The following is a 576716-nucleotide window of genomic DNA, read 5'->3' on the forward strand; positions in this document are numbered from 1 at the left end:
GCTGTTGTTATTGTGCCATCATTTAGTGCTTCTTTTTAGTACTAAATGACGGTGTAGTAACAGCCCATAGTGCGCAGTCCATGCAGCGCACAGTTACTTTTAGCCATTGTTGTGCCATAGCAACATGCTACACTGAGGGAGTATGTTGCTATGGTGACATAGCTGCGACATGGTTTTTGCCTGCCAATGCTATGTCGCCGTAATGTATAGCTATGGCAATGTAGTATCTCATGTAGATGTGCCCTGTATGTCTTAATGATTGTCAAGTTCTTGTTGCTTGCTATAAGGGGATTACATGGGGAAAGGTGAGTACTTTATTATGTACATAAAATATATTTATATAAGAAATATAAACATAGGATACCACAAGCTACATCTTGGAGACCCGCTCTTCTATTCTGTGTCCGCTGCAGTCTGTGGAGAAGAAAAAATAGCTTCCTCATGAAGGGATCAACATAGCTAGTTTGGCTCCAAGTAGTCTTAACACTGTGCCAGCTAATACAGCTCCCAGCGTGGCAGCTGACGAGTGCATTGTGCATGACTGAAGCACTGCTTCCTTTCTCTTGCTATGCTTTAGTTTTAGGGTGGAGAATATTCAGAGTGGAGCATATACCACAATCTATTACTCACAGCCAAAGGAATCCCAGACAAGCTTGCTGAGCTGGCTTTCCATCTCATTTACGTTGCTGTAGCAACAAAAAGCAAATGGAATGGCAGCCAGTATCTCTCGCTAGCATGCAAGAGAGGGAATCTACTAAAGGAGAGGCTATACTCAGGTGGGTAGATAATACATGTTAGTATGGAGGATATGGTGCAAGCTCACTGAGGTATGTCGTCATCAGCAGGGATCTTGGTTTTCTCTGATTTAAAAAAATCCCCAATTTTTAGTTAAAAAAAGTACCCCAAATCCACATTTTCCCATTATTAAAATGAAACAATGCTATACTTATATCTATCTATATATTAGTGGTGTTTCATTTAAATCACAGAAAATTTTGGATTTGGGGTTACATTTTTAACTGAAAATTGAGGATTTTCTTTAAATCAGAGGCAACCGGGATCCCTGAAGCTGGCTGATGCAAAGGGGGTATAGGATAAAGTTGACGTTGTTCTGTTACTGCTTTTTCATGCTGTTAGTGAAGAAAAAGGTAATGATGCTCCTAATTTATAATTTAATTCAGCCTCATATATATATATTTATTTCAAGGCTCTCCAGATTGTAGTAGTGGCAAGCATGTGTATCCTCAACATCTAATTTTAACTTTTTTGTCCGATCTTTGACTACAAATTAACTTAGAGTAGAAATTGCATTAAGCAATGTTCTTAATTTGGTAGGAGGGTATACACTTTTGTATGGAACTCTGCCCATTTTGTTTATGATTATCAGTCATTTTTTCAAGCTAAGAAAAAATAGTATGGGATAATAATCAACCTAAAATATGAACTGTTGAAACTTTCCAATTTTCCATAGTTAACTGGTAGACCATTTAATCAGCCTTGCAACTCATAAATTCAAGTGACCTATTTCTGACTTACCATTACATACTTGAACAAAAACCATTCAGTCTTGTTCCATTTAACCAACTACAAATAAGATTATGAATAATTTTCTTAATGTCTGAAACACACCATTTCACCTCATACTTCAATAACTCAAAAACAGCTCAACTGACTGATTTTTCTTTAAGATCCAGATAAATTAAACTTGAGCCAGTGAGTAAAAGCAGGAATTTTCAGCTAGTAGTTTACTTTTTGAAAAGCTGTAAGTTCATTAAACTGCCTAGTCAACTAGCTATTGGACCATGGCTATAATATACTATTTGCTATAATGTGTAGGTCTGATTCTTACCCCTACAAAAGCCAAAATAGCATATTCTAGTAACACATTGTTGTTCATCAGGAGGGAGTCTACTGACACTAATAGAATAAAAACAACGTAAAACACATACAAGAGGAAAAGGGGGCCCATATGGAGCATGGTCAGACCTACAGAATAATTTATGTTGTGCCATTTTCAACAGATTTTCCAGAAACTACATATGAAGTCGAGACACTTTTAGGCCCATCCTTTTCAGCCTTATTTTATGTTACTGCTTACTGTTCTCTCAAGGACTTTTCTGTTATTTTCTTCTTCCACAGGCTATTTTTATCAAAAGTTAATACTTGCACTTGCCCTATTTTTTTACCATGGTGATTAGATGTAAACTAATTTTGGGAAAACAGGAACACATTGTGGCTGCTGTAATCTTTCTATGTTCTAGAATATTAATTTTAGATTATGTAAATTGCTGTGTATCATTTCACATCAAAATGAAATAAAAAGATTAGATTTCATAGACATTAGGGCTGGAAGGGACCTCGGAAGATCATTGAGTCCAGCCCCCCGCCCAAAGGGCAAGAAGTCAGCTGGTCATAGGATCCCAGCAAGATAAGCATCCAATTTGCTCTTGAAGGTGTTCAATGTAGGTGCTTGAACCACCTCCGATAGCAGGCTGTTCCAGACCTTGGGGGCTCAGACTGTAAAGAAATTCTTCCTTATGTCCAGCCTGAAACAGTCTTGTAGTAGTTTATGACTGTTCGACCTCGTTTATTAAAAAAGTTACTTTTGGGTACAGTGTAAGGCATAAAGTATGATGGCTTTGGTTTGGTTCCATGATCTTTAACTTTATTAATACAACTACTAAGTTTATTAATAGTTATAGTTCTTATGCATTATGCTCCTTAAATATTCTCTGTTTCCTCATTCAGAAAAGATAGTGAATTGTATCGTATAGGGTATCTATGCTTTTAATTTGCTGGGTATATACAACACAAGAATTGTGTTTATTTAGATGCTAAAAATGATACGTGTCACATTTTTAACAGATATCTACATTGACTATAGCTGCTTCTTTCTGAAAAATACTGGAAACTAGTGAGCAATGCAAGATTTTAGAAACATTTTTGACCTGGACCAGGTCAATAACAAAAATCTCCTGTATTTTTAAAAGCTAGCTTTAGAATGTTCTAGTTAACATTCTTCTTGTGTAACTTTTTCACACAAAACCGGCAACACTGCAGAGATTTTGGCTTTAAAGTATTGGCTGGAGTCAAAAGGAAATGAGATCTAGAAATCAACAGAAAAGATGAGCTGGGTTTTTGCATCCTGGGCATACATCGAGAGAGTGATCTTGGTCTCAAATAATGGTTGTTTGGTTTTAAAAAAATGTAAATAATCTCAAATGTCACTTGGGGACAAATACTAGAATAGTTTATTGCCACAGAATTATCTCATTGTATTTAACAGAAACTTCTTCAAAACTTCCTTGAAATACAATATACAATATAGGTCAAGGTATGTTGTCCCTGGAATGGATTTAGAAATGGACAGAAAAAAATAGCACCAATGTACATAAGCTTATACCAATGGCATAAAGGCTAAAGGGGTTTTACACATAATGTTTAGATTTGAGAGAGGTTTTGTTAATGGAGGTGTGGGTGTTTTTAATTGTTTTTATTTTTTAAATTATAACTAAAACTAGTGGTGTTTCGTTTTTATTTTCCTATGATAGTTCCAGTCAGATTACAGCATTGTACTAGTGCAGAGGTTCCCAAACTTTTTCTTATTGCATACTCCCTTCCAGGTTTACCAGCTGCCCATGTACCTCTACCAGCATACATTTTATATTTGAATCCCTTAAACGCCAATTATTATTATAATAAACTGTCATTACTCTGTCACTATACAATGTCATTACGCTGTCATTATGCATTAAATCTGTCATCACACAATTTCTCCCATGTACCCCCCAGAGCTGTCTTTTATACCCCAGAGCGACGCATACCACAGTTTGGGAACCCCTGTACTATTGCATATGATAATGGGAATCGGCTATCAATAGCAGTGAAGCTAAGTTACTTTTTTATTGCACATACTAAATGGAGTGCAAAATCATTAAGAGTAGAAAAGATGATAAAAAATGAGCTTTTTTCAAGTTATTTCAGTTATGATAAATTTGAGTGGATACACAGCTTTGTTAGCCCTTTGTTAATTCTGTCTCCTTAGATGTGTACTCTATCCACTGAATGCAGAGGGGTTCTTGTGGAAAAATCACTGTGAAATCATTAGAACTATACTAGAACACACACTCAGAAAACAGTAATTAAGGCTGAATAAGCAAATTCCAATCTGGCATTTCCTAAAGTTTGAGCATTTGACTTTTCAGCCTATATAAGTTTCTATTAACAGAAGTGTTTTGTACTTGAATTCATATTTTCTATGGAAAAAGTAAAATGATCCACAAGTGTTACAAATGTATCACTGTAATAGCCACCTTTCCCTTCCCTTCCAAAATGTATTCTAAAAGTTTTCTGTCCTAAATTTTAATACCAGGGCACAGACTGTTACCACAAACAAAATTTAGCAGAGAGAAGTCTGTTTTCTGCTAGCTCTGATGTTATGGATTTCTAGTGGAGTGTGTGTGTGGGGGGGAACTTTGTGTTTGCAAACATATATGTGAAAAGAAGCCTGGCCTGGCTTGTGTGCACACTACTCTCCTCCTTAGGGGATCTAATGGATGGATTCTAGAAGAAGGGGTGAGATGCTGTGAACATGGGCTGGACTCAAGAGACCATGTGTGAGAAGATAATCTGATCTGCTTGTTCCTGCCCTCTCCTTCCCCAACCACTTTTCTACACTTGCTTTGACAGGTTCCAGTTGCCAGTATTCCTTTGGTAGCAGCACACACCCAGCTCTCTACAATGTTTGCAATAAGCAAATAGTTTGGCATGTTGCCAAAAGCTTCCTGAGAAACACAGGTGAGGGGAGGGAAATAGTGATTATTAAAGTTTTATAACTATACTCACTTCAAATGGACTTTTCATTGGACAAGAAAAAGACAAATTTAAATTATCAGCATTCATTCTATCAAAATTCGAAGGACCAATGCAAACAGTTGAAGTATTAGAGCTTTAAGAAAAAAGAAACCATCCCCCAAAAGTACCGGTCCTGCCCAGAATGCCATGCAACAGAGACCTGTTGTGCATAGGCAGAACGTGAGTGCAATTAATACTTCTGATGTTTGTTACTAGCTAATTCATACTAGATTAAGTTAAAGATAGGAAAAGTGGGGTTTCTCTTTAGAAAAAATTAATACATGAGAAAAACTATATATGCCTTTTAAGTTTCTAAATATTCTTTCAAACTCCTGTGACCAGAACAAGACAGGCACAGGATAGTGAAAAAAAGTTGAGGCATGTTTACTATGCTGTGCCTGGTTTGTTCTGAAAGACTGAATAGACTAAGATAGATGTAGATGCAGATGTAGCACGAGATTTTGTGGGCGGAAGCTTACTTCACCAGATGCTTGTTCTGATTACACCTGATGAAGAATGTCTTGCACTCAAAAGCTTGTCTATCTCTATCCCACTATACAGTTGGTCCAATAAAAGAGATCACTCTAAGAAATCCTCGCCTCACATAATTTCTGGACCACCCCGGCTACACCATTACTCTTACACAACCAAATTAATGCCTTGCATTTGAAAGCTTGTCTAAGTCTATCCCCGACAGTGCAGTTCAGTCAATAAAAGATATTGCCCACAACAACACTTGCTTTTTGCACAATCCAGGTCTGTCATGGCTACAACATCCCCTCAATGCTACCAAGTAGTCTTTGCCATTGCGCTTGTTTGTAATGGAGGGCAGATTTTGCCTGCAGTGCACCCTCAGGCTGCCCTTGGCTTCATGCTTGGTTGGATCAGTGACTGAGGGGGCCAGTTTACCAGGGGTTTGGGGATTCTCCCTGTTACCTCTCAAAAGCCCCTTTGCGGGTGGCTTCTGTCTGATCTTTACAAGAAGGTTGCGTGTCCTGGCCTTCCAGAAGGTCCATGGGGGCTGTTGTGGCCATGCACTGTGGTCTCGCTCTCATGGCTGCCGTGCCCATGCCCCGTGGTCTCCCTCAGCCAGTGGGCTCCATCTCCACCTGCTCAGCAAGTGCTGCCTTCTCACCGCCTCAGGAAGGGCCTCTCCATCCCCGTTAGGCAGGGGCAGGGCGCCCCGCTCACTCTGTCCTGCAGGCCTCCTTCCATTCATGCCAAGGGCCTTCCCTGGACTGACTTCCCAACCCTGCCAGGGCACAGGGGCAGTCATAAGTGCCCCCAGGGGACTGGCCATCCTCCCCTGGACCCACCCTCCAGCCATCTTTAGTGGTCTTTGCCCCCAGCTCCACCCCGCCAGCCCTTTGTGTGCACAAAAGGGGGTTGTGAAGGGAGGTAAGGGGTACACATGCTCCTTGTGGGGTGATGGGGGCACTATGAGGGCCCACAAAAGGGCTGTGTGGGGAGAACGTGTCCTGATAAGAATATCTATCTAGCAGGACACATGTGCTCCCCACAGGACCCCAGAGGCCCACCCAAGCAGCCCCTTCATGGACCCTTGTAATGCTCCCATCATGCATAGGTATGGTATTTCATTTTAATCACGGAACAATGTGGATTTTAAGTTACTCTCTGCAATCCAAACATTAGGGATATTGTTTTTAATCAGAAAAAACCCAGGAGCCCTGTATACTAGATAGGTACTGGGGTTGACATCGCTTCTAACCCTCACCCCAAGACGGCGTCTTTCTGTGCTAGAGGGGCAGGGCTTCGGGTGTGCCCAACCGCCGCCAAGCAGCGGGGTCGCGTCACTACGCATGCGCTGCCCCGCTGCGGGCAGGAGAGGAGCGGAGGGGGTCCGTGGGAGAGGTCGCCCCTCCCGCCCTTCCCTTCTGGATGAGCTGGGGGCGGGGCCGCGCAGGGTTCGGGGGGCGGGCCTGGTGCCGCCGGCAGGTAGCAGGGGGCAGGGCGCGCGGCTGAAGCCCCGCCCCTCCCTCTCGGGCTGTTCTCTTGCTGCTAGCGGGGCCTGCGCGAGACCCGGAACGGCTGCGCCGCGCAGGGGATGGGGCGGGCGCCGCGGCGGCTACAGCGTCCGTGACCGCCCGACCTGACCCGGCGGGGCGCGGGGCTGGGCGATGAGCTGAGCGGAGAGGGACATCCGGAGCCGCCGCCGCCATGGCGCACTCGCCGGTGCAGCCGGGCCTGCCGGGGATGCAGGTGAGTCTCGCGGCGCCTCGGCCCGGCCTGGGCCGCTGAGTGGGCAGGGTTTTTCCGCAGGCCGACCGAAGGAGAAGGAGGGGAACCGTGACCTTCAGGGCCTTCGTGTGGGGGGTGGGTGCGTCCGCCCAACGGCCTGCGGGGCTCGAGCCAGGGCTTGGGCGAGCCCGCGTGACGTCACCCCCGCTTCTCCGGCAGCTGGGGAGGGGTGCGCTGCGGGGGATGCTTGCGCCTCTAGTTGATCCTGCTTGGCCCGGGGTTCAGGTTGCCCAGATATTTGTGTGCCTGTGTCTGTGTATCAAAGCTGGAAAGCCTATACGTCTGGGCACACAGATATATAGATATACGTATTTCTCTACATCTCTAAAAACACACACACACACATATTTCTCTACATCTCTAAAAACACACACACACATATATATACACACACACACACACACACTTCTCTACATCTCTAAAAACATGAACAATTGGAAAGGCTACACACACCCCCTCCTCCCATATATACATGTGTATCTGTCTACCTAAAAACATGGATATCTGGAAAGCCAGTAAGGTGTGCACGTATGTTGGAAAGCCTATAAGCCTATGCAGATGCACATTAACACACACAAAACATGGATAACTAGAAAGCCCTCCCCCACCATGAACATATGTGTGCTTGTGTTGTGTGTGTTGTTCCCCGCCCCCCCAATATTCATAGATTGTAAGACTGGAAGGGACCTTGGAAGATCATTGGGTCCAGTCGCTTGCACCAGGCAGAAAAAATAACTGGGGGCAAGGCGATTGTCTAGTAGACATCTTCTTGAAGAATTCTAGGGTAGGTGATTGCATCACTTATAGAGAGAACTTATTTCACAGTCTAGACACCCTGACTGGACACCTGGATATATATGTATGTATACATACATATATACACATGCATACATGCATATCTGTGGATCTAAGAACATGGATAGCTGGAAAGAGAAGTGTGCATCTGTGTTTGTGGCTTTGCAGCTATCTGTGTTTTTAGGTATATACATATCTATGTATGTATAATTATATATTGTTGTGTGTGTGTTTACAGGCTACAGCTACTCCTCACTTAATGTCGTAGTTACATTCTTGAAAAATGTGACTTTAAGTGAAACGATGTTAATCAAATCCAGTTGTATCTCAGTAGTTACCTACTAGCAGGTGGCAGTCAAGCAGCGTTATAACCAAACATTGCACAACTTCAAACAAGTATGTTCTCTAATAGATCGACAACATGAAAATGAAACGGCATTAACCGGGATGGTGATAAATCAGGAGTACCTGTATATGTCTGCATGCATGCATATTCACATGAACATGTATAGCTATATCCAAAAACATGGATACCTAGAAGGCATATGTATTTCTCTTCTTTCCCCCCTGCAATACGTTTAAAAACATGGATAGCTGGAAAGCCTATAAAAACGCGTACATATATAGATATAGCTATAGCTATATCTGTGTGTGACTGTGGATCTTTATAGGCTTTCTAGCTATCCAGTATGTGTTTTTCAGACACCAGAGACTTGAAATTAAAACTTCACATTCATGTGTCCTTCACTGGTGACTATCTGGTCAATGCGGCAGTGTGATAATAGATAAGGAATAATAAAGAACACATTAAAATGTAAAACATATGTATGGCGGGGTTTGTTTATTTTTCTCTCTTTTTTTTTAACCTTTCAGATTCTGTGTCCCCTCACTCCAGTCCTCTTATAAACTGGAGAGCTCTCTTTGGGGCCAGTTTCCAGGCCAGAGTGTCCATCCATCTCCTGCACATACCTTTGAAATCACTAATTTTTTTTAAAGGAACAGTTTTGTGGTTCAGTGTGTTTGATTTTCCCTTTTTTGCAGTAATGGAAGACATAAGGTGTAATATAGACTGTTCGAATGTGATGGATGAAATGGAAATTCATAAAAGGCATAAGATAAATTTATTGCTTCTTAAAAAACTGCAAATTAAAGACTGAATGTTTCAGATTAGGCTTGTAGGATAAACACATGAGCAAAATTATACATGTATATATTATGCTTGATGTCAATGGTAAAATAAAGCTTTTGCTTTGTAGGTAAAGAACTCTGGATAGCATAAAGGTGGTACTATGTGAAATAATAGAGACCCATAAACTTGTATGGTCTCTGCCCACATGCTGTAAGTGTGAAGTCCTAAATTGCAAAGCCTCAATTATAACATTTAATTTGTCATAGTAGTGGTTATCACAATTACAGGCCATCTGCAAATACCATATTTACTCAAATATAAGATGATCTCTCAATAATTAGATTCTATAGATGCTAAACTTATAAATTTGTTATACTTTTCCAGGTGTAGAATCTAATTATTGGAGGTTTGGCTTGAATTTGTTCCCCTCCCTGTGCTGCAACAGGGAAAATAAATCTTGGGGGTCAGATAGCTAGCTGCCTCACTCTGCTTCCTGTGAGTTTCTTCCTCTTATACCTCTTTCCCCCTGACCCCACGCACACAGAAAGGATCTGTGTGTGCTTATTAACTCTGACTCATGACTAGAACTAGGTGTTCTTGTTGGGAGTCCTGGAGTCCTCCAAAAATTTATGTGAAGTTGAGGCAGAAGGCAACATGGTTCGATTTCACCTTATGGAGGACAGGGCCACACTAATATGCAGCAAGCTGAGAGAGGGGGCGACAGGGAATCGGGGTGAACTGTTTGGGCCCTGTTTGGTGATATTTACCAGACATTTAAGGCTGGTGAAGAAACAAATCATTGGAAAGGGACAACTCAGTTGTGGGAGTGAAGAGGGAAAAAAAGCATGCATGCATGCAGTGCAGTGGCTCACCATGACTTGAAAAAAATGGCACTGATGGGGTCTGTGCTCAGTGGCGGGCTACTAAATGTTAATTAGATGGGTTGTGGTAACTCATCAGCTTCTTTGGCTAAGTTCAAATATAGCATTTGTGGCACCAAAGGTCACGGCTGGCTCTGGCTCTCTTGGTGCCAGCCTGGTATTGCAGTACCTTTAAGCCTGGTGCCAGTTTCTTGTGGAGGGAACACACATACCTACATGGTTCCAATGAGCATGTTTGACCAATGTGGGCCATGTGTTTTATAGTCATGCTCAGTGTTGGCTGCATTTAATCAGCTTCATAGCTAGATTCCATTACTGAGCCCATACTGCTTTTGGCAGCAGTTTAATGGTAGGCAATATATTTAATGAGGTTTCCTTGTATGTGAATGTAAGATGAGGGGCTTTTTTAAACCTTGTCTTTAAATATGGTAATTTGAGGGTGAAAAAAGGCATCTACTCTGTTTTGAATGATTGATTATTTTTAAAGAAGGTAGGCTTATCTTTGGTTCAGAAATGTTGCTGATTTTTCCAAGGAGAAAAAGTATGTGTTTTCCTTTTTAAACAAATAATACATTCATATACCTCATCTTCATATCATAATGCAAAGTTTTCCTTTCAAATAGACTGATTGCTACCTCTTTTCTATCTTAGTACAAATTCTCTTTCTTTTGGAGGCAAAATCTTCTGGGTAGGGAATAATGTGTTGGGTTTTTTTTATTAAATGCTGTTTAGACATGTTTTTGTAAGAGCAGTACAAATATTTATGTATATTATTTTTTATTATTCTTCAGTTCTTTAACCAACTACTTGAAAGTTAAGAAAAGCAGAAACTGAAGTGGTATATGCAAATGTCCCACTGTTTGTTCCCGGGAACAGACCAAGGTTTGTTTTGGGATAACTACTTGCAAGCCTCAGCTCCACTGCCCTCATACGAGACCTCACAAATACAGCAGGGGAGTCTTTGCCAGCTCTAGGTGGCCTCCCTTTGGATTGTGCAAACACTTTTAGGGTCCCCCTTTCCATGGAATGAGCTAGCCTGGAATACCTGCCTGGTGATCATCCTGTGCCACAGGCAGTCAGTAAGGAGCAGATCAGCAAAATAACTTATTATATAAAGAGTTCATCCATCCTGGTAATTCTGCCAGCCCTCATTGCTGGGGACCTAGACTCTTCCAAGGCCTGAGAAAATTCAAAGACCATAGCCATCTTACTGCCCTATAATATCTCCAGGCCAGCCCTGCTGCCCCCCCCACCCCCAACATTGTCCCAGTTTCTCATCCAGTATCCTCTGGAAACTTGGAAACTTCTCTCCCTGGGACATCTGGCATTTCTCTGGCTGATAGGCCATTTTTCTCAAGTGCCTTTGCTATAAAGGAGTTGATTTCTCCATTGTAGGCAGACAGTGCCTTGGGTGCCAAACCCAATAACATCACATTCTGCTTATGTCTGGGAGTGGCAGTTGTTTTTGCTTTAGTGTATTTGCTTGCCATAGCACGAGAAATTTAGCAGTCACATCTACTTGTTTCTCCTTAGTTCCTAAGTTCCTCTTATTAAACCACATTCAAAATCAGAAAAGTACCTAAATACATTCATCATGACACCCCATAAACCTCCAAATCAAAATGGTGTTTGTGATGGCAAGTCTGAGGGGAAAAAGGAGTCCAGGAGAGCTGGATGTATTTTAAGGAGACTGTATTAAGGCTGCAGAAAGAAGCTTCCTGATGCAGTGGAAGAATGAGCAGTGTAAGTGGAGACCATCCCGGCTAGACAGCAGTCTTTTTAATAAGTTGAAACTCAAAAAAGAATCCTATAAAAAGTGGAAACTTGGGCATGTTAGTAGGGAAGAGCATGTAGGGAAAAGATCAGGAAGGCCAAAGCATCATTAGAGATGCAGCTAACGAGGGTAATAAAAAGGGATTTTACAAGAATGTCAATAGTAAGAGGAGCACCAAAGAAAGTATAGGTCCCTTACTGAAGGCAGTCCAGGTACAGATAATGCAGAGAAGTCTGAAGTGTGGGTTTCCTCCCTGCTCCCCCATAGTGCAGCTGCTACCATCTCTCCTTGCCACACAGGCAAATCCCCCTTCTCCCCAAAACACCACAGAAGCCCCATGATTCTGTGGGCTTGTTTACTTTTGTCTTCACAAAGTAGGACAGCTACCAGATGACAAATACAGCTGGCAACAGAGGTAGGAAAGGAGACAGCACAGGGTAGTGGAAGACCAAGTTAAAGTTTACTTAGAGAAACTAGATCTCAGGTTAGGTTTTTAGAACAGGACTAGGAGCAATGGTTTCAACCAGCAGTGGAGAAAAATTAGGTTGGAGATTAGGAAGAATTTCGGGTTGTAGATGATAAGTCATTCAAATGGGGTTTCTATTGAAACTGTGGGCTCTTCATCCCTGAAAATTTTCTAGAAGTTAGATGGACTTTGGGCTGAGATGGTTTAGTTAGAGATAATCCTGCTTGAGCAGGGGGCTGGATTAGATGACCTCATGAGATAGCTTCCAGCCCTACTTTTCTGTGATCCTGTGTTCAGTGTGTGGGGTTTTGAATTGGGTGCTGTTAGAACTGAGCACCCAAACTTGTCTAATGTTTTGGTTTAAGTGATTTTCTAGTACCATTGCAGAGTGGGAGTGGGGGAATTACATTTTTCCATGTGTCAATAAATTGCTTAAAGAATGATATCATCCTTTTTCTCCTTTTGACCCCATGTTGAATTAACTATGTAGGTACTGACTTTTGCAACAAATAGAGGTGCATAGATATATTGGTCCCTGTCTGATCAGCACTGATAAAGGGTAAATTGACATTATCAGCAGTTGGCTTTCTTTGGCTGGTGTAGCCAGTAATGCCACTGATAAATGCTGCTTGCTTACGCACAGCCACACCATGCACATGGTCAGGAATGCAGCCTGACATTTTGGAGAGCAACGTCCAGTTGGTAGGTCTGTGGGAGGGAAGGGGTGTGGGGGAGCCAGATTGAGGCCTAATGGTAAATGGAGGGAGTGGGGTATGGGCTGCTCGGAGGGGGTTGGGGACAAGGTGGAGCCGTGGGTGGCACTTCTGGGGGGCATAGTGGTGGGAAGACAGCTTCCCACTGCTGTGCACACCCCCTGGGGAGGCATGGGGGCATGTGCTCTCTGGATTTGTGCACATGGTGATAGCGTGCAGCCTGCTGGTCAGGGCCAGGGGCTGTGTTGGCCTTTTCCTGCAGGGGGCTGTGTCGGGGCTGCACTCGGGAAGGGGTGGGCAGCAGCAGTGCTGGGAGTGGGGCTATGCTGGATTTTGGGGTGACTGTAGCCCACTCCGTAGCCCCTCCTCCCAGTGCTGCCTTCCCTGAGCACAGCTCTGGCCTAGGGCTCCTGCCAGAAGGAGGCAGGCACAGCCCCTGGCCATGAGCCCACAACAGGCAGCCTGTCCTCAAACCTGCACAAATTGAGGGGGGGGTACATGCCCCTCATGCCTCCCCACCCCGGGTGTGCAGCAGTGGGAGCTGACTGCCCCCGGACAAACTGCCCACAGTCCTTTCCCATCCCGGCTGAGCAGCACCTGCCCCTCCCTCCCTCACCTTGGGGGTCTTGTTCTGGGGGTTCCCTTCTCTTCCCTTCCCCACAACAGACTTACCAGCCAGATGCTGTTCTCCACACTGCTGGGTAGGGGTAAACTAGTAAAGATTTTTTGGGCCAATGCTGGTGGCCGATTATTAACAAGCCATATTGGCCGATACCAATTTGATTGCTGATATACAACCCGGCAGCTTGCAGAGCAGCTTCTGTCTGGTAAGTCTGTTGGGAGAAAGTGGGGGGAGGGAAGGGGCATGGGGCGGGGAGCAGATCCAGGTCCCTGTAGTGAGGGAGGGAGTGGGGCTGCGTCAGGGGCAGGGGGAGGTGTGGGATGGAGCTGTGGCTCATCCAGGGTGCGCAGGGAGGGAGTGGCTTCCACCCCTGTGTACCCTGACATGCCCCCTGGATCTACACAGAGCAAGGGTGGGCTGCCACTATGTGCTTGGGGCTGGAGGTTGTGCTAGGCTCTTCCTGGTGGAGTAGGGTGGGGGCTGGGCCCAGGCTGCGTTCGGGGTAGGGAAGGCAGCAGCCACCCCGAAATTCTCCATAGTCCCCCCCATCCCAGTGCTGCTGTTGCCCAGCTCTCCCTCCCCCTCCCCCCCACTAGGAAGAACCTGACCCCTGAAGTGCTCAGCAGCAGCCTGCCTATACCCCATGTGCCCAACAGATGTGTGCAGGGTTGGAAGTTGCCCCCACCCCCTTGCCCCCCAGATGAGCTTTGGCTTCATCCCGTGCCCCGTAAAGCTTGTATGTATGGATGGTAAGGGGGTATGAGCTAGAACTGGAGTAGGAGTGGAGGTTTGGCTTGTACTGAATATGTATCTAATATATAGCAGATTCAGATTGACTCTCTTTCAAAATTAATCAGCAGTATGCTTCTTTCTAGTTTCTTCCTTTCTATTTATGTGGTTCTTGCACCTAGAGGGCTGAGAGAGCTTCTCTTTTACTTGCCTATGGAAGTTTTAGGAGGCTTGTTCAGTAAAAAGTCCACAGTAATCTCCTGAGTGAAGCCCTAGCAATTTTATCTTTGTAGCTGTAGTCTATTCTAACTCAAGACCTTATATCAGGGGTCAGTAGTTTGAGAGTGGGGGTGCTGCTTGAACAGATCTTAGTGTTGAGTTTGGGCTGCCTCCACCCTAGTTCACACAGCTGCTGTCACTGCTCTCCCTCTGCTCCCACAGTGCTGCTGTTACCATCTCTTCTTGCCACACAGATGAAAGCCCTGTTCTCCACCAAAACACCACTGAAGCCCCATGACTCTGTGGGCCAGATAAAATGGCTCCATGGGCCAGGCCTGCAGGCTCCAGGTTGCCCCCCCCCCTCGTCTTAGCTATATGGAAGCTGTTTATCTTGGTTTTGATTTCAGCAGCAAAATAAATATCTCAGGTATATGGCAGCAGTGGTGCCAACTTTCACTGGCCCAAGGACAGTAGTACTGGGTAAGTAATGTACTATGGGCAACACCAGATTCTTCTTTCCCTATCAACCTCAATTTTAACTTTTTATTTTCCTGTGACAGCAGCAGCATAGGAGGGTCTTGTGGACGATGTTGCTCATGAGCCAACTGTTGCACATCACAGTTGAACAGTCTGAAAAGGGCTAACTGACTTTTTTTTCAGGTCCTCTCCTCTCACTTCCAAAGACATCAGGTTAAGTGATGTTTTTTATTTGTTTGCCATTCTCTTCTTTTTCCAGAATTTAGAAACCAGGGAATTGAGTTGGGCTTTCTCTTCCTGTTTAATTATTCAGCAAAAGGTAACTATATAAAGCTGCATGTAGCATTATAAAAGCAGGCCATAGCAGACTGCATTTAAAAATTATTCTATAATTGTAGAAACAGAGAACAGAGTGGACTAGTTCTTTGTGGGGGGTGGGGAAACAGCTCATTTGTAGTCACACAGTTCTTAATCCTTGATGTAGTTTTAAATATGCTTTCCCTTTTAACCTGAAAAATTATAATCTTCATTTAGTTTCTGCAGTCATGCATTCCTGTTGCTGTTGTCTCCAGCTTCCTGCTGCACTTGTGTTTTGTGTACATCAAGATTCTGATTCTCAAAGTGACTCAGCATGGTGACATCTGGTTTGCGTGGAATTGAGGTCATTGAGGCTTGACATGGATACGAGGGTTCTGCATTTATGAGTTTCCTGTATGATCAAGATGAAAGCAGACTGGGGAGGGGACTGTCTTTGATTGTACAGGCAACCCCCACTTAACATGGTTTCGCTTAGCACTATTTCAGTATAGCACTCATTTTAAATGCATACCTGATTCAACTTAGCACTTTTCGAGTTTCGTTATAATGCTCTGGCACATGGTGCTAGAGCAGCCAGCAGGCAGACAGGGGGTGCAGAGAAGCGGCAGTGGTGGGTGGGACAATGGGGAAATGGTGGCTGCAGGCGGGGAGGTGAGTGGCAATGGGTGGACGTGACTGTGAGGCGTGGAGCCCATGCTGGTGTCCTGGGGCTAGGCCAGTGGCTCTGGAGGTGGGGAGAAGTGGCAAGTGGCAGCAAGTGGTCAAGCAGGTGTGAGTGTGGTGCCCGTGCTGGTGCCGGCGGGGGCAGAGTTTGACAGAAGTGGCGATGAGTGCCAGCGAGCTGGCCCTGAGCTACCAGGTAATGAATTGTATTCATTTACATTAATTCCTATGGGAAAATGAGTATTACTTAATGTTGTTCCACTTAATGCTCGGTTTTTCTGGAACCAATTAAGAGCGCTAAGCAGGGGTTGCCTGTATTTGTATTTATCCTAATTACTGGTTTTTGTAATGACTGGGTTTCTTTGGTGAACTAGTAAATAGTAGTAGTAATATAATAATGTTGCTTTAGGTAATAATTAATTAATTTTTGCTACAGTGTTAGTGATGCTATGAAATTAGTAGCAAGAAATATTTTTTTCTCCTCACTCCAAAGAAGTTTCTGAAAAGATGTATTTATACACATTCAGGTATACCTACCTGCATGTGTTGCACATTTAACTTTTGAGTTTCTTAGTAACTGAATGATGCTTAACAAAGATGCTCTTCACTTATTTTTAAAATTCCTCAGATGCTTATTCAGCTTCATCAGTATTGATATTTTTTACACAAGAGATTTCAGTTTTCTTTTTTTGGCGTCCCTTTGAATTTTTAAATAATAATTGCTAATCTTTCCTTAATAAAGGGAGACATCATAAAGACTAAAAGTGTTAACAGTTCTTGAGAGCTTATTGTACTGTTGTTGAGTGTCTTTTGCTATTGCAAAATTATGGTTCAGAACAACTGAAGCAACTGAAAGTTTATAGAAGCGTCATACAGCCCAAACTATCTAATTTGCAGTTTGGTGGAGGAACAGGTCTGTCTCTGACTTGAAGAAGCGTTACCTGGACATTCTCTATTGTCATACTGTCAATTAGATACCAAGCATTGCATAGTTTTTGTATTTTTGTATATGTAGTTGTTTGAAATCTTGGATCTTCCTTGTCATGGATAGTGATGATAATGTCAAAGAACCAGATACAAAGGGAAGGCTTTAGTAGTGTTTTTAAATCCCGCCCCCCACGTTCCTTGTTAATTCTGTTCATCTTTCTATGGAAAGTCCGTTCTTCAGATTGCTCAGTTTGGGATAATGGTTTTTAGAGAACTGTTCATAATTATCATGTGGGGGGAGGGAAGGGGCATGGGACAGGGAGTTTTTAGAGAACTGTTCATAATTCCAAATTTTTTTCCTTAAAGGCATGGAACTTCATCTGCCATTTTGTTGCCCATTTACTTAATTTTACAAGATCTTTCTTCAGTTCTTTACAGTCAACTTTCTTTTTACCACCCTGAATAATGTGGTGTCTTCCCCAGATTTGACTGCTACACTTATATGTATCTCTTTCTGGAACATTATGTTTAAAAGCGGTAACTTTGGGTGACTCCAGTGCTTACTTCTCTGTTGTAAAAACTGACCATTTATATCTCATCTTTGTTTCTTGTCCTTTAGTTAGTCATTGATCCTACAAGTGATCCTTGCCTCCAGGGTCATGACACCACATCTTAATTTCATTAACAGTTTTTGGTTTGGGAATTTATCAGAAGCCTTTTATTTTAAGCCAGATGCACCATATGACCCGGATCACCCTAATCTTTAAATTTTGCTGATGCTCTCAAAATGAAGCATCGTTATTGTGAGAAATGGCTTTCCAATACAGACATCATGTTGACTCTCTTTCCCCAACATGTTCTATTCATCCATGTGATGGACTGTCCTAGGTTTTATCAATTTGCCAGGATTTGCTTTGGAGCCTATTTAAATATTGGCATTACATTGGCTGTCTTCTAGTCAATCTGGTACAGAGGCTGTTGTTAGCAATAGGTTATATATACTAGTAGAATCAGTCAGTAGAATTGCAGTTTTGAGTTTGAGCTCTTTGAGGACTCTTGGTTTTGATTTTCCACAGCTTAATTTATCAGTTTCCTTTATAACCTCTATTGACAAATCAGTTTGTATCAGCTCTACTAATTTGTCCCCTGGAAAGAGTAGCGCTGGTATGGAAATCTCCCTAATGGCTTTCCTGGTGAAGATGGAGGCAGAGAACTTGCTGAGCTCTGCAGTTATTACCTTATCTTCCTTGAGTGCTCCTTTCTTTCCTTGATTGACACTGAATCCTTGGCAGGCTTCCAGGTTCTAATGTATTTAACTTATTATCATCATGGTTGTTGTTTCATGTCTTTAGCAAGTTGCCTCTGAAATTCTTTTGTTGGCTTCTTTTAATAGTTTTACGTATACCTTGCTGTAGGGCAAAGCTGTACTGCTATCCAGCATATCCACAGGTTGGAGATAGCAGAATGACCGTTAGGGAAGGTTAGCTGTGAAATAAGCAGACGTAACTCTGACTAATAAGCAGTCATGGACAAAGCAGCACCACCAGATGTGGTGAGGACAGCAGATGGCAATGGTTTTCGTCGTGAAGAGTCACATATATCTTTTGACATTGGTGTGAGATAGCAAGTACAAGAGTTGCTACTACAGGCATACCTCATTTTATTGCGCTTCACTTTATTGTGCTTCGCAGATATTGGGTTTTTTACAAATTGAAGGTTTGTGGCAACCCTGTGTCGAGCAAGTCTATCAGCGCCATTTTTCCATCGGTTAGCATTTTTTAGCAATAAAGTATGTTTTAATTAAGGTATGTGCATTTTTTTTTTTAGACATAATGCTATTGCACACTTAATAGACTACAGTATAGTGTAAACATAACTTTTATATGCACTGGGAAACCAAAAAATTCGTGTGACTCGCTTTATTGCGATATTCACTTTATTGCGGTAGTCTGGAACCGAACCCGCAATATCTCCGAGGTATGCTTGTATATAATAAGCCTGCCCAGCCCCTAGCTATTGGTCAGCAAGTCCTAAATGACGGAGCAGGTGGAAGAAGATGTTAGAATCTCAATGGCTACAAAGGTAGACAAAGGCTGCAGTGGAACGAGATCCCCAGTTGTCTTGGTCTCTTTGCTATTGGTCAGGGTCCCATTCTGTCAAGAGTTGTGCGGAAGTTGATGTGCAGCAGCTTCTCTACAATAAAAATAGTCACACACCGGCATTTTCCATGCTAAGCCGTTTAACAAGCAGCTAACGGTGACGGGTGTAGGATTGTGAGGTCTGAAAGCTCCTAATCATGAACTGTCACAAAGGCAGCAGTTACAGAAAGGTTGTCTAGCACTTGGATGAGACAGGAGCTGTTTAACAGCTGTAACTGATTCAGTAGCCCTCTTCAGTATCTGCTGTGCTTACCCTACATAGGGAGGAGACTAGAAAAGTGCCCTAAACATAGGCTGTCTAATACAATATTCTGTGTTTCTTCCTGACTGATCCCAGTGGATGTGGTGGTTATCCACCTTTACTGCAGTTGAAAAAAACCAATGAAGACACCATCATTTCTTGGACCTAGACCATCAGGTCCTTCATGGACAACCCTAATAATGAATGCCCAGAGCGCAGCACTGCAATTGTGGCCTGGGAACTCAGCGTAACATCAGTGTAGCTGCACTGGGCGAGACCCAGTGAGTGGGAGATGGGCAGCTCGAAGAACATGGATGCAGCTATACCTTCTTTTGGAAGGATAAACGGGAAGGAGAAAGCTGACTTTGCACAATTAGTTTTACTGTTAAGCACGAACCTGTAAACCAATTCAATGAGTTCCCTGTTGGAATTAATGAGCACATCGTGACTGTGTCTTAAACTGGTGAGGAGCCAGTATTCCACTGTTATCAGCTCTTGACGCCACAGATGGAACCAAGAAGGATTCCATGCCAACTTTGACCCAAGTCCCTTCTGGTGTTCTGGAAGGAGAGAGCTCATTCCCAGTGATTTCAGATTTGCTAGAGTCGGAAGTCAAATTTCAGATTTTGGCTGGATTGATCTAATTGGGGATGGTCCTGTTCTGAGCAGGGGTTTGGACTACATGACCTCCTGAAGTCGCTTCTTTCTGTGATTCTAAGGGGCTCTGATCTCTGGAATGGAGCCATTGACAAGGAGTAGGAAAGGTTAACTCTAGTGGCATCCTCCCCTAGATCAAATGCACGGAACATGGACTCCCCATCACTAACACACTGTTCTGCCAGAAAACAGGCACAAGATATCATGGCAACATCCATGATCTAAGAATTGGCACCTGATTGACTATATCATCATCCATGCCCACAGTCACAAAGATGTCTGCATTACTCAAGCTATGCTAGGAAATGATGATTTCTGTACTAATCACCAACTCATCCGCTTGGTAAGGTCACTCAAACTGGCTCCCAAATGACAGCTGCAATAGAAGCAATGCTGATGGCAGATCAATGTTGAAGGACTCAAGGACCCAAGCAAGGGAGACATCTTCTACCAGTGCCTTAACAAAAAAAACAATGAATTCCAATCAACAACAGTCAGAGCATGTCAGCTGGCTTTGGGGTTCTCTCAAGGCCAGTGTCATTAGTGCCTTTGAAGAGACACTTGAATTCTGTACCAGAAAATGTCAAGACTGGTTTGATGAGAATGACTGGGAGATCCAAGAGTTGATTGATTGCAATCAAAGGTGCAAAGGCAGACGTGGTATGAAGAACAAATGGTGGGAAGATGAGGATAAGGAGATTCCACATCTGGCTGACAACCATGATATACATGGCTTCTTCAGTGCCACCGAAGCCATCTACAGTCCAAGCACTGAGGGACCAACCCCCTTGAAACTAGAGGTGCACCAGTACATCAGTCCATATCGTTTTGGCACTGATAAAAGGAAAATAGACATTATTGGCAATCATCTTTTTTTGGCTGATGTGCCCGATTAACGTTGCCAATAAATGCCATGTGTATTTGTGCAGTTATTATAGCATGCACATGGCACATGGTTGGAGAGCAGCATATGCCTGGTAAATCTGTGGCGGGAAGGGGTGCGAGTGCAGATTGAGGCCCCCCCCGCCATGGTGAGGGAGGGAGTGTGGCTGGCAGGGGCAGATGCTGCCCAGCCTGGGTGGAATGTGGGATGGAGCTGTGACTCATATAGGGGGTGCAGGGAGGTGGGGAAAGGGTGTTGGGGGGGTGTAGATTGAGGCCCCCTGCGGTGAGGGAAGGAATGGGGCTGGAACAGGGGCAGGTACTGCTTGGGCAGGGTATAGAACAGAGCTGCAGCTTGTTGGGGGTTAGCTCCTGCTGCTGTGCACATCCCCAGGGAAGGTTTGGGGGGCTTGTGCCCCTGGATTTATGCTCAGGGCTGGGGCTGCTCCAGCCTCTTCCTAGTGGCTGCGCTTGGGCTGGGCTGGCTTGGGTGGCCAGTGGTGGTGCTGGGAGAGGGTCCTGCAGCCACCCCAAATTTTCTGTAGCTCCCACCATAGTTCCCCCTCCCAGTGCTGCTGCTGCCCGCCCCACCCTGCCTGGCCTAAGCACAGCTGCTGGGAAGAGGCTGAAGCAGGCAGGGAATGTCATCATTGTGTCTCTGCCTGCTCCATGACAGTATGGGAGTGGTGGTTCTCAGTAATGGATCTATCATAGATCCCTTTGAGCTTAAAATGAGCATTAAACTAGGCTGTCTCATTGCTCCAATACTTTTCCAATATTCCTTGCTGCAAGGTTACATCGACAAGCTTCCAGCCAGAGTGGAGCTAAACTGCCAAATGGATGGTAAGCTGTTTGACTTCAGCCAACTCCAAGCCAAAACCAAGATGTTGTTTCTAATGAACAGTCCCAGCTCCAGTAATCCAGATCCACAGCGAGGCTCTGGAGAACATTTGCATATTTCCTGTACCTTGGAAGCCATCTCTTGTAAAAGGCTGACATCAACAAAGAAATCCATCATCACCTCAAATGTACATGCACAGCCCTTGGATATCTGAAGAAACAGATGTTCGAAGATAGCAACATCAGATTCAAAACCAACTTTGTGGTTTATTAAGTAGTTATGATCCTCCCCCCCTTGCTGTATGGAGCTGAGACACTGTACAAGAAACATCTAAACTTGTATGGAGCTGGACACTGTACAAGAGACATCTACATTTGTTGGAGAAGTACCATCAATGCTGCCTGTGGAACATCCTCTGAATCCAGTGGGAAGACGGATGCACCGGTGTTAGCTTCCTGCAAGCAAACAACATGAATATTGAGGCAATGATCATCTGACATAAACTTCACTGGACTGGCCATGTCATCTGGATGTCTGACTACAGATTCCTGAAGCAAGTTTTTTCTAAGCTGAGCCAAGGTGTATGCTCAAGAGGAGGGCAGAGAAAGTGCTTCAGGGATGTCCTCAAGGCAACTTTAAAAAAACAAAAAAAACCATTGGTGTCAACTTACAGGAGGCTGTTGACCAGGACCTCCTGAAATGGACAAAGAATCTGCTGCAGGGATCTCAGTATGAAACCTCAGGACAACAACAGGAGATGGAAAATCGGGTGCAGTAGAAACAGTGTGTCTTGGAGCCACTCAAGAGTTCAGTGTCATCCACCCCACGCAGAAACATGTCTGAGCTGTAGTAGAATCTGTTGATCACAGATGGGCCTCATCAGCCATCTTTGGACACAGATAATACAAATCGTGCGTGACTGCAAAGGATGCCGAAGACATATAGCTTGTTAGAGTTCATGTTTTATTCTGTGTTCCTCACTCATTCATAACTTCCTTTTTTTTTTTTTTAATGGCATGTCTTTTGTCTTTATATATTCTCCTTTAACACTTATTCATACTGGTTCTGTTTTGGTTTGTGTACTCTTTTTTGGGCTGCAGTGTGAATTTCATTTTTTCCTCCAGTATAGTGTGTTAAACAATCATCTAGAATCTTAATCACATGTCAGGCTTTTGTTTGAATGTATCTGTATGTTCTGGTTGGTTGAAGGCTTTTTTATGTCCTGTCCAGCCAAGCCCCTGTTATCAGGAGTACTTGATTTTTAACCCCTTTCACTTGCCATTTTGTGATTGGAAAGGACCTCTTGTAGTAAAGATCGCTGGTCTTCCCAAATAAAGGAATGAAAAATATGAAGTGGTATAAATGTCTGTATACTAAAAATGAGAAACTATGTAAAATTTGAATTTAAATGCTTGACAATGGAAGATTTCATAGACATTAGGGCTGGAAGGGACCTCGGGAGAGCATCACATCAAGCCCCCCACCCAAAGGGCGGGAAGTCAGCTGGGGTCATAGGATCCCAGCAAGATAAGCATCCAATTTGCTCTTGAGGGTGTTCAGTGTAGATGCTTGAACCACCTCCGCTGGCAGACTGTTCCAGACCTTGGGGGCTCGGACAGTAAAGAAATTCTTCCTTATGTCCAGCCTGAAACGGTCTTGTAGTAGTTTATGACCATTTGACCTCGTCATCCCTTGGGGCACTCTGGTGAACAATCATTCCCCCAGATCTTGGTGGTCACCCCTGATAAACTTATAGGTGGCCATCAGATCACCCCTGAGCCTGCATTTTTCCAGGCTAAAGAGCTCCATGGCTCTCAGTCTGTCATCGTAAAGTCTGTTTTTCTGACCTCTGATCATGCGCGTGGCTCTTCTCTGGACTCTCTCAAGCTTCTCCACGTCCTTTTTGAATTGCGGAGCCCAAAACTGGACGTAGTACTCCAGCTGCGGCCTCACCAAGCCCGAGTATAGGGGGAGAAGGACATCCTGGGACTTGCTTGAGAAGCATCTATGGATGCAAGCCAGCATTTTGGTCGCTTTACTAGCCGCAGCATTGCATTGCAGGCTCATGTTCATCTTGTGGTCAGTAATGACCCCCAAGTCTTTCTTCCGTAGTGCTAGCCAGCGTAGCACTGCCGAGCCTATAAGGATGCTGCAGGTTTTTTTTCCCAGGGTGGAGAACCTTGCATTTTTTGGCGTTAAACACCATGAGGTTCTCGTCTGCCCATTTGCTGAGCCTGTCCAGGTCAGCCTGGATAACTCACCTGTCTTTGGTGTGGATGCTTTGCCCCAAAGTTTGGTGTCATCAGCAAACTTGGCCAGTCCACTCCTGACTCCCATGTCCACATCATTAATGAACATGTTGAACAATATGGGTCCAAAGACAGAGCCTTGGGGGACCCCACTGCTGAGTGACTTCCATCGATTACTATCCTCTGGGTCCGGCCATGGAGCCAATATCCCAGTCAGCGGATCATGGTGGACCCAAGGCCACAATTGGCCAGTTTTGCCAAGAGGTGATCGTGAGATACCAGATCGAAGGCTTTTTTGAAGTCAAGATATATGACTTCAATCTCTTCTCCCTTGTCCAGGTGATGGGTCACCTGGCTGTAGAAGGAAATGAAATTAGTCAAGCAAGACCTACCCACAACAAACCAGTGCTGGCTATCTCTTAGGATGTTGGCATCAGCCAGTCCATTAAGGATGGCCTCTTTAACAAACTTTTCTAAGATCTTCCCCGGGATAGAGGTCAGGTTGATGGGCCTATAGTTAGCTGGATCCACTTTCCTCTCTTTCTTGAAGACAGGCACCACATTGGCCTTCTTCCAGTCTTTGGACACTATACCAGAGCGCCAGGAGTTTTCAAAGATCCTTGGCAGGGCTGGGCTATGATGCTCACCAGCTCCTTGAGTACCCTGGGGTGTAGATTGTCAGGGCCGGCTGACTTGAAGGTATCCAGCTTCTCAAGATCAAGCTTCACGAGGTCAGCATTAATGGAGGGCAGGGGATCTCCCTCACCTGGACTTCCCTGTCCCATAGCGGGCATGGGCGTCCTATGGAACTGATGAAAGACCAACCCAAAGTACCCATTTAATAGGTTGGCTTTTTCCTGAGTGTCAGTTGCCCCATCTGGTTCAGCAGGGGTCCAGTGTTGCCCTTGCTTTTCCTCCGGCTCCCCACATATCTGAAAAAGGACTTTTTATTGTCCTTGATGCCTGAAGCTAGTTGGAGTTCAGTTGCAGCCTTAGCATTCCTGGTTTGCTCCCTGCAGGACCAGACCAGTGCAGAATAATCCTCCTTGGAGGTGAATCCCATCCTCCATGCTTTGTAGGCCTTTATTTTTAGCTTCAGGAGGTCTGCTATATCCCTGGAGAGCCAAGGGGGCTGCTGTGCCCGCTTGCTGCCTTTTCTCTGAGATGGAATAGACTTAGCTTGTGCATTGAGGATCGCTCCCTTGAGGAGCAATCACTCTTCTTGAACTCCCCTCTCCCTGGGGTCATGGTCCCTGAGGGCCTGACTGACCAGCTTCCTGAACTTGTCAAAGTCGGCTTTCCTGAAGTCAAGAACATCCGTGTTGCTTACTGACTTGCCAGCTTTACGGCGGATGGTGAAGGTGATCAGCTCATGGTCACTGTCGCCCAGCTTCCCTTCGATCACTAGGTCGCCGATTAGGTCGTCCCCCGTAGCCAGTACCAGGTCGAGCAGCGCTTTGCCTCTTGTTGGCCCATAGACTTCTTGAGTCAGGTAGAGTCATCCACGCATGAAACGAAGCTTTGCGACTGCTCGGATTTTGCTGAGTGGTCCTCGCAGGAGATGTCCGGGTAGTTGAAGTCACCCATGACAACCATGGCGCTGGAGCATGCGGCCTCAGTCAGTTCCCGGGCGAACTCCTGGTCAAGCTCGGGACTTTGAGTGGGAGGTCTGTAGTAGACTCCCACCGTTGTGTTCCCCACAGATTTTAACCCAGAGGGTCTCCAGTCGGCCACCCTGGTCACCAGTAACAGCTTGCAGGGACGGACAGCTTTCCTTAACATAGGGAGCTATACCCCCACCCCTTTTATCTACGTGATCCCTCCTGTACAGGGTATAGCCCTCTATACCCATGGTCCAGTCATGGGTGGAGTCCCACCAGGTCTCTGTTATCCATATGATGTCATATAATTATTTGCATTGAGCTCCTGGTATTTGTTTATAGGCAGGCAAGTGTCTCCTTGGGGGCTTTTGTCTTGCCCACAAATTGTACGAGGGCTGGGGCAAGGGTGGGCTCCCTTAAGTGCCTTGGCCTGCTGGCTTTGCAAGGGTTGCTCAGTGGGCCAGCAGTGGCAGTAGTTCCCCCCTGTCCCCCAATGGGTTTAGTTTAAAGCCTGGTGGAACAGGTCAGAAGAGCCTCCTCCCCAGGGGAGAGAGGTGGAGGCCATCTCTTCCCAGCAGCTCGCTGCCTCTTGCCAAAGAGTGGGCTGTGGTCATGGAAGCCAAAGCCTTCCTGATGACACCAGTGCCTCAGTCTTTGGTTGACTACATGGATCCTCCTCTCCCTCTTCAGCCCATACCCCAAGACTGGGAGGATTGAAGAGTACGCCACCTGTGCCCCCAAAACCTTTAGCCCCACTCCCAAATCCCTATAGCACCTCATGACCCGGCTGGGAGCCCTCTGAGATGTGTCATTGGTGCCCATGTGAATATGGAGTGTAGGATAGTGGTCTGTGGGCTGGAGGAGCTTAGGGATCTTCTCAATGTCCCGGATGTGGGCCCCCAGGAAGCAGCAGACTTCCCGGGCTAAGGGGTCGGGGCAGCAGATTACCCCATCAGTCCCCCTCAGGATGGAGTCTCCCACAACAAACATCTTACGTTTTGTCTTGGGGAGAGTGGGGGCGGTAGCTGCCCTTGAGCCTGTGTTGCCAGCCGGAGCTGGCAACTCAGCAGGCTCAGCTGGAGCAGCAAGAGGTGTGTACCTGTTGCTAAGCTCTGGCAGGGCAGGGGTCTTGGTGCGGCGGGCCTTAGGGCCCTTGACCACCTTGGTCCATGCCCCTAATTGAACAGAGTGGGAGGTCCCGGAGTCCTCCTCTCTCCTGGACGGAGATGGTGGTCTACCCTCTGGCTCCTGGGGAAGAAGGGCCGGGCAGTAGGAGTCGATCTCCTGCTCACAGTCCTTGATGGCATGCAGTCTCTGGACTGTGGCCTGGAGCTCCTCCAGCTGGCGCGCCAGAGGGCCCAAAAGGGAGCAGACCCCACATGGGGAGGTGGCCGTGTTCCCAGCCGCCAGATGGTGAAAAAGGGACGGGCAGCCAGCACAGCCGAGAGCCAAGGGCTCCATCTGCATGGAGCCTGGCACCAGGGGCCCCGTCTGGGGGGCCGTCTCTGAGGTGCTGGGGGGGGCCGCGGAGCCTGAGGGGACCCTCGGGGTGCAGTGCATGCCCATCCGTGTCATGCCTCTGGTAGGCTGGCTATGGCTGGGACTGTCTACTCTGGGGGGTTCACAGGCAGTGTCTCTGGCCCTCCTGCGTGAACTCCGTGCTAATTCATGTGCTGGCAGGCAAGTGGGCCTGTTTGAGCAGCCTGTTTGCACGGCTCCAGTCGTGTGACTCCCTGTGGGGCTGGGTGAAGTGGAGGCCTGGCTGGGGCTTGACCCGGCCCGGCTCCACTCAGTTCCCTCTTCCCACTCAGTGAGGGGTTAACCCCCTCCCACCACAGGCCCCATTTGCCTCCGGCTGTGCTGGGCATCGGCGGGGGGCTCCGCGGCTGCTGGGGAGTCTCTGGAGGACTTTGGGGGAGTGGGGGCACAGCGGGCTTTCACCCACACGTCTCTCGCCACTCCGGAGCCTAACTGATACCAGAGGCAGAGTGTGCAAGTTCTTCTAAAGAAGTTGACAACCAGCCAATCTGTGGTTGTTTGTTTGCTGTCTTTTGATGGAGTTGTGTTTTGGGCAGTGGTTGTGTCAGATGAGCAAGACTGTGTGACAGTAGCTTGATGGCCCTGCTTCATTTGGCAGGGGTTCTGTGCTTTCACAGAAAAAAAGACTACTCCTGCTGGAAATCTGCTTTGGTTGTATGGGGGTGGAGAAGGGTACAGGAGTAACTTGGAGAGAACAGGATGGCTCCTGTCTGTTCTCCATAGTCAGAGAGGACTGGAGGAAAGGAAGGGCTTTCTTTCTCAAAAGATGGAAATAACAGCATAGATTTAGAATACGAGATGCGAGCTGAATCTCTAAGAGGATGCCACTTGAAGAAACAGTCAGCAAGACCCAGAGTTCTGTGGGGAAAAATACAGTAGTACCCAGTAGTGGAATGAAGAAACTGCGTTGGGGAAAATGCTTATTTTGCTTTAAGTTGACTTTTGAATTGTGACGTTAACCAGATTCCAGGAAGGGACGTTTGAGACTCAGAGTCTAGGTTTAGTAGTTGAATAAGAAGGGGAAACAGGGCAGGAGCAGGGTCTGAAACCAGATTGGGTAAAACCCTGCTACAAGGTTTGTGGCAGTACAGTCCAAATATAGGAAAAGGACAGGATACCTGGAGTCTTTAAATCATGCAGGAAGAATGGATTCATCGTAGAAAAGGTACCATTATATGTAATATTCTATAATAAACTGTGTGAAATATTTTTTTGATGTCTGAAAACTTTGACACTCATTTTAACTCTGGGTGCATTGAGTATGTTTCTGTTTTTGTATTTTAACAGAGTTTAAAAGCAGATCCAGAAGAGCTGTTTACAAAGCTGGAGAGAATTGGCAAGGGCTCTTTTGGCGAGGTTTTTAAAGGAATTGACAATCGGACTCAGAAAGTGGTTGCTATAAAAATAATTGATCTGGAAGAAGCAGAAGATGAAATAGAAGATATCCAGCAAGAAATTACAGTGCTGAGTCAGTGTGACAGTCCATATGTAACAAAATATTATGGATCCTATTTAAAGGTAAGAAAATTATTCCTATATCTATATATCTGTATATATTTTTATAGTGAAAGATTTCATTCAGCCATGAAATTGTGGATGTTTGTAAGGACTAGAATAGAATAACAGCATTCTAATTTAAAGGGGAAATGTTTTGATCCTTTTGATTTTAAAGACCAAATGAACCACTGTATTTTGTGGCGATCTTGTGACAAGACTTTGGTTAAGAAGAAACCAGTATATGTGTCTGTTTTGTCCCTTTACTTTAAAGGTGGAAGATAATTATTTTGTCTACTATTAATATGTCAGCAGTGTTATATTATGGTCTTAACAAAAAGTAACGTGTTTATATCAAGTAAATATTATACAAGTCATAATCTTACATTTTAAGATTAGAACACATTGAAAATATAATTAAAAAAATAACACAGTTTAAACTACTTTAACGGCTAGTACACTAAGTTTAACTAGTTTTGTTGGGCTTTAACTTGAAACAGTGTATTTTTAAGAACTAAGGTGTGTTTAGTTTTGGTTCCACTCTTGACCTGAGTATCTTGTCACAGTTCCCAATTTAGATACCTTTATATGTAGGATAATAGATTCCGTTCAGGTTTTGATTAGGGTACAACGTGAAAGTACAAGTTTTATTGATCGGATCAACTTTTAGGCTGAATTTCTTTTCCTTGAATCGGCACTGAGCTGATTTTATATTAGATGAGTTCTATGCTGCTAGATTCTTAAAAGAAGTAATACTTATTATGGCTGGCATTCTTCATTCCTTATAAAAGGTAGCTTGCCAGGGTGGACACTTTAGCACTCTTTTGTCTGACTGTTACGTCTGCGTAGTTCACTCTTTTTGTCACTGAAACTGCCTAAAGGAGGGCAGAGCTTTCATTAATGCCTTGAAAGATGGCTCAGAGGTTTTTAAGTCGCAGAAAATACCTGAAGTACTGCATTCTATCCACTTCCTTCATCCTAGGAACTTCCTGCTTCATTTGTGAAGATATGAATATTCTAAATTAATTATTAACCAATCAAGATTTCTGAGATCATTTGGTTGCAGAGTAAGAATGGGTTGCTCAGTGGATCAAGAAGACGCATGGCTAACCCTGCTAACATAGTCCACTCTCTACATCCTGCTGTCTGGACTTAGCTGCCTAGGCAGCTTGAGAATGTGAGCTCTAGGGATATTGTGAGTAATATAAGATCTAATGTCATGTTTTGCTGCCTTTGTGCAGACTTTCTTGAGGGCAGATCTAAAGAACAGCAGGAAGGCTGTGAAGCACATGTTTGAACAAAATAAATGGCCTCATTTGTAGCTTTCTTTCCTTCTTTTTGGAATCTCTTGACCAAGGATTGTTGGTTACATGAAACATGACTTTTTAGAGAGGGCAAAAGCAAAATTTCTTCTTAGAGTTTTTTCTTCTTAAAGTCTGACCTATCTTTTCATAAAAATCAGTCTTGTATTCCAAGGGAAATGTTTCACATGAATTCTTAAGATCATTTCTTCAATTCCCCACCTAGACATTTCTCCTAGAGGCCTAGTAGTGAATGTGCTTCTCAGAAGAGAAGACTGAAAGCAGTAAACTAATTTTGTTTGATAGCAATGAATACACATGATTGAGTCCAGTAATTTCAAAACCACACGGTTCCTTCCTAAGAAGAGGACAGACCTTTTGAAAATTTAGGAACTAAGGAGGCAGGGTTAAGTGGCACCATATAAACTAATTCAGAGAGCAGCCATCCTGCTCTGCCTTCTGCTTTTTCATTGAATGTATTATTTATTGTGGTAGACACAGTCTCTATCTAAAACAGATTGAAAAAGATACAAGCAAGAGTCATGGGCCTCACTGGGGCATGTCTTTTATTTTTGTAGTAAATACATTTTTAAACATAAATCTAACTGCTATGTCAGTACCAGATGTGTCTGTATTCATGCAGGTTAAAGTAAGGCAGTAGAATGGGTGGGAGAGAGAGTGACTACAGGTATAAAAAAAAAAAAAGAAGGACTTGGGTAAAAGAGAGGAGGGTAAGTATAGGGTAGCCAACTAACAGGTGACAGGGTGGTCTGGGAGAGATGTGCAGCAATCAATGTCAGTACAGCAATTAAGAGGGGGAATATACATTTCTTAGTTAAAGGAGTGATATCAGGAGGTTGTGAAGGTAATACTGACAACTGCCTCTGTTACTATTGTTCCGCATGTACATAAACTGCCAAAAGGTACTTAACTAAACATTATTTTCATTTGTGGTTAAAAAGTGAGCAACATATGAAATTACTTGAGTACATATCAAACGGATTAGGATGTAGAGCAGTGGTTCCCAAACTTTTGATACCTAGGACACGTTTTTTTTGTGAACTACACCCAAAAATGTGTCTGTAAGTCTCAGGGTAATGTATGAGTATGTGTTTTAGGCCCAATTGCCTACTTACACATGGTTGAGTGTATGCAAGTCATTAGATCTATGTGAATAGGGAAGTAACCAAACAAATTTGGCTGATTTTGGAGTATAGTGATTTGATTTGGAGATTCAAATCACTGTCCTGATTTGATTTGGCTGAATCGGCTTCAGAAGATTCGGTGCTGTTTTGGACAGATTTGGTGATTTGGATTGGCCGGGGAGAGACAGGCACAGCTGGGCAGCTCCAGATTTTCCCGTGGCTCTTTGGGCTGTGCCTGTGTCTCTCTGGGCAGGGGTAGCTGTGGGAGAAGCCCCCATGGCTGCCCTGCCTGACTCCAGCCTAGTCCTGGCACTTTAACCCCGCCCCCAGAAAACCCCTGTACTCACTGGCTGCAGGAGCAGAGATTGGGGCCTCTGGGTGCTCATGGCAGGGCCCTTGCACGCAGTGTGGGGTAGTGGGGCTTTTTATTCTGGAGGCTAGGCCAGGTGTGGGATGGGGGCTTCTCCCATGGCTCCTCTGGCTGTGCCTGCCTCTTCCCCAGCTGTGGGGGCTACGCCCTGCTGCCGCTTGTCCGACTGGCTTGATGGGGAGATGTGATGTAGGTGTAGCTTGCTCTGGGTGGCAGCAGGACAGAGCCCCCACTCCCACCGCTGCTGTGCCCACGTCAGTGCTGGGAGCTGGGGCTCTGCCCTGCCTCCACTTGCCAGCGAGCCAGCACGAGGGGGCATGGGATGTGGGCATGGTAGTGCTAGGAGCGGGGGCTCTGCCCTGCTGCTACTGTCAGCTGCCTATTTAGTCTATGGCTGAATCTCCGAATCGGCCGAATCTTTTCCAAATTGATTTGTAGCTTTTACTTTGTCTCCTGATTCAATTCAGATTTGGAGATTCGGTCCCAGAATCGGGCCAAATCTCCAGATTGAATCAGCTACCGAAGCTTTGTACAGCCCTACAAGTCATGTATGCATATACATGACTACTTGCCTCCCACCATGTATACCAGTGGTCTCCAACCTTTTTATGGTGAAGATCACTTTTTGGAAGCAAAGGGCACCCCAGGATCTACAGTGCCCTCCCTCTGCCCCACCCCATGCTGCCTCCTGCTCCATCCCTACCTTTTCCCATGCGCCCCTGGACTGCAGTGTGTCCCAGACTGGGCTGGGGCCCAGTCCCACATCTGTACTGTGGCTACGCTGAGTCGTGTCCACTCAGTGGCCAGACGAACATGGCATCAGGCCCTGGCCCTAGGCTGACCGGGTTTGGGAGTCTCTGTGGTCCAGGAGTGCATTTCTGGGGAGGCTCCCGCTGCTAGGCACAGCCTGCCAGAGGCCCTGGTGGCCTGTGCCCCCCAACCTGTGGTCCAGAGTCCCTGGGGGCCTGTGCTCTCCCCCACCTATGCTCAGGATGAGGTAGCTGCTGCTGCAGGCTGCGCGCTGTGTCCTGAGCACAGGTGTGGGGGGGGAATTGGCCCCTGGGGCCTCCACTGGGCTGCACCCTGTGGCAGGAGACCCACTCCCCCCACATGCCCCTGCATGACCAGATCTTCCCAGACCCAGCTGGGCCGGGACTGCCCCCACATGAGCTGGTTGAGCCACGCCTGCATATAGCTAGCTGCAGCAGGACTTGAGGCACAGCAGCAGTCATCTCTGCCCCCACACAGATGGGGAGGGAGCCCCCCCTGTGCCTCTGGAGGAGTCCCCTGGGCTTTAATCCTCCCACCACCTGGATGCGGTAGGACCCTACTTACCTTCCCCTGCTCCTGGCTGGGCTGCATGGTCAGTCGTTCACTGTGAGGGGCCTCGATCTGTCCCCCACACTTTCCCTCCCCCACAGACTGACCTACTGGGGCTAGGGGCAGCAGCTGTGCGCATGCTTCCATGCCCAGCTGTCCCCTCAGCCCAGGGTTAGCTCAGAGGCTCTGGGATCTACCTGTTGATCAGGATCCCTAGGTTAGTGACCACTAATATATACTGTGTGTGGCAACCAAAATTAAGGGATGTGAAGGATAACATTTAAACTATATGTGTATTTGTACCAGTAATGCATTACTGGTTAATGTTTAGCGTGGGGCACAGGGTGGTGGGCTCTCAAGAGGATACTGAGCTAGATGGACTGGCGGTGTGGCTCAGTATGGCACTTCTTTTCTTTATGTATGTGCGTGTGTGTGCATATGAAGTGCTGTATATACGAAGTTTCATAACTGGTAGGGTTGGAAGGGACCCGAGCAGATAATCAAGTGTGACCGCCTGCCACGGCAGAAAAGAATGCTGGGGTCAAACAACCCTGGCTAGGTGGTTGTCTAGCTTCCTTTTGAAGACCCCCAGGATAGGAGCGAGCACCACTTTTCTTGGAAGTTGGTTTCAGATTCTAGCTGCCCTGACTGTGAAGCAGTGCCTCCTGATTCATAGATTCATAGATGCTAGGGTCGGAAGGGACCTCAATAGATCATCGAGTCTGACCCCCTGCATAAGCAGGAAAGAGTGCTGGGCCTACAATACCCCAGCTAGATACACATCTAACCTTCGCTTGAAGACCCCCAGGGTAGGGGAGAGCACCACCTCCCTTGGGAGCCCGTTCCAGACCTTGGCCACTCGAACTGTGAAGAAGTTCCTCCTAATATCCAATCTAAATCTGCTCTCTTATAGCTTGTGGCCATTATTTCTTGTAACCCCGGGGGGGGCCTTGGTGAATAAATACTCACCAATTCCCTTCTGTGCCCCCCTGATGAACTTATAGGCAGCCACCAGGTCGCCTCTCAACCTTCTCTTGCGGAGGCTGAAAAGGTCCAGTTTCTCTAGTCTCTCCTCGTAGGGCTTGGCCTGCAGGCCCTTAACCATACGAGTGGCCCTTCTCTGGACCCTCTCCAGGTTATCCGCATTCTTCGTGAAGTGCGGCGCCCAGAATTGCACGCAGTACTCCAGCTGCGGTCTGACCAGCGCCCGATAGAGGGGAAGTATCACCTCCTTGGACCTATTTGTCATGCATCTGCTGATGCACGATAAAGTGCCATTGGCTTTTCTGATGGTTTCGTCACACTGCCGACTCATGTTCATCTTGGAGTCCACTAGGACTCCAAGATCCCTTTCCACTTCCGTGCCACCCAGCAGGTCATTTCCTAGGCTGTAGGTGTGCTGGACATTTTTCCTCCCTAGATGCAGCACTTTGCATTTCTCCTTGTTGAACTGCATTCTGTTGTTTTCTGCCCACTTGTCTAACCTGTCCAGGTCTGCTTGCAGCTGTTCCCTGCGCTCCGGCGTGTCCACTTCGCCCCATAGCTTAGTGTCATCTGCAAACTTGGACAGAGTACATTTCACTCCCTCATCCAAGTCGCTGATGAAGACATTAAAGAGTATCGGTCCAAGGACCGAGCCCTGCGGGACCCCACTGCCCACACCCTTCCAGGTCTAGCCTGAGTCTACTCTCCATCAACTTATGGCCGTTATTCCTCATTACTCCTGGTAGTGCTTGGGGGAATAGGGACTCTCCCATTGCCTGCCGGTCTCCCTTGGCAAGTTTTTATAGATGGCCACCAGATCCCCTCTTAGCCTTCTCTTGTGGAGGCTGAACAGGTTCAGGTCCCATAGCCTCTCCTCGTAGGGCCTGCCTTGCTGCCCCCGGGTCATGCGAGGGCCTTGACCCTCTTGATGCTGTCCACATCCCTCCAGAAGTGCGGCACCCAGAACTGGATGCAGTACTCCAAGTGTGGCCTGACCAATATCACACAGAGTGGGAGGATCACCTCCTTGGACCTTCTCGTGATGCATCTGTGGATTTTGTGGCCTGGTCGTAGAAGGCAGCCAAGTTGGTCTGACAGGACCTGCCTCTAATGAACCCATGTTGATTGCCCCTAAATATAATCTTTCCTGCTGGTCTCTCGCAGATGTATTCCTGGATAATTTTCTCAAAGCTTTCCCAGGACTGAGGTAAGACTGACAGGCCTATAGTTTTCTGGGTCCTTCTTCCTCCCTTTTTTGAAGGGAGCCGAGCGCCTGGACCGACCCCTCAGCGGAGGCCTCACCTCCTCGGCCACAGCCCTCCCTGCGGGTTGTTAAACCTCTCTTGTGTTAGTTGGATTGGTAGGGCTCCCGCCGAGGGACGGCGAGGCCCCCGGGCCGGGCAGGAACAGCCCCCCTACAGTCTCAAGCAACGGAGGTGTAATCCTCCGTGGTTATGGCCCCTCCCTTCCATTGTGTGTATGCCTCCTTTTTAGCTTTGAGATGTTCCTGGATGCCTTTGGTGAGCCATGGGGGCTGTTGAGCAGTCTTTGATCCATGTTGCAACTGTCACCCTTTGGACTTGGAGGATTGTCTCCTTAAGGAATGACCACTCTTCTTGAACTCCCAACTCCCCTCCCTTCCCCTCCCCTCCAGGACCTTGGTGCCTCCCCAACTAGTTTCCTTAACTCCTTGAAATCAGCCCTCCTGAAGTCCAGGGCTGCTGCATTGCTGCAGGTCTTTGACACCCTGCGCTGGATGGTGAATTCCAGGAGGCGATGATCGCTATCGCCCAGGTTGTTGAGAACCCACTGCCCCCTCACCAGGTCATTGCCTGTGGCCAGGACCATGTCCAACAAGGCATTCCTCCGGTGGAACTGTGCATCTCCTGGGTTAGGTGGAGGTCGGCTAGGAACCTATGTGAGCAGTCAAACCTGGCTGACTGCTCCTTCCAGCAGACGTCCGGGTGCTATACTGGGCCAGACCAGTGCTCCGTCTAGCTTACTATCCTCTCTCTGACAGTGGAAGAAGCATATGCTATAGAGAAAGGGTAGGGAAAATTCACTGTGGCCCACCCTGTAGCCAACCCTCCTAGCGCTGCTGCCCGCCTTATGCAGCTGAGCCTGCAAAAGGGTGGTGCAGCTGGCAAGGATGGTGCCTGCCTCTTCCCAGTGTGGCAGCTGTGGCAGGGCTGGACTAGGAGTGGACAGAAGTGTGGTGGGCTGAGCTGCAAGGGGTAGGCAGCAGCCCTGGGAAGGGTGGAGCCATCTGGCCACAGCGTGGTGCTGCCCCTGTTCCAGAGCCCTGACATCAGCTGCGTACAGCAGGCGGCTGCAGGCGCTCCTCAGAGCAGATGGTGGGGGAGGAGCTGGGGTTGCAGTGCCTCAGGCCCCTCCCTCACCATCTGCTCTGAGGTGCGCCTGCAGCTGCCTGCTGTATGAAGCTGATGCCAGAGGTCTGGGGTCCAGTGCAACTGTTTGCAGCCTCCTGGCTGCAGCCCAGGCTCTGGGTAGCTGTTGCCACCCATGGAGCCTGAGCTGCTTGCAGCAGGGTTTGCAGCTACCTGCCGGGAGCAGCCTGGCCTCCATGGCTGGTGACAGCTGCCCAGAGCCTGGGCCGGTGGTGGCATGCCAAGCAAAATGGTCTTGTGTGCCATACTCTCGAATGCGTGCTAGGGGTTGGCAATCCCTGCTGTAACTTAATTGCATGTTATGGACTTGATGCAGGGATTACTGAAATTGTGACTTTTGTGTTACATATAAGACATCTTACAGATTGTGACAACAATGACCCTCTCTGGCCTTAATGAATAGTGTTGGACTACTGAAGTATGATATAACTAGAACTAGACAAGATTGTAAAAGACGGTTGAAAGCTCCAGTTGTTGCAGCATAAATTGGCTTGCTTAATGTATAGTACAGAAAGGTAAGAGCAAATCATTCTGGTGTCCACTGGCTGCTTTTGTAGAGAATCCTGTCTGAAGTTTTTGTTCTCTTTTGAACAGATTGGCCCTTAAAACTTTTTCTTCACTTCTGTTTCCTATGTCCTCAGTAGCTTTCTCTGAATGTATGTGTGCTCTTTGAAGTATACTTTAATAGGCAAGGACTCCTCTTAACTCTAAGACTTCATGCTGTGGAGTACTTCCAGAAACTTTTGCTTTACTGCTTGGAAATTTTAAGGAGTTATGTTTATCTTGGAGGAAGTCTGCAGAAAATTAATGTCTATAGTTCTAGTCAAATGGTCACCTTAAAAATAAGTTATTGATATACAGAGAATTGGTTGCATAACCTGTCTAGACTGGCTCTTTATAACCTCACTGGGTAAGGAATTCTCACTTTACAGTAAAAAGAAAAGAAAATAACTTGCATCTCCAAAAAAGAGTGTTCTTCTGACCATGAGCTGTCTAGGTTGAGCCTAGGTTTTCACTCCAAGTAGTTTTGTGTCTTTTTAAGGCAGTGATTCTCAAGAAGGGTTCTCAAGGGTGCTGCCTAATGTTAGTACTGCTGGGTGTGCAAATATAAAGGCATGCTTCACAAGATAAACCCACAGCTTGTAAATCGAAATCCATAGCAACAAAAACATTTCTGACGTGTTGCAGTCTGAGTTCTTTGCAAAAGAAAAATTGCTTTTTTATTCTGTAGTCAAAAAATAAGTGAAAGCTAATGGCTGACATTTTCTGAGGAGTGCCTTGAAACTACTGGAGGGGGGGATTGAGTCTAAAAATGGTTGAGAGCCACTGCTTGAAGGTATCTGGTGCTGATTTCAGTGTTAAGAAGAGGTGATTTTACAGCAGGGTAACTGACAAGCCATTAGGTGCATCCCTTATAGTATTTACTGTGAAGTAGGTAGACAGAGCCTACATATTATGCCCCCTTCTGCCTGTTGACTGTGCCTGGCTTACCTTAGAATGATAGGAAATTAGGGTTGGAAGGGACCTTAAGAAGTCTTCTAGTCCAACTCCTCGCTCTAAAGCAAAACCAGCCCCAGCAACTAGCTCATTGGAAAATTTAAAATGTCTTATTCAGCTGTGATTTTACAGTAGGCTAGCTAATGACTATTACTTACATCTAGGTAAAAACATAGATTTTTACCAGTGAGAATAGAAGCTTAGCATGCCTATTGCTGTAAAAGAAAATTAAGCAAAAAAACCCAAACAAACCCCCAAATACGTTGGCAAAGAGAGGTTTGCTGTCATCCCTTGCTTAACTTTTTAAAGTAATTGATCCAGTTATAATAATTTTAATATCAGGGTGCATCCACATGTGCACTTAACTGCTATGGTGTAAAGTGCCACAATCTACACATGCCATGCTGTTAGATCACAGCAAACTAATTTTTGCCTTCACAAGATAGTACCTATTGGGGAAAGTAGTTTCACCATAGTGGTGGCAAAAATAACTGTGCCTAAGTGCATGTGTAATTGCTGATCTGAGCATAAATTGTGCCTGGTCAGCTCAGGAAGCAAGGGGTCAGACCCCTGACTGCTGCTTAGCTACATGGCTCCGCTCTTCAGGCATTCTCGTGCCCCAGCCAGACCCTCCACTGCTCAATGCCATGATCTGGAATCCGGTGTTGACTCCCTGAGCCTGCTGCCAGCCTGGGGCTGCTCTGACCTGGCTCAAACTGCTGCGGTCCTAGGTGCATGTGTAACTGTTGTGCTTGGGAACACTTTTCTGTTATATTGCCTTAATAGCATATGTAGGTGCACTCAGGGCGAGGTTCCCTCAGCATTTCCACAGTTCAGTGCCTAATTTAGTATGATGTTTGGCGGGGGGAAAAAAGAAAGAATCATCAGATAAAATGAGTTTTCTTGTCATTTAGCTCATGCTCTTCCATCTAGCTCCATTTTTTGTATATTATATTCAAGTACTGCTTTTGATGAAACACTAGATGGGCATCTAAACAGTTGAATCCCCCTGTCTTAAGGAGGATGATAACTGGAGATGATTAACTCTTTTTTCTGACCTTTATTTCCATTTCCATTTTTCTGACCTTTATTTCTATTGCAAAATTAGCTTGAGCTAGTTTAGCCTGGCTTAACCTAGCATAAATAGAGCATTTGCCAGGCATATCAGTGTTGCCACAGTGTCACTGTAATGGCCTGTGTCCCTGGATGGATTTCTGGTGAGAGATCCTAAGGTCCTTGTCAGTGCATTTAACCAGGCTGCTCTAGTCTCAGGGTACACCTGATCCTTCTTGCTTAGTCTGGAATGTGGCAGTGATGGAAGAGAAGTGATGTGGCAGTTATGTGAGAAAAGCACCTTAGTAAATGCAGGCAACCCCTGCTTAACACTGTTTTGCTTATTGCTATTTTGCTATAGTGCTCATTTTGCATTGATACCTGATTCCACTTAGCGTTCAGCGAGTTTTGTTATAATCCTCAGGGGGATCGTACAGCTGGCAGCAGGGAGCAGGTTTCCCTTTTGGTTTCATGTAATGCTATTCTGCTTAATGCTTGTTTTTTCGCTAACCAATTAAGAGTGCTAAGCGGGGCTTACCTTTACTGTACCTTATAAGCAGAATTACTTATTCTTAATTCAGGTACTTTTGAAGGCAGAAATAAATAGCAAGAACTTTCAGTGAGAGTCAGTCTGCGTATGACAGAATAATTCTTTGCCACCGCTCCTTTTCTATCCAGTAGAAATACAAATACCACTTCAGGCATATTTTCCCAAATGTCTTATCTTGCAATTTCTTGTAGATTTCCAGCACAAAAGGAGGATTTCTTGAAGGTCATTTCTGTTTCAGTGCCATTTGGAATGTAGCATAATTGGAGCAGACAGACAGACACAGGTTTCAAGCACAGTATGGAATAAGTTAGAAGAGTATGGTCAAGGTGAGATTGTTGGTGAAGCAGCATTGTGGTGAGGAGTGCAACCCCTGCCAGGCTGTCTCCATCAGTGGAATTTCCCATGCAGCCCCTGCACTCATGCAGCACAGGAAGGAAGCCCCAGCCCCTGCATCACCATGGAGCATTGGGACCTGCATGCTTGGGGGGGATGGAAGGCAGCCGGCTCCAGTGCATAGGGCTTCCCTCCTGTGCCATATGAGTGTGGGGGCTGTTTGTGTGTAGCGGGGAGCAGTGGCCATAGAGATAGCCCAGTGGGGGCTGTGCTCCTCACTGCAGTGTGCAGTGCTGGCTGGAGCCGTGCAGTGCTGGCTGGAGCCGTGCAGTGCTGGCTGGAGCCGTGCAGTGCTGGCTGGAGCCGTGCAGTGCTGGGCACCAGTGCCTGTGCCAGGCACAAGCACCCTGAGCGCCCTCACCTGCTGCTGCACTATGGGGCGGGCCATCCTCCCTCATACCCCACAAGTGTGACACACCCCCACACAACCGCAACCTCTCACAACCCCCCCACCCCACCCCACCCTACATCCCCCCCCAATGTACACACACTATACAAGACTAAGAATTTATTTTTGAGTCATTATGTAATCATCTCCATATACACGATGCAAACACAAATAATGACAAATATTTTTTGTAATAAAATTAAAATATGTTATAGTAGGTGTTTAAATTTTAGTTTATTTGGTTTTTTCCTGGTTCTAAGATGGCAACCCCCCCCCCCCCGGAGCATTCCTGGGGGCTAAGGACTTCTGGTGTCAAAGGTCAGGGGTTAGGAGTGGAACTCCTGGTCCTAAGATGATGACTGGAGGGGCGTGGCAATTGTCAAAGGGCGGGGCTAGCCATGTGGTCCTCGAAAGCTCACCAAACCTTGTTGAGCAGCCCTCTACCTGAAATAATTGCCTGTCCCTGATATACAGGGTAGCTAGATACCATAATCACGGAAATATTATGGATATATCAGGTATATTATTAAGGGCTTGTGCTCCCTTGGGGTATTTTTGCATTACCTGTATCTTATTAGTTAAACTGACCCTTTTTAATTCAGATCTCAAGCTTCTCTAAACTCTAAATTCTTTTCTTTTAAAGAAATTGGGTCAGGTTCTATGCTGTATTTCCAGGAGGCAGCCTAAAGTTATCTTTATAGTTTCCTAATTTTAAGGTTCTGGGGTATCAGAACAGCCACTGACATAATTTTGAGAGTCTAGCAAGGTGCTCTTAGTTAAGTCCCTTTCTCATTTTGATTTGCAGTGAAAACCAAAATGGTCACAGTAATAAGGTGCACCTCAGCTTTTCTGCAGGCAGATCTATGTAACGTAAACAAGTGCCAATCATGAATTGTCCTTTGGCCCCTGGCATACTCTTTGCCTTTATATCATGATAGTCTTGAAGAATTTGAAAACGATATGCTGCCAATCCATTTGGTGCAAATTTTCTTCTCAGGAAGTCCCCAGATGATGTCTGCAGTTTAAAAACTGTGAAGTTTAAATCATTTAATTCTATTGATGTACTTAAAGATAAATGGATTCTTATGGTAACTTTAGATTGAAATGGGAATTCAGTTAAAATGCAGAAACTAACTACATAGGAAGACTTTTCATTAGTTACATAAAATGTTGTGTTGCTTATGTTAAAAATATCAAAATAGTTTGCATTGTAAACCAACATTTATTAAATCAAGTAGCAGCTATAGTTAATGAATTAAACTGTTCTGGTCACTCATGTTCTTCCAGCTTTTTATAGCTAGTAGAGCTCAGCATCTTGCTTCATTTTTATTTCTAGATTAGAAGGAAACAAGCTTTCTTGCTTATTCAGCTCTTAATCTGTTTCTTAATTCTGAACTAAAACGAAGAAAGTATTTTCTCTGCACCCAATGACTAGATTACAGTTAATTTATTATTTCATTAAATTGGTTCCAGATGCTTAGCTAGCAATTTCCCTCAGCTCAGCCTTTCAATTTCACTATTCAAGATTTAAATGAAATTTATTTTATGATTTTTTTTAAATAATTTAAATACATAACACATTTGTTTTTAAAAGGATCAGTGTATATACATGATACAATTAAATTTACATAAACTTTAAAAAAATGGACCTTTATTCAACTTGGCTGTCTACTTTCTTTCTATAAGCCTAAATCAGTGGATTATCTAAAAACTAATGAGTCATGTCAGTGATGTCCTTTAAAAGTGGGTAAGGTCGAAATGGAATTGATTTAAAACTAATTAGGAAAGGCATGCATAATTGTATTGTGGGTAGAAGAAACGTAGTCCCCAAAGTGAATAGTGCTGCTATGTAATATGCTCCATTATCATGGGCATTGTAATAATGGTTCCTAGTCTTCCAGCCTGTCATCAGGATCTGAACTCAGTTCAGGATCTTTAGTTCTAAAGTACAAAACTTTATTACTTGAGTTAAAGGATTAAGGCTGCAAACTGTCAGCAGGACCATGTGGTCGTCTTCTGTTGACCAGCCTGTGAAGCAATCTGGTAACATACTACTTGCGAGTTAGGATTTTTCAGTGATTGTTTCAATCCTGGCATTGGAAAAATTACATCAGCAAGCTTTTTTTTGCTTTAGTGGTAACCTGTGTACCCTTGATGCATTGCATCTCTGTACAACAGTTTCATCACTAGAGAATCTAAATTGGGCATCTAATTTTTTTTTTTTTTTTTACTGCCTTATAGTTTTAGCATGTGTATATTTTAGGTGGGCTGAGTGGAGGTAATTGTAGCAGCAGGAAAAGGGAAAGATAATATTTTATGCATGTAAAGCAATAATATATGAGGGCTTGCTACAAATGGCCATTATACTGTGTATATTGCTGTTGACTCTTATTGAAGGTATACATTGCTACTTTATAAATGGGTTAAGAGGCTGCCAAAATATTAATCTTAAAAAAAAAAAAAAGAGAGAGCGAGAGAGAGAGAACCAGTTCCTTAGTAGTGAGTGAGTTTATTTCTGTTTTTAGTCTTGCCTTTCTAAAACATTGAATGTTATGGACAGTTAGAAGTTTTTGAATGCAGTTTTTATAACCAGCCCTTCTAATCCCCAGTTACAATCCAATTGCTGTACCTATGGTGCTGGAAAACATCACTGAGCTACCATGTAAACAGGAGGTGAGCAACAAGGAGAGAGAAGAAATGGAGCGGGGAAGAAAGGGAGTAAAGCTATTTAGCTGTTTTATTTTGATGAGTAAGCAATAGTAATAAAATTATGAAATAATACCTTGGGAATACTGACTCTATCTGTCATCTACTTTATGGACCAACAATTAAAATGTAGGAGAAATGGGATGGTGAGATCTGAATTGACAATTTTTCAGAAATCACTGATGAGATGCAGTCAGTGTTGCACTTAAACTGAGTTTCTAACTTAGTGCTTTATGAATCAACACAACACTAGGTTGATGAATAGCAGAAAGGCTTGCTTTAATAACTACCAACAAGTTATAAAACTAAATGCCAGCGAAGACTCTTTCCAATATAAAATAAGCTATTAGTCCTTAGTTTTATCTTAGCTGCATTGAGATCTTTTCTCAATGTAGGCAGGAAGGAGTTCTTGAAGCATGGGTCCTTCACTTGTTGGCTGGGTGGCAGGATGGCTTCTGGTCTGGACTGCACACAGCCTGCTGACAAATCTTATTAGTTCTTATACTGTTTCTTCAAAGCATTTTTCTTGATGGTTGGCCAGTTAAAGTCTGAACAAAGAAGGGAAGAAAAGGTTGGTCATCAATATCATAACTGTTAATTGCCTGACTCTTGTTCTTGATTATCTAGGTGTAAAGACTGTTTGTTTCTGCAGCCTCTGGAATTATAGGTCAATCACAGATGGTGGGTCTTGAGTGTCAGATAGTATACTTAGAGGTGTCACCAAACTTGTTTGTTGGGGTTTTGTTTATCAGTGGGGTACATTTGCGTTAGCTCGTAACTTTAGACACACAGTGAATGGTTCAGACATTTTTAATACCTTAGAGTAACATTGGATGCCTGTTTTGAGAAATGTGAGGATGTAGCATGCAGTGTATTCTCCCTATATTCAGTGCTCCTTTTACAGGTTTCTTTTGAGATGGATATTTAGTCTTTTGTTTTCTTTAGCTGATAGGCTAATTGAAATGCATATGCAGTTTCTTTGCCTGCATTGGCTCATCCTTTTTCTAAAGGGCTTTCTTAGGTGCACATATATGATGAGCACATCACGACTATTAACCACTTTTTATTATTTTATTGCATGGGTCTGGTATTGGGTACCTCAAGCACTCCACTGTCTCAATGCCTAATGGGTTGTAAACCGTTAGCAAAGTTTGATTTTCTTGTGGCAGTCTTGTTACCACAAATCGGTCTTGCCCAGCCAGTGTTCTGCATTTTTATGAAAGAGATGCTGTCAAAGCTTTTACAGTTTTCATCTGCAGCAGTCGGGACAGTTTTCATAAGGAGGAAGCTCATCCATTTGGAATGGTGGGCAAAGACATGTTTATCAGTGTTAGTGTCTCAAGAACCAGATAGGTGTTAAAGGTAAAGAGAAAGCTGATGGCTAATCAAAACATAGACAAATGTTCTCATAGTAAACGTTTTGGAAAGGAAGGCTTGGCTTGCTGTAAAGAGTTATGAAACTGAAAGCAACTTAATCATAGTAGGTAAAAGGCAAAGCAGTGTCAAGAATGATGAGGTTGTGCATCTGGGAAGTAGAAGAAATTATATATTCGGTTGTTAGAATGACAGGAGAGAAGGCTATTGGGTTAGCTTGTATGAGAAAAGTGGATGTATTGAGTATGGCAACATACAGGCACTACATCTCTGTGAGAATTGCCATTCTCCCAGTATAAACGAGGAACACACAAATATTAACTGAATTTCTCCTAGGTGGAAAATGCCCTTTCTGGGAGAAGATCTTACAGGTTAAAGTTTTTCTCTCTCAAAAGTGAACAGTAGTATGCTCCTCTCCTGGCCTAGTCTGGGAATGGAAGGAAGCAGCAGCAACAACTGCTTCCTAACTCTTCCCCAAGGTGGAGATTTTCTGGGTTGGGGAAGGGACTGGGGAATTTGACTTGATGCTCCCTTTCATTCCTTGTCTAGTCCAGGAAGAGAAGGGAGGGGCGGCTGCCAAGGCAGCAGGGGTAGGGATTGCAAAGCCTGAGGGGCTGGGAATTGGTCTTGGGGAGGCTGTCCTCAAATGTGGCTTGTGACCCTGTGGGCTTGACATAGTGTATGCCTACCGGTTGTTAATTCTTCCTGGTAGAAATGAATGCTTGTATATGCAGCCTATGTTTTCCATGTTGAGTTTAAATTGGGAGTAGGACATGAATAAAAAGAGGTCAGGGAGAGGGAGAAAGGTAAGCTTTGAGGAGAGGGGGAGAAGTAATGTGAAACTTCCATTTTTTTTTTTTAAACTTTTCCCTTGTTTTAAGTTTGGAAGAAGTATAGTGGTTTTGAGGCAGTTAAAAATCATTATGAACCTATGTCAGTCAACTGGAGTTTGCTTATTTGATTAAAGGTTTGTAGGAACAAGTGTTTTTTGATACAGAGTAGTATTAATCTCATGAATTTTTATTGGTAGACAGTTAAAGAAGCTGGAAAGTCTCTTCAAAGTAATAAAATCATAGCTTGCAATGGAGTTATTTTAAAGCTCAGTTATTACACTGTACTTCTTTAGAGCAGAGTTCCTGTACTTTGCAAGGAAGTTAACCTGATATTTGGATAGTTATTCAACTTTTAAATAACTGCTCAGTTTCAGAATTCTTTTTGTGAGGGAGTATAAGTTGATTGCTTTGTACTTGAAGTGATTTGGCATATTGCAAATTCCATTTTGAATATGGGGCTTGGTTGTCATCTTTGCTGTATATTGTCTCTGTGCGAAGCTAAAACCCACAGAAGGTTGCAGGAACAATTCTTGCAACCAGCACAGGTCTAACAAAAGTGATTCATTAAACTTTGATCATTTATTTAAATAGGGTACAATTTAACAAAAAGATGCCCTTAATGGTAATCAGTTTTCAAAATCTGAACCCTTAGGGTAGGGTGGACAGTAAGTAAGTAGTGGTTTTATTTTGGGGAACACTTTGATCACCTGATGTGACTCATCTCTAATATTTATTTGACAGGGGATTAGAGGTTGTAAAACACAGGATCTCCTTACTACTACCCATTTTAGAGAGAGCAGAACACTAGCTTTGAGGGAAGAGGATGGGGGAGAAGATGGAGACATTCTAGAGAAGGTATCATACACAAAGTAGGTTAGGGGGAATAGTGAGATCCTTGTTTCCTCTCACCAAAGGCTTTCTTCTAAGCCAAAAGAACATTTTAAGAGATGCAAGGAGAAGTACAGGTATTTTAATGCTTGGTCTTGATTTGTGCATTTCTTTTTTTTTGCCTGAAGTAAAAAGTGATTGGTTTTAGGATCCTTATAACTAGGGGTGCAACAATAGAGTTTTTTGGGCCGATACCAATGGCCAATTTTCAAAGATCCATATTGGCTGATATTGATCCAATTGCAGATTATGGCTGTGGCTGCGCGCATGCACAGTGCACTTATCAGTGACGTTATTGGCCACATCAGCAAAAAAAAGCCAATTGCTGATGCTGTCAATTTTCCTTATATTTGTGTTGATCTGGTATGTATCAGTGCACCTCTATTTACAAATTTTGTGCATGTTTGCTTCCACTGTCGTATAGTGATGAAGTGGTAAATATAAACTGCAAATATAAAGAGCTCGTAAGTTTGAAGCTCTGAGAGTCGGGATGAAGCTTGAGAAAGTGTGACCATCTGGGAGTCACTGCTTCAGGTGTTGAAGACAGGTGGGTTGGAAGGTCCTATTTCTGTGGAAGGTATAGCAGAGGGCCTGTACCCTGGATATGTTCTAAAGCAAGGATGGCTGTGGCACAAGTGGCATGGGCAGCTTCCATGTGTGACACCCAACAGATCAGGGAGGGGATAGGCAGCTCAATAGTAGATAGGGCAGGAAGGAGAAGATGGAGCAAGAGATCAGGCAGGGAGCATGATGCAGGAAGAAGCAAACAGATCGGGCAGAGGCAGAGGATTGGAGTGACACTTGGGGAAGGTGTGGCGGGGCCAACTTGTGTTATGCCTGCCAGTAACGGTGGTCCTTACTGTTCTAGAGGAATAGAAAAGGATGGTCCTAGAGTGTACTCAGACCCAAAAAAGTTTAAACATAGTAGGTCTAGCATGTTGGGATCTAAACTTAGCAACCTGGTATGAAGAGCTTTATACAGGGTAGACTTTATCTGTTTTTCTTAGCAAGTGGTTCTGCAAGTTACAGTGTAACTGATTTATAGCCTAAAAAGAGACTGAGTTGAAAGCAATAACGATATGCTGCTACTATAATTGCAGTGTATAATCAACATGTAGTAGTGTTGAAAGATTTTTATCTTTGTGGACTTGCTGCTGTGGCTAGATTAGGTTGTAGTGTTCATTGAGAAGGGAATGTGTATGGAAATGAGAAAACGTCAGTGTTCAAGGATTAATAAAATATTGGCTAATAATTTATTTTTAAATCATGAAAGGAAATTACTTGCATATACTGTCCATCAAGGATTTTCTTGGGTTTAAAAAATCATGTCACAGATGGATGGTCGTATAAGTTATTGAAGTGTCCAACATGGAATGCCTACTTCTTTTTCTCTTCCCTGGTTCTGCCTTGGCTGCCCAACAGATACATTTTTTTCTTTCTTTCTTTGTGGTTGAACATGTTAGTTGGCTGATGAACCTTTACTGAAAAGGACATAAATGCGCCACATGCAAAACCACGATGATTTCTTTGATTGCAGGGACCTTTTGGCCAGCTGGCAGTAAGGACTTGTCTTTAGAAGAAAACCTTTGGGCTCGTCTGTATCTCCCTCCCCTCAAAGGGATGGCAGCCCGAGGACAGCTAGCATTCATCCTGATGCCAACAGACTTCAGAGGAGGTAAGCACCTCAGAATGCTCCCTAGACAAATACTTCTCATCAGTCCTGATCCCTGGCTTGGTAATGTTCTTTAGTTCAGCTTCTGTTCACGGCTCTGTCATGAAAAATATTTGCTTAAATCTTTCCAGAATTCCCTGGGGCCTTCTCAGCTGGCTCCAGCCCCATTAAGCTTCATGGCAATACATTTCTCTGTGAACAAGCTTTGTCCATTCAACTTGAAATGTGCCCTCAAAGTAGGGGGAAAGAAATACACTTTCTGGGGTTTGTACTAAACTCAGACGCAACATTTACTGTCCCCTCCCTTGTTTTGTTTACATCTGGCCCAAAACTTCAACTTATTTGCGTTCGTGTTCTTTAAAAATCAAGGGAGGACGATTGTACTTATTTCCCTCAGTTTTTTGAAGGAAAGCTTTTTAAAGGATTTCTGGTGGACTGTCGTTTATTTTCCATTTAATTCTTTCCATCCAAGTTAGAGAACGTAGATTGCTAGAAAGCATTATTCCAAAACAGGATCCTTCAGAAGCAGAGTGCACTGCATTTCATTGCCTTTGAGGGAAACATGTCCCTAAAGGGAACTTTTATGCTTGTTGGTGATACAGCCTTGAGAAGAACTTGGCTCTTGATGCAGTGCAGCTGTTTACACCTACTCATGTATCCAGAATAAATGTTTAACCTAGGGCTCAATTTAAAAGAAACATACTACTTGGATGTCAGGAATCTAAAACTAAAGATCTGATTTCCTTACTAGCAAATTATTTTTAGTTGATGCATCTGTGGACTTGTATCTATATGGCTGTTGCCTGGGATAGTTTTGTAGTTAGAAGAATGCTCTTGAATGATAAAAGACTTTCTTTATAAGCCACCCTTCCTGTTCTTCCCTTTAGATTTTTTTTGGTGAGAAGCTGTATGTGGAATTGAGGGGCCGTTTGGAAATATTCTCTTTAAGTCCTTTTGCAAAATAGCCCTTGCTCCCATTCTGACTGAGATGAGTTTTCATTTCAGGTGATCCACAGGAAAGTGCAGCTATAGGTCTTGCTTTGGTTCTTATTCCAGAGAGCATCACATGAAACAAACCAGGAACAAAGACACATACCCTTTTAGAAAGAGGACTTAAGGGAAGAGGTTTTTCTTTCTTTATAGGAATCTTTGTGGATTGGTGAGACTTTAATAATATATTATTATTGTAATATGTGTAATAAGTTTTAGTTTTTTAACTATTTTCATGGGTGAATGTGTCTAGAGCACGTATTTGACAGTTGCAACTCTTAAGTTGTATTACTTGCTAACTCCTGTGTGAGATTGGGTAACTTCTTGGTCTTGATTTTTTTTCCATCTGTGAAATGGGCATGCTTGTTAATTACCAGAAGTTAGCTGGTTGTATTTTCTTAAAGCCATTTTTGCATCCTTTATAATAAAAACGATATATAGAGTACTGAGGACTGTCGTTTTCAGCTTTTTAAAAAATTTTTCATCCATTTCATTTGTGGGGCTTTACCCTCTGCATGTATACGACTTGTAGAGCTGAACTTAAGCCCATTGAGCAACAAAGGGTTGCATCAGCTCACAACTCCCTTTTACATGTAAGCAAATACCATCTTCACTGGATTTCAACAACAACTGGTAACTTGTGCATACCTCATTTTAGGAAACTTGAAAGTATATGGTTCCTGCCTTTGCTGATAACCTTCATATCAAGCAGATGTAATTTCTGTCTGCAATTTCTCAGTAACCAGATCTTTTGTCATCTGCATCTGTATTCACTAGTATTTTTTCCAAATTCTCAGACTTCTATGTGCAGCAAACTATATTCATAACTTTTTCTGGGGAAAAATTGAATTCTGTATTTATACATCATCAACAATTTTCAACTTGCAGAGATTTTACTACTTCTTCTATGTTCTTTGTTTTAGATGCATAGTTGTTAATGTCGGCATAGGATCATAGGAATCCTGGACATCCTTCTACTTGCACTTAAAAAAAGAAGACAAACCATTTGAGACTGGTTTGGAGAATTGCCTTAGAGCTCTTGTTTTTCTCTTGTAGAGTTTTCCAAATGTGCCAAAAGGAGCAGCAGTAGATTGAAAATGACACAGTTTACCCTAGCTGCTTCTTACTCTTTCCAGTGCAGAAGTGCTAGACAGATTGATCATAGGCATGTTTCTTGGGTTTTCTGCTTATGAGATCATAGTAAGTGAAGGGGGAGAGCCACTCCTAACAGAAATATTGAAAAGATGAGACTTTTATTTAGGTTCTCCTGGATAGTCTTTTTCAAACAACACATGTATAGAGGAGAAAGAGGATTTCACTTTAGTCTGTTTTTGTATTCTAAAATGAGGAAGATTAAAAACAGAAGAAAAGGGTTCTTGGGTTTCTGAGTTCAGGAGTAGGTTGTGAACTTTAATTAGAGTTAAATCTAGTTTGTTGTTTGTTAGATCAGTTTTGATAGAGTACTGCAAAAAACATCCTTTTTTCCCCCTTGCAGTCTTTCCAGCTGATAATCACATTTTCTAAGTGAACGTGACGACTTTCTTAAGTACAGTCCTTTTATTTGTATATCAAATACTCTATTTTGGAATCACTATTTCTGTTGAGGTTCTGTTATGAGAAATGGACAGTTGGTTTCTTGGCATCTTGTCTTGTTCCAACTATTTTTGTACCCCATAAATTTGTTCAAGTTCTCGAGTTAGTTTTCTAGGCTGAAAGTGGGTAGAGCTCCACAGTTCTTAGTTCCAATTCTTTCACAGAACTGTTTCTTTCACAGTACCTACAATCAGAATTATTTTTTTTTTCAGGTCCTGTTCTAAAACATGCGTCTTCAGCCGTGAGGGAGGGGGAATAAGCAGTAAGGAGCACTTTTGGGGGCGGTATTTATTCTGAAACTGCATCTTTAATAGCTGAGGCAGCTCAGGTGTCCAAACTCTTGTCTTCTCGTGAAGGTCCTTTTGCTCTTGCAAGGCTAGCAATCCCTTTCCAGCCTCATCTGACCTGGATTCAAGGCGTCTGATAAAATAAACTGGAGTATGATGAGGAAATGTTGCAAAATCATTGTCTTAGGTAGAGTATTTCCACCAAAGCTAGAAAAACATTCATAAACATCATGGCCCCTTTTGAAAAACAGAACAAACTTATCTGAAGTAGAATTGCATGTAACCACAAAAGGAAGATCCAGAGACTGCAAAATACTCACTAGGCTTGCTGTTATTACCAGCCTACTTTGTGGAAGACTTTTAAACTTTTTTGATGCAAAACCTTAAAATAGATAAATATTAGTAAGTTCTAGATGAGCTATCCAGCACCTGAAGGGATGCACAGATGTTTGGAACTTGGGTCAGTCCTTTGAGGGGACTCTGGGATGTTTCCCTTCCCAAGAACTTTTCAAAGAAATGTGGAGTTGGAGGTTCTCTGTCTCTTGCCTTGTAACAAGCTCTTCAGCCTCCTGTTGTGCACAGAAAAGTGGTATTGGCTCTAACACTGAGCCGGTTTAAGTCAGTTTATTTTAAAAAAACTCAAATCAAACCATATCTTTTCAAGCTAATGTTTCCATCTCAGTTTTTAAAAGTGGAGAGCTAGCCTCTTCCTTAGAAAAGTAGTATGGATTGGCACCTGAAGATTTCTTGTCTATTTTTTTTTTTCCTTTCTCTTCTGTGAAGACCTTAGTAAAAGTCTGAAGGTTAAGAGCTACCCTACTATCAAAGAAAATGGACCTGAAATGGTTAAATCAGTTTATTCCATTCTAAAACATTAAGATAAAAATCTTTTTATTCATCCATAGATTTATGAAGTAAAATGGAATTTTTTTTGCAAAAAAAAAGCATATTTTCTCATGTATAGATTCAGGACCTTTCTGAGATCTTTCACCCTGGACAAGACCATAGTAAATGTCCTAGCCCTATTTAATTTTGCCTCATCAGGAACAATAACTAAGAACTTAGTAGCAGCAGCATTGCTTTAGGTCAGAAAGACTGACACATTTCCTTACTTAAGTAACATGGTTGGGAGGGAGGTGGATCATTGATGATGACCACTCTTGCTGCAGTGTATCGGATGATTTTATGGCTCTCCTTGTGGAGTCTTGTGCATCACTTTCATCATCTCTTCCACTTTTCTAGCACCCCAGAAAGGAAAGCTTATCGAAACCAGGAGGCTATAGAAAAATTGTAGGCCTTTGTTTGCATAGGTCTTTGGAATTTTCTTAATTTAACAGGGCTAAGTGTCCTTGACTTGTGACTACTGTGTTTTGTAATTCAAATTGGTTTTATGGTGGAGCTTTGTTGCAGACCTTTCTTTTCCTTTTTGATCATTCAGTGAGAACAATAATTTGATCCTCTACTATATTCCATCCATTGGAATTGAAATTGGTTCCAGAAGAGTTGTTTGAATTGTGGAGAGGGATCAATTAAGCAATTCTTGAGTCCTTTGGTGATCTACACAGACACCATTGAAAAGGACTGAAAGCCTTAAATTCGTCCTTTAAAATTGTCTGCTGGAAACATTAAATATTTGAGAATGGTATTTCAGTTTATTGGAGCTATATGTTGTTTATTATGCACCAAAACTACTCCAGAGCTGATTTAATGTGAACCAACTGTATGTCTACAGAATGTAAACAACCAAAGAAGTGACAAGGAATGAGTTCCTGAGACTTTGAAGTACTGTCAGAATAGTACATTTATCAGATATGTTAATATCCAGGCTGCCTCATTAATCAGGGAACTGCTTGGCAAAGGAGAACTGTTCTCATGCAAATCTGCTGTTCTTGGGCAACTGTAGAAGTACATCTATAGCTATCAAGCAAACTGGGAATACTGTATAGCAAATTCTTTAACACTTTCAAACATTCCCTAGGCAGTATGTCATGTCATGGGTGCTTTCACTCTGAAAGAGACAGAAAGGCTCTAATACTCACTTTTTCTTCTGTCTTAGCCAGAGTCCTTCAGAACACTTAATAAAAGGCCCTGATCGTAGTTATAGCACCAGTCTGACTCCCACTTAATGCTATTTCACTATAACACTCATTTGAAATTGATACCTGATTTCACTTAGTGCTGAATGAGTTTCATTATAATGCTCACGGCCACCATCTTGGGTCAAAAACAATTGCGGTCACCATCTTTGGTTGTCAAATACTTTTGGTTTTGCTCAACACTCATTTTGCATAATGTTCCCTTTTTCAGCAGTTGCACTAAGCAGGGCTCACCTGTAATCAGAGACACTAAAATTATCTTTCTGGTTTCTTCCTCCACCCTTCTGCCTCAGTGTTTATTTCTCTAATCCCAGCTGAGGGAAAACTAGCACTGATGCATTTATCCTTGTACATCAGTTCTGTTCAACTACTGCCCAGCTTCAGACCTCAGGTGTTTAAGCTAGTTAACTTGAGACTTTTTTATGAAAAAAATCCTTGTAATAGAGGATAATATTCTAAATATAACACAGTCTGGGTTTTGGTCAGCACATGAGAAATGAAATCTGTTCAGTGGCATGGATAGATGATTTCATTTTATCAAAAAATAGAGGACAAGTTATCCATCCCTATCCTGCTAGATTGTTTCTGCAGTGTGTGATAATCTTGACCATGCAATTACTGTTGTTTCACTTAAGACAGGTGGCAGGGGTTCTAGGTAATGCGCTGCAGTGGTTTGAGCTGTTCCTTGGGGGGATTAATATAACATTAATGGCACCTTCACCTTCAGCTTCCTTACTTTCGGACTTCGTGAGAGGTCAGTTTTCTCTCTGATATTTTATAACAGCTGTATGCAGCCACTAGCTGAGTTCAGGTGACACTCAAATGCCAACAATATTCAGGTGATACACAATTATACCTGCTCGTCAACATATACAGGCACACCACTACCACCAGGATGTCCTAGTACTAGAAGGTGATCGACTAATGGATGAGGAACAGTTGGTAGAAACTAAACCCAAGCAGCACAAAAGTGATACTGTTGGGGAGGGGAGCATTTTGACGTATTCATAGGATAATCTCCTTTTGATAATGGTCATAGTACTTCAAATTGTATTTCTTTTAAAAATTTAGCATGGATAGACGGTCCTGCTCCCCCATTATAAAACCTCAGTGTCTTCACCCTCAGTAAATTTGCTTAGGTCACTGCTTATATGAGAGGAAGAGAGAGAGTTTTAATAGAATTATGTAGAATTGCCACCTTGTGTCTTCTTAAGGCCCTACAGGCTTCACATATCATTATAGGCTTAATTGTGTGTCAAGTACAGTAGGTTTGTGAGGGTCTTTTCCCTTATTTGATGGGAAGCTAGCGGGTCTTTTAACGTAATGTGCCTGCAGACTTATTTCATACCACGATGTGATCTTACCCTGATGTCAGCAATCGTGCGTCCTGCCATGCCACATCTGCAGTGACACAATAGTAAGTTTATTAAGGATATTTACTGGAGATAAGGCCATTAGCGTAGAGGTTGGCGTAACTGTTGAGTTAAAATCAGAGCTCAGAATGTCAGAATTTGAGAAGTCTGTAGATAATATTTCATCATAAATGTCTGATGGTAAGATCTGAAGTTTGGCTTCTTTGCGCAACTCACCTGCAATCTTACCATTAGGCATTTACTTAAATACTGTTTTTACTTGCATGCCGCGTGTATGCTTTTCCCCGTAATCAGCCCTGCAGAATTGAGATGCGTCTCTTAAGTGGGAAAGCTGGTTTTTCTTTCCTGTAATACCAGCAGAATAGGAGACAGTACTAAAATGGCTGCCATTTCTTCCTGGGACAGCAAACCAGCAGGGATAGAGCCTAGCCTTAAGCTTCTCAAGCTGCTGGTCAGGCAGGAGCTTTTTGCTGAAGAGCCACTGATCTGGCTGGCAGTGAGCAAGTTGCTATGTTTGGTCTCTGTGATCTTCTCAAAGCTGGTTTGGGATATTTCATTATTTACTTAAACTTATATCAAGAATTATTTACAGTAAAGAATTTAGTCTTGCTATGGCCTTTGCATGGGTTTGGGACCTAGCTTCGTTGCTGCCCTGCCACACCAAGAAGTTTGTGCTGCTTCACCCAGAGTATATCCTGGGATCTCACACTTGTGGACACTGCTTCCAGAGGAACTTTGTCATACAGCTGGCTATGACTGGGAAAAAAAATCTCTACCTTCTGCAGTCCAGAAACAAGGTGTCTTATTTGGGGGTGTTGTCATAGTATAGCTTTCATAGCATCAAGGACAAAGAAATGTAGTTTTTGCTCCAGTGATGAGGATGAAATATTACAAGATTAGTAACAAATATGATTGAGAATGGCAATGGAAATGGTTGTCCTAGGTGCCAGATGTTGAAAGCCTGGAAATTGAGTTCTGATAATAAAGAACTTTGTGTTTCTTGTCAGGACTACACCTGGATTCAGAACAAGCCTGGTGCCCCTGCCTTGCATTGAAGTATGCCTTAATACAGGGGTTGGCAACCCCTGGCATGTGTGCCAAGAATGGCATGCAAGGCCATTTTGCTTGGCATGCCATGGCCAGCCCCAACTCTGGGTAGTTGCTGTCAGTGACGGAGCCCAGGCTGCTCCCAGCAGGGCTTGCAGCATCTCAGCTGTCTGCTGGGAGCACCCCAGGCTTCCGGCTGGCAGCAGCTCCCCAGAGCCGGGGCCAGTTGCAGCTGGGAGGCTCCAAACAGTTGTGCCAGGCTCCGGCACCTGCACATTGGAGCAGGCTGCGAGGGAAGGGCCTGAGGCAGCCCAGCTCTGGTCTCTCCCCTGCTCCCAGCACAGCGGGGCAGCACAGCCTGCCCTGAGGTGCCTGTGCAGTCGCCGCCAGCATGGAGCTGATGCCGGAGCTGTGGACCCTGGCACATCTTTTTGCAGCCTGCCCCCTGCTTGCTTTCTGTAGCTGCCCAGAGCCCGGGCTGGCTACAAACAGCTGTGCTGGGCTCCAGAACCTGCCATCATATCTGTGCCGGGAGCAGGGGAGAGACCAGGGCTGCGCTGCCTCAGGCCCCTCCCTCACCACTTGCTCTGATGCATGGGTGCACGCACCAGTGTGGAACTGATGCTGGAGCCTGGCATAGCTGTTTGGAGCCTCCTGGCCGCAGCCGGCCCTGGCTCTGGGGAGCTGCTGCCAGCCGGGAGCCCAGGCTGCTCCCAGCAAATAGCTGGGATACTGCAAGCCCTGCTGGGAGCAGCCTGGGCTCCTGCAGCTACCCAGAGCCTTGAAGGCAGGGGCTTTGGGTCGGGGGCACAGGGCTGGGGGGCGGGGGCTTTGGATGGGGGGCAAGGGGCACAAGCAGGGCATCCTGCCATGTACCCCTTGCCCTAATTTTGTTTTTCTGCCATGCTGGCACTCCGGCACCTTCTGAGGTAGGCTTTGTGGTGTTTTTCGGCACCCCGGCCAAAAAACGTTGCCTACCCCTGTCTTGATAAATAGCCACAGAAGAGTCCATCCATCAGTAGGCAGTCTTGTAAGATGCAACAATTCAACAGCCATTTTTAAGGAAGCCAAGACTTTGTTTCAGTCTTCAGTACCTGTCACATACAATTTTAGTAAAGTAATTAATTCAAATATTGACTTTAACCCCCCCCCCCAGCCCTTCACACCAGATCTGTTTAACAGGGATGGAAGGTAAAAGGGGGAAATGTGTGCGAAACACAACATGATGAACAGGATAGAGATGAATTGAGCACAGCTGTCTGAAAGTAGGAGAGTATAGAGTACGTAGGAGAAACGTGATGGTGAGGGAAATGTATGCTGAGGAATTTGGGGACAGCAAGAGAGATGGAAAGGTGAAACTGGGAGGTTTGCGTTGGGCTATCTGTATTTGCCCTGGTGATTGTATTACCCTTACTTTTCACTGGGTCAGAAATTAGTTGAAGTGTCTTGGTTATTGTTCTTTTAGCTCTTCCTTGTGATTATCCAGCTGCTTTATCTTGCTCCAGAGCATGCATCTGACCTATGGTACTTCTTAACTGGATATTTCTTAGGAGTATATCAGCAGTGAAAAGATTTAACTGTCAATATAATTAACTATTATTTAATTTCACAGATAATGTAGAGTTGAGATGAATAGAAGCAGTTCATACTGTTTGAGCTGTTGATCAGGTTTACAGGATTAAGAGCTCAAGAGTACCCTTGTAGCTCTGTTCCCAAAACACTGATTTCATTATAACCAGTATTCTCTGATCCTGGTATTCTCTGGTTTAAAAAGAAAAAATCCTAATTTTTGGGTTAAAGTAACCCAAGATCCCCATTGTCCTATGATTAAAATAAAATACCACTATACATATATCTATGTATTATAGTAATGTTTCATTTTAATCACAGGAAAATGTGGATTTTGGGTTACTTTTTTAAAATCTGAAAATTTGGGATTTTTTTTTATCAGAGAAAACAGCGATCCCTGATAACTGTGATTGCACGGGAATCGCTGCTTTAACTCAGTCAGTCTCGGGAAATGAGAGGAACGATGAAACTGTTAGCTTCAATTTTTTTGTCCCCCTCCCTACCTTTAGTTAACTTGCAAGACTTGGTAGGACTTAAGGCCCTGGCAGGTGTTAGGTGGATGGTGTGGTTGATGTGTTAGTTGTGCTATAAATATGCAACATGACAATAGTAAACCAGCCACAAAGATGTTCCATATAAAATGGAACATACAATCTGGGACATGTTTGTGGCTGGTTGTATGGAGCCATGCATTGAATGTGTGGCATGTTCCAGTCCTACACATGCCTAATCTGGATGCTGACAGTCAATTGGTTATCAACCTGGGGATGGGATAGACCCCATGGGCAGATCCCAGTCTAGAACAGGCCTTGGAGCCTCAGGGCTTCCTATGACTCTAGAAGGTTTGTTGTCTTCTCCAGCCATGCCTGTGGATGATTCATAGAGCCCTGCCCTTGGTATCAGGCTAGGTGCAGCACTGGTTCTTGGTTTGGGACCTCTGCCAAGTCCTGATGATAAGGATACAGCATTGGCATCTGCCAGTTTCTTGATTGGGGTCTGAAAAATTTTATGCCCCTTCCCCAAAATTGCATGATCTGTGTATACCTGAGGTACAGCGGGTTGCTTGTTTGTTTGGTTTTTTGGGGGGGGGGATGGGGTATACAGTTGTTCAGAACTCAATCATGCATTTGCCTTAACATCCGCTATCAGTTTAAGAAGAGTGAAAGAACTAAAGTGGAAAGGTCTGTTTAAGAGATATACTAGTTGGATAAAACTGGCACTGGACTGAGAAGCTGCATTTCAGGGCTGCCTTCCTAAGTTACTATTAAAGAGATGGTTTGTTTAGAGCAGGGGTGTCAAACTCAACTTGTACCCTGGGCTGTATTTGAACCTCAGAACTTCTTGCACCTTGGATCCAGCCTGGGGCACAAGGAAGCTGTGGCAGCGAAGACTGCTCTAGCTCTGACCCAGAGCATCTGGCAGTGGCTCCAGCTCTAGTGTGGGGCCTGTGGTCAGGGAGGTAGATCTGCATGGCTGCATCAACCCTTTTTCTTCATCTTGCCACCAGTTGTGGCCAATAAATGTCCTGTGCAAGTGTGTAGGCAGCAAGGAACATAGCCTGGCAGCTTGGAGAGCTGTGTCCAACTGGTAACTCTGTTGTGGTGGAAGGGAGGGAAGGAGTGTGGGGGGGGGCCCACAGTGAGTGAGAGAGTGGGGATGGGGCTGGGGCTAGGGCAGGCATTGCCCAGCAGGTGCAGGGCGGGCACAAGACAGCTGCAGCTTGTCTGGAGGGGGGAAGAGGGGTGACTTGCTGCTGCGTATATCCTGTGAGGGCATGGCAGGGGACAGTGTGCTCCCTGGAACTACATGGGATGGGGTGGGGGTGGGGTGGGCTGCAGCTGCAGGCTGGGGCTGTGCTGGGCTCTTCCCAGCAGGGCGGCTGGGCTGGCCTGTGCTTGGGGTGGGCAGCAGTGGTGGTACTGGGAGCGGGGTTTCATAGTAGGGTTGGAATGGACCTGAGCAGATCATCAAGTCCGACCCCCTGCAATGGCAGGAAAGAGTACTGGGGTCAAACAGCCTCAGCAAGGTGATTGTCAAGCGTTGTCTTAAAGACCCCCAGGGTGGGAGACAGCACGACTTCGCTTGGAAGTTGGTTCCAGATCCTAGCTGCCCTGACAGTGAAGTAGCGCCTCCTGATGTGTAGTCTGAATTTACCCTCTGCCAGCTTGTGACGGTTATCTCTAGTCACTCCTGGTAGTGCTCGGGGAAACAGGGACTCCCCCAGTGCCTACTGGTTCCCTCTGACTAGTTTGTAACAGGCCACTGGATCCCCCCTCAGCCTTCTCTTGTGGAGGCTGAACAGGTTCAGGTCCCGTAGCCTCTCCTTGTAGGGCCTGCCCTGCTGCCTCCTGATCATGCTCCTCTGGACCCTCTCCATGTTGTCCACATGCCTCTTGAAGTGTGGCGCCCAGAACTGGACGCAGTACTCCAGCTGTGGCCTGACCAGTGCCGCATAGATGGGGGGGAGTATTACCTTCCTGGACCTGCTTAAGATGCATCTGTGGATGTGTGACAAGGTGTGGTTAGCCTTCCTGACTGCATCCCCACACTACCTGCACATATTCATCTTGGCACCAATGATGACTCCAAGATCCTTTTCTGCCTCTGCACTGATAAGGGAGTTCCCCAGCCTGTAGGTATGGTGCTGGTTCTTCCTCTCCAGGTGCCTCACCTTGCACTTGTCAGTGTTGAATCCCATCCTATTCTCATCTGCCCACCCCTGTAACCCGTCTAGGTCCAATTATAGCCTACTCCTTCCTTCTAATGTGCCCACATCCCCCCACATCTTAGTGTGAACAGGGTGCTTTTTACCCCCTCATCCAAGTCACTGATGAAGATGTTGAATGGTGCGGGCCCGAGGACCGAGCCCTGGGGGACCCCACTGCCCACATCCCTTCAGGTCGAAAATGACCCATTCACTACCACTCTCTGGGTCCGATCCTCCAGCCAGTTGGCGACCCATTTGATTGTGTGGATGTCGACACCACAGTCCTCCAGTTTCTTAATGATAATGGAGTGAGAGACGGTGTTGAAGGCCTTCCAAAAGTCCAGAAAGACTATGTCCACTGCTACCCCTGCATCTAAGGATTTTGGTGACCTGGTCATAGAAGGCCACCAGGTTGGTCTGATAGGACCTGCCTCTAATTAACCTGTGTTGGTTGCCCCTAAGCATAATCTCCCCTGCTGACGCCTCATGAACATGTGCCAGGGTAATTCTCTCAAAAAGCTTACCCAGGATCGAGGTAAGATTAACTGGCCTATAGTTCCCCGGGTCTTCCTTTCTCCCTTTTTTGAAGTTGGGAACCACATTGGCCCTCTTCCAGTCTTCCGGCACCATACCAGAGCACCACGAGTGCTCTTACAGCCGTGCCAGGGGTCCCTGAATGACCCCAGCTAATTCCCACAGCACTCTGGGGTGGAGATCTTCTGGACCAGCTGATTTGAATACATCCAGTCCCTCCAGGAGTTCCCTATTTCCTCACTAACCTTTGGCCTAGATGTGCCTCCCCTGGGGCCTGAGGGGGGCCCGGTGGGGTGTCTGATCTGGTCCCTGCTTAGGAAAATGGAGGCAAAGAAGTCGTTAAATAGGTTAGCTTTGTTGTCTGGTGTGATGACCAAATTTCCTAGCGTGCAGGGGCCCCACGTTACCCAGTACCTTCTTTTTGCCCCCTATGCATTTAAAAAAGTACTTCTTGTCCTTGATCTGGGAAGCTAGTCCCAGTTCCATCTCTGCCTTGGGCTTTCTGACTGCCCGCCTGCATCCCTGAGCAACCGCCGTATAGTCCTCCCTGGTGATGGCCCCTCCCTTCCATTGGGTGTGCGTCTCCCTTTTACCTAGGAGACATTCCTGGATGCTTTTGGTGAGCCATGGGGGCTTTTGCGCCCTCCTGCTCCCTTTGATCCATGTTGGGATTACCTCCCTTTGGGCTTGGAGAATCGTCTACTTAATGAGCAACCACTCTTCTTGGACACCTGGCTCCCCTCCCCTCCCCTCCGGGACCTCAGTGCTTCCCCGACTATTCTCCTTAGCTCATTGAAGTCCGCCCTCCTGAAATCTAGGGCTGCTGCCTTGCTGCAGGCCCTTGCCACCTTGTGCTGGATGGTGAATTCCAGCAGGCGATAATCACTGTGGCCCAGGTGGTTGAGCACCTGCAGCCCCCTCACCAGGTTATCACCTGTGGCTAGCACCAGATCCAACAAGGCGTCTCCCTTGGTGGGGCTGTGCACCTCCTGGGTTAGATGGAGGCCCTGCATTTGGGCTAGGAGCCTATGTGGGTGGTCAGACCTGGCTGACTGCTCTTCCCAGCAGATGTCTGGAAAGTTCAGGTCACCCATGATGACCACATCCTTTGACCTGAAAGGGTTGGGGGGGGCTAAGGCGAATTTAGGGGTGGCTGCAGCCTGCCCCGCCCCCCGGTAGCCCCTCTTGCAGTGCCGCTGCCACCTGCCCCGAGTGCAGCCCAGCCTAGCTGTCATTGGGAAGAGCTTGGCCCATCCCCAGCCCTCAGCAGCAGCCATCCTGCCCTGCACAGATCCAGGGGGCACACGACCTCCCCCATGGCCTTCCAAGGTGCACGCAGTGATGGGAGCTGCCTTCCCTCCCTGCGCCCCTTGGATGAGCATCTTATGGCTCTGTCCCATACCCTGCCCCACCCCCCACTCCCTTCCTCACTGCAGGGGCCTTCATCTGTCCCTCCCCCCCCCCCCAAGCCCTTTCCTTCCCTCCACCACAACAGACTTACCATCTGGACACTGCTTTTCAAGCTGCATGGATATTCAGTGGATTTATTATTTTGATATAGCTCCTTTTTGGGTTCTACTGTAGATTATTGTTTCTGTTGGTATGTTTGATAGATGGTAAAATTGATATAAAACTTGTAATTAATTTGCAAGTACTCCCTTTGTACAGGGATTGCAGAGAAATCGCTACCTTTTCCTAAGTTGTGTATCTGTGTAATATTTTTTGGAGTCTGAGCTCTCTGTACTACCTCATGTAATCCGCTGCCCCTCCCTGGTGGGGTGGGGAAGTGCTGTTCCTCCAGATATGGCAGTTTTGTCTTCCTAGAGGAGGTAGACAAGACTTTGCATAGAAATACGTACGTAAAATAGGAAACTTAAAATGGAATGAAGCTAGCATATGTAGTCCTTTTCAAATAAATGAGGAGCAAGTATGCATCTATTCTTCTTGAGGAAACATACTTTAATGAAAATTATATACCATCTTGCAAACTAATAACTATCAATATGGGGGTAGAGGAATGGATATCCATCTAAAAGTAAGCAGGGGACACAGAATATATATATATATATTAAATATTGGTGTTAGTTGATTTTTTTTTCTGTCATTATTTCTTTTTTATAGAGAGATTTAGCCATGTTAGCCTGAAGTCAGGCAGAAAGCAGGAGATGGTGGCACCTGAAAGATTAACTTATTAACAAATTAGTCTTTAGGGTGCCACCTTGCCTTGCTTTTTGCCTATCTCTGTTATAGTAAAGCTATAGTTGAATGAAGCAAGTAATCAAAGAAACATATGCTATTAATACTTTTTGAAAAGTGCAGCTCTGTCACCCCATGGCCACCTATCTGCTTACACACATGCAGCACAACACCCTACTAAGCTCATGGGGGTCATTGTGGGAGCTGCCAGGGGTAGGGCACAGTTGCAGATGCTGCTTGTCTGTGGGACTCTGGGGTGCACATTGCAGGGAGAGAAGAACAGCAGTCACTTACGTGTGACACAGGGGCTTGGCACGGCATCATCCTGGATCATGTGGTATCCAAGGATCCTGTGGCATCCAAGTTGAAACTCAATGTCCTAAGCATTTATTACTTATTTTTTCAGGATACAAAGTTATGGATAATAATGGAATACCTTGGTGGAGGCTCTGCTCTTGATCTAGTAAGTAAATTATGTAGGAATTTGTTAATTCAGTTGAAGCTGATTTAACAGTTGTCATCTCAGAAATACAGTATTTTAAATTTACATGAAAAAGTAGCATGACCATATGCCTTGAGAAACAAACAAACTCCCAAAATATTTTTATGCAATAAATTCTCAATAAGGTGGGGCAAAAAGTGTACATGCATGTATGAATTTCCAAGAAGTGATGTCAGGAATTAACATTCACATTAGAGGTGCACCGATATTGATATATTATATTGGATTGGTACTGATAAAAGGAAAATTAACATTATTGTCTGTCAGCTTTTTTCTTGGCGGGTGTAGCTGGTAATGTTAACTGATAAATATAATATGCCTTCTGGCAGAGCCCCTGGATGCTGTGTGCATGCATGCAGCTGCATGCATGCATAATGCCAAGAGTGCAGCCAGCAGTGTAGAGAGCAGCACCTTGAGGGTAAGTCTGTAGAGGGGAAGGGGTGGAGGGTGGGGCAGATCAGGGCTCCCATGGTGAGGGAGGGGCTGGGGCTGGGGGTGCTGCCCAGTGAGGGCAATGAATGGTGGTTGGGGTGGGGAGCGGGACGGAGTTGTGGGCGGCTTGTCCAGGGGGCGGGTGTTTGTGTGTGGGGGGGGTTGGCTCCCCTCTGCTACATATAACCCCCAAGGGAGGCATGGGGTGCATGTACCCCCCAGATTTGTGCACAGGGTGGATGCATGTTGTCCGCTGTAAGCTCTGGGCATTCAGTTCTGCTGCCTTTCACTTGGGTGCCTTGCGCTGGCCACGTGCCCCCTGCCCGCATGACAGCAGTGAGGGCAGTGAGTTGTACCTCCCACTACCAGTTGAGCAGGGGATATGCAGCCAGTGCAGGACTCCTGGGGCAAAGGCAGCAGGGTGGAGAGCCTGGAGCCCACAGCCTGCATCCACTTTTGCCCTGCTGAGCTCTGGTTAAAAGCATCCCTGTGCTTAAAAATGGTGGTGGCAGCACTTGAAGTAAAGCTCATTCGCTGTGCTTTAGTTCAGGTACCCCTGCTGCCAATTTTAAGCGACACAATGCTGATCCTCTGGATAAGCTTCCTGCAGCTTTGTCCCACTCCTCACCTGGGTCCCGTTCACCAACCTGGCTGGGCAGCACGCCCAGCCCCTGTCCCATTCCCTCCCTCACTATGGCTTGCCCTCCCCCCAACCCCTTCCCCTCCACAAGCATACCATATTTCATGGTGTATAAGTCAAGTTTTGAAACCCAATTTTTAACTCTTAAAATTCAGCCTCGGCTTAGACACCGTATCACTGTCCTCTGTGAGTGGTGCCAAGTTTGGTGATTGGTTGGTGCTCACAGGGGATGGGGGCATGCCAGCTGAGTGCCTAGCCTGGCCCCGTCCGCTGTGAGCAGTGCTGCCAAGTGCCAAGCCTAGCTGTGCCAGCCTAGCACTGAGCCCAGCACCACTTGCAAGGGATGGGGCTGGCCTTGGCACTTGGCAGCACCACTCACAGCAGACAGAGCTAGGCTCGATGCTCAGGTGGCTCAGCCCTATCCCCTGTGAGTGATGCTGAGCTTCGTGCTCAGCTGGCACAGCCCAGGGAGCACTGCTCTCAGGGGACAGGGCCACACCAGTGGAGCGCTGAGCCTGTCCCCATTCTTTGTGAGCGGTGCTGCGGCATGTACCCACCCCCTGTCCACAGTGAGGGTATGCAGAGGCTGGTATAAGTTCTGGTCCATATTTCTGATCCAAAAATTAGGTTGACTTATACATTGGATCTACAAAATTCCTAACTTTTTGGATCAGAAAAATGGGGTTGACTTGTACACTGTGTTGACACTGTGAAATACAGTACCTACAGGGAAATGCACTCCATGCTGTCTGGCTGCCTTCCTGTAAATTGTTGTTGGGTCAGTAATGACTGATATGCCAAGTTAAATAACTGGCTATCGGCATTGGCTAAGGAAATCTTTATTGATGCACCGCTAATTCACATGCAAGGAGGTTAGGTAACATGGGATGTTTGAAAAGAGATATGAAAACATTTTTATTTCAAAATATTGACTAATCACCAGAGAATATTCGTGACTAAAATTTATTACTATTTACTGACTTTGTGGTAGTCATATAATTGTTCCTAACTACGTGATTAAAATAAATTAGATTGTCCCCCTTGTTTGTATCCTCACTGAGTCGACACAGAAACATAATTTCTTCTTCTTGGTGGTGGGGGGGTTCATCTGTTAGAGACAAACTGATGGTGTTGAAAATGTCTTTCTATTTAAGGCATACGTTTATTGTTAATAAAGGCAGCACAGCCTTTCGACTTGCTTTCTAATTCATAAAGAAAACAAGCCATCATCTAGCATAGATTTGAATATCTTAGTCTATAGTGAGATCTCATATTACTAAAATTGAATTATACAAGGTATATTAAAGTACACTTAGTACTCTTTGAAATAGCAAAGAAGTAAAACTTAATTACAGTTCACAAAGTACATATTAATATTTTAAAAGGTTACATGTCACTCATTAGTACAGATTAGTTTCCCCTGTAAAGGATGTCCCTCTCAAAGGTGGTCCATTTGATACTTTACATGAGGATTAAAATTAATTTAGGAAAGAAAAACTCTTTAAAAACTACAAGATTATTTCATGTTTACTAGTACATACATGCATATTTTAAAACACATAATCAAGAAATTAGTTAGTTGGGAACTTTTTCCCCACAAAAAATATTTTGTTTTAGCAAAGCACAGATAAAATAATTTACTAGTTTAAATTTGTTGTTTGTGGGCAAATAATGTTGGCTTTCTAGAATTGTGCCCTATTTTGAGTTTAAATATAAACTTGAAGATGCTACTGCTGTTGTGTTATGCCTGTGGACCACTGAAAGTGTATAAGAAGGGCAGTATAAATATTTTTATGTTTTCCATACTTTCTTTGTTCAGTACTCTTCCCATTTATTCATCATTACTTGCCAGTTTCTCTTTGGCTAGAACTAGCCGTCACCCAATGAAGCAGATCAGCTCTGGTGGGATATGTCCCAGCGCAGCTGATCTACTTAATTGGTTGAAACACACGTTGCCCATTGTCCTCCTGCTTTATCATGTGGGACAGTGTTTTCCTCACTTCCAGAGACAAGTTGTTGGCAATCTTTGGGGTTCTTAGATTGCTGGGGGTCCAACTGTAAGCAAGAAAAGCTGACTTTCCCTGCTTTCAGAGAAGCGCCTGGGAAATCCCAGGGGCATGTCTGGAAGTAGGAAAAGCTGGACACTCCAGTGTGGTACACAGGCCTGGTGCTGGGGCCACCAATTCACAGTGGAGTGCCTTGGCTTTCCCTGCTTCCAGAGATGTGCCTGAGATCTCTGGGGTATGTCTTTGGAAGCCGACAAAGTTGGGATTCCTTGCTTGCAGAAATGTGCCCCAGCAGTCTCCATGATAAATGTCTGAAAATCAGGAAAGCTGGGTAGATGCTCCCTGAGTTTGAGGGATGTAATCTTGGGTAGGAATTTGAGGCATGTAGGACTGGGCTCCTCTAACCAGGGAGTGCCTGCCTGGGATAGCAGAAGAGTGTGGGCAACTCTGGGCTGACAGCGTTCTGCTTCTGTGAAGCAGATAGACACTTGCAGTAAAGCAGCACAATTTGTTACCACTTTTTTGTCATGGCTTCATTGTGGCACAACAAAAGTATGGGCATCTATTTAGTCTTGCTTTGTGCTGCTGTAAATCTCTAAAATGTGCCTTCTCCAATGTTAGCTAAATTGGAAAATGATTACTTTGTCATACCATGCATAGAATATTTAAGCAGAGCCCTACTAAAGCAAAAGCTCAATTTCTAACATGTTCAAAAGGCAATCTGATGTGGGGTTGGGAGAATCATGGGGACACTACTCTATCCTAACTTGGGAGCATTGTTTTTCTCTCAAAACATAGTGATTAGATACAAAGAAGAGGTCTTCAGGCTAAATTTTGTTCATGGCATTGGGTTACATTGTCATCAGCTAGCAAGCACACTTCTGTTTCCGTGTAGTTATTTGCCTATCACCCCGTATAAAGAGTGGTAAAAGCAGATCCAAGACGCAGATAATGTATGTTAAGGAATAGGAGAGAGAGAAAAATAGATCACACTTCATGTGTCAAACAGTAATTGACACCAAAATCAGTTAAACATATTAACTTACTGACAAGCACATATCATGGCACATTCATTTCTTCCTCCGCTTCTATGATATCTTTAAAACTTGTAAGTTACAATTATTTATGTTTTTCCTAGTTGGAACCTAGTTCTCTTGATGAAACCCAGATTGCCACAGTATTAAGAGAGATACTTAAAGGACTTGATTACTTGCATTCAGAAAAGAAAATCCATAGAGATATTAAAGGTAAGTATTGCATTTTGTCAGTTTAAAAAAAAAAAAGAAAAAAGACTGTCTTGATGAAGTGTTCTAGCAGTAGAGTCAAAGAAAAGCTTCGAAAGATTTCACCCATATTTTTTCCTTTATTAGCTGCCAATGTATTGCTGTCTGAACAAGGAGAGGTAAAATTAGCAGATTTTGGAGTAGCAGGACAACTAACAGATACACAAATAAAGAGAAATACCTTTGTGGGAACACCATTCTGGATGGCACCTGAAGTAATAAAACAGTCTGCATATGATTCAAAGGTAAGATTGAAGTAAACTTTTCTACAGAGTTTTCTTAGAATTTCATGGAGCAACACCACCTGCCTAGAGCTGCCTTGAAGTAGATTTCCTGATGGGCTAATTATCTTTTAAAAGCCCTGGGACAAAGTGTTTGTCCTTGCCAGGGTTGATAAATGTATAATAGAGTATCCGAACATGTAATTTTCTCCCATTAAACTCACTGGATTGTGTGTAGTTGATAATTATTTACTGTATGAGTAGCATATATATCAAGGTGTGGGTTACTGATAACAGTAGCAGCCTGTAATTGTATAGTTCTGTTGGTATACACCAGATGCATACACACATCACCTGTCAGGGCCTCCACTCATCACCACTAAATCCATGTGGTCTGATGGTCAGATCGACAGAACTGCATTGACACTTAAGTAGTTGTAAAACAGATGCACTATATGTAGTTATTATAGTAAGTCTCATAAGACATCTGTGAAATGAAAATTACTTGCTTGAACAGTAAACACAGAGAAATCTATATTTGTCAAGCTAATACTTCTCTGAAAACACAAGAATTAGCTAGCATACTTAAGACTATATTTGGTTATGTGATTGATTGTGTCATGCTATAGGTTATCATCATAGGCAGTATTGCCTGCCAAGAATCAAAAGTAGATGGAGTACAACAGTGCCAATGCTTCTAAGAGGCAGTGTATAGCAGAACACTGTGATATAGAAGGTGCTTTGTAATTGTGATTAATGAAAGGGTAGAACAAAGAAGATTGTGTTTGTGAATGTAGTCCTGTGTAAAAAAACTAGAGTTTTTTTGGTACAGATTTCAGATTTGGAATCTAGTCATGTTCTAATATTGGTCAATTTCATTAGACGTAAAAGTGAAGATGCTCATCTGATCAAAAATAGCTGAGAGTAGGTACAGCAATGGGATTAAGTAGTACTCCTTATATGGCATTACAGTTTAGATGATTAGGTTTGGTTTCCTAGATGTTGCCATACTGATTGATGACATCAAAGCAGATGTAATGCTGTGCAAATGCTCAGCACTGCTTTTAGATAAACTTAGGCCTGTTGTCATTGGTAAAATGCAGAGTAAGAATCTACTGCTCTAAGCAGCTCTACCCAGAATTGTACTGCAGTCACTGCATGAAAAAAACCTAGATGTTTAATGGTATCCTGCAATAATGATCATCATCAGGGATTCAGGTTCTCTATTTGATACAGAAGAAAGCAGATTTTCTTGAGAAAATCACTTGTTTTTCTCCTTTTAAAGGAGAAAAATGTGGGAAACCACAGGTTTCCCTTTGCAGGGTGGCAGAGTCCCAGCCTGCAAGGCACTGCTTGGAGCTGGGGGGAGTGGGAGGAGGGCGATCACAGACAAGGGGTGCCATGTGCATGTAGAGATGCACACATGCATGCAGCAGTCAGGCAGCATGGTAGAGAGCAGCTCCTGCAGCTCCCTGCAGGTGAGTCTATTGATCCAGCTCTGCCCTTCTTGCCAGCTCTTGTATCCGAATGAGCTGTCAATCTCTGCTGTCTAACTTCCTATGTTCATTCTTTAAATCATTCCTTTCCTCTGCTGTTGCCTTTTGTATAACAGCTGTCTGCAGCTTCTGCAATCATATGACAGTGTGGGTTTCTCAACTCTAGCCCAGTCTCTCCTATCCTTTGCCTCCTCTTGAGACTGAATGGCTACTTCTCTAGCCCCTTCAGGTACCATCCAAAGAGCCCTAGACTTCTATGAACCCAAGGCGCTTACTGCTTACCAGGGACCCAGGTTTTCTCTGATTTAAACAAAAACAATCCCCAATTTTTAAAATTAAAAATAGTACCCCAAAATCCACGTTTTCCATGATTTGAAATGAAACACCACTCATATATAGATATCTATACAGTGTGTTTCATTTTAATCATGGAAAAATGTGGATTTTGGGTTACTTTTTAAATTTAATTTTTTTTTTTTTTTATATTGGATGCTGTCATTGTGCAAAAAGGTCAGTCTTTTTTTCCAAAATGAAGCTCTCTTCCTCTTAGCTAGAGGTCTGTCCTGGAAAAGGTTGCGACCCCTTAACTACAGGTAGGCAAAAATACTGGGTCTCTGCATGAGATTAAACCTGGGTCTCTGCATGAGACTGAATATTCTACATATTCCCAACTGTTGTGTTAAACTTGCAGGTAAATAAATCGTGCTTTGCATTGCCTGGACACTCCACCGAAGTGTTACGCCCCCATGGTGCTAAAGAATTGCCAAAGCATAATCAACCCAGAGCTTAATATGAAATTCACCTCACGATTCAACTTAAAATTTAACTGTATTAGCGTATTAACTGTATTAATAATTTCTACATGGAAAGAGAGAAAAAACCACTTAGTTCAGTGGTCTTGCCAATCCCAGGTATTACTCTGCTTCACAGAATAGGTGGCTAGTTCCTGAAAGTAGAGAGTGGTAGTCTGTGGGTAATGGCTGTTTTTCAGTCCAGGTGTTGTTGGACAATGACACACTCAACTTCCTTGTTGTCCTGCTTTTATGTTTTTTCTTCTTGTGACTCTTTATTTCTGGGTACTGTTGATTGGTTTTCCTGTGATCATCATACTGTTCATGTTCTTATCCTGTCAGTATATTCCTTGGTTCTAACAAACCCATCACATGCACGCATCTTAATTTGGTCATGTCCTGGACTCCTAATTTGGTCTGTCCATCAAAACTGGAAATTCCAAAAGCTCTGCAATAGGGCACTGTCCAGTTGTTCCCCTCTTACCACCTTTCATTAACATATCCAATCATGTCATCCCTCTCTTTTAGTTGGTTAGTGCCACGTTCAGTTAATTTGAGCTAATAACAAGGCCTACATTTCACACGTATACATTGATAATGCTGAACCATAAGCTGCCTGTGAAAGTCACCTCAAGGCTACCTGATAGTACAGACACAAGCAAAATGAAAAGTTCCAATAATGATAATGAGACTATACAGAAACTTAAGCAGTGGTTAAATAGGGCTGCATATAAAAGAAAAGTTCAAACAATACTATAATTCACCACTCAAGCACATGGAACTGAAGCTAAATGTGACAAGCTACCCTCATGAGGGGCTGCATAGCCAAGGCATGGGAGAGCCAGGAGGGTATAGGTGATGCATATGGGAGGGGGGGAGGGGGCAACTTCCCCCCCCCCCCCCCCCCCCCCCCCCCCCCCCCATTGGTGTGCCCATGGTAGGGTATGGGGCTGTAGTCTGGCTGGACTGGCAGGGGCAGGAGCCTCCTCTGCAGCCCAGTGGGTGGAACCTGGCCCTCAGTGTGTCACTCATGGGTGGGGACACTTTTGCCCCACGGACCCCTGCCCCGCACACTGAGGCTGGGCATGGGGGTGGGGCAGGTGGCAGTGAGTTGGGAGTGAGGGGAACTGGCAGGCCTGGAGGGCACTGTTGCTTGGGAGTAAGGGGTACCAGCATATCAAGGCTGTTTAGCACCACAAAGCAGCAGCGTGACAGTTGCAGCTGGACCCATGTCTTGGTGAGTGAAGGGGGTAGGGAAAACTCTGATTTTTTTTTTTTCCCCCTTCATTTAAAAAAACACAAAACCCAAAAAACTAAAACACCAAAATATAGGAATATAGAATTTATTTTGTTATAATGATTGAGGCACTGTTAAGCTTCCAAATTGCTTTAAAATTGTAAATTTTGTAGATATATCTATCACTTGAATATATTGGTATTTAATTTTAATTGCAGAAAAATGTGGATATTGGGGTCTTAAATCAGACTTTGGGGGGACTTAAAAGGAGAATTTTGGATTTTTAAACAGGAAAAACTAGGATCCCTGGTGATCATTCAGCTAGGAATGACATGTGAGAAATGCCATCAGTGTGCAAATGCAACTAATGCACCATGCCTTGAGACCTGGCAGACATTTGAGTAAAATTTCTGCTGCATGTTGCCAGGCTAACTTTGGGTGGTTATATTGCCTTGTTGGAAACATTTTAGAACCCGATGGATCTGGAACAACTACTGATAGCCATTTGCAGGATATTTGGCTAGTGACCAGTAACTTTTGATTTTGAATTGATGACTGACCAACCATATAATTAATTAGTGCTGTGTTAGGCTGTACCAGCCACAGCTGGTAATAGTAATAATAGTGAATTGATGAGGCCATGAACATGGAAACTAATTAGCAACTTCAGATTTCTCACTGGGATACTTAGCAGAGCTAGGGACAGAAGTTGCACATAAACTGGTATAAATGATCAGAAACTAGTTGGGATCTGTAACACAACAAGTTCCAGGTATAGACACTAGGTATAAGTGATTGGAAACTGGTCTATACCAGTGTTTTCCAACTGGTGTGCTGCGGCACACTGGTGTCATCAGACTTTACCAGGTGTGCTGTGGGATCTTGGAAGGGCGTGGCTCCTGATGGGGCATGGCTCCAGCCAGTGCTACTGCCACTGCTCCGTATTTTGCCATGCGCCCCCCTACTCCCCTCGCTCTGTGCTTGATCGTTGTGCAGTGGGATGAGAGAGGTTGGGAAAAGGTCTGTACCCATTGCAGAACAGAAGTTTGGCATACAAAATCAATCTATACCCATACCAGAAGTTTGGCATGTGCAAACTGGCTTAAAATGGTGGAACCTCTCTTAAGATTTGTCCCTCCTCACCAAAGGGTGAATGTATGTTCTATTCACATAAGTTCAGTGCACATAAACCACTTTCAAAATGGCCGTAACCTGTTTAAGATAAATTTGGATGTATTTAGTATCAGACTTAACTGAGTTAGGTTAAATTGGTTTATTGAACTATGTCCCAGATCCCCTCCAGGTTCAAGCTAACTCATAGTCCCGCAGTATCCCAGGATGGTTTGCATCTCCCTGCAAATCCCCACACCTCCCTTGCAGGGTGGGCAGATTAGTCTTGGCCCCAGCTGTCTGCTCTAATCAAACAGGGAGGTGTGCTTTAGCGACCCCTGGCTTCTGGTCTAGGCCACTGTTACAGTTGCCAGTTGCTCAATTCACAAGTGAGACCTTATGAGGGAGGATAAGGCAAGACGCTGCATTTATTAAGTGCTTAATACATGCACATCCCCCCCACACGCACACCCACCAATTTCTTTTCTGTGCTGGTCTACCTTACCCATCTGATCAGTACTTGGATCAACTTAATGGCCAGCCAAGTTGATCATGAGTGGGCTCCTGCTGGTCCATCTCATCAGATGAGCTGATGCTCCAGGATGACATGTAGACAAGACCCAAGAGTGATATGATTAGGTTATGTAGGAATTATATGATAATAAAGCTAGGCTTACTTTTAGCTTTATAGTTTACATTTAAGGCTAAATCCACTTAGATGTATTGCATGATTTTCAGGTTCCAAGAAAGAACCCGTCTACAAAGTTTTTTTCTTTATTAGATTACTTGTACAAGAAAGCTTGAGTAGGACTTGCATTGCTCCCTCTTCAAGAAACTGGGATTCAGACTATATAAGAAAAATCACAGATGATTACTAAACGAATCTTTCATTGGTACATTTGTAGATTTACAAGTGGGAAGAGCCCACTGTTTTGTGACAGTTTCTGAAAATTCAGTCAGTTACCTTGGACTTCAGAAGAACTCCAGATTCTTTTGAAATTCTTTACCAATGCTGTTCTTCAGATGAATTGGCTGTGTGACCTAGCTACATAATGCAATCCCTATGCTTGACTCGGTATAAGACCTCAGTAATATTGACTAGCAAAACATTTATGCCAATTTCAGACATTCAATTTTTAATTTTTTTTTAAATTCTTGCCTGAGAAGTGTCCCCTCTATCATGTCAAAGTTGTGAAAAGAGGAAGCTTTCAGCCAGTGGGAAGAGGAGGAGCTTATTCCACTTAGCTGTGCAGGAAGCTGTGATGTTATGAGATGGGTACATTTATCAGAACATCTATTGGATGGCTCTGCACGTGGCAGTCGTAAGACAACTGAACAGGGATCAAAGAAAAATGTAATTTTAAGTGGCAAGGTATTAGTATAAAAAATATAAAGTCTCTTGCTCCATCTTGGTCAGATGTGGTGCTAAGGATATGGAACAATTGACTAAAAGAAACCTTGTGGTTCTGTCAAACTACCAGCTCTCAAAAAGCAACTTCCCTTTACCAGGGAGTTTTCTGGCACTGTGTGTAATCCCTGTATATGGACACAGTATCCCACAGCAGTTGGTGGGTGGTGAGAGGAGTTGAGGGTGGCACATTCCTGACCCCCCCACCCCGGTCAATTACTTCTCATGCTGCTGGTGCCACAACTGCCACAGGGGTACTGGTGGTAGCAGCAGCAACTAGTCTTGCCTGCTCTGCCCTCTCAGGCTGGGTCCTACCTGCTAGGCCATAGAGGCAACACCTGCCCATGCCAATTTGGCCAGACTTACAGCCCCATGCCTGCTGCGGGTGCACAAATCTGAGGCAGCATGTGCCCTCCTATGCCCCCCTGACATGTTGCCTATGGTTTGAACCCCCACCCTCTGCCCCACAGGCCACCCCCCTCACCCTGCATACTGAGGAACTGACTGTGGCCTAGGGGGCAGCAGGTCGGGAGTGAGAGGCACCACCAAGGCTGTGGGGTTTGGGGGCTGTATGTTGGGAGTGAGGGGAACCAGCAGGGCTGGGGGGCTATGGCTTGGGAGTGAGGGGCACCAGCATATCAAAGCTACTCAGCACACTAAAGTAGCAGGGTGACAGCTGCAGCTGGACACATCCTGGTGAGAGGAGGCGGCATGGGGAGTTCTGATAGTCCACAATAAACAAAAAAACAAAATCAAATGCTAAAATATATATAGGTAATAAGGATTTATTTTATTATAATGATTGAGGCAGTATTATGCTTCCAAATTGCTTTAAAACTAAATATATCAATAAAACTTTGTGTTCAAGTGATACTTGTATATGTAATGGTGTTTCATTTAAATCATGGAAAAATGCAGATTTGGGATTCTTTATCACATAATTTTGGAATTTTAAACAGCCAATTGTGATCCCTGCTTATTATTATCTTTAGCTGATGTTCATGTAGCATCAGTTGGAGACAACCTATCTTTCATGCTGGGGGGCGGAGCGAGGGAGCAAAGAAGCAGCTCCCTGTTGCCCCTTGGCTGGAGAGTTTGCCTTTGGGGTAACTTTGTTGCTGTCTAGCCAGGGGGAGGCTGTAACATTTTGTATGTCGCACTTGCTACGTTTTTGTACAATGCATATTTCCCAGAAATTTGCAGAGCTAGAATTAAATGCTTGTCCCTTACTTCAGTCACTTGCTTTTGTCACCTTGAAAATAATTGAAAACACCGGCAGTTCCTAGCCTTTTTAGACTCGGGGTATTCCCTCCATAACTTTTGAGTTTAATTTTTTAAATGAAGGGTTTGCTAAATGTATTCATTTTTGAGTATGGAAAAATAGAGCAATTTTGGAAAGAACTGAGTAATTTTTGACTTTATGGATTTCTGTCTGAAATCTCTGGCTTTATCTTGCAAATCTTGTACAACTGTTTGTACACCTAATAGTGCTGGTATGGCATGTCACACTAAAGCATCCTTCAAAGGATCTCATGCTACCTCAGGATACTTCAGCTCTCTGTTTCAAGAGTCACAGGAGTATATGCAAGACTAGATGGTAATGGTCTTCACTCTGAAAAGTGGCAAAAAAGGCTCAAGTGTGCTTAAACTATTGGTACATATTCAAGTAATAGTATTGACTTCAGCAACTGCATTTATCATATTTTCTCACATATATAACTTACCCCTAAATATATGTGCACTGTTTGGAAAGGCATTTTTCCAGAGTTTTGGCTACTCTGTGCCAGTTACCTCAGAGGCAAAGACAAAGCCTAATCTTCAGGCTTTTTCCCTTTACTTCTCACCTAAAGCTGAAACCCTTTTTGCTGCTGAAAACTGATCTCTGTGGTTGGACTTATGATTTTAAATGGGACTAAAGAGTCTCCAAACTAGGGATGTAAATATCGTTCCCTTCCTCTTCCCCTCTTCCTCTTCCCCTTCCTTCCTGCTGCCTTCCTATTCTTGCTGGGGCACGGAGCGGTTTCCCTGCCAGACAGTACCCATTCCTGTGCTAAAGAATAACTTGTAAGCATAACCAGTTATTACTAGGCATATTGGTTAAACAATTTTTTGGTTAATCTTTCATGAACTGAGTCCAAACCTGTGAAATAGAAGGAAAAATACTGGAGCAGCTAGCAGACAACAAAATTGCCCTAAGAACAGTTAACTTGGTTAGTGGAACACTAAAACGATTAAAAAGGAGAGATGATTAACACCCCTCTGTTTAGTGAAGAACAGTAAGCCATTAAGTTGAGTAGCTCCCTCAGCCACCTGCATAGTAGTGCCACATCTGCAGCACTGTGGAGCAAGAATCAAAGCAGGGTGCTTCTATCTTCGGCAGAAAATCAGCTTCCCCACTTACTATATGCATCCTAGTTTTGCAGGTGTGATTTTAGGGGAAAAGGTTTGTATTATTTGTGAGAAAATACATCACTTTTTAAAACTTGTTTGTACCACCATTCACTGTGTTGGTTCTTGGATGTGGAAGTGTCATCAGCATCCCAGACATACACAAAAACTAGAACTCTTGGTTCCAAAATGATACCTTTTTATTAGACCAACTGGAAAATGGCAAGAAAATTGTCCTTTTCTGCAAGCTTTTGGGATCAAAGTCCCTTCATCAGGCTCTGGGAAAAGTGTAGATGGTACAAGATGGTAAAAAGTCCCCATAGGTAAGAAATAAACTTCATTTTTGCATTCAGCATCCCATGCCGCCTTGTCCCTGTGTAGAATTCATAACAGTAGTATTTAGGTATGAAGGCAATATTCTGTTTTCACTGAAGGTTGTGTCTGGGAGGCCTCATGGTATTGTAGTTGTTATTGATGATCATAATCTGTTCTTCATACAATGATAAGGTTGAATTTGTAGATCTGGGGCTAAGAAAAACATGTAAAACCGGTAGACTAAGCACATTTTAATATGTAAATTGTTGTGAGGCAGTAATCCTGCAGTTTAATTGTTAGTCATTTTTCCCATCATGGCAATTTTTCCAAGTCCTTTTTTGAAAGTTAGGTAAGCTGTTTTTAGTACTGTATGCATATGGAATATTGTACATTAGTTTTTTGAGAGTTTCACTTAGGATTAGTTTCTGAATAATACTTTGAATTGTTCTCTTGACCTGTGTGTTCAATCCTGACTGGAAACATCTTGAGTGAAGCCAGGCTGTCTGCAAGCTTAGGGGCAACCAACACGGGTTCATCAGTGGCAGGTCCTGTCAGACCAACCTGGTGGCCTTTTATGATCAGATCACCAGATCATTAGATGCAGGGGTAGCAGTGGATATAGTCTTCCTGGACTTCCGGAAGGCTTTTGACACTGTCTCTCACCCTGTTCTCATTAAGAAACTGGGGGGCTGTGGTGTAGACACCCACACAGTCAAATGGGTTGCCAGCTGGCTGGTGGGCTGCACCCAGAGGGTGGTAGTGGATGGGTCCTTCTCAGCCTGGAAGGACGTGGGCAGTGGGGTTTCGCAGGGCTCGGTCCTCAGGCCCGCACTGTTCAACATCTTCATCAGTGATTTGGATGAGGGGGTAAAAAGCACCCTGTTCAAATTTGCTGATGACACTAAGATGTGGGGGGACATGGGCACACTGGAAGGATGCAACAGGCTACAATCAGAACTAGGGTCTGGAACCAGCTTCCAAGAGAAGTGGTGCAGGCTCCTACCCTGGGGGTGTTTAAGAGGAGGTTAGATGAACATCTTGCTGGGGTCATTTGACCCCAGTACTCTTTCCTGCCATGGCAGGGGGTTGGACTAGGTGATCTGCTCGGGTCCCTTCCGACCCTAGAAACTAGGAAACTAAGTAGTCTTGCAGTCCCCTAACTTGAGAAGGTGGAGAATCGTGTCTGCTGTTAGGGATCCTTGACTCTGCACTCACTTCTGCTTCTCTGTAGTCTGGGTCTGGCTTCTCTTAATCTTCAGGGAATGGTGCAGGTTGAATCTAATTATTTCAGAAACAGTGGTAGTAGATATATTGGCGTTAATATTAGAACTGGACGCTTTCATGTGGTTGCGTTATCAGTTTTGTGCTTGTGATTATGGATCTATCATGTCACAACTTGTGTTTATATTATGGGGTTTGCACTGAATTGCATCTTGCCTGGATAACTATATAAAGATTTTTGTTTTGCTGTGACTGTTAACTTGAGACAATATCATAAAAAATTTCCATGGGAATATAATTGCCACAAAATGCCACATTATAAGCTTAACTCTTATTAACCATAACATAAAATGAAATTCAGCTCTGTAGTACTTAGACGCAACCCTCACATCTTTGCTCTTTTAAAGGATGGTTCCAAAATCAATCAATTGGACCTATGTGATATTCTCTAACTTGAATCAATTCTGGTGTCACGGTCTGGTGGGAAACATCAGTTGTAATGCAGTAGTTTTAAGTAAAAGACTATTCAGTGACTTCAGTATGTTGTGCTTTTATGTATTACATGAAGAGTAGGAACACAGTTCCAATGAAGAGGTTGACTCTACCATATTTTCATTAAAAAACTCCAGAAAACATAAAATTAGACATAATTTTGTGTTTTGTTCAAACTACCGTATTTACCCTAATCAAAGACTAGTTTGAATTTAAGACAACCCCCAAATCATTAGATTCTAGATATGGAAAATGTATAATTTATTAAAATTTAGAATATAATTTTTGGAGGGTTGCGTTATTAAATGCATTGCCTCCCCCCCTTCCCCCCCCCCCATGGCAGTGAGGCAAGCAGTTGAGGGCAGAGGGGCAGCAAGCTGCAGAGGAGTCAGGTGGCCTCATTTCTGCCCTTGCTGGCTGTCCCCATGTCACTTGCCCCACCTGCTGCTTGTTCCCCTTCAGTGCCCATATTCCCTGGCACCTGCCACAACCCCTGTCCTGCCCAGCCCCCCTTGCACCTTATGCCTTGCCACTTGTCCCCTCTCCACCACTTGCCTGCCTCCCACTTGGCTCCCCCTCTGCCTCCCCCCCACCCCTTCAGTGCCACTGCTTGCCTTCCTGTTGCAGCTCCGGTTCTGGTTGGGGCCTTGCTCCACCCTGGGACACAGAACATAGGGCACATGCTGTCTCTAGCCACTGCCCAGCCATGCAGCAACAGTTGTGGCAGCCCCAGACCCACGGCTGTCCAGAGCTGCTGTTGCTGCATGACCAGATTGAGGCCAGAGGCATCATATGTTTCAGGCCCTGGCCTGGAACAGGGCTCCAGCTGCAACTGCAGTTGGGATGAGAAGATAAGTAGTGGTGGAGAGGCAGTAGCAGGGGGCTGGCTGCTGGTAGCAGAGGTATGGGAGAAGCAGAGGCTGTGGGAGGTAGATGCCGTGGGCAGATTAGCAACTGCTACTTTAACTCTGGGCTGGTTTTTGGTTTGAATAAATATGGTACTCTGATCTGTGCTAGAAAACACAAAATGCATCTTGGAAGCAGGTACAGTGTAACCTACAGATTTATTTGTGTGTTTGTGATTTTATTTTTGTCAATCTGCTATAAAAAGGTTTGAAAGCAGTATTTGACTAGATAAATTTCTTTCTCTTCCCCCAACTCCACCTCATATATCTGTAAAGATTATTTATGTTACAGGCGGATATCTGGTCATTAGGTATAACAGCCATAGAACTTGCAAAAGGAGAACCACCTCATTCAGAGTTGCATCCAATGAAGGTTTTATTCCTCATTCCAAAGAACAGTCCACCAACGTTGGAAGGAAACTTCAGCAAATCCCTCAAAGAATTTGTTGAGGCCTGCCTGAATAAGGAGCCAAGCTTTGTGAGTTTTAGAAATGTATTCTGGTTTTCATACAAACTTCAACATAGTAAAACACTTTAAGCATTTTGATTGAAATCTTCAGAAGAAACTTTACACTCAGAGTAGAAATCTTTGTTCATAGCCAGAAAAAAAATGAACGAAAAAAAGAGATGAATTTTAAAGCGGAATTACTCTCTAAAGTGATGATGTAATGCTAACTAAAGCAGCAAAAGCTTTGCTGCTGAAACATACGTACTGTAGAGTTTAGATGAGAATATAATCAGTCATTTAGAGATTTTTTTTCCCTTTTCTGCAGTATGTCTGTGTATACCAAAGAGAACTTTCATCCTGAGAGAAGCTTTCAGGTTGATTAGATTAAAAGCCTAAATCTAAATACAGCACCTTTTTAAAATGTTTATGATTTTTTTTATTTGACACTAAATCTGTTTTTGCAGGTGAATTGAAAAGGTTATCTGTAAACTGCTGAATTCTTCTTTGCTTATCTTTTAGTCGTTGTCATCACCCAAGCATAGAGCCCTGATCACCCATGTGTTCGGTGTTTTTCATTTTCCATTATCATGAAAGCATTTGCCTAAGCTATTGCAAATAATGAGTGCATTTTCAGTTATTTGTGTTAACTTGGCTTTTTAAGTAATTTCAGTTTACTTAGTTAATGATTAGGAATCTTAAATGGCTCTTGCTGAGAAGGGGCCTATTTCATATAAAATTATTTTATTTGTTATGACTCACTTTGTTTGCTTTTTTTTGAGTGCCAAATGGTAATGTTGAATTTGTGTCAACGTTATTTTATTGGTAACAGATTAACATTTGATACAGTGGAAAGATTGTGTGGAAAAACTGTTTATATTTGCTGTTAAGATCATAGGTACCTAGCCCTGCATGGTTTCATGTGCTGTTTTAGGATGTGAGAGCCTAATTGTACATTCAGGTAAAACAAGAAGCCTTGCATTGATTTGGTACCTATACCCATGATGGAGTCTAGCAGAAATTAGTAGGCCATAGAGGCATCTGTATCTTTTGCAGAGGTGTGGCTGGTCCTGATTCTTTGCCACCTCTCAGTGAGGAAATATACTCCTCACCATTTCTACCTTCTTACTGACATCAGCCCAATCCCGTTCCATCTACTGTTCAAACATCCTCTACCATCAGGATTAGCGAACCAGTGAATGTAGTGTAGAGGCCCCAGAGTTCTGTCCCAGCTAGTTTGGGAATGGTCCTGGGAGCTCCAGTCTCAGCCAGATGCATCACGTGGGCCCTCTTAACCTTATCGCAGACCACTTTCCTTGTGTAATCTTACTTCTGCACAGTCAGTAAAAGAAGATAAAACTCCCTGCCAACCTCCCTAGCTAGACCCCCTCCACTGGCTGTAGGCTGACAAGACCAGAACAGAAAATACGAGGGTTGTTGTTGTTCCTTTACAGTTGTCTTCCGAGGAAAGTTCTTTACTGCAGGAGATGATAATAACACCTGCACTAAACCTGATGGTAGAGGATATTTTGAGCCTTTCAGGTTTTCCTGTCTCAAGCTGCAGAGATACTGGTCAGAATTCCGAGAACTAGTCACAGGACTTTGGCAAAACCCTTCCTTCCACCTCAAAGCACACAGACAAAGGTATCGGGTGCTGCCAGAAGGTTTTGTGTATCTTGATGCCTACCTAAGTCAGGGTCTTTAAAGGCAAGAGGAGTTTGAGCCCAGTATGAGCACAAATAAGGACAAAGAAATTGGATCTATTTTGATGAAAGACATGATTATCATCAGCCTTGTCACAGCTTCAGGTGATGAATTGTTAAGTACAGTTTTAACTGATCTAGGGCAAAGCTATCCCTGTCCTTTAAAAAAAAAAAATTCTACCAGATTCCAGGGATGAAATAAAAAGTACCTAGAAAAGGTGGATGGTCATGAATGTTGATGCTAGTTGTTGTAAGGTTGATGGCTGTAACAGGTGTGTCTGTCAAGGCTGGTTGTCGCAGCGGACTGCTCGCGTTTGGGCAGTCTGCCCACCTATCTTGCCTGTCATGTCTTTGATGTAGTGAATAAGTTATTTCTAGGCAAGAGGCTACCCCTTTAATATCCCAATGTCTAGGGTTTATACATGACTCCTGCATTCCCTTTTTGTGTCACAAGCCTCACAGATGTTACTACCAAGCCTCACAGATGTTACTACAATCTATCACTTCTGTGCCTCTCCGATGCTGGACTCTACGCCCCTGTATCCACGCCTTGCTGGCACTAGATTCTCTGCACCCTCGTATCTGTGCTCCTCTGGCTCTAGGGCTTTCTGCACCCTTGTTTCCCAGTCCCTCTGGCACTTCCTGTTCCCTTGTGTCTGCACCCCTCTGGCGTTAGGGCTTTCTGCACCCTTGTATCTGAGCCTTTCTGGCTCTAAGGCTCTCTGCATCCTTGGATCTGTGCCTTTCTGGCAGTAGGGCTCTCCACGACTCCATCTCTCTCTCTCTGCCTGTCCCTAACTCTACCCAAAATCTGGGACCTTTTCTCCGGGCACTAATGAGACCTCCAAACCTCCTCTTATAGCCTCATCCCAGTTGTCTGATGTAAACAGAAACACAAACAAAAGCCTCTAGGCTAAAACGTAAGTATTATCAATAGCAACAGTGCTTATGCCCCCATTAGGGGTACACCCTTAATACAGCATGCCACATAGCTTAAATACCTGGGAGGTTCCTGAAGTCTCTCAGCACTTGAGTAGCAAAGCAGGCAGCACCGGTTCTCAGGCAGCTTTCACATGCAGGGGGTCTTTCTCTGGTGGTTGCCAGAGAGAGAGCGCCTTGCTATCTTCAGCCCTAAGCATATATATCCCAAAACCCTGCCGCCTTCTGGTCATGTGACTCCTGCAGGTGTTACCCAATTACCTTAAGGTGTTACTATGGCAACCCCCAGCTGGGGAGCTCTGCTGGCTAGGCTGCTTCAGCCTTAAAGGAGCAGGCACATTTTAGTGCCCTGCTACAATGGCCAAAGCTGTTATTCTGTGATGGACATACCGTGTAAACTACAGAGGATGGTAGAGTACTTACTCTCTTAAAAAGACAGAATTCTTTGATTGGGAGACAAATGAAGAAGCTACCTGTTCTGAAGAACTTAAAGCTACACCAAACATTTCTAGGGAGTTAAATATTGACTCCAGACATTGAAGTCTTAAAAGTATCAACCTCAACATGGATGAGGATGTATCAGCCATAAAAGAAGCCCAGGCATTCTAGGAGATACCTGTCTCATGGCTTTTCAGAGGCAGTCAACTTGACAAAAGTTTTGAGAGTTACAACAGAGCCAGTGGGAGATCTACACCTACCTTTTGGGATCTGCTTTGTCATGTTCCATTTGGCTTTTGGCAGCTTCCATAGTTGACAAATGGGGGACAGGATCTCATTGCCCAGAGTTGGTCTGAACAGTTCTGTTAATTACTACCTCTTCTCCTGTCCCTTTTGAGAAAAGCCTTTTTATCTGTGAAAGTAGCTTGGTTTCTTCTGGGCGCTGTAGAGGAGGTGGTGTGGAAATACCTGAGAATATTGACATTTCCTTGTCCCAGATTTAAAAAAAAAGTCTCTAATCTACCTGAGGCTGGAGGAGACCAGAAAATAAATCTGTGACCTTAAATTCAAGTTGGCAACACTTGTTTCTAGTGGTCTTTTTCTCCAGGCTCAGCGTTGGTTCATCATGATGCCTGGCTTACATAATGAATACTTCTGTATAGCTATTCATTCTACTGACAGGAGAAGTTTCGAAGTTTTGTCAGTAAGCCCACCCACTCCCAGGATAAAATACTGCTGTTTGGATTCTCCACAGCAATTAGCTGCTTTGTAAAAATGCCTACAGGTAGACTGATCATGCTTTCCTAGCACTTAAGAATTCTGTTTTGAACTGGACTTTTGTTATCAGTCTAATTCTACTGGTGGTATAGTCATGAGGCTTTCGTAACATCTGAGGCCTGATCAGATTCTCATTTTGAAGTATCATTGATTCTCTTTTCAGCTGTCTGCAGGTACAAAGAAGGGTGCTGATCGTTTTTTTGCACATCGTTTTCCAAACTTTTGGTAGCTGGGGCATGCCTTTTTCCAGATTAAAGCTGTTGGCACATTTTACTCACTGATCTATGGGTCCAAACCCAGCGTACAGGGCCAGCACAGCTGAGGCCCAATTCCATCTATTTTTCATAGCACGCTTCTGCTCTTGCAGCATACAGTGGCATCAGATTGCATCCAGGGCATGCTCTTGTGTTTGCACGTGTATTACATCAGTATTCTGTGTTCAGTGCTTCACTGTGCCTCTGTTTAACGTCTGCACTAAACAGTATACCATACCTACCCAGAACCTGGCTGTCTCTCTGGTTCTGAGACAGGTTTCCTTATTCCCAGAATGACTGCTTCTGTGTGAAGGAATTGAGCTGTAATGCTGACCTCTCTTACCCACAAGTTGTCCTGACTGACCTGATGGTGTGGACAGACATAACACTTGAATATTACCAAGTGTGTAACTGATGGGGAATCGGCTCATAATTGTCCCTGGACACATACACTGTTAAAGGCTCTAAGTATAATCCTTACTTCTTAGGCTGCCAAGAGGTGGTAGAGTACCCAGACAGTTATGCCTTTCGGGTTTCAGTGCCCAGAATTTCTCCAGGTTTCCTCTAGAGGGGTTACCAGGTGTTGGGGACCTATGTGGATCCCAGGGGTCTGCCCCCCACCAAGAACTTCCCAGCTTTTCTGACTGCTGACCTAGAAAGCTACTGTGTCAGTTTCGCCTCTCTGCTACTGATCTTGGGTAGTAGTGTCTCAGGCTCAATTGAGAGGGGTATATCAAAGGGTTAGAGAGGTTCCCAGGTGTTTCCAGCTTCTGAGTTGCCCACTGCTGCTCTCCACCCAACTCACAGTTCATGTCTTAGTTTTTCTGAATGCCTCACCTGCATAGCCCGTGCCTGTACTCGCTTGCATGCTACCTAACTGCATGTGGTGGTAACAAGACAGAAGGTGACTAGCTGTATGTGTGGAGGCTTGGGTGTCCCTGCTGCTTCATACCAGGAGCTGGTTGCTTTGGGACCTCCCACATTCTCTGCCTCATGTTACAGTTTTAAAATGACTTTCCCTGGAAAGCTGCATAGAGACATACATGTGGGGTGAAACTTACAGGGCAGGACTGGCTTCAAGAATGCAGGACAGAGGGTGAGGAACAGTTAACAGTTAATGGATTAATTCACTTCATATTGAATATGGAGTTGATGGCCATTCTGTTCTATTAAGTGTGCATTGTGTGGTGGCTCTGTTTTTTCTGTGTAAAGTGTATTGAAAACATAAGCATTACTTCTGCCCACATGCTTAAAGCTCAAGCTCATATTTTTAGGGAGAGAATCAACATGAGCTTACTGGTAGTGAGGCAGAAGTCGGGGTAGATTCACACCTTATAGACTAAGGGCTTTGTTGCGTGGTAATTTTGGGTGACTCTTGGAGCTCTTCACACAAGCCAGGGGCAGGGGATTGGACACAATGATCCATTGTGGTCCCTTCCGATTCTACAGTCTTTGAATCTATGAATTAACACCTCAAATGACCCCAGCCAGGTAAACGTCAAGCCTCCTCTTAAAGACCCCCAGGGTAGGAGCCAGCACCACTTCCCTTGGAAGTTGGTTCCAGATCCTAGCTGCCCTGACTGTGGCCTTCTAATGTCTAGTTTAAACCTACTCTCTAGCAACTTATGGCTATTAATCCTTGTTACTCTGGGAGGTGCTTGGGGGAACAGGGTCTCTCCCAAACTGCACTGATCCCCCCTAGTAAGTTTATAGATGGCCACCAGGTCCCCCCTCAGCCTTCTCTTGCAAAGGCTGAACAAGTTAAAGTCCCTTAGCCTCTTCTCATAGGCTCTGCCCTGCTGTCCCCTGATTGTGTGAATGGCTCTCCTTTGGACCCTCTTAATGCTGTCCACATCCCTCCTGAAGTGCGGCCCCCAGAACTGGATGCAGTATGCCAGCTGCGACCGACCAGTGTTTCATAGAGAGGGAGGATCACCTTCTTGGCCCTGCTTGTGATGCATCTGTGGATGCAATAATGACTCCAAGATCTCTTTCAGCCACTGCTTTCCAGAAGGGAGTTCCCTAGCCTATAGGTATGGTGCTGGTTCCTACTGCCCAAGTGCAGCACCTTGCACTTGTCAGTATTGAATCCCATCCTATTTTCTTTTGCCCACCCTTGTAACCTGTCCAGGTCCTGCTGTAATCTGTCCTTCCCTTCTAGCATGCCCACCTCACCCCAAATCTTGGTGTCATCTGTGAATTTAAACAGGCTGCTTTTCACCCTGTTGTCCAATTTACTAACAAAGAAATCGAACAGTGTGGGCCCAAGGACTGAGCCCTGGGGGACCCCACTTCCCTTCAGGTCAAAAATGACCAGTCCACCACCACTCTGAGTATGACCCCTCAGCCAATTTGCAATCCATCTGACTGTGTAGGCATCAGTGCCACAGTCACCTAGCCTTTTAATGAAAATCGGGTGGGAGACAGTCTTTCTGGACTTCAGAAAGACTATATCCACCATGACACCGGCATCCAGTGATTTTATGACCTGATCATAGAAGGCAATCAGATTGGTCTGATGGGACCTGTCCCTAATGAAACCGTGCTGGTTGCCCTTGAACATCATCCCTGCTGCTTGCCCATCACATGTGCTCCTTGATAATCTTCTCAAAGAGGTTCCCCAGGATTGAAGTAAGACTATCAGGTCTTTAGTTGCCTGGGTCCTCCCTCTTCCCTTTTTTAAAGATGGGGCGCATGTTGGCCCTCTTCCAGTCATCTGGCACAAGTGCTCATAAAGCCATGCCAGGGGCCCTACGATAACCCCTGCCAATTCCCTCAACACCCTGGGTGGAGGGCATCTGGACCTGCTGATTTGAACTTGTCCAGCCCCTCCAGAAGTTCTCTGACCCTCGGGTTGGCAGAGTTTCTCCTGAGTTCGTCCTGAATCTCGGTAGGGGAGTCCCTGTCCCTACACAGGAAAATAGAGGTGAAGAAATTTTTAAAGAGGTCTGCTTTCTCCTCTGGTGCAGCCACCAGATTGCCATGCATATCCTGCAGAGGCCCCACATTACCCGGGGCCTTCTTCATTTACCCTATGTATTTAAAAAAGGACTTTTTGTTATCCTTGATGCTAGCCCTAGCTCAGTATCTGCCTTAGCTTTCCTAACAGCCCTCCCTACAGACCTGAGCAGTAGAGGTATACTCCTCTTTGGTGATTGCCCCTCCCTTCCACTGGGTGTACGCCTTCTTTTTGGCAGTCGGGCATTCACAAATGCCCTTGGTGAGCCAGGGGGGCTTTTAGGCACTCTTGCCTCCTTTGCTTCTTGTTGGGATTGTCACCCCTTGGGCTCTGAGTATAGTCTCCTTAAGGAATGACCACTCATCTTGGGCACCCAGTTCCCCTACTCTCCAGGACCCCAGTGCCTCCCCCACTAATCTCAGCTCATTGAAGTTGGCCCTCTTAAAGTCTAAGGCTACTGCCTTGCTGCAGGCCCTTGACATCCTGCACTGGATGGTGAATTCCAGCAAGTGATGATCACTATCGCCAGGTGGTCGAGGACCTGGAGTCCCCTCACCAGGTTGTCACCTGTGGCCAGGACCAGGTCTAGCAGGGCATTCCCCCTGGTAGGACTGTGCACCTCTTGGGTTAAGTAGATGTCCTGTATCTCACCCACGAACCTCCGTGAGCTCTCAGACCTGGCTGACTGCTCCTCCCAGCAGATGTCCAGGTAATTTAGATCACCTATGACAACTACATCCCTTGCCTTAAGTACATCTGCAAGCTGACCCAAGAATTCGCGGTCCAGCTCTTCCTCTTGGTTGGGAGGTCTGTAGTAGACCCCCACTGTTAAGTCCCTTCCCCCCCCCGTATCCTGACCCAGAGCACTTCAGCCTGCCCCTCTGACCGCATCCTGCTGGTTGAGGATGTGTATTGCTCTTTGATGCTTGTATATTGCTCTTTGAAGCTTATGTCACCCATCCTATTAACTCTCCATCTCTCAGCTTCATCTTACAGCCCTGCCCCACAGCAGGTTTCATACTCCACCTAGAGATGGGATAGAAGCTTGTCTTGGCTCACCAGCCCCCTAGTGGCAACTCAGCTGTAACTAACTCCTACTTGTCAGTCCCGTAGTGGCAAGTCAGAGCTGTGTAGGTGGTGGACAGTCAGAGGAGGTTTTTAGTCTTAAGGGTGTCTGTCTATTCCACACTCAAGCTAGCACTAACACCGATCAACATTTGAACAGCTTGAAGTGCATGTATAACAAGGCTCAAACTAAATCATAAATCATAAGCTTTTGTAAGCAGTGGATTTACATAGTAAAGATGATCACTGTTATCATCTGATGAAGTCAGTAGACGGAAGGTCATATGTTCAGATATAAAGATCATGTAAAGTTCATATCTTGTAAAGTTCAAACTAAAGATGATAAGTTCAGATATGAAACTTTTACTACTTTTTTTGTTAATGAAATTCAAAAACTAAAGTTTTTTTTAAATGTTTGTTTGGTTTTTTGCACTTGAAACTCTGCTGTCTTGACTTGTGGCAATATCTTCTCCTTTTGCCAGTATCCCAGATTTCTTGTTTGATGATAACGAGGAAGGATTTGGTATGGAACAGACCTTGAATTGATAAGGAGGTATCTGGTTCCTCAGTTTGAATATATTTTCACCTCCATATTCGTTTTCTTCATCCTGATGATTTGGGGCAGTATTAGGAGCTAGTTTTCTATGTGGTTACAGGTATGGAGTTTCAGGATGCAGTCTTTTACAAGGAGAGACAGTTGTTTGGCTACTACAGAAAAAGGAAGTAACACTGATAATTCACAAGACCCATCTGAGGATATCTTCTTTTATTCTAGCTTTTTCTAAAAGTATGAATTCTCTGCTAGGTTCCTGGAAAATAATTTATTTTTTAGAACTTGATTTATTTGCTGTTTTCTATGTTAATAAATGGCAAGCTTTTAAAAACCAAGATAAAAAAGGGCTTTTAACTACATGAACTTATAACAGACTTTCTTGGAGATATTTGAGTAAGCAAGGTTTTAGAAAATTATTAAAAATTGATGCTTAAAAAATAGGCTGTAGTGGTGGACCAACTTAATTATTTTAGGTATTTTTACCATCTTAATTATTATAGACTTTGGCATCCATTGAGCTCCAGGGATTCAGCTTTTACTTTGCAGTTAAATGCAGAGGATTTTTCTTAAGTAGCTCAGAGTCAAGAACCATCCAGAATAAAATTTCAAGATGTTGACTTAGAAGAGGTACTTTTATTAGAAAAACAGGGTATAGCAATTCCAACTGTTATACCAGGAAAAATTGTAAGCGTCTTTGAGAACTGTCCTGAGTGAATTGGCAGACTTTGATTCCACTGCATCTCGGTAGAACTTAATTACATAAACCGCTTAAGCATCTTAGAGAATTTTACCCTAGACCTAGACATGATGGAATTCCTGCTGTTTTATAGTAGTGACCAAGACGTTCTCTGCCATCAAAGCTGTATTCTTTATCTGAATGCAGAGGAAGCTGAAGATGTACAAGTTATTAAGATTTCTCATTTTAGTATTTGTTAGAAATGTAACAGGCTGGGGAGAAAATGTTACAATAGTCTTTGAGAGTCATCTCAACATGTTTCAGATGCAGTAAAAATTAGACTAGCTTACAGTTTACTTTTCTTATTTTTCAAGCGACCTACAGCCAAGGAGCTCTTGAAACACAAATTTATATTACGAAATGCAAAGAAAACATCTTACCTGACTGAGCTCATTGATAGACACAAGAGGTGGAAGTCTGAACAGAGTCATGATGACTCCAGCTCTGAAGACTCAGATGCGTAAGTTTTTGGAATCTCTGACATATGCATTGAAATTGCATGAATGGGTAGTAGGTTTTTCAAGAAATATTCTCGGCTATTTGAGCTACCAGTTTTTAGGAAGTGAGTGGGTGGGTGCTGAGTGGCAGCAGCGAGCAGCACTTGCTGGGCAGAAAGCAAGCGGGTAGGTGCAGGCGCAGAATGGCAGCAGCGAGTGGTGCTTGCTGGGCGGGCAGCTCTAGAGCTCAGCTCTGCGCCTACCCATTTGTTTCCTGCCTGCCAAGCACTGTAAGTAAGTGTCCCCAGGTGTGGAGTTTGAGCTCCTAGCTTGGCTCTAGGGTGTTGGGCAGAGGTGGTGGGGAGGCAGAAGCCTGGCTGGGGAAGTCCTTAGATGCCTGCATGCCAGTATGGTGTATGAGTTGATGTGGAAATTTAAGGGTGAATAATTTGGCTTCAAACCTTGACTTACAACTTAGTATGTTTCACAGTACTGCTCTGTTCCAATTTTGTTGTTTTTGGGGGAAGGAGAGAATTCATTAATTTAAAGAATAGGTTTCGTATATTTGTTGACTATTATCATTCCTTTTTTTTGTCATTATTAAGCCATATAGTTTGCTTTATGTCTGTATTACTTCTTCAGCAATCCTAAGATTGCCACCAAATGAATTGTTCATCATCTCATTGGGCATCTAAGTCTGGAAGAAAGTTCTGTTCCTGGGGTAGAATCTCATAACTGTAGGACTATTCCTCCTCTTTCTGCAGTCCAAGTTTTGCAACAAATGAAACCACATGTTGCAGCTGTTTTCCATAATTAACAGTTTCCTTCACTACACAGTTCTGATGTATCCCTGAATAGGTCTACCCTGTTGCACTGAATAAAGCAAGACTGCTTTAGAGGAAAAGTAGAATATAGAGGTGCATTGGTCTCATATTAGATCAGCACCGATATAAGGAAAATTGACGATTGGCAATTGGCTTTTTTTGGCCAATGTGGCTGATGATGCCACTGATAAAGTGCCCTGTGCATGTGCATGCAGCTGGTGAGGAATGTAGCCCGGTAGCATGGAGAGTAGCAGGGTCTGGCTGGTAAGTCTGTTGTGAGAGAAGGCATGTGCGGACGGGAAGATTGAGGCCCCTGCAGTGTGGGAGGGTAGTGGGGCTGGGGCAGGGGCGGGCACTGCGTGGGTGGGGCATGGGATAGAGCCATGAGTGGCTTATTTGAGGGGGTGCAGCTTCCACCACTGCACACACCCTGGGAGGGCAAAGGAGGCGTGCACCCCTGGATCTGCGTGTGGGGTGAGGGCAAGTTGCTGCTGTGGCCAGGGCAGTGCTGAGCTCGGAGGTGGGAAGGGGGAGGGTGTGGGTTGCACTGGGACTATGCCTGGAGTGGGTGGCAGCACTGGGAGGGGGGTTGTGAGGCCTACAGAGAATTTTGGGTTGGCTGCATACCCCATGCCCCACCTGTAACCTCCCTCTCATGCTGCCCCACTTGCTGCAAGCAGGCCAACCCAGTCCCCTGCCAGGAAGAGCCTAACACCAGCTCTGGTGCCAGCCCACAGCAGCAGCCCACACTCGCCTCACACGCAGATCTGGGGTGACATAGATTTCATAGACATTAGGGCTGGAAGGGACCTCGGGAGATCATCGAGTCCAGCCCCCTGCCCAAAGGGCAGGAAGTCAGCTGGGGTCATAGGATCCCAGCAAGATAAGCATCCAATTTACTCTTGAAGGTGTTCAATGTAGGTGCTTGAACCACCTCCGCTGGCGGACTGTTCCAGACCTTGGGGGCTTGGACAGTAAAGAAATTCTTCCTTATGTCCAGCCTGAAATGGTCTTGCAGGAGTTTGTGACCGTTCGACCTCGTCATCCCTTGGGGCGCTCTGGTGAACAAACATTCCCCCAGATCCTGGTGGTCACCCCGATAAACTTATAGGTGGCCATCAGATCACCCCTGAGCCTGCGCTTTTCCAGGCTAAAGAGTCCCATGGCTCTCAGCCTGTCATCGTAAGATCTGTTTTCCTGACCTCTGATCATGCGCGTGGCTCTCCTCTGGACTCTCTCAAGCTTCTCCATGTCCTTTTTGAATTGTGGAGCCCAAAACTGGACGCAGTACTCCACCTGCGGCCTCACCAAGGCCGAGTACAAGGGGAGAATGACGTCCCGGGATTTGCTCGAGAAACATCTATGGGTGCAAGCCAGCATTTTGGTCGCTTTACTAACCACAGCATCGCATTGGAGGCTCATGTTCATCTTGTGGTCAATGATGACCCCCAAGTCTCTTTCTTCTGTAGTGCTAACCAACGTAGCACTGCCGAGCCTATAAGGGTGCTGCAGGTTTTTCCTCCCAAAGTGGAGAACCTTGCATTTTTCGGTGTTAAACACCATGAGGTTCTCGTCTGCCCATTTGCTGAGCTTGTCCAGGTCAGCCTGGATCACCCGCCTGTCCTCTGGCGTGGATGCTGTGCCCCAAAGTTTGGTGTCATCGGTGAACTTGGCCAGTCCACTCCTGACTCCAATGTCCACATCATTAATGAAGATATTGAACAGGATGGGTCCCAGGACAGAGCCTTGAGGGACCCCACTGGTCACAGGGCACCACAATGAGTGACTGCCATCAATCACAACCCTCTGGGTCCGACCACGGAGCCAGTTTCCCAGCCAGCGGATCATGGTGGAGCCAAGGCCACAACCGGCCAGTTTGGCCAAGAGGTGATCATGGGATACCAGATCAAAAGCTTTTTTGAAGTCAAAGTATATGACATCAACCTCTTCTCCCTCGTCCAGGTGATAGGTCACCTGGTCATAGAAGGAAATGAGATTGGTCAAAGAAGACCTACCCGCAACAAACCCATGCTGGCTATCCCTTAGAATGTTAGCCTGGGCCAGTCCCTCAAGGATGGCCTCCTTAATAAACTTTTCTAGGATCTTCCCCAGGATAGAAGTCAGGCTAATGGGCCTGTAGTTAGCCGGATCCACTCTCCTCCCTTTCTTGAAGATCGGCACCACACTGGCCTTCTTCCAGTCTTCAGGCACTACACCGGAGCGCCAGGAATTTTCAAAGATCCGTGCCGGGGCTGGGCTATGATGCTCACCAGCTCCTTGAGTACCCTGGGGTGCAGATTGTCAGGGCCGGCTGACTTGAAGGTATCCAGCTTCTCAAGGTGTTCCTTCACGAGGCCAGCATTTATGGAGGGTAGGGGATCCCCCTCACCCAGATTTCCCTGTCCCATAGCAGGCATGGGCATCCCATGTGACTGATGAAAGACTGACGCAAAGTACCTATTTAATAGGTTGGCTTTTTCCGGGGCGTCAGTTGCCCCATCTGGTTTAGCAGGGGTCCAACGTTGCCCTTGCTTTTCCTCCGGCTCCCCACATATCTGAAAAAAGGACTTTTTGTTGTCCTTGATGCCTGAAGCTAGTTGGAGTTCAGTTGCAGCCTTGGCTTTCCTGGTTTGCTCCCTGCAGGACTGGACCAGCGTGGAGTAATCCTCCTTGGAGGTGAATCCTGTCCTCCATCCTTTGTAGGCTTTCCTTTTTAGCCACAGGAGGTCCGCTAGGTCCCTGGAGAGCCAGGGGGGCTGCTGTGCCTTCTTGCTGCCTTTCCTCTGTGTTGGGATAGTTTTAGCTTGTGCATTGAGGATCGCTTCCTTGAGGAGCAACCACTCTTCTTGAACTCCCATCTCCCTGGGGTCATGGTCCCTGAGGGCCTGACTGACTAGCCTCTTGAGCTTGTCAAAGTCGGCTTTTCTGAAGTCAAGGACTTCTGTGTTGCTGACTGACTTGCCAGCTTTACGGCGGATGGTGAAGGTGATCAGCTCGTGGTCGCTGTCACCCAGCTTCCCATCGATCACTAGGTCGCCGATTAGGTCGTCCCCCGTAGCCAGTACCAGGTCGAGCAGCGCTTTGCCTCTCGTTGGCCCACAGACTTCTTGAGTCAGGTAGAGGTCATCCACGCACGAGAGAAAGCTTTGCGACCGCTCGGATTTTGCTGAGTGATCTTCCCAGGAGATGTCCGCGTAATTGAAGTCACCCATGACAACCAAGGTCCTGAAGCAAGCGGCCTCAGTCAGTTCCCGGGCGAATTCCTGGTCAAGCTCGGGACTTTGAGTGGGAGGTCTGTAGTAGACTCCCACCATTGTGTCCCCTGTGCTGTATTCCCCACGAATTTTTACCCAGAGGGTCTCTAGCTGTCCATGCCGGTCGCCAACATCAGCTTGCAGGGACATGTAGCTTTCCTTCACATAGAGAGCTACACCCCCGCCCCTTTTGTCAACACGATCCCTCCTGTACAGGGTATAGCCCTCTATACCCGTGGTCCAGTCATGGGTGGAGTCCCACTAGGTCTCCGTTATCCCAATGACATCATATTTCTTTGCACTGAGCAGGAGGACGAGCTCGTCCTGCTTGTTACCCAGGCTCCTGGCATTAGTGTACAGGCAGGCAAGTGTGCCCTTGGGGGCTCTTGCCTTGCCCACAGATTGTGCCAGGGCTGGGGTAGGGGTGGTCTCCCTTAAGTACCTTGGTCTGCTGGCTTTGCAAGGGTCGCTTAGCGGGCCAGCAGTGGCAGTATTCCCCCCATCCCCCAGCGGGCTTAGTTTAAAGCCCGGTGGAACAGGTCAGCCAGCCTGACTGAGAAGAGCCTCCTCCCCAGCGGGGAGAGAGGTGGAGGCCATCTCTTCCCAGCAGCTCGCTGCCTCTCTTGCCAAAGAGCAGGCTGTGGTCAAGGAAGCCAAAGCCTTCCTGATGACACCAGCGCCGCAGTCTTTGGTTGACCGCATGGATCCTCCTGTCCCTCCTCAGCCCATAGCCCGAGACTGGGAGGATGGACGAAAACACCACCTGAGCTCCCAGACCCCGAAGCCCCGCTCCCAACTCCCTGTAGCACCTCATGACCTGGCTGGGGGGGCTCCGAGCCGTGTCATTGGTGCCCTGGGGAGCGCATAGCAGTGGAAGCAGACCCCCCCCAGACCCTGATGCACACCCCTTCTCTCCTCCTTCCCCTACAACAGACTTACCAGCCAGATGCCACTCTCCAAGCTGCCTGGCTTCATATTGGAATTGGATTGGTATCAGCCAATATGGCTCACTAAAAATTGGCCATCAGTACTGGTCCAAAAAATCTCTAAAGGTGCACCTCTAGTAGAATATGTTCTGTAACGATACTGTCATAATGTATATGTCCAAAAGGGTACAATTAAGGGTTGTACAGGCAACTCAGTATTCCTTAAGGTAGCTTTGTGTGTGTGGTAATCAGGAGATTTGGAGCCTCTTGAGATCCCAGTCACTTGGACCACTTGGATCCCAGTCACGGACAGAGCTTAAAGTCATCCTGCATGAAAGGAGGATGGGATGCTTTGCCAGTGGGATTCACTGATATTTGCTGACAGTAAGAATTATGAAATCATGAAATCTTTGCTTTGGTGGGTATAGACCCCTCTGGTCTTTTTACTCATCACTTCCACCTCTTCTGCCCGATTGCCTTCAACCTTGTCTTTGCTCCATTTCTTTATCTCCCTCTTGACTTCCTTGGTTTCTTATCTTTTTTTTTGGCCCTGCAAGTCCTAGTCATGCCTCCCTGCCTCCTAGTTCAGTTGTTCTCTGTTCCCCACCTGACCTTTTGCCTCTCATGTTTTGTGCGATGATCATTTACTTGGCCACATCACTTCTCTACATCGCGGCTTTGCTTTGCAGCACAGGTATTCCAGTGAGTCACATTTTTCTTGAGAGCATCTCATAGTTTCATAGTTAGTAGGGTCAGAAAGGACCTGAGCAGATCATCAAGTCCAACCCCCTGCCATGGCAGGAAAGAGTACTGGGGTCAAATGACCCCAGCAAGGTGATTGTCAAGCCTCGTCTTTAAGACCCCCAGGGTAGGAGCCAGCACCACTTCGCTTGGAAGTTGGTTCCAGATCCTAGCCACCCTGACTGTGAAGTAGCACCTCCTGATGTCTACCGTGTTATCATCTGCCAAGAAGCTTTTTGGTTGTGCCAGCCACTTCAGCACCATGACTTGGATCTCTGCATCACTGGCAAATCTGCACCCGCAGAGACTTCTTCAAGGCTGTGATAATCACTTAGCACCAGATTTGGGACTGTAAGGTGAATGTAATAAGATTTCAAAGTCCGGTCTGTGCAAAGCCTTGCGTTGTCATGGTGGAGCGGAACACCTTGGTTGAGCTTTCTCTGCCACTTGGTCTGGCTTCAGGCGGTTTGGAGAACATGGCAGTAAGCATTTCTGTTGGCCGTGACCCTGCTTGAGGAAAAGGATAAGGAGTGGTCTCATGTAATTCCAAAATAGGGTGAGTAAGACTGCCAGAAGATAGTTGGGCATGGAATTTCTTGAGCAGTGGTGACAATACCTGGTTCCACTCTGTGCTCTGCCTTTTGCTTTTGGCATCGTAGTGGTGGACCCAGGTCTTGTCCCTGGTGACAGTGCAAGAAGGAACCCATCACCTGTCTGTACATATTGGAGAAGTTAGGTATGCACCTATGTTGTTGTTTATCTGAGTCTTTCAGTTGCTTTGGTGCTCACTTTCTGGTGATCACGTGCAATTAATGTAGATACAGATAGTGCTTATGCCTACTTCCTTCATTAGTTCAGAAATGCACATTCATCTGTTCACACAGCAGCCATGACCTCAGTTGTCAATGCTGTCATTTACTGGGGCTGTGTTCAGGCACTCTGCCGAGAGTTCATCCACTGTGGATGTGCAGCTCTATGTGTATTCCTCCACCCAGCCATAGATCTTCATAGATTATAAAAGGATGTTTGGACCACAGATTTCTTGGTCTTGTTTCCTTCCATTTCTGTCACTTTTTGCCTCCAGGGTGAGAACGTGGGGGCATTCAACAGTAACACCATTAGTGTTCCCTGCTGTTGTGTAGTTTCCTACTTTGTCACAGAGAAGCAATGTGGGCAGCCATTTTGCAGTTAGTTTCTGTAACACTTTTATAAATGCTTCAGATATTCAGTTTTAAGCATCTAGTTTTCTTTTCTGTCATCTTGTACTCAATACACAGAATGCAATTTCTAAGAATACTTATTGTAGGCCTCATTGGGTCTCAGCAGACCTCACCAAGTCCCACTGTTGTTCATAGTAAAACTTCCAGTGATGAACAGTTCTTGGTAAATTTCATTCAAAGTATACCTGGTTAAACAATAAGATGCAATGCTTGGAGTGTTTAAAAATTTTTTTACAGTTCTTTTCAAGAAGTTTTGGGTACCATATTGAACCCAGACTTGTGAATCTGATCCTGGACTTTCCTGATTCCTTCCTAATCACTGACTGATGGCACTCTGACTAAACAGTTTTATAGACGGAATCTGTTGTTCCTCTTTCAAACTCAAAATAATTTGACCAAAAGTTAAGTAATTTACCCAGAACACACTGATTCTAGCCAAATAATGTCCACTTTTTTAAACTTCCTATTCCTGAATAAAGTCATAGAAAGATCAACTAAAAGACAGCTACAAACTCCTCTAACAGAAACTAATCCTCTAAAAACAGAACAGCCTACATTTAGTCTGGCATGTGGAGTTGAAACCACTGTAGTGCGCCTGAGCTCTGTATATAAAATAACACAAGGCAGTTTATCTGTTTGCATTCTCTTGGACCTCTCTGCAGTATTTAATCTTGTCAAGCATAAAATGCTGCTCATTTCACACAAGAAAAGTGGTAGGGGTTTTGGTTAATGCTCAAAATAGTTTGACTCTTAGAGGGATGCATGCAATTTTCTTATTTACAAGCATACTCCCACACTTTCCCCCCCTTCAAAATGAGCCTTTCTTAGAGGGATGCATACCATAAATTGTGACAGAAAATACTGCTTTCAGGACAAGAACCCTTGCTTCTGGTGACCACCAAATATTAGTTTTCTTTCTGTCCCTTCAGGGTGGTTTTGGAGTATTGGAGCTTGTGATATCTGGCTTCATGTGTTTGGTATCCCACTAGGAAGCTGAAAGGAGACTTGATCTCTCTGCAGGTTGCTTCTTTGTGGGAGGTGACTTTTAATCTCATGCTTCAAAGGATCTACATAGTGCTGTGGAATAGGGCTGTGCAAAGCTTTGGGTGCTGATTTGATTCGGAGGAGATTGGGCCCGATTTGGCGGCCGAATCTCTGAATGAGAATGAAATGGGGAGACCAGTAAAAAAGGTCCAAATCAATTTGAAGCTCTCCGAAAAGCTTTGGAGAGCTTCGGAAATTTGGGCAGTTCCCACTCGTTGCTGCTAGACCCGGACTCTGTGCCGGTAAGTAGGGGGCGGGGGATCTGATTTGAGGATATCAGGAGGCACTACTTCACAGTCAGGGCGGCTAGGATCTGGAACCAACTTCCAAGCAAAGTGGTGCTGGCTCCTACCCTTGGGGTCTTTAAGAGGAGGCTAGACAGTCACCTTGCCGGCGTCGTTTGACCCCAGTACTCTTTCCTGCCATGGCAGGGAGTCGGACTTGATGATTGGCTCAGGTCCCTTCCTACCCTACTAACTATGAAACTGTAATTCTGGACAGTGATTCGAATCACCAAATTGAATCACTGTCCCCCAAATCAGCTGAATCCGAAGCAAAATACTAGCTGATTTGCACGGGCCTACTGTTGGGGCCAGACAGAATTGATTTTTTCCCTGCCTTGAATTCATTATTTAGTTTCTTTGGGGGTGTTCCCCTCTTAAGCTTCCTCTGAAGCCTTGGACATATAGGCCAGTTAGTCTTACCTCGATCCTAGGCAAGCTGTTCTAGAAAATTATTCTGGCACGCATCCAGGAGGGGCCAGCAGGGGACTGCATGCTTAGGGGCAACCAACATGGGTTCATCAGTGGCAGGTCCTGTCAGACCAACCTGGTGGCCTTTTACGATCAGATCACCAGATCATTAGACGCAGGGGTAGCAGTGGACATAGTCTTCCTGGACTGCTGGAAGGCTTTTGACACTGTCTCTCACCCCGTTCTCATTAAGAAACCGGGGGGCTGTGGTGTAGACACCCACACAGTCAAATGGGTCGCCAACTGGCTGGAGGGCTGCACCCAGAGGGTGGTAGTAGATGAGTCTTTCTCAACCTGGGAGGACGTGGGCAGTGGGGTCCCGCAGGGCTCGGTCCCCGGGCCCGTACTGTTCAACATCTTCATCAGCGATTTGGACGAGGGGGTAAAAAGCACCCTGTTCAAATTTGCTGATGACACCAAGATGTGGGGGGACGTGGGCATGCTAGAAGGAAGCAACAGGATACAATCAGACCTAGACAGGTTACAAGGGTGGGCGGATGAGAATAGGATGGGTTTCAACACAGACAAGTGCAAGGTGATGCACCTCGGGAGGAACAACCGGCACCACACCTACAGGTTAGGGAAATCCCCTCTTGTCAGCACAGAGGCGGAAAAGGATCTTGGAGTTATTGACTCCAAGATGAACATGGGCCGGCAGTGTGGGGAGCAGTTAGGAAGGCCAACCGTATCTTGTCATGCATCCACAGATGCATCTCAAGCAGGTCCAAAGAGGTGATCCTTCCCCTCTATGCGGCACTGGTCAGGCCGCAGCTGGAGTATTGCGTCCAGTTCTGGGCTCCGCACTTCAAGAGGGATGTCGACAGCATGGAGAGGGTCCAGAGGAGGGCCACTCGCATGATCAGGGGACAGCAGGGCAGGCCCTCTGAGGAGAGGCTACGGGACCTGAACCTGTTCAGCCTCCACAAGAGAAGGCTGAGGGGGGATCTAGTGGCCTGTTATAAACTAGTCAGGGGGGATCAGCAGGCATTGGGGAAGTCACTGTTTCCCCGAGCACCGCCAGGAGTGACCAGGAATAACGGTCATAAGCTGGCAGAGGGTAGGTTTAGGTTAGATATCAGGAGGCGCTACTTCACAGTCAGGGCGGCTAGGGTCTGGAACCAGCTGCCAAGGGATGTGGTGCTGGCTCCTACCCTGGGGGTTTTTTAAAGGAGGTTAGATGAACACCTTGCTGGGGTTGTTTGACCCCAGTACTCTTTCCTGCCATGGCAGGGGGTCGGACTAGATGATCTGTTCAGGTCCCTTCCGACCCTAGAAACTGTTTGTACCTAGATGTGGGAAATTGGCCTGCATGCACTGGCAGTCTCAAATGATACTGAGAAACCTCTCAAGGGCCTGGATTTGGTGTCAGGAAAGGAATCTTTGCCCATACCAGATTAGCAAGGACAACTGGGATTTTTGCTTTCCTCCTATAATGTAATATGTGGTCTACTCTCTGGGGTCATCTGAGCATATTTTACCCAACATATACCCTGCCTTTCTAGTGGCCTAAGCATTTAAGTGGCCCCTTTGTCTGTCCTACTTTCTTTCTGTGGCACAATACAATTTTTTTTTTATCAGTAATTCTGTCTGTCTTGTGTGATTGGGAGAAGTGGGGTGACAGAGCAGGTGTCTCCTTGAACAAATGATCGCCCATAAATACAGGGAACTGGACTCAGTGACTTGGGAAGTTTTCTGTTTCAGCTTCCCTATTGTTTTACAGCCAGTATAGAGCTCACCATCTCCCACTCTAAGTACAAGAATCACTTCTTTGTTGTGTCACTCCCTTCTGTAATATAAATATGTAGCTGTGTATATTAATAAATATACTGTACTCAAACAGGACGGTTGGCTACATGCTTTTCTCTCCCTGGGGAAGGAGAGAGAACAAATGCAACAGATGTTAATCTCAGTTCACTGGCCTGAGTAGCCTATCCAAACTTTGCTCTCAGGTGGAGGTTTTATGATTTGTCTGGCAGAGTAAGTCAATAAAAGGCAATTTCTGAAAATTCTGTGTTTTTTGGGTTTTTTTTGTTTTTTTTTTTTTTTAAGTGAAACAGATGGCCAGGCCTCAGGCAGCAGTGATTCAGGGGACTGGATTTTTACAATTAGAGAAAAGGATCCTAAGAGTCTGGAGAATGGAGCAGCCCAGCCACAAGAGCTAGAAAAAAATAAGGTACTTTATTAATGTTTGATATTAAGGGTATGTAGAAAGATACACATCTAAACACAATATTGCCCGATGTCCAGTGTATTTTTTGTTCTGTATTAGTGTTTTAGTCTTGGCTTGAGTTTTTTTTCTTCCCTATAAATAAGCATTAGATTTTTTTTCATGACAACTATAATATCAGTAACTCTCCACTTACAAACTTTGCACCTGCCAAGAAAATATGGAGTGGTTTATTCAGCTTTACTGTACATTCTCCAGAAAAACTTTTTTCATAATGCACATTTGTCATTCTCAAGACAATTTTATTAATTTAATTAGTCACAGGGAACATACTTCAAACCGCATTGGTTTTGTAGATATGGACAGTTGCAAAACAACTGATTTAATAATGTTATTCATTATTAAAACAATAGGAGCTAAGCATGATATTCAATAAAGAACTCGTGTTTTCTTCTGTACTCCAGAACTCATTTTATCCAGTGAATAATGAAAAATGCCTAGCGTGTTAGAACCAGATTCCAGGATTCCCTTTTTCTCGGTTACACTTTTACTCCCTCTTACTTTGTTTGTCTCTGACATTATGGAGCTTGCAGTCTTTTTTGCATAAGGCCTAGCTTCAGCAACCCAGTGCAGCTTCTACTTCTGTAGTTAGAGCACTCTTATGAAACATAGGAGTTGTTGATTTGAACATCTTCCGTGTGAAGAGGGCATAGAAACCAAATTTCTGCTTCATGGATGAATGCTGTAACCAGGGGAGGAGAGAGAGAGTGTGTTTTTGGGTTTTTTGTTAATGTTAGCCAGTTGTCTGTACTGAAAGGGGTTATTTTGGCACTTAAGCCCAAGTGCAGGTTTTATGTGATGAATCTCACTGTCACATAGGCACCCAATTTAGGACTGAAGGTAGCTGTCTAAGCCTGGGAGAGAGGTGGAATTCCAGGCATACCACTGTCTCCAGCACTTTCTGTTGGCCAGCTTTAGTTGTCCATTTGCTTGCATCATAGTGCCTAACTGTTCCCATGTAAAAGTAATAGGGAACTCAGGTGCTTGAATTGTCTGGTTTGATCAACCTGCCTTCAAAGCAGGACACTTAACTTTTAGGTATGGGAACATAAAGTGCACACCCCTTAGTGCACTGGAGGCCTGTGAAGGACTTGCAAGCAGCTTGCAGGCCCTGATGGCCTCTTCTTGTGTTATTGCATGCAAAGGGGAGAGCCCAGGGGTACGTGCTTGTATGGTGTGGGGCTGAGGGCTGTGTTCTGCTGCCACAGCTACCCACACGGCAGAGGCTGTGGGGGGCTGTGTGCCACTAGCCCAGCCTATACAGTGGGGGGATTTGTGGGGCAGGGCTGCCACTGCAGCACGTGCTTCTGTACTGAGAAGCGCGCCAAACATGGATAGCCCTTCCTCAGCAAATCTTGCCCTAAATATTTTAGCTCTTCATATTTGTTTGCACATGTACATAATGGTGTTTTTATTTATATCAAGTTGATTAGAGCAAGTAATTTATGTTGAGCAACAATTGAAAGTACTGAGGATATTGGGATTGCTTGAAACTGCAGTGTGAATTGCATGTGTTTAATTGCAGTCATGTTACTGATTCTTCATCTTTTTTTTTTCCCTTTCCACCTCCTAAAGGAAAAAAATATTCCAAAGCGGCCTTTCTCTCAGTGCTTATCTACAATTATATCTCCTTTATTTATAGAGGTAAGATAATATTCTGAAAACGTAATTATTTGTAAAATCATTTTGGCTCAGAGGAATGATGATGATACTCAGGAATGATGGTGATAAAAAAGTACATAAGTATATAACCAAAGTGTTCAACTTAAAGCACATCTGCCACAAGTGACACAGGCAGCCTCTGTGGCAAATAGGGGAGGGGACAGATGGCATTGGCAGTAGATCAAGTGAGGAGCACAGGGCAGGAAGCAGAAAGAAGTGGTAGATTACATAGGGAACAGAAGGCAGAGTAGCATATTGTATAGGGGAAGGAGATCAGAGTGGGGTTTAATTTGTGGCAAACCTGGCAAAGGTTGGCCTGCACTGCTGTAACCAGTTTGAAACAAATGGGTTAATTTTCCTGATGGTCCAGCCGTAGCATTCAGGTTTATTGGTACCTTTTTTTTTTTTTTTTTTTTTTCAGTTTAAGTTTTTTTGCTTACAATAGTGCTTGCTTCTCCAAAGCCACTTCATGAAAAAGATAACAAGGAGAGACAGTAAAGGAACAGTTAAAGTATTAAAGAGAGGAGCGTGTAAGGGGTGCAGTGTTCAGTTTTTCGCGTTACTGGGCCATTTTGCCCAACCTGGACTCGGGCTTCTCAGTCTTCTCAACTTAGGCTAGATTGACCAGGCCACCAGATGTTAGCAGTTTTTAATCTTTTAAGGTTCACTTTTAGAGAGGGAAAAATTCTAGATTTGTACTGGAATGTGGCAGACATTTATAGAATTTTGCAAATATTCTATAGAATATTTATTTAAGTATATTAAAAGGGAAGGCACAGTGGTATGTAGAGACACTTATTTTAAATAAGTTTGTAGAACTGTGTTCATATTAAAGCATGCTCATCCACCCTGTCTTTGCTAATATAGGGACCATATTTTCTTCTAAACAGCATTTTTGGACTTTGCTGTATTGCCTGTGTGGGCATTACAAGAGTATTGCTCTACTAAAAGGAGTTCTGTTCCTGAGGAAGATCCTAGGAGTTTTCCATGCCACACAGCAGGGTTATTAAGCATAGTATGGCAGGACAGGCTTGCCCATCAGATACCGTATAGCACAGTGGTCTCTGCTCATAAGGTCATTTAGACTCAGTGTGGAGTCAGCCTGCCATCCAGCATTTTATTTCCTAATGGAGATGATGTTAGGACTGAATTTAGTAAAGGGATCGTGTGCTTCTGTGGGTGAAGGACATTTCACTGTCCATATTGCTGTTAACAAACATCTTCTGTAATCCTCCCATGCCTCTGTTTCAGGATCCTTGCAACTCTTCCCCTTTGCTACCTTTTGTTTAGAGGTGCACTGATAGAGATTTTGGGGGCTGATACCAATAGCCAATTTTTAAGGAAGCATATTGGCTGATACTGATCTAATTTCCAATACAGCAGCATGTAGCTGGTAAGTCTGTTGTGGTAGATGGGGAGGGGGGAGGGAAGGGGTGTAGCGGAGCAGATCAAGGCCTCTGCGGTGAAGGAGGAAGTGGCGTTGAGGCTGGGGTCGGTACTGCCCAGCCAGGGGAGGGCGTGAGATGAAGCCATGGTTCATTTGGGGGTCGTGGGCAGGGGGGTAGGGCCCCTGTTGCTTCATGCACCCCTGGAGGGCACTGTGGGGAGGGGAGGGGGGCCTGGGGAGAGATGCCCCTGTGGGCTTGGGGTCAGGCTCTTCCTGGCACATGGGAGCTGCACTTGGGGCGGGTGGTGGTGGTGCTGAGAGGAGGCTTACATGGGAGAGGGGGGGGCTGCAGCCACCCCAAATTCTGGTTTACCCTCCTCCTAGTGCTGCTGCTACCGCCTGCCCTGAGCACAGCCCTGTAGCCCCCACGCACCAGGAAGAACCCAGTGCAGCCCCAGCCTGCAGCGGCATTTCCTCCCTGCCCCCCCCCCCACAGATCCAGGGGCACACACCTCCCAGGGTGCACGCAGCAGTGGGAGGCACCACCCCTCTCCCTGCGCCTCCCCAGACAAGCCATGGCTCTGTCCCGTGCCCTGGCTGGGCAGCACCCAGCATGTTGATCTGCCCCCCATGCTCCTTCCCTCCCCATCCACCACACCAGAATTACCAGTGGGATGCAGGTCTCCAAGTTGCTCGGCTGTGCTCTGTGCTGCCTACCTTTTGCACTGCGGTTGTGCGCGTGCATGGGTATTTATCGGCTAAATTATTGGCCACGTCAGGTCAGTTTTTTGATACAATCAATTTTCTTTATATCAGTGCCGATCTGATGTCAGACCGATGTATTCGTGCACATCTACTTTTGTTGAAGCTATTCCTGGACACCAACCCAAGAACAGTTTGAGGGGCATCGACAGCCACCAGTGAGAGAGAGGACATGTGGTAGGGGTGAGGCCATGCACTTGAAGACAGCTCCCAGAGGCAGTTCCTGCCTGAGTTATAGGTGTAAGGGCCAGAGGTTAGAGTGTAGGTCTGTTAGTGGGGGGGGAGGAGGGGGGGGAGGCATAAGCTGTGTTGGCTATGAGAGAGCAGAGCAGTGTAGTTGGGCTGGTCTTGGCATTGGGGTAGTGGGAACTGCATCGGGGACTCTCACCGGAGCAAGCAGTCCATAAAACAGGTGTCCAACATGGGGAACAGCAATCTGGAGGCAATGTGAAGGCTTAATGAAGGCTTGATTCCCAAGCACTGGGGATCTGGGACGGATGTACAACCAGATTCTGGACAACGGCACCCAGTTCTTATGTGGCTGATAGTCCCAGCCCTGGGACTGCACCAGAATCTCAGACTGGCTCTAGTGCTGTTCCATGCTGGGACTGACAGTCAGCTGATTGTTGGCCCCAACTCTGGGACTGTACCATTCATGCCAGCTGAAGATACCCAGCTTTCAGTTTCCCAGTGCAAATCAAAATCACAGGCTCCCCTTGCACTGGCAAGTAGTAATAGTATGGGCATTGATTTCCAAAACCCCAAATCATGTGTCCTACCATACACTTGTGGCAGTGCAGGAGGTGCAGATGTAGGGATCAGATCCCATTTTGCTGTTAAATGGATAAGTGTCATGACTTGATAAAATTGCAAATGTGGTATTGCTGCTATTTAAACTGTTTGCAACACATTCATTGATAGGTTTTTTTTTTAATTTAAATAGCTGAAAAGAATGCTGAAGGTGAAGTCTAGAGATTATTTTACTCCTGTTGCATAATGGTTGTTTACCAGATCTGTAACTGCAACAAATATTTGCATTATTATATATACAAGTATTTTTCTTACTAATGAATGTATTTTGCCATTTTAGTTGAAAGAGAAAAGTCAGGCATGTGGTGGCAACATGGGATCCATAGAAGAACTGAGAGAAGCTATTTATTTAGCTGAGGAAGCTTGTCCAGGGATCTCAGATACGATGGTATCACAACTTGTACAACGGCTTCAGAGGTAACAAAAAAGCATCATTGTATTTAGACTTATGAAAAATTGCCTGGCTTATTTTGCAAGAGGCAAAGGTTTTTGTGAGTGATCTTTTATTGAACCAGCTGCATGGTTGGGGTGGACTTGGACAAGCTTTTGAATGCAGTCCATTCTTCAGGTCTTACTTTAACGAGCTTATTTTAAATGAGCTTCTTTAATATTTGTCAGTGCATCAAAAGATTAAAAGTATGGATTTCTGCTTAGTTTATTATAAAGTGTCCATAAATAGGAGTTGGCAATGTTTTGCTGCTGTGGGCCAGACATTGTGACCAGGTTCCTATGCAGAAGGGTAAGCACAGGCATGAGAGAGCAGCAGGGAGGGCTGTGGAGGGTGCTGCGGAGGGAACAGAAGGTTCTGTGATGTTAATTGCACACCACCCAGTCTCTTCTCCCTGAGCTAGGTCAGACTTCCTCAGCTAGATCCAACTTTTTTGCAGGCTGGCCCCTGCTCTTAATATTTCATTGTTTAATAGCAGAGATTCTGGATCTGTCAGGAACTTTAATTTTCCTGTCTTCACTGGATATATAGTCACTCATGCTGTAAATTGTCTCAGTGCCATCCTAGCTTCTAGAAATAGAACAGCTGTCATGAGCTATTTAAAAATGGACTGTTTTGAAATGGTGGCTGTATGAAGCTGCTGAGAGATCTGCACAAGGGATTAATGGGCAGCATGTGTATACGTATAAAAGGCACTTAAATAATTGAAATCTCATGACTGTTTTGGTATTTCCTGTTGGAAAGGAAAAAGATCAAGGCATAAATTTAAATCCCTCTTTCTTTCCCCTCATTATGCCATCTAATGGAAGATTCCAAATTTAAAGATATTCACCCAATGGGAATTGTGTGTATATTATAATATTGGATTCAAGTAAAATGGATAAGTTCTGTTTTTGCCCATTATTATTCAGGGTACAAAACATTTCCATTCCAACAATTTTTTTTCCACAAAATTTTAGATCATCATTTTTCTGCTTCACAATTTTGCATGCATGATCACTGTAGTAATGTGACATTTAGGGGGAAGTTCAAACCATGTTAAAAGGTTTTGTCCACCTTCCCTTCTGTTGTGCAATAACTCTTAAAAATTTTCATTCAGAAAAGTCGAAGTGGTGATGTAAGGAGACTGCAACCAGTTACATGCCTTTTCCTAAGAATGTAAATACTTTTAAAAATTAAAAGCAATTTTACAAAATAGAAGGCTTCTTTGTAATATTTATTAACATCTCACTTCTTTTGCTTTAATGAAATACTCCTCAGCATTCTGTTGTCTCTGATGCTAGAATTGCCACAGTTGTTTGCTGCATTTTTAATTCTTCCCTAATTGTATTTAAAACCAGTTCCTGCAAATGGTTAATCATGTAAATAGCTCTTACTTACATGAGCAACTGATGTAAAATACCACTTGTGATTAATGATTTGCAAATTGAGACCTTAGTATATGCAGCTATCCAGTACCCTTTTTTATTTAATAACTCCCATCCTTGTTACCTGCAATGATTCTACATTTTTTGGTAGAAATGGAGAGTATTTCAAGAAATTTTGTGTTTAATATTGTGTTTAATATTGAAAGTGGAATGTAGTGAAGAAACTGTTTTGATACTTTTTATGTGTGTTGTATTTTTTGTATTTGTTAAGACGATGCTATCTTCGGCTGAACTTAAATTTGTAAATTGCAGTGAATAATTCAAGAGTTTAAAATACACTGCATAAAGTTTTATATTGTATAAAGGGGTCTCACAAAATAAAAGTATGACTATTGTACAGAAATCTCCAGACACTGATAACTCAATATCCATGGTTAAAATGATGCATGTTGCTTTCATGTGTTTATATGTAAGCACAGCTACTTTATATATGGCTGTAAAATTAAAAAACAATGGAAATTTTGTAATTTATGAAACTGCTTTTTGAAATCTAGAGTAAACCTGTTCATTGACTGATGTATTTGGCTTTACTATTAAAGAACAAACATTTTTCTAAAGAGATCAAAAACTCTGACACCTATAGGTGCCATATTTAATGATCATGAAGAATGGATGATTTATATGCAGTTTTCTGTCTTGGGTGGAGCAGAGAATAAGTTAGTGAGAAACTAGTCTTTTTCAGGATGCCTCAACACTTGAAAATACTGTGTATAAATCCTCTAAGGAAATGTATTTTTCACAGTTAAAATACAAATATGGCTGTGTAGATATTTGTTTATATACCAAATTTTCATGCAGGAAGAATTTAAGTTGTGAATAACATTTTTAAAGTAGATGTTTTACAGGAGGTACCATCTAGTCAGTTGTCAAATATTGTAAGTTTTCCTAGAATAGTAAGGAACTAGTATTAAAAATATTATCTTACTGTGACAGTAAACTCTTTGAATGAGGAAATGTATTAATATAGATCTCAAAATTGCTATGTAACTGTAATTGCACAAAATAAGTTTTGGGAACGCACAGTATTCCTCAGTTATTGAAATTATAATAAATGCAGTGAATGTTAAATTAGCTTTTCTAATTTAGTTTTAGCTAATTTTTAGTTAAATTAGCTTTTCTAAAAGGTGAAGTCACCCGGCCCCACCCTGTCCAGTGAATTTTCAATTTTCATTGCCGTATATTTTTTTAAAGTATTTTTCTCTAAGTTGACTTGTACCCCTGTTGGAATAATGACAGTTGAAAAGGCTTATCAGTATCTTATTTTAGTCTAATTTAGCATTCTGGTAGAGCAGACTCATACTCTTTGGATATTAAAAATTGAACATGAGGAGTTGATCAAAATGTTTTCTGAATTGTGTTCAGCTTTATAAAACTCCACAAAAACAAAAACGTTTCTGTTTAATAGGCTTTTTTGAGCACATTCGTATGTCAGTTTTAGCTACATCCCCCTTGGGGATGTAGGGGGGCAGTTAGGAAGGCCAAGGCAGAGATGGAACTGGGGCTAGCTTCACAGATTAAAGACAATAAGAAGTCTTTTTTTAAATACGTAGGGGGTAAAAAGAAAGTCCCCGGGTAATGTGGGGCCCTTGCAGGACGACATGGGAAACTTGGTCGTCACACCAGACGGCAAAGCTAACATGTTTAACGATTTCTTTGCCTCCGTCTTCCTAAGTAGGGACCAGAACAGCCACCTCCCTGCTGGGCCCCCCTCGGGCCCCGGGGGAGGCACACCTGGGCCACGGGTTAGTGAGGATTTAGTTAGGGAGCTTCTGGAGGGGTTGGACGTATTCAAGTCAGCCGGCCCAGATGATCTCCACCCTAGAGTTCTAAAGGAACTGGCCAAGGTTATTGCAAGTCCCCTGGCACGGCTTTATGAGCACTCGTGGTGCTCTGGTGAGGTACCGGAGGACTGGAAGAGGGCCAGCGTGGTCCCCATCTTCAAAAAAGGCAGGAAGGAGGACCCGGGAAACTATAGGCCGGTTAGTCTCACCTTGATCCTAGGCAAGCTGTTCTAGAAAATTATGCTGGCACACATCCAGGAGGGGCCAGCAGGAGACTGCATGCTTAGGGGCAACCAACATGGGTTCATCAGTGGCAGGTCCTGTCAGACCAACCTGGTGGCCTTTTACGATCAGATCATTAGACGCAGGGGTAGCAGTGGATATAATCTTCCTGGATTTCTGGAAGGCTTTTGACACTGTCTCTCACCCTGTTCTCATTAAGAAACTGGGGGGCTGTGGTGTAGACACCCACACAGTCAAATGGGTCACCAACTGGCTGGTGGGCCGCACCCAGAGGGTGGTAGTGGATGGGTCCTTCTCAGCCTGGAAGGATGTGGGCAGTGGGGGTCCTGCAGGGCTCGGTCCTCGGGCCCGCACTGTTCAACATCTTCATCAGCGATTTGGATGAGGGGGTAAAAAGCACCCTGTTCAAATTTGCTGATGACACTTAAGATGTGGGGGGACGTGGGTACATTGGAAGGATGCAACAGGCTACAATCAGACCTAGACAGGTTACAAGGGTGGGTGGACGAGAATAGGATGGGTTTCAACACAGACAAGTGCAAGGTGATGCACCTCGGGAGGAACAACCGGCACCATACCTACAGGTTGGGGAACTCCCCTCTTGTCAGCATGGAGGCGGAAAGGGATCTGGGGGTCATCACTGACTCCAAGATGAACATGGGCCGGCAGTGTGGGGAGGCAGTCAGGAAGGCCAACCGCACCCTGGCATGCATCCACAGATGCATCTCGAGCAGGTCCAAGGAGGTGATCCTCCCCCTCTATGTGGCACTGGTCAGGCCGCAGCTGGAGTATTGTGTCCAGTTCTGGGCGCCACACTTCAAGAGGGATGTGGACAGCATGGAGTGGGTCCAGAGGAGGGCCACTCGTATGATCGGGGGCAGCAGGGCAGGCCCTCTGAGGAGAGGCTGCGGGACCTGAACCTGTTCAGCCTCCAAAAGAGAAGGCTGAGGGGGGATCTTGTGGCCTGTTATAAACTAGTCAGGGGGGATCAGCAGGCATTGGGGAAGTCACTGTTTCCCCGAGCACCGCCAGGAGTGACCAGGAATAACGGTCATAAGCTGGCAGAGGGTAGGTTTAGGTTAGATATCAGGAGGTGCTACTTCACAGTCAGGGCGGCTAGGGTCTGGAACCAGCTTCCAAGAGAAGTGGTGCAGGCTCCTACCCTGGGGGTGTTTAAGAGGAGGTTAGATGAACATCTTGCTGGGGTCGTTTGACCCCAGTACTCTTTCCTGCCACGGCAGGGGGTCAGACTAGATGATCTGCTCAGGTCCCTTCTGACCCTACAAACTATGAAACTAATATCAGACATTCCTCTCAAGAAGAGCAATGAAGATGAAAGGAACATGTAGATTTGTGCATACTTCTTTATGCTTTCAACGTAAAATATTCAGACCCTTTAATCAAGGTGGATGCCCTGAAAGGTTACATGTTTTTTTTCCCTAGAAGTTTTAATGACATTAGCAGATCCCAGTAGTTCTTGCCATTTAAAAGATGGGACACACTATCATAGAGGTTGCAGAAGTGGGGGTAGCAAGAGTGCTAAGTATCCATTCCCTTGTGCCAGGGCAGAGTGAGTATAAGCAGAGTATGCCTACACGAGATGCTTACTGCCGAGTTGCCTAGTTAGCTCAACAGTAAAGCATCGCTGTGTACGTGAGGGGTGCTATTAGGTCAGAGTAAACTAGCTGAATCCACTGTAGGATAGTACTGCTCAGTGCAAGTACTATCTTGCAGCAGAGTTTTCTCCACCGCAGTGCACATGTAGACAGTGACATGGGCTGGCTGGAGCATACGCGCTACAGTGGGACACTCTTGTGCCCCAGCCAGCCCCTCCAAAGTACATTGAGCTGTGGTGGAGCAGCAGGCTTACAGGCTGATGGGCATGTGTATATGCTGTGCCCAGGAGCAATGAACTCTGAGGTATGTGCACCAGAGTTTATTGCATGCAGTTAATTTCATGTGTAGATGCACCCCCAGACTATCACTGAGAGAGGTTTTTAACCACTTGTGAAAAATCTCCAGTGAAGTAGGTTCTACAAACTTAAGTGCTTAATGATTTTTTTCTTTTTGGGGGGTAAAAAGCTCTTCCCTATATGTCACCTAAATCTTCTTTGCTGCATATTAAGTTAATTTCTTCTTGTCCTTCTGAGTGCACATAGAGGACAATCAATTGTAGTGCTCTTTGTAACAGGCTTTTATATATACTGTGAGACCGCTATATCTTGTTCTCAGTCTTCATTTTTCTAAACTAAATAAATTCAGTTCTTTTCCTCCTTGTAGGAAAACTTCTGACATGTTTGACTGAGGAGCATTAAGAAAAACGAAACAAATTCCAACACCTCTGATATTAAATATTTTTAGAGCAGTGGTGCTTAAACTTTTGGCCCTGTGGGCCAGATTGAGCCCCGTGTGTCATGATCAGGTCCCGTGATGTCTCTGTTCAGTCCTGCGTGCCTGGATAGGGCCCTGTGCAGCCTCAGCTGACCCTCATGTGCCTGGTTCCCCACATTGCTCCTGCCTTCTAGGATCAGGACCCTGGTGCCCAGTGCTGCCCTACATACTCGATCTATCATGCAGGGCCCAGGGCTCCACATGGGACCAGAAATTTAGCAACCTGGGAGCAGCGGCACCACTTCCCTGCTCCAAAATTTTTGGACCTGTGGGGAGCACCGTGGGCCAGATGACACGGCACTTGGGGATGAGCACCCCCATCTTAGAATTTAGTGAAAGCTTACTGTATTTAAATAGCTCATCCCCTCTGTCCCCTAAAACCCATGTCTAGGCTAGGAAGTTTCCTGCCCCAGAACATTTTCAAGTGGTGGAGAGAATACATTCCCAAAAAAGGGTATTTAAATGAAAAATAAAACTTGCCTGCAACAGTTGGGTTTTATTTTGATTATTTACCTATCAAGATGCTGAGCTTTGGGGCTATTGACATGTTTTTGAATAACAGGTGCAGTTTTAGAGCTATATTCATATTATATTCATGTTTGTCTCAGGCTAATGGTGTGAGTTGTTTTTTCTTTCTTTCTTTTTTTTTTTTTAAAGGAATATTGCTTTGACACAAACATACTTGAAGAGAGAAAAATGCTGCAAACTTTTAGTGTATTGTTTATCTAGCAAGATTTTGAAAGTGACAAATAATTCTTTTTGTTGTCTTCTCTAGGTACTCACTAAGTGGAGGAAGCAGTTCATCCCACTGAAATTTTGGGGTTTTTTTGAGTTTTTCTAAGACAGCAGTGACCCTGTCGTGTCTGCATTGAAGAAGTGCTCTCTAATTTTGACCTACCCAAGTTAGTGGAGTGTTCTTCAGTGAATGGACCTTCTTGAATGTGCAACAACAAAAAGTCTCTCAGTGTTGCTTTTCAGCTCCTTAAAACTATAGTTTTTTAATTATATAATGCACATACTCCAGGCAGGTGTCTTCTTTTTTTCTCTTTTTTTTTTTTGTAAAATTTGAAATGTATATTAAGGTTTGTGATAAGGAAACTGAGGATATTGAGAATCTCAGGTATCTTGCTTTAAGTGAACTCCTCTGGGAGATAGAAAAATGCTCTGTTGGATTTATGTACAGATTTGTATATAGTGTTGCTTTTTTACTGAAACCCTTTCAACGTGCATAAGGAATCACTGTGTACAAAATGGCCAAATGCTTCTGTAGATAATGCTAGTGGGGTAAATATTTGACAGGCCATAACTGATTATCGCCTTGCCTTTATTACATGTACATTTTGAATTATGTGATAAGTGATTTCGGTTGATTTTGTATTTTGAAGGATTTGCCATTGAAAGATAGTTAATGCCGTATTATGAAATCTTCTATCTGTACCTCAGCAGGTGCAAAATTTCTTTCTGTCTGTCCTAACAAGTCTAAAGGTGACGTCCTGACTATGGTACTGCCTTAGATTGTTGTAAATTTAGCACCTCTTTTTTCATGAAGCTTTAAATTATTGTTTTTATTTTTCCTACAGGATGAATGCTTTTATATTTTCAGTTTTAAATTGTGCCAATGCAAATTGAACCATATGTATTGTTCAACTTCAGTATATACTTGTGGAGCTTGTAGTGGACTCTAAATACCGTATTTTCCATCGCAGTGTGTTTGAATGCTCACACAAATAAATTTTATAACCTGCATTTATTTTGAAACATCTTTTTAAAATCTTGGCTTTGGGAGAGTGGCAAATGGTTTCCTAAAACATATGGTTATTTTTATTATAAAATGAAATAGTCTTGGGAAGTAAAAGGACAAAAACCCTGCAAATTTATCAATGAAAAGAGAGCACAATCCTTACAGCATAAGTCTATGCAATTAATATTGAAATTAGTAGGGGTTACTGATTTCAGGATTGAGCCTTATGTACTATGCGCACTATCCCATAACCAGTCACCCTAAAGAAAAATACTTGAATTTTGATCAAGATTCTAAGCTAAAATCTACAGCATTATAGTGGTAACTTCTAAATAATTTTAAGTGTTTCAGTTTCATTCAGTATAGTACTGTATGTATGTATTTAGTTGAGTGGCATTTCTTAATGGTGACATGTGGTTTCTTATAGCCTATTCTACCAGAATGGAAATAAGTATTTTGTTTCCATGATGGGCAGGGGAGGTAATATTTCTGTTTTAATTCAGAAATTCATAATATTCTATGTCAGGTGGGTATGGTATAGTTGCTGTCAGATGTCTCATCTCTTCCCAGATTCATTTTAGAACTTGGAAGAATTAATTTTATAAATGAAAGAATTAAAGTATATAAACTAGGCTGGCAGGTGCAATGTGTCTATAGCAAAATTGTATCACAAGGGAGAGATGGCTTAAGCTAAAGTGATAAATAGGCTAGGCTTTATTTAAAAATAGAAGCACTCTCTCTCTTTTTTCTAAGCGTAACTTTTTATTTACTTTTTTAATTTACTTTCTTTAGCGGCTCAAAGACATAGTAGTTTAAGGAGATTGAGGTCAACTGTTGCTGTTACGTATCTCCAGTTAGTGTCTGAATCTTGGTGTAGTACAATAAGGAATTTACCTTTTAACTGCAGATGCAGTGAAACATTCTGCCATTTTATATATAGCGGAGGTTCTGTAGCGTAAGGAAATGGACTGAGGTCTTTGTAATTGAAGTTGACATGGAACCACTGAAACCTTCCCACTGTCATCTCTTAATGTTAAGAGTCTTAACAAGTGAAATGAGCTAGCTGGGGGTGGGGAAAAAACCTCCTCTTTTGACATGTGCTGAGAGTCTATTGATGAAACAGTTTCATGTTAAAAGTTCTAAAGCAGAAACCTGTCAGAAAATTGTGCCATGTTTTGAAGGTGTAAAGAAGTTGTACCTTTCCATTCTGAAAAAATTAAGTTTTTTTTTTTTAAAGGCCAGTTGGCCAAAAGCAAAAGGACTTGAATTCATTTATGGAATAGATAAGTATATTTTTATATATAATACAGTGTGCTAATGCAGGAGAATCTTAAAAGCCATGATTCATACTTCCTTTGAATGTAGAAATATAATCATTTGCTAGAGAAAAACATTGGTGTTTAGAAATAAAATTTGTAATGGTAAATATTTTTCATTTAAGGTAAGTTCGGTCTCAGTTGTTCTGAGCCTAACAAAACACAATTTTAGTAATACTTTCCAAATTTATTTTCAGCTTAAGAATTAATGTTAAAATGTTGTACTTTGTGTAAATTTTTCTGGTGTAGATAACGCAGCTCTGTTTTAAGAATCTGAGTACAATAAGAGTTTATTCCTGAAATTCCTTAGTAATGAGTTAACTTTTGCTCATAAAATCTTTTAAATAGAACTGCTCCCTTGTCAGGGGTTATGAGGTTAGGCACTTAATAAAGTATAAAAATATTAACCAGACAAAAAAGCTTTCAACATTGAAAGATTTTGTCACTTTTGGCTCAGGTAGACATTATTTTTGGCTAGAAACAATTATTTTCTGTGAAGTTGCACCGTTGTAGTTTAATAAAGCGTAGTGGCATTATTATCTTGCAAGTTGCCTCTGGTGAATAAAGAAGCTCCCCTCCCTCCCATGTTATCAAGTGTCATTTTGCTTCTTTGTAGCCCCAACATGTTTTTGTGAAAGGTCCTGAGTTGTAGTTGTAAAATCCCTGGTTAAGCTTTGTGATTTGATTTTTTTTTTTTTTTTTTTATGTAGGTTTTTCTTTTCTTTTTTGTAAACTCACAGTTCTGGTGTCAGTTGTAATACTTTTATATTTAATTCCTTAAGAAATACTGCTAACATGTTTCGGCTATGAAAATGTCAAAGTTGGGAGATTATCAGGAAGTGTTTACAAGCACAAATATAATGCTGTTATTACTAAAGATCTCAGAAAATAAATTATTTTTGTAACGCAGGGAGGTGGGGAAAACCTAAAATGTAGCACAAAGTGTGGGGGGAGAATTTTTCTGTCTTAATAAAATTGTAAGTGTATGGTGCATGTATGCTATTGCCCTGGGCTTATGCAGTAGTTCTATTGCACGTGATTGGGTTTTTGCCCTTCTTCAGCAGGAACTGACATGTTCTGCTTACAGAGGACTATTAAAGGGTACAGTATTGTTTTCTGTAACATAATTGAATAATTATACCCATGTATCTGAACTTTGCTTTTGTCATTCTACATCAAGGCATTGAACCCCGTGTATACTACATGACATGGAAATAAAGGAGGCAAAATTTGATGCTCTTTTGACATCTGTGTGGTTAGTAAAAAGAGATTTAGATGTGTGATTAGTAACAAGGGATTTATGTATGTGTTTACGAAAAATTTCTGGGTCTGTAGTGACCAGTCTTAGATAACAGGAAATAGAAAATTTAAATAAGAGGGGTTTTCTCATGCAAAGACGTATGCGTATATTCAGTCGGAATTTTAAGCATACAAAAACACTACTGCTCATTTCAGTAATGACATTATGATAAAACTAGGTTGTTAAGCATATATATTTACTGTGTAGAACTGAACTATTTTACTTGTTACAACTCAGCAAGTGTGGTGGAGAATTTTTGGGTTTTGTGGGTTAGTCTACACATAATGATCCCAAATTAACAGAAGCTGTGATGTTGCCCTTTTTTAGTCAGAGGTGCAACTGTATGTGGGTATCTATGAAGGTTTAAATATGAATGGCTTTCCCCCCCCCAGGGCAAGTTAAGTCAAACTAAAGTACACAACTGGTATGTGCTTGAATTGGTACAGCAAATTTGGCTGTATGCCAGGCTTTAATGGTATTTGTTTGGGTAGCCATATCCAAATACTTATTAAAAAAACAAACCCCTGTAATCTGGACACGCTGTGCTTGTACAGTTACCATTTTGCCAGTCCTTTCTTGTGTAGCAGTTATGTCTGCATTGGGGATTGTATGTCATTATATTGGAACAAATTGGTGCTTTCTTTTGAACATTTGAAATTTTTTTTTTTTTACCAGGAGAAGGTTGGTGTAAGGGGTTGGCTTGTTAGAAGATCGAAGAGAAGCTGCTAATATATTTCATATGATTGCAATATTTTTTCTAGCTTTCTCTCAAGTCTCTTTTGTAATTGTAGGCCTGTTGCCCATATTTAGCCTGTGAAGACAATGTTTCTACTGATAGTTTTGTGTACAATCAGTGAACTAATACAGTTCATTCAGTTGGTTTGTTCCTGATTTTTGTTTTGGTGTTTCCAACTCCACTTAGAGCTTTCGTGCTTTCCTGAATGCCAGACTGTTGCTGACAAGTGACGTCCTCTCTGGTTCACTAAATACAAAATGTTCCCACCATTGGCTGACAAAGTGGGTAGCGTGGTTTATCTGTGTATGCTTAAAACAAAAGCTTCCTGCCTTACCTGGTATGTATTTTTAAGTTCAGGTATCTTAAAGTGAAAGGAAGGTAGAAATGAATTATTTCCACTAAGTTTGTTTTATCCCTACCATTTTGTAAGATATTTGACTTTAAAAATCCTATCATCCTTTTCCCTGATTTGGCTACCAACACTTGTTTTTAGTCACTGCCACCTTGAAAGCTGCATCTGACTTGTTTTTAGCAGCATCACTTAGTGGCTCAATTCACGCCTTTGGTAAGGAGGTAAGTCTGCCAAAACCTGTTCTGTATATGTTGTTTAATAATTTAATATAATGTAAAGTATTTATTAATGTTTTGACTGCCATAGCCATAAGACATTTCCCCCACAGGGTAGATAAAAATCCTTAATACACTTCTAAAAATTTATGAGTTTATAACATAGGAGGAAAGTAAAATAAATGTTTTATACTTGCATGAAATCTGAAATTGTTCCAACTCGGGGGTATTCACTCAGGTGGCCCTGCAGGCCAGATGAGTGGTGCAGGGTTGTTTCTGTAGGGCAGATCCTCTCTTCCACATGCTGAATCTAGCACAGTTGGTGCCTGCTCCAGCTAACCCAAGACATGTGCTGCATGTGGCATCCAGTCTGGGATGCACATTGTACCCACTGCAGGCAGTCTGCATGGTGTCCTCCATGCACCAGCCAAGGTGGGTACTGTCTTTAGACTATCTGGAATGAGTATCATGTGCAGCACCCATCCTGGACCATCTAGGACAGGGTTTGTGGGCCTTATGTGCAAGGCCATACCATAGACAGCGTGTGGCTCAACTCCAAATCTTAGGGCAGCATTACTGACCAAATGATGGGGCTCTGTGGCCTATATCTTTGACACCCTGTGCTAGCTAGTGGTATATATTAGCTAAAGAACTGTGTGCTGAAAAAAGACTAATTCAGAATGCTTCTACCATTGTGAGTCTGTGGTGCTTTCTAACTTGAACTAAGTTGACAGGTAAGTAGTTGCAAAATACATAGCAAAAGTTGATACCAGTTTCTGAATATACAGCTTGTAGAAGCCAAAGCAGATAAGCTTCAATTTCACTGCTTTTCTATCAGTGCATCTCATCTGAGGGTATTGGAACTTCAGTGCTTATGAAAATCCCACATTCTGTATACAAGAGAGAGACCCACAGGAGATTAAAGTTAGTCTCTCCTGTTTTTGAAAGCATTATTCTTGCGTACACTTCACTGAAAGGCCAAATGGATTTTTCACTAGTAACACCAAGGCAGTTGGGGACTTTTCAGGAGCACCTGAATTTACTAACCTTCTAAGGAAGAAAGACAAATGACAGCATTTTATTGTCTTGAAACTGAAGTATGCTTGATTGCATTGTGAGGTATTTTATTCCCTTTTGTTGTGAGCAATGCTAAACCATTTTATACATTGTGTAAGGGCACGTGATTAACAAATCCAGTAGCTAGACATTTAAAAATTGATGGTAGAATAATTTCTTCCCCCCTCCCCTTTTCTTTGCGGTTCCCATATTTATATCCAGGCCTCTGTTGGCTTCATGATGGTAGTATTCCCCAAAAGGACCTCTGTAATCATGATAAATCTGTGTTTAGCTGGTTGAATTTGTGTTTATATTTTCTGTATAATATAAACTTTCAGTAAGAAATGTATCTAAAAACAGCAAGGAAAAGCATCTGATCTGACTTAGTCTTCTAATTGGACCAGTAGATGATCCAAGAAAATGCCATTAGATTAAATATATAGATGAATATGCCAGATGGAATAAATGCCTCAGACAATGATTACATCCTGTTCTCTACGTGTAAGTTAAAGTCCATAATTTTCTGAAATAGAAATAGTACCACTTTAGAGGAACTAACCTTCAGACAGTTTGCAGACCACTACAAATTGTTCAATACAAAATGAAACTTACAGGATACACAGATCATGAAAGTCTAGGGTAAAGCAGTACCATCAGCTTATAGTGTTTGAGTCCACTTTGTCTACTAAAACACTCTACAACTTAATCACGAATAGCTGTGGGGCATACAGCTTTTGTTAAGTTTGTAAAAACAAACAGCAGAATACCACCACGGCTTTTAATTTCTCCTTGCATACGCCATTCACAGTACATTAATAGCCCAAATAATATTGCACCGGGTTATTTTTCATCTCGCAAGTAGTATTCACTCTTCAAAACCAACAAATGAACAATTTGGTCAACTGGCACCAAGGAAAAGGTTAAATACAAGTCCTACACAGTTTTATAACCACATGAATTTGTAACCCCAAAATGAAATGAGATTGGTGAGCTGTGAACTGTTTTTGTTAAAGATAGAAAATTGGTATTTCCTTGATTATATGTAGAAAGATTGAAAAATGACATCTGAAAATTACCTCATTACTGTCAGACTGCCTACTGTGCATATATTTATAGTCTACACTGGAAATCCATACATTTAAAAATCCAGCAGTCTACAGTTTTAGCATGGTAAAAAATCTTTTTAGTAAAAGAGGAGAAAGCATTTGCCTCATTAGAGAAAATTTTCAGATTGTGAAATTACAAATTAGTTTGCGTCTTTCAGGTGCAACCTTTTGAGGCAAGAAAATGTCTTTTGGCACTCTAATAAGGACAATATTTTAATACTGGCACAAGCTAGAAACAGCACACAGAATGACAAAATACAGGACAGGAAACTAACTGCTGCCACTGGGCTGATGGAGAAACTTAAGTTTAAACAGTTGCTGAGGGGATCATGAAGGTTGCTGTAAAATCATTTTTTGCTTTTAAACAAATGTAAGTTTGTGCTAAAGGTTAAGGGAGAGAATAAATTCAGATGTCCTCTAGAAAAGCAGCAGCTCGTGGGAACAATCAGTGTGGTGAGTGTTTAGCTGTCAATACACATGAGACTCTTTATGACTTAAAACACGAGTGCGTGAGGCAGAGCTGGTGGCACTTCGGATCACCTCCATCCACCTGTTTAGGGAAGACAAAGGCAAAATAAAATAAATAGCCAAGGAAGGCTTGCTTAAGAATGCACTCTGAATGCATTATACATTTTAATAGTCCACAGGAAGGTCTTGCCAATTAACACTAGTGACTCCTGGCTTTATTTCTCATTCCCTTCTGAAACAGATGAGGTTGGTTTTGTAAGAATCGGTAAGCTTCTTTGACCTCCGAAGTTCAACAGAAATAACAAAGGGCTTTCATTGTTAATGAACTAATTACATATAAAAAACTAAAAAAACCTAGATTACTACCTAGTTTATACAAATTCATTTGAAATTTGGGGGATTAATTAGCAAGTAGGTGTTTTCACCTTTTTTTCTTTCATTTACAACCATTTAGTGAAATGCACAGATTATGTAATGTACACAGTAAGGAGGCAGGACATTGTAAGAAAAGAAACCAACATGATGAGTGTTCATAGGGATGGGAGACTTGCCTTATCTTACTCCCAAATTGGGTAAGATATCCCCAACTAATAACTAAGTTTTGGGGGTAAATAATTGCTTTTTCTTACAATGTGCATGGTAGTTTCAGATATTTAACTTATTTCTGCCTCCAGTAGGTATATCATGTTACTTTTGCAGGATTGTGCTGAATATGATGATGTGTCCTTTTCTTAATCATCCTGAATGGAGTTTACTGCATTAATACACCAATTTAGTTGACTGTGTTTTGATCCCTATCATCATGGCAAAGTCCTCGCACAAAGCCACCCTTTTTCCTTTAGTAGAAATCCACCCTGCAGAAAAACTACATACCTTTCAAATGTGTATTCACTTTCAGCCCTGAAGTAGTACACATGGGATTTGAAGTGTAGCTTAAAGACATAATCTTTGTGAATGTTCTCCGATTCAGAAGGCATGGTAAGTGAATACCCCAATAAGGGAAGACAGGCTAAAGGATGATTGTCCTAAAATGGTTAAAAATGCTGTGAGATGAAGCCACAAATTTTGTAAACATGCATTTAAATATTTTACCCACATCTCCAAGCCTGCAGGGAAAAAATGTTTTTTTTTCATCTGCAGGTAATAATGCACAGTAGAGATCAAGATCTTCATAGTAAAAGGAACCTGAAGCTTTTGTTGTTTTGTTAGTGATCACTGTTAAGTTACGTTTTACACTTCATATCCACAAAGCATGTTACAAAGAGAAAAGAAAACTTCAGCTCCTTTAGTGAGATTACTTTGGGATTCTTGTTTATGTGACATTTTTCTCCCTTAGCAAGTTGTCAGTTGGCTTTAGTAAAATATCTTGGGCTCCTGTAATGAAGATTTTAATATATACAGTATTTTACAATTATGTTCCATGGTGCATAGTTGTTCTCTTCCTTAACCTCTGTCCTTCCCCCTTCAAGTTACTTGGCACTCATTGCCAAATGCAGATCTAGATATATAGGTATAAAATAAACATCTTAAGCTTTTTGGGGTTTGGAATTTTTTTAGGGCACATACATTTAGAAATGTACAAACCAGTCAGGAGAATGATAAGGCCAAATGGTGTTCCTATTGAACCATTAGTCATAAGTCATCACATGAGTGTGAAGTAAACTATACTGCATATATTAATACTGGGAAATACTGGCCAACTTCATAGGTGGCATTACCAATCTTGCCTATGATGTCCCTTTAGAATATCTGGTTTTCCTTTCTGATGACACTAAGAACAAAGAAGCCCCTGGCCTCTTTTCATACGCAGTATGTAGCTGTAAAAACCTGTGTACTTTTCTTTACCTGATGCGATTTGTAGAAGAACATACAGAAGTTGGTGAATACCACCCAGAGCTTCTGCCACCCGTTGCTGTTCTTGAATTTTCTCAAAAGGTTTCCAGAGAGCTGATTCTGAAATTGAGAGTGTGATCAAAATGACATAGTGGAATGTGCATAAGCTAACTGAGCAAGCTAATGGAAAGTAGCCAAGCCCCATGAAAAAAGAATTCTTACATTCCAGTTTAAATTAGTTTAATGTAGAAAGAACAAAAGAATAGGAAACTTTCAGAATCAATGTCCTTCTCATTCTTTAAGTGAGGCTTGCCTATACTTTTATTTCTAAGAAAAAATGATCTGCTGTTACCTTGTTTTATGCAGAAACCTTTTCTGGGGGGTAGGGAGGTGGGAGAGCATAATGTATTTTGATCACTTCCAATTATTTTTAAGCCAGTATACCAATATTCTCTTAAATTAGCCAATTAGTGGACTTTTTCTTCATTGATGCATTAAGCCTAGAGTATAAAGTAGTAATTATCTCTTTAACCTTTCCTTAAATCTTCACCTTTTTTTTTATTTCCCCTTATTGGAATGAAACTGTTCACTGAGAAATATCATACTTAAGCTGAAAACCTTATTTCACCCCTCTAGCTTTTTTTATCTGCACTGCACAGATCTTAAACTGAAAAAAAAATACTTGGCTTTTGTCAGCTTCTTAGGAGCCTGATTTTTTTGAGGAGAGTTTTTGATGGACTCTGCCCTAAGCAGTGGTGATTAGTGTATTTTTGTCCTTTGGAAGGCAGGAGAAAGTCACTTGCTGAGGGTCATTTTACCATTCAACGTTGTGCAAAGAACTGCATTGTCCTCAATGCTGAAAACAACTGCTGAATCTGCAGCAATGAACACTTAATACCACATGCAGAAAATGCAGTGAAGTAATAAGTCAAATATCAAGAATATTTTACCTTAATATAGTTTATTTCAACAGTCAGTGTTGGGCTTAAAATTCAGTTTTAAATAATCCTAGTCTCTTTGTAGTTTGGATTGCTGTGTGCTTGGTCTAGATTACACACATGTATTCCTTGATTTTTAGGGGGGTTTTGTTACCTCATTACTCTGGAGAATATCATAAAAGGACAGGCTTTGCATTCGGTACCAGCAGACATATGAAATGGGAACAGGCCTCTGATCACTGATCAGTCCAGCAGGTAAGGAAGTACAGTCACTGACAGTGAGAGGATCTTCTACCAAAGGAATGACAGAGAAGGAGGAGAGACAAAGAAAATAAACAATAATGCTGAAGTGAGCGCCACACACACAACGATGTGATGTAACTTGCCAAGGATGGAACAGCTGTGGAACTGATGATGTACATATACACTCTGGTATGTGCCTCTAGGTTGTTCAGCTTCCATCACTTTACTTGGACTCATGGGAAGGACAGAGTAATTTAGAGTAGTGTTGGTCCTCAGATGCTAATTTTCTTTACTTTTATGCTAGAAGAAGGTTAGTACAATAACTTTTTACTAAACTAGTTTTGAGAAATGGCCATATTTCTACACTAAAGGGGATGCCTGTACTTTGGTCGCAGAAGTAATTGCAGTGCTGTGCAGAGACATCCAAGTTAGCTTTTCATTAACCAAGAAGCAGTGTAAGTTACTACAGGGGTGGGCCAGCCTGCAGCACAGATGCCACAAGTGGCATGGGTGCCTCTGTGCATGGTGCATAGCAAATTGGGGATGGGGCAGCCAGCACAGTGGCAGAGAGAAGGAAGTAAAGCATCAGGTCAGGCAGAAAGCTGAATGAAAGCTGAGCAGCACGTGGGAGAAAGGGATCGGAGTGATACTTGGGAAGGGTATGGAACTTATTTGTGGTGTGCCTGACAAAAATGTTGGTCCCCACTGAGTACTTGCTGAAGTGAGATTGCTATAGGTATCTGAACTAGCTCATTTAATGGTATCTTGAGTGTCTCTACATGACACGTAACTCAGTTCTGCAACCAAAGTGTAGATATGCCCCAGTTACTGAAAACCCAAGGAAAGCAAGGTCACATGGATGAGATCAAAACCAAGCTTGTGAGTTATACTCTAGGGGCATTTTCTAATTCAAGGACCTGACTCTCAAATTCTGACTTTGAAGATTCAAACACCCCTTCTCTATAGAGGTATTGTGATCACTGCTTATGGATACCTCCCATTCTTGTAAACTGAGAACTGGCTTAAGAAAGCATTAAGATAGATATAGGAAGTCCCTGCCCCTAATAAACATGATAACTAAAGCGACCTAGAGGCATTTTCCAGTGAAATACGTAGCCTAGGGGTGCCTTAGGGAAGCTAAACCAATTTAGAGCCTAATTAGATATTGCTTAACCCTTTTCTTATAGCACTATGTTAATTTCTGAGGAAGTCAGAGCTCCTTACAATCTCTTTTGAAATATGCTTTCCATTCTCAAGGGAGAACATCTAAACAGGAGCAACATACAGAATTTCTCACACTTCTTTAAAAACTCGCTTAAAACTGGAAACAGGCTTATTTATAATATTTCAGCCATTTTAAAAAATGAGTACTATATATCTAATACTGGGAATTTTTCTATCAAAATATTCGTAGAATTGCTACTTTTATTTGAAATTGGTTTAGCTGCAATGCAGAAAATACAAGTGAAGAGTAAGGCAAATGAAACTAAACAGTGAACACACAATTTCCAGAAGAAAAAAGGCCGAAGTAAAGAAAGTGAATCAGTACTACAGAAAGTCAGGACTCAGGCTGCAGTTGCCAGAGACAATAACCTTTAAGCCCTACTGTTGGCTCAATGCCTTAATATAAGGCAGTGTTTAGAAGGGGGATTTTTTTGTTTTTATCTGGAAGTGCATTTAGACTTTCAAAATACCAATTTTGTGAAGATAAGTTACCGTTGTTTTTTAAAAATTTGTTAAATTAATGAACAGTGCAGGCATAGGGGTGTTTTCACTGTCATCTTTTGAGGGTCAAGAGGGCTCAGTGTACTTTTGAGTTTTGTCTGAAACCCTCAGAAAGAGATGCATTGCATTTAATGCAATGTAGCCACCTAGCTGTAGGGCAAAAAGGAAATTGTCAATGAAGAAACCTCTGCAGCTCAAAATGTTCTGAGGCAGATACCTCCACAGCAATACTAAAGTCGATCATTGAAACACTGGTATTTCTGTGCCAGCAGACGTGCACCGTAGTGTTGCCACGGTGTGGTGACTGACGTTCCAGAGAGGTGCGGGATGCACTGAGATCGTCCTCTGATTCCTGGTCTACAGTTGTTTCATCAGGAGACTCTATGAAATGCAGGGAAAAAGCATCTTTCTTGCTCTATACAACATACATGATTGGCAAAGTTAAGCAAGGTTCAGCCCTGCTAAAAGGCATATGAAATCTGTGCAGCATTTGCAAAGGAACACTTTTACACAATTCAAGTGTTAGAGCGTCCAACAGTCACTGAAGTATTTTAGTTTGGTTGTAAATCTGAGGGTGTGTTGCTCTGAGTTGCAACTTCCTGAAGAAAGATGGGCAGTGCTACAACTAGTCTGGAACATATGTTTTACAGTAACTTGAAAACATGGAAACATGTCTTTTAATAGGCAACAAAAACACATAATTTCAAGAAACATTCCCATGCCAGTGAACTTAATTAATTGCTTAATTTACTTAACTCCTCCACTTCACCCTGTACTTACTATTGTCTGGTGGGCTACTAGCCAGTAGTTCAGGTGCTGGGCCATTGCTTTTTTCTGCCAGATCTATTGCCATCTGTATGTCCTCAGTCCACTTGTCCATTTCAGCCTGCGTGCTAAGAACAGAGATCAAAGTTTTGTTTAGTTTAACTGAGGCTAAAAGCAACTTCAGAACTTAATCACAATTTCAGTTGGGCTTCTAAGCTATTGTCTCGTGTCTAAATAAGTCTAACTGCTATTTGATTTGGCTAAAAAAAAAATCACAATCTGCACATACTATTCTAATCCACATAGAGGGGGGTTATTCATGTTTTTAGCTAGTTTGCTGTACACAATCATTCTGCACAAAGGTGCATTCTGCTGAGAGCTAATCAAAAGAAAATTCTGTCCAAATTGGGACTCTGCAGGTGACTTTTAATACATGGTTCCGTGGCATTACCTTGCAGCAACAATGATGGATTGACGCTGACCTCGTAATGTCAGACAATGAGGAACTCCCCATTCTTCTTCACTCTCTTCTATCTAAGAGGCAAAAGTCCATATATTAGCAGATTGTATTAGGCATGCATTGAAGGAAGTATATATGTACTGGATCTGATTGCATGAATATTACTAGAAACTATAGCACAGGTTCATCAGCATGGAGGAAGGAATAACCCCACAGACCTGTTCATAAGTTGAGTAGAGAGAGAAAGGGAAAAGGTGGGCTGAGAGGCATGGAAAGGGCTACTGGAGAATTATTTTTCCAGCTATCATCAGCATTAGAGCCAATACAGTCTTTTGTTTAAAGTACAGTTTTTCTTCTTTCAGTTAGAACCCTGAAAACAGACATGGTTGAATTTCTGAAGAATATATGCTGCATGTGTTCATCTGTGCTAGAGGAATACATTAGTGACAGGATTTCTGGAAATGGTAGACAAAACTTGGGATAGCAGCACTAAGAAAACTGTAGCATGGTGTGCTCATGTTCTGCTTCAATGTCAGTAAAATCTAGACTTTCAGGATTAATGCAATCCCCAGGAGTGGCAGGAATTTAAAAACAAACCAAAAAGAAAAAAACACCCCCTCTTTATAGTAGGTTCTGAAAGTACTTTTAGAAAGAACAGTGCAAAGAGGACTGAGGAAATTAATGGAGGCAATATACTATGAGGCTGGCAGAAAATTCCTTAACCACTACTTTATGGTGAGATGCTACTGATTAGGCATAAATGACTAGATTGTACTTTTCCTCATTGTGGATTGAAAGATGAAAAGGAGCCAAACGTGCCTACAGACTTTAGGATCCACGGAGACTTGAATTTGCCTCTGGTTGGTTGGTGAGAGCAGTTTTTATCATGGACGTACCATACTAAGAAACTGATGATGCCTGCTAATGTAGCAGATCATAAAGCAACCTGCAGAAAGAGGTCAATCTCTACCACTATGGGCCCCAAGTCAAAACATCTCCCATTAATTCCCTGAGCCACTAACTTCCCACAGTAGTAGTGTACTTACTGTCATGCCATATAATGGGAGCTGCCCATGGACTTTAAATTGATTTGATGCTGTCAGGCCTCTGCTTGTGTACAACAAAACATCATTAAACTGAAAAATAAGAATGAGCATATTGACTAACAAGTAAGTATGGTTAAAAAGCAAACATATAAGACAAGAGTCCAACAATATCAATGAGCAGTTAGGGCCCTTGGAAGAAGCCTCTAATATGAACCTTGACTAACATCTGAATCCAAATACCAGTTTCCAGACAATATTGCCAGGACCATGTTCCCACCATGGCCTTTCATCACATGTGATCCTGAAGAACCTTCAAGTTCTCTGCTTTCTCTTCTGGGGGGACTCCTCTTGGGCCCAGGGCTTGCTAGCTCCCAACTCCCCAAAGGCCCATGAACCATTGCACTGAATTGAGGAAGAATGTCTCTTGGCCTCACAGCATTGGGACAATATGCTTATTATCTTTACTCTGACAGAGCAGAGCAGAATGAACAATTAATCCCTCACTGAGGACAGTGGACAGATCAACCCAAAGGGCAGTTTTCCATTCAAGCCTGCTGTGGCTCTTATTCTGGGGACTGAGGAGCTGGCTGGAAGAAGTACTTCTCTAGAACAAGGGTATTGGGGGGTGTTAAGCCCTACTATACTTAATCATTGTAACTTCCTATTTGGGACATGAGCAATCAAAATGGGTGACAACATCTGTACTTTGTTGCATGCTAGAGTGCAACTAGGGGAAGCTGAGTTACCTATAAAGTCTGCTTTAAAGGCTATATGCTCACCAAATTAACTAACCTAAACTGTGTTTAAAAAAATGTAAACAAAGTCTGTCATCTACAGCCAAAGGGACAAGCTACAGCATAGGCCTTTACATGTAGTAATAATTGTTATTCTTTACATTGATCAGCCACTAGAGGGAGACTTAACACACATGTTGCCAACAGGCTATGCAACTAATTGATAGAGATGAGTAGAATATTAAACTTGCTAATCCAGGCTCCAGAATGACAGTCTTGTGCAGTGGTTAAGGATAGGATAAAAAAACTAATATGGCCCATTCAGTCTGGAAGGCAGTGAGGCTGCCGGAGCTGTCATACTAGAAACTTATGGCAGACTATTGTTTCTCTGCTGCACTGTAAGTTTTACTTGCATGCCAAGATGCCCCAGGTAGCTGTGCTTGTCCCTACCTTGCATGTGCAGATGCAATGCACTGTGGATTAGAGGAAATCTATGATCTGTTGCTTAATCCCCCAAATTGTGGGTAGCAAACCAGCTTGACTAGGGACTCTGATGCTGAAATGACACCTGTTGAATTGCAGTGCCTACATTTTGTCCCCATAGACTAATAGTATTTGCCCTGAACATGGAAGACCATGGGGGCAGATTAGAATCCCATTCTCCATTTCACAGGACTGCGTCCACATCACCAGGCTGGACTGTGAGCACCTTTCTGGCTCAGAAATACCAGTCCTTAAAGAGCCTTGGGAGCAGGGGCCTAGAACCCAGGGTGTCTTTTCTTTCAGGGCAGGATAGGACCTTCCTTTCTGGACCCTCAGCTTGGGTTCCCTCACCTTTGCTATCCTTCTGTCCCTGTTATCTTCCTGCTTTGTTGCCCACTCAGTTTGACAAGAAATCTGATGTTCTGTTGGGGTGTATATCCTGAGGCTGACGAGCCTAGTGCTTTTGCCACTAGGCTGTTTATAGATGAGTAAGACTGTTAAGCTATTGTCCCACCCCCATTTAACTGCTCACACCAAAAGTCTGAAGCTGTGTCCACCCTATGAAGTTGGCGGGGGCGGGAAATAAAATTCTGAGCAGATGCCAGAGTAAATGGGTAGCCACAAGCCTCCAGTGAAACCAAGGATTCGTCTCTGGAAGTGTCTGAGTGCTACCCCTTGAAATAAATGGAAAGACTGTGTGGTTCTGCAGGGTGAAACAATGTATCTCTGGGCTGAAAGTGCTGGAGAAGTACACATCTACAAAAACAAAGGAGACTGCTACTTTGGTTATGGTTTGGCCAGGCAGCTGTATGCTGGAGTAGGATGGGAAGAGAAATTAGCCCTAAATTGTATTCCCAACTCTGCCTAATGTACATTTCTTCACCTTCTCATTGTGCAAACAAGTTAACAGCTGAGCTGCCCTTTAGTAGTGCATGGAGGCTGGATTGATAAAAAAGGCTGTGAAGCATAGGTGACTGGTAGGAAGGACAAGGTGGGGGATGCGGCACATAGCCCTCCCTTACAAGGCTGTCCCTGCTGCTGATACCACTGGCAGCATCTGCAGGTGCTCACCAGCCCTGTCCCTACTGCTAACGCCACCAGCGGCATCTGTGGGCGCCTCCCCCAGACTTGGGAGGCACCAGTTGCCCATGCTGTGAAGTTCAAGAAAATATAAGTAGCAGTCATTAGAGATGAGGTTTAAATTCATGGTACACAGGCTCCCTTTTTAGTGCCTTTTTTGTCCCACACTTTCATGCAATTAGTGACTGTTTTGGCCTAATCTGACCCAATCCAGAATTTCCCATATAACCCTCCACACTGAAGAGGTCTGCCATGCAATACCGGGCAACACTGTTTCCTTCATACAGCAGCGGGTCAAGAAAGCATTCATCCCATTGGACTGGCTCATAGTTCTCATTCAAGTTGACGTGTGCTCTGTTGCACGCTTGACTGAAAAGGCAGTGAGCCCAGTGCATTGTCTTAGGCATTTCAGCTTTACTACATTAACTGGACTGGGACAAATATTTCTTGAAGACCCAAACCCAGAGGACAGGGGAAGCAGCTCTACTATTCAGGGGGGCCCAAATAGTCTAGTTTTGTAGAGTCAAAAAGAAGAAAAATAGTTGCCCTGAAAACATTGGAAGTGCTGGTGAGAGAGGGACTCAGTTAGTGCTGTAACCTCAAATTGTAAGGGCAGGTACACGCAGATGCCATTAACATGGAAGGGTGTCATCGGGATGAGACAGAACCAAAACCGGAAAATCACAGAATCGTAGAAAATTAGGGTTGGAAAGGACCTCAGGAGGTCATCTAGTCCAACCGCTTGCTCAAAGCAGGACCATCCCCCAACTAGATCATCCTAGCCAAGGCTTTGTCTAGCTGGGTCTTAAAAACCTCCCGGGATGGAGATTTCACAACCACTCTGGGTGCTTGCTTCTGCCAGAAAAAGTTCTGGCAGGGGACAGTAGCTGCCACTAAGCTGCTAGAGTTTGTGTCCATTCACTTAATTCTGATGGCTCTATGGAGGTCCACTGCAGCAACTCTGCCAGTGCTTCACTACCCTCCTTGTGAGAGAGTTTTTCCTAATATGTAACCTAAACTTCTCTTGCTGCAACTTGAGACCATAATGCCTACATGGACCTGGCTGTAGACCGTGTATGTGCTAAAGCTGACAGAGGACAGCTTCCTTGAAGCTTTCCTGACCTTGCAAAAGGTTATTTTCTTCTTGTGGTGGGAGGAGTGGCTGCCATTCTACTTTTTGTTGTATGTGGCAAAGTCACAGGGAGTCCAGGATACACTGCAAGCATCATCAAAATGAATAAATGATTTTGTGTTTGTATGTGTTGTTTACAATGGAGGAAGAAGAAAGGGGGTGGCTTTGGCTACAAGACTGATTTATCCTCAAGTAGCTCTAAGTCCTGTTATGAGATGTATACTGTGTTCTTTTAGAACAGATTATTTTAAAATGTGCAATTTATTCACGGTTCTAGTCTTCAGTACCAACTGTTTTGGCTACTTACCAGGAAGAACATCCGCTGCTGTAAACCTTTTCCTGACAGCTTACTAAGACTGCCCAGTCTAATGAACTCCTGTAAAAACACACACAATTAAATGAGTACGTCATATATCCCTTTGCATATATCTTGTTAAATGTCTTCAAGTATTTAGTCATGGTATTGACTCAGATCATGTTAGTTACCAAGGCTTTGTCTACTACACATAGTTGCTTCTGCCAGCAAAAGTTCTGGCAGACAGCAGCTGCCACCGAGCTGCTACAGTATGTGCCCATTCATTTGCTTCTGATGGAGGTCCACTGCAGCATCTGTGCCAGAAGAGCATGAAATGCACCCACAGAAGGTACCAGAGTTGAAGAGAGTGCTGCAACCAGTGCAAGGCACAGCAGGCTCCATGCATGCCTTCTTGTGGCTGTGCAGTGGTGGCAGGAGGCATCTTTCACTTGGGAGAGATGGTGTAACCGCTGGCAAAAAGTTCCACCTGAGAAAGTTGCAGTCTAGACTAGTCCCAAAGTTATTTTCATTTATTTTTCATCAAATACTTTCCTCAATGGTTTTTTTTACAAGGTTCCTATTCAAAACTGCCCTTTTCTTCAAAAATATTTAAGGTACTCGGTTATCTGCAGCAGTTTTATTCAATACCAGGGAATACATCATCAAAAGAGGAATCTTTTGCACTAATACCAATTCCTCCAGACACCTCATCAGTTTTGACTGTTAGTGGCTGATTTAAAATGAACAGCCAGGTATAACACAAAGGTATAGTGATTCTTTGCTGTAGATGTAGAGTCAATAACCACAACAAACGATGGGGCAAGATTTGACCGGCAATCTGAATTCACCAAGGTAAGCGGTACCACTCATTCTGTATGACATAATGCATTCATAGAGCTCTAACTATTTTAAATTGTGCATGCTAGGAAAGAGCCCTCTTCACTAGAATTAAAGCTACCATTGTGCTAGTGTTTTCCTGGGGCAATTATGTACGTCTTTTAACTATGTGGCTGATGAAAAAATGTCCTTTGATGCACACTTGCTCTGAATTTTGAAGCGTTTTCTTTAGCCCCGTTCAGGGACTCTCAGGGTGCCTGTACATATGCTCTGGGGTGTGGTTGGGGGCGGGGGGAGGGCATTTTAATTACAGTGGCTCTCAGGAGCTGCTCGGGAAACACCAGTAGAATCTTGTGTATTCAGTGTCCTACATTTCAAAATAGCGGTGGGGTGCTATAACTAAAGCTCATTCAACAAGCTTTAGTTAAAATGCCCCTGCTTCCACTTTGAAATATGGGCCACTGAATATATGAGATGCTGCTCCAACACATTCTAATCAGAATGTAATGGAGCACAATTAGAAGTGCCCTCAAAAGTCAATACCCATGTGACTTGGGTACACTGTGCATGCAAAGTAGCAGAACAGTCTGCAACATGGCAATAAACTAGCTAATGGAAGATTGCTCTGCCTAAGGAAACCTAGTTGACACAGGCTTTCTGGCATTTGTACGTCCCTCCTGATGTTCAAGCATCAAGGGAGTATGGGTAAATGAAGGGAATATGATCAAAAGATTCCTAAGCTAAGATGATTCTTGTCTGTCAGAATGGGAGCTACTGGCAGTCAGTAGCGAGTATGATTATTATTTAATATTTATAATGGACATAAAGGATACAACCAGGCTAAGGTCCATCATCACACTAAGTGTTGTGCAAACATTAAAAATATCTTCTGTTAAGACAGCTCAGACTCAGCCTGAGATCATGCTTTGCCATCACTAAATTAGAGTCTGTGATTCACAAATCAAGTGTCTGAGAAGTGTAGCACTGTATAGCCATTTCATAGATTACAGTGAACAGCCACAGGCGTTTGTGCTGCCCTACAGTAGTAGGTTTTTAGTGCTAAGACAGAGCCCTGATCCAGGAATTAAGCATCTGAATTAACAGATTAGATGAAAGCTTGGAAGAAAGCAACTACTTGACCAAATCCCAGAGGGTAGAGTAGAACAGGAAGCTGTCTGGTTTAGGATGCAAAGGATCTCTCTTCATTGCCTGCCTCATGGCTTTTTCTTATTCAGTTGCAAGACAGTTCTGTATATAGACAGATGAAAACAGCAAAGTGGAACTGACGACTGCTTCATTTCAGGCTGCACAAGGAGTAGAATGTGTCAGGGACTTCCATAGAAAAGTAGAGATGAGCAGCAGAGTGTGCAGGACATTTGGAAGAAGGCAACCTGCCTCCTGTGAGATGTCAGCCATGAAACTGACTTATTCAGTGATATGCATAAAAGCAAGTACACTTTTTCAATGGAGACAAAGGTGCAATTCTAATTTTGTGCATAGGTAATACTGAGAAATACCTTAACGGGAAGGCAGAGATAGAAGTGGGTACAGAACAGGAATATGAATAAACCAGGGACAGTAAAAAAAGTACAGAAGCGAATTAACCGCTCATGCTGCTATATTAACCTTATTTATTTGAAAACATATATGACACAACAGTGTCTCAAAAATGATCCTGTATTGCTACTTGTGGACTAAAGAGACTTCAGTGCTTAAGAAGAGAGCTCCCATTTCAGTGCTTGCCTATATGGAAAAGATGAGTTTCTCCAGCACAAATGTCTTACTTTCCCCTCAAGCTACAATGTGTGCTTGAATTGGGGAATTTCAAAAAATGCCAGCAACAAACAAGAGGAAACTTGCAATAGTTCAAGTGCAACTGCTGTGCAAAGCATCATGATTTGACTCTCTGTTTAAGCAGTCCATTTCATGCTTAAAATCCCTAGAAGTCACATCTGCATTGAAAATAGACCCTGTGACAACAAAGGGACTGTTCCCTTTTGAGCATAGCTTTCTATGGTGTCTAAATTTTACATTGGATTGACAGTCCTTGGGAAAGGAAAAAGATGCAAATTACATCTGGAACTACATAAGAAAATGCAAGACCACTAAGGTTAGCATCAGACTTGTGGTCCTTATCCAGATCGGCTCTTAAACAGAGTATTCCCAGAATCGTATTTAAAGCAGTTCTAAAATGGTCTGAAGGTAGGGCATAGCAATTTTATAACTCACACAGAAGAAACAGATGTCTAGAACTGTTTCCCAACCGTTTTCACCACACGGCACACTTACATGGCCCCTCCCACCCTGCAGCACACTGGCCAAATGTGGTGTGGGAGAGTGGCGGTGTGGCAAGCGGACAAAAGCTGGGGGGGAGATGCATGAATGAATACAGAGCGGCTGGTGGCACGGTGCTTGAATCACTGGCTGAAGCCACGCTCCCCATCTGGCTGGCTGGGGGCATGGTTCTAGCCCAAAGTGCCGCAGCACACCTGAACATGCCTGATGGTACACCAGTTGGGAAGCGCTGGTCTAAAACATTATTTTGTGTACTGAAACTAGTTTGCTGATAAATTCAGAGCATGTACGAATGTGATACTACCATTGAATGTATATCACTTACCCTTCCCGGGATTACCAGATTATCAATGCCTATCAAGTCTTTCTTCAGTTCATGCAGCTTCTGGAAGTTCTCCATCTTTATCATATTGCCATGGAGCTGAGCCACCATTTCAGAAACCTCAGCCAGAGCAGCTGGGTAAACAAACAAAAAGAATCTTTAAAAAGTTCTCATTAAGCTTATAAAATGGTATGCGATATTTATTATATCCATAGTATACAATTCCAGAGTGGCCCCCTCCCTCTAAGACTATATCATACATGTCTTGTCCAGAAAAACTCTAACTGGCTTAGGACTGCACAAAAACTCTGAAGGGTCTCTTACTGATGATGGCAGCACTATAATAAAGGCAGCCTGTCGTACCAGACAGGTGCCTCTTTTACCTTACCTCTGTCATTAAACAGGTGTTTTTTTACCTACTGTTATAAAGACTTTAAAACTATACTTCATAATAGCAATCAGTTTTCAAGGAGAATCAAAACTTTGGGCCCTGAGAAGAGAACAAACATTTTAAAATAGTACCTGAGGGATCTACCTATCTGAGATGAATATCCTTCTCCCATCATGGGAAGTGCAGCACACTAGCTAGAATTCACCCTCCAGAAAGGACTCAAGTACACTAAATAATTCAGGAAACCAAAAAGCCAAAGATAGCCATGAGAGGGGCCTAGATTTTGTATGGGCCCCTACATTAAAACTTGTTTCTTGCAGCAAACACACTTTTTGCACTGATCAAGAGCCTGATTTAAAAAGCTGATCCTATGTCCCTTAACAGAGCTTTTTCTTACCAGAGGCAGCATTCAGCAATTTTTTGCCATGTCATCATTTATATTGATGGAACCAGAGTACATATATTTTATCCCATTAGAAACATTGTATGCATTAGCATTTCATATTATTACAGGATTACTTTTAGGCTTTTCCTAAACTATTCCAGTTTCTGTATCTTTATTTACTATCTTCTGTGCAGTTTATGAAATGCATCTCTCCCATCACACCACATGGAGTTATGTCCATATTTGGGAGTATAGGGAAATGGTTACATGTTTTATTTATAATATCACAGACTGTTTGTAAATCAAGGATCTGTTAGTTTTGTCCTCACCTCCAGCAATGACATAAACAGCCTGTTCACTCTGAAAGTGTAGAACTGCTGCTGTGCTTTATTATTAGCCGTATGATGATGTTCTCTCCAAGAATGCCAGTATCAAATAATTAATGCTTTAATTGAAACTGTAATTGGGCATCTGACCTCATCAGATCATAAATGCTCAAAAGAGATTTCTACTGCTTAGGAAGAACAAAGGGATTTCTAAAGCTCCAGACGCTCCAACCCATGAAGGGGCATAGTTACATAAAGAAGAACCGAGGCAGATTTTAGGCCCCAAGTCCAAGAGTGCAATCCACAGGAGTTCTGGCTTCTCCACGTGAGGGACTCAAACTCACATCTCCAATTGTTTGGTATTTTTCATCCAATGACTGTTTAATGCAAAATATGTAAAACTGTCCTGGCAGAGGGGATTGAAATCCAGGTTTCCTTACTCTCAGGGAAATGCCCTTATCACCCAGCTATAGTGTCATGCTGCTTTTTCCTTCATTACACAGTGGTCCAGCTTCAAATCCCAGCTTAACCTGCAGCTTGCTGGTTTGGGCACTCTCCTGGCACCCCTTCAGGCAGAACAAGGCCTAAAACCCAGATCCTCTCACAGCATGCACAAGTGTTTTAACCACTAGGTTACTTTGTAACATCTGGATACTACTTCATACAGATGACAGACTATAAAAACTATGCATTGTATGTGAATCCCAAAGATGCTTGAGTTTTATAAGCCCATTGATAACTGAATTATACTACCTTACAGTGTTTATATATGGCTTCCTCCTTATACTCTGCTTTCTGTATGTCTTTTCACAGTATCTGATTAAGTGAACTTTCATAGTTTCAACTTGGGGTTATGAAAGCTTGTGCTCTATATACATCTTATTTAATTAGTCTATAAAGGTGCACACCTACCCTGCCTCCTGAGTTCAGACCAACACAGCTAACTACTTCTCTATATATTGCTACATCATAACTGTACAGTTCTACTAAAATCTTGGCCAAAATCTCTCCCAGAAGCCTCCATTGCTACTTGTAATGAAGGAACAAAAAATTGGGAGTGCTGATGAACTTCTGACTTGTGTTAATGTAAAATATGTTAACTGTGTAAGGCAGGTACAGAAGCTAATTTCTGGGCTAGTGGATGCCCTCTAGCTTGGAAGGTTGCAGCTAACAGCAAGGTGTATAGTAGGGAACCTGAATCCTCCATTGCTAAAAACAACATCTTTCTCAGAGTGTTAAACTTTGTCTGACACCTTCCAAGTACCACCAAGAAACTGGTTTGGACTGGTTTTCAGAGGCTCAGAGATTAAAGGGTATGCCAATATGCCTTGCCTTTTGCCTAGCAAATTCACCACTATAAAAGTTATGTCCTTAGTTGCTTACTTTGGGAACAGACTTTGGAAAATACAATTTAGTTTGATATTACTCTGTCTTGTGACTGCAGGAAGATTGTCAGGAGGAAGCCTGGAAAGTAACTTATGCCTACAATTTCCTTTTGCTCCTTTCTTTCTGTTAAAGTGTGGAATTCTTAGTTTTTTTGCTAATAAAGCCCCTTTATGTTGACCTGAATGGCCTCTGAGTTATGCAATAAATTACTAGACAAAGAAGTCAATCTGGCATGGTGTCTATGGGCTAATCAATTGGACGTCCCTATGAAACAGTTCATGGCCAAAGGGATGTTAGATACCCAAATACTGGAGGGGACTTGGGACTATGAACCCAGTCATCACAAAAGCCATTAATTCAGGCCTACAGGTTAACATTTAAACGTAGGAGGGGTGGTATTTCAGATATTCTCTTCAGCACCTCCTAAGGGCCACTTGCGGCATCACCCCACTCTATGACACCTAAGTGAACAGTGTAGGGAATTCTGCTTTTAGATTCCTAACTTCCTAAATGTATTGAACAGGAAATATAGGTGTATTCCTTATTCAGTGCATTTAGGAAGTTAGGAATCTAAGAGCCTGCTTTGGGGTCTGTGGATTCCAATCCCAATGTAAGTTGCTTAAATCCTTTGGTGAATTTGGCCCTCAGTGATTTAGAAGCATAAATCCCACTGATAAATCATATGTCATGGTGAGGAGAGGGAGGAGAAGAAATAAGGTCATGAGGAAGAAGTGACAAGAGCTAAATTCTGATATCAAGAGAGGATAGTTTCTTCAGATTTGCGAATACACCAGCAGCTTTGAGCTCCTGGACTGAACTGTGGAAACTGCAATGAAACAGGCCTGTGTCTGGAAAAATAATATGTTACCCTGTAATTAAAACCTGTATCATAATGGATATGCATAGGCCATGTTCATGGTAATATTTCTTGACCTGGAGTCCTTGATTATGCAACCCTGAAGCTTTTTCAATGTGTTATATTTAAATATAGGATTACTTGCACTACAACATGCTGGTGGTTAGAAGAGGAACCATATAATGTTTAACACCGAAAAATGCAAGGTTCTCCACCTTGGGAGGAAAAACCTGCAGCATCCTTATAGGCTCGGCAGTGCTACGTTGGTTAGCACTACAGAAGAAAAAGACTTGGGGGTCACCATTGACCACAAGATGAACATGAGCCTCCCATGCGATGCTGCGGCTAGTAAAGCGACCAAAATGCTGACGTGCATCCATAGATGCTTCTTGAGCAAATCCCGGGACGTCATTCTCCCCTTGTACTTGGCCTTAGTGAGTCCGCAGCTGGAGTACTGCGTCCAGTTTTGGGCTCCACAATTCAAAAAGGATGTGGAGAAGCTTGAGAGAGTCCAGAGGAGAGCCACGCGCATGATCAGAGGTCAGGAAAACAGATCTTACGATGACAGGCTGAGAGCCATGGGACTCTTTAGCCTGGAAAAGCGCAGGCTCAGGGGTGATCTGATGGCCACCTACAAGTTTATTAGGGGTGACCACCAGGATCTGGGGGAACATCTGTTCACCAGAGCGCCCCATGGGATGACGAGGTCGAACGGTCACAAACTCCTGCAAGACCGTTTCAGGCTGGACATAAGGAAGAATTTCTTTACTGTCTGAGCCCCCCAAGGTCTAGAACAGTCTGCCAGCGGAGGTGGTTCAAGCGCCTACATTGAACACCTTCAAGAGTAAATTGGATGCTTATCTTGCTGGGATCCTATGACCCCAGCTGACTTCCTGCCCTTTGGGCAGGGGGCTGGACTCGATGATCTCTCGAGGTCCCTTCCAGCCCTAATGTCTATGAAATCTATGAAATGAGACCAGGTTGCTAGTCCATTGTTCCACAACCTGGATTATTTACCCTGACTCACCTCTGGAGTCCCTGAAGTCTGTGTGGTTTGGTGGGTAGTGTTTGCAGAGCCTCTCCATTATCTGCTTGTAGTGCATCAGCCTATGCAAAGGCCTGAGGAGGAAGGTGTTGAGGGGCAGGTAGCAGACTTTCTGTAGTTCAAAGTCCCTGCACAAGGTCTCCAGCTTGCGAGAGTTCTTAATCCCATTCTCCAACTCCATCAAAATCTCATTGTGCTTCCGCAGGTGAATTGTCAGTTGCTTTTAGGCAGAGAGAAAGAAAAAAAGCATGCATGGAAGATTCATGAACAAGCACAAACAGCCAAGTTTGTCCCAATACAAAATCTGGCTAATGCTGCCATAGCTTTTCCAAACAAAATCCCTGTCTCAGGGCAACACTTAGGCTCTGACATTACCCTACAAAAGAAGAAATTAATTATTAAAACTGAAAAATCCCACCCCATACACTTAATTTAACCCTTTGTTCCAAGTCTTCTCCACTCTCACCCTCTCCACATCCCCTGTAAAATAAATAAATCAAAACTAATAGGTGCAGAGTCTAGCAGCAGCCCAGAAATTCAGGGTTCAATATCCTACATATCCTGAGGTTATATACAAGAAAGAGCATGTGTCAAGGGGGATGAACAACACTGGAGTTAGGAAACGTATAGACTGGAATTTTCCAAAACAAATAAATAAATGGAGGGAGGAGGGGGGCATGCGTACGTAGGTACCTGACCCCTTTAGGCCTCATTGACGTAGCTTAGCTATGTAAAACTAAAATTTCAGCTTTGGTTTATCTATTTATTAAAGAGGATTGATATCTGGAAAGCCTTGGGACAACCCCTTTCCCCACAAACACACAGGTGCAATCCATATAGCAACAACCAGGTTACAATATTTCATACTTTCTGTGCCTGGATTATTTTTGTATCCACATTGTGCTAGATGGGCAACTCAAGTGCAGAGACAAGTGGTGGTATGAATTACACGTCTGTAAGTGATCAGAAGTGAAGGCAATTTGCATGCTGTGTGGGTAGGGCTGAAGCAACTTCATCTTAGTCAGCATAAGGCCCATCTAATTATAAGTCTATGACTTCCTTTAAAAAAAAGAGTCTGATTGCAGTTTTATTTTGTAAATTGAAGCGGATTATTTAAGCAATGAACAGAGATCATATGAGGGACAAAGCAAAGTCTAGAAACCAATAAATACGCTGTAGCAGAAAATGAGGGAAAACTACACTTGCATGTATTGAACTGGCTTAAACTGAAGCTAATGTGCCGCTTGACAGATTTCCAATCTACTCCCTCCCTCTGGTGATTTACTACATCTTTATACTTAAGATAGTTGTACTATAATTGAGCTAGTTTCTAGTACTTGCTTAGGCTATGGACATGTCATTTTGATAGGCAGTGAAACTGAGCCAGGAGGTACCCTTCTTCACTTCTACAGAACCTGCCTGGCAGTTATTTACTACTCTTCACTTATTCCCCATGTTAATTAAATGGAGTGTGTCAATTCAGAGGGCTTTCGATAAAACACAGCATAAGTGTGTAGATTTTAAACTGACTTTTCTGTTCCCTATTGATTTCTTTAAGCTAAACTGGGTTTTGATTTTTGGCTTTAGTGATGGTCGCTGTCAAAGGAAATGGAGCTGGATCCTCTAATGGAAAACAGAGGAAGGTGACTGTGACAGCATGCAAAGGGGTGAGAGTTACAGTGAAAGCTGCAATCTTTCTCCTGGGCAGTTTCACAGAAAGACCTGAGGGCATCGAAGAACAAACAATTTAAGGCTATAAGGTACCAGATACTTAGCTCTAAACATAATTTTTAAGTTTACCATGAGGGTTCAGGTAAGAAAGCATGTAGGCAAGGAGTAACACTTATTGGGAATAATTAGCTGGTATTAAAAGTGCATATCGCCATTTTTCTCTGAAGCTTTAGAAACTGTCATGGGGAAATAAAGCAGCATCTTGCAAGTGTATTGAAGAAATAGTCATGATTGGTGATGAAATGGGTTAACAGTGGATTGCAAGGCAGGATTCCCATCCATATTAATAATGTAAACCACGTTCTAGTGGCCTCATTAGTGTGTTGACAGACTTGTACATAACTCCATACTCTCTGTGGTAGTATTCAGTAGTATGTGACTTCCACTGTAGGCTCACACTGTACAACCGGTGCACTGAATGATCTTGTATGAGGCTCTAGCCAGCTTTTAACAGTTACAAGTTTTGTTTTCTCTTTTCAAAAATACTGAAGTTACCTATCCCGTAATTTAAAAATAATACATAAAATATATTAAAAAATGTCAGTTCAATTTTGAATTACAGAAGAACAGAGCTTCCAAAACAATTTCGTATCTAGGATCAGTTTCCAGAGAGCTAGGTTTGCAAATGTGTGCCTACTTGGAATATGTCATTGTAAGGTTACTAACACTTCAAGTGTCTTGCAAGAGACATTTACATGCACAATTGTTTATTGTGATTCCTCAGTCTCATATCTGCACATGGAAATGGTGATCTCATTTTGAGCAAGGACAGGTGAACAATTATACTGCATTAAATGCAGTTATACTGCATTAAAGTCTCCTGACTTATTGCTTGATAGTGCAAATCAACTGATCAGTGTGCTCCTTCCCACCTTGCATGAAGCTAAACTTCAGTGATCTACTCTTGAATGAAGTATGTAGTAAATGAATGCAATTTAGCTTTCACTGTTGGTGGGATAAAGTGGAGAGACAAAACAGAGTAGATTCAGCTGAACTGTGGTATGTCCTTCCTTCACCCCAATCTTTTGAAGCAGTATGTTTGTTTTACTTATTCATGCTCTTTGCTCCCCTATTTGAAAGTTCAAGTGGTTTGAAAACCCTCCTGAGTGTGTGTGTTTATTGCACCTGTGATAATTAAAAATCAAAGGGCTTGCAACTCAGACTTCCATTCAGAGAAAACAGAAATTGATTTACTTTAATTGACAAATTGTTGTTAATAAAGTTCACACCACATAATAAACCAGAAATTACACCATTATATTAAAGTGGAAAATACTTTGATTATAATCCATGCCAAAGCTGAATGGTTATAGGATCATTCCTACCTTCATACTCTGAATGTTCTTTAACATAACATCACCAATTCTTTGGTAATCTCCTTTAATATGAGCATTAGAGCGACCTTCCCTGTCAACAACAAAAACATGATAAACTTCAGTTATGCAACTTAACTGCAGAATCATTTACAGGGAATTAATAAAAGAGAAACTCAATAGTTTATTTCTTTTGAAATCCTAAAGCTCTATGTTCCCTAATCTATGAACTCATAAAGAAGCTTCACAATGTACAGCTAATTCCCAAGAAGAATACATTCTTCTTTCAAAATTGGAATGTCTGAATAATAATACAGAGGCCTTGCATCTTATAAAACCTTTATAAGGCTTTTAAGGAAAACTGACATTTTAAAACTATAAACAAGGAACATTGGGGAGTAGGAAGAGAAATAAGGAAAACTTCAGAAATATTGCTGCAATACATTGACTCAGAAGAAAGATTTTGTTAAGAGCAATGAGTGCATCCCATAACAGGGATCACCGGTTGGCCCATTCTAAAATTGCCTCTATTGCCTGAAGCAGAAACAAAGTTTCTCAAGCATCTGGGTTGAGTTCAGTGGTGTCATATGCTTACAGGGAAGATTCCATCTGGTCTATCATTCTTGGTATTTAAAGAAAGAATATATCTTTCTCACCCATTACTGTTCCTTCCCCACCAACCAGTCAAACTGCAATTCCCATAACTAGTGCTAATGTATTTTGCAGTTGGCACTCAGCTTCAGAAAAACCTAACTTCTAAAGAGATAAAATTCATTTACTTTTAAATACATGTGTAAGAGATGTATGTGTGCAGGGGAGAGGGCTGACAGGAGAATTAAAAGGTAACAGAATTCACCTCCAATCCCAAAATAAGCTCAATTATTATTATACAGGCAGTCCTCGACTTACAATGTTTTGAGTTGCAACGTTTTGCACTTACAAAGTTTATAAATTGACACCCTGTTTCAACTTTATGAAGTCATTTTGACTTACAACGTTTGGTCCGATGTGATGCCACACCAGCGAACAAGTTCGCTGGGTCGCTCATCAGTTAGGCTCCGGAGCGGTGAGAGACGCGCGGGTGAAGCCCGCTGCGCCCCCATTCCCCCAAAGCCCCTCAGCAGCCGCAGAGCCCCCTGCCAACCCCCCAGCACAGCCGGAGGTAAGCGGGCTCGTGGTGGGAAGGGGTTAACTTCTCGCTCCCTGGGAGGAGGCGGCTGCCTGGAGCTGGGCCGGGTCAAGCCCCCGCCCTGGCCACTACTTGGCCCAGCCCCTCAGGGAGCCACGCGAACAGGCTGCGTAAACAGGTGCTCGAGTTAGTGCGGAGTTCGCGCAGGGGAGGGTGTGGGAGGGTGTAGGAGGGCACGAGACCCTGCCTGTGACCCCCCCAGAGTAGTCAGCCCCAGCCGTAGCCAGCCTAGCAGAGGCCTGACACGGATGGGCATGCGCCGCACCCCGAGGGTCCCCTCAGGTTCTGCGGCCCCCACATCAGGCACCTCAGAGACGGCCCCCCAGACGGAGCCCCTGGCTCTTGGCTGCGGGGGCTGCCTGTCCCTTTTTCAGGCTCTGGGGCCTGGGAGCATGGCCACCTCCCCTTGCGGGGTCTGCTCCCTACTGGGGTCTCTGGCGCGCCAGCTAGAGGAGCTCCAGGCCACAGTCCAGAGACTGCGTGCCATCAGGGACTGCGAGCAGGAGGTAGACTCCTACTGCCAGGCCCTTCTCCCCTGAGAGCCGCAGGGTAGAGTAACATCTCCCTCCAGGACTAAAGAGGACTCTGGGACCTCCCGCTCTGCCCAGTCAGGGGCATGGACCAAGGTGGTCAAGGGCCTCAAGGCCCGCCGCACCAAGGCCCCTGCCCCGCCGGAGCTTAGCAACAGGTACACACCTCTTGCAGCCCCAGCAGAGCCTGCTCAGTTGCCAGCTCCCGCAGGCAACCCAGGCTCAACCACAGCTACTGCCCCCGCTCTCCCCAAGACAAAGCAAAAGGTGTTTGTTGTGGGAGACTCCATCCTGCGGGGGACTGAGGGGGCAATCTGCCGACCCGACCCCTTAGCCCGGGAAGTCTGCTGCTTCCCAGGGGCCCACATCCGAGACATTGCGGAGAGGATCCCACAGCTCCTCTGGCCCACAGACCACTACCCCATGCTCCTTATTCACGCGGGCACCAATGACACGGCTTGGAGCACCCCCAGCCAGGTCATGAGGTGCTACAGGGAGTTGGGAGCGGGGCTTAGGGGTCTGGGAGCTCAGGTGGTGTTTTTGTCGATCCTCCCAGTCTCGGGCTATGGGCTGAGGAGGGACAGGAGGATCCACGCAGTGAACCAAAGACTGCGGCGCTGGTGTCATCGGGAAGGCTTTGGCTTTCATGACCACAGCCCGCTCTTTGGAGAGAGAGGCAGCGAGCTGCTGGGAAGAGATGGCCTCCACCTCTCCCCCCTGGGGAGGAGGCTCTTCTCAGCCAGGCTGGCTGACCTGCGCCACTGGGCTTTAAACTAAGCCAGCTGGGGGATGGGGGGATTACTGCCACTGCTGGCCCGTGGAGCAACCCTTGCAAAGTCAGCAGACCAAGGCACTTAAGGGAGCCCACCCCTGGCACAATCTGTGGGCAAGGCAAGAGCCCCCAAGGGCACACTTGCCTGCCTGTACACTAATGCCAGGAGCTTGGGCAACATGCAGGAGGAGCTCGTCCTCCTGCTCAGTGCAAAGAATTATGACGTCATTGGGATAACGGAGACCTGGTGGGACTCCACTCATGACTGGACCACGGGTATAGAGGGCTATACCCTGTACAGGAGGGATCGTGTTGACAAAAGGGGCGGGGGTGTAGCTCTCTATGTGAAGGAAAGCTACATGTTCCTGCAAGCTGATGTTGGCGACTGGCATGGACAGCTAGAGACCCTCTGGGTAAAAATTCGTGGGGAATATGGCACAGGGGACACAATGGTGGGAGTCTACTACAGACCTCCCACTCAAAGTCCTGAGCTTGACCAGGAGTTCGCCCGGGAACTGACTGAGGCCGCTTGCTCCAGGACCTTGGTTGTCATGGGTGACTTCAATTACCCGGACATCTCATGGGAGGATCACTCAGCAAAATCCGAGTGGGCGCAAAGCTTTCTCTTGTGCGTGGATGACCTCTACCTGACTCAAGAAGTCTATGGGCCAACGAGAGGCAAAGCGCTGCTTGACCTGGTACTGGCTACGGGGGACGACCTAATCGGCGACCTGGTGATCGATGGGAAGCTGGGTGACAGCGACCACGAGCTGATCACCTTCACCATCCGCCGTAAAGCTGGCAAGTCAGTCAGCAACACAGAAGTCCTTGACTTCAGAAAAGCCGAAAAGCAGAAAAGAGGCTTGTCAGTCAGGCCCTTAGGGACCCTGACCCCAGGGAGATGGGAGTTCGAGAAGAGTGGTTGCTTCTCAAGGAAGCGATCCTCAGTGCACAAGCTAAATCTATTCCAACATGGAGGAAAGGCAGCAAGAAGGCACAGCAGCCCTCCTGGCTCTCCAGGGACCTAGTGGACCTCCTGTGGCTAAAAAGCAAAGCCTACAAAGGATGGAGGACGGGATTCACCTCCAAGGAGAATTATTCTGCACTGGTCCAGTCCTGCAGGGAGCAAACCAGGAAAGCCAAGGCTGCAACTGAACTCCAACTAGCTTCAAGCATCAAGGACAACAAAAAGTCCTTTTTCAGATATGTGGGGAGCCGGAGGAAAAGCAAGGGCAACGTTGGACCCCTGCTAAACCAGATGGGGCAATTGACAACTGACGCCCAGGAAAAACCAACCTATTAAATAGGTACTTTGCGTCAGTCTTTCATCATTCCCGTGGGACGCCCATGCCTGCTGTGGGACAGGGAAATCTGGGTGAGGGGGATCCCCTCCCCTCCATAAATGCTGACCTCATGAAGGAACATCTTGAGAAGCTGGATACCTTCAAGTCAGCCGGCCCTGACAATCTGCACCCCAGGGTACTCAAGGAGCTGGCGAGCATCATAGCCCAGCCCCTGGCACAGATCTTTGAAAACTCCTGGCGCTCTGGTGTAGTGCCTGAAGACTGGAAGAAGGCCAATGTGATGCCGATCTTCAAGAAAGGGAGGAGAGTGGATCCGGCTAACTACAGGGACATTAGCCTGACTTCTATCCTGGGGAAGATCTTAGAAAAGTTTATTAAGGAGGCCATCCTTGATGGACTGGCCCAGGCTAATATTCTAAGGGACAGCCAGCACGGGTTTGTTGCAGGTAGGTCTTGTTTGACCCATCTCATTTCCTTCTATGACCAGGTGACCTATCACCTGGACGAGGGAGAAGAGATTGATGTCATATATCTTGACTTCAAAAAAGCTTTTGATCTGGTATCCCATGATCACCTCTTGGCCAAACTGGCCACTTGTGGCCTTGGCTCCACCACGATCCGCTGGCTGGGAAATTGGCTCCGTGGTTGGACCCAGAGGGTTATAATTGATGGCAGCCACTCATCGTGGTGCCCTGTGACCAGTGGGGTCCCTCAAGGCTCTGTCCTTGGACCCATACTGTTCAACATCTTCATTAATGATGTGGACATTGGAGTCAGGAGTGGACTGGCCAAGTTTGCCAATGACAGCAAACTTTGGGGCAAAGCATCCACGCCAGAAGATAGGCGGCTGATCCAGGCTGACCTGGACAAGCTCAGCAAATGGGCAGACGAGAACCTGATGGTGTTTAACACCGAAAAATGCAAGGTTCTCCACCTTGGGAGGAAAAACCTGCAGCATCCTTATAGGCTCGGCAGTGCTACGTTGGATAGCACTACAGAAGAAACAGACTTGGGGGTCATCATTGACCACAAGATGAACATTAGCCTGCAATGCAATGCTGCGGCTAATATAGCGACCAAAATGCTGGCTTGCATCCATAGATGCTTCTTGAGCAAATCCCGGGACGTCATTCTCCCCTTGTACTCGGCCTTAGTGAGGCCGCAGCTGGAGTACTGCGTCCAGTTTTGGGCTCCACAATTCAAAAAGGATGTGGAGAAGCTTGAGAGAGTCCAGAGGAGAGCCACGCGCATGATCAGAGGTCAGGAAAACAGATCTTAGGATGATAGGCTGAGAGACATGGGACTCTTTAGCCTGGAAAAGCGTAGGCTCAGGGGTGATCTGATGGCCACCTATAAGTTTATTAGGGGTGACCACCAGGATCTGGGGGAACGTTTGTTCACCAGAGCGCCCCAAGGGATGACGAGGTCGAACGGTCACAAACTCCTGCAAGACTGTTTCAGGCTGGACACAAGGAAGAATTTCTTTACTGTCCGAGCCCCCAAGGTCTGGAACAGTCTGCCAGCGGAGGTGGTTCAAGCACCTACATTGAACACCTTCAAGAGTAAATTGGTTGCTTATCTTGCTGGGATCCTATGACCCCAGCTGACTTCCTGCCCTTTGGGCAGGGGGCTGGACTCGATGATCTCCCGAGGTCCCTTCCAGCCCTGATGTCTATGAAATCTATGAAATCTCCCTGGAGAACATCTGTCCAAACTTCTTTGGATACTTTCTTTAAGAAAGCACACAAGACTCCAGAAAAACCTGCAGCCAAGACTCCTGAGAAGACTCCAGCCAAGAACCCTTCAAGAAGTCCAACCAAGAGCCTTTCAAAAAGTCCTGCAAAGTCACCTGAAAGAAGTCCTTCCAAATCAATATGATTACTATTTACAATATAAATACATTAATGTAGCTATAGTACTCATGTATAATTGATCGAGTACAAAATTCTGGGGTATTTTTGGTGAAAATATGGTTTCTGAACCAAGGCCTGATACCCATCCCCCATTTATAGCATTGTTTTAAAGAAGAAAATTGGTTCCGAGTTACAACATTGCAACTTAAGACGCAGTTTTCAGGAACCAATTTTATCCTAAGTTTGAGGACTGCCTGTATATAATATGCTCCCTGATCCACATATATAGCCATAAGAAATGCCAAATTTTTTCACATACAATGCACTCTGATCTCCATGATTTATGATTTTGAAAAGAGCTAAAGAACCCCTAGGGCTGTGAAATAGGAGGGCAGAGAGACCAGGAGCAGCTTGCAGAAAACAAAATTGTCTTAAGAAGGGTTAGCTTAATTAGTGGAACATCAAGACGATTCCAAAGGATAAAGGATCATTAATGCCCATGATGAACAATAAGCCATTAAGTTAACTGACTCCTTCAGTTATCTGAGCAGTAATGCCATAGCTACTGCATGGTGGAGCAGGAATCAAAGCTGGGTGCTTTATGCTGATCAGAAAATCAGTTCCCTCATTTAATACATATACACACAGAAATTATAAGGGACTGATTTTTGGAGGAAAGGTTCATGTTGTATGCAAGAAAATACAGTATCACATGGGGAAACAGGAAAAAAAAATAATGACTTTAAGATTCCAACTGTTATTAGATTGTTCATGTAGTAGTTTGAGTTGAGTATCTTAAATAGACAAGCACAGGGGACTGCCCTGACCATTCATCTTTAGCTTGTCAATATCTCCCATTGGCATGGATTGAGTATAGCATGTTCCTACATCGCAGCCTTGATTTTTAAATTCTGATTAAAGTACAACCCATAAGTACTTGAAACCAAATCCAGTCCTGGTCTGAACATGCATGACTCCACTGAAGAGGTGCACCTAGGTAGCAATGGCCTGAAATGTAACCAATTAAGATCTGCATCAGACTTCTGCTTTCACACTAACGCATGCATTGCTTTTCATTCCTCAGCAGCAATTTACCTCCTGCAAACACATCCAGATTTTCACTTTAGGAATATTCTATTTGCATGAAAGTATGAATAAATGTAGGCCAGATGGTAAATCTTTGCATTCATTAGCAAAATGTTTGTGTTAATTGTAGGGAAAGTTTATAATTCTTGAATTATACAAGATGCACCTGTATGTATGTAAGGGCTATACCCTCCCAGATAAAACAGGTACAGAACTGATGTTTCAGAATCTACACATTTTTAGAGGAATACAAATATTTAAGCATATCTTGCTTGTAAACATGCTTGTGGTTAACATCTTGTGCATTCTTGTCCTACTAAAGCAACAAGGAGGGTGTAGCACACAATGAAAAACAGTAATATCCTCCAGTTTTTCCCAGAGCAGACGAAATGGCTAAGAACCCACAAACAAAGGATGATGTCAAATTGTTCCAAGTTCACCCAAAGTGACACTGAATGCTTTCTGGTGGTTTCATATGCTGCTTCTAATGATTTCCTACTGTATTAAGTTTCCTCAACAATAGATTCAGTAAGCACTTACGCGCTTATCAAAGCAGAACAAACGTAGTTCCCAACTACAAATTCTGTTTTTCTGAAAGCAGAAGCTACCCTTGGATAAGAAACAGGAGGTACATTTTTGTATAAATGTAATTTCTAATAAGCCCTGCCAGTTTGGCAAAGGCAAGAGGTTAAATAACCAGCTTGCCGTTCCTTCTGCCTACTCAAAATGTGTCGAAGACATCTGGTAGACTGGCCTGTATTAAAAAGATATCAAAGGTACACAGAAAATCACAGTTTCAAAATTACCCAAAGTACAAACAGAAATATAGCTTGTCTCTGCTGCGCTTTCACTAGTGAAGCCCATTTCTTCTTTACAGGAAGTACTTTGTTCGGTCCCTTCCCTCCCCTCTCTCTGGCAACACTCCCCACTGAAAATTACCCTGAAGTTTAAATAAAACTCCTGCCACTGACACTTTTAGTCAAAAGAGATGCATATTAAACTGGTTTCCATTAAAAGCCAAAAAGAATTGAAGTAGCTGGTCTGCAGTAGCAGCAATGCACAGACAACATTCAACAAGCTTGAATGTGCAATGCCTTATAGTTGTACATTAACTTTCAGAATCTGAAAAAAAAGAAGAAAACCACCGCCAGCAGTGATATGGGGGCTGAGTGACTGTCAGCAGAAGAATTTGGACATTATATTTGTTCTCCTTCCTCACTTTTCAACGCTATTCAAACTCCTTCTATTTTCCTGTATCCAATGAAACCCGATAAACTTCAGGAGCTTGGTACTTGGTTGGCTTGTTGCCAGGATATACATTAACTATGTCTTTACAGCATACTGTTCTGATGAGAAAAGAGTTTTCCTGGCCTTGACCTTGTGTACAACTCAGCTGAAATCTTTCCCAGAAGACAATTTGTCTAGCATATTCACCTCCCAGAGGCCTGAGGAAGGGCTCCCTGCATCTTTGTGAGCTTTAGAACGAGCCTTTAGTGTCATATTTTTACTCAGCTGGCCTCCGTTGACAGTCCTCTCTCTCAGCCAAAATTTGTCTCCCCAGCTCAATACAGTGGGTGGCACACACTTGCTCAAATAGCAGCTCAAATCTCATCTCAGCAGCATGGTGGTTTTCAATCCCTGAAGTTTATCATAATAGATGTGCAGCATGGGAAGAAACAGGCAGGAGAAAAAGGAGCAGGGGGTAGGTGGTCCACAAAAGAAGCATCTCTCAAGCTGCTTGGCAGAGCAATGAAGAGCTGAACTATGGCAATAACACAACAGGACTACCAGTGCAGAAAACAGTCTAGGCTGTAACTGGTTCCCCACTAGAACAAGCACAAACTTAGATTATTCCAAAACCTGATAGAGTAGGCAAACAAGATGGCCCAATGGCCAGCCCCTAACCCTGACCCTTCTCTGTGAAGCATCTTCCATTAACCCCCGCCCCCACCTGCTTCCATGTGAAAAATGAACGTCTCCTCAACTACATAACTAAAGACACAACACAGCACTTCACAGGCCCAACCAGGTGTGTGTGAAGACACTACATCCCTACATTCCCCGCTCCTGTTGGAAGCCACAACTATTGCTTCCTCTGGGCTGGGCAGGATGCCTCTTTACAGCCCTGTCTATCAGGACAATGTCTGGGGGCCAGAGAGGGGCATGCCTTACTCAAAGGCTGCATAGTTTCAGTTTCATAGTTGGTAGGGTCGGAAGGGACCTGAGCAGATCATCAAGTCTGACCCCCTGCCATGGCAGGAAAGAATACTGGGGTCAAACAACCCCAGCAAGTTGACTGTCAAGCCTTGTCTTAAAGACCCCCAGGGTAGCAGCCAGCACCACTTTGCTTGGAAGTTAGTTCCAGATCCTAGCTGCCCTGACAGTGAAGTAGCGCCTCCTGATGTCTAGTCTGAATTTACCCTCTGCCAGCTTGTGACCGTTATTTCTAGTCACTCCTGGTAGTGCTCAGGGGAACAGGGACTCCCCCAATGCCTGCTGGTCCCCTCTGGCTAGTTTGTAACAAGCCACTAGATCCCCCCTCGGCCTTCTCTTGTGGAGGCTGAACAGGTTCAGGTCCTATAGCCTCTCCTCGTAGGGCCTGCCCCCTGATCATGCGGGTGGCCCTCCTCTGGACCCTCTCCATGCTGTCCACATCCCTCTTGAAGTGCAGCGCCCAGAACTGGATGCAGTACTCCAGCTGTGGCCTGACCAGTGCCACATAGAGTGGGGAGAATCACCTCCTTGGACCTGCTCGAGATGCATCTGTGGATGCATGACAAGGTGCGGTTGGGCCTTCCTAACCGCGTCCCCACACTGCCGACCCATATTCATCTGGGCATCAATGATGACTCCAAGATCCTTTTCTGCCTTTGCACTGATGAGAAGGGAGTTCCCCAGCCTGTAGGTATGGTGCTGGTTCTTCCTCCCCAGGTGCATCACTTTGCACTTGTCTGTGTTGAAACACATCCTATTCCTATCCGCCCACCTCTGTAACCTGTCTAGGTCCAATTACAGCCTATTCCTCCCTTCTAGTGTGCCCACATCCCCCCCATATCTTAGTTTTTTAATGAGAATGGGGTGAGAGAGAGTGTCAAAGGCCTTCCGAAAGTCCAGAAAGACTAGGTCCACCGCTACCCCTACATCTAAGGATTTGGCGACCTGGTTGTCTGACAGGACCTGCCTCTAATGAACCCGTGTTGGTTGCCCCTAAGCATAATCTTGCCTGCTGACCCCTCATGGACATGTGCCAGAATAATTCTCTCAAAAAGCTTACCCAGGACCTAGGTAAGACTAACTGGCCTATTGTTTCCTGGGTCCTCCTTCCTCCCTTTTTGGAGGTGGGAACCACATTGGCCCTCTTCCAGTCCTCTGGCACCACACCAGAGCACCACGAGTAAAGCCATGCCAGGGGTCCTGCAATGACCTCAGCTAATTGCCTCAGCACTCTGGGGTGGAAATCGTCCAGACCAGCTGATTTAAATACATCCAGTCCCTCCAGAAGTTCCCTGACTAGATCCTCCCTGACCCATGGCTTAGGTGTACCTCCCCTGGGCCCTGAGGGGGGCCCAGTGGGGGGTCTGATCTGGTCCCTGCTCAGGAAAATGAAGGCAAAGAAGTCATTAAATAGGCTAGCTTTGTCATCTGGTGTGACGACCAAATTTCCTAGCATGTCTTGCAGGGACCCCACGTTACCCAGTACCTTCTTTTTGCTCCCTATGTATTTAAAAAAGGACTTCCTGTTGTCCTTGATCTGGGAAGCTAGCCAGTTCCATCTCTGCCTTGGGCTTCCTGACTGCCCTCCTGCATCCTCAAGTAACCACAGTATAATCCTCCCTGGTGATGTCCCCTCCCTTCCATTGGGTGTACGCCTCCCTTTTAGCTAGGAGACATTCCCAGATGCTTTTGGTGAGCTATGGAGACTTTTGCACCCTCCTGCTCCCTTTGTTCCATGTTGGGATAACTTCCCTTCGGGCTTGGAGGGTAGGTGAGGGTAGGGAAATAAGACAACAGTGACTCAAGCCTTGGAGTTGGCCATGAGCCCCTCCTCCTCTCTGTCCTGCTCCCTGCCTTGAATGTGAATGGGGATTTAGATGCCCTTCTATGGGACTGAGCACCTCCCCCTCTAACTTCTGTCTGAGTTGAAATACAATGGATTTGTACAGCTTCCCTGTACACCAGGCCCAGATTTCAGGGAAGAGGCCGCATCTCCACTTCCAAAGACCTTGTGCAAATATCGTAATAGGAATCTGTCCCTTTTGTTCTGTGTTTGCACAGGGCCCAGTGCAATAGAGTGCTGGTCCATCCCCAGGGGTCATGAGGTCTGTTCAATATAAAGAACAAAAACAACAATAAATGAACCATCCCCATCAGTGTTTCCCTCACTTGTCTGATCTCAGTGAAATGAGTTTTGGGCAAGGAGAGGAATGTCCCACATTGGGCGTGAGGGCAACTGAGAAGAAAAAACAAAATTACCAAAGGCAGCAGGCTGAGGGGAAGGTATGTACAAGCAAAAGAGCCCACCCTGGTGTTTTGCCCTTCTACCCAAACAAGTAACACAGAGGATATGAAATAAAATAAGGAAATACAATCTAAGACAAGATGGCTTGTGGGGCCTTGTTACTCTCAGGGAGAAGAGGATGCTCATTTGCTGTGCATCAATGACCAACCTGTTCTGTTTGCTCTCGGTGTTCATGACACATGAGATCTCTCCCCCAGTGACAAGATCTAGAGTTCTTAACTTAGGACCTGCGTTCAGAAGTCTTCATGAGATTTCTTTGTCCTTGAGTTCTACAGAATAAGCCAGAGATTCTCAACTGGGGGTTGCTACAAGATCCCTTTAGGGGTGCCATAGCACTCTGTGCAAGGAGGTGAGTACTCTCAGTGCCCTGGTGCCCACTCCAGCTCCCTAGTGTGTTGACAGCTGATCTTCTGGGATCTACCACCGCTGCTGCCCTCTTCTGCCCAGTAGCCTCTGCCCTTTCCTTTCCTCTATGCTCTGAGCAGTGCACTCTGCTGAAGGCAGATGGGTAGGTGGGTGAATGCAGGGCTGCAGAGCCACGCTTTTTAGGCAAGTTTGCCTCCTAAGTCCCAGGACCAACAAAAAGCGTTACAAGGGCAGATGGCACCAGTTGCCAGCATACAAGACCCTGGAAGAGCAGCCGCGGTGGTGTGGGCCACCTTTGTTCCCTCAGGTACAGAGTGGGGGCAGATGGTGGAAAAATCAGGGCACAGAGGGGTGAGGTCCTTTCTCACTGCCCTCCCCTGGTACCAGCTGGAATAGTGGGTTCTCAGTGTTTTTACCCTCAGGCCTCACTCCATATATCTCCTGAATTTAGAGTAGCTCAATTATTCTCAACCAGGGTATTGCTAAATTAAAAAAAAATGAAGGGATGCTTTGAGGTTAAAAAGCTTGAGAACCACTGAAGTAGCAGTCACTGGCTCCCCACACTCAATGTGCCTCAAAGCTGACAACAGGTTATGTACATAACTAAAGCCTTTGATAGGAGATATTATGTACATGAGCTATAACATGAATTAAGCACTCTTTCTGCCCAAACAGTGGGGAAGGATATGTCAAGGTATCTGCAACAAGCCTGAGGAATAACTGGCACCAGGGATTTTCCGGGTTAATCCCTTCCTTCCTTTAAAGCAGAACTTTGGAAGCAAAGGACACATTTTTTATTTGCAAGCAGGCTGAGATTTTCAAAGCTGCCTAGGAGATTTAGATGTGCCCTTTAACTTGCTTAGGTAGCTGTGCATTCAAATGCTATAAGCCGCTTTCCACATCTCAGCCTTAACGTCTACACAGAAAAAAAACCATTTAAAGGGAACCTGAATTTTCAGAACATATTCTCCAAATATTTAGCCTGTAACTAAAAAGGACAGAGATGCACTCGTTCTGTGGAATAATCTGTCAAACAGTGTGTACAGAAATGTAGTCCTCAACCTGCAAGGTCAACCAACTCTTCTACTGGCTCTTGCCATTCAGTTATTTTATGCTGCAGTTTCATGGTTGTAAAGCTCTTAGCAGAAAAAAAAATAAGGGAGGAAATTTATGCCATGTTTTTCAGTTGTTCTTTTTTCACATCACACAATATTCACAGATTTCACTCCTAAAACTGACTGCCAGTAGTAATTTGGAAATATAATAAAACAGGAGGTGGAGACTGCCTTGCTATACCTGATAAGGAATACAACATGGGTACCATATTATATGATGCTAAAAATGGCCAACATATCCTATTTATAGCCACCATGGAGGCAGCTATGCTTTGCTTGTGAATTCTGTCAACAACTCAGCATTTCACTTAGCTCAGACTGCTCAATGGAAGGAAATCTGTAACAAACCTGTACTATCTCAAGCTGCCAAGGAATGCTATACTGCAAGTGAATAGAAGATTACTGAATAAAATAAACCCAGAAAAAAAACCCCTCTCCTTAACTCAGGTTTCCTTCAAGGTCAGTATAAAACTCTGTCACAACACTTAGAGGAACAAAGTTTGTAGTGTATTAGTGACCTTGTCTACAATAAAGTCACCCGCAGTTGACCTATAAAATGTTACAAGCTTGGGGATAATACCTCCCTCTGGCCCACTATAGTTTGCCAAAAAGACAACCAGCAAGACCTACTTCTATACAAGCTCTCAAGTTAAATTTTTCTTTTTTTAGTGAATGATTGTGTTTCTTCAAAGTTCTCTGTTAAAACTGCCCTCTAAATTCGAAGCCAAAACTTAGCAGGCTTGAAGTGTGAGGTGATTAGATAAATAAAAAGCAAATCAAAAACAGGATGATCAACACTCATCTTATTGTGCTATAACAAAAATAGTATCAGGGTTCCTTTCATCATCTTTTCACCCCACTCTGACCCGCCCCGTGTAGCACTGCTACCCTTCCAGACAAGCAGAATGAGACAATACATCTTTCTAGAGGTAACCTTTCCACCACTAATTGTGGCTTGAGAGTGCCAATTATACTGCTACTTATTCTCTAGGCAGCTGGTTCCCGCTGCTTATGGGACATTTCATGCCAAAAGGGTTTCAAAGAACTGAAACACCCCTGGCATGGAGAACTGGGGTTTCCTCTTACTTCCTTTTTCTGAATTGTAACGATTGTAATTATTATAGGCAAAGTGGGCCAACTTCAATGGGCAAGATGAGAGGCTGCTTCTTCCTTAGGACAGTCTCTAGCTTGGTGGTCAGACCATTCTCCTGGAAGGTGAGAGATGTGGATTTGAACCCCCACAGCCTGAGGAGGGCCTAGAAACCATATCTCTCTGGGAGATATGCTAACCAGGAAGGGCCAGATTCTATTCTACCTGCATCTAAGTGCAATACCATTCCACCCTGTCCCAGTCCCTGAAAATCCAGTAAAGCATCTACTTCAGTAAGACATCATCATCTGACCTGTATGACTGAATCACAAAAAAAAGCAGTCAGGGGGACAGGAATCAAGGAAGAGGACCCATTCAACTTCTGTAATAACAGGTTTTCAGACACTTGAATAGACTGGAATAGAATTGCACCTTAATGCCTAAGTCCACTTAGATGCCTAATAGGTGGAAGAGTATCATAAAACAGAGTGTCTCTACCACCCCCAGCTCTAAGAAATGCATTGCTCCTCTTCTGTTTTTCAAAAGGAAAAGTTAGGCATCATTCTGTGAATACTGTGCATAGGGACAGCCCAGTATTTTGTATTTAAATGCTGAACTTGGCAGGATTTAAGATGCACCCCTTCCCTTCTATATTTCATACTGGCTAGTGTAGGCAGCTTTCCACTCAGCACACTGGCTGTTGTGAATCCCATTGTGAGGTGGCTAATGCTCCCAAGAAACATACCGGGAGGTTGGGTGACAAACTCAAGGATGTGAATCCAAGTCTGGAAGCTAGGAGTCAAAGTTTAGCATTGCAGTGCTGAGCATTTACATGTGGGCCCAGGACTGCAGTATACTGAGCAGGGATGGAGCAGCCCTGACTGGTAAGGGGCCCCAGAAGTCAGCCTGCCTGCCATCCCAGGGTTATTCCTCCCCAGCCCAATGTGCTGCAGAGGGCCTGGGTGGGGCATGAGGGTGCTACAGTGCAGGCCTAGCCAGCAAGCAGCCCCCACACTGTAGCACCCTGATGCTCCAGCCAGCTCAGGTCACTGTCTACACATACATTTCAGTGCACTTAACTACTCTGCTGTAGGGCAGTACTTGTCCCAGACAGAACTATCTTACAGTGGAGTTAATTAGTTTACTGATCTCTAACAGAGGTGCACATGTAGATAGTGACACTTTATTGTGGAGATAATTAGTTAACTCTGCAGTAAAGTGCATGTGTAGATGCATCCACTGGGACTTTGAGTTAGTTCTGGTGACTTTTAGTGAGAGGCTGATCTCCAAAAGTACCTACGTAAGTTTTGTAATTGGGACTTGGGCACTTTGGAAGACTTTCCCCAGAGCCTCTTGCAGGTCGGTATTTGCCACAGCAAAGGGAAGTGCAATTTCCATTCATATGTCCCACTGCAGGCATGGCTACACTGTCAGCTTCAGTTAAGCAGCACTAATGGGCCCTGTGAAAATTAGCAAGACTTGCAGATGTTCTTTTGAGAGACCTAGCTCTCTTTAGCAATACCACAAGGCAATCAGGAGAGCTGGTTGAATTTGCAACCCAGACAGGTTTGTCTTTGAAGCTAATGTACAATGTTTAATAGGCTATTCATTCTAGTCACGGTAGCATTTCCCAGCTATGAGACAGGTATGTTTAGTTCATCTTCTCAGGTTTCCCATGTGCTTTGGATTGCAGGTTTCTAAATGAGCTTGCAGAAGTTTTGACAGTGGAAATTCATAAATATGCACTTTCTTCTGTCTCATTTACAGACTATAATAAAATGTGCTAGATGACTGCAGAGGACACGGCTATATGTCCTGATGGGATACCGGCAGCTTAATGAACAATTAAGCAATAAGTAATTATTTCTGCATTTGGGATTTAATGCCACACAAGTACTTATTAGAGAGTCTGAATCCTGACTTTACACATAGGCTAGGGAGGAATAGCTTTAAATCCTTTTAATAAATCTAAGCAGACTGATCTTGTCATGGAGCAACTAGCAGCCTGGTTCCTATTCTAAATACACTTTTGAGCCTGCAACTTGGTCCCCTAGCACTGGCTGATGTGGCTGAGAAATGTATTCTGAAGAATTGGCAGATAAAAAGTTCTCAGAGCTCAGCATCCAAAGGGGAGGGACCTAGAAAGACAGAAGGAAATAGGAGATACCTGCAACCCAAGAATGTTACCAGAGCGCTCCTCACCAGAACACTAAACCTACGAGTGGGATGACTGTCCTAACATTGTCCTGGATCTCCTACTTCAAACCCCAGCAGGGCTGGCAGGGCCTTTCCTCATTTCAAGGCAAACCAAATGTTACATTTGCTAGTTGGCTACAGGAAACCTTAAAGCTGAGGATTGCTCCACTGCCTGAGGGCTGATGGGATGAATCACACTCCTGAACTGCCCCTCCCCCCAACATCTAGAGCTGGGGAGGAACGCAAGTAGCAGAGGGCCAGTCATGACATCTTTTATGCTAATCAAGGGCATTGCATTACCTGCTACATCAAGGCAGCTTTCTGTCACTGGGCTAGCACCAAGGAGACACAGTCATGGACCCAGAACTGGCCACTTTAAGCATCACTAGTTATATATGTAAGACTAGAGGTATATATGTAAGACAGGGTGTTCTGTATAGCTTCCAAGGTTGGTTCCCACCAAGGAGCTGTGCAATTTGCAACACCTGCAAAAGTGCTCAGCACAACATTCCCCCTGTACTGGGAAAGAGGTGAACACTTTAAGAGGAGGCTAGATGTACACCTTGCTGGGTTCGTTTGACCCCAGTACTCTTTCCTGCCATGGCAGGGGGTCAGACTCGATCTGCTCAGGTCCCTTCCGACCCTAGAAACTATGAAACATTGCTCTGCCTCCCCATCTGGATGCTAGAAAACCAAGAGAAGATTTCCTACTTCCTCCTCATTAACCTGCTTTCTTGGGCAAGGAGACAGCTTTATACACTTCCTTTTTCCCCTCCCTTACTCTTACTTTTCTCTAGTAAGGAGTTATTTGCACTCCTCCTTCTCTGCCCTATGCCCCTTTTCCTCTTGGGATAATAAGAGTGTCAGATTCATTTTTTCAGAGTGTTCAGCATCCCAAGGACACTACAGGGGAAGTGAACAGTGATCATGCCATGACTCAGGAGAAAGAGGTAGTTAGCTGTGTTAGTCTGAAGACAGCAAAAGGCAGGGTAGAAGTATACTTAATAGATTGGATCAGACACACGTAAACTTTTGTAAGCAATAGCTTACTTCATCAAATGCTAGGGAAGCAGCAGCAGAGGCTCTTCTTTGATCCTTCACTGTCACTGTAAGTGGACAATTTCCCTGCACCTCCCTTCCTTCCCCAGGGAGAGAACCATCAGCAGGGAATTCAACCTGATTCTCCCTAGGACTTTCTGAAGCTGCACAGTAGGAGCTATAGGAATTGGGTCAGTTTTGAGCCTGACAGGAAGCTGGGTGTGAAATGGATCAAATTCTTGAGTACTGCATTTGGTTGCTGGGACTGCTACCTGTTCCTTTCTTGGAAAGGAAACATCCTTGTTTTCCACAGGGAGTGGACAGGGGCTTATATCAAGCCAAGGTGCAAGGGATATAAAAATGACATGCCATTAATGATCCAAAGTCCTGCCAGATTTTAAAACTGCATCTTTGAATGGTTCAAGTCATTAGGGAAGCCTACAACAAATGCACAGGTTAGGGAGGCATATTCAGGCAGTTAATAAACCCCGGAACAAAAGCCAAAAATGCTTTTAAAAATGTGTCTGTTTCAGGCCTCTTTGAGTCAAACCATAATAGCTTGGGGATCTCTTTGTAAACCAAAAAACCAGGCAGAGATAACAACCTTTTGTAAGTGATTGTTAGCAGCTGTCTTTTCAGATCGTAATTGAAATGAATCAGCTTTGGCCTGGTCCAAATCCAGAAAGAACTGGGAATGAGCTTCCCAAACACTACAAGGAGGTTTAGAAAGACAAACAAAACTAATCTCTAAGTGGAGCAGAGAGAATGAATTACACTTATCTCTCAGTTAATAAAATCCAATCTCCTGCCCTCTAGGGGAAAATGTATTATGCACCCAGGGAGGTTTCTCTTCCCTGTAGAGCTCTCGTAACACACCTGAGTAGCTAACACTGTTTCAAAACAATAAAAAAGAGAACAGCATTAAAAAACCCAAAACATAAAACAAAAAACCCAAACCTGGAGTCTCTGGTCCTTACATAAAATTCACACAGAGAAGTTGGTATCAAATGAGGAAATTCTGTGCTGTGAAAGAAAGAAGAGTCTTCCCCACAAACCACAAATTAGGTTTTTTCCTTTTCAGCTAATCTAGGTCCTCTTGACAGATTAGCATTCAACTGACAGTGGTAAAGAGAGAAAATGGAACACTACAATGACTAAAGGAGACAACTGTCCAGATCACAGAGTAAACTGGCCAAGAGCAGTCAGTCTAATACTGAACTTATTGAATGCTTATTGCAAAGAAAAGGAGGTGAAGGGTGATTCCATCTTAGAGGACTCCCTAGCTCAGGAATGATCTGGTATATACAAACTACCGGTAGTAACTGATCCTCTTTAATATTGGACTCTCCTGTGAATATAACATCAATAGTGATCACCAGGTTTGATAAACACAGGTATACCTGAATGAGAAGAACTATACAATGTACATTATTGTAGATCAGTAGGCAACCTCCGCAGGCCCTTGGTCTGTCTCATAAATAGCAGGCTGCTCTCTGAGGGATCATTTCCCAATTCCCAGCTCCCTCAGTCTCCTATTAGGGAGCATCTTTAAATTCTAACTTCCATCACTACAGTTAGGACAATTAAGGAAGTATGGGCTGGATGGACTGTAAGGTGGATAGACAACTGGCTGAGCATCAGGCTCAGGGAGTAGTAATCAATGGCTCCATGTCTAGTTGGCAGCCAGTATCAAGCGGAGTGCTGCAGGGGTCAGCCCTGAGGCCGGTTTTGTTCTGTGTCTTCATCAACGATCTGAAAGATGACAGCCTCACCAAGTCTATAGATGACACAAAGCAGGGGGGAATAGTAGATATGCTGGAGAATAGGGATAGGATTCAAAGTGACCTAGACAATTTGGAGGATTGGGCTAAAAGGAATCTCATGAGGTTCAACAAGAACAAGTACAAAGTCCTGCACTGAGGATGGAACAATCCTATGCACCAGTACAGGCTGGGGGCTGATTGGCTGGGCAGAAGCTCTGCAGAAAAGGACCTGGAGGTTACAGTGGACAATAAGTTAATATGAGTCAGGAGTGTGTACCCTTGTTGCCAAGAAGGTTAATGGTATACTGGCTGCATTGGTAGGTATGTTACAAGCAAGTCAAGGGAACTGATTATCAGAGATCCTGGTTTTCTCTGATTTAAAAAAATCTCCACTTTTCAGTTAAAAAAAAGTAACTTCAACTCTACATTTTTCCATGATTAAAATGAAACATCACTATACACACATTAGTAGCGTTTCATTTAAATTGTGGGAAAATGTGGATTTGGGGTTACTTTTTTTTAGTTGGGGGATTTTTTTTAAATCAGCGAAAACCAGGATCCCTGGTGATTATTCCTCTCTATTCACACTGGTGAGGCCACATCTGGAATACTGCGTTCAGTTTTGGGCCCTCCCATTACAGAAAGGATATGGAGATATTGGAGAGAATCCAGTGGAGGGCAACAAAAATGGTGAGGGGGCTGGAGGACATGACTTATGAGGAGAGACTGAGGGAACTGGGCTTATTTAGTCTAGAGAAGAAAAGACTGAGAGGGGACTTAATAGCAGCCTTCAACTACCTGAAGTGGGCTGTTCTCAGTGGTGGCAGATGACAGAACAAGGAGCAATGGTCTCAAGTTGTGGCAAAGGAAGTTTAGGTTAGACATTAGGAAAAATTCTCTCACTAGGAGGGTAGTAAAATACTGGAACAGGTTACCTAGAGAGGTGGTGGAATCTCCTTCCTTGGAGGTTTTCAAGATCCAGCTAGACAAAGCCCTGACTGGAATGACCTAGTTGGGGATGGTCCTACTTTGAGCAGGGGGTTGGACTAGATGACCTCCTGAGATCCCTTCCAACTCTAAGTTTCTATGATTCTATAAATTGGAGACATAACCCATGGCTCTTTGTGCAGCAATAACATGGACAACTCCATGTTCCTTTCCCAGTAAATTGTGGGAGAGTCTGTTATGTTTCTGGACACACAGGCAGCATTGCGTACTATCAGCACCTGGGTGATTTTGCTCACAATGTCACCACAAACTGGCCAGGTAACCAGCCTGAGTGAATGCAGAATTTTGGTTCCTCCCATGACCCTAGATCGGGGTGGGCAAAATGTGACCTGCAGACCAGATGCAGCCCACCAGGCCATTCTATCTGCCCCACAAGGCCCCTAAAAATTTTAGAAAAATCAATAGTTATCTGCCCCTGGCTGTCTATCATGTGGCCCTCGATGTCTTGCCAAAACTCAGTAAGTTGCCCTCTGCCTCAAATAATTGCCCATCCCTGCCCTAGACAGTCTGAGTTGAAAGTATCACTAAATTGAAGCAAGGTGTGTATGTGTGGGGGTGTGTGTGTGGGTGTGTGTGTGTGCGTGAGCATGAAAGCTAGAGCCACACACACACACACACACACACACACACACACAGGTAGACAGACAGACAGAGATGGAATGGGAGGTGTTGTCTCTAATGTGTAACTAACACTCTGCTAATTCTGTAGTGAAGATATAAGAGTGGGGAGGATAGACAGGGAAGGATTGAGGCCAAAGACCAGGAGCCAACATGTCTGCATTCTCTTTCAAGCTGTACTGCAGACTCCCTGCTTAACTAAGTGATAAGGTAAAAAATTACCTTTGATTTTGGGTGCCTCCATTTTTATCTCCTACTCTGAGATGTTACAGCTCAACTTCAAGCCCCATGGCTTTGGTTTGAGGTTGCAAATGATGAACAGTTGTGAAAAGCAGGTCTAGTGTTATCTCAAGCTGTGAGAAGAACAAATCCATACCTCTTACATTGTGAATAACTATAAGAGGGTTATCTGAAGTGACTGCAACTGATGTAGGGATATCTTTAAATTGACTAGCTTAGGTGCTACTGCCAGCATCATCATGGTAGTATAATTTAACCATCTGAGTATTTGTACAACTTCTTGGGCAGGTTTTGCAGCCTGCACTGGACTCCCACAGCTATGCTGCTAGCAGGACCCATTCTAAGTATTTTATAGCTAACTCACAACACAGCAGCCACTGCTATCTGACCTACACTATGCTCCTGAAGAACCATGTGTCCTTACCTTCTGCTGCCAGCATCATACTTCCCTACTTCTTACTCACCAAAGTGCTGAAGATTTTCTTCATCTAGTTCAGTGTAAGCACTGTTAGGCATATCTTATTTGCCTGCAGCTTTCCTTCCACAGCTGGCATTCTACAAGCAACAGTACCTCAAAACCAATGTCTTGAGAAAACTGCCAGCTGTGCAACCTGACTACATTGTTTCCTCTTCATATATTCAGTCTTTCAGACCTGCTCATTTTGTCATTACATCCAGTAGTGGCTAAATTATGAACCAAGGAGAAGTTGGAAAATGTAAGACTTGCCCCATGCTTTAAGAAAGGCTTTAAGAAATGAGTGGGGCAAAAACAGTCATTGCGGGACCCCTAGCACGGCTGTACGAGCACTCGTGGTGCTCCGGTGTGGTGCCAGAGGACTGGAAGAGGGCCAATGTGGTTCCCATCTTCAAAAAAGGGAGGAAGAAGGACCCGGGAACTATAGGCCAGTTAGTCTACCTTGATCCTGGGTAGGCTTTTTGAGAGAATTATTCTGGCACATGTCCACGAGGGGCTGGCAGGGGAGATTGTGCTTAGGGGCAACCAACATGGGTCCATTAGAGGCAGGTCCTGTCAGACCAACCTGGTGGCCTTCTACAACCAGGTCACCAAATCCTTAGATGCAGGGGTAGCAGTGGACATAGTCTTCCTGGACTTTCAGAAGGCTTTTGACACCGCCTCTCACCCCGTTCTCATTAAGAAACTGGGGGACTGTGGTGTCGACACCTACACAGTCAAATGGGTCGCCAACTGGCTGGAGGGCCGCACCCAGAGTGGTAGTAGATGGGTCATTTTCGACCTGGAGGGATGTGGGTAGTGGGGTCCCCCAGGGCTCGGTCCTCAGCCCTGCACTGTTCAACATCTTCATCAGTGACTTGGACGAGGGGGTAAAAAGCACCTTGTTCAAATTTGCTGATGACACTAAGATGTGGGGGGGATGTGGGCATGCTAGAAGGGAGGAATAGGCTACAATCGGACCTAAACAGGTTACAGGGGTGGACAACATGGAGACAGTCCAGAGGAGGGCCACTCACGTGATCAGGGACAGTAGGGCAGGCCCTATGAGGAGAGGCTACAGGACCTGAAGCTGTTCAGCCTCCACAAGAGAAGGCTGAGAGGGGATCTAGTGGCTTGTTAGAAACTAGTCAGAGGGGACCAGCAGGCATTGGGGGAGTCCCTGTTTCCCCAAACACTACCAGGAGTGACTAGAAATAACGGTCACAAGCTGGCAGAGGGTAGATTCAGACTAGGAGGTACTACTTCACTGTCAGGGTGGCTAGGATCTGGAACCAACTTCCAAGCGAAGTGGTGCTGGCTCCTACCCTGGGTGTCTTTAAGATAAGGTTAGACAAACACCTTGCTGGGGTCGTTTGACCCTAGTACTCTTTCCTGCCATGGCAGGGGGTCGGACTTGATGCTCTGCTCAGGTCCCTTCTGACCGTACTAACTATGCAACTATGAAATCCTCAGCTGCTTACATATTTACAGTAATTTATCATGATATGAACTAAGAGCAGTGATGCTTTTCGTCCACCACATTTTTCTCTATGACTCTGATATAAAGAGAACTCTGGATGCTGACTGCAAGGGATCTAAAACAACTGAGATTCCTGAATAGATTTTGAGCTTTTATTCCTCAAAAAGTACAGTTCAGAAGGCATATCAAAGCCTTATTCACAATTTCTGAACCTTTCAAGCAGTTAAAAAATATTCTTTCCACAGTCTGTTTTTTCTAAAAAGTTATCAGATCTGTCTCCACTGCCTTTCATCTTTAAAAGTAAGATTAGCTTGAATCACACAGCATGAACTAGGTTTATTTGACCATTAGTTCCTCTTAGCCTTATGCTACCTACTCTGTGAGGGGGTCTGTTATATTCCTTCCTAAAGCAGTTCTCAAACACTACCTGCACAGGATGAGCTGCCACAGCCTGTACCTAGAAACAATTTACAGCAGCAAACTAAATTTTAAATATTTCGCTTAAGTTTTTGAAGCCTTCCTTCAATGCAATGTGCCAGAAGGAGTGTTTCAGAACATGGTGCAACTTACCGTCACTGCAATTCTTCAGAATGTGCCATTCACATCCATCTTGGATGCATAAGATTTTGAGAAGAATATTGAAAAATGGATTTGTTGGTTAGGTGGAACTCTCTGACCAAGTCTGGCAGAGTCATAGGTGTATCTTAAGGATAAAACTTTTCTGGCCAAAACTGTATGAGAGACAAAGGCCTCCTTTAAGTCTTGAGTCTCCTCCCACTCTTCTTGGAAGGGTGATTAGAAGGCTGTCTCCATTGACAAATGCAGCAGAATATATGATGCCATTGGTTTAACAGTTAACCCTACCAGGCTGAAGTAATGAGGTTGATGTCCCCTGGCTCTCTTACAAGGAATAATATTTTGGTTAGAACTTTTCCAAATTCAGCACCCCGGCACAGGGTAAAAAAGGTCTGGCTTTGGCACTGGTGGGCACCTTAAACAGATTGAGCTGAAGCACAGGTTGCTCTGCTTCTCAGGCATCACAGTCTCCAACAGTATCAAGAGATTTTCAACTACAGAAGGAACAGAATCTTGCCCATGTCCCCAGGCCCAAGTCTGCCTCACAAAGGTTTTCCTGCTGTTGATCAGCATGTCAGGAAATAGTAAAGAGCAGAAAATATGCCTTGGACATCCTGGATCCCCCCACTACCCAGACCACAGCCCATTTTTGGGGAAGGGGGGTAAGGGGAAGAGCCTGTAAGCAGAAGCCGGATGAGGAAGCAGGACCCCAGGGAGCCCAGATGCAGTAGCAGCAGGAGCAATGGGAGAAGTGGTCCTCAGGGGGGAGTTTGCAAGCTGCAAATTAACTGCCTGTAGGATTTGTATAGGCCAGGCAGGCAGTCTTGGCTTTTATGAAACTGCTATAAAGAGGGCTATAGTGTCATCTACAACTCAGTGTCAAACCAGAGACATCAAGTGTGGGTCTCCACGGCTGTAATTTGAGGCCAGTTCTATTCAAGATTTTCACTGATGACTCTGAGGGCAAAAAACTGAGTTCACACTTAGTACATGTGACAGAATTAGGAATTAAGGTGATGAGGATACATTGGAAAAAATGTCTTAAATAAACAGGGTGAAACTCAATAAAGAAAATACAAAGATGGACCAATCAAAAGCACAAACACAAAATGGGGAATGAATGAGTCAGCTGCAGTGCTGGAGAAAAGGACAAGAGGGTTGATTTCAAGCTGAATATGAATGGTAACATTACTTACAGAGGCTCTGAAGCCTCCATACCCAGAAAATGTTAAGTGCAGGTTAGACACATTTCTTGAAGGCAAAGGAGGAGTTAAAGGGGCTCTGATGCAAGTGTCTGCAGTCTCCTTGCACTATTCTGGGGACAACAGAACTCTCAAGGCCACAGGTGTTTGAGAGAGGAAAACTGGTGCACCTCCATCTTAACAAGCCCATTGTTAAGAGCATTGTAGGAGTCATCTGAACATTTTCCTGGGATGTGGGATTCTCCCGGGGAGTGGATGCACTCGAATGCCCAACATTAACTGGAATTGTCCTGTTATGAGAGAGGTGACTTGAACCCAAGTGACCTTGGGGGCATAATTCTGGGTCCAAACATTTTTTTTTTTTAATAATAAAGAAGCTAAGTTTTCCAGTAGGCAACAAGGTAAAACTGATATGCTGTTTAGTAAAACTTTCTCAAGTTGCTAGAGCAATCACAGAAAAATTTTCCAGTAGCTTGAAGCAGACAGCAAGAAGGTCTGTCAAGTTTCAAGGAACTGAGAAGATGAGAGGAACAGAGATAAACTAAGTGTATTCGTCCTTTATGCCCTCAGTGAGAAGCAGAAAGTCTATGCAGGTTGGATGGGAACCGCTGGCCAAAAAAATCCCTGAGTTTGGGTGCAGATACACTGACAGTGCAGGGTATTTACGGGCCATCTCTCTATGTGGAACTAAGGGAATCCAAACTAACATTCAATGATTTTAGAAATATAATAAACCTTTTATATCTGACAATCAAAACATGATTACAAAATCAGTCACATAAGGTCTTATGACACTTTCTAGTACCAAATGCACTCTGTTGGCCTGGCATCCATCATTTTCAAGGTATGTTGTTAGTGCAGTGTAATCTAGCTGTGGGAAGACTGATAGCCATACAGATATTTGGCATGCACAGTAAAAACTCTGGTCAGAAGCAGATGTTTGTTTCAAGAGGTGCTTTCTGGACTGGCATCTAAATACATAGGTCCAGACACAGTTTCCTTCTCCACAATTCTTTGTTATTTTTTCAATGCTTTTCTCATGACAAGTCTGACACATTCTAGATGCCAGAAATACAAAAGTACTATGCAACAGAAAAGTAGGATTTTTACACAATGCGCAGAGCTAAACATGCCTCAGACATGGGATCATGTCAAGTAACACTCCAACGTTTCAGCTGAGAAGCCTGATGAGTTATTAAATGGAATAATTTACTGGGTGTGTAAAGATATGTTGATACTCAGTTTCTCTGCAAGAGTAATTTAGACCCCCCCCAAATAAATTTTTTATTTTAAAATGGTCCATGCAACAGAAAACAATGCAGTTTTGTAAAAAGTTGGCTTGGTAAGCGTATTCAGTTCTCTAACAAAAGATATTACCCACAGCACAAAAATTACCATGCAGTTTAACAGCCTTTAACAGACAGCCTCTGTTAAAGAAGATCAAGGATTTTTAGGAATGTTGCATGTTAAAACACAGGTATACTGCAGAACTGGGTGCAGTGAGTTTGCACAACATTAGTCCATTCAATTCATATTAAGCTGTCATCTAGGACTATAGTCTTTTACTTCCACAAGATTCAACCATGCTAAGATTTATGTTTGCTTTTGTCTGCTTTTGATTAATTGAATAAATAAGTATTACATTGATTAGCATTCATCAAATCTGCCTGTAAAATTCCAAGGTCTCCTTTCCCTTCATATTCCGCTCACTCTTTTCTAATTGAGAAGGAACAGGTGGGCTTTCTCCCCTTTCAATGACAAAACTGCAGCCAACACCTCTTCATGGGAATTTAATCAGCTCAAAGATGTAGGGCAGCAGCTTTTCATCCCAGAAGATCTTCCGTGGTCAGAACAATGAATTAGAACTCTGGCTGTAAAGAGCTACTCTTTGGATAATCATTTCTCAGAACCAGCACTGTTCCATTGGACAAATATATCTACATCTAGCATACAGATATAGATATAGGGTCTATATATATCTATATAGATATATAGAGACCTGTATTATCTATATCCATATAGAGATATAGCTATAGCTAGAGAAAGCAAGAGAGAGAGATCTATATAGATATATAACTATAGCTATATATAGCTCTCTCTCTCTCTCTATATATATATATATACACATACACACACACATATAGCTCTCTCTAGCTATAGCTATACCTCTATATAGATATATTGTATAATCATCCATTCCTAATTCTGTGAAGTGGATTACTTTTAAGAACAACAATGTCTCTTCTAGATTTACAGCTGTTGTGGATGACATCCTTATATCCTGCTAATGACAGATCAGGTGTGCTTTAGAGTAGACAACTACTTTATAGAATTCCTAATTATCATCCTGATCAGGCTGCTACTAATTCAAAAGGGTATAGGATATAGTCCTACATCTTCCTCCTTCCTGGTCAAGACTTGTTCATTGCACTTATATCAGAAAAGGTACTATACAGAAACAAATGACATTTGAAACCAAGAAGTTTTACCAGTTTGTAGGATCTAATTTCAATGTGGGTATAATCCATTAAAAATCTGAATTACAAAAGCTATGAACTGAATTAGAACAAAGTGAGTCTTCTTTATATACTCTGTTAACAAACAATTGTTTGATTCATCCATATGAATCAAGACAATGAATCCATATGGAGTAAATGTTACAGTAGTGAAACATGGAAAACATTTAACTGTGTAAAGTAATAGCCATAAACGGACTTACCACAGAGCAAGTCTCTGCTCAATTTCTTTGAGAAAACTGGTATGAAATTTGTGCAAAGGTTCAAAGTTGGAAAATATGAGATTTTTCAGTGTTTCTGGCATACAGTCATCCTTACTCACTGCACTCTGAAACCACTAGAAACAGAGAACAATGTTATAAAAGAGAATGATCAGGGGCACAGATGGTTGTGTAGTGTGTATTTGTACTTCACCTACACAAAGTGACCCAACCTAGCTGCCTTGGGCAGTACTGAAGGTTGGATTGGATTCAGAATAGTACTTATACTGATAAGACTTAATCACATATATACATTCTGTTTCCACCAGGAGAATTTCTGCTTTCCCAGGAGTAACCACAAGTATATAGAATAGTGGTTTTCAACCTTTTTAGACCAAGATGCCCCTCAACAGACTCAACACACCCAACCATAACTTTTGTGCATTGAGTAGCATCCTGTTTCAAAAACTAATTTATTACAGTGCTTACATCGTTGCAGATAGGCCAGGTAGTGTGGGCAGGGGAATGGCCAGGCAGGGATTGAGCCTGAGCCCAAGCCTGCGTTAATCTGCTTATCTCTTCATGCCTGGCTTTTCTCAGACCTCACAAAATGCTTCAAGGGGTGCTGCAGCACCCCAGGGTGCCCCAGCCCCCTGGCTGAGGAACACTGGTAATAGATATTCCAGCTTTTTCACCCAGAGCAAAAATGGTGGTTCTGGGAAAAAATAACTTGACAGCAACAGGATACAAATCACTCCTGGGAGAGTTTCTCCCAGGAGAATGAGCATCTGCACACTTAATGAAATTTAACTCCTTGCAGGGACCAAGAAGAGTGGAGCTACTTGGAGCAGCTTCAGTTGTGAAACTGCAGCCCATGATTTCCTTTGACCAGAATCATTCTAGATGTGTCTGTTGGTGCACCCACTGCACAGACACCTCTGCATAGCATATAAATTAAGTAAACGGTTTAAGTGAACAATTGCATTTGTCTGTGCTTTGATTACGGTAACAAGCCTCAAAGAGGTACAAACACTTAAGCAGAAGCTGAGCACATCAGAAGTGCCAACATCTGAACCACATTATTTCAGTACAAATTACTCAAGATGTTTCAATTGTTGTAATCCAGAGGTGTCAAAGATCTGGCCTATAGGCCAGAGCAAGCCAAGGGAGCCCTATCATCCCTTCCACAGTGCTGCCTGTGGGTCTTGGACTACTCATACTCTAGATGCATGGAGCTGATCTGGCAAGTCTGATTGTGTACTGCATGTGGTACCTGTACCAGATCATCCCTGCATACTGGATCTGAAGCTAGCCCAAAGTGGACCCACACACCAACCCCATGCATCAGAGCCACCATGGAGCGCTGGTCTAGCCACAAGTAGTGCACACCCTGGGCTTGGCAAATAGCAGGTATTTGCATGACTTGAATGGCTGTTATCTGTGGGTGTCTTAAATGGCTTATGCTATATACACAATTTGATGACGTGACTCCCTCCTTCAGTGATCACTGTACACCAGCTAGTTTTGACTGACCTTTAGAGGCTGCTAGAGGCTGTTCCAAATAAAAGTAGAAAATAGCTTCATTTTAATTTATTATAATTTTATGTTGGTCCAGGCCCAGAATAGAGGGGATCTACCATCCCACCCAACTCTGTTCTTCCAGCAAGAACAGCTAAGGCAAGAAAAAAAATGGTGCTCTTGCTGCTATTACGTTTAAAGCTTTTGTTACAGCAGCTTTCATTGGGTCATTAGAGGTTATCATTTCAGGCCACATCTTGCTTGCCCTACTCATGGAAAAAATGCATTTAAATTAATAAAAGAAACTAATAAATCAATAGGAATATATGTAGAAGTGGAACAGAATTTTCATTCTAATTCTAAAAGGTTACAGCATAATAGGCTATTTAGCAAATTTTATTTATCTGCTTACAGAAAAGAAAAGAATTTCTAATAGACGTTAGAACTTCTCCCAGATTTAACAAAGGCAATGAAATCTGTAGGAAAAAACAAAAGTATAAATCCCCAGAAGAGTCCATTACCAAACATTTCTGTGACCTTCCAATTAAAGCCATAGGGTTTGAGAGTAAAAGAAAGTAACTGAATTGTGTTTTAAGTTCCTACATTTGGAATAATGTCTTGGTATGCAGCATGGCAAATTTCTACCTTCTGCCTCTTCTGTAATTTTTGAAATTCCCTCTTCCCTGGGACTATATGCCTTGTGTACTAGACCAAATGTACACCGCTTATCTTGCTGGGATCCTTTGACCCTCGCTGACTTCCTTCCCCTGGGGAAGGGGGCTGGACTCGATGATCTTCAAGGTCCCTTCCAGCCCTAATGTGTATGAAATCTATGAAAAGAAAATCATTCCAGAAAAATGGGAGTGCCTTAGAACATGTGGGAGCAGACAGGGAAGAGCAAATACTATAGCTGACTACACAACCATGTGGTTCACAAGTAATGCTAAGGTAAACATACCGATGTGATGACTTCGAGGTCCTTAAGGTACGTTCGTTCAGTGGTGGCTACTTCTTTAGCAATAAAGTAAGCTTTGTCAGCTGGACACCTCTGAAAAATGAATAAAATAGAACATTTTGATGAGCTGTTATAGGGCTGTAACTTGCAGCTAAAAAAAAGGCTGAAGGCAACATTCAACAGGACACCGGGATCATTAGTGAGCCTTGCTTGTGATTATTCTGACTTATTTGCACAGTCCTAAAAAAATTCCTGAAGAATATCCTTGCAAACACAAAAGAATAAGCTACTTTTTTAGGAATTCTAGAATGACTTTTTTTTCTTTACTACCACAGTTATTTCCAAGAACCAGTTATTTCTGTAGTGCTTCTTAGCATATTTCACATTTCCACAGCAGGCCATATTTTGAAGATCAGGCAGAAAGGCATGTAGCAATTTGAGCCCACTATGACATATTTTAACAAACGGAAAACATGTATTCATCACAAAGAACTGATGTCACTTATATATTAGTGCTCATATGTCAATACTTTCCTTGTCATAAGAATACTGCAGAATACTGTCTACAATTCCAAATTTAGGATTTTTTTCCCTAATGGGATGGGAAGACTGTAGGTTAAGAGTTGTAGGACAAGACAAAATGTAGAATTCAAACTTCAGAGAAATTCTTTCCAGAGTTTTTTAACAGGTAAAATTAGTAGCATCGTTAATGGAGAAATCTAGCTTAGAGCACCTCTGGGCCAACAGCTTATTTTCAAAGGTCACATGGCCGGTCAGAGCTTCTGGGCTTTGTTTTGCTCCCTTTTTTACGCTCCAGTGACTAAAAGGAAAGGAAATTTAGTAATAGGAGTACTGTGTGCAATTTTGCTCCTCCCACTACAGAAAGGATGTGGACAAATTGGAGCAAGTCCAACACAGGGCAAAAAAAATGGTTAGGGGGCTGGGGCATGTGATTTATGGGGCGAGGCTATGGGAATCTGTCTTATTCAGTCTGGAGAAGAGAAGACTGAGGAGGGATTTAATAGCAGCCTTCACATACCTCAAGGATGGTTACAAAGAGGATGGAGGTTAGACCAGGGGTGGGCAAAATGGTGGATTCAGCCAGCAGCCAGACTCCATTTCCCAGCAACCCCTGCCTGTGTCACTACGGCCAGTTTTCATGGTGACCCCAGCAGTGGCGGGGCTGAGACAGCACAGGGCCAGGGATTCCAAGGAGACCAGCCCCAGCTGTGCTGGCAGGGCACCTACGCGGGGAGCTGCTCCAGGAATTGGGCTGGGATATTATGGCAGAAACAGCGTGCTCCAAAGCTGAGGTGGAACTGTGATCTGCTGCCTGCATGCCCCTGCCTGGGGCATGCAGGCAGCAGATCACAGTTTTGCCCCAGCTCCAGATCACACTGTCATCGCTGCAAGATCCTGGCCCTGGAGCAGCTCCCTGCCCTGCCATGTGTCCTCACAGCGCTGCTGCGCCTGGTCTCCATGAAAACCCTGGCCCCGTGCTGTCACAGCCCTGCTGCTGCAGAAGTTTCCATGGAAACCAGTCGCAGCAATGTGGGCAGGGGCTGCTGGGAAATGGAATCTGCTGCAGGCCTGATCTGACCCTGGGCTGGACTTTGCCCACCCCTGAGCTAGACTTCTCTCAGTGGTGGCAGATAACAGAAGCAAGAGTAATAGTCTCAAGTTGCAGGAAGGGAGGTTTAGGTTAGATATTAGGAAAAACTCTCTGACTAGGAGGGTAGTAAAACACTGGAACAGGTTACCCAGAGAGGTGGTGGAATCTCCATCCTTGGAGATTTTTAAGACCTGGGTAGACAAAGCCTTGCCTGGGATGATCTAGTTGGGGAAGTTCCTGTTTTGAGCAGGGAGTTGGATTCATTAGATGACCTCTTGGGGTCCCTTCCAACCTTATGTTTCTATGATTATATGAAAACATTTACAAATCTCTTAGTTCTTGCTTCTCTCCTAACAGCCTTTGCTATAGAAGATTTTCCATAGGCAGGGATACAGTTCACTGCTGTTGGACCCTCCCTACTCAGTACATGATCTTGGGGCAGCCACTGCTAGCTGGCATAAGCTAGCGCAGTCAATAGGCTGCCCTAATCTGGGATAGGGTAAAGAAACAGGAAGCTGGTTGCTGGTTCCCAAATTCTCTTCCTTTCTCCCTTCTTCCTACATGCCTTTAGGTAAACATGTGGGTGAGAAACAATCTTCTCTTGAACACACCAGGTGATCAAGGGAGCAAATGTGCTCTTCCTAAGATTGTCACAGTTCATCAAAGAAGCAGGTAGTGGACACATCAGAGTTTATTTACCCTCCCTTGAAATGCAACAGGTGGCCAGCAAGGGAAACAGTGTAGGCTGAGCAAGAAATGGGAAGGCAGATGTTTAGAACATGCCTGGCTCAGGCCGGGGCTGTTCCTGTAAGAGCAGGGAAAACCTAAGGGTGCCTGGGTTGGGGCAGAGACCCCTGTCCTTGCCCAATAGTCACAGGGCCAATTCAAACACACCCTCAGTTTAACAAATTCATAGGGTATGGCTCATGGAGAGCTTTTTTTGGTTCCTTAGCAAATGTGCCGTTAAGGAAGTCAGCATGGAGGGATGTAGCTTGGGCAGCCTGGCTCATGTTCACTAATGTCACTTTGAGCCCCATTACTATGTCAGGTGAACTCTTGTTATAGTCAAGTTGAGCACTTTATGAAAAAAGACCATTACAAACTCTCTCTAAAACACACTTGTTTATAATCTTGAACCTTATTAAAATAGACTTGCAGAGCCACAGCCAAAGGCCTTTGAAACCAAATGGTCTCTGACTTCCATGGATTTTTGATTAGGCTGCAATGAAGCACAAATTATTCTGTGACTCAATTCTCTCTCATTGAAAACAATGGGAGTTTTGCCAGTGGCTTCAAACAGAGCAAGAGGGTGCTGTTGGACAACCTACAAGTTATGGTTGGATACACCAGACAATAAGATAAATGACTGCTCTCAGGCTTTTTGTGAGCACTTGTACATTTTCAATATTAGCTCTTTGCCCCTCTCATGAAAAAAAATCCTTTGCTGTTCACTCAAATGAAGGGAGGGGGGCAGGGAGAGTTGCAGGGGTCTGGCTGCTAGCCTCAAGCCATCCTTCCAGCAATCTAAATGTCCAGAGGAGCAGGGTGTATTCAACCATAAATACCTTTCTCCTGACCTCTTCCTCATCATCAGTCCTTATGCCTGATGGGTCATTCAGCAGTGGGCTGATCAGTGGAGAGGACTGCTTGGCATCAGGGCTCAGGTTTGGAGATAATGATGTATTTGCCAGTGGCGGTCCTCCTTGGGAATTGATGGAAAGCTCTGAAAGGTGAGGGCTGCCAGTCAGAGAGCCTGCTAAAGAAACAATACAATAAAAGTCACAGTTAGGACAGGATCTCTCTGGGCAGTTTAAAGAAAGAGTTAGAATCTTACAAAGCACAGGGTGGAAAATTAGGTAGACCAAGAGGCCAAATCCTTGCCTGGTATAAATGGACCTAACTTCACTGTACTCAATGGAGCTACTTCTGTTTGTATCAACTGGAGAATCTGGTCCAGTGTTCTCTTAGTTAATAAAACTAGGAGAACTAAGTGAATTATAGCTCCTGTGAAACCAGTGTGATCAGAGTGCATGTACTTCAGCAGTATACATTTCAGACTAACCATCACATTTATGATGTGTTCTTTGCCACAGTAATTCACTTATGACAAAGGATGCATAGATTAGATAAGTTTTCTTGGTTTTACTATTAGTTTAAAATAGAATAGACAAAATAAGTGAGCTGCTGTATGACTGCTGCTCTCCCTCCTATATCAGGATACCCAACTAAGCAAATCACCTACAGTACTTCACTGGGAGCTACAGAAGACTAATTAGAACAAATGCATGTAAAGGGAGTCTAGGCAAACAACAAAAACAAAACAAAATCCAAAAAACCAATCCCCCCCTCAGGATTTTCTTTCAAGTTATTGTACTATATAACATCAGTCACATCTAACACAGAGTGGGAAAACTACTACTTCCCCACCTCTACACACAACAGGAGTACATACATTACACGTTGCAGGGTCATTCCATGCTCCTCTGATTGTTTGGGATGGAAACACTAGCATTATGTTTACACATAAAAGCATTATTTTTAATGCACAAACAAGACAATTTTAGATTACCACAGTTATATAAAGCCTTTTGTATAGTAAATATATATATAGTTAATCACACATTTGTGGGTTATGATATATTACATTAAATAATGTTGGAATTAGCGTTTTGTCTATTGGAAGGCAGCCAGGGTGCTGACTGTGCAAATGAAACAGCCTGCCAAAAATCTTTTGTGTCATCCCAATTAAACTAAAGAAATGTCATTGAATGTTAAACCTGATACAGCTAAGGATCTTTGAAATGACAGAATGTTTAAAACCCATATTGTTTTGTTTTGGCTTCACACTTTAAAACCTTCAACAGAGAACCTAACAAGCTATCAATTACAAAGGTTAATCACTGGTAAAAGTTGAAATAAATGTTTGCCTACTTATGTATTTAAGGTCAGACTTTTCATTGTAAGCACATTTATGTATTTTCTAGGGTATATTACTTAACAGTCTATTCTTGTTACTACAACATAACTGAGACATTCTGGTGAATAAAGGCAGTGATGCATAAATACCAATGGGAAGAGTGCAATATATTTCTCTTCTGGGAGGCCTCTTTGCTAAAATATTTTCCCCCCATCCTAGCAGATTTTGTATTTCTCACTGCTTTAAGAATAAAATCAATTAAGAAGTTATTGGTTTGTGTAACCATGGCATTTATGAACTCCATTGTATAGTAAAGCCAAACTAGTATTTTTCCTAAATAAGGATTTATATTTTTATCATTATAGCTGGCAACAAATAACCCATAGTTCCACACTAAGTCATTGCTCTGTGAAATCTCAGAGAAAAGCCACAGCTTGTTATACAAATGTCAATTTTATTGACACTAGCACACAACTGTATACAATGCTTTCAAAAGAAATGGAATTCATCATATAGAAATAGTGAAACAGATTAATAGTGAATTTATAGGTCAAAAGTACTACACTACACTTTATAAAGACATAAGAAAAGTGATAGCACCTCACATGTGAAAACAGAGAAATTCTGGCACTGTGTCACATGACAGGAAATAGGTCATTTGCACCTGTATGAGAATTTCTCAGGTGTTGTGTTCTAGAAATTGAACACCACCTATATCTGAGATATAGCTAAGGCCCTACTCTGATGTCCAGGAAATCTACATGAAACTTAACTTTACCAGTGCTTCCAACTATAAAATATCAGATGAAACAATCAACTAAAAATGCTCCTCAATTTATATTTGGGGTCATAAACTTATCAGAAGTATTATCACTGATGATCTGTCAAATGGTGCACAACGTTTTGCAGGTTCTCCTATCAGTAACAGAAAAAAACCCTGCTTTTCAGGCACTGTTTTGCTTGTTAATTTTGCAGTGAAGTAAAATGCTACATTCTCCTTCAGGAGCCAGTGCAAGCATTAATGATGACCACACCCAAATCCAAACACTACCACTTGCAGACAAGAGCTCAATTATTCTAATGATTTCTCATTTTACATGTTAAATTGCAACTACAAATTAAAACTAATCACAAGAGAGTGATTATTGCATGAAAGTGCACCAAACCTTGGTGTTGCCTTAATGAGTACTGAATTCTAATTAGTACATGTGCAGATTGACACAAGAACTCAAGTGCTAGAATTTGCTTTTGCCAAAGAAAGAAAGAAGCTGACTAGCTATGCTGAGAGACACCAAATAGACTATGAAGTGAAAATGAAGATCATCACTACCCTTCAGTGTGCGCCAGGGTCTCGTTACCATACTTCAATATTTGCAAGAAGAGGTTTTAGAAATTTGTATTTCATATATGAAGGGCCATATGAAATATAGTTAAACTACTGTCTCCCTTTCCATTATCTTTTCACGAATTATAAATAACCTACATTAGTCAAAAGATGTTCTCTTTCAGCATATCCGCTTACCTCTTTATAATGCAAGTGTATATTCAGATATACTTTACTTACAGATTATGTGTTGGAAAACAAATAGAGAAGCAGAAAGCAGAAGGAACAATGTTATTTAAAAGTACAAAATGTACTTTTAAAGTATACATGTACAAAAATTGCTTATATCACATGAGAAGTTAATGGACTTAATGAAAAATTAGGCTTGCATCAATCATCGGGGAGCCAGTGAAGCTTGTGGTATGTCCAAAATTATGAGGCTAGCTTCAAATTTTGCCAGCTGTATATAATTTTCTCATAGTTTTTATTTCATGGGACTTGAATTAGGAACTATGATTCATTCTTCAGATGCAAGGCAACCATATGTAGAACTGACAGATGCTCAAAAGAGCAGTCAGTTAGGTTACTCCAGGACATTCATGGGTTCTCTAGTGTCTGGAGTACTGTTAACATCGTCCACAGTCAGGACAGCCCTGGAACAGTGGCTCTAGTCTCGATAACATTTAGGCAACCGAGCAAGCGTTCTTCTAGTAAGGACACACTGGTACGTAAGTTCTTTTCTCAACAGGGGAGTGACCTATTAAATTACAGTTAATGGCCCTAACAAGTCGTGAGAACACACTTGTTTTTTCAGAATTGTCACTGTATGTCCAAAAAGCCAGTCAGTACCAAAAATATTCTAGTTGCTTTCTTAATGGTGTTGATGAAGATTGGTTTGAGAAACCTAATGAAATTACTGGTGTTTGGGAAGGGGAAGATGTCAAAATGAAAATAAACCTCAACTGAAAGTTAATACAAGTAATTCATGCAAGGTCACCGGGACACTAAAGGCTTATGAAACATGAGGACAAGATGATATAATAGGTTAATGTACTACCTTTGCATTTACCTCAACTGCCCCATAACACCTTGCAAACATAAGCAAAATTAACTTGCTGGTCATAATCGAGTAACTCAGTGGATGCGCTCTATGTCCATTTCAGAACATACACCACAATCCACTACCTTTCTTTTAAGAGAGGTCTACTAGCTGAACAGAAGTGTGATAAATTGGAGCTCGAATACATAACTGAAGGAAGGGGAAGTGACAGATACAATATTTGGTTTCAGTCAGGGTTCAGCTTCCTTTTCATAAAACCAAAAAACAATTTTAGAAAACTAGCACAAAGATGCTCCCAACCAGGCACACAGGACAAATATTTAGGAACATTTTCCCTCCTGTTGGTCCCTTCTCAAGAGTAAAACTCCTAACTCTTTTACTCTGCCTGGTCCCTGTGTGAACAGTACAGGCAGGGCAGGGCAGGCCAAAATGCAGAGAACTCTCCTGTCCTTCTCACTTTGCATGCCTGCACTAGAAAGTTTTAAATCTGTAGCCATAACCCAGAAAAAGTGGAAAGTTTGTGCCATAATTTGTGCCATAAACCAGAAAAAGTGGAAAGTTTACTACCAAAAAGTCATCAAATTGTGTGATATATAGGATTTATTTCATCTGGAAATAATTCTCCCCTAGACATCCCATCTTCCGAAAAATGGGTAAAGAAACTATCGCCATCTAGAGCTCTGCATGTACTTCAACTAAAATGGAACATCCAGCTGCTAAATAGTCTGTTTCCAGAGCCAGAGGGAACTGCAGTAGAATCTGATTTATGCTCTGCTGCATAGTACAGAAGATGTAAAATTGTAAAATTATGAAAACGGATTAATTTTATATAGCCTAGAATTAAATTTAAAAAAATTCCTGGCAAGCTTCATGAAAAACTGCAACCTATCTACTCCTTCAAATATATTATTCAAAGTTACTTTATTTATGAGGTTTAGAGGCCAATTTTTTGACAGAAAAGCCACTTTCACTGTAACATTCCCCACTTATTTGTTTGTAAACCCTGATCTCAAACCCATATAAAGACAGCAGGAATTTTTTCATTTACTACAATCTGGAAGTCAAACCATGTTCTATCCATCCCTTGTATTAGTGATCATTGAAGTTATAAAGATTCCCTAATCAGAATTTATCAGATTGGGCCATCATTGTAATAAAAGGCAGAATAAAATCTAGCTTACTCTTCCAGAGCTGTATTGGCTGTGCATTATTAACCATTCTGAAAACTCTTTGGTCAGTCAAGGAAGCAGATAAGGCTTAACCACATATACAGAACAAATACAATGAATAAGAATATATCCAGTTTGCATATGGACTTTTCTGGCAGCAGTTTAAAGTATAGAATTAAACATGAATGAAAAAAAAGCCTTTTCTAACTGCAGCACCTAGCAGGTTACAGTACTGCTGTGAAATTCTCAAGGACTTTGGAGGAAGGGCCCATTCTGTCTCTAATAGTGACAATCCCACTAATTTCAGCAACAGCAGGATCAGGACAGATAGGACTACCAATCTGTGAGACTCTTCCTCTTCCTATTAAGAACTGTGATGTTTGTAAACAACGTTTCTCTAATAAACACAGTGTATCAGAATAAAAGAAAGCAGGTATGCATAATCAGAAGTTCATATGCAAATGATTGAATCCAATCACAATGAATCTGGAAAAAGGAAGGAAAAAGACTTTAGAAAAAGAGGTGATGTCATACATAATCAATAATCTGACTTGCTTTGAAAAATGAAAGAGAGGGAAAGAAAAATTTGCTTCAACTTCACAGCTTCAAAACGTATGCCCATGGCAGCAGCGGTAGCGAGTGATTTGGGAAAATGGTGCATCATACCCATAAACAAATTATCTCATATTCAGGACAAAGCATCAGCCAGCATTTGGACAGAACAGTTAAACCAATGACAGTTTTACAGCAAAATACCAATTAGAATGAGTAAAAGCCTTCAGTACAGGTAAAAATAAAAATAAAAAAAATTAATTCCATGCATACACAGTTAAATGAGTTTGGCTTCACATGCTTATAAAGTTACCAAGCACAGTGTTGGTTTAGTAGCCAGCAACCCCTCCGGTTGTACAAGTCCATGCTTTCTTGATATACTGTAGTATTAGACAGTGGCGAGTGTGAAATCAGACAGTAACTGCTGTTGGCCTACATCAGGACATACTCCAAAACTGACTGTTACAAACTAGGGGATACAAAATCATGAGACATTCCTTGTCTAGTTTTTATCTTTCCATTTTTACATAAAAGACAGAAATAGAACAGTCGGTATTAACGTCCCTAGGGAACACTTGCAGAGAGAGAGAGAATGTTAGTTTTTAAAAAACGCATATGAAACAACATTAAAATAAAGTAAGCTACACATTTTAGTGCCTCCAGACTGCATGTAAGCTCATGCCACAGATACTGTCCATTTCAACAAGACATCTCCCCAAGACTTCAGTGATCCTGCTTAAAAACAATTGCATATAACTGGATGATTTTTTTTAAGTGCAACCTGCATTGGGAAAGCAGGTGAGCATAATACATTCAGCGTAGACCAAATACTCATAGTGAAGGTCACCTTTTTGCCTCCACTTCTGTTTCCTAATGTGCTGTGGTTTCTAATGTGGAAACTCACAGCCCAACCTGGAGATCCTGTAACCTCCAGCTATGGAAAAAAGAGTGTTCTCGGAGAACAGGATCACTGTAATAGGAGGAAAAAGGTATTCCCAGTACAAATAGGTATTTCTGCAGTAAAAGGACATTGAGACAATGCTCCAAACAATGCAAGGAACAGAAGATACACCATGCTTTGAGGATAAAGACAGAACATTGAAAAGGCTTTTCCTCCCAGAGAGGTACATGCTGACAAAACAGTGCATACAATGAAACAAAAAAATGCTTCTCTTTAAACGTTATTAAACAAATGACAAAAATGAGAATGAAGTCCCCAGCATTTTTATTTAAAAAAAATAATTTTGTCTGTTAAGACTTCCGTTTAAAAAGATATATATATATATATATTGATATGCACATACAGAAATCAGGAAAGGATTGGATGAGTGAAATTCTGCAAAGTGTGTGAAATATTGTTAGTGACTGAAGTAAATTACTCAGCAGGAAAGGGGGAAAATAGGTAATTCAGTTAATCAAAAGTTCCTGGGTTTGTTTGTTTTTTAAGTGCTAACTGGAAAAGCAACAGGCTTGAGCTCTGACATTCACTGAACTAAGACAGACCTAACCTTTAATCTCTTCATAAATCATCACAGGTCAAATGACAACTGTTTGCTTGTTACAAACAAAACTTGAAGCATTCAAAAGGAAAGTACTAACCTAATTTAATCTCTCGCCTCGTGAAAGTATTAATGGGCCACCATCTCATGTTTGATCAATGACAGCTTCAATATTACCAATAAGAGCTAGCTTTTGCTAGGATAAACTGTGAGATTGAAGGTTCTTGAGGAATCTAACATTTAAAACAAATCTTTCCCTTCTAAAGCAAAACTACAACTTCGAAGTATTTACCATTATGCCAGGTGTGTACAGAGATTTTTGTTTTTACTTTTCTATTGCAACACCAACCTTATTTACATTTGTCCTTGCAGACAACATGCTTTTGAACACCCAGCTCAACTAGGCCCAAAAAACTTATCAAGCTTCATAACATTAAAAAAAAAAGTGCTGAATGCTTTTAATAAAAACACAAAACAACACCAGACCCTCCGAGAATCCCACAAGGTTTACAGAAGAAAGCAGGGGAATGGGATAGAGAACAAAACACTCAGTGGCTGGTTGGTCAAAATTTAAACAGAAGTCCTGGGATCGCAGGAGCACAGAGCACAGTCTGGTGGGAAGGTGGAGTGCCGTAGTATGCCAGGCAGCTCTGCCTACCTGCTGGACTGCACTCGCACCCCTGCTTGCTGCCACTGCCTGGAGCAGCGTCAGTGACTTTGACAGTGGGTGGGGGTGGGGAGGGCAGTGTCCCAGATGTCCCAAATGTCCTTATGGTCACCTATACACAAGTAACCTAAAATAAATGTTGTATATATCATGCCTTTGATTTTAAGCAGGTGGTACAGCTTCATAATTATCTATGGCATAATACAACCTTACTGTAGGAAAGAAGATTGTAGGAGATGCCTTCATTCAGGGTACACAGAAAGTAAAGACAAGTCTCTGTCATTAATTTGTCAACAAGCAGCATTCCTGTCTTGTTATGCATGCCCAGTGTTATGCTTCCCAAAGTATACATTTATTGAAGTGGGCAAGATGCCCTCAGCTTAAATTCCTGGTCAGTATTTTTTTCCCTACGTGACCCAAGTCACATGGGGAAAAAATTTCCCTGGTATAACTTCACAAGGCCAATGGAACAACTACTCCAGGAATGATTTCAGTCACCACATCTAGTTATGGAACTATAGCTGTCTACTTCACTATAATCTCTTGGCTCCCCTGCTGGTAGCTGCAACATAGAACAGCCATTTGCAGTTGGAAATCCAAAACACTAGCTTCATCTTTGAGAAACTGATAAGTAAAGTAACTGGATGAAAGGCCAGGTCCTCCTATCACTTGTGAATCCAATACCTTTTGTCTACATGTCTTAGCTAGACGTGAACAACTTGCTCTTACATTTAATAAAGGTTCAAGTTCTACAATGCACATATGCACACGTATATCAGGGACTTTCCCCATTCTGTGTCAGTGTATGGCATTAAATGGAATAGAAGTTCCACAAAGAAATGTTATTTTTTTAAAAAGAGGAACATATTAGAAACTAGAGGTGACACCTTTAATTTAGGTGTAATTCAATGCAGAACTAACCTTCCTTTCACTTATGCCCATTTTGACCAATAATGACCATCTCTGATTTATGTGGTATATAAGCCATGTGCTGATTCATTGTGTAGGGACAACTATCACAACTATCATTACTTCACATATATAGAGAACTCAGGAAACAATGCAAATACTGTTTTTCAGCCTTAGGATTAAACAATTATAATTGTATTGTGAAGTCAGTTTTGGATATTGGCGTGACTACCAATTACAACAAATAGAAACAGTGTCACTCAAACATAACTTCTGGAAAAACTGGTCAAACTATTTGTTGAAAAACGCTTATTGCTGAGATTTGACTTTTTCTGACAGGAATTGTCTTTGAAATGGTCACAGATTGTAGAAATTATGATCAAGTAGTTCATGAGATGCGAGTGCATGGGTTTCCATGAATATTTGAGAGTGCGGCTACGAGCATCCAACATTCACAAGTCAGCACATCAGATTGGTCATTTAAGTCAGGTGCTACTAGTTACTCTTTCTGTGTAGCTAAATAATTCACTGGGGTGCTGAAATTTCTCAGGTTGGCAGTGGAAAGCACTTTACAGAGACAAAAAGGAAGTATACAGGGCTAGAAAATGATAAATAGGTTTAAACATAGTTATCAGTTCCTAACATTTTTCTCTCCAACAAAAAGTGAGAGGGCCTGGCAAAGGTTACACTTAAGAGGCATTTAGTTTGTTAATTGTGTATTAAATAGTAAACTGGTCACACATTCAGGGAATTAATGGTGCTACAAAAAGAGAAACATACCATAAAAGTATTCCTCGAAAAATACGTAACATTTTTGTGGCTGGCTTCCATCGTATCTTAGGTTGAACATATGGAAGGGTTAGGACTGCAACAGGGTCTCCAATGAACCCCAGTATATTCCCCATTAGCAGGCAATTGGTAGATTGTTGCCTCGCTCTACGACTCAAATTGGGGTCCACATTGTGACTCAAACTGGTCCTGGTGTGGTTCTCAGATCTGGCCAATGATCAACTGATTGGTGGCCAGCTCTGACGACTACACTGGAACCAGTTCAAACCCTGATCCAGCCCTAACTCAGCCAATAACCAGCTGATTGTCCACCAGCTCTGGAGACTGTACTGGGGCTAGTTTGATCCTCAGTGCAGTTCTACAGCCAGCCAAAAATCAGATGATTGTCAGGCACCCAGCTTTCAACTTGCCAGTTCAGGCAAGTAGTAATGGTGCAACTAGGATCTGATCCCTGATCCCAAAACCATGCATCCTGCTATGTACATGTAGCATTGCAGGAAGTGCAACTGTTGGCCTCAGGGATCAGATACCATTACACCTTTAAAGGACATCAGTCAGTGGCTTTATATATTAGTATATATGGCAGCTAGAATTAAAATAGTGGTGCACTTTACTGAGGAAGAGGAGGAGCTATATATCAGATTTACAGCCATCCAACATACTTTACATTCAGCTTTCTCTTGCCACGTTCTCACCAAAAAACTGCATGGAGAGAGAGAAGTCAGCCAAGCACTTCTGGCATGAATATTGCTCCAAAATAGTGGTGTTTGGGCAGCAACTTTTATTTGTGCCAAAATCATCCATTATGTAGAAAAACCAAGTTACCCAAATGTTCACCAAAATGTGGAAAAGAATGAGCCTTGGAGTAGTCCAATCAAATTGAGACATTCATTTAGCAAACCACTTGAAAGTGCATTATTCAAAATTTTTGCTTTGCTCTTATACTTGCATTTGTTCTGACAAATACCATTCTACTGTCAGAATAAATTGTTATACTCTTCTGATCTGATTTCACATCCCATTTAAACTTGAGAAAGGTTATGATTCTTCTGGGTTAAGTTTTCTGAATTATGGAAACACACCTCTTCATATTGACTGTATTCTGTCAATTTTCCATTCCACCCTTGCTCCACGAAGTAAGTGGAACCCACACACAACTATATATGTATTCAGTTAGTTGTATGTTCAGTTACAAAGAGGGATCTGAAGCAGTTCCCTTCATGTAATTTATATTTGCGATGCATTTTAACTTTTAATGGGCTGATAAACTTTAAGAAGATATAACCACCGTGCCTCAGCAGAAGCAGCAGGAGACTGTTGTCTCATTTCAGGATGGCATCCTAAGAATGCTCTGCCGCATCTTATACAATGAACACTTATCTGGAAGGTATAGAATATGGACCAATTTAAACCAAACACAGGGCAGCCTTGACTATCCTGCCTCTCAATACTCTATAAATCATGCTACCCTAAGCAAGCTAACAGCTCTTTCATCTATGCATCACAATTACATTTGCTTTAATTAGCCAATTGTATTCAATTCCACCTAGGCAACTCAGGTATTGCAAATGCCAATATGGAAAGGAACTAAGGAACAGTGCTCCCAGAAGTACACAGCACGTGAAACTATAAGGGACATGGAGAAAGCTGAAAACTCTCTGCAGGGCTTTTTCCAGTAAACCATTGTAATGAATGACTGAGTGTGCTCAGGACTTAAGAGTAACAAATGAGACATTAGGACCCCCATGGCCTGTTACCACCTCTGCTGTGCTACTCAAGCTGACTCACTGGGTAAATCACTGCCTCTTTGTGCTTCTTCTTTCCCTTCTTTAAAGTATGCCTAATAATACTTGTATTCCTCATGGGGACTTAAAGCTTACTTTATTCTTGAAAATAAAAGTGAAAAGTATTGACATGAAAAGTTTAAGTATAAAGGAACCAATAAGCAATTAATATTGGAGAAATCCCAGAACCCATTGAATTAAGTGAGAGGAATTAAACCATTTACTGTTACAAAAAAATAATATGTAATGGAATCAGGCCAGGGATTTGCTGAGAACACAGCCCATGGCTGATGTGGACATTAATCAATATCTGGCAAGATTAACTTAGGTTGACCAATTTGTCTCTAAGCATTTTGTGTAAAGAACAACAAAAATTCTTCTATTTTACGTTATTTTCAGTCTCTTACCCTCAGGCCCCACAAAATGTACAGCCCTTTTTCTCAAGGGTCCTTTATATACCTATCACATCAACAGACTGTCTGATTTTAAGTGAGAATGTTAACTTAGACACAGTTCTGTTGTTTGAATTCCTGGCAAATCCCCAGATATGAAACATGTGTCTGATGGAAGGATTTGGCCCACAGAATGTATTTAATTAAATGCTTGTCTAATGATATAAAATGCACTTCAGTGGCAGAAGACTGATGCAGAATGATTGGTTTTAAATTAAATGACTTTCTATGGAATTAATTAAAGCTATTTTTTCATAATAAAATAATTCTTTGTATACGTATTTGTAAAACTAGATATATAGTACTAACCCTGCAGAAGCACCAGATAAAAGGAAACAGTTGGAGATGAATGTTGTTTTCCAAGATTTCTGTTCTCTGGGAAAAACTTTTAATGAAAAGGGGAAAGGGGAAAGGGCAGGAGGGCAGGGACCTGGGGACAGGATGGGTACACAAAACCCACAGGATGTTTTATTAGCTGCCGAGCTAGTTCTTAAGCTGCCAGACTTTGTTTTATTCTTTTTTTTTTACCCCCATGATATAAAATATTAAGTCTATTACCCTTGCAGATACTTCAAAATAGCGGAAATGGGCCATTAAGGTAGCATTTCTGACCAAGTGAAATAATGTACATATCATAAATATTACTTGTATATAAAGCTATGATTCTGTTGTGGCAACCATAGAAAATGGAAATAGGTGTTTGTGCCTGAAAGCTAACAAAGAATGATTTTTTTCAACTATTGTGCCTGAAAGCTAGCAAAGAACGATTTTTTCAACTATTTAGTTGGTCTATCAAAAGCTATCACAGCCGAAAGAAACTCAGTGACTTTCATGATGTACTGTCTCAGAGGAAGAGCACATAAGGCCAAAGAGATGTAGTTCAGTCAGGGAATTGCAGCATGATTCCTCCAAATTTCAGTAACCAAGGGGTACACCTTGCCAGTAGGGAAATGACCCTGATACAGTTATTGTTTAGCTGTGGTAAGCAAACATAATGCATTCTTGGTAATTTTCGTAAAAATATTGTGCCCTACCCACCTCTCCCATAAATTTGACTAAAAAGTACCATGACAAAAATCATATTTTGTAAGCTCTGATGTTTGCTAAACTTCAACAATCAACTGAAACATAACTACATGAATCTAACTGCAAACTAGCTACTTTTTTGTCAATGAGGAAATTGACTCCAGTTCCACCTTAGGAATTCATTACTTGATCCTTAAACTTACTGGCTATCAAAGCAACTGTCTTATTTATTTTTACTTTACAGTACAACATTATATTATCAGAAAACCAACAAGAAACTCATGCACATGCTATCCACTTCTAAACAGCCTTCTAGAGTGGGTTTCATTTACCTACATTTAAATATTTAGAAGTTGAAGGCAGTCATTTTACAGATATTCTAAGTTCATAATGCAGACAACCTTCTTTAAGAGAATGACATACAAGCAAGTTTTCCCTCAGTACAAACAGTCTCAAGTTTCTAGATTAAAATCTTCAACAACAGAGCAACAGGTATAAGCACTCCTTGTCATGAAGTCTTTATAACGTCACTGTTTAAAGAAATGCTTCATTGTCCTTTATGCTCAAAGCTAAGGTACCTATTTCACTGAAAAAAAATTTAAAACCCCAAAGAATCTGGACAGGTAAAACTCATTATATACATGCGGGTATACTGAACAGCAAAAAAAAAGTGAAATACAGAACAAGAAAAATCTAAATTATTGTAAATTACTATCTGTTAAAGTATTATTCAGGAAATAGACAGATGAAGCAGCTATACCAAATCAGAAGAAGGTGGGACTTCCTACTTTTATGAGTGCACATCAGCTGATCTGTTTTAATTCTCTCAGGTAGCTGCTCTACTGGGCAGTAAGGGGAAGTCAAAACAGGCTTCAAATAGTTCATCCCCAGCTGAAACAGCTGTTAAATCAAGGTGAGTTAGTTTTCATTTACTGTGGAATAGAGTGGATACGTGAAACAGTTACAGGAGATCAACTTGATGCACAAGAAGCACCCCTACCTTTTTAACCAGTAGAGCCATTTCCTCTGGCTACACCTGAGGTCATAGTCAAGACTTCTTAAAATATGTTTTGACCACGGCATTAGAAAATGATACAAATGTTTCTTGTTTCCCTTGTTCAGATAAAAAAAGAAAACCTAATGAGTTTCTGAAAATTTATAATGTTCTAGACTAAAAAAGTCCTGTAATTTGTTCATCTATATCAGGCGTGTCTAACCTTCTTGAATGTGGGGCTGGATCATGAACTTTTTATCACCCAGTGGGCTGGCAGGAGCGGGTGCTCGTGTGGCCTGTCCAGTCCGGCCGCAGCCTGGGGGTACAGGGGTCAAGGGGTGCCACCTGACCCCACCGTGTCCTCCCTACCACCTGGGTGGCTTCGAGGATGCTCCCATACCTGCGCACCTGGGCTCAGCAGCTAGGAGGACATGTGGGGACTCTACAGCGGGGTGCAGGATGTGCAGGGACACCCCCCTGCTCCCTCTTCCCCGGGGCAGCCCGAGCCCAAGCAGCAGGGGTCCCTCCATCCCCAGGGCCTGACTCACCACTCCCAGTGCAATGTCTGTAGGCGTGGGGGGATGCGGGGAGGTGGAAGCGGTACTGGCTTCCCGCCCAGACAGCCACAGCAGCAGCAGTATCTCCTGCAGGCCCAGCCACAGCATCCCTCTGCGCTGGGATCTGCACCCCCTGCACCCGCCCACCCACTGCGCTGTGACCTGCTCCAGCCCACATGGCTGGCAGGGACCAGCACAGGGTGGGGCCAGCATGCAAATGAGAAAGAGAGGGGTGGGGCGAGGAAGGGACACAGTGAAATGAGGGTGGAAGGGAGGAGCCGCACCGTGTCTGCAATGTCAAGCTGATGCAGTGTGTGTGGGAACCTTACCCCTTCCTCAGCCCTTTAGCAGCCATTAGGAAGCTGCTGAGGGGCTGGGGGAGGGACAAGGGGTTCCCGTCGCAGCACCGCAGGCCACAGAAAAGGGCTTAGCGGGCCTCATGGCAGCCCGCAGGCCATATGTTGGACAAGCCTGATCTATATTTAAGAGAGTAGATGGATACTTGTCAACTGCACAGTTCAGCCAATGCTCCCAATGACTGCCAAAATTAACTGATTTCAATATTTAATTTCTTTCCTTTACAACAGAATTTAGTGGGAAGGCTAAGGCCATTGGTGGGGTGAAGGGCACCTCTTGTAGCATGGCCATAATTATGTCAGGACACCTGGATAGTTAGCCTTTTTTCAGTACTCTCTTAAGTAAACTACAGGAATTATTATTTTCAGATAGGTTTTCAAATTCTATACATTTAACTTGTTGGAAGAAAATGTTTATAGAATTACCCTCCCTCTTTCTGTACAAACATTAAAATACTACAGTATATACAATACAATCATTCTGAAGGCAAGCAGTCTGGCAGGAGTCTGACTCCATGAAGATAAGGTTCTTGGTCCCTGTCAAAGACTGAAAAGTGGATGAGGTGGCACTATGAAAATCAACAACCCACCACAAAACAATTAGGTTCTGCTCAGGCAAACATTTTTTCCTGCTCAGAGAAAAAGATCCCTCAAAACTGTCATGCAATATCTATGAGAAAATAACAAAAAAAAATGCAAACAACTGAAACAACAAATACATTTTTGTTAAATTCTATTAAAGAATGTAATTATTGCCTTTCAGACAAGGCCCTACCCTTCTTAGCACAGATTTCATCTAAGCTTTTCACTTACACAATATCTTCAGCCTCTTCCTTTTATTTCAGGAGGACAGCTGAAGTCCAAGAATCAATAAAGAATGATCTATTTAATCCTCTAGATACAAAGCCACTGCTCCAGTAGTTCCAGTATATGAATATTTTGTCCGTTTAACTCATCAATTCAAATGTGTTATGAAGATGAGTAAAATAAAGTAATTCTTGATTTAAAAAAAGTTTCTTTCAGCTTATTCAAGCTGTCAACAAGACTCAGTCTTGAATATCAAGCTTCCTGCATTTGGCCTGAAGCTTAATTTCATCCTTAATGCTGCTAGGCACTGAAGAACTACTCTCCTTACACAGGAGAGGAGAAAAAAAATAATTTGACTTGTATAAAAGAGCACAATGTGCCTACTGTAATTTCATTTATATTTTTCAAAATGACCAGTAAGTTGTCACAAAAACTACTACAACTACCTAAATGTGATTTGGTATAAATAACAGTCATATCTATAAATTTCTTCCTAATCATAAGCTACTACACAAAGATAACCAAATCAATAATGATTCTTCTCCTGCTGTCCTTCAGAGAAGATGTATCACTGGTTTAGGCTTCAATGCAACCTAGCATTTTTACTGTACACCTTGCATCACAGTATACATGGTCAAAATCTAAAACTGGAATGGGGTCCCAGGCTCCTAACAGCTCAAGACATGCATACCATCCTCATCACTGAGACCAACAGACACCTCCTCTTCCACCTCCTCATCCAACTGAAGGCTTCCAAGAGAGTACTTATTTCTAGGAATAGGTGAGGAGCTCAGCACAATGGGATTTCCAAACACAAGGGGATCAGTAAAAGGGTTCATTATTTCTGAGTCTGAATCACTAGATTCTGTTCCACTGCTGGTGGAGCCCTCCATCATCTGGATGGCAGCCGTATGATCTATCATGCCACTAACATATAAAGATTGCATGATTGAACTCTGCTTTGACTGTCCAGTAGCTGACACACCGTTTGCCATGGTTTTGCCTTCTAAAGAGGTCATTTTAACCAGCTCACCTTTATAATATCTCTCTGACCTGTACTCCTGATCTGGGGTTAAGGACATCTGGCTCAGGATAAACGGGTCTGTTTCTGATTTATTATGAACATTGTGGATTTTTTGATAGTGACGCCTTTGCAAGCCTGGAGAACATCTATCATATCCTTGACAGTTACAAGCATGACTATGCTCCTTCCCCTCCTCACTCCTCACCCTTCTGTCATGCCCATTTTCTGAGCCACAGCCCTGATAGCCATTTCTATTCAAACTCATGTTAGGACTAGACCCCTTGCTACTGGGAGGCAGTGGAGTGGCCAATGGGCTACGACTATCTGGACCCCTGAACAATTCATCAACCAGTGAGCTGTGCCTTGGCATTTTGGGGCTTCCACCAAGATAGAAGGACATATTAGCTGGGTTATCATGAACATACTCTTCAAGAATATTTTGGGAAGTCTTTATAGAGGTGGAGGAATCCCTATACCTAGTCCTATTACGATTTTCATCTCTATAGAGAATATAGGCACCGCTGGTCAAATCACCCTCATAGTTGTCATTTGTTTGGGAATGTGACCGGGTTATTTGTCCTCTCAAAAGGTCATACTCGCTATCTACATCACTGCAGTCAATGAAAGGAATGGAAGTGCTGCTTCCACGAGCAGCCCTGGATGCTGGACCTGTGCTTGGTTGCTGCGACTGAGTTCTATTCTGCTGTGTCCTATCCTTAACGATTTCCTCTTCTTCCTCCATTGTTGCCATCACCACTCCATCCACCCTTCTGCCTTCCTTAGGACTCTTCCTCAAGGATGGGCTTCTGCGCTGCTCAGCATCTTCTGCTGATACTTTTAGTTCCTTCCCTTGCTGGCAGCTCTGCACTGCTGGGGCATCAGCATCATCTCCAAATGTAAAGCTAGAGCTCTGGAAAGAAAAAGGGGAAAGGATATACAGAAAGGAGGGGGGTTGGTCAGAAAGGTGTGTGGGGGGAGAAAAATCAGTGATTGCTTCTGGCAGAACACCAGAATCCTGCCCTAGGCCTTGGAGCAGCCACATCATATTCTCTTGACAGCAAGAGCTGTTAACATATGCTTTAATAAATATGGAAGTCTCTGATCTTGAAGAGCAGATGATGGGCTGAAAGGGACTTGAGCTAAGCACAGGGAAAAGAAAGAAAATACATGGCAACAACTTACAAAACTGCCTGCATGTTTAGGAGGACATAATGGCACATGGGAATGACCAGGAGCGTAAATAGACCAACAGGCCTATGTCCCATGGAGAAGCCAGAGTGGCAAAAAGAATGGAATATCAATAATGGTAAATTCTCTGCATCCTATTTGCGTATATGAAAAGAGTCCCAGAGTGATGTTTTGAGCAATCCAGCATTAACTTGATGGAACTGTACTTTCATTTAGTTGCAGGATTGCTTTTCTCTAAGCAAAGAGCATGTGTCAAGTACTTTGCCTCCTCTACCTGAACTGGTCTTAGAAATGTGAACCTTTATTTTGAATGAAACACAAATTGTAGCATGAGTTCACTGAGGCACTTTGCAACATGAATATGGTGCTAGAGATAAATTTTAAACTGAAGGGAGCTCTGGCGGAATTTTTTTGGCCACTTAAAATATATTATCCAGGTAGAATCATAGAAAATTAGGGTTGGAAGGGACCTCAGGAGGTCATCTAATTCAACCCCCTACTCAAAGCAGGATCATCCCCAACTAGGTAATTCCAGCCAGGGCTTTGTGGAGCTGGGCCTTAAAACCCTCCAAGGATAGAGATTCTACCACCTCTCTAGGTAACCTGTTCCAGTGCTTCACCTAGTGAAACAGCTTTTCCTAATACCCAACCTAAACTTCCCTTGCTGCAACTTGAGATAATTGCTCCTCGTTCTGTCATCTGCCACCACTGGGAACAGTCTAGCTCTATTCTTTTTGGAACCCCCTTCAGGTTGTTAAAGGCTGCTAATTAAATCCCACTTCAGTCTTCTCTGCTGCAGACTAAATAAGCCCAGTTCCCTCAGCCTCTTCTCATAAGTCATGTCCCTCAGCCACCTCACCATTTTTGTTGGCCCTCTGCTGGACTCTCTCCAATTTGTCTACATTCTTTCTGTAACGGGGGACCCAACACTGGGCACCATAGCTGAGAGATGCTCAACCTTTAGCCCACAGGTAAAATCCAGCCAGTGGGGCCACGTCACTCAGCCTGTGGGACTCCCCATGGGTCGAGAAATTTGGCAGTGGGGAGCAGTGGCAATTAATACGGTCTCTCCTGCTGCCGAATTCCTAAGCCTCACTTGACAGGTCAGAACCAGGCTGTGCTCCCTCCCCCTACATGGATGTGTCAGGTCATGCCACCTCCCCTCCTTCCAGCATGGCCAGATCAGGGCTGGGCCACACCCCCTTCCTCCTGCACAGTTAGGTTGGGCTGGGCCATGCCCCCATCCATCTGCATGGCTAGATCAGGGCTGAGCCAGGCCCTTTCTCCTGTGTGGCTGGCTCAGGGCCAAGTCAAACCTCCACCCCCCCCATGCAGCTGGATTGGGGCTGGGTCATGCTGCGCCCCACTCCCCCAACCTCCATGGAACTGTACTCCCTTCCCCCACATGGCTGGATTGGGGCTGAGCTGCCCCCTGCCTCCCTCCATATGGCTGGATGGGCATTACTGGTGAGATCTGTTCCATATATGGATGAGGCACTGCCCATCTGGCCTGCTGGGCAAAAAGGTTGAGCACCACTAGATCAAACCTATCATTTTTGCTTTGAATAGCAGCTGTTTATCATCAAAGACAGGACCAAGGCTTGTTATCTGCCAAAGAGAACGATTTAAGAGTTCTTAACTAGATTTCCCCTAAGGAAATGTGTTTCTTCCTTTCCTGTCAACACAACAAAACATCTTGTCATGAATATCTGAAACTCCTCTAACAGCTATCTCTGAAAATCTTCTCCTTTTAGTCAGCTGCAACCGGGAAACCTGCCAATGGCAACAGCACATTCTGCCAGCAGTTCTCAAATGTTTATGGAACTGTACTGTTTACCAGATGAAGAGCTCCATGGCACCCCTTCTATTCATTCATGAGCACTGTGACCCAACAGGGAGATGAAGTTGCTCCCAAAAGCAGTAGTGCAGATCTTTTTTCCACACTGTGGGTTAGTGCACTGAATGCTAAATCAGCAAGTTAGAATTTTGGAATCCCTGTACTAAGGGTTTCTTAATAAACTTTAACATAGGTTCTATATAAAAGAAAAAGCATGTCTCTGTAATAATGAATCATTAATTACAGGAGGGCAACCTAAGGGGAAAGGCTTAAAATGCATCTCATGGGATTTCATCTGTATCACTGACTTGTTTTGGCACCTCTGAATGCTGTTCTGAAGGCTGGGCAGTCAGGCTCCTGATGGAACGAATCTTGCTGTGTTTCCTGGGAGAAATCATATTAAGAAGTTAAAGCCATGTAAAGCTTTTCATAAATAACCAAGCGCAGACACTTCCTCAATAACAAAAGCTCCAAATGGCAGCTTTCATAAATGCTTGCCCTGAAATGGGTTCATGATCCTTCTTTTTATACAAGGGAAATAAAGTGTGTGTTACATAAATACCAGTAAAGAGCAGATAGGGCTCTGAGGCAGATATCTTCCATTACCAGAACATGAGTCAGGCTCATCTTGCATTTCAACTGTGACTTCAAACTCACCATGACCAAGATGAGATGACAGACAGAACTGTCACTAGTAAGTTAGATATCTTCCTTTGAGCATTGCCAATGAACAAATGTTTAGCTAGGTTTACTCAACCACTTTATTCTCAGGCTTATGTTCTTATTAAAAGAGAACCCATTCCTATTTTTGGATACTAATGGTGTGCGTCACCAAAGGAGATGAAATTCAGTATGCAATGGGGGAAGTCCCCTGGCCACAGGACAAGAAACATGGAAAAATATACAACCCATTAACAGACTTACAAGTACACAGCAACCACAACAGCTGGACTAGGTTTCACAGGGCTGGCTGTAAACCCCAGTTTAAGTAAGGGTAACCTTGGGGTTGCTTTAACTTATACAGATGGCAGCGACTCCAAAGGAATATTATGGCAGCAATGACTTAAAACGGCCCAAAGGGACTTTGGCTGGGCTAGCATCAGAATCCCCCTGTCTTCCCAGTCTGCATGACAATTCTCAAATTCAAGGGCATTTAAAACATTTGATTACATCACTTTGATTATCTCTCCTCACCTTTCAAACTGCACTTTCTTGTGTCCTCCTTCTTTAACATAGTCAAGAACCTGCTTCTGAGTCCGACCACTGGAACAGAACGACAGTTAAGCTGTTAAACCCCCAATATTAATGTTTGCTAATGTTCAATATAATGTGCCAGCTTTTGTTCCAAGTGTATACATACTCAACAGAGTGCTTATAGTCTGCATACAATCAGTGCCATCTGTACTAGCATTCTACCACCCACCTACTATATCCCATGGACTAGCACTCAGCAAATAAACATTTTTTATTGAAAGAATGCAATGAACAGTATTGTCTATCCATGGATAAAATGTCACTCGCATCTTTTTACCATGAAGATGCCTTTCTAGAGTAGTTTAATGCTTACATTTAACAATGTACCCTTCATACTGAATTATGTAATTAAAAGGTTACCAAAGGCAGAGAGAAATTTCAACTTTCCTCTTGCAAATAAAACATGGCAGGATACCTTCTGAGGGTTAAATTGCAGTCTTACCTCAATAAAATGGTTTCAATAAACATTGGTAATAAGGACTGAAGGGAAAACAGTTGAAATATATGTCAACATTCAATTTTTGGTCTTAAAGACATTAACCTACAGGTACAAACACATTTGGCAGGGATTCAGTCTGGGAGTAACTTCAGGTCTTGCTTCTATGTTCCATGAAAAAATAACTAATGCCAATCACATATATTGTGCAAGGATATTAACACCAGAGGAAAAGGAAAGCAATAAGAATTTGCTCCCAAACAGAAATGTCTATCCTATGTCTGGAGAATGCTCAGTAGGAAATAAAAGCCTCCATAACTGGCATGAGCAATAAACTGGCCAGCTGAGGCAAGGTTGGTCTCTCTCTTGGAATGCTCTCAGTAGACATCAGAGTGAGAGACATGGAAAACAGGAGAGCTCTCCCATGTTGAATGTATTTGCATTTTTCTCATTCGCTTTTGTAAATCCAATAGTTTATGCCAATGTGTACCTGTGTACCTCCTCAAGGAGATGGTCCTTCCACCTCAACTCCTCTACTTTCAGACAAGGGAAAGTTGGAACAGATTGAAGAGGACATGATTTATACTTGTATAAGGCATACCTAATTTTGCCCTTGCTTTGAAGAAGACCTAACAAAATGCAGCTCATAGGAAATCAGAACATGGTTGGTGACACATCAGCTTTACTAATATCAAGTCCATGTCTAAACTCGAAAAGGGTGGCCAGAACAGCTATACTGATAACTCTTCCTAGTGTAGTTACAGCTTATTCTCGCAAGGAGTGCTTTGTTGACAGATCTTATACCAGTTTTCTAAACAAAATACTCTGTATTGGCAAAAGAACTTTTTTGGCAATAAAGCTGCTTCTATATGAGGACTTTTGCCAGCAAAAAAACAGAAAGTCACAACCATAGCCAATATTACTATGCAAGTTGCCATCGCACACAGGTGGTTCACTGGGCTAACGGTTTTATGTCCACTAAGTGAGGCGGACTGAAAAACTACAGCTGGTATTAGCAGTGAATTGACAAGGATGTCCATTTCAAAACTGGCATTAGCAAGAAAACTGATGAGACCATCAGATTCAGTTTCTGGAAAAATAGCAGGTGTACTTTAGATGGTGCAAGTGATGTCTTTTTGTTGAAACCTTAAGGGATAGCAAATAGCTAGCACAATTCACCCAGTAAAAGTGGTTGCCTGCATTAGCTGCAGGCATTTTAAATAGTGATGATGACTGTACCAACAAAAGTCTAAAGTGGACACCTGGCCTAAGGGGAAACTCCTGTTCCTTTTAACCACAGTCTTCACATTCTCACTGGAATCAAGGTTTCTGCTGAATGGGGGTGAATTTGTTAGGCTTCAAAGAAACCATGCAAGGAAAACCTGAAAATCTTATGTGCTGTAGAACAAGGCTCATTCCTTGGGAGCTCAAGGTACACTGTTAAGGTGGTAGAGAAGTAAACAGCAGTACTGTTGGTGGGTCTGTCCAGTGCACAGATTGTCTGTCGAGTGAAACAAATGCACTGGACTATATTAATTTGTCACTTTCCTATACACCCTTGAACAGTTAACTTTGCATAAGCTACTATATATAAGGCATTTAGGATTTTATTCCATAGCCTTGTTCACGCTACTCTAGTGGGACAAAAGACAGGATCTAGATCCACCTTATAAACCAAATAAATGAGAGATGCATAAGCTTCCATGGTTGGACAAGTACTTTAGACATTATAATGCCACAGTCTGCAGTGTGGAGGAGGAAAGAAACATTAATTATGCAAGATTAGAATCAGGACCATGTGATATGATTTGAATGTCAGCAGGGAACAGATGAGAAAAATCAAGTCTTACCTGAACCTAAATGATGAACCTCTAGAAAACAGAACGGGTTTAGGCTTTGGTTTGGGCTCCTCAAAAAGTCTGAAAAAGGCATGATGTTCTACACAGATCTTCCAGAAAGACTTGCAGAAGTCCCGACTAGCCATCAGAAACTCCAAGGTGTCCTGGAATGAACTCTTCAAGAGGAGAGAGCATGAACAACTGCGTGAGTTAATGGGGGAGAAAGACACACTGTATTTACACACTGATGGATCAGAAGTTATGTTGCAAATTTTCCTTGCTTATTGAGTCCATCCTCCCATCTCGATAACTCTCCACACACTCTTCACAGGACTATAACGTAACAGCTGCCTAAATTTTCTCTCGCTGCCTCATGTATCATAGCTATGGCAAGGCTCCTCAAATTATTTGCAAAATGCTGTTTATATTAAATCAGAATATTCCAATTTGTATTTCTCTCTTCATTCCAATTGATATTTATACCTGCTGACATTTCACCTTTCTACAGCATCCAGCCAGGAAGAAACAAATGAATTTCACAGAACAGCATCATCATTCATATTTTTTTTGAAGCACAGCATATGACTAAGACCTACAAACATGATTTGTAGTGACTTTTCTGAAATGTTGTTTAATGGGAATATCTTGTAAAAAGTCCTTCAAGTAGATTAACACATCCTTCCTCCTTTGCCAAGATGCCTTTCATCATTTCTGCTTCTCTACTCCTGCACCCCACGCCAAAACCTTGAGCTTGATCCAATATCAGCTTCAGAACATTTGTTTAGTACTGTATTCCAGGATAAGTGGTACGACGTATTCTCAGAACTGAGAGACCCAACGCTCATTAACTCCAGAATGAGAGAATCTGTTGAACTGAAGATTCTTCCCCTCCTGCAGGCAGGCAAAGACATCTATCCCTATTCTAGGGTCACTGAACATCACAATTGTGTATCATAGTAGCAGTGCATTGCCCCCACAGTTTAACTTAACATTAATAATTCAAAGTGGGCACAAAACCGGCAACCCCAGCTTTAAAAGGAAGCTGTGTATCGTGTTTTTAGCATTGGCTTTAGACCAGTATGTTAAGTAAATTTGGCATCAGATAAAATCTTCGCCCGTTTGTTAATCTTGCTCAAGCCTTTTCAGTTATGTCCTCTGTTGAGGCTGCCCATGACAGATGCCAGTTTTAATGCTGACATGACAAAACAAGTTATAAAAGCACTGGCACCAAGGTGAATGAATGCAAGCAATTATTACAAAAGGTCTACTTACGAGCTAAGAAACTAAACCTCATATTTTACCCGTGTGTAGCAATTCACCGAAGTACCCATCCCAGCATTCCTTCAATCCTACCAAGGACTTACATTCACATCAGGCCGCAGTTTGATAAGAAAACGCTTTCTCTTGAAGCTGAGCTTCCGAACCTTGGCCCAGTTGAAGGCATTGATCTTGGTGTGACCCTAAAGAGAAGTGCAATCATGTTGCAGATTAAAAGAAGAGCCTGCCTATTGCAGAAAATAACCAGAAGACAAACCTAACAGTTAAGGAAGGCCTTCTATACATTCTATGTTTAAAATGTAGTTCATTTGTAATTGTGATATTACTAACCATTTAGACTCCAATCCTGCAAACACATCTACACATTCCTAACTATGAGTTACAGTCCCTAAAGTCAAGTATTAAAGTTAAGGGCATATATGTTTATGGGGCTTGGGTGCTTTTTACTGTGGAAGTGACAAGAAACACAACTATACTAGGGACTGCACAAATGCAGATAAAATAGTCCCTACCCAGATGTTATAATATAATCTTAAGTGTTTTTTTAATTTTTTTACAAATATCTTTCCAGCTCCCTCCCTTTTTATCTGATGAGTAAAATCAATACCCCTTTAAAAACCTTTTCTTTCTAGGAATAAAACCCTCAAGCATGCAGTCTCAGCATTAATCCTTTCTCCAAGTAAGAGATATAAAAGGAAACTACTTGACAGTGTTTATTTGAAGAGCTCAGAAGCAATGCAGCAAGTCCAAGAAACAGACTCCTGTTAGGAAAACACTTTCTGAATATTAATTAGGGTCTCACAGATTAGCAAGCAACAGACTCCATCAATTAAATGATGCCAAAAGTGAAAGAAGATTTAAAATATTAGTCATTTCAATTTACTAATGAAGAATTGATGAATGTGCCTATAACCCAGTTTAGGAATTGCCAAAAGCAGCTTCTATTGGAGTCCTAATTAATTATACAAACCCAGACTGCTCTGCAGCAGTTCCTATATCAGACACAGCTACAAATATTGATACATTGTGATGATTTTTGTTAGATCAGCCTGGCTCTCTATGACTTTCATAATTACCTCTGCTAGAAAATTCAATGGCACAGCGAAGGGTTTCTAAATACTTTATAGACAACCATAAGTCAACATTGATGTGTTTTATGAATGAAACTTTAACATCCCTTTTTATTTTCAAATCTCATTTTTCTCAATTACAGCCTCTGCCCTGCAACTGCCAGCCTAAACTCTTATGCCTACATAGAGGCAATGGACTACAACAAGTCAGGGAGACTCCAATGGCATCTCCCTCCCAGTGAAGTTGTACATAAGCTCAGTAATAAGTGCTGTAGCCAACAGAAGCTGAGAGTCCTCAGTGCCTTGCAGTATCAACCTCCCTGGCCTCAAACTGGCAACTAGATCTGCTTGGATGGATCCTATCACCTGGAGAGAACCAGTGAAGCCAGTGATGTTTTGCATAGATGCTGGGCATAGGATCAGGGCCTTGTTCTGAAAACTTCCTACTCCTTTAAAATATAACCAAGGAAGACAGGGAGGGAAGGGGTATGCAATTACTTCAACATACATGAATTTTTAACCACTTTCCTCCAGTTTCTGTTTTAAGATTTGCTTTTAATTGTATGGGTTTACAGGTAGGCCATTTTCACTTTTGGGAGTTTCTGGTGGAATTAATTTTTCACTTCCAAACCAAGTCTATTGGAAAGCTAAATCAAAGCTTGCTTAGGGCTGGTAGGTGGAATTTTTTTTTAAGTAAGATTTTTTTTTTAAAATCAGAGTGAACTTTTAATACAAAATCTTTTCAGTAATTTAAAACAGAAATGTTAAAGCAGAGTACGCAGAGGCAGGGTCAGACATCTTGAGCAGTGTGTAAGCAGACCTAACTCTCTGTCTGTAATGAGACCAAGGTAAACCAGCTGATTATCTGGCCCTTTGTGATCATTACAGAGCTTGGTCTGTTAATCACCTCATGGGAGGTTGATGGAGGGAAGTCAGGAATGAAAGCTGAATAAGACGTTTCAGTAAATGTATTTTTAAACCCAACTTGCATGGAAGCAAGGGTGGGAGTGGGGGAGAGAAAAACCTTTTTACTGAGAGAAGGATTGCTGGATTGGACAAAAGGAGAATGAAGAGCCTGTTGAGGAGCAATAACAGTTGGCTCTAGGTTTTGCAAAGCCTTATAGGAAGCAATACTATGGGAAAGTTCCATCCTCTTCTCACCTATTCCTGAATCTCTTCTTCCCCACCTCCAGCTGTACACACTTACTACTCTCACTCTATCCTAGTTCATGCTTGCCTGCTCCATGCCTTGTTTCTCATTTGGGGTGGCCTGTTTCCTCAGCTATATGGATCAGGGTAGTGAGAACTTATAGACCCTATAGAACTTTTAAGATGTAGGTGAAATCTTACGCAACTGTCTATGCCTAATACCAACCCTGGATACTAATTTGGAGATGCCCTGACATTTTCATGGCTCTCAATTCCTTTTAGCTTTCATCTGCCATGAAGACAGCTGGAAACTGGACTCAGCTGGACACATCTCCTATATAGGCAACACCTTAATCACCATGAATGTAATAGGTGTTTCAGCAGGTCTAATGTAAAGACCGAAGCCATGATCAGACTGGCCTAACCTGAAACACCAGAATGCCTGTGTTGGCAACTGCCAGGTTGATCTTTGTTCCTTCCCTGTCCTTTGCTGGATGCAATCGAATTCCATACATCTCCAGCCGACGGGCAATCTCTAGCAACTGGAAATCTGATTCTGCTGGTGTCTGTCCCCTGCAGAAACAAAAGCCAAGAAACCTAATCCTTATTAATTTGTGATCAAGGGCCTCAAAAAACATTTTATTAGATAGTACCCATCTGCCCCTTTCATTCTACCTAACTTCCAGCAACTACAACAATAGGTCTAGCATCAGGTATAGTAGTCAAAAAAGCAAGATTTCTTAAAAGGAACTCTTAGTGCCTCAATTTTTGCATGCCCAACTTTACATACATAAAGGATTTTGACTTTTTCAGAAATGTCTTAAACTAAGACAGATTTGGAAGAAATGAGAAGTATGAGAAACAGTTCCTCCTGGAACTATTTAGCCCATCTGCAACTGAACAGGCAGATCTCGAATTGGCCTCCTCAGTCATCCACAGACTCACAAATTACATCCTATTTGCTGGAAAACTGTCATCCTCATATCGAGAGACTACCAACAACCAATACAAAACCAATTTCCACTTAAAATACAAGTAAGCATACATGGAGAAGTCTGGACATCAGAATTTTAGCCATCATAATGCTGCTTGTGTTTTTTTTAAGATAAAGAACATATTATAAATAAAAATGTTTCCGTTTTAATCAAACATTGTTGCTGGTGAACTCAGAAGCCAGCCAACCAGAGTATATAACCTCAAAAGCACACAGAGGCTTATATACCTCAGTCAAAAGAATTGTAACCTTCGAACAATACAGTGTGAAATGACACAGACGTTATTGTGTACACAAGTCAGTTTGCTATTTGCTTGTCTATATCTTCAAAAATTACATTTAAATTCTGTATTATTTATATGAACAAGACCATAGATCACATTGTGAAAAGATTCATAAAAATGAAAGATGATGGGAATAGCATAGCATATAACTGATTGAGAAGAAAAAAATATGGAAAGGGGTAAACAAAACGCAGTGAACACTAAGGGCAGTGAATGTACATTTTTGGGTCCCATATACATTCATTTCTTCATTATTAAATTATGCAGCAGTCCTGGTTGAGGTAACTGCTCATATAAAAAACAAAGTCATGACAACTACCCAGACTGTTTAGTTGAAATGCAGCAATGTCCGTTTTGAACGCTGTGAAAGCAGAAATGTGTGTCCTTCAGTCTTTACAGCTTCCTTCCAAACCAAACCAAAGCCTTACTTCAATTCCTAATAAGATTTTATATTCTATTTGCAGAATCTCTCAGACTTCCCCTCAAGATTCTAAATGAAGCCCTCTCCTCCGGGAAGGTGAAAAGGCCGTAATTCCATGTCCTTGAAATCGATGAGATTACTGACAATCACCTGCATGATAAGGGTCATCATTTGTAATCAGATCTGTATATATTAAATCAGCAGTGAAGAGTTTTATATAAATCAGGCTCTGAAAACAAGTGAAGGCTTGAATGAAAAATCAGAGCTGACTGATACTCCTGTATGTTGATAGCACAAATAAAAAAAGTAAGCGTAGGAAAAATTCATAGGCCTGAAAGTCATGTATAGATAAAGCCTATTATAAATTTACAGCTAGAATTACACTGGATGCAAAAGAAGCTAACAAGAAAAAAAAAGCTGGGACTTACATATGATTCAGGTGGAATTCCATAATTTTGTCTTCTAGTGCTTCTTGCTGAGGTATATACTTGTTCTTTGCTAAGTGTTCACGATCTATGGTTTCATCAAAATCCCCAATCTCAGCTAGAGAGAATGCAGGGGAGGGGGAGGCAGAGGAAATCAAAAGATATATAGTTAGATAAACCAAAAGACAGATAACTAGAAACATGGCAGAGAAATAAAAATATATTTGTTCAAAACCTCAGCATGGTTTTTTTATAAGGCATATTTTATGTCATTTTCCAGATCTTTCTTGTCTTCTTTATGAGTAAGTAGAACAGTGAGAGGTGGCTCAGTAGGTAGAATTACACTTGCACAGATGAAATATTCACAAACCTATGCTGGCTTGGGTATAGATCAGGGGCTGGCATGTAAGACAGGCCACCAACTTGATGAACATTTTGGTGGAATATGTCAATTTTGTTGCTTTCACTGTGGCACTCAATACAACTGCATTTGCTCTAGAACAATGATCTCTCCAGAACTCCATCTTAAAGCCCTTTCCAATTATGCACTATGCCAGGATTGTCTAACTTCTACGCCCCTGGGGGAGGGGGCACATGCTGTGGGTGCTACACACCATACAGGCCATACCAGGCAAGGCATGGGCCGCTGGGCAACTTGCCCAGTGGATGTTCCTCTACCCCACTTGCTATATGGCTATACTCACACAGGCACTCCCTCCACTGCTGTACCACGTGGGCACAACCCCTCTCCGTGCACAGCCCTGGATTCACCCTCAGCTTCCCATGTACTAACCCCTCGGTGGAAGCAAGAAGCAACAGCTGGAGGAGGAAGAGGGAACCCAGAGACTCTGTCTGCTGTTGCAGCTTGAGCAATAGGGGAGTGGTGGCTTGGCAGGAGCCTGAGAGCCACAACTTAAACTCTCACAGGTCACACATAGCCCAGGCCAAAGGCTGTAAGTTGGACAGCCCTGCACTATCGCAAATTTTAAAAATATTTGTTTTGATTCTTTGAGTAAATACAGTCATACAGTGCATCCTGCACAGTTATGAAGCCTTATCCCTGATGGGCTGTAAAATAAGAAAGGCATGCGTGATGGTCCTTTCCCTTCCTTTCTAATGCATTCCTGTGAACTGAGTTTAATAATTTTCCCAAATAAAGTTGCTGCCATCTGCTACATTTGTTTCAGTAATAATAAGCATGAAAGCTTGCTAAATAACATACCTTCCAGCCCTGTCACATTACCACATTACCACTTTGCTTTTTCTTTTTGAAATCTACTTATGGGAATCAGACAAAATATTTAATAGCATAATGTTTCCTTCTGTATTGTAACTTACTGACAAGCTTCTGAAGGCATTGCTATTAGTTACTTCATTGAATTATATCCCCCCAGTCCATTCTGGTCCTAATGTTCTAGGAAGAACAATACTTTGAAGGCTGTTATTGTTCTGTCCAGCCCGTGTGAATGAGCACTGACAGACCCCAGTTCCCACACTTGACTTTTTATCAATGCACTAAATTAAAATCCAGAGAACATGTGCAAACAATTAATACATTCTACAGCTTTCTTAAATCATATACTTTCTTGATACTTCCAGAGCTCAGAAGTGGAAAAAAATAATAAATGAAAATATTATTTCTCACTCATGAGCTTCAATGCTCTTTCTGCATAGTTTCCCTCAGTCCCTATTTTCTAAATTTCAAGAGACCCAAAGTATTGCTGCCTTACTATTGTATCACTAACTTCCATCACATTAATTCTCTAAATCCGTTTCAAAATTGTTCTCTTGGCATTAAAATTGTTGTCTCCTAACTTGTGCTCACCGTCATAAGCTGTTTTTTAATACATGAGCTAATGTCATAGCAACTCATCTGCTGCTGTCATAACATGTTTTTATATTAAGAGCAGGCTGTAACATCAGCATAACCCACAGATTTACCCCTCAGAAAATGATTCTTGAAAACAGGCAGCCACCATGCAAAGACCTATTCTGCACAACAACTATAGGAATACAGTAATGTTCACCTTCTGCTTCCCTACTCTTCCCAATTTTATAACAACATTATCACCACCTGTTTAATTTTATTTATTATTGTAAAAATGCATAAAATCATTTCTTAGCCACCAAATAACAGACTAGTGAAAACACACTTGAAGTCATCAGCACACATAACAAGAAAGGAAAAAAGAGCACAAGTTCAACAAAATTGAAATAAAATTGGAAGAAAAAATCCAACTGATTTTTCTAACAAGTAAACTTTCATCAGCTGAGAAGTCTTGATCAAACATTGCTTATGATTTTTTTCAATGAAGAAAACATGTTTGTTTCTTCTAGTGGTTGAGTCACTATATTTAAAAAAGGAAAAGTCCTTTTTCTTCATTCTGCCTTTCAAAAACAAGGTGTGTAGCTTATTTGAAGGCATGCTATTTCCATGAAAATATGGTAGAGGTTCCAAGACTTTCCTCTCTCCTTTGAATCCTACCCTTCACTGCAGTCTTCTTCCACTTCCAGTGCAGGCTTTGCATCAAGTCCTTGCCTCTTTTAATATGATCCTGTAAATCCTGGCATCTCCCTCTACACACCTTCAACTTGACCATGCCTCTTTGTAGATTATAATTTTACAACTCTCTCAACTCATGTTGTGAACTGTCACTCATCTCTCTATGTATTGATTGTCACCCCTTGCCAAAAATGGTCCTCCAAAACTGAAGCGCTCTTTCCTAGCTAAAAGGCATCTTGTGCCATTCTCCTTGATTCAGATCTTGGTTTTGGGAGTTATTCTTGACCTTGAACTTACTAATAAGAGCGAAGTAGAAAGTACAAAAGTCTCATAATCACCTGCTCCTGAACTTCGAGAGAATTTATACTTGCCTCAACTGCTTCTACTTAAATACTAATTCCTGTCTTATTAATTTTTCATTGATTACTTTCACAGCCTCTTCTGCAAGCTATTGATATCGCTCCACTCTAAACTTCAAGATGTCCAGAATTTTATGGGCAGAGTATACTGTCTCTCTAGGGAAGCACAAGAATATAATCCTATCCCCTATCATTTTTACTAGCTTTCTGTCTCACCCCAATTTAAACTTAATCTCCTTTTGCTTCCTATTTGTACCCTCTCTCCTCAGACTCCCTATAGCTGGGGGCATTTCCATATGTACCTGAAACTTTCTCTCTCCTTATGTTCTCTCTAGCCCCTGACTTTGAAGAGCTCTGGTTTTCAATATACTACAATGGGAGCCATAGTTTTAGAAATAACAAGAGTGTTTAAAGCCAGAAGATCAGGACCATTAGACTACTTAGTCTGATCTCCTGTGCATCGTGAACCATTACATTTCACTCAGGTATCTTTATATTGGGACAACCAAATGGATTAAACTAAAGTATTTGAGTGCTTGGGGAACTAAACTGCTGTACTAAAGGCAGAGAAAGGGAGAGAGACTTAGGGTGTCTTTACACATGCTCTGGGATTGGGGTGGAGGGTGTTTTAATTACAGCGTATAGGTGCCCTTAGGTTTCAGAAAGCAGGGAATTATTTAGGTGAAATATTCTCAGGAGGTCCTAGCAGGAAATCCATGCATCACACTGCAGAAGGTAGCAACCCCCACCCCCATGTCAAATCCAGTCTGAGCTCAAAATTCCATCAAAGGAGCAATGAGGCGATTATTTTAACCCAACCTTGGGGAACAGACTTAACAGTCAAAAATCCAATACAGAGGATTCTCTACACTGCCTCAGAGTGAGCGGGGGATGGAGAGGGAGTCTATCTTGCAGGAATCCTGCTTCTCCTCTAACCAGTTTTTGATGATTCAGAAGAAGGTTAAAACAAAACAAAACAAAACACAGTACATAATTAGGGATCTACTCACTTTGTGATTTTGTGATTTTTGCAAGAAACTGCTAAAAATGATGTTTTTTGTCCTTCCCCATGATTTTGCGTGGAATCGCCAGAAAAACAAAAAAAATTATAAAACAAAATGTTCACTCCCCAGTGGGAGAAAGCAGCTGCTGTGGCCTGCCTGCACAGCCTGCTGGGGAAGGGGAAACTGCCAGCATGGAGAACAATTAAGATGACAACCATCCCCTCCTCCACTGATTGGCCAAGAGGGCAGACTTTTATATGGGACTGCCCCACTCTGCCAATCAGCGGCGAGGGGTGAACTGCATGAAAGGCAGCCCTCTCAGCCAATCAGTGGTGAGGGGCAAGGCTGCTGTGGCCCCTCAGCCAATCAGCAGCAAGGAGGGAAGGGGGAGGTAAAAATCCACAATTTTTACTTCTCCTCCATGCACTTTATCCCTATATATAATGACCGAACTGTAGAGTGAGGTGGGTGGAGGGGAACCTTTTCAGGAGACTGTCCAAAGCCCAGAAACACAGGATTTGCTTATTATCTTAGGGCAGAGTTACAAGCAGTATGAATGTACTGAGTTTCAGAGCTCCTGTTCTCTTCATGGCCCACAAAAGGAGGGACTGAACATGGGAATTCAAACACCAGAAGTCTAACAGTCCAGACAGAAACGCATCTCCCAGTTATAACTCAGGATGATTTCTGGAAAGCGTTCTGAGTTGCAGCGTTACCCCAGACCAAACAGACATTCACTGTTGGCTCCAGGGGGAGGGGAATCTCCCTTGGGGCTGGGAGCCTGCAGCCGGGTTCCCACAGCAATGGCCAGGGCTCTCTGCCCGTGCTCGCTGTTTTCGGAATGGGAGGGGGAAAGGCAGCGGAGGGAACTCATTCTTGGGGCTCCCCACATGGTGCTGAAAGGTGGGGTGGGCGAACAGGAGTCCCCCCCACCTTGGGGGGCTCCAATACACCCACCCAACCCTTAGGGGGGGCTGAAAAACCCTAGACTTAACTCCCTCTGGTCCCTTTCCCCACTCCCATTCTGCAAACAGTGACAGGCTGGGAGCTCTGCAAGTACAAATTACAAAAGATGCTACATTTTAGAACATCTTTATCTGATGCCTCATTCAATGAGGGGTCAGATTTTCACTCAATCAGCCATTTTTTAAGTTGTTTGCAGCCATGCACTTGTGTTTGGTCACGGCTATAAACTGCTTTCCATGGCCAGATCAGGTGAAAACTGTCACTTCTGTCTGCACCCTACAGGTTCCACTCTGATTGTTAGCCCTTACCTTTGCACCTCCAGGTAGTAACATTTCTCCCAAAATGGAACTAATCATATCCTTTATAAAGGCTTCTACTCTCATTTTAAGGATGCCAAAAATGGTGGGTCTTAATTACCCACAATGCTATGAAACTGCAATTCATTTTTAAGTTAAATTCAGTTCCAGTAACTGGGCCTTTTTACTGTTTTACTAACAAGACTGAAAAGCCCTCAGCATATCTCCTTTCTTGTAGAAGTAACCACATACAGTGATCAAGTCACCATTTTATCTCCTCTTTGATACAATGAATAGAATTCAGCTCTTCAAGCTTTATATTGTAAGGCTGGTTTTCCACATCCTTCAGAATTGAATCCCATTTGTGGTCTTCCCAATGCTGTTTACAGAGAAGGCAAGATCTTGTCCCTACCTCTACTTGATATTCCCCTTTTTCCAAAGGTCAAATTAGCCCTATTTGCCACAGCAAGTTAAGGCAATTGTCTGTGCTCAGACTGAGACACTTTCCAGCTCCTTACAATTTCCAGGGAAGAGTTAGTAAAAATTACAGGAAAAGAAAAATGTTAGTTCATTTCTGTTATGATTTTGCTGAGTCCCATTTATGGAAAAGCTGAGCAGCAGAAACATTCAACTTAAAAAAACAAAACAAGCAAAACCCCACAAAACATTCAGCTATATACCACGACACAGGTTGCTCATTTTATTTATTTACAGTTTGTCTTTTGCTATTGCTTAATCACATAGGCTGGTGGAGGCCAAAGCAAAGAGAACTGTTGGCATCTGCTTATAGACTAAAAGACTGATAAGGGATGAAAAAGCCCTACCACCAAACGGACCACTTCTGACACTGGATAGTGGGATTTATCTGTTCCTGACAGAAAAGTACTTCGACGGCCTTTGTTAGCTGAGTAACTATCTTACTGTCAGCACTGAAGTAGAATATGTGGTGCTGGAGTTTACAACGGCTATTCAAAGTAATGATCTATTATGACTAAATAATTTTGGCACAGACTACCAAAGTATGCTTCAAAGTAGATTTTCACAACATTATTCTAGATAGGGATATCCATAAATTCTTGAAATGGAAAAATGTGTTCTCTTTTATGTGATTTGGAAGATAAAAGTAACTCTGACAGCCCGATATAAATGTATATATGATCCAAGTGAACACATTTTTATTGCTCATATTTCTGGATAAAGCGAGTTAAAATCTATTGACTGTCTCCCTTCCCTCACCTCCCCTAATAAAAATCTCAGGGCTATGACTTAAGTCTGACATTCTAAATGTGTTTATTTACTGTGCTCCAGACAGTATACAGAACTCCAGGAATCATATGGTCCAATGACACAATACTATATTAAATATAAAACACAAAAGTAATTAATTTGAAAAATTCAACGTATTTGCCATTTCTCTGCAGAAACTGTTCCTCAGAAGACCCTACCAGGTTGTTAAACATAGCTTTTTGAAAACATAGCTTCAAAGGTCCAGAATGTTTCTAATGACCCATTGTCTTCACTTGAAAGGGTAAAGCTGATAAACTACATAAAAATACATAATATAACACAGTGCATGGAAGCTCTCACATGTGTTTTTCTATGCCATATTGCTTACTGCAGATATGTTCAGCCTAACAAACTTCCTTCTACTCACCACTCCTTTATCGCATACTTTTTTTTTCAAGGAGGAAAGGAATAGAACTTACACTGTACAATGTGTGAGACTAAGAGTGCAGTACTGGTATCGTTACATGTTAGCCTGCCCTGGGCCAGGTCTTGCTTCACTTGCAATGCAAATAGGTACCTATGAACAAAGAATCAAACAAAGAGTTACACAAGGCATAAAGAGAGGGGAAAAGAAGCAGTAAAATGCCAAACCCAGTGTTTGGCAACAGGTTGCCCACCTTTGTCAGAATCTGTAACAGTGACTTGAAGTTTTTGAGTTTAGTGGCTGGATGAAACAAAACATTGTGTTACGATTAGAGGTGCACTGATACATTGGTCCATATCATATACACACCAATAAAAGGAAAACTGACATTATTGGCAATCAGCTTTTTTTGGCTGATGTGGTTGATAATGTCACTGATAAATGCTGTGCGCAGCTGCAGCATGCACACAGCCAGTCCAGCAGTTTGGATAGCAGCATCTGGCTGGTAAGTGTTGGGGGAAAAGGAGTGGGGGTAGACCGAGGAAGGGAGGGAGGGAGTGGGGCTGGGCAGGGGCAGGCACTGTCCAGTTGGGGTGGGGCATAAGACAGAGCCACAAGTGGAGCTTCCAGGGGGCATGGGGGGGCGGCTCCTGCAGCTGCGTGCACCTCAGGGCAGGCATGGGGGTCATGCACCCCCCCCGATCTGCATGCAGGGCAGTCTCTGTGCATTGGGGATGAGGACAGCACTGGGCTATTCCCAGCAGGGTGGCTGGGCCAGGGCTGCACTCAGGGCAAGCAGCAGTGGTGCCGGGAGGGGTAGCTATGGGGGGCTACAGCTAACCCAAAATTTGCTGTAGCCCCCTCAAGCCCCCTCTCAGAGCCAAAACTGCCCACCCTGAACACAGCCCTGGCCGAACCCCTCTCCCTCCCCCCCAACCCTGGAAAGAGCCCAGCACCATTCCTGGACCTAGCCCACAGCAGCAGCCCACAGTGGCAGCCTGCCCTCACCCCATGCACAGATCCAGGGGGCACATGACCCCCCTGCCTCCCCTGGGGTGTACGCAGTAGCAGGAGATACACCCCCCAACCCTTCACCCCCCAGATCAGCCACTCATGGCTCTGTCCCATGCCCTGCCCCAGCTGGGCAGCACCTGCCCAGTCCCAGACCTACTCCCTCCCACACCATAGGGGGCCTTGATCTGTCCCCCCACACCCCTTCCCTACAAACAGACTTACCAGCCTGATGCCAATCGGCAATGGGATCAGTATCGGCCAGTATGGCTTGTTAATAATCTGCCATTGGTACTGACCCACAAAAATCTTTATTGGTACACCCCTAGTTACAGTTGTCAGGATTTTAAATACCCCCTTTTTACATAGCCAAGATATGCTAAATTTATTTTATGAACTAATAAGCAGGGATCCTACTTTTCTCTGATAAAAAGAAGTCTGAAATTCTCTGCTTTAAGAACCCCTTCCAAAAATCCATATTTTTCCATGATTAAACAAAATGCCACTATATATTATTTCGATTGATATGGCATTGTGTTTTAGTCATGGAAAATGTGGATTTTGGGGGGGGTTTAAAGCAGAGAATTTTGCATTTTTTTTTAACCAAAGAAAACCAGGATCCCTGCTAAATAAGCACTGAAGTGAAATGACAGTGCAGCTACAATGTGATAACCATTATGAGTGCTGACAGATGTGGAACTCCTCACCCTCTCTCCCCTCCAAGCGGTGGTTTACCAGAAGAGGAAGCGAATTAGTTCAACCTGACTTCCTAGCATCTCTATAGATCAGGTGCTCAGCGGGACTTTTTGGTGCTTTTATTTAAAGCTGATTCAGTTGGCTACTATATTCACAACATGGCTGTGATTTAGGTAAGTTCTATTATCCTCATTCAACAGATAGGAAATTGATGTGCAAAGAGACTAAAGAAAAATAGGAATTTGAGGACTACATAGGTCTCACTGATATTTCAGTGGGAATTGAGGTTACTAGCCTCATATAGGATCAGACCCTAAAGTACAGCTTTAATTGAAAACCAGCAACCAGAAATTTGGCTTTTTTCCTTTTGTTAGTGATTGGTCTCAATCTCTCACCCATCTTTTGGTACCCTGCCACCCACACATCATTTCCTTTTCAACAGCACATATCTTGTACAATCATGCACTTACTCAGATCAAATTTTCTGGGATCTCTGGCTTTGCATTCTGGAATGCCATGAGATGCCCACCGGTCAGATATTTAGAATGGAAGGCTCAGGAGCAAGCCTCCAGTCCCTGTTTTGCTCTTTTGGTTGGTGAATGGGGCTAGGCATCTTATTTTTGATCTTGTCCTAAATGTTCTGTTAGTTCTTTGAATATTTTATTACATGTATAAATAGCCCAGGGAGGATTTCGTAGATACACCATTGGCTCTTAAAGAAGTGTGCAATTTGGTTGAGACTTACTTTTCTCTGAATCAGAATTAGCAAATTAAATGACAAGACTTTGTTACAGCAATCTGGGATTTTAATTATACAGTAAGTTTTTGCTGCAAGTTTCTAGGGGGTTGGCATTTTCTTTAATAGGAAACCATCACTCATCTCTAGGGAGCTAGCTTAGATAAAACTGGTAATAAAAGAAAGTGTTATTGTGTTTTACGGTTATCGTCTCATATGTGCCTTGGAGAGTAGTGTGCACTACAAACATTGATTATTATTTAATAGTAATAATTGCTATTATTAAATAAACAGAGAAAGAATATTACAAAAGTAAAATGAATTACCATATCTACCTGAATCCAAAACAACTTTGTATTTAAGATGACCCTCCAATAATTAGATTCTATACATGGAGAATGTTTACATTTGTTATGATGTTCCATATACAGAATCTAATTATTGGAGGGTCATTTTAAATTCAGGCCACCTCCCCCCCTACTGCTGCACCAGGGAAAGCAGCAGCATAGGGCAGGTGGGTGGGAAGACAGCAGGTGGCCTGACCACCGCCCCTTAACCCATCACTCATCTCCCCTCCATCCCTGTGGCTGCCCCCCGCAATACCCTCCGCCTCCTTTCCTACAATCTTGCCCTACCCGCACCTGCCTCTTGCTGCAGCCTGTGCCCTGCCACCAATCCTTTGAAGCCTCTGAGCCCCGTGGTACCAGCTCCTGGGACTCTAGAGATGCTGCCACTGCTACTGCTGATGTGTGGCTGGGCTGCAGCTGCAATGGGGTCGAAGCCATGACTGATGGTAAGCAGCAGGGGAAGAGGAGGGAGGGGAAGGCTGTGAGGGTGGGCATATGTGGGTGGGAAGGTTTCTCTGACTCTGACTCGCTCTCACCCCACTCTGCCTTCTAATCAAATCCAAGATGAGGGGATTCCCCCCATGTTAACAAGGAAAACAAAACTCATCTTGGATTCAAGAAAATACAGTAAATAAATGAAATAGGATGAAGGGTTGAAAAACAGGAATCAATCAAAGCCATTTCTGTTAGGCAAAGCATACAAACTATCATAACAGTGCGCACAGCAAACCAAGAACCAGTTTCAGTCATAACAATAAAGAAAATTGAAGATGTTTACATTCTTGCCAAAGTTTTTTTTTTTTCCACTCCTGTCCCCACCATACTCCTGGACTCTAGAGTATTATGTAATTCTTAACACAAATTAGGTTGTTTTGTACCACTGTTTAAAATATTACTTTTTGCATGTGAGCTTTTTGGCAGCATGACAACTCCAGTTCCCATGCGTTTCAAGATACTAGCACCATCAAAGATAAACAATGAATTTAGCAGACAACTGGCCTCAGTTCACCATTACAGCTAGAACTGTCAGCGTATTTTAATATGTAGATATTTCCAAACAATTTCACATCATGCAGACAAGATTTTATCACAAGAAAGTTCACACGTAACATTGTATTCAGCAGAAAAAAAAAATGGATGACTGTTCCCAGGTGTATGTGTTTATCAGCACTGACCTAGTAGCTAACACAGTGATCATGCAGGTTTGGTTTGACTTCCCCAAGTTATGTACTCAAGCCCAGCGAAGAGCTGGAAAACAGAATCATTCCCAAGACACCAGCACCTTAATCTGAATAGCACTAGCTGCAACTGGGTTTTAATGACTCAACAAGATGATAACATTTAGGAACAAACAGCTTCAGAAAGGATGACATGAAAGGGAAGAAAGGTAGAGAGAATGAACAATGAAACTTATATTCTTAATAAACCAGCTAGTTTAACGGTCTCAATATGCTGTACCATACTTGGTCATTAAGATCCATGAGGTTCTTATGGCCACAGACATTTTGGACTCAGCAGGCATGTCTACATTTGACGCTACAATGCTGCAGCAACGTGCTATGGTGACGTAGTGCTAGCAAGCAAAAACAATAATGCTGCAGTTACATCACTGTAGCGACTTAGGGGCTAAAAAACCACAGTGCACTGCTAGCATGGTGCAGTAATGGCTGTTACAATGGTGCCAGTCAGCACCATACATAGACTCCTGGCAGTCCCAGGTGAACTTCTGGGCCCCCTTGGCCAGAGATAATGATAATAATAATATTTTTAAAATTACCATTTTTGGGCTCCCTTTCTGTTCAGGCCTCAGGAGGCTGCCCAGTTCACCCATGCCTGTGTCTGGCCCTGATGCCTATACAGCTGTTGCAACGGCAGTAACAACACCATAAAGGCATGGTGTAGATGCTCCCAGTGGGTGTATCTACATGTGCTCTTTGCTGCAGAGTAGACTCATTAGCTTTGCAGTAAAGAGTCACAGTCTACACATGTGCCAGTATTAAGGCACAATAGATTTACTCTGCCATAAGATAGTGCAGGTGGGGACAATACTATTTTATGGGGGAGTACTTACATGAGATCAAACACACATGTAGATTGTGACAGGCTGGCTGGGGCACGAGGGCGCTAAAGTGTAATGGGTGCATGCCAGCTAGCCAGCACCACACGGTAGCACCCCTGTATTTCATCCAGCCCCTACACTGCCCAATGCTGCCACCCAGAGGCCAGGGCTGACCCCCTGGGCCTTTGCCAGCCTGGGGCTGTTCTGCCCTGGTTCAACAGGGAATTAGCTGAGGTCATTGCAGGACCCTTGGCACGGCTTTATGAGTGCTCATGGTGTTCTGGTGTGGTGCCAGAGGACTAGAAGAGGGCCAACATGGTTCCCATCTTCAAAAAGGGGAGGAAGGAGGACCCGGGAAACTATAGGCCAGTTAGTCTTACCTCGATCCTGGTTAAGCTTTTTGAGAGAATTATCCTGGCACATGTCCACGACGGGCCAGCAGGGGAGATTATGCTTAGGGGTAACCAACACAGGTTCATTAGAGGCAGGTCCTGTCAAACTAACCTGGTGGCCTTCTACGACCAGGTCACCAAATCCTTAAATGTAGGGGTAGCGGTAGACATAGTCTTTCTGGACTTTCGGAAGGCCTTCAACACTGTCTCTCACCCCATTCTCATTAAGAAACTGGGGGACTGTGGTGTTGACACCTACAGAGTCAAATGGGTCGCTAACTGGCTGGAGGGCCGCACCCAGAGAGTGGTGGTGGATGGGTCATTTTTGACCTGGAGGGATGTGGGCATTGGGGTTGTGCAGGGCTCGGTCCCTGGGACCGCACTGTTCAACATCTTCATCAGCAACTTGGACGAGGGGGTAAAAAGCACCCTGTTCAAATTTGCTGGTGACACTAAGATGTGGGGGGATGTGGGCATGTTAGAAGGGAGGAATAGGCTACAATCAGACCTGGACAGGTTACAGGGGTAGGTGGATAGGAATAGGTTGGGATTCAACACTGACAAGTGCAAGGTGATGCACCTGGGGAGGAAGAACCAGCACCATTCCTACAGGCTGGGGAACTCCCTTCTCATCACTGCAGAAGCAGAAAAGGATCTTGGAGTCATCATTGATGCCAAGATGAACACGGGCCAGCAGCGTGGGGATGCAGTCAGGAAAGCCAACCACACTTCGTTATATATCCTCAGATGCATCTCAAGCAGGTCCAAGGAGGTGATCCTCCCCCTCTATGAGACACTGGTCAGGCCGCAGCTGGAGTACTGCATCCAGTTCTGGGTGCCGCACTTCAAAAGGGATGTGAACAACATGGAGAGGGTCCAGAGGAGGGCCACTCGCATGATCGGGGGCAGCAGGGCAGGCCCTACGTGGAGAGGCTACGGGACCTGAACCTGTTCAGCCTCCACAAGAGAAGGCTGAGGGGGGATCGAGTGGCCTGTTACAAACTAGTCAGAGGGGGCCACCAGGCATTGGGGGAGTCCCTGTTCCCCCAAACACTACCAGGAGTGACTAGAAATAACAGTCACAAGCTGGCAGAGGGTAAATTCAGATTAGACATCAGGAGGCACTTACAGGGCGGTTAGGATCTGGAACTAACTTCCAAGCAAAGTGGTGCTGGCTCCTACCTTGGGGGTCTTTAAGACAAGGCTTGACAATCACCTTGCTGGGGTTGTTTGACCCCAGTACTCTTTCCTGCCATGGCAGGGAGTCAGACTTGATGATCTGCTCAGATGACCTTCCGACCCTACAAACTATGAAACTATGAAACATGCTATAATCCCAGGTGAACATGTAAACACTGTGCCCGGGAGCAGCTGACTCTGGCATGAACTGAACCAGAGTTTACTGCATCAAACTAATTACACATGTAGATGTACCCTGTAGGCATGACAGCTACTACACATGATGTAACTTTTTCTACCTGTACATGTTTTAAAATCAATGTTGCATCCTCCTGTTTCCTAGCAGTGCTGAAATCCATTGAGAGAGAGAGAGAGAAATTCAGACAGTCCCAAAATGTTCAAATCCATGCAAACTAATTTTAGTGCTATTCTTCCCCCAGACATGATGTGTTCTCTGCCTCTTGAAGCAACTACACTGTGCAACTTATGCCTTACCATTCACATGCTGCTGTCTATGTACACTTTAATGTTCAAGACTCTTAGCCTGCAAATGTAAACTCTAACAAGAGAGCCATTAGCATACAGAACCATATCTCTAGGTGCAGAAAGATCAACTAAATCAATTTACAGTACATGTTCTAAGCAACTGAATATTCAGTTTGATATATACAGAGCTGTGAAATTCTTTGCTAGCAACACAATATTAGGAGTTCTCATTTGGCCAGGCTGTCAAATATTTCTAGACTTCCTTTCAAATAAATTCTCCCCTCCTCCCAAGTCCCCAATTTCATGGCCAGGAAAAGAGATTAATAATTTTTTCTGCTCCACTACATGGGTACCAAAATAAAACAAGCCAGGGATAAATATAACAGATCTCTTTGCACAGAAACAGGAAAGTGGACATGTATATACATTACATTATACAGATACTAGCAGGGTTCCTTGGAAAACAGAATTTTAGTCCTGTGGGAAAGTTTAATTTTTTTTTTGTTTTAAATTAGAATAAGTTGAAATATAAGAAGCAAAGAATATCAATGCTTTTGAGAGAAAAAACCTCCATAAACGTCATTTTGTTACATGCTGCAGTCAAAGTGATTTTTTTCATTCAAATTGGTAAATTCCAATTTCAAATTTTGGTTTAAATTAAACTGTGTTCAATTAACCCCTCCCCCCCACTGTATCCTTATATATGCATACACATGCATATACATAAAAACATACACACAACCATATATGTGTGTATGTTATGTATATAAAACATACATATACATAAAAAACACTTTTCCTGATATAAAGAGTAGGCAGATTAAAATAAAGATTAAATCACCACTTCAAGAAGTGCGGAAAATTGGCACATATCTAGGGCACAAAATTTAGCCAGAAATTGCTCCCCCATCCCCAATATACAAGCATTTTCTCTGATACCTTGTTGGACTCCTATTCAGGCTTCCCACAGGCCCTTCTCAAAAGTGACATTTTCATCTTTGTGAATCTGAGAAGATGCTGTCAACAGAAATGTGTGCCTAGCTGCTGCACTTGGCTGCCTCAGACCAACTAGTCTTATCTGAAGTGGTGGGACTACAGTCCTACACAATGCTCCTAAGAAAGTCTCTAGTTCAGCTTGTCCAACATGCGGCCTGCCGAGGCATTTTCTGTGGCCCACGGTGCTGAGATGGGAAAGGAAAGTAAACACTGTTTACTTTCGTTCCCACTCCTTGACCCTCCCCCAGCCCCTCAGCAGCTTCCTAATGGCTGCTGAAGGGCTGGGGAAGGGACAAGGTTCCCACACGCACCGCATAGGCTTGACATTGCCGACACGGTGTGGCTCCTCCCCTCCCCCCTCATTTCATTGCCAGCAGAAGTGGCAGTAGAGCTGTGTGTTGCTCAGGACGGGATAGGACGAGCCTGGCCAGAGCAGCAGGGGCTCAGCTGCACTTTCCCCCTGCCTGCGCTGGCCAGTCCCAAGCAGCACATGGCTATGCCGGTGCTTCTGCTGGCTGGTGCTGACTTGGCCGGCCTCCTCCCATCCCCAGAAGCACGGGGGAAGCCAGCACAGCGTGACTTCTGCGGGGCAAGGCAGCAGGAGCTGGTGTCTGCTGGACCCCGTGCTCTGGGCTCGCAGCGCTGAGACCACCGCGGCTGTGTGCGTGCACAGCCAGGCACCACGGTGAGTGGGGCCATGCAGGCGGGCGGGTGAAGGGCTGCGGTGCAGCAGCTGCCCTGCTCCAGCCCCCCTCAGGCAGTGCCGGGTTGTGGGGCCATGTTGTTTGGGGGATGGGGATGTGGAGTTATTTATTTCTCCCCTTCAGTCTCTGGGGCAGTAGCTGGCTGGATGCAGAATGGGTCCCTCCTCCCCTGCCCACCAACAGCTACCATGAACCTTGCAGTAACAGGCAGGTGCAGGAGGGCTACACAGGCAGGGTTTCTCTGGTCCAGGACAGAGGGTGTTTGAGTATGGCTCACCGGCCCATTGGGTGATAAAAAGTTCATGATCCAGCCTCACATTCAAAAAAGTTGGACACCCTACTCTAGTTGGTCTTCTCACTCCATTATCCAGGTCAACAAATGTTTAAGAGGAATCTCCCTCCCTTGGTGCTGCTCCCTAGAAACTTCTTGTTGCATTGAAATATATGAAACAAGTGTTTTATAATGATCCCACACCAAGGGAAGCAACCAGGTGCTCTTACCTCTCCTGAGGCCCCTTAATGAGAGCACTGTAGTGTCTTACATCTTTATTACTCAGGTCCATACAAGAAAACACAAAGTGCAAATGGTACTCAGAGGTCTACTTCTTTCCTAAGCACAGTAGCTTCCCATATCCTCCTCTTCTACCCATTAATGAATTAAAAGAATTACAGGAACACCAACCTTGTCAGTTCTTCCTGCAGCTGAGCATGATCAGGTGGGAAGAATTTTACTACAAATTTTACAACAATGTGTTTAGGTCCTATGGGAAAGAGCAAAGAAATGTCATTAAATACTCATGACCGCTCGCCTCCCTGTTATCAGATAGAAATTGATTAGTAAAGTCTATAGCAGGGGTTCCCAAACTATGCAAACCCCGGGGGGTATGCAAAACATCTCTGAGAGGTACTCAGGAGAAACTGTGTAATGGCAGATTTAATTTTCATTATACTAATAATTGACATTTCAGGAGTTAAAATATAAAACATATGCTGGCGAGGTGAGCAGGCAGCAGGTCAATCTGGAAAGGGGTATGCAATAAGAAAAAGTTTTGGAACCTCTGGTTTATAATAATGCATGCTTACCTTTTACCACTGCTTTTTTTTCCTAAGTTTCTCAAATTACTTTATAATAAACATGATTTAATGCAACACAAAAGAAAAGAACTTTGATTTTTAAATGTCCATTCTGCATATTGTAATTGCAGGTCATTGTAATAATGAAAAAGAAATACTGTAATAATGGAAACCCCTGGTGCACTGCACCTTATTTACAGCATCACTAGCCCAAATAACATGGATTATAACATTCAAAGTTCTTTCATCTTTACCTCTACCAATGTCATATGCTTATACCCATTTGCCCTCTGCTGTCTAGACTGGACAGATGATGCAAGCCCTATGCGAAAGAATGAAGGGACACTAATCTGACATCAAGTTCAAAAACATAAGAAAAGTCTTTGGCAAAGCACTTTAATCTTCCTGGACATTTGTTCCATTGCTGAACTCAGAGTAGCTGTTCTTATACAGCAAAACTTTCAAAACTGACTCAAACATGACACTACAGAAAAAGAAATCGTCTGTAGGCTGGACTAAACAGGGACTACAGATTCTTATCCCATTATTTGGATGAACTTTTGTGACTCTTTTGTCATTACAGGTTTATGACAAACCACAGCACTGCCTCCGCCCCTCCCCATCCTCCTTTTTTACTGTATAAATCACTCTCTCTGTTTGATAGCTTGCTCTGTGCAAATCCTTCCATAGCAACTGATGAAATGAGCTCTGACTCGTGACAATTTATACATCTCTGATTTAGTTAGTCTACAATGTTCATCCTAACCTGCATGACTTCAGACTAACATGGCTAACTAACACTCTCTGGTACCTGCCTCACCTGGCAAAAATTCATTCACTGCCTGACCTCTTCAATGGGCTAGGAGCAGCCCCTTGATATGACAGAGGGAAAACACTGAGATACAGAAAGATAATTGCTATAATTTTGGTTTTATAGAAATGACCAGTATGAACATAATACAATGGCACACAATATAGAAAGAAATAGCTGAAGGGGAACCCCCCACCCCCATATAATCTAGAAAATTACAAAAGCAGTGATTTCAGTTGAGAGAGCCTCACCTCATCTAATTTCACTTATTTTTGGATTGATACAGTAAATAACATACAACAAGCACTTACTTCTAATCTGCTTCATAATGGGCTTCAAAAGGTCCAGCCACACCTAGAAAACAAAAGAAGTGTGTGTGTGTGGGGGGGCATTATAATCTTAAATGAACTGGTTTTGCTGCAGAAGCTCTCTCAATTACACTACTAAATTAAACTTGGGTTATTTTCCCAGCCTGTTTGTGGTCATACTTTCTTCTGTTTTCCATAGTGGATTGATTTTCTTTCTCCAGTTTTTTGTTTAGATACCTAATTTGTACCTACAAACTAGATAACCTAATGGGCTGTTACTGTGGTTCAGCTTTAGAAGCAGTACACATTCACAAATAGAGAAAAAAATCACAATCCTTAGATGAAGGCAATTTCCCCCTCACTTACCTTAGATTTTAATACAATTAAAGGGAGCCTGTGACAGAGGGCCTGGGGTTCTACCAATAATTCATGCTTTTATGGTCAGAGAAAATTGATAAAGAGGAATTAAAAAATAGGTCTATGCTGTGAACAAAATGGATGGAAGAGGACATCTCTGTCACGAGGCCCGAGTTATCTTCTATTGCTGAAAATAATGGAAATGTAAAAAAACCCCTGCATCACTTGAATTAGCCTAAACCAGGACTGGCAGCTGGCAAACGCTTGACATGTGCCCCACGGGCCTCAGCAGCCAGCTCTCTCACTGCTGTGTAATGGGAAAGGGCCTGGAGCTCTGTGCACTGTCTGTGAGTGAGGGCAGGAGAACCATGTTCTGCCAGCGGAGCCCATGTAGGAAGAAGAGAAGTTTGGGTGTTGGGGGTGACGGGGGAGAGGTGTCCTGTTGCATGTGGCTCACGCAGTGTTTGGCTCAGGGGAAGACCAGGAAAACAGGGATGTAACAGGACAAAAATAGTCCTGGTATTGCAGCCTCTGAATGCCTCTGAATTCTACAGAAACAACGAGTTGACCTCTTGGAAGGACAATGGACACCTACATCCAGGACTTAGATAATGGAGGAAAGCAGTTCCTCCAGGATAAGAATGTGGGGTATTTTGCTTAAAGAAGGGCAAGACAAGGGATTTTGTTCTACAGCTGAGAAACATTTTACCTTTGCTCCATATGGAGAGCCTACTTTTAGATTTGTAAAGTAATCAAATACTGTATTTTAAATATCTTGTTTATTTTCTCTTAATATGTCATGTTTTAAGGAAATTTCTGTTGTGTGAGTGCTTCCTACAGGATCTCAAAGACTTTGACATCCTCCTCTAGCAGAGGGAGGTGATGAAAGGATGTTTAGGAATTAATACTTCACTCCAGAGTCTCAACCACAAAGGCAGGGACAAAAGTGACCTCTCTCAGTGAGGGGACATACAAAAGGCTACAGAGGGAAGCATGCAGAAGTAGAAGTCTTCTAAATAACTAATAGAGGGGTGTACATGGCATGGCACGGCAGACATCTCACAGTCCTCAATGTATTTTGCTATCCCATTAAACTGAAGGTACCATACACCTTGTAGACACTTGGAAGCTGCTGAAGGAATGGTACACAGTTTTCAAATAGAGTATGAAACAATTCAGAAGCCATAAAATCTGCTCAAAAGAACAAATTAACTATATATTCCTCTTGGAAAAATATATTTTTAAACTGAACACACAAAGCTGACCTTGAGTTGCTTTTAATTATGTCCCAGACAAACTGAGAATATATATACTATAGAATCATTGCCCCAGGAACCAGACAGACACAGTCAAATGCTTCTATTAAAATTGTTCCCAATGCTATCTATTATTTTCATAGTTATTACAGAGCTGAAATAGCTAGTTGGATATACCTTTACTCTAATGTCCTATATTTGGGTACTTCTAGATTCACAAAGTTTCTCTGTGGACTGAAATTTCTCATGCTTTCCAACCCCAAAAGGTAACTATCTTGAAAGTCTGAAGAAAATCGATTTGGTCATCTGTTATCTAAGAGTGGGAAATGGTGTTTCTCATATATTTAGAAACTAGTTTTGACATTTCTGGCACTCTGATTACTCCAAGTCTTTTGTTTGAGAAGGTAAAATTTGGCAGGAAGATAATCCTCAGTGAAGAATGTGTGCTTTGCCAAGTTTATTCTTTGCCAAGAATAAAACTGAATGAGAAATAGGCAAGCCCACAGGATCTAAGCATCATATAGAAAACTATTTTGCAATATTTATTTTCATTTAGTTTGTGATTTGGCTCCTTGTAAAGTATGGTGCCCATTGTAAGGCAAAACTGCAATACCTCAGCAGTGGGAGGTTCAGAGTGCCCTAACTCTTTCCTCAGTTTGCCTTTGTTCTAAGACAGAAGGTGGTTGCTTGCTGGCTTGGGCAAAGCTTACTAGCATATTGTGAAAAGGGAATAAAATCAAAACTGCATTCAACAACTTGGAATCAGCCTTTGTTCCTCCCTTCCCCCAAAATAATGAGATTAGCCTAAAAATCAGGAGATTAAAATAGGAATTTGGCAGATGGTCTGGGCAGACTCCACTGCAGTGCCAGTGGTCTCTCTGTGCTTGGGGCAAGTCCCCTCCTGGCAAAAGGGGGCTTATTCAGCCACTGGCACCACAGTGGGGTCTGTCCAGCCTGGCAACAGCGCTACTCTCCCTATGCTTGGGCCCAGCGGCTGAATAGGCCCCATCTTGCCGGGAGGGGGCTTGCCCTGAGCACAGACTGAGCAGTGGGGGCTGGGCCCTGTCCCCGTCCCTGTCCAGCAGCTGGGGCAGTGAGCGGGGAGTGACTGTGACGGCTTCCTGGAGTGCGAGCTCCTTCCCAGTGGGGGCTGCTCTGTGGAACTGGCAGAGCTGCTGCAGAGAAAAGGCAGTGCTGCACGGGGCTTGCAGGGCTCTGGCCGACTCTAGTGCCCCCCAGCTCCTGGCCTGAGTAACTGCAGACATGTACCTGCATTGCCTCAGTCCAGAATGAATGCATGTCCTGTTACAAACTGGTTCAGCCTAGACAGGTTAGACTAACCTGCAAAGGTTGCATCAATTCAGGCTCTGGCTTTTTGAATGTCTGTCCCTAGCCCTGCAGGCTGGAACTCTGCCAGCCTGCAGTGAGCTCATGCAAAACTGCAAAATCTGCAGGTTTCTCCGGTAAAATGAGAAATCTGCATTTGCCTCCAGTAAAGGTAAAATCCACGTTTTATGCTGTTTTTCTGTGAGAAATGGGAAACCGAGATCACTGATTAAAGACACTTGATAGGAAGGAAGGAGTCAGCAACACTGCTTCACTTATTCTTTGCCCCTTAGCTTTCGAGAGGAAGGTATAGCAGATCATGTTCATACCCTACACAAACAGCAGTGATCTATATAAAACATATTGTGTGGTGGAAACTATAGGCCACCTTTCCTTGAATGTTTGTTTAGACAAATGACAGTCTTGTATTTTTCAAACAGTACTATGTTATCTAGCTTGCCAGGTATTTGAATGCATGAGTGTGTTCTGGAATTCTGCACACTGAACTAAACAAAACAATGACCCATTACACATATGATGACATTCATACATACATGCTCAGGAAATTTATTTCTCTCGCATTACAAGATATTTGGAAGAGAACTGAACTGTATTTAAATAATATAAATTTAGTGCATGCAAGCAAATTTTTTAGACAAGAAAATGAAACGCATTCTATAATGTTTGATGGATGAATCCTAAACTACAAGTAATTTTTAAAAAAATGCAGGATCCAAGAACTTCCAAGTTTTGGTTCAAACAGCAGTTTTCAACTTATCCACACTTCATGTAGATATTATTATGTAAAAATAGGGATAAATAATGCATATAGTTATAACAGTTAATGCAGTTTTGCAGTAAGGGTTATATTAACATCAACTTTCCTGCCTCTGGGCTTTAGAGAATTAACTATAAGAAGGAATTCCTGCAGACTCCATCAACAACCCTCCTGTTTGTTCTGCTTCTCACCCCACTCTAGCCTTCTGCAGAACCATTACAGATTGTTATAGGCAGGGCAGACCCATGCTCTGAAGTCTTACAGAGAATGTGGATACATTCTTAGATGCCTGACTGGGGTGGCTCACTGCATCCTGAGGGTCACACTCATCATGAGATCTGGGGTGGGAGGGAATTTCCCTTCGAGTTAGATTGGCAAGGGACGCTGGGGTATTTTTCACCTTCCCAGGCTGAGGCTTGCGTGCTAGGAGGATCTGGGCATATCTCACATAGGGTCTGTACAAACATTACATTTCAACCAGTAGAGCTACAGTTGAACTGCCATGTGTGCAAGCATTCAAAGAACTTCAATTGCTTTAAAAATGGCTCATGCCATGGAAATCACCATGCTGGACCAGGTTGAAGGGCTAATTGATTGAGGTGCAAGCATCTGAATGAATGCAATCCCAATCAATTGTAAGCACTATGCTGATATCTACAATCCCTTGGTGCACTGGTTGAAACAGCATCTCAAAAGAGGGACACTGTAATTCGAGCGGCACTTTAGTGCTGCAGCCAAAAACACAGCAAGCTCCTCCTCGTCAGTGTGAGGGCCATAGAAAACCCAATGCCTCCCTACAGCACCTGGCAACTTCACGTCCCAGGAGACACTGCTCTTTGACCAGTCATTTAAATGCTCTGGGATGTTGCAGTTAAAGGCAAGCATGGCCAGCTGGGGAAGGCCTGGCCATTTAAATGCCCCAGGAAACTCTAGAGTTAGGGGAAGCATGGCCAGCCAAGAAGCGGTCAGTCACAGTTGCCTGGGATTAGTACGTGGAGACACCTGGCTGAGGACTGGCGGCAGCATGGGCAGTCTGCACTGCTATAAGCCCAAAATAATAAATATGTACACAGGTTGCCATCGGCCGGTGCTCCAACTGATTGCACAAAATGGGTGAACTTGAGGGCTAGGCAGACATTAAAAAAGCAGGAGACTAAATTGAGTCAGTATTTGCAGGTTAGTTTAACCTGCTTAGATTGAACTAATTTGCAGGTAAATAGATGTTCACTTTTAACTCAGGAAATGCAGGCACATGTCTGCAGTGACTCAGGCCAGAAGCCAGGGGGAGCTGGAGCAGCTCTTGGCTTCAGGGAAGCTGTGCTGGGGGGTGTGGCTAGCCCCATCAGCAGCCTCAAATGAACTGGTTGGGGAAGGAGTTTAATTCCCCCCTCCCTATCCCACTGGCATGGACATGAGCTGGGATCCTCCTGGCACTCCCCTTTTGCTGCTGCAGGGACAGGGGTGTAGCCAGACACTGGCTGGCATGGCCCCCTGAGGCAAAGGGAGCAGGGGGCCATGCCGACCCCCTTTTCCCCTGAGGGACCATAGCCGGAGTCTGCCAGACCCCACTGCCGCCTCTACCGATTGCTCCCTGCATGGGATGAGTGGTGGAATAAGTTCCTTCCCTGCCCCCTCCACCAGACACTGGTCATACCTAGAGAGTGGTGGTGGATGGGTCGGTATTGACCTGGAAGGATGTGGGCAGTGGGGTCCCCCAGGGCTCGGTCCTTAGACTGATACTCTTTGACGTCTTCATCAGTGACTTGGACAAGGGAGTGAAGTGTACTCTGTCTAAGTTTGTGGATGATACAAAACTGTAGGAAGAAGTGGACACACCGGAGGGCAGGGAACAACTACAGGCAGACCTGGACAGGTTGGACAAATGGGCAGAAAACAACAGAATGCAATTTAACAAGGAGAAATGGAAAGTGCTGCACCTAGGGAGGAAAAATATCCAGCACACCTATTGCGTAGGAAATGACCTGCTCGGCAGCATGGAAGCAGAAAGGGAACTCGGAGTCCTAGTGGACTCCGAGATGAACATGAGTCATCAGTGTGATGAAGTCATCAGCAAAGCTAACTACACTTTATCATGGATCACCAGATGCATGACAAACATAACCAAGGAGGTGATACTTACCCTCTATTGGGCACTGGTCAGACCGCAGTTGGAATACTGCGTCCAGTTTTGGGTGCCACACTTCAAGAGGGATGTGGATAACCTGGAGAGGGTCTAGAGAAGGGCCACTCATATGGTTAAGGGCTTGCCTGCCAAGCCCTGTGAGGAGATACTAGGGAACCTGGACCTCTTCAGCCTCTGCAAGAGAAGGTTGAGAGGTCACCTTGTGGCTGCCTATAAATTCATCATGGGGGCGCAGAAGGGAACTGGTGAGGCTCTACTCACCAAGGCGCCCTACTCACCAAGAAATAATGGCCATAAGCTAGCAGAGAGCAGATTTAGACTGGACATTAGGAAGAACTTCTTCACAGTTAGAGTGGCCAAAATCTGGAATGGGCTCCCAAGGGAGGTGGTGCTCTCCCCTATCCTGGGGGTCTTCAAGAGCAGGTTAGATAGGCATCTGGCTGGGGTCATCTGAACCTAGCACTCTTTCCTGCCTATGCCAGGGGTTGGACTCAATGATCTATTAAGGTCCCTTCTGACCCTAACATCTATGAACCTATGTTCTCTGTGGTAAAAGATGACAGAACAAGCAGCAATGGTCTCAAGTTGCAGCAGGTTAGAGTAGGATAAACTGTCTCATCAGGAGAATAACAAAGCACTGGAATAGGTTACCCAGGGAGGTTGTGGAATCCCCATCCTTAGAGGTTTTTAAGACCTGGCTAGATAAAGCCTTGGCTGGGATGATATAGTTAGGGATGGTCCTGCTTTGAGCAGAAGGTTGGACTACATGACTCCCTGGTGTTCCTTTCAACCCTAATGATTATTTTCTATTTTGCCCTCAATAATTAGCTCAGAAAGCAGTGACCGCCAATCATCAGTTTTATTGCCTAGAAAAAGGCATACAAAAAGAGAGCAAATTATCGTAGCAATATATAAACCCTTTATTTTTTCCTCTCTAAATCAAGAACTGCTGTTCTTGCTCTAACATACATCCATTCAATTGTGCAGGGTATTAGTACAGAATTCACCAAATTAATTAAATAGGTGCAAAATTCATGCACTGGTCACAGGATCCAAGTAACTAGAACATGGTTCCCTGGGCCACAATGACACCTTTAAATCTATGGCAAAATGTAAATGTTTCAAATGAAAAAGGGTGTGCAGGTACTCTTGCCTTCCCTCCCACCTATTGTAGTCAGCCATAACCCAAAAGATTGATGTATCACTTGATTCCTGCAGATGCTACTTTTTCAGGTCCAACATTTCACGTGTAGGATGCTAACCCTGTACCAGAGAGAAGAAAAAAAAAGTGTCCTATAAGCAAGCAAGCTCGCTAAGCAGAAAAGTTGGTGTTAATGGAATTGTATCGCCATTTTGTATCAGGGTTGGAGTGTTGTAGCCTTGATGGTCCAGGACATGTACAAAAGGTGAAGATTTTTTGAGATATCTTTTACTGGACCAAGCTTTTGGCCACCAAGAGCCCTTCCTCAGGTTGCCTATTACATTTCTGAAGCACCAGCAGCACAACTCCATTTTCAGAACTTCTTAAAATTTAAAATCCATATTTAAAAGCATTTTCTGAATAAGAGGGAAGGGGAAGGGGAGGGAGAGACTATAGCACATATGAAATACAAAGGAGAAAGCAAGTCAGCCACAATACTTTTTCACATACCATCATCTTTCTATGATCTGGAAACTCAAGGCCAAAATAGTCGCCTTCAACAAGGTTCAGGTGACTGCAAACAGCATCGTGCAGGACCTTCCCTGGAGCTCTTTGCTACAAAAATAAACAGCGAAGAGTTAGACATGCATGCTGACACAAGACGCTCTAATTAAAAAAAAATAAGAAAAGAGCAGTCACATTAAGCACTTGTACAGCAAGCAGCATATTTGCCAAAACAATTTACAAAACTAATAACCAATATTCCAATAGCTCAGGTGATGGTGATCATTATTATATTAATTTTTATGGGCCAAGAAACTAACCATAGATCTCTAATCGGCCCTTCAATTTTTACAATCTAAACCAAGGGTCAGGTATGGGCTGGAAGTGGCCAACTGAATGGTCCAATTTGGCATACGGGATCAGTGGTGTATGCCTGCTGCTCATCCCCTCTACAGTGCTTTCTTCTGCTGTGCAGCCTGCTGCTCCACCACATCTGCTTTTCTCACTGCAAAGGGGATGGGGAACAGTAGTGAGATTAAGCACAGGCAGCTGGCTTGCTGGAGGGGGGAAAGATGGGAGACTTGTGACCCGCAGTGGGGACTGAGTTGCAAAAGGTAGCCTTCACCAGCAAGACGCTGCCAACCACTGAACTAAAAAATCCCTAGGCTATCCACCAACTTCTCTCTTTCTCTAGCTCAATGAATATTTTATTATTTGTATAAAGTGTAATAGCACCAGTGAGAGATGGGTAGCTAGGTCAGGCTACTGAAGCAAACAGAAAAGTGACTTGAACCCAGGCCTCTCATGTACCAGGTAAACACGATAACCTGGGCTACTACCTAGCCTGGAGTGGTCACTCCCTCTCTCAACATTTTTCATGAGAATGTGAAAGAAATGCCCAAACCATGAAGCTCTAATCCTGCAACAGATTTCTTGCTTTTGGGTCAGGCCTAATTATGAAGCGCCTTTGCAATTGCAGGTGTCAGTTTAAAAGCATTCTTTTAAAAATAAATATCTTGTAGCCTGTTGCATGCTACAGAAATTTAAAATCTTTTCCTAAGGTAGGCAAGACCTACTTGTCACCACAACAAGGCTTTGTCACCTGCAGGCACAAAACAGAACATTAAGAACCTAAGAAATCATTAGTTTCAGGGAACAGGTGGAAGAGAAATGCCACTTCTTTCAAATTCATCTCTCCAGAAACCTGTTTAACTGGTTTCTCATTGACAAGCATTCACATCTACTCCAGCCATTCTAAGGCACCAGGAAACTGAGATCATATTACATGGTTGTGTTAAACTATTTATTAACGTCAGCAAGAGCAAACAACGGTCATTTAAATATCATGACTTAAATGATGACAAAACACCAGAAGGAAAAGGGTAAATAGGGGTATTGTTTGGGGTTTTTTTAAATTACATTTGTCAGAGCCCATGTAGTAATGAGTCTACAAAATAATTAATCTTTTTGAAATCAAAGTGAATTGGGAGTGGTGGGGGAAGAAGAAAAGTTAGTGTTTCTAGTGAGTATTTGGGATCAGATGCAAGTAACACCATGTGCTGTTTGTAAGCAGAAATATCAGAACACATTCACTTCAGAGTATTGCACCTCATTAAACAGAAATATTTATGATGACTGAAATTAAAAACGAGTTTCTATGTATGCAATAAGTAAAATCCAAATATTTTTCTGCATTCCCATATCAAAAGATAAACAGACATCCAAACTACAGTCTCAATGAACAAAATAATTCCAGGTACTTCTTAATTGTAAATCTCAGTAAAGAGCAAATAAATTAGGTTAACAGCATCATAGGGCACCTACACACATGCAGAGAGGCTGCTCTGATGCGCTGTAATGACAGTGCATTGGAGCAGACACAATGAATTGAGTCTGCTAGAATGTGGTAATTACTGTTCAACAAGCTTTAGTTAAAGTGCCTCTGTAGCCATTTTTCAGCACAGGGATGCTGATACACATGATGCTCTAGGCACTTTAACTAGAGCGGGTCTTGGAGCCACTCTAATTAAAGCCCCATCCCCCCCTCCCCTCACCCCTGGATCACGCGTATAAACGTTCATAGATTTTGTGTAAGATTTATATTTAGTTTATTATGTTAAAACAAGAATTGTCAATACAAGCTATTAGATTTTGTGGCTTGTTTCCAAATTCAGCTCAGGCCTTCTCTTAGTCAAGGCAGCTTTTAAAAACATATGGCATCTTTAATGGCATCTGCACACTAAGTTCCCTGAGAAGACTGCTTTCATCTAATCACTCTGCACCACCAGAGAAAGGAATACTGTGAATCCTCACACCAAATGGATTATTCATGTTTACATGCATTCATCAAAAATCTAATGAGAATGGATCTGATCAAGGGATCAGTCAAACTTTATAGGTCCTCCAAGGAAGGGGGAGCCTGCAAACACAGGGATTTATGACAAACTGTGTAAAGAAATGACACAGGCCACCTGCACTGACCACGCAGAACAAGGCGGATACAGCTGAACTGCCATGTCTGATCTCAGGCAACGATTAAAATCAGCTGAGGGTTTTCACATAGATTACTGCTAAGGTGACACACATTTAGCCAGATCAGAGTAAAGAATTTATGTCACTGTGCATCTTCTATAGTGCGCCTCATGGAACATAACATTGCATTTTCAAGTATCTGTATGTAAACATATTTCTATGAGGAAGACAAAGGCTGGCAGTTTATTGATAGTACGCATTCTGTGTATAGAATCTGCCAAGATTTATAATCTTCTGATTTTCCTGATCTCACTAGAGGTGGGGAAGTGGAGAAGTAGATTGATACCAAAAACACAGGAGCAAAACAAGTAGCTACTGTATTTACTTGATTATAAGACAAGGTGTTTTCTATAATTATCATCTGGAAAAAAAATTCTGGTCTTATATTCATACTAGCCAATTGCCTGTCAAGAATGATGGGGTGGGGGGGACAGGCAGGGTTGAAGCCCTGTACCTGGCCCATCCAGGCCTGCTCCACCCTTCCCTCCTTCTGCCTGGGGTCTGGGCCCATTCTCCCCCTTCCCTGCTGCAGCCAGGAGGGGATGGGAGGAGTCATCCCAGGCCCGATGGTGAGGAGAAGCTGGGCCACCGCAGTGGGGGAGAAGCAGTAGGCTCAGGGCCAATGAGGGGGTGGGGGAGGAGTGGGCCTGGGCCTGAGTGGGGGAGGAGGCCCGCACCTCCTCTCCCCCAGCCGTTACTATGTCAGGCCAGACCCACTGCTCCTCCAACCGCCATGGCGAGCCCGCTCCCCCCCTGCTTTGGTCCTGGGCCCAATCCTCCCCTTCACCCACCACCACTACAGCACTCCCACTCCTTCCCTCCCTGCATCAGCCCTGCTCCTCCTCCCACTGCCACTGGGTTGGCCCTGGAGGCAGCAATGATGGAAGGGGGAGGGGTGGGCTGAGGTCAGTGCCAGTGACCTCACCCCCCGAGGTATCCTGACCCCGCACAGCTGCCACTGTCACCTCCAAGGAGCAAGGTCGGGGGGGTGAGGCCAGCTCTGGTGGCCTTGCCCCCACCCTCCACTTCATTGTTGCCACCTGCAGGGAATAGGGCAGGGGGGCCAGGCCAGCTGTGCTGGCCTCACCTCCCGCTCCATCCTCTGTGTCCCCACCATCGTGGCAGCACGTTGCCACCTGTCTGAATGCTTCTTTGCGCTCAGATTGGCTGTTCGTCAGTGTGACAGACAGACAGATAGACAGATTAAGGCTTCTGTAATGTTAAAATACAAGGAAGCCTCATTAAATACACTATTATTAAACTGCTGCCAAAAGCAGCATATGCTCAGTAACAGAAACCAGCTATGAAGCTGATTAAATGCAACAAACACTGAGCATGACTACAAAACACACTGTGTATATTAGGCAAACTTTTTTTTTTGCCAAAATATTAATTTCTATAAATGATATAAAGCTATAAGAACCTACCACAAGGATGAGTTAGTACAGCCCAACTCAACAAGTCATATGGCAATATCCATTGCATTTAGTCCTCCCTCAAAGCCAACTTTTTCAAGTCATGGTGAGCTACAACACTGAATATATTTCTACTTCCTCTTCACTCTAACAGCTGAGATGTGCCTTTCTTTCCAATTTCCAATGATTTCTGCATCTTCAACAGCCTTAAACATCTGGCAAACATGACCAAATGGGGCCCCAAACAGTTCAACCAGGATTCCCTCTCTTACCCCCTGCCCTCAGTCTGTCTCATATGATTAGTGTGACCCCACGCTCCTAAACCCACTCCCCTCTTTTTTAAATATGTTGAGTTTGTTTTTGCTTTCTTTTTAAAGGCAGTGCTGCTTATTTTTCTCACAAGGCTTAGCAACGTTGCTCCAAGCCCCGCTCTCTGTGGGCAGCAGCAGCAGGGTGTGGAGGGGGGTCTTGACTGGCCCAGGGCCCATGAGTTTGTTTGCCCAGGACCCACTAAAGGGTTAATCTAGGGAAGGTATGCAGGTCTCTAGCATGTCTACATCCATACATGCTACAGGCTAGAACAAACTGCTGTTTGGGGAGAGGTGATACAATATTCACTCATACGCGTGCAAACACACATCATTGATAGGAAAGTAGTCACTTAATGACTGGATGGAATTCTTATTGCTCCCTTCTGAGGTAGCTTTTAGTTGCACATAAATGATGTTACAGTTTTATTGCAGTGAAAACAAGCTTCATGATACCAAGCTATACATCCTTCTTGCTTAATGCATTTTGAATTGGCTTTTTATTTAGTGCTGTGAAATTGCATTTTAAAAAACACTTTACATTTTCAGCGACTGTCAGGCCACTAAATACTGAATTATGAATAATGTGCATAACCCCATTTAGCTGCAAGCTACAAAGGTACTAAATCAAAGTAGGTTGCATTACATTAAGCATTTAATATTCTTTATGCCTGCTGGTTATTTCCATTTTATACAATTCACTCTCTTTAAAAAAAGAGAAAACCCCCCTCTTTGAACAATAAGCACATTTATACTTCTTTCAATGGGTAATGCTTCATGTTTTTAATAGGTCTAACATTTCTTTAGCATTAAAGGAGTTTGCCAGTCAGTAAAGAGATGCTCTCTCTCTTTCTCTTGGTTGTAATGATTTGGAGCATTCTTTAGCATGATCTTTAACAAGGAAGATGTTAGCAGGGAAGTATTTAGCATTGTTTGCAAAACCAGTGATTTTCCAGACTGTGGGGAGATTCCCTGGAGAAATGGAATTTTCTTTTTCATTTCAATGTAACACAGTTACTTCAGTAGCTTAGCTGCCAAAAAAATGTATCTGATTAGTCAACTGCGATTTTAACTATTTTTTATCCACCAAATGAAATCAATCTCAGATCAAACTGTACTTTTCACCACAAGTTTTCTAAGATTATTGATATTTTTTTCTGAGATTACTGAATCCCTTGATCTTTACATTAATCAAATCCTATACAACAAAATTTCTAAGCAACAGTTTGGAAGATAGAAGATCAGTTGTTGTCTTTATCATGGATAAGCGCTACTTTGAAATTAGAACTGAAAGGACGTGGATATTAATTTTTCCTTTCCTTTCTCAAAATATAACACAAATGGAAGCTAGATCCTGCCATTGAAATAATAATTAAAAAGCATCTGAACTTTTCTGTGATGTGGGCCATAGAAAAGGTCTGTTACTGGGCATGCTCATTATTGTTTTAGTGCCATTTCCATCTATCTAAGCAGATAATTCTACAGCTGCTCTTGAATTAGCATGCTCTCAAACAGTCAAGACTGTTTCTGAGAAGAACAGCTTTTTGACAAAAAAAATTGCAAATAGTCTTTCAACTGAAACAGGGAAACATACTTAGCTATGTTCTGTCTGAAGTCAGGCAGAAGGCAGGGCAGCCTTAGAAGCCAACTGGTTCAGAGAGACATGGGGGCTAGAGACAGATATTAGTTTAATTTGCCTGGGCTAACTCAGTTTTGTAACCAGACATCCCAGAAATGCAGGCACATGCCTGCAGTGCCTCAGGCTACAAGCTGGGAGCCCTAGAGCAGACCTCCCTTACCCAGGGCAGAGCTGAGGGGGGTGAGAGAGGTGTGGCCAGGCTCCCCTTGATAACAGAGTATTTATCAGCTCTGTTATCAGCATTTACCACCCCATCAGAAAACAAAGCCTTGCTCATCACAAACAGCTTCTTAAACAGCTTTTTTCCAAAGGAAGGAATGCAGGGATATTACCAGCTGAACTGTTAATTAGCTCCAAAAAGCCCTAAAATGACACTGTCCTACACAGCATTAGCTAGCATACCACATGCTGGCTACAGTCTGTGCTGTGGGAGAGAGAAGGAAGGGATCTCTCTTCTTTTTCTTGTGATACGTTAACGTAAATAAATTTGTATATAGTTAAGTCCCCTGACTGTCCTGGCCTGGTTCTATAGGGATGGAGTGAAACTGAGCGGCCTGCAGTTCCCCCACAGCACACTTGCCAGCTAACATTTCCCTTTAATTGAAGAAGGGGAGTGCACCTTGACTACAAACAATTTGCTGATGGCACCCTTCCAAGGGATAAGATACTCCTAAATACTAAACAGGTTGAATGTGCCCATCCATAGCAGGCCTGTCTGTTGCAGAAGAGAGAGCTTGAAAGCAGAAGTGGGAGAAGTCATGCCAATGGGCCAGGAAAAAGTCTGGCAACAGAAAAGGGAAAAATGGCACTTAGCTAGAGAAGTCATGTGGCATAAGCCAAAAGACTATCATGTTTTGCTGATAAATAACAGATCCAGAACATATCTAAGAAAATAGAGAGAGAGAAAAAAAATAGAAAACAAGTTAAAACTGGTTCAAAAGAAATAGAAAGAAGGTGGTTTTTGAAAATTGCATACACACAATCTGAACAGACTAGAAAAGCTCCATCTTGAGCCAAGGAGACTGAAAGGACCAGGAAGCAGGAACTGCACATATATGCCTGAGTTCAGAGCATGAAAACAGGCCACAAATATATTGTTCAAGGATTAAAAAACCCCAAACCCTCCATGCTAAAGTGCTCAAGGTGCATGCATATCCATGGTGGGATGTGCATATGTGCATAATTGGGGGGGGAAAAAAGAAAGACATACTTTTTCCACCCTAATTTCGATTCCTACTCCCAACTTCAACTTCATTAGAAAGTCAACCCTAAAGTTCAGGTGAAAATCCAGCGCTTAGCAGAGGAGGAGTATTTCTCCTGCTGAATAATCCTTGTCATTTGCTAGTATGGAGAAAAAAAATTAATGTAGTAAAGCTAATTTAAAGTTGCATGATTAGGATATTTCCAATAGTGTTTGATTAAACATGATTTTTTTCTTATAACAGAAGAAGAACCAATCTAAAATTCAGCTTTATTAAATCCTCAAATAATATATATATTAGGGATGCTTCATTTTAATCACAGAAAATGTGTATTTGGGGTTACTTTTTTTAAACCGAAAATTGTTTTGTGTTTTTTTTAATCAGAGAAACAAGAATCTCTGGTGATTAAGCACTGGAAGACATTACTGAATGAGACTGTAGAATCTGTCACTGGAAATGCACATTAAATTAAAAGTTGTCTGGAAGGTCTTGGACTAGATGACTTCCAAATGTGCCCTTTAGCCCTATTTTGGTGATTCAATTAAATCTTTTAATCAACTGTTTAAAACTACAAATTTTGCACACCAAATATATCACCAGTTGGAGCAGATGGGGAGATAAAAATTCCAGTTGGAATCTCTTGCCACTACTGATCATTTATTTGTTTTAAAGAGTTTTAAAAAGTAAATGTAGACTAAGCAGGAAAATATTAGAGTGCACATATAATCATAAACATTTCTATAAAAACACCATCTTACTCTAGGAATCTGTGGTGATAAATGCCTACCTTATTAGAAAGACAAAAAATACTTTTTGTTTTTATTTTTGGCTATTCTTTACTCCTGTTAACATAGCAGAACCAACAAATTTCTTGAATACTGGCTGGATTGTTTTCTATCACATTCAGCAACATCAGAATGGCTAAATTCCAACTTCAGAACCTTTATTATGAATGATGATGACATGCAAGAAGGAAAGAATCCATCTTGAATTACATATCCCAGAATGAGTTTGCATGGTTGAGAGAATAAAACAGTGGTTTACTTGTAAGCTGGAACAATCTGATATGCAAATCACTGGGTGAGAAACATGGAATACAAGAATTCTATCTTACACAGTTGTGCTTTACTGTAACCAGGTCTAGCCTACAAAGTTTGCCAGCACAATTATGTCAGCAAGGAGTGAGGAAAAGGAGAAAGGGGAAAAAAAACCCAGCCAACATAGTGATGATAACAAAACTGTTGGTGTGTTGGTGAAGGCTGAGGCCAGGTACAGACATTCAGGTTCTTTCGGGAGAATTAACATTCTCCCAGTAGAAACCAAAAGTATACAAACGTTAAGCTTTTTCTCCCCAAGTAAAAAACAACAAAAAACAAGCAAAAAAAGAACATGGCAACAACCCAAGCAGGGGTAGGCAACATTTTTTGGCCAGCGTGCCGAAAAAACCACGTCTACCTTGGAAAGTGCTGGACAGCCAGCATGCCAGAAAAACAAAACGAGGACGGGGGTACATGGGAGGATGCGCAGCATATTAGTATAATCATAAATGTTGCCTTTTTATGGTAAATACCAGATTCTCTAAAAATTGTAAACCCGGTGACAATAAACAAAACTTCAGTGTGCTGCCACTCTGGGTCACACACACTGTGCTCCTGGCCCTGCTGCCCTCCCTTGGGTCTTTTGGAGCGCAGCGCGTGTAACCCAGAGTGGCAGTGCACAGAGGGGTTATACAGGGAAGCTGCCTGCTGCTGCAAGCTCCACACTGCCCTGATCACACTTCCCCTGTGCGCATGGGGGCAGCGCAGTCAGCAGCACAAGGTTGTGCGCCTCACTTCTGCCCCCACATGCAGGGGAAGTATGGCCAGGGCAGCAGGGACCTCAGAGCAGCAGGCAGCTTTCACGTGCCTCCCCACTGTGCCCTGCCGTGCCAGGTTCTACATGCTGCTTGCCAGATGCAGTGGGGGAGGGCAGCAGGGTGGGGAGGATAGCCAGCATCTGCTGCCTGCCCAGGGCTGGGGCAGGGGCAGTGGCTGGGAGGCAGCAGCTGTTTACAGCCTCCTGGTGTCCAGGCTGCCTGCAGCAGTGCTTGCATCCTCCCAGCTCCCTGCTGGGAGCAACCCAGGCCCTGTGGCTATCAGGTTTTGGAAAAAAACAAGGGGCTTTGCTGGCTCCCCCTTGCTGCCCTTGCTGAGCAGGGTTCTGAGAGTCTCCCCAACCCTGCTCCTGATGCTTCCCCTTTGCTGCCCCATCATCCAGCTAAGCAGCAGGGTTATGATTTAGTTGGCCTTCTCCAGCTTTACTCGGCCTTAATAAGGCTGCAGCTGGAGTACCACATCCAATTCTGGGATCCACAATTCAGAAAGGATGTGGAGAAGCTTGAAAGAGTCCAGAGGAGAGCCACACATATGATCAGAGGGCAAGAGAACAGGCCTTATGAGAAGAGGCTATGAGCTATGGGGCTCTTCAGCCTGGGGAAGCAAAGGCTAAGGGGTGACTTGGTGGCAGCCTATAAGTATATAAGGGATGTCAGGAACTGGGAGAATGTCTGTTCACCAGGGCATCCCAAGGGAAGATGAAGTCTAATGGTCACAAACTGCTGGAAGACCATTTTAGACTGGACATAAGGAAAAACTTCTTTACTGTCTGAGTCTCCAGAGTCTGGAATAGACTCCCCCAAGAAGTGTGCAAGCACGAACTCTGGATACCTTTAAGAAATGCTTGGACACTTATCTTACTGGGGTGATCTGACCCTAGTTGACTTCCGTCCCTTGGGCAGTGGGATAGACCAGATGATCTTGTGAGGTCCCTTCCAGCCCTAATGTCTATGAAATCTATTAAAAGCCAGCAGCAAATGGCAAGGGGAAACTCAGTTGGGCTGGGGGAAGCCTCTGCATGCCCAGTTTCTGGCCTTCTGCTCCCAGCTAAGCAGCAGGGAGCAAGAGGAAACCACAGGGGCTGGACATGTGGAGGTTTTCCTTGGTCCAGCTCCTAGTTCCTAATCCCTCTGGCTTCTCCTTGTGCTCCAGACCACCCAGCTGACATGGAGCTGTGTTGGGTGAGGTTTGGGAGCCTTGCCACCATAACAAAATGTCCCCACCTCACTCTGCATGCTCTGTATCAGCACAGAGCAGTGCAAGGTGAGACAGGTTATGGTGCCCCAGCTGCAAGGTTCCCATGTTGCAACTCCTGTGGCTCAATAATTGGATCCTTAAGTCACTTCAAGACCCACCGGTAAGCCATGGCAGAGATCATCCTCAAATTGAGGGACCGATCATGATGGCATGGTTCCCAGAGCCTTGCCACAGTGGCTGAGTGCTCCTCACTTCTCCGCACTGTCCTCCGAATCAGTCCAGAGGAGTGCAAGAAGCAGGGATATTCTCCTGCAGGGGAGAACCAGGAGGGTTCCCACCATAGGAGAATGCCTGCCCCGTCCCCACCCCAAGCTGATCGGTGGGACGGGGGTGCATTCTCCCAGGAACAGAACCTTCTTGGGAATGTCTGTCAGGGGAGAGGGCAGGCTGTTAATCAACGCACTCCCCTAAGAGTGGGGTTGTCCAGGGAGCAGGTTTTTAGTGTTCCCCGGATGGACGAGTTTGACACAACCTAATTTTTAATAAGCTCTTTTTCAGGAAAGTTAAACTACCAAAGTACAATCCTGTACATGAACATATACCTGCTGAACAAACGCTGTTATTGTTTTTCCTCCTCATGTGCAAATACTGAATGAGTCTAACCCCCTGCCCTCAGCACTATTTAGCAGCACACTGTGCTCCTTGTTTCCTCAGAAGAGCTAAAGCTTAGGTTCAGAATGCTCATTAAAAATACTTCAGATTGAATTTCATAGTCCACAACTTTCTGAAGAGGAATATAATGGCACCATTCAGATTGCTCAGTATAATTCAGCTACACAGCAGCTACTGTGTAATTATGGATGGAAACCCCAATCTTCATGCATCCCCCTCCAATGATTCCAGGGAAAAAACCTCCAGGCACATTTTTAGGGATTTTAAAACTATGTTTGACAAAATGTGTAAAAGAAAAATCACACCCTTATTATTACTGGATACTTTGTAGCTCCTGACCCATTTTCTCTACCTGCCTGATTTTTCTTTTTATTTTGTTCAGCTACAAAACAGCTCTTTACTAAAATTAATACACAATTCTAAAATCATCAAAAGCAAAAACAAAAGCCTGTGATATATTTTGAGATTTAAAATGACTATTTGTAGGATAACTATGCTGAGCATTATTCACTAACTATACAACTGTGTTAGAAGTGTACAGAAAGTAAGAGTGATTATTGTCTGTATGTAATTTGCTTTCTAATCTACACTTTTGTGTTTGGCTATATTAAACCCTCAGAAAAATCCTATGGAATCCTATGAATGAAAGAACTTTGCACAAAGCAGAAAATGAAAAGGGTGAAAAATGAATCTACTGAACACAGCCAAATCAGAACAATATTCTGTAGTCACTGGATACACTTCCAGAATTCATCATACACATGATTCTTGAAGAAAACTGAAACTTACATGCTTTTGTTTTAGTTGATTATTAATTATATAAACTGCTAAAGCCAAGGAGATGCTTAGGATATCTGCTTTCTGTCAGCCAAAGAAAGACCTCAAGTATCAAAGGAAAACAACATCATGTTATTATCCCAACTGTGTTTGCACAGACTTTGAAATATGATTTGAAGAGCTTATATTTTGTTTTCTCTACCATACTATTCTAAGGGTATGTTTTAAGAATGGCACAAGGCATTGGCTCCTGTGATCTCAGTTTTGGGTAAAATATTAAATAAAAGACTTTAGTTGCAAAAACTATATACATTTACAAGCCATTTGATCTAAACAGAATACTACCAACAAACATGACTTATCAAAAAACAGAGCATATCTTGTTTTAGACATCAGTTTGGGATCAGATTAAAATTAATCTCAAGCAACAGTCTTTGTGTAATGTAAAGATACTCTAAGTCAAGATGCTTCAAAAGAGAAATAATGTTCAACAATCAGCAGTCTTAAACAATGTTGTAAAAGCAGGCTTTTTCTTAATAACTCTTCTAAAAGAATAACCTTCCCAAGAATCATAGCCGTTTTTTAAATAATTTCCTTTAGGAACACTCTAAAGTCTTTATTTAACTTTAATGGCAACATACAATTCTGGGAGAGGTTTTGATTAGGCCTAACATGCAATTGCTCTTACTGAAGCAAACCTGTTAATCCCTTAAATATTTAAAGGGCATACACTTCTTCAGAGATGTACATTTGCAAATATAATGCATATAAATGCAACTGTAATCATAACAACGTCCTGATAACTAGTTGTGTGACTAGATAAATGGTTTACATACAAAACAGAAAGATGATTTGATACTAGAACTGACTATTAATGATATTTAAGTATAAAAATAAAGGTAAATATAAATAAATTAGCTTTTAATCAATACTTAAGTAACTTGTAAGAAAGACTAAAGGCATCTCTCCAAGGACTATAAGGAAGAGAACACCATGGTTGACAATTAAAGGCTTCCTTTAGAATTAAGTTTAAAAATACCATTTTGATAATTGAAAAACCCATCATTTATTCATTCATTCATATTATGAATGATATGAAAGTGTTGAAAAGTCATTTAAAACAAAATGTTATCATCTACTGCCCCTGACAGAACTTACAGGGGTATTTCAGAAATGATCTTCGTATTCATTTGCTTAAATTGTAAGGCCAGCCCACCATCCTAATGAAAGGATGACTGCAGCTAATATTTTAATTCATCCAGGCCCTGAAAGAGGTGCTCCTTCCTCTTCCTCATTTGAAACTACAGAAGAATATAAAACTCTCTCAAATTGAGCAAAAGCAAGAGCCTGCTCCCATCTCTGTCCCAACAGCAATACTCTTACCTGATATCAATTATTCATCTCACCTTCCCAAGAAAGCAGCAGCTGCAAGACAGCTAAGCAGCAGGATAAAATCTGCCAGTTCAGCCTGGATTCTGCAGCATCCTAACCAAGAAGTTTGCCAAAGCAGTGCCAGGGAATTAAATACAATTTTTCTTATAATGATTTTATGGTATGCTGTAACCAGATCATAATTAAAGATAACAAAAATTTCTACTCTTAAATATAAGATAGTTTAAAAGACTATATTCTTGCAGAGGAGACATAACTTACACTTAGGAAAGGGGATAAACAGCACGATTATTTGGAAATTAAATTTAGTAATATTCATTGATACACTTATTTGATGATCACTCCTGGACTGGATTCTTAAGTAACCAATGCAAGAAGCTTATTTGGTTTCATAATATTTAGGAAAGACTGCTCATCATTGCCCATTTATAAACTAGATGGCTCATGGATTTGTCTACCTGTAAGATGTAATCTGGTTGCCCATGTTATATATGATACACTGAAACATGATTCACTATTACCTGAATACTGGGGAAGAGAAGACTAAGGGGAGACTTGGTGGTCATCTGTAAGTATGTAAGGGGTGAATATCGGGAGCTGGGAGAAAAACTGTTAGCCAGGGTGCCCCAGGGGAGGATAAGGAACAATGGCCATAAACTGTTAGAGGATGGCTTTGGGTTGTATGCAAGGAAAAACTTCTTTACGGTAAGAGTGACCAGAATCTGGAATAGACTTCCCTAGGAGGTGGTGCAGTCTCCAGCCTAGGAAGTCTTTAAGAGGAGACTGAACAGACACCTTGCTGGGATCATTTGATCTCAGCAGTATTCCTGCCAAGAACAGGGGTGTTGGACTTGATATTTACACCTCTATCCTCAGGAAAACCTTTGAAAAAATTATTAAGGATCACATTTATGGGAGTCCAGTGGGAAAAACACTGCTAAAGAGTAACCAGCACGGATTCATAGCAGGTAGATCCTGCCTGACTAACTTTGTTTCTTTTTATGACAAAGTCATAAAATACTTAGATGCAGGAATCGAGGTAGATGTCATCAACTTGGATTTTAAGAAGGCTTTCGATATGGTATCCCATTCTATTCTCACAGATAAACTCAGAGACTGTGAGGTTTAGGTGGGTAGCAAATTGCCTTAGGGGTCATACCCAGAGTGTGGTGGTGGATGGGTCAGTATAGACCTGGAAAGGTGTGGGCAGTGAAGTCCCTCCCACAAGGCTTGGTCCTTGGACCAGTGCTGTTCAACATCTTCATCAGTGACTTGGATGATGTCATGGAAAGCACCCTGTCCAAATTCACAGATGATACCAAACTATGGGGTAACGTTAACACACTAGTGGGTAGGAAACAAATCCAGGAGGATCTGGACAGGTTGGAAAAGTGGGCAGAACAGAATAGGATGCAGGTCAGTAAGGACAAGTGCAAAGTGCTGCACCTTGGGAGAAGGAATCACCAGTGTACTTACAGGCTGGGGGAGGACCTTCTCAGCAGCACAGCAGCAGAAAGGGATCTCAGAGTCATAGCTGACTCCAAGATGAACATGAGTTGTCAATGTGATGAAGCAATCAGTAAAGCCAACCACACTTTATAACGCATTATCAGGTGCATGACAAATAGGTCCGGAGAGGTGATACTTCCCCTTTATACGGCATTGGTCAGGCCACAGTTGGACTAGTGTGTCCAGTTTTGGGTGCCACACTTCAAGAGGGATGTGGACAACCTCAAGAGGGTTAAGAGGAGGGCCACTCATATGGTTAGTAGCCTGCAGGCAAAGCCCTATGAAGAGAAACTGAGGGCTCTGGATCTCTTCAGCATCTGCAAGGGAGAGGGGATCTTGTGGCTGCCTACAAATTCATGCGGGGGGGGGGGGGGCATGCAGGGCAGCAAGGAATAGGAGATGCTCTGTTTACCAGAGCACCTCTTGGAGTAACTAGGAACAATGGCCACAAACTGATGGAAAGCAGATTTAGGTTAAACATCAAGAAGAACTTCTTTACGGTAAGGGTTGCCAGAATCTGGAAAGGGCTTCCAAGGGAGGTAGTTCTCTCCCTTACCTTGGGGGTCTTTAAGAGCAAGCTAGACTTGCACCGGCTGGAGTCTGACCCCAGTGCTTTTTCCTGTCCAGGGCAGACTTAGTGATCTGCTAAGCTCCCTTCTGATCTAAACATCTATGAATGGTTTCCTTAAACCCAGAGGTTCCTGGTTAGAGTGTCTTATCCCTCTGTTCAGGGTCAGACTGACAACCACATTTGGGGTCAGGAACGAATTTTACCCAATGGTCAGTCAGACACACACTGCGTGTGTGGGGAGAAATGCCTTCCTTTGCAGGGGGGGGATATGACCCTCTTCCTTGGATCTCTCGAGCATATTTTAACAAACCTTGCATTGGCCACCATTGCCCTCCTGCTTTACCTATGGCAAGTTAAGGTCACGTGTTTTGTGGTTGTGTGGCAGAGTTGCCTGTGTAGTTTCAGTAATAGGTTAGACTAGGATTTGCTTGGGATGGCTTGAATAGGGATGATACTGCCTCTGGCAGGGGGTTGGACTAAATGACCTTTCGTGGTCCCTTCCACCCCTGCTTTTCTAAGATTCTAAGAACTTTAGACTGTTAAACACAATTGATGAAAGGAAACTAGACTCAGCCATATTATATTCAGCAGAAATGTTCAGATCAAAGGAAAAGCTTTGGTTATCCTTTAGAAATGAAACAATCACTTTAGGAAGCTTAAAGCCAAATCCTAGTCCCACTGAAATGGGCCCAAGATTTGTCCCTGTTTCTATCTTTCAATGTGCTAACTACCTGTACCAGAGGCATTCTGCATCTTTTTGGAGGAATGCAGCCATTTCCAGGGGTAGTGAAGACAGCTTACAATGTTTTTCTTTCACTTAAGGGACTACAAAGGCAATCCTTATGAAAAGACCGTTACTGAGCAACTGCTGTCAGAAAAATGAGGAGAATCAAAACAAGAAAAATGCCAACATTTGAGGTTTATTCACAGCCTGCTGGGTAAATTATTAAAATTGGAACCAAAAAATGAAACAACACAAAGCTGCCTGCGCAGTGTCCACACATTTATAATTATAAAGAGTTGGTGTAATCAATGGAAAGAAAAAATTTAATTAAAGCCAACTGTAATATGGAATACTTTTGCCTTTTCCTCCTCCAAATATTTGCATCTCCAGATCAGTAAAGAACTTGAAAATACCGTTTCTACTTCTACCAAGAAGAAAAAACCCAGACGTTACTTCTTTTTCACCAGTAAGGTTAACAGAATGGAAAATATCCATATCGCCTGATGGATGCAATTGCTCAGGGGCCATTCATAGGCCTTCTACAACAAACATACACAGCCAAAGGCAAAATCTGCCTACTGTTATTTTTATGAAACAATCTATACTTTACTAAACAGCCAGACTTCCATAGGAAAAAAAAAAAAGCATAAAATGAACTTTAACATTTTATATTGTTTCTAAGTGGTTTGGAAATATTTTTTAAGCATTTAATTTAGGCCATTAAGCACAGAATTACTATTAGCCAAGGGCCCTCATGAAAAAAAAGATCTTAAAAATATATACAACTATGCTTAAACTGCTTTATTTTAAGTCATTGTGGTTACTGTCAGAGAAAGCCATAAAGTCAAGCAAGCAAGCAGGGTTTTATTTTCTTTGGGTAGATTGCCTAGGGCTGTTTGAAGTTGACAGCAAAAGCATGAAATGATATTAAAATCCTGGTGGCTTTGCTGCTTGCTTTGTGAGAGAAAGTTCCATCAGAACGCTTCACATTATCCCATTTCTACCTTCAAAATCCTCTTCAAAATTTTGTATAATAACATGATTATTATGACTGCACATTAGGATTCTGAGATTCACCTTCAGAAATAAAAGTGTTACACTGTAGTTTGCAAAAAGTTACACATTAGAAAACTGATCTTGCATCTGGATCCACTACAGTAATGCTCTGTGCCACATGGTAACCTGCTATCTTCAATAGTGCTTAACATGTAGCACAGATCGGTGCAGCAGATCCAACTGATGAATCAGGACTTACTGCTGTTACTAAATCCTTTTATATCTTATGCACCAAACTTATTTCTCATGCAAAAATTGTAGGCATGCATTTTAAATTCAAAATGACCATCTGATGCATTCAGTCTCCCTTGCAAGAACCTGTACTTTCCATTTTTTTAAAAAAGCATCCATAGTTTTTGACATCTCTCACAATTAGCCACAGGCTGGGGAACCCCAAAAATGAAATCACACCAAATTAGTGACTAGCATAGGTGCAGGGAGAAAAAACGATTTTGGGGAGCTGCGTGTGTGTGCGCATGCACATGTTCCCCACCCACCACACGAGAGTCTGTGGGGTTGGGGAGGAGAAAGAGCCATGGTGGGGGGGGGGGGGGGGGACGCAGATCAAGGCCCCAGTGGTGAAGAAGGGAGCAGAGCACAGGCAGAAGCAAGGGCTGGGGTGAGTTGGGGCCTGGCCAGACTGGGTGGTGGGACAAATGAAGAAATGTAGGGGCAGGGGGCACATGCTCCCCTGATCTGTGCAAAGGGTAGAGGCAGCTGCCTCTGCACACTGAGCTTTGAGCACTGTGATGCCACGTGCGTCCCACCACCAGATGGGCAGAGGGAATGGTGCAGTCCAGCGGTGGCAGGCATACAGTGTCACATCACTCCTGGGGCATCTGCAGCCGGGAGCAAACCACAGCGCACAGCGGCAGCCACCTCCAGTCTGCGCGCAGATCGGGGGGGTTGGGCATGTGCCCCCCAGGCCTTGTCCCACCCACTATCTGGCCTGGCCAGGGCCCTACTCACGCCAGCTCCTGCTCCTGCTTGTGCCCCACTACATCTTTCACTGATGGAGCTTTGATCTGCCCTGCCCCCATGGCAGTGAGGGAAGTCTGGGGGAGGGGCAGGCCCTGCACAGCTGGGATGGAGCACAGGATGGAGTCACTGTAAGTACTGCACAGTAAGCCTATGGGGGGGAGCACATTTACATATGCTCCCTCTTGGGAGCAGATTTGCTCCTACCACGCTCTGTTCCCCTGCAGCAGCTAGGGGGCACTCCAGACTCCGCTGGGTGCTAGCCCAGGGGCTAGCAGGGAGCACAGGGCCAAGAGGCTCCTGGCTCTGCACACATTAGGAGGCATCCTAATGTGCATGGAGACAGGCCCTGTGCCCAGAGGGGTTTCCCCACAAGGCCCAGAGCTGGCCAGGACCTGTCCTAGTGTCGGGCAGATCCCAGTCAGTTCTGAGCTGCACATAGACTAAGGTTGGCTGGAATCTGTCCCTGTCTGTCACAGGTCCCAGCCAACTCCAGGCTGCACAGAGACTGCTGTACACAGACTGGGGCTAGCTGGACTGGCCCCTCCCCCACATCTGTTTCCCAGTCCCATTCCCTAATTAGGCCATCAGGCCAGGGGCCTGGGAAGAGTCCCTTCCCCCCTGTTATTTCCCAGCCCCATGCCATCACTGTTAGTTGCTCCACTGGTAGCTCCCCAATCCTGGTGCTTCTCAGCTCCCTGCTCCTGTGGGAAATCAGAAGACCTACAGTGCTGGGATTGGGAGGGGAGGGGCAGAGAGAGACCTGGTCCCTGTGCTGATCAGCTCACAGTTCCTGGGGGAGCTGGGAGCTGAGCAGGGCCGAGACCAGGTTTCCTGCTGGTGTGGCTGCCCAGATGCATACTTGCTCCTGGTCAGCATCTACATGCATGCTACTGTACAGTATCTACTAACTAGATGTACACCTTGCTGGGGTCGTTTGACCCCAGTACTCTTTCCTGCCATGGCAGGGGGTCGGACTAGATGATCTACTCAGGTCCCTTCCGACCCTAGAAACTATGAAACTAGTGCTAGTTAGTATTGACAGGTACTAACTGTAAAATACACTACTGCAGAGTAGCTTATTAGCATGATTAATTACTGATGTTTGACTGCACAGATTAGTCTACTGCACCATAAAGCATATCATGTAGACACACCTTCTGAAAAGAACGCCTTGCATTTGAAAGCTTGTTCAACTCTAGCCCAACTATGCAGTTAGTCCAATAAAAGATATTACCCTAAGACATCCTTGCCTCTTGAAAAATCATTTGAAAGAATTTGAATTTCAACCTGAAAAAGAATTTGGAAACTGAGAGCAAGTGAAGCAATGCAGCCATGTGGAAGAACCATGGGCCACTGAAAGTGATCTGCCTGCACAATTAAATAAAAGGACAGTTAGTCATGGAAGTCTTCAAACCTCCACCTACCCTTCTGATATCAGGTAATATAGCAGAGAACTAGAGGACATTTGGACAAATGTTTGCGTGGTACCCAGCAGCCACTAGGGCAGAAGATAAAAATTACAAACTCAAATAATTTATCTTCTTCCATATTCTAAGGGAGGAAAGCCCTGGCTATTTATAACATCTTTACCTTTGAAAAAAGTCAAAATATTAAATTAAGTAAAATACTGACTAAATTAGAGGAATATTGCATGCCAAAAAAATAATGAGACTCTTGAAAGCTATGCGTCCCTGCAAGCTGATGTTGGTGACCAGGGTGGATGACTGGAGAACCTCTGGGTTAAATTCTATGGGCAACATGGCACAGGGGACACAATGGTGGGGGTCTACTACAGACCTCCCACCCAAAGTCAAGAGCTTGACCAGGAGTTCGCCCGGGAACTGGCTGAGGCCACATGCTCCAGGACCATGGTTGTCATGGGTGACTTCAGCTACCCAGACATCTCGTGGGATGATCACTCAGCAAAGTCCGAGTGGTCGCAAAGCTTCCTATTGTGCGTGGATGACCTCTACCTGACTCAAGGAGTCTACGGGACAACAAGAGGTAAAGCGCTGCTCGACCTGGTACTGGTTACTAGGGATGACCTAGTTGGAGACCTAGTGATTGATGCGAAGCTGGGTGACAGCGACCACGAGCTGATCAGCTTGACCATCCACCATAAAGCTGGCAAGTCAGTCAGCAACACGGAAGTCCTTGACTTGTCAGTGAGGCCCTAAGGAACCATGACCCCAGGGAGAGGGGAGTTCAAGAAGAGTGGTTGCTCCTCAAGGGAACAATCCTCAGTGCACAAGCTAATTCTATTACATCTTGGAGGAGAGGCAGCAAGACGGCACAGCAGCCCCCCTGGCTCTCCAGGGATCTAGCAGACCACCTGAGGCTAAAAAGAAAGGCCTACAAAGGATGGAGGATGGGATTCACCTCCAAGGAGGATTATTCTGCACTGGTCCGGTCCTGCAGGGAGCAAACCAGAAAAGCCAAGGCTGCAACTGAACTCCAACTAGCTTTGAGCATCAAGGACAATAAAAAGTCTTTTTTCAGATATGTGGGGGGCTGGAGGAAAAGCAAGGGCAACTTTGGACCCCTGCTGCATCAGATGGGACAACTGATGCCCAGGAAAAAGCCAACCTATTAAATGGGTACTTTGCGTTGGTCTTTCATCAGTCCCATGGGATGCCCTTGCCAACCATGGGACAGAGAGGTCCCCTGCCCTCCATCAATGCTGACCTCGTAGTGCCCAAAGACTGGAAGAAGGCCAATGCAGTGCCTATCTTCAAGAAAGGGAGGAAAGTGGATCCAGCAAACTATAAGTCCATCAGCCTGACTTCTATCCTGGGGAAGGTCTTAGAAAAGTTTATTAGAGAGCCAGCATGGGTTTGTTGCGGGTAGGTCTTGCTTGACCAATCTCTTTTCCTTTTACAACCAGGTGACCTATCACCTGGACAAGGGAGAAGAGATTGATGTCATACATTTTGACTTCAAAAAAGCCTTCGATCTGGTATGCCACGATCATCTCTTGGCAAAACTGGCCAATTGTGGCCTTGGGTCCACCACGATCTGCTGGCTGGGAAAGTGGCTCCGTGGTTGGACCCAGAGGGTAGTAATTGACGGAAGTCAATCTTCATGGTGCCCTGTGACCAGTGGGGTCCTTGGACCCATATTGTTCAACATCTTCATTAATGATGTGGACATTGGAGTCAGAAGTGGACTGGCCAAGTTCGCCAATGACAAAAAACTTTGGGGCAAAGCATCTACACCTGAAGACTGGAGGGTGATCCAGGCTGACTTGGACAGGCTCAGCAAATGGGTGGACGAGAACCTGATGGAACACTGAAAAATGCAAGGTTCTCCACCTTGGGAGGAAAAACCTGCAGCATCCTTATAGGCTCGGCAGGGCTACACTGCCTAGCACTATGGAAGAAATAGACCTGGGGGTCATCACTGACCACAAGATGAACATGAGCATGCAATGTGATGCTACGGCTAGTAAAGCGACCAAATTGCTGGCTTGCATCCATAGATGCTTCTCAAGCAAATCCCGGGATGTCATTCTCCCCATGTACTCAGCCTTGGTGAGGCCGCAGCTGGAGTACTGCATCCAGTTTTGGGCTCCACAATTCAAAAAGGATGTGGAGAAGCTTGAGAGAGTCCAGAGAAGAGCCACATGCATAATGAGAGGTCAGGAAAACAGACCTTCTGACGACAGGCTGAGAGCTATGGGGCTCTTTAGCTTGGAAAAGTGCGAGCTCAGGGGTGATCTTATGGCCACCTATAAGTTTATCAGGGGTGACCGCCAATATCTGGGGGAACACTTGTTCACCAGAGCACCCCAAGGGATGACGAGGTCAAGTGGTCATAAACTACTACAGGACCGTTTCAGGCTGGACATAAGGAAGAACTTCTTTACTGTCTGAGCCCCCAAGGTCTGGAACAGCCTGCCATTGGAGGTGGTTGAAGCACCTACATCGAATACCTTCAAGAGTAAATTGGATGCTTATCTTGCTGGAATCCTAAGACCCCAGCTGACTTCCTGCCCTTCGGGTGGGGGGTGGACTCGATGATCGTCTGAGGTCCCTTCCAGCCCTAATGTCTATGAAATCTATGAAAGATACAAATTTCCTATGTACAGATAAACAACAGAACAAAGTTTAGATCAGTATTTTATTGAACTAAAAGGACCTTTTGGGAACTTGACAGAATCTCTGATTATAGGTAGGATTGTGTGTGGCATTGCAGACACTACATTAAAAGAAAGACTTGTGCATGAGAAAGACCTGTCCCTAGAAAAAGAGTGTTTAAATGTGCAGGGCAGCAGAAACTGAAGGCCCAGGCTGCAGACCTAAAAACACCAAAAAAGGGTTGTCCATGCAGTAGGCATGAAAGAATGTGGACAGAAGAATTTGATATAACAGTAAATATGGTAGAATCAAGCAAAATCAATGACAGGCTGAATTTTGCCAAATTTTGTACAAAGAACAATGATTTAATTTGAATTGGAACTGAAGCTAAGATTAATATTTTACAAGAGCATGAATGTAGGAAATTAATACTGACACCAAAAATAAATCCACGAAACATCAAAATAACTAGATATTTAGGAACAAATAGACCAGTGAAAGGGATGTGCATTGCTGGCATCCAATATAAAAACAGAGTATACAAACTCCTATTCACTGTAGTACTTAGAGATGACAGCACTTTTGGATTTGGCAGCTTGTGAGAAAGCAAATCTAGTCAAGTGTGCGCTTGCAATACAAAAACACAATACAACATTTATGCTTCCTGATGATCCTCTTGGCCATCACAGTGCAGATCTGGACTATCTTCTTAGGAAGAAATCAATTGTTCCAGAACATCAGAAGCAACATATCCTTGTTGGGAAAAAAATGTACTTACGGACACCAATGCAAATGCCATCATGCAGAAAGAGGAAATCATCTTTAACAATCTGTAGGTAATGAACTTTATGCCAGAAGAACAACTGCAAATAGTGCAAGTCATTCAGATCCCAATATAATAACTCAAGTCTATCAAGACTTGAAGGAAAAGCTTTCCTTAAAAACAAATCAGAAACTGAATCCAATACTTTGTCTGTCTGAAAAAGAACGTGAAACCTCCCAAAAGCACACTTGTTAAAAGGTGATAGGAAAGTGAGTGGTAAAGATTCACTTTAGAGTGAAGTGCTAGTAACCTCTCTGTAAATGGTTATTAATTGATTTTGGTGTTAACTGATTTTTGTAATTAGTGTTATGAGGGAAGACGAAATGATAAAAGTTACAATTTAGATATGCTCCCTAATTTAGAAGATAAAAACTCCCTTAGTTAGGGAGTAACCAGTTAGAGACAGACAACAGGTCTGCAGAAGTGTACAGCTCCACAAATTAAAGTGCGTTGTTCTTTTCATTCATGTATGCCTATATCTATTTAATCTGATGAGCACTACAAAGGCAGAAGGTCATATTGTCTTTATCTTAATTTGAAAAAAGATTTTTTTTTATAAACACCTGCTGGAACAAGTTAGCTAACACATTCTAACACACTAGTGTCAGCAACATAGTGTAGATTTAAAAAGTAGGCTGTATGGACCCTATACTATTTTAAATATTGTACATTTACATGAATACAAGATGAGGTTTTCCCCGCAATCAGCCAGGGGGAAAAAAAGCCCCTTGTCTTATAACTGCATACAAGGAAATCTCACTTGGTACACTGTCTATTATTACACTGCTGCCAAAAGCAGCATGTGCTCAACAATGGAAACCAAATATGAAGCTAATGCAGCCAACACTGTGTATGACTATAAAATACATAGCCCATATTAGGCAACATGCTGACAGGGAACCTTTTTTTATTATTAAAATCAACAATTTATTTTACCCACCTCCCCAAAAACCTCTTATACATATTTACAAACATCAAAAATTATATCTTCCAACAAAGCCTCACAACATATTAACGCTTCTTCATCTCTTAACAGTTTACAACAGGGGTGGGCAATTATTTCAGGTGCAGGGCCACTTAACAAATTTTGGCGAGCTGTTGGGGGTGGCATAGGTAGCCCCACCCCTTGACAACTGCCCCACCCTCTGGTAGCCACATTGGGACTGGAAGTCTTGCCCCCTAACCCCTAACCTTTGCCACCAGCACTCCCTCCTCTTGTCTTCCCCCCATCAAATACTCCTTTTGGGAGGGGAGGTTTTCATCTTAGAACCAGAGAAAAACCAAATCATACACTAGAAGTCAAACACCTACCATAATATATTTAAATTTTATTACAAACAGTATTCGTCATGACTTGTGTTTGTGTACTGTATATAGAAGGGATTGCATAAGAACTGAAACATAAAGTCTCACTCTTTTAAATTGTGTGTCTATGATGAGGTGTGGGGTGTGGCTGGGGGTTGGAGGGTGTATGGTGGGGTGTGATAGTGTTGGGGGGGTGGTGAGAGGGTATGGTCATGTAGGGGGGCATAGGGTATGTGGGGATGTATGTCTGTATTGGTGGAGGTTGTGGGGGTAGGCCATATACTCCAGAATTTATTTGTACACATTAATCGCACATGTAGATGTGCCCACTTTGTATTATATGTAACTAGGTGCCAAAGTGATGCTTAAAAGTCTGTTGATGGAGAACCTGTGCTAAAAGTTGCAGAAGCTTAAAAAAAACTGGAATATGTATCCACTCTGGATGACCGGAGTATATGTGTGCTGCAGTATAACCTCATAAATCTGGCACACTCGGGACCAAGAACCTGCCAAACTTTCTGGATTTTTAAAACCAGAGCAGTGGCCAGTCACGGAGCTGGGGGCGGGGCACGGGGAAAGGAAGGTAGCAGCGGCCAGTCCTGGAGCAGCAGCCACCTGCAGAGTGGGGTGGTAGATGGTGGCAGCAGCTGCAACGTGCAAGCTTCCCCCTCTGCATCCTGGAGTAGCAGTGGGAGGAAGGGAGCGGCAGCTGGTCCCAGAGCAGCAGCCGCACACAAAGCAGTAGCACAGGGTGGTGCATGGTGGCAGCAGCTGCCACGTGCAAGCTTCTGCCTCTGCATCCAGCAATAGTGTATTTTTAAAAAGTGCTGGATTTGTGAGAATTCCGATTTTTTATATCCAGATTTATGAGCTTATACTGCATATGCAAATTGCTACAGCCATGTTTAATTTCAAGGTTATTGTTTACAAGTTTGGTCCTCATTTCCATGTGCTCACAGAGAGCAGGGTCTGACGGTAAAGAGAGGGGGAAGCATCTGCCAGGGGAAAGAGTTTGGGGGAAGCAAAAAACTAGAGGGGCTACCTGACCTCCCAGATTTCTTTTCCCTGCTGTAGCAGTGGGAGGGGAATAAATTTAAGGCAAGCCTCCAATAATTAGTCTCTATACCTGGAAAATTATAACATCTATAAATTTTTCTTATACAGAATCTAATTATTGAGGTTTTGTCATATAATCAGGGGTGTCTTCTATTCAAGTGAATACAGTAGCAGTTTCTAGATCAAATACAGTTTAATATCAACATTTCATTAAATATTACCTACTGATATAATTTCTGATTGAGAGGCTAGTTTGACTGTTACACTGAAAGGGATATTTTTGAAGGCAAAGAATTAGATACCTAACTCCCACTGCCTTTCAGCACAAGTTGGGCACCTACTTAGCTGCCTTTGAAAAAACCCTCCCATAAATTCTCTATATGTATTCACCACCCCTGCCCCTCGGATAGGAGTAATTGGCAGGCTGGATACATGCTGCAGGCTATATTTTGCCCACCCCTGCCCCAGCCCCAACCCAAGGGTGATGGGGAGGCTGTGTTTCCTGTCCCTGCCTGCAGGTATACCAGGGTTGACCCAGGACTGGTCCTGGTCTCAAGTCAGCAACAGGGAGGGAGGGAGGAAGAGCAGGGAACTGTAGGATACTGTTATGGGGAAGGTCTCTCAGACCTGTACAGATGTTAAAATTTGCGAGGGAAGCTTCCCAGGACAAAGTTGTGGCTGGCTTGAAACAACACTCCCTCCCCCTCCCCACAGTTGGCCATTTTTTTTTTAGAGGAACAAACAGCATGAATATGTGGCTGCTTGTTTTTGTCCTCCTAAACTCACAAATAAAATGTAACAAACGTAACCTCAGTTTAAACCCTCAGTCTCAGAAAAGGCTTTCCCTGTTCTACAGTGATTTTGTTTAAAACTCTTTAGAAATTGAATCTCAGCCATGTACCTAATTAAAGGGAGATAATGGCTAAAGAGACAAATAATCTTGGATAATTCCAAACATGCCGGATAGTCTCCTTTCCAAGTTTCAAATGCTTAGCATTTTACCAGTCCAGTGACAATTCAATGACCTGCAGCCAGCCAAAATGTGATCAAGAATCCAAGTTGGAGCTCATACAAGGAACCAGAGTTGATTTATGCTCAGGTTCAAATCTACATTTTTAACTCTTATAACAGAAAAGTTAAAAACAAAACAAAAGACTATAAAATGCTTCTTAACAACATGCAGGTGCCTGAAACTGGGGAGATTAACCTCTTTCTTCAGGAACTATTTGTTCTCAATGGGAGGGAGAGGAATGAGACAATCTTGCCACATTTTCAAAATGTTGCTGCTAAGCAAAAACAGCATAATGACTTACTACCTCCACGATATTTATGTGATGTTCCAGGCTGGTGGAGGGTTGTGTGTGGTGAACTGTTTTAGCAGAGTTCTTCAATGAAGAATGTTTATTATCAAGAAAAGAAAACACAAATAATGACTCCAAGATCCTGTTCTGCCTCTGTGCTTCCAAGAAGGGAACTCCCCGGCCTGTATGCATGCTGTGGACTCCTTCTCCCAAGTGCAGCACCCTGCATTTATCTACATTGAACCCCAACCTATTCTCATCCACCCACTTTTGTAGTCTGTCTAAACCTATTTGCAGCCTCTCTCTCCCTTCAGGTATGTCCACCTTGCCCCACATCTTAGTGTCATCAGCAAACTTGGACAGCGTGCTTTCCACCCCCTCGTCCAAGTCGCTGATGAAGATGTTAAACAGTGCAGGCCCAAGGACCAAGCCCTGGGGTACCCCACTGCTCACATCTCACCAGGCTGAGTACAACCCGTCCATCACTACTCTCTGAGTGCGCCCCATCAGCCAATTTTTTACCCATCCAACTGTGTAGGCATCAATGCCACAGTCGCTTAAATTATTGATGAGGATGGGGTGCGAGACAGTGTCAAAGACCTTCTTAAAGTCTCTCTTACACAGGCTCTCTCTGCTGGATTGGCTCCGAAGTGGAGTCCCCCACAATCAAACAGTAAAACCCTGTGGGTCAGGGGGTTTGCTGTAACTCATGATACTTTCTGTGAAGTGCCATGAGTTACAGCAGGGAGCTGCACATCTGTCAGCACCCTTGAATACTGAGCCTTTGAACAGCAAAGAGCTTGCAATGCTGACACTGCACAGCAAGGAAGCCTCTCTACACACATCTCAGTGTGCTCTGCAGGCTCCTTCAGTCTGCCTGGCAGACTCAGCTCAGTCAGTGCACAGAGCACCCCTGCCTGACTAACCCAGCCTGCCTGTTTCCCTGCAACACAATGTGGGGATTGTGAATGGGGCATGTTCTGTTCTCTGCTTGGCTGGATCAGCAGAGTTCAGCAAGCCATACACCATCTCCGTGGGGGGTGGGAGCAAGGCACCATGGGATGATAAAGAACTATGCTATGGTTTCTCTCCAAAGAGAACATGTATAAACATTTTTTTGTCCTAGGAAGAACTCTCCTGGGAGTGTTTTAACTCTGATTGTTCCCAGGTTATTTTTCTCCTGACGCAGCCATTTTTACCCTGGGAGAAAAATCCTGAACATATGTAAACTCATGATTTCCTCTGGGAGAGCAGCTTTCCTAGGAGACACTGATTGTGTGTACATGGCGTATGTTCATTCTGTCCTGTCCTGTTGATAATGTCAATTGCACTGTAGACACTTTTCCGCTAAGAACTGGGATTATCAGTGTATCATTTAATAAAAGTCATGCAAAGGCATTAGATCTCCCCTTACTACCAGCTTGGCCAAAGTTAAACTTATGACACAGAGGCCAACGTCAGTAAAACAGTATCTCAATCTCAGCCATTCAGGAAACGGGACATGTATTTGAGAAAAGACTTGATAAGGCTTCAAATGCATGTACAAAGTCTGCATAACATAAAAGCAACCTCAGGTAAGAAACTTCAAATATTTTTCCAGGTAACTGAAATTACTTATTTTGTGTTAAAAGTAGTACCTAAACCAAAACTTGGACTCCAAAAATGCAAGTTTAGGGTTTTGACTTACCAGAGCCAAGTTTCAAAATTAGGCTCTTCAAATATGACAGACAGAAACTGGGTTCAAGATAAAAATAATTTACAATGGTTAAATATGACACTCACTGAAGGATATCCAGGAACTGATGTCAGCTGAATATTCACACTGGCTACCTTCTTACTTACCAGACATCTTTAGTCACAAAGTGAAAGTATCATGCAAATAGTTTGCACAAAACAGTCAGCAACACTGAGAAATATTAGGATTTCTTTGGGCTTCATGGGATGTAACAGTAATGCAATTATTACTCTACAGCATTGCAATTAATTAGTAAAATATTTATCTATTTTGTTTTCTTAATAATTGATAACCTTAGACTAAATAATAGTTAACAGACTTCAGCATGTTCAGAGACAACTATACCATAAGTTGATTGATTTTTCTTATTGCAATTCATTTAGATAAAATAAGTATTTGATAAATAGGATGTAATGAGTATATATATATTTCCCCCTACATTGTCATTAATTTTTAATGAATTCACTAACTCACTAATCACAAACATGAAACTATCAGTGTCCTAATGTTATCTTCTCCAGACTACATTGCTTTTAGTGACCACTATTACAACTAAACGAACCAAGTTAAAATTATAATATACAAATTTAAGTCAGAACTGCTGCAGAAATGAACGTGCCAATATAGCTAACAGTACACTTGAAAAAAAAGTACACTACACAATTTAAGAGAGTTTGAGATGGTAAGAAAAAAAGTTGAGCACAAACCCAATTGTTTAATAGATAAATGAGATAAGCTTGACATTGGCTTCTGTGAAATGGTTAGCTTCCATAAGCAAAGATTAGGAAAGTAAGCAGGCCCACCATTAAAAATAGACACCTCCTGTTTAGGTATACAGCAGCGGCAAACATACAGGACAGACAACGAAGGGCATCTGCAACACAAATATTGTGTCATTTAAAGGAAAATCTAATAGCACCAACATCATGCCAAGCCCATGATTCACTGTGGATCTCTTGTATTTTTCTTTTGGAGAGCATGTTAGAATCTCTGACTTAATTTAAAACAAACAAACAAAACAACAACTTCCTCCTAACTCTTTAGGTTGAGGAGACAGCCTCAAGAATGTGAATTTTACATTACATCTATTATTTGAATTTTACCAAACATCTATTATTTGTTAAATCTCATTATTCTTAAACCAATTTTTAGAGTTTGACTTTTGAATGCTTAAGTTGGCAATAATGATGAATAGAGAAAAGAAACCTGGAAAGCAGCTCACATTAGTACCACACTGGCACTGAAGACCCTGAAATGGAAGTTGAGGCATCCCATGTTAGACATCCATGTCTGAAATGATACTATTCAGATCTTTCATTTTTTTTTCTTAGCTGTGAACCGATAGGACTTGGGCCACAGCTGCCTGGTTGCTATAAAACTGTTCCTCTCAATCTGCTGTCCCAGCCTGTATTTTTGAGTTATTCTAGCCTTTCTGGTTGTATCCTCTTCCATGATCCCCTGATACTTTCCAGCTTTGTCTGTTTTTCTTTCTCCTAAAAGTTCTTATTTTGTGAGCCAAAAAGTCAATAAATAAAAAATAAACATTCCCCAAACAAAATGTTGGCATACTGTACAAAACTAGGGGCCAAATGTTGCTCATGAAGGGAAGCAGTTCGTAAAACTCCCAGTGCTAAAGGCACAAACTTTTCTTGTCAGGAAGAATGTCTTCGTATAAACTTGTTCAGCAAGTAACATAATGATCCTGACTGGAGCCTCAGGGCACATGTTAAATAATACTGAAATCAATAGGAACCTCAAATATGAATTGGAGAGAGTGATATTAACTAGTCACTTTATTTATCCTTTAACACAGGGGTTCCCAAACTGTGGTATGAGTACCTCTGGGGCTATGCAAGACATTTCTGGGGAGGGTTATGAGGGAGAAATAGTGTAATGGCAGATTTAATTTTCGTTATAATAATAATTGGCATTTAAGGAGTTAAAGTATAAAACATATGTTGGTAGGGGTATACAGGCAGCTGGTTAATCTGGAAGGCGGTATGCAGTAAGTAAGTTCGGGAACCTCTGCCTTAGGGTTATAAATACACACTGAATTCTTTTAAACTCCAAGAATCAAGCGATTTTCTTGAAAGGGTAAAGAGTTTGCACAGAGTATTATGAGAGGTATTTTATAATAAGCAACTTGGATGTCAAAAATATAATCTGGTTCCTTTTTTGTTCAATGGCAACATCCATACTTAAATTAACTATTCAGATTCTTACACTGCAATAATATATGAAGACTTTTACTAACTACAATTTGAATACCAAGTTAATATTTAAGTTGAGAATTGTTATTTAACCTTGGTGAAAAGATCAAAGGCATGCATTATCTGTAGACAGTGGGCTTAATAAGCCTGTGGGTTTGGGTTTTTCCCCCACCCCCTTTACATGTAAGCAGATAGGAACTTCAACCACAGCTGTCTAGACCTGGTTGCTAAAGACTGTTTCCTGCTTTCCTTCAATCTGGCCACAGAGTTTTTCAGCTGTTCTGGCCTCTATGGTTTAATGGTCTCAGAATTCTGCTTTTCACTGATATTTTTCCAGCCTTAATTGTTCCAGCTCTTCATACCATCTGCTGCATCCGACATAACACAAAAAATCAAGAGCATCTTTAGAGACTACAAGCACCGATACACAAAATGCAACCCATCTTCTTTTTCTGGCAGTTTGAACGCCCTACTGTCTCAGAGAGAGTAAGATTGTCTCTACTGTTACGCTGACTGCACATGCACTGCATTATACATGCAGTCCAACGTAGTGATTCTCAATTGGGGTGTTGCAGCACCCTGGGGTGCTGTGAGATCCTTTTAAAGGTGCCACGGAATACTATGTGATATACAAACACCTATATGATTCACAAGATTAACCCAGAAATTTCAAATAGGAATCCATAGTGTCAAAAACATTCTAAGCTGTTGTGGTCTTCTTCAGTTCTCTGAAATAGACAAATTGCTCTATTTTTTCCCCATAATCAAGAAATGAGGGACAGTTCAAGAGCTGGCATTTTCCAAGGGGTACTTTGAGTCTAAAAAGGTTGTCAATCGCTAATCTAAATGCACTGAACATGGTTACATATTCCAAAGAATGAATGGCCCGGACTTCAGGCATGCTCATTTTTTTGTATTCACCAAATATCACAATTTGCTTTCTATTTTTAAATTAATGAAATGCATATGCATCATATTGAAAGTTCTGCATAAAACTTATGTTTGATTAAATTAAGTTTGAAGTATCAAATGGCAGAGGATTCATTATTAGCACATGCAAATTTTAATCTGAATTTAAGGAACACCCATTCGCCAACAGAGGTACCAAGTAAAAAACACCCATAAACAGAAAGGATATTATAGTCAGTTCTGGAAAACCTGTATCTTTTCAGGTCTGGAAGAACTCTTGAAAAGTTATACCTCTTATATATCAGCATAACAGGGGTAATCTAAGATTCCATATTCACAGCCTACTGTTGTGGTTCAGTGGGTGAATCCTTGTCTGCCACGTGGGAGACTGCATGTATAATTCCTGGACACACATATAACTACAACAACCATTAAGGCTCTGGACATGCCTCACTCCTCCATACTCCTGCCTAGGCATATGCATTGAAAGTCCTGGTGACCTCTCATGCATATACCATGATCCAGAAGGACTGACAGTTGCCTACTATATTCTCAAATAGCAGTCTTAATAATTTGCTTCTCCTATTGTTACAGATGACCTGGATTATAGTACTTGTTCTTTCTGCTAAGTGCAGTAACCACTACTATAAATCATTCCATAACAAAGAATTAGAGACAAAGGTCTCACAAGCTAATTTAACTGGATAGCAACACGTATCCTATACCCCTTAACATACACAAGTGACATGGGTTTTGCTTTCAGCAGTTTGAGATGCAGTTTCACAGAAACCCCTGCACCACTCTTCCTGAAACCTGGCAAGCCTCCCTCATGCCTGCACAAGGGGCTATGTATGCAGCAGGACAGGGTGGCCATTTAATGCCCCACTCTCAAAGCTGGAAGCGGCAATTTAGTTTCTCACCAGCCAGTAGGGGAAAAACATCTCCCTGCTGAGCTCCCGTGCCAGAAAGATTTGGAAGTATAAGGGCTGGGGCTATATGGGGAGGAGGCGGCCCCATATCATGCTGGGCATGACCTTAAACTGCACCCTGCCAGGGTAGGAAGGCCTGAGTGGGACCGCAAGTGGTGCAGCAGCCCCAGGAAATGCCAGGACCACGAACCTTCCTGGTGACAGGCAGGTAGGAGCAGGAGGAACCTGATAACCTCCAGCCACTGCACAGTCTGGCTGGGAAATTCCAGACCTGTAAGATCTTTGAGAGGCCTGAGGCTTACTGGTTGCAGTGGAATTGAAGGTGAGAACAGGAGCTCTTTTTGCCCCGCTGTGGCTTAACACACACACACAAAGTCACACATCACAAGTTTTGCTTGTCAGCACCTTGAGGGGCAGTTTCCCAGAAAACCCACCACCTATCTCTTTGAAACTTGGCAGGCCTCATGCTTTCAGAAGGAGCTACCATCTCTGCTGTTTTCATCTAACTCTGCCTTAACACACACATACAACAGTTTTGCTTTCAGCAGCTTGAGGTGTATTTTCCCAGAAATGCCTGCACCTATCTCCTTAAAACTTGGCAGGCTTCATGCCCTCAGAAGAAGCTACCAGCCCTACTGTTTTCAACCAAATCTGCCAAAAAATGACAAAGTTATAGATATTTCAGTGATTCTCCATTATAGTCTATGGCTGAATTTCCGAATCTCTCTGAATTAACACCAAATCTTCCAAAGCTGATTCAGTCGGGACAGTGATCTGAATCAAATCGCTGTTCCGTGAATCGGCCAAATCCAAATCGAATACTTCCCTATTCACACAAGCCTACCCTTTATCCACTAAAACTCTTGTTATTTGATATTTATTACTAACTTCTTGGATATGCTGTAGCTGTAGAAGATGCTACTGTGAAAACATTCAGAACTGTCAGTTTTCCCAATGCATCACTGTCACTGTCCATTGCCTTATGCAGAACTGTTGCTGTCTGTTTTGGGAAATTGTCACTAACCTTGAGCGTACACAGAAAGATTGAACATTTTATTGTTAAACAACGTTGCACCATGAGTATGCATGATATATGAATGCACTGCATTATTGCAAGTGCATGGATTTTGTTTATAAATTACTCATAAATAACGTTTTCATAACATAAACTCTCATCCTTGAAATATCTCTACAGCTGTTAGCTAATTATGTCTGCAATCCAATTGATGAGAATTTAAATCCCTGTCCATAAAAAAATTCCAGCAATTTTAATAATGGTCCCAACTCCAAGGATGGAAGATAAATGTTTAAAGTGCAATAATATCTGTTCTCTGTCCAGTATAAACAGCAAAATTCCAGTATGTCTAGAAGAAAAATCAGCTACCATCTTTAAAAAATCCTTAATCTATACAAAGCATAACAACCTTTAATTCTGACACTGATATTTAAAAAATACAGTAAATTTAGCTGTACTGGGTTAGGAGTCAGTTTTAAAATAATGAAACAAAATATATAAACTTTTCACTTAATTTTTTAGGAATCCATTTTTCCTTTAAGGTAAACATAAGCCTTTTTAGCAGCATTTAACCTTAAAAATATGAAATTTGTGTCTGTAATCAAAACAATTAGTATGCAAACATTTTTCAGTCCTAAGGCTAAGTGGTATAGCACATAAATCGTTCTCTTAAAAAAAATCTAACCTTCAGCAACACATAGGTGTGCTATAAATTTTTAAAACATACACTGGGTTTTTGAAACATGCATAATTGTTTTAAAGCACCAGAGTACTTGTTTTCTATAAGCATTTCAACATTCCAATGACTACTGCCTCTGTACCCAGCAGCATTTCCTTTTTTAGCATGCTTAGCAGGCAGGCAAGTAAGTATGATGCACCTCAGCTTCTCTCAATAGAAGCCTTCATTCCCCTAAAACCTGTGATGTCTGTCTGTAACCTTTGTGGTGTGAGACCTAGCTCAAATCAAAAGGCCATCAGTGAATACTAATCTTGATTTTCGTTCTCATTTAAATCTGTACATTTTCTTGCAGCCTCTGATGCACTTTCTTGCAGCCTCTGATGAACAATAAAGGGAACAGAAGTATGTTCAATCTACTGTGCTCCAGCCTCACGCAAAGTTGCTGTGAGACGGTCTTGTTAAAGCACAGGAGAGGGGTTCAATTTCCAGCTTTGCTACAGCAAGTATATGTTGTTTTTCCACTATCTCTGCACCATAAATAATGCATTTTGCACCAATAAAAAGTATCTTCCATCTGAAACTCACAAAGTATTATTGTATCAATTAGAAGTATGAATATTGTTGCAGTTGACATCTTTGCTGTAGCACCCATTGAAATGTTAGACAAAAGCCAATGGGGAAGCCACAATGCGAAAATCGTTATGGCACAAGAGACTTCAAAGACAGACACAGAGGGAGAGCTATGAACAGGCACTGCCACAGACTTAAAACTGTTCAAAGAGAATAGGGTGTTAACTTCTGTAACCTGATGATATACCAACCTGGGCATGACTACGGTTATAAGCAAAATTAGATATGAAACAGATAATTGTACAATCAATTATTCAAGTAGGTAAAATGCTTTTGAATCCAAGCAGGCAGTGACTTCCTCCTTTGACTCATAGAACCATAGAGAAGTAGGGCTGGAAGGGACCTGAACAGGTCACCTAGTCCAACCCCCTGCCTCCCTCATGTGATTTGTTCCAAAAGTATTTTATGCTCAACTCTGACAGGTTTGAGTTTCTTTTCCCCCTTTAACTAACCATAGATTTCTACCAGGTCAAAGGCAGAATCAAAATCCAAAAGTATCTCACATTTAAGATCTGCACCACTACCTAATTCATCTTTCTAATGGGTAATAAAATTAACAACACTGATTGAACTAACTTGCTACTCAATTACCCATATCACAAGAAGAAAAAAAAATATTACTGTTGCTGTTAAATACCTCACTGAGATGTATTCAGGCCATACAGACATAGTGCAAAGACACCAGTAAGAAATATTATGCAAACAGAAATACAAGCATTTCACTGGGGACAATTCAGAGCCTGTTAGATACTAAATTGTCCAGTTTTCCTTCAGTGTTTCACTAAACGGTCCCCAAACATGAATTAACACATTTATTTTCCATACATCAATTATGGGAACAGTACACAAGAGACAATTAAATCCACCCACCCATGTGCCATGGAGAGAGTAAAAATACGACATTGTAGAAAGGAAAAGTACAATGTTACAGATGATATGAACGCTCCCATGTAATCTCTGGGTATGAACAATTTATATTTGTGGAGGCTTCAAAAGGGGATTCTGCTTCATCCAGGTTAAAAATTAGGGCAATTTAGCTATAATTTTATTACCACAGAATCATGTACAGGGAACCGTAACTGCATAAAAGCTGTTCTGAGCTCCTCTTCCCCTTTTGAGTTAGGGACAGATATTACACATAAACTGGTTTACATGATCAGAAGCTGGTTTAAACCTGTAACAGAACAGATGTTCAGCTTGAACAGATATTCAGTTTCATTGCACAAACCATTTTGAAAATGGCTGAAAATGGTTTGAGATAAACCTGGTTGGATGTAGTATCAGACTTAACTGATTTGGCTCAAACTGGTTTATGCAATGTCTGTCCCATACCCCTTGCTGGTTTAAGATAAACCTGCTCCGATCCCAGACTCGAAGAAGTTGCCACCACCATTGGTGGTGGGGGCGATAGGGGGGTAGCAAATGGCTGGATGTGGAGCTACCACTTCGCCCAGCTCCACGGGGCCCAGGGTGGTCATCCCAATTTGCATCCCCCTAGAGACACCCTGCTCCCCCAGCATCCTGGCATGCTCTCTGGGCTCAGCAGGGCTTTCTGCTCCACAGCAGGGCTGGCCCCACCCCTCCACTCCCTAGCTGGAGCTCCAGCAGAGACTGGAGGTACAGCAGGGTCTGCCTGGCTTCCCCCTGCTCTACCCAGCCCTCACTGCTCGCTGCTCGAGCAGGAATCCCCACCCCCCGCTACCCCTCCCATCTCCCATAGCACACACCCCAGCCCCAGGGACCCTAGGCATGTGGTATGCTAGTTAATGCCAAGAGGTGTCTGTGTGTGTGTCTCCAATTTCACTGGGACAGGCAGACAGAACAATGACCTCTTAGGGCTTTTTGGAGCTAATCAACAGTTCAGCTGTTAAGCTGTTTAAAAAGAGCTTGAACTAATAGAAAGAGGCCATTGTTTTGTTGATGAGGTGATAAACACTGTTATCATCTCCCTGCAAGTTTGCTGGCTGCAGACAATATAAAGAAGCAGGGAGGGAGATTAAAAAGCTCCTATCATCAGCAGATGCATGCATTGCACGCCCCCCCCCAGCTCTTTGCCTCAGTGCTAGCAGAGGGCTGGGGTCTGGCAACACTCCCACCCCTTAAGCAGCCAGCAGGGAAAAGTCTGGAACCCTGCAGGCAGACCTCCCTAATCAGAGCATCCTGCTGGGCCTGGCCACACCCCACTCAGCTCAGTACTCTGGAAGGGAAGGGAGGGCTACTCTAGCGCCTCCCAGCTTCTAGCCTGAGCCACTGCAGGCACGATTTCCTCAGTCCAGAGAGAATGTTTGTCCAGTTACAAGACAGTTCAGCCTAACCAGGTTAGACCAACCTGCAAAGATTGAAACAATTCAGGTTCAGGCTTTTTGAACGTCCATCCCTAGTCCTGAAGTACTCTTGTCCCTACCCTATTTTATGGAGACAATGAAAAAGAAACAAGTTGTTCTTTTCTTTAATAATAAATTATATGCCTGGCAATGCCAGATACTTTAACAAATCAACCTCTGGATATTCTAAGATGAACCGCAAACATTACCATTATATAATCAAACTTTCTTATTCTGTTGCAAAATAGATTAAATATACCCTGAACCGAAGTGTTTCTATTTTAGCAATGGCTTTTAAAATATCTACACTTTTGTCACCAACCTCCATCAGCTATTTGCCTTTCTGACTGTACTTGGTTTGGTCTGATATATTGATGGCAACTTAATAGCACAGGACTTCTTAGACCAGGTTTCTGATCAAGACTGGGATGGGAGAGAGAGGTTTGGGGGGGGCAGACAGAAAGTGTAGAAAAGAAAGTTTGCTTAACATATACCGATTTACATTTCTCGTAGGTGAAAATAATAGTATATCCAACTTCATTACAAAGTCCAAAAAAAAAAAAAAAAGGCTAAGTCTATACATCTACTGAAATTGCTGTCTTCTTGTTGAGCCCTTTGGTCAGTCTGCAGAGATCCTTTTTATAAGGACCTCTCTTTCCAAGCCCTTTGGTCAGTCTACCGAGATCTTTCTTATTAAAATCTTTGGGGTCAGCTTTCCGGACCAGACATGCATCTTAATTCTAAACATTTTTTTCCATTTAATCTCTTCTCTCTCTCTCCCTCCCTTCCCCCCCATGCCTCTCCCTCTCACATACACGTAGGTTTGGGGTTCACCATTTTTTTCTGAGAGCTGGGCCAGTTGAATTTATGAAGACCCTTAACACCAACCTTTCAAAAGCTTAACCTGCTTTCAGTACTGCACCTCATAGACCAGTTTGCACATTTCTGCCAGATCCGCAGACAGATTCTGTAATGTCCTTTCAAACAGGTACATCAGCAGAATTCCCCTCACTTCCTGTTGTGTACTGTAAATCAGGGACAGAGTTTGAGACCCTGGGTCACAATTGTGCATTGTGACTTCCTTCAATGAAGTGTATCATAAGAATTTGCTTTTTGAATTTTGGAGGCTATTCCATGGTAGCAAATTCACTTGCAGCTAAGCAAGATAGTCTCCACTTGTTTTCTAAGCAGCACGTAGGAATTTGACCTCACCGATGTGTTGCTCTTCACAACAGAATGAGAGTAGGTGGAGATGGGAAGAGATCGTAAACGAGCGACTCGTTTTATATTGCAATAATTTTATATTGCAACTCTGGATCTTGCTCAATACGATTCATCTCATGTTATTTATTCAGTTAAAATTAAAATACCTAATCCTTCAAGGTGCAGTAACTACCCTTGAGTAACCACCCTTCAGCACCTGAAAGTTATTCTGGACAAAGCAACTGTTAAATACAGATTCCATTTTACCTGGCACTTTCTAGACTGACAGTTAAACTGATCGGATAGGCCAGTGGTTTCCAACTTTTTTTCACTTGCGGACTCCTAAAACATTTCAAATGAAGCTGTGGACCCCTTTGAATTATAAGTGCGGCTATTCATATAGTTCTGATTGATCATAGTCATCTTTTGCAGACCCCTTAGAGACAGTCTGCAGATTCCCAGGGGTCCACAGACCACAGGTTAAAAACCACTGCATTAGGCCAAGAGGTACAGTTCACCTCTTCAATTTAAAGAGAGAAAACTGTTTTGTGCTATTTATTCTAAATTCTTAATTAGCCTCCTGCTTGGAGTTCATTTATGCTTGCTTCTACTCCGTCTTGCTTTCGTTTCTATTTTCCATTAGACCTTCCTTCCTTTCTAGTATGGGATTATGGTGCATTGCCTTCTGTTTCATGTGTCCTCTGGAAACTCTCTCCCCACTACCCCTGGCTCTTCATAAGCTTCTCAGCCTCTTTTGATGGTTACAAGAAAGAAAGTCCTGCCTGCCCATAATGTCTTCTACTATTCAAAGTAATTCTGCATAGGAAGTTAATGATCTGTGACCACTAAAGCTAAAGGTTGCACACACACAGAACTGACCAGAGCCCACCAGCTATATCAAAAAGCTACTTCTCCTTTTATAACTTCTCATAGTTTCCCTCAGTCCTTAATCCACTTGCACCCAAGGCAAATACTCACACATCTCTTCAACTTTATGCATCACTCATGTTTACTGAAAGGATGGAAAAATGTGCCAGACACTTAATAAGCTAACGATGCAGTGTTATATTGGCAACATGAAGGCAAGAAGCCAAAAGCTCCCTCCCCACTAAGAGGGATTCCTACATGGTGCTGTTCCTGGCATTAACAACTCAAGATTTTAGCACAAATCTCCCAATTTTGGTAAGTGCTCTTGATCACATAACTGGGAACCAGGTTTAAAGTAAAAAAGATCTCATATTTTAATCCAAGAGAGAGTCAAGTTTCTAGCACTCACGGTTGCAAAGAAAAGTTCCCATACTCTAAAGGTGCATAGAAAAGCAAGGGCAAAGAACCCATCTCACTTTTTATTCCTGACATCATATGGAAACAAACCAGCTCCAGCCTTTATTTAAAAACCTTTTACTGAAGAATCCTCCACTTCAGGTTAACCCACTGTGTGCACACTGATCCTGACCCAGCAAAAAAACCCCAAAAAACCAACCCACAAAATTAAACAGTCAGCCCAAAGGAAAGCTGGGGGGCCTAAACAAAATATCATAAAATAAACAACTCGCAAGTTAAACGGGCACTGCCAAGAAAAAGTTTATTACAAGGAAGGGAGGGGGGTGGAGAAAGACTGCTTAGAAAACTGACACCTACACACAAGTGTTGTTTCAAAGCTTTTAGTAAGTCTCACAAGGCAGAACAATAGAAGCACTGTACTCATAACCAGCTCAGTCTGTTGTAGTCAGGAAGAGTGTGCCCTCATCTCTAACAGTGAGTGTATTTTTCATTGATATTTGGATGAGGAGTCTGACATGACATAAGCCTTACTGCACAGGCCTTATGTATCATGTCCCTTCCCTGTGTTGGGAAAAGAAGAGGGCATGGCTTATACTGAGTGCAAATGGATAGAGCAGATATGGCTGTAGCCAGTGATGTATTTCAAAACATGCCAACATGCCATGGCATTCTGGCTGAGAATCACTGTGCTGGAGAGCTGTGCCGTTCCTGCAATGGTCCTCTAGTACCCTGGCAACACCTAGGCAGTGAGAACTGTTTAGGACAAATATGTTGTCAAGTATGCCACCGTCCCATTCAAGGAAGAGGCATAAATTTCGTATATTTGGTTTCTTTTCTTCCTATCGTAGCCAGGTCAGTTATGTAAACGGAAAATTTAAAAACCCCCAAAACAATCACCCACAACAAATCAACAGCCTAACTGGCACAGATAAGCTAGCTAGCTAGATAAAAATCCCAATATAAATACATTATGCCTTATTCCATTCATGAAATTGGTGTCAACTTTACTGGCTGAATGTTATTTTACTAGTATAAACTTCATCTTCACTATCAATATAATTATAAACCAGCAACCCTTTTGACAAGCCTCAGTTTACCACTAACGCTTTGGCTAGGGACAGAAACTACACAAACTGGTATAAGTGATCAGAACCTGGTTCAGCCTGTTGTGTAACAGAACAGAAGTTCAGTGCACACAAACCATTTTCAAAATGGCCGAAAACAGTTTAAGATGAATTTGGATGGATGTAGCATCAAACTTAACTGATTCAGGTTAAATCAGTTTACTGAAATTCTGTCCCCAGATTCCCTCCAGATTCATGTTAACTCTGAGTTTCCCAGCATCCCAGGATGCTCTGCACCTCCCCTGGAAACCCCTGCTCACAGGGTGGGTAGACTACTCTTGGCCCAAGCTGTCTGCTCCAGCCAAGCAGGGAGGCTTGCTCTAGTGCCCCCCACCTTCTGGCCTCAGCCACTGCAGGCATAGGTCTGCATTTCTGGAATCAAAGTGGATATCTGTTCACTTGCTTATCAGTTCAATCTACACAGCTTAAACTAACCTGCAAAGACTGAATCAATTCAATCTTGGGCTTTCTGACTGTCTGTACTTAGCCTCCATATATCCTATCAGCGATTCCACGTAAATAAAAATTTGAAAGATACCCAGGATACTGAGAATTCCACAGTTTGGTCAGTCTGGGTCACTTATTTGCCTTGTTCTCTCCATGAATAAAATATATTCATACCACTGTGTTTGGTTCTCAACACTGTCTGTTCCACAGAAAGAAGCTAAAAGGCATTACTGTTTTCCTGGACAAGGCCAAAATGCACAGGTATAAGGGAGTCCTTCTTTACACACACACACACACACACACACACCCCCCTTTAACAACTGCATGGATTTTTTTAGGGTAAATAAGAGAGGGGAGACATCTACTTAAGCCTTCAGTAAAGCCTTTGACTCTGTCTCCCATGGGATTCTCTCTAACAAACTGGAGAGTACTGGGCTGGACCAGTCTACAGTGAGGTGGGTGGACAACTGGCTCAGGGGCCGATCCCAGAGAGTGGTGATCAAAGGGATGGCCACACTGCAAGAAGGACACACACAAGCTTGAGAGGGTACAAAGAAGAGTCACCTGTTTGATTAAGGGCATGGAGGTCAGGCCTTATGAGGAGAGACTATCGGAACTGGGCCTGTTCAGCCAGAGAAAGAGAAGGCTGAGAGGTGATTTGATAGCTGCCTACAAGTACCTCAGGGGGGAGCATCAAGATCTAGTAGAGCAACTATTCAGGAGGGCACCTCAAGAGAGGATGACAACCAATAGGCATAAACTACCAGACAGTAAATTCAGATTGGATACAAGTAAAAACATCTTATATGTAAGGGTCAGCAGAATCTAGAATATGCTTCCAGCAGAGGTGGTACAGTCGCCCTCCTTGGAGGTGTTCAGATGAGGCTGGACAGGCACCTTGCCGAGCTTATCTGAGCCCAATACTTCCTGCCCATGGCAAAGGACTGGACTTGATGATCATACAGGTCCCTTCTGGTTCTATGATTCTATGAATTTTAATTTAGTTCATGACAATGAGTATCTTAAAAATAGGACTGTAGAACAGCAATACCATTCTTGGATAATGGAACGCAATTAGGTCAAAACCACTTGAAAAGGGCTTAAATGAATACATTGAAGACAGCTATTTTCATAAATATGCATTGTCATTTGCTTTAGGGTTTGCCTGCAGAACTGTTTGGCTCAAATTCCTTAAGTAAGTACTTTGCCTGTACATATTCACATAAAGTCATCCTGATGACATCTTCCTTAGCTCTGCAACAGTCTTTTGGATGGCAAGTTCAAATTTTCAGCAAAGTGATTGAATCAACTCATTATTAGAGCTCTGAGTTAAGCATAATGTATTTCTTTATGTGCCAAAAGGCTGTGGCATTTAAGCTCCAACCTGAGAACACAGACACACTGTGGACTACGTGCCCAGATTTTCATTATCATAACTGCGTGACTATGAATCTAATGTGAAATGTGCAAGGAAAAAATTTATTAGAGCAAGCACCTGAAAGAGCTTTACCGTACTCTTTTATGCCTCTGTTTTACTTTTTGTCTGACATCTGGTTTGTTTGGGGTTTTTTTACCCTTAAATAAGATTTTCACTAGGCTTCTGTATTGTTAACCAATTATAAATATCAAAATTATTGCCATAACAAAGATAGAAAGAAAATGCACTGCACGTCATATATTAAAGTACAATAAAAACATTCAACTGTATGAGCATTCTAATTTGGTACACAGAAAAGTTGGAGTTTTGTGTTAGGGGTGGCATGCAAATACTGATCTACAACTACTTCTATAGTAACACCTGGAACAGTATAAGGATTGGGATAAAAATATTTTTCAGATTTAGTCTTCCAGTCTTAAAAAGACTTATGAATCATTCATATAAGTTCCTGGGCAGTTAAAAAAATTAAACACAATCTTTGCAGAAAAAAGTTGCTTACATAGTAACTGAGTCTATATTATTTATAGCATCTAAAAAAGAGGTTGTCCAGGATAGAAGCCACAGGTTGTTGAAATGGTAAACAGATATAAGTCCCATGGCAGAGTCATATATTTTTAAGATCAGAAAGGATAATTATGATCTTGCAGTCTGACCCCTTAACAACAAAACAAAATATTGCCAAGTGATTTCTGGAGCAAATTCACAGCTTATGAATCAGCTAGAATATATCTTTTAGAAAAGCCATCCAATTTCAATGTAGGGCCTTCCAGTGGCAAAGAATTCATTACTTCCCCAGGGAAAGTTTCTCAGGGTTTAATAACTGACAGTTAAAATACTGTATCCTGTTTCTACTATGAAATTGTCTAGCATCAGTTTTTAGTTCTTGCAAATACTCTGCATATAACCCAGCATCAACACAGAAAAAAAAATCTTTCAGTTTAAGCTCTCTAGCACAGTGATTCTCAACCAGAATGCTGTAGCATGTTGGGATGTCTAAAGATTCTTTAAAAGGTGCCATGAGCCACCACATGTTAATGCTGTTAGGTGTGCAAATATTATTCACAAGTTGAACCCAGACATTTCAAATAGGAATCCATCATGTTAAAAACATTCTGACCTGTTTTGGTCTTTCTGAGTTCTTTGCAACAGAATAACTGTTCTAGTATTTTTCCTATGGTCAAAAAATGAGTGAAAACTAGGAGCTGGTATTTTCATAAGGGTGCCTTAAGCCTAGTGAGCAGTGTAGTGGTGTAGGGAACATATTGAGGGCTCAGCGTGGGGAGGCAGGACACATATATGCTGATAACAGTAGATGGAGGGGGCAGCTCCCACCCCTCAGATGTACAGTTTGATACAGTGCTGCAGTGATGGGTTTCTGTGGTGGACAGGGGTAGCACATGGCTTCCCCCACTACAGCAAAGAGTCCTGGTAGGGGAGAAGGGGCGTGGGGAATCCTGACATCCTGGACAGGTATCCTTGTCATGTAGGAAGGGTGTCGAGTCTGAAAAAGGTTGCAAACTACTGCTCTAGCATCAGAGCAACAAATACAGTTAATATATCAGGTAATCCAGCCTCTACTGCTCAATATATTATAGAAACCTCTTCGTAGAGGCTAAGTACAGATGGTCAAAAAGTCTGAAGCTGAATTAATTCAGTCTTTCTAAACTAGTCTAAGATTCAGAGATCAAACTGAGAAATAACTGGACAGATACTTGCTTTTGTTTCAGGAAATGCAGCCACATGCCAGCAGTGGCTTAAGCCAAAACTGGCGGGACCTAAAGCACAGCTCTCTGGCACGCAGCCATGAGCTGTGTGTTTGTGACCTCTTCCTGCTGCCCCGAGGCCTTTGGGATTTGCAGTTCAGAATCAAAGCAGAGGGACTCTGCAGAATTGCTCATCACTTCCTCTTCCTGCTTCCAGGTGCTTCTGGGATTTGAAGTCCACAGTTGTAGACAGCAGTAAGTATTTAGCAGAGCAGGGCATCTCTGTACTCAGAGGAAGGGAAGTTTAAACACCCCCCTCCCCCGGCCCCTACCAGGGTTTGCAGGAATGGGGGAGGGGGCAGTCCCTGTCCCTTCCCCCACCCCAACCCTTCTCTGCTGGAGCAGACAAGACAGCCGGCCCAGGGCTGGAAAGCATTCTAGGATGCTGGGGGAATGCGACTTAACTTGAACCAGGAAGGGGTTTCATAAACTGGTTTGACCCAAATGAGTTAAGTCTGATACTGCATTCAACCAGGTTTATTTTGAAACTGGTTTATGTGCACTGAACTTCTGTTACAGGTTTAAAAAGCAGTTTCTGATCACTTAAACTGCTTTATGTGCAACTTCTGTCCCTTGACAGAGTTAACCACTGTCCTTTAGGGCTGTGCAAAGCTTCGATCCCTGACTCAATTCAGCAGAGATTTCGCCCGATTCGATGGCCGAATCTCCAAATCTGAATCGAATCAGGAGACCCTTTAATCTCTCCGAATTGAATTGGAAAGATTTTGAGATTCAGACAGAGACACAGCTTTAAATGCTTTTTCTACATACCTCAAGGTAGTAGATGGCTCATGAATGCTGCAATGCCGGGGCAGATGGAGCATCCCACAGGAGCAGGGCAGGCGAAGGGTCCCCAGCATGCTTGACAGCAGACCCAGAAGTGGACCAGAAGCACTTCCGGTCCACTTCCAGACCTGGTGGAGAGCACGTGGGGGTGGCTCCCCCCACTCCCTCCCAGCTCAGCAAGTGGTGCCTCCTGGGTCTGTGGGGGCACCTGGGGTCCCCCTACAGCTGAATGCCAAGCCAGGGAGGTGTGTGGGGGCCCGCCAGTGCCCTCTCTGGCAGACCCAGAAGTGGAAGTACTTCTGGTCTACTTCCAGGTTCACCGGCAAGCATGCAGGGGGCCCCTGCATTCCTGTGGGACACTCCATCCACCCCAGCATCACAGAGTTCATGAGCCGCACCTGGTACCTCAAGGTATGTAGAAAAAACATTTAAAGCTGTGTCTATGGCCGAATCGCTGATTCTCTGAATCAGCATTGAATCTTCAGATTTGGATATGGCCAAATCAAATCGGGGACAGTGATCCAAATCAACGATTTGGGCTGAATCCAAATCTAAATTGAATACGGCCTGTTTTGCAAACCCCTACTGTTCTTTTATGTACATGGGGTCAGTGCTGCCAAATCTAACTTCCAGGGTTATATGTTTTTGAACTTTTATCCTATCTCTTCTTTTTACCCTCACAATAGAAGGATTTATAGATGTCCTGCATGCTATGCAATACAGCACACTGACAATGTAAAGCAAGCATGTTTCAAGGATTATTTGCAATGGTAAACATGGGTAAACCTGCTGACAGAAAACCAAACTGAAGCTCATAAAACGAGATGGAATATAACCGTCAGATAAGGTGAGTTGTTCTATCCTTGACACATTCCATTATTTCTAGGTCTTGCAATGGAAGTGAGAGATAAAGGTGTGATATTATCTACTGTAAACATGGAACACTTTACAGAAGGGAAGGATAAAAAGGCAACGATAATGAAGTTTCACTAGAAATATTTTTAAATTATACCATTTTGGAAGTAACAGAACTGAATCAAATTATTGCTTATCCAAAATAAACAGAAGTTGCTCCACCGAGTGACAAACTCATGTCGGCTGCAGTCCAAAGGGAAACATTTATTGTATCACATCAATATGTGACAGAGACTGAGACAAAAAGAGAATGCTTCAGTAAACACCAAAAAAAGTGCAGGCTGGGCTTTTTGCCAAACGTCCACTGCTTCACAGATTAATTAAGTGAAATTGTCTCTTTTCTGTTAGAACACCTGCAACAGCAGTTTCATCAAACCTATAAACAGTTAATAACCTGCCAGAACAAAGGTCATAAAACAAAAGTTAGGATCATCAACCACTTAAATGGATATCCAAGAGTGATTTATAATGGCAGTATATACACACATAACAAAAGCAACATCTGATTAGCAGTGTTCCAGTTGCTGATAACCCACATTCTGCCAGAGTTTAATGGGGGAGCAACACATCCACAAGGCAAGCATGTTGTAACCCTGTCAAAAAATACAGACTTCCTTTCCAAACTCCAACTTCAAAGCTGAGTTTAGCTTTCCTTGGAATTAGAATCATAGCAATTTATCTTCAACTTTATTCAGCTGTTGTCAATTTTACAATCAGAACCTTAACTTGTAATTACAACCAACCATCTGCTGTAAAATGAGGAGGGAGACTTCTTTATTTATGCCCTAATACTGACTGCAGCATGGATTTTCAATAATTCAGACACATGAAAAGTAAATGTCTTTTAAGAACTACTCTCCTTCAACTCTAAGATACGTTTTAAAGACTTAGATACTACATATAAGAAGGTGGAAGAGTAAAATGCTCACATTTATAATACTCCCAGGGCATCTAGACTAGCACCAAATATTAATCAACTGAGATTTGAACACAATTCTAATGAAGAGAGAGGTATCTCAAAGCATACATTCTGAACCCAGTTGCATTACTTGGTATGGTCCATGAAAAAGCAGCAGCAACTGAGTGAGCATCAGGCAACTACATCCATTGCACTGACTGCTCTACTTTATCATTACTATAGGAAACCAGTTCTCTGAAAATGCCAGTCACTGGAGACTTCCCCTATTTTTTTCTCTTCTTAAGTGAATCGAAGTAATGGCAAAAGGTGACAGAATAACACTGTTTAAGCAAAGTAGCAATAAGCCTGAGAACAAATCACATGTCAAGTGCACTAACAGCAAAGTAACATAAACTGTAAATTAACAAGCAGCATTATACCAGCTAAAGTAAATGAGAAACCAAAAGCCCCACTAAGAGAATGTTCTAAGAGCCAAAGGCTAACCAACACATGTACTTCACCTTTCAAAACAGATTGTGTAAAATAAAAACTCCAGATGAACTAGAACCAAATTGGTATGAAGAACGAATCACAAATGAGCTAAAAAATGTTTTGTTACTGAAGCAACTAAAACACTGGAAGTTTGTCTTTAAAGAGACAAAGCCTGAATACTTGAACCCAAGAACGCGAGCTCTCTGTAGCACTGAAAAAGCTCATCAGGGAAAATGCCTGATTGTCAGTCAAAGATTGAAGTTATTTAAGAAAGCATGAGCCTTCTACACAGAAAACAAAGAGCAAATGGGGAGTGTGAGCTATGTGAATGTGTTGATTGCACGTGTGAATCTAAAGTTTTCTTCCGTTGAATCTGTTAACAGCAATAAATGCATAATTTTACTTTATGTTTACAATATATTCTGTTCTTGATCCTCTGGCAGCACCGTTTCCTTAATTAAATCAACCTGAAGAGTTGCTTTAACTTTAAGTTAAAGGGGCAGGCAGCTGTGGGCCAGGGGCACAGGTAGCACTACGGTGAGGCAATAGACTGCCACAGCCCACAGGCATGAGCAGTCACTGGTCTGCAGCAGTCCACCCCAAGCGCCCAACACTGCTGCAAGCAGGCAGCGGGTGACAGGTGCTTCACCTCTGCTGCCAGAAGAGGGAGTGGGGTGGGCAGCCATGCTCCAGCTGCGTTCTACCTGCAAACAACAGCCCTCACAGGAGACTGGAGGCAGCAGTCACTGACCCATGCCCCACAGGGCTGCTGCAGTTTGGGCTGCGCTGCTGCAGCGGGAGGCAGCAGTGAGTTGGGCTCCGTGATTACTGACTCCAAGATGAACATGGGCCAACAATGTGAGGTCACGGTTGGCAGGGCTAACTGGACCTTGTTGTGCATCCACAGGTGCATCTCAAGTAGAGCCAGGGAGGTGATCCTCCCCCTCTATGCGATGCTGGTCAGGCCACAGCTGGAGTACTGCGTCCAGTTCTGTGTGCCCCACTTCAGGAGGGATATGGACAACACTGAAAGGGTCCAGAGAAGTGCCACCCGCATGATCCGGGGGGTACAGGGCAGACCCTACATTGAAAGACTGCGGGACCTAAACCTGTTCAGCCTTCACAAGAGAAGGCTGAGGGGGGACCTGGTGACTGTCTATAAACTCACTAGCGGGGACCAGAAGGGTTTAGGGGAGACACTGTTTCCCCTAGCACCCCCTGGCATGACAAGGAACAATGGACACAAATTATTAGAGAGTAGATTTAGATTAGACATCCGCAAGAACTACTTCACAGTTAGGGCAGCAAGGAGCTGGAACCAGCTTCCTAGGGAAGTGGTGATGGCTGCTACCCTGGGGATCTTTAAGAAGAGGCTTGATGACTACCTGGCTGGACTCATTTGAGTCTGGTCTTTTCTCCCACCCAGGCAGGGGGTCGGGCTTGAAGATCTACAAGGTCCCTTCCGACCCTACTTCTATGATTCTATGTTGAATAGCACAGCCCCGAGGACCAAGCCCTGGGGGACTCCACTGCCCACATCCCTCCAGGTCAGAAATGACCTGTCCACCTCCACTCTCTGGGTGCAACCATCAAGCCAATTTGCCACTCATCTGACTGTGTAGGCATCAATGCTGCAGTTGCCTAGTTTTTTTTTATGAGCATGGGGTGGGAAACAGTGTCAAAGGCCTTCTTGAAGTCCAGGTAGATGATGTCCACCTCAACACCCCCCATCCAAGGACTTTGTGATCTGGTTGTAAAAGGAAGCAAAGTTAGTCAGGCAGGATCTGCCTGCTATGAACCTGTGTTGGTTGCCCCTGAGCATTACCTCCCATGCTGGGCCCCCGCAGATGTGCTCCTTGTTAATTTTCTTAAAGGTCTTCCCAAGGACCGAGGTGAGACTAACTTGCCTATAGCTACCCAGGTCCTTCTTTCTCCCCTCTTGTAAATGGGGACCACATTGGCCCTTTTCCAGTCCTGTGGGACCTGGCCAGAGCACCACGAGCGCTCATAGAGCTGTTCCAGGGTCCCTGCTATGACCTTCGCCAATTCCCTCAGTACCCTTATTGCAGCTGTAAAATGTATTTCTAGGTGGGTTTTTGGTTGTAGCTGTGTTGGTCTAAGGACATAGGCAGGCCAGGTTTGAGTAGATGTGATATCTTTTATTAGACCAACTGAGTAGCTGGAAAAAAATTCTTGGCAAGCTTTCAGGCTCAGTCACCCTTCTTCCGGCATAGGGAGTCTGCTGTTCTGAGACTCCAAGAAATGAGAGAAGCTAAAAGTATGGCAGGATGTCAGTGAGAATGTAAATAGGTAGAAATTAGAAAGTCAAAAGGTAAAGCAGAGAGGGGAGAGGGAAGAAAGCAGGGGGGAAAAGGCTAAAGGGAGACATCGCAGTGATAGAATACAAGGTAGAAATGAGGCTGTCAGTGAAAAGGGAAATAGTTGGAGATCAGGAAAACAGGAATGGGAGAAGCTAGAAGTGTGAGACGATGTAGTGAAAATACAAATAGATTTAAAAAAGGAACAACAAAACGTAAAGTAGGGAAGGGGAGGGGGAAGAACCAGGGGGGAAAGAGCCAAAGGGAAACACTACAGCAGTAATAACACGAGGTAAGAAAGAAGCTCTCACTGAAGAAGGAAATGATAGGAAATCAGGGAGACAAGGGGCAGAAAAGTAGGGGAGGGGAAGGGAGAAAAAGTGGGGGAAATTAAGAATGTAAGAAGTGGGGTCAGGCAGGTACCTGGTGAATCATGTCAAGCAGGTTGTAATGCATCATAAAACCAATGTTTATATTGAGTCCATGATTTTTAGTATCCAGTAGATTTATGAAGTGAAGTTCATGGCCTCATCTACGGAAGGTGTTTTGTAAATTCCCTTTGAGGATTATAACTGAGAGATCAGAGGGGGTGTGATTGTCCTGTGAGAAGTGTACCCCCACAAGTAGTTGGGTATTCTTGTCTTTGATAGATCTTTGGTGTGCATTCATTCTGGTGCACAGTTGTTGTTTGTTTTCTCCTTCATATTTTCCATCAGGGCATTTGATGGACTGAATGAGAGATATAACATTTGTGGAGGTGCAGCTCTAAGATCCAGGAATGGTGATGGTTGTCATGGGATGCAGTTATTGTGGGGGTGGTGATGTGTTGGCAGGTTTTGCATTTCTTCCCCTGGCATGGTCTGGATCCAGTAGGTGTGGTTTAGGTCATAGGGAGTTTGCTTCTGGTGAGGAGCTTAGTGAGATTCAGTGCTTGTTTAAAGTCTAGGACGAGTGGTTCTAGGAAGATGTCTTTAAGAGAGGGGTCTTCTTCTAGCATGGGTTGTAATTGTTTCTCAGGATTTTCCGTGTAGGTTCCAGGGAAGGGTGATATGTCATAATTAATGGTGTGCCATTTGTGGGGATTTTCTTTTTGTACTGCAGCAAATCTTAACGTGGTATCTGGACGGCTCTTTCAAAAGTGCGATCTATCTCTATCCCTATGCCTGAAGAAGGATGACTGTACCCGAAAGCTTTCCAAGAACCTTTTTTCCAACTACTCAGTTGGTCTAATAAAAGATACCATATCTACTTGCCTGCAAATGTATTTGCAGGCACTGATGTGGCATATGATTAAGCCTGAGAATACCTTTATTTCCTAACGATCTTTTGGAGGTGAATCTGTTTTTAATGTCTTAAAGGTTCATACCACTCCCATATTTCTTCCTATCTGCATCTTTAATTAGGGTAACCATGTGTCCCAGGTTGGCTGGGACAGTCCCGGATTCTGGCCAGCTGGTGTAAATTAAAGCAAAAGTCTCAGATTCAGCTGCTGCAGGCAGAGGCTGCTGCCACCCACAGTACCCAGCTCAGCTTCTGCTTAGCAGTGACTGAGGGTGAAGGGCAGGCTGGGTACTGTTCCTCCTGCCTGGGCGGGCCGGGGCACTGGGTGAGCCCTGTGTGAGGTGAGCCAGGGTGGCTGCCAGCAGCCTTGTGCCCTGCTGCTGTGGGCACTGCCAAGGCCCAGTGGGATGCTAGTGGCAAGGGGGGAAGAGCTGCTCCCAGCTGGGTACAACCCCTGAGCATGCAGGATGGTGCTTGGCCATGGGTCTCTGCACTGTCCTGCCCTGCCATCAGCTGGGGGAGAGGGGTATATGCACATACGTGATGGCAGTGCCCCCGTCCCAGATTCCCTTACCCCATCCTGGATTTCTTTAACCAGAATATGGTCACCCTATCTTTAATGCTCTGATATCCTACAGAAGTTTGCGGGGACTCATCCAACAGGGGTTTTCTGCAGCTTTTCCACTAAGTTTCTTTTGCTTTCAGGAGTTATGTCGCCACTAGAAAAATTAGGAGTCATATTGCAGCAGCAAGGGGGCAATTAATTGTAATTTATACAAGTGTCAAGCATTCTTATTACCACATAATGAAAACTTGCTCTATGTAAGATTTTTGTGATATGGCTGCAAAAACATGGACTTAACATCTTGCTGCTGCAGCAGTTGCTATTTTTGCAGTTCTGCTCAATCTGTTTCGAAGTTTTCCAGTGCAACTAAATTTCATTGGAAAATGTTGATTTGTTAAACCTGCAGTGTGCATCCAAAACAAACCTAGATTTGACAGACTTTTGCTGTATGCAAGGCAGGGGATCCATAAAAGTCTTCCTGGGTCCCTGGTGGATTGTCCCAGGGCCAGATATGAATACACCTAGTGTCTTCTTATCTCTGCAGAAAACGTGATCAGAATTTCTTTATGGTGATACTTCTTTGTGAAAGTAAGTTTAGGGAGCTAGTAGTTGTTGAGTATCCATTTTATTTCTATTTTGTTCTTGAGAGAAAGGGAAGGAAGTACCTTGGCCAACACTTAGAAGTCTGAAATCATGACAGAAAGTACTTTGTCTGAAATGACATCAGTTTAAAGAGAAGAAATACAGGCAACCCCTGCTTAGTGCTCTTAATTGGCTCCTGAAAAAATGAGCATTAAGTGAAACCAAGTGTTAAGCAAAACCAGCTTCCACTTTTCACCTTCTAAAGCCACCGAAATTACTTTCTAAAGCCACCAAAATCACCAGAATCAGGACTGCCAGGATTAGTGTCAGTTTCAGTGCCAGCTGCATGCTTCCTGTGAGCATTATAATGAAACTTGCACTAAGTGGAATCAGGTATCAATATAAAATGAGTGCTGTAGTGAAACAGTGCTAAGCAAAACATCATTAAGTGGGGGTTGCCTCTAAAGATAATCAAGAATAAGGCTCTAATTCCCATAAGAAATACTTACATGTTCCATATAGAGATGTCAGTAGATTCCAATGTACCCCAAACCCTGAATATACAAGGTTGAAGGAAAGTCTGTATTGTTGATTAAAAGCATCTCCAAGTTAATTCTGCAAAGGTTAACTCATCTACTTAAGTATTGCATGCAAATAGATCCTTTGAAGCTACAGGACTACACATATGCACACAGTTAACTATATACATAAGTAGTTGAAGAAACTGGGCCTAAATTTAAACAGTAGGAAACCACTAGGATATAACATGTGGGTGAAGGCATGTTGTGGATTATGGAATTCTAGCAGTTAAATGAAGACAGATAAGAACAGACCAGTGCCTTCCTTCTCTCTCTAAGAGATTTGAGGACTGGGTCCTTTTTAAACCTATTTTGAAGAACTTACATCCTTTTGAACCCAGTGAAGGTGTATTAAACCTCACTGTTTAGTCGTGTGTTTTATTACTTCCTGCTCTGATCTACACCACCCCACCCTGCAATGTGGGGATTAAACTTCCACTTCCCATCAGGCTACCAGGGTCTGGCCATGCCCCCGCTCCTGTCACAGGAACAGTGAGTGAGTGAGCAGGTTTGGGGGGGCAGTAGACCCCTAGCAGGGACTGGCTTCCCCCTTCTGTCTCCCCTCCAGGCACACCCTGGCTAGGGTCCCTGAAGGCCAGGGTGGGGGTTTAAACCCCTCCCCAATCATACTCAGGTCTGCCGGGGCTTGGCCGCACACCCCCAGCTCAGTTTCCTTCCAGGCAAGGTCTCGCTCTAATGCCCCCTGGCTTCTGGCCTGAACCACTGCAGGCATGTGGCTGCATTTCCAGAATGAAAAGTGAATGTCTATTCACTTGCAAATCAGTTCAATCTACACAGGTTACACTAACCTGCAAAGATTGAATCGATTGAGGCTTGTGCTTTTTGTATGTCTGTACCTATCCTTGGAGCTTATGATAGCACCCTGGCCTACATACACAGAGCAGCTGAAGCTGTATTTTGAAGTAAATGAGATTCCACCCTCCCAGAAATATGTAACTGCATTACTGAGTTTGATGGTTGGAAAATTCACACATCAGTCTGCTCACCCCAGAAATATGAGCAAGTACAGTTTTAAAGAATGAGGCTGATGACAGATGTAAAAAACAAAACAAAACAAAACTGCACTTTACCAGAAGCAGCAACACATTAGTTTCACCTACCTTTGCAATGTCTGTATAGAATGGGTGCTTCAGCGGAGCTTTTTGGCACTTTTATCTAAAGCTGATTCAATTGGCTATTAGATAGAAGTGCCAAAAAGGCCTCACTGAAGTGCCCGATCTATACAGACACTGGGTAAGCCAGGTCCAACTGCATAGCCTAGGCTCAGTGCAGGGGCTCACTGAGTTTAAACTAAAGTGCTGGGGGGTTGGGGATGGAGGGGTGGGGAAGGGTTTTTTCATTAAACAGCCTTAATGAAAACTGTCCAAGACCATCTGGCACCCAAGCCATTGATTATTGCAGAAAAGTACAGGTTCCATAAAAAAAATCAACTTGAAGGTAATTTCCTCTTTTGTGACAACGTGACAGAAATGGTCAGAACACGGCAATTTTAAGGGTAGACTTAACTAGGGCTCAGAGACAGATTTGTGCATGGGTGACATTGTAAAGCCATACAAAGGAAGTTCTTAACAGAGGAAGCCCTTAGAGCAGCACAGACCATAGAAACACTGAGAAGTCTGTTTGCAAAAACAGGATTGCCAGAACAAGTTGTAACTGAAATATAGTCCACAACATAGTTCAGATGAGTTTCAAAGCTTCATGAAGAAAAATAACACCTGGCATATCACCTCTGCAATGTACCACCCAGGCACAAATGGGCTGACTGAACGATTTGCACAGTCTTTTAAAAATGCCTTGCTCTCCCTGACGAAAGAGGAGGAAGTCAGAACAGCAGAGAATGGTCTGCTTTTTGCTAGCATACTGGAATGCAGTACATGTTACAAAAAATGAGATGCCAGCAATGCTGTTTATGGGCCAGTCTCAGGCCATGGCTGGACTTATTAAAATCAGACTTGCAGCAACATGTTAGAAATCACCAGATAAGTTAGGCCATGACAAGGGGAACAGAGGCCCCTCAGCAGCTACACACAAGGCAAAGAGTATTGGCACAGGATTACCAAGGAATTAAGGAATGGCAGGCTGTAGTTGAGAAATGCAGCCAGTTCTGCATTTTCACCAAATTTCAATGAAATTTTACCAAAGGTTTTCACCAAGTTTTTACCAAATTTTACCAATAAATCACCTGATTTTTTTATTGAAGTTATTCGGTTTTATAATTAAAGTGCCCGGTGCCACGCTGGAAACGCATAAAAATTCCCTTAAACATTAAAATAATATAGTAACTGGTGCAGTATGTTCTCAATGATGCCAACCAGGTAACTGATGTCACCCAGAAAGAACACTCATGCCACACAAGAGGCTTGCAGTCTGTGCATTATGTCACTGTGTCATTTCAAAAGTGGGGGGGATGAGATGTGAAATACAGAAATGTGTGGAATGTGCACATGTGAATCTGAAGTTATTTTCTGTTCAATCTGCCAATAGTAGTGAATGCATAGTTTTACTTTATGGTTATAATATATTCCATGCTTGCTAGTCTGGCAGCATTCTTTCCCAGCCTCGTGGCTGGAGTAATTTATTTCTGGTGTCTTTGGACAAACATATTGCATCCTTTTATAACAGACATCCAGATGACATGTTGTATCCTTACCAGATCACATATAAAAAGGAAGCAGGAGACAAAAAGGGAAACCTAAGAATAGTCTACATCTAAATAATGAGTTTGAGAAGAATTTTTTTCTAAAATACATGAAACAGCCTGGAAGATATGACTGCAACAATTTGAGAACAAAACTAAAACAGAGATATTAAAATACACATTATCTTATAATAATGATGTCAGAAGCCACAATAAATCAGGTAAAAGTAAAAGATGACAGAACCTGATAACTACCTTAAACTTTTGTTCAGTGGCTTGTTCAGAAGCACCAAGTGGTAAGGAAGAGTAGGTCAGATCACTGGCCTTAGTTCCATGCATCCAGAATTTGGAGAAATCACCCCAAAAACCTTCTCCCTCCATCCAGGAAAAACATATGAGCTGGAGCCTTCCATATAATTTCTCCAGGACAGCATCAAAGAGGCTGTTCAGACTTCTTTAAAGTGGAAGCCAACAACAGTTAGTAATTGCCATCTAGGCTAAATACAGACAGTCAAAAAGTCCAGGCTGAATTAATTTAGTCTTTGCAGGTTAGTCTAAGATGCAGAAATTAAACTGAGAAACAACTGAACATGCATTTACTTTTGATTCAGGCAATGCAGCCACATGCCTGCAGTGGTTCAGGCCAGAAGCTGAGGGGCACTAGAGCACAGCTCTCTGGCACATAGCCAGCATGGGATGTGTATTTGTTTCCTCTTCCTGCTGTCCCTGAGGACTTTGGGATTTGCCATCCAGAATCACATCAGCAGGACTCTGCTCATCACTTCTTCTTCCTGCTTCCAGGTACCTCTAGGATTTGTAGTCCACAGTTGCAGCCAACAGTAAGTTTCAGTATGTTTAGCAGCAGGGCAGCTCTGTACTTGGGGAAAGGTGGGTTTAACCCTCCTCCCTGTCCCCAGAACTCAGCCAGGGTTAGCATGGGGGGCGGGGGGGAGGGAGCAGTCCCTTCCTCCTCTCCTTCACCCCTCCCTAGCCCTTCTCTGCTGGAGCAGACAGCAAAGCCCAGCCCAGGGCTGAAAAGCATGTGGGAGGACTGTGATTTAACTTAAATCAGGAAGGGGTTTGGGACAGAAGTTTCATAAACTGGTTGACCCAAATCAGTTGCGATTTTTACACAGGCACTCTTTGAGAAAAAATGTTGTAGGTCTGCTTCAGTATCAGTAACAGTAGCATTCCAGACATACTCAAAATATGCCTGGGGCTGGACAAAAATAAAGGAGAACACAAATCTTGTGCTAAAAATCATACCATCTGAAATGATGCAGAGAAAAGAGCAGTGCTACATAGCTGAATCCCTGGCTTTATTTCATAAAGAGTCTTGCGGACCTGTTTAAAATCACCCAGGTTTTAAACTAGCAATGACCTAAGAATGTAAGATGTCATAAAAAGGAACAAAAGTCTTATATACTGAGAACTAAAGTACAAGATAGATTAGCAGAAAATATTTCTATTTGAAAGCTAATCAACTTCCTGGCATTACTTATTGAATGCTCAGTCACATAGAAATATGATCAGAAGTGCCCTATATAGCAATAATACATACAATCACATGCTTTGAACAATTTAGAAGCTAGAAACTTAAAAAAAATGAAAAAATGAACAACGGCATGAGGTAAAAGTCCTTCTAAAGCAAAGACCTTCTAAAAGAAACAAGCCCAGAACGCTTGGAGAAAGTGGCTGAAACTAGGAATAAAAAAGAAAGGTTTACAAAGCTCTATTACATTAGAACAGGCTGAAAAAACACATGTCTAGGAACTTAAAGACAATACAGCTGTTTCTTTGTATCATAACCATTTGAAGCAGTTGTGCTCAGTTGAGAATGTCAAGTCCTAGGCAGCAACATTTCATTCGTATTCTCACAAATCTTAGGCAGTTCGGTAATTATTTATCCTATATGCTTGCCTAAGGTCACAAATGGCAATGAGTTCACCTGATCTTCTGTCCAAACTAGACACTGATCTACCACCATGATAAAACATCAATAACCCAATAAGTACTCAAGTAAGGGGAACAGTCTGGTTTAATTCTCTGCATTAATGAGTAGTTTGAGGAAAACAAAGTACCTACATATTAAAGCTATTTGCCCCCAAAAATAGCTTATGTAGGCAGACTCTTATGGCTACAGAGACCCACCAACATCAAGAGGTCTCTGTAATATTAATGTAGCCTGACAAACTGGCATAAACCTACATCTGTGATATCTATAAAAACAAATAAACCTCTAGTGTAGATGCAGTTATACTGGCAAAAAAGTCTTTTTGTTGATAGAACTTATACTGTTAGGGGAAACTGGTGCAACTATGCTACCCAAAGCACTTTCTGCTAGGATGGCTGATGGTGTGGCTCTAGGCCTCATCACATACATAGGCAGATGTGCTGAATGAAAAAAGGCAGACAAGGTTCTTTGGGTAAATGAGATATATGAGATATAGATGAGATATCTGCCTGAAGAACAGGTGATTGTGTCCAAAAGCTTGCAAAGAACAATTTTCCAACTTTTTAGTTGGTCTAATAATATTTACCCAAAGATCCTTGTCTACATATGTCCTTAGACCGACACGGCTACAACCAATAACCTGAATGAAAAAAAGCCTTTCAACATAGTCACATTACAAACAAGAACTTACCTTACCTGTTGCGATCAGAAATTACAGGACAATATAATACACACTGTTGAGAGACTAGAAGGAATGTTCTTGTGAATATAAACCTGCTAACATTCCAGAACCAAGGACTGTAACGTTATGTGCTAAAATGTCAGCAATCTGAATGTATGACTCATTCCCAAACAACTTCAGGACCTCCTTGGGTTCATTTGTGATTCTCATCTTCTGGGAAGCAGGATTTTTCGACATTTCAATAACTTTGCTAATCACAAGATCATAGCTAGCAGACAGAATGAAGAGATACATGTCTGAAACAGAGCCAAAGGGGGCTGATTTTAGCCTCTAAGAAGATAAGTACTTACTTGCTCAAAATATAGATATACATGTGCAAATCCCTATTTAGTACAAACCTGGCCTGAACAAAAGCAGGCATTTAAGCACATGTAAGTATTGCAAGGAATCTGGGTACACAAATGAGGTATGAATTAGTGTGTTCTCAAATGTATACTTTCTCAGGGCTGAAAATCTGGTTTAGCACATTCACCTTTTAGCCTACAGAAAATTCCTCTAATTCATACCACAAAATTTACTACTTTGTCCTCATAATGTTGTGCTGTTGTACAACACCACCCCTCCCTTTTCCTCCCTGCTTCCCCCCCTAGAAGTGTTTAAATAGCTACAGGATGGAAGAAAGCTTTGTCAATCTTAGGTCATAAGTCAATCAGAGTGCCACTATGAGTTTTCTTCCACTGTCCCATTAATCTGGAGAGACCACATCTGTGTGTGAAAGAATATTTAAATTATAGTTTTAATTCTTGAATTGTCCATCAATTCATGCAAGTAAACGAGCATTAGAGGGGGGTTTTCGGTTTGTCTTTAAAACTTCTGCCATATGCATCACACAGCAGCCACAAGAATAGCTGACCCTTTTGATCTTGGTACCATGCCAGATCATATTTAAACCTGTGACATTAGGATGATTAGATTCACATCATAACAACTTTCCAAATCTTCAGCGCCCTTGTGGATAACTCTTGGAGGAATCGTGTGTGTGTGTGCGTGTGTGTGTGTGTGTGTTCATTTCATAGTATTAGTGAAAACTAGTACAAAATGATAATTAGACTAATTTTAAGCACATTTTTGCTTTTTAACTGAGACCAAATAAGCAACTGAGTTACTTAAGCAGAAAATCAAACAATCAGGTGCAGTCAATATGCTTAAATGAAGGCCCTACTTGAGTAAGTCCATTTAAAGCCGCACTAATGGTTTTAAAAATCAAAGTCTTGTTTACTGCTTATAATGTATAACAGAATGGTAGTGATCTAAATGTCTGATGACCTGAAATTGCCTTTAATACCACGCACATTTTCTTCTGTACAATGTCTGCATGGTTAGTTTTTATTGCTGCAGATCATGCTGCATTTTCCTCAGATAATAAGCTTTCAAAAAATGAATAGAATTTCAACTCACATGGGGAAATTAGGAAGGTTTCCTGCTGAATGTAGGGACATCAGTCATTCAGAAATTTATGCTTTATGTCCAGAGCTGTCAGTACAAGTGCATATAAAACTAACACAGAATGTCAAGGCTGTGAGAGGCCTGAAAGTGTCTACATACACTTTCTGCCATTAGTGGCTTCTCTCACGTAGGGCATAGATGGCCTGCAGATTGGAATACAGCCTTGCAATAATCAGGATGCTGTGAGTGAGCAGAGCTGATTACAGATAAAATGCTTCTCCCTCTTCCCAGCATTTAGAGCTTCAAATTTATCCTGTCATCCAAGTATCTGATAAAAGGGTATCCCCAAATCTCATCCTCATGTGCTACCTCATCTATCTATGGCTGCAAAGCTGAAAGGAATAAGACAAATTTTTTTCCAGCCCTGTTTTCTCATAAGTTTAAATATGTGCATTGTGGCATCTAAGGGTTAGGCCGTTTTATGACACAAGTTTTTAAAAACAGCATAGTAAAAATTATTAAGGCTGATTTCTTAAAGGATCTGATCAATATTATGGGGAGGGTGAACAAAAGCAAATAGGTACTCAACTCTAAAAGTGCAACAAACTTACTACTTTTGTGAAACCCAAGTATGCTGCACTTGCAAGGAAAGCTCACTGCCCAGCATGTAAGGTGTGGTACTACTTTCGAGTAACAAGAACTCTGTTAAGAGATGCTTCACTGTTGTGTCCAATATTAAAACTGGGAAACAAACTTGCAAACACATGTCTGAGCCTGAATGATCCTATGCTCCCTCTAATCCCACTTGAAGTCAACAGGAAGTTGAAGGCATATGGCATCCTCCAAGAATAGGCTCAGTGGAACACTGCAGAAATTTCACATATGCTACACTTCAGCTGAAGAATACTGAGATGAAGGAAAAGCAAAGATGAATTTCATGAGGACTCCTTTGTTATCAGGAAAGAAACTTTATAAATAGAGACTACACTATCTTAAAGAAGTTCAGTAAATTGACTTACCACATAGGCTAGGATAAGAAGGGGGCAGAGAAACGTTTTTATGGAGGTTTAGAAGATATCAAGATCCTCTCTTGAAATCCATATTGGTAAAAATAAGTTGTCTGTCTAGATATGGTTCCACTGTTGATATCAGCTTCAGTATCCCATGCATTCATTTTTCTCAGCTACTCCAGTATATTTAACCACAAACATTCATCTCTGGCCAAAAAAGTCTTCTGGGTTTGTCTGCAAGGATACTACCACCTCCTCATTTATTTCCCCTCAAAAATCCACTTGTAGCATGATTCCCATCTTCAGATGGACATCTTCTTCTACTATTTCAAATGACATAAGCTAATGAATTGGGCAGTCACAGGTTCATTGCTAGAAAACATGAAGTTTATTTTAAAAGGGACAGGACCTTCCTTTGAAAGAGAAACTTGTCAAAGATGGAATCCCAACACAAAGAGTGTCAACTGGTTTCTTCTAGGGTTTTACATTTATCAAATTTACTCAACTACAAGTTGAGGTCCCCCCACCCGCAGCTGGCATGGGGAAAAAAAACAGTTCCTCATCCTATACTTGCATACAAAGAAATCTCACTAAATGCACTATCATTAAATTGTTTCCAAAAGCAAAACTTGCTCAGCAATTGAAACCAACTACAGTAAAAGCTTTGTTATCCAGCATGAGTGGGGTAAGGAAGGTGCCAGTTATCTAAAAATGGTTATCTGAGAGTTATGCTGGCCCAAGCCTGCAGTAGCAGCTTGTAATACCACCTTGCCCCGTGCAGATCCCTTCCCCATCTCCCACCCTTTTCTACGCAAACTTTGCTGTCTGGGTGGGGCATGTGCATGTATGCACACTCAGCCTTCCCCTCCCCCCAATTTTTTTTCTGACTCCACCTATGCAGATATCAATTAGCAGAGCTCCCAGCAGGTCCTCTTCTGGCAGCATCACTAACTAAAGTAAACAACAGAAATGCTTGATGTGCATGCTGGATAGACTTGGCAAAGATTCCAGTTGCTGAAGTGAGGATTCGTGTTATGGGATATTGGAAATTCCAGTTAATAGAGTATTCCAGTTAGTAAAATGCTGGTTAACACAGCTTTTACTGTATAAAGTTCATTAAATACAGCCAACACTAAGCGTGAATGTGGCAGGGCACTATGTGTGCTCGCCCCTTTAAGGCCCTGGAGCTGGCAGCCGCCAGGTGCATAATGACGGCAGCCATTTTAGGCTCAGGGCTGCCTATATAAACAAGGCAGTTTGGCTCCTGGAAAGCAGGCAACATTGCTTGGCCTGAGGGCTGTTGAATTTCATCTGGAGGAAAGGGAAGAGCTGTAAGGGATGGCAGGAGGCTCCTGGTCCTGGGTGGCCTGGTGGGACCCTGCCGGGAGTGGATGGCCTGGTGGGATTCCCAGTGGTGCAGGAGCCCCCAGGAAATGCCAGGCCAGTGATCACCCCGGTGAAAGGCTGGTTGGGGTGCCTCACCTTCAGGTGGGTTGTGTACACTGGAGGTAGTTGTGGGGATGCAAGACCCAAGGAGGAGAGTTGGAGGCCAGGTGTGGCCAAGGCCGCCTGAGCTCTGCGGAGGTTTGAGACCTTGAGGAGGAGAGTTGGGGCCAGGCATGATCCCACTTGTGAAGCGAAGCCCACAGTGTGAGGGGGGCAGAGTGTGGAGCCCACAGTGTGAGGGGGGCAGCATGTGGAGCCCTGTGAAGGGAAAGGGGGGGCTCAGCCAGAGAGAGAGAGAGCTGAGTCCTGACCCCAGTAAGTCCTCCAATGTGGGGAGGCAGAGTTTGGGTCAAATATAACACCAGTAGCATTACCATGACCTGCTGCCCAGCAGGGGAGTGAGTCCCCTGTGAGACCCTGAGGCACCCTTCATGGTGTGAGGTAACCCCAGCTCCCCACGTCTGTGGGGGAGGACCCAGAGAGCGGGACCCCAGGAAAAGAGTATGGGTCATACATCAAGGCCTGCCAGAGCTTCCCCTGACTGGCCCAGGCGAGGGCCAGGACCAGGAGGGTCAGAAGGGCAAAGAGGCCCACTGAGAGGGACGTCCAAGAGCCAGGGGCCTGGGGTCCTGACTGGCTTGGAGGTGGGCCGGGGCTAGTGTGAGCCGAAGGTCCCAGTGAGGGGACTGCACCCAAAGGGGAACTGGTGGCTGGGAGATATGTGGCCTGGTATGATGGAGGCAGTGTCCACCTGAAGGGAGGAACCCAGGTGGGGGTCTTACAGCAGGATTCTGGGGCCCATCGTGGGGGACTAGCACATTTGAAAACATCATGATATCATCTGCAAGGCTTGGGCTGTGGTGTAGGGAAGGAATGGAGCTGCAGATAGTGCCCCCTAGCAGCTGGGCAGAAAATGGGCAGCCTCCCACCTAATTACATCTATTAATTAATCAATTAAGACCAAGGCATGGCAGGCAAGGAGGCAGGCGGTTTGCTCAAGAACAGGTGGGCGGGCCACGTGGAGATCGGCCCCGGTAGGCCTCCTGTTACAGTGACTATAAAACACCCATATGGTGAAAAAGAAAGAGAGACACAGAGAGAGACCCTTAAAATGGGCAGTTGCTCCCCCTAAAAAAATGGGTAGTTGCTCCCCCAGGGGGAACAAGCACCAGGCTTGGAGATACTGCAGTACCAAGCCAACTGGCACTCAGAGAGGCTATAACAAGCATTGATACCTTTCCTTGGTGCCAAAAACACTGATGGGAACCTGCTACAAAGATAAATTATTATAGTCCACATAAATAATACATATTATAGTGCCCATCAAATATAGTCCCCCTCACTGATGACTCTTTCAAGTCATGGTGAGCCACTACCGTGCATATATTTTGATTTCCTCTTCATTCCCACAGCTGAGCTGCACCTTTCTTTCCCATTTCCAATTACTCTTGTTTCTTCAACAGCCTTAAATGCCTGGCAAACATCACCAAATAAGGCTCCAAGCAGTTCACTGAAAACCCTCTTTTCAGCATCTCATTCAGCCTAGTGCATATGATTAGCGTGGCCCCATCCTCCATGAGGTGAAGCTTGTCCAGATTGCCCTTTACCTCACCTGCATATAAATTTTTGGAGGACCCCAGGACTTGTTACAAGAACACCTGGTTCCAGTCACTAGGAGGGGCTAATTGGCACATGGATCCTTTGTGGGAGGTATCTGGAGTACATGTATATACTGAGCTATGGGGTCACCAAGACTTGAAATGCTGTTGACTCTGAAGGGGCTCAGCCCAATGAACTATGAGATAAATCACAAGCCTTTGGGGTTTTGGAGTAATATCACACATAGTTTGTACTACTTATCTTAGCAAAATAAAGAAAGCCAAGAAAGAAGTGGTGACCCACCAAGTAGATGAAATGGTGAAGCAGTGGTCAAGCACGGGGATGTTGGAGACAGCAGTGGCAGTTTTTTACCAGGACTTCTACACTGTGCGCCCAGAGAACCTGGAGGCCACGCAGGAATACCTGTAGAAGCTCACATGGGTCCTCGGAGAGAACAAGTGTCAGGTGGAATGGATACTGGATATCAACACAACACACCACAGCTTCCAGAATGGTAAGACTTCTGGGGCAGACAGCCTGCCCAAGGAATTCTACATTGCTTTCTGGGACTAGGTGAGCCTGGACCTGCTGGAGAGAACATCTGCAGGAGTATCACCTGGGGAGCAGGAATGGAGGAAGGCATTATAACCCTTCTTTATAAGTAGGGGGAGAGGAAGGACCTGAAAAACTGGTGTCCTATAATGCTCCTGAATCTTTTTACTACAAACTAATGGCCAAAGTCTTGACTGAGCATTTTAGTCTGTTATAGGTGCAGTGATTTACAAGGACCAGGCGTGCGTGGTACTGGGGTGGCAAACCCATGAAGTCCTAATGCAGCTGCAAAATATGCTACAATATCAACAGGGGAGAGGGAGGAATGCTCCCATGCCTAATCTCAACCTAGTGATAGCCTGCGAGCGTGCATCCCACTGGCTCCTACTGGAGACACTGAAACAGATGGGAGCCCCCCTTCCCCCCCCACCAACCTTTGTTGCATGGATAAAGACATCAAACACCAATGTGGGCAGCAGGGTACTGGTAAACAGGTCCCTGGCAGACCTTGACTGTGGTGCAGTCAGGTGTCAGGCATGGCTGCCCACTCTCCCTGATCCTATGTGTGATGGAAGTGCTAGCACAGCAGCTTGGGCAAGACCCCAGGATAAACAGTGTAAAAATCCCCAAGAGTAACGGGGATGAGACGAAGGTCTTAGCCTACAGTGACTACCTCAATATCATATGTAGTGACAAGTGGTTAGCTGAAAGACAATCACACCACACCCAGGTATATGGAACAGCAGCAGCCGCCAAGCTTAACACGAACAAAAGCACCTGCCTAGTGCTGGGTGAACTCATCCCTGGGGGTCTCCTGTGAGGTTAGAGTTTGACCCAAATCTGACCAGAAAGAGGGCATGAGAAAAGGCTGAGCCCAAAGTCAAACACAGTGCTGCCTGTCAATGTGGGGGCATGTGGCACTCAAAGGCGGTGTTATTACTGATGCTTCTTAACATTGCCCTAGTCTTCCCCTCTCCTCACATCAAGTCACCCACGGGATCCCAAGAGCCATATGCCTCTTCATCTGGAACTCTACATGGGAGAAAGTGGCAAGGATCACACTTTGCTTTGTAAAGTCGTCCTGAGACAGAGGAATACTAGATATCCTGCTGTTCCTCTGGGCCAAGTACATGAACCAGATTTGCAAGCTGGCAACAGGGATGGAATCCAAAACAGCCTGTTTTGTAAAGTATTTTTCATAGATTTCATAGACATTAGGGCTGGAAGGGACCTTGGAAGATCATCGAGTCCAGCCCCCTGCCCCAGGGGCAGGAAGTCAGCAGGGATGATAGGATCCCAGGAAGATAAACATCCAGATGTCTTTTGAAGGCATTCAAAGTAGGTGCTTGAACCATCTCTGGCGGCAGTCTATTTCAAACCTTGGGAGCTCAGACAGTAAAGAAGTTCTTCCTTATATTGAGCCTGAAACAGTCATGGAGGAGTTTGTGACCATTTGATCTTGTCATCCCTTGGGGCACTCTGGTGAACAGATGTTCCCCCAGATCCTGGTAAGCACCCGTGATAAACTTATAGGTAGCCACCAGATCACCCCTGAGCCTGCATTTTTCCAGGCTGAAGAGTCCCATGGCTCTCAGTCTCTCATCAGAAGGTCTGCTTTCCTGACCTCTGATCATGCGTGTGGCTCTTCTCTGGACTCTCTCAAGCTTCTCCACATCCTTTTTGAATTGTGGAGCCCAAAACTGGACGCAGTACTCCAGCTGTGGCCTCATGAAGGCCGAGTACAACAGGAGAATGATGTCCTGGGATTTGCTTGAGAAGCACCTGTGAATGTAAGCCAGCATTTTGCTTGCTTTACTAGCTGCAGCATCACACTGAAGGCTCATGTTCATCTTGTGGTCAATCATGACCCCCAAGTCCCTTTCGTCCATAGTGCTAGCCAGCATAGCACTGCTGAGCCTATAAGGATGCTGCAGGTTTTTCTTCCCAAGGTGGAGAACCTTGCACTTTTCCGTGTTAGACACCATCAGGGTCTTGTACACCCATTTGCTGAGCCTGTCAAGGTCAGCCTGGATCACCCTCCTGCCCTGAGGTGTGGACACTTTACCACAGAGCTTGGTGTCATCGGCAAACTTGGCCAGTCCACTTCTGATACCAATGTCCATATTATTAATGAAGATGTTAAATAGTATAGGGCCAAGGACAGAGTCTTGGGGGATCCCACTGGTCACAGGGCACCACGACGATTGACTTCCATCAACCACCACCCTCTGGATCTGACCACAGAGCTAATTCCCCAGCCAGCAGATCGTGGTGTGGCCAGTTTTACTAATAGGTGACCATGGGATACCAGATTGAAGACTTTTTTAAAGTCAAGATATAGGATATCAATCTCGTCTCCTTTGTCCAGGTGATAGGTCACATGATAATAGAAGGAAATGAGATTGGTCAAGCAAGACCTACCCGCAACAAACCCATGCTGGCTATTCCTCAGGATGTTGCCATTGGCTAGTCTGTTAAGAATAGCCTCTTTGATAATCTTTTCTAAGACCTTCTCCAGGATAGAGGTCAGGCTGATATTTGCCGGATCCACTTTCCTCCCTTTTTTGAAGGCAGACACCACATTGGCCTTCTTCCAATCTTCAGGCACTTCACCAGAGCACCAGAAGTTCTCTAAGATCTGTGCCAGGGGCTGAGCTATGATGCTAGCCAGCTCCTTGAGTACCCTGGGGTGTAAACTGTCAGGGCCAGCTGACCTGAAGGTGTCCAGCCTCTCAAGGTGCTCCTTCACCAGGTCAGCTTTTATGGGGGGTAAGGAATCTCTCTCACCCAGGCCTCCCTGTCCCATGGGACTGGTGAAAGACCAATGCAAAGTACCCATTTAGCAAGTCGGCTTCTTCCTGGGCATCAGTTGTCAGGTGTCCCATCTGGTTTAGCAGGAGTCCAATGTTGCCCTTGTTTTTCCTCCGGCTCCCCACATATCTAAAAAAGGACTTTTTATTGTCCTTGATACTTGTAGCTAGTCAGAGTTCCATCGCAGCCTTGGCTTTCCTGGTTCACTCCCTGCAGGTCTGGTCCAGTGCAGAGTATTCCTTCTTGGAGGTGGATCCAGTCCTCCATCCTTTGTAGGTCTTTCTTTTTAGACACAAGAGGTCCACTAGTTCCCTGAAGAGCCAAGGGGGCTGCTGTGCCCTTTTGCTGCCTTTCCTCCAATATGGGATAGACTTTGCTTGCACATCCAGGATCACTCCTTTGAGGAGCAACCATTCATCCTGAACTCCCCTCCCCTTTTGGGTTGTGGCCCTTTAGGACCTCCCTGACAAGCCTCCTGAGCTTGTCAAAGTCAGCTTTCCTGAAGTTGACGACTTCTGTATTGCTGACTGACTTGCCAGCTTTACAGCAGATGTTGAAGGTGATCAGCTCGTGGTCACTGTCACCCAGCTTCCCTTCGATCATTAGGTTGCTGATTAGGTCACCCCCTGTTGCTTGACCTGGTTCTGGCAGCGCTTTACCTCTCGTCAGCCCATCGACTTCTTGCATCAGATAAAGCTCATCCACGCACGAGAGTGGATTCGCTTCCCCCTCTCCTAAACCTTTGTGACTGCTCAGATTTGGCTGAGCACTCTTCCCACGAAATGTCTGGGTAGTTGAAGTCTCCCATGACAACCATGCACCAGGAGTGTGCGGCCTCAGTCAATTCCCTGGCGAATTCCTGGTCAAGCTCTTGATCCTGAGTCAGAGGTCTGTAGTAGACTCCCACCATTGTGTCCCCTGTGCCGTGCTCCCCACAGATTTTAACCCAGAGCATCTCTAGTCATCCACCCTGGGGGCCAATGTCGGCTTGCAGGGACGCGTAGCTCTCCTTGACATAGAGAGCTACACCCCCGCCCCTTTTGTCCACTCGATTCCTCCTGTATAGGGCATAGCCATCAATACCTGTGGTCCAGTCATGGGTGGAGTCCCACCAGGTGTCTGTTATCCCTAGAGGAGTTTTGGACAACTACTGTGACACTGACAGGTGTACATGACAACCAACAGAGCCCATCAACCATGGAGTCCTTATGATTCTACAAGGTCCTGAAATGCTGCTGGGACATACAAACTGCACAATAAGACCCTTGTGACGCTGGAGAACCACTGCAAGATGCAAGAGGTGGTAAGGGCAAGACATATCATATTGCTCATAGGCCCAACTACTTGGTGACACCTGCCAGGCTATGGGGAAGCAAGTCTTCCACAAAAACCAGCAGAAGGAGCACAGAGATTGGAACTAGCAGGCAACCCACCAGACACTGCTCCTGCAGGCATGGATACACAGCCCAGGGCAAAAAGGCCCATCCAACTGGCCCAGAAAAGCTAGGGGGAGGCAGAAATAATCAGCCATCTCTTCTGGGACTGCCCATATGCCAGAGAGGTGTGGAAGAGAGTTTGTGTACTGCTAGTGGTGACAGGGTTCATAACCCTGACCAGAGGCACAGTTCTATATGGACACTTGACAAAGCAGCAAGAGGCCCCAACAGCCTGCTTTGACCAATTCATCTCCTGTTTCAGAAATGCCCTGTGGAAGACCTCTCAGTCAAGGACTGTATTAGGGTGGGCCTGAGTGAGATATACTGGTACTACAGGAAGACAGTAGAAGAGGATGGGAAAGAGATAGGAGACTAGCATAGACTTTTCAGAGGGGAGCCTTCTGAATGAGGATGATTATAATGACTACGATGACTATGACAAGTGAAAAGTCTGATCAAACAGGATGGGGGAGTTGGGAGGGAGGAAAGGGGAGGGGAGGGGACTGAGGTAGTCCTTTGTGTAACTGTGATGGTTTCAAGGGGCAGTGATGGATACACAGGTACATAGGAACGCAGGAGTGCAGGTGCGCAGTGTGGTCTTTGTAATAGGATTAAGAATAGTATAACTGTAAAAGTGTGTTTTGGACTATCAAGTGAACCACAGCTATAACAAGACAGTTTGTTAGAGGTACAGATATCTAGATATCTCTAGATCTAAATCCAGATCTAGATAGAAATAAATATTAAAAAAGCATAGTTTTTATTACATACAAGTAGGTGCTAAAGTTCTGCTCAAAAGTGAGTTTATGGAGTACCTGTGCAAAAACTTTCAGTAGTTTTAAGAATAACATAACATGCATCAATTCTGGATGAACTAAGACTATAGGTACTATATGCAAATCGCTACAGCTGGGTTTAATTTCAAGGTTATTAATTTATTTTACAAATTAAGTCCTTGCTTGCATGTGCCTAAGGAGAGAGCAGGGTCTGAAAGTTAGGAGAGGGGGAAGCAAATGCACAGATAAGAAGGTGGAGGGCAGAAGACAAAGGGGTACTTGAATCCTCAATTGATTTTCCCTGCTGCTGCAGTGGGAGGGGAACAAATTCAATGCAAACCTCCAATAATTGGATACTATACTTGGAAAAATTATAACAAATTTATAAATTTTTCATATCTAGAATCCAATTACTGAGAGAGTTTGTCTTATAATCAGGGCCATCTTTTATTTGTATAAATATAGTATGTTGCCTTCATCTCCTATGAACTTGGAGGAAGCAGAACTGTTCCAGTGTCCTGCCTGCATAAACAGGTGGGTTTGGTTTCACCTTAGGATCAGGACAGTGGAGCTGAATCTTCATGTTTATGATTAGCTGGAAAGTGAAATTAAGGTGCAAATTGAAGATGTAAATTGAACTAATGCGCTCTCTTTTCCTATACTACATCAGTCTTGAACTTTCCATCAGCTGTGACTGTACTTGTTTATAAAGAAAAAACCAGAAGAATAATTTTCAAAACCAAAGAATTCAATTATGTAAACATGTCCAGTTACTGGTCACATGCCTGTCTCCTTTCCCTCTCCCTCCAACCCAGTACTGGAGCCGGTTTATTGCTGCAAGATTTGGCAAAATAGGATTTTCTGGCAGAGCAAGTGGTGATAGAGGGAAACAAACTTTTTTGCACCTTTCATAGATTTTACTTGCTTCTAAGAGCCTATTATGGAAAAGTCACACTGTACAAGATCTCTGGTCTGATTATATCAAGTAGATATTATACAAGATTCCTGTGCTGGAGAGTGGGAGGGCAAGATGCTCATTCTTAAATTAAAACCCAGATTAAAACTAAGATTTGGACTGAGTCTTCTATGCTGTAGGAGTATCACAAATGCAACCACTACTGCAACTGCTACAGCCTGAAAAATAAAAGTAAAATCCAACAATGTATTGACAGAGATATTTTATTGCTTTCCAAACTGGGAGATGGATTGTGTATCAGGATACTCCTGATATGGAGATCATACAGGCAAACATGAGAAGGAACAAAGGAAGGAAGACGATGACAGCATGAACAAAAGGCACAAGAACCAAAGCTGGGGACTTCCAATGAGACTTTTCCATCCATGTCTCTGTACACAAACATAAGCAACCTTACTTTCAGAAATGGTGACTGTCCACAAATTACAGTGAAGCCAATGGGAGCTGCAGATTTAGAATCAGATTATTCTGAAAAAAGTGGGGATATTTAGTTGTGTCTCTAAATTCACATTTTAAAACATTTGGTCTCAGCCCATTGTCTCTATGAAAACCAAGCAAACAGAGGGACAACTTTGACAGGATCAGTACATGATGCAGTCTTCACATCAGGGGAATCTTATTCTCTACATCTGTAGCTCACGTAATTTAATCCCTATGAGGGAATCATTTTGAATACTTCAGCCCATCAGTCTAGCTGTGAGGTCAGAATACAGGCCCTTCAGGACTAGAGCACACAGCTTTATGGCCTGATCCACAGAACAAAAAGCAAGAAATGGTAACTGTAGTTTCTCATCCACATAGGAAGTTAAGTGATGCACCTATTATACCCCATCTTAAAGAGTAAACGTGATGCTGACTCTTCTGGTATCAGCATTCATTGCTGATCCATAGCAGGGACTTGTGACGTTTACATCACACCAATGCTATATTAATTAGGTAGTGGTTTGTCTTATTTGAAAATGTTATTGGGTTAAAGCAGAGTGCCCTTGTATCCTGGTGTGCCCTGAGATCCTTTCAAGGGTAGTGTGGGATGCCATACAATGTTAGCAGTATTAGGAATGCAAACATGATTTACAAGGTAAACCCAGAGATTTAAAATGGGAATCCATAGTGTTAATTTTAAAAATTGTCTTTCTGAGCTCTCTGCAAGAGAAGAATTGTTCTATTACCATATTTTCTCACATAAAACATGTGCTTTCCACCTCCCCCCCCAAATCATAACCCTAATATGTGGGTATGTGTATTATGAGGGGAAGCTGATTGTCTTACCAGGGCAGAAGCACCCCCTGCTTTGATACCTGCTCCATAGTGCTCAGCTGTGGCATTACTATTCAGGTAGCTGAAGGAGTCTTAATGGCTCACTGTTAACACCCCAGAGGTATTAAGGACTTTCTCTCCTTTTTAATGGTTTTGATGATCCATTAATTAAGTTAGCCTTTCTTCGCCCATTTTTCCTGTCTGCTCTCTTGCAAATTTAAAAGGTTTGGAGACTCATTAGCTACTTTCAAAAACACAGATCCACCCATGGAGACTAGTGTTCAGCAGCAGCTAGGATTTCAGCTTCACTTAAGTAGGAACGGGAGAGTGAGCCAGCTGTCACCTATGCAGCCATAACTCTGAAAAACCTTCTTTTCTTCATTATGCCTTTCAAAACAAGATGAGTATTATATTCTGGGATGTGTTCTTTGTGAGAAAATAGGTTATGTTTCTGTAGTCAGAAGTGAAAACTAAGTCCTGGCATTTTCCAAGGGGTGCCTTGAGTCTAAATAGGTTGAGAACCACTGGGTTAAGCCAACAAGGACACTAAAGATGCATCTGCCCTCCGTGCTACAGAACAACACAGAAATAACTGAGCTATGTCAGGTACCAGAAGCAGTCTCGCTACAGCAATATGGAACTCCATATGAAAGCTATACTTGCCAAGAAGCAGGGTAATGTCATGAACACGGGGGTTCATGGGGCATCTTGTACGGTTTTCTTGAGTTTGTTCTACTGATAAGGCATATATGTAGTCTCAACACATAGGTAACATCAAGCTGCATTTAGCCATATCATCCTTCTGCTTACATGTACTGTGATACTAGACATAAAATGTATTTCTTATATTTTATATGGCCAGGATTGCATAATATGATAATGACTTGCAAGTAGTAAACAATAAGCTTCTCTGACATCTAGGAAAGGCTCCAATCCTAAGTAGCTGAAGAGCAATAATAGATTGGAATTAGCATTTTTTGACTGGAGTCCTTTACTTGTCACTTTTGTGAACCTGCTCCTGGTCCAAGAGCTGGGCTCTGCTGGACAATAGTGAATTTACATTTTAAAATAAAGGACTCTACAAATAACACCTGGCTAGTCAAACTATTGGGGGAAACAAGTGACAGACAGTATTATTAGGATACTGGGTCCTTATGTCTGAAAGGACATACTCTCCTGGTCTGACTAGGAAAGTTTTCTGAACTGGTCAACGGGCACCTCTGCACAGTATGGGCCTCCCAAGAATCCAAGGAATGACATGTGAATAGTGAGATAAGCAACTGTATTTAAGTCTGCTTCAAATGGTTTTGTCTTTATTTTTCCCAGGTACAGGGGAAGCTGGAGTCCCTCTGGCCAGAAACTGAGTAAAGCAACTGACAGGAGAGCTTGCAAGAGGTTCTGGCAGGGGAGTCTGCATCCTTGGATTTAAGATGCAGGGTAAATTCAAGTTATTGTTGTGACATTTCCTTTTGCTTGTTTTTTTTATTCTCATATCTCTATTTGTATCTCAGCATATGATGGCTGGTTTCTTATGCTTGTTCTTGGGGCTTTTTAAATAATAAATCCTTTTGTTATCTATTTACCCTCTTATTGTTAGTGTTAACCGTGATTCCAGAGCAATTGACCATACAGACTGGCTCATTCCATGGAAAGAAGAAGCCTCTTTTCTGAGGTACATGACTGGACAAATGCTTCTGGCTGGCAAAATCCCTTCTGTTAAGAGCTGGCAAGGCCTAAGTGAGACAGGTAAGGCTGAAGCACCACAGGCCAAGAGCTGGCCCCTGGCACATCTCAACTGGTTCTCATTGGCCAAGCAGTGGTAGGGAGGGATTTGTGGAAGAAGGTTTTCACCCTACAGGTGTGGTCTCAGAGATGCATTCAGGCTGCATCTAGAGTTGGAGCACATCACAGATGCACTAGCTGACACAGATCTTCTTCTTGTTGTAGAGCAATTCCAAGGTAGTCTGGGTATCTTTACACTGTGGAACAGTCTAATTTGCTAACTGGCTAATCGGGGATTCCCAATAGCATAACAGAATAAAATACTTATATAAAAGCAGATGTCCTAAACATATGCAAATTCAAATTGTGGAGAGATCCCGTAATGGCAAATTCTTCTCTTTTCCTATGATTTTCAACTACACCAAATCATGGATAATCTTTAACTGTTACCTTGAGGGCCAAGGGTTAAGTGAATCAGTAAACTCAAATACATTATTATTTCTGAGAATAGACTGAAGGAAGATTATGGTGCTAAAACTGAACACAATTAAAAATACCACTTACTTCTATGAAAAACAGCCACCAACTCTGAAGTGGTAATAACACTTTCTGAATCCTTCACTTATTCAATGTGTAATTATGGTCTACATTTAATATTGATCCCTAGCTGTCTAAGTGGCTGGGACTGCTGCCTATTCCTGTAGGCTAGGGACAGACATTCAAAAAGCCTAAGCCTGAATTGGTTCAATCTTTGCAGGTTAGACTAACCTGGCTAATCTGAATTGGTTTGTAACTGCACAGAAATCCCCTCTGGACTGAAAAAGTGCAGGTACATGCCTGCACTGGCTCAGGCTAGAAGCTGGAGGGCACTACAGCAGCCCTCCCTTCCACAGGGCTGAGCTGAAGAGGGTGTGGCCAGGGCCTGGGAGGACACTAGTTAGGGAAGGGCTCCCCCCATTCCTGAGCAGCCCAGCAGGGAATTGATAACACAGTGTTTATCACCCCATTAAGAAAACACCAGAGGGACACTCCCAGCTAACTTCTGCCTTTCTCTCCTATGCCACAGCACAGGCTATAGCCAGCACGTGGTCTGCTAGCTAATGCTGAGAGGTGTCTGTGTAAGGCAGAGGGTTCGTTGCTTAGCAGGGACTGGAGAGGGAGAGAGGGCGAGGGGAGTAGGAGAAAGCCAGGCAGGCACCTGCAGTCTCTGCCAGAGCTGCAGCCAGGAAACAAAGGGGAGTGGCCAATTCTGCTGGGCTGGAGCAGAGAACAGAACCCCACCCAGACTTGCAAAGCATCAGACTCCCCCAGCATCCCAGATTTAATTGAAATCAGCAAGGAGTCTGAGACAGACAGTGCATAAACCAGTTTGAGCCAAATCAGTTAAGTCTGATACTATATTCAACCAGGTTTATCTCAAACCAGTTTCAGCCATTTTCAAACTGGCTGACGTGCACTGCACATCTGTTCTGTTACAGGTTTAAACCAGTTTCTTATCACTTAAACAGGATCATGTGTAATGTCTGTCCCTAGCTGTAGTGTCTGAGCATCTTCCATATCAAAGAGATGGACAATCATAACATTTCTTTTTTCCTTTTTTTTGGAAGGGTGGCATTTAAGCTGCAGTCCAGAATTTGTCTTCAGTGAGGTCTTCAAGTTTCCTAATTTTAAATGTGAGGTATCATGCAAGACATCCCATTGGCTGAATTAATTCATACAGCTAGCTGAATAAGTCTTTTCACTGGTTATACCTGGCATCTTTCCATTTGTGAAAAGTCAGCCCTGTGGCTGTCACTTCCCAATTCCTAGGAGCATTTTACACATGGAAAAGTTTTCATTCACCTCATGTATGGTTAGTTTAACACAAATGTATGTCAGCACTGCCTGCTTTTATTTCATACAGTTTGTATGATTTTCTTCAACTTCAGGTATCGAATAGGAGAGTGGTGTCTTTCAAAGCATTTCTAAATAGAGATAGGTACGTTCCTACCAAATTCACTGGCCCCAGCAGCCAATTACACATCTGTAACATGGCTAGGCCCCAAATTTCATGGCTATATCATGGCCAGGGCCTCCATTTTGAAGGCTGTGCCAGGCAAGAAGTTTCAGCTGGGTGGCCCCTACCCTACCATGTGAGGCTCTGGCTTCAGCTCCCGGCTGCTGGAGCCCCAGCACTCTGTATGGGGCTGAGCCCCATTCACTCATGCCAGAGCAGCCCACGCCATGCTCCCGCTGGTGCCAAAAGCCTGGCCGGGTGCTGCTCTGTGCTCCCTCCCCCCACTTCCAGTTCCAGGATCTGGAGCTGGGCCCCCATGTGCCCATGGGAGTGGCGCAGCATGGTGCAGCAGGAGGGAGAGGAGCTGCTACTGGAGGCCGGGGACACAGAGCAGTACCCGGCTGGCTGCAGCCGCACCAGGAACAGCCTGCTGGAAGCTGCTCCTGCCCCTAGTGCACCGTGCCATGTCATGCCGTTCCGGGTGGGCAAACAGCTTCAGCCAGGTGGCTCCTGCCACAGTACTGGGGCTCTGGCCTCAGCTCCTGGCCACTTTCCCATGACCTGCAGCCAGACCCCCATGTCTTGAGGCAGAAGCAGGAGCAGGAATAGCTTCCAACAGACTGTCCCCAGGGCAGCTGCAGCCAGCCAGGCACTGCTCTGCACTCCCAGCCACCAGCAGTAGTTCCTCCTTTTGCTCCTGCTGCACCACACCAGGCCACTATTGGCAGGTATGCAAGGGTTCAGCTCCAGATTCTGGAACTGGAGGCAGGGGGCACAGAGCAGCACCCAGACAAGCTGTGGGCACCAGTGGGAGCATGGTACAGGCTGTTTTACCATGACCAGGTGGGGCTTGGCCCCAGGCAGAATGCTGCAAGAGCAGTGTGAACTCTACTACCCAGAGGAGCTCTGTTGTATGTCCCCTCTGCCCTCTCTTCATCCACAGCAGGCTCCCAAGACCTAGCAACCTGGAAGCCCCCCTCCAGACACACACAAACCCTCCCCCAATACCCCAGAAGGCAAGGGCACTCTCTCTTCCTCACCCCTGCACTCCCCCCAGAAGGGGAATTTTCCTGCTCCCCATCTCACCTTCTGGAGACAGAGACAGGAACTTTTCCTGACTCTCTCCTCCTCCCCACCCCCTTCAGGAGAAGAGCAACCTGCCTTTCCTCCCCCCATCTTTGCTCCCTTCCCCCCTCCCCAGTCTTTTAGGAGACATCTTTTTGCTGGCTCACTGCTGGTTTTTTTAACATAGCTGGTTCCCCATGAAAAAGCGCAGGGAACTGGCTATTTCACAGGAGACTGCCAATTACACAATTTCTGTGAAATCCATGAAATTGTGTATTTGGTAGGCCCCTAGAGATAGGATAACAAAGTTGTAGTAAGTCTTTTTTAGTGGATTCTAAGCTATTAGGGTTATAGCTTCTCTCACATTAGAAGGGAGAGTTCTAAGTACATTTTGCCTAGAATACCATTCCATACACTCTCCTCTTAACTCCAGGGAAGTACACTAAGTACTTCTATCATAATCTAAGGTCTTGTAATGATAAGCACATGGAAATGGCAAAAGCTTTCCATTTACTTTTAACCTATCACAAACAGAACCATAGATAAGATGCAGTGTTTATTTATGTCACAGGGATCACAGGATGCAATGAATTAAGCTCTTCATACACTGTCCCCTGTTAAAGTCATACATTTTCACCTGTAAAAACCACACATTTTACCACACAGTGATTTCTGAGCTGCCACATTTATTCCCTATACTTAAAAGTTCAACAAATGAAATAGGCCATGCTATTCGTTCTTAAATTCCATTAAATCAAGTCATACTGAGTAAAGGCTAGTCTGATCATCTGGATTAAGGTAAAACATGAATTAAAAATTTAAACAGCCAGTTCTTAATACCTACATATTCTAAAAAAAACTCCATGCAATTCAGAAGGGAACCTACAGGCCAAGGTTGGGGTTTAAATCCATGCCCAGGCCTGGCCCCGACCCACCACAGCTTCCCTGTCAAAGCAAAGGGCTGCTCTAGTGCCCCTTGGGTTCTGGGCTACTGCTGGCATGTGCCTGCATTTCCAGAATGAAAGGGGCACATCTATCCACTTGCAAACCAGTTCAATCTCTGCCGGTTAGACTAACCTGCAAAGATTGAATCAATTCAGGCTTGGGATTTTTGAATATCTGTTCCTAGCCCAGGTTCATTCTATTCTGCCATATATCCCTTCCGGGACCTTATGCAGCTCCATCTTGAAATAAATTAGGTTCCCTGCCCCCCACTGTTGTATGGAAAGCCATTCCTGGATTTTATGCCTCTTAACTGTTAGAAACCTTTAATTACTTTCCAAAGCAAGCTCATTCACTGCCCACTTGTTAGAAATGCGCAGCTTGCATCTTGCACCTGATAAGAAAGAAATACTGCCCAACGCTTCTTTCTCCCCCGGTCCTGCCTTAGCCTTTCTCATGCTGATTACAGAAGCTGGAATTCAATTGACTGTGGCCTTGGCGTATGAACTTTTGGCGAACTGTTGTAGTTTCTGGGCATGCTTAATAAGCTGTTACATATTTACCCCTCCGCCCCCCATACTTAAGTAGCTAATTATACTATACATGCGATGTATGTAATGATGTAACTACATGTATGCTTGTATGAAACGGAAGTAGCTGTAAGAGTTCCGGTGTCTGCACACGTGCTCAGGAGACAGAAGATAAATTCCGCTTGCAAACACAATTAGTTTGTCAGAAGCTGATTTGGGCATCAATGCCCCACTCTGACCTTGTTTGCAAACAAATACAACCTTTTGTGCCGGCTGATGTTTGTGTGTCTGTGATCTTTGTGGGCCTCCAAAGAAACGAACCACTTTTTGCAACAATCTGGCGAGCCAGCCAGGAGTTCTTTGGATCACCTCGAGACCCAGTGACAAGATCGTCCCTGCCGCCATGGGGAGTGCGCACTGAGCTGCCTTTTTGGGCTCGTCCAGGGGGCTTGAGATATGAGTCGGGGTACCCGGGAGATTAAAGGCTACCTGTGCAAAATTTTTGGTTTCTGAGGACACCAGACACACATTCCGGCATTCTGATCGAGATCTCTAGGATACCTGAGTGAGTATACAAATTCCCTTGCCCAATTTGGTTTCTGGATCCGGGGGCAAAGATTTGTTCGATTTGGTTTTGTACCGGGGGATTTTTGGCCCGGTATTTGGTGTGCGTAAGACATACTTTTGCAAACAGTCTGTGACTAGGATCTTTTGGTATTTGGTGTGCGTTGGGCGCACTTTTGTGGGCATTAATATGGGTGCGGGTAGCTCCCGTGTAGAAAACTCAGGTACTCCTTTGGGTTGTGTTTTACAGAACTTTAGCAAATTTGCAAAGCAGGCAGATTATGGGGTGAAGATGAAAAAGGCTTATTTAATTAAGTTTTGTCAACTCGAGTGGCCAACATTTCGGGTCCACTGGACCCCGAAAGGATCCTTTGTAGTAAAAGAAGTGATAGCTATCCATGAAATAGTTATGCAGAATGGACATTGGAATCAATTTCCTTATATAGATTGTTGGTTGGGAGTGGTTCAAAATCAGCCACCTTGGATTAAGAAATGCTTAGTAAAGTCTCATGTGATGGTTGTTAAAGGAAAGACTCGAGGAGGACCACCTGTACTCCCTGAGTCTGATGAGGAGGGGAGGGATCCTGAATTAGCCGAGTACCAGGCTCATTCTCCTGTCACCTTAACAAGTAGAGAGGATGAATCAGACACCTCCTCAGGATCCAGTCCCTCTGCACCACTTCTCTCTCCCTCAGGGAAACCACCACCAGCGTACCAAAGCATACCTAATGATTCAGAGCATGTGCCTCAGCCAAGTGCCCCATCTGAATCAGGGAATAAGAGAGAGGGTGAACCAAGAGGTCACCTCATGCGGGCAGAGGAAAAGGGTGAGGACACAGAATGAAGGGGACGGGGATCTAAGACCATTACCCTTCGGGTTGGAGCCCGAGAAAATCCCATGGTAACCATTAGGGTTGGTGGCAAAAACTTTGAAGACTTGGTGGATACTGGGGCTACATTTTCAATGATTCCAGAAAACCCCCCCTGTGCAAGAGCTAGTGAGCAGCATGTTCTTGTGGAAGGGATTGAAGGAACGCAATCCCGACTCCCTGTTTATAAGCCACTCCTCACCAAAGTGGGGGACCATTTGCTTGAGCACTCCTTTGTATATTCTCCAAGTTGCCCGGTTGCATTACTTGGGCGGGACCTACTCACAAAACTGCAAGCTGAGATATTTTTCAGAGACGACCAGATGGTGGTCCAGTTACCTGTCAAGCAGAGCTCGAACTACCAGACGGCTCTCCTGGAGGACCGACGCCCTGTAGTAAGTTCTGAAGATCACATGACTGGAGTAGACCCTTCGGTATGGGCTGATGGAACCCCTGCGCGAGCTAAGTCGGTCTCCCCGGTAAGGATCATACTCAAGGATGGGGAGGGGCCCGTTTGGGTAAAGCAGTATCCACTCAGCTGAGTGGCCAGAGTTGGACTCAAGCCGTTAATAGAAAAATACAAGAAGTACAGATGGCTAGTGGAAGGGTCCTCACTATATAATACCCCCATTCTTGGAGTGCCAAAGGCAGATGGGGTCTCATACAGACTGGTCCAAGACCTGCGAGCAGTAAAGAAGAAGGTCCTTTCAGACCACCCTGTAGTCCTGAACCCACACGTGATTTTGACACAAGTACCGGAGGAAGCTGAAATATTTTCAGTGCTAGATTTGAAAGATGCTTTCTTCTCCATTCCCCTTCACCGAGAGAGTCAAAAATTGTTTGCTTTTGAATGGGAGGACCCAGATACTTTCCATAAAGCCCAGCTCATGTGGACAGTTCTCCCACAAGGATTCATAGCAGCCCCCTATATTTTCGGACTTGCCCTTCAGAAGGACTTGGAGGAGTGGAAGGGATCACACCCCGCAGTGACTCTCCTCCAGTATGTGCAGGACCTGCTAGTTGCAAGCCCAAATTTGCAACTCTGTGAGGAAGCCACCAGATCACTGCTAAACACCCTAAGGGAAAAAGGATATAAAGTCTCTAGAGAGAAAGCCCAAATATGTCAGCCTCAAGTTACATTTTTGGGACATAAGCTCTCAAAAGGAGTCAGAGCCCTGAGTGCAGATCGCATACAGGCAATCCAAGGTCTAACCTCACCTAAGTCACCCAAGGAGCTGCGGGCATTCCTAGGGCTAACTGGGTTCTGTCGACTATGGATACCAGATTATGGTGGAAAGGCTAGACCACTGTATGACTCCCTGACTAAGGAGAGTCTCACTGAATGGAAATGGAATAAAGAAATGCAGCATGCCTTTGATCTGCTTAAAGCAGCATTAACCCAGCCCCCTGCCTTGGCCATCCCAAATAATAAAAAGCCATATCGACTGTATGTTCATGAGAATCGAGGGGTTGCATCAGGGGTGCTGACACAGCCATCAGGCCAAACTTGGAGACCCGTGGGGTATTACTCAAAGGTTCTAGATCTGGTTGCGCTCGGGTGGCCAGCCTGTCTTCGGGCTGTGGCAGCCACAGCAGTGGTTGTCGAAGAAGCCCAGAAGATAGTCATGGGTGTGGACATGGAAGTACACACCGCACATGGAGTTCCCCAGATCCTAGGGACTGAGGGAGGAAAGTTTCTCAACCCTTCCAGACAATCACGGTATGAGATATTTTTGCTCTCTAATCCAGGACTTACTTTCAAACACACTACAGCCTTGAACCCTGCAACCTTGCTGCCGGAACCAGGGAGACCAACGCATGACTGCCTTGAGGTCCTGAATCAAACCACATAGGTGCGACCTGATCTTGCTGAGGACCCAATTGAAAACCCAGATGCTGAATACTTCGTAGACAGTTCCAGCTCTGTCATCGATGGAAAAAGACGAATAGGATGTGCAGTGGTAACCTTGGATAAGGTAGTACGGAGGGAATCATTGCCGAGCTCGTGGTTGGCACAGGCCAACTCACTGCGCTCACCCGAGCATTACAGTTGGGGACAGGCCGGCGGGTTAATGTATATACTGATTCTCGTTATGCTTTTTCTACGGTTCATGCACACGGACTACTGTGGAAAGAAAGGGGTTTCATTATGGCTTCTGGGAATAAAATTGCTAACGGCCCTCAGATTATCAAGCTGCTAGATGCACTCCACTAGCCTAAAGAGGTAGCAGTAATTCATGTGCAGGCCCATGGGAAGGCTGCTGAGGAAAAGCATAAGCTTGGAAATGCAAGGGCTGATGTGGCAGCAAAAGAAGCCGCATTTATTGGTGGAGAGGTGGAGGAAGTATCCAGGCAGGCCTTGTCCCATGCTGTATGGCCATACGTCTAGTCCTGCAGTATTCCCCTGAAGAAGATAAATTTGCACAGGAGGCTTGCGCAGAAAAGAACTCCCATGGGTGGTGGATAGTACCAGGAGGGAAAGTCATGATACCTAGGCCATTGGTTTGGGAGGTGCTGCATCAGCTCCATGCAAGTACTCACATGGGAGGCTTGGCTATGGGTGATCTAATGATCCGCCAAGCAGTAGCCCCAGGACTATATGTAGAAGCTCAGTGCATTGCTACCAGGTGCATCACATGTCAGAAAGTAAACCCTCGAATGAAACCTCCTGTGCCAATGGGAGGTAGACCCTGGGCAGCATACCCTGGACAAGCATGGCAGATTGATTTTGCTGAGCTCCCACGGTCCGGACATCATAAGTTTTTACTTGTCATGGTAGACCAGCTCTCTGGTTGGGTCGAGGCATGGCCCACCAGGACTGCCACTGCGGCTACAGTAGTGAAGTATCTGTTGCAGGAAATCATTCCCCGGTATTCTCTGCCTGAATCCATCGAGTCGGATCAAGGACAACACTTTGTGGGAAAAGTAGTTCAAGAGGTCGCACAAGCCCTCAAGATCACTTGGAAACTACACACACCATGGAGACCACAGAGTTCAGGACAAGTGAAACGCATGAATAGGACCTTAAAGACTCTACTCACCAAGATCTGTATTGAAGCACACCTTAAGTGGCCTCAAGCATTGCCGCTAGCTCTTACTTGCATTCGAACCACTCCCCGATGGGGCATTAAATTAACCCCATATGAAATTATGTTTGGCAAGCCTCCTCGAGTCTTACCCCCTGGGATGTGAGAAAATGTAACTTTTGAACTAGGTAATAGCGAGCTTCACATGTACGTTATTGCTTTGCAGTCTGTCTTGTCTTCTCTTCACAGATATGAAGCCTCCTTTCAACGTCTGCCTTTAGACGTCCCGGTACATGACTTCCGCCCAGGAGACTGGGTCTTGGTGCAGCGGTGGAAAAAGGAACCTTTGACTGAGAGGTGGAGTGGCCCTTTCCAGGTACTTCTAACAACCCACACCGCTGTAAAGATTGCTGGCCATGACCGTTGGATACACCATACCCGTGTGAAACGACATCCACAAGCGTCAGAGGACATCAGCTCCCAGGACGAGCTAACTCCAGAAGCTGAGCCGTCCTTGGAACAAGAAGCCAGCAGGTGGAGCTGTGAACCTACTGGTGATCTCCAAGTGCGCCTGAGACAGCTTAATCAGAGTCCAGAAAATCAAATAAGGAAGTAACAAAGAAAAAGTTTAGGCTGTATTTGATCTCAAGAGAGGGAGGATATGGCGGGAGTCTTAATATGCCTTGTTGTTATCTATGTAGTAAAAGAGGCAGGATTGAGCAGCCCTAGCCGCCACCCTATATCCCCGTTTCCCCCAATTGCTCCCCCAGAAGCAAATTTGTATGTTGACATGATGGAAAGAATTGCAGGTACCTTCAATCTCACCAACTGCTGGGCCTGTGGGGGACTCCAAGAGGCCGGAGGCCGGTGGCCTTGGAGGGCTTTTCCTTTAGCCCCAAAGTGGCTAGTGAGTAGTAAGGCAGATGTTAACAGTACTAGTTAAGAATGGGGAGCAGAAAGCATCTTGAGGGGGGAATATTGTTAGAAATGTGCAGCTTGCATCTTGCACCTGATAAGAAAGAAATACTGCCCAAGGCTCCTTTCTCCCCCAGTCCCGCCTTAGCCTTTCTCATGCTGATTACAGAAGCTGGAATTCAATTGACTGTGGCCTTGGGGTATGAACTTTTGGCGAACTGTTGTAGTTTCTGGGCATGCTTAATAAGCTGTTACATATTTACCCCTCCTCCCCGCATACTTAAGTAGCTAATTATACTATACATGCGATGTATGTAATGATGTAACTACATGTATGCTTGTATGAAACGGAAGTAGCTGTAAGAGTTCCGGTGTCTGCACACATGCTCAGGAGACAGAAGATAAATTCCGCTTGCAAACACAATTAGTTTGTCAGAAGCTGATTTGGGCATCAATGCCCCACTCTGACCTTGTTTGCAAACAAATGCATCCTTTTGTGCCGGTTGATGTTTGTGTGTCTGTGATCTTTGCGGGCCTCCAAAGAAACGAACCGCTTTTTGCAACACACTTATGCTCATTTTGATACTTTACCAGTGTTGTCCCTTAACTTAAATAGCTCTTTGCTCACCTGGACACTTATTGCAAACTCCTAAACATTTACATGATAACAAAACAATATCCCATACCCCCTCCCAACTTTCCTTCTGTTAAGTTAAAGAAATAAAACCCTTTTGGTCTCCTCTAGGAAGACAGAGCTCCCCATTTTCCTAACCAAGTTAGCAGCTTTTCTGTGCACCTGTTCCACTGTGAATTGGCTTTTTTTGAACACAGATGACCTGAACTGACCACAATATTCTAGATGAGGTGTTTATGTCCTTGTGCAAGGTACTGAAACTATTCTGGAAACGTGCACAGCACTGAAGTTAATTAATGGGCTTGTACTTGCCCAGATGTTCCCTTCGCAACCCTTTTTGAACACAAAGGGTGTATCCAGACTAGCGCACATGTGTATTTCTCCCAGAGACAAACAGCAGTGGTACTGCTGCTGACTGTCCCTGGGGAATGCCCTCTTGTGCACAGCAAATTGCCCTGAGTGGGGTAGGGGAGGTTGAAGCTAACACCTGGGCTGGCCCCAGCAGCCTTACCTGGGGTCCTGGGAGCTTCTCCAGGCTGCAGCAGTGGTGATCTGGGCATGTGAAGCATGGCTGTGGCCGGCCAGGCTCCAGTTTCAGGTGCTGCACACTGCAGCCATGTGTGCTGCCCCACCTGAAACTGTTTGTTTTTTTAAAATACCAGGATTTTCCAGTATCTAACTGTGGGTCTGCACTGCAAATATGCAGTGCAAAGAACCTTTTCATGTGTGCCACATGAGTTTTGCAGTGCCTCTAAAGCAGGAGTGGGCAAAATGGCAGATACAGTCGGCAGCCAGACTTCATTTCCCAGCAGCCTCTGCCCACGTGGCTGTGACTGGTTTCCATGGAGACCCTAGTAGCGCCATTGCTGTGAAAGTGTGGGGCCAGGATTTGCATGGAAACCGGCCCCAGCAGCGCTGGCAGGGCATGTGGTTGGGTAGGGAGCTGCTCTGGGGCCAGGATCTTGCAGTCATGACAGCATGGTCCAGCACTGGGGCAGAGCCATGATCCGCTGCCTGTATGCCTCTGCCCAGGAAATGTGGACAGTGGATCACAGCTCTGCCTTGACTCTAGACCACACTGTCACCACCACAAGATCCCAGCCCTGGAGCAGCTCCCCGCCCAGCTGTACACCCTGGCGGCATTGTTGGAGCCAATCTCCATGGAAAACCTGGCCCTGCAATGTCACAGCCTCACTGCTCTGGGAGTCTCCATGGAAATCAGCTGCAGTGACGGAGGCAGGGTCTGCTGGGAAATGAAGTCTGCTGCAAGCCAGACTGTGCCCACCCTTGCTCTAACCTTTGAGGTGCTGCAAAGTGCATGCGACTCATCTGGACATGCTCAAACAGTAAAGTTCCCACCCCTGGATTGATGGTATTCAATAAAAATCCTGCTATTGGACTTGTGTTTCCATGTTCCAGTTATTTCAATATTCTGGAATGGAGACTGTCCAAGTGGGCCCACATGTTTTGCTTCCTTCTCAGAAATAGGTACGCTACCACTATCCTCAGACACTTGGTTTGAGCAATCAAAACCCAGAGTTATTGCATATTTTCATTATGATGCATGTATAATGTCTGGTATTGAACTCAGCTGAAATTTTCTGTGCATCCAAATGCACAAGATTCTGTAGCACAGAATCTAACAAAGTAATAACAAAAGTAGAGGTATAAAGAAGAGAGGTATAAATCCTGTAGCAGCTTTTCTAAAACCACTTGCTTTACCGGTATCAGAGCAGTGACTGAAAAGTAAACAGAACCTCAACTTGTGCAACACCTTGCACTGCTTCCCTTCCTCCCACACCACATGTATAAACTGTGCCACTCTGTATCTATTCAAAAGAGCTTTGCGTATTTAAAAACATTAAGATAGAAACTTGTGACCGGAGGCAGAAGACAACAGCAGGCTACCCTGAAACCCTTGGGCTACCTGTCTGGGTTTTTTCATGTAAAAATGGAGATGACTGATCAGGTGGCAGACAAGGCTATTGATCATTTACAGACTCACAAATGCTTCTGCGATGAGAGTCTTTAATAGTTAATAGTCAGTCACAGTAACTCTCACTTTGTGCCAATACAAAATGCAGGGGTGGTGGAAAATGAGAACCACAAGAGCCACAATTTCAGTCTTTAGTGCTTTATGCAATGCTACAAAAACCCAGGCCCTCTTCTATGATGCTCAAGGCAACGGTTCACTTTCAATGTACAGTATGAGATTTTACAATCCTGTGTGACCTATTAGGACTTTTCTCTCTCTCTTTCTCTTCCCCCGCTCCCCATCTCCAATCTATGACCTGCTAGTTAAACACAAACTAAGGGCTGAAAAAAGAAAACATTTGCAGAAAAGTAAGGCAGACTACACATTAAGTTTTTTTGTTTGTTTAGTTCAATACTAGTAAGCATGGAAAATCATTTAACTTACTGTTTAAGCATTTGACATTATTAGTGTATGGATCTCTTTTTTTGGTTTACTCAGATATTTTTTGAACTGGCACCTGCAAAATTTGTGCATTTAGGATGAAATTTTCATCCGTGCACAAAACCTCTGCACGACTTAGGTCACATATGGAGAAATGATACAGTGGAAAGACTTCTAGTTGGTTCTCTGCACAGACGTGAGCTTCACCATCAGGGCCAGCCTGTTCTATACTGCAAAACCTGCAGCCACAGGGAGCCCTGCAGCTAAGGGGCCCCCTGCATCCAGCCACTTGCCACCCCTCCGGCTTCATGTCTTGCCACTTGCCACCCCTCCGGCTTCACATATGGCCACTAACCATCCCCACTCCCCCAGAAGACAGCTAGCCCATGCTGGGAACATTGCCTCCTGGGATGCTGGAGGACTTCAAATTGGTCTGTTTCTCTTAGTGGAGGAATCAGAAGTTAAGGCAACTTGAGCTAGGTAGCACAATTCAAAGATAATCCTTGCCCAAAGCGGCAAATATATGACATCAACCTCTTCCCTCTTGTCCAGGTAATACGTCACCTGGTCATAGAAGGAAATGAGATTGGTTAAGCAAGACCTACCCGCAACAAACCCGTCTTGTCTATCCCTCAGAATGTTGCCTTCTGTTAGCCTATCAAGAATGGTTTCTTTGATAATTTTTTCCAAAATCTTCCCAGGGATTGAAATCAAACTGATTGACCTGTAGTTTCCTGGGTCTTCTTTCCTCCCTTTCCTGAGGATGGGCACCCCACTGGCCCTCTTCCAATCTTCACATACTTCACCCGAATGCCACGACTTCTCGAACATCCTCACTAGTTGCTGCGCTATGATGTCTGCCAGTTCCTTTAGCACTCTTGGGTGCAACTTATCTGGACTAGCTGATTATTTTTAATATTGTACACTACAGGTTATTTCAAGGTTATTTTTAAAATTGCGGCACCTAATTGCCAAACTGGATCACTGCTCAATAATTCATTGCAAAGATGATAAAGACAGACAACCCAGAACCCTCTGCTCACTATTCGTTCAAAACAAAAGATTCTGTTGGAGAATATATTTATAATTGAAATCATTCCCTGTGAAGAAATGCCTGAAGCTTCCTTACTTTATGTGCAATGTGGTGGTGGTTTTTTCTACTAACTACGCCTTTGCAAGAGCAGAGAACTTCCCTTAAATGGCTATAGCATGCTTCCTGAAGAAAGCTAAGATTGGGGCCACCTTGTTTACACAGAACAGTTACTGCAGAATCAGCTATTCCAGAATAGCTCCACCTGTGGACACACCTTTCTAAAATAAAAATCACTACATTATAAAATATTTATTCCACTCATAAAGTTTAGCGCAAGTAAAAGTGGCAGAATCTGGCCATTTTAAAGTACAGACCTTGTTGCCATACTGTCCAGTTCACTATGCAAAGTAATCGAAGAATACAAAAAGAAACATACAAACACACAATTCAAAGGAAAACAATGAGGTTATTTGTTTCATTCTACTGTAAACACACATAATAATGTAGATAGTGAAAGAGACTTCTTGCAATTTAGGAGCCACCCACTGTACATAAAACCCCATAAAAGTGGACTATAGTAGGTCGCACAAGGCAGAATTTGTTCTCGTACACCTCTACATGGACTACACTGAATTTGGATCAGAAAACAATTGAATAACAAGCAATAATAAGCAATTGGTTTAGGAAGAGCCTAGAACTGAAGTAGTACTGGAATAGCAATTTGCCCACAGCAAGTTACCAAGTTCCTAAAGCAAGGAGTGAATTACGGCTCACAGAGCACAGTGCATTCCCTGGGATGCTTCTAGGGTTGCTCAGCAATGCACTGTCCTTGGGACACGAAAGTCAGTGGGCTAGATTATATAAGACTACCTTTGACATAAGGTTCTATTGAGCAAGCAATGTGGATGAATGGAGGAGTGAAAGAAACTAGGCAGCTCTTAGAAAATGCCTAAAACAGACCTCACACGTTGTTCTTTTTTTCTGAGCATTTTTTTTTACCTTTACTGAAGGTCAGTTTCAGCACTCCAAGGCAGAATTCATTCTCTAAAGTTACAGTAAGCCTGTATGAGCATGAAAGTTACCAGAACAAGACTCGTTTAATTTAAGTTGAGAAGGAATCAAGAAGCAAAGCATTTTTATGCAGAGAGAAAAGTTTCAGAACTCTGCCAACCTCGTGTTCCTCACTCTGGCAGACCTCCTCTTAGAGAAAACGGTGCCCAGATTTCACAGAGTAGTCACAATAAAATTTGTTTTCCAATCTGTCAAACTAGCTGCTAAGTATGCTGTTTTGAATGGATTCAATGTCTTGCATTTGAAAGCTTGTCTAACTCCATCCCAGCTATACTGTTGGTCCAATAAAAGTTATATCACCCTAAGAAATCCTTACTTCTCTCAGAGACATGTTTCTGTCTTTGCGGATAATTCAGTCCTTCCATGACAACATTTAATTACTTGAGAACCAGACTGGAAGTTATGGACATATAGCAAAACAGCTAGTTGCATTAATTATATATACAGTTAATTTATAAATATATATGAAATGAGTAGACTGCTGTAAATATGAGGCCAGACTTCTGGTTGATATAATCCAGAACAACCTCAGAGTTATCTGGCACAAAACAGCTTCTAATAAGCACATTCCGGTGATAACAGATTCAGAGATACCTGGGCATAGGAAATGCAGATCATTGTTAACACGAGTATGAAATGTGCGCATAAAAAATAGTAGGGATATTTTTGCCTTCTGTCAATCAGGTTGCTTTACTTTTGTTTTGATGAGACCTGGATAATCTTAAGCAGCAAAGGTCTTACTCTGTTGACAGCCCCAGATGCTAGCAAAGGGGTACAGGAAGAGAAAGCTACTTAAAAAGTTTGCCTTTTTAATAGGAATGATAAACAGTATGAATCTCAACTGAAGGTTTGTGAGGTATATTGTTTAGCTACTGGGTTTCAATTAACGCTGTTATTTTAGGCAGATCAACACTGACCATTTATGTTACACAAACATTATCATTATAAGGAGTCATTTCCAAATGCTTACAAGCTTTGCCAGGCAACTTTTAACTTTTTGAGCTGAAACATAGTGTGCTTCTTCGCTCAGTGTGAGTTCAAAGTTCACTGGGTATTTTGGCCATTACTGAGAATGACAGGCGATGGGAGGACCCCCTCACTGCTACATTTAAAAAATACCCCCAAAACTCCAGCACATCAGAAAACTTCAGTGATATTCTTGAAAAGCCTGCCATTTTTCTTTAGGTAAATAAACATAGATTTGGGAGCCTAATTTGAGAAATTCAAGTTTGCAAATGTTGGCCCAAACACCTAAGCAATCCTGAGACACAACTGCCCTGTCCAGCATAATAAAGCAGCTAAGTCTATCATTCTAGAAGCTGACAAAATATGCTGACTGTGCATCAGCCTTGTTATTTACAGTAGAATGCCAGCATATGGCTGCCCCCCACCAAGCTTCAATTAATTACTAAATGTTGCTTAGTTTCCTTGACTTGTATTTCTAAATGATTTTAAAAGATGCCTAGTAAAGCTGAAGTTGGAGTATGAGTTTATATATAAATAAGCAAAGAGAGACAGTTGTACATGAATATATATTAGCATTAGATCTCAGAGAAAGGCCATAATAAGTGCACTTAGAAATAAATGTACTTCAGAGCAGAAGCCAACTCAAGAAAGAAACATTGTTTGTGCCATTAGTGCATACGCAGCAACACGTACAACGTTCTTCTCTTTCTTGAGCAGGTTTTTGTTCTGAAGTACCTTCCTCTCTAAATTCACTTGTGGTCTTTCCGTGAGGGCTAATGATAATTTGGTCTCATCTGAGCCTTGCAGTAATAAATGTTGACAGCCCCAGATGCTAGGTCCTTGGTGAGAGCATCTGTTTGTTTATTCAGGATTAAGTTAAACTACTTAGCCTCTAGGACAGTAAATCCACCTCTCCTATAGACCTTCTTAAGTGTACTAAACAGAATAATGAAAAAACATATATTGCTGAGAGTTCAATTAGGAGTTAGATTCTTAAAGATTTATTAAGCTTTTATATTTAATTTACTTCTGGGGCGGGGGGTAGAAATAAAACTCACAGAGTCCCAAAAATTAAATACTAATCAATCCATTATGGAGTCTGAAAAGAAAAAATAAAAGGACTGCGAGGTAAGGCTGCTCTTTGTCCTGAATTTGCCACATCATGACTTGATGTTGCAGCAGTCTCAGATCCTTCATTCCTTCTCCAGCTGGAGCTGTGGTGAAATATGTTGTTCAATTTGGTTTCAGGTATTTAAAGAGTGGACTAGAAAGCTTTAATTGATGTTTTCTCACTTCCGTTGATTTACACCGAATCCCCGATCTATTTTCATATTATGGTTTGAAGATTTTAAAACAACTCCCCTTTTTGTTAATGAAAATGTTTAATTCCTAATGCTGTAATATATGGCAAGAGACTCAGTGATCATACTTCTAAACATAATTCCTCCTCCTTTCTACACTCATCTCGTAACTAGGGACCTACTTAATTCACGATTTTGCAGAAACAATGAAATTCATGACTGTCGGCAAAATCAACTTAAAAAAAAAAACCCTTCATAAAAATAAAATGCTGGCTCCCCCGTGGCAGCCACCCCTTCTTCCCTCCAACTCTGCCCTTCCCTCTTGCTCCCGCCACATCTCCAGGACCTCTTCACCAATCAGCGGTGAGGGGCTGGGCCACTGAGAAATACCTGTGAAATGGGATCTTAGTGCCACAAAAATTCCTCTGTCTCATCAACAATTAAGTAGGTCCCTATTCATAACACTGTTGCTATATATTGGCAACATATACTCACACACCATACTAGGACCCTAAGCTGCCAGCTGTCAATACATAGCAAGATAATGCAATACCTATTAAGGAGCTGGACAGTAAAATACATTCTTGAAGAGGGAACTTTAAAGTCTTCTACTAGACCTTGCAAATGATAGTTATAGATTGAAAAGTGAGACTAAAAATGGCAGCATGAGCTTCTATTTGGTCTCTCAAGAGACTTCCAATTCAAGTTTTCTCATTTTATAAGACTAATGAAGCCAATTTCTCTGTAAGAGCCACTGTTGATAAGTACAACTGGAAATTGATTGCCAAGTTCTGTTCTCCTTGGTTTGTACATCATCATCATATTGGTGACGGCCATGATCTGGCATATGCCTCCATATGGACACACGGTGGCTACAGAGGCTGTTCTGAAATTGGGCCTTTAGTTATTAACTGATGGTAGAAATTCAGAAAAGAATCCTGCTTGCTAGTCCAGATGCACTGCTTCTGCAGAGCTAGCAGGGACAAAACTTGCAAGCATATGCAAGAGTTGGCAGGATTGGAGTCCAGCTGATCCAAAACTGAGAGAAAAAAACTGCAGTTCAAGAGCAGTCAATAAGGCTGACCACTCATGTCTAAAAGTTGCACATGAATATACACACACTGAGAGCTTGAGGGCTTAGGCTGAAATTTTTAAACATGACTGGGGGTTCTCCACACAACTTCCATCACAGGCAGCTCAGAAATATAGACATATGTGTTTGGAGTGTGCACCGCTATATGCAGGAGTGGATCCAGAAGCAAAAACCCTTCCCTCCCCAACCTATCACTTCTGCTTTCTCGGTGGTCCTGGGGGTGAGGAAAGCTCTAGAGTTGCTTCTGCTTGCCGCCACTGGACAGCATGACAGCTGGGCTCAGCTGTGGATGGGGAAAGTGGCAACATCACAGTGGGAAAGTAGTTTCTCCTTTCCTGCCCTGTCCCCCAGAAGCAGGCATGGGCAGGGGGAACCCCTGCACATCCCTGCTGCCACTGTCCAGTCCCCATCCCCAGCTAAGCCCAGCCCCTAGCTGCGGTGGGCAGAAATGGCTTTTGAGTTTCACCTACCCCCAGGACAGAGGGGGAAACAACAGTGGCAGATAGGGAACGGACCAAAGGCAGGGGGGAAACACTAAGGAGAATGGAGGGGGGATTTTCACATGGTTGAGGGACTTTAAGAAGTCCTTGGAAGCTCCCAGGTCACCCACGCCTAGGAAATGGGGGAGGTGCAGAAGGAGACTAGGAGCAGGGAGGTCCCTTTGGGAAATCCTGGATCTGCCCCTGGCTATATGTGTGTGTGTTTATTAAAACAGGAAACAAAAGGTACGACTGTATGACAGACACAACCATGCTAATATTGAGCCAGTCAGTACAAGTACTATCACTAAGAAAGATGCATCCACATGGTCAAACCAATCAACCAGAGTACGTACCAGCTGACTGCCCCTAAGTCTGTGCCACCATGTTGTCACGATCATCAGTCCCTGTGTTAGCAGGGTGGTCGGGAAGTGGGACCAGGAGAAGCAGAAGTAGCAGCCCACCTCAGACCCAGGCTAGGCCATTCCAGCCTGCTCCTGGAAAACACTGCTGGCTGCAAGCATAGCTATAGACTCAGAAATCTGCTAACAGTAACACCTGACTGCTTCTGCTGTTTCAGCATGGACACACACGGTGGCTTCCATGTTCCTAAAGTTCATTCCAGGCTATAGTTTTTTCAGGCTTGAGTTCTGGTAATCGGAGCATTTGCTGCTGTTTGCATGAATGAAACAATGTCTATCACTCAAAAAGACTTGAGGCATTAAGTCTTTGGTATAAAATCATCAGACTGGCAATAGGTCCTAGTGTACAAGGCAGATCCTGACCCATCATCGCTTTCACCTTCCAATGTGGGGTGTGTCAGCCCCACAAGCGAAGAGGTGACTGAAGATTACCCCTTCCCTGCCAAATGCAACCAAAGCGCCAGCTTCACAGGTCAGATCTAATGGCTCTGTGGCCTGGATCCAGCCCCCAAGCCATTGGTTGCTGATTCCTGTTATAAGTTTCATTTCTGTGGCTGAAGATCCTTCTAGAGAGCTTTAACCAGGAGAGTCCCACCTCAAGCATGCTGGGGAGATGCAACCTAGATTGCCTGTTCAGCTCTCAGACGGTCCTAGGCCAGAACTATTCAGAAAGGAACTGTAGACAGGAGCTCACTGGCACAGGCAGAAACCTGAGTTTTTCCAGGTGAAAACACCACAAGTGGCATCCCAGCCCTCCTTGAAGACAGGGCTCTGAAACAGGGAAGGATAGAGGAACCTATTGAGGTACCACTGCTGGGTGACACTGTGGATTCAGAAGTATGACAGTGTGGTGCCACCTGTGCAGGATGTGGCACAGCATTTCCCCAGCAAGTTCACAAAACAAACATTATTTTAGGAAAAACATGAAATTTGGTAGCATAACTGACAAGTTCTAATAGGAATAAACTATTCTACTTTGTTTCTATACATAAAGAGCATTTGGCTTTTAAATTTCAAAAGAGGTAACAGCATCTGAAACATGAAATAGGTTGCAATCTCTGTAAACCAGGATGGTTGTTAGAAAGTTATCGGATTGGCAACAAAGGAGACTATTGTTCAATGTAAAATCACCTCACACTAGCACTGCACTTGACACTGCTTCCCATTCCAAAGAGACACTGAGGCAATATTTTTATCCATTTATATGGCTTGCTATGAGAGAATGAGGGAAGAGACAAACATACAGGAAAAGCAGTTTTTGGAAGTTTTAAAGATTGGAACATGCACTGGACTTACATAACCAGGTGGGAAATTCTCAAATAGCTAAACTACAGCTCCAAATTTACAGTAAATATCCAGGAAAAAAGAGAATGAGTGCATATTTTTTCTTATAAATAATACTTTTAATTACATCCGCCCAACAACACTGTGTGATAACATGGAAACATTTACAATCACAACCCAAAGCCTGAACTTCAGCAAACGACTAGAACAAGTTGTATTCAGATGCAGTGTAAATTGAAAATGCTCAGAAATTCATTACTGTTTGTTGGCTCTTGTGTTTAGAAGTGCAAAGTACTGGAAGAGTCAGAAGCAGCTTTCATTATCCAACACACCAAGTTATTTTGGAATTTCAGTAATTAATTTTTCTGGTCCTATTTTTAACAGTAACAACATTACTTTAAATATGCACATTTACAGGTAACCTCACTGACACTGTTTTGTGGCTTTTCTACTTTTTGTTAATACATTATACACTTATAAAACCCTATGAATTTCTGGGAGCCTACAATTTCCATTTCAAAGGGTCGTTGGCACCGTTCAGGATGAAGCCATTGACTGCTTTTCCCAGGAGTTTCCCAGGGCTGCATATGTTTTTCCACTGGAAAAAAGAACTAAATGGATGGAAAAGCAAGGCATTGTTCTTAGACATGAAAGCCACTTACCAGATGAGTTTCTTTTCCCCTCCAATAGTACTCTTGATATCTATTTCATTAGACCCTCAAAAATCTGTTCAGGTACTGCATGCATTGAATTCAGACATCTTCCAATGGAAAATACTTTTCTAGGTGTTTTTTGTGATGAGGGCCATCCATATTTTTCAGGGTAGTGCCTGGAGCCTTTATGATAAGATATTACACAAAGGCATAGTTTCAGGTGGAAAGAGAAAATGTAAATGCTTAACTGCTACAACCTTCTTTTGCATTATTCTGTCCACTTCGACAGAGAAGGCAGAAATGGTTTAAAAATCATAGTTAAAAGTATCTTGACAAAATCTATAAATGTGAGTCTTTGAAGAAATAAAATGCCATCACCATATAATAATATCTGGATACAGACCTTAACGCTAAAAAAAAAAAAAAAAAAATCTTTCCTTGATTTGAAAATAGTTTTTTGGAAATCAAAAAGTCCTGAAGCAAGCATCAGTTGAGAAAAAAGCACCAGTAATTTCCAGCTCTGAGACATGGGGATGCAGATGCAACAAACAGCAAGGCAAGATGAGGTAAAGGGAAGAAAGTTTCCTGCATCTAACTCAGGGAGAAGCAGTCAGGTTTCCATTGTTAAACAGACCCCAGCATGCTCCTCACTTCCCTCCAAGAAATCCCTTTATGCCATATCCAGCCTCATCTAATACTGCTCGATTCTACCAGAGACATATTTCAAATATTCCTCATTTTGGGCTATGTCATTCACTTTAATCTTCAAGTTACTTCTATTCCACACAAGTTTGGTGTCCTCTAGTTCTTCACTGTTGAAAATAAATAAATGTGAACTAGAAGTTATAAAGAACATTACATACCTTCCTTAAAGGAAGGAATCCTTGCGTAATTAATTTTGTGGGTGTTTCCACACACTGCTTCTCTGATTTTTGGCTCTTGGCAGGCTGCGAGAGATGCATGCAGAGTGGTATCTGAAAGGGTAGATGCCTTGTGATAGCCAAGGTGGCCATTATTCTTTCAGCCCCAATAGTATCATGAGTCTATACATTTGTGGGAGAGGAAGTAAAACAGATCTGATTTAAAGGCATTGTGGACACCCCATCTTGTACTTAATAGTGTCTGAATTGTCACAATAATATTTAAATGCAGTTCTGTGTCAAGTATTTTTTTTTAATTGTTATGTGTAAAAGCGTGGGGAAAAGTAATTAAATAAGCAAGATCTGAGTGAGTGTTAATAAAAAGAAAGTGATACCAGAATCTTGCCATGTAGGGACTAACTGCTTTAAGAGCATAACCATTCAGTAACTTTGCTGAACAGCAGCTTCCATTAGCAGTGATTGGTAAATGTTCCTTTCAACAGTCTTTTCTTATTTAGACTCCATGCACTGATGATAGTCACATAACTGCATGTTTTTACTCAAATGGGTTTAATTCCAATATTGAGAAATTGTCTCTGCTGTGGCACAGCTTGTCAAATTATAGTCCCTTTAATTTCTCATTCTGCTACAGAGGGAAACAAAAAACAAGAAATAATGAATTCCCATATTTAAAAAAAGAAAAAGAAAAGGAAAGAGTAGCCAGAGTGAAGGGAACACACATTAAGTTTGGGGTAGGTGGGTGGGGTTGTGTGGCCCCCTCCAGATGTTACATGTATCATGCAATTTTCAGCTTAATTGTGCAATTAATTTAGACCAGCTACCTGTGCAAATTAATTATCACACTATAAAAAGTCCAGCTATAAAGTTAAAGCCAGAAAATATGAAATAGCTTTATACTGGTTTCTATCCAGCTTTAATTTGCAGGGTCTCCCCCTCCAGCTAGGAGCCCCATCAGCTGATAGGGCTCACAGGCATGCACTATGTGCTGCCAGGGCTAGGAGTCCTCCAGGGCATTTTTACACATACTGGGGGGGAGGGGAGGGAGAGGGAGTGCTTTAAAGTGCCACCACATCACCTGTATTAGTGTTCCCCGCACTTAAAAATAGTGGCAGGGGCACTTGAACTAAAGTTCATTTTATGAGACGCAGGAGGCTGCTAGAGTGCCACGACTGCCACACTTCAGCAGACTTTTCTGCTCCAACATGCTGGAATTCCAGCATGTCAGAGCAGCCTCTGTGCTCGTATATGGGTACCCCCAGAGTCCACAGCTGGGGGGACTTTCAACCCCAGCAGTGTGCATGAGGTGCTGCTGGGACCCACAGTCCACAGATGCAGGACTCTAGGTCCCATTAGTCGTGGAATGTTGCCACTGCTGCGAGTCATGTCAGCTATGGGACCTGCAGCTGTGGATGTTTTCTACTTGCTAGTGCAGGGGGAGCTCATGATGGCAACAAGATGTGATAGGCAGGGATCCTGGTTTTCTCCGATTTAAAAAAAATCCCCAATTTTTGGTTTAAAAAAAGTAACCCCAAATCCACATTTTTCCATGATTTAAATGAAACATCACTATATATGTATATTAATGGTGTTTCATTTAAATCATGGAAAAATGTGGATTTGGGGATACTTTTATTTATTTATTTTTAACCGAAAATTGTGGGTGAAAACCAGGATCCCTAGTGCTAGGATCTCATGCTAGAGTCCACAATCATGCCTCCTGCCATGCACGTGTGGTAGGGCCCAAGAGGCATGATTGTGTGGATTATGCATCAGATATTAACACACCTTCACCTGAATGCCCAGAAGGGCCCTATGTGTGTATATGTGCACACTTCCAAAATTGCAAGGTAAAATTAAAGAATCATTCTTATGGTCCTTACGCTGTTAAAACAGTATATATTGCATTTAAATACTGAATCTAGTTCTAGGTACATATATTTTTTCACAAAGTTCTATAAACTGTGATATGGTTGGTGCCATGGTGACTATGAGCATATAAATGCCTTAAAGATAATTCAAGCCTTCTTGGATTCATATACACTATTGCCACAAATTGCTGTCTAACCTTCCCCCTGTGCTCCCCAGGAACAACTCCTTTATACAACTTTAGGAGCTGTCACTCTTCAAAGGCAGAGAATGGCTTGGAAGAAGAATGATTCTGTGGATAGAGCCCTGAGCTGGGAATCAGGACAGCTGGTTTCTACTTCTACCCTTGCTGAGTGACAGAAGGCAGACTACTGCCTCAGTTTCTCCATGTATAAAATGGAAACTATGTTTCTCTCTATAAACTGGCTTGAGATTTGTGGATGAAAGGATTAACTGGCTGTGCTGCAAGTGAGGAATCAACAAGCACCTGAGTTGCACCGCTACCATTTAGAAGCAGCTTTGATCCAGCATGGATAAGCACTTGGCAACAGGTAAGAAGGAGGCTGCAGTAAGCAATGGGTCTATTTCTGGAAAGAGTACAGGAAAAAATAGTGAACAAGCAAGAGAGTGAAGAAGAGAAATAAAAACACATGATTACTCCAGAGCCAGTAAAATAAATTTAAAATTATACAGCTGAAGCCAATGACTTAGCTTCTTCTAAAAGAAGCTTTAAATCACCAATGGTGGAATCCTTGGAGGAAAATCTTCCTCTAGTAGAGTGTAAATATCACTTGTTAAGAAAGATAAGTCATCACCTTATCATGCCAAGCCCACAACTCAGTTACTCAGGGCAATCCCATTTTGAAATGCCCCCACTCTTTACCCTAGAGCATTTTAAATAAGGTTGAGCCCTGTCATCAGACAAGTGATAATCACTCCCCAAAATTAAAATAAATTATGAATCAGTCTAATCCCCCATACCTACTTTTAGTGCCATGATGTTGGGATAACATACTTTTTTATAGCGCCTTTAATCCAAGACTCTTGAAGCACTAAATGTATGTGAAGGAGGCAGATATTTTCTCTTTGAATGGACAGGGCATCTGAGGCACTCACTGAAAAAAGTCTTCAGTTACACAAGTCAGTAAATGAAGCCAGTTGCACCACCCAAAACTTCTCTCTGTCTCCTGCTCCAACCTTCTGTCTACATAAGCAAATGGTAAATAATTAATCCAGGCCTTACACTGGGGAAAGCCCATGTGCTAGTATACGGGAGAAAGCTTCTTATGGGGAAGAAAGAAGAAAAAATAATGACTGTGAAAGGCATCACTTTAGTTTCATTTCCTGCTTCCAAGTGACCACCAGCCTCTACTGGAGGAGACTGGGCGTGAGGAAGAAGGAAGGGAGGAAGCCACGCTCTCATCCAGCAAGCTATCATCCATACCAACTGAGCATCATCCAGTGACCCGGAGGAAGAGACATCAGGTCATCGTCATAGGGGACTCCCTCCTCAGAGGAATGGAGGGACCCATCGCCGTACAGACCCCAATGTGAGAGAAGTGTACTGTCTCCCAGGAGCCAAGATTGGGGACATCACAGGGAAGATCACTGACCTCATCTGGCCTTCCAACTACTATCCTATGGTCCTCATCCATGTGGGAACCAATGATGCGGCTCGGAGTAGTCTAGACCAGATCATGGATGACTACAGGGCTCTGGGGGCCAAGTTTAGAGAGTTGGGGGGCCCAGGTGGTCTTTTCATCCCTCCTCCTGATTAGTGGAGGCCATCAGTGGCAGAGCACCTGCATCCATGAGGTGAACCGGCACCTCTGGAGTTGGTGTTGTCACGCTGGATTTGGCTTCCTGGACCATGACCCGCACTTCAGATCAGAGGGCGTCCTGGGGCATGATGGTCTCCATCTCTCCCCCAAAGGTAAGAGTTTGTTTTCTTACAGGCTAGTTGACCTCCACCAGCAGGCTTTAAACTAAGTTCGTCAGGGGATGGGGATCCACAGGAGCAAGAGAAAACTCAACCAGGTGTAGGACCTGCCCAGGTAAGCATACCAAAGGACCAGTTCTCTCTCGGGGGGGGGGGGGGGGGGGGTGCCCAGGGCTCCCTCGGGGGATTAAGGTGTCACTTCACTAATGCAAGAAGCATGGGGAACAAGCAGGAGGAGCTTGCTCTCCGGCGTGCAAGTAGTAAAATCGACCTGGTTGGCCTAGTGGAGAGATGGTGGGATGAAACATTTGACTGGGCATTAGACATAGAGGGCTATAGGTTGTTTAGAAGAGATAGGAAGGGGGAAAAAGGTGAGGGGGTTGTGCTCTATGTTAGGGAACAGTATACCAGTTCTACCTTCCAAATGGGACCAGAGGAAGGCTTAACTGAGACTCTGTGGGTCGAACTTCAAGGAGGGTGGGGGGAGAGGGATCTGGTGGTAGGGGTGTACTACAGGCCACCACAACACGAGGAAGAGCTGGATCTGGAATTTTCCAGGCAGCTTGGGGAGGCCGTGAGTACAAAGGATGTGGTCATGGGTGATATGAATTATCCTGACATCAACTGGGAGAAGCAATCGGCCAGGTCTAGCCACTTACAAAGGTTCCTGACGTGCGTACAGGACCTACACCTCGTGCAGGAGGTACTCGTCCCCCACTAGGGAAACCGCCATACTGGATCTGGTGTTAGCCTCTGGGGATGACCTGGTGGGGGATGTGCTAGTACAAGGGAGGCTAGGGGACAGTGATCATGAAATGATCCAGTTTGCTATTCACAGAAAGGTGGGGAGAGTAACTAGCACAGCGCAAATGCTTGACTTTGGGAAAGCCAACATCGATGTGCTCAGGGTAATAGTCAGGGATGCACTCGGAGCCCAGGATGTAGCTAGTATGGGGGTCCAGGAAAGGTGGTCCTTCCTCAAGGAGGCTATCTTTGGGGCACAGCAGGATGCAACTCCACTGTGCAGGAAGGCAGGAAGGGTCCAAGAAACCTTCATGGCTAAGTGCAGATATCCAGGCTGGCCTGAGGACAAAGAAAAAAGCATACTGGCGGTGGAAGCAGGGAGCAGGGACAAAGGAGGAGGAGTACACCTCCCTGACCCGAGCTTGTAGGGATTTGGTAAGGGAGGCTAAAGCAGCACTGGAGCTTAGATTAGCTTCCGGTATTAAGGATAACAAAAAGTCTTTCTTCAAAAAGTCCTTCTTGTTATAGGTAGCAAGAAGAAGTCTCAGGGTAACACTGGACCCCTACAGGGCAGGGCGGGGCGGGGTGGGGCAGGGCAGGGCAGGGCAGTTGGTGATGGACGTGCGAGAGAAGGCAGAACTCTTCAACAAATTCTTTGCCTCCGTGTTCCTATCTGCTGACAATGGGGTGCTCTTGGGTGATAGCATAGAGAGGCCCAGGAAGGATCCGAGTCCCCCGACAGTTAGTTCAGACCTAGTTAAGGATTACCTGGAGGGCTTCGATGTATCCAAGTCAGCGGACCCGGATGACCTTCATCCGCGGGCGCTGAGGAAATTGGCTGGTGTCATTGCAGAGCTATTTGCATGGCTGTTTGAGGAATCCTGTTGCTCGGGCCAAGTCCCTGAGGACTGGAAAAGGGCCAACATGGTCCCTATTTTCAAGAAGGGAAGGAAGGAAGAGACTGGCAACTAGAGACCAGTCAACCTCACTTCTATCCTGGGGAAGGTCTTTGAAAAAATTCTCCAGGGCCACATTTGTGAGAGCCCTGCAGGGGAAGCGATGTTGAGGGGTAACCAACACGGGTTTGTGCCAGGCCAATCCTGCCCGACTAACCTGGTCTCTTTCTATGACCAGGTAACAAAGAGCTTAGATGGGAAGGAGGAAATTGATGTTGTCTTCTTGGACTTCCAGAAGGCCTTCAACACAGTGTCCCACCCAATTCTGGTGGGCAAGCTGAGGGACTGAGGCACTGACGAATGCACAGTCACATGGGTGGCAAACTGGCTCCAGTGGCGCACCCAGAGGGTGGTGGTGGACAGGTTGATCTCGACCTGGAAGGGTGTGGGCAGTGGAGTCCCCCAGGGCTCAGTCTTTGGGCTGGTGCTGTTCAACATCTTCATTAGTGACCTGGACAAGGGTGTGGAGAGCACCCTGTTCAAGTTCGCTGATGACACCAAGCTGTGGGGTGAAGTGAATGCATCAGCAGACAGGGACCACATCCAGGCAGACCTGGATAGGTTAGAGAAGTGGGCGGATCTGAACAGGATGCGGTTCAACAAGGACAAGTACAGAGTGCTGCATTTGGGGAGAGGGAATCAGTATGATGGTTATAGGTTAGGGGCTGACTCTCTTGGCAGCACAGAGGTAGAGAGGGATCTTGGAGTCATGATTGACTCCAGGATGAATATGAGCTGCCAGTGTGACGAAGCAATAGGCATAGCCAACTGCACCCTGTCCTTCATCAAGCCAACCGCACCCTGTCATACAACAGGGGCATCACTAACAGGTCCAGAGAGGTCTTGCTCTCCCTTTATGCAGCGCTGGTCAGGCCACAGCTGGAGTACTGGGTCCAGTTCTGGGCTCCGCACTTCAAGAGGGACGTGGGGAACCTGGAGAGGGTCCAGAGGAGGGCCACTCGTATGGTTGGGGGCCTCCGTGGCCAGCCCTATGAGAAGAGGCTGAATCTCTTCAGTCTCCACAAGAGGAGACTGAGGGGGGATCTTGTGGCTGCCTACAACCTTACCAGGGGCCAGCAGCAGGGACTCGGGGAAAGTCTGTTCACCAGGGGCCCCCTTGGAGTCACCAGGAACAATGGCCACAAGCTGAGAGAGGATAGGTTTAGGTTAGATATTAGGAAGAACTACTTCACTGTAACGGTGGCCAGAGCCTGGAATAGGCTTCCCAAAGAGGTGGTGCTCTTACCTTCCCTGGAAATCTTCAAGAGGAGACTGGATAGGCACCTGGCTGGGGTCTTATGACCCCTCCCACCCCCAGTGCTCCTTTCTGCCCATGGCAGGGGGTCGGACTAGGTGATCTGTCTAGGTCACTTCTGACTCATTGATTCTATGATTGTACAGTTCACTCCTCAGTACAATGAAGGTATCAATTCGCATGTCAGTGGAGCAGTCACACAGTGTAATTGGTCAGACAGAAGGCCTAATGGAACTCCAAAGTGCTCCAAATACCACCATCTGATCACCAAAATAGTCCAATATTCAACACTGTGCCCAGTCTGTGTCACCACATTTTAAGGAGGATACAAAGTAACTGGAGACAATCCAGAGGTAAAAGACATAGCTGATAAAGGGGTTGAAAGGTAAAGCCTACGAGGAAAGGTTGAGAGAACTAAATACGTTTAGTTTGGAGAAAAGAAAATTAAAAGGAAGTGGGATGTGAAAGCAGTTTTCATGAAGGCTGTCACAGAAAAAAAAATGGAGAAAAAGTGTTCTTCCTTGGCACAGAAGGAAGGATATACAGCAATTAACTTAAACTACAGCAAAACAGGTTTACATCAACTCTCCAAAGACATCAGTAGAACAGTAGGATTTTGACATTGGAACAAGAGGCTTAAGGAAGTTATGGTGCCTCTTTCACTGGAGTTTTTCAAGTACATTTGTCTGAGACGTTTAGGAACAATGAATGCTGTATCAGCACAACTGACTGGACTAGATGACCCTATGATTTAACATTGAAATCCAGCAAAAAAGTCAAGCCATTGTTTTTTTAAAATGTTGGTACTTTGCATTAACTTTATGACAGTGTTTTCAAGGTTGCTCTTCTAAATCTGTACAGCTATAGAGCAAAGAGACAGTCATTTTAGTAGAACTGATAACCCCAGGCTTAGATTCTTCCACTTACAATTTACTTTGTAGAGTATATCCATGAAGTATATCCATAAAGTCAAAGGCCATTTGTAGATGTGATCACATTTCCTAAATTGTGTTAACTGATTCGCATCACACCATTCAAATCGGGGTTTACTTCTCATTTTGAACACCCTTGCAACAGCAGTCCTAGTTACTCTTTTAAAAAGCTTTGTTTAACAGTCGCTACTTGTTAAACTCTAGAAAAAGCCAAAAAAACCAAACCAACCCCCAAACCCACTTCCTGTGACTTAAGGTTTAGAATAATTCCTACATAAATATGTTCTATTAGCCACTGGAGCAACATTCTGGTTTGAAGTGTGTATGAAAGTGCTGATACCATTTTTTCTCCTCTCCTAATTTTGTGTAGATATATTTGGAATTTGGAATTTTTTCCCTGTTTGGTGCATATTGTCCTGGTCATCTGTCACCAGTGGTACTTGGCTTCTATGGGCAGTTGCTTTTCAGTATTAAACACATAGCCATGCACTACACAAGTTTATATGTTCTATCTCCCATGGAGGCCCAAATGTTTAAAAAAATAAAACAAAACAAAAAAACACAAATCAAAATTCAATGCCACTGGTAAAAAAACTGAAATGGGAGGCATGTATTATATAGTGTAACTTAGCTTTTAGGAGTGCTTCCAAGCAATCTGTCCTCTATTTCCACCCCCCGCGACAGTGAAACAAACAAATTCCACAACTGCAGCAAATTTTAAATCACTCAAAATACATAAACTTGTCATGACATTTGCTGTCCCACTATTCTACAGTTTCAAGAACCTTCCACGAACTAAACATACTGATATAGGTATTTAGGTTTTACTGAAACCCTACAGCAGGTTTTTAGAGTGGCTGGAAATTAATTGCTTTAGGGCCATCATTAGTCTCCATGTAAACAAATTACACAATTTTCATAATACCTGGTACCCATTAGTATGCTCAAATTTTGGGGTGTGGGGAGGGATTCAGTTCCTGCATAATTCTGTTATTTTTATTGTAAAGTTTAATTCACTGTTTTGTAAATGAGGTTGTATGTATTTTCAGAGTATTTTTATTTTTAACATAAGAAAGAATTTCTTTACTGTCCAAGCCCCCAAGGTCTGGAACAGTCTGCCATCGGAGGTGGTTCAAGCACCTACATTGAACACCTTCAAGAGTAAATTGGATACTTATCTTGCTGGGATCCCATGACCCCTGCTGACTTCCTGCCCTTCGGGTGAAGGGCTGGACTCGATTATCTTCCGAGGTCCCTTCCAGCCCTAATGTCTATGAAATCTATGAAAATCAAATTTCAATTTCTATTAAGGGTTCAAACGTGATCATTGACCATCAGCCCCTTAATAGACATAATGTGCATAATAGGCCCCTGTTTATGGGCTTATGCTCTTAGCATTTGCAGTTGGAGGTAATTAGTTAAGCCTGTTTAGGCAGACGTAACTCTTGGGGTAGAGGCGATATCTTTTATTAGACCAACTAAATACTGGCAAAAAACCCACATTTTTTTCCCATTATTTAGTTGGTCTAATAAAAGATCCTGCCTCTACCCCAACAGTTTTGTCTGCCTACACCTTTAGACAGACACAGCTACAACCAATAAGCCTATTTAAATGCTGCTGCGTTGTTGCAAACCTACTAATAGTATCAGGGCTAGGGACGGAAGTTACACAAACAGGTTTAAGTGATCAGAAACTGGTTTAAATCTGTAACAGAACAGATGTTCAGTACACATAAGCCAGTTTCAAAATGGCTGAAACCAGTTTGAGATAAACCTGGTTGAATGCAGTATCAGACTTAAATGATGAGATCAAACTGGTTTATGAAACTGCTGTCCCCTTTCTGCTTTAAGCTAAATCAGAGTACCACAGCATCCCAGCATGCCCTGCAACCCTAGGCTGTGCTGTGCTGTGGTATCTGCTCCGGGGAGCAGGGCTAACCCCGCCCTTCTGCTCTCCAGCCAGAGCAGGGGCAGAGGCAGGGCCAGACACCAGTTGGCATTGACCACAAAGGCAAAGGGGGCAGGGAGGGGATTTATTCCCTCCTCCCCCCCTCAGGAGACCCCAGCCATGGTCTGCCTGGCCAGGGCAGAGAAGCCCCTGTAGGGCATTCCCCCCCACCACTGCTGGAGCGGTAGAGGGGCGTGGCTAGCCCTGGCAGCAGCAAAGCAAATGAGGGGATGGAGTGGGGTTGAATTCCCCCCTTCCTCCCCTCTCCCACTGGTATGGACCGCAGCCAGGGTCTGTCTGGCTTTTCCCCTCTGCTTGTGGCTCAGCACAGCTGGGACCCCCAGAGCCTCCTTCCCAGCAAAAGGGCAATGCCACTGTGGCTTCCCACCCCTTGGAGCTGAGGTTTTGCTTGGGGCAGCCCAGGAGCAAAGGCCAGATTGGGGGGAGGGAAGGGAACAAAATGGCCCCAAACCCAGGTGAGGACATGCACAGAGGGGCTGTGGTGGCAGCTCTATTCAGGATATGGGCCCCACCCAGCAGAGGGACCCAGGCTGGGCAAGGGAAGGGGCTAGGAAGGGACCTGAGTGCTTCGGCCCTATCCCGGGGCACAGCCAAGCTGAGCATGCAGCTGGGGAAGCAGCTTCTGCCTGTGGCCCCTTCTACCCACTGGAAAGCAACGCTCAGGCCAGCCCTAGCTCCCTCACTGGCATGCATGGTGTGAGCTTGCCCCCTCAGCGCTATTACCTGTGTCACCTGGGCTGCTGGGCACTGAGCTGGGAACTTGCTGCTGATTCTTCCCCTCCCTGGTGGCTGCAGTGCCATGTACCAGGTGTGGGGTGCTACCCCTCTGGCATCCCCACCTCCTACCTGTACTGCTAGTCATTGCCTGTGCTGCCAAACTGCAGTCACCCATCAGGCGGGCAGATGGTGGTGGGGAAGCCATAGAGGTAACACCCCATGCCTGGTACATGGGTCTGTGCTGCGCTGGGTAGGGGAAGTCAGCAGTACATGCCCAGCTTGGCACCCAGAGGCCAGTAATAGTGCTTGGGGCTGAGGTGATGAGCCCACGCCATGCAAGCTACTGCGGGAGCTGGGGCCAGCCTGGGCACTACCAGTGGGAAGAAGGGGCCGCCAGGCAGGAGCTGCTCCCCCAGCTGCATGCTCAACTTGGCTTGGCTCTGTCCCAGGCTAGGGCCAACACATTTGAGCCCCTTTCTTGCCCCCGCCACCCAAGCCTGGGTCCCTCTGCTCAGTGGGATTTACGTCCAGAATGGAGCTGCTGCTGTTGCAATCCCTCTGTGCATCTCCCCACCTTGGCTTGGGGTTGTTTTGTTCTCCTCCCTCTCCCAGTCTGGCCTTTGCTCCTGGGCTACCCCTAGCAAAACTCTGGCCCTGGCAGCAGGGAAGGCAGAGTGGGAGTGCGGCTTGGCGGATCCCAGGCTATGTTGAGCCATGAGCAGGGAGGGAAAGCAGGGCAGACAGTGGCTGGGATCCCTGCAGGTCAAAGTGGGGGTTTAAACTCTTCCCCAGTCATATTCAGTCTGCTGAGGCCTAGCCATGCCACCTTCCCTCTACCTCCCCCCAGCTCAGCTTCCCTCCAGCTTGAAGAGAAGGGAGGGCTTGCTCTAAGCACTCTCCCCACCCCCACACCCCTTCTATCCTGAGACAATGCAAGCATCTGGCTGCATTTCCCAAATCAAAAGTGAATGTCTATTCACTTGCAAATTGGTTCAATCTATGCAGGTTAGAGCAATCTGTAAAGATTGAATCAATTCAAGGGGGTGGTGGGGCAGACTGAATGTTTGTACTTAGTCCTAAAGTGCTGTTCTGGAAGCCATAATGGGTGCAACTGACCTGAGTGTTATGACCATCTGAGCCAATGTGTTGCGTGTGTGTGGGGTGGGAGGCAAGGGGATTTGCTCCCTTCTTCACAGACCAGTAGCCTGTGTGCTTGGGCAGGGCTGAGGGCTTAGTCAGGATACTGATGCTTAGTCAGTGAAGTGTTGTTGGAACAACTGACTTGTAAAGGTGTTGCTTTACATCTGATAGCCTCTGTTGTGCTGTAAAAACCAAGTTTTCCTTGCTGGGGATTGATATTTGCAATGCTTATCTGCCCAGTTTCTAAGTACTGTTTTTCCTAAAAGATACTCTGTATATCCAGTTTAAATTCCCTAGTTCAGATTGCCTTAGTTTGCATTAATTGTAATCTTCATTCAATGAGGATTAGTTAATTCAGACTGGAGAAAATTTTAATTCAGACTACAGATGTCCACATGTGTATAGTGATGGCTATAGTCCAGAATAAACCTAGAAAAATGTAATGTCTATAAATGGTCAAAGATACTAAATAGGGAACAAGAAATCATTAATGTTTCCATTAGAACTCCAGCAGACCCATAGTACAGGAGCATGTGTAACCTGTCTCCAATATAACTATTGGAAATAGCTTTTTCATTAATCCCATAATAGGCAGAACCTGGAAAGGGAAAGTTGACTTCCTAAGAGGTGTTTTGATTTTAACCACAACTCCTTAGAAGGACCAGAAAGAGGCAAAATTATGTGTATACCTTTATGTTATACACAGAAACCTACAAGGGAATTTTTTTTCACCCAAAACAAATTAAATAAAAGTATGTGTGACTGGCTATTTTGCATTAAAAGTTTGAGTATTGTTGTATTCCTTTATGTCTTGTGGAAATCTTTCTGGGCAACTAGAAACCTGAGGAAGGCTATCTGGTATCTATGTTTATCCCAACCATTCATTTGTTCCAATAAAAGAAGTCACCCACAAAAATCCTTCTATTTCCTGGATGATCAAGACCACAACATCACTCCACTACCAACACAACTCAAGATGGTCCTTTAACAGCTTCACTTTCAGAACCCTTGAGGAACAGTGCCACAAGGATTAGCTCTCACTGTCAATTCTATGCTGAGCCAAGGGAACTGGTTTGACCAGTTTGCTGGTGGCAAAAGGCCACCAGCACTTGGCATCCTGCAACTGAAGAGAATCTTAGGCAGTCTGTAAAAGGATACTCTCTCTCTCTCTTATGGTGGAAGTTAATTCAGTGTATTCATACTTATGGGTCAGGCAATAATAAAACATCTTAATATTCCACTACACCATTCTAACTATATACTATAAAGGATTAGGTACATGTAGTGAAAGGTTGAAAATGAAGTTTTGTATATTTCTCAGTTACTGAAATGACTTTAAATGGAGGAGAAAAAATTGGTAGGGCAAGCAGAATGCTTCCAACCATTGCAACGTATGGTCCAATTTTTAAATACTTCAACAACAGCCAGCCAACCACCTATTTAAGTTCTTCTATCTTCATGGTGTCTAAAAATAAGTGACAACCTCTAGGTCAAAACTTCCACAATAACTAATGATCCAGTACGCTGAGAACTCTCTGCTCACCCTAAGCCATCCACTCTTCCAGCTGGTCATTAGCAGACAGGAAATTCCAGATGAGGAGGCTACTACTATTTAAATAACCTTATGTGTTTTAAGGAAATACTTAGATTGCTTCTGACTAAATGAGAATTAATCCTGCCTGTAACAATTTTAAACCTTGGGAGCTGGCTCTTATACTCTTTACTCAGGCAAAATTCCCACAAAGGTCAGTGGGAATTTGTCTGCACAGACCATGAGACTTCAAGCTCACGTAACCAGAAAATTTTGTGTTGTTAGACTTGAAGAAAAATAGTTACTCCATTTTTCTTCAAATAGGCCAATTCTGTCCTGGCATCCTATTTTTGCTCACTATAAAAAACTATCTTTAGTTTCAATCTAAAACTCTCTCCTGCCTTTTAAAAAAAAGGAAAAATGCAACTTTTATCTTACTAACTAGAACATAAAAGCAGTAAATTTAAAACGCGAAGAAAACAGCATTTTTCTTATAACTTTGGCTCAGTTCTGCTTCCAAGAAAAGAGAATATCATTACCAAGCATCAGTTACTACTTTTTTTTTAAGACAGTCTTTTCATAGAGAAAGACGCCCCCCCCCCAAAAAAAAAACAAAAACAACTCACTTACAGACTAAACTTTAAACTCCTGCTGAAGAAGTGTTTCACTTTTCACACAGGACTAATACAAAACCTGAAAATTCTCTACTTCGCTGTTTCCTTGCCCACATGCAGCTCTTTCCTTCCCAGCCAGAAAGTTTCCAAAATGTTCCAGATCACGATCAGAGCAAGGAGTCTTTGCTCTTAATCCTACTCTCAAACATGATTAAATTAGATTTCAGGGATTTATATGCACAGCTGAAACATAGATCAGACTTATCTAAAGACGGGTATGTGTGTGCAAGGAATCCAAGCGTGGCTGTAATTTCAGTATGAAGACTGTATTTTACTTAATGTTTTCAAGAGAAAAAAAAATCCCTTCGGCCTCAAGAACTGAAGAGGCCTTGCCTTGTATAATGAATCCAGTATGTCATACTTCACTGAGAAGAGCTCTCAGAGGCATCCTTAGGCTTTGAGCGGCCAGGTAACAACTCAGTGAGATGGCAGCTGAGTGCACCTAAATAATAAGTGGTTGGATATGAGCAGAGGCAGTAGGTGAGGAGTGGCAAATGCTTATGATTTTTCAGAGAACAGTTGTATGGGCTACAAACTGTGTATGTTCATGGAAGTGGTCAGCTCATTCAACCAGCATGACTATTTAAGTTGTAAAATGAGACAAATGAATGGGCTATACTGACTGGGGAGGCTAGGTACAGGAAGAAGAGAAGAATGATTTGCTCACAGTATAAAAAAGTCAGAGAGCAAGTGACTATTGAACAGTAAAGTCTGGCCACAGAATAATATAGTCTGTTCTGAGTGACAAATAAGTACTCAACTGTGAATGGAGATGGTGACTGACAGGAAGTGGGAATTAATAAACAAACAGTATTCAAAATCACAGGTCTGGCACTGAAAGGGAAGTTGTCTATAAGAACTCTTGAAGCAACAGAACCCCTGGGCACTAATAGGTTTGCATAAATCAAATGTTATTTCTTATTTCTGCTGTAAAGGACCATTTTTGAATGATTCAAAGCAGTTTAATAATTCAATGTGAAAAACTGTACAATAATCCTATTTTATCAGTTTCACAATTTTACAGTTTTCTTGCTTGTATATATCTGATTTCACATAAGGCAGGTGCCTGAGCACTGAGTGTTGCTTTACAGAATGGCATTGTGTTCTAATATATGAAAACATCAATTGAAGGAAATGTCCTCCTCCTCAGGGAGGATGAAACTCATGCCTCCTGCATCTCCACATTTATCTGCTTTGCAGCTGGTAAATTTCTGTTATTTAAGTTTACTTGCAGGGATATTTGCAGGGTGACAAAGACCTCCACAACAGTTCTGTCTTTGGAGATCTGCCCAACTCCTTGATTAAGCTGAGAATAGATCAGATCAGAGTCATGCCCCACAGTTGCCTCAGATTTGCTTCCATATTCAGCTGTCAGGTAGTATCCACTAAAAATATTTGCCACCGATGTGTAAAGCTCCCAATAGCCATTCAGGATGAGGCAATCTTTGCTCAGAACCCAAAATCAAACCAACAGACAGACAAAGATTAGGGGAAGGGAACAATAAGCAATTTAACTGATAATTTATTTTAAGCAGTACAGCAGAATGGATCTTGCCCAGGTACAGACATTATATGTTTACCAGAATAAATGATGGGAAACTGGTCTATACCTGTAACAGAAGAGAAGTTTGGCACACAAAAAAGGTTTTAAAAAGGTGGAACCTGGCCTAAGATTTGCCCCCAACCCAGGGTGAATGTGTGTTCTGCTCATTACTGATTTAAACTATGCCACTTACAGAAAACCATGCAACTTGTATCGATTCCATCTCAGGCTTTTTGAAGGTCTGTACCTAGCCTAAGAGAAACTTAAAACAGAGATTAGCCAGGGTCCCTCTGAACAAACTCTGGAGACTGCACTGCACAGAGTGGACTGTGCCTAAGAAAGCATGAGAGTGACTTTGAAAATCTGCTAAATAGATAAATGGTGGTGGAGGAGGTGAACTATGTCATGAGACACTTAGAAACAATCCACCTGATTGACTGAGATATTGATTTTCATTTAGTGTTTTCTTAAAGAGGGAGAGCCCAATATGCCTTTATATGGGCAGCATTAGACTGAGACAAAACCAGTAACTGAGGGGATGGAGGTGGAGGGGCTGTTGTTACTGACAAAATGAGTAACTGGGGGGAGGGGAGTGGGGGGGTTGTTATTACTGAATTCCTTTCTTATCTCTGCCTAGTCGTCTAAATAAAACCCAGACAAAAAAAACAAAACAAACAAACAAAAAAAATCCCAGCTCATACAGGAACTCTGAGTACAAGAGACTTTTATTTCTCTCTGATACAGATAAAAGGAAGAGGTGGCCTGTGCCTTGGTGCATATCTCCTGGTTGAGACCAGTTTGCTGGGCATCATTCACCATGATTCCCTTGGTCAAAACAGTCACAAGGAACATACCAGTATAAATAAAGACTTATTTATCAGGGGTCCAGGAGTCTACAATGTGCAGTCCTGTCCTATCCAGAAAATAAATCCCCCCATCAGATCCATCTTTTCTTGAGATACTGTTGACAGGATCTCTCTTCTTCCTTATATGCAACAAAAGCAGTGATAATGGATTTATTATTATTATAACATATTATGTGGACTGCTTTATTTAAAAGCAGCTCCTGGGCATTGTGGCCTGACAGAGAGATGTTCTTCCTCTGTGGAATAAAAAGAACTCTCTCATATATTCTGATCGTTCTGTGCACTGGAGTAAATTACCATTAAAAGGATCATCTTCTGTAGCAGTATCATCACTAACAGTTTTTTAACCAAGGTTACGATCAGAGGGATCATTATTTTGTTGGTTCAGTAAATCAGGTGACTCTGGACCTATACGTTTAAAACATCCTCTCAGTTTTCAGGATCCAGAATTGAGAAATAATTTTGTTTCTTAGCAGTTGTTAGAGTTTTCCATGCATCAGCATTTGGTGGCAATGCTAAACTGGGATTTCTATCTTGTATTTGTGCAGCTAATGAGACAACCCTATTTTTTAGTGGGTACCACTGATTCTTTCCCCTCTGTTTTGACTGTTCATTTTGTAGTTCTCAGACATCAATATCAAAGCTTCCAGAAACTCCATGATTGGAATGTTATTTGAATATAATATTTTTGTTTTGTTTCTACCAGCTCTGTTTATGTAATTGGCAACTTTATGCCATCACTTCTTTTCAAAACATATTTTACATAAGGTTCACATGTACAAACAAGTTATGGGAATAACGTGGTTAAAACACAACTGTGGTGCCACCGAACGAAGGAACAGAAGAACAAAGCCGCACACGTGGAAGAGCCATCACATAAGAGGCTTCCCACAACCCTTCTAGCAAGTTATTATCCGTATAATGTTGCTCACACCGATGGTACCAATATTTGATCTGGCTCATAATCTACCAGTGGTCACTAATCTTGTCTGCTTTCCACTTGCTTAGTTGATTTTACTTTGCATTGGCTTTGCGTTATACTGACAAAATTATTAAACTGGATGAATCTGACAGTGATTTGAAGCAGTAAAACAGTTCTTATATAAAAAAAAAGCAAAAAAGGGAATTTCTGTTGTCTTCTACTATTCATTCTTAAGACTCAAAAATGCTGATCCTGAAATTATATTCAGACAAGCAAGGCTCCTCCCCTCCTTCCCCCCCTCCAAAAAGTGGGACAGTTATTTTATCTACTAAGCTCTAAATACATTAAATATTTTAAAAGCTGCAACCAGTAACTTATGACATTCCCAGGAGAAAGAAGCAAGAAATAGCAGGTATTTTCCTTATTAGTAGTACTATGTGCCACCCTCCTTCCCTTTTACTTTTCAGTACAAAGAAATCAACTTCTAATACATCAATTCAAGGTCTGAATTTATGCTGTTTCTACTGTAAATCTCTATGAAACCTCTACTGAAACATCCTGACGTGAAAGGTTAACTTAATAGATCCTTGTTCCGAGATGACAATAGAAACTGCAGGGTCTGGCTTTACTTTTCATGAAATGGAGGCTAGTTCTAGCCATTGTACTATATATAAGCTAACCTATATCACAGTCCAGCCTTTGTGTCCAGATTGCTTGACTATAATAGGCTAGAGGAGGTGACAAGCAGTTGGAAAACTGATTCAGTGCAGCAAATCCTGTCAACAGTCAATCCAATCCAGTGGAAGAAAAAAAAAGCAGAATCTTCAACCATCCCCAATAATGTTCTAACCCTATTGTGTTTAATTACGTATTAGGTTTGTGGTCTGAGGGGATATAAATTTCTTCTCAGTCTCTTTAGGATTATTATTTATGACCTGAAGTATATTTGTCTTAATTTAATTTATCCTCGTCTTAGCTGTCAAAAATTATCCAGCTACAATATTTTAGTTCCTCAACTTCCTGCAGTAATGAATCCCCTAGTTCAGTATGAATGGCAGGAATCTGTCAGATAAGTTCTGCAGGCTCTGACTGATGCTTCCCTCAAACTGGCAATATGTTAACATGCTGTGAGGGCAAGGATTTGAATAATGGCATTAAATGTAAGTAGAGGCTATTGATAGCTTCAAAACTGCTTGCGTGTATGAACTGGTTATACTGAATGGTTTCCAGGTATGCAGCAGAAACCTTACAGAGAATCAAAAGAACTGCAGATGGGGGATACTCTCATTTGATACATGGAGGGAAAACAAATAAGTGCAGTCTACATCATAAAATTTACTCTAATTGGTAAGTAGTTGTGGCCTTTAGACAAACATTTCCCCCCAGTAATAGTAATAACAACAGCTTTTGTCTTGTATGTGTCCATAAAACACAGTACATAATGGAAAATCATTGTACTAAGTATTGCAAACGCATAAGATTCCTCCACAAACCAACTACGGGATGTTCAGAAATAGCTTTAATTACCGAGAGAAATGCTAGTCTAGGCTGTTAAACCTTCATTTATAATCCCCCTTCTCCTCAAACCTGTGTTACCCACTGATATTTTACTTTGTCCATATTCTGTTAGCACCAGGCTGAGTTTTGTAAGAAACTGAATACACTTATCAGTATGTCCTCAGTGTTCTACAGTTGTTTGTCCAGGCATCTATCTTTTTTTCTATGACATTAACATTTTATTATGATAAGGAACTGATACTTTTTGGCATTCATATATGGGTTTCCCCTAGCTCCTCTTCTGAAGTAATACATGAACATCCCTTTATAAGAAAAGGAAATATTTGTCAGAAAGTATAGATTAGTTTTACATGTACTGAATTAATAGATGAAACACTAGCCTTTTTTCATCCTTCGCTCCCTATGAAACAAAAAGGTAAACATGCAATTTGGTATGTGCAGTCCTTGACTCCAAGATACAGTTAGAATTAACGAGAGCAATTTTAAAAATAATAATTGCTAAAGCATGAGTAATATTCATGCGTGTAATTGCTATGTTTAATAGTAATTAAAGTTGCTTTAAGAATACCACAAGCAAGGTTATATCTAAAAATATTCTTACCTCCAATCCATTTTAAGGCATCTCTTACACTGAAAAGGCCACTTTTTGATTCTTTTTAGAACTACATTTGCTTAGATTTCACTACCATAGGCACACATGAAATGATAATTTCCTCAGGATGGGGGAGATAGGTGCTCCATTGTACATACACATACACATAGAAACAAGGCCTGTCTTGGTATCACAGGTTAATCCTTAGTTCTTGCCTAGCTGTCATGCCTTTTGCTGTATCCAATACCCTTACTTAAGAACCATAAATTAGTTTGTATATTGCCAAGAAAATTATTTTAATGAGATGGGAGTTCCCAAGCCTTTAGGTAATGAATAAGTTACATACATAGGTGAATTTTCAGGTATTTTTTAACATGGATAAAAAGAGGGAGAAAGAAAAACTAATAAATATTCACTGAAGAGCACACACACACAAAACCTCACCAGCATCAGTTTTCCCACTCTTTCCTTACTCTTTTCCACAGCTGTTCTTTTCATCTACGTGAAAAGCAGGTACTCCAGCTATCTTCCCATATCTTGTACCTGGGCCTTTCATCCCTGTTAGGAGCTGGCTGCCTACTGGCTGCAAAAGAGCAAGTAACCAGCAAGGGCCATAGGGAAGTATGGAGAGACATTGTGGTTCTCAGAATAAAACATCTTTCCAGATACCAGAGCCCATATCCCCACTGACATTCAAGTGCATAATCATCAGGGCTTCTGGTTTTCTCTGATTTAAAAAAAAACTCACCCAATTTTCGGATTTAGAAAAAGTAACCCAAAATCCACAATTTTATCATGGAAAACCGGATTTTGAGTTACTTTTTTAAATCTGAAAGTGGGGGGGAGGGGGGTGTTCAGAGTCCCTTTATTTTGGGTCCCAGAGCCCAACCCAGCATCCTCTTCTCCCTATGCTTCCTGCTCACCAGCTTCCCTATCAGCCTCCACTCCCAGGAAAACAATAAAACAGTACAGGAACTGCTCCAGTACAGAAACTGCTAGTTGTTTTTCTGAAGGTAAAGGTAGGAGAGGAAGACACAGAGAGCTTACCAGCAATATGAGTTGCAGGTACCTTGCCGGGAGCACAGTTTCCCATTTCAGGGCGGAGGTGAAACCTTGTACCATCCAAGCCATACAGACTCTCATCAGCTAAAAAGGATGACTTCACCACAATCCTTTCAGAGTTGAAGTCAGAGGCACTCCTAAGCTACCTTCCCAAAAGAATAGTTCATTTTGCACAGGCAGTGGCGTAACTAAGCAGGGAGTGATAGTGGTAACTGCCCTGGGTCCTGACTTGGCGGGACAAGCAAGAAAAAAAAGTGGCTGATCCCAGCAGCTGCTCACTCACAGTGGCGAACCGTAAGTCACCACTTCCACTTTGCCCTGCCCATGCAGCCATGTCCCCGTGCTGCTTTGGACAGGGACCAAACAAAATGCCTACCCCACCAGAAGCCCAGGGGACCAAACCTGAATCTAGCACTTGCCACCAGAGAAAAATCCCCTGAAAGAAATGCTTAAAACCAAGTATCACTGATTTCTCCACTAAAAATCTCAGACTACCTACTTACATAATTTATTTTAAGTTTGTGATTGCAGAAATCCTAAGGCAGAGGTTGGCAATGTTTTTGGGCAGAGTGCCAAAAAGCCCTGTAATGTCTATTTTTATGATATTGGTGTGCCAGGGCCACACCAGTGGTGGGGGAAGCCGTGAAGCGTCCAATCCTTTTTGTGGCAGTGCAGCCTTGGCTCCTTCCCCACCATCTGCACCAAGGCACACATGCACGTGCCACTGGCAACAAGCTGGGCTGGAGCTCCACAGATTCAGGTGCAGCTGCTTACAGCCCAGGCTCTGGGCAGGCCCCTGCTGCCCACTTCAGAGCCCAGGCTGCTCACAGGAGGCAGCAGTAAGGCTGCAAGCAAGCGGCTGCACCAGGGCCTGTACAGCCACGGCCTGGCTGGTTGCTGGTGGCGTGTGCATGTGTGCCTCAAAGTGGACAGTGGGGAGGTGGGCTGCACGGCCATAAGAAAGACTGGACCCCGTGCAACTCCCCTGCCATCTGCCAAGCAAAACATCTTCATGTGCCATGCTCTGGCATGCGTGCTGGGGGTTGCTGACCCCTGTTCTAAAGGCAAAGCAGAGATGCACCTTATAGACTATCTAAATCAGAGATGCATAAGCTTTGATGCTGTCACCACCTGATGAAGTGAGTGCAGGCTCACAAAAGTTTATGCGGTTCTGATTTAATTAGCCTGTAAAGTACATCTCTACCCTGCCTGACTTGAGACTAATGCAACTAACCACATTTCAGAGAGGTATCTCTTCAGATATCATAAAATATTTCTCTCCTTTCTCTATTCCAAACCTCCTCCCCCACAAAAGCTATGCCCAATTTTTCATCATAGCATGGTGACAAACAACTGGCATCTCAATTTCATTTTAATTTAAATGTTCCATGTCTTAAAGCACTTATAGATCAATTCTTTAAAACTTATAAAACTATGCATCTAATGCACCCAGCGTTTAGAAGAAATACAGAGAATAAAGATAATTAATAAAAAAGCATCTGTTTCTTTAAATAAATTTAATATGCTTGAAACTTCAGGCATGTTACAACCTTCATTAAGTTGCAAGTGACACAGCAGAGTAACGTAAAATCAGCTTTAGTCAGAAAACATGAACTGATTTTCTGCATTCCAAACTATTAGTATTTTTCTTATCTTTCCATTACAAATTAACAAGCACTCCTTTAAATGTAATGGATACACTGTCTGACTGAAGACTTGCAAGCAGTGGCTTGTTTAGGCTTTTTTAAAATTTAAGAGTTCATCTGCCATTCAAGGATACCGTTGTTTTGATTTTCTCGGCTTCCACAAACAAAAGGATTCCTTTGGGAATTGCCTCAAAAAGGAGAATTCACCAACTCAAACTTGGAGCTTCTTTTGTGATGGAAATGTTTGTGTAAGTTTTTCCCTAATTAGACAGATAAACATAGCTATAGCATCTCATTCAGGAAAAGGAAAAAGAAAGAAGAGGTTGCAGAGGTCTATCAGGATGTAATGTTAATGTTAATGTTTTTGTTTTTGCAACAGCCTGTAGGGAGTGTTACACCCTGTAAGCAGGTTGCTTAGCCGGCTGGCTTCTGCAGACGGGTTTGTTCCCTGAGGAGTTGCTCAGCCAGTCCTCCCAAGCAAAACACAACCTTTTAAACAAACAGACAAACATCAAGTCCTTCTGCCCTGTCAGGACAGGAGGAGAGGAGCCCCCTTTGCTCTGGCCCCTCCCGGAGCATGCTGTTCTGTTCACAGTTTGCATCTTCTGTCCTCTGTGCACTCTTCTGGGATCTTTTAAGGCTCCCAGCTGGGCACTCCCTGCTTATCCAAATGCCCCCAGATAGGGTTTCTTAGCAGGGCTGACTGTTCCCAGCCCCCAATTTTTTCTGGAGATTAATATGGAACAGATTTTTACCTATGATAGGTTTAAGATCTTAAACTGCATCACAGCCAAAAATAATAATTTCTACAGAATCCAATTCCCATGTATTAAAATAAGTACAGCTATTAAGATTATTCATAATAGTGCTATATAAATCATTCTCAATATCAAGCTTCCTTTTATAAATTTTTAATTTAATTTAAAATTTTGTCGTTTTGAAATTTTCCTCAAATGAATATTTAAGAGGCTATCCATTTAACAGCAGTATTCAAATAATAGGGCATTTTACAATAAATATTCATAAAGTTAAATCTCCCAGGTACTGTTACAATACTGTCATCCTCAATCATACCGCTGTCTCAAAAAAACTCTTCTATGTTGTCATGCCATGTCAAAAATAATCTGCTTCTCGTATCTGTGACTAGTGGTATTTATCTTTACCCAGTTTGTGTGTAACCACAATCACACACGAAGGTGTCTGGTGCCTCCTAAGTCTGGGGGGGCACAGTTTGTGGGCAGGCCCAAAGCTGCGGACTGGAAGCGGCTGGCTCAGCAAACTGTGGACCACCGGCCAGAACACGGGTAAAGCTACCCTCCTCTGATAGGAAACCAGCCACATACATACAATTTTAGGCAGAAACAAGGCAAAAGGAAAAGAATGATAAAATGCTTTATTAGTTGCCGTCTTTCCTATCCTAACTGGGATCATTTTGGAGTAGCTAGAAATCAGAAAAATTTCAAGTTCTGTAAACACTCAAAATTGATAAATTTGAGTTTTAAGCCCCCTCGTTTCCAGTTTCCCATAAAGAAATGAAATTAAACTTCATGAATATGGGATTAATTCTATGGAACTAGAAGAATTACAGTTAGTAGGATACATGTGGTTGGTTTCCAAAAGATTCGAGATAATTCTTCAGAACATAGCTTAGAAATAATTGAGACTACTTGCTTTTCTGGGCATGAAGGCTCATCCGATTCTCAGCTCCCTTTTCCAGCATCAGTACAGAAGTGTAGGGTGGCATCTTAGACTAACTAGGTAGTCTCTAAGGTACCATCTGGCCCTACCTTCTGCCTTACTTACCCCTAACATGACTAATTACCTCTCTCACATCAGTAAGAGATGGAGGTATGATTGGGTAAGTGCATATGTTCCATGATTTGGAAACAGTCTTTCTGGTTTCAGAACCTCAGGGAACAAACTGAGCTCAAAATTCATGCAACCATCAAACAACTCTTTTTTCAGAAAATAATTTCTAAAGAGAATCACGTATCAACATAATAGCTAAAAAGCCAGTGACATTATTTGTTTAGAACAGGGCAGTCTTCACTTCTGGGCAGTGGAGGGTCCATGATGCAGGGGCTGCCCTCATGGGATCCCCCCCCACCCGCCTGATGGTCAGCTGTCCCCAGCTGCAAGTGCAACCCGAGCAACCCACATGCCACCAGTTCGCCAACCCTAATACAGAAATAAAAAGCATGCCAAGTGACTTACAGATAAGCCTCATGCTTCCCCAGGGGCTTCCCATCTTAGAGGGACATTGTGTAGATCAGAGCAGGAAGTAATAAAACACACGACTAAACAGTGAGGTTTAATACACCTTCACTGGGTTCAAAAGGATGTAAGTTCTTCAAAATAGGTTTAAAAAGGACCCAGTCCTCAAATCTCTTAGAGAGAGAAGGAAGGCACTGGTCTGTTCTTATCTGTCTTCATTTAACTGCTAGAATTCCATAATCCACAACATGCCTTCACCCACATGTTATATCCTAGTGGTTTCCTACTGTTTAAATTTAGGCCCAGTTTCTTCAACTACTTATGTATATAGTTAACTGTGTGCATATGTGTAGTCCTGTAGCTTCAAAGGATCTATTTGCATGCAATACTTAAGTAGATGAGTTAACCTTTGCAGAATTAACTTGGAGATGCTTTTAATCAACAATACAGACTTTCCTTCAACCTTGTATATTCAGGGTTTGGGGTACATTGGAATCTACTGACATCTCTATATGGAACATGTAAGTATTTCTTATGGGAATTAGAGCCTTATTCTTGATTATCTTTAGAGGCAACCCCCACTTAATGATGTTTTGCTTAGCACTGTTTCACTACAGCACTCATTTTATATTGATACCTGATTCCACTTAGTGCAAGTTTCATTATAATGCTCACAGGAAGCATGCAGCTGGCACTGAAACTGACACTAATCCTGGCAGTCCTGATTCTGGTGATTTTGGTGGCTTTAGAAAGTAATTTCGGTGGCTTTAGAAGGTGAAAAGTGGAAGCTGGTTTTGCTTAACACTTGGTTTCACTTAATGCTCATTTTTTCAGGAGCCAATTAAGAGCACTAAGCAGGGGTTGCCTGTATTTCTTCTCTTTAAACTGATGTCATTTCAGACAAAGTACTTTCTGTCATGATTTCAGACTTCTAAGTGTTGGCCAAGGTACTTCCTTCCCTTTCTCTCAAGAACAAAATAGAAATAAAATGGATACTCAACAACTACTAGCTCCCTAAACTTACTTTCACAAAGAAGTATCACCATAAAGAAATTCTGATCACGTTTTCTGCAGAGATAAGAAGACACTAGGTGTATTCATATCTGGCCCTGGGACAATCCACCAGGGACCCAGGAAGACTTTTATGGATCCCCTGCCTTGCATACAGCAAAAGTCTGTCAAATCTAGGTTTGTTTTGGATGCACACTGCAGGTTTAACAAATCAACATTTTCCAATGAAATTTAGTTGCACTGGAAAACTTCGAAACAGATTGAGCAGAACTGCAAAAATAGCAACTGCTGCAGCAGCAAGATGTTAAGTCCATGTTTTTGCAGCCATATCACAAAAATCTTACATAGAGCAAGTTTTCATTATGTGGTAATAAGAATGCTTGACACTTGTATAAATTACAATTAATTGCCCCCTTGCTGCTGCAATATGACTCCTAATTTTTCTAGTGGCGACATAACTCCTGAAAGCAAAAGAAACTTAGTGGAAAAGCTGCAGAAAACCCCTGTTGGATGAGTCCCCGCAAACTTCTGTAGGATATCAGAGCATTAAAGATAGGGTGACCATATTCTGGTTAAAGAAATCCAGGATGGGGTAAGGGAATCTGGGACGGGGGCACTGCCATCACGTATGTGCATATACCCCTCTCCCCCAGCTGATGGCAGGGCAGGACAGTGCAGAGACCCATGGCCAAGCACCATCCTGCATGCTCAGGGGTTGTACCCAGCTGGGAGCAGCTCTTCCCCCCTTGCCACTAGCATCCCACTGGGCCTTGGCAGTGCCCACAGCAGCAGGGCACAAGGCTGCTGGCAGCCACCCTGGCTCACCTCACACAGGGCTCACCCAGTGCCCCGGCCCGCCCAGGCAGGAGGAACAGTACCCAGCCTGCCCTTCACCCTCAGTCACTGCTAAGCAGAAGCTGAGCTGGGTACTGTGGGTGGCAGCAGCCTCTGCCTGCAGCAGCTGAATCTGAGACTTTTGCTTTAATTTACACCAGCTGGCCAGAATCCGGGACTGTCCCAGCCAACCTGGGACACATGGTTACCCTAATTAAAGATGCAGATAGGAAGAAATATGGGAGTGGTATGAACCTTTAAGACATTAAAAACAGATTCACCTCCAAAAGATCGTTAGGAAATAAAGGTATTCTCAGGCTTAATCATATGCCACATCAGTGCCTGCAAATACATTTGCAGGCAAGTAGATATGGTATCTTTTATTAGACCAACTGAGTAGTTGGAAAAAAGGTTCTTGGAAAGCTTTCGGGTACAGTCATCCTTCTTCAGGCATAGGGATAGAGATAGATCGCACTTTTGAAAGAGCCGTCCAGATACCACGTTAAGATTTGCTGCAGTACAAAAAGAAAATCCCCACAAATGGCACACCATTAATTATGACATATCACCCTTCCCTGGAACCTACACGGAAAATCCTGAGAAACAATTACAACCCATGCTAGAAGAAGACCCCTCTCTTAAAGACATCTTCCTAGAACCACTCGTCCTAGACTTTAAACAAGCACTGAATCTCACTAAGCTCCTCACCAGAAGCAAACTCCCTATGACCTAAACCACACCTACTGGATCCAGACCATGCCAGGGGAAGAAATGCAAAACCTGCCAACACATCACCACCCCCACAATAACTGCATCCCATGACAACCATCACCATTCCTGGATCTTAGAGCTGCACCTCCACAAATGTTATATCTCTCATTCAGTCCATCAAATGCCCTGATGGAAAATATGAAGGAGAAAACAAACAACAACTGTGCACCAGAATGAATGCACACCAAAGATCTATCAAAGACAAGAATACCCAACTACTTGTGGGGGTACACTTCTCACAGGACAATCACACCCCCTCTGATCTCTCAGTTATAATCCTCAAAGGGAATTTACAAAACACCTTCCGTAGATGAGGCCATGAACTTCACTTCATAAATCTACTGGATACTAAAAATCATGGACTCAATATAAACATTGGTTTTATGATGCATTACAACCTGCTTGACATGATTCACCAGGTACCTGCCTGACCCCACTTCTTACATTCTTAATTTCCCCCACTTTTTCTCCCTTCCCCTCCCCTACTTTTCTGCCCCTTGTCTCCCTGATTTCCTATCATTTCCTTCTTCAGTGAGAGCTTCTTTCTTACCTCGTGTTATTACTGCTGTAGTGTTTCCCTTTGGCTCTTTCCCCCCTGGTTCTTCCCCCTCCCCTTCCCTACTTTACGTTTTGTTGTTCCTTTTTTAAATCTATTTGTATTTTCACTACATCGTCTCACACTTCTAGCTTCTCCCATTCCTGTTTTCCTGATCTCCAACTATTTCCCTTTTCACTGACAGCCTCATTTCTACCTTGTATTCTATCACTGCGATGTCTCCCTTTAGCCTTTTCCCCCCTGCTTTCTTCCCTCTCCCCTCTCTGCTTTACCTTTTGACTTTCTAATTTCTACCTATTTACATTCTCACTGACATCCTGCCATACTTTTAGCTTCTCTCATTTCTTGGAGTCTCAGAACAGCAGACTCCCTATGCCGGAAGAAGGGTGACTGAGCCTGAAAGCTTGCCAAGAATTTTTTTCCAGCTACTCAGTTGGTCTAATAAAAGATATCACATCTACTCAAACCTGGCCTGCCTATGTCCTTAGACCAACACAGCTACAACCAAAAACCCACCTAGAAATACATTTTACAGCTGCAATAAGGGTACTGAGGGAATTGGCGAAGGTCATAGCAGGGACCCTGGAACAGCTCTATGAGCGCTCGTGGTGCTCTGGCCAGGTCCCACAGGACTGGAAAAGGGCCAATGTGGTCCCCATTTACAAGAGGGGAGAAAGAAGGACCTGGGTAGCTATAGGCAAGTTAGTCTCACCTCGGTCCTTGGGAAGACCTTTAAGAAAATTAACAAGGAGCACATCTGCGGGGGCCCAGCATGGGAGGTAATGCTCAGGGGCAACCAACACAGGTTCATAGCAGGCAGATCCTGCCTGACTAACTTTGCTTCCTTTTACAACCAGATCACAAAGTCCTTGGATGGGGGGTGTTGAGGTGGACATCATCTACCTGGACTTCAAGAAGGCCTTTGACACTGTTTCCCACCCCATGCTCATAAAAAAAACTAGGCAACTGCAGCATTGATGCCTACACAGTCAGATGAGTGGCAAATTGGCTTGATGGTTGCACCCAGAGAGTGGAGGTGGACAGGTCATTTCTGACCTGGAGGGATGTGGGCAGTGGAGTCCCCCAGGGCTTGGTCCTCGGGGCTGTGCTATTCAACATAGAATCATAGAAGTAGGGTCGGAAGGGACCTTGTAGATCTTCAAGCCCGACCCCCTGCCTGGGTGGGAGAAAAGACCAGACTCAAATGAGTCCAGCCAGGTAGTCATCAAGCCTCTTCTTAAAGATCCCCAGGGTAGCAGCCATCACCACTTCCCTAGGAAGCTGGTTCCAGCTCCTTGCTGCCCTAACTGTGAAGTAGTTCTTGCGGATGTCTAATCTAAATCTACTCTCTAATAATTTGTGTCCATTGTTCCTTGTCATGCCAGGGGGTGCTAGGGGAAACAGTGTCTCCCCTAAACCCTTCTGGTCCCCACTAGTGAGTTTATAGACAGTCACCAGGTCCCCCCTCAGCCTTCTCTTGTGAAGGCTGAACAGGTTTAGGTCCCGCAGTCTTTCAATGTAGGGTCTGCCCTGTACCCCCCGGATCATGCGGGTGGCACTTCTCTGGACCCTTTCAATGTTGTCCACATCCCTCCTGAAATGGGGCACACAGAACTGGATGCAGTACTCCAGCTGTGGCCTGACCAGCGTCGCATAGAGGGGGAGGATCACCTCCCTGGCTCTACTTGAGATGCACCTGTGGATGCACGACAAGGTCCGGTTAGCCCTGCCAACCGTGACCTCGCATTGTCGGCCCATATTCATCTTGGAGTCAGTAATGACTCCAAGATCCCTTTCTGCCTCTGTGCTCTGAAGAAGGGAGTTTCCCATCTACTCTCAGAACAAGCTCGTCAGGCTGCAACTGGAGTACTGGATCCAGTTCTGGGCGCCACACTTCAAGAAGGTGTGGCTAACCTTAAGAGGGACCAGAGGAGCGCTACTCGCATGGTCAGGGGCCAGCAGGCCAGGCCCTACAAGGACAGACTAAAGGGCCTGAATCATTTCAACCTCCACAACAGAAGACTGAGAGGGGATCTGGTGGCCATCTATAAACTCACCGGGGGGACCAGCGGAAAATAGATAAGGGTCTGTTCCCCCGGGCACCACCTGGGATAACAAAGAATAACAGCCACAGATTGATTGAGAGTAGGTTCAGGCTTGATATCAGGAGGCATTACTTTATAGTTAGGACTGCCAGGCTCTGGAATGGGCTCCCAAGAGAGGTGGTGCTCTCCCCTACTTTGGGGGTCTTCAAGAGACGGTTGGATAGATATCTAGCTGAGGTATTATGATCCTAGCACTCGTTCCTGCCCAGGACAGGGGGTCGGACTTGATGATCTGTTCAGGTCCCTTCCGACCCTTGAAATTATGAAATGATGATAGTTACTCAAGATCAACCCTGTTCCTACTGACATCGTTGAGGAAAATACCCAGGCTAGGGCTAACATAAGATGAAACTTTGTATTTCCCTCTCCCTGCCCCTCCCCATGAAAATTTAAGTCTAGCTCCAATCCACAACATCTTTAATAATGGAAAAAAACAGTCCTGAAAGCCCTCATGAGCCCAGTATATGGCAAAAAGTCACCCAAGTGACTTACTGGCTTTCTTTATAAATGTATCCTCAGTAGTAATTCCATAATACTACTATCCTCCAGGGAGAATTTACACTGAATTCTTTGAAATACAAAGAGTAAGAGTGATTTTTAGGGAGTTTTCAGGGAGGTTAAAGAGGAAATTGTGGGACAATATTTTGCACAAAATTAAGACTGAAAATCTACAAAAAAAGAGACTCAGACAATGTTGATTGCAGACTCTAAAAAGAACTTTAACATTAAAGATGACTCACATAATAGAGTTTAGTTCGTTCATCATACTAGTCATGGAGTCTGATTATAAGCTGTATGCCAAGGAAAACTTATTTTTCCATTTGTTTTTTATACCATAGAAAAGCAAGTGACTCTCAAAGTTCTTAGTTAATTTATTTGACATACTTTTTCCTTATAATTCTTCTGATATCAACCATCTACATCTCTGCATTATACACTGGGTACCTGGGGCTAGTTTTGTTCCTCAGTCTAAAATGGACCCCCTTCCCCATTTCCTTCTTCATGAGCATCTAAACTCAGTCTCAGTGTGAAATCATTCACCAGCTGGATCTCCAGCTGATCCCTGCACTAACTTCTCTCCCATATCTATATTCCTTCTGGCTTAAAAAGATATTAAACATTGCCTTAGTTGTTTTTAACTCTACAGTTTGATGCATTATAAATATTTATCCAGAATTCAGCTTATCTTCAGACATTCCTCTCCCAAAGTAATTCATTTGTATGAATGTTAAAATTCTAAAAACACTGAAGTCAACTGTCTTCTTCCTACTTGCACAGAAAGAACAGGAGCAATTCCATGCAAACACTAGATAGGCAGTCTCCTTTATAATGAAATTTGTGCCAATGAAGCAAGAGGATATTTCTTCTCTTAGTGTGAAATACATTTGTAAATAAACATATAACCAAATACTTTGTGATATGTAGTATCTGGAATGGAAGGGTGTGTTTAAGTCTCTCCAAGATATTTTTTGTGATTCCTACTACATGGGCCCATTTGGGGTCAAGTGATTGCAAAACTCCCTAAAATATGAAGCATTTAAACTCTTAAAGTCTACTAGGAAATGAAAAGTGATTAACTCTCCCACAAAAAAAGGGTATGATACCAGGTCCTTGACTACTACTCCAGTCTCTTTAGTTCCATCCAAAAAGTGACCTTCAGTAACCTAACTTTGCTGTCCTATAATAACTGAACTGCTGATGAGAGCTGATATCTTCTGCAGTCAAAGAGGAATCGGTGTAAAAAACAGATTAGCTGTACCTGAGACCCAAAAACATTTGCCATTTGTTAGCACTGCTCTCACAGTTGCTGTCAGCAATGGGTTACTGGTACAGTGCTAATGAAGCCTCTGTGTTCCACTTCAACTTTGATCTTCACTCCTTCTCCACTAAAACTTCAAAGAGCTTTTAAGACTAATTGGCGCAATCCAGTTGGTCTCATCTCACCATCTCCTTGTAGGTGGGGTGAAGGGAGGTTAGAGAAAGTGTCCACAGCTAGCGGCTACAGAGGCCTGCAAGCAGCTCATGCAGCTTTGCTTCTGCTTTTCCCTGGCAGAGGCTTAAGCAGCAGAAACTGCTATTACCATGTTTCTCAATTACAGTACATACTCCCATTTGCAACTGCGTGCAAATTTAAACTAAAATAGTTTTCACCCACATATACCCCCTCACCCTGGCACACACTACATTAAAGCACTCAAACTTTCATAAATTGAGAAATCCCCAAACTAAAAGGATGCCTGTACCTCCTGAACTTAGGCCTCCCCTTGTGCACAATGAACTCTGATTACACAAGTACCTGATCCTTTTCTGGCAATCCCTTACAGTCAAGGATGATTGTCTTCCTCCATTTTCTTATCTATATCTCAAGATGGCTGATGAAGCCAACAGACTGCTGCAGCTTGGACATGTGTTTCCATGTTGGGTGAGTGGCGCTGGATTCTTGATTTGGTCTGTCATATGCTGTTTCTGTCACACCCACTTATTCATCACCTGTTGTTGTCAAGAGGTTTCAAAGTACTGAGATCCTCGTAGCAGACTCTTCCTCCATTTGGGGCAGTCCTGGGTGACAGTCTCGCACAAGTTGTTTTCTGTACATTGTCCAAGTCTCAGCTCCGTATAGCAAGGTGGAGATTACGACTGCTTGATAAACTACGAGCTTCGTTGTTGATCTGATGTTGTGATCCTTGAACACCCATTTCTTCAGGCATTCCAAAGGCTGCCCTTGCATATTTGAGGCAATGTTGGATTTCTTCATCAATGTCAGCTACACAGCTCTGTGATTCCCAGCTAAGGTGCCATGAAATTTAGAAAAGCTGTGGAAGGGAGTCTTGAAGCTAAAAAGGTTGAGAAACACTGAACTAGATGGTGCCAAGGGAGGGCAGTAGGAGCAGAATGTTGTCCCACTGTGCCCTGCTCTTTCTACAACCTTCCCTCTTGCCAGGTCTGAACCAGAAGGGGGCAAGGGCAGCCCCAGCACTTCCAGGCTCTTACATGCCAGTGACTGGACCATCTGCCCTTGTAGTACCTCCCACTGGGAGCATGGGAGGATGAGTTAGGTTGAAAAGTGGGGCTCTACAGCCTCATGTACACTCGTCTACCTGTCTGCCATGGTAGAGCACACTGCTCAGAGTATGGGGGTGGCTAGCATAGGGACTGGAAGGGGATGGGGGAGGGTAGCAGCAGCAGTCCCAAGAGGAGCAGCTGTGGGCATCACTAGTCTGGATGCTGGGATCAGCATGGATCACTGGATGGATGGAAAAAAGGCACAGGGCACTGGATGGATATATCATCTTGCACAGGGGCCAGGTGCTGTGGAACCCTTAAAGGGATCTCATGGCACCCCAGCATGCTGTAGCATCCTGACTGAGAATCACTGTTTAAAGATATAAAACACTATGAGATAAAAACTAAGGATCTCTGAAAAAAACCACAAACATACAAAAATCAAATGCAAATTCATTACTTTTTGTAAAGGTCTTGGAAACCACTGTGATTAGAGCCATAGAAAAGCTTGTGAGAAGGTTAATTCCATCTTCAGAGCAAGGTCTGAATAGCATGCTGTCCACAAGGCCTATAGCCACACACTGAATAAGGAGAAAGCAAAATGTTGAATAGCTATTCATTACGTGAGCACAATCATCCTGTGCTATAAATGCAGATGTTCTGTAGAAAAAATTGCATGTAATTAATTAAAAACTATCATAATGCGCACATAAAGGGACCCTATTGCCTGGTCAACCTTTATTCTGGCATTAACTTTAAGTATGTTCTTTTAGCATGGTACTTATGTGTAGTTTTTCCCAAGTGGGGGGAAAAAAGGGAAAAAGTAAAAAAATCTGTCAACAAATCGTATGGATAGTTGATAGCAAGCGACTCATCACACTTAGTAATTTTAGGCTGCATTTTTTGGCAAGTATGCTCCAGGTTCTTCTGCCCATTTCCTCTATCTTTTTCCATGTGTCCTGGTCCTATCTCTTTCCTACACACAGCTTAGTAACCCGCTATCATTTTTTCTGCCTAAACAGTTCCACTCTCTACTCTTGGGGTTCCTCATCCCATTCTCCAGTCTTCCTGCACAGCAAGGCTCAATCTCCCACTCTGGACTAAGAGACCATTTCTAACAGTCTCCTGACAACGGATTCCCATTCTCAGGCCCCAATATCATCTGATGTCTCTCATCCCCAGCCTTCAGTTCTTTTCCTTCAATATTTCCAATGCGTCTCAGTTCTAATCACTGTTCTTGGCTAATCTGTGTTCCCTCACCACCCAGCTCTGCATCCTGGTTTCCTTGCCCAGCCAGCCTCATTAACTTGGCTGCTCCTCAAATCTAGTTTCCTAACATACTGGTTCTCTGGCTCCATATCTAAGCTTCATCTCCCTTTACACTTGCTTTTTTTTTTCTTTTAGCTCCTATACGTTCTGTTACCCCTGCAGCTCCCAGCCCAGCCTTTTATTCTCTGAAGTCACAATCTTCCTCCACCCCTAATTCCTAGACTTTCTCTCTGCCTAACCAATCTAAGCCCAAGGCTGCAGGGTCCCAGTTTTCCTCTGGTCTCCAAACTCCAGTTTCTTGTTTAAAGCAATTCCTACTGTGCCTTTCACAAAACCAGCTTTTTTCCTCTCTGCATTGTACTCAGGTAGCTTCCTCCTCCACACAGGTTGGGCCCAGTATAAGGGGTGAGGTATGTCACTGAGAACTGAAACATGAAAGAGGCTCTGGTCTCAGTTCAGGTGCCTGAATCCAGCCAGGCCCAAAGCAGCCAGGGCTGCAAGTGCAAAGAAAGTCTGGCTCAGTGCAGCCTACAGCTTGCCACCCACTGCACCTGGAATCCCAAGGAATTCAGCTACTAAAATCTAGCAAGTCTCTGAGCCAGTGCAAACTATGCATTTGTCAAAAGCTTATAAAGTTAGCCAAATTCAAGAGTTTTTTTTTCAAGTGTGAATATAAAAGCACAGAGGTGCGAGATATTACAAAACAAAAATCTACCAGCTTTTTCTTTGAGCTCATTTTGGTTTTAACCCCTTACCCCTCCACAAAAAAACACAAACAAAGAACAAACTGGAAAAACTAGTTCACCCTCTGTTAAATGATTTTTGTTGAAATTTTTTTCAAAATTTCTCAGCCTGAGGCAGGTGACTATGATCCACAACATTCAATCCAAAGAGTTCAAGTTTGGTGACATTGTAAACAACCAAAACAGAAGGTTTTGTAATGGGAAGTACTGGGCAACCTTAAACTTAAGGGAATGCTACTATCCCCACCTATAATGCAGGTACAACCCTCAATGCAGACACTCTTATGACAAGTTCCTTTTCTACTGGGGAAGGGTATGAGCTAAAGCCAAAAAAAAAGGGGCCATTGTTACCAAAATAGGAGTGTTTATACGGTATGCGCCTGGAGCTATCAGTATAACTATATCTGTATAATTAGTACTGTTTTCCCCATACAGACAAGCTCCAAGGCACATAGTACAGTAAAGCTGACCCTCCTGTGACCTTGTCAGCAGTGGTCTGACCCCTTTCTCCTTGTTCCTTCCCCTATTCCCCATCCCTCAGCCACAGATAGGAAAAGTGAATGGAGAAAAGAGCTCAGTGAAAGCCTCCTCTCCTGGAGACTGGAAACAAAAGGCAGCAGCTGAAACCTGCACAAGAAGGTAGGGGGGACTCACAGGGGGGCTCTTGCCAGTGGAAGGAAAAGTTAAAGTCCTACTTGCACATCTTGTACATGTGCTTAAGTCTGAATTCTCAAAAGACTGCAGGTCACTTATTTTTTATGTTCTAATTTATGATTTGTGAAATCCCCAGGACTGGCAATTTTGAGTATGGTTTCTAATAAGCAATTTGTTGAGTAACAAATCTTGCTATTAGAATGAACCCCCACCCTTTCCTAATATTGCAACTTGCATTTGTATTTCATGTTTGCTGCTGCATATGATAGGAGTATTCAAACGCTGTTAAGGAACACAACACTCCTGTGGTCAACTCCATCCATGTGCGTACACAGAGCTCTACTGATATTTGCCAACATAGATTAAAAGCAGAATATGATCTTTGTTTGCAGCACTTAAGTTACATTTTCTTAGACTTTGTCCATACAAACAGTTAAAGCAGCTGAAATTACAGAGCTCTGCAATTGACTGCTATTATCTGTGCCATCTGGCTATTCTACTTTATTCTAAGAAGCAGCTGAACTGCTGTACCTTTGAACGTGTACTTTTCAGTTTTAAAAGGGAGGGAGTTTTAGGCTTGATATACATGTAGAAGCATGGGCAAACAGGAAAAGTTACAGAAATATCAGCTGATGCAGGCTCCTGAACCATAAGTCCCCCTGCCTATCATAATGGTTTACTGTTACTATGTCAGTCTGCAACTCTGGAAGCATCTAATTTACAACAGAACCAGTCTTTTACAAATGAGGCAGTTCTGAGCACATTGGCAGACCAGACCCAAGAGTGTGAAAAAGATGGAGCGCTGTGTTAGCAAACTCCTCTCTCATTCCAAAACAAGGCAGGGAGATATAATGCTTCAGACACCATCACATGGGCAAATGCTGAAAGGACATGCACCTCATGTGTTTGCAACAGAAGCTCAATTTCCTAGTTGTATAATTTGGAACATAAACCCTTCTGCTGACTGCTGCTACTTTTTAAAAATAATACTTTAACAGATTAGATTCCTCTTACTCCAGAACTAAAACTCATTCTAGAGGCAAGAGAAAAAATGTAGCTGATGATGATTGCGATTACAATTAAAACTGCATTCAACTGTCCTTTTTATATTGGATTCCTAATACTCTAACACAGGATTAATCTGTAACAAGTTTCAGTTTTTCCACGAGCTTATTTGAAGCTGCTAGTCAATGAGCAGTTGTAAGAACACGTAAAAAATGCCTACTGTATTTATGATTCCCTCTGCTTTTGCGATTCCCTCTGGGTTGAATGTTTTGGAGTTTCCTTTCAAAACATCTAGTTGGCAGGCTCAGCAAAACGAGAAATCCAATGCACTATTGAGTAGCTGACATAACCAATATGGTGTTTAATACAGAGCACTCACTGAAAGGTTGGCAAGCTTTACTATGCATAAACATAGTTAGTCTCTAATTCTGCTTTGGCTTAAACCAGAGAATTGTGAGGTGTTTCATGGTCCCTTTGACAATAATTGGCTTCCTTACTTCATGGAATACGCAGACAAAATTATTTAATATCGACTGATATTTTCTGTAGAGGGGAACAATCACAATGGGAATTTAGCTCTGTTTTTATTCCTACAGCCCATTCATTGTACCACATGCATCATTTACTGTATTCAAGATAAAACTTTCTCTAAAATCCTTGGACATGCACAGGAAAAATAATAGTTTAGTGATGATGTATAATTTATCTAGGACAGGGACTGGAAACCGCTAGCACATGTACCAGAGCGTGGCACCCAAAGGCATTTTGCTTGGCACATGCACCTTGAGGCAGACAGTAGGGAAGTGATCAGGGCTGTGCTGCCAAAAAGATCAGGCTCTTTGCAGCTCCCCCAGCACCTGCCCCACCACGACAACATCTTACAAGTCGAGGTTCTGGCTGGTTTTGGCACGCTGCCCAAAAACACTGGCAACCCCTGCTCTAGGAAGTTACATGCTTGACACTTCCTAGAGCCACTGTAGCTAAAGACAATTAAATCTAACTACATAAAAGTTAATTATGGTTTCCAATTCTCAAATAGGAGGTGGGTAAGAGGGAATAAAAACTTCCTCAATCATACGGAAAGTTTTCAGACAAGACGATGGTGTGTGCAGAAAAGAGAATGATGTATTTAAGTCAGTAATTCTTTCTAATCAATATTGTTTGAACACTCTGGCTTTCAGACTAAAGACTAGTGTGGTTAAATATCCTATCTTTCAAGTACAACTGCTAGTTAGGCTAATTAAAAGGCAAGATTGATTTCTTTAAAGGAAACTTAATTTGACTGATTTGGTTGAGAAAACCCACATAATTACATTACTGATAGAGTCAATGCTACTAGAGCTTATGAATTTCAGTAGAGAAAGCAAAAGTATACTGGAAAGAAGAGAATTTGTATTACTGTGTGTTTAGTATAATTTTTTTCAGAAATCAGAAGCTCTTTAAAAACACGGAATAAAATTTAATTACCCCCCCTGCTAATTTCATTATTATGTTGGGCTCTAGATAGGTGTATTGGAATACAATTTGTATAGAAAACATTACGAAATTTATACAGAAAACCTTTGCGTTCTTATATAAAATTTGCTTATTAGATGACAGAAACACTTAACTAATACGAAGTAGGCCATTTATCTTTTAGCTGATGTGCAAACAATTTGTGTATTTTTTCCAGAGCTGCCTCAAGGTCATTCATCATTTCCACAAGCACACAGAGGTTTGGTTCCCTCTTCTGCAATCCCAATTTTTGGCTTCCATGTAAGTACAAGAACTAGCTAACAAACCAACAAAACCTGAACCAAAGCATTTTCAAAGCTGGTTGTCAAGACAGACAAGTACTTCTATAATTTTTTATCCTGAAAACGTAACTGCACTTGGACCCCTTTCCTCTGAATTTCTACTATTTCTCCTCCAGCTAAAGAGATGAAAATCAAGAATGATTGCTTATTATCAGGGATAACTGTGTAACAGCTGTCCATAGTTTCAGGAGGAGAAAGGTAGAGATACAGAAACTGACATAAGTAAGCTTTTGTGGTGTCTGGGAATGATTCACAGTGGAGAATTTATGAAGCAGTTCTTTGGTGTCATTTTACTTGCAGGGTTACTTTTTTGTCGTTCATTCATGCAAATAACTGACCATCCTGCCTACATTTACTAGATCAACTGGTTATTGTACTATACTTAAAGCAATCTACCTTTATTTCAAACTTTGAAGCTTTGATTTTAATCTTCAAGATTTTATGTAGGAATAGGCTGCAAGTCAGTTACGAAGCCAGCTGAAAGGTCAAGCTGATCCCTGTGGGACCACAGCCCAGAAGAGGAGAAATTGTTAATTTGGCAAAAGACAGAACCACCTCTATGAAATGAGACATTCTGGTTCTGCATGTGTTATATATTGTGCTGTATTTCCAGGCAGTGGTTTAGTGTGTTCTACGCATACTCTCTCATGCAGAAAAATCTGAAGATGGATCCTATTGGTGTTCCCATAGAGACTAAAGAATTGAGAAAGAACTCAGGAATTATGGAGGAAAAACATGCTTAACTATTGCATCTGTTTTCTGATAAGTTACAGCAGGCAGCTACTAAGGGAAACTACAGAATCCTTGAATTCTTAAGCTTTATAATATAGCTAAATTTGCTCTTTTCTTTTATATAGTAATGCTCTCGCAGTTACAAGGTGGTGGTAATGGAGGATGATGGGAACTATGAACAACTGAGTTGGAAGCTCCTAATTTATAGAATCATAAGATCATGCCTCTAGCACCCAAGGTTGTGCACCAGTGAATTGCTAGTGAATGGTATAGGGGCCAAAGATCAACAAATATCCTCCTCGCATCTCCATTCTAGATCAAATCATTGAACTTTCTTTTATACCTCACGTTAGCCCTCAGGTTTGGCCTCATTTAGCATAGTTACATTTACTAATCAATTCCTATCCCAACTGGACACAGGTCAATCTCAGAAAACTGAAAAATTGGGAAGTTGAACCAATCGCTATATTTGGTATCAGGGAGGAATTTTACCCCATGGTCAGACTGGTACGGATTGCAGGGGTTTTTGCCTTCCCCTGTAGCAGAAGGTGTAGCCCTCTTCCTTGGCACTCACAAGCATATTTTAACAGCAAGACATTGATCACTTTGGTCCTCATACTTTACCTGTGGCATGTTAGATTGTTATGTCTTGTGGTTGTGTTAGGGTTGACCGTGTAGTTTTGCTAATAGGTTAGACCAGGGGTGGACAATTATTTCAGCTTGGGGGCTGCCTAATGAGTTTTGGTGAGGTGTTCAGGGCCGCAAGGGTAGCCCTACCCCTTAACAGGTGCCCCCCCCGGCCACCATCTTGTGGACAGCCCCTAACCCCTGACCTTTGCCATCAGAGGTCTCTCCCCTTGCCCAGAAAGTATTCCTTTTGGGGGGGTTTGCTTGTATATTGCGTAGAGAGGTAGGAGGGTATTTGTGGTTGGGGGGTGTGGGAGTGTTGGGTCGGGGGGTATGGTGCAGGTGAGGTATGTGTGGGGTGCATGTGTGGATGTGTGTGGGAGTGTGGGATATGTGGTTGGGGTGTGTGGGATTGTTGGATGTGCATGTGGGTATGGTGGCGGGTTTGGGGGGTGAGGGGCTGTGTGTGGGTATGTGTGCAGGTGTGGCGTGTGTGCGGGTATGGTGAGGGCGTGTGGGGTTTAGGTGTTGGGTGTGTGCGTATGGTGGGGGCGGGGGGGTGTGAACATGGTGTGGTGTGTGGTTGGGGTGTGGGGGAGAGTATGATGGGGTATGTTATGGGGCATGGGTGGGTTGGGTGTGCACGTTTGGGGGGCTTCCCTCCCCCCCACTCTGTGATGTTTCTGAACCCAGTGGCAGCAGGCAGGCAGGGGGAGGGGGATCAGTGCTGCCTGTCTGGCTTTCAGCGTGCTTGCAACAGGAAGGAAAGCAGCTGTTGCCAGCAGGCAGCAAGAGACACCCCTAGGAGAAGGGAGAGGGGGACAGAAAGCTGACTCTCTTGGTCTGTCCCATACCTGCCTGCTGGGGCTGCAGCAGAGCTAGTGCTGGCTTCCTGCCACTGCTGCCGCTTCCACCAAGCTCGTGCTAGCTCTTGCTGCTGCTCCCACCCCACCTGCCTGTCCCATGTCTGACCGGCAGGACTGAACCAAGCCCATGGTGGCGCCTGCTGCTGCTGCTCCTACTCCTGCTCCCACCTCATCTGTCTGTCCTGTGCCTCTCCAGCAGAGCCTAGAGAGAAGCCAAACTCCTTCATCTTCCTCCCTCCATCCACATGCTCTCCCACCCAGCAAGAGAAGGACCAAAGCAAACTGTAGGCAGAACCCACCCTGCCCCCCTCCCTACCTGCTGCCTAGAGCACTGCAGCAAGGAGAGGAGTTGCTGGAGACCATAGGAGCCCAGGAGTTCCCTGGGCAGCGGCAGCAGCACCCCTGCCCAGCAGCTGTGTCTGCTGGCCAGGGCTAGTGTGCTCTGGTGGGGAAGGCTGGGACTGCAGCACACGCTGACCCAGGTGGGAGTGGGTGGGGCTCGGCTCCACACAGAGTGCAGCAGGGACAGCCACCAGCCAGGCGTCATACAATTAATTGGTGAATGCCTGCTTGCGAGCCAAATCCAATTGGCTGGCAAGCTGAATCCAGCCAGTGGGATATGAGTTTGATCAGGAAAACTCAACCTACAGCCTGGAGAACCATAAAGTCAGGTCCATACTGCTCTCCATGGGTACGAAGACTGGGCAGAAAGGAGTGATGGAAGGTCGACACAGCTGGCTTCAGCTGTACCTGGGCTATTGCAGCAACGGGGGGTCAGGGCTGGGCCCTGCCCCTACACATTCAGATTGGGCCAGGAAGCTCTCTGTCCAGAACAGAGCCACTCCATGCCACCACCTCCTCCTTTTCTATGGGTCTAAATGGTGGCTGCCCTGCCCCCCACCATGCACATCTGGACCAAGATCGGGCTGCTCCTTCCCCCATTCACCTGGACTGATCAGAGCTGCTCTGCCCTGCCCCCATCCCAGGTGGACAGATCAAGGTCAGGGTGCACAATACACTACAGTTGGATCTGGCCTGCGAAGAGACCTGGCACTGCCGGTCCAGCCCACGGAGCAAAAGGGTTAGACAACTAATTTGTATAGGATGATTTGAATAAAAAACCTACCTTTGGCAGGGGCTGGGTTAGAAAACCTCTAGAGGTCACTTCTAGGCTTACTTCTTTATGATTCTGATTCCTCAAAAATGCCCTCAGCAGTGATCAAAGTGGTGGCTGCCTGGGTTTTTAGCAATATGTGGTTTAGCCTCTCTCTGAGAAAGGCTAATCAATACTGTGCTTTAATCACTGGTAGCCAGCTATCCATTCCAGTACTCACAGAGCAAAACTGGCATTAGCAACCACAGGGAAATGTTGCAGAGGAAAGAAAGCTAGTATTGACCAGGCTTAGGGGTACAAAATGGCCTCCCAGGCTATAGTTGCTACCTGAAAAAGATACACTCTAGTCAGGGATGACAGATCATACAGGATTTCTTATTTACCAGCTTTATTTCTCTTTCACTCCAGGTAGCATAGGGGAATTTATCATAGAAGTATTTTATGCAACTTCTACACAACTCATGTTTTGTTTAATTTCTGTGAGACATAAAAAGATGCTGTGGCTGGAGAAGTTATTGAAGTTGACTGAAGAATAAACAGGACTAGACCAATGCATAAAAACAAAGATGCTGATTACATTCAAATATAGTAATTCAGAAAGAAAAAAAACAAAATACACGATAATTTTCTCTAAATATATTTTAACGTTTTCTATGAAATTACATAGAAACCAATGAATATTTACAAAATAACATGTACTTTTTTTCTAATGTACTATAAAATGCCACCTTCATCTCACTAAATCAAAACAATCTTACCTTGCTTTCTGTCTTACAAAACAAGAGTCAAAATTTGGGTCTGTGTGAATCAAACCGGAAAGAATTTTCTAATCTAGGAAGGTTGGTGAAACATTTTTCAAAAAATATATAGCTCTGAAGAAATGAAAGATTACAAATTTTCAGTGTATATGTATAGATAGCATTTAAAACAAAAATATTTTGTAAAATCAACACACTAAAAGAAAAAATCCACAAAACCTCTCTGACAGCTTAGATACTTTTCAAACTCCTAGTCACTGCAGATTTTCTAATATTGCAACAGTAGATTTCTGCATGTCTTTGCAAATGTAAAACAGTGTGCAAATATTAGTAGTATAGCAACTTTTGCTTGCAGATGGCCTAAAACCTTGAAAAAGACAGGGTGTCTTTAAGAATACGGCTAAATGTAACCAGGATCATTGCTCAAAGCTGAAGCAATTAGTCTCAAGAAGCCTCTAGGTAGAGAGATGCCCCCCTCGCCCCGCCTTTTCTCTCCCTCCTCCAAATAAAGACAAATGCCATATGTCTTAGTAAGCTTTAAAAAAAATCCCTAGAGCAGAGGTTCTTGGTTTATTACCTGCCCTGGTATGGAGGCACTGACCTCTGGGGAATTCCATGAAGTGGTTGTTCTATCCCCTCCCCTGCCTAGGCCAAAGGTCTACCTCTGTGCTCCAGTAAGAAGAGAAATACCATACACAAAAGTATTCACTTACCTTCACAATATTACTCAATTCCCCTGTTTGTAAGAGAAGTGAATAATACGGGAAATAAAGAAGCAGACAGGGCTGACTAAAATGGACAAAAGGGAAAAAAAAAACCCCAAAAACTATTTCCCCCAATGGTGTTCCATAAGTTAGCATAAGTAACACTTAGGTTAACCATCAGTGTAACTACAAAGTAGGCACAATAATTTCAGACAGAAGTGTGATTTCTTTTTTAAGTTGATTGGGTCTCTAAAGGCAAGCCCAGTTTGAGAAAAATCCATTCCGTCAGGGACATTTAATGCTTAAATCAGTATAAACTATGGCCAAGAACACTGCACAGTCTCACATAGCCTTAACAACTCTGAACATTCATAAGGGAGAGGGAAAGACCTACTCTTGAGGATAAGACCTGAGCTGCGATTCAGCAGATCTGTTCCAGTTCCCACCACAGCAACAGCCACTGGGGATCTTTTGGACAAATCACCTGTCCCGATTTCAGTTAAATTTGACAGGAATGTTGCAAGGATATAGGACTATTTGTGAGTCACTTAGATATTATCATGATGGGGCCAAATGGGTTAAATAGATTTAAATAAGATTTTAAATTTAACACACTTTTCTTTTCAACTAGGTTTAAAAATCAAGACAGGTCTGAAGGTTTAGGTATAATGCACCACATTTAATGTACTCTGTTTATTTCATATTCCATTAATTAATTCAAATTATATTTGAAAGTACAAGTTGCATTTTCAACCTTAATTTTGCATTTCCTGACTTTTTTATTCTTTCAGTCTTGATGTTGAATTACGCTAGCTTTTCACATGGAATAAATAAAAGATGCAACTACAGCCAGCTGGTTACACATTCAAATTAATTCAATCCTGATATAAATAGACTCAACATGAAAACATGAATTCATAAACTGCTGAGAATTCAGTATCCTAGTTCACTGCTGGGATTAATTTCTTTTCTACAGACTGGTTGTCTGGAGAATACCCATAATGCAGTAAATGAAAACATATGTATGTGTTACTGCCAACAGTGAGAATACATGAAATCTAACTAATGGATACTCAAAAAACAGAGACACGAAGCAAAACTGATGGTTTAGGCAGCCATTGGAATAGAACATGAGCCATTTAACAAGGAATTCTGGTTTTCAGCTCTAGTTTCCCTTCACTTTAAAGTGAAATTTGTTATTTCAGTTGGATCTTAAATCGTGCTTTATTTGATTTCCACACAGAAACAGCCCCAAAATAGCCATATTTTGTAATAGGACTCTCTGATTATGAATTAAGGTCACAAAGGCAGGTGGGGGAGGGAACACGACTTTGCTCTGCACTTGTATACAAGGAGAAAAATGTAATATTCAGTATATGAACACAATATTTCTGTGAACATTTTAAAATAAAGGTTGAAAAATACAGGAATTGTTTGACCTTAAAATTTGTTTCAATTAACCTTGAAACTTAACTGTATTCAAGCACTTCACTTCATAGATACATCAAGAGACTTTGATCCAGTACTGTTAACGTTTTAGATGCAGTTAGGTCTTATTTTTAATAGACTGTATTTTAATGTAGCAAATATGCTTAAAAACTTTAATTTTCAATAAACTGCATCATAAAAGCGATCATTCCCATTAACATTGGACTGTTGCAAGATTGGGGGGGGGGTGAATTTTTGCTGCATTTTATCTTCCCTAAATGTTTTACAATTTCTTCACATTTACTTTGTGACACCCACATTGAACCTGCCATTCAAGGAGAACTTAAATTTAGAAATTTTATTATCAGGTACCAAGCTAGGAGAGAAGAAGGACTGAGCTGAGCACTGAGCATTATGAGATGTTGCTGATTCCATCTATTTTGTTGCATGCTTTAAAAACAGCAACAATCATCAACTGTCTTACTAGGTCAAGGTTAATGTGACAAAAATAATCAATGAAGTTAGTTACCCAGAATATCCGACCTGCTAAAATTAATTATCCAGAATGTTTGCAACTGAACTCTTGAAGCGATACTACTTGGGGCCTCTGATATACAATTTCCCTAGTGAGAGGGCACTTGTATTGTTACACAACATTACATTCTTGCTAGTTGAAAATGATGAAAGTGCTTGGAAAAGCAAGCATCTGAGTAACCAGCCTAATGATGCAGGGGAGTGGGCATTTAATAATTCCCAAACCACTGGGCAAGAGAGAGAAGCTCCAAAGCTACTAGAGCTCCCCAGATTCAATCCTTAACTCCCAACACTCAGGTCTACAGGTTCTGAGTTCCTGTCTTAGTGGGGTAAGGTGACACACAGTAACATGGAAGCAATTAAGGACCTGCACCAACTTTTCTGAATGTCTTTACTTACATTTTTTAAAAAGCATGTCAGTGATCACAAGTGAATGAAAGGTTTAATTTTTAACATCAGACTTTAAAATGTCACAATTCCTCAGGTATGAGAGAGGAAGATTTTGCAGCTAAAGCCTTCATCTGGGATCCAAGAGATACCAGTTCCATTCCCCAGCTCTGCCACAGACTGCTTGTGTGACACTTGATCAAACCCCTTCATCACGTGCCTCAGTTACTCATTTGCAAAAGATAAGTTTCCTGTCTCCCAGTTGATCACTCTTGTCTACTTAGATCAGTAGTTCTCACCCTTTTTGGACTTGAAGCACTCCTCACTAGCTTTGAGACACCCCTCCATAACTTTTGAAATTGGGTGCCACTCATTCACAAAACTAATATTACAGTGCTTACCTCCTTGCAGAGGGGTCAGGAGGTTGGAGACTGTCCAGACAGGGATAAGCCTTAACCTATACTTATCCGCTTATCTCCTCATACTTCACTTATCTCCTTAGACCTTGAGGCACACTTCAAAGGATCTGATGGCACCCTGGTTGAGAATCACCAATTTAGATTATCAGCTCTCTTGTTATGTGACTGGACCTGAGATTCACATGAGTGCCAGACCCTTTCAAAATACCAATAATTGATAACATTTAAAATGTAAGCAATTGTTTTTATCCTAACATTTTAATCTGTGCAGTGGCTATATTTTATCAACTTGGCAGTGTTTATAAAACCGTAGTAACACCAAAAGGGCTGTCACTTCAGTCGTCATTTTTTCCTTCAACAAAGATGCTAGTTTAAAGATGTGAAATCTAACAGGATGTGTTAATCTTCTCAATCGACTTATGTCAAGGAATACATTTCTTTCCTTTTCACTGAAGAAAAAAACTGGCAGGGAGAGAAATGCAGAGGAGGATACATCTTCCTTGTGGCAGATTTATTTTATGCAGGTGTGTGAACTTCAAGATAGACAAAACCCAAGCTTAGAGAGAGGTTCATGTTATGGACATGGCCAGGCATCATATCTGTGCCAGAAAAAAAGCCATTCCCCTTGCACAAAAAGAGAACATACAGCCACTCAAGGGATTTGTTATGGAAGAGAACAGGCTTTTCTATAAGAAGTTAGATCAGATAATAGAAGTGCCAATATAAAGAAATATAGATCAATATAAAGAAATCCAATAACAGATCGGCACCAATATAAAGAAAATTTACTATATCAGAAATTGGCCACATCAAGCTGATAATTTGGCTGATAAACAGCCTGTGCATGTGCACAGCTGCAACACAGCACAGCACAGGAAGCAAGGAGCACAGCCCGGCAGCATGGAGAGCTGCCTCCAGCTGGCAAGTCTGGTGTGGTGGGAAGAGAGGGGGGAGAAGGGAAAGAGAGGGGGCATGGGAGGGGACAGATCAAGGCGCCTGCCATGAGGGAGACATGCGGCTGGGGCAGGCACAGGATGGTGCCATGGCTTTTCCAGAGGGCACAGTGGGGAGCAGCTCCCACCACTGTGCACCGCTCGGCTGGGAGCCACTGATCTGGTAGCTCATCCAGTGCTTGTCTGCTCGTGTGGTGGCTCCTGCTGCTCCTCCTGCCACTTGTCCAGGAGGGCACGGGGGGTGGGAAGAGCTTGTGCCCCTGGATCTACACAAGGTGGGATGGAGCGGAATGGGGCCAGGGCTGCACCAAGTTCTTCCTGGCAGGTCAGGGCTGCACTGGGAAGGGGGCTGCAGCCACAAATTCACCGCAGCCCCTTCCTAGCGCAGCCCTGACTCACTGGGAATAACTTGGTGTAGACCCAGCCCCAGCCCACCCTGCACAGATCCAGGGGTACACGTCCCCCCCATCCCCCTGGATGAGCTGCCGGCACAGCAGCCCCCAGCTGAGGGGCGCACAGCAGCGGGAGCTGCTCTCCCCTTCCTCCCCACACCCTCCAGACAAGCTGTGCTTGCCCAGCCCTGGCAGTGCTTATCCCAGCCCCTACCCCTGTTCCCCCATGCCTCTAGCTATGGAAAAGCCTATTGACAGCCTGTTTCCTTTTTAGGCGGAAAAAGGGCAAGCTGTCAATCAGTGACCTTCCCTAAGGACAGGGTTAACTGAAGGAGCAACCCTCTAAGCTAGGGACAGACATTACACATAAACAGGTTTAAGTGATCAGAAACTGGTTTAAACCTGTAACACAACACATGTTCAGTGCACATAAACCAGTCTGAAAAAGGCTGAAATGGGTTTGGGATAAACCTGGTTGAATGTAGGAACAGACTTAACTGATTTGGCTTAAACCGGTTTCAGCCACTTTCAGCCATTCAGCCTCAACTGATTTGGCTCAAACCTGTCCCAGACCCCTTGCTGATTTAAGATAAACCAGACACCCCCAGCATCCTGGCATGCTCTCTGGGCTGGTCAGGGCTCTCAACTCCACATCAGGGCTGGCCTCTCCCCTCTGCTCCCTGGCTGAAGCTCCAGCAGAGACTTGCAGGCACAGCAGGGTCTACCTGGCTACCCCTTGCCTCACTGCTCAAGCAGGAATCCCCCCCTCCCTCCCATCTCCCACAGCAGGGACCCCAGCCCCATGGACCCAATTTCGCTGAGACAGGCAGATAGAACAGTGACCGCTTAGGGCTGTTTGGAGCTAATCAACAGGTCAGCCGGTAAGCTGTTTAAAAAGAGTCTGAATTAATGGAGAGAAACTACTGTTTTGCTGATCGGGTGATAATCAGCAGGGATCTGGGTTTTCTGTTTCCCATGGGAAAACAGAGTAAACAGCGGATTTTGCTTTTTACCCGAGGCAACCCATGGATTTTGCTATTTTGCAGTTAGCTCCCTGCAGGCTGGCAGAGTTACAGCCTGCAGAGAGCTGGGAGGGAGAGGGAAGAAGGCAGAAAGACAGAGGCTGCCACGTGCATAGACATGCACATGGTCCCAGGCAGCCTGCCAAGCATCTCCAGCAGGTAAGTAGGGGGAGGAAGAAGAGGGGGGTTGAGGCCCCTGTAGGGAGGGAGCTGGGCAGGGCTGAGGCTGCTACCCAGCCGGGTGGGGCTTGGGCCTGGGGCCGCAATATGTGACTGCAGGGCCCCAGCAGGGAGAAGAATGGAGCTGCAGACAGCTCGTCTAGGGGAGGGGAGGGACAGTTCCCTGCTGTTGCATGCACTGCTGGGGGGCAGGGGGAACCCACACCCCCCAGATCTGTGCCTCTCAAAGCAGCAGCAGGCCCTGGAGGTATGTCACCAAGGCAGTGGGGGGGCTCACTCACACCAGCGAGGAATCCCCACAGAGTCCCACTGTCCCCAGCTCTGTTGGGTTGCACCCACTGGCTCTGGAGGCCCCAGGGAGGGAAGTAAGGTGGGAGCTTGAGCCTGCAGCCTGTGCCTGCCCCAGGTATAGATCTGGGGGGCACAGGTCTCCCCTGCCCCCCCAGGAGTGCGTGTGGCAGTGGGGAACTGTCCCTCCACTCCCATTCCCTGGACGGGCTACCCGTGGCCCTGTCCTGCTCCTAACTGGGTCCTTGCAGCCATGTATTGTGGCCTCAAGCCCCACCCAGACGGGCAGCAACCTCAGCCTGAGCCTGCCCTGGGTACAGATCTGAGGGGTGCGGGTCCCCTTTATCTCCTGGGAGTGCACGCCGCAGCAGAGAGCTGCCCCAATCAAGCCTGCAGTGGGGGGGTGGGAGGAAGAGAGCAGGGGCAGGGGGCTGTGCACTTGGGTCCATACCCATCAGCTGGGGGCCCCCTCTAGCAGGGCTGGGGGAGCAGAGGCTATGGGTGGGGGGCAGGGGGCACCAGCAAGGCTGTGGGGGGGCCTTTTAATTTTAATCACAAATTTTGGGGGTTTTAGCAGAGAATTTGTGGGGTTGTTTTGTTTTTTTAAATCAGGAAAAACCAGAATCCCTGATTATCAGTCACCTGCTGGCTCACTTGCCTGTCAGTTTGCTGCAGACAGTATAAAGAAGTAAGGGGGGAAGATTAAAAAGCTCCATATCATCAACAGATGCATGGACTGCATACACACCCTTGCCTCAGAGTGCTACCAGGGGTCGGGGGCTGACAACACTCCCAGCACTTGAACAGCAAGTGGGGAAAACCCTAGGACTCTGCAGGCAGACCTCCCTTATCAGAGGGCCTGGCCGTGGCCCTCCTCAGCTCAGCATTGTGCAAAGGAAGGGAGGGCTGCTCTAGCACCCCTCTGGCTTCTAGCTTGAGCCACTGTAAGCATGTACCTGAATTTCCTCAGTCCAGAGAGGTCTGTCCAGTTAGAAACCTGTTCAGCCTAGCAAAGTTAGACTAACCTGCAAATATTGAATCAATTCAGGCTCAGGCTTTTTGAATGTCTGTCCCTAGCCCTAGAGTCTCCTGGCTGGACAGCTTCCCTGTGTAGCTCTCTAGCCAGGGGTATGGAACATAAGCATGCTCCAGCTCCCAGGCTATTTTACTAGCAGTAGGGATTTCACTGAAATTCTTACTACTAGAAACAAATGCCTGTCCACAGCTCATACCTATGGCTATTGACTTCAGACATAGCTCAATTAGTGTGGGCAACAGGTATTTTACTAAATGAGAGCCATAACATTTACATGTAATGTAGCTGAAGAGGTTGTTTGTGCACATTGGGCCAGGCTCACTCACTTGTATAAGCATCTCCCTACAGCAGCCCCACCTTGCCTACTGAACCCAGGGGCAGGACTTCTTGAGAAAGAACAGCTAAGCTCAGCCAACAGAGTCTCTCAAATCTACAGCATTCATGTGCCACCGTCACGAACCTAGAACAGCCCTTCTTCCTTCTCCTCTATGACAAAGGAGTTGCGAGAGCTTATCTTCTCTGCAGCACCCCCCTCATGCGAGGAGAGATTTGACTGCTAGTGTGCTCTGGCAGGAAATGGGGCAACTGATTGGTAAGTATAATTAAAAAAAAAATGAATCTAGTATTAACTTCTTGTTGCACCTTCTGTCCTAACACCAGCATGTCATTCTGACAAGTGTTGCCCAAGAGATGCCATATGTGGGACCTTGTATATTAGCTTGTCAGAAAAGAAGTCAGTAATGGAAAATCCATTAATAGTCCTGTAGTGCAGTTTTGTTTATACATCTACACCAATCCTGGAACAGAGATTGTGAAAGAACAATCTGCTCTTTCAGAAATCTCAGGAGCCACTATCTCATTTCCAGCTTTGCTTTAGGAAGGCACAGAATCATAGAAAAATGAGGGTTGGAAGGGACTTCAGGTGGTCATCTAGTCCAACCCCCTGCTCAAAGCAGGATCATCCCCAACTAGATCATCCCAGCAAAGCTTTGTCCGGCCAGGTCTTAAAAACCTCCAAGGACGGAGATTCCACAACTTCCCTAGGTAACCTGCTCCAGTGTTTTACTACCCTTCTAGTGCGAAAATTTGTCCTACTATCTAACCTAAACTTCCCTTGCTGCAACTTGAGACCATTGCTCCTTGTTCTGTCAAATGACTAAGCACAAAGCCAAACAGACCATAAAGTCTTCTGCTGTTTATACAGCTGTTTAAGTCTCTACACAGAACGCTGTATAATAAAAACTGACTAAAGTATATCTACCCATGATTGAAGATTTGTTCACGCTGTAAGAAAAAAAAATTGGCAGATTGCATATGCCCATTGTGTGACTTCTGGCAGCTGAATGAATTTATTGTTCTAGCTGGTGGCACTGCTGCATACAATAAGTGAAAATAATTAATCAGTGGATACAATAAATTAATCTAAACAAAAAGTTAAACAAAAAATATTAAGACCTTGCAGAACAATGGAAGGGACAGTTCTGAAGATTACTGAAGAGAAGTGTGTCCCAGATTTCTGAGAACATTTCTTGCTGTATGTTTGGCCTTTCAGCTTACAGCAAGTGATACAGTTGCTGCATGTTTTACCCATGAAGACTTGTCTTGGGAATTTACAATAATCTAATTATGCTGGTGAAAATACTAGACACAATGGATTTATATAAGCAAGGCTTGCTATAGCAAAACTTGTTTCAAGCATTGATAAAGGACAGAGTATCTATATCGAGGGTTTCCAGTGGTCTACTTAAACAAAGCAGTACAGACATCTTATATTACAATCAGGATGCACTACTGAAAGATCTGAGCATTTCCACTTAAATCTTTTTATTCATTACCAGTCTAGGCATCAACATGGAAGACTGCACTGCTCTTAAATAATTAGCTCCCAAACTGTGGTCTGCAGGTAGCATCATCCTTACCTTTTTCAAACAGAAGTTTGATAAGGGTACACAGTGCTGAAGTTCTGCTACAAATTCTGAGGATTTTCTGTCACCTGTTGTTCCCAAAATTATTGGACCACTCTTGGAAATTAGAGAGTCTGTTCCACTTAGAAAGGGCTGGGAGGTGGGGAGCAAATGGAGTTAGAGGCGGAGCCACCAGGGCTAGAAACAGAGCTGGATATCAGACAATGCACGGGGGATCATCAGAAAAATGGGTGCAGCTCCACTGATGAGGTACCAAGGACTGATACAGATGATGTTTCTATTGCTCTCTTCTGGCAAGGTTAGATAACTATGGCTAACAGTGACTGAACAATATTTCTACTTTTACCTCTACTGGTGGAGATAAACTAGAGTAGTAATTATGGGAAAGAGCAGTGATGGAAAAAAATTAAGTGTACAGACCCTCCACTCCTAAATGGAGTAAAAAGGACAATACATACAGTATCATAGGATCACTGGAACATAGGGCTGAAACGGACCTCAGAAGGCCATCTAATCCAGCTCCTTGCTCAACGCAGGAACATCCCTGACTAAACCATCCCAGTCAAAAGCCTGTCTAACCTGCTCTTGAAAACTCCCAAGAATGGCAGTTCCACTATTTCTTTTGGTAGTGTGTTCCAATGCTTGATCATCAGGGATCCTGGTTTTCTCAGATTAAAAAAAAATCCCCAATTTTTGGGTTAAAAAAGTAACCCCAAATCCATATTTTTCCATGATTAAAATGAAACACCTCTATAATAATAGAAAAATGTGGATTTGGCATTACGTTTTTAACCTAAAAATTCAGGATTTTTTTTTTTTAAATCAGAGAAAACTAGCATCCCTGTTGATCACCCTCATAGTCAGAACATTTCTCCCAATCTTCAACCTAAATTTTCCCTGCTGAAGCTTGAGACCATTGCTCCTAGTCCTTTCCTCTACAGCCACAGAGGAAAGCCCATCTTCATCTTCTCTATAATCACCCTTCAGGTACAGGATGGCTATTATCAAATCAGTCTTCGCCAGGCTAAATAACCCTAGTTCTTCAGCCTTTCTTCATATGTCTTGACTTTGAAGCCCCTAACCATTTATGTTGCCCTGCACTGAACTCTTCCTAAACTGTCCATGACCTTCTTGAAATGGGGGGCCCAAGACTACACACAACACTCCTGGTGAGGCCTCACCAGTGCTGAACAGAGCAGAAGAATCACTTCTCTTGATTAGCAAGCGATGCTTCTGTTAATACAACACGCTGTTGGCTTTTTTCTAACAGGAGCACAGTGTCAGCCCAAATTCAGCTTATAGTGTTCTGTAACCCACAGGCCCTTCTCTGCAACACTGCAGCCTTGTCAGTCAGACTGTGCTTAGACTGACTGGTCTGTAATTCCCTGGATACTCCTTTCTTTCCTTTCTTAAATATGGGCACTCTATTTTACCTTTTCTAATCATCCAGTACCTCATCTGACCTCCACGAGTTCTCAGAGGACAGTCAATGGCTCTGAAATTACCTCAGTCAATTCCTTCGTTACCCTTTATATATTCAGAATATAAAGAGTCTATTCAGTACTCTTCAGTACTCTTTCTGTACACAGTATATAAAACACCTATTGAACTTCAAAGGGTAAACTAGACCTGATAACTGTATACTTATATTTTGTTTTCTCAAGAATTTTCAGGGGGGCGGGCTGTCTGTCTTTGTTATTGTATTTACATTCCTATAAGCCTACCAAAAAAAAAAGCAAAACAATGAACTTCCTCCACAAAGGGAAATTAAACAGAGACAAATCTAGAGTTTATGCTGAAAGTCAGTCCATAATTGTCCTTCCTGTGACATGTGTTGCATCCCATGTGGTTTAGCTAACAAGACTTCTGCCTTAACTTTGAATCTCCTTGGCTTTTTATGTATTTGACTCGGGCTCCAGTCCTACATTGTGAGAACCTTTAGATGTTTTCTCTTTTTGAAGGAGACAAGGGCTACAAGCCAAGTCCAAGAAGAAAAACCAGACTAAACAGAGTGCCCCTGGACTGCATCAGTGTAATAGCTGTACAGAACTCAAGTGACAAGTAATTGGGAGATTGGGAGATGATCCTTCCAACCTTATGATTCTATTATTCTAATGCTCATTAAGTTGCTTGTTACTCCACAGTTACACCATAAGTGGCCTTCTCCATATTTCTACCACAGCAAACCCTTATGTGTATCAACTCATACATAGCTTGGTTTTCATATTTAAGAAACAGATCTGCCATCTAGATACAGCCTTGCAACGTGAAAACAGCACACTGATTTACATGCAAATTACAAAATATTTCACAGCTGAGGTCTCTCTAAAGTGCACAATCCCCACACTATCTGGGCTTTCTCAATATGCTGGGTTAATGATGGCCCGTCCCTAGTACATTTACAATCCGTGTGTGTAGGAATGTAGGGGACCAAGATGAATAGAAGTACGTTTCCTTTTTCATTGCATCAAGAAACCCAGCCACCCTGATATAATCTAAATAAATCAACTCTTCAGGTCACTGAGGCAAGTTTTCACTGTTTTAAATATTCTAATATTCTCAGTTAGCAACAGAGAAAGAAAATAGTGTTTTCCCTGTTTCTTGCCAAGCCTGTGCAAGGATTCCAGTTTTTCAAAGGAATTATCCATAGCAATTGTCATTTCAATCACATACAGCGATTACAAATGCCTACTGACATCTGAACTGGCAATTCCAACGTGTAATAAATCACATTTTTACTCCTCAGTGATGTGGAACTGGAAGCAAACAGTGTAGGTAACTTAGTGATAGGAGAAAGGTGCCAAGATTTTAATGAGCTCACCTTTCTTTCTCTTTTTTTTTTTTTTAAAGACATTAGGACAAGCCCATCAACTTGAAGATCCAAATTTATAAAAAGTCACAACCGAGTTACCCAATTCTCTGACACAGATACAGAACTTCAAATTTCAGTGCCAGTTATCCAGTATTTCTTGAGATGAAAATGTTTTTCTACCCCCTCCCAAGAGGAAGAGTCCTACATAACTGACCAAGGCCAAGATTCTGTCTGCACTCGTCCGTTTTTCCCATATGGCTGACAGGAGTTTGAAAATAACGAGCACTGCATTCCTATTCAGTCTCATGTAGCAGCTCCATTGTGGGAAAAGAGCTAGTGCACAAGACAACAGACAAAACTGGGATTCTAGTTTAATTTCCTTTTTCAGTGGAAGACATTGAAAGTCTGACCACACACACACACACACACACACACAAAAATTGGAGGATTCAAGGGCTCTGGTTCTCAGCAGCTGGAGAAATTCTTAACAAGGTGCAAATTAAACCCCTACCCAACGAAAAAGAAAAGGATGGGAGGGGAAAAAGTGGGTGCTTGTTCTTTTTTCTTTTTTTTAAAGAGAGCAATTGATATTCAAACTCATATGACTTCTTTAAAATTTTATCTCCTTCAGGGTTTAAACTTTAAAACACTAGACTGCTTGACATCAAATAGCCAAAGCACAGCTTTTATAGAATATGGACTAATTTCCTTCAAACTGAAACAAAAAACTTCATGATGTTATATGCAAGTCCGCAAACACAGCTACCACCCTACAAAGCAAGCAATCTCTTTTTGATGCATTACTTGTTTTATGAGAATGGAACACATTCAAGCATCTAAACTATTCACTGTAAAGATGTGTATTCTAGTTAGGATTTCAACCTTTAAGTTTGTTACCTTGTGTGTTTGCATAAGATCAGCATTGTTTTGATTGATGCTCCCCAAATTCATCCATCCCCTCACATACACGTATGTCAAAAATCACACCTTTTACATGTAGAGTTGTAGCCTCAAGCAGTTATGAGTCTAAGAACGGCTGAAATGTCTTCAAATTGTTAGGAGAAGCCTGATCTGTGTTCCTCTCTTTTGGATAACTGAAAAAGCACAGCATGTTTTCAGTCCTAATTGGTTAACCTTTGCCCATAGAGTTCTGCCAGTAATTGGATGGAAGCTGATTTGTAAGCAAAGAAAAATACACTTCACTTCCAGGAAGCCATAATAACTTTCAAGTTAATTTCAATATAAAATTAAGATAAGTTTTATTTGACTACATTCTGCTACATTTGCACTCGAGCCAAGGATTTTTTTAAAAATTATTTTGTAAACTGTGACCATATTATGTACTAATGAAAGTTAGAGACCGCTGTAAGAATGATTGAGAGAATACAGGATGCTCTAACAATGTACATGTTCTACATTACTAGTGCTAGACTTGGGTAGATGTTTAATGAAGTCTCCGATAATTCTGAGACATGAACAAATGGAAATTAAGACAGAGCTACAAGACAGAGTTTCATATGTAACACAAGTCATGATCTTAACCAATCCATGTAGAGCTGAAAGAATAACCGCAATCAAAACACATACATTTGATTTACTTACAATTAGCATACAAAGAACAACTCATTTTACTTTGGTGTCAGTTATTTATCCTCTCCCCACTCCTTCCAAAGTAGCAACCAAGTATCAGAGTACATCTTCTCCTGAAAGGCCTTTATAAATACAACTCTAGCAGTTTTGCTGGAGTATTATATGGACACTGATTAAATTTAGGATTTAGACAAACGTATACATCTTCAGTATCTAGACGACAGCTTTGGATATAGAAAATTAAACATGCTGCGTTTACCTAATGTGTAATATATGTATTTGTGTCTACTTAAGCAGTCACATTTTGACTACAAAAACCTTCAAAATCAATATAATTAGGTTATAAAAAATCCAGATACGAATTTTCATGGATGATCCTTTAATGCTAGGGAAAAGTCTGTTAGAAGTCCATTCCATGATGCTGCTCAAGTCATTAAACAGTACCCAGAAACACAGCATTTTACTCTGCGTTAATCTCATGAATCTTGGAGGATCCAAACCAGAGTAGTAATCAGCACACAGCTGCTATAGCATGCTAATGAAAACAGCTTAGCAAGCCGCTGCTCAAAACTGCTTAGCTTTATGTGCCAACAAATTCCCTTTGGCTTAACAAAGTCATCATCATCTTGCATCACCACTGCCATCATCATCTTGCTTTTTGACTTCCAGATATAGAATGAACACCTGTCCTCTCTTCTTTCCTCTAGAGTTATCACAGCATTCTCACCAATTGCCACCACATCCAGTCCACTGGCACCCAGTCTACCAGTAAATCACAAAATTAATTTACCACTATGATCCTCTGTATCAGAGGTTGGCAACCTTCTGCTTGTAGGTAAGACGTAGTCTGTGAAGGGGTTGAATCTGGCAGGTACTAGGTGATATGCGTCTGCGCAGTTCTTGGCCACAAGCTGCCTATTCCCTTCACAGTACTCCCTTTGCAGCTGGCCTCTCTGCTCTGTGTCAGGGCTGCTCTCTTGATCTAGTACTGCTGCCTCTACTTACCCGCACTGTCAAAATTGATGCTCTCCATTGCTATTGGCAATTGGAATCAGCAGCCCTCAGTGGTAAAGGTAAGCAAAGATTGCAGTCAGGGGGCAAGAGAGAGTCTTCAGCACAGAGCACAGAAGGGCTGAGGCATTGTAGAGGGAAATCAGTATCCTGAGGCAGTGGCCCAGTCACAAGCAGTGGCTTATTATTCTCAAAGGTTGCCAACTTCTACTCTGGATCGCCTAGAAATATTCCTCTATGCATCTCATTCCACCATGTGCAACCAGGAAACACATCTGCCCACAAGCAAGAATGTGATAAGTTGCTGCAATCACCCATGGTCAAAGAATCAGCAATTTATTGCATTCCTATTTAATGATAATTATCATGCATGTAATGTGTGTGTGGTGGAACAAAAGTTTTACCATGATTCATGTAAGGGATGTTTTGACAGCACATGAATTGACTTAATGAATTGTGCAAGATGATAAATGTTCAATATTTTAACAACTACCAATGAACAGACCTGTTTAAGCACATGAAGTAAAGTTCTGAATACATTTAACTCTGTCTAAAATTAAAACCCATTACAAACTAAGAAAAAACCCCAAAGCATTATGTAGATCAATTTGTGTGTTCAAGGTCAAAGTACTGTATTTAGGGTGTTCAAAAACATTCTCTGCATTGTGGGGTAGTAGAAGAGCTAATAAAAGGGCATGCCCCTTGTGGACAAGAAAGTGCAAAGAATCACCCAACATCCAGTGTTAGCTTTGTAGCCCTGTAGCACATCATGCCTAGAAAGCAAGGTGTTCTGGGTGCTGCTGCAGTGAGAAGGGTGGAGGTAACAGAGGTAGAGGGGCTGTAGGGCGTATATAGGCTGAGGCATAAATCCCTGTCGAGAGAGGCAGTATGCTGTCCAGGAATCTTGTTGGCTTCTCCATCATCCCCAGCAGTTTTGTCTGTGAGGTTCTATTTGCTTCCTGATTCTTCTCACCTACTTGTCAATTTTCAGAAAACCCACTCTTTAGTCCTCCATCTTTTTTATGCCTTTCTTTCATTAGAACAAGAATTCTTCATACATGTGATCTCTTGACCTGACCCCCACCTTTTCTTTTTGCTCTGTGACATAGAATGAACAACCCTTCACTTAGCACTAGCAGGTCTGTCAATGCAACAGGGTAAGCATACACTGTGTCTCGCTTCTGGCAACCCCAAGCAGGACCCCTCGTAGGTTAGAATGCTGCTCGCCTGCAAGGGGAAACCCACCATTTCCCAAGGGAGCCCAGGCATCCAGGGGTCCCAGCTACATTTACTGGAGAACACTATTGGCTACAACAGGCAAAAAACCCTGATAGCTGATAATGTAACACCCTTTTTATTGGTGTTGATCTGATATGCAACTGATGTATTGCTGCACCTCTAGTAAGTATTAGATAACTGTTTTTTGTTTTTTAAACCTAACAACTAAAAGACTGGGAAGTCCTTTTGTTTTTAAAAAACATGGTATTTCTCGATTTTGTAAAAAGGATTCATCAGAATTTTAAACAATAAAGCAACAATTTATGGGTCATTTTGAAAAAGATACTGATAGTAACATAACTGTTTCACTTGCTAGCAATGTCTGAGCACACAAATCCTTAAATTGTCTCCAAGCTCTCAGGCCCCTGAAAGGTAATTATTTAGATAAAGTCAGCCTTTATACTCCTTCCAGTTGGTGGCTAAGGCAGAACTGAAATGTGTGCGAATGTTCGTATTTTAACCAGCCAAACTATTTAAAGCTAAAAAGAACGTTGTCGGTCTGTCCTCCCCCTGCCCCAGCAAACTCAGCTGGCTTTTTGCCAGCTCCTCCTCTGGTCATGAGGGAAAATAAGTACATCCTGTTGGATCAGCCAGCTGGCTACCTTCTCCTGTCAGTGGCTTAATATACTTCCATAAAGTATTCAGCTGTTGCTGGATGAGAGACAGAGTACTCTGTAGCGCCTTCCTTAAGCAGTTCTCCCTCCTTACTGCAAAACATGGTATGCTAGCAGAGCTATGTAGGCTAACTAGATGGCAAAACCATTTGCAAAAGGAAATAAATAAGGATGAGGGGAGACTTCTCATGCCAATTCAAGCTTCCTTGTTTGAGCTCCAAACCATGTTGCCTAATTTGCTTCAGACTTTGTCAAACTTAAACGATTTTCAAAATAAGCAGTTAAGGAAAGAACCTCATTCAAAGCCTGTCAGCATCTGCTCAGATTCACATTCTCTTACATGTGCTTGGGTGAGTGTATCTACCTTGCCTTCACATTTTCTCCCCACTCGCAGATCAAATTTGGCAAGTTTTCAGAGAACCAAAGCCTTGTAGAAATGTTTCCACTGGTTAAGGAGAGAGCAGCTAAGCAATGTTTTTTTGGCCAAATTCAGATTTGTTTTTGAACAAACACTTTCTCCCCTCAGTGCCGGCTACCCAAGCAGAGCAACACAGAGAAACTGAAAGTGAAAGTGATAACGAGCAGAACCACAGTTGTCAATTCTCTCAGTATTTTTGTGAGTCCAGCAGATGCAAGATGTTCCTGTTTTCCACCTAATTTCAGCCCTGCCCATGGGAAATCTCCCTCTGGAGGCAGGGCAGGCAGCCAATCAGGCCTGCTGCAGACAGCAGAAACTTGTCCTCCTAATCTGGCGTGGTTCTCACCCTAGGAAAAAACAGGAGAAATAGCCATTTGAAAAAAAAAATCATGATAATTTTTGGGACCCAGGCTCTTGAGTTTTGAAGCAACAATACTCAAGAGCAAAACTGATATTAGCAATTTGCATTCTCAGTTGAAGAGAAATGCAAGAACCTTCCTTACAGCACAACTACCGAATGAAAAGCTGAACCTTTTAAAGCCACTTCCTTAAACTGAATGCATTATAGCATAAGTAAGGAAATTTCACATAATATAAGATGTTTTATCACTCTCATTACTAGTACTTTAGAATTAACTAAGAAAAGATTAGTCACTTCCCATTATGTGCACTGTAACTTTGCTGAGGCTGTTCTGAGCAAATCAGAATTTTATTGCTACTAAAAATGTGGGTATAGACACAAGCAAGCCACATTTGAAAGTGCTGGTTTCAGTACAGTTCTCAGTCCAGATGGATCACATTAATAAATGTAAGATTTACATTTTTGTGCTTCTGACAAATAAGAGGAAATCTGGCCATTTCTAATATTCTCCATGATACACTATAAGCACCGCAGAGGATGTGACCTTTTCCAGCTGGATCAGTGGTTGCTGGCCACCTAGGATGACAAGACAGCAGAACTATTTTAGGCTACCTGTCCCTGGCTCAGGCAGTGAGACTGTATGACCTTATAATACATACTCATCATCTCCTCACCAAATGCACTGCCAGCACAGAGTATCCCCTGAGGAGAGTCCTGAGTCCTAGAACTTGCTCAGGGGTGGATTCAGGGGGTTGCATGGAATTGCTATGCTACTTTTTGGGTTGCACTGCACCACAGGAACCTCTGGGAACTTTTTAAAGTCCCTGAAGCAGATGAAAATTCTCTCTTCCTTCTGCCTGGGCAGGAGGCATGTTCTCTTCCTGCCCCTTTCCCCGCTCCACTGCTGTCATGGGGGTGGGGAAGCACCAGAGCCCTTTGTGCCCGCTGGGCAAGGGCTGAACTCAGCTGGGGATGGGGAGTGATGTCAGCAGAGATGGACGAGGGGATTCCCCCTTTCCATGGGTGCTCTGGGCAGAGTAGGGGAGAACTACTCTCCTGCCATGCTTTTGCTGCTCTTCCCTCCCTGGCTGAGCGCAGCTACACCTCACTCAGCCCTGTTGGCTCTGAAGCCTCCCCACCCCTGAGCAGTGGAGAAAGTAGCAGAGGCAGGCAGGGGAGTTTCGGGAGGAAGAGGAAGAAGAGGGAAGGGGTGAGCCTCTGGATGGGAAGGGAAAGGGGGATTTTCACTTGCTTTAGGAACTTAAAGTCTGCCCACACTGGTGGGGGCAGAGGAGGCTAAGAGCAGGGTGTGCAGCCATTCTTGCAGTGTGGGTTGCTGCTCCCATACTCCCACCTTGGGAAATCCTGGATCCACCCCTGAACTTACTCCCCACATCAACCTCCTAGATCTAGTATCGGCAACCGTAGTGCAGCAGAGGGTGCATACTGTAAGCTTCTTATTTAGTCAAGCATTTATTAGTTAAGGGTTTGAAAGGGAAGCAAATCTTATGAATAACTCTGTGGAAGTCAATTTTGTTTGTAGATGATACTAAATCTTTTGAGAGGGAGACTATATTATGGTTGCCCACTAGAGGAAACATTCGTTTTTATTGATAACAATGTGCTCAGAGCTGGAGAAATGAATTCATATCTTAGCAAACAAAGATAAAAGAAAACAAAGAGGCATGTGAGAATGATGGAGCCATAATTTCACCAAGGATCTATTTTTTAAAGTATCAGTGGAATACTAGGCACATTGTAGATGGAGAGAGGCAAGGGGTAGGATTTTTAAAAAGACCTTACAAGGAGTTAAAGTACCCAAATCCCTCTATATTTGGGGCAACCTATTTTCTTAGTCTTGCCTGATAATTCCAGCCATAGCACCTGGCCATGGAAAAAGTGCATGTAAACAGGGCCAAAACATTGTAGTTCTGTCTTACAGAATTCCACAATTTTAAATTTTCTAGTATTTCTGATTTCTGGTGATAGTAAGTAACAAAAGCACAGCTTGAACAGCAGTGCAATCAGGCAAAGGATGGCCTTGTAGTTACCAGCAGATTGAGGGGGAGAGAAGTTTCAGAAAAATCTGGGCTTGGTTTCTAAATCTGCCATTGATTTCTTGTATGACCTTGGGGGGGGGAGAGAAAAATTGCAATCCGTTTATGTCTTAGTTTCCTCTACTGACTCAGAACAGTGTTGTGATACCTAGCTTTCTAACATTTATAAGGAATTTTCCTATCATCAGATCACATATGTTAGAGAAACATTGAGCAATAAAGAATGAGCAGGTTTTGCTCTTCATGCAATCTTAGATGAATTTCTTACACAAATCCTTCACACTCTTGGCTCTCCTTCAGAATCACAAATGCCCCCACCCTCCTTCCCATTCTTGGTGGCATCTCCTTCTCTCGTCTTCCCCTCCCCCACCACAACGCCACTTTTCTCAGCATCTAACTCTCCCAGAGAAGCCTTGTCCTTCCACTCAGCAGACCCTGCTCTTCAACTATAGCTGTACCAGCCACTCAAGGTGGAAACAGACATCACCTGATGTCTCATTTGTGCCACCATAATTTTGATACTCTTTGTTGTGTTACATGAAGTCAGTGGCACAACAAAAAGATAGTTATAGACTCTTCTGCTTGATTAGAGATAATAACAGTATGTCTATTACCTCTGTCATGCTTTCGCCAGTCAGCCAGACCTGTGCCCCAGGTCTGGTTATTGCAGAGAAAACCCCAGTGTCCCCATGCCAGGTGCAGCTGAACAGTGAAAGCAGGGATTTCCCCACCCAGCCAGATGAGGTGCCTTTCGCCCAGTGGAGTAAATCAGCTATGTCATGATACACAGTGGTACAGCTAATCCGCTTCATTCGGCAATGTCTATTACTGAAGGAATGCAGGAATGTTAGTCATTAAAGTGACATCAGCCCCATGAATCTAACTGGTCCATTTCTGTGCTGTGTTTTTAAGAATAGTTCAAGTTATAAAAAGCCTGAGCCTGGCAACACTGAAGACCCTTGTGAACAAAAAACTCAAAAAACCCAGAAAACTGAAGAAAGGGCAACAAGGCATAATCGCATAAAAGTGCCCAAACCACCATAAGCACACCAAATTCAAAACTTACCAATCACCATATTAAAAAAATTCTTCCATGCATTTTCAGCTATACCCAAGAACTGGTTTATGCTGGATATAAGCACTTTTTAAGAATGACAGTCTTTGAAAGTAACCATCCTTCAGAAAAGGACTTCCTCCTAAAACTATAATACAGAACAGAAAAGTCAATGCCATACCATTCTCACATGCTTCAGTTGTTCAATACCATAATATTTAAGATATTAAGAGTAAAATGAAGAGTGGAAAAATCATATATACAGTGGTAACAGGAGCCATACAAGTATCTGGGCATGTCACACTCCAGTGGATTTATCCCCAAAACCCACTGAGGTAGCAAAGTAAAATTATCCTAATTTTCTACCAGTGGACTGAGGCACAAATAATGCAGGTGAACTGCCCCAAGGTCACACTCAAAGTCTACAGCAGAGAGGGGGAAAGCTGTTCATCTCCTAAAAAAAATAACATGTGCCATGAGAGTAACAAGAATACCAGCAATGATTTTTTTTTCCTGATCATTTTTTCCTCTGTTGAGAATAGTGTTTACAAGAAGGAAAAACTTCTTTTCTGTACAGGTAATTAGAATCTGGAACGCAGTTCCAGCAGAGGTGGTGTAGTTGCCATCTCTGGTGGTCTTTAAGAGGAGGCTGAACAAATAGTTTTTAAAGCCTATTTTACCTCTTTTACCAAGGTGGCTGAAGAGGATTAAGGACTGTGTTTTCCTCCTCCCTCGCATCATCCCAGGGAGAAGCAACTTTACAGTTTAAAAAAAAGTAAAAAGAAAAAAGTTACTTCATTCTGGGATCTTTGGAATTTAAAAAAAATAAACATTTACAAAAATAAACTATGAATGAAGAACTTTCTTTTTTCAGTCAGGTACATTTGAAACGTATCATCAATACCTACAGAGTTTTCCACTTTAATAAACTTTTTTGGACTCAAGGCATTCCTCAACTGACTTGAGGCACCCCTTGGAAAATGCCATCTTTAATTTTTCAGTAGTCAAAACACAAGTAAAAGTGAAGAGAGAAATTTTTCTGTTGCAAATAATTCAAAAAGATCACAACAGATCTAAATGTTTTTAACACTATGGATACCTATGCAAAAACTCAGGGTTTAACTTGCATATCATGTCTGCACTGTGCATAACCCTGATGCACCTTGAAAAGATCTCAAGGCACATCAGGGTGCTAGAGCACCCTGGTTGAGAATCACTGCTTTAAAGATTATAAAAAATAGCATATTAACTTCATTACTAAATATTTTCTGGAAGACAGGATCAAACACTGACTTCTTTCCCCATCCCCCAATGTGACTGAGCTTGGAGAATATGTCTCTGTCTTTCAGATAACAGATGCTACCATGCCATATTATTTAAGTCCTAAATACATACAGAAGTCATATAAATGATAGACAGTAGAACCCTATTGCAGCAAACATTAATAAAATTATTAGTGATCATATGGAAAAAGATGTAAAAAGAATATGCAATTACTGTACTGGGTTCTGTGTATGTTAAGGAAACAAAAAGATTAATTATTCCTTATCCTGCATCTCAACCTCTTTAATGGACAAAATCTAGTTGGACGTGGCACAGATTTAGCAGTTTCACTCCTGGCAGGAATCCATACAAGATTCTTCTTCTTTAATAGAAACCTCACTTTGGAAGTCTAATACCTTGTACAAGGGATGCATGCCACTCAAGCTTTCCTGTGCAGCCTACTCTTAAGGCTGTCAAAATGACTAAGCGAAACATATTGTGCCTGAAACACTAAGCCTAACAAAATATGTTTTCTCTCATTTTAATTTGTTTTTGGCAGCTGCTATGATCTTTCAGACAGACATGTACTACTTCTTCCACATGACAAAAATGCACAACCCTGAAACCATTTCATGATTAAAGATATTGTGCACTTTTAAAATTAATGCTGCCTAATTTCTTTTACTAGCATGTAGACTGGCTATATAAATAGCTGTTTGCCAGTGAACAGAAACCTGAAGCTTTTCACTGTAAAGTTGCCAGCCCTGTACTTTAAGGTCATCTTAAACGGATAACTCTAAACTTCAATTAAACCTGTCAAGGAAAACTGAAAAGCTTGAAAGGTTTTGCCACAAATTTCAACTAATGCTTCCCACATTCTTTCAGTGGAAGGGAAGCTTCCTAAATTGTTTCTGTGGAAAACAGTTTTCTTGGCCAACTTTCCTGTCCCAATGTTTGTCCTTGGGGTACAGAGGTGTTGCTTAATTAAATTTAGACTATGTAAGAATATAAAACCTTGCTACATTCTTTTTGGCTATATTATGAATTCAGATCTAGCACAGAACCTATTTAGTAAGCTTCCTTTTATTGCTTATGAGAATTATTATTTAAGTTTCAGTGGGGGGCCATAAATCCTTCCTCTACACTAGGGGTGGCCAACCTGAGACATGAGTGCCACAAGTGGCACAGGCATCATGTTTAAGGCATGTAGCAGATCAGGGAAAGGGCAAGCAGACCAGGCAGAAAGCAGAGCAGCAAATCAGGCAAGGGAATGGGATGCGAGTGGTACTCTAGGAAGGCGTGGGCTTGATTTGGGGCAGCCTGCCAAAAAGGTTGGCCCCCATTGATTTATACAAGTTTAAGATCCTTTTTATTTTACCCAAACAGAAGTTAAAAAATCTGTTAAAACTCACTCCAGTTTAGCCAGATTGTGGTTCCAGATAACCATAAGTAAACAGGAGTTATTCAAGGATCTGGTGGTGCTGTCCCTCATCTTGGGGTCTTCAAAAGGAGGTTGGACAGATATCTGGCTAGGGTATCATGATCCCAGCACTTGTTCGTGCCCAGGGCAGGGGGTCGGACTTGATGATCTGTTCAGGTCCCTTCCAACCCTAGAAAGTATGAAACTATAAGGATCATATCCTCAAATGGTATAACCAGTTTTTGTTCCTGTGGAGCTATGCCAACATCCATGGGCTAAGGACATGCTCATGTGTGTTAGTAAGGGAAAAAGAAGGGTTTTCTCCCAAAGTGAGATATCTTCAGGATAAATGTATTTTGTTCTGTCAAAATGTGCTGGTGAAGGAACTGGAGAGTTCTATAACTTTTTAAGTACCCTGAAGAGCTAAAAGTTGAGTCTTGCAGCACACAGAGAAATTGATACAATAAGAGAAGAGAGAGAACTACTGAATTTTAAGGAAAGGGCTGGAGAACAGGAAGAAATCAATCAGTGCACTACTATCTGAAAATGAAGTACTATACAAATCTAAAGTCAGGCAGAAGGAAGGGTAGAGATGCACTTTCTAGACCGGGACGGGCAATTATTTTGGGCAGAAGGCCACTCACAGAGTTTTGGCAAGCCATTAAGGGCTGCATGATAGGCAGCCAGGGACAGATAAACATTAATTTTCTAAATTTTTTAGGGGCCCCGTGGGCCAGACAGAATGGCCTGGCGGGCTGCATCCGGCCCTCGGGCCGCATTTTGCCCACCCGTGTTCTAAACTACCTGTGTTAGAGATGCATAAGCTTTCAGAGATGCCCAAGCACTCTGATTTAGTTAGTCAATAAAGTGCATCTCATCCCTGCCAGCCGCATTATATGCAAACATTCCTTCAAGAACTCTCTTTCATGTATGTGTGCATCCCCCTATCCCCTCCAGGCAGGATGAGCTGCCAACTGAATACTACTCATAATGGCCCATTGTCAGGCGATAAAAAACAGGTTCAGCAAGAACAATTGTCGATGCAGTGGAGTAGAGAGAGAGGATAGTCATAACTACAGGGAATTCACAGACAGAAAGGCTTAAGTACGGAACTGAAAATTAGGAGGGAAGGCAACAGTGGAATAAGTGGGGGAAAATGTGTTTGCTACCATTTTCTCTGCTATAAAATTTTACACTGCATGAATAATTGTATTTGCCAGCAGGCCATCAAAAAGCAAACTGGCACTGAGTCATAACCCAACATTTGCTATTTGTATTCTGGCAGCAATATGTTTGTACAATTCAATCAATCAAGGCTTCATGTTCTTGGTGGAGGAGGGGGAATCGCACACATGCGTCCACACGCACACACACACAGTAGGCCATTTCTATTTTTTTTTTGGCTGTTAGTATACATTGAACTATCTTGTACTCAGCACATACCTGATGTATAACTTTTTATTCAGAAATGGACTTAGCCACAACTAAATTCAGTGCGTAAGTCTTGCTCAAGTCTGTCTGAACATTTATAGCTGTTTTATTTTACCAACCCAACCCAAACCAACCAGCTGCTCATCCATCAATTCTTGATGAAGGTCGAGCATTTTCCTTACCTGGGTGGCTACCTTTCCCAAAAAGTTAATATAGATGCCGATATTCAGCACTGGATAAAATCTGCATTTAGACATGTCCAAAAGCATCTTCAATAATCATGAAATTAGGACCCAAACCAAACTTTTAATATATCAGGCTGTTGTCACCCCTACCCAGTTGCACAGGTGTGAAACTTGGACAACATATCAGAAACATATGAAAGCTTTGGAACATAACCATCCACTACATCTTCAGAAAATCCTCCATATCAGCTGGAAAGATTAGAAAAGTGAATGTCAGAATTCTGGCTCAAGCAAAAACCACCAGCATTGAATCCATGTTTATATGGCACCAGCTCTGTTGGACATGTCATAAAAATGCCTGACAACCAGCTTCCAAAACAGGTCCTATACTCCCTACAGTCATAACTCTAGAGGTGGGCAAAATAAGAGATTCAAGGACACCTTGAAGGCCAATCTGAAGAAATATAATATTAACATCAATATCTGGGAGACTCAAGCACTCAATCATCCCCAGTTGCACCATAATGTATGACAAGGCATCGATCATTTTAAGCAAACTTACCTCACTACAGAGGTAGATAGACAAGAGAGACAAAGGAAAATAGCTGTGACCTGACATCACAAGGATTTACTCCTCCTTCCCAGAACTATCTGCTATATCTGCAAACATGGAGACCTCAGATCAGCCTTCTCAGTCACCTACAGACTCACTGATGACATCCCTATTTACTGGAAGACTATCATCCTCATATCAAGGCACTGCAGCTGCTAAGGACAGCTGTTTTACAGAGAACCATAGTATAAATCATATGAGAAGCAACAGTTAATTGCCCATCTATGTAACAATTATGATTACCATACGTCCAGGTTCTCCCGGACTTATCCTCTTTTTTGGCCCCCAGTCCTCAGTCTGGGCAGGTTTTTAAAATGCAGCAAATGTCCAGGTTTCCTGGAGACTAGCAGCGTGGCTGCTTGGGACTGGGAGCAGTGGACAAGGCGACTGACTTTCAGGAATCATACATTTTACTCACGTACCCAGCAAGCTGCTCCCAGGTAAGAGACTGTGTGTGTGTGTGTGCACACGCATGCAGAGGTGACCCAATGCAGGGCCTGGGGCAAATCAGCCTGTGCAGAGCCCTGCCCCTGGACATGAGGAAGCTGGTGGTGGATTCAGTGATGGGGGGCGGGGAGGAGCCAAGCAGCCGGAGGTGGCAGAGGAGGGGGAGGGCCTGCCATGTGGCTGTGGCTGGACATGAAGCCAGTGGCAGCGCGGAGTTGCCCCAGCCACTCCACCTGGCTCTGCAGGACCCTCCAACGTGTACGGCCTGGGGCAGTCACCCCAATTCACCCTCTGCCTCCAGGGATGGCCCTGCCCATGTCTATACGCACACGTGCGGGAGCTGCATGGGGCAACAGGAATTGGGGGGCAGGGGGCTGTGGATCAGGAGTGAGGGGCACCAGCAGGGCTGGGGGCTTAGAAGTGAGGGGCAGAGGCAAGGCACTGGCATAATCACTACCTCTTCCTGCCATCATATACCCCTCCCCTCTTCCCTCCACAGGTGTCTTCTTTTTTGATACTGGAAATATGGTAACCCTACAATTGTAACCTGGGTCTCCTGACATGTTACAATGTTCTGTCTATAGTGCAGACACAACCTTATAGGTAAACTGTCAATTTACACATTCTCTTTGAATTGTTTTTAAGCCTGATGCACATTGACAGCATGCCCTTCAGCTGTATTTATATAATAAAGGAAACTCCATTATAATGAATTTTCCAATATGGTTGTGATTGTATAGCTTATTGCAAGCTGACTAGATTTCATGTTGATATAACTGGACAGCTCAGGTATGCTGTGGACAGTCCGTCCCATCTGCAGAGCCTGCAAATACAGCTGAGGTCTTGATTAGACCAAAAAACAGGAAATCCCATTTTTTCAAATTAGACACGGCTCTTGTGTTCTGAACTCAATACCTGCTTCTCTGCACAGCCCCATGTGATACTAGATTGCATATACTCAATGCAGTAAGGAATGAGAACACCAGGAAAGAAAAGGTATGATGAGCTGGGGACAGAGGTTGGGGGAAAGGAGGGCATTGAGACCCTGCCAGGATCTCCAGGTCTACTTGCACACTGCCAAGACAGCAGCTATTCCAGGTTTTTCAGGAGGAAGCCAAAGCAATAAAAGTACAAGCAGGTAGCGGTGCGTGTGTGCATGCATACAAGCAGCAAAGGTGGCATTGCTAGGTGTCACAACAAGTACTTCTACCCCGGCCAGGAAATGGTTCATGCAGCGGAAGAGGCAAAGGCAATAGCCAAAAAGGGACACCAAAAAAAGTACTAGAATTCAAAACTGAGAACCATTACTTTTAATTATATTCCTTGGTACCCCACGAATCAACAAGCTACTGATATGTTTTGGTGGATATTAGAAGAGTCAACCAGCAGAACTCCACAGAGGCCCAAGTGCAGCATGGAGGTTCTGCCAAGCCATAGCAGGTTGGTATCACAGTGGAAACCCTGGGATCTTGCATTCCTTACGTTCTTGCTGTAAGGCTTGAGAGAGGCAGAGTGAACTTTAACATGTTAGAAGTCTTAGAATCATAGAAAATGAGGTTTGGAAGGGACCTCAGGAGATCATCTAGTCCAACCCCCTGGTCAAAACAGGACCATCCCCAACTAGATCATTCCAGCCAGGGTTTTGTCAGGACCTTAAAAACCTCCAAGGATGGAGATTCCACCACTTCTGTCTAACCATTTCTAGTACATTACCATCCTCCTAGTGAGAAAGGTTTTCTTAATATCCAACATAACCTCCCTTCCTGCTCCTTGTTCTGTCATCTGTCACCACTGAGAACAGTCTAATCTTCATTGTTTTCAGTGGTGGCAGATGACAGAAAAGGGAACAATGGTTTCAAGTTGCAGTAAGGGAAGTTTACATTAGATATTAGGAAAAACTCTCTTACTGGGAGCATAATGAAGCACTGGAATAGATTATCAAGAAAGCTGGTGGAATCTCCATCCTTGGAGGTTTTTAAGACCCGGCTAGATAAAGTGTTGGATGGGATGATAGAATTGGGGATGGTCCTATTTTTGCAAGGGGTTGGACTAGATGACCTCCTGAGGTCCCTTCTAACCATCATTTTCTATGATTCACACAAGCCTGTGTTTCTGATAGATGGCCCACATTTATGTTATGGTTATATATACCACAAATGTAAGTCAAAGATTAGGTCAACTGCACTTTAAATATAAGAAAGAAGCTAATTCCTCCCAGAAGTTTGCTCAGCTCACTGATTATGCAGGCCCCACCTACATGCACATTCAAAACTGACCACACCTTTCCCCTCAGGATTTAGAGAGAAGCTCAATACTTCATTAAAGTGCATGACCCCAGAAGAGCCCAAAGTAAACATGTGGTATTCAGGTGCCTCATCAGGGGCACATTAGCAGGCATCATGCCTCCGGATGGCTTGAAAACAGCATTTAAAGGTCTGTTTTTTGGGAATTGGCTTATAGGTATAGGCATATGCATTGTAAGGTTTCAAGATGGGCAGCAGGGGTTCACTGATTTTTAAAGAGCCTGGGTTTCTCTCTCACAGTTCCATATAGCTCTGGAAGCAGACAGGTGGACTAGCACAACAAGGCCAACGGATGGACACAGCCTGAGAATTGAGTGGGGCATGCCATAACACAAGATCCCAGCCTTCAAGGCAGACAGGTAACACAAGGACACAGCCTAGGAACCAAGGACATATGTACCATACTGTCCCATAACACAAAATAAGTGATACCAGCTACAAGGCCCCAGAGCAGCAGTGGGGCTGAGTCCCAGTTTGGGAGCAAATTAGAAGTCCCACAAGGCTATATGGATGTGTGACCACAGAGAGACAGCCAATCAGAGATAGCCATGGATGAAGAGCCATCAAGGGAGAAGGAGAATACAAAAGCAGAGACTTGAGATTAACAAAGGGTCCCTCCCTATCCCTCTCTCTCTTCCTCCTGGTCCCTCCCTTTGTCCCATCCTTCCCTGTCCCCAACTTGCTCCCTGAGAAGGGTCCCCATTCCTGTCTCCCAAGGCCACCATGGACTGAGGGCATACCAGCAGCTCGTCTCATGCACCCCACTGGAGGGAGGCTGTAGGCCTCAGCATCCCACCTCCAGACTTCTGACGCTTAAGAGACAGCCTCAGACTGGAGCCTGCATCCTAACCACATGTACTCTGACTAATGACAGCCCTAGGATTAGTAGATATAGAATTGTTTGATTGTTTATATTGTTGTTTTTTTATTATCACTCTGTATCAAAAAACTTGCCTATTATCAACTGGCAGGTGTTGTGATTGGTCTGAGGGTTGTGCTCGCCTGGAACAAAGGTATAGGGGCTAGGTCCAAATCCAGTGCCAACACCTCCGAGGCACAATTTCCTCCCCCCAGCCTCCATACTGTAACTGAGTGGAGAAGAGGAATGAATATGTAAATGATGTACAGCATTTTCATGACTTCTGTTCAGCCAGCTAGCTCTGCCAGAAGCGGAACCAGAAATTTACCCAGGAATTAAAGCAAGGAAAACAGAAGGCAAGGGAAGCAGTCAGGACTGTGCAGTCCCTCCAGCTCTCCCTGGCCTAGGGAAGATGCATCTTCCCAAAACTCTGGTGCAAATTCCTTCCCCTGCCCCTATCCCCAATTGTTGCCACTTAATCCTCACTCCTTCCATTTGTCTTTGAGGGGGAGGACAGAGGAGGCCCCACCATGCACTCCTCCAACTGTAATCACACATGCCATTTCATAGCCAATCTCATATTGTAACACCTCATTTTAAGGTAACACAGACTGGGAAAACAGGCAATTTGAGAGGTTTTTCCAATGATAAACTATCATTAATTAACAATATTGCATGTGGTTCTCAGATTTTTTAAAGGTATAACCCTCTTATCTTAAAATATCTGAAGCTGTTGTACTTATTGCTGTATTCTCACTTCATAATTCCTCCTAGATAATGCTCTGATAAAGAAAATTAGCAGTTTAACAGCCTTTTGCCTCAGGTTATGAAACTCAGCATTTTCTCTTCATTTCTGAACAGTACATTAATACTTGAAACAAATTACTAAAAATCCCTACCTTTCAAGGATAGCCTAATTATCTTCCAGCTAACGTGGTTGCTTATTGAAGTGTCTGCTAAGAATTTTCTGTTGAAAATTGTAACCATTGTATTTTCAGGTTTTAAAAAAAATATTTCCTCCTCTCAAAATTCTAGAAGACATGGGTCATGCTGTTTTGACAAGCAGTGAATATTTAAATGCCCTACATTCAATGGGAATAGTTTGCCAGTGGTGACAATTTCAGTCAGGAGAAGAGAATAAAGACTTAGATTGATGAATAACTGACATTTGACCTGCTGTTCATTTCCTAAGCTAGAATCAAATGCAATACACATAAAACAGTTGAAGCTAGCTGAGAAGCACAAGTCATTGGTCCATGTTTTTCACATTGCTTCCCAGCTAATGCTTTTTAAAAAATTTCTTATTCACTGAGAAACTCTAATAGCTATAATCTGTCTACTGATGAGAGAGGTGACCTGGTAGGGTAAAGTAATTACCATAACCCATAAAGGTTACAGAAAAATGTTTATTTCCCCTAAGGTGTTTAGGAATTGTGGCTACGAATTTTGTGTTTAAAAGGGTAATGTGGGTCCTTGTGTGAATTCACTGAAAGGCACATGCATCTCGTCTAAGAACAGCCGCAGTACAAACCAGCTGAAGGAAAATCTTACAGATGTTGGATGTGTGAGGAGGAGTCTGCACTCTGCCTAAAGCAGAAATAAGAGAAACTTGAAAGGACCTAATTTCCTTACACAGACCAGGTTAAAAAGAAGCCACTTAATGTGCAGAATTGTAAGGCAGTATTTTTAGTGTGGAAAGGTTTCACCTTAGACCTCAGAATTACTTGGGATATGAATGCACCCACTATGCTCAGACAGATCATGATGCTTTAGAATGGCAGTATGCAAGACTAGAATGACTTTACTAGCCTGCTTAAAAACATGGCTGCAGTGGCTGCCACCCACACAGACTTCAGCTGTGTCTTCCTCCATGGGAGCAAAGCAGCTGCTTAAAAGGAACTTTGCCATTTAAAGTCTGGCCTACTGAAATCTATCACCATTAATGTTCATACTGTCTGGAAAAAGCGGTACAAAACTGGTCCCAGGTAACAGAATAAGGGCATGTCTACACCACAGCAGCAGTGGATCCTAGGGGGGTCCTGAGCCTACCCTGAGTACAATCAGTAAAGATGCTACATCAGGGCAAGAGATTTTATCTGGCCTGTGTCAGGTCCCTCAGCCCTGCCCAGCCCAGACCATGGCCACCCCCATGCACACAGAGGGATTGGGGCAGTGTAGCAGCTGGACTCAGCTTCCCAGCAGCCCCAGCAGAGGCAGCTCCTTCTGGCTGCTGCTGCCAGTGTTGCCACCACCAGTCCCAGCTCTGCTGCCCAGGCATCCTGGCTCATCCACCTTGCACTCACTGCTAGTGATGCTGGACAGAGTGGGTGGGTGGGGTCTCCAAGGAAACCAGCCCAGGATCCCCCGCAAGCAGGACATGCTTGGCTGGGTGGATGGGGTGGCGCCACAGGCAGGTGGGGAGGGCCATCCGAGACTAGGATGGGTGGAAGGGGCCAGGATTGCGGGCAGTCAGAGTGGAGTCAAGGCCCAGGGCAGAGCCACGATCCCCTCATAGTGGTTCTGCACTGGGCCCTGGCTCCACAATCCTGCCCCCCATGCATCCCACTCCTGGACTCTGCTCTCTACTCACAGCCCCATCCCATCTGCTTTGCTGAGTGCACACTACCCGTGGGATTCCCGAGCCAGTCCCCATGGACACCCCTCACCCACTCCATCTGGCACCCCTCGTGGTGGGTGAGGAGTGGACAGGCCTGGACCTGAGCCAGGTACAATTAATTGCCCCCTGCTGGATGAGGTCAGCACCCTCTCTTGCCACAACAGTTCAACAAAACTCCCTTAGTGGCCCCCCCCAATCAAAAGCAAGGAAGAAGGGAAAAAAAGAAGAAAAAAAACCCAGAAAAAGGTCATATTTATTCTATACCTTTCCCAGACTCCAGAGGTTTGGGAGTTTCCTTCACAATTATTAATTCTAGAACCTGCTCCTGCTGCCTCTCAGTTTTTCACGGCAGCAGCAAATTGAATTGACTCTTGCCAGCACAACTGCCAGCAAGATTTATTGCCCAGCCCTGTGCTACAGGGTGCTCCTTCTGCATTTGCTCAAGTCCTCTGCCTCTGCTGTGCTTGAGACCCATTGCGGAGGGATGTGCTGGAGCATCTTCAGTGGTATAGTTCTGGATGTGCAGCACATGAGCAAGGCATGCTTGTCCCAAGCGGGACACTGTCACTGCCCTGTTAACATTCTCTAGGAGTCTGGATCCTGAATTATGCTGGTAACAGGCAGCTCCTACCAAATTCCCTATAAGTTGCAGGGTCTAGGCAACTGGTAGGAATGTGGATACCAGTAATTCCTTAGTGGAATAAAATACCTTTTCACTTACGAGTTAAATCTAAGCCAATCTGACAGAAACTAAAAGTAGTTATGAACTAACAAGAGCCAAGCACAGTATGTAAAATGACTTGGCAGCTTCATTCCTTTTTAGGTTTGGTCTTTTCATTGGTTCAAAAGGTTAAGGCTTGTGAGGTGAGACTCAGGCAGAATTGATGCGTCTAAACCCACAAAACCCAACCTCACTGATGAGATGCCCTCAAGGCACTTGAGATTTCACCCATCAAGTTTTCTCAGTGCTGTTACTGTGTATGTCCAGAACTCCTGTCATCTTGGCAGGACAGACTGGCTCAACAACACTTTTGGTCTAAGCTTGCATCAAAAACTAGGTGTTCCTTTACTCAGTAACTGAACTGAGGGGGGACAACCAGGGAAGCAGATCTGGGCACCACCTTTGTGTGTGTGGGTTGGAGGGGGAAGGGAGGGGGCAAAAATATAACTGTTACCATAGCAATAGCTGACTGTGTTGCTGCAGTTGGCAGACCAGGGACTAGCACTGTCCCGGGTACCACATGGCTGCCCTAGGAATGGAGCTAGGCTGCTGTGCCCCTGCCTATACCTAAATCCTCCCAGGGGCCTAATCTGGCAGTCATACTTAGACCATATGCTAACACTGCCAGCACTGACCTCAGCAGAAAACACAGAAGTCACAGCCACTTCACTCAAGAATACTCACTAGAGGATGAAGCATTTCTGCTGCTGCTGCTGTGTACCTTTTTTAGAATAGCCAGGAAGAACCCAGGTCTTCCTCTATGCTCTCTACACTCATAAGGGATTCAAACACATATCTCCCTCCTCTCAGGGGAGGGCCCTAACCGCCAGGTGGTAGGTGAGACTGGGTTGGGGGCTTTTTCCCCTACTATTCTTGTTCCACACTGCTCCACTGTGCAAAAGAGTAATCCAAGATTCAAGGGGCCAGAGAGTGATTAAGAGTCCTTTAGCCTGTTGATAAGGGCACTCCCCTGCATGGGTAGGAACTTGGATTTTGGTTCACGCTGCTATGATTATTTCTATAGTCCTGCATGGGTAGGACTAGAGCTGGGGACTGCCCCAGCCCAGCTGAGTGTCCTTACCACTGGGCTACTGGAGTCTGCATCTGATTTCACGAACACTGTTTTGCAGTTTATACAGCAATAGTTTCAACAGAGGAGATTCATGGCATCCCTACCTCCATCTAGCCTATAGCCTGACTGCTATAGCACTCTCCTGAAGGTAAGAACAGAGAGTTTGAACTTTCTTAGACTGAGGAGGGAAAATAACCAAGGTCTCCTAACTCTCCTCATCCTTTAAAAGACAAGTGGGACATCTTCTGTTTCTAACAGGGGCACATAGGACTATGTGGGAGTTTCAGCCTGTGAATCCAAGTCCCACATAACAGGAGGACTGTTGAGAGAATTTCAGTGTTTCGGACATACGCCTCCTTTTGCCTTAGCTATTTGCTTCCCCTGCCCCCAATCAGGATGGCAGAGTTGTGAATCCCATCCCAGGAACGTAGCTCTCCTGACACCTTGTATGGAGCACACTGGTGCCTGACTCAGGGCAGGGGATTTTATTTCTTAAAAGGCTAGACATCTAAAAGCTTTTCATGGTAACCCTCGGCCCTGACCTATCCCTGTCTTACTTGTGGATCTAGCCATAGCTTCTCAGGTCCTTCCATCTGCCATCTCCACAAACTCTAACTGTATTCAGAAGAAAAAAAATAAAGATCAGTTTGGTCAGATAAGAGACAACGTTACTGAATATACGCAAGTAATCTGAAAACTTTTTGCATGTTTAGTTGCCAGAAAGGAGGAATGAGTCATTTAGGTTCATAGTCTGCTGTAAACATTTAGGGAAGATTTAAATGAAAAAGGAGCCAGACTGAAAAAGGCATCACTCCCTTTAAAATAATCCAAATCTCTCCTGGTATTAAAAAGGAGAGCAAGAGAGATAATTCAAGAGAAATAATGACCTTCTGCAGTGCATCATGATCACTATTCCATTTCAATCAGTGACAGTAATCCATGCAATATAATATGATCAGTGACAGGCAATCATATCTGCTACTGCCAAACCTGGCTCAATTAACTGAATTGCTAAAGCAGTGTAACAAAAGAATCAATTGCATCCTCAAGTGGGGTGCGTGTGTGTGCATGTATGTGCGTGTGTATGTGTGCAAGATACATAGTGCAGTCAGTTTTGTTTTACAGTAGTTTTTAAGCAAATGACCTCGAACTGAACAACTTGAACTCACTGTAAGTATCAATAATACATGAGGACACCACACTTCTGTTTTGAAGTATTTTTGAAGATAGGCTCTTCAGTAGGTGCTGCAACCCATTCTTTTTTATGATTCTTTAATTACATCATTTCTTTGGACTGAATTAAACATTGATTTATTTGGCTACAAGCAAACAAGCAAAAAAAACCCCCATATATAATTTCTCAAGCAGTTATACCATACTCTCATTTAAGTCAGGCATATTGTGCCTCAATACATTTATTCATTCTGTATATATGAAAATATGCAACTGATGCAAGGGCTAGGTAGAACACAGGTGAGGACTCTCAAACCTTCCTCTTGCAATTCTCATCACATTGCAATCTTGCCTGGAATTCTCATGAAAGATATAGAAATGCTGAATTTCATGAGTCTAGTAGACTACCATGAGCAATACTTTAAAATGCTTGAGGTCCAGGGTTGCAAGAACAAAGGTGGGAAATTTTTTTCCCCATTTCACATCCATCATCTACATTAGGGATGAACGTTGTTACCCGAAGTTCCTAAATGTATTAATTCCATGAACTAATCATAAGTTGACCATATATTATTTGAAACAAATTAGAGGTCAACATTAAACCAGTATTAGCCATAGCTAATCAAGTATAATATACTTGATTGCTGCAAAAATGTGACAGCAAGCTGGAAGTTCTACTAGCTCACATTAAATCAAAATAATAAAAATCAGAAAGCAAATAGAGAAAAAAAAATCAATTCTGGTGTAAGGCTCACAGGCAATCTGTCAGCAAAGCAAACAATGGCTAGCAACTGCTACTAGCGAACAATCATTAACTGAAAACCTGGAACCTGATTTTCAAAGGTAGGAGCCAACTATGGCTCCCACTACAGTTAATGTTTCTGAGGCAGAAGCAGGATTAGAAACTAAGCAAGCTGTGCAGAAGATACAAAAATAGGGAGTCAACAAGCTGAATTACAAAGTAGCATCTATCAGATCCCAGACATTTAGTGCCATAAACAAGTTTAAAGAGGGGATGAAAACATCTTCTGATCATTCATTTTTTCCAGAAGGGGAACAAAGAATACAGCTACTCCTCACTTACCATCGTAGTTATATTCTTGAAAAATGTGACTAAGTGAAACGATGTTAAGCAAATCCAATTAATCACAGTAGTTACCTACTAGCAGGTGGCAGCCAAACAACGTTATAACTGAACACTGTGCGACTTTAAACCAGTATGTCCTCTAATAGATCAGCGATGTAATAATGAAACAACATTAACCGGATGACGTTAAGTGAGAAGGAGTACCTGTACTGAACTGGGGGGATTATCTACTTTTTCATTTCAATCTAGGCATTTGATTTATTTTTCTCAACAGAATGAGGAAAAAAATCAGAATTTTGTCTAAATTTGTAGCAGATGGTCACAATAAACATTTCAGTAAATTGTTCTGAAAGTAGTAGTGCCCATTTTCCCCCCAAACATCTGTGTTTGCTAATATGCCACCATGTAACCGACTTACTGGGCTAGTAACTCAGTTTAGCTTCTTATTAACGACCCATCCCATCTGTTAAAGTTTTACCAGGGTTTTTAACGGCACATAATTTGCCTCAAAACTTCCTGACAGCAATTAGAATATAAGCTATTCTGATTTTTTTTTTTTTTTTTTTTTACATTTTATTTGAAGAAACCAAACTACTGCTTTCTTTTTCAACTCTTTTACCTCTTACTAAGGCAGCCTGAAAAAATGAGGTAGGGATAAGTGGGGAAACCAAGCTGTTCTCCTTGCCATTTGATGGCATACAACAGAAATTCAAAAAGCTTAAAGGTGCCCTGTTACAGGGGAAAGAGGAATTCTGCATACAAGGCTTTTTAACATTAAAAGAAAAATTTCTAATTCTGTCAGCCTGTTTCATTCAATATCTTCCTTGGGGGGCCAGAAAGTAGAGAGAGACTTAACAATTACAGGTATCAAACAATATCCATATAAGGTGCTAGAAAGATGCAAATGTAACAATTAAATCGTAACATCTGGTCCAATGTCCAAACAATAACTCCCCTTGTCCTCTAATAGGTTATGAGGTATGGCTGTCCATAGCAAGAGGTGTACAGTGGCAGATTTCTCCACTCAGCTCAGAGAGAAGGAGGCGAGTTTGACTCTTTAAACCAAACAAACCTCTATCAAAAGCAAGGAAGAAGGGAAAAAAAGAAGAAAAAAAACCCAGAAAAAGGTCATATTTATTCTATACCTTTCCCAGACTCCAGAGGTTTGGGAGTTTCCTTCACAATTATTAATTCTAGAACCTGCTCCTGCTGCCTCTCAGTTTTTCACGGCAGCAGCAAATTGAATTGACTCTTGCCAGCACAACTGCCAGCAAGATTTATTGCTGGCTAGACTAGAAACCAACCAAAAGCCTGTCAGATTGTTATTTGGAAAAACCGAACAGCAGAACCACCAAACTTATCCAACTGTAGACTCAGGAATTCAGCTCTACATTGATTACCACTAGATTCACATTTAGATTACTTTCACAACTAGAAGAGTTAGAAAAGTTAATTCTCTAAAATGGAAGTGTGTTACAGATCTTAAGAAATGCAAGACTCTAGAACTCTTGGTTCAGAAAAGATATCTTTTATTAGACCAACTTGCAGAACTAAGGTGCTTAGCTTCTCAGAGCTCACTAAAGGTCAGAGAAAAAGAGAGAGCATGCACTTATGTCCTTCATGGTTTTTATTCTCTATCTGCATGCTTTTCCCTTTTTATTTAAAGTGTTCCTACTTACAGTATCTACATTACTTTGGTAAACCAGAAAGCTAGTTTTAGATTTAATGGGAAAATGGCTTTTCCAACAGAAACAAATACCTCAATTTTGATCCAGTAAATATTTCTTTTTTTATCAGCATGAAGGAAAACATTAATGAGTCTTACATACAAAGTAAAAAATATACATAATATGTTTATAAGTGATGTAGTGTGTCTGAAATCAGTTTGAATAAATAAAAACAAATTTGGAATGTACATGGATAGGACTAAAAATGCATACATCTTCAGCAGAGAAAGAGACCAAAAACTCAGTTTATAGAGGAATTGCAGCTAGTGGTCTATCTATATGGGGCAGTATAATAGATACAATTATTTTATATACAAAGACCTTTGATACTTCCTACAAAAGGGCTTGCATGCTAAAGTCCTAAAAGATCTATGATCCCTAAAGCTCCTCTGTATATATCAGCTCCATTACAACCCAAAGGGGCCTTGTGCAATTGCATGGGTTTGCTTGACTAGATGTTTTTGCAGAATTAGAACCTCCAGATACATGTTTTGAAGCAATCTGTATAGAAAGTTGCATGAAGTTAGCTCCTCCAAATGTCACTGAAGGTCAGAGAGCACAGACCGGTCATGTTTCCTGCTTACGTGTCTTCTAAAACTGTAGCTAGAAAAAATATTGTTTTTCAACAAAAACTGCTGGAAGGAAAGTTAGTGTTGTAATGGCTTAACATGCTTAGTAATTAGCCAGGTTTGGCTCTGAACTGTCCTTTGAAAAAGTTTCATTTCAAGATAGTGCTTAATGAACATATACCCACATCACAAATGAGGTAAGGTTTCTCAGAACGCATCTATTTTTGTTTGAAAAGGCTGTTTGTTCCAAGGACTAGATACATGAATACTATCCCATGAAGTTAAGAAGTGCATTCCTAGAGTGATGGAGAAGTTTCCATATTGATGAGAAAAATGTACATTTATATTGCTCCTTAGATTTTAAATGCATCTTCTTTGTACTGAAAATATCAACCAGCACAAGTTATTTGACAGGTATTCTGAACTGTCTACATTAAATAACATCAGTGCAATCAATGAGTTGCTTAACATCAAATATCTTAAGATGAGGAATTTATTTTTCCTTATCAGTTCTGTTCACAATTATTGATGGTAGACAGCTTTCCAAAATAAAAGGTACTCAAACTAAAACAAATGCATTTAACATCCAGTCAGACTAGAAAAAAACAAAAACACTAAAAGCTTGTATGTAACTAAGAGACGGATCTTCCACAATGTGAATGGACTAGTTTTCCTAATCTGTTTTCCCCACTTATGACTGTCCAAGTAAAATTTTGGTTAAGTGCTGGTAACACAAGAGTTAGGTTATGAACATGCGCAGCAGAGACAGGCTTATGGAAAATTCCACCATATGGCCAGCATGTGCCCCTGGGTGACCTATGGGCCTGTCAATCAAGTCTGACCTACTTTTCACCACGCGCATGCTCAGTCACTACACAGAAAGCAATCAGATGCATGCTCAGTCTATCTGTAGCATGACATAATTGGACTAGAAATTTCTTTGTAGAGAGCAATTTGATTGGCCACTAAATTCCTATAAAAGACCTGCGAGCCCCCACCGTGGTGTGGGCATTAGGGGTGGGCATTGGAGGTGCGGGCGTTTTGGTGTGTGAGTGTTCGAGAGAGAGAGAGCTGCTCAACCTGTAAACAGAGGCTGCTATTAGTAGGGACTGAGAGACAGGAAGAGATGGGGTCTCAGGCCCCGGGTCTTCTCCTCATAACTCCACACAGCATATTAGTTTTCCGTTTCCATTTCTTTTCCGTATTGATCTTCTGGTTATTGGACTGTTTTGGCATTGACCCCAGCTACGATTTGGATCATCCCAACCTATCTCAACTATGAACTTACCTCATCATCTCGGCATCTGACCTCGGCATTGTCCTTCGACCATCCGGTTGTTCACTTTGGACTGGCGTCACGTCGTGTACTTCGTTCTATGAGTTACAGTTTTCGTTTGTTCGTTTCCCATTTAATGAGCTGTTGACCAGCCCTGGGACTAACGAGTGGGCAGCCTATCACAGGATCAAGGAGGTGTCCTGTGACTAATGGAGGGTTAAGGAGCTGCCAATCACCAGAGGCAGCTCAGGTGCTGGTTGCTGCAGCAACCAGATAGGTCAGGTGACCAGAAGGGGGCAGGGCCGGGCCTGTATAAACTGCCCAGGCCTGAGCCAGAGAGCAGTTCCTTTCTGGCGGCCGCAGGAGCAGGAGCTCTGCGGCAGAGCTGAGCAGCCGGAGTTGGTGGTTGCAGCCTTGCCATGCTGACTGGCTGTGATGATGCTAGGGAGGAGAACACCCTAAAGGGAGGTAGGGTTGCAAGCCCTAGAGGGGCTTGGAGTTTACCTTGTGAGCGGGGAGGCTCTGTATTGTTTGTGTTGTAGGCAGTTGGCTTGGGTTTCAGTTGTAGTTACCCCAGATGACCGGGTGAGGCTATAGGGGTGAGAGGAGGCCTCACGAGGACTCCCCAGCAGCTTGGGGGTTTCCGGTGCCCAGTAGGAGCACAGTGCCACAGTGGGCACAGCACAAGGAGTGCTGAAAAGGCACTTGCTGAGTGGGGGGTGTAGCCCCAGCCGCGAGAGGTGCAGCACAGGCCCCAGAGTGGGGCAGCGGACGCGAGAGGCGCGGCACAGGCACCAGAGTGGGGCAGGTTCTGATTATTAGGAACCCGGTAACAGGGGGACTAAAAAGGACCCTTGAGGGGTTCCTCAGTATTGGGGACCCTGAAGGGCCTAAAGGGCCAGGTAAGGCTTCGGCCGCCTGAGCCTAAGTGGACCTCAGAGACTGACATTACCCAGTAGGATAGGAGAGGCCAGGTAAGGCTCCGGCCGCCTGAGCCCAATCCGGTATCCACCAGTATTCGGACATTCGAGTGACTAGCAGAGGTTTAGCAAGATGGCCCAGGCGGCATGATAGCCTCGGGAAGTTTGGAGACTGGTGTCGGGGCATGGTGAGCCCCAAGGGCGCCAGGGGGTGGACAAACCCAGGGTTGCCAGAGAGGGGCACCAGGGCCGGACGAGCCCAAGGGGTGCCAATGAGGGCCGGTCGGAGGACCAGGACAGAATAAACGTCCAGGAACAGCTGCGAGGCTTGGGGCGTGCTAAAGGGGAGGTTTGGAGGCACGCATAGCCCTTAAGGCAAGGGGTACACAGAGGTACCCCATATGGAGTAGGGGCAGGGGCATTCACACCGTTCACCGGGGGGATAAAGGCAGCCTCCCATCCAAACCTATTAATCATCAAAGTCGTGGCGGGCGAGAATCCGAGGGTGCTGAGTCCACCTTACGTGACGGTAGGGGGCGCTAGGGAGTACACGGCCGTTCCTAGGCCCCACTCCCTCACACAGCCGCACCTAGCTTCGGCTAGAAAGCAAGGGCTCACTCGGGAACCCCGTGGGCCAACAGACCCCTTCGTTGTTCATTTGTTTTACAACTGTAACTTAAGCAAGCATCTCAACCTATGCTACTAAGTGTAAGTAATAAACCATCTTGTTTTAAAACCACACGAGTCTCGTACCACTCAGAACTCCTCGCCGCTAATCCCACCTGTTTCGTATCCAAGCCCCTGCTCGGCCCACCGTGACCTTTGGGGCCCGATTCCCCGACAGTGACATAATGGCAAACATGTTACTTTTTTTTACAGTGAACTGCCCACATAGATCACAAAGTACTTTCTGAACCTGGTAAATCCCCATTTTACAGATATAAAAACTAAGCCAGAAGTTAAAGGACTGTCCACGGTCGCAAAGAACATCACTGAAAAAGCATAACTAAAGCCTGTAACATGCATACTGAATCATGTGACCTCTGAAAAATGCAAATATTCTGGCTTCCTTTCTCTGCCACAAAAATAATATCAAAAGACTTAAATAGTAATATCAAAAGACTTAAATAATAAATTCACTGGGTCTATAAAACCTCACTGGAGTTGTTAAAACTACTACTCAAGAGTTACTGATTCTTACACATCATTAAGAACCTACCCAATTCACAAGGGCTGCCTCCATATTTTGAAGTCCTGGCACAGTGCCTGGCGCCATTTTCATGGTGGAGCATGGTGGGTTCCTGAAAGTCCTGCACCTCCCTGGAGCTTGAGAGATGGCCACCTGTCAGTCTCTGGGGAGGTACAGGAGTTCCAGGGCCCCACAGCCAGAGTAGAGGGGGGACCCACCATACTCCACTGAGAAAATGTCTCACCCTTGCCTCATACTTCAGGATGCCAGGCTGCCTCTCTTTGTAGCTGCCCCAATCCACCCCCCATTTTCCTGCTTTTTGTGGTCCCTGTGCTTTTTCTTAGGGACCAGGCTTTTTCACAGGGGACCTACCAAATTCATGGTTTCTGCAAAAATTGTGTAATCATTAATTTGGTAGGTTCCCTACACAAAATCAGTCAGATGCAAAGAAAAGCTGGTGTGTTCAAATCAAGTCTTGGATTACTTCTTTTGCACACCTGCACAAAATCTGGGGTTATTGCAATATCTTACATAGAGAGCACTTGCTGAGAAACAGGCCAAATCACACAGTTCATGCAAAGGAAGCTTGATTTAGGATTACACCAATCCTTGTACTTACACCTGAAGGTAATAAAATTTTTGATTCGGGGAGGAGGGTAGGGGGAAGAATTTGTTATTTTTTAGGAAGAATTTAAATTCACAAGTCAGTCGTTGCTTTTTAAGTCACCAATGCTACGAAGTATGAAGAAATTGTGGATAGACACCTGAAATTCAGGTGTACAAAAAGCAAAACACATTGTAAAAATAAATAAATAAATACATAAATCACATGCTGCTTGTGAAAACACTACCTAGCAGAACAGTATTTTCCTTCACTTTCTAAATTTCTTCAACCGTTTAAGGAGCTAGTCAATCAAAAAGGAATGTCTTCACTCTACTGTTTCACATTTTTCTACCACATTCTCATACAGGTAATGGGGATAGGACAGCAACAGTCTTGGCCAGATCCAATTAGCCAATAAAGAATAGCTAAGTCAGAGCATTTGGAGATCCACATGTGCACTTTTAGTAGTCCCCAAACAAATCAATGCTGTTTCAAACTCTTACCGGAACTTCAAAGATTTCCTGCGTATCATCCAGCATCTGGATTTTGATAGAGACAAGCTTTCCAGGCGGTGTTGGAGGCAGTTTCTGTCCATGCTCCAACGTACTGATCCCAGCATTTTCCTGAGCTCCTAACCGGGATCCTGCAGTTGGTCTCTGCTCTGTTTCACCCATGTTTAAAGAAACACGTTTCTTATGCCTAACAGAGGAAGACAGACAAAAGGAAACAGAAAAACCTTATCATTTACAGCCAAAAATAGCATTTCCATTTTAATTAGCATTGTACAAGCTAAATGTCTATTTTATGGGGCAAGCTTTCAAATCTCATGCTTTAGACCCAAGCTAAGGTGATCTATAGGAATATAGGAGGTTCTTAGCAATTTACCCCTTACCATATGAGGATAGATAGACATACAGAAAGAAAAGTTTCTGAGAATTACAGAAATTTTGTGCTCTTAAGAATCAGACTGCCCAGCAGCAACAGCTGCTCCAAAATGTGGATGTTGGCATGACCCTAGGGTTAAGGTCAAGAGCTGTGGGAACTGGTCCACTGCAGAGTTAGAATGGTAGCACTTGTTATGACAAGCAAAAATTGCTGTGACATAGCCAATATAGTTTCCACTTTGATCTTCCCCAGAATCCTGGACATGGAAGCAAAGACAACAGAAGAAAGAAGCCTACCATATCCCTCTGAGGACACCTACAGCCAGCATCTGCTGGCTCATATAATGCATTACAGAAGTGGGTACAAAAGTTTACAGGGCTTCTTATTTCCATTTAAAAGGCAGAAAAGTCTAGCTCTTGAGTTTCTGTTCATGTTCTGCATTCATCCACAACAGTCAGCTTCTACTATACAACAGTTCTGCCCTAGAAAGAGAAGCGCCAGGATGATGTGGTCCAACATAATTTTTCATCAGAAACTGGCACAACTTTGAATCTTCCTATTCAATTCAAGGATCATTAGTTTTATTTATCAAACCTCATACATCCTCCTAGATTTTTTTTTCCACATGGTCCCTTTGTCTTGGGATATCCTTACAAGATTTCTGACGGAGTCTGCTACACTGTCTATTTGTCTAGCTTGATAATTGCATTTCCATTCCTCTACCTTTCATGTGCTGATCAATGATCGTTAACAACCATGTAGCAAACAAGAGGCATGGAAATGTAACTTTCCAGCTGAACAAACATACAGCAGCAAATCCAATCATTCTCTGCTTTTTCACTTTCAGACATTAACACCAAACCAGATCTTTTTTTAAAGCTACATCTATCTAATAATGATTAGTATATGCTGCATTGAATATTTTCCCCCTGAGGCTCACCAGCCTTCTTAAACAATTTACTGTGCCTTGATTCAAGAGGTATGTTATGAAGCCCCTCACTAAAACACTCATGTAGCAGTCTACCAAGCTGCCTGCCTTTTTGTAAATTTCAGTCCAAAAAAGAAAGAAAAAAATCAAACCCCTTCAAAGCAGTATTAAGCAAAAGGTTTGGAATTAGGAAACCTAGTCATCCTGGTACAGAAAGCAAAACAGTCTTCTAGTACAGAACGAGTCTAAACCCTTAAAATATCCTACTATAATTAAGACAGGCCTGATGGCAGAATGATTCCCAGGGAAGGAAGGAGCTTTGAAAATGCTGCAGCCACCATAGTTCCAGGAGAAACTGATCAAAAATAGGTACTCCAATATCAAGTTAAGCTGGCAACATTAATGATAATGTACCTGTAAAATATCACCACCAGTCTAAAGATCCTATATACTTGGAAAATAAACATCAACAAGCTGGAAGGAATTCAAAGAAGAGTAATAAATATAAACTGGTTCTGTAGATATTCACTTATGGAGTGAAAACTACGCCCAGATGTAGTGCTTGACCAAACACTAAGAAGAGGGGAGGTTAACATTAACTTGAAAATATTTCCATGGTGTATACATCAAAGACAGCAAATTGCTTGGAGAGTAAAACTAGAAGTAGAAACCTGAAAAGAAAAAATTAGACTGAATGTCAGAGATCCAATTTCTGCCATGCAATAACAGTATGTTTTACTAATAAATGCTAGGTACAGACACTCAGAAAGCCCAACGTGGGATCAATCTAAGTTATGCAGTTTTCTGTAAGCAGCATAGTTTAGATCAATAACGAACAGAACACACAGGGCACTGACAGACATGCAGCTCCACACTAACTTATGGCACTTTGCAGGAAGTGCCATGAATCCCCCTGACCCAACAGATGTTCACTGTTTGATCCAGGGATTGGGGCACTGAGCTCCAGTTTGGAGCAGTTGCATGCCTGTAGTCTCTCTCCCCTAGCTCCTCCCTTCCTTCCCAGCTTCAGTGCTGTCTTCAGAATGGGGGGGAAAGGGGGAGGAGGGAGTGGAGGGAACTTTGTCTGGGGTTTGTCCAGCCTGTGCTGGAGGATGGGGCAGGTGGACTGGAGTCCCCCCACCTTGGCTCCAATCTATCCCTCCACTCTCCAGCACAGGCTAGGCAAACCCCGAATAGAAGTCCCTACCCTCCCTCCAATTCTGAAGACAGAGCTGGGGGCAGGGTGGGACAGAGATAGGCTGCATCAGCCCAGCCCTGCTCCATGTGCACACTGATTGACGTTAATGAAGGCGCTCCACTTCGAAGCACCTTAATCAGAGCCCTCAGATGAGAGTTCAGGGTGTCATGCCATTGGGCACTTTTAAAGTGCCCTGTGCCCATGCACTTCTGCAAGGGTACAGCTGTAGAGAGCTTTCAAGTGGCCATTCATGCAACATATGTAATTTCTGTCAGCTCCCACATTCACCCTGTGGTGGCGCGGAGCAAATCTTAGACCAGGTTCCATCATTTTTAAACCAGCCTGTGTGTGCTGAGCGTCTGTTCTGTTATGAGTATAAACCAGTTTTGTGCCGAAACTTCTGTTCTGTTATGGGAATAGACTGGTTTCTGATCAGTTACACTGGTAACAGAGTAATGCCTGTACCTGACCAAAAAGAGCAGATTATCCTTTTGAAACCAGTGAAAAAAATCCTAATATTTAAGTCATACACATCATATGAACAATTGGAGTTCATATTCAAGTAACATCAAATGGGCGCTGCACTTCAGGAGGGATGTGGACAGCATCAAGAGGGTCCAGAGGAGGGCCACTTGTATGATCGGGGGGTAGCAAGGCAAGCCCTACGAGCAGAGCCTACAGGACCTGAACCTGTTCAGCCTCCACAAGAGAAGGCTGAAAGGGGATCTGGTGGCTGTCTACAAACTGTCCCCCGAGCACTACTGGGAGTAACGAGGAATAACGACCATAAGTTGACCGAAAGTAGATTCGGGCTAGATAGCAGGAGGCACTACTTCACAGTCAGGGCGGCTAGGATCTGGAACCAACTTCCAAGGGAAGTGGTGTTCGCTCCTACCCTGAGGGTCTTCAAAAGGAGACTAGATAGACACCTTACCGGCGTTGTCTGACCCCAGCATTCTTTCCTGCCCATGGCAGGGGGTCAGACTTGATGATCTGCTGAGGTCCCTTCCAACCCTACCAACTATGAAACTATTCATGATTAAAAACTTCAGTTAAATTTGTTAAAATAAACCAATGGAAACCACATACAAACATGCAATACTTGCTCAATGACAAAGTACAATTGTGTATGTATGTGCAATTGGAGATTATAAGCACAGTGAGAGAGAACCCATGACGTAATTCAACACAGTGCATATTGTTAGAAGTCACAGTGATGAGTGGCAAATTTTCAAGCCATGCCAAATGAAATGACTAAATCAGCCATGTTATCGGGAAAGAGAAGACTAGAAAAAGAGGAGTAATCAACACTCATTTCTTGAGCTATAGTCACCCCTTCACCATACAGGACATCTGCTTAGGATATCCAGACTTGACAGATTTATACTTTATTTTTACAATAAAAATAAACACTCTTTGGGAGGGGAGGTTCACAAAGCGACAGGTTGAGTAGAACAGCTGTTTTATTTTAACAGCTTTTAAACAGCATTACAACTTTGCTGATCTATCACAGAGTCCCTTATCAAAAATGTTGAGGATTTTTAGAAGTTCTTAAAGAGTGTCAAGTTTGGGGGTGGGTTTTGCAACAAGAGACAAAAAAAAAAATCTACATCATGAATAAAAGTATTTGTGCTACATTATATATTATTCCAAAGTTATCTTCATGTGTGCCTAAGGCTACATGAAGGTCCCTAAATAAAAATAGTTTACATTTGATCATTAACAGAAGACCAGAACCTTCTGTGGAAGCAGTAAAATATGCTATTACAATTTGAAAACAGAGGGGAAAATTGACTTACAACTTGTTTGAACAAATAAGAATTAAATTTAAACTTTCCTAATTGAAAATGAAGACTGGACTTTCAATAAAGAAATATTTAGTCTGGGAGCAAAGCACTTATTATTTGCCTAAATGCATGCAGTGATGAAATAAGACAGGCTGCCAGATTAGTTCACAGGCTCATAGGAAAATAGGGCTGGAAGGGACCTCACAAGGTCAGTCTAGTTCCCTGATCAAGGTAGGAGCATCCCTGACTAAAACATCCCAGCCAAGTATCTATCGAGCCTGCTCTTGAAAACCTCAAAGGATGGAGATTTCCACTGCTGCAGCTTGAGGCTACTGCTCCTCCTTTTCCTATAGCCAGAGGAAAACTCACCTCCATCTCTCTATAATCACCCTTCAGGTATAGGAAGGCTAATATCAAATCAGTCTTTTCTTCTCCAGGCTAAATAACCCTAGTTCTTCAGCCTTTCCTCATATGTCTCAACTCTGTGGCCCCTAATAATTTATGATGCTCTAAATGGTTCACGTCTTCCTTGAAGCATGGGGCCCAAAACTGGACACAACAGTCCAGGTGAAGCCTCACCAGTGCTGAAGAGAGAAGAATCACCTCCCTTGATATGCAACTGACCTTCCTATTAATACAACCTAGTGCACTGTTGGCTTTTTTTTTTTTTTTTTTGCAACAAGAGCACTTGAGTTTATAACATACAAGTTATCACTTCAGGAAGAAAAAAGTTCTAGGATTCCCCTCCTACTTAGGTAGGCATTAAAAAAACAGGCTGTTGTCACAACCCTTCTGGACCTATTGAAAACTTTCAGGTTGAGAAGCCCACTACAGTTGATATCAATATATATGCTGTTAAAATAAGCTAATTCTTTCATGCCTCTCAGCAGCTGTGTAGGGTGAAAATATTAAAAGCTGCAAGAATGCCAGTTAGGATCCGGTGAACTGGACATCTGTTTGAAGTGCTCAGATTTGATGCTTCTACATCTTTGTCCTTAAAGACCCAGAAAGTTTACCGCTAGAAATTTTCTGTGACAAAGATAATTTTTCAGCCCTTCAATCAGAATTGTTTTCTGCTCCAAGTTCCACAGCTGACTATTTCACCTGCTACAAACCCTCAAAGTAGTCTCCTTTGACCAATGCTGTAGCGGGTGGGGGGCAGGGCATGGCATGGGATGGAGCTAAAAGCCGCTCATTTGGGGGGCGCCAGGATGTGGGGAGGTTGGCTGTGAGCACTCCTGGGCAAACATAGGGAGGCCTGTGCCCTCTGGATCTGCATGCAGGGCAAGGGTGGGCTGCTGCTGTGGGCTTGCACCAGGCACCAAACTTCCTTGCTATGGCACTGCCTTTGACAAGAGAAACCACAGCAACAATGAACTAAATTTCCCCATGACTTTGTCTGTATTTATCTCCTCAAGATAGTGACTCCCAACCAGAGCACTGTGATACCGTAGAGTGCCATGAGATCTTTTTAATGCCACAAGGTGATGTTCAATATTAGTACTGTTAGGTGTGCAAACCCCTACACAATTCACAAGAGACATCCAGAGATTTCAAATACAAATCCATAGCACTAAAAAAAAAACAACAAAAAAACCATTCTGGAACCTGCTGCAGTCTTTTTGAGTCCTTTGCAACAAAATAATTGCTGAGTTATTTTTCCAGTAAAAAAAATGAGTAAAAAGCTACGAGCTAGCATTTTCAGAGGACTGCCTTGAGTCTAGTGAGTGGGGCCTTTAATTTAAAAAAATTGAGAACCACTGCCTTAAGAATAACCCTAACTCATGTTACCGTGATTCAGCTGCTGCAGTATGTTTTGAAAGGGTGACAGTGAAATGATAAAAAGTCTAACATCTTTAGTGGATAACCTCAAAATAGATCACAGTAACCTCAAGACAGTCAGTCACAAGAGTATTAACTTATCATCAGTTTCCTAAACTTAAAAAAATTGCCCTTCAAAGGGATTTCAAGCTGTTCAGCATATAGTCTATTCTGAGATCCAGATATATTTATGTATATTTAGAGAGAGAGACAGAGAGTTTTGGTTGAAGTAATACATAGTAGAATGAAAAGCATCTCATCTAAAATTGTTTATATAGAATTTAAATAATTTATATTTACACCTACATGTTCTAAATTCATGCCATTCAGTTTTAATTTAAATTCTTACATCTTTATTACCCACCAGTTTTAAAGCTTTTTTTGCAATTCTTTAATGCTAATCATTCTTTAATGCTATCATCTCAAATTCCAAATCTACAACTGTAGATTAATGGCAAGTAAAAAGATTTCTATCCTACCCTAATCTGATGTTTTCTATTCCACAGCTATTTAAATGCCTTAGACTCTATCAAGTGCAGTAAAACATGCATTTCTGAGCTACTTCACAATTGCTTCTTTGAAGTATTTCACACCATGAGTGTCAATATAGTTTTACCTACCAGCTGGTAATTTTTATCTGCAAGTGCACAGGGTACTTCAAAATATTTATTTCTTTGATTTCTATCCTGCCCTTCCCAAAGAAGGCTTTTGTAACTTACAATAAATACATTAAAAAATCAGTTATAAAACTGGATGATAAAAATATGTAAAGGAATGCACTGCCCCCATCCTTAATCCTGCCTGCTGATGGTCTGTTCAAATAGAAGAATCCTATAGGGCTTTCAGAAAAGCTCTGGGGCTAGGCTCTACAAATTGTTCAATGACTGTGTTAAACTAGGGCTGGCACTCTGTTCCTTTCCAGTTAAGGGCCAGTTTTTGGTTATCTGTGTGGCATTTTTGGCACTTACACATAGGAAGGGATTCTACTGCTCAGCACATAGCCCAGCTGCACATGCAGAGATCTGTGTGGGGTTCTATTTTGTTCAATATTTCCATCAATGTTGAGGGGCACAGTGAAATCTCTAAGTTTGCAGATGATACCAAAATTATTCTGGGTAGTCAAGTCCCAAGCTGATGGAAAAGAGCTTCAGAAAGATTTTGCAAAAGCAATAAAAATGGCAGATTAACTTCACTATTGACAAGTGCGAAGTAATGCACCTGGGGAAAAATAGCCTCAACTATATATACTGCGTTCTGAACTAACTGTTACACCTCAGGAAAGAGACCTCAGAGTGACTGGAAATAGTTTTAAAAAACATCAGCTCAATGTGCCATGGCGACCAAGGAAGCTAATAAAATGTGCATTATTAAGAAGGAAATTGAAAACAAAACAGAGAACATCATCAAGCCAGTATACAAATCCATGGTGCACCCACATAGAATCATAGAAAATTAGGGCTGGAAGGGATCTCAGGGGGTCATCTAGTCCAGACCCCCACTTAAAACAGGATCATTCCCAACTAAATCATCCCAGCCAAGGCTTTGTCAAGCTGGGCCTTAAAAACCTCCAAAGATAGAGATTATACCACCTGTCTAGGTAACTTATTTGAGTGCTTCACCACCCTCCTAGAGAGAAAGTTTTTCCTAATATCCAATCTAAACCTTACTTGCTTGAATACAGTGTGCAGTTCTGGTCCCACATCTAATAGCATTTGAAAAGATCAACAGAAGAACAACAAAACTGGTCAGGGGCATGAAGCAGTTGCTATATCAGGAGAGACTAAAAAGGTACGACCTTTCGATTTGGAAAAAAAAAAAGCTGAGGTTTGTGACATTTCTGCTTACATATTTTGTTAGACAAGGTCCCTGATGTTGGAAATGCTCTGCCACTCTACCTCCCCCACTCCAGACACAGCAAGTTCTTTCAGCACAGTTCATTAAGGAGTACATCCCAATTTCTACATTGCTGTAACCGAGGAAACGCTTTAATTTTATGAGACTATACACTCATGTCTTTCCAAGCTTTTTCCCCCCATTCTGCTGCAGAATCCTTTGTGCTTTCTGTTTAAACAACCAATCTGAAAACACTTTTAGAGCAAGTTCAAAGTTACTGATATCCTGTACCTGTATTTTGTTCTTGACGCTATTACAGTTAATTTAATAACAGAACTATTATTTATATCTCTTAATTAATAAAAACTATGAAGGTTTAAAGAGTAAACAATAGATCACAGCTGATAACGTGGTTAATTTTAAAAAGACCCACTAAGAAATTAAAAATAAGAGCTTTTTATTAAATACACACCAAAACAGCTCTAGCACTCTGCAAGAATGGTCAAAACTGTAACAAACACCAAGCTAAGCAGTATAGCTACTTTATATCTAAAAATGTATAGAAGACATTACCATTGCAGCTGCAATGGATATCCAAAAGACAGATAATTAAAAGTTCCTAGTCTCACATTTCCAGTCACAGCACAGATTCATAATTAACTGGATGACCACAAGTAGCCTTGACTTACTGTGTGAAAGCAAAACTGCAGGTTAATAAAGTCTCAAAAAAGTTTTTCAGTTCACTATTTATAGAAAAGGTTATCGACTAAGGTACCACCCATGGCTTGAGCTCTTTTCAAGAGTGTTCTAGGGTGCCATGCAGTGTTAGCGTTATTAAGGGTGCAAACATGATTCACAAGACAAACCTACAGATTTTAAACAGGAATTCATTGCGTTACAAATACTCTGACCTGTTGTAGTCTTCATGAGTTTTTGCAAAAGAACTGGTCTATTATTTTTCTGTAGTCAAAACACGTGAAAACTAAGAGCTGACATTTTCCCAGGGGTGCCTTGTATAGCAATGGGTGTCTTGAGTCTGATTGAGACTCACTGATATATATGAACATCTTTTGATGCAATTAGAAGCTTTTCCCAAAAACTTTCATTAAATCTTTCTGCAGAAAGAAAGCTGTTCACCAGCTGGAATGTTCCATGCTCATTCATTCATTCGTAAGTCCTCATATGAAAGACGAGTAGAATGGGCTTAAAGACAGCAATCTTATTTCCTTCCAGGTTTAACAGAATTGCAGAAAGTATTCAAATGCTAAAATCCTAGACTAAAAGCATAATTCAGACACTTTCCAGCAAATAAAAAAATGTCAAAAGAATACAAATGATACAAACCAAAAAGCAACAGTTGAAAAGTCCAATATAGCATATTTACTTGCATGCCACATACAACTTTCCCCCATAAATTAGCCATCCAAAGTTGGGATGTATGTTTTAAGCAAGGAATACAATTTCTGCTCCAGAATGGAGGCATAGGTGCACTGTAATAGCTGCTGGGGCCTGTGTCCCCTTCCCTTCCCTATGGAAATAGGGCAGAGTCCAAGTCCAAGTCACTTACTCTCTTGTGAACTCTGCAGCTCAAGCTTTAGCTGTTACAGCCTTTGCTGAACAAGGAGCATCTTTCAGATGAGCAGCTAAAAGCTAGTGTCAATTTGGCAGTGTCTGGGATGGGGTTAAAGCTCAAGCTGTGGTGTTTGCAAGGAGAGAAGGAGTGATGCTGCCAGGTAGACTCTGGGTGCTTGTACACAGAATGGGGGTTTAATTCTCCCTAAATTGAAACTGTGGGTTTTATAAACTCACTGTCAATTAAGCGAGCACTAAACCCCGGTCTTGTGTACACAGCTGAGGAGACACGATCCTTCCCACCCCCCCCCAGCCTACCTGCCTCTCCAGGGGGGATGCTGCTGGCAGGCTGAGCAGACTCTGAGCTGCGTGGGGCCCAACGATTCCCTCCGCAGCAGCAGTACCTCCAAGGTGGCACCCGTTTGCAACCACTCGGCCCAGGCGGTCCCAGGGGGCACCACCACTGTGGAGGGAAGCACCAGGCCCCGCGCAGCTCAGGGACCGTGCGACTTGGCGGCAGCTCATGCAGGCAGGCTTGACTGAGGGGGGACGAAAAAAGAAAAAAAAAAAGTGGCAAGGAGCCTAATCTTTTCCTTTTTTTCCTCCCAGAGCCTGCCCACCTGTCTGAGTTGCATGGGGCCTGGTGGCATGCTGCCTCCGGAGGCAGCACCCCCTGAGACTTCCTGGACCAGGTGCTACCTGGAAGGTGCTGCCACTGCAGAAGGAAGGACCAGGGTCCCCTGCAGCTCAGGGACTGCAAGGCCTGCCAGCAGCTCACTCCTCCCGGCCCTCCCACGGAAGAGGCAAGTAGGCTCTAGTGCCCTGTGCACCATCCCCACCGCCTTCCCACCACCTGGGACCCTTGCTATGTTACAAAGTTGCTTAAAGCAGAATATACTGCCAACCATGTAAATAGCAATGCCGTTAAAGTGGTGCAAAATGGCATTAAAGCCACTTTACAGGCCAATTTTGTTGAGTATACAAAGGCCTTCTGTCCCTGTATATGTAACCTGCATTCAGCCATTACTGTATAAAAGTATTTTTTTCTTCATTCGGCCTTTCTGAACGAAGTTAAGCATCTTATTCGGGGCCTGTGATAGGCAAGAAAATGTAGTAAGTCTGTTTTGGAAAAATAATAGCTTAAAACTCATCTTGCTGTTCTGAATTTTAAATTACTGCATAAATATCTTAGTTTAGGATTTTTTTTTTTTTGGTGATGTTACAAAATTACAAAAGCATGAAGGAAAGAGTCTAATCAGACACACTGCAACAGAATGGTAAACTTTTTGTCATAAGTTTGACATAAGGCCTACACTTACATCACACAGGAAAACAAAATTGGAAGAATAGGATCATTTAACATTATGTATCCTGGGAATATGTCCTTTGAATGTGTGAAATCTACAGCAAATGAATTTCCCACCTGCTCTGTGGACTGCAAATAGAAGTCCACAAAACTTAGTAAACAGTACATTTTAACATTATACAAGGAAGGCTACACTTACAGCCAAAGTAGAATTTCCATAATATATATTAAAGTCCCTACCTGAACTGAACACGGATGTCTGAGACTTAATAAAAAATATTTTTGGAAACAAAATTTTATCAAATAATCAACAGAAATAGATGTAGAGGGAAAAAATGTTTACTCATACTTTCAAAGCCATTATTTCCTGGATAACAAAAAAAAAAAATTCAAATTGGGCATTGACAGGGTCCTTATTTTTAGGAGTACCAACTACTCCTACTCACTTTTTTAAAATTGCTTTACATATCACTAGTTATAGCAGCCCACCAGGCCATTCTATCCAGTTCACAAGGCCTCCCTTTAAAACAATTATTACCAGCCCGTAGCTGCCCCTCCGAAGGTGGGAAGTGCAGGCTTTCAGAGTTTGTGTGCCAACAGACCAGGTGGACTCTGTGCCTCCACCTCTACTAGGGTGACCACCTTTTTGAAATGTAAAGGCAGGACATAGTCCTGGCAGCCCCAAGCAGCCCCTTGCAGGCTGGAACACTGCCAGCCTGCAAGCGGAAACCCAGATCCCTGCATGATGCTGTGAATCCAGGACAGATGCTCTCCTAGAGTCATGCAGCCCAGGACCAGGAATGGATGATCCCACTGCTGGACTGTCCCACCCAATTAGGGACTGGTGGCTACCCTAACCTCCATGGGAATCCCAACACTCCAGCTGGGAGCCCTGCTTGGAGGCGCAGAGTGCATCGGCACACAACTGGATAGCTGGTGAGTGGGGAAGGGTGCTCCATGTGGAGGCACGGAGCCACCCTGGCTCAGCCCAGTCCGGTGGCTCACAGCTCCCACCTGCACTGCCAGAAGCCCCACATGCAGGCATGTAGCCAGCCTGGTCTGGTTTGAAGGTGTGCACCAGCAGGCCAGCTCTGTGGTGCCACGTGCAGCTTCCAGGATTCAGTTAGAGCAGCGTGCTGCCAGGGGACTCTGCCTGCTTTGGGCCACAAGCACCCTGAGAGCCCGCTGCTTCAGCAGTAGGGACTGTATGCCATAGGGGAGGGAGAGGTGGGGGCATGTGGCAGGGGAGTCCTACACCCAGCCACAAGCCCCACACCCAAATCCCCTCCACAGACACTGCATCCACCCACACAACCCCTTTCACAAGACCCCCAATACCCACCTCCCCACAAAACTCACACCCCTTCATAAACCCCACAAATCCTCCCACAACATACAAGAGTAGGACTATTTTGAGTTATTATACAATTACCTCTATATAGTCTATGCAAATACATGTAAATAAGGCCAAAAATAACATTTTAATTTTATTAACAAACATATATAATAGATGTTTGATTTTTAGTATACAATTTGTTTCTTTTCCCAGTTTCAACATGGCCCTTCCTCCTCCAAAGGAAGTACTTCTGGGAGCAAGGGGGAGTGATGCCCAGTGGCAAAGGTCAGGGGTGGGACTTCCAGTCCCAAGATGGTGATCAGTGGGTAGGACACCTGTCAAGAGGTGGGGTTACCTTTGCAGCCCTTGACAGCTCACCAGAAGTCATTAAGCAGACTTCCAGCCAAAATAATTGCTCACCATTGAGGTATAGCCATTTACAAAGTAACTTTGTAGCTAGCATTACTGCAATATTGGTCAATTTGTAACAATCAAGAAGAGCAATTACTTGAATCCAAAATCAAAGTCAATGAAGTTGTGCAAGTAGAACTTTTTCCCCTCCTCACAAGAGCCAAAGAGTAAGTATAAACCTAGAGTAAAATTTTCAAAAACCGTATGACTAGAAATGTATGCCTTGCATATATTGGTAGGTCTATACGAGATGCTAGAAGCACAGTAGAAAAACTCTACTGCATATTAGCATATCACTGTGAAAGCCATGCTAATGCATAAATGCGCAGTAGAATTAGTCCAGTGCTTATCAGCATCACATAAAAGACATGCTGTGGCACTACTGAGCACCAGAGCTGATTATGGTGCATTAAGTCGGTACCTCTGGTAAGCAGCCAACAGGTGAAAGAACAGGTTAGGGACTATTTTAAAAAGTTGGACATACACAAGCCCATGGGGCCAGACAGGATGCACCCAAGGGTGCTAAGGGAGTTGGCTGATGTGATTGCAGAGCCACTGGTCATCGTCTTTGAAAACTCATGTCTATCAGGAGAGGTCCCAGATGATTGGAAAAGGGCAAACATAGTGGCTCATATTTAAGAAAAGGAAAAAGGAGGACCCAGGAAACTACAGACCAGTCAGCCTCACCTCAGTCCCTGGAAAAGCCATGAAGCAGATCTTCAAGGAATCCATTTCTAAGCACTTGGAGGAGAAGGTAATTAGGAACAGTCAGCATGGATTCACCAGAGGCAAGTCGCAACTGACCAACATGATTGCCTTCTACAATGAGATGACTAGCTCTGTGGATTTAAGAGGAAGCTTGATTACCTAGCTGGGGTCATATAAGCCCAGAATTCACTCCTGCCCAGGCCAAGGGGTCGGACTTGATGACCTACTCAGGTCCCTTCTGACCCTACATCTATGAATCTATGATCTGGGGAGACTGGTGGATGTGGTGTACCTTGATTTTAGCAAGGCTTTTGATACCGTCTCCCACAACATTCTTGCAGGCAAGCTAAGGAACTATGGGCTAGATGAATGGACTGTAAGGTGGATAGAAAACTGGCTGAAGCATTGGGCTGAGAGGGTAGTAATCAATGGTTGAATGTCTAGTTGGCAGCCATTATCAACTGGAGTGTCCCAAGGGCTGGTCCTGAGGCCAGTTTTGTTCAGTATCTTCATCAACAACTTGAAAGATAGGATGGAGCATAGACGATGCATACCAAAAAACTGGCCACTGTCAAAGCCACCACTAGCTTCTGCAGGCAGTCACAGCCCCCCCTCCCCCTTTGCTGTCAACATGACTGCCGGAGGATGCAGGCAGTCCCTGTTCACCACTGCCAACACCATGGATGGCAGCTGTGGGCGGTCGCCATTTGCCACCCGCCACAGCTGCTGACACTGCCGCAGCCACTTGCAGGCAGTCCCCATTCAGCCTGCCCTTGTTGACGATGGACCGCTGCTAAGGGACTGACAACCATCCCTTCCTCCTGTTTGAAAATGACACTCCTGACTTTGAGAATTCATATTCCTCCATCCAATAAGTGAATTCAGTAAACAGCTATAATGAGATCATATGAAGATGGGATAATATATTATGGTCAAGGGGTTATTAAGATCTTTCCTTTTCACATGTGGTGAAATTAAGTATTGTACATCCCATCTAAGATCAGGGTTCTACTAAAACAGAGGTGGCCAAGACGCAGCTCAGGAGCTACATGCAGCTCACCGGGACAATATATGCGGCTCACGGAAAACTGACTGAAGCCCTGCCCACTTCTCCCAGGACTGCCAGCTCAAGCACTGGGCAGGGGCTACAGCTGCACCGCTTACCCTGTGGCGCACTCCCTGTGGGGAAACTGGAGCAGCTCCAGGTCACTCAGAATGCCCCTGCACCTCCAACTGCTCTCCGGCTCTTGAACTTTCATGGAGGCTCGGATGTGGCTGCCAGGGTGAGTAATTCTGGCCATCTCTATACTAAGAGCTTAGGTAAAGGTGGGGTGGGGGGCAGAGGGAAGGCAGGAGAGCTTGTGTTGAGGGAAAAGGAGGAGGGGGAAGAGTCCAAATAAAAATGCAATTATATTTTAAAAGTCTACTTTCACCCATATTACCTTATTGTACTCTGGAAACTTCTATGAACTATACCAATAAAGAATACTATTGCTACGATGAAGATAGTTTAGCTACATCAACAAACATTTTCTAAGGTAGAAGAGAGCAAAGAATACAGGTTTCCCTCGCTTTATCCTGGTTGTATATGTATGCATTCACTTTTATGTGATAACCCTTTTTATACCAAAAATTCATTATATGCAAGGTAAATTCACTCTTATGTGATTGGTGTGGTGAAAGCCCACAGTCAGCTGATTTGTGCAGTGCACTGTGGGAGTGACGTGCACCCGAATATAGTCTCCTGTGTGGATCTGTGATCCTTGCTCATTGTCTGTGACGTGTTTCTGTAGTTGCTGACCCCATTATGATAGTGCCCTGTGCTTGTGTGCACTGTCTGCTGTTGGTGAGTACCAAAAGTGTCCTGTAAAAGTGGTAGAAATGGGCCTGGGGATCTGTACAGTTGAGGTCCTGGAACACATCCCTATTGGTTATACTGTAAAGTGGGTTTCCTTTATGCAAATTCGAGTTACGCAGTGTTTTCCAGGAATGCATGTACAGCATAAAGCAAGGGAAATCTGTATAGATCCCCTACCATCACAAATATGATCTCTGTGGATGCTGTTAAATGTAAAGACCTGACTATTCTAGGACTTCAAAGAACAAATTGATATACATGCATCATATATATTTATGGTATCAGCATGGTGACAACTATGGGAAAGATGGAAAAATATATCTCTTGTTCTAGTCACTTTTCTTCACGTTCCTTTTGCTGCAAAACCACCATCAAAGCTGCTTGTCAGCTGGCACTGATTTCTTTAAAAAGGTCAGCTGTAGTTACATTTATTACAGCTTTACTTTAATATAGCTTTGAAACTTCACTTGAATTCAGTGGAATCAGATTTATCAAAAATAATCGAGGTTTTTGAAACAAGAAATCAAGATGTAGGTTGCCAATGAATGATCAAACAATAGAAACACAGATTGCAAGACTTCAAACAGAATGAGAACTTGAAATTTTAACTGGTGTCTACATTATATACAAATTTTCTTACGGGAAAGTGCAAAATACCATGGCAGATAACATTCAAGTATTAGGATTATGTGAAAGCTCAGCATGGATCTCAATTATTTTTTAGATTATAAACTTAAAACTATTCCCTACCTCCCCCTTCCTAAACAGTATTGGAATCCTGGTGAAATCCTGAAGTCAAATTCACTGCATGATGCCAAAAATTAGTTTCATATCTCTGTTCAAAGCTTCCTTAGTCAAATGTTAGGGATCCAAATCTCCTTTGAATTTAAATTCTACGTTACTGAAGACACTTAGGGTGGGTCCAGACAGGCATAGCAGACCCATCTGTGGTGCCACACATCACACCCCCTACACATACAGGTATTCCCCACGCTAATTTGAAGCGCAGGGGGATCTTTTTGATACTAGGAGATCCTAGTGTCAAAACCAGGAAAAAGTGGGGCAACGCACATGGTGGCAGCATGAGCCACTCAAGACTGGAGCCCAGCTGGCCACAGCCATACTCTGGCTGCTGGCCAGGCTCTGCACACTGGATTCTCTCTTTCTGGTCTCATAGACCTCAAGGGCCTGAAACTGCCTAACTACTGCCTTACATCTCTCCTCTTATCTTGTATAATCTCCTTTTGGTCTACCTTGAGGTTTTATATTCACCTCAGCTGCCAAAATCTGTCTCTCATGCCTTCTCTCATCAGTTCTCTCAATATGCCCTGCCCATTTCATTCTGTGTGTTCTTATTTTGCTTAAGAACTCAGGTCTTTTGCAAAGGTCCACAAGTTCTTGATTATGTTGTTTCCTCCATACTCCGTTGTCTTATATACTACCAAATATTTTTCTTAGCACTTTGTTTACAAACACTTGCACCTTTTCTCCATTTGCCTTTGTCAGGGCCCAAGACTCACATCCATACAAAAGGATAGATTTATAAATTGACTATAACTTGTTCTATAAAGCTGGATTTTAAGCTTTCTTGAGATTTTTCTTGATGGTATTATTTTATCCGGGATCAACAGGCATAAATTAGCACTCTAAATACTTGAAATGTTTTTAATCTCAAGATTAAGGTTCCAAATATCCACTACTTTCTCAAATGGAGGCACTTAGCACCCAAAATTTCCCCATAGAACTTAGCATTTTCTAGTACTTTGAATATTTAAACATAGCTGGACTGATCTCAGTTGTACCTCAGTGCTCTCAGCACTTCTTTAATGAGAACTCGGGTCATGATTAAGATTGCACAGACACCAGTAATTATGGCATTTTCTAAGTTTTTAATGTTTCACTTTTCAGTCGTCAGATATTCTTTAAATTCATTTTTGTATGTAGTAGTGTTAAAGTGATGTTGCTACTGTGACGGCACAGGAAATATGCAAGGCAAGGATTTTTGTGGGTAAAAGTGAACCAACTGCAGGGTTGAGACAGATTTAGACAAGTTTCTGAAAGCAGTGTATCAGAATCGAAAAGCTTATGTAAGTCTATCCTAACCCCACAGTTGGTTCAATACAAGCTATTACCCACAAAAATCCTTTTCTCTCACTTTGTGTATGGTATTTATATTTATTGTATACAATATATTGTACATAATCCAATACATAGACAATATAATACTTTAAGTATATAATATGTTAAGATGCTGTGACTTCTAGAATGAATATTAAAAGGAAAATTAGTAACAATATGGTGGATATTAATTTGAATGGCTCAGACGATGTTGCATCTAATTTTATACTTCCTGAATATGAACACTTTGCTTTGGACAAAGACTGTAGCTTGGATATTTGTTGCTATGATTTGTTAACATGGTATTTAACCAGCTGTAAAGTTTGATTATAAAGCAGAAAAGTTATCAAAGTGTGTTGGCATTTGCTGCTTTTGATCAGAAGAGAAGCACATGATTCTCACATAGCATGAGCATACAAAGTCTGGTTTGGGTAGTGAAGTTCTCTGAGCAACTTAAGGGAGTGCTGTCACTATGGGCACTGATGGGACTGACATTGTGTCAGGTGATTGGCCCCTTGAAGTGCTCTACAGCTGTGCCCTGACAGAAGTACATGGCTGCAGAGTACTTTAAAAGTGCCTGATTGCATGATGATCTGAACTCTCATTACGTGAGGGTTCAAATGAAGGTGCTCCAAAGCAGAGCACCTTCTTTAACATCTGTCAGTGCACAGGGGAGCAGAGCTGGGCTGATGCTGTCTTCAGAATGGGAGGGGGGAAAGGAAGAGGAGAAAATTCCATCTGGGGTTTGTCCTGACTGCACTGGAGGGTGGTGCAGGTAGATAGGAGGTCCTTGCCGCCCCCCCCCCCCGCCTTCCCTGAGGCAGAGGGGCTCCAATCCATCTGCCCCACTCTCCAGCATAGGGTGGGCAAATTCCAGAGCTCTCTCCCCTCCCTTCCCATTCTGAAGATAGTACCAGAGCTGGAAGAGGGAGGGGAAGGGGAAGGGAGAAACAGGGCAAAGGGAGACAGGCTGCAGATACACAGCCACTCCAAACTGGAGCTTGTTCCCCCAGGCCCCTGGACCAAACAGCAAGCATCTGTTGGGTCAGGGGGATCGCTGTAACTCACTGTGCTTCCTGTGATGCGTCAAATTACAATGGGGAGCTGTGCATTGTCAACACCCTACAACACATTTAGGAAAAGGCCACACTGTGCTAACTTAGGATGTTTCACGGAGGAACAACCTTATCATTGAACCAAATTCTCTAGATACGTAACCTAATACAGCTTTACCCTAATGGGTCTCTTAGCAGAAGTTTTCATGCAACCTTTAGACTGCACATGAAAAAAAAGGAAAAGAATTACCCACTCTATCCTACACTAACTTCTTCAGGTAGGAGGCAGAGCACTCTTATTTCCAGGGAACAAGCAACAATCATTCTAACTCACTCACAAAAATGTCATGAGCATGGCCAATTACAAAACATTCTGTAACCAAATCAAAACCATCCCCTAATGAATGCTTTACCTCACCAGCAATTCTCCCTGTAGCCAAAAAAGTTAGTCATGGCTCCGATATCAAAAGCAGCAGCAGTTGGAGAAAGGATAGGAAAATGCTAGTGTTAGCAAAAGAACATATAAAAGCCAAGTGTTTTATTCAAAATTGTATACACTGAATCTAAACCTTAGTCACAAAAGATGCCAGCAGAATCTACTCCTCATTTTTGACAGCCTCTAAAGCCTCAATTCAGAATTTGTCCAGTTTCCAAATGGCTCAGTCAACTCAGAACACCATCACTGTCATCCAGAATTCACTTCCTCTGGTTGCAAGAAACTATCAGCTGAGTGCACTAAGTGCATGTGGAGAACACCAGGAACTGTATTCTGAACACAGGTCATGTAATACAACACTTGCCCCTTCTCAGATTTTGGCCCATTTATTCAACAGGAAGCAATGCAGGAAATCCAAGCTACCACCTGTAATTCTGATCCATGCCCTTCCTGTCTGGGGAGAGAGATCTAAGAGCATCTGGGACTCCCACTAGCAAAAACAGTCAGTCAACACATTTTTCTTTTTTTGAAGAGGAAAAAAAAACAACCTACCACCCATCATAATGACACCAACAGTGCAGCCAGTACTCAACACCACCAGTGTTTAACCCTGCTTTCTACAAGTAAGTCTACAGTAGAGATTGCAGAATAATGTAAATACACCCAAGCAAGCTAGCTCAGATAATGGGTATAGACATTTGGAGCCCTTTCAAAAAGGGCAGCAGATGTAATGCAGTGCAGGAATGAGCCAAGAACAATACAGAAAAAGCAAATTCACTCCGACTTTAATACTACTTCATCTAGAGTTAAAGTTGGAGAGGTTTGGCTACCTGTTTCATTTCCAGAATGTATAGGTTTCCCTTGCTTTATGCTGTACATGCGTTCCTGGAAAACAGCGTAAATTCGAATTCGCATAAAGGGAACCCACTTTACAATGTAACTAACAGGGATATGTTCCAAGACCTCAACTGTACTGACTCTCAGACCCACTTCTACCACTTTCACAAGACAATTTTGGTACTCTCCAACAGCAGACAGTGCACACAAACACAGGGCACTGGTATAATGGGGATGGCAACTATAGAAACATGTGTCGCAGACAACGAGCAAGGATCACAGATCCACATAGGAGACTATATTTTGGTGCAAAGCACTCCCACAATGCACTACACAAAGCAGCTGACTCTGGGTTTCCACCACACAGATCGCATAAGAGTGAAATTACATCACATATTACGAATATTTGGTATAAAAAGGGTCATTGCATAAGACCGAATTCACACATACAGAACCTGCATAAAGCAAGGGAAATCTGTAACAGCCACTGTCCTTTTGAAATGTTCCTCTTTTGAAACAGCTCTGCATGTATGTACGTCCACACTGAAAAGCTAAAACATTGTTATGACAACCCAGAACTCAGTGCGGACTGCAAAACCCACTTGAAAAGCAAGGTATCCAGACTGCTACCAGTAAACAAGTTAGCTCAGGCTTACCTATGCTAGATACACTAAGTGATCATTTAAGTATGGTATTGTCATTCCCAAGCTAAGCTATGCTAAGAAAAGTCTACAGTTCCAGACAGCAATTGTCATTGACCTGGTTCTTTCCTAGATAGATTTGAAGTCAGCACATGGAAGACAGCAAACATATGCACACGCTCATTTAGGCTGCACTTATAGAACATATGTGAATTTCAACATGGCAGGATCTTACTACAATTTGGGTACTGCCAATTATGAATTTATGCCATGCTGCCCTCAGTAAGTAGCAGAAATACACCAAGGCAGTTCCCCTGGTTTTGCCCCATGCCCAGAGTATAGCAATGGACAGCTGCTTCTCTGCCACCAGAGCTCTTCTGTAGAGATTTAAGGGTCCATCTTCTTGTATACGTAACTTCCAAACCGCCCCTCCCCCCCAAAAAAAAGAAACCAAAACAAAACACAGTGCAAGATATTTTGTTTAAATTCCTCCAATTTTGCCCAGTCTACCTGAGGGGCCATTTTACTCCCTATAATCATTGCATCACATAGACAACTACAGGTTTCCCTTGCTTTATGCAGTCATACACATGTTCCTGGGAAACTGCACATATATCAAATTTGTATAAAGGGAACCCAGTTTATAGGGTAACCAGCACCATGGCATAGTACAGAGCAGGGAATAGGGCATGTGGGGACAAGTGGAGCCCCAGGGGGTTCGCAGAGTGGCACAACCCAGAGGCTGCAGGCAGCTGGCACTGGCTGTTCCTGGGGCCACTCCAGCTGGGGCTGGATTGAGTGAGGCCCAGCCCCAGCCCTTTCCGCTACTAGATGAAAAGGACATAAAAGCTGGGGGTAGTCTTCTCAGCAAATAGCCCAAATCTGTGGAAGTCACTCCTGAGGACTGCTGTGAATCTTGCCTCATTCAGACTAAAATGTAAAAAATTCCTTTGCTCCAGCAGTCCCTCACTAAACTCACAGTAAAAATATACACAAGCACAGGCAAAAAGGACATTTCAACTGGGTTACAAAGCTGAAAAAAGTGAAATTGTTTCACTGTGTAACTTCAGAATAGGTTTCACAACCTGATACATTAACTAGGAAGTTCACACCCTTGTCCTCATAGAATATGAGGACAAAGTTGAGCATCAGTTGATCCAGGAATCATAACTGGTATCACTGGCAGGCTGCTGAGCATATGGGCTAAAGTACAGACATTTAGGGGTGTTAGGGAGAAGTTAAATCATATCAAAATGGCTGCCTGATATCAGCTAAGTCAGGATGAGAAGGTTAGCACAGGAGCTGGGAGGTCCAGCAGGCTGTAGAGGATTGGAGGTTTGCCAGGAGGTGGGGGGAGGCACAACCCATGATGTGTGGGAAGCTGGTGCAACCCATGGGTGGAGTGGGCTGAAGAGGGCAGGGACAACCCACAAGGGGTTGGGGGCCACCATGACCCATGGGTGGGTTGGGGGGCAGGCATAACCCATGGGTGGGGTTCCCCCTTGTGAACCTAGACCCCCATCCTTCCTACCCCTCCCTCCACTGGGACTTATTTGCTCAGCTCTGACAGCAGCAATCACCAATAAAAGCAGCTATACCTGGAATGGCTTGTGGGATGAGGTTTTGACAGGACTGGCTGGTTGGTGGAGGGGTGGAATAGGGGATTGGGACAGGACAAAAATTAGCCCAGCACAGGGGGGGAGGGCGGGGGGGGGGGGGCGGCAAGGGGTGAAGGGGGTTAAAAGAGTAGACCCAAGGCTGGGGCCAGTGGCTGGGTTTTCCCAAGCCCTGGGGTGGCCTGGGAAGCTATATATAAGTTCCATGCCCCAGTCTGACCTAAATCAAGCAAGTCTGATATTACATAGAACCAAGTTTATCTTAAACCAGGTCCTGAAAATTTTAAACCAATTTGCGTGCATAGAACTTCTGTACAGTTCCAGGTTTAGACCGATTGCCTGTCACTGAGACTGGGTCTGTAAGTGTAAAGTCAACACCAGGATGAGCTAAGTTTAAACTGAGAAGCCATTTTGAACCTGATTTAACTCCACAAATATCTTTACTTAGCCATCGGGGTTTGCTATTTAATAAAACAGCACCTGTAGTTAAGTACATCAGAAGTTATCAACTATTCCCAACCTGAAAACAAGAAACAAAGATGGTTTGTGAATCTGATGAGCAACAGGAAAGCAAAGCCACACTCCAGAACAGAACCTATCCTTAGACTATCACAGGCACTCAAATACACCTGGGATTAAAAACAGCACTTGTTTTTTCAATTGCCTCATTAACATTATACATAATTTGAAATTCAGCAGAAATTGACAATACTTCAGCAACAAGAGATGGTGAGCCAGAGATTGGTGGACCTCTGTGTGTAATTATGAAATATAGCACTTCATTAAAAAGAAATATACTAATATTGATCAATTTGGACATCCTATATACTGTGAGAAAAATCAATGTTGCATTAACATGTTGCTTTATTTGGCAGGGGTATTTATAGAAGGATATGTTTTAACTCTAGAACCTAGAGTTAGAGAGAGAGGAAAAAACCTTTCTTAGTCTTCTTTAGAGAACTGTGCCTTCGGAAAAAAAATTGGGTTGAATTTTGATTAATTTACTTATATAAAAAGAAAGCAGCTCCAGCTTCTCTCCCTATCTCCCCTTGGAAGTATCTTTATATTAGATGCAATGTGCATCTTAGAGAGAAAAACACTAGTTAAAAGACTCAAGTTTAAGGTATCTGCCACATCTATTTACTGTAATCTAAAGCTTCTTACAGAAACAAGATAAGGAAGCAATAGTAACTAATCCTGTGCACTAAGTGTACTTCCTCTGTTTTGTGAAAAAGCATACTTCCAACCTTTTTTGCCATTTGAATAAGATTAAAATCTGTCCACAGATGATAATTTATAACATTCCCTGAAAGATCAAGAAAAGTACTTCATTTTGGGGCTACTTTAAACTTAACAACATAGGCAAACACCTTTACATTGGGTAGAGAGAAAACTCATTCCATCTTCTCACATTGCGGAAGATATCAAATAGATCCTGATTTTAAGTCCTCTGCCACACAGGCTAGACTTGCTGCCAGCCTATGTATGTTTCGAGGGTTGAGAAGGATCCTGGAAAACTCAAGAAGTGTCTATTCAGGTCCTGCTTCCAAGACAGCTGTGTTTGGTATACAGAGGAAGGGAACAGAAAACATCTCTCTCAAGGGCAGTTAATTAAATGCATAGTTTGATAAATATATGGTCTTTTAACAGACCAACATCCAAATACAGGCATACCTCAGAGATATTGCGGGTTTGGTTCCAGACCACCGCAATAAAGCGAATATCGCAATAAAGCGAGTCACACAAATTTTTTGGTTTCCCAGTGCATATAAGTTATGTTTACACTATACTGTAGTCTATTAAGTGTGCAATAGGATTACGTCTAAAAAAACAATGTACATACCTTAATTAAAAAATACTTTATTGCTAAAAAATGCGAAGTGAGCAAATGCTGTTGGAAAAATGGCGCCGATAGACTTGCTCGACGCAGGGTTGCCACAAACCTTCAATTTGTAAAAAACGCAATATCTGCGAAGTGTAATAAAGCGAAGCGCAATAAAACAAGGTATGCCTGTACATTTTGATACTGCACACTACATGCACTTCATGCCTGTAAGGCTGCACAGAAAGTCTATAAAACTATCAGTCAGCAAGTGATATTAAATATTTTTAAAATTTTTCAGATTGTTTTCTAATGATTTCAGCCTTCTGAGGCTTTTTTCCTTGTATCTAGCACAGAGTAATAGTACAATCTTTAGCCCCACTGTACTTACGTACATCATGCAAATGGTACCAGTATCTAGGCATTGCTAAGCAACACCACTGTACTTCAGAAATTGATTCGAGGAAAGGAAGTTGATATGGGAGCTGATGAAAAAAGGAGAAGCTGCATAATTTTGGTTGTGCAAATCTCACCCAAACAGTCCAGTTCTTATATGTAATCTGGGAAAGTGCAGGTAAAAAAAATGTTCAAGAAAAAAGCGCAAAGAAACACAAGCAGCACAAAACATGTCCACTCACATAGGACAGAGGAGGACAAGGGAGAGACAGACACACACAAATAGAGGAGGGAGGAAAAAAAAAGACTGCTAATAAAATTCCAGAAATTCACAGACTAGAACAATGTAAGTGTGAAATCTTTCCCATCCAGGTGGAGAACTGGAGAGAGGGGAGGGAAGCATTGGGTGGGGGAACTAAGCACAGACATGTGCATGTTTTCCATTTGTAAGACTACACCCAAGTCAAAATCATACCCACAATAGATTTTGAAAAGAAATACTGTATAATGAAATGCAGAAAGTCCAGGGAACCAGTCAGAGGTGGATCCAGAAAGGGTGCAGTAACACAAATGCACTTCCCTTTCATTTGATGCTGCAGAAGCAGCTGCTGGGGCGAAAGCAGGAAATATGCAAAACAATTAAGAATTCAACTCCCACCCCACCTTTAACCTCCATGCTCAGAGGAATGTCTCGTCCCTCCTCCACCCACCACTGCTGCTCTGATGCCACTCTTGGCTTGCTCCAGCCCGGCTCTGTCAGGGACCAGGCCCAGCCAGGGGACAGGCGCAGCAACAGCAGCAGCAAGTCAGTTTCTCCTCTCTGTCAGGACTCTGAGGTGTTCCTTGACAACCTGGAAGCAGGCTTAGAGAGGGAGACCCACCCAGCCTCTGCCACCACCTCCCCATGCAGCCCAGTTGGAGCAGGGTAGGAATGCCCTACAGCTTCCCCCACCATGCCCGCGTCAACCAGGGAACACAGGGGCAGTTTAAATGGTAAGTCAGGGAGGGGGAAATGGGAGATGAGGGAAGGGAGCATGCCTTTGGGCATGGAGGGGAGGACTGAGAGGAGGAAGAGACTATTCTTATCTGATTTGGGTGTTTAAAAAAAAAGTCCCCCTCTGCTGCTCCCACAGGGCAGTAATGCAGCCACTCCTGCAGTGTTGGTCATGACTCCTGCACCGCCCTTGACAAAATCTTGAATCTGCCCCTAGAACCAGTTTTTAAACATTTAACTTTGATTTGGTTTTCTTTATATTTTAATTACATCTAAACTCTTTAGAATGACATATACACTTTGTCTATGATCTTCATAAATTTTTGCAAGATACAGTGTCTTTATCCAACTAAACGGTCTGATTTTTTAAAAATCTTGCTTTTGTAACTCTCCCCATCTATTTTCTCTCTTACAATAGGAACTTTTCCCTAGTAGAAAGTGTGTTACAGAACACTTTGAAAACATTCCTTTAAAAAAAACAAACCCCAAAACACAAATTCGGCTACATCTTCCATGGCAGTAAATCATGCAACAGCCTTCTAATGCAGAGGTTGTTTGTCATTGCTGGGTATGACAGGCTCAACAAGACAGACAGACAAAGTGTGTTGGTAGGGAGTTCTCACAGCATACAGCACTGCAAACCTGCAGCTGTAGACAGACCCTAGGTGTGAAATTATTTATTCAATAAACTTACTTGCAAATAACTTCTATACCATGACTCTTACACTTATAGTCAACTTTTGATAGCTCATCTTAAGTAGTGGTGGTTGTTTAGGACAGATCTGAAGCCTTCCTAGTGCCTAACAGCCCATTGGGCTAGTGTGGGTAGGCAAGCCAGTGTGTGGGGCTTGAAGGAAGGAAGTGATGCAGCTGTCTTCACATTTAGCCACTTTTGATGCCCCAGCCCAAATTAAGAGGTACACATTTACAGTTGGGTCAAGGTTGGCACAAGTCCTGAGTGGAACTCAAGCTCTAGCTTACTGAAACATGGCAAGACACCTTAACTGCTAGGCCACAGAGCCACAGGTAGGACACAGAGCCATGCAAAATCGGACAGCTATAGCTGGAACAAGTAGGTCAACACTCACAAGCATTCAGGGACTGCAAGTGGAAAGCTGTAATAGAACTGCCAACTATACAAATCTCAAGCATGATATGTAGCCCTGATGTTTGAAGGCTGGTTCTCTTCAAGAGCCTGCTCTTCCTCTCCACCTTCTCATGAGTCTCCCCACAAGCCACTAGGCAAGGAGTTACCTCCTGAATATGCATGTTTTCATTACCTAACCATGGACCTGCTGTGCATCGGCTTCCTGCCTGTGACACTATCTTGGGTAACCCTCAGTTTTACTTGCACTAGGTGAACTTAAAAGTCTATTATACAATGTCTTGGTACCAAGAACCTCACTAACACTAAACTTTGCCAAATTCCCTACCTTCTGCCCCATACCCATTTTAGGTGGCAGAGCTGAATCATGTAGCTATGTTAATGGATGTTAAAGCCACCCAATAAAGTGCAAAGCTCAAGAGGGAAACAGGTGACTGGCAGCAGTAAAAGGGGTAAAGAGGGAGGTGCTGCTGCCATCACTGACTTCTAAGTCATAAAAAACCAGTTTCATTCCTACAGGAGCTGTGCAACTTCCCACTGCTGTGCACAACCCTCAGGGGAGGCATGAGGGCGTATGTGCCCACCCAGATTTGTGTGCAGGGTGGAGTAAGGCTGCCCACTGCAGGCTCGGGGCCAGGGTCTGCACCAGTCTCTTCCCAACAGGGGGCCGGGCTTTGAGCAGGATGGGCTTAGCTGTGGTAGGGTGGGCAGTGGTGGCTACAATGAATTTGGGGTAGCTATAATCCCCCAAATCCCATCCCTCCCCCCAAGCTACACCCTTGCTTGGGGCACTCCACTCTCTTGCTTTTCCCTCAGGAGCCCTGTGCTAATTTAGTCTATGTCCCACAGTCAGCTGTAACTTTAGAAAAAGCTTTTATTTACATTCTACCTTCCAAAAACAAGATGCATATTTTATTTGGAGAAATGTGGTATGCAGGAAAATACAGAATGGGAATGTGCATACATGCCATTTATTTATTTTATTTTTGGTGCCATATAAAACTCAATAATTGCTCAGAGCCAAGGTGTTCTAAAAGATCTAATTCATTTTGTGTTGCTGATCCAACTGACCAGCATTCCCTCCATATAACAACCAGATCTTACAAAAGCCTCTTAAAGGTACAGATCCCTACTGCTTCTACTGTGTTAGCTAAGAAAAAAGGAGGGGTATTTAACTGCTTTCATTTACCCCGATTAGAAGGCAGCTATCGCTGCCACTATCTTCAGTGCTGTTTGTGACAGACCACAGATCCAAGACATCTCCTGGGAACCAACCTATTTCCAGTATAACAATACCTTCCAGATTTGTTCACAGGAGAAAGAACTGCATACTTTTGTTTTAAATACTACTAAATCAGATTAACAGAAACATGTGCAAAGTAATAGGAGGCAGTAGAACAAAAGAATGAAGGGCAAACCTGCCTTGGATTGCAAAAAAGACTGACAAATGCTGAAAACCAGCCACAAGTCCAGATCAGTGCAATGCAAAAAATGAAAGCACAACTTTTTAGGCAATAGAGTGTAAGCTAGGTGAACTCAAGAATTGAGTCCTCAGTCTTCTGGGAGGTAGGAGGGTCAGCTTATAGTTTCCAGACACTGCATGGAAAAAAAGGCCTTTCCAGCCTCTGAAATTCTAATAAAGTTCAGGAGGAAGGAAGGGGTCTGAAACTCCTTATATGCTTTATTGTAAAAGGTTTCTAAAACAGCAGCCTGATCTGAGCATATTCCTTACTAATGCAACTTCCACTTTGTAAGGAAAAAGAGGAATTAAAATAAAAACAAAAAACAAACACAAACATAGATTAAAAGACTGTATAAGTTCCCTGGCTGAGTGACCCCTAAGCCAGGGGGCTGTGCTGGGAGGATCAGATAAACCTTCTGTTCTCTCTCTTGATAGAATTCACATGAAATGGCAGAGGTTTCCACATTTACATACATAAGGCTGAAAACTTGCCCATTTTAAGATCCCATAAATTAGCATGTAGAACATTTTCAGGGAAAACAGACTAGTGCTCATATGACAGGCAAGCATGCACTCACGCATCTGAGCCTCAGACACTCACCACATTACAGGAGTTGTTGGTCTTCCCAACCTAAAAGCTATAGAAATACATCATCAGGCTTCATTTTAGAGATAAGATGCCTTCCTCTAGTGTCGAAGTAGTTGTAAAATAGCTTTTCATTTCTCAGTGTATTCGATTTGACATGTAAGCAACAAAGTTTTTTTTCCAGTCTTCTTTAACTCTACTATCTTCAGCTTATTTAGACAAAGTTAAAAGCTATAAGTCAACATACATATTATGCTATGTTAATGAGATTTAAAAAAGGAAAACCCCACAGCTTTCAAGACCATTTAAAAAGCATTTCTAATGGATCTTATAGGCAGAGTGGGTGATAACCAGATCTCATGATTTAGGTAAGTAAGCACTAAACTCAAAGATTTTTAGTCTTGCTTTCCCAATTTTTCTCAAAACAGGTTTATCATCATCACTTGGTATAACCATTTAAACATGTTTGCTTACAGCAAAATATAGCCTTTACAATATAATAAAATTAGGGGTGCACCGATAGAGATTTTGGAGGCTGATACCTATAGCCAATTTTTAAGGAGTAATATCAGCTGATACCGATGCGATTTCTGATACCAGCCAGGCAGCTTGAAGAGCAGTGTGCAGCTGGTAAGTCTGGTGTGGTGGAAGGGGAGGGGGAAGGTGGGAGGAAAAGGGTTGGAGGGACAGATCAAAGCCTCCATGGTAAGGGAGGAGTGGGGCTGGGGCAAGCACTGCCCAGCTGGGGTGGGGTGGGTGTGGGACAGAGCCGTGGTTCACTGTGGGGGAGGACAGACAGGAGCTGCTGCTTTGGCAGCTCACCCAGTGGTTCCCGCCACTGCTCCCGCCACTCTTCCAGGAGGGGTGCATGCCCCCATATCTGCGCGGGGCCAGGGCTGTCCCAAGCTTTTCCTGGCAGGGCAGGGCTGGGTCTGGGGCAGGCAACATGCTGGGACTGAAGGAATGGGAGGGGGCTGCAGCCACCCCAAAATTTACCGTAGGCCCCCCCCATCCCCTTAGTCCCAGCGCTGTTGCTGCCAGCCCCAAGCCCGACCAGGAGGAGCTTGGCACAGCCCCGCCATATGCTCCCACACAAAAGTGGTAGGAGCCATTGGGCGAGTGCCAGATGAATCGCTGGACTAGCGGCTCCCACATGAGCAGCATGCAGCAGCAGGAGCCCCCCCATCTCCACACCCTTGGGACGAGCCACGGCTCTGTCCTGCACTTGCCCTGTCCCAGCTGGGCAGCACTTGCCCCAGCCTCTGCCCCACTCCTCCCTCACTGCAGGGGCCTTGATCTGCCTTCTTCCATCCCTTCCATCTCCCCTTCCACCATGCCAGACTTACCATCTGCATGAAGCTCTTCAAGCTTCGTGGTTACACTCCTAACTGCCTATGTGCAGCGCTGCAGCTGTGTGCGTGCATGGGCCATTTATCAGCTAAATTATTGGCCATATAAAGCTGATTTCCGATACAGACAATTTTCTTTAAATTGGTACGGATTCAATATTGGACCAATGTAGCAGTGCACCTCTAAATACAATGTTCTTTTTGCCAACCAGGAATGCACACTGATCTTTACACATTTATTTATGCAATTACCATATTTACTCCAATATAAGAAAAGGTTTCTACTCCCCTTCCCCTCCCCCCACCATGGGGAAAAAAAGCTCTTCATCTTACATTTGCGTACATGGAAGCCTCATTAAATATACTGTCTATCATTAAACTGCTGCCAAAAGTGTGTTTATGGAGTACCTGTGATAAAACTTGCAGCAAGATAAAAATATATCAGTGCTCGATGAACTATGTCTATGGGTACCCATAGTAATATGCCTATATGCAAATCACTACAGGCAAGTTTATTTCAAAGTCTGTATTTTCAAATTTGTCTCTCACTTCCATGTTCTCAGGAAGAGCAGGATCTGCCAGTAAGCAGAGGGGAAAAGGCTCCAGGGGGGAGGAGAAGTTGTGGGTGTAGAGATCAAAGGGGCTACCTGACCTCCCCCAGATATATTTTCCCTGCTGCAGCTACTCTGTCCTAACTTGAAGGAGGACAAATTCAAGGCAAACCTCCAATAATTAGATTCTATACCTGGAAACTGATAGCAAATTTATACATTTTCCATATACAGAATCTAATTATGGGGGGCCTCTTGTATTTGAGTAAGTACGATATAAAGCTGAGTGCTAATTTATTCTTTTTATGTTTACTATGTTAGAGAGTAGCAAACAACACTCTTCTTATTTACCAAATAATAATTTCATTTCTGATTTGGGTCTAGCTACATTTGGAAAGAACCTGGAATTAATTTTAGAACTGTGAAAACTTATCACGATTGTTTATTTGATAAAGCCACAATAAAGGGGGAAAGGTTTAATCAAAATATGCATTGGTCTTCAAGCCACTTTTTTTTCCTTAAAAGAAAGAAGTGCTTTTGATTCGTGATCTATTTTTGTTGCCATGGACCACATTTTCTGACATTTTTGGAGCCTAGGTGAGCGCTAAGAAGGTCAGATATCTAACTACCAGAACCTCTCTGATTAGGTGCCTAAAACCATCAAGTTTTGGAGTTAGTAAATCCCATTTTATTCCACCTTATTTTAATTCTTAGGTTGGTAAAGGAAAATAAGATTTTCTGCCTTTCAGTCTCGGGAGTTGGATTCTTAACTTTTGAATGAGCTAGTCCAAATGAAGAAACTATTCTTTCTGTATTTTCCATTTAAACTGAAACCACAAATAATAAAGGCAACAGCTTTCTGTACATCAAAAACTGAAAGTGCTTAAACTTAGAAAAATAAGTAATAATAGTATTGACTCCATTGTGAGAAGACGGAAAGAAATACTTAAAGCAGTACATAATATTATGACACCCTGTCGTAACCTGAGTTGACCTCAGAAGTTGGGGTGCTCCTCCAATTTTCTACATTAAATAAAAAAGCAGCATCTTTTAACCTATTCAAGTTGGGGGGGGTAATTCCTGAAATGCATCTTGTTCATTTAAATTAGTTAAAAAAAATAGTAAGGCCTTAACATAAGTTATTCTGTTAAAATTAAATTGGAAAGTTTTATGTTTAGAAGTAGTATCAGTTTATATAAAACTTTTGCTAAAATGATACAGCAGAATTAACAAAAAACATCTAATAACAATTACATGATGTGCGGCCATTGGTAAAAGCATACAACAAAATTACACATTCTACTAATTTAAACAAAAGTAAAATCAAACATAACATGACAAAAATAAATGAAATGAATCAATATAAAAATCAAATAAAATATATATTTAGAAGGAAAATGAAGAGTAGCAAACTCAAGTTACATTAATTAGTTGAAAAAAAAGTTCTAATCTCCTTATTTAAACCAATTTTTATTCATCTTAGTAGCAGCACATTTACAACTGTGCGCTTGTGCTGTACTATACATGATCTATACAGCAACGGTTTTCCACATTGTCATTTTCAGGTTATGCCCATTTGGGGGGCATTATTCAAAACAGTGAAGTAACAGTCTTTCCAGCTTCTATGCAACATACCCTTCCAGAGATTGCATATCAAGATTTAAGTTCTCTCTTATTTCCCTTTGAAGAAAAATACATCCAAGTAAGCCAGCTTTCCTACTGTAGAAACTGAAAATGTGTATAACAGCTCCTTGCAGTTGCCTCCAAATTACCAATCCCAAAACAGGCTCCACAGAGTTGCATTTACAGGGACTCCAAACAGATGCATTAATCACTGCAAGAGCAGGACCTAAATCTAAACCTTAGATTAGCAGTTGCCTTCCAGGAACATCCTATAGAAGGTCACTACCAGCATCCAGGGCTCACCTTCAATGCAATCAGTCCATCAGCTATTTCCCCAGTTTGCTTTCATAGGTTCTGTTCTTTATTTTCATCATCCTGACATGCCAGTCCTCACCCCAGCTATCTTGCCTTTCCTTCTCTTTGGCGCCAATCTCCTCACTTCAGTAACCACACCAGCAAGTTAAAATAAGTTTGCTAGCAGAACCACAGAGGATAACACGCACACATAAAGGATATTAACAATCAGTTAATATCACATCATTCTAATATGTTCCCCTTTCTAATGCAGCAATAATTCCTCCATAACAAAGCATTGTGGATACTATTATTATTTAACCTATTTCTAAATTTAGATTTATCAGAGACAACAACCATGTCTTATGTGTCTGCCAAGGTCCCAACACAGTGGGGAGGTAGGTATGACAAAAAATATTGTATTTTAAAGAGCTTTTCCAAACACACCAGATGAGAAAAACTAGGACTTTGCTCCAATGGAAGACGATGCAACACAAAAAAAATTACTTATGGCTATGTAGTCCTTTAAGTCAGGGTTGTCCAACTTCGGAGTGGCTGGGGGCCACACGCTGCATACCACAAAGGTCATGGGGCTGCTGCACATCACACAGGAGCCCCACTATATGCAGCCCCCTGCCTCTCAAGCAGTATGAACCCTCCCAAGACATCCGCCTGCAGTGGCCATCATGCAAACACTGCAAGCCCCCCATTTTTGCAAACAGTGCAAGCCCTTTTGCTGACACTAGTGCTGCCTTGACTTTTCAAGCTAATGAGACTTTCTGCTGTGCCCCTGAGACTGGCCACTACTACAGCTGCAGAAGCAATGGGGGAAGAGGAAGCTTGTCAGAAGCCTGCAGGCCACGCATTAACCCCTTGTGGGCCAGATGTGGCTTATGTGCTGTCAGCTGGACAGCCTCGCTTAAGTGATTCTCCACTTAGAAGGACTTGTTTCTTTTAAACATGAGGCACAGGGAATCATCTACAGTATTTCTATTCCTGCAAGAAAGCAAAATGTTGCTGCAACCTCCAGTATACAGAGACTGAATCAAACTTATCGCATTTCTGCAAAAACAAGATACCATTTAGACAGCTCTCTCTATGGATTAATTGCTTTCAAAGTTGCACAAAATTAAAATGGGGAGCACCAAATTTCAGTCAGTAATAAACAGGAATCTGAAACAGTGGATCATGGTTTTTGTCTCTCAAGACATTTCCAGACACAAGATTTGCTCTTGCTCAAAGTTTTTTAAACAAACTCCAGCTTGTTTGAAAGTTCTCAGATGATAACACTGGTACAAAAAAGGCAAACAAACAAACAAAATGAACTCTCTGCAAAGAATGTTCTGCGAAACAAATCTTGAAACTTCAGTCTAATAAAACGTAACCTCTTACAAAACAGAATTCCTGTCTTGCCTGCACATCTGACTCCATTTCCATTTCTGGCTTTAGTATTCCCAGGCCATTACAATAATAACTATGATCACCTCTATATTCTAAAATGGAGATTCCCCAAACAAGAAGTCATCCTGGATTTAACTCCTTACTAACAGGAAGAAATTGAATGAGAATGTGGCAATAAAAAGCTACACAGGGCAAGTAACAAGCAACCACATTAACTCAAAAAAGCAAGTAAGCATTCAAAGATTACTAAACTTTCAAAAAAGCAAATTTGAGAATTAAAAAAATTAATTAATATGTCAAGGGAAAGCGCACTGATGACACCAATACAAAAAAGCTTGATAATCCAAAGAAATACATGTCTAACAATTATTCTGGGATGGGGAAAGCCCACACACAAAAATGAACACATGAAGGTAGGTATATAACAAATATCTGTACGTCACTTCTCCTTCCCCTTCCCCCCAAGCAACCCCCAATAGGAAACAGAAGTAAAGCTCTCATAAAAGACCTGAGGAATTCCAGGGCAGATTAGTAAGGAGATGGGAGGAGACACACATGATAAGAGAATCCACCAATATTTGAAGAATGTAAGTACCAACTTGGGTGTGGAATTTTAAATTGTACGACAACATATTTAAAGAGTGTTAGAAAGAAATAGAATTCAGTCTAACTCAACAGTAGGGAAAAATCCCATGAGATCTGATATTATAGAATATTTTTTAAATAAAATCACTGGCAATTATATTGCTTAGAATACTTTAAAGAAGCTTGAACAAGGGAGTAGTAATTGTAAGGAATTATTTCTGTTTTGGTAAGGGGAATAAATTTGAATAGGTGATACAAACTGAATTTACAAAAGATAAATTAAGTTTCAATGATTTTGGCATAAACCTGCAGGCATCCAAACTCCTCCATGCTAAGACAAAAAAGACTGTACAACTTTCTATATTTCATGACTACTGAGTGAAGTCCCAAGAGTTTATCGGGGCAAAATATAGTTGTCCTGAAGATAAGGATAAAAGACTCACATTAACAGAAGAACAGATAGTTTAGAGTTCAAAGTAACAGAAAGCACATTGCCTTATAAATAGTTGTGAAAAGGCAATGTAGAAGGACTCTTTCTAATGCAAAGTGGTTGAAAGAATGAGGGGCACTGGCAACTCATTTATTTATTTATTTATCTGGGGGCTGTGATGTTAAAAAGGATCATTAATGTCTTTATTTAAATCAAGGGACACTTCCAGCAAGATTCAGGGTTTTAAACAGATGCATCAGTAATTAAAGGATACATCAGGATTGACTTTTTTTTTTTAATTAGATTGTGTTCTACCACAAGGAAAATGAAATACTTCAACGAATCCAAGAAGATTACTTTCCAATATTGGGTTTGCCATCTTCAATCCTTCTAAATTGCATGCACAGAAGAGCATACTTTAAGCCCAGATGCAATTTGTAAGTCACCGTAAAATAATTTTGCCAGGAGAAAAAGAAGGATCTCCCTCATGGATTTTCAGTTCACCACCACTCTTGAGTAAGAAAAAAAAGCTGGGGGGCCAAAGTATAGAAAGCATTCTCTGAAATTATCACATGCTTAACTTTTTGTTACAGGGGTGTATGTTGTAGCCATCTTGGTCTAAGGACATAGGCAGACAAGGTTCTTTGGGTAAATCTAATATCTTTTATTAAACCAACTCAAATAGTTGGAAAAATTCTTCTTAGCAGGCTTTCGGGTTTTAATACCCTGCATCCTGCTGAGGAAGCATCACACCAACTGCATATGCTTCCTTAGCCTGACACAGGGTATTTAAACCCGAAAGCTTGCTAAGAAGAATTTTTCCAATAATTAAGAGTTGGTCTAATAAAAGATATCAGATTTACCCAAACAGCCTTGTCTAACTTTTTGTTGGAAGATAAATGAACTGACAGACAGTCCTGGATTTCTACCCTGGCAAAAGCTTTTGACCAAAAAATTACTAAAACACAACAAAAAGTAGGCCTCTTCTAACAGTTTTAACTAACTCCAGGATTATCAAGTTGTTGTGGATAAATCCTGCAGAAAGCTACCACAGACAGTAATTCCACTAGAAAGACAGGGAATCTTCACACATGCTTCAGAGATGGGGGGAAGGTGGGCACTTGAATTAAAGCAGCTCCAAAAGCTGCTCTACTTAATGCATCTGCAGCGTCTCACATATTCAGCATCTCATGGTCTGCAATGGCAGTGCAGGGCACTTTAACTAAAGCTCATTCCACAAGCTTTAGTTAAAGTATCCCTGCTGCCATTCTGAAGCATGTGGATGCTGAATACAAGAGACACAGAGGCTGCTGGAGCGCTCTAATTAGCACACTCCAGCAGACACAATTAATCAAGTCTGCTCCAATGTACTGTAATTACAGCATGTTGGAGCAGCATCCCCACACATCGACAGGCACACTAAAATGCCAGTATACAAACCAATCAATATACTTCAAGTAAAAGAGATACTAATCACACAAGTAACCAATGAAAGAGTTGGGAGAAGATCAAGTAATTCTGATGACATTCATGGGTACTGGCAGGAATAGCATGTGTCATATCAAGAGAAGTCCTTACCTATGTTAATGGTATGTTCAAAGTAAGAGTGATGTTCTTTCTAGCTTCTGTCTCGTGTTATTTAAAAAAGGAAAAACTAATCACCTCATATTCAGGCATAGTTCGCTATTAAACATATTTTTCAGAAATCATAAATACTAAGAATAAGTAATGGTTGTCACCCAGAAATACAAACAAACGCATATGACATGCTGGTAAGTTTTGATTTTTGAGAGAAGCAGAACCATGGAACCTTAATATACACCACTCTCCCTTCCCCCCACTCAAACTCAACTGTGTGTAGGAGTCAGACAAAATAGAAATATACATTTCTGCAAATTGTAGAAGGGAGGGAAGAAGGATGAAGACATGCATACAAAAAAGGATTACTGTTCTATTACATGCCGGCTAATTATATTATAAGTAATCCCCAAATCTCAAAAGGTCGAGATTTCATTCTCGGTTTTCAGTTGCGACTGTCAATTCTTATTCCTGGGAGAAGGCTGTGTGAAACAACCCCACAATACACAGGGTTTCATAGGTTGATTTAGGGATTATAGCCACTCACAGTGCAACATTGTATTAGGCATCATTAATCCAGCCCTCAAGGATGAGTTGTGTAAGGTACTCAGTACACCTAAAAACAGAAGAACAGCTTAAAGTAAGTCCAGGTTAAAAAAAATACAGCTAACAAAGTCATTACGAGCTGTTTTGCCTATTATAAAGCACATAGAATGTGTCATTAAATGACAGATCCATTGCATTAGCATTCAAAGGATTAATTTAATATTCTCTTTATTATATGATAAATTTAAAACTAGAAATCCTTTCGTCCAGTGCACTAAAACACTGATGCAGAATAACATCTTAGCTATATTGGAAACAACAGTCGGAGGAGTGAACTGTTCAGCATGTGACCAGTTATTAAAGAAGGAAAAACTGAGTGTTGCACACAGTACTAAGGCAATGCTTCTATCATTTAACAAACTATGTGCACATAAAATATAATCCTCAAAACAATGAACCCAAACTACTGATATTCCTTTCTCCAGTCTCCAGGAGCATAAAGAATTTGATTAAACTTCCACAACGGAGGAAGACTAAACAAATACTGTAAATGAAACAAAACTATGCTGATCTGCTGATGATCTAGTTGCAATTACTTCCAACTGATTTGAGTCTTTATCCTCTCCTCAAGCTTTAAACCTCCTAGAAAAGGGTCATGCCTTCCTGGAGGAATACCAAAGAAAGAGTTGTGAATCTTGCCTTCAATTGATAGAGAAGTGACCAAACTTGCTTTTCTTCCAAGCTATATTTAATAGCAATCTTTGTGAGGGAGTCTACTACAGAAACATGACTATTCTAAGATTTGTCATTCACAAACGTGTTAATGCTCAGATGTAATCTGATCATTAGTCAAAATGCATACTAATTGCAAGTGATTACAGCATAGTCTCTTTCACACAAATTAGCCTTTTGGGGGAAATTTCAGGAAATTTTTTCCCCAATTAGCATCATGTAAAACTCCTGAGCATTTCATGGCTTTTAACTATTTTGAAGGTGAGCCAGATAATCATTGCACTACATGAGACAGCAATAGGACGAATTTTTGCTGCAATGTACCAAGATCCCTTTATTATCATTCACATATTCTAAGGGAAAACAGAAGCAGATTCTTAACCCACTGTGAAGATTTTGTTTTGTAAGACAATCCTGGGGTTACTTGTAGATTTTCAAGTATCCTCCTAAGACTTACTAAAATTTAAGATACTAATTTAATTAAAATAATCCTGATTTTACTTGTAAGGGCTCTTTCTCTGACTTGTTTTTCCCTCCCATCTCTGCAAACCAGTATAGCTGGTGGCAAATCACATTTCATTTACTAAGTGGAAACAGTATTCAGGTAACTTGTTTTTAAAGTTTACGGTATCCTTTATTTGTATTATGTGAGCTTGCCATATAGGTCTTGGGTGGGTAGTCTGATTTTTAAAACCATTTTAACTTTTCACGAAGGAGTGGATGTATATCCAGCTTTTCCCTTTCATGGCTCGTGTTCACCTCTGCAATTCCACACACTAAGGTATTTTTAAATCTAATGTAACTTTTGACATAGAGAAGGGTAAAGAAATAGAACGTATGAATTCTTCCTCAGGGATTCTTCTTTGCTATGTGAATATCTTGTGATGACACTGAGTATCCTTGAAATTTTGTTGAGAGTCAGGAATTGTCCTGTTTAGAATATTTTTAGTTGCAGAATTTGACATTAATTGTTACAGATATCCTTCCTTACCTAGAGATCAAGACGTATGTCTATCATCTCCATGTTATTTTTACGTGACAGCGGAAAGAAAATATATTCCTACTATTTTCCTCCAACAGAATGTTTGTTCAATAATTTTTACTTGTCCACTTGAACTACTCTACTTTTGTATATTTTGTTTTTTCCCCTCCCTCCATCAAGTCACTATTCTGTTCTCATTACATTATACTTTCTATGGGTTATTTAAGGACAGATATATTTTGATACCCACTCCAGCTCACTCTTACTTTAGAAGGAAGGGCAACTGTAAGGTTGCTGCTAATGAGAATCTTACCACTGTCATCAGCAGGAGGCTGTAAACCAGGCCCTTTTGAGTCTAGAGTTAAAAGCACTGCTTTGTACAGTTTCAGTTCTGTTAAGGGCATGGTTGAATTCTCTCTTTTTGGACCCAAAAAGAAGGGAACGAGACTAATTCCAGCTCGTAGTATAAAAGAAAATAATTTAAACTTGTCTTCTTCAGATTCTCAGGGTGTGTTTACACGAAACACTATGGTGACATAACTTGTCATTACAGTGACATAACGTTGGCAGGCATGAACCATGACACCACCACTATTGCACAACAGGGTTGGAAATTACCTGTGTAGCACCTGGACTGCATAGTACCAGTGGTTACTGTGCAGTCAGGCACGCGTGTAGATGCACCCTCACCCTTGCAGCAGGATTCTGGCAAACTTTCAACCTACTGCTTGACATGCAGTTAGTCTATACCCAAGTAAACAAATAGTAAAGGAGTAAACCCACTCTACTCCTACTAAATATATGCTCTGCATTTACAGAGATTGGAGCAGCTTTATTTTGCTTGTTTTTCCCAGCAGAGAACAACCTTGGTTAGTTGCTGTTCCTCCAGAGCCTTTTTAATTCCCAGTATGGAAGTAAGGGTAGATCTATAGCATAAGTTTTAGTGAGCACAAGCTCACTTTATCATATACTGTGAAAGAACACATGCTGAGCAGACATCAAATGGAGAGAGTGATCCAAATACTTAAGATAGGGTTGGGACTAAAAGTGAGGTAAAAGTCAGGAAAGGGATTCCTCGTGCCTCGCTGCTGATCAAAACTTCTGTGGCATTTTAACTAGTACTTTGGCACATGTTCATTCTATAAAATTAAAGGAAGAAATGCTCCTTTTCACCATTTCCTTAGTTTGGGTTCAATAAATGGTCTATACCCCATTTAAAGAAATTAGGCCAAGTGAAGTTATTAAAAGTGGCTGCACTGGAGCAAAGCTTAATGTAGACAATCTGCTCTGGTTCTGGTGTAATTTGACACATTGCTGAATAAAGATGCATTGATGCTGAGGGCCTAGATGGGTTCTCCACAGGCAACTACATCAGATGCAGATTTCTTTACTGTCAGCAAGGCCTTTGGTGCAGCTTTGGTAATTCTGGGTCCAGTTTCCTACCACAGAGGAAAATTAAGTCATTTACAGTAAAACCCTGGGATCCCAAAGCCCTCTCCAATATACTATCATAGCCTCAATATTTTCCATTCAAAGCCAGCTTCCAATTTATTTGTTTTAGTCAAACTGATCCTTTCTATATTTTGTTCAATTTGTGGCTTGTTTCCAAATGTAAATTTATTATTACATGCAGAACTGTGAACCAAGCTTCCTCGAAGTGGCTTTCACAATTTTTTGTTTTTAACTTTCAAATGACAGAGTCACTTGACTATTCTCTCTCTCAACACATTAGCAGCCCATCTGTTCTGTCCCTTTCCCCCTAAAGTTACTGTTGAGACATTTTTAGGATATATTCTCTGCTGGGTTCAGGGAAAAGGACATGTAGAGTTTCTCTTCTCATTTTTCAAATGACTATCTGCCATTCAAGATCCCTGCACCTACCCTTTTAATGTTTAAAAACATGCTCTTTTAATGTTTTTTCCATTATATTAGTTTTCACAGGATTCAAGGTTTTGCTAAAAGTTTCACAAATGACAGAGGAAAAAAAAGTCCTGACCCAAAGCACTTACAATTCTCATCTTACACCAGTGAAGCTTACTAACTCAAAAACTAGATGGTACAAATAAAAGGATACATCAACACAGACACACACAGACGCAGTTATCCTGGTGGCTCTGTTTAGATTGAAGTGTTATGGATTCACTTATAAGAACTGCCAAAGATTAATTTTCAGGAGGGATTTCAATGAAAATAAACTAAGGGCTTGTTGACTATTAGGCTCCAAACAGAAAGGGTTGAAAGCTTTAACTTTATGTGATGTGAGTATTCCCATAGGCTTCCATGAGACTAGTCGGTTTATAAAAAGTATGCACATGCATAAGTTTTGATGCGTAAGGAGCCCCGCTTTCTCCCACTTCACATACTGTCATTTTTTAAATTACAATGAAGGCTTGACACAATCCCTCAGTGATGCACAGGAAACTCTCCTGTTAGGAAAAAAATGGCTCTAACCTGCACAAAGTGTAAGATCCCATTTTAAATTTGCACAGATGCTTTAGTTAAATAAACCAGTTTTGCCTTGGCTTTACATTTGGGAACAATATCCTCACTTGAGCATGAACTGAACCAGTGCTGTTCTTCCTGAACCTAAAGACTGACGCTGCGGTTATGTAGGAGTGACTATGGAGTCTACTCAGTTTTCATTGCTGCTATTCAGAACCCAGTGGATAGCAAGGAAACTAACAAAAACAAACCAATTTCACTGTGAAGCTTTGAATAACAAAAGGGACTAGAGCTATGTATTCATGGAGGACCCACACACAGACAAAGAGAATGGATCACAGGAAAAACTACATTCTTGTCCCTTCTAATATGCCCGCAGAAAAGGGAGTGGGGTAGTAGTTCAGGTTTTCAGACAACGGCAGTCCAAAAGCTACAAAACATGGAATCCAGCAAAAAGTGTAACACCTTCTTTGCCCTGAGGAGCTAACTTTTTATCCAACTATTGCTTGTGGAGATTGCCCCTCTCATTTTTTCCATTTAATTTTTCCAGCTAATAAGTTGGAATAATAAGTTATCCTCCAGATAATTAGAAATTGATTGGCTAAGTCAGAAAATAGAGGAAAGGTGTTTAAAGCGAGAGAATGGAGTTAGTGAAAAGCAGAGAGAGAACGGAAGTGAGAAGGTGAGCAAGACAATATAGGGGGAAAAGTGGGGGAAAGGTAGAGAAAGAGAGAAATACCCTCAGTGAATTATAAACTCTTAATGCAGCACAACACACCAGGCAGCTCCAATTCTCAGTGGGGGTTCTGAAAGCTTTTGTAGTATAAGGAAGTAAATAATGCAGGAAAAGAAAATGTCATCTAATGTAAGAAAGGAAAGAGTAGAGCCCTGTTATGCAGACAAGAGGTACAAGATGGCAGCACAGTAATCTTACGTGTTTAAGCATTTGCTTAAACAATGTTACAGCAATATTACAGATTGCACTTATCAGATTTAAGCTATTGAATATTTTAGTTATGCCACAAACTCAGGGTTTCCACCTCCAACACCGGCCCCAGAAACAGGTACCCTAACCACCAGTCTGTGTTATACAGACTCTTGCTGTCACCCTCCCTGGTCCAAAATGAATCATTCTCTATGAAAAGTGGAACACCTTCAACAGGAGGGAAGCTAGTTTAGCAAGAGAAATACTCCTTCCATCAGCAGAAGTACATCTATACCAAGGGATCTGACCGCCTTAGCAATGCCACTGTGCTTACAGCAGCAGCAAGCCTCATACTGTTATAGACAGTCTGCTACATCGCAGCACAAGTGGTATTAAACTTTCTTTAAAGAACAAAGAGTAAAGGAAAACATTTACTTTGTTTTATGAAAAAATTCTGTTGAATAATTGCACCACGCTTCATACAGTTTATGACCCTAATCTATTTCAGAATAGAATAAAGTAGATTAAAACAAATTAATGAACAGTGTATTTGCCATTTAAATTAATTTTACACTGAAACCCTGAACTACCAACTCATACTTATCCCCGACTTGTTCCCTATGCAACATTGTATGCAGATTTAAGTTTCTTAGAAATAGCTTATCTTTAACTTGAAACTGTAGATATATATTCTCAAGCTGTATAGATCAATAGACTACCAAATTAAAAGATTTTATTGTGGCCGCTGCCACAATAAAACATTATACTGTTTCTAGCAGTGATACTTTGTTACAGATGCCACAAATTTAACTAGTCAGCACAACAGGTCTGTTAATGAGGCAGACTTCCTCTGTGGAAATACCCTGTCCCTCAAGAAGTGTCTTTGGGAGTCTGTTACAAGTTATCAATTTCCAAAAGAACTAAGCAGGTGATGTGCAAACTTCTCTTTTTCTGCATTATCAGCCAATGAGAAAATAAGTCTGAAAGGACTCATAAAATCATGATAAGAGATTAGACACATCTGTCAAATTGAATGTAATTGAGTTTAATAATGCACATGGTCTCTTAATGTACTTTCACTATGCTAATTTCAGTGACCCCCGCAAGCTCCACTCATTTACTTTGGCCTCAAACTCAACAACATTTGGAGGGAAAGAATCACTGGTAGAAATAGTAACCTTTTATATATTTTTTCTACCAATGATCATTTCACTTGCAAGTATTCCTCAAAATATAATAAAGTAAAAAACGTCTACTTTTCTGAGGTCTGCCCAATGTTATACAACATTTTGAAATTTGGAAACTTCCAGGTTTGTCTTTGGTTCCTTCAATTCTGTCATGTTTAGACCCTGATTAATCTCATTCTACTGTACAGGATTCATTGATACTGATTTTCATACATTTTGAGCCCCCAAAAGTCCAACTGATGTCAAGAAAAGCAATTTTTTTTGGATGTGCTGTACATCCTCTGCAAGAGTCATCAAATTTAGCTCAGATCTCATTTTATTTAGGCATCTGCCATCCCAATGTCCTTTCTGAAACTTAAATTTAAATGTTTGGTATCAGGCAATGTAACTATACTTTCTAAACACTCTCTCATAAATTCCTCAAACAAACCTATTGCATTTTAGTTTCCACAGCCTTTAATCAGCTTGATTTTATTACAGACAAGGTCAAAAATCCCATATCCTGTGACTAAACCTACACAATAGAGCACCCATGTTTAATGAAGGGTGACCTAATTGTCCAATTCATCTACATTTCCACAGGCCAAGTTACTGACATTTTGCACAAATTTAAAGCTGACTGAGCTTGATGACCTTTGTAAGTGCCAATAATTAGTCCCTCTATGCCTACTTTACCACTAGAGAAGCAAAGCTCACCTTTAGTCCTATCTTAATTCAACAGTCTCTTGACAAACTTTAAATGTCAGAAACTGCTAAACACATACAAACTCAGAAAAATACAATCCTTGACTTTTCAGTGAACTGAACCTACCATATTCCACAGACAATTTATGTTCTTAAAATCTGTGTGAGAAAGCCAAGGACAGCCTTTTAAAAGTACAACTTAAACAAGAAGCATCATGATAAGCAAGGTGCCTCTACAGTCTGGTAGATACAACTTCAGTAGGCAGCATTTTCACCTTGCTTTTCTTCAAAAAGAAAGAAACTCAAGAGAGAGACTGATGTAGACCAAGGAAGAGAAGACACAGACGCACACATGTATACCTTAACTTAAAAAACCCCTCTGTATTTATATAAGCAATATAGTGTAGCCAGGAAGGTAGGGGATAGCAATCAATTCTTGAATAGAAGGTTACTCAGAACAAAAACCTTAATTAAATTAAGTTTTACTCGGCAAATAAATGTAGTAAATGTTTTCTACATAGACATAAAATGTCCTAATATTGTATTTTCAGATCCAAGATTCAAAAGAGTTATTCATAAGATAAACCCAGAAATTTCAAATAGAAATCCTGAGTGTTAAATCCATTCTGCCCTGCTATGTGGTCTTTCTGCAACCTCTGCAACAGTAAAACTGCTCTATTGTTTTTCCTTTAGTCAGAAATGAGTATACTGGCATTCTCGAAGGAATGACTTGAGTCTAACAAGTTTGAGAACCACTGCTGTAGCAAATCACTCTTAGAAACCTGGGATCCCATCTAAGAAGTGGCTTAAGTTTTAAGGTCTGAGTTAGCTCTTATTTTGGGTTGCACAATAAAACCACTGTTTTAATATTCCATAATCAGGAGAAAAACAGTAATTGAATGATAGGGAAATTTAAAATCAGAGGAACAGTGTAGTTATAGCTTGCATGATTTATTAACAGCCAGCATTATTATCAGTCTTGAGACTGTCTCCCTTCCCTCCCTAAACAAAGTGAATGGTTTTAGGAACAAGATATAAGTTAACACAGGCTTGCTAAGTAGCCTTATTTCCTAAATGGAAGCTTGTTATTTTATTTATTTGAAGTAAAGTGAATCTGACCTAACAACAAGAGGGTAGAAATTACTTGCTAGCTCTACACCTCTATGTATATAATTAAGTTTCTGCTTAAATTCCCACACGGTATTTTATTAATTTCTATTAAATCTACTAATCCATAAAAAGTACTTTGTTTCCTGTTGTCTCCAATTGGTGTACTCTTCTTTGGTCATTTCTCAGTTACAAAACAACAAAGAAATTGGGAAGTGGTAGCTTGTTTTTAAAACTGCATTTTTCATTGCATAACCATTAAAGGGAATTTTTCAACTTGAAATGTTGCAAATTAAAAAATTTGCTAAAATAATTATTGGATACCATATCAGCTTTCCAGTTCCCTTCCAATAGTTGTTGTTTTAAAGTTGCACGTTCTTACTTAAGTGTTCTCTTCATTTTCATTTGTTTGCTTGCAGAGCTGGCACAGCCAGAGGAAAATTGGGGAAAATAAACTGACCTCATAAAAGGTATTTTAAAACATACAAAATAACATATGGTCTTCTCATTTTTCCTATTATGGTAATAATATTTGTCATTGTAATCATCGTCATCATCCATATCTCTTTTGTCATAAAAATTAAGACTAAAAGCAGGAGAATAAGATGTATTTGAAGAGATAAAGTGGTCAAATTTTCAAAGGAAGTCTGTCAGTGCGTCTTAATGCTTTAAGTTGCACCAGTGTAACTTGGTCTTAACAGTTCCCCTCAGGCTTCTGCTATTTTTCAAAGGTATATTAAAAAAAAGTAGATGATGGGACATGGAAGCAAACTTATCAAATCCTGAAGTAAAGATGTAAATTGAAGCTTTTATTCACAAATATGAAGCCAAAAATATTAAGCAGCACAGTAATTTAATACAGATAAACTATATCTTGCCTAAACAAGAAGAAAACACTCAGTGACAAGCCAGGCCAGAATAGAGGGACAAAGGAAGTTGCTGCCTAACCGCAGCCTCCCAATGCACCCACATCTGGAAAGTGAGGGTTCAGTGCACAAAGAAACTACAAGCCCCAGCATGCAATACTGTCTCGGTGACAGCAAATGTAGTCTGCTTCATTTCAAGTTAATCAGGTAAGGACTTCACCTTTGGTATGAAACCAAGGTGTGCCCCACAGTCCAAGAGCTCTCATCCATGCTTTCTAACTGGTTGAACAGACCCAGACAAGTTTCATCTGGCTACTGGTATTCTGATGCGAGGATCTGACTTGAAATGTACTGGTGCTTGGACGCGATCTACTTGGGGCTGGTTCTGCTTTGAGCAGGGGGTTGGACTAATGACCTCCTGAGGTCCTTACTAACCTTCATTCTCTAGGCCAGTGGTCTCCAAAGTGGGGTGTGCACACCCCAGGGGGAGCACAAGACGATCCACTGGGGTGCAGGAAGGAAATATTAGAACTTCTATTTATATTTATATAAATATACATATATTGGGGGTGCATGCTCAAAACTTTTTTACTGATGGGGTACGCAAATATAAATATACATATATTGGGGGTGAGTGCTCAAAACTTTTTTACTGATAGGCGTGCGCAATCAAAAAAGTTTGGAGACCAGTGCCCTAGGACTCTGATCTGTTAGAGTGCGCAAGATGTATTCAACAGAATACAATGCTCAGGGGCTTGCTTTTCTGGGTGGTTGCAGAATTTCCTTTGCGTTGGATCATCTCCAACACTCCCTGCTCCTGCAAGGACACACTGGAAACAACACGAGGAGAAAAGAGCCATGGACCTGAAGGAAAAAAAATAACAATAAACCTGCCAAACAGCAGTACCATTCCCTCAGTGGTTCTCTGCCTGTGCAGGGAGGACCAGTGGATGGGGAGGCAAGTGTGTAAAGAGTCCAGGGCTGGGGAAAACCTCGAGAGCCCTTCCCCCTTCCGCAGCAGTGACAGGGCAGCGGAAACCTGCCAAACTCCTCCGAGTTGGTGGCTGCTGTGGCCTTTCCTCCAGAGGCAGGCGGGGGAAGATCCCCCTGCCCGGAGACCCTCCCATCTTTTAACAGTATTTTTTTAAAAACTCCTGGATCCAAACCCATCTCCGGTTCCTGCAGCCCTTCCCCCCCGGGGGCAGGCGACTGCCGTCCGAGCACAGCCGGGCCCACAGCGCGGGGGCGGGCACGGCCAAACTTTTCTGCCCGCCTCCCAGAGCAAACGTGTGCCAGGAGGGAGAGGCGATTAGCCGTGCCCGGGCTCAGGGCCGCGGGGTGGGGGCGCGCACCACAGACCGTGCTGACACACCTACGTAGCCACCTACCCCCCCGCCTACTGACCCACCCAATCCACCCCTACTGCCCCCCCATATGCCCTTATTCACCCACAACAACCCCTTCCTCCCATCCCTACCGCCCCCCACCTACAATTCCCCCCCGCCCGACGGGCCCGAGCTGCCCCGGGTGCTCTCCGCGCCCCATTGTTCCCCGGGCGGCTCCTACCGTGCGCGGGGCCGGGGCCGGGGCCGGGGCCGGCGGAGCTCCGGGCCATCAAAGGCTCGGCGGGGCGGCGGCGGGGAGTGGGCGGGTGATGGCTGGCGGCGCTGCCATGCCCGCCTCGCTGCTGCTTCGGCACGGAGGGAGGGAAGAGGAAGCCGAGCCCCGCTGCGCACCGCACCGCACCGCTACCGCTACCGCTACCGCCGCCGCTGCAGCCCGGGGGAGCGGGACCGCGCCGCGCCGCACCGCCCCTGAGCAGGGGGAGCCGCCGGCGGGAGCGGGAGGAGCGAGAGGCGGCGGAGGCCCACAGCCCCCTCCAGCGGCCGCCGCCGCGTCCTGCCGCCCCGCCCGCCTCTCCCCTCCCCCGACCGCGGGGCGGGCACCTCCCCTCGCCACTGTCGCCGCTCCGGCCCCGGGGCCGGGCATGGGGGACCTGCTCTGGAGGTGGCGGCAAGGAAGGGATTAAATGGGCCTGGGGGAGGGGAAGAGGCGGCAGAGAAGGGGTTACAGGGGCTGCGGAAGTGGACTTGCCTTGGGGACGGCAGGGAATGGGGTTAAATTGGGAAGGGGAGGGGAGGCGGACTTGTCTTGGGAGGCAGCAGAGAAGGGGTTAAGTGGGGCGGGCTTGGGGAAGACAGCAGGGAAGGGGTTAAACCAGGATTCACTGGAGCTGTGGTAACAAAGAGCAGGGCTGAGGCTGAAGGGACCCTGCCGGACCTGGGAGTCGGATTCAGGGCTATTCCCTGCCGCGAACCTGGGAGGGTGAGCGCCCCCCAGGGTGCCTGCCTAGCTTGGCAGCGGCTCTGGCTGCAGGAACCCCACTCCCTACCCTGCCCCTTCCGAGGCTGACATTGCAGGTTGAGCAGCTCCTGTTCAGTCCAGGCTGCCCAGTTAGTCCCTGCTGGAAGGAGGGCCCCTGTGTACCCTGGGTCTCTGCCAAATCTCAGAGCCAGTGGCAACGGGAGGCACCTCTTTTCAGCAGGAACTGGAGTCTGCCAGATCTGTTGCCTCAACTGATCCTGCCAGTCCAGGACCCCAGGAAAAGCCCCAGTTTTTAACACCAGGAGGATGCCTGCTTCAAAACATGAACAGATAAACACCCAATTTATCAGAGGCCACTCCATCATTTCCTAAGTGCCTGTCTGGATTTGTCACAGACTCCACAGAAACAGGAGAGGATAGATGGAGAGGTAATAGGCACACATTTCCCAGTTAATCAGAGTATAACCTACTTCCTTCTCCCTCATTAAATGACCTCCACGGAGCCATAAAATTTAACTAGTAGCAGGAATTGAAGCTTCCAAAGGAACTGGAGAGAGCTCTTGTGGAGAGGCCTCCAATCTAGCTTCTGAGCTGAGAAGAAAAAGTCAGGTCCAGGTGTGCCTGTCAACATCACAGGTGTTAGCTGTGGAGTAAACTCTGGCAGAACAAGCTCTTAGGGCCACCTGGTACTTGCCAACCTCCAAAGAAATTGCAGTTCTTCAGGCAGAGGACATAATCCAGGTTGATGGCCCCTACATTGAGTCAGGTTTCACTTTGGGATGTTTTTCACCTTTTATTCTGATCTCAGCTAGTTGCGATTGTGTTGCACATATGTAAGTTAATGGGAAAAAAGCTATTTGGCCTGAAATTTCACTCGTGTGTCCAGCGGGGAAGATGGTGGAACCAAAAAGGACCATCTTAAATCATCAACAGTTTTAAGAGGGCCCAGATTTTCAAGTCTGAGGACCTATACTTCCCCATCGTTCTTACCACTTCTTCCTTTGTCTTCACAGTGATTCTCCTTTTGTTACTGGTTTTTCACCACCTGTGTCTTTGCAACCCCTGTTCCTCACACACAGCCCCTGTGTGCTTTGAACAGACTTCCTTCTGCACAGCCAGTCCGAATGAACAAAGTAGCAGGGACATGACAGTCCGAGGCAAGGGACTGGGCCCTGCAGGTAAACTAGGGCTGCAGCAGAAGACCAGTAGTGATGCTTCTAGCTGCTGGGAGCGTGAGTGACTGGTGCCTCCTGAATCTGGGGGACCACTCACAGAAGCCAGAGGTGGTGTTGGTGGCAAGGACAGCCCTGTCAAGGGGAGCACATGCCCCCCCTACCAGTCACATATGTCTGCGACAGAAAGTAAGAGCTGTTTCTCCTCTTGGAGAAGTACAGAGGAGAAAGTACAGAGGAGGCAAACAATGCTTACTTGGCAGCTCTTCAAAAGATCTCCACAACTTCCCTCCAGAAGGACAGAGACTGGAAAAGAAAGACCATCAGGAACCTCTTTTCCCTTAGAATGAGACAGGCAGGAAGACTGAGACAAAAGCTGCAACAGTGCAAGGCACAGAAAAGGAAATAGTTTCATAGTTTCTAGGGTCGGAAGGGACCTGAGCAGATCATCTAGTCAGACCCCCTGCCATGGCAGGAAAGAGTACTGGGGTCAAATGACCCCAGCAAGATGTTCGTCTAACCTCCTCTTAAACACCCCCAGGGTAGGGGCCTGCACCACTTCTCTTGGAAGCTGGTTCCAGACCCTAGGTGCCCTGACTATGAAGTAGCGCCTCCTGATATCCAACCTAAACCTACCCTCTGCCAGCTTGTGACCGTTATTCCTGGTCACTCCTGGCGGTGCTCGGGGAAACAGTGACTCCCCCAATGCCTGCTGATCCCCCCTGACTAGTTTATAACAGGCCACAAGATCCCCCCCTCAGCCTTCTCTTGTGGAGGCTGAACAGGTTCAGGTCCCGCAGCCTGTCCTCATAGGGCTTGCCCTGTTGTCCCCTGATCATAAGAGTGGCCCTCCTCTGGACCCACTCCATGCTGTCGACATCCCTCTTGAAGTGTGGCGCCCAGAACTGGACGCAATACTCCAGCTGCGGCCTGACCAGTGCCGCATAGAGGGGGAGGATCACCTCCTTGGACCTGCTCGAGATGCATCTGTGGATGCATGACAAGGTACAGTTGGCCCTCCTGACTGCCTCTCCACACTGCCGGCCCATGTTCATCTTGGAGTCAATGATGACCCCCAGATCCCTTTCCGCCTCCGTGCTGACAAGAGGGGAGTTCCCCAACCTGTAGGTATGGTGCTGGTTGTTCCTCCCGAGGTGCATCACCTTGCACTTGTCTGTGTTGAAACCCATCCTATTCTTGTCCGCCCACCCTTGTAACCTGTCTAGGTCTGATTGTAGCTTGTTGCATCCTTCCAATGTACCCACGTCCCCCCACATCTTAGTGTCATCAGCAAATTTGAACAGGGTGCTTTTTACCCCCTCATCCAAATCACTGACAAAGATGTTGAACAGTGTGGGCCCGAGGACCGAGCCCTGCGGGACCCCACTGCCCACGTCCTCCCAGGTTGAGAAGGACCCATCCACTACCACCCTCTGGGTGTGGCCCTCCAGCCAGTTGGCGACCCATTTGACTGTGTGGGTGTCTACACCACAGCCCCCCAGTTTCTTAATGAGAACAGGGTGAGAGACAGTGTCAAAAGCCTTCCGGAAGTCCAGGAAGATTATATCCACTGCTATCCCTGCGTCTAATGATCTGGTGATCTGATCGTAAAAGGCCACCAGGTTGGTCTGACAGGACCTGCCACTGATGAACCCATGTTGGTTGCCCCTAAGCATGCAGTCTCCTGCTGGCCCCTCCTGGATGTGTGCCAGCGTAATTTTCTCGAAGAGCTTGCCTAGGATTGAGGTGAGACTAACCGGCCTATAGTTTCCCGGATCCTCCTTCCTGCCTTTTTTGAAGATGGGAACCACTTTGGCCCTCTTCCAGTCCTCCGGTACCTCACCAGAGCACCACGAGTGCTCATAAAGCCGTGCCAGGGGACTTCCAATGACCTCGGCCAGTTCCTTTAGAACTCTAGGGTGGAGATCATCCGGGCCGGCTGACTTGAATACGTCCAACCCATCCAGAAGCTCCCTAACTAAATCCTCGCTAACCCGTGGCCCAGGTGTGCCTCCCCCAGGGCCTGAGGGGGGCCCAGCAGGGAGGTGGCTGTTCTGGTCCCTACTTAGGAAGATGGAAGCAAAGAAATCGTTAAACATGTTAGCTTTGCCGTCTGGTGTGATGACCAAGTTTCCCATGGCGTCCTGCAAGGGCCCCACATTACCCGGGACCTTCTTTTTACCCCCTACATATTTAAAAAAAGACTTCTTATTGTCTTTAATCTGGGAAGCTAGCCCCAGTTCCATCTCTGCCTTGGCCTTCCTAACTGCCCCCCTACATCCCTGAGCAACTACAGAATAGCCCTTCCTGGTGATGACCCCTTCTTTCCATTGGGTATAAGCCTCCTTTTTAGCAAGGAGACATTCCCGGATTCTTTTGGTGAGCCACGGAGGCTTGTGTGCTCTCCTGCTCCCTTTGATTCTCGTTGGGATTACCTTCCTTTGGGCTTGGAGGATTGTCTCCTTAAGGAGTGACCACTCTCCTTGGACACCTGGATCCCCTCCCCCCCGGGACCTCAGTGCTTCTCCAACTATCCTCCTTAGCTCGTTGAAGTCTGACCTCCTAAAATCTAGGGCCGCTGCCTTACTGCATGCCTTTGCCACCTTGCGCTGGATGGTGAATTCCAGCAGGCGATGATCGCTGTCGCCCAGGTGGTTGAGCACCCACAGCCCCCTCACCAGGTCAACTCCCGTGGCCAGCACTAGGTCCAACAAGGCGTCCCCCCGGTGGGGCTGTGCACCTCCTGGGTTAGATGGAGTTCCTGCACTCTGGCCAAGAACCTACGTGAGCGTTCAGACCTGGCTGACTGCTCTTCCCAGCAGATGTCCGGGAAATTCAGGTCCCCCATGACAACCACATCCTTAGCCTTCACTACCTCTGTGAGCTGACCCAAGAATTCCTGGTCAAGCTCTTCTCCCTGGTTGGGAGGTCTAGATACTAAAAGATACTAAAAGTATCTTTTAGTATCTAGATACTAGATAGGAGGAATTGATGGAAGAGAAAAAGTTTGTTATTTTAATAAGGTTGCAAGTAAACAAGAGTGAGCAAGGTGTAAAACCTACTTTTCAATAAAGCTTACTGCCAAAAAAATCAATGGTCATAAAACATATGGCCTACACTTACAAAGTCATTCACCTTCTCCCTAGCAGAAAAAAACCCCTCTCCACTTTTGAGCCTTTTTAACATGCTCTACTGCATTGAAATATTACAAGGATAAGCATACTAAGAAAACTTAAGACAGATAAAGGGAAACATGAGACAGCTGGCATATTTCATTATTACTCTAGGTATGGACTCTCCAGTTTTTAGACATAAAGGGACTGTGCATGCACCGTAGCCCTGCAGACTGCACCAGGGGAGATCACATCCAGGCTGCACCAGTCCAAACCAAGAGCCCCCTGGGCAGCATGCCATGTGGGCATATCCTGCTGCGCCACATGTCTATGTGGGCATCCTCCCTGCAACATTGTTGCATGCAAGTCTGCATGGCCCCCAACCTCATCCTCTGCTTCCCATGTTGTACTACACTGCCCCCTGAGCTGAAGGAAGGAGGGGGAGCCCAGAGATGCACCTTATGCTCCCTCTGCAAAACTGGGTAATGGTTAGATGGGAGCCTGGAGGCTACAACCAGCACCAGACCTAGACTCCTTGTGGCCCTAGGTGAACTTTTAGTATCAGACACCCCCTTCACCAGAGATAACAATAATTATTATTATTATTTTCACCATTTTTGGCCCCCTTTCTGGTCCCGGATAGCTGCCTGGTTCACCCATGCCCATGTCTGGCCCTGGCTGCAACTTAACCCCTCATGGGCTGGATGCAGCCCTTGAACTGCTAGTTGGAGAGCCTTGCTCTAGGTCATTCGTTTAAAACCAGAAGTACCTTTGGTGTTGTGACTATGAAGATTAACATGAGCAGAAGTATGCCAAAATATGGCACCTGTATTTGTTTTCCAGTCAGAATTTGTAAAGAATCTTCAGAAGTTTGAGGGACTATACAAAGAATTTACAAGAGCGTTTTAGGGGGCATCTATACTGCAAGTGAAAGATGCTGAAGCTTATACAGGATGTTCTTGAGCTAGCCTCCCAGTGCCTGGATCATCAATAGGAGCAGTAAAAGTTCTGAAGATCACAATACACCCCTGTTAAACCCAAAGTAGCCCAGCATAGGTTAGAATAACCTTTAGGGCACTCTAACTTGTGCCTGGCTGTTTACAGGATTGCTCTAGTTGCTGCAAATGAACAACTACAGCCTTTTCCTGGGAACCCCACTGGCCCAACTCCTTTGAAAAGAGCTTTTGCAGAGGGAGCATAAAGCTGTTACACAGATTCTAGGGGCACATCCAGACATGCACTTTCCCCTGGGAGAATTGCTATGCTCCCAGGAGAAACCATGAATGTACTCATGTTCAAGATTTTTCCCCCAGAACAAAAATGGCTACTGCAGGAGAAAAATAACCTGGGAACAACCAGGGTTAAATCATTCCCCAAAGAGTTTTTTTTCCCCAAGAGAGGGGAGAGCAGTATGCTGTGCTGATAGTGTCCATTTTTGAGACCTACATTTCAAGGAGGGTATAGACAGTTTGGACAGTCCAGCTAAAAGGAACAAAAATGATTAGGGGCTTTGGAGGCAAGACTTGTGAGGAAAGGCTGAAAGAACTAGGTTGATTTAGCCCGGAGAAGAGAAAACTGATGAGGGATTTGATACTCATCTTCATATGCCTGGAGGGTAATTATAGAGAGGATGGAGATGGGCTTTTCTCTGTGGTTGTAGGAGGGACGGGACTAGGACAATGGTCGCAAGATGCACCAAAGGAAATTTGGGTTGGAGATTAGGAAAAACTTCCTGACTGTGAGGGTGATCAGGTATTGGAACAGGCTACCTAGAGAAGTTGATGAATCTCCATCCTTGGAAACTTTTAAAGGCAGATTATACAGACACTTGGCTGGGTGGTTATTCAGGGAAGTTTCTGTCTTGAGCAGGGGGCTGGACAAGATGACCTTGTGATGTCCCTTTCAGCCCTACTCTCCTATGATCAGGTGATCTCTACTACTGCTGCCCAAGGTCAGTTAGAACTAATCTCTCAGGCACAGTTATAGGTATGTTCTTCGCTTTCTTTTCATTACATCTATTGTCATCCCAACTTTTAAGAGCATTGATCATCTACAGATTGGTAAAAAGATACTTTGTTTAGACTCAGCTTGGGTGTCTGTAAAAAATTAATAGTAAAACCTCAATTTACTGCATAGAGGACAATATCTTAATTACACATTAAATACATATCCAGTTTTATAGTGGAGAATCTTCTGAACAGTTTTGTGATCTGCTTTCAATATCATATATATCATCTTATATACAATATTGCAAAAATTGGAGCCCATGCCTCCACTATAGTTTCTACCTGTGTTTTTTATTTATTTTCTCCCTGTTCTTATATAAGAAATCCTGTGACATTCATCCTACTCTTCAGTGGTTTAGCCCATTTTATTTTTTATGGGTTTCCCTGAGAAATTTAAAAAATCATCTATGGTTGTTCCAAAGTCATTTGACCTATCCGTTCTTCCATAAATTGCTTTCATATGGTGTTAGAACTATATCTAATTGTGAAATTCCTTTTCAGATGGACCATGCTTGTCCTTCCTGTGTATAAAAGGACTTATATTCATTAGTAAACAAAGTTTTATGTCAGGTTTTCCTAGACAATTTACCTATATTTTAGACATATCTAGTGGCTACAAATGTGGGTTAAATGTTACAGTTGAATCCAGGCCCTACTGATGTCAGTACTAGTTTTGCCATTGCCTTCAGTTGGCACAGACTTTCACCCCTGTGTTCATTATAACGGAGTACAGTTTAATTTTGATTATATTTTCAAGCATTTGTAAAACCTTTTTCCTAAGGTACGTTTAAAACATCTGGCTATAAAACAAGTCCATTCTTTTGAAGAGATATCCAAGAAAGCTCTGGAGCATTGTAACCTTAAATCTATAATCTTGCAATTAACAGAGTAAGAACTATCAAGCTGACAAAATTCAAAAGGAGATAGCTGTCAGTGGGCAAACACCATGTGGGGATCCACAGGAGATGATTCAATGTTTTTATCTGTGATTTGGAAGATATAACATTATTGCTGATGAACTTTGTGGATGTCACAAAAGATTGGTGGAGAGGCAAATAATGAGGAAAGCGGTGTCTATACAGAAAGATCTGGAAGATAATCTAGGCTCATGTGAATACAATGTATTTTAATATAAGAAGGAGGGAGGGGAAGCAGACCATACCTGTAGAATAAGAGACTTTATCTTAGCAAGTAAAAGTAGTGAAAAGTACTTGGGTGTCTTAATAGTCAAACATTTGAACATGAGACCTCAGTGTGATGCAGTGGTAAAAAAGGCTATTACTTGTTAGAAAGGTCCAAAGATAATCAAGAAAAGAAAGAGCAAAGGTGGCTAGGAACTAAAATGTAGGGAGGCAATTTTAATACCATACATAGCCTTAAGACTGATTCTAGAAAGCTACATCCAGTTCTGGTGTTCACATTTAAAAAGAAAGTATATTGAAAAGAAGAGTCACAAAAATAAAGCGTCCTACGAAAAAGGAGACTTATGCTAAATAGAACGGAAGTTTACAATTATGAGGAGTAAGTAACTTCACAAGGTGAGAGTACCAAATAGTAAAGGAGTCCTTATCATAGCAGAAAAAGGCATAACTAGAACTAATGGCCAGCAGATAAAACAAGACAAATGCATATTAGAAGTACAGGGCACATGTTTAAACAGTGAAGGCGATTACAGGGAAGTGGTAGAGTTTCTATTTAGGTCTGTCTTCAGACCAAGACTGAAAGTCTTTCTAGAAGGAATTTTAGTCAACCATATTATTCTTCCCAAAACAGAAATAATGGGGTGAAACTATGGCCTGTGTTATCTAGGCTAGTATTTCTCAACCTTTTATGTACCAGGACCCATTTGTAAACATCAATGGCCAGCCTCAACACAGTGCTCCTCACCCCCACCCCACTACCCTCAGGACCTAGCCCCTCAGTGTGTGGGGCAGGGAGGGTGGCTGTGTAGGGCAGAGGGGGTGAGTGTGTGGGGCAGGGCTGGAACTCTGCCAGCCTGCAAGGGAAAAGCCATGGTTTCCCATGTTTTTCTCCTTTAAGGTAGAATCCATTTTTAAAGTTCGCTGATCCATTTTTAAAGTTTGTTCACAACCCTTTCACAACCTCTTGCAAAGCACTTTTGGGTCACAACCCACAGGTTGAGAAACACTGATCTAGGAAATCAGACTGGATGCTCAAACAGGCCCTTCTGGCCTTAGAGTCTATGGCTCCCAGCAGATGTTACATTTGTCATGGGTTAAATGTGAGTATTGTGCAACAAATTGTGACATGCAAACTGGTCATACATTAATTTATTATGGGATACCTGTCAATTAGTTTGTCATGAGCATTTTAAATTACCTTTTAAATGGTTGATTATCTGGTTGATCTGAGATTTTTATTCAGAGATAAACTGGTTTAACATCCAGCATGTTACAATTTGTCACCTGATATTCGCATAAAACATGCAAATGAAAGTCTCTGAGGGGCCTATGCCTCTTTTGTAATCAGTTATGTCAGAAAAATATAGTTCATGCCTTTTCCTTTCTTAGGATATGAGAAGCTCTTGGTATTGGTTTAGTAGAAACCTATGTATTTCATCAATGTCTTCTTTTCTATTGATCCTTTTTCATAAAAATTCCACAGATTTTTGCCTTGAAGCTTAAAGCTTTGTTTTAAAAGATCATTTCAAGCTATTATCAGTGCTAGAATTATCAACACATTTTTTGTAAATGTGGTTTGGAGCTCTATTTTCCTCACTTTGAAGATGTGATTAGTTCTAGTTTTAGTCCTTTATATATAACCCACAATCCTCTCTCCTTGTTAAAGTTACAAAAGCATGACATGATGCTCCATTCAATTCTTTTAAAATCTTTAATCTTTCTTTTATGTTTCAGTTAAAGTATCCCTGCATGCATGCTTCCACAGCCTTTGTTGGATTTTACTTATTGTATTTCTATCTTCATCTTCCAATAATGTTATTGTGCTCACCTATGTTAAAGAGTGTTTCCCACAGAACTAGCTCCTTGATGAAATTTCCTAATGCAGAAGCAAGGCATATTTCCATCTTGCTTCCATGCTCCAATGCAGTGTCGCATTTACCAGAAATAATTCCAGCTGTTACAGTTCATACATAAATTTACACATTAAAATGTCACAAGTAGGACAGGTTTTAACTTTTTGGCAAAAAGCAAGCAAGCTCATTTTTATTTCTCATACTTTAACCTGGGGCCCCTCTAGCAAGAGAATTGCTAATCCACCATTCAAGAAGGCATTTTAAATGTTTATGACAAACTGATTGACAGATTCCACTGTAAATTTTCAATAAATATAGTTTTTACTCAACAAGTAAGTGCTATTCCTTGGAGGATAGATTGTCTAATTAACAATAGCAGATTTACAAAAACCCAAAGTAACTAATTTTTGTCTAAGAGATTTTCTTAAGATTGCCCTCCAATCCTTATGTTAAGTGGAAACAGTAGCAGATTAACTGTGAATTGGCAGAGTGCTTCCATTATACTGTCAAAGTCATTTTTCCTCTGAAGGGTTAACACGTATTTGCACACAAGCAAGTTGTTTCTACTCAAAATGATCACAAGTAAATATTTCAGTTATCCCTAATGTTTCAGGGTTAAAAAAAAATTCAGTTGAGAATAATGGATCAGTTCATGTTGTTCATGACCAAGCGTATCAAATTTTACCTGCTTTCAATCAAAGATAAAATAATTATATTTTTAGATTAAAGCCTTGATTCTAGATCATCCATTTATCAAAAAAAATCAGTTGTAGCAATGTAGTAAATTAACAAAAACATAGTTTATGAAATTGAATATGTTACAGGATAGATGTATGAGTCTTGATATCACAAATACAAAGAATTAAGAACATTTGAATCCAGAGAGAGAAAAAAGTCAGAAGCTCATCAGCTTGGTTTTCCCTAAATGTCCGTTTGATTTTCCACATTCAAGGTTTCCTCCAGAAACTACAGACACATTTTATATATTGCAAATACTGTAAATCCAAATAGTGGTAGAATGCTTGTAAAATATATGCTAAAAGGATTAACATAATTTGTGATTTGTCAACAGCAATTAATGAAAGCATCTAATATTTCAATTTAGCATTTTCAATAGCTATGTAAACAGCAGTCAAAATAGATTTCATATGCATGGAACTTACCACATTGTACACTGTAAATTATTCCTATTTTTCAAACAAGGAAACCATCTCCAGTCAGATCTAAAAGAGACTACAGTACTGAAAGAGAAAAATGTAATGTGTATAGCCAAAGATGACAAAGATCATGTAAAGTTGACAGCTTTTCTTCAATAAGCTCCCATGAAGTTGTCAATGAAACTATACACACTTGTTTAGCCTGACTTCCATCCCTTGTATAAATGGGCTGAGTGTTTGCCAATCTATACCTCTGGGTGTCCTATTTAGTCTCTAATTAATAGGCCTAGGTACTTTCCCATCTGGTGTAGATATTAGACTTACTTGCTTGTAGCACTTCAGCCCATACTTATAATTTTAAAATATGGATATTATTAACATTGCTTAAGTCTCTAGATGCCTTGGTGTGTTTGATGAGAAGTAAATTGGAAAACTTCTTGTTCTGAAACTTCTTAGCTTTCTGAGATGCAGAACATGTTGTCCTCTGAAGCCATTGTTGATAGTCATTGCCCTAATCTTAAATTTTCTCTTTCACATAATCACATAAGTTTTTATTATTAAGCTTCTTTGTCATTAATGTTACCATGTAGTTAATTATTTATATATTTTTTTACACCGACGAGAAAAACAAAAAAAATCAAGTCTTGATTATGTTTTATGTTCCTAGTGTGTTTGTTCCCAGTTTCCTCAGTTTTTCAAAAAAACCCTGTGGTTCTCCAGTAGGTGGAATATATATATATGTCACATAACAAACGTCTGCTTGTTCTTTCAGTGTTTCTGGTTTCCATAATTCTTCACATCTTACTATTTATTTGTACAACTTTCCAAGTCATAAATATTCTAAACAAGAAACTCACTATTTGCTGCTGTCCTAATGATTTACAGCAAATAAACACTTCTATTTTAGGATTAATCTCCATGATACAAGTTCTGAAGATTTCTTACTTCTCTTTAATGAGAATTTTCCATAAAAAATACATAAATAATAGATAAATAAATAAAACTACCTTATTTTAAAACATTAGGCTTCCAACTGAACATCAGAGCATAACAGATAAATTAAGCAAATACACTCCATTTAAATGGGACATGCTTAAATCAGGATAGTTACCAAGAGATAAATTTATGCCCAGTAATTCTTAAGAGCTGAGCGCACTGGCTATAAATAATCATTTCCCATAATAGGAATATCATTCTGTTTCTTTGTTCTAACCATTTCCCCCCTTAACTGTACTGTTTGCAGAGCCTGATTAGTTCATCCATGCATGTTCAGCTTTATTCTCTACTAGCTAATTGCCAGTCAAGAATGACGGATTTCAGGGAGTGTTTACATGGCCCCCTCTCTTGCCTCCCGCTCACCCTTCGGGGCCGGCCATGTAAAGACTCCCTCCACAGCTGCCACCACCTCCTCCAGCCTCTGGTGCAAGGACTGTCCCCTCCCACGTCCGCCTCTTCCCAGGGAACAGCAGGGCTTCCCTCCACCTCAGGCGGCAGTGGCCACAGTAGCGGCTCCCTCCCCCTGCCCGCTCACCTGCCTGCTTCTGCCTCCACCTCCTCCTGTGGAACAGCAGGGCTTCCCTCCGCCTGAGGCGGTGGCAGTGGCAGTGGCAGTGGCAGTGGCAGTGGCTTCCTCCCACCCACCTGCCCTCTTCCTCTCACAGAGCTGCGGGGCTTCCCTTCACCTGAGGAGGTGGTGGTGGTGGTGGCAGCTCCTCCCTCCCCCCCCACTTACCTGCCCGCCTCCGTCTCTGCCTCTTCCTTCTCCTGCAGAGCAGCGAGGCTCTCACCTCCCTGCCTGAGGCAACACAGCCCCCGCAGCCAATCACCGCCGGCCCTCTCGGCAGTGCATGCACAGTTGCCCTAAAGCATTACAGACAGACAGACACACAGACTAAGCCCTTCGCTATATTAGACTACTCACTGTATGATTAGTGACGGTCCTGGGTACTACCAGACCAATATACAACTTTGGGAATGTTGTACATGTAAATGAGAAAGATAATTAGGAGACATTAAAAGGAACAGTCAAAAACATAAAAGGCCTGCAAGCAGTCTGGAAACCGCTTACAAACACCATATTAGAGAGGAAAAAGTGTAAAATATATACCACAAATCAAACAGGGAACAAAGCAGTCTGAGGGAATACCTGTGTGGTTTAACAAGAGCTAAGCAGGCCATCCAAAGCAAAAAGGTATCATTAAAAAAATGCACAGTGAAATCTTCAAGTTTGCAGATAATACTAAATTATTCTGGGTAGTCAAGTCCCAAACTGAGAGAGGAGCTGCAGAAAGATCTCACAATGCTAAATAAATAGGCAAAAAAAAATGACAGGTGGACTTCAAATGTCAACAAGTGCAAAGTGATGCTTGGGGGGGGGGGGAAATAACATCAATTAAACATACACAGGACTGGGTTCTGAACTAGCTGTTACAACCAGGGAAAGAGATCTTTGAATGTTTGCAGATAGTTCTCTAAAAACATTAGCTCCATGTGCAGCAGCAACCAAAAAAAGCTTTTACAATATTGGGCATCATTAAGCAGGGAATTGAAAACAAAATGGACAATATGACACTACACAAATCCAGGATGTGCGCATATTGAATTGTGTGTGCAGTTCTGGTCTTGCATCTCAAAAAAGATGTAGTAGAATTAGAAAAGGTATAGAGAAGGGCAACCAAGGTGACCAGGGGGAAGGATCAGTTGCCATACCAGGAGACTAAAAAAGACAGGACTTTTCTGTTTGGAAAAGATAAGGCTGAGTGGGAATATGATAGAGGGCTATAAAATCAAGAAGGGTTTGTACAAAGTGAATAGGGATGTGTTATTCAGCAATACTGGTTGCAGATGTGGAGGTGGTGCTCTTCCTTACCATGGGGGTCTTTAAAAGGAGACTGGACAAGCACCTGGCTGGGGTCATATGACCCCAGTGCTCTTTCCTGCCCAGCGCAGGGGGTCAGACTGCTGATCTATTGAGGTCCCTTCCAACCCTAACAACTATGAAACCCCCAGCGCACAGGCCAGATCCAGCCTGTGGACTTGTGTCATCCAGGACTCCTCATGGGTCTAAAAATTTAGTAGCATGGGACCAGTGAACTGTTAATTGCTGCTCTCCTGCTGCCAAATTTCTGGACCCAGGGGGAGCCCCACAGGCTGCATAGCATGGCCTTGTGCCTAGGGCTGAGGTGGCAGGGAGACTGACCCTGCCACCTTGGGCTGGGCTGGGCTGAGGCAACATGTGGCCCAATCCAAGTGCCAGCCTCACATGGGATCCAGCCTGTGGACTGGCTCCATGCCATTCATCTGGCCCCCAGGGCCAAAAAGTTGAGCACCACTGTTCTGGATCTACCCGATTCACTGTTCTCCCTTTAAAGCATCCACACCTACTGCTGCTGGAGACAGGATACTGAGCTAGAGGGAACATTGGGTATGACCTAGTATAGCACTTCTTGTGTTCTTGTTATAGACCCCACATGGCTGAATTATTTCCTACTGTGGTGTCTTGGAGGCAAGTGCAATCCCAATATTTCAGGGCAGAAGTAATTCCTCCATGCAGCCTGTCTAGTAATAGGCTGTGTTAATATTAAAATGATGTCATCTTGTAATCAGGGAGCCTACATATCTTAATTGAGTATTCTGCTCTCTACAGAAGTTTAAAATAATTCTTTGAGTAAAATACTTACTGTAAACCAGCAGTTAAGATTTGTTATTCTTTGAATACCTGAAAAATTCCTGAACCCTTTTAAACAGAGTTCCTGTTCTCAAACAAAAGCTATGCTTTTATTAGGTTATGACTTATTTGTAGACTTGTAGAAAACACAATATGCTAGACGCTGTTAGTACAGAAATGTATTATTTTCCCCCTATGGACAGCTACTTGGTCTCTCGAACATGTATGGCATTAATGTTAGGGTTAGAATGTACTCCCTGTGTGAAATTACTGTTTTACCGCAGTAGACTCAAAAGGTGCTTAAATCAGGATACATGTTCAATTGTATATACACAGAATTGGCAGTCCTCTCTCCCAAAGTTTATCATCTAAATAGAGAAGGGTGACAGAAGTAGCCATCAGGATGACTGGCAGTAGACACCAATTAGTTTATTTATGGATTTAAAAAAACCAACAAAATATAATTATAGATGGGAGGCATTGATAGGGGTATGGCAGTAGGATTAGAAGGATAGACTAGGATAAAGTGTAGAAAGAATAGGAGTTACACCAGGGAGACCAAAGGATACACTGGAGGGATTGGAGAAAACCTACAAAAAAAGAGAGAGGGGGACAGCATGTTCAGAATCAAATTAAAGAAACGGTCATTAGGTAGTTCCAAAAGTTCAGCTGATGCAATTTTTTTTACCACTCAGTGGTTGTGCGCACAATCTCTCTTGGGAAAAAAGACTGTTTGGGCTCCCTGGGCCTTACTCAATACAGTCTGACACCCTTGTTTATATTCCTATACCTAGGGCTCTGGTGTTGGAGAATACAATAGGAACCTACCCTTACAAAAACAGCAGCAGCGGCCACAGCAATGTTAAGAATATAGGTTTCCCTCACTTTATGCTGTACATGCATTCCTGGAAAATGGTGCATAACTCAAATTCATGTAAAGGGAACCCACTTTACAATGTAACAAATAGGGATACATTCCAAGACCTTGACTGCACTGACCCCCAGCCCTATTTTTACCACTTTTACAAGATGATTTTGGTACGCTCCAACAGGAGACAGTGCACAAAAGCACAGGGCACGATCGTAATGGGAACGGCAACTACAGAAACATGTTGCAGACAAAGAGCACCACAGCAAAGCACTCATTATAATCCACATCAGCCAACCCACCAGCCAACCTCTCCTCACCTCCCCAACCCAAACAAACAAACAAAAAAGAAAAAAACAACAAAAAACCAAAGAGGAACTCTCGCATACCGTGATTGCAGTATTAATACAAAAGATGAGCTAAGGATTTGGCAGGGCCAGGGGGAGGAATGAGATTAAATGCTATGATTTTTTGAGTTGTAAAGCCCAGATTGCATATTGTTTTCAAGCTTACTGGATTTTTTTTTGTATTGACATCTACATTTTCAATGTGGGTTGCTCTTGCCTGCTCCCTTCAACTACCTGTTGGGCAGATGAACGCAGAATGAAAAGCAAATTCCTCTTCACCTAACAGATACTTGGCAGAATCACTGCTACTGCACTACTACTAGCAGGGCTCCAGTAAGATGATCGAATTTTGAACTCTTGCTGAACATTTTGAATTTTTTTTTCCAGGGAGTTCAAATCAGGGCCATCACTTCTTGGCTTCTCAGGCCATGTTAGACTAGGGGAAAAGATTAATTTCAGGTTAGACTTAATTGACACAAACTCACTAATTGACCTATATTACCTAGTGGTGATTAAAGGTAACCCATTAACCTTGGCATAACAATTTATCTTTCATTGTGTGGTATATTATAAGCAGTCAAAGATGTTAGTGAAGTCTGGTCAAGGAAAAAGGCCACATGTAAGTCAGATAAGGCCCATTAGAGTCGTCCTAGACACTATAACTTCTATACATTTGCAGGGAGGCTGCTCTGATGTGCTTTAATTATTTGATTAATCGAGTCTGTTGGAGCGTGGTAATTACCGTGCTCCAGAAAACTCCAGCATCATGTGTATCAGTGTCCCCGTGGTGGAAAATAGTATTATGGAGCTTTAAATTAACTCATTCGATGGGCTGTAGTTCAAAGTGCCCCACCACCACTTTTCAGCACAGGGATGCTGACACACAAGACACTCTGCACACTTTTAATTCTGCAGTTCTTGGAGCTGTGCTAATTAAAATGCCCTCCATGCCACAAAAGCAAATCAAATATTGTAGCATATAAATTGACTGAATATATTGACAAGACATATCAACTTAGTGATACTAGCAACATTCACATTTAGAGGGGAGGGGGAAGGAAAGGGGTCTAATCTAGTCAATATATCCACTTTTCATAGTGCTTTTCTATAATCAATTATTTGTTCCCCTATACAGGTACCTGTATAGGCATCTCTGAAGCAGATAAAAGCCACAGCTCAACTTTGGTACAAAAATTGTGTGTGTACTCTATCGGAAAACTTCATTTACAGGCTTCAGTTTTCTTTTTTCCTATCCTGCTTTTTCCTTCTCTTCTGAATGAAGATAATCAAAGGACAAGTTTCTTTAACACAGATGTGTGCCATTCTAATATTCAGTTCTACCATCACCATCTACTGGCCAGAAAAAACTATATATGGATAGCAAGACAATCAAATGTTCTTTTACCATTCTAGTATAGCCGTACTCTGCTTGGGCTCAATGTTGTTTGCTTAATGTCTATTCTAAAAAATGTCTTATTTTGCTTCCTTCAGGAATATCAAATCCTGAAGACTTTTTTTTAAATATGTTTAAAACAGATATGCCAACAAACAAATCCTTAAAATTTGTGGAATAAAATACATTGTCTTGGGATATTTGACTAGCAATGAACTTATAAAAATAGGTGAATCAGGCTGGTTCTGTTACTTCATACAAGTTTAGATATTAAGGAAATATTCTATATTCCAAGTCTTTGACTTAGTGATCCTGTTTATCAGAGCAAAATGTTTTATTCAAAGTATTTTAGGTTTCAGAAATCAGGTATTAAAAACTATGTATGAACTGAATATTGACACTTTATATACCAGTAACATTAATTCAAGGTTATAAATATCCACCTATTAAGAGAAAACTGTGTATTGCAACTTATATTACTGCACAAAATTATGGATTTACATGAAATATGTCAAACCAGCTGGTATTAAAATATTTCAGTCCCTCTCTTGAAAAAGTAGTGGCATCTATTTAACGAGAGCTGCTGAGAAATAAATTTAAACTCTCCCCACAATTCCCCTCTGTCAGAAAGATCTGGCCAGGTCAGTCAGTCAGTATAGCATGCTATACGCATGGAGGGATGCAAGTGGCTTTTCACCTCAGGACTATTTTAAATTATAACAATGGATATTGTCATATCCATGACCCCCGCTGCCCCCCACCCTTGCCCAAGGAATCAGTCTGCATCATTTCCATTTTCGACGATCCCAAACAGGTTTGCTATGAAAGCCTGGGATTCCATTACGCTTAAGGTATTCCTCAGCAGTTGCTTGAACACAGCTCTGAAATGTGCTCACCTTGTTGGGAGAAACACAAATAAGATTTAAGAAAAGCAAGGGATCCAGCCCAAGGAGTCTGTCAATAGAATACTGTTACATTCTGTCAGCTAATGATAAATACCAGTAAGTTAAACTAGATCAAGTTTTACTATATTATTCACAGGCCTAAATGAGCAGAGAGCAATGCTCAACTGGAAGTGACATTGTTTGCAAGATTTTGTAATGAGGGATAGATCTGAATTCCAAAATGTCAGCAAAATGGTAACAAGTAAGAGAGATTATACTGTTTCTCATCCTCAATTACACATCTTTAATTTTAATGTGGGTGGGCTCTTAAACTCAAAGCAAATTTCATAGTTTCATAGTTTCTAGTATTTAGTCCAACCCCCTGCCATGGCAGGAAAGAGTACTGGGGTCAGACGACCCCAGCAGGGTGTTCATCTAACCTCCTCTTAAAAACCCCCAGGGTAGGAGCCTGCACCACTTCTCTTGGAAGTTGGTTCCAGATCCTAGCTTCCCTGACCGTGAAGTAGCGCCTCCTGATATCTAGCCTAAATCTACCCTCTGCCAGCTTGTGACTGTTATTCCTGGTCACTCCTGGCAGTGCTCGGGGGAACAGGGACTCCCCCAATGCCTGCTGGTCCCCCCTGACTAGTTTATAACAGGCCACTAGATCCCCTCTCAGCCTTCTCTTGTGGAGGCTGAACAGGTTCAGGTCCCGTAGCCTCTCCTCATAGGGCCTGCCCTGCTGCCCCCTGATCATGTGAGTGGCCCTCCTCTGGACCCTCTCCATGCTGTCCACATCCCTCTTGAAGTGTGGCGCCCAGAACTGGACGCAGTACTCCAACTGCGGCCTGACCAGTGCCGCATAGAGGGGGAGGATCACCTCTTTGGACCTGCTCGAGATGCATCTGTGGATGCATGCCAAGGTGCAGCTGGCCTTCCTAACTGCCTCTCCACACTGCCGGCCCATGTTCATCTTGGAGTCGATGATGACCCCCAGATCCCTTTCCGCCTCCGTGCTGACAAGAGGGGAGTTCCCTAACCTATAGGTATGGTGCCGGTTGTTCCTCCCGAGGTGCATCACTTTGCACTTGTCTGTGTTGAATCCCATCCTATTCTCGTCCGCCCACCCTTGTAACCTGTCTATGTCCGATTGTAGCCTGTTGCTTCCTTCTAGCATGCCCACATCCCCCCACATCTTAGTGTCATCAGCAAATTTGAAAAGGGTGCTTTTTACTCCCTCATTCAAGTCACTGATGAAGATGTTGAATAGTGCGGGCCCGAGGACCGAGCCCTGCGGAACCCCACTGCCCACGTCCTCCCAGGTTGAGAAGGACCCATCCACTACCACCCTCTGGGTGTGGCCCTCCAGCCAGTTGGTGACCCATTTGACTGTGTGGGTGTTGACACCACAGCCCCCCAGTTTCTTAATGAGAACAGGGTGAGAGATAGTGTCGAAAGCCTTTCGGAAGTCCAGGAAGACTATGTCCACTGCTACCCCTGCATCTAATGATTTGGTTATCTGATTGTAAAAGGCCACCAGGTTGGTCTGACAGGACCTGCCACTGATGAACCCATGCTGGCTGCCCCTAAGCATGCAGTCCCCTGCTGGCCCCTCCTGGATGTGTGCCAGCATAATTTTCTCAAACAGCTTGCCTAGGATCAAGGTAAGACTAACTCGCCTATAGTTTCCCGGGTCCTCCTTCTTCCCCTTTTTGAAGATGGGAACCACGTTGACCCTCTTCCAGTCCTCCAGCACCTCACCAGAGCACCATGAGTGCTCGTAAAGCCATGCCAGGGGTCCTGCAACGATCTCGGCCAATTCCTTTAGAACTCTAGGGTGGAGATTGTCCAGACTGGCTGACTTGCATACATCCAGTCCCTCCAGAAGTTCCCTAACTAGTTCCTCATTAACCCTTGGCCCAGGTGTGCCTCCCCTGGGGCCCGAGGTGGGTCCAGCAGGGAGGTGACTGTTCTGGTCCCTACTTAAGAAGACAGAGGCAAAGACATCGATAAACATGTTAGCTTTGTTGTCTGGTGTGAAAATGTTGGTCAAAATAAAGAATAATATTATCTCAACATTTCAAGTGTATTATCTCAAGTACAACAGATCCATAGGATTAATAAAACAGACCCATCTTACAAAATAATTTCTTGCTTTTTAGCAGTAGTAAAAACATAGCAATTTTTAGCAAGTGATGCCATAGCAATTTTTTAAATGTATGTCCCTATATATTCACCACTTTTTCTGTTTGTAGCCAAGCTTGAATGCCACATCCTGCCTTGCTATTAAAGAAAGAATTGTCCCCAAACGTGTGGCTAAATGCCTCTATTATGTGTCTGCACCAGTGAGACTGCTTTAGGGTTATAACCCAGAGGGATGTCCCAGAGTTTCATTTCTGGGTTTTGTGCATACCAGCAGAGAGGGGTGTGAGCACAGCATGCTCAAATATTGGAAGGATACAAGTATATATAAAATTAAGTCACTTGCCTCACAGAAACTGAATGAAGTTCAAGGTGTACTACTGTACATAGGCACAACCTCCTGCAAGTGTGTGTGTGTGTTTCATGTGGTTAAAATAAAAGCCTTTTTTTAACCAGTAGAATGCATCTGGTATAGGTACATGTCCTTGATGCTATACACCAGGAACAGAGGGGGTGAATGTACTTACCTCTTCAAATTTCATTTCAAATATATAGATCCCAGTACCTGAGACTACAAGAAAGAGGTGATGGAGTGTGCGTTCTGCAATGTGTTCTGGAGAATGCTCGTGCCCCCTCACCCGCTCCCCCTGACTCGGGAGGCACCAGGTGCCCATGTTGTGCAGAGGACAATCTGTCCGACAAAGCACTTCTCATTTTAGACAGTGCACCAGGACATCCTACCATACTTGATGGCCTCAGTGACAGTGTAAAAGTTGTTTTCCTGGCTCCCCAGTACCACCTCTATTTTACAACTGATGGACCAGGGAGTAATTGCTGCCTTTAAGGCTTATTACATAAGGAAAACATTTGCCCAGGCAGTCAAGGCTACATATGGAGAGGGTGCTCTGACCCTAAAAGAATTTTGAAGGACTGTAATATCTGCAAGGCAATAGATAACATTTCAAGTGCCTGGGATGAAGTTGCTTCCAAAACAATGAATGGTGTCTGGCGAAAGGTTTGGGAAGACTGTGTCCAGGATTCCCAAGGGTTTGAAGAACGAATGGTGACAATTCAGGACAACGTTGTGCTTGGAAGGAAGATTGGATTTGATGAACTTGAACCAGAGGACATTCATGAGTTGAGGAATTGAGCAATGAGGACCTCATTCAAACAGAACAGCAGAGAAGCCATGAAGAGGAGAAAGATGCTGAAGAATATGTTCAACCAGTGAGGGCCTTAACCAGCAAAGGCATAGCTGAAGTTTCCAAACATCTTAAAGATTTTCTTTCCTACTTTGAAGAGAATGACTCTGACAAGCCCTAAGAGCAAAAACTGAAGGTGAAAGTGAACCTGTACGTACAGTTCATTACTTTATTTTGTAATTGTATATGTTATTTCAAAGTTTGAGGTGTTAAATAAACAATTTACATACATTTAGATGTCTGAATTCAGTGATTTTTTATAGTACTAGTGGGGATTTAAGTGATTTTATAGTACAAGTGGGGAGCCCTGGGAACAAATTATATTTATTTACATTCATTCCTATGGGAAAGTGGATTTTGCTTAACACTGCTCTGCTTAGTGCTTGGTTTTTCCTGAACCAATTAAGAGCGTTAAGTGGGGGTTGCCTGTATACAATGAATTGGTGGTCAATTGACAATATTAGATGGGTCAATTGACCGGCTTGCCAACTCTATAAAAACAAAAAATAAATAAAAATTTTCTTATTTGAGTGCTTGCCTATATGTGTATTCTACTATGGGTGGCACTGAAGTAGAGACCCAATTTGGGATCTCAGAACAGCTTTGCAGAATGCAGCTTCAGCTCTGAGGACCAGAAATTGCATAATGCCTCATACAAGTGTGAGCAAAGCTCCAAGTTGCTGCTTTTACAGAGGTCTGGGATGGATGCACTTTTCAGAAAATGTACTTTTCACTTTGCAACTGGTGTTGCTTAATCTCTGGTGGAGTGTAGTCTCCATAGTCAGGTCAATCCTCTTTCACATAAATCCATGCCTCTCAGCAGAGAGATAGCTTTGCACTCCATCTTATCCATTATGGTAACAAAAGTCAGGATTACATGAATGGTTTTGTCCTTTGTAAGTAAAAGGATATTTCATGTCTTATGACCATGGATCCTGGTTTTCTCTGATAAAAAATATCCCCTATTTTCATATTAAAAAACGTAACTCAAAATCCAAATTTTTCCATGATTAAAATGAAAATGTAGATTTTGGGTTACTTTTTTTAAACCTGAAAATTGGGGATTTTTTTAAATCAGAGAAAACAAGGATCCCTGCTTATGACCAGGATACAGGGACTAATATGGAAACAAATATTGGTTTGGGATTTTCACCTGAATGAACAACTTTCAGTGGGAACTTAAGGAGTCTCCTTAGGATAGCTTCCCCCAATAACAGGCAGTGGAGAGGAGATTCAGTATTGGATTTCTGTTACCTTTCTTGCTAAGACAACAGTGATCCAAAAAACTCTTTGCTGCCAAATACAGCAGGGAACACAAGGCCCTGTATAAATGGCTAAGGCAGGGCTGTCCTATACTTCTTAGCAGCTGAAGGATGTATTCACAATGCAAGCCATTACCTTGAATAGTAGGCCAATAACTGCTACAATAACTACTTAGATCCCACATGATCTCATATTGAAAGGAAGACCTTTCAGAAATTTCAATACAGTGGGATAGGAAAACAGTTGATTAATGGATGGTAAGCCAAGACCATTGCTATGTACTTCTTGCCCAAACTTAGAGACAGACTACTCCAAGTCCAAAATAGCAAATATTTAGATTTCATACAGTAATGGAAATTCTATATTCTTTCACACCAAGGAAAGAATCTCATCCACTCAGGGGTGGCCTGTCTTATCCTGCAAAATCTGCGGTTGCGAGGGGCCCTGCAGCCAAGGGGCCCCCTGCATCTAGCCACTCTTCCCCCGTCCGCCCCCCCGCTGCTGCTGCTGACGTCACATCCAGCTGCTCGCCACTCCTCCCCCCTGCCACTGCTGCTGGCTTCTTTGCCCATGCGCCTCCCTCCCCCACCACCACCGTCAGCTTCTCATGTCAGGGGCCCCAAAACTATATTTTGCAGGGGACCCCAAAAAGTTGTAGACCAGACCTGCATCCACTTTATCAAAGTAAGCATGTCTCAGATGTCCCTGCTAACCAGACATGAATGAGTGAAGAGCAAGACTACTCTACATTTGAGCAGCATCAAACATCAAGGCAGAAGTCATTGCCATGCTTGTCTAGTCTGCCTCTACAGCTAGTTAGATGAATTGGTAGGAAGACATGTACTTTTGTCCACAAGACAAAAAAAAAAAAGAAGTATTGAATGGGGATCCTGTAGTCAGTTAGGCCTCTCTTGGGGTGAATAACTGGGATGTCACAGTTTTTATTTTAAAAGGTCTCAAGTGATTTAGAGGATCAGTGGTAGAACAAAGAGGGTTGCAGGATTGTTTTTAAGTGGCATGACTATTGCATGTTGGGCTCCTTTTCAGGCTCTGGGTATAAATGGCTAAAGCAGGGCTGTCCTACTCCTTAGCAGCTGAAGGCTATATGCACCATGCAAGCTTCTGCACTATGTGGCCCCATCCTAACCCTTCCTCCCACCATATAGGTTGTCCTGGCCATGCAAATCCCAGTGGCATGAAGCAGAAGCTAAAGGAGAAGGGAACCTCAAAACCCTGGTGGTTGCCATGGTAGGGGCAATGGTGGCAACACTGGCAGCGGCAGCAGCTGGAGGGATGGAGGAGGGGCATCCTGCATGGTTTGGACGCAGCCTGAGGGCTGCTAGTTCCAGAGCTCTACTCTAAGAAATGGTATGACAACCTAGAGTGAACAACTCCCTTCCCTCAAATGGTGGCTCCTGATCCTCCAAGAAAAAGACAACTTCTGCCTTTGAATGTAAGGCTGTCTGTAAGCCAGCTTCAACATTTTACTGTCTCTGAAGACTGGCAAACTCCTCTCTAGAGTCAGGTAACAAATTATCTAGGAAGGCAAGCCTCTAGTAAAAATTGTAATCTTGACAGCAGGGTCTGAAAATTTAACTCTGAACTGCAGAATAATTTTTATGGTGAATTAAAAACTTTACCCCTGGTCTTTGAGAGTGGCTTTGCACTGATGGGATATGTTATTTGGCATCATCAATACTAGACAGGGTAGGAATTCCTATTTCTTTTCTATCTATAACGAAGTGGGAGCTGCATGGCTAGAGTCTTTCAGACTATAAGAGCTACCATAGTGGGTCAGCCAAACAATTAATCAAGCTCAGTATCCTGTCTCCAACAGGGAAGACCCTGGCTTGTACCTACTTTGAGTACGTGAGGCTGAAGCCCATCTACTGCCCATGAGGAACCTGCTATTGAGGTTCTGGATGCACTTCCCTCCCCGCCACCCCTTTCAAGGTATCCCCACAGAGTCTCGTTACCTTTTAGTCAGTCTCCTCCTGGCTCTGACTATGCTCTCCATTTACCAATACCAGGAAAGTAGTGCTAGCTAGGGGGAGGGAGGAGGCAGGAAATCCCATGCGACTGTGGGGCTGTCTTCCTTTCACTTGTTTGTGCACATCACCAGGCAGAATTTCACTGGGCAGCATCCACAGCTCCTTAGATGTTTGAGAGGCTGTGGGCATTACCTGATGCTCTCTGCACAGTTTTCCCTCTAGGAACCATAGTTGTAAACCCATGACCTGTGCTCCTTTTCTTGAGAGTTTATTTTTTTTCATTTGTTTCAACTAGTCAATTGTTATACAATTCATAGCCTCCCTCTAACAATGGAGGGGGACTTGTTCTTTACTAGCGGGCCTAGGCCCACTGCACTTACTAGCAAATAGGCTGTCTTTAACATGAGCAAGTAAGAGATAAAACAAGAGCATAAGACAAGTAATTAGACCTTTCTATTCTGCACTGGTAAGGCCATATCTGGAGTACTGTGTCCAGGTTTGGGTCTTCCACTACAGAAAGGATGTGGAGAAATTGGAGAGAGTCCAGCAGAGGGCAACAAACATGTTTAGGGAACTGGGGCACGTGACTTGTGAGGAGAGATCGAGCGAACTGGGCTTTTTTAGTCTGAAGGTGGGGTGGGGTGGGGTTCTTCTCTGTAGTACTGCATCTGCTTAGCCAGTTATTCCTATCTATATTTGTACATGCAATCTTTCTATCCTAAGTGCAGGACTTGGCACTTGCCCTTTTTGAATTTCATGTAATTTATATGAGATATTCTTTTCTAGCTTCCTGCTGTAGATCAGAATGTTCCCATTTGATCAGAGACAAGCAGGCTCACTCTAGTGCTGTCATCCATATGGAAGCCATGGGAAGTATGGAGAGTGCAAGTCCAGGTAAAGTATCCTCATACCATTCTGGGTGAGCAAGCTCAAGAGTAGGAGGAGTGTCCTGTGACTCCTCACTGTCATTGAGGGGAGGTGATGCTATCAGAGCTACTTCGACCAGGCTAGAGCCAATAAAAATCAACGGTGCAGAATCTGAACTTGGCTTTAAAAAGTATTCACAGGATTAGATGGTGAGCATAGGAAGGCATCCAGGAGGATTCTTTAGCACAAGATGATAAAAACAGACAGGGAGCCAGAACTCAGCCCATCTCCCACCCCCTTCCTCCTCCAGGAGCAGAAGTACCAGCATCTCTGTGCCATTCAAAAGGTAAAACAGGTGACATTCTGGCCATCACTCTGCAAAATATTTGAAGGATGCTTTTGAGATTTTTCACTCAGATGCAAAGATGCACATCTACTGAAGTTGTCTGCTCTGATGTTCTGGAGGTTTGGAAGATGTATTAGTTTCTTAGGTGGACTGCTTACTTGCATTGGGTGACAGATCTTATATCCCTCTATTGATACAAAGTGCTGTGGTGGTATTGTCTGTCATGACTTTGACATATCATCCCTGGGTGTGCGATTTAAAAAAAAAAAAAAGCCTAATATACTTGCTCTGTCAGGCTCTAGGTTCTAGAACAGTTTCATCTCCTTGAAAGATCATAGGCCTTGCAGTTGAAGGTTGTCAACAAATGGTTCCTACACAACCGTAATCAAACAGCTGGAAGGATAGGAATGGGACCACCATCTCAGAGAGGATCTAAGCAGCACAGGAACAATCACTTATCTGTCCAAGGATGACATGACAGACAGGTGTCAAGACTGCATGCGTTTAAGGCATAGTCTGATATGTGATGTTCCAAAGGCCATGTGGCCTAGAATTGACAAATTCTTATCGAGATGGCCAGCAAAGTAAAATTCAGTAGGGAGTGAAATAAATCCTGGAGGAACTAGCTCAAGGAAGTAGGTTCGAGGCAACTCAAGAGAGGACTCTAAGGTCACTTTTATGAATTCCAGTCTCTGAACAAGAATCAGACTTGACTTTTGCATGTACACCAACAGGCACAATCCCTACAAGAGATGTTATGAAGGCTTTTTGACACTTGCTTGGAATATTTTTCTTTTACAAGCAAATTATCAAGGTTGGGTTGGGGGAGGGGGGAGGACATACACTGCTTTATTGTTCCTCCTGAGATAGGACACTACACAAATGGCCTCAGTGAAAGATTCTTAAAGTTGTTGAGACCTAACTCAAGAACTCATGATGGAAATATTTCCCATGAGATGGCATGATAGCAACATGGAAGTAAGTACTCTGCAGGTTAAGAGAGGCAAAGCAGACTTCTCTCATTGAGGAGACCATATGACAATGGTTAAGCATTACTGTACTATCTTGAAGCTGCAAAAAACAACCACCACCACCGCCAACCAACCAGTGTTGAGCTTAAACTCAAGATGGGTTACCACTCCCCTAACATCTTGGGGCAGGAACAGGAAATACTGGAAATACCTGACATTCAAAAGATTTCCCTTTATTGTCCTTAAGGCTAGCAGGGATGTTACTTCTCACTGAAGCCACAGCCAAGCATTTTGGCACTTGGTGCAGGACATGCACAGAGTGCCCCCTATGCACTATTATGAAACAACTTCCATTCAATATGGCACCCCACCCTATGTAAGGGTTCCTGGTGCCAGTATATGCCCTTGCTGTGGTACTGGTTGAAACATTTTAAGAAAGGTCTATGAAAAGGTATGCGAAAGTGGATCAATAACCTGCAAAAAAGCTGCAACTAGCCATGATGGTCTTTAGAACAAAAATGATCTGGGCCCATACTTACAGAAAACAGACCAGATGGTTGTTGAAGAGATGAGGATGGCAAAACCTGGGGCAGTGGAATACATCTCTTACCTATACCATTACATTTTGCCTGGCTGTGGAAGGATGCCAAAAAATGCAGTCATGGAATCACAGAAAAAAGACAGAAGGGAGCTCAAGAGGCTATCTAGTCCAACCCCCATACTCAAGGCAGGATCATCTTAGTCACAGGTAGGGGCTAACCTTTAACCAGGCACACCACAAATTAAGACCCACACCCTCCAAGTGCCACTCTGATCCCCCCCCCAATCTGTTGCTGTTTTCTGCTCCCTACCCTATCTGCTGCTGTGCTGCTTGGCACCCCCAATCTGCCATGCCTCACACAGAGACTGCCTGTGCTACTTCAGATACTTGTACCACAGGTTGACCATCCTTCATTTAAATCCCAAATCTGACCATTTTTAGTGGTAATCTCTTCCAAAGTTTACATAGTTAGAGTTCTTTGTACCTTAAATCTCATTTCTTGCAATTTAAGCCAATTACCTCTTATCCTATGCCTTGTGGACATGCAGAACAGATGGCCATACTCCAGTATATTTGCAGGTATCAAAGTTGACTGACCTGTTTGTAATTCTGAGTTCTCCTTTCCCCTAGTTCCTGCTCTTCCTTAGGGTTTTTTTAAGGGTTGGTTAGGCATTATGTTTCCACTTTTCCAATCATTTAGGATCTCAGCAGACAAAGGCTCTGCAATCACTTTAACCAATTCTTCAAGTATTAGGGGACGGATCACATCAGGCTCTGCTGATTTAAAAGTTATCCAAGTAAATTGCCAACTTGTTCTTTTCCTTTTCACATGCTGAGGACCTACCCTCTTGTTGTTCATTAATTGTGCTAGTTGTCTCCCAGTTGACCTTTGTTGTGAAGGGTTTTTGATTTTTTTTAAGCTTGCTTCAGCTTTCTCTACATTGTTCATTATTAACTTTTCCTTTTCACTTTGTAAAGGACCTACACACATTTTACCTCTCAATTCTGATGCATTTATAAAGTGCTCTTGCTACATTAGCAAGGGACATGAACTATTTCAATAAGTGCCTTGACCTTCCTAATTTTGTCTCTAGCTGCCTGTGAGTATACTCTCTATAAAAATATGGCTAGAATACAGATTTTCATTGTTTCAAGTCACATGCTCATAATTTAGCCTAGCAAGTCTTTGTATTAAGGTAGCAGGCTTTTATGTCCTTTACAGGATGTCTTTATGACTAATAAACTCACCTGCATGGCGTTTTTTTACTTACCTTCAACAGGACCCTACCTAGCATTTCCAAGTCTGGTTAAAGTCTGCTTTTCTGATTGTCGATTATTTTTTTTCCTTTATTGATAAAGAATCCTTCCTCTCATGGAAGCACTTTTCTCCTTATTTACAGACTGCTGAAGACACCAAGAGAGGCACATGTTCACCCTCTGTAGAAATACAGATAAGGACCTGAAGAGTGAACTAATGTACACCAAAAGAACAAAATGCCCTTACAGAGCAAGCAGCGGTTGCCAATAAAAGCTACAAAGATCCTCCTGAAGTTTTGTTTCTTGAAGCAGGGTATTTGGGTAAAACCTAGTTATGAGGTCTTTTGTGCTTAGGTCATGGTGGTGTGACCCTTAGGAAGCAGCATTGAAACAGGCTTCCTATTGTTGGAAATTTAAGAGCAAGGTAGACAGATGCTGCAACAGCCACAATGGTTTAGTCAAGGATGATCCTGCCTTGAGCAGGAGGCTGGACTAGATATGACCTCATGAGGCCCCTTCCAGCCCTACTTTCCTGTGATCCTAAGAGCAAGTGAACTTGAATCCAGGGCTTGCTAACTGCACCAAACCTTTTCACCAAGTCTCCTACTCAACCCTAATGAGCAGCATGAACGGGATAAAGCAACAGTATTAAAAAAAGACATGGGAGGAGAATCTAACTCTTTACAGTACATGATGTGATTAAACTTGAAGTAATTGTGGCATTCCCCAAAGAAATTCTGCAAGGGTAGTCAAACTTTAGTTACATATACTTAATAGGGCCCATAAGTTCTTATAGATAAGTTAAATGGGTGATCAACTAGCTAAAAGCAAATCATGACAGATCTTCCAGTGCTGCAGCCCTTGGATCTTTGAAGACAAAGAAACTCTTTTGCCGACTCAAATCTGGCCTCCTGCACTACACTGGGAAAAAGGAAAAGCAGTGTCACTACTCAAAACTACACAAAATCTGCTCTGAACTCTTAGATTAAAAAGGGGTTTGTTAACTTTAAGTTTTAAAGCAGAACTTGCAAGAGTACAGAAAAAGAACTAGCACTTTTTAATCATGTTTTTTGCACTCTGTCAGAAAAAGAATCTGGGCTAAAGATAATACTAATGCATAAAACCTGCAGGCCTCACAGGAAAATATGAAATGCTCTTACTGTTTATAGTAAGATATTAGCCCCAAATACTCAAATTAACATAAAAATCCAATGATCCATTTTGGTAGCCATATTTGTATTTTTTTTAAAGACAAAATAGAAGATTTTTCTGTAATTGGCCATTTTCTAGAGTTGTAGATATGTGAACTCCTGCAAGATAAATCAGCTGTACTTAAAAGATTAAAACAGGAATTACTGTACTTGAAAAGAATGGTATGCAAAATAGGGATGTCATGAAAAAATTACTCTAGTGACAAACTAAGTATAATCTGCACTGAACAGTATACACTAATAGTGCAACTATTGATTTGCATTTTAAGAAAGCATCTTAAAGCTTAAGACTGAAATAGCAGTTTGTCCGGAGACAAGAGTTTAAAATCTGAATTGGGTTAGAATATTCTAAGACAATTCTGTACTTTGATGCATTATATATTAAGCAGTTTTAGATTGTTTATAAAGCCACAGCAATAAAGCTCCTGTCAGGGTCTTGTTGCATAATAATTTTGGGCGACTCCTACAGCTCTTAACCCATGGATTGTCCACATACTAACACCTGAAACTAGTTTTAAGCACTTTTACATGTGCTCTGGGGGGAGAGCGGGGTGGGGGAGGAAAGAGGACAGGCTGGCACTTTAATTAGAGCAGTTCTGAGAGCTGGTCTAATTAAAAGTGCTGCTGCAGCTCATGTATGCATCCCTGCACTTCATGTAGCAGGGGTGCTTGAATTAAAGCTTGTTTGATGAGTTTTAGTTCAAGCACCCCCAGTGCCATTTTTAAGCGCAGGGATGTTGATACACGAGATGCTGGAATGCAGTAATTGCCATGCGCCAGCAGACTTGGTTGAGTCTGCCTCAACATGCTGGAATTCCAGAGCAGCCTCTGCGCTCAGATATAGGTGCCCTTGTTTTGCAGCTCAAAGTTATGCCTCTCCAGAGCAGGATGATTTCTGATCTACAGGGATCCTGGTTTTTTCTAAATAATTAAAAAAAGTAACCCAAAATCCATTTTTCCATGATTAAAATGAAACACCACTAATATATATGTATATAGATCTCTCTAGAGACCTATATAGTTATCTATCTATATATGGTAGTGTTTCATTTCAATCATGGGTTACTTTTTTTAAATCTGAAAATTAGGGATTTTTTTAAAGTCAGAGAAAACCAGGATCTCTGCTGATCTACATTATCCAACTTGTGTTACACTAAAGCTGCAGCCACAGTTACTCTAGGTTGCACCTTAGTGTAACCACCCCACCTACACGCCCTTATCCACTGGCCCAGACCAGAGCCACTGCCCTCCCCACCTTTCCTAGCACCCCAGATTCCCACTCACTGCCCACCCCATCTCATTTACTTCTGGCTGCCCACACTATCTGTCCCAAGGGAGCTAGCAAGGAAGGATTAACTTGCCCCTTGGTCCCCACAGCTGCTCCTGCTCTCTCGGCCTGAACAGCAGCAACACGACAGCAGCAGTGACTGGCAGGCAGATTAACTCTTCCCCTGCCTGCTCTCCTGGAACAGACAGCACAGGCAGCCACAAGTAATGCCTGGGGGTGGGGGATGCAGCAAGAGGGAACTCAGAGGCAGTGAGGGAGAGCCCTGGGGGCAGGAGGGGCCTCGAATGAGGGAAGGGGGGAAATTCTGTGTCCTCCAGGCCCCTCCTGGCCTGAAATGCACCTGCTTCAAACCTGAACTACCACTAAACACCCATCAACATACCTGTGGCTTAGTATAAGGTGTAACAAGGCCCTAAATGAGTATACAGCCATTTTATTTGTTATAAAACTAAGAACACGTACTCCATTTCACCTTAACACATCATACCTTTATGTTTTAAGAGACTGCAGCAAAAACCACTTAACGAAAAATCTTTAATTCTTAAGTTAATTTCTGATTTGTTTCATATTTATATTGCTTTGGAAACTGTTAATACAAACTGCAAAGTGTTCACACAGAGGTTTAAATAAGATTTAGAAAAGTTGCGCATCTCAAAATATTTTAAGTAATATTTTGCTAATATGACAAACCAAAAAGACGCATGCATTTCCTTCGTTCAGAATCAGCTACGAGTTATATTTTCACAATATAGTGTAGTGATTAAAATGTTCCATTTGGCCAACTTTTTTTGTACATTTGCACCTCAAACAGCATTAACCAATTTTCTATATGTTATTGATATGCAATTGCATTTGACTTTAAACAATATATGGTCAAGATATGTAAGATTCCCATACCAAGAGGCATGTTGTTAAGTTTGACTTCTACATAGCATTATCAGTTGTTTTGACTCAGAAGTGGTTAAAATCCAAGAAACCAGAATAAATGAAGTTAGAACTAGATAATACTGTATAGGGCAGTTCTGCGTAAATTTAAACTAGCAAAGTTTGTTCTTGCATCTCTTCACTGGAGCAAATTAAATGAATAAAAACCACACAGCAGTGAACTTTTACACAAGCTTCTTATTGTATTTCAACGTCATTTATTGAGGAGTGAATGAGATACTGTCAGACATGCCAAAGACACTTCACATTCAAGGGCTGGAAGCTGAACAGCTTTCCTCATTGAGTCACTACATAAGCCTTTTTTAGAAACTGAAAGGGACATCAATGAGGTCTTCATGCTTGATGTTTTTATCTTCAATTTTTCATCTTTTGATCTACTAGTTTGCTGGGCAGAAGGGCATTTTCTACCCTACCAAAAAAAAAACAAAAAACTCACACTCCAATTAATACAGTTAACACTAGATGTATAGAAATGTTTTTATCTGTTATAATGTACATCTACTGCTGAATAACAGGTCTTAAAGCTGTATCTTAATCCATGAAGTCTAATGAGAAAATTCAACTTGTTTCCCTTTCACCATCATATGGATGGCTTATACCGTTAGAAAAATACTCTTCAGTGCTATTGTAGGGTTTACAGGGAGCTTCTTCAGCGTTGTGGGAAAGAAACTGATTTAAACACCATTCTGAAAGAGTGCTTCTTCCTGCTGCCACTGCCTGTAGGTTGTAGAAAAATGGCCTACATACACTACAGTTCTTTTTTGCTCAAAAAAGAAACAAAGAAACCTAAACAATAGGGTAAACGTTTATTTGGAGTTATTTTCTTGCAGACGATAATTAAGGCCCTTCAAGCAGAATTCAGGAGCTCCTGTATGGCTGCCTGTTGGTCTGCATTCAGCTGTGATATGCATTCTGTCCACAATCCTCCAGAGGTCTAAAAAAAAAGAGGATTTCTTTAATAAATACAGGCTGGAAAAAAGTTATATTCAGGACCTAATTTTGCAGAGTTCAATGCTCACCGAGTTTATATACTTAGAAATAAGCTGAACAGACCAAGTCCTTGGTTATACAAATGTGTACTGACAAAACACACTAATGTTCATTTTGTTTTGTTCTGAAAGCAGTACAGACAAGACCTTTGTACTTGGGTCTGAACCTCTTAGAGACTCCCTAGAACTAAAAAGGAATCAAGTCAAAACAGGATAGACTCCATTCTTTATTCTTCTGAAGTTACCTACAGTTTGACCATTCACTCATGCTCCGGCAAACAGAATTGTGGGGTACTTCCTTTTTATTAAGTGGAGAGGTATCCCTAGCCATAATTTCTCACCTTCCATACTGTTGTATTGTGTGCTATTTTTGTTTTTTTCCAAATACAGTGAAATTACTTTAATGAATCTACAATATTTTGAAGGTATTACACCTTTCATAATAGAGGAATAATAAATAAGTGAAAAGTGTTTATGCATCACTACTGCCAACAGAAACCTGGGAGCAGGGGACAGCTTGGCTCAGAAATAGACTATAAAAAACAAGTTAATTTTTCTTCCAGTTTATAGGCTTAAAATCTCAACTGTTGCAAAAGCAAATGTAGAGATTTTAAATGCATTTAAAACCACAGAAGTTTGTGGTCTTAAAATGTGATATATTTTATCAGATTACACTGAAAAACTTAAGTCATTTTGCATCACTTTCTGAAGTATAGGGCAAAAGTAAGTGTAAAGATAGTGAACCAAGATTCACAGTAATCTATACACAATGACAATTTAATGCATGAAAACATTTAATTACTTTTGGTATGACCAGGCATTCTACATTATTAGCACTTTGAAATTGACAGTGGAAAGCTCAGTATTTGCAGGTAAGAATTTCTCATCTTTATAATGTCAAAATAGCTAGATAACATGGAAACAGTTCACATTTGTTGCCTTAAGCAGCTGAAGTTTGTCTCTTTCTTATTCTGTGCTTTTCTCCAGCTTCCATAGGCAGGTGGCAACTCTTCATCCATTTTATTTTAGAGATGAAAAAATTATTATGAATTTATAGCAAGCATAAGACATTAAAATGTTAAAATAAAGGCAAAAGGTACTTTAAAGGAAAAGTAATGAACACTAACATTTTCAAAAAATCCAAAAATGTGTAGCTGAATTAATCTGAAAGGTACAAGAAAAGGCTGCACTTTGGCTTGTGTGTACGGATACTTATAGTAAGCCAGAGGTTCTTGTGCGCCCCCTTCCAGATTTACCAGCTGCCCGTGTATTACTACCAGCATGTTTTATATTTTAACCCCTTGAATGCCAATATTATAATGAAAATTCAATTTGCCATTACACAATTTCTCCTGTGTATCCGTCCAGAGTTGTTTTGTGCACCCATAGGGGTATACATACCACAGTTTGGGAACCCTTGCAGTAAACCAGTCAGCTGGAAATACTTCAAAAGTCAATCAAAAGACAACCTCTATTTAACTATCAGGGCTATCTAGTTTAAAGTGGATTATTTAATTGAATTAAACAATTTGGAAAATTCCTTCTGCATAAATCACTTACTGGAGCATTTTTATTATGAAGACTAGTCCTGAATACTCTGTTAACAATTCAGTTGATTTTGAAAACACATTAGAGTTATTCCCCTGAATAAATTTACATTTACCTGCACTTGGCGAACAACATTAGCCAATCGTTTGGTACATGGATCTTCATGTTTAATAGCTTCATGAATTTCACCATCCGCAATTATACCAAATATTCTGGGAAGATTAGAGTTGTTGGGACCAAGGACAACTGTGTTGTTACTGTTAGAGATAAAAATATATGTATACATATATATATTTTCAAATAAGCAAGGATTCAGTATATTGTTGTCTATGGAAGGAAATTATCTATTCCCATTAAGAACGAGCAAATTAAAGTTGAACGTTACATAATTATTCCATGTTTTGTTAATGGAAAAAGTGTCATGTACTTTGTTTAGATGATTCCCCAAACCTATTTTGTACTTTTTATACTGATACATTTCATAGACATTAGGGCTGGAAGGAACCTTGCAAGATCACTGGGTCCAGCCCACTGCCCAAGGGGCAGTAAGTCAGCCAGCTAGGGTTAGATCACCCCAGCAAGATAAGCATCCAAGCATTTCTTAAAGGCATCCAGAGGAGGTGCTTGCACCACTTCTGAGGGAAATCTATTCCAGACTCTACAGACTAGGACTGTAAAGAAGTTTTTCCTTATGTCCAGTCTAAGATGGTCTTCTAGCAGTCTGTGACAGATAGACCTGGTCTTCCCTTGGGGTGCTCTGGTGAACAGATGTTCTCCCAGTTCCTAATTCACACCCCTTATATACTAACAGGCTACCACCAAGTCACCCCTGAGCCTTCACTTCTCCAAGCTGAATGTGCATCTACAGATCCAGATGGGTTTCCTGCTTCAAATTTGTCAATTTTAAGAAGTTTTTGGACCTAAGCATGAGTATTACTGTATTCTGCTACAAGCTCTACTTACCGTGGCAAAACTTCAAACAAGAGACCCTCTCTTTCAGTAATAAGAAGCTTTTCAGTCCCAATTAAAGTAACTGTTTTCAGTGTTAAGTATGTGGTGACCAGGAAATGCTACTTCATTCCCTTCTCTTTTTTTTTTGCTCTCTCCTGAAGAGCAAGCTTAAGGTTGTAGTTGGTGCATGATGTAAAATCAGCAGTGTAAATTTGGCCTTCATAACACTTGAAGGGCTTCTGTTTACCATCATGTAGCCTATTAGTTTTGGCTTGAGATATTTTATTTTATTATACAAACGTGGTTTTGTCCTCTGTGCAATACCACAGAATCAAAGAATCACAGAGAAGTAGGGCTGGAAGGGCTTTCCAGAGGTCATCAGGTCCAACCCCCTGCCTAAGATAGGATCATCCCTGTCCAAACCATCATACACAATCCTAATCTAAAGCAAGGGTGGGAAATTATTTGGGCTGAAGGCCCACACAAGGGAGTTCTGATGAGCTGTTGTGGGCCAAGTCAGCATGAGGTGGGTCCAATAAGATGAACTGGAAGCATTATGACAAATCTTTGCATTTCTTAAAAGGACATGCTCCCCAAAGCCACATGAACAGCCAATCAATACCATTTTTCCTCTGAAGTCTTCATTAGTTTGGATTGAGATATACCACAAAACAAGTCCTTTAAAAATAGAGCAGTCTATAATAACAAAGGGGGTCAAGGAAACTGAACAGAGGAAGAGAGATACATAATAAGAGGGGAAAAAAAAAAAGCAGCTAATGGGGTGGTATCCATGTTGATACTTTTTTTTTCCTAGTTCACCTTTCACCAGGAAAGATAAATCTATCAGATTTATCTTTCAGTTTCAAATTTCAGTCCACATTAAACAATATTAGACTTGAAATATTAAGTAAGCTTTAGTTAGTCTCATCCCATTCTTCTCCATGAAACTAACCAGGAGGAGAAAGGCAAGAGTTAAACTGTTAGGTACACCTCTTTAAAAGAGGTCACTTCTCACTCCCATAGAAATTTCTTCACTAACACACATCAGGTACTAAGGGTCCAAAGACATACTGGGTGAGCCTATCAAGCAGTAAATTTCTCATGTACACAAAGTTAGCTGCACAGTACATGTCTCTGCGTCTAACATGTATGCTCCTGATAGGCTGGAATAAAACTAAATTTACTCCATAGTACTCACTGCTGGCCAGCCCCACATGTGCTGCCAGTTAGCTCTAAACTGAAGCACCCTTGTGGCTCAGCCAGACCCTCTGCAGTATGTTAAGCCAGGGGGAGCAGGACCAGATCCCTTGGAATTTTCTTAAAAACTGTCCTTCTGGAATGACTTTTCCCCAACATCTGTGTGTACATTTTTTGAATAAGATAAGTGACTTAGAACAACAACAGTTTGCTGTGGAATGTGAAACACTAGAGAAATTCCTTAACTGAAAATAAATGCAAACATAACCAAAAGTACATTTACTTTATGAATAAAATACATTATCTTACCTCTCAATTAAGTCACATAGATAATTGAAAGTATGAACAGCTTCTTCTTTGTCTTCATGCAGTGGAAGCCATGATAACCAATGTGGCAGAACTTCTTCAACATTTACACAATCAGGCTTGAATTTCATGATCTTTCCTACTGCTGAAATGCAGTTCTCTGTTGCATTTACGTTCTCTTTGGTTTTGGCATCTGGTGACTGAATAACTCTCACCAGCAATGGAAGCGCCTCTGTAATTGTGCAACATAATAAAATAATTAACAGGGAGCCAAGTTAAATGGTTGCATTTTTTAGCAAAAGTATACATTCTACTTTAATTGCAGTACCTGTGGGAAACTTAATACCACAGTTAAACTTGGGGGACCGCACTGGAAAGTTGTGGACAATGCGGTCCCTCAAGGCTCAGTCCTTGGACCTGTGCTCATCAATGTCTTCATCACCGACTTGGATGAGGGCATGGAGAGCACTCTGTCCAAATCTGCGGATGACACAAAATTATGGGGTAAACACACTAGTGGGAAGGAATCAAATCCAGGCAGACCTGGACAGGTTGGAAAAGTGGGCAGAAATAACAGGATGCAGTTCAACAAAGACAAGTGCAAAGTGCTGCATCTAGGGAGATGGAATCACCAACACACCTACAGGCTAGGGGATGACCTTCTCAGCAGCACAGCGGCAGAAAGGGATCTCAGAGTCAGAGTTGACTCCAAGATAAATATAGGCCATCAATGTGACGAAGTAATCAGTAAAACTAACAGCACTCTATCATTCATTAGCAGGTGGCATCATGAACAGGTCCAGGGAGGTGATACTTTCCCTTTATGCAGCATTGGTCAGGCCACAGTTGGAATACTGAGTCCAGTTCTGGGCGCCACACATCAAGAGCGACTGCCTTGAAGAGGGACCAGAGGACGACCACTTGTGTGGTTAGGGGCCTGCAGGTAAGGCCCTATGAGGAAAGACTGAGGGATCTGGATCTCTTCAGCCTCCATAAGAGAAGGCTGAGAGGGGATCTTGTGGCCATTTAGAAATTCATTGGTGGGGGAGGCCAGGCACAAGAAATAGGAGATGCTCTGTTTACCATGGCACCCTTTGGAATAACCAGGAACAACGGCCACAAACTGACAGAGAGCAGATTTAGGTTGGACATCAGGAAGAACTTCTTTATGGTAAAGGTTGCCAGAATCTGGATGGGCTTCCAAGGGAGGGTGGTGCTCTCCCCTACCTTGGGGGTCTTTAAGAGAAGCCTGGACAAGCATCTAGCTGGGGTCACATGATCCCAGCACTTTTCCCTGCCAAGGGCAGGGGGTTGGACTCGATGATCTACTGAGGTCCTTTCCAACCCTAACAACCACGAAACTAGTTTAAAAAAAATAAAATAAAATAAAAAAGCAACTGTTAGCCAGGCAGGTCTCTTTGCCATTTCTAATTTTATAATCAACTTCTTTTTTAAAAGCTTTATTCTCCACCTTAATTTAAAAGGGCAAGATTGATTACTCTAGAGACACAGGGAAATAGACAAATGTGAAAAGTTAAAAATATAGTGAAAAAAATCTCCATAATCGTTCATTTACAGGAGTGTTAACTGTAATAGTAGGGAATAGATTAAGTTAATTTTCTTTTATTTTTTTTTAACTAATTATGACAAATTTCAAATATATGCTTACAACTATATTCGTGTTCGTTATGTTACATGTAAATATTAGGGGTGTGTGAAACGGGACATATTGTACTCTGATTTGGTCCAAATCCGGGACAGCGATTCAATTTGTTGATTCGGATCTCTGTCCCCAATTCAATTCAGCTGAACCCGAATCTGAAGATTTGATGCTGATTTGGAGAACCAACGATTTAGCCAGACACAACTTTAAGTGTTTTTTCTGCATACCTTGAAGTACCAGGTGTGGCTCATGAATGCTGAGATGCTGGGGCAGGTGGAGCAACCCACAGGAGTGTGGGGGTCCCCCCTGCATGCTTGGTGGTGAACCCGGAAGCAGACCGGAAGTACTTCCAGTCCTCTTCTGGGTCCACCATTGAGTATGTGCCCCACCCCCACCTTGGTGATCAACCCTGGGGGGACCCTGGGTGCCCCCCAGACCCAGGAGGCACCAGTCACTGAGCCGGGGGAGCGCAGGGGGTTCCCCCAGAGCGCTTCCTGGCAAACCTGAAAGTGGACCAGAAGTGCTTCTGGTCCACTTCCGGGTCTGCTCCTGAGCATGCAGGGGACCCCCCCCCACACTCCTGTGGTGTGCCCCATCTACCCCACCATCCTGGCATTCATGAGCTGCCTACTACCTTGAGGCATGTAGAAAAAAAAACATTTAAAGCTGTGTCTATGTCCGAATTGCCAAATTTTTCCGATGCATTTGGAGAGTTCCGATTTGATACGGAGAGATTAAAGGGTCTCCTGATTTGATTCAGAAATTCAGCCACCAAATCAGGCCGAATCGAATCAGGGACCAAAGCTTCGCACAGCCCTAGTACATATGTGTACGCACTACATAAGATATGCTAAGGCTCTCCAAAAGGCCAGATTAAACAAGTCTGCTACAACTACTTTGTTTAAAAGTAGGGCTGTCCAACTGAGCAGCTGTATAGAAAGTGGGCTTATGACAGGTTCATCAGATCTGAACACTAGACTTGTGCAGGCCAAGCTGCTGTTATCATAGTCACCGAATCCAAGTTTTGTCAGAGTTTAACTTAAGCCAGTTCGTATTAATAGAATCAAATATGAAGCTACATAGATCTGGTGTCCAGGAAATAAGGAAGAATTTGGTAAAGAAGCTGGGTTTGAATTCCCTCTAGAGCAGAACAGTGTATTTTTTTCTCACACATACATCCATTCTTGGACATCTCATCTTAGGGTGACCCTATAGAAATCTGGGACACTGCTCCCCGCCACCCTGCTCTTCCAAGTCAGCAGGCAGAGCCAGGGGTGGGGCAGTGTGGTACACTGGGCAGCCAGGAAAACAGCGGTGCCTACCTGCCTGCCTAGCACACTGCCACTCCACTTCCCTGCTGGACTTCACTCTGTGTCCCTGCATTTCTGAGATACTCATTCTGATTCTCACCAACTGGCTGAGACTGGCCTTCAAAATCTGGGACTATCCTGGCTAAACTGGGACTTATGGTCACTCTACCTCATGTGCCAAAATTGCTCTGAATGTTTAAACCTCAGCCATCTAGACCAAGTATAGAAGCATCCATCACTAAATGGCTCTGTAGGCTGAGATGGAGTAAGGGCTCTCATCTTCACATCCATGAGGTGCTTACTTGCCAGAATTATTTCAATCAGCCCTACCTTGAATACAACAAAGTTTGACAATGAAGTTCAGCATACTGTGTGAAAAAGACTAAGTGACCCATGAGTCCCAAACATTCCCTTACAAATTAATGATAACCTGTGGTGATCTGAAACCTCTCCTGTAAAAAGATATAATATTGCTCTTATGTTCTATGCATAAATCCAATATCTTTTATTAGACCAACTAAAATAGCTGGAAAAATTCTTCTTTGCAAGCTTTCAGGTACAAACACCCTTCTTCAGGCAGAGGGAATATCTGAAGTTGTTTTTGTGCTCTTTCTGGAGAGAAAAGCCAGTATGCAAGAATATAGGTCAATGAAAATGCAAGCGTGTGGTAGTGAGGGTCAGAGGGGTGAGAGAGGTGGAGGAAAGAAATGGTGACCTGGAGACAGAATGTAGTTGGTAAACTGTAGAGAAGTTACCTGGGGTATCAGATGGTAGGCAGGCTATAATGTGCCACAAATCCAGTGTCTATATTTAGTCCATGATTCTTTGTATCCAGTAGGTTGAAGTGAAGTTCCTGGGCTGATCTGCAAAATGCATTTTGTAAATTCCCTTTGAGGATTAGAGAGAGAGTGGTTACCTTGTGAGAAAAGTGCACTGACAAGTATGGGTATTTTTGTCTTTGATAGATTTTTCGTGTGCTCTCTCCAATCTCTCAGTTCTAATCCTCAAAGGCCTCTCTCTCATCCAGGAAGAGCACAAAACAACTGCAGATACTCCCTGTGCCTGAAGAAGGGTGTTTGTACCTGAAAGCTTGCAAAGAAAAACATTTCCAACTATTTTAGTTGGTCTAAGATATCAGATTTACCCAAAGAACCTTGTCTACCTATGTCATTAGACCAATATGGCTACAACCAATGCCCCTGAAATATTGCTCTTATGAATTTTCCAAACAGGGGGTGGAGGGGGGAAGAGAGGGGGTGGGGAATGAGAGAGAAGGAAATCAATATTAGGAAAGTCACATTTTACTGGTGCAATCAAAGCATAGTAAAGTGCTGTTGTTGCTATGGTCATAGCTCTGGTACCACAGATGATCCTCCAGTTCCACTGACAAATCTTTTTCTAATAGGCACACACAAATAAGTAACTGTACGCGTTGCCACAAACAAGACAAACAAGAAAGCAACAATAGGCAAAGCAAGTTGATTGGCAAGGTTTCTCACCGCCATGGGTGGAAAGAAGGAACTAGAGGATGGCTAGATCTGCTGTGCCTTTTAATGCCTGCCAGTAGATGGCACAAGGAGATCCAGGACAAAAGCCAGCCTGAACAAGCACTATTACAAGAAATGCAACTGCAGCAATATGGGACTTGTTCCACATAAGTGCATTTATGTGGACAACAGGCTTGAGAGAAGCCAGTGCACTAGATGCTTCCCTACCATCTCCTTTTTAATCAGAGCCAAGGTGTGAAGCAAGCAAGAATTTGCTAGAGCAGTGGTTTTCAACCTGTGGTCTGTGGACCTCTGGGGGTACACAAGCTATATGAGGAAAGGCGAAGGGACCTGGGACTCTTCAGCCTGAAGAAGAAAAGGCTGAGAGGGGACCTTGCAGCAGCTAACAGCTACATTAGGGGAGTACATCGAAGGCTTGGCAAGCAACTGTTCACCAGGGCACCCAAGGGGGAAACCATGAGTAATGGCCATAAACTCCTGGAAGATCGATTCAGGCTTAACATAAGGAAAAACTTCTTCGCAGTCAAGGGTATTCAGACTGTGGAATAAGCTCCCTCCAGAGGTGGTGCAATCACCCACCTACCCTGGAAATTTTCAAGAGACCTTGCTGGGGTCACCTGACCCCCAGTTATCTTTCCAGCTTGGTGCAGGGGGCTGGAGCTGATGATCTTCTGAGGTCCCTTCTGGCCTTACAATCTATGAATCAGTTGGGTACAAAACCAAAAATGTATTGGTTTAGATCCAAAAATCTCTTCCCCCATCTCTCTCCTTCAAATGCCTGAAGGTACTACTAACTGTGTGTTCAGATTTTGTTCTGTAAAGATATTCAGAAGTTTGTTCCCATTTACCATTGCTGAAAAATGTCATTAAACTATAAAGCAATAGTCAGAATGACAAGTGTCAGTTTTGGACAGGATACCAAAGCTTCCATCTCAGTGGTGCCCAACCTTTTCACCCTGAAGACCAGTGCCAGGTCTATAAAATGGGCCAGATCTGGCTGGCGAGTCCATGCAGCTTGACCCTGATCTGTCCTCCTGGCTTCCACTGGGAAGTGGCCTGGCTTCAACTAGGATGCATGGGAGGAAGGGGAATAAGGATGTGTGCATCAGATATAGTACTCCATGGGGAGAGGAGTGTCTTTTTCACACAAAAGGCCAGAGGTGAAGGCAATCTTAATTGTTGTCATCATAACTGGTCAACTAAGGTTGTTTTCCTTCAGCCTAATTTCCTTGTTCCTTTAATCCTATATCTTGGCTCAAGTACTTGAAAATCCACTTTCAGTAGCCTCTGTGACACTTATTAAGCTCTCCAACATTCCAGTCTTTGGTCTGTTTGGATCCTCAAATAACCAAACTAAAACCAGCTGCTCCATGTGGATAATCTGTCCCACAATTTGATAGACCTCTACATAACTCCAAGAGCCACAATAAGAACAAAGCCTAGACTGAACTTCAGGAAGATACTGACTGAAAGTTCAAGGGCTAAAAACAGAGACTTCCCACACTGAACTCTACAGTGATGCTCACATTCTTAAGCCAAACACTGTTGGGTATAGCTTAATAAGGATAGATTTATTTTAGTTACAGTATAGTTTTTCATCTTAAAAAAGTTCTAGTGTATTTAATTTTAAAATTGTATCTAAGCACACCACAGAGTAACTAATGCTAATTGTATACTGAACATTAAACTAAAAGTAAATAATGATAGAGGCCAAGTCAAACTCAAGAACAAGATTGTTTGCAGTGGAAACAAATGAACCATCAGTAGGGATCAGTTTTCAAAGACAGGATCCAAAGCAGTAGCAGATTGAGAGTACAAGATAAACTTTCCTAAATAAATATTTCCATCATTGGTTTGTGGCAGCATACAACACGTTCTGGAAGAGTTCCAAAACCAGAGAGGTACATCAATCTGGGCTCATGGTAGAGGTGATATCTTTTATTAGACCAACAAGATTTTTGCAAAAAGTTCTTTAATTGCAAGCTTTCGGCTTCATCAGACACTGGGGAAAAGATTGTAAAAGTTCTCCTGGGTAGAAATGAAAGTTCATATTTCATAGGACTTCACAGAGGAGTCAATAGATAGAAAATTCCTCAGTTCCGATTCCTACTTGCATTTACATGAATCTTGGGACAAGGTATGTCTGATCTGTCAGTCTCACAATACTTGGAAGTGGTGGAAAAAGGTGAGACAAGGCAGTTTTATATGTTTTTATATGTTTTTGTAGCAAGCAGGAAGTGTCAGTTATAAGCTGTGTCCTTTGAATAAAATGGATATAAAAATCATGTTGCGACTTTCTAGCATACCGAAACATTTGTTGTCAATTCTCATTTGTTCAATCACATGGCTTTCTGATGTAACACCAATGAATTAGCAGTTTACCTAATTTAAGTACCATATTTTCAACTATTTTCTTGCAAGAGTGACTCAAGCACTAAAAAAAGTAGAAAACACCATGCCCCATACTGTGGGGGCCGCTTAAGAAACCTAATTTAATGTTACTGGCTGTGTTGTAAAGACTGGAAGGTAAACTATGTAGCAAATGAAAACTCTTCAAAAATGCAGCTAGAGCTTTGGAAATACCGGATGTTCTGGGGAAAAACAACTCCAGTGACTTAAAGATTCCTGACCTCCCCACTTGGGGAGAACACAAGCTACTTTTGGACACCTCTATTTTTCTATACAAATTATTATAGCCCTCCAAAGCAAATTGTTTACTTTTACCTTTACAGAGATGTACTGACATGCTACTGTTGTATAGAAATCAGATATTTTGCTCAGTACAAATAAAAAAAATACTTGAAATATTTTATCAATTAAAATGAGGATTGCAAACAAACTGACAAATGGTAAGATAAATTTGAACAGCTTAAATAATTTAAGCTGTCATAATACTCTTAAAACAAATATTGATATTTTATGCCATCACCATTAACCATCTATTAATGCTGAGCTAGTATTTCTGGTAATATCAGGTCTTGTGGTTCACTATTTATAGAAGACAATTCATAAACATACATACCTGTGCAAAAAGGACGGTAGCTATCTCCACCAAACTGTGCCATAACTCCAACACCATAAGCAGCTGCTTGCCTGACCTCTGGGCTGTTGTCACATACTGACTGTAGCATTGGCCTCAGGAAATATTCAGCGTATTTGAATGAGGAGGGACTGCAGTGCTCTACAATGTCATCAAAAATACATAATCCCCACTGTCTGTCAGGCCATGGCCTATGTGGACACTGGATCAAGGAAAAAGGTCAAGATTTAGACTACTCTAGAACATATCTTTATTTCAATTGTCATGATTGGTCTACACATGAATAAGTGATTTTATCTAGTCTAATGTTTATAGTAGTCAAACCTATCAAGTCCCATACCATGTGCTACATTGACATAGACACATTTAGATATTAAGCAGTAATTATTCCCTCTAGCTACACTGATTGCAATGCTACAAACAAATCAAAGTAACTGAGGGTAACAATGAACATAAATTGAAGGAAAGATGCTTACAAACCACATCAGTTCTACAGCTCTCATGCCTGACCTTTCCATTATAAGCTCTGATTCTCTGTCTTCTTCCATGAAATCCCACCCTCCTTCCCTGCAATGGGCAATGCAATCTCTGACATGAGATTTAAATTAACAGAATTCAACATACTTACGATTAAGTTGACTATTAGGGGTAACAGCTGTTCAAACCATGGCAGCACCTTCTCCCTGTAGCTACTGAATATTGAGTGCAAAATATCTGATACTTTAGTCAGAATATACACATCACTGTCATCCTGGTTGGAAAAAGATAACAGAATTGGAAGTACCATTATTGATTAGGGTTCTTTAATATTAATGTTGTAAAATTGTTTAAAGCAACTTGATGAAAGGACATTTCTTAGTAACTTAAATGTGAAGAGTGCCATTTTACAATTCTTGATTCAGTATCCAAGCTGACACCACTTAAGTGTGCAACTACATCAGCCCAAAATGGTTCTTTTCAGAGAGTGACTATACTGTGACACTGACCAATACAAAGCAGTTGTTTTCCTATGCATCCCTTTTATATGAAGGGTGGGTCCCTTCCTTACAGTTACTGATTACTCCAATTTCTTCCACCCCCACTTATGTGGGAATGCTCATCACTTCAGTATTTCCATTCCACCTCCTTTCCCACTATTGTTGTACTTGTAATTAGTGCCTCTTAATTCCTTCATATGCAAGGTAAAGGGCCAAATTATTGGGCTAGAACAACAAGTGGGATTTACCTGCACACAATTGAGAAAAAAGCATTAGCACAAATATGACCTTGATTCTCCTTGTTAACAGGCTCTGTTGTTAACAGGATTGAGCTACTTTGATTATTGCTTTCTTCCTACTAGGCATGTTACAAGTCACAGGAAGGAAGAGAGAGAGAGATTCCTATTACTCCCATCTTATGGCCACACCATTAGTAAGCCATTATTTCCACAAATCAGACATGACAAGGAAATAAGGATTTTAAAGCTGAAACGTTCAGTCTACATCTATATTGCCAATGTGTATACCAGGCCCAGACTATTTTTTAACTTCTGCATTCTGATTTCAAAGAAACAGAAGATTTAAAAGTTAACATTCCAAGTAAGACCAATTCTGAAATGAAATGGCTTAAACTGAAAGCTTATGATAAGATCATGAGAAAAACAATTTAACATACCAGTTTGTTTTTCCTAGAAGGCAATATTCTATACATTCTCACATAGATAGATAGATATCAGTAATTCCTGGTCATTTATAAACCTGTACTTTGCTTCAAGGCAATCTAACAGATATATGACATCAGACCATTCCCTATAAACAAAAATCCTTCTCTAGTAATTTCACTCAAAACCAAGAATGGCTTTGTACCAATAACAGAGGGAGGTAATTAGCTACATTAGTCTGAAGTCAGGCAGAAGTCAGTCAGGTAGATATACACCTTAGAATAACTAAGTAAAATTACAGTACAGAGCACAGACTTTCATGAACTTCTAACTTTTTCAGATGCTGTTCTTCTTCAGCGGCTGCTCTATGCTTGTCCTTTCACAGCTTCTGATGAAGTGAAGTGAACTCAAGTTCACTAAAGTTTATGCAGTAAATGTCTCATGTAGATGTGTCCATGTGCTGTATGTATGCATGCATGTCATGAACTTCAGAGAACTCAGTGCTATGGGTCCACAAAATATTCCAGCTTGTGTTCCAATTGATTCCCAAAGAACAATTTAATGGCTCTAAATTATAAAGGGGCTAGAATTTATACACTGCTCAGTGGGTACGTCTACATTAGATATTTACTGCAGAATTGCCTAATTAGCCCCACAATAAATGTCTCGGTGTCTACACATGTGGCCCAATAAACTCAGCAGCAGGCTAGTACTTGTATTAATGTACATATAGATGCTGATGTAGCTGGCTGGGGCACAAGGGTACTTCACTGTAGTAGCTGCCTTCTGGCTAGCCCCACACTGAAGCACCTTCATGCCCCAACCAGCCCCTCCGCATCAAGCTAAGCCATGTCAGAGCAGCCCTGGGCTGGCAGGTTGATCCCTGGACCCCTGCCAGGTGGGGCTGCTCCAAACTGGCTCAACATGCTGCGCTTCTGGGTGTATGTGCAAACACTGAGCCTGGGAGCAATAAACTCTGGTGCTCTATGTGCTGGAGATTATTGCTGTGCATTAAATATGTAAGTGTAGATACATTCAGTTTGTGTTTTTAGTAGCTTATAGTGTTCAACTGTGATATTTAACATAACTGTAAAACACAAAAATTGTGCTACGTTAGATTATGCCCAGTAAGAACAATAAGAGACAATGCAAGGAGGGTTCAATGGTCTTGTTTCTTTTTCCCTAGGCACTATTTGCTGCTTGGAAATTTTCATTTGGACTACGGAGCATATGTAGACCTCACAAAGTCCCCCTGCTTAGCATGTCAATGTAAATCCACAAAACACTTTACTACCAAAAGACTTCCTGGACTAAAGTCAACCCCAAAGTAAGAATAAATATTCAAAGCATTTAATAAATTTGTTATAATCTGCCCACTTCAAGATGGAACAAGTTGAAATTAGAATTCACCAGAAGTCCTTAAGACACCTTAATGTATCATTTATGGAAATGGCTATGCATGTCCAAGAAATAATGTTTTGCTCTACATTGTGAGTTTAGATCTAAGCTATCATGAACCCATGGAAAGCCTTTACATAATTAAGAGGGAAAAAATACCAAGACTGCTTACACATGTGAAAAAAAAAAAACCAAAAAAACCCCCAGCACTTTACTTTTAGCTTGGTGCAACCCCACACTAAGCACAATGCATGCCCTAAAGAGGCATCACATCAATTTGACACAGCTCGCCCAACATCTGTTTAGATCATGTGTTTCAGTAGGGCTTTTTGGTACTTTTGTCCAACAGCTGATTTATCTAATAGCTGATTCAAAGCACCAAAAAGCCCTGCTAAAACACACAATTTATACACATGTTGGGTGAGCCAGGTCAAGCTGAGAAGCAGATCAGGCTCGCAAGGCCCCTAAAAAAAAAGAAATGTAGAAAATTAATATTTCTGTCACTTTTGAAAGGAACCAAGGGCAGTAGGACCTAGGGGAAGCCTGGCAGGCCCACCTGGCCCAGCCTGGTTTCTGGGCTGGGAGCATGTGGCTGCCCCGCCCCGGGAAGCTCAGGTAAGGAGTGTGGGGGAGGGGGGAAGTGGCCCCTCCCCACCCCACACCGGGTGCCACACGCTGCAGCTGCTTGCAGCCCGTGTGGGGCTGCCTGTACCTGCTCCAGACAGCCCCACATGGGCTGCGAGCACCTGCAGAGTGGGGCATCAGGTGCAGGGCGGGGGAGGGCCTGCTTCCCCCCCCACACTCAGCTTTTCCCTGGGCTCCTTCCCTGCACAGAGAAAAGCAGCACCTCACCTGCCCCATGGCCGGCTCGCAGCCTGTGCGGGGCTGTCCAGAGCAGGCACAGGCAGCCCCAGGCAGAATGCGAAGGGCTGCAGTGCAGGGTACCAGGCATGGGGTGGGGCTGCTTTCCCCACCCCACTGTGTTCAGCACCACCTTGTAACCTGGTCCCACTGCCAGGCTGGCAGTGGGGAGGGTTACAAGCCGGAGCTGAGCACGAGGAAAAGCAGCCCCTTGCCCATCCCATGGCCAGCGCCCCGTGCTGCAGCCACCTGCAGCCTGCCTGGGGTTGCCTGTGCCTGCTCCAGACAGCTCCGCGTGGTCTGCAAGCACCTGCAGCGGGGAGTGCCAACCATGGGGCAGGTGAGGGGTTACTTTTCCCTGCACTCAACACCAGCTTCTTCCCTGCTGGCGAGCAGGGGATCAGGGCTGTGCGCTGCCCCCCCCGACCTGTACCGCAGAGCTGGGGGGTACTGGGTGTGAGTGTGCGGGGAGCCAGTGGGAGCACAGGGCCTGCACTGGTATCTAGGGGCCAGTGCTGGTGGGGCCCAGAGCAGGGCAGCAGGAGCGCAGAGTCCCAGCTGGCAAGGTCTCTATGGAGCCAGGTCAGCTCCCCCCTCTCCTTTCTGGTGCAGCCCAGCCTGGCGCCACAGACCCCTGCTGGCCTGTGCCCTGCTTTGGGCCCCACTGGTGCTGGCCCTGGGACACTGGTCCCAAGTCAGTGACCAGGGGGCAGGGCACCTGTCAAGGGAAGGGGATACCCATGCAGCTCTTGACAGCTTGCCAAAACCTGGTAAGTGGCCCTCCGCCGGAAAATAATTGCCCACCCCTGGCCTACAGGCTCTCTTAGTAAGTGAGACTGAAAAGTCTCTCTTTCATGACATAGCTTCCTCATACTAAGAAGCCAAGACTTGTTTTTGGAAGACAAACTTCTGAAAGGAGTACTTGACTATTGGGAGATTGGCTTCCATCTCAAATTCCCTATCATCTAGGAGGCCACATAGGTCAATAAAGGCAGGAAACTACAACTGTCAAAATATAGAGTACAGAGTATGGGTATGCCTACAGCTACAGTGCATTCATCAGGATAATTTACCCTGAACAGAACTTCATGTTACAACATCTAAAGATGCTTTTGGTACCTGAACTAGCTCATTTGAGCTTTAACTTGGGTTTCTACACTGCACTGAAAGAGAAGGTAAATTAAGAGGATCTGAAGCCAGTTCAACAAGTTTGTTATGGTTCAAATTGTAAGAGAATAGAGAAAAACCTGTATATACTGGGAATTAAAAGAAACTCTCACAAGCACCAAACTCTCTAATCTCTCTGCTCACTACAGTAAGTCCTAATGTTTGAAGTGCATCTGATGCCAAAATATGGAGGAGAGGATTACTGTATATGCTAGTATGAGGATGCAAAGCCAAAATAGGCATATAACTGGAAAAAAGTTCTAATGCTGACTAAAATACATGAATGTAATAAACAATACCAAAACAAACTTATTTCTCTAAATCCTAGAACAAAGGAGCAAAGTTTGTTTTTTTGTTGCGTTTCCAAGTTTTGACATAGTTAGTACCATGCCTCTTGCTTCTGTTGCTCCTTTGGGAAGAGGCCAGAGCTTTCTAGTTTCTAGAGAAACTAACGATGACTATCTTAATTTTGCTTACAAGAGCTTGACACTGAGGAAATACTGCCTCCCCACCACCTTGAAAGCAGGAAAACATTGGGAACTCAAGGTCCTACTTTTGTCAGGTCTGAAGTACTCTAAGTGAGCAGGTCTGTGAGGCGAAGGGCCATTAAATACCAGCAGTGCTTAGTACTAGATACCAAGTTTGGCCAACTAGTGTCCAGATTCTTCTTCTATAATTAACCTGATATTCTTCCTGGTCCTTTCCAATTCTAGTCTTTAATCTAGAAATCTAATGAAGGCATCTAACAGATCCATAGCTTATAGTTTTTAAAGTCATGTGCCCAAAAAGCATAAAAACAGGCCAGCTGTGCACAATGTTTAGAGTGGAAAAACTGAAATAAGAGTTGTTTTAAAAATATTTAAGAAAAAGCTTCTGGAATTAAATAAACACCCCAGACAAGGAATAACTATGCTCAAAAACCTCTTCCTTTAGCAGTTGGGACAGGCCTTTTATTATCTTTGGGTTCCAGGACATGCTTTATTTCAATGGACATACCTTATTTAGAAACTTCAAAGAAATATGCTAAAGATGCACTTCATCCAAAGAAGGACTATTCTCAAAAGACTGGTTGCAAATCAAGTTTGTTATTGTACTATAGCTTGTTACCACAGAGCAATGACTATGTGGAATTTAATGCGTGAAAAAAAGAAAGAAAGAAAGATGACATACAGAACAGAAATACCCCCAAAACCTTACTTCATCTTGCAATGACTCTTCAACTTGCTCATCATAGTCTTCATCTTGCCTTTTCACTAAAAAGAAAGAATGTTAACTTATTACATTATGATACAGGAGTAGTTCTTAAAGAAAAGAAAAACCCTGCAAACTGAAGTAGGAAAGGAGTACAGAAGCCAGGAATAGCTGCAAATTTGTACACAACGTTTTTTGAATGAGGTTGAGGGAAAAGAATAGTTTGTTGAACCTATTTCAGATTAGTAAGGTGTGTACATCAGGGCCTGGGGAAGCATCTATGCACCAAGGTCCCCCGGGGAAGGGCAAGAACTAATGGGCACAAACTGATTGAAGATCACTTCAGATTAGATGCAAGGAAAAAAACTTTACAAAGTCGAGTTCTGGGGGTTTGGAATGGGCTCCCCATAGAGGGATCACCCACCCAGGCAAATTTCCAAAAACCATCTTGACATCCATCTTACTGGGGTCATCTTACCCCAGCAGTCCTTCCTGCCCAAGTGCAGGGGGGGCTGGACCCAATGATCTGTAAGGTCCCTTCCAGCCCCTAACATCTATGAAACTATGGTTCCCACTGCCTTCACCTGTAACCAGCTTGTATGCTGGTGGCAGTGGCCACTGTCACCTCCTCCTACTTCCTATATAGACAGCTGCTTTCCCCAGGGGTCTGAAAATCTACCCCCAGATGCTTTGTATGGTACTTGACAGGGGAGAACACCTTTCCCTTCAATGCTCTCAGGGGTACCCTGCCTGCTTCTGCCTGCCTTGCCACCATGTGAAATCCTTAAGGTAAATGCTAAGAAATAAATTAGTTTTTGAAATAGGGAGCTACTAAAATTCAGACCATATGGAAGGTTTAGCCTCAAGTCTAAAAAAGGTTGACAACCACTTGTCTAGGATAAATGAGCATTCCTAATCCCCAAGAAAAAAAAAAAAGGCTATAAAGATTGCTTTACAGACAGAGGGGAACTGGAAGTTTTTCATGTTTAAGGTCAGGAGTAATTATTACGATCATCTACTCTGACTGCCCAAGTAACACAAAATCATGCCAAGCGATGGACTTAAACAAACAACCCCCCCCAAAACTCAACTATTCTTCATGAAAAGACTTCAAAAAGATAGAGAATTAATTATATCCCATTACATTATTTCAAAGGCAAATTACTAGTGTTACCTTTAGTCAAAATTACTGTACATTCTATTTCCAGACCCTGGATCTCAAAACAATATTTGTTTCTCAAAAAGAATTAAAACACTGGAAATCTTATTCTAGTGGTGGAAGATGATGTTAACTTACCCTGTCTTAATTCTTGATTTTTAAAGTGCTCTTCTAGTTTGCCTTTCAATATTCCTCCAAGCTCTTCAAAGTGTTCATTATTAAGGCATCCATCTCCCATAACCTCAATGCACTAGAGAAATTAAATTTGTGAAAAAAAACAAACAAAACCTTTGAAACTACACATTACAAATAAAAGTAGCAATAAAGTTCTAACATGCTTAAAACCATACACGTCTTATTGCATCTTGCTCCTGGAAAAAGAAATAAATATTCGAAATATATTATATTCAATTCTAAAATTAAGGACAATTTTCATTTAGCATGTTAGAACCATAAGAAGGTGTGCAGTGGGTAAGAATTTTGTTCAATACTCAAATATTTTAGGCTGGTACTTTGTCAGTGAGAATAAAAATGCGACCTAATCCAAGAAACTGGATTTTGTTAACAATATTAGATTGATAGTCCTTTGATTAATTATTTAAAAAGAGAAAAGATTCTATTGTCAAAATATCAGGCAATGTAGCTAAATGTTTCTGCTATTTAAGCTTACTGAAACTAATAGATTCCATTATTAATACTGAAAAAAAATACAAGCTATGGATGACAATGATATCTAGAAAAAGGTTACCTTTGCAAATGAATGCATTATTTCTGAGAGTACATCTGAATCTGGTTCTGTCCCAATGGCCTTGATAAGGGCATCACACATGAAATGCCACATCTGTGTGAGGTATTCTGGCCCACGAACTCTTGCACATTCAAGTAGCAAAGGCATCGATTCTGCTGCTGCCACACGAACACGTTTAATTTATTAAGGAAACAGTAGTTCACCGAGACCAAAACAATGAAGCTTTTATGACCTGATCTAAGCATCAGACAACATGCAACCAACTTCCCCATCTGAAACTATAATTGGTTCCCTCCAACTCCACTGCATAACTGGCTGCACATTAAAGTCAAAGATTAAATACAAAACCCCCAAAACGTTGGGCATATAAAAGTTGTAACCTATTTATAATTTAAGAGCAAAAAAGCAATTCATTAATTTACATGACTTGTTGCCTCATACTGCAACTTTTACAATTTTGGCAGATTTTTAAAAGATAAAATTCAATTAAATGTCTGACATTTCTTTGACTATCAAGCCATATTTGCAAAAAAAAATATGGGAGCTCTGTGAAATATTAAGAATTCCTGCCATGGTTTTACTCCTGGAATCAACTGGGTAGAGTACATGGCAAAATAGACATTACAAGCAGTAGAAAGCAGAATTTCAGTAAGTGTGTTACATTTACATTTAACAGACAAAATATTACTTTATGCAATCTGAATAAGCCTTTGAGTTATGTGCACCTACATTAAGTAGGGAAACTGAAAGCTGTCAAACTAAAATAAATAAAAAGCTAACGAAGCCATACTCTTTGGACTTTCTTTCACCCTAATTACATCTTGATGATGCGCCACAACCATATGATAACTATTTTCCAGCAGATGAGGGCTGGACACTAAAACATCATCAGTTCAAACCATTATCTTAGCTGGTCAAATTATATGTAGCACAACTTCCTAATGTTGCACAGGTGAAGCGTAAGAATCAACAACATGCCAGGCTGAGGGCTCACTGGCTGGGCAGCAGCTCTGCAGAAAAGGACCTGGGGGTTACAGTGGACAATAAGCTGAATCCGAGCCAACAGTGTACCTTTGTTACCAAGAAGACTAACAGTGTACTGGGCTACATTGGTAGGACTGTTGCCAGCAGATTGAGGGAAGTGATTCTTCCCTCTATTCAGCACTGGTGAGGCCACATCTATAGTACTGTATTCAGTTTTGGGCCCCCCCACTACAGAAAGGGCGGGGACAAATTGGAGAGAATACAGTGGAGGGCAACAAAAATGGTGAGAGGCCGGGGCACATGACTTGAGGAGAAGAAGAGGGAACAAGGCTTAGTCTAGAGAAGAGAAGACTAAGGGAGGTGGAGATTTAATAACAGCCTTCAAATACCTGAAGGGGGGTTCAAAAGAGGATGGAGCTAGACTATTCAGTGGTGACAGATGACAAGGAGCAATGGTCTCAAGTTGCAGCAAGGGAAGTTTAGGTTAGATATTAGGAAGCATTCTCTCACTGGGAGGGAGGGTAGTAAAACACCAAAGCAGGTTACCCAGATAAGTGGTGCTATCTCCATCCTTGAAGGTTTTCAAGAGCTGGCTAGACAAAGCTTTGGCTGGGGTGATCTAGTTGGGGATGGTCCTCCTTTGAGCAGGGGGTTGGACTAGATGACCTCCTGAGGTCCCTTCTAACCCTAAATTTCTACGATTCTATGCCCACATCCAAAGGACAACTTTACTATTCTTTTAGAGTAACAATTATTGCTGAGCTGACTTACTGAAAGCCTTGTTTGAAGGTATGTTTAACAAGCCTGAATCCATGATTCAGAAATCCCAGCTGACTTCCTGCCTAAGGTGCAGGGGCTGGACCCGATGATCTCATGAGGTACCTTCCAGCCCCTAATGTCTATGAAATGCTGAAAAAAAACTCTCTATTAAAATCAGAATTAGTGTAAAAAAACTTCAAACACTGTAAAACAACTGTTTCAAATTCAAAGGAAGAAGTCAGAATAGTTTTTGAAGGTTTTTAAAACTGCAAATACATATTTAAGTTCATTGATAGGATATCATCATGGAAATAGAACTTCAACAAAGGAACCATAAGTTTTACTACTTGTTCTGTATATTCCACAAATCCTTCCTTTAATTCCTTAGCATAGCAAACCTGAAATACAAAAAAGGTAATAATCATTATCATCATCACTTTAGGCAAAACTACCACTAAGATTTTTAAATTATGAAATGATCAGTAAGAAACCGATGTGGTGAGAGTTTATTGGTGCAGATGTGATAGTGGATTTACTTGTTACTTAACTGCAGTAATTGGAAAGTAGGTACCAATTTAAGAGCTTGTTCTGCCATCTAGTAAATTCTTTTGCAACTTTAGGTTAAAATATTTAAAGCTTTATTTATTTTTTAAGGTTACTTTTACTTAGAACCATCTGAAAAGGACACTCTAAAGGTCACTTAGAGCAAAACTTAAGACCAAAATGAATTTACTTTTTTAGAAATCTATTGCACAGGGTTTAAAAAAAAAATACAGCAAAGAAAAGTCTACATGAACAATCCCCTGAAGAATTCTGAAACTCAACTGCAGCAGTATGAACACAAACAAGAAGCACCCCACCACCCATCCACTTTATTAGACTCTTATCAGTAAGATAAACCAATGAATGGTTCAGCCCTCAGAACCTCACCTTGGCAAAAAGTACCACCCCCAAAACCAACCCACTACCAGTACAGTATGTGCAGATTTTATATTTGAACATCATGTCTAACAGCAGACAATTACAATTTTAATTCTACAGGAAGACTGTACACATAGCTGACTAGAATTTCTCTAGTACTCACCAGCATCTGGCATGCAGTAGCTTTTTCTTCAAGGCCTGCAGTTTTAATTCCAAAACTTTGTTGATCTCCTAAGTTAACAAATTCCCAACCATCATCGTCACTCATATTTTCCATATCTTGTGCTGGTGTGGAAAGAAGATATATTAAAATTAGCTGTTGCAGGACTTCTAAATAATCCCATCCCCCAAAAGTACTAGTTGAAACTTACTGTCTAGAAGAGCTACTTCAGGTTTAATTGATGCAGTCTTCATTAAAGGCCCCATGACAACAGGAAGGTACTGCTGAAATTCTTTACCCAGAATCTTGCACATTCTAGCCCATGCAGAGATCATATATGATATCTATAAAACGAAGGCAGAGTTTTCACCTTTCAACATGCATCAGAACAAGAGGGAACAAAATGAACTACTATACTCTGCATTACATAGTAGACTAATAACCACGATTAGTGTTGTTGGACGGAAGAAGTGTTCAACACAAAGAAAATCTGATTCTACCTGCAGGCTGTTTTTTCAAAGCATGGCTGCTACCAGCACTTATATCTGTCTGTGTTCACTTGCATGAAGGTATTAGCAAAATGTTGCTTCCTACCCTTACATGTTCCAAATATGGCAGCTTTAGAAAAGGTGATATTTCTGAAGTAGAACCCCTCAAACCCCAAGTCTCCTTCAAATAGGAACATGTAATTTGTAACGTTAGGGTGATTTACTGAACTTTATGAAATATTAAATGAATTAAGGGCTGGTTCACCGAAGTTTTTTTTTGCAGGGCAGCAATTTCTCATTCACCAAAACAAAAAGGATCTGAAAGGCTCTCAAACGTACAGAATTTAATTAATCTTATGAATCAAACATCTTGAGCTATAAAAAGAAAAGGTTGCATACTTTCAAATTTATTGATGGAAAAAAACCAAAAGTACTTTTACAGATTAAGACTAGCTGCCACCCTTCATTTGAAAGTGTTCTGTAAAATTATTTTTGTGTGAAGTCACAACACTAGTGGCCTTCCCCTTGAAGCAAGGCATCTCACTGTCCAGAAAATAAACTTGTAGGTTTCATCAGCTATTATTCTGGTCAGATGTGTCCATGACAGATGTAAAAAGCCAACAGAAAGCTGAAAAGAAAGCCAAGGACAAAACCAGAGCAAACACTAAAAACATAGTCCACAGAAAGTCTAAGAGCTTTTGGGCCAAGACTGACTGAAAGAGGAATTTTGAACCGTGGGCAGATATATTGCTTTTTGTTCATATCCTGCTGTGGTGAGGGAAATAGGATTCCATCCATATTTTTGTAAATGGACAGGATTGCAAAGGACTCCAATTCCATCCAAAACTAATACTATTTTATGCCCCACCTCACCCAACTGAAATAACCTGAACTAATCAAATTTTTGGCTTCCCCTTCAGATTAGAAACATAATACCTTTTAAAACCATCACTGACAAGCAAAAAGCAATTTACATGTGGTACTGACAGACACACAAAGCAAGAGAGAGAAGTTTCCTTCAGTAATTGATAAAACATTCTTGTAAACTTGTAACTTGTGTTGAAAATTTCAACCTTTATCTCATTAAACAGAAAGTTATGCAAATTCCATGCCATGAATATTAACTATTTTGCCCCCTGGTTTGTTCGTAACATCACTCCCTTCCAATTCAGCTACAAATTATTTTTGATAAAGGTGGGCTTCTGAGGTAATACAGTTTGTGTTTACATGCACAAGCTAGCCTGGCAAATACAAGCAAGCAGACTAAGGAACTTGAACCCTAATTCTCGATTGTTAATATCTGGAAACTGAAGTCAGTTTTTATTCTGTTGAAAATAATTCTCACAGGGTTTGCCTAGAACTGCTCAACAGAACAGATCCACGTACGTATAAAAAAAAAAGAGTCCTCCAAACTATTAGGTACATCAACCATTTTTAAAAAATCCAAGCAGTGGTAAGAGCTCAACTTTACGAAATTGAATTAAAATAGATACAAAAGATAGACGTTTACAATTTCTGTACTTTCCTGATACCAGAAGACACAGCACTAGTGAGCAGGATTTAGTCTTATGATTCTATTACATTTTACACCTGACTTGTTCTACAAAAACCTGAATGAAGACTAGTGAAAAAGTTATGTGAAGTGTAATCGTGCTTTGATACTCTGCAACTACCTTATTTCATGATAGAAGCAGCACTTGATGGTCCTTGCTAGATTTAGCAACTTTGAAACTAAAAACTGTAGGTTACTCTTGCACTTTTTTTTTTTTTTTTTTTTTTTTAGAAGCGTGGACTTGAAAGGGAAATTGAATCTTGAGAACAGTTCTCAATGGTTAAAAATCTCTTTGCCAATAAAACGTTGAAAAAAGCCTGGTGAATAATTATGTTATACCTTTGCATTTTGGCCTTAAGAACTTTAGCATAGATACTGATTATGCCACCCAATGAACACTCCCCTTTAATTCCCCTTTAAGTCCATGCTTAATTATGGATTCTATATATGTAATTATAGAATTATTAGATTCTATATATGTAAAATATGTAAGTTAGTTGGATTCTGTACCTGGAAAATTATAACAATCAGAAGGTTGTGTTGAATTCTTCCCTCTGCAGTCTTCCTGCCCCACCTAGCACCTGTACCCTCCACCCCCCAGTCTCTGCCTCTAGCTCTGCCAAATCCCTGCCTCTCCCCACTCCACAGTGTCTGCCTTTTCCTCCCCACCCAACTGTCAAAAAGTCAAGGAAGATGTTGCAGTAATGTGGATACAGAGGACAAGAACTTGGGCCAAGGGGTTTATAATTTCACAATTAAAGAAATAAGAAAGATTATACTATAGGCTGCCAAAGATTTAGAAGTCTGAGTTTAAGACGAGGCCTAGCTCATCAGTTTGAGGGACTGAATAACGATGGTGTGTTATGACCAAAGGAAGAAAGTACAGTAAAAGCTCTGTTACCTGGCATCCCCTAGGAATGGGGGATGCCGGATAATAAAATATACCAGTTGAGTGGCCCAGCCTGCTGCTTTTCCATCCACATCTGGGGAGTCCCTCCACACCTCTGACCACATGGCTGTGGGAAAAGCTTAGGAGGAAATTGAGAGCTCTGACCTTGAACTCATTGCTACACATTCCTAGATTTCAATCTGGACAGGAGATGTTTGGTGTAGTAAGGGAGGTTTGCAGGTCATCAGCATAACTATATACTCTTTGACTTTGTGTTTGAAGATCAGATTAGCAAAATGCAGGATATAGAAATTGAAGAAAAAAAAACAGAGGAAGGTCTACTGAAACCCCACAAAAATGGTCAGAATCCTTTGAAGAACATGCTAAAATGGCTGGCTAAAGAAATAAGAATCAGTAAAGACCTGAAACCCAAGAGACTAAAATTTTCAAGAGTGAAACTGCATTATAGGTGGCCAAGATGAGGAAAAACAGGGACTGATTTTGAGGCAGCTCATCAGAGGCTTTGACAAAAGCAATTTCACTTGCACTAAAAACTGATGATCAGAGGCTTCCATTATCCAAGCTGGCCTGGAGAGCATCTAAGACAGAACTGGAGAATAAGAACTCTAGGAAGTTAATTATAAAGCAGAAAATACAATGATCTTAAGAATGAGAAGGAGAAAGGAGATAGAAAAGGTGGAGATGCAAGTGGGATCAAGTGTAGAACTTTTTTTTCTTTAAGATAGGAAAAAACTGAAGTATGTTTTGTAGTGAGGATGAAGCACTAGAGATTAAAGAGAGCAATGGAAAGGTAAAGAGAGGCAGGATAGGGTCAACTGGGGGAAGGTAAGGATTTAAGAATTAGTTTTATTTATACAAGGCATTTACAAAAAAACCATTGAACTAAAGCAAGGAACACTTGCAATGCTAGGCAACAAACACAGAAGTTAAAAAAAAAGTGAGCATCTTCTAACATACCTGAGGGTCATCATCTTCCAGATCACTAAAATCTGTCTGCGTTTTCAACAAGAGCTGCATCACATCTGATGCATCCTGCATAAACTAGAAGTAAAAGGCATGCATATATTAAATGTCAAATCTAATAACATCTATTTCAAGTTCAGAAACATTCTTCGAATGACTAGCTATTAAAAAAAAGTAGCATCTTAAAAGCATACCAAAAATTGTCCTTGAGACTTACTAATTTAGGCTTACATTCTAAGAGAATAAAATGTGCCAGTCTCTCATTTGCATACCTCTGCAAAAGTAGCTTGAGAGATGCAGGTAGCGATTCTGTAGCTCTTATTTCTGAAGTAATTTAAGTTTTATTTATTGGATAAAACACAGCTAAAAAGGATCTGGGGATTCAACCTTTCCAGAACAGTTTAATTTTACCATGGAATAAGCTGTCAAAAAGCACTAGTGAATAAACAATTGAGGGTCATGTCAAAGTAAGATTACACAATAACACATGGACAATTATTCACCCAATGCTAATACAGAAATTGCCCATAAAAATGGACAGCTTGTCAGACACTGGTTTGTTTTAAATTCTGTCACCTGTGCAGCTTGTCAACTGTGTACCAGTCTATCCTCTGACTGGGAAAGATGATCAACAGTTTCACATTGACATGCAAAAAGGAAAAGCTATTGAAAGAAGAGGGGAGGCAGAATTAAGGAACTACAAATCTGCCTCCTAGATCAGTCCCAAACTGCATTCCTAACTGGATTTTGGCTCAGGACAGAATTCAGTAAGTCACTATTTGTATTACTCAAATGCTAGGATGTATGAATGGGAATGACGTTTTATTAATCTGCATTCAAAGACTTAAAAAACAGAAGCACCTTATACCTATAAAAATGAGAGACTGAACTTTACTGCTGCTTCTACCCACTTACAGATTTTTTAGAACTTATGACCCACAATTCTATTCCAATGAAAAGTTTAAAGACTCATATTGCCTCTCTCTGCCCCTTGGTCAAGGACATAAATATCACCAGTACTATTTTGACTGAAAAATAAAATGACAAAACAGACCAACAGTTACAGCAAATTGCAAATGGCAACAGTACTACCCTATCCAGGTTTAGGGAAGTTTGTTTTGACATGCTTACTTTAAACAATTCTAAGCTTCATATGAAAATTTAAAGCAGCAATATTAAAAGCGGAATGATCTCGTCTTTTTAACAACCATGGATTAGTATGGTACTAAACAGGCCAAATCTCACATCAACAAATGTATTCAGACTGAAGGAATAGCTTTTAAAGACACTATTGGATGACTCTATACATACCCACCTATGCTCCCGCCCACTCCTTTTAAATAGAAGATTTAAGCATAAGGTGGTAACTTTGGAAAAATAAATACAAAATAGTAATAAAAGAAAGACAAAAAGAAGTAGTGGCTCATTCAAATAGTATACATCCATCCAATTAGTTGAATTTTCCTAATTTGATTGACGGAAATTTAAACACACTGTTAGATCTTCATTACTGTGTAGGAAAATCTTACAAACCTCAAACTTACCTTTTCTTTACCAACTGCAAGGCCAATCAGGCTGATGCATTCAATAGTTTTTCCTCTTAGAAGTCTAAGTTCCTTCTGTACAGCATTCTCAACAATGTGTTTCAGAGAGGGCATAAACAAATCATAGTAAGGAACAAACTTCTCTTCTGCTGTATCTGCAACTGATGCAATGGAAGTCACTACTTGTTCCAAAACCAGCTTAGTGCCTTTCTGTATTAACTTGAAGGGGAGGGAAAAAACAAAACAAAACAAAAAACATTATTTAAAAGGACATTTCCTTGCAAACAATTCTTGAAAAACATTTTTGGATGGGATAAGTGCCTTGCACAGAATATAATAATTCAGATAAAACGTAATTCCATTTTTGATAAAATAGCTGGTATTAAAATACTCACTGAACACCAGTTTGTTTTACAGGAATCAAGACCTCTACCCTGTATTAGTTCATGAATTTTGACAAAAATATCCAGATCAAGAAGCATACCTCCTGCAACTTTATCACCATGGTAGAATGAAGATGCTTCACCAGATTATCCAAATATGGAATAAGTAATGATTTGGGACAATCTTCAGTAAAATTAATGAGTGCAGCAGCTGCATGAGCCTGAACACGTTGGTTGCCTTGGTCTTCCATGGTTTGCAAGAGAGCTGCAATTACCTGAAACAGAAAGATTCTGGTTCAAACACAACAAGGTTTTCGAACAGAACAATGCTGTTACGTTGGGTAGCTGACTACTTGCCTTTTCATGAAATTTCTTTTGGAAGCCAGGTGCAAAGTCAGTAGCCATTTGTCCAATTGCATTACAGGCTGCATACCGCACTCTCGGATGCTGAAACAAAAATTCCCCTCACATACTTAGCATACAGAGAAGTACAAGTAAAAGACTATTCTGATAAATAGGTTAGAGGTGGACAGATGAGACCAGGATGCAATTCAATGCAGAAGGAACCAGCAACACACCTATAAGCTGGGGAACACCCTTCTTGTCAATACAGTGGCAGAAAGGAACCTTGGAGTCACTGTTGACTCCAGGATGAACATGAGCTGCCAATGTGAGGAAGTGGTCATTAAAGCTAACTGCACCTTGTCGTGCCTGTACAGATGCATCACAAGCAGGTCCAGGGAGGTGATCCTTCCCCTCTATGCAGTGTTGGTCAGGCCACAGTTGGAGTACTGCATCCAGTTCTGGGCACTGCATTTCAAGAGGGATGTGGCTAGTATTGAAAGGGTCCAGAGGAGGGCTACTCACATGGTCAAGGGGCAGCAGGTCAGGCCCTATGAAGAGAGGCTAAAGGGCCTGAACCTATTCATCCTCCACAAGAAAAGGCTGAGAGGGGATCTGGTAGCCATTTAAAAAAAAAACTCATTGGGGGTACCAGCAGGAATTGGGGGAGGCTCTGTTCCCCTGGGCACCACCAGGGGTTACTAAAAATAATGGCCACAAATTGTTAGAGAGAAGGTTCAGGCTGGACCTCAGGAGGCATTAGTTTACTGTTAGCCAGGCTCTGAAATAGACTCCCAAGGGAGGTGGTGCTCTCCCCTGCCTTGGGGCGTCTTCAAGAGGAGACTGGATAGATATTTGGCTGGGGTGTTACAACCCCAGCACTCGTTCCTGTCCGGGGCAGGGGGTTGGACCCAATTATCTGTTTAGGTCCCTTCCGACCCTAAGCACTATGAAACTATGAATTAACTGTATTATACTTACAGGATCCTGGAGGAAAAGCAAAACAAAGTTAACTATTTCATTTAGAATTCCCTCCATCTGTTGATGGCATCCTTCGCCAATGGCTGACAAAGCCATCAAGCCAGCATGCCTGTATTTCCAATCAGCTAGAAAAGATGAGAAAACAAATTATTACCCGTTTTAGAAAGTGATGAGGCAGAAAACAGACTCATTTAAGCAACCAGTGAAAAACCAGAACAGAGGATCAGATACTTAACCCAGGTTTCCCTTGAACACCTCCCCACCCACATGCAGTCCTTTTCTTTGCTGGATTAAGAACTGAAACAGCCTGAACTAGTCATGTTATGCCTCAAGTGCTAAAGGCCAGGAACTGCATTTTTGTTAAAAAGAAAAAAAAAAACACCTAAGTTAGAAAACAACGAATATTCAAAGACTATCACATATTTTAATCTCTGCCAAACTTAAAACTTATCAAATTTTTTTTTTTAAAGGCGAAAACCTCAAGTAAAATATACTTTTGGGAGAGTAACTTTGGGTTTGCTTAAAAAAAGCCTAATCAGCTTGATACATTTTTCTTTTAACATCCTTCCTTTAGAGTGGGACAATATGCAAGCTGTGCATACTGTATTACAGCTGAGCTGTTATCCACAAATGTCCTTTAGCAAATGTCTATACTAGGATAGGACTAGGAGGGTAGGGAAACAGGATCCCCCCCACTTCTTCCATAAACTCTGGATAGATTTTAAACTGGAATATCCATTTCCTATTACTTCATCTTACATATCCCCCATGTATTTAGACTGTCGTTTCTCTAAACCACAGCAAACAAAGAATGATACAGTACCACCTTAATCTCCAGCAATAGCGTAATAATTTACAAAAAGCCCAAGTTTTCATTTGCTAACAAGTCAAATATACTATCATTACAGAAAAGAGAAGATAGTTCAGTAGGTTCACGCTGTACCACCTCCTTCCTACTTAATTACTATTAGCATGCATGCCATACATTAAATCAGTGATATAAGTGATACCACTGGTAAGTTCATGGATGGCACCAAGCTGGGGGGGTGTAGTATATGCACTGGAGGGTAGGGCCAGGACAAAGGGAGGAAGAAGGACGTAGGAAACTATAGGCTAGTCAGTCCTACCTTGGTCCTGAGTAAGCTTTTTGAGAGTGTTATCCTGGCACATGTCCACGAGGGGCCAGCAGGAGAGATGCTTAGGGGCAACCAACATGGGTTCATTAGAGGCAGGTCCTGTCAGACCAACCTGGTGGCCTTCTATGACCAGGTCACAAAATCCTTAGATGCAGTGGCAGCAGCGGACGTAGTCTTTCTGGACTTTCGGAAGGCCTTTGACACCGTCTCTCACCCCATTCTCATTAAAAAACTAGGGGACTGCGGTGTTGACACCTACAGTCAAATGGGTCGCTAACTGGCTGAGGGGCTGCACCCAGAGAGTGGTAGTGGATGGATCATTTTTGACCTGAAGGGATGTGGGCAGTGGGGGCCTGGTCCTCGGGCTCATACTACTCAACATCTTCATCAGTGACTTGGACGAGGGGGTAAAAAGCACCCTGTTCAAATTAGCAGACAACATTAAGATGTGGGGAGAAGTGGGCAAGCTAGAAGGGAAGAATAGGCAACAAATCAGACTTAGATGGGTTACAGGGGTGGGCAGATGAGAATAGGATGGGTTTCAACACTGACAAGTGCAAGGTACTTCACCTGGGGAGGAAGAACCAGCACCATACCTACAGGCTGGGGAACTCCCTTCTCATCACTGCAGAGGCAGAAAAGAACCTTGGAGTCATTATTGATACCAAAATGAACGTGGGCCGACAGTTTGGGGGATGCGGTCAGGAATCCAACCGCACCTTGTCACGCATCCACAGATGCATCTCGAGCAGGTCCAAGGAGGTGATCCTCCCCCTCTATGTGACACTGGTCAGGCTGCAGCTGGAGTACTGCGTCCAGTTCTGGGCGCCACACTTCAGAAGGGATGTGGACAACATGGAGAGGGTCCAGAGAAGGGCCACTTGCATGATCAGGGGACAGAAGGACAGGCCCTATAAGGAGAGGCTACGGGACCTGAACCTGTTTAGCCTCCACAAGAGAAGGCTGAGGAAGGGATCTAGTGGCTGTTTACAAACTGGTCAGAGGGGACCAGCAGGCATTGGGGGAGTCCCTGTTCCCCAGAGCACTACCAGGACTGACAAGAAATAACAGTCACAAGCTGGCAGAGGGTAGATTTAGGCTAGATACCAGGAGGCGCTACTTCACGGTCAGGGCAGCTAGGATCTGGAACCAACTTCCAAGAGAAGTGGTGCAGGCTCCTACCCTGGGCGTTTTTAAGAGGAGGTTAGATGAACACCTTGCTGGGGTCGTTTGACCCCAGTATTCTTTCCTGCCATGGCAGGGGGTCAGACCTGATGATCTGCTCAGGTCCCTTCTGACCCTACCAACTATGAAAGACTGGGCCACAAGAAATCTCATGGGCTGCGTGCACTTGAGCGTGGATGTTTGGTTCCCCAGGGACAACTAGCAGCAGGACACTTTGGGCCGCTGCTAGCTGGGGAATGTCTCTGCCATATGATCTCTGGCACTTGGCAGGTTACCCTGGGTGGGGTAGGCGAGGCTGGGGCCAACATTGACCGGGGTGCCACTCAGTTTGGCTGGCAGCTGGAGTGTGGCTGTGGGTGGCCAAGCTCAAGTTTTGGGTGGCATGCACTGTCCTTGAGTATGCGGCACCTAAAAATGTGCAGTATATGGCACCACAAGTGTGTACTTATCTGGATGCGGCCTCAAGTTCAGGTGCAAAGTCCTGTATACTGGGCTGCATTAGTATGAGCATTGCCGGCAGATTGAGCGAAGTAATAATTCCTCTCTACTTGAGACTGGTGAGACCACATCTCGAGTACTGTGTCCAGTTTTGGGGGTCACTACTGTAAGGATATGGACAAGTTGGAGAGAGCCCAGCAGAGGGCAACAAAAATGGTGAGGGGGCTGAGGCACATGACTTACAAGGAGAAGCCAAGAGAACTGGGCTTATTTAGTGGGCAGAAGAGAAGTCTGAGAGGGGATTTGATAGCAGCCTTCAACTACCTGAAGGGTGGTGCCAAAAAGGTTGGAGCTAGACCATTTTCAGTGGTGTCAGATGACGGAACAAGGAGCAATGGCTGGATTTTAGAAAAAAACTCTTTCACTAGGAGGGTGGTGACACACTGGAAGGGATTACCTAGGGAGGTGGTGGAATCTTCATCCCTGAAGATTTTTAAGGCCTGGCTTGACAAAGCCCTGGCTGGAATGATCTAATTGGAGATGGTCTTACCTTGAGCAGGGGGTTGGACTAGAATATACGACTGCCTGAGGTCCCTTTCAACTCTAATTTTTTATGACTCTATATACCCATTAAGGAATAGTTAAAAAAATTAACCCTGTTCCATTCAACGTTAAAAAGACGACATAGCAACTTAGCTGAATTATACAGCTATAGGAATATGCAGATGTAAATATTACATAAGTTGGACATGTCTAACCAGCCTCCACTCTATTGGCCCCCTTTAAAGCAATTAAAGTTACATCTATCCATAGTTTCAGGTCTAATGAATATTCAACCTGTCATCTTAGGAAGGGGGACAGATGCCAGAGTCAATTATGACTAATTATAATGGGCAATCTACAAGAAAAAGAAATTAACCCTGATATGCAATTAATGCTCTAGAAGGGGCACAGACAGATATAAATTCGAAATGTTTCCAAGTAAAATGCACTTAAAAACATTAAGTTTCACCTAGGAGACGCACACACCCTGTGCCTCCTCACCAGAATTTGTTAACAGGAGGCACTAGAGCAGGGTGCAGTTCTACTCTCAGCTCCCTCATCCCCTGCTCTTCAGGGAAGAGTAGAGGTATTTCAGTACATAATAGAGGACCCTCTACGTTTAACGTTCCATGACTGACCAAAATGTTATCACATTTGACACACATGCTAAACCATCCTGGGCAGAGAATAAACGTAGTCTAACAGGATCTATCCCTTATTATACTTTTAGATTACAGCAAAATGTGAAGTAGCTGAACAGGAAGCTTAAATAGCCAATCCAAAATAACTTATACTGAGGGACAAAAATTACTTACGATTTTGGAGCATTTGCATAATATGTTCCTTAATCATAGGCAGAACAAGTTTCCCTCCAAGGCCACATGCCATTCTGTCCAATGCACTTTCACCAGCAACTGCATTGCTAAGTTAATTTTAAAAGAATAATCATATTTAGTTCAGAGTCAAGCAAAGGTTCCAACAATCAGAAACTGCCTTTAGTACCAAGTTTTACTTCCTCATTTTTGCCCTGTGCATGCGGGACTCAGGCAAGCAGATCAAGCTAAAAAAGCATAAATACTGGGGCTGTGAGAAGCTTCACTGGCTATTTTGTTTTGATGCTGTTTTGACTTAGAGCTTGAAACAGCAAAATTGAACCAAAACAAAGGGCTTTGAAACAGCCTCGAAACAAAACAATGCTAGTGGAAATGTTTTGAAACTTTTGAAGAGTTTTGAATTTTGAAGCAGCCAGTCAGGTGGTGGCAGGCAGGGGAGAGCCAGGGCTGCACTTCAAGCGGCTCTGTAGCCCTGTGTGGCTCAGCCTGGTGGGGAGCGCACCCCTTTTCCACACCTCCTGCTGCTGGGCTAAGATCCGTGGGGCTGGCAAAGCTGATAAGAGCACAGCACTGGCTCTGCCTGCCTCCCGCTGCTGGGCTGCGCTCCGATGGGCTCTGCCAGCCCCATGGAGCTCAGCCCAGTGGTGGGAGGTGGGCAGAGCCAGGGCAGTGCTCTGCCTCCCACCACTGGGCTGAGTTCCATGGGGTTGTGAGCCACTGGGAGCTGGCCCTGTGGCTGGAGGCAGAGTGCAGCCCAGGGCTCCTCTTAGCTTCCTCCCACCAGCCTCAGTTCCCCAGCACTTCAAGGTGCTGGGAGTTGAGCCTAGTAGCAGGAGGCACTTCACCGCCCTGTGCTCAGTTCCCCAGTGCTGCGAGCCAGCCTCCTGTCATCTGGCAGGCAGATTGGGGGCTCGCCCACACCTCCGGGAAGGCTGTGGGGCTCTGCTGGACTCCTCTTGGGTGTGCGGGTTCCTGATCTGCCTGCCACATGACAGGAGGCTGCTCCTGCCACCTGGGACGGATGCTGAGTGCACCCTGCACTGGGAAGATGAGTGCTGCTGCTGGCCCCAGGTAGCAGAAGCAGCCTACTGTGATCTGGCAGGCAGATTGGGGGCTCACCCGCACCCCCAGGAGGGCTGCGCTGGACTCCTCCTGGGGGTGTAGTCCTTTGCTACAAAACCCTGCTGACCCCTGCGCTCTTGTATACTCTTCTTACCCATGACTCAAACAGAATACATCCAATCCATGTGAGGAATTTGTGAATTATAGCCAGTTGCTTCCCTGAGATGATCAAAAAGCTAAACATTATCCCTATAAAACTATTCTATTTGTCCAGAGAAAGATTTGTGTGTGCTTTTTCTTTTTTTTTGGTTTTAAGATGGAAAGTTTTCCACTAGCTTTGCAAGGCTCGACTGCCATTAGTACAGTTTGGTTATGGCTAGAAGTGTGGAAATTATGCACACTAGATACCCTACAGTGATGGAAAAACAGAACAATACACAGATCTAAGGAAAGGCTGAATAATTCCATATGAATTAATGCAGAATAGTCAGAATCATAGATGCTTTCCAACTACTGTGCTGGAAGCCACTGAACTGATTACAAAAAAAACAATGGAAGTTAGTCATATGGCCTCAACAAAGTTATGAAAAGTCTTTGGCAGCATTGCATTCCTAGTCTCATGCTTTAGGGATACAGACTTGTTATATGTTTAAGCCAAGATAGCCATCATTTGATGAAAGTTGCGGCTGCATAAAATGTCTTAGTACTGCATTTCAAGCTAAAATCACTCCCCCACTTGTAGCTTCAGGAAGAAAATTTGTCCTTTGACTGAAGAGCACCCACCTGAGAGGCTTCTTAGAATTTGAAGGGTAAACATGTCTGTTTTATCTAATTTTCTGCTGAGCTATAGTGAAAAAGGCAAAACTCCCAATGGAACCTATACCTCCAACTTAAAAGTGGAAGTCCTGTCACTTTCTTCTTCCTCCTCACAAAACGTAAGAAATCTAATTAAGTCTATGATGTATTATAAATCAAACCTAACCACTGATAAAGAAGATCTTGGTGAATCTCAGATTGGGGAGGAAGAATGATGATAAAAGAAAGGGGCAGGCCCACAGAGAACTGTGGAAAAGTGAGAAGTATGAAAAAGAGTGAAAGTTTTATACAATGAAGAATTATTTTTTAAATAAAGCATAGAAAGTTGCTTTTTATGGCTGTCCTCAGTAAGGTCAGGAAAGTTGCATAGACCTCAATTTAATGGGCTTCTCTTTGGTTTGATATTAGACAAACTTAGATCATTGGAAACTGTAGATTATAAACAGATTCAACAATTATATCAGTGTCAAAGGATATTGATTCAAGGCATAAGATGCAACTGTTCTTTCTCTGAATGATTCTTTAGCCATAAAAAAAGCAGCGTTCAATGTGAAGTTAAGGTGATATTGCTGGCTTGTATTGCTACAGGATCAGGCACACAACACAAATCATAACACCTAATGCATACTCCTGGGCAGCATCTCTCCCGATTTCTTTTTCATAACCTTCCTCTTCAGATTTTCTTCCTCATTCTCATCTATGCAAACTTGTGGGGAAGTTTAATGTCCTCCAGGACAAATGGTTTTGAACAAGTTTATACAACTCTAACAGAACTCATACTTGACTATAGGAGCTCCAAAGGATGAGATGGAAAAACCCTGGAATTTCAAATTTAAAGCAGAATTCCCTTGCTTTAAATCTGTCTGCTTTTTGATTCTACGCTGTTTTGCCAACAAAAGATAAATCAAATATAGGCTCCAAGGGTTGGGGAGGGGCAGTACTTTACTTAGAGTGGCTCCAACAGTTAGCTTTGGTATTCACACTGCTTCCAAACACCTTGCTAAAGTCTTAACACTACTTCCACTGAAGTCTTTCCAGGAACACTGATCCTGCTCCCAAACTCATTCTTTTCAAGTTCGTACTGTATTAAATTCTAAAACCTGAACATTATATTCAGTTAGTTATGGTACAAATCTATACCACAAGGATTCCATTTTCTCTTGTATTATCTCTCTTGTATGAATCTATCTATATAAAAATAAAGCCTCTGGGTGTTGCGTGATGTAGAACGATGGATAGGAAGCACAAAAGATGCAAATGACTGCATGACCTGCCTTGCAAACACCCAGGTCACTGGGATGCTGCATATTTTGTTTCCATAAAGACAGCTGGTTTGGCAGTTACCTGTCAAAATCATCATCCTCAAGCTCATCTGCATTTGCCCAGTCTTCATCTTCTTCCAAGTCAACCATCATTGCTAACATCTGAGGAACTAAAAAGATCAATAAATTGCTTAACATTTTTTAGTGTGTTACTTCCAGTAGGTTCCCCAATTAGAAAAACATTTATGTTTATTTCAATGCCATGCAGCTTCAAAACTGAAACAACAGTAACTTATGCTTGTAGTTTTAAATGGTCTTAGAAGACACTCTTTTGAACATTTTGCTTCAAAATCAATAAAAAAGTCTTTTCACCAGAAGTCAGCTTTATTCCACCATAATTCTTCTGAAAGACAGATATTTAAAAAGCCATGATTCCACTGTTAAAAAGACAGTGTATCTATTTGAAAAAGTTTAGCAATATTTTTCAGACTTGTCATTAGAGATTGCTGCTGGTGGGGGCTATGGAAAACATGAAACTGAGGCCCCCTGCCTATGGCCACCAAGACCACACTGGCTGTGGCAGGCAGCAGGGAGGCTGCAAGCAGCTGTACTGAGGTCCACAAGCTCTGGCCTGTTTCACTGCACTTGTGCACCTGCTGCTGGCACTGGTCCAGGCTGGGGCTCCGTGGACCATGGTGCAGCTGCCTGCAGCTTCCCTGCTGCCTGCCACAGCCAGCCTGGGACCCCACTGCAGCTGCTTGCAGCCTCCTTGGTTGGGGATGGCCCAAGACTGTGGCTTAACTACTCTGATTAAGCACGGGGAAGCCATTAATGCATGCTTAATAATTTGTGGATTAATGGCTTCCCCAGGCTTAATCAGAGTAATTAAGCTGCGGTTTTGGGCGATCTGGCAATCTGTGGGGTGGGGTAGGACTACTGAACCTCCTTTGCCATAGCTGTTGGGGGCCCTGCCATGCTCAGCCTGTGAAAATGGTGGCTGGCCCTGGGATTTGCCCAAAAGACTGATAAGCAACTTTCTTGAGTTTGGTAGACCCCTACCTATGGTGCTGAAGAAAAAAAGTCATAACTCAATGTGCTGGTTGGAGTTTAAATCATGAAGAATTTCACACCCAGGTATACTGTATTACCGTAGTCCAGTGGTGTCAAACATACAGCCCACAGGGCTCCTCATTGGCCTGAAAATTCCAAGGCATGGCAAGCAAGGTGTAGTATCTATTACTGAATCGGGAGCTATGACGACTCACTGGGCCATTGTTCAGTAGCAAGGAATGAGCAATGGCTATGCTAACAGAGTGCTGCTTGCCCCGTTGCCTCAAGGTATGGATCCAGTCTGGGAGGGAGGACAGTGAATTTGACACCCTTGTCATGGTCCAAAAAGGACATAACGGTCCCCTGGCACAGACAGGGTAGGTCACTGTCCAGGTCAGACTCCTGGACAACTAGAGGCAGCAGAAAACACTACCTGCCATTGCTGTTGCACAACAACTTGTTACTGAATCTAGAAGTGCTCTAAACATGGGCTGAATTAACCAAAAGATTATACCATAACTTCAGAATCCTCAAGGCATTATTTGCCCAAGATAACATCTTGTCTACCAGTAAAGAAGTTGGTGTTGTCCGAGTGCCAGAAACCACTATGGAAGAACCTAAATATTCTGTTTCAGAAACATAACAGCCAAGAGATGCTTTTCAAGCGTATAAGGGTAAACATACATACGTAGTACTGGGTTACTTTTGCTGATAGGTGTTCAAATCTGGTCAAGCTAAGAGGCACAAAGGCTCAAGATCCCCAAATCCATGTGTGCTTTGAAAAAAGGAGAAGTGACCCTACTGAAAGTTCTAGATCAGTGGTTGCCAACCTTTTTAAGCAGGAGATCACTTTTGGAATTTTAAAAGCAACCCAAGATCTATGCTATACCTGTTCCATGCATGCACCCAGCTCCCCCAGCCCAGGATCGACTAAAAGAGGTTGCCCGATAGACCAACCAATCAGGATCGACCAGTTGGGGACCTCTGTTCCAGATCAAGGGTCAGCAACTTGTGACCTGCTAGCCAGGCTGGGTCCAGGAAGAAACTGTATCCAGCCTGCAAATGGCTGATCCAGCCCATGTTCTACTAACAGCTTGCCAGTGCCCTACTGCTGCCCAGCTGTCTGATCTGGCCTATGTTCCATGTTCTACTCACAGGTGTCTGACCCCTTGCTGACACTCCAGCGTTCCTACTCTGTAGAGAGGATTGCTATTAGCCTCTACTGCAAGCCTCCACTTATGGTTGCTGCCAATTACCTAGTACAAAATCTGCCACACATTTTTCAGTGCAGGCTGCATTACAGTGGCAAGAGAGCAACCTTGAGCATAGAGCACGGGTGACAGAAGATCAGCAGCCTGTAGTGGCAGTTGGGTCTAAAGTGGTGCACATTATTAGTAAGGGTTGCCAAGAATGATCTAGATCATTTAAGTCAAGTGAACCTAATTTTACAAACATTCCAAAAACCACTATTATGAAAGGCCTGCTTTTTCATCCACATTATGTAGAGACACTAGGCCTCTTAGATACACAGGTTAAGTTAGGGGGGGAAAAAACCCCCCCAACAAGGTTGGCTTTGCAAGAAGTATGTTCACCTATCAGAGTGAAAATAAAGGGAAATCATTCTGAGCATCACTTGCTCATCTCAGTGCCCTATCCACCTACAAAAAAGATCTGACAGACAATACAGGTGTACTTATGCACCTACAGAATAGTACTATGACGGTGTTGTCCAGCTGAATGTTATATTTAGCATCTAGAAGTGTGCTCCAATTTCCACAGGAACAATGGCACAGTAACTGCCCTGAAGTTTGCACTCTAGATTTTAGTAATTCAGATTTAAACTAAAGCCTATATAATAAGCACCTAAATAAAAAGTTGCCTGACTTTTAAATACTAATGTTGTATTTGAAAGTACTGAATTATTTATTTAAAGCCGATTGGGAAATCTGAATTCCATAGGAGTCACAAGCTATTCACACCTCTTAAGAATCAGGATGCTTTTTTTAGGAACCTAAATACAGTAAAACCTGTTATCCAGCATCCCCCAGAAATGGGGGATGCTGGATAACAAAATATGCTGATTAACTGAGCGGCCTGGGCCACTGCATTAATCCTGCTGCATCCCGCTGCCCCTCCCGCAGCATTGCTGCCCCTCCCACTAGCCCTGCAGGATAGGGAGGCGGGCCCCACATAGCCTATTATGCTCCTGGACCGTGGGGGCTCGGCAGCACAGGCAGCGTTTCCACGGGCCATGGGGGCTCAGCGAAACCAGAAGTGCCACAGTGGGCACTTCTGGTTTCACTTTCTTACAAGCAGGCATGCTGGTTAAACAAACCACGCTGGCTTGTAAGATGCTGGTTAACAGAACTTTTACTGTATCTACCTTTTGTACACGTGACTTCAGCACAATATAGATATACAATTTTGGAAGTTTCAGCTCTATCAAATAACAGCTAAAACTACGTAAAATGTGTTTTCCCAAGATTACTTTCCCAGCATTTTCTCTAGTTACTACTGGAATATTATGAAATTGCAAGTTAGTGTTTCCACAATCAAATGGGAAAGACAAGTAGGCCAAGTCGTCATAAATATAATACGACCTTCCTAGAAATAATTTTTAGAATCCTTAATTCAGGGACAGGGTGTTAATAAACATTTAACTATACCAAAAATCAAAACAAGATTGTGCTATTTAACATTTCATGCAATAAAATAAACAATGTAAAAATGAGGCAGAATATTTAATAAAAAGGAACATTTTACTTACTAGCTTGTGCAACGATGCTAGTATGCCTTCTCAGCATAGCAGCGGCAGTCTCTGAGAGAGTCACTATTACTTCAAGTGCCAACTGCCGCTGCATGTTACTGAGGCTTGTGTCAGCACACAACTGCAATCCAGAAGATTAATGCAGATGATTAGACCAAAAGTTTATTAGCAAGTGGCATTCTACAGTTATAATAGCTTATAAATTTTCAAATTTACCTTCAGACTTAGTTGTAAGGTAGGTTCTAGGTGTGGGCGCAAATATTTCGGAACAGTATCTGCAATCTCTACAAGGGACTTGAGGACTGAGTCATCGCTTTGGTAGCAAGAATCATTTACAGCCTATGAAGAAATTAAAATTAAATTAGCATATTTTGCTCTAAACTCATGCTATCAACACCAGGTTATGAAAAGTCCCCATTTGTTGTCCAAAATTAATACAATCCCTTTACATCCCTTAAAATTTAGGGGTCACTCTCCCCGTTTAACTGGTTTCCTTTGGTGTTAGTGTGAGTTCATGCAACAGCCAGCCAGAGGCACGTTTAGCTTAGTAAAACGTACGCATAGCCAGGTTAATAGTGCCCAAATGCTAAGAGAGAAAACATGCATTTACTTTGACAGGTATAATTTCAGAAAACATTTTTTGTACTTCAGAATTCAATATTTTTCTTTATTAACTGGTAACTATAAAGCTCATCTGCAAAGCAAAGCAAAGTTCATACCCATTTTGCTTCTTTATGTTATATACATAAAATATTGGTTAAATTCTGCATCTTTATAAACAAAGAGTCCTTAAAACTTGGTATTCCTAGTTTTCTCATCTTCCCAATTTTCCACCAGTGAACTTTAGAAAACCATGGAAATGGAGTGGATTGTTTCGTCCCTGCACCCCCACCACCTTTTTTTTTAAGATGGGGAAAGAATCTGGTAAAAAACAAAACAAAACAAAAGTCTTCTCAACCACCTAACTGATCTTAATACTTTTTAAAATCAGCTACAACTTCCTTGAGGATTGCTTGAAATGCAGATGGTGTAGTTGGGAATACTTCCCCTCAAGGTCTGATCTTTTTCCAATTATAGGCTGAAACAGTATGATCTTACAGGTTCCAGTGCAGAATAGCGTGTAACAATTAAGAGACTACAATTGGGGGGAGTTTTCTTTTTGTATTGTAGTACGTTAAGGGGAATTTGTGTGGCTCGTACAAAGATGATCTTGAGGAAAGTATTCCCACTCCCCTACTCTTGGCCCAGAAGCACACTCTTCTCCAATCAAAAGACTCCAAATGGGATACAATCCTGCCTCAGCAATAAATGTAAAACTTATCAATGCATCTCCGACACAACAGCAAACACACCTCACAACAAAACTATCAGAATCCACAGATCCTACACATACTACAGTGTTATGTGCACCTCATCCAATGCATCAGAAGCCCCCATTGAAACCATGTTGGTGAAACAAGATGGGAACTATGGACCCATATGAACTTTTTCAGAAACAAAAAAAAGACAGACAAGAACATTATTTACTGAACCACTTCCTTTGACCTTACAATCCTCATGCTCAAAAGGAATTTACAAAACACGTTGGAAAGATGGGCATGGGAACAGAAATTCGTAACTATACTGGACAGTCAAAAATTTGGTCTCAATACAGACAGTGGCTTTATGACTCATTACAGTAACCTTATAAATACTGCCAATCATCTCCCTGCACTTCACAGGCCAGGGGTTCCCACCTTTTTTAGACTGTGGACCAGCAAACTGATGACTGGCAGACTGTGGAGTGGCAGCCAAACCTTTTTTAGTCTGGACTTCTGGTCCGGCAGCCAGACTTCCTGAGGACCAGCAGCCAACCCTTCATGGCCTGGTACTGGGCTGCAACCCAGGGATTGGGAACCTCTGTCATTGGTAGTAACTACCCCCATCTTGAATGCTTTTTGTCATGAAACAGATTGCCTATTCTACTTCACTTTCGTCTTATAACAGCTCCTGTTCACCTCTCCACTCCTAGTTCATTGTCCTCCAAACCAAGGGTGTCAAATTCACCATAGGCATGATCTAGCCTGCAGGGTCTCCTCCCCCACAAGATCTGTGGAACCAGCAGTAGCTGCAGTGGCCTTGGTCCAGGGCGAGCAGGGGAGGGGAGCAAATGGAGGCTGTATATGCACAGCAGTGGCTTGTCCCCCTACCACCCATGACCATGCACCCCCAGTGGCCACACTTCCCTACATTCTGGCAACCCACCATATTGCTTGTGGAACAGTTCTGGAGGCAGAGTCCAGCCCTCAGGCTGTATGTTTGACACCTTGATCCAGAAAGATTATTTGCATTTGCATGGAGTCTTTCCTAGAGTTTTTAGCTCAGCCTGCATCTGCTTCTCCTTCAGACTCAAAGAAGAACATCAAATGTGAAAAAGCTTGTTGAACAGCTCTAACTACACAGTTGGTCCAATAAAAGATGCCACAAAAATATTTGCCTCTTGAATCCTTTCACTTAACATGGAAGGCTAATGTCAGAACAGTGTGGAGAAACTGGGCCCAAATACAGACCAGAAGTCAAGAAAGATCATTCCTATACAAATCTGTACTGTGCCATTGACCCTACATTCTGTTTAATAGCTGCTGAAAGATGGGGTGGGAAGAAGAAAGTGAATCCTATTTGCTCACGTTTATAATAAATAGGTGTACAATAGTAACTATTTTTAAGTCTGGGTATCTGAAGTTGTATGTCCAAATTTACAGTGGTCACTAAATACAAGTAGTTTATTTTTCACAAGTAATAAGCACCCATATGTAATACAAGTCAGCTGGCATTCCAGATGCTTTGCTTTGGTTGAAAGTTAGGCTCCTGTATTCATAGTTTCATAGTTTGTAGGGTCGGAAGGGACCTGAGCAGATCATCTAGTCTGACCCCCTGCCATGGCAGGAAAGAGTACTGGGGTCAAATGAACCCAGCAAGATGTTCATCTAACCTCCTCTTAAACACCCCCAGGGTAGGAGCCTGCACCACTTCTCTTGGAAGCTGGTTCCAGACCCTAGCCGCCCTGACTGTGAAGTAGCGCCTCCTGATATCTAACCTAAATCTACCCTCTGCCAGCTTGTGACTGTTATTCCTGGTCACTCCTGGCGGTGCTCGGGGAAACAGTGACTTCCCCAATGCCTGCTGATCCCCCCTGACTAGTTTATAACAGGCCACAAGATCCCCCCTCAGCCTTCTCTTTTGGAGGCTGAATAGGTTCAGGTCCCGCAGCCTGTCCTCATAGGGCCTGCCCTGTTGTCCCCTGATCATACGAGTGGCCCTCCTCTGGACCCTCTCCATGCTGTCCACATCCCTCTTGAAGTGCGGCGCCCAGAATTGGACGCAATACTCCAGCTGTGGCCTGACCAGTGCCGCATAGAGGGGGAGGATCACCTCCTTGGACCTGCTCGAGATGCATCTGTGGATGCATGCCAAGGTGCGGTTGGCCTTCCTAACTGCCGGCCCATGTTCATCTTGGAGTCAATGATGACCCCCAGATCCCTTTCCGCCTCCGTGCTGATAAGAAGGGAGTTCCCCAACTTGTAGGTATGGTGCCGGTTGTTCCTCCCGAGGTGCATCACCTTGCACTTGTCTGTGTTGAAACTCATCCTATTCTCGTCCACCCACCCTTGTAACCTGTCGAGGTCTGATTGTAGCTTGTTGCATCCTTCCAATGTACCCACGTCCCCCCACATCTTAGTGTCATCAGCAAATTTGAACAGGGTGCTTTTTACCCCTTCATCAGCGATTTGGATGAGGATGTTGAACAGTGTGGGCCCGAGGACCGAGCCCTGCGGAACCCCACTGCTCACGTCCTTCCAGGTTGAGAAGAACCCATCTACTACCACCCTCTGGGTGCGGCCCTCCAGCCAGTTGGCGACTCATTTGACTGTGTGGGTGTCTACACCACAGCCCCCCAGTTTCTTAATGAGAACAGGGTGAGAGACAGTGTCAAAAGCCTTCCGGAAGTCCAGGAAGATTGTATCCACTGCTACCCCTGCATCTAATGATCTGGTGATCTGATCGTAAAAGGCCACCAGGTTGGTCTGACAAGACCTGCCACTGATGAACCCATGTTGGTTGCCCCTAAGCATGCAGTCTCCTGCTGGCCCCTCCTGGATGTGTGCCAGCATAATTTTCTCGAAGAGCTTGCCTAGGATCGAGGTGAGACTAACTGGCCTATAGTTTCCCGGGTCCTCCTTCCTGCCTTTTTTGAAGATGGGGACCACATTGGCCCTCTTCCAGTCCTCCGGTACCTCACCAGAGCACCACGAGTGCTCATAAAGCCGTGCCAGGGGACTTGCAATGACCCCGGCCAGTTCCTTTAGAACTCTAGGATGGAGATCATCCGGGCCAGCTGACTTGAATACGTCCAACCCGTCCAGAAGCTCCCTAACTAAATCCTCGCTAACCCGTGGCCCAGGTGTTCTTACATACTAAGAATTCAGGAGTTTAAGTATGGGGACTTGAAAAATTTAGTCTAAAGGACCTACCTAGTCAGCTGGAATGTCATTCAGCATATTGAAACAAGGTTTTAAGCTCTGTTGATTTGATATTCCAACCCTTCTTACTAGTCAATTAATAGAATCAACTCTAACAGTGTAAAAATTCTTTCCCCAACTGACTCTAAATGTCACCCACAACTATTCTAACATTTCCTATTTATAACCTAGGACTTCTGTTGCAATGGTCACAAAAATCTAGCCCTTTCCATAAGCCATGCTCTAAAACAGGGATGTCCAGCTTATCCAGTTGAGATCTGGGTGACAGGGGTCAGCTGAGGCTGGATCCAGGGGCCAGCAGCAGCTGTGGTCAGTCTGGGATCAGGCAGAGGAACAAGTCCTATGGATACAGGACAAGCAAGGGCTGTACCCGTATAGCCCTTGCTTGCTCCCCTCCAACCAATGCCCATGTGCACTGGGGTCCAAGAACCCTGAATTTTGTGGCAAGTCATGCCCCACTAGCCATTTCCCCCAACCTCCAGCTTTATGCCAGACACCCCCTACTCTAGAACCATACTTTTCTATTAAAACTATGTTTCTAGTCCTTAGATAGAAAAGAAAACCTTGAAAACATGAACAGAGGCAATCCATATTTTATCACATATTCAAGCAGTCTGAAAAGTGGGCAGGTGAGAATAGGATGGGGCTCAACGTAGATAAATTCAGGATGCTGCACCTTGGGGAAGGAATGCACAGCATACATACAGGCTGGGGAGTTCCCTTCTTGGAAGCACAGAGGCAGAAAGGGAGCTTGGAGTCATTATTGACTCCCAAGATGAACATGAGCTGCCAATGTCAGACCGCAGCCAGCAAGGCCAGCCTTGTCATGCATCCAAAGATGCATCTCAGGCTGGTCCAGAGAGGTGATATTCCCCCTCTACGTGACATTGGTCAGGCCACAATTGGAGTACTGTGTCCAGTACTAGGTGCCGCACTTCAAAAGGGATGTGGCCAGCCTGGAGAGGGTTTGGAGGAGGGCCACCCGCTTGGTGAGAGGGCAGCAGGACAGGCCCTACGAGGAGAGACTGAGGGACCTGAACCTGTTCAGCCTCAGCAAGAGGAGGCTGAGGGGGGACCTGGTGGCTGCCTACAAACTCATTAGGGGAGATCAACAGCAAATAGGTAGAGCCCTTTTCTCCCCAGCACCACCTGCGGTGACGAGGAACAGTGGTAATAAGCTGATGGAGAATAGGCTTAGGTTAGAGATCAGAAGGTAATATTTTACAGTTAGGTGGCCAAAATCTGGAACCAACTTCCCAGGGAAGTGGTCCTCACCCCTACCGTGGGCAAAGTCAAGAGGAGGTTAGATGATCACCTGTCTGGGGTCTTGTGAACCCAGCATTCATTCCTGCCTGTGGCAGGGGGTCAGGCTAGATGATCTGTTCAGGTCCCTCCTGACCCTAACTATTATGAAACTATGAAACAGCAGCTGACGTATAAACAGGATGCATCAAAATGGGTCATTAGATCAAAAATCTAAAAGTGACAAAATGTATTAACATTAACTATTTAACTGTTAAACATTGTAGCATAGGATCATAAGAAAGCAGGGCAGGAAGGCACCCTCACATGGTGATCTAGTTAAAATCCTGCTGAAGGCAGGACCATACATAACTAAACCATCCCAGCCAAGTGTCTAACCTAATTCTGAAAGTTTTCAAGCATGGAGATTCCACAACTTCTCTAGGTAGCTTAATGACCCTTATAGGCAGAAATTTTCTTATAATCTCCAATTTAAATTTCTTCTGCTGCAGCTTGCTTCTAGTCCTAGAAAAGCCCTCTCCATCCTCTCTGTAACTGCCCTTTAATTACTTGAAGACGTATCAAATCCCACCTTAAGTCTTCTCTTCTCTAGGCCAAATATATCTAGTTCCTAGAGCCTTTTGTCATTTATTTCAAACTTACTTTGTCCCTGGATTGTATGTTATCATTCAAAATCCATCACAATCTTTTGGACAGTACAAAACTCCATAGTCAAAGTTAACACCAACCTATTGGCAACTGATTCTAGGTAAAAAGTGAAAATAGTGAATTCAACTTTAAAGCAGTTGCATGCATATGAAATAGTATTTGTTTTCATATTTACTTAATTTAAAAAACTTCAGTTTCTTATTTAAATGAAGGTACTGGAGAATGCAAGGATCTTAGTACAATTTCAATTCAGCTTGCTGTGTAACAGAGATTATACTTCTAGTTCCCACTCCTATAAACTAAACTTTACAGTTTGAATAACCTGAAAACAAACTAGGGCTGTTATCACAAGTACACTATTTCTAGATTCCTTTAAGAGCTCAAAACAGAAGCCTAATAGAGTGCCAATCTTCTTTACTTCCAGTCTGCTTCATTTTCAGGAAGACTACTATAAAGAGCTTTATATTAGAACTCAAGCAGTTGCACATCTCTTCCAAAGGGAATCTAATTTAGCCTTAGATGCCAGGTAAATTTGTTCTGAACCCTTAAAAGTCTAGCTACATTAATCTAGCAATTCATAGATTAAGATCAAAGACCCCACTATAACATTTGTTCTGACCTGTTGTGTGTCATTGGGATAATCACCAAGCTACCTGTCTTCAAGCCAATAACAGATATAATCAAAATGCATCTTTGCAGGAAAAAAAAAAAAAAAAAATCTACCACTTGTCTTGTCAGTGTGTTTCAATTATGAAGGACATTGCAGTCTAACCCACATCCAGAATCATAAAAATTGTTTAACATGTGAACAGGCAGTTAATCCTTCTGACCCACCTCAATCACTGTCCCTGCTATACTATTAGAAGCCCTGAAACTTACTAGGTTCTGTCATTTTTTAAGGCTCCTCCTTAAAGGGAAGGGGCTCTGCATAAGTTGTAAGGAACCTAAATGAGGTTCAGCTGAAAACAAGCTGTATAAGTGATATACAGCTGAAAACAAGCTGATCCAAAAAACTAGGCATAATATATCCAATTAGGGAGCACATTTAATGTTAAAACCCATGGATCTGGTAAACAACTGCTTGAAAAAAAATAGCCTTACCTGTGGATGTACTGAGTAGCTTAGGCTTTATTTTTAATTTGAACAGTTTAATTTCAGTTTCCAGCCACTGGTTCATTTAGTTTCAGTTTCCAGCTACCGGTTCTTGTTATGCCCCTCTCCAAAAGGTACTGACACCTGGATAGTTTTTTTTCCAACCCAATTGTGGCACTTTTCTACACCCTCTCCAATGTGTCAACATCTTGTTAACATGGTAACACCAGGACTGGATCCAATACTCCAGCATATGACTCCAAAAAAAACCTTTTGGTACTGGTAAGGCATCAGCTGAAGTATGATGTCCAGTTTTGGGCCTCATACTTCAGGACAGATGTGGATAGATAAGAAAGAACCCAAAGGAGAGCAACAAAACTAGCTAGAAGCCTGAGAAACATGATTTATGAGGGAAGGCTCAAAGAACTAGGATTACTCAGTTTGAAGAAGACTGAGGGAGGATTTTATAACAATATTCAAATACCTGAAGGATGATTATAAAGCAGATGGAGATAGACTATTCTCTGTGACCATGGGATACAGGAGTAGGCCTCAAACTGCAGCAGAGGAAATATAGGTTGGAGATTCGAAGAAACTTTGACCATGAGGATGGTTAAGCATCAGAACTGGCTAAAGTTGTGGGATCTCCATCCCTAGAAATTTTCAAGAGCAGGTTAGACAGACACTTGGCTGGGATGGTTTAAATCAGGGATGCTCCTGCCTTCAGCAGGCAGCTGGATTAGATAACCTCATGAGGTCCTTTCTAACCCTATTTTCCTATGAACAATGCACCACAGAGAGCTAAAACATCACCTCCTTAATTCCCAACTCATGACTTTTCTGTTTATGCAGCCACGTATGACAAGTCTTTCCTAAAGTGGTATATCAGGAACTGTAGCTTGTACAACTATAACACATTATTCTAGAGCAAAGCTTTTATCCTTGGTCTTTAATTATATTATATTAATAAAGACATTAGACCCAGTCAATTAATCTCTATCATTACCCTGCCAATCTTTGTCATCACCCACAAAGAAGCAGCAGTAAATGTCTTTTTCCAGGTAACAGGTAAGAGTACCAAACAATGCTTCTAGGACAAAACTGTAGAAACACCTCATTTTACAATTCCCTACTGACAGCTGATTTCAGTTCAGCCAATTTTAGTGCACTTAACTCTGGGGTAGGCAACGTTTTTTGGTTGGAGTGCTGAAAACTCCCACAATGCCTACTGTGGAAGGTGCTGGAGTGCTGGCATGCCAGAGAAACAAAGTGAGGGCAGGGGGTACATGGCAGGATGCCCCAAGTGTGCCCCTTGCCCCCCACCCAAAGCCTCTGCCCCGTGTCCCTCAGCCCGGGCTCTGTAGATGGCAGCAGCTACCCAGAGAGTCTGGGCTGGATGCAGCTGAGAGGCTGCAAACAGCTTTGCTGGAGCCCAGGCATCAGCTCCATACCACCCACACCAGAGCAGGCAGTGAGGGAGGGGCCTGAGGCAGCACAAGCCTGGTGTCTCCCCCCCGTTCCTGGTGCAGAGCTGGTGACTGGGCTCTGGAGCCCAGCGCAGCTGTTTGTAGCCAGCCTGGGCTCTGGGCAGCTGCAGTAAGCAGGCTGCAAACAGCTGTACCAGGCTCCACAGCCCTGTGCTGGCATTAACTGTGCATGTACCTGGGGGCAGGCTGTGCTGCCCCACAGCCTGCCCCCAGGTGCATGCACAGTTGCCGCCAGCATGGAGCTGACGTCAGGAGTTGTGGAGCCCAGCACAGCTGTCCCCCCATTAAGTCGTATCAACTAGCAATACAGTTGCATCTTTTAATTCTTTGTTCACTGAATACCATACTATAATCAGGTTTCTCATCTTATTGCTGAGGACTGATTTCAGACTAGTCAACCTCTAATTATATTTATATTTTCTGACCCTATTTATTCACCAATACATCAATATTAAAAGCCATCCAGCCTTCCGGAATGTCTCTGCTATCTTTTAAATTTATCAGCAGGGTAGATCTCCTCACCAACATCTTTAAATCCTTGTTTCAAGCTATCCAGGCTTCCCAATTTAAGAATGTTGATTCACTAATTTTATCAATCCCTTCCACTAACACAATTAAAAGAACTCTTCTACTCAGACATACCAGGAAAGGCTCTGAAACTTAATTTTCACTAATTTTCCCTTTAGAAAGGTACCATATAATTTAAAACAGTGATTTATACAATGGCACACTTAATGTGGTGTGTATACATTTATATGTTTATTTACACAATTTGTTACATTTATGTAAGTCAATTCAGTCTTGGAACTGATTATTTAAAATCACAGCTGTTTCCAAAAGAAGAGACAGACACAGCTGTATTCGAACAATTTGATAGAACAATTGAACAATCTTGAACAATTTGATAAAACTGGAAGAGATTCAGGAGAAAAAAAAAAAAAGAGACCTAACCTCCCCAAAACAGTTCTCATAACTACCATAAAACATGGAAAACATTCAGATTACTAGCGGCATTTACAAATTAATTGCTTATCCAGAACCAACATACAGTATTTCCTCAAATACAACGCAGCCTAATCAACTACATGGTAAATCAGAGGCCTTTTGGCTTTGGACTAGTATCACACAGTTTGTACTATAATAACGTACAAAAGTGTGTTTATTAAGTACCTGCACTAAAACTTCCATCAGTTTTAAACAAAAAATGTGAAATGCATCAATTCCAGATGAAACAAGTCTATGGGTACCTGTGGCAATTTCCCTACATACAAATTACTACAGTTATGTCTAGTTCAAGGCTTGTGTTTTTAAATTTATCCCTCACTTCCATGTGCTCAGGGAGAGCTTGGTCTCACAGTAAAGGGGGGTAGCGGGGAGGGAGAGGAGGAGGGGACAGAGGACAACCTGATCCTCCAGATACATCTTCCCTGCTGTAGCAGTGGTTAGGGGACAAATGCAAAAGGCAAACGTGCAATAATTAGATGCTATACCTAGAAAATCATAACAATTTTTCCAGGTACAGAATCTAATTATTAAGGGTACATTTCATAGATTTCATAGACATTCGGTCGGGGTGGAAGGTACCTCGGAGGATCAGAGTCCAGCCCCCTGCCCAGTCAGCAGGGATTGTAGGATCTCAGCAAGATAAACATCCAAAAGTGTCCTGAAGGCATTCAAAGCGGGTGCTTGAACCACCTCTGGCAGCAGCCTATTCCAGACCTTAGAGGCTCGGACAGTAAAGAAGTTCTTCCTTATGTCCAGCCTGAAATGGTCGCAGAGGAGTTTGTGACCATTCGATCTCGTCATCCCTTGGGACACTCTGGTGAACAGACGTCCCCCCAGATCCTGGTGAACACCCCTTATAAACTTATAGGTGGCCACCCGATTGCCCCTGAGCCTGCGCTTTTCTAGGCTGCAGTCCCATGGCTCTCAGCCTCTCATCATAAGGTCTGTTATTCTGACCTCTGATCATGCGCGTGGCTCTCCTCTGCACCCTCTCAAGCTTCTCCACATCCTTTTTGAATTGTGGAGCCCAAAACTGAATGCAGTACTCCAGCTGCGGCCTCACCAAGGCCAAGTAAAACGGGAGAACGATGCTTGAGAAGCATCTAGGGACGCAAGCCAGGGTTTTGCTTACTTTACTAGCTGCAGCATCACATTGAAAACTCATGTTCATCTTGTGGTCAATCATGACCCCCAAGTCCCTTTCATCTGTAGTGCTAACCAGCATAGCACTGCCGAGCCTATAAGCATGGTGCAGGTTTTTCCTCCCAAGGTGGAGAACCTTGCATTTTTTGGTGTTAAACACCATCAGGTTCTCGTCCGCCCATTTCATGAGCCTGTCAATATCTGCCTGGATCACCCTCCTATCCTCAGGTGTGGATGCTTTACCCCAGAGTTTGGTGTCATTGGCAAACTTGGCCAGCCCACTTCTGACACCAATGTCCGCATCACTGATGAAGATGTTAAAAAGTAAGGGCCCTAGGACAGAGCCCTGAGTGACCCCACTGGTAACAGGGCACTATGACGATTAACTTCCGTCAACCACCACCCTCGGGGTCCTGCCACAGAGCCAAATTCCCCAGCTAGCGGATCATGGTGAAGTCGAGGCCAGTTAGCCAGTTTTGCCAAGAGGTGATCATGGCATACCAGATCAAAGGCTTTTTTAAAGTCAAGATATATGACGTTAATCTCTTCCCCCCTTGTCCAGGTGATAGGTCACCTGGTTGTGAAAGGAAATGAGATTGGTCAAGCAAGACCTAGCCGCAACAAACCCATACTGGGTATCCTGAGGGATACCTAGCATGGGTACATCTTATATTCAGGGTTTCAGAAAACCTTATATTTGAGTAAATACAGTAAGCAGTGAGGCTATGATGCCCCTTCTGCATTCTCTCTTACCTGCAAGATTCCTGGTAGTAAGTCTGCAAAGTGTTTAAGAAGAGGCAGATTGTGCTCATTAGCAAGCACAAATGCAGCTGCGGCCCGAGCAGACAGCATCCTGATCTAAAAAGAGGGGGAAGAAATTTAAATTTAGAGTAACAAAATAGATATTTGGGCATGTTCATGTTTGACAGTGTTTCTAAACTAGATGAGAATACTTGTCACAGTAGAGCTAAAATAAGAATGACTACGCTTTAGATTTTCTTTGCATGGAAATCAGGAAAAAAGATTAAAGGTAAAGTTTTCACAAACAATCAAAGTAATAAGCCAAGTAACTAGCCAGAGATTGCTAAGGAAGCCTATGACAACAGGGAATTGAACCTACATTTCCAGTCTCCCAGGCTAGCAACCCTAACCATCATACCACCAGTCCTTACACTTATTTTGTCTTTTTAGAGGGAACAAATTACCGTTGGATGGTCCTGATCTTGCATGCACTGAACCAACATTCGTTTAATGACCTCCAAATAATGTTGTTGCTGATTCCCAAAAATCCCAGGAAAGTTCCTAAAGACAGTTAAAAACAAAACAAAAATTTGTAAAACTGATTTTAAGCCATCTGCAGGCCCAGGGGAAGGAGATGGGAGAAAACAGACTACAAATGGAACTTTAGGTAGTACATAAGATATACTGAAGTCAAGATCGAAATGCCATCCGTTTTCTGAAAGCCAGTTAAAATCTCATAATAAAGAGAAAAAAGCACAGAATAGCTAGTTATAACTAGAGAGTTTCCTTTCTCTTGCACTTCTTAAATACTTGATTTAGCTAAATACTGAAGTACATTAACTGAAATACTGAAGTTTACCAGAAAATATGCAGAGCAGCCTCACGCAGTCCCATATTCTGAGAGCTAACAGAGTCAAATAGGAATTTCAGACCTTCTGGCCACTGATTGTTGCCATCTTCATCTAGGAAAAGAAAAGTTTCCAGTATAAACAAAATTATGCTAGCCTTTCCCCCTCAAATGCAGTTTTGGGAGAAATTACATATGAAGATAACAGCATTGTTATTACTGTAATTGCTTCTAGATGTACACTTTCCAAGTAGTTTCAGCCAGGTACATAGAAGATTTAAGACAACAAAAGAAAATATTACAGAAAAGTAAGAAAAGTAGAACTAAAGCAGCAAAGGAGGCATTTGAACAAATGATTTCTCTATTCACTTTTATATAAAATTATCCACAAATTAAGTTCCAAAGTTGTTCTGCAACACTATTTTCTAGTACACCTAGATCAACTGTACAAGATTTAAGAAAATCCTATTTAACTCCAAATAAGTTAATGGAAGATGAAGTACAACAGATATATATTAGGGGTGCTCCAGCAGAGATTCTGGAGGCCGATATCGATAGCTGATTTTTAAGGACGCATATCAGCTGATACAGATCCAATTTCCGATACAACTGCGTGCAGCTGGTAAGTCTGTTGTGGTGAAAGGGGAGGCAGGAAGGAAGGGGCACGGGAGGGCAAATCAATGCCCCGTGCAGTGAGGGAGGAGTGGGGCTGGGCTTGGGGTAGGCATTGCCCAGTCAGGGTGGGGCAGGATGGAGCCACAGCTTGTCCAGGAGCACAGGAAGGGGGTAGCAGCTCCACTGTTGCATGCCAGTGGCCCTGGTGCAGCTTATCTGGTGACTCCTGCCACTCATCTGGAAGGACATGGGGGCAGGGGGAGGTATGCCCCCAGATCTGCGCAGGATGGGGTAGGCTGAGGCGGGCTGCAGCTGTGGGCTGGGGGTAGCGCTGTGGTTGGAGCAGGCATCAGTGCTGTTGGGAGCATGGCCTTCGCCCCAGCCTGTAGCTGCTGCCCCCCTCCCCACACCCTGTGGACAAGCCCCGACTGTCCCGTGCCCTGCTCTGCCCTGGCTGGGCAGCGCCTATCCCAGCCCCACTCCTTACAATGGGGGCATTGATCTGCCCCCCATCCCCACCCTCCCCATTCCTCTTTCACCACAAAGGACTGAGCTGGAGGCAGCTCTCCAAGCTGCTGGGCTGTGCTCCTTGCTGTGCTTGAGTGCTGTGTTGCGGCTGTGCACACACATGGGCATTTAAAATTGGCCAAATTAGGTCAATCTGCGATATAGTCAAATTTCTTTATATTGGTGCTGATCTGGTATTGGACTGAGGTATCAGTGTACCTCTAATCTATACCTATTTAACACGCACACTTTTAAAAGCTGCAACGTTATAAGTTGTAAACATTTTTATAGATTTTTTTTTCTTTCCTGACCATTTGGAAAGATACAGCAACAAAATGCTACGGTCTACATTAAAGCAGGAAACAAAATACAAACAGAATCTTGCATAGCAATAGCATGTACATGAAAGTCATATTACACACCTACCTATTAAATTCCTGGCCAGCTCAGCAACGATATCACAGATTTTTTTCCTCATACCAGACTGGGTTTCCATCTGAATAATCAATAGCAATTCACTTTTGATGGCAATCTGGACATCAGGCGGAAGAGCTGGATAGACTTCTTCAAACGCAGAAGACAAGAGACGTCGCAGAAGGACAGCTGCCATTTGTCTAGCCTATTAGAATTGCATACATTTCAATGTTTTATTCAGAAAACACTTGAACAAACAAGACATTACAGTCCTATCCTAACAGATTACTACACTTTCATACATAACTATGCATTTGATTTCAGAAAGGAGACATGAAAGTGACCTAATTAATCTAAAAGAGATACTGTTAGTACCGGAGGACTGGAAGAGGGCCAACGTGGTTCCCATCTTCAAAAAAGGCAGGAAGGAGGACCCGGAAAACTATAGGCCGGTTAGTCTTACCTCGATCCTAGGCAAGCTATTTGAGAAAATTATGCTGGCACACATCCAGGAGGGGCCAGCAGGAGACTGCATTCTTAGGGGCAACCAACATGGGTTCATCAGTGGCAGGTCTTGTCAGACCAACCTGGTGGCCTTTTACGATCAGATCACCAGATCATCAGATGCAGGGGTAGCAGTGGATATAGTCTTCCTGGACTTCTGGAAGGCTTTTGACACCGTCTCTCACCCCATTCTCATTAAGAAACTGGGGGGCTGTGGTGTAGACACCCACACAGTCAAATGGGTCGCCAACTGGCTGGAGGGATGCAGCCAGAGGGTGGTAGTGGATGGGTCCTTCTCAACCTGGAAGGATGTGGGCAGTGGGGTTCCCCAGGGCTCGGTCCTCGGGCCCACACTGTTCAACATCTTCATCAGCGATTTGGATGAGGGGTAAAAAGCACCCTGTTCAAATTTGCTGATGACACCAAGATGTGGGGGGACGTGGGTACATTGGAAGGATGCAACAAGCTACAATCAGACCTAGAGAGGTTACAAGGGTGGGCAGATGAGAATAGGATGGGTTTCAACACAGACAAGTGCAAGGTGATGCACCTCGGGAGGAACAACCGGCACCATACCTACAGGTTAGGGAACTCCCCTCTTGTCAGCACAGAGGCGGAAAAGGATCTGGGGGTCATCACTGACTCCAAGATGAACATGGGCCGGCAGTGTGGGGAGCAGTTAGGAAGGCCAACTGCTCCTTGTCATGCATCCACAGATGCATCTCAAGCAGGTCCAAAGAGGTGATCCTCCCCCTCTATGCGGCACTGGTCAGGCCGCAGTTGGAGTATTGCGTCCAGTTGTGGGCGCCACACTTCAAGAGGGATGTGGACAGCATGGAGAGGGTCCAGAGGAGGGGCACTTGTATGATCAGGGGACAACAGGGCAGGCCCTATGAGGAGAGGCTATGAGGCCTGAACCTGTTCAGCCTCCAAAAGAGAAGGCCTGTTATAAACTAGTCAGGGGGGATCAGCAGGCATTGGGGGAGTCACTATTCCCCCGAGCACCGCCAGGAGTGACCAGGAATAACGGTCACAAGCTGGCAGAGGGTAGGTTTAGGTTAGATATCAGGAGGCGCTACTTCACGGTCAGGGCGGCTAGGGTCTGGAACCAGCTTCCAAGAGAAGTGGTACAGGCTCCTACCCTGGGGGTTTTTAAGAGGAGGTTAGATGAGTATCTTGCTGGGGTTGTTTGACCCCAGTACTCTTTCCTGCCATGGCAGGGGGTCGGACTAGATGATCTGCTCAGGTCCCTTCCGACCCTAAAAACTATGAAACTAGGTACTGATGCTTCCCTGAATCCCCCTGTGCACATTTGTAGCTTTTAGTTGCATGATTATTTTTACAGTGCTTGCATTCCATGTTATTGTATGAACAAACTAGGCACAAAAAAGGGTAAGTGACTGATTAGAGTCAAATCTATGCATTTCAAAGTACTTTAAAAAGTCCTTTGTCTTCCTTGCCAAGGAGCCTCCAGTTCCTATGCCCACCAGCCTGGCCAGAACTGCCAGCCACAGGTTTTTGACAATCAACTTGATGGTTGGCTTAGTCCAGACAGCCCTGCTCTCCAGCTGGACCTGGAGCCATCCTAGCCAGGGCTGATAATCAGTTGATTTCCAGGTCATCATACCGGGGATTTCATCTGGGGTCTGGACTGGATCAGGACCCGTTTATCCACAGATTGTTGGCTCCATCCCCAGAACCCACCAGAGCCAGTTCAAGGTCCCCACTGTGTTCCTGGAAGTCAGAGCCGATTGCTGGCACCTGCTGAACCTACGGACTATTTTCAAAATACTAGTGCAGGGAAGGCCCATGACTATGATCTCAGGATCTCCCTGCACTGACAAACAGTAATGGCACAACTAGAATTTGATCCCTGATCCCAATCTGGCATGGCACAGGCCTGATCATTGGGATCCTATTATGCCATTAAATAAATGTGCACCAGGAAGACTGAATTAAAATGATCTTCCTTTAATCACTGAATATTTCAGTATCACTGAATATTTTAATTTTAATAATTGGTGTGAAGTCTTAAATACTTTTTGGAGCTGAATCCTCCTCTGTTGCTTTGAGGCAAGACTAAGGACAGACTGTTTTAGAACCATTTTTAAGAACTGTTCCAGGCTTGACCATTTCCATCATTTCTAAAGAGAATGCTATATCATGCCATATATTAATTTGAGGGTACTTTTTCTTCTGCTTTGTTAATATTCTTCATGGGTTTGAGACTCAGTGAACAGGAAAAGGATCCATGTTTCCTCAAAAAGATTCTGCAAGTATGTAAACAAACTGGCATTTGATTTAAGGTTAAACAAACAAACAAAAAGAAAGCCTGTTCTTTTTAATTATTAAATTGTTGCTGAAATAACTATACTCTCTTGAATTAATGCAGGCAAAAAAAAAAGACTTCAGATGGAGGAGAACCCCCTCCCACATCAATTGATATATGCCTAGAATGGAGTGCTGTCTTAATGTATCAATATTTTTCATAGCTTTTTTTTTTTTTTTTTTTAAAGAACTAAAACTTAAGTGTGATCCTCCAAACTGCAAAGCACTGCAAAGCGCCATGGTGAAACACACTATAATCCTCTATACCCCTTGCTTGCATATATATCAAAATATGAATTCAAAATGAGTACTTGAATTTATGTAGTATTGCTTGACCTTTAGAGGTGCAGACAATAGGCCCCAAAATTATGAAGGAGCCAAGATTAATATCCTGAAAAGTAAAAACAATTTGTCTAAGTGTGTTAGAGACATCCCTATCTTTAGGTATGCACTATGACTAGGCTTAGCAGAATTTAATTTTTATTTTTTAAATATTATTGACAGATATCAATGTTTAATTTTTAAGCATTTATTATGATTTTTATCTATTTAAATTTTCAGGATTGCACAAAATTTTCTGCCCCCAAACCTCAACGACGAACGTAACTACTGGAGGATTTATCAGCTGAGCAGCAATCAGTCCTGGCTCTGCTCACCCATAGCTCCCTCATGTGCTTTGGCACGTCCTCTTCCTTTGTTCCCAGTCCCCTGGGGTTTCTGGGATTTGCAGTTCAAACTACAGTCAGCATGGCTCTGTACGTCTGCTTCCCCTGCCATTATATACCCCATCAGCCATCATATTTCTTATGTCCCCTTTCTAGCATTAATAATCAAAACTTATAGAAATATCTTCTCATTGGTCTGAGGGTGTGAGGCAAAATTGGCATTTATCTATGTTTACCAATAACTGAATCTTGCTAAGCTGAACTATGGCTCAAATTTTAGATATGTACACACTTGCACATCAACCTTTATACCTGTGGAAATAAGAAGCAGGAGACAAAACACTACTTAGATGAAAGTGCCTTGAATGCAGAGTAGGAGAAATCTGTAGTAAAAATAGGGTAGAAGTCATCTGTCCACTTTGTGCCTGGGTAAGCCACAGCGACAGAAGATTCCATGTTTCCTAACCTACTGGCAAAATACAGTAAAAGTACCCATTGCAAGCAGCTACTCGAAGATAGCTGTTTGTCTGTTCATTCAGGATCCTGGTCTCATTTAAACCAGCGTATAAAACTTGCATCAATTAAACTAGTGTAGATGTGTCAAGTTCTAGCCTTGACATCTATATGAAATTATCAATAATAAACAAAATCAGCTGAAGAAGTTTTATAACGTACTAGACAATTTACAACAATATTGTAAAGGAACCTCAAATACCTCAAGAAACGATAGAAAAGTTGTACATTTCTTCACAGGTGGCAGACTTACTCCCAGAAGATCTACAGAACTAAGGGCTCAATGGCTTTGGGATTTGAGGAAGCAGATTTTTTTAGTATGCAATTCCCAATTGTGCTTATCTAATTTTATTAATAAAATGCTAAAATGTATTATGGTGAAAATGGAGTCAGAGATGCTAAGACAAAGACACCTAGATTTTATATGGAGCTATTCATAAAGAACCTTACTTTATAAATAAGCTATTACCCCCACTTTACAGTGAGAAAAACTGAAGCATAAGAAGCAAAATGACTTATTCAAGGTGATCCTGTTGTCAGTAATGAACCAAGAAACCCTGAGATCTCAAGTGCTAGTTCATGTTTTACCCCATACTAGTTCAGATAAAATAACTATGTACATAGGTGCTATGGGACTCCTGTAATACAATTAGTGAGTTACTATATTACTCACTCATTTGTGCAAAAAGGCAGAATCCACTCCAGATACAGACAGGAACTACATTCATTTCATGAGGGTCTGCTGAGAACCCCAAAAAGGGCATATATTTCATAACTCCATCCATGTTCTGAAAAGGAAAACATCCATAGAATCCACAACTGGATCTACTGGCTCCATAGGCAGGATTATGCCATGGATCCTGCCTGAAGAGCAAGTTTTCATAGATCATGGTTTCAACAGGTAGGAAACTGCACTCTTAAAGACAGAATGCACAACAAGGAGGATGAGTTATGAAATATTCAGCCCCAACCCCTGCTAACAAGGAGTTAACAACTATCTATAGCAGCATACTCAAACTTTAAACTAAACAAGAAACTGGCACACTCATACATTGGGTGGGGAGGGGCAATGGGGACAGGAGTAAGGTGAACCTATGTATGGTTTGATAGTGTGCACATTCTAAAGTAGAAGAAAGCCCTTTAAATAAACATCTACTATGAAAAGAAAAATCAAGACAATTTTTTAAAAGATAAAAAGAAAAATAAATATGGATTTTATAAGAAACTGAATTTAAAAGGAAGTCTGCAGATAAAAAAAAAATTCAGATATAGTATGCTTCCAGAATGCTGCAGCACCTTTTCATTATCAGATTAACTTGTAAACACAAATAATGGCTGGAAAATTAAAATTAAACACCTAAAAATTACAATTTAACAGTTATAGAAACGAATGTTTCACTATAAAGTTTGAACAATAAAACTATTGCCTAAAACTTTATTCCTAGATCAGAAATGTTCACCTCTTAATGGTTTCTCTCTTCAAAGCTCCGTACAAATGTTTATTAATCTTCAAAAACCCCTTAGAGCAGCAATTCTTATTCTGCAAGTAGAGAAAAGCTCTATGACTTGTTCAAAGTCAATAAAGCAATTCCATATATCCTACAAGTCAAAGACACCGATATTTTTGCCAAATTACAGCTCATTGCCATCTATTCTAAAAACAACATGGAGAATACAATCAAGTGATTTCTTTGGTGTCAGCTCAGAGTATAAGCAACATAATGTTTCTACCAACTCCTGCACATGAGTCCAGGGCCCAAGTCAACATTGAGAATGGGACTGCAAGGTACCACACTGCTTCTAGCTTGTATACATTTACATTAGAGGTACTAATTCTCAGAACTATGGAATCACATCCTGAGTCAACTACCTTAAGCAAACCCAGCTTAAGTACCCACACTCTTACACAACTAACTACTAACATCCCTGAGGGAACTTGTTAAAAGAAGGTGTTTGGCACTTTGAAGAGTATCAATATTATTAAATATTGCTGCTGGACTTCAAAGCAATGCCCCCTCCTCATCCTGTCCCGCTTCTTCAACATTAATGATGTGCATTATAGCCTGACCAGAGGTGAACAGTGCTTTTGTACTTCTCTTCCAGTATTTAGCCTTGTTGGAGGCTAAATTGGATAGTAAGAATTTTCCAACTGAGTGTGGAAGACATTACCTAGAAAGCAGAATCACGTGACATCCTGAAGCCCCTTTTTCATAGCTATGATTAATAAGGGGTTTTAAAACTATAGAACCTCTCATAATTTAATAATATAAAACTTTCCAATTAAAAGTTTTAGGATTTGAAAAATCATTAAAAAAACTCCAAACTTTCCTACTTCTAAAAGGATTCTGAGCTGCTTGATAGTCTGATTGATCCGTAGCTTTCTATCCAACTGAATGTGAAGGAAGAGTACTTCTTTAAACTTTGTAACATTTGAATTGCAAACTAGCTTAGCAACATGCTAGAACTTCCAAATGGGAACACCTAACGAATACATTTTGTAAGCTTTCCATATTTACTATATACAGATCAGTTTCAATAGTGCTGCTCTACAATTTGTGTAATAATGTCAGTGTTTGATTAAGTACAGCAAATGTCTCATTAGGGCACAAAATACATATGAATTAAAAGTTAAATGACCAGTCATAGCTTTATGACACCACAGCAATATATATGTATTATATATTAATGTAATGAATATTATAAATAAAGGTTTAATAGGAAAAGGACATGCAATTTGACAACTTATGTTGGAAACAAAGTTGGTATGAACTGTCACTGTAATACTGACCTAAAACAAGGAGTAACTAGAAAACTCAAAGCTAACATCTAACAAAACATTCAATTATGGGTAAAAACTAGGGGTGCACCAATAAAGATTTTTTGGGTTGATACCAATCTGATATGCAGCATGCCAGCTTGGAGAGCAGCATCTGGCTGGTAGTAAATCTGTTGGGGAGAAGGGGCATGGAGGGGGAAGGGGAGGCAGATGAAGGCTCCCATAGTGAGGTAGCATCCCACAGTGGCAGTGCAGTCAGGGTGGGGCAGGGCACAGGACCAGAGCTAGCAGCTCATCTAGGGTGGGGGGGGCATGGAGGGGTGGCTCTTGTTGCTACATGCACCCCAAGGCAGGCACCCCTCTCTCCCCCGGAAGAGTCGCCAGCTCCACCCTATGCCCTACTCCACCCCTGCTGTGGAGTACCTGCCTTAGCCCCACTCCCTCCCTCACCGCAGGGGCCTCAATCCTCACGCCCCACACCTCTTTCCTCCCTCCAACAGACTTACTGGCCAGACGCTACTCTTCAAGATGCCAGGCTGTACTCTACAAATGGCATTTACCAGTGACATTAATCGGCCACATCAGTCAAAAAGAAGCTGATTGACAATAATGCCAATTTTTCCTTTTATTGGTGCTGATATGATATGGATGAATGTATTGGTGCACCTCTAATAAAAACTTCCTTACACCAAAACACCTGAGAATAAAAAAAAAAAAAAATTCATCCCTTCAAGTGTGCTATAAATATAGGACGATTCTGTTCTAAACACCTTGCACGGTCTTCAGAGGTTTTTGTAAAATAAAAATATTCTTAAAGCATACCTCCTCAGCAGCAGCAGTATTCCGGATTGCTTGTAAAAGGAATGTGATCTTAGACTGGCCTGGAATATTCTCATATGTTTCCTACATGAGAAAAGAATGGAGATTATTGCAAAGAAGTTACTCCTGGAAAACATATACGAAACATTAATGTTGTTATGAAGCACCTCCAAGCTATTATATTTGCATACCACTGTAAATTGGAAAAAATACACCTTAAGGAACACTATTTTGAAATGTTATATTATTCATTGTAAAATGTTTGTCATGTTTCATAGTTATTTAAGTCTTGGCAATATGAAGCTAGACTTCATGAGCACTGTCAAGAAACTGGTCTTAAAATAGTTTCTTGTAAATGAATTTTATAGGTCTGATTCTGAGCTATGAAAGAAACGTTACTTCAAAGACTTAAGACTTACACCAAATATCAAACTTTTATAGCCAAAGTGACCCAATTATGCATCTGCAATCAGCTTCAAAGGGAAGAACTGCTCATGTATAAAACTATATTGCATATACATAACTTTGTTTTTTTAAAATAAAAGGCTAAAACCCCCTCAAATACTTAGCACATTTTTCTACTCATCAGTACCAAGGTTCATACATCTGAATACCAGACATGCTTAATAATAATAATAATAATAAAAAAATCCCTTTCTCTCCAAATACAAACATGCCCATATCTTCATCATCAAAAAAGAAATGAAAAGAAAAGAAATCTGCCTTTTACTTCACCTGTCCAACTCATTTTGGAGTCCTACGTTTCTCCTTCTATTCACCCCAACTCAAGCAAGTCAACTACAAACATACAGACTTCAAATTCATCTCCCTGTCAGTCTGGCTTCAGATCTCCATATTAACAGATCTTACCAATGACTAACAAGCTAAGCTCCTCATAGTCAAATTTTAGTTCAGTTTTTTTATGTGTTCTCTCTGACTCTGCCAGTGACACTTAGAAAGTTTGTCTTCCCCCATGACTCCTTTAGGCGGTCACTGGCCCAGGTCTTGGAATCCCTCCTCTAACTTCATACCTTTTCTAGATGGCAATACTGTATCCATATATGCAGTTTCAACAACTATTTTTACATCAAGGACTCAAAAAAAACTTAACTGGCTAGCCACATCTTCCCTCTGGGCAATCCAGACCTCTCACAATAGGTATATAAGCATCTGAACAAGTCCTTTCTCCTATGATCCTATCTGACTTATCACTAGCCCCCTGTTATTCAGGTAAGAAAACCTGGGCATTTTAGACTCCTTCTCCTATAATCTTATAAATTCAAACTGCCTTTAGCTCTAACCACTTGATTTATAACCATTTCTAAAATCTCATTTCTTTTTCCGACCCATACTTGCTGGAAGTCTTGTTCCCACCTTGTACATCTTATCATTCACCTTCCAACATTCAAATGTTTTCATTCAATACAACACACAGCTAAGATCCTCAGGTTTACCCATTTTAGGCCACTCTTCCATGCAACTAGGATCCCTCCACCAGTTGACTTTCTGCTGCAAATTGAAAAACTTCTTGTCCTTGATCGCCTGGGCCTTGAATTAATGCCCCCCCCCCACATCCAATTTTCTTATCCTTTCTGCCTTCCTTATCAATGCCAGTTTTAAACATATTTACACAGTCTCACATAATTTCTAACACACTGAATGTCTTCTCTGAACTGAACTGGAAGGATGCAACAGGCTGCAATCAGACCTCGACAGGTTACAAGGGTGGGCGGACGAGAATAGGATGGGTTTCAACACAGACAAGTGCAAGGTGGTGCACCTCGGGAGGAACAACCGGCACCATACCTACAGGTTGGGGAACTCCCCTCTTATCAGCACAGAGGCAGAAAGGGATCTGGGGGTCATCATTGACTCCAAGATAAACATGGGCCGGCAGTGTGGAGAGGCAGTCAGGAAGGCCAACCACACCCTGGCATGCATCCACAGATGCATCTCAAGCAGGTCCAAGGAGGTGATCCTCCCCCTCTATGTGGCACTGGTCAGGCCGCAGTTGGAGTATTGCGTCCAATTCTGGGCGCCGCACTTCAAGAGGGATGTGGACAGCATGGAGAGGGTCCAGAGGAGGGCCACTCGTATGATCAGGGGACAACAGGGCAGGCCCTATGAGGACAGGCTGCAGGACCTGAACCTGTTCAGCCTCCAAAAGAGAAGGCTGAGGGGGGGATCTTGTGGCCTGTTATAAACTAGTCGGGGGGGCGGAAAATCAGCAGGCATTGGGGAAGTCAATGTTTCCTCAAGCACCGCCAGGAGTGACCAGGAATAACGGTCACAAGCTGGCAGAGGGTAGATTTAGGTTAGATATCAGGAGGCGCTACTTCACAGTCAGGGCGGCTAGGGTCTGGAACCAGCTTCCAAGAGAAGTGGTGCAGGCTCCTACCCTGGGGGTGTTTAAGAGGGGAGGTTAGATGAACATCTTGCTGGGGTCATTTGACCCCAGTATTCTTTCCTGCCATGGCAGCAAGGGACTTTTCCAGCCAGCTGCTGCCACTCAGAACACAAGTGAGTAGGGCAGGGTCTGGTTGCTGGTAGATGCACATTATTGGTTAACTGTTTAACTGACAGCATATGGGGAGTTTAAACAGGTACTTAATCAGTATTTACATCCCTACTTCATAGTACTAGTTCTTTTAACATTTCCATATTTAGCCAGTGTCCAATTTAGTACTGATGGTACTAAATATTAGCACATTTAGTCATTAACGCATAGAATAATATATACATTTACATGTATGCAATAATTATCATATTATTCTAGCATTTATCTTTGCCACCATTTTAATTAAAACATATTAAATTAAAAATATAAACTAACAAATCAAAGTATGCTATCAGAAAAAGTGCATACACAGTAGTATTAGGTGTAAACTACAATACAAGATGTAAGAAAAGAAACACTATTATGGTTTTCAAGTCCTAAACTCCACATTCCAGTAGTCACTGAGAATGGATAAAAGAAGGGAAGGCACTAATTTTAGCTGGTTGTTTTGAGTTAACCATGTAGGTGTCACAGAGGATTATAGTTTTCTCCACAACTTTTGAATACACATTGAAACTGCACCTCTTTGAATGAGTAACTTATCAAAATCCAGCTACAGTGACCTCTTAACGTTTCAGTATTAAGGCCCTTGTTCAATAGCTAATATTTAATGTTCAGTAGGAATACAGTATAATCCCTAATGACTGGGAGAGCCAATGCACAGGTGACCAAATTTTGCATATTGGGGGCAAACATACCATATTAAAATGTGGATAATACATTAAAGTGTTCTTTAAATTTAACATTAGCCATTTAATACTCAGTTTTCCTCTCTGGCCAGTACTCCTGATTTTACAGATAAGGAAATGCAGGTATAGCGAGCCAAGTGACTTCCTCAAAGCAGCACAGCAAATCACTGGCAAAGCTGAGACTAGCACTCAGACATTATAATTAGGTTATAAACTAATAAATTAGCGAGTGAATGATGGTATTAGCAAGTGTATGGACAGCCTTCCATGACTGTCTTATCTGGATGCCCGAAGATGACTGATGAGGTCTATCTGGAATTGACAGATTATACAGTAGCTCTATCAAGTGTTTCCGTATGAGGTGGGTAGTGCTGGATTCTTGATTTGGTCTAGGACACGCTGTTTCTGCCACGCTTGCTTTTCCATCTCCTGCTGTTGTCATGAAGTTTCAAAGTACTCAGCTCTCTACAGCAGACTCTTCCTTGGGGCAACCCTGGGCAATAGACTACTAGGAACTGACATCAACATTGCAGTTTATTAAGTTGGTCTTGAGGATGAACCCTCAAGAGCTTTCTCTGCCCTCTTCTTGAGTGTACACCATGGCTGAGCTGAGAGAATAAAACTTGCTTCAGCAGTTTGGAGTTGGACATCTGGATGACATGGCCAGTAGGGCTGTGTGAAACGGCTATGTTTCAATTCAGTCATTTTGGAGGGACATTGATTTGTTTTGAATCACTGTTCCGGCTTGATTTGGCCAAATCTGTGTTTTGGAGTTTTGACGGCGTTTCAGTGATTTGGCCATAGGCTATAAATCACTAAAATGTCTATAACTTTGTCATTTCTTGCCTAATTCATATGAAAATTACAGGGATGGGAGCCCCTTCTGAGGGCATGAAGCATGCCAAGGTTCAAGTAGATGGGTGCAGCGGTTTCTCTGAAGCTGCATCTCAAACTATTCTAAAGCAAAACTCGTATCACTTGCCAGTAGCAGCAGCATTTCTGTTATCCTGCACGCAGATCTGGGGGCCAGCACCCACCGGGAGGGCTGCAGGACTATGACAGACTCCTCTTGGGGGAAACGGGCCCCTGGATCTGTGTGCCTAGAGTACTGGGATTGGAAGGGATCTCGGGGACAGATCGCAGATACTGGCCAGCTACAGATTGATATCAGAACAGTCCCCTCCCCCCTCTGCTTCTTAGTTTGTTCTCCTGCAAGCCCAGCTCTGAAACTGAAATTTTCCAAAACATTTTGGATGGTTTTGTTTTGGACATGTTCTGGAGCCTTCTGTTTTGTTTTGGATTCAGCGTTTCGGGCACCAAAATGAAACGGCTAATGAAGTTTTGCACAGCTCTAACAAAGTTCATGTCTGATGTTCACTGCCTCAGGACTTCTGGTGTTTGCTTGCAGAAAAGCACTAAAGTTGGTGCATCAGTCTCCCCACTGGATATGGAGGATCTTCTGCAGGTAGCATGGATTGTACTTCTCCAATAACTTTAGATACCTCCTGCATGCTGTCCATGTCTTAACTCTGTAAAGCAAGACGGAAATTACAACTGCTTGATAAACCGTGAGCTTGGTTTCAGACCTGATGTCGTGATCTGAGAACACCTGTTTCTTCAGGCATCCAAAGGAGCTACACTTGCACATTTGAGGCAATGTTGGAGGGGTTGGTCCTGGGGCCGGTTTTGTTCACTATCTTGATTAGTGACCTGGAAGATGGAAAAGAGTGCATCCTTAGTAAGTCTGCAGATGGCACCAAGCTGGAGGTGGAGTAGTAGATATGCTAGATTGTAGGGCTAGGACGCAGAGACCTGGACAAATTGGAGGACTGGATCAAATCTCATGAGGTTCAAAATGGACAAGAGTGAAGTCCTACACCTAGAATGGAACAATCCCGCACACTGCTACAACCTGGGGGACCAACTGGTTAAGCAGCAGCTCTGCAGAGAAGGACCTGGGGGTTACAATGGACAATAAGCTGAATGAGCCAACAGCATGCTCTTGTTGCCAAGAAGGCTAATGACATACTGGGCTGCATTAGTAGGAGCATTGCCAGAAGATCAAGGGAAGTAATTATTCCCTTCTAATAGACACTGGTGAGGCCACATCTGGAATACTGTCCAATTTTGGGTCCCCACTATAGAAAGGATGAGGAGAAACTGGAAAGAGTACAGCAGAGGGAAGTAAAAAATGGTTAGCAGGCTGGAACATTTGACTTCTGAGGAGAGACTGAGGGAACTGGGCTTATTTAGTCTAGAGAAGAGAAGTCTGATTTAACAGCAGCCATCAGCTACCTGAAAGGTGGTCCCAAAGAGGATGGAGTTAGATTATTCTCAGTGGCAGCAGGTGCCAGAACAAGGAGAAATGTCTCAAGTTGCAGCAAGGCCAGTTTAGGTTAGATAGTAGGAAAAATTCTCTCACTAGGAGGGTAGTAAAATACTGGAACAGGCTACCTAAGAGAGATTGTGGAACATCTATCCTTGGAGGTTAAGACCTGGCTAGACAAAGCTTTGGCTGGGATGATCTAGTGGGGCTGGTTCTGTTCCAAACAGGGGGTTGGACAAAATAAGCTCCTGAGGTCCCTTCCAACTCTAATTTTTGATGATTCCATGTCAGCCCTCTGCAAGAGATGGCTTCTGAGGTACAGGAAAATACCTGAGGCTCTCCAGAGTTTCACCGTGGATCTGGATTACCAGAAACAGAGACTGTTCATTAGGAGCTGGTTGGTGGAAGACTTTAGTCTTCTGAATATTAAACATCAGTTCCATTTTCTTGTATGCCTTGGTAAAGATGTGGATGATTGCCTGAATATCTGCTTCGAAGTAAGCACACACCACAGCATCATCAGTGTACTGGAGGTCCGTGACTGAGGTTGGGGTTGTCTTCATTTTGGCTCAGCATCATCTGAGGTTAAACAGCTTACCATCCATTTGGCAGTTTAGCTCCACTCTGGCTGGAAGCTTGCTGGTAGTCAAATGTAGCATCATGGCAACAAATACTGGCCTGAGAAGAGTATTGGGGCAATGAGGCAGCCTTACTAAACTCTGGTTTTAACTTCCAACGGATCTGTGATAGATCCATTACTGAGAACCATTGCTTGCATATTTGCACCTTGCACTGGCACAAAAGACTTACAGTTCTATTTCCTTATCAACTCCAAGGACACCTTACTGGCTAAGTTCTGTAGAAATAAATTCCAAGTGATCATAACAGAATTAAACATTGCTTTAATTTGCGTTTTCATTTGAAACTGCTAACTTTTCAGGAGTTCTGGAATTTAAGAGCAAAAGTTACACTGGAGTTTATGATGCCAAAGATTTGTATACTTGTGCACAGGCTATAAATATGCCTCTATTTAAAAAAAGACTCTACAATTTCATGGCTACAAGTACAGGCTGGGGGCTGACTGCCTGGGTATCAGCTCTGTAGAAAAGGATGTGGGGGGTTACAGTGGAAAAGAAGCCAAAGAGCCAACAATGTGCCTTCGTTGCCAAGAAGGCCAACGGCATAGCAGGCTGCATCGGTAGGAGTGTTGCCAGCAGGTCAAGGGAAATGATTATTCTCTTCTATTCAGTACTGGAGAGGCCACATGTGCAGTATTGTGTTTAGTCTGGGGCCCCCCACTACAGAAAGAATGTGGACAAATTGGAGAGTCCAGCAGAGGGCAACAAAAATGGTGAGGGGGCTGGGGCACATGACCTATAAGGAAAGGCTGAGGGAACTAGACTTATTTAGTCTCAAGAAGAGGATACTGAGAGGGGACTTAGCAGCAGCCTTCAGCTACCTGAACGGGGCTTTGAAAGAGGATAGAGTTTGAAACAGGATGGAGCTACACTGTTCTCAGTGGCTGCAGATGACAGAACAAGGAGCAATAGCTTCAAGTTGCAGTAAGGGAAGTTTAGGTTAGATGTTAGAAAAAAATTCTCACCAGGATGGTAGTAAAACACTGGAGCAGGTTACCTACAGAGATGGTGGAATCTCTATCCTTGCAAGTTTCTAAGACCCAGTTAGGCAAAGCTTTTGCTAGGATGATCTAGCTGGGGAGGGTCCTGCTCCAAGCAGGAGGTTGGACTAGATAACCTCCTGAGGTCCGATTAGATCACCTCCTGAGGTCCCTTCCAACCTTCATTTTCTGTGATTCTAAACATTAATCTTATCAGCTCTAAATGTCATTGCTTTTGGAAATTCAGTATGCCATAGCAGCAGATGAGTTGCTTCACAACAAAGTTACACCCTACCACAAAAATTTGAAGAGATAGGATGTATACAAACATTTGAAAGAACCAAGAAAATTCTCCTTGTTTTGTACTCCTGGTAGAAAAACCTATTGAGAGAGCACTACACAAATGTTACAAGGGCCTGGTGGATGCCACTATGCAGCCAGGGTTCCCCTCCACATTCATCCCAATGTACTTTGTACCTTCCTCGCATGCTAGACAGCTTACAGCAACTAAGCACACAGGTCAGTGCTGACTGACTACCTACCACAAAACCCATGCCCCCAAGGAACTTCTGCCCACAATAACCTCCTCCCTCTCTCCATTTCTTTTAGTTGTGTTATGGGTCTCCTGCTTCAAAGCCTTACATCTGCTGTCTTTTAACTAGCAATCCTGTTGATCTTTCTTTCAGCAGCCCAGTGAATCCGCACCTCTCTGGTACCAGCCAATGGAGCCAGTTTCAGTGAAGGTGAGGCAAGTCTGGACAGTCAGGTGCTACCAGGGTAGGTGTTGTTGTGCCAGGTTCAGGTGCTGTTGGATAGATTCCCCTGCCTACTCAGGATGGCAGGGCACACAGCTGCACAGCCTCGGCTGCAAAAAAGGTCTGGCCTTTCCCATTACAGTAAAACCTCTGTCATTTGGCACCCATGGGGAATGGCGGGGTGCCGGATAACTAAATATGCTGCTTACCTGTGAGGTCTGAACAGGCGTCTTTGCTTGTTTGGGCCATCACCACTCCTGTCACCCCTCCCACCATGTGTGTGCTGGGGGATAGGGAGGGGGGCCCTGCACAGGCTGCTACGCCCCAGGCATGGGGGCTCGGCAGCACAGGCTGCTTTGTCCCGGGCCGTGGGGGCTTGGCAAAACCAGAAGTGCCACAGTGGGCATGTCCGGTTTAGCTTTTACCTTACGAGCCAGGATGCTGCTTAATAGAGCATGCTGGTTTGTAAGGTGCCAGATACTGCAGCTTTTACTGTATAAGTAATTGTCATTAAAGGGAGCTCCATATAAGCTACCAGAAGGACACATTTTCTAGGAAAAAAGATAACGTGTCAGTATAAAAATCTAACCAACTAGATTATTTAACCACATTTGGTCAATCACATATAAGTTAACTATAACTCATGCTAACTAGGAAGTATATACATTAGACCCAAGTAAATCGAATGATACTATCCTAGCAAGACTTTGACCATTACCTACAATAACTAGTAACTTTTTTTTTAAAAACAGCAAATTAATTTAACTGTCTGAACTTAACTGAAAAATTGAGAGATTTGAATTAGTTACCCTTTTAGGAAAGAAACAGTACGTTTAAGACATTCTTACAAAATTAAAAAGAAAATAAAAAATAAAAATCGATGAGGAAGTACTTTTGGATATGTTTATTTTTCTCTGAGAAGAAAACTGCGTTTCTTGTACTTAAAACCCAATGCACATTAACCTCTCCACCCATTTCCGTTACCTATGGGTTTTATTAATCAAATCTGTTGTTTGTTATATATAAGACAGCATGAATCTCTCAACAGTATAGCTTAACAATAAGCATTAATCATGCTTATGAATTATGTATTATGAATACACTAGTTGGTATACTAATACACAGTAACAGAATTTGTTCAACAAGATAGTATTCACTTCAAGTAAATAATTTCAGTGCGACTGCCTGCCATGCGTGAAGAATTCTAACTTCAATTTGCTTTTAATATGGGTGGGGTGGGAAAGGGAAGATACTAGCCCAAGTTCCCACCATGGTACTGAGAAGAGTATTTTCATACAATTATCCCTTAGGAAAGAATGTGCTGAACTCTGCTGACCGCTGAAGGTATGCCAGCCATAAAAGGCCCAGCACCAGCCATCCAATGGGAAAACACAATACACCAGACACCGGTATTTAATTCAATGGGAGCGAGATTCCCCACTAGGCTCCACAATAGAAACTTAAGCACTATTCAGGGGAGGGGAGGGGGGTGCGAATTAACCCAGCTTATTACAGCTAAAATGCTATGTAATGAGTAACATGTCTGAAAAGTTTTTGCTGATGCCAAAAAAAGCCCTTTAGATGGAAAGCACTTCGTTTCAGAGTATTTCACTGCTGCCGTTTCTGAGCGGATCAGAAATGGGAGGGATGGGAGGAGGCAGGAATTGATCCCATCCTGACGGGGAGGGGATAAGACAAAAAAAAAAGTTGAGACGATCTCAAGTACGCGGCTCCCCCGGGGCGGGGCAGGCGCGCACGTGCACTGCCCCGGGCCCCGCCGCGCGTCACCCGCCCTCTGCCCGCGGGGTCAGCGGCTTCCTGCTCTGTGGCGCAGCCCGCCCCGCCATGCCGCGCCGGCGGCCCTCCCGCCACGGCTCAGTCACGCTGCTTTGTTGGGGGCGGGGAGCAGGGCAGGGCCCCAGAGAAGGGCCGCCCCCGGCCCGGGGGAGCGGCAGCCTGAACCCTCGAACAGTGACCCCCTCCCAGGGGGGGGAGCTGCAGTTGGAACGCGAACGCGCCCTGGAGTTAACCGCTGTAACGACTATAACGGCCGCGCCGCTCCCTCCCCCGCCGGCCGCTCGCACGTGGGGCGGCCGCAGCGGGCCCCGAGGAGGCTGACAGGCCGGCGCGGGGGCCCGTTACCTCGGCCTGCTTCCGGACCGCGTTGTCCGGGCTGAGCAGGTTGCCCAGGAGAAGGTAGAATTGCTGCTGTTCCTGCTCTGCCGCCGCCGCCATGGCTGCTTTTGCTGCGTGAGGGAAGGCGCGAGCGAGGCCGGCCCGGCGGGGAGGCCACACAACAGCCGCCGGCCTTGCACCGCGCGAAAAGAGGCGGAGCTTTCGCCGCCGCGCTCTTGTCCCCGCTCCCCTCACAGCCGGGCTCGGCCGCCCGCCTCGCGCCCGCCCATTGGCTCCCGGGCGGGGCCGGCTGCCTCGCTGATTGGCTGCCGGGCCCAGGCCAGCCGCCGATTGGACAGAGCCAACAAGAGAAGCCGCCTCTGACTGGCCCCTTTCTTGGCTTTCTTCATTGGGCCGCCGGCCGAGGCCTCATTGGCGGGAATCTCTGACAGACCCGCCGGTATTGGCCAGCGGCGCGGTCGTCTGGTGCAAGGGGGCGGGCGCGGCAGGCAGAGCGAAAGGGGCCGGGGCGGGGGAGGGGAGGGAAAGCGCGGGAGATCACAGGGTCCCTCCTACCTCGGCGGACCCCGTGAGGGGTCAGAAGCACCTTGTGACGCTGCTGGTCACGTCACAGAGCGGAACGTGACGGAATGGGGCAGCTGGTGGTTGGCCCGGCCTGGGGGTAGCCCCTGCGTGGCATTGCCTGCAGATTAGGGCCCTGCGGTGAGATGCGGGGAACGTTTCTGCTGCAGCTCTGCTATTTTAGGGGGCCTTGAATTGGAGGCAGCCTTAACCACTCATGCTGCAACTGATACTCTCTAATAGGACCTTTATCACTGCGTCGCTGTCATATAGAGGGACCATGAGATAAACATGTCCCCAAAAGTCCTGAAATACCTCAGTTAATGGTTGCAAGGGTGTTGATTATAGCTGTGTATACTTACCTGGCAGGGGGGATGCTGTGATCCGGAGTGCGGTGCTCCCTGGCAGGGGAAGCAGCGTGACCATGTAGGCGAGCTCCCCAGGGCAGGTGATTGTCTCTGATATGTCCTCCATAGGAGGTCTATATTGAGCAGATTTTTTTTGGTATTGGGTGGTGGAACCGGAGCATGCTCCATCCACTCCATGCATTGACCCGGTATTGCAGTGCTTCCAGGACCGGTGCAAAAAAACAGGGAAAAAAAAAAAAAGTTGGTCTTGAACAACACAGGCAGGCAAAGTTCTTAGGGTAAACCCAATACACGCAGTCCTCAGACTTAGGACACAATTGTTTCCTGAAAACCACCTCCTAAGTTGAAATGTAACTTGGAACCAGTTTTCCCATAGGAACAATGTTATAAATGAGGGATTGGTTCCTTTACCAGGCTTGACAGCTGCCTCCAGCTGGTAAGTCTGTTAGAAATAGAATATTGTTAGAAATGCGCAGCTTGCATCTTGCACCTGATAAGAAAAATACTGCCCAAGGCTCCTTTCTCCCCCTTACCCGCCTTAGTCTTTCTCATGCCTTAGTCTTTCTCATGCTGATTGCAGAAGCTGGAATTCAATTGACTGTGGCCTTGGGGTATGAACTTTTGGCGAACTGTTGTAGTTTCTGAGCATGCTTAATAAGCTGATGCATATTTACCTGTCTGCCCTGCATACTTAAGTAGCTAATTATACTATACATGTGTTGTATGTAACGATGTAACTACATGTATGCTTGTATGAAACGGAAGTAGCTGTAAGAGTTCCAGTGTCTGCACACGTGCTCAGGAGAGAGAAGATAAATTCCGCTTGCAAACACAATTAGTTTGTCAGAACCTGATTTGGGCATCAATGCCCCACTCTGATCTTGTTTGCAAACAAATACAACCTTTTGTGCTGACTGATGACTGTGTGTCTGTGATTTTTGCGAGCCTCCAGAGAAACGAACTGCTTTTTGCAACAATCTGGCAAGCCAGCCAGGAGTTCTTTGGATCACCTCTAGACCTAGTGACAAGATCGTCCCTGCTGCCACAGGGAGTGCGCACCGAGCCGCCTTTTTGGGCTCGCCCAGGGGGCTTGAGACGTGATTCGGGGTACCCGGGATATTAAAGGCTACCTGTGCAAAATTTTTGGTTTCTGAGGACACCAGACACACATTCCGGCATTCTGATTGAGATCTCTAGGATTCCTGAGTGAGTATACGAATGCCCTTGCCCAATTTGGTTTCTGGATCCAGGGGCAAAGATTTGTTCGATTTGGTTTTGTACCGGGGGATTTTTGACCTGGTATTTGGTGTGCGTAAGACGTACTTTTGCGAACGGTCTGTGACTAGGATCTTTTGGTATTTGGTGTGTGTTGGGCGCACTTTTGTGGGCATTAATATGGGTGCGGGTAGCTCCCGTGTAGAAAACTCAGGTACTCCTTTGGGTTGTGTTTTACTGAACTTTAGCAAATTTGCAAAGCAGGCAGATTATGGGGTGAAGATGAAAAAAGATGATTTAATTAAGTTTTGTCAACTCGAGTGGCCAACATTAGGGGTCCACTGGACCCAGAAAGGATCCTTTGTAGTAAAAGAAGTGATAGCTATCTGTGAAATAGTTATGCAGAATGGACATTGGAATCAATTTCCTTATATAGATTGTTGGTTGGGAGTGGTTCAAAATTAGCCATCTTGGATTAAGAAATGCTTAGTAAAGTCTCATGTGATGGTTGTTAAAGGAAAGACTCGAGGAGGACCGCCTGTCCTCCCTGAGTCTGATGAGGGGGGGAGGGATCCTGAATTAGCCGAGTACCAGGCTCATTCTCCTGTCACCCTAACAAGTAGCGAGGATGAATCAGACACCTCCTCAGGATCCAGTCCCTCTGCACCACCGCTCCCTCCCTCAGGGAAACCACCACTGGCGTACCAAAGCATACCTAATGATTCAGAGCGTGTGCCTCAGCCAAGTGCCCCATCTGAATCGGGGAATAAAGGCTATTATTTGCGCAAGACTGTAGAATCACGGCCGGTGCTGAATTGCCCGATGCGAGAGGTTATTGGAGAGGGGGGCTATGCAACTTTTGTCTACACCCCATTTAGTACTTCAGATTTATTTAACTGGAAGAATCAGAGCCCCTCTTTTCATGAGGACCCTGAAAAGATGAGGGACTTGTTTCGATCCATTGGGCAAACCCATAGACCTACTTGGGCTGATGTCCAGACGATGCTCCAAACCCTCCTGACCCCGGAGGAGAGGAGATTAGTGTTGGGGACAGCAGAGCGCATTGCAGCAGCCAGGGTAGAAGCTGAGGGAGCTGCTGGTCGTACCTTGCGTGATACCTGCCCTGTTGAGGAACCGAGATGGGATAATCATACCGCAGAAGGAAGAGAGCTGAGTGCACGGTATCTGGGGATTATAGTGGAAGCAATGGGGAAGGCAGTGCCTCGGGTTACTAATCTGTCTAAATTGTATGAAGTGAGACAGGGAAAAGAAGAGGATCCCTCAGCTTTCCTCAGGAGGCTGTATGAGGCGTTCCGCAGGTTTTCGGACCTAGATCCAGAAGCCCCAGATAATCAACGCATGGTAAATCGTATGTTTATTGGTCAATCCGCTGCTGATATTCGTAAGAAGCTACAGAAAACTGAGGGAGGTCCTGGGAAACCGATTTCAGATCTGGTGGAAATTGCATATAAGGTATATGGGAATCGTGAGCAGGCACAGGAGCGCAAGGAGGATAAAAAGGCTCAGCGACAGATGGCAGCGCTGGCAGCTGCTATAACTGGAGATAACCCTGGAAAGGCTGGGATACAGAAAGGGAAAGGAGAAAGAGTGGGAGCAGACGTTTGTGCTTACTGCAGGAAGAAAGGACACTGGAAGAGGGAATGCCGAAAGTTGAAGGAGAAGAGAGAGGGTGAACCAAGAGGTCACCTCATGCGGGCAGAGGACAAGGGTGAGGACACAGAATGAAGGGGACGGGGATCTAAGACCACTACCCTTCGGGTTGGAGCCCAAGAAGATCCCATGGTAACCATTAGGGTTGGTGGCAAAAACTTTGAAGCCTTGGTGGATACTGAGGCTACATTTTCAATGATTCCAGAAAAACCCACCTGTGCAAGAGCTAGTGAGCAGCATGTTCTTGTGGAAGGGATTGAGGGAACGCAATCCCGACTCCGTTTGTAACCCATTCCTCACCAAAGTGGGGGACCATTTGCTTGAGCACTCCTTTGTATATTCTCCAAGTTGCCCAGTTGCACTACTTGGGCGGGACCTACTCACAAAACTGCAAGCTGAGATATTTTTCAGAGACGACCAGATGGTGGTCCAGTTACCTGTCAAGCAGAGCTCGAACTATCAGATGGCTCTCCTGGAGGACTGACGCCCAGCTCATGTGGACAGTTCTTCCACAAGGATTCATAGCAGCCCCCCATATTTTCGGACTTGCCCTTCAGAAGGACTTGGAGGAGTGGAAGGGATCACACCCCGCAGTGACTCTCCTCCAGTATGTGCAGGACCTGCTAGTTGCAAGCCCAAATTTGCAACTCTGCGAGGAAGCCACCAGATCACTGCTAAACACCCTAGGGGAAAAAGGATATAAAGTCTCTAGAGAAAAAGCCCAAATATGTCAGCCTCAAGTTACATTTTTGGGATATAAGCTCTCAAAAGGAGTCAGAGCCCTGAGTGCAGATCGCATACAGGCAATCCAAGGTCTAACCTCACCTAAGTCACCCAAGGAGCTGCGGGCATTCCTAGGGCTAACTGGGTTCTGTCGACTATGGATACCAGATTATGGTGGAAAGGCTAGACCACTGTATGACTCCCTGACTAAGGAGAGTCTCACTAAATGAAAATGGAATAAAGAAATGCAGCATGCCTTTGATCTGCTTAAGGCAGCATTAACCCAACCCCCTGCCCTGGCCATCCCAAATAATAAAAAGCCATATCGACTGTATGTTCATGAGAATCGAGGGGTCGCATCAGGGGTGTTGACCCAGCTGTCAGGCCCCACTTGGAGACCTGTGGGATATTACTCAAAGGTTTTAGATCCGGTTGCGCTCGGGTGGCTAGCCTATCTTCGGGCTGTGGCAGCCACAGCAGTGGTTGTCGAAGAAGCCCAGAAGATAGTCATGGGTGTGGACATGGAAGTACACACCCCACATGGGGTTCCCCAGATTCTAGGGACTGAGGGAGGAAAGTTTCTCAACCCTTCCAGACAATCACGGTATGAGATATTTTTGCTCTCTAATCCAGGACTTACTTTCAAACATACTACAGCCTTGAACCCTGCAACCTTGCTGCCGGAACCAGGGAGACCAACACATGATTGCCTTGAGGTCCTGAATCAAACCACACAGGTGCGGCCTGATCTTGCTGAGGACCCAATTGAAAACCCAGATGCTGAATACTTCGTAGACGGTTCCAGCTCTGTCATCGATGGAAAAAGATGAACAGGATGTGCAGTGGTAACCTTGGATAAGGTAGTATGGAGGGAATCTTTGCCGAGCTCATGGTCAGCACAGGCCGCGGAACTCACTGCGCTCACCCGAGCATTACAGTTGGGGACAGGCTGGCGGGTTAATGTATATACTGATTCTCGCTATGCTTTTTCTACGGTTCATGTGCACGGACTATTGTGGAAAGAAAGGGGTTTCATTGCGGCTTCTGGGAATAGAATTGCTAACGGCTCTCAGATTATCAAGCTGCTAGAGGCACTCCACCAGCCTAAAGAGGTAGCAGTAATTCATGTGCGGGCCCATGGGAAGGCTGCTGAGGAAAAGCATAAGCTTGGAAATGCAAGGGCTGATGCGGCAGCAAAGGAAGCCGCATTTATTGGAGGAGAGGTGGAGGAAGTATCCAGGCAGGCCTTGTCTCATGCCGTATGGCCATACGTCCGGGATCTAGTCCTGCAGTATTCCCCTGAAGAAGATAAATTTGCACAGGAGGCTTGCGCAGAAAAGAACTCCCATGGGTGGTGGATAGTACCAGGAGGGAAAGTCATGATACCTAGGCCATTGGTTTGGGAGGTGCTGCATCAGCTCCATGCAAGTACCCACATGGGAGGCTTGGCTATGGGTGATCTAATGATCCGCCAAGCAGTAGCCCCAGGGCTATATGTAGAAGCTCAGTGCATTGCTACCAGGTGCATCACATGTCAGAAAGTAAACCCTCGAATGAAACCTCCTGTGCCAATGGGAGGTAGACCCTGGGCAGCATACCCTGGACAAGCATGGCAGATTGATTTTGCTGAGCTCCCACGGTCCGGACATCATAAGTTTTTACTTGTCATGGTAGACCAGCTCTCTGGTTGGGTCGAGGCATGGCCCACCAGGACTGCCACTGCGGCTACAGTAGTGAAGTATCTGTTGCAGGAAATCATTCCCCGGTATTCTCTGCCTGAATCCATCGAGTCGGATCAAGGACAACACTTTGTGGGAAAAGTAGTTCAAGAGGTCGCACAAGCCCTCAAGATCACTTGGAAACTACACACACCATGGAGACCACAGAGTTCAGGACAAGTGAAACGCATGAATAGGACCTTAAAGACTCTACTCACCAAGATCTGTATTGAAGCACACCTTAAGTGGCCTCAAGCATTGCCGCTAGCTCTTACTTGCATTCGAACCACTCCCCGATGGGGCATTAAATTAACCCCATATGAAATTATGTTTGGCAAGCCTCCTCGAGTCTTACCCCCTGGGATGCGAGAAAATGTAACTTTTGAATTAGGTAATAGCGAGCTTCACATGTACGTTATTGCTTTGCAGTCTGTCTTGTCTTCTCTTCACAGATATGCAGCCTCCTTTCAACGTCTGCCTTTAGACATCCCGGTACATGACTTCTGCCCGGGAGACTGGGTCTTGGTGCAGCGGTGGAAAAAGGAACCTTTGACTGAGAGGTGGAGTGGCCCTTTCCAGGTACTTCTAACAACCCACACCGCTGTAAAGATTGCTGGCCATGACTGTTGGATACACCATACCCGTGTGAAACGACATCCACGAGCGTCAGAGGACATCAGCTCCCAGGACGAGCTCACTCCGGAAGCTGAGCCGTCCTCGGAACAAGAAACCAGCAGGTGGAGCTGTGAACCTACTGGTGATCTCCAAGTGCGCCTGAGACGGCTTAATCAAAGTTCAGAAATTAGATAAGGAAGTAACAAAGAAAAAGTTTAGGCTGTATTTGATTTCGAGAGAGTGGATATGGTGGGAGTCTTAATATGCTTTGTTGTTATCTGTGTGGTAAAAGAGGCAGGATTGAACCACCCTAGCCGCCACCCTATATCCCCGTTTCCCCCAATTGCTCCCCCAGAAGCAAATTTGTATGTTGACATGATGGAAAGAATTGCAGGTACCTTCAATCTCACCAACTGCTGGGCCTGTGGGGGACTCCAAGAGGCCGGAGGCCAGTGGCCTTGGAGGGCTTTTCCTTTAGCCCCAAAATGGCTAGTAAGTAGTAAGGCGGATGTTAAGAGTACTAGTTAAGAATGGGGAGCAGAAAGCATCTTTAGGGGGGAATATTGTTAGAAATGGAATAGTGTTAGAAATGCGCAGCTTGCAAGTTGCACCTGATAAGAAAAAAATACTGCCCAAGGCTCCTTTCTCTCCCTCACCCGCCTTAGTCTTTCTCATGCTGATTACAGAAGCTGGAATTCAATTGACTATGGCCTTGGGGTATGAACTTTTGGCGAACTGTTGTAGTTTCTGAGCATGCTTAATAAGCTGATGCATATTAACCTCTCTCCCCTGCATACTGAAGTAGCTAATTATACTATACATGCGATGTATGTAATTATGTAACTACATGTATGCTTGTATGAAACGGAAGTAGCTGTAAGAGTTCCGGTGTCTGCACACGTGCTCAGGAGAGAGAAGATAAATTCCGCTTGCAAACACAATTAGTTTGTCAGAAGCTGATTTGGGCATCAATGCCCCACTCTGATCTTGTTTGCAAACAAATACAACCTTTTGTGCCGACTGATGACTGTGTGTCTGTGATTTTTGCGAGCCTCCAGAGAAACGAACCGCTTTTTGCAACAAGTCTGTTGGGGAGTGGGGCAGATCAATATCTCTGCAGAAAGGGAGGGATTAGGTCTGGGCTAGGACAGGGGCTGGGGCAAGGGCTGGCCATCTGAGATGAGGGGGTGGGCAGCTCCTGCTGCTCTGTGCCATCATTCTGAGACCTGCTTGTCTGGTGGTTCCTCTAGTGGCTCTTGGTGTTGCTCCTGCTGCCAGTCTGGGAGGGCATGGGGGCGGGGGCATGTGCCCCTGGATCTGCATGGGGCTGAGGCTGTGCCGGGCTGTGCTCCATGTGGGTGGCAGAAGGCACTGGGAGCAGGGGCTATGCCCCCCTGGTGCTCGCCTGGATGGGGCAGAGCTGCTGCGTTGCCTACATGCAGCAGCTGGAGCCATCGCAGCCTCCCTGTGGCTCCTGAACGAGCTGCGGCTTCACTTTGTCCTGCCCTGGCTTGGTGAGCAGATGCAGGGCATGCAGGGGCATGTGCCCTTGGATTGGGATGGGGCAGGGCAGACGGCGGAGGAAGGGTATGTGGGGCCTGCAGCCACCCTAAAATTCCCTATAGCCCCTGCCACCCACCCAGAACGCTGCTTGGTGTAGCCCCGTCCACACCCGCCCTACACAGATCTGGGGGTATACGCCCCCGCCATACCCTACCCTACCACCACTTGCCTAGCTGGGGTGGGGTGGGGTGGGGCCAGGAGGTGTAGGGAGGCCGGGACAGCTCTGGCTGCTGCACACCACTTGTCCGGAGGCAATGTAGCAGCTCTGCCCTGCCCCGGCTGGGCAAGCAGTGAGAGGGCATAGCACCCGCTCTCAGTGCCTTCTGCCTTCAGCCCAGAGCATAGCCCAGCACAGCCCTGGCCCTGCCTACCCCACACAGATCCGGGGACACGTGCCCCTTCCATGCCCTCCCAGACCAGCAGCACACACAAGCAGGAGCTGCCCCACCCCCTCCCTACACCCCACCACCCGCTGGACAGCCTCTGTCCCAGTCCCAACTCCGATCCCTCCCTCGCTGTGGGGCATGTATCTACCCATCATGCCCCGCCACAACAGACTTATCAGCTGGAGGCATCTGTATCCAGTGTCATAAAATCAAAACCCCATTGGAACCTCAAACCAGTGTCGTAGTTTATAAGTCATGGTAGGTCATAAGTGATGTTTGTCATAACTCAAAACAGTTGTATGTTGAGGACTGCCTGTATCTTTTATTAGACCAGCTCAAATAGTTGGCAAAACAACCAAAATCTTGCAAAGATGAATTTTTCCAACTATTTGAGTTGGGCTAAAAAGTATCAGATTTACGCAAAGAACCTTGTAAGTTAATTGTATAACTGGGCCCCTCTACATGTTCATTAATGTGCCTTAGTTAACTGTGCACATTTAGATTAGTACCTCTTAACTAACTGAATGCGGAGTAATAAGTTACTGTGCAGTAGCACCAGTGCACGTTTTTTTAGTGATGCTTACTGCACGTTAACCTAATTGTCATGCCCCTAATGCCGGTGCACCCTTGACCTGTGAGCCTGGGTCAGCATGACCGGCTTGGTGCGAGGAGGGGGATTTATAAATGGACAGGTGGGTGATAACGATGAGCAGGAGTCAGAGGATTTAAACAGCGTATTAGTTACACAGAAAGTTTATTTTACTTATGCTACTGATGTGATGCAGCGTAGGCAGAGGAGTTGATTTATTCAGTTACAGCATGCAGATATCATGTTACCCAGCATTTACAGGGTGGGTAAGAGAGTTGCTTCCGAGCGATTCGCACAAGCCGTTGCAGTCTGCAGATTACCGAGAGCTCTTGATAAGAAAGATAATGACAGAGATAGAGAGATAGATGGGCCGGCAAGACAGAGATACGCCAGAAAGATACGTAGGCGGAGAGATAATATTTGTTCACGATCTGTTCTTCTTGAGTGTATACACGGCTCTCTGCTTTGGGCGGAAGTTCTTTCAAAGTTATACTTGCCAAAGGTGACCAATTACTATACGCCAGGCATGAATAATTAATGAGTTGGCACTTGTGCTTTCTTTGTTAGCTCAGGTTTCAGAAAAAGGGGGGTTATTTTTACTTGGGTGGTACTGGTCCTGTTTGGTCACAGGATGGCACGCATAGTATATTATTTAATTTTACAACTTCACTAAAGTAGTTTAATTTTTAACTGGTCACCATGGGTACCGATATCTTTTTTTGACGTCACGGTACCAAGCTACAATTTGTTCGAGGTTAGTGTCCTTCTCTTGTGTGGGAACTCAAGTGATTTGAAATGAGGCACAGACAGGGTGTGTATATGCAGCACTGTTAATACAGAGGGATAAATTACAATTACAGAGTTTGTTGTGTTAGCTTCTGACCTTTTGCCATCTGACCTTTTGCCATCGGCATCTGAAATCAAAGACTTTGATCTTTGACACTAATAACCAAGGATCCTGGTTTTCTCTGATTAAAAAAATCCCATATTTTCAGATTTAAAAAAGTTACCCCAAATCCACAGTTTTCCGTGATTAAAACGACCAACACTATATGTATATCTATGTATTAGTGGTGTTTCATTTTAATCATGGGAAAATGTGGATTTTGGTTTACTTTTTCAGATCTGAAAATTGGGGATTTTTTTTTAATCAGAGAAAACCAGGATCCCTGCAAATAACTGTGCAGTAGGCTATTAGCACGGTTAACCGCTACACTACTGTGCAGTGTTATTAGGTTAATGCGCAGTAAGCATCTCGTGTAGATGAGCCCACTGTGTGGTTTCAGTGTCAACATTGCTGTAATAAACCCAGTTTATTACAGCCCCCCCCCTTTTAACAATTACAATGGCAGGAACCACTCTTTTTCATTATTCTGCTTAAAGACATTGACTACCCTATTATAGCAAACCCTCTAATAATTAACTTTTCTCTTGCTTTCCATAGGAGTTCTTAGAACAAGGTTGTCCCCTGTATGCTTTTTGCCCTAATTGAAAAGCTTTGAAAAGATTTTTTTTGAAGGTGCTTCATGACTGACTTGTTCTCCAGCCCCCTAAAATAATTAATTTCTAGATCATCAGAACCTTGAAGTTTTTCAAATTAAAAGCAATCTAAAACTGTAAAGTCATAATAAGTGGTATAGTATTTCAGAAGGATTTGCAAATACTGGTTATCGCAGAAATAAAACAAAGGGCCACAGACAGGAAGCCATGGGTAACTGCTGCCTCTTGAGTTGGGAGGGCACGTGCCCCCCCTGCCACCAGTGAGTGACAGGGGGGGCCTGGTACCCAGTCACGCTGACTGGGGGGGTGAGTGTCCCCTGCGGCCAGTTGCACTGACTGGGGGTTCCCCCGTGGCCGATTGTGTTGGCTGCCCCAGTCCCCAGCTGGTACTCACAGGGGGAGCCACCAGCGCTCCTGCTTGCCTCCCTGCCCGGTGCCTAAACAGGAAGTGCGGCCAGACAGGGGTTGCACCAGTGCTCTCAGAGGGTGCACTTACACCCCCATGCACGCCCTACACATCGCCACTGCATCTTGCTGTACAGTGCTGGCACCTCATGCTGTACCACACAAGGTGCTTGGCTGCCTCCCAAGGCATCTGGCTGTCAGCTCCCTTGGTTCTGCATCAAGAGTGACGTCAGGCAGTAGAAGCTGGAGAAGGGAGAGGGATTCCAGAGATACGGCAGCAGATGTCAGAGTGGTGGGCAGATGTCAGAGTGGTGGGAGTAGCAGTACCCAGACTGGGAGCCCTGGGACAGCATGTTAACTCCTTGGAGGCACAAGTGGCCTGCAAACCACCAATTGGACAACACTATGGTAGCAAAAATGGGAAAATGCAGATTTTCTGGAATGTGAAGTTCATAATTACTGCTCCAGCTTTGAGTTCCAATATAGACTTTGTTCTCTTCACAGTATACTCAGGCAGATTTCTCCTCCAAGCTAGTTGTGTGCAGAAGGTGGTCACCGAGATAAATGTCTGCATAGCACCAGGGTGGATTGATTTAAATCAAGGCGATATAAATCATTGATTTAAAAAACCAAGAGAAAACCTTGGCTTAAATCATTGATTTAAATCAAATTTCCCACTGATACTTTTTTCACATACAGTAGACCCCCGATTTACGCAATTCCAACTTACACGTGTCTTGCATTTACGTCATTTTTTTATTAGGGTCTGGACTGGAAAATGCTCCTCAAGATGCACATCATTTGTGTATATACACGAATGCTCATAAGATTCACATATATATGCGAACTTCTCACAAGATTTGCAGGCGGAATCAAGCGGAGCTATGCTGCTATTGTACCACCGTTGTGGTAGTGGCATTTCAAGATGCATAGGTGAGGTGCTAGACATGCCTCCTAAAGGCGATTCCACCGAGAAAAGGGGAGAAAAAGCTATGACAAAGGTATGTCTGGGGGATGCAATAATATTCTATTATTTCCTATGGGGAAAGTCGTCCCAACTTACATGAATTAGACTTGCACGAAATTCTCATGGAACGCAATACTTGCGTAAGTAGAGAGTCTACTTAAACGATGACGAAAAGCTGATCACTAAAACATGTTAATTTACAACTCAATACAGTATTTTACAACCTGTCCTTAAACTCTTTTTTTAATTTTCAAATTTTATTAACTCTAACGACAAGTTGTCACAACACTAAACGTACGCTGTCCTTAAAACTTCTACAGCTAGATCTCATCTTCCCCACTCCCACTGTCATTTTTATTCATAGACTGAAACAGAAATATGACTTTTCCTGCTTTTTCAACTCCCAGTTGATTTCTTAGCTTTGAGTGAATAATACCAAATTATGAAAATATTTTCTCTGTGCCTGCAGAGGAAGCTACAGCTGTGAAAAGTTGGCTTAGAAACTGAAGGAACTCTGTTTCAAGGTGCCTGGCTGATGATTTCCACCAATTCAGGGGAGTGACCTTGTTCAAAACATCATCAGTAAACATGTCCTGTTTAAATGGTTCCCCTCCAGCCCTGAAATTTATTATGACTGGCATAACTGAGGAGTGATTTTGAGATGACCATGCCATGGCAGCATCATCTTCAGAAGTTAGGCATCTACCTTTATATCTGGGGTTGAGAATGTTTGCAACAAAATGAGATGGAGTTAGCGCTTGATCCATTTGCTTCTTTATTGCCTGCAGTTTAACTTTCTGGTTAGGTATTTCTTTCTTCAATGTCTCTTGAAGTGCCTTCCAAATTTCGACAGCATCAGCAATGCAGCAACAATTTCTTTGAAGTTTGTTTAAGGCTATGGGTATAGGCTTCAGTATACTGAGCATATCCTCTACATTCCTCTTTAATCCAATATTAGATACTTTGGATGAGATACTTCCATCTATTTTATCATGGTTTTCTTCACAATTTTTTTAATGAGAATAGGCCAGTTCTTAATACATTGTTCAAAACAATCAACCACAGAATTCCATCGAACATCTTGAGGGAGAATTTTGAGACTTCAACAACATTTTCTTTTATTCCTGGAGAAGTACTTAAGTCTTTGGCTCAAAGATGCATTAAATGGGCACTGCAGCCATATGTTATTAAGGAGCATCTTTCCGTTTCTTCTTCTAAGTATGTTCTCCTCTTTGCCACATTTGCAGCATTCTCTGTGACAAAACTGCACACGTGACAGCTGAATTTTTGTTCACAGTTTATTACACCTTTCACTGCCACTTCTTTTAAATATTGTGCTGTGTGGGCATTTTCCAATGTATATTGTTTCTGAAAGATATGCAACCCCATCTTCTGTTGTCACACAGGCACATATTACTGGATCATTGTGTTCATTGCTCCACCCCTCAAGGCTTAAATTGGCAAATTTCCCCTCAGTATTTCTTGCACGCTGTTCAAGTTCCTTCTCTTACACTGTATCTAGTAACCTTCCACTGAAGTCTGCTCTACCAGGTGGAGTGTAGCCTGGTTGTAAGGTTTCAACTATGTCAGTGAAGTGTTTATTGTTAACAATGCGAAAAGGAGAATTTGTAGCATAAATGAAATGAGCAATCTTTTCATCTATGGTATCTTGCTGGTATTTGCTGGTTCCTACTACAAACCCATCCATTGTGGTGGTTTTTCTGGATGATTGAAATCTTTTGCTTGCTACTGGTACTTTGTTGTTTGAAATATGTTTAGTTGTAGCACTGCTGCTAAAAGTACCAACAGATGACTCTGAAGTTGTTGCAGATAGACAGTCAAAGTCTCTTATGCTTAAAACGGGATCCTGAAACAAAAATGATTTTTGAATAATCATTCTTCTCAGTTTTTCTCACTCTATTATTCAGTTAATCATTTACATTTTTTTCAGCAAGGTTGCAGGTCCAATTCCAAATGACCAAAAAAGCTAAGACTGATTGCTCTTAGAGTGCGCTTTATTTTGGAGTAAGCCCCATTGAACTCACTGGCACTTCTGTTTTTTGAGAAAACAAGTATAGGATGGTGTGGTGACAGGCCTTGCCCCCAGGGGCCAGAAGCGCTGGGGAGAGACTCTGATGCTTTCAGAGGAGGGCCCAGGGACCCCGGCATCACAGAAAACTTACCTGGGAGGCAAGCTGAGATGGGGAAGGAGATGTGTGAGCCGGTACTGTGCTGGCTCTTTAAGCAGCTGTCAATCAAACTGGGTGGTGCCAGCTGATGATGTCAGCTGTGACCGCTGCCACAGGAGATTTAAAAACCCTGGTAGAAGCCAGGTGCAGGGGAGAAGACAGGAGGCAGGACACCAGGCATGCTGTGGCATTACCTGGTTGAGCAGACAACCCCCACAACTCTGCCCTGCTGCGACTGAGTGAGGGCAAGAGTAGGAAGCCAGCCAAGTCTTCACAACCCTTAGCCCCTGGGGTAGAGGCCGATGGCCAGCTGACCCCCACAGGGCACGTGACGGGCATAACTCACTCCACCCCTGTGGTAGGCACTGTAGACCCATGTGCAGTGTAGTAATGGAGTTGGGCCAAGGAGGAAGAGGGAAGGGCAGGCTGATAATCCAAGCCTGTGCTCCCAGCAGAGGCCGATGAGGTGGAGACCCGTTGCGGGCATTTGATGAGTCAGGAGTTGGCGTGGCAACATGATGATCCTCATGGTTGGCGAGTGGAAGGGATGTAGGGGAGGTGGAGCCCCAGGAGCAACCATGGGGACCCAGTGAGTATTCTTATCTCCGGGTCAGGGGAGGAACACCACTGAACCCCTCCTTTCAGTTACAGTTCCATCAAGTTGTGGCAGGAGAGTCAGATACCTGGCCCAGGGAGCGGGAAAATACTCACAGCACCAACTGGAGGCACCACGGATGAGGTTCCCTTGGGAAAGGTGAGTTATGCTAAAGTAAAATAGGGAATAGACTTATGGGATCACCATTATAGTCTGGGGCCATGATGTTTCAAAATAAGGGGCATGTATTATGTAATATTAAATAAGAAAATGACACTCAGTGGCAACTGGCAACTCTAGATTTCTCTTACTGCAGCTTTCTGTATCATAAACTTGTGTGTTAGATTCTAAACCTAGTTAACTAATTAAACAAGCCATAAGGATTAGCTAAGTTAAACTTTTTTTAGCAGCATCCAACACAGCAAACAGCTTAGGAATTTACTTGTTAAATCACACTTATACTAAAAGGCATAGAGAGAGTCTTGAAGAATGATGCATTGCAAAGTGAATGATTTAATTTACTAACCAGCTCCACCACCACATAAGCACAGAACAACAATCCTATCCAGCCTGTGTCTTTGCACATGTGGCTTTAGTCTGCTGAGAAACAGAAACTGAAAGCCCAGAACTTTCAAGAAGAAAGAGCTGGTAGTTAGGCTGGACAGACAGACTAGAGCCATTTTCATTAGATGGAAAACTGAAATGAATGCCCATGTTTGATTGTTAGGTAACTCAATGTGTGTGTGTGAGACAGAGCCATTAATTCATTTTTATGAAACCATAAGTATAGGTTTAGCATGTTTGTGATGAGATTTAATTGTAATTTATTTTTTAAATGAGAGAGAAATTTAGTATTTTCTTGATGATTAAAAAGAAAATCCGATTTAAATTTAAAAACAATTCTTTTTTTTTATTAAAAAAATAATAATTGAGTTTTGTCCACGCTGCACAGCACTAATACATGTCCTGGCTGAACTGTTCCCAAGCACAACCTGCCTACCTGTTCTCACATGCACACTTCAAACTCAGAAACACAGTGCTGACTGTAGTGGTAGAAGATGCTCCCTATCTAAGGAGACAGAACAAGTTGTTAATTGGGAGGCAGTTTGTCAGTTAAGTAGCTATTGAGTTAGAGACAGAGGGTCTGCAGAAGCTATCTGTGTTGTTATCACCAGGGATCCAGGTTTTTCATTCACCACAGAAAAATGCAGTAAAACCCAGATGTTCTCATTTTAAGGAGAAAAACACAGCTTTTCTCATTTTAAGGAGAAAAACCCAGATTTTCACCCTTAAAGGTAGGGTTCCAGCCTTCCAGGGGCTGGGGGAGTGGGAGGAAGGTGGTCAGGCAGGGAGCACCATATGCATATGTGCACTCTCACAGCTCTCTGTAGGTAAATCAGGGATGGGGGAGGGGGTGGGATTGAGGCCTCCATAGTGAGGGAAGGAGTTGGGCAGGGTTGGGGCTGGGGCTGCTGCCCAGCTGTGGTGGTGTGTGGGGTTTGGGGCCTAGGGCCATGTGCAGCTGCAGGGACTAGCCAGGGAGTGGGATGGAGCTGCAGGTGGTGGGGGAGCTGGGTCCTTGCCATAGTGTGCATACCCTGGGGGGCATTTGCCCTACCAGATTTGTGTTAAGGGTTAGGGTGGGATGCCTGCTGTGGGCTGGGGGCTCCCCAGCTTGCTGCCCTCCCCCTGGGCCTCCACAGCCCAGTGGGTGAGACCTGTTGTGGCAAGGCAGAGGAGTCCAGCGGGGAGACTCAGTGCTGCCACTGGGAGCCCTGTGCTGTCATGGTGAGGGGACCCCTGCCCGTTCAGCAGCAGTGAGGGTGGCAGCATAGAGTTGTGCCCCCTGCAGGTGCTGGGTGGGCAGGAAGTGCTGCACCATGGTGGCACAGGGCTCCCAGCAGTGGCGCTGAGCCTCCCCACCCTGTTTTGCCCTGCTGCACCATGTCTTGCCTGCAAGGCAGGGAGCCCTGAAACCACAGCCACCAGCCCGCATTCACCTTCACCCCAACACCCGTGATCTCTGCTTCATCTGTGCCACATGTAGGGGAGAGGAAGCCAGGCTCTATGCTCTGCTTGGTCTTCAGCAGCCACTGCCTCCCATGGGTGGCAGCTGAGGCTTGGGCGCTGCTGGGAAGGATAGGCTGTGGATCCAGGTCTCTGGCTCTATATCCCTGGTAGCTGTGGGCCCTCTAGCAGAGATGGAGGCTGTGGGTGGGGGGTGAGGGGCACCAGCAGGGCTGGGGAGCTTTGGGTGGGGAATAACACCAGGAGCATGGGGAACAAGTAGGCAGAGCTAGCTCTCCTATTCTCCAGTATGCATTATGATCTAGTAGGGATTACAGAGACTTCATGGGACTCCTCACATGACTGGAGCATAGCTATAGAGGGCTACACCCTGCATAGAAGGGACCAGATGGGGAAGAAAGGTGGAGGCATTGCTCTGTCTGTGAAAGAGAGTTACAT

General features: G+C 43.3%; 3 protein-coding genes across 14 annotated transcripts; 1 reads left to right on the forward strand and 2 right to left on the reverse strand.

Annotated features, from left to right (window-relative positions):
- The first annotated feature begins 6701 nt into the window (after positions 1-6701).
- STK24 (serine/threonine kinase 24) lies at positions 6702-112173 on the forward strand. 6 transcript variants are annotated; one of them, XM_090023162.1, is made up of 11 exons: positions 6703-7074; positions 28283-28513; positions 62170-62226; positions 66482-66590; positions 66714-66871; positions 78503-78688; positions 88394-88539; positions 99327-99450; positions 101080-101148; positions 103370-103492; positions 104406-104531. In XM_090023162.1, the coding sequence occupies exons 1-10, from the start codon at positions 7033-7035 to the stop codon at positions 103475-103477; spliced, it is 1230 nt and encodes a 409-aa protein (XP_089879288.1). In that variant the 5' UTR covers positions 6703-7032; the 3' UTR covers positions 103478-103492; positions 104406-104531. The 6 variants fall into 6 exon arrangements, with proteins under 6 accessions (XP_089879295.1, XP_089879288.1, XP_089879278.1 ...); XM_090023152.1 differs by having other exon boundaries at positions 103370-103498; positions 104406-104517; XM_090023142.1 differs by lacking the exon at positions 103370-103492 and adding an exon at positions 111191-112173 and having other exon boundaries at positions 6707-7074; positions 104406-104542.
- A 4978-nt stretch (positions 112174-117151) lies between these two features.
- On the reverse strand, positions 117152-453414 carry FARP1 (FERM, ARH/RhoGEF and pleckstrin domain protein 1). 7 transcript variants are annotated; one of them, XM_090023087.1, is made up of 28 exons: positions 453079-453409; positions 442589-442657; positions 406023-406218; positions 226676-226780; positions 219168-219210; positions 217654-217732; positions 208421-208518; positions 201590-201704; positions 199888-200035; positions 197330-197425; positions 195978-196141; positions 193632-193700; positions 192746-192821; positions 190082-190322; positions 173092-173282; positions 169918-170007; positions 167445-167578; positions 140339-140420; positions 137265-137502; positions 132897-133027; positions 129452-129520; positions 125716-125805; positions 124661-124743; positions 124225-124337; positions 123662-123825; positions 120551-120658; positions 119579-119730; positions 117152-118787 (listed from the first exon to the last, which is right to left on the reverse strand). In XM_090023087.1, exons 3-28 carry the CDS (start codon positions 406191-406193, stop codon positions 118706-118708), a joined length of 3132 nt encoding a protein of 1043 aa, XP_089879213.1. In that variant the 5' UTR covers positions 406194-406218; positions 442589-442657; positions 453079-453409; the 3' UTR covers positions 117152-118705. The 7 variants fall into 7 exon arrangements, with proteins under 7 accessions (XP_089879213.1, XP_089879255.1, XP_089879238.1 ...); XM_090023129.1 differs by lacking the exons at positions 123662-123825; positions 442589-442657 and adding an exon at positions 121631-121767 and having other exon boundaries at positions 453079-453414; XM_090023112.1 differs by lacking the exon at positions 442589-442657 and having other exon boundaries at positions 173104-173282; positions 453079-453410.
- A 32208-nt stretch (positions 453415-485622) lies between these two features.
- Positions 485623-559426, reverse strand: IPO5 (importin 5). Its single transcript, XM_090023197.1, has 26 exons — positions 559192-559426; positions 549108-549188; positions 541512-541704; positions 539976-540078; positions 539581-539677; positions 539129-539233; positions 527434-527556; positions 527218-527338; positions 523483-523570; positions 520243-520349; positions 516126-516250; positions 515160-515249; positions 514904-515077; positions 514420-514638; positions 512870-512953; positions 509174-509306; positions 508966-509087; positions 508183-508279; positions 506139-506311; positions 505529-505640; positions 504238-504293; positions 498604-498726; positions 497958-498177; positions 490458-490686; positions 488116-488257; positions 485623-486397 (listed from the first exon to the last, which is right to left on the reverse strand). Exons 1-26 carry the CDS (start codon positions 559282-559284, stop codon positions 486311-486313), a joined length of 3297 nt encoding a protein of 1098 aa, XP_089879323.1. The 5' UTR covers positions 559285-559426; the 3' UTR covers positions 485623-486310.
- Between the last annotated feature and the right edge of the window lie 17290 nt (positions 559427-576716).

This window comes from Crocodylus siamensis, chromosome 1, assembly GCF_052110815.1.
Source record: "Crocodylus siamensis isolate JL-2025a chromosome 1, ASM5211081v1, whole genome shotgun sequence".
Taxonomy (NCBI): Eukaryota; Metazoa; Chordata; order Crocodylia; family Crocodylidae; genus Crocodylus; species Crocodylus siamensis.

Coding starts and splice junctions, on each gene's coding strand:
- STK24 (XM_090023142.1), top strand. CDS start 7,033: ATGGCGCACTCGCCGGTGCAGCCGGGCCTGCCGGGGATGCAG. Junction 28,514..62,169: donor ATTATGGATCCTATTTAAAG/GTAAGAAAATTA, acceptor TTATTTTTTCAG/GATACAAAGTTATGGATAAT. Junction 104,543..111,190: donor CTTGTACAACGGCTTCAGAG/GTAACAAAAAAG, acceptor TGTCTTCTCTAG/GTACTCACTAAGTGGAGGAA.
- IPO5 (XM_090023197.1), bottom strand. CDS start 559,284: ATGGCGGCGGCGGCAGAGCAGGAACAGCAGCAATTCTACCTTCTCCTG. Junction 539,234..539,580: donor AAGATCAGGACCATCCAACG/GTAATTTGTTCC, acceptor CCCTCTTTTTAG/ATCAGGATGCTGTCTGCTCG. Junction 520,350..523,482: donor GAGGATGATGATTTTGACAG/GTAACTGCCAAA, acceptor AAATTAACTTAG/CAATGCAGTTGCTGGTGAAA.
- FARP1 (XM_090023087.1), bottom strand. CDS start 406,193: ATGGGTGAAACAGAGCAGAGACCAACTGCAGGATCCCGGTTAGGAGCT. Junction 170,008..173,091: donor AGGAAGAGGTCAGGAGAAAG/GTATTTATGGTT, acceptor TTCATTTTTCAG/AGGTGTCCAGCTGACAAAGC. Junction 140,421..167,444: donor GAGCAGAGACTTGCTCTGTG/GTAAGTCCGTTT, acceptor TGTTGTTGACAG/GGAAGGTCGCTCTAATGCTC.